Source organism: Haliotis rufescens, unplaced genomic scaffold (assembly GCF_023055435.1).
Source record: "Haliotis rufescens isolate VD_foot unplaced genomic scaffold, xgHalRufe1.0.p SCAF_11, whole genome shotgun sequence".
Lineage (NCBI taxonomy): Eukaryota > Metazoa > Mollusca > Gastropoda > Lepetellida > Haliotidae > Haliotis > Haliotis rufescens.
This window is the reverse complement of record NW_025963791.1, coordinates 25797014-26283894: the sequence shown is the minus strand read 5'-3', so window position 1 is coordinate 26283894 and position 486881 is coordinate 25797014. Positions and strand designations below refer to the sequence as shown.

At 40.0% G+C, this 486881-nt stretch overlaps 18 protein-coding genes and 1 long non-coding RNA gene across 35 annotated transcripts; 8 read left to right on the top strand and 11 right to left on the bottom strand.

Annotated features, from left to right (window-relative positions):
• Window positions 1-11676: 11676 nt before the first annotated feature.
• On the bottom strand, window positions 11677-15902 carry LOC124132748 (perivitellin-2 67 kDa subunit-like). Its single transcript, XM_046496851.2, has 3 exons — window positions 15632-15902; window positions 14306-14886; window positions 11677-12644 (listed from the first exon to the last, which is right to left on the bottom strand). Exons 1-3 carry the CDS (start codon window positions 15860-15862, stop codon window positions 11744-11746), a joined length of 1713 nt encoding a protein of 570 aa, XP_046352807.2. The 5' UTR covers window positions 15863-15902; the 3' UTR covers window positions 11677-11743.
• A 5744-nt stretch (window positions 15903-21646) lies between these two features.
• LOC124132749 lies at window positions 21647-25590 on the bottom strand. The gene is made up of 5 exons (XR_006860827.2): window positions 23947-25590; window positions 23389-23394; window positions 23094-23096; window positions 22859-22861; window positions 21647-22246 (listed from the first exon to the last, which is right to left on the bottom strand). It is a non-coding gene; the product is annotated as an uncharacterized LOC124132749 (long non-coding RNA).
• A 241-nt stretch (window positions 25591-25831) lies between these two features.
• Window positions 25832-37087, bottom strand: LOC124132750 (E3 ubiquitin-protein ligase PDZRN3-like). 4 transcript variants are annotated; one of them, XM_046496854.2, is made up of 5 exons: window positions 36391-37087; window positions 29397-30030; window positions 27936-28398; window positions 27287-27289; window positions 25832-26253 (listed from the first exon to the last, which is right to left on the bottom strand). In XM_046496854.2, exons 2-5 carry the CDS (start codon window positions 29804-29806, stop codon window positions 26218-26220), a joined length of 912 nt encoding a protein of 303 aa, XP_046352810.1. In that variant the 5' UTR covers window positions 29807-30030; window positions 36391-37087; the 3' UTR covers window positions 25832-26217. The 4 variants fall into 4 exon arrangements, with proteins under 4 accessions (XP_046352810.1, XP_046352808.1, XP_048248405.1 ...); XM_046496852.2 differs by lacking the exon at window positions 27287-27289 and having other exon boundaries at window positions 25832-26487; XM_048392448.1 differs by lacking the exons at window positions 27287-27289; window positions 36391-37087 and adding an exon at window positions 32346-32507 and having other exon boundaries at window positions 25832-26487.
• A 121-nt stretch (window positions 37088-37208) lies between these two features.
• LOC124132855 (G-protein coupled receptor Mth2-like) lies at window positions 37209-38944 on the bottom strand. Its single transcript, XM_046496999.2, has one exon. It carries the CDS (start codon window positions 38746-38748, stop codon window positions 37363-37365), a length of 1386 nt encoding a protein of 461 aa, XP_046352955.2. The 5' UTR covers window positions 38749-38944; the 3' UTR covers window positions 37209-37362.
• A 4528-nt stretch (window positions 38945-43472) lies between these two features.
• Window positions 43473-49737, bottom strand: LOC124132752. Its single transcript, XM_046496855.2, has 3 exons — window positions 49689-49737; window positions 47589-48588; window positions 43473-45819 (listed from the first exon to the last, which is right to left on the bottom strand). Exons 2-3 carry the CDS (start codon window positions 48570-48572, stop codon window positions 44206-44208), a joined length of 2598 nt encoding a protein of 865 aa, XP_046352811.2. The 5' UTR covers window positions 48573-48588; window positions 49689-49737; the 3' UTR covers window positions 43473-44205.
• A 6134-nt stretch (window positions 49738-55871) lies between these two features.
• LOC125378078 (adhesion G protein-coupled receptor E1-like) lies at window positions 55872-57559 on the bottom strand. Its single transcript, XM_048392911.1, has one exon. It carries the CDS (start codon window positions 57451-57453, stop codon window positions 56233-56235), a length of 1221 nt encoding a protein of 406 aa, XP_048248868.1. The 5' UTR covers window positions 57454-57559; the 3' UTR covers window positions 55872-56232.
• Window positions 57560-84108: 26549 nt separating this feature from the next.
• On the bottom strand, window positions 84109-91073 carry LOC124132753. 2 transcript variants are annotated; one of them, XM_048392447.1, is made up of 3 exons: window positions 90829-91073; window positions 86913-87862; window positions 84109-86194 (listed from the first exon to the last, which is right to left on the bottom strand). In XM_048392447.1, exons 2-3 carry the CDS (start codon window positions 87852-87854, stop codon window positions 84548-84550), a joined length of 2589 nt encoding a protein of 862 aa, XP_048248404.1. In that variant the 5' UTR covers window positions 87855-87862; window positions 90829-91073; the 3' UTR covers window positions 84109-84547. The 2 variants fall into 2 exon arrangements, with proteins under 2 accessions (XP_048248404.1, XP_046352812.2); XM_046496856.2 differs by having other exon boundaries at window positions 90834-91073.
• Window positions 91074-111151: 20078 nt separating this feature from the next.
• Window positions 111152-117055, top strand: LOC124132857 (beta-porphyranase A-like). Its single transcript, XM_046497000.2, has 4 exons — window positions 111152-111457; window positions 112524-112659; window positions 113761-114457; window positions 115871-117055. Exons 1-4 carry the CDS (start codon window positions 111233-111235, stop codon window positions 116634-116636), a joined length of 1824 nt encoding a protein of 607 aa, XP_046352956.1. The 5' UTR covers window positions 111152-111232; the 3' UTR covers window positions 116637-117055.
• Window positions 117056-118834: 1779 nt separating this feature from the next.
• LOC124132823 lies at window positions 118835-119652 on the top strand. The gene is made up of 2 exons (XM_046496966.2): window positions 118835-119354; window positions 119466-119652. The coding sequence occupies exons 1-2, from the start codon at window positions 118972-118974 to the stop codon at window positions 119650-119652; spliced, it is 570 nt and encodes a 189-aa protein (XP_046352922.2). The 5' UTR covers window positions 118835-118971.
• A 5441-nt stretch (window positions 119653-125093) lies between these two features.
• Window positions 125094-136162, top strand: LOC124132755 (alpha-(1,3)-fucosyltransferase 10-like). Its single transcript, XM_046496858.2, has 6 exons — window positions 125094-125322; window positions 126236-126299; window positions 127798-127973; window positions 128600-129003; window positions 130660-130834; window positions 131458-136162. Exons 1-6 carry the CDS (start codon window positions 125242-125244, stop codon window positions 131971-131973), a joined length of 1416 nt encoding a protein of 471 aa, XP_046352814.1. The 5' UTR covers window positions 125094-125241; the 3' UTR covers window positions 131974-136162.
• Window positions 136163-146432: 10270 nt separating this feature from the next.
• LOC124132756 (RNA demethylase ALKBH5-like) lies at window positions 146433-150834 on the bottom strand. Its single transcript, XM_046496860.2, has 3 exons — window positions 150125-150834; window positions 149172-149252; window positions 146433-148508 (listed from the first exon to the last, which is right to left on the bottom strand). The coding sequence occupies exons 1-3, from the start codon at window positions 150820-150822 to the stop codon at window positions 148202-148204; spliced, it is 1086 nt and encodes a 361-aa protein (XP_046352816.1). The 5' UTR covers window positions 150823-150834; the 3' UTR covers window positions 146433-148201.
• Window positions 150835-154171: 3337 nt separating this feature from the next.
• On the top strand, window positions 154172-163467 carry LOC124132757 (fascin-like). The gene is made up of 4 exons (XM_046496861.2): window positions 154172-155151; window positions 160303-160462; window positions 160920-161224; window positions 161950-163467. The coding sequence occupies exons 1-4, from the start codon at window positions 154290-154292 to the stop codon at window positions 162153-162155; spliced, it is 1533 nt and encodes a 510-aa protein (XP_046352817.1). The 5' UTR covers window positions 154172-154289; the 3' UTR covers window positions 162156-163467.
• A 14283-nt stretch (window positions 163468-177750) lies between these two features.
• LOC124132759 (cytochrome c oxidase assembly protein COX11, mitochondrial-like) lies at window positions 177751-313449 on the bottom strand. 4 transcript variants are annotated; one of them, XM_046496864.2, is made up of 7 exons: window positions 313326-313449; window positions 311887-312330; window positions 310410-310565; window positions 308735-308860; window positions 307198-307239; window positions 178947-179119; window positions 177751-178164 (listed from the first exon to the last, which is right to left on the bottom strand). In XM_046496864.2, the coding sequence occupies exons 2-6, from the start codon at window positions 312313-312315 to the stop codon at window positions 178973-178975; spliced, it is 900 nt and encodes a 299-aa protein (XP_046352820.2). In that variant the 5' UTR covers window positions 312316-312330; window positions 313326-313449; the 3' UTR covers window positions 177751-178164; window positions 178947-178972. The 4 variants fall into 4 exon arrangements, with proteins under 4 accessions (XP_046352820.2, XP_046352821.2, XP_046352819.2 ...); XM_046496865.2 differs by having other exon boundaries at window positions 177751-178158; XM_046496863.2 differs by having other exon boundaries at window positions 178972-179119.
• A 36-nt stretch (window positions 313450-313485) lies between these two features.
• Window positions 313486-328858, top strand: LOC124132758 (developmentally-regulated GTP-binding protein 2-like). The gene is made up of 14 exons (XM_046496862.2): window positions 313486-313771; window positions 318414-318502; window positions 319488-319559; window positions 320018-320107; window positions 320767-320827; window positions 321224-321314; window positions 322217-322289; window positions 323117-323207; window positions 323822-323919; window positions 325252-325328; window positions 325803-325891; window positions 326534-326592; window positions 327870-327923; window positions 328092-328858. The coding sequence occupies exons 1-14, from the start codon at window positions 313708-313710 to the stop codon at window positions 328176-328178; spliced, it is 1095 nt and encodes a 364-aa protein (XP_046352818.1). The 5' UTR covers window positions 313486-313707; the 3' UTR covers window positions 328179-328858.
• A 1113-nt stretch (window positions 328859-329971) lies between these two features.
• On the top strand, window positions 329972-334757 carry LOC124132824 (extensin-like). The gene is made up of 2 exons (XM_048392931.1): window positions 329972-330621; window positions 334202-334757. Exons 1-2 carry the CDS (start codon window positions 329972-329974, stop codon window positions 334755-334757), a joined length of 1206 nt encoding a protein of 401 aa, XP_048248888.1.
• A 6714-nt stretch (window positions 334758-341471) lies between these two features.
• LOC124132761 (putative mediator of RNA polymerase II transcription subunit 26) lies at window positions 341472-356708 on the top strand. Of its 3 annotated transcripts, none has more exons than XM_046496868.2 (9): window positions 341472-341679; window positions 341787-341889; window positions 345334-345444; window positions 345737-345849; window positions 347226-350999; window positions 352205-352298; window positions 352987-353036; window positions 353628-353683; window positions 354643-356708. In XM_046496868.2, exons 1-8 carry the CDS (start codon window positions 341587-341589, stop codon window positions 353667-353669), a joined length of 4380 nt encoding a protein of 1459 aa, XP_046352824.1. In that variant the 5' UTR covers window positions 341472-341586; the 3' UTR covers window positions 353670-353683; window positions 354643-356708. The 3 variants fall into 3 exon arrangements, with proteins under 3 accessions (XP_046352824.1, XP_046352823.1, XP_046352825.1); XM_046496867.2 differs by having other exon boundaries at window positions 341473-341679; window positions 353628-353675; XM_046496869.2 differs by lacking the exon at window positions 345334-345444 and having other exon boundaries at window positions 341473-341679; window positions 353628-353675.
• Window positions 356709-367628: 10920 nt separating this feature from the next.
• On the bottom strand, window positions 367629-368494 carry LOC124132825. The gene is made up of 2 exons (XM_046496968.2): window positions 367929-368494; window positions 367629-367818 (listed from the first exon to the last, which is right to left on the bottom strand). The coding sequence occupies exons 1-2, from the start codon at window positions 368264-368266 to the stop codon at window positions 367629-367631; spliced, it is 528 nt and encodes a 175-aa protein (XP_046352924.1). The 5' UTR covers window positions 368267-368494.
• A 10663-nt stretch (window positions 368495-379157) lies between these two features.
• Window positions 379158-452717, top strand: LOC124132763 (myosin heavy chain, non-muscle-like). 8 transcript variants are annotated; one of them, XM_046496874.2, is made up of 38 exons: window positions 379158-379734; window positions 381617-381773; window positions 408614-408641; window positions 410346-410460; window positions 413133-413150; window positions 415664-415756; window positions 416159-416222; window positions 416588-416686; window positions 418644-418787; window positions 419514-419609; window positions 426060-426178; window positions 426457-426609; window positions 429825-429995; window positions 430258-430422; window positions 431230-431344; window positions 432410-432591; window positions 433095-433286; window positions 433409-433569; window positions 434520-434628; window positions 435372-435575; window positions 436498-436646; window positions 436894-437313; window positions 437593-437737; window positions 438358-438570; window positions 438941-439252; window positions 439866-440018; window positions 440215-440382; window positions 440768-440880; window positions 441888-442068; window positions 442744-442956; window positions 443488-443867; window positions 444310-444433; window positions 445243-445451; window positions 446068-446176; window positions 447405-447574; window positions 448300-448336; window positions 448832-448859; window positions 450415-450454. In XM_046496874.2, exons 1-36 carry the CDS (start codon window positions 379381-379383, stop codon window positions 448331-448333), a joined length of 5832 nt encoding a protein of 1943 aa, XP_046352830.1. In that variant the 5' UTR covers window positions 379158-379380; the 3' UTR covers window positions 448334-448336; window positions 448832-448859; window positions 450415-450454. The 8 variants fall into 8 exon arrangements, with proteins under 8 accessions (XP_046352830.1, XP_046352833.1, XP_046352834.1 ...); XM_046496877.2 differs by lacking the exon at window positions 448300-448336 and adding an exon at window positions 447852-447863; XM_046496878.2 differs by lacking the exon at window positions 448832-448859 and adding an exon at window positions 447852-447863.
• Window positions 452718-456665: 3948 nt separating this feature from the next.
• Window positions 456666-475781, bottom strand: LOC124132765 (monocarboxylate transporter 9-like). The gene is made up of 6 exons (XM_048392930.1): window positions 475636-475781; window positions 469419-470939; window positions 468728-468871; window positions 466673-466908; window positions 466114-466642; window positions 456666-458186 (listed from the first exon to the last, which is right to left on the bottom strand). Exons 2-6 carry the CDS (start codon window positions 469606-469608, stop codon window positions 458020-458022), a joined length of 1266 nt encoding a protein of 421 aa, XP_048248887.1. The 5' UTR covers window positions 469609-470939; window positions 475636-475781; the 3' UTR covers window positions 456666-458019.
• Window positions 475782-486881: the final 11100 nt, after the last annotated feature.

Genomic DNA, 486881 nt, shown 5'->3' with positions numbered 1-486881 from the left:
AAAAAAGAAAAAAAAGAAACAAACATTTGTCATTAATTAAGATTGAGCCTGGGATTGTATATTACATGCAACTGAGAAAACAGATCTTCAAACGTACCTACATTGCCTTACAAACGTTGCAATGTTGTCACCTAGTGGTTAAAGCGTTCGCTCGTCACACTGAAGCCCCGGGTTCGATTCCCTTCATGGGTACAATCTGTGCAGCCCATTTCTGGTGTCTACCGCCGTGATATTGCTCGAATGTTGCTAAAAGCGGCGTAAAACCATACTCACTCACTCACTAACTGTGCAAGAAGCTGGTGCTTCTGCTAGTGGCCCATAGGGATCCGTCGTTAATTGTTTATAAAACGACACTCGGATCCCGTGCAGGAGGTCTGAAGCAGTAATTGGGATCACGGGATTTAATTGGGATATTTTTCATCCTCAGTGCGAAAGTTCTTAAGCACCGACGTTTTTCTGTGGAGCAGTATTAATTTAACACTCTTTGATTTAGATGCTGCCGGTACAGAGTTGAAAGCCGCTAATATATATATATATATATATATATATATATATATATATATATATATATATATATATATATATATCGCGGTAACTATATGTAATAATCTCACCTGCAGCCTCCATGGGATTCTTACGCTTCTTGTACTCATCACCAATGTGATATCGGCTGTATCCGGTCTATTATCCCAAACTCAGTGGGCACAATGCTTCAGCTCCGAGATATATATACGCCCGGACGATGTGTACATACTGAGTGAAGCGTCAGTAAAATAACCAACTACTCAGATATGTCAGACAGTTCACGTGTAGACTCGTCTGCTCGTCGAGCAAAACCCCGGCGTTAGCTGATCCCGCAATATCTCTCGTATTGCCTGCAAGGTTCCTGGGCTACTGAACTTCTTAAAGGCGTTGTACATAGTTATGTCGATGCAATACCCGTGTTAACGCAGTAAACTTGTGACTCACGGGCTGTGTTGTGCAGTCTGCCCCTTAATTCCTTGATCCCGTGACGACCGGTATTACAATTCAAGGGACCAGACATACCAAAGAAAACCAGCAGTGAGCTACCTAACTATGGAATATGTACATACTTTAAATAGAAGTAGCCACACAAGTTACAGAGACACAGTCCCTATACAGTTTGCATCGTAATGAAACCGGCACATTCTCAACGGAACGAAACACAGTAGATCACGCAGATGTAACCGTGCAGGTTGTGATCTTTATGTACATATTCCATAGTTTGGTAGCTCTCCGCTGGTTTTCTTTAATTTGATTGGCCTTGGAGTAGCTGGTGAGACGTCGTGTAGACGCCTCGACTACTTAGTAGCACGGAAGCTAATCGACGGAAAGAGATAATGTTTGCATACTTTTTAATTTATGTATAAAACTTCAACGCCAGAAAACAAGCAGTATCGATTATCCGCCGAAACAGGGCGTAAAATGCACAAAATAGGAGTGAAATTAAGTGAATGGATCACTGAAAATCAGTGATGACACTAGGTTTTCCCCAAAAGGGTAAACATTTCCTGCCCTACCGGTAGCACCTGCCACTCACACAATTTGCAGAAAATGGTAAGTGTTTGTTTGTTGCCTGACAATCAAGTGATAGATCAGAAAATCCAGTTACAGGATAACGCATTTACTGATTTTGTTGAGTTAGTGAGTATGGTTTGACGCCGGTTTTAGCAATATTCCAGCAATATCACAACGGGGGACACCAGAAATGGGCTTCACACATTGTACCTATGTCGGGAATCGAACCCGGGTATTCGGCGTGACGAGCGAACGCTTTAACCACTAGGCTACCCGGCCGCCCCTCTGATTTTGTTGAAGCTGAACACGAAATGTATATTTCTAATTACGTCTGATGTGTACAAGTGCAGAGATTCTGCTGCTTATAAGAAAAGAAACAGTAGCATTATATCATATGGATGTACAAATATCTGTCTTAAAAAAATATATTCTAGAACATCCGACATAGAAATGGTTTCCTGGGAACTCCATGATAACATAGTCACAATTTGCGTTTTCATAAACAGTACCCGGTGTGACGGATGCAGTGCAACATGAAGGGTTATTTATTCATATCATGTCGCACGTAATGACTGGTCTTGCACAGCTGCCTTGTGTGATGTATTTGCCCCACCTTGACCAGGATGGAGAGAGACAGCAGCTGTACTTGGCACCCTCGGCTAAAGTACACATTCTATTGTTGAAAATAATATTTACCCATCGGTCGGTTTCCACAGGTACTTTTTACTAATTCGGAGCTTAATAACGGGACGGAATACGTTTGGAGGCATAAATATATACTCCCCAAAGCCAATGTTAGGTTTTAAAAATGTAAAGATGATCCTAATGATAAGGTATTTGGCCAGGCTGTCATTATTTTAATACATAGTTTCAGACAAACGTTGATAAACTGTGGAAACTAGCGATTGCTGGTCCAATACATGTCAGTTATTCCATTCATTCGACAAACCGCATTCATCTATAATACTCCTCCGTCAAATCTTCGACTCTCACTACCTACAACTCTCCTCCACAACATCTACCACTCTCCTCTGTCACATCTACCAACCTCCTGTCACCACCTACCACTCTCCTCTGTCACCCCTTCCACTCTCCTCTGTCACCAACTACCACTCTCCTCTGTCACCACCTACTCCTCCCCTCTGTCGACACCTTCCACTCTCCTCTGTCACCACCTAATCCTCCCCTCTGTCACCACCTTCCACTCTCCTCTGTCACCACCTTCCACTCTCCTCTGTCACAACAAACCACTCTCCTCTGTCACCAGCTACCACTCTCCTCTGTCACCACCTTCCAATCTCCTCTGTCACCACCTTCCACTCTCCTCTGTCACCACCTTCCACTCTCCTCTGTCACTACCTTCCTCTCTCCTCTGTCACCACCTTCCATTCTCCTCTATCACCACTTTCCATTCTCCTCTGTCACCCTCTACCTCTCTCCTCTGTCACCCTCTACCTCTCTCCTCTGTCACCACCTACCACTCTCCTCTATCACCACCTTCCATTCTCCTCTGTCACCCTCTACCTCTCTCCTCTGTCACCCTCTACCTCTCTCCTCTGTCACCACCTACCACTCTCCTCTATCACCACCTTCCATTCTCATCTGTCACCCTCTACCTCTCTCTTCTATCACCACCTACTACTCTCCTCTATCACCACCTTCCATTCTCCTCTGTCACCTTCTACCTCTCTCCTCCGTCACCACCTACCACTCTCCTCCATCAACAACTTCCATTCTCCTCTGTCACCCTCTACCTCTCTCTTCTGTCACCCTCTACCTCTCTCCTCTGTCACCCTCTACCTCTCTCCTCTATCACCACCTTCCACTCTCCTCTGTCACCACCTTCCACTCTCCTCTGTCACCATCTACCACTCTCCTCTCTCACCACCAACCACTCTCCTCTGTCACCCTCTACCTCTCTCCTCTGTCACCCTCTACCTATCTCCTCTATCACCACCTTCCATTCTCCTCTGTCACCCTCTACCTCTCTCCTCTGTCACCACCTACCACTCTCCTCTGTCACCACCTTCCATTCTCCTCTGTCACCCTCTACCTCTCTCCTCTGTCACCCTCTACCTCTCTCCTCTGTCACCACCTTCCATTCTCCTCTGTCACCCTCTACCTCTCTCTACCACCTACCACTCTCCTCTGTCACCACCTTCCATTCTCCTCTGTCACCCTCTACCTCTCTCCTCTGTCACCCTCTACCTCTCTCCTCTGTCACCCTCTACCTCTCTCCTTTGTCACCACCTACCACTATCCTCTGTCACCACCTACCACTATCCTCTGTCACCACCTACCACTCTCCTCTGTCACCACCTACCACTCTCCTCTGTCATCCCTACCACTCTCCACTGTCACCACCTTCCATTCTCCTCTGTCACCCCTACCACTCTCCTTTGTCACCACCTACCACTATCCTCTGTCACTACCTACCACTCTCCTCTGTCACCACCTACCACTCTCCTCTGTCATCCCTACCACTCTCCTCTGTCACCACCTTCCACTATCCTCTGTCACCCTCTACCTCTCTCCTTTGTCACCACCTACCACTCTCCTCTGTCACCCCTACCACTCACATCTGTCACCACCTACCACTCTCCTCTGTCACCACCTACCACTCCCCTCTGTCACCCCTACCACTCTCCTCTGTCACCCCTACCACTCTCCTCTGTCACCACAAACCACTCTCCTCTGTCACCCCTACCACTCCCCTCTGTCACCACCTACCACTCCCCTCTGTCACCCCTACCACTCTCCTCTGTCACCACAAACCGCTCTCATCTGTCACCCCTACCACTCTCCTCTGTCACCCCTACCACTCCCCTCTGTCACCACCAACCACTCTCCTCTGTCACCCCTACCACTCCCCTCTGTCACCACCAACCACTCCCCTCTGTCACCCCTACCACTCTCCTCTGTCACCACCTACCACTCCCCTCTGTCACCCCTACCACTCTCCTCTGTCACCACAAACCACTCTCATCTGTCACCCCTACCACTCTCCTCTGTCACCCCTACCACTCCCCTCTGTCACCACCAACCACTCTCCTCTGTCACCCCTACCACTCCCCTCTGTCACCACCAACCACTCCCCTCTGTCACCCCTACCACTCTCCTCTGTCACCACAAACCACTCTCATCTGTCACCCCTACCACTCTCCTCTGTCACCACCAACCTCTCTCCTCTGTCACCCTCTTATTCTCTCCTCTGTCACCCTATACCTCTCTCCTCTGTCACCACCTACCACTCTCCTCTGTCACCACCTACAACTCTCCTCCACAACATCTACCACTCTCCTCTGTCACATCTACCAACCTCCTGCCACCACCTACCACTGTCCTCTGTCCACACCTACCAATCTCTACCTCTCTCGTCTGTCACCCTCTACTTCTCTCCTCTGTCACCACCTACCATTTTCCTCTGTCACCCTCTACCTCTCTCCTCTGTCACCACCAACCACTCTCATCTGTCACCAACTACCACTCTCCTCTGTCACCCCTTCCACTCTCCTCTGTCACCCTCTTCCTCTCTCCTCTGTCACCACCTACCACTCCCCTCTGTCACCACCTACCCCTCTCCTCTGTCACCCCCTACATCTCTCCTCTGTCACCACCAACCACTCTCCTCTTTCACCAGCAACCTCTCTCCTCTGTCACTACCTACCTCTCTCCTCTGTCACCCTCTACCTCTCACCTCTGTCACTACCTACCATTCTCCTCTGTCACCACCTACCACTCCCCTCTGTCACCACCTACCCCTCTCCTCTGTCACCCCCTACATCTCTCCTCTGTCACCACCAACCACTCTCCTCTGTCACCAGCAACCTCTCTCCTCTGTCACTACCTACCTCTCTCATCTGTCACCAACTACCACTCTCCTCTGTCACCCCCAACCACTCTCCTCTGTCACTACCTACCATTCTCCTCTGTCACCCTCTACCTCTCTCCTCTGTCACCACCTACCACTCCCCTCTGTCACCACCTACCCCTCTCCTCTGTCACCCCCTACATCTCTCCTCTGTCACCACCAACCACTCTCCTCTTTCACCAGCAACCTCTCTCCTCTGTCACTACCTACCTCTCTCCTCTGTCACCCTCTACCTCTCACCTCTGTCACTACCTACCATTCTCCTCTGTCACCACCTACCACTCCCCTCTGTCACCACCTACCCCTCTCCTCTGTCACCCCTACCACTCTCCTCTGTCACCCCTACCACTCCCCTCTGTCACCACCAACCACTCTCCTCTGTCACCCCTACCACTCCCCTCTGTCACCACCAACCACTCCCCTCTGTCACCCCTACCACTCTCCTCTGTCACCACCTACCACTCCCCTCTGTCACCCCTACCTCTCTCATCTGTCACCAACTACCACTCTCCTCTGTCACCCCCAACCACTCTCCTCTGTCACTACCTACCATTCTCCTCTGTCACCCTCTACCTCTCTCCTCTGTCACCACCTACCACTCCCCTCTGTCACCACCTACCCCTCTCCTCTGTCACCCCCTACATCTCTCCTCTGTCACCACCAACCACTCTCCTCTTTCACCAGCAACCTCTCTCCTCTGTCACTACCTACCTCTCTCCTCTGTCACCCTCTACCTCTCACCTCTGTCACTACCTACCATTCTTCTCTGTCACCACCTACCACTCCCCTCTGTCACCACCTACCCCTCTCCTCTGTCACCAACTACCACTCTCCTCTGTCACCCCCAACCTCTCTCCTCTGTCACCCTCTACCTCTCTCCTCTGTCACTACCTACCTCTCTCCTCTGTCACCCTCTACCCCTCTCCTCTGTCACCCCCTACATCTCTCCTCTGTCACCACCAACCACTCTCCTCTGTCACCAGCAACCTCTCTCCTCTGTCACTACCTACCTCTCTCATCTGTCACCAACTACCACTCTCCTCTGTCACCCCCAACCACTCTCCTCTGTCACTACCTACCATTCTCCTCTGTCACCCTCTACCTCTCTCCTCTGTCACCACCTACCTCTCTCCTCTGTCACCCTCTACCATTCTCCTCTGTCACCCTCTACCTTTCTCCTCTGACACCCTCTACCTTTCTCCTCTGTCACCCCTACCACTCTCCTCTGTCACCCTCTACCTCTCTCCTCATCCTGTCCATCTCAAGAATGTGATATCTATTTCCATCGCCAGTTCCCGGTGGATGCATCGTACCTTTCAACGATCCTATACCTATGCATTATTCCAGCCGTGTAATAGCCGTGAAATACTACAGGCATATACTAATGGCAAAAACAACCTGCATAAAGTGATGTAAATGTTATGTTATTGAAAATAACAACATAATATTCGGTAATTTGTCTGACCAGACACATGTGTGTATATTTCCTGCACCATGTCACATGTGTTGTGTATTATCTACAACTTGTCACATGTGTTGTGTATTATCTGCACCTTGTCACATTGTGTTGTGTATTATCTGCACCTTGTCACATTGTGTTGTGTATTATCTGCAACTTGTAACATGTGTTGTATATTATCTGCACCTTGTCACATTGTGTTGTGTATTATCTGCACCTTGTCACATTGTGTTGTGTATTATCTGCACCTTGTCATATTGTGTTGTGTATTATCTGCACCTTGTCACGTGTGTGTATATTTCCTCCACTTTGTAACATGTGTTGTGTATTATCTGCAACTTGTCACATTGTGTTGTATATTATCTGCAACTTGTCACATTGTGTTGTGTATTATCTGCAACTTGTCACATTGTGTTGTGTATTATCTGAAACTTGTCACATTGTTTTGTGTATTATCTGCACCTTGTCACATTGTGTTGTGTATTATCTGCACCTTGTCACATTGTGTTGTGTATTATCTGCACCTTGTAACATGTATTGTGTATTATATGCAACTTGTCCCATTGTGTTGTGTATTATCTGCAACTTGTCACATTGTGTTGTGTATTATCTGCACCTTGTCACATTGTGTTGTGTATTATCTGCAACTTGTCACATTGTGTTGTGTATTATCTGCACCTTGTCACATTGTGTTGTGTATTATCTGCATATTTTCAGATGTGTTGTGTATATTCTGCGACTTGTCACATTGTGTTGTGTATTATCTGCAACTTGTCACATTGTGTTGTGTATTATCTGCACCTTGTCACATTGTGTTGTGTATTATCTGCAACTTGTCACATTGTGTTGTGTATTATCTGTAACTTGTCACATTGTGTTGTGTATTATCTGCACCTTGTCACATTGTGTTGTGTATTATCTGCAACTTGTCACATTGTGTTGTGTATTATCTGCACCTTGTCACATTGTGTTGTGTATTATCTGCATATTGTCACATGTGTTGTGTATTATCTGCACCTTGTCACATTGTGTTGTGTATTATCTGCAACTTGTCACATTGTGTTGTGTATTATCTGCACCTTGTCACATTGTGTTGTGTATTATCTGCATATTTTCAGATGTGTTGTGTATATTCTGCGACTTGTCACATTGTGTTTATATCATCTGCACCTTGTCACATTGTGTTGAGTATTATCTGCACCTTGTCACATGTGTGTGTATTTCTTCCACCTTGTCACATGTGTTGTGTATTATCTGCACCTTGTCACATGCGTTGTGTATTATCTGCAACTTGTCACATTGTGTTGTATATTATCTGCAACTTGTCACATGTTTTGTATATTACCTGCATATTGTCATATGTGTTGTATATTTCCTGCACCTTGTCACATGTGTTGTGTATTATCTGCACCTTGTCACATGTGTTGTATATTTCCTGCATGGCATTTCGTTGTAAAAGTATATCTATATGTTTTGGAACCGGTGCAGTAGGCTCAAACGACTTCCCCTAAATTTGACTCTAGAGTCATATGGACCTAGGCTCACGTGACTCCCCTAGCCTGGCTCAAAACACTCCCTCTAGGCCCATCTAACTCCCCTACTGGGCCCAAATGACCCCCCTTGTTTTGAATTAAAATGATGACAGAAAAGATCAAATATATCTTGTATAATAAAGGTTTTAAACCCTCTTCCTCATTTTCTATTCGGAAATGTCAGGTTAAGAACAATCCCCAATATTGTGTGTCAGATGTTTAAGTATCAGTTATTTTATTACAGTTTTATATTTAACTTTATTTGGAAAAAACTACAGGTGCCTCTCCTAAAACACTATACGTTTCTTAATCTATTGTTTATTTTTAGAATACTCCCTGTGTCCTGTATCCATTTCTTGAGTATCAGGCTCAAACTACTCCCCTTGTTCTATTTCCAACTCTTGAGTATCAGGCTCAAACTACTCCCCCTATTCTATATCCAATTCTTGAGTATCAGACTCAAACTACTCCCCCTGTTCTATATCCAATTCTTTGCTATCAGGCTCAAACTACTCCCCCTATTCTATATCCAATTCTTTGATATCAGGCTCAAACTACTCCCCTTGTTCTATATCCAATTCTTGAGTATCAGACTCAAACTACTCCCCCTGGTCTATATCCAATTCTTTGCTATCAGGCTCAAACTACTCCCCCTGTTCTATATCCAATTCTTTGATATCAGGCTCAAACTACTCCCCTTGTTCTATATCCAATTCTTTAGTATCAGACTCAAACTACTCCCCCTGGTCTATATCCAATTCTTTGCTATCAGGCTCAAACTACTCCCCCTGTTCTATATCCGATTCTTTCATATGAGGCTCAAACTACACCCCCTGTTCTATATCCAATTCTTTGATATTAGGATCAACGGTATCCACAACAGACTGTTGCACAATTAGTGTCAAAACATTTGTAACGTTCAAAACAAATGGAGGAGTCATTTGAGGAGCCTGGTGAGTTATCTGAGCCTTCGACGGGGGAGTCGTTTCGGCCTAAGGGGAGTCACCTGAGCCTTGGCTCAAATGACTCTAGAGCAGCTGACCTCAGCTTTACTAATTTCATGAGACATATACATCATCTGTTATGTTTCTTCAACTTATACATCGATAGAAACTTTAGCTTTACTGTATGTTATAGAGATTTAACCACCATTATAGGTGCCAGCTTTCGTAACGTTGTAAAGGTGTGTATGGAAAAACACGTTCGTTTAGTGAGCATATTTTGATAATGGAGCAATGGTGAGAAGCCAAGGTGCAGTGTCAAACAAAACACCAGTGTATCAGTGATAGGAACCACCACGGCGACAGCTGCATATATACATGTAAATGTTGCAGCAGCTAGAGTCAAACTATTGATTTGAAGCGATAAGCGTTGACATTGTAATATGAAGTTCATATGTAGGACATGCAGTGGTCTAAAGTGAGTGGGTCTCATACCGCGCAGCGCAATATTCCAGCATTATTACGACGGTGAACACAAGAAATAAGCTTACACATGTTGGGAATCGAAATCGTTTCGAAAGCATTTACTCACTTGACTGTGTTGAACGGGCTAAACAGGTTTCGAGGGTATGCCTCCGTTGTCCAGAATACAACAAAGTTTTAACTCGAGTTTTATACAGCACCTGTGTCTATCAATATCATGCCACCAATGTGAATACTCCTATTATCTTGAATTCTACGAGGAGTCTTGAATAGAATAGGTTCTGATTAACCCATGTTATTTATACGACTGTTTGTTTGTTTGTTGTTTAACGCCGCACTCAGCAATATTCCAGCTATGTGACGGCGGTCTGTAAATAATCGAGTCTGAACCAGACAACCCAGCGAACCTGACCACCCGATCCCGTTAGTCTCCTCTGACGACAAGCATAGTCTCCTTTTACGGCAAGCATGGGTTGCTGAAGACCTATTCTGGACGGATCTTCACGGGTCCTATTTATAAGAATATGAGCAACCTGGCTGATTATGTGTCGTCGTATCTCATGTTATCGTTGCTTATGTTGATAATCACTGGTTTTGCTGATTCAGGTTCAATTGTTTACAGTCAGCGATATTCAAGCTACATCACGGCGGCTTTTTAACCAGACCAGACGAAATAGTGATTGACATTATGAGGAGGGGCCTCACTATTTTGGGGCATCGAAAATGGCCCTTCCTGGTGAGGTGACACTGCTTTGACCACTAAGAGTACGTCGCCATCTTCCCGAGGCAAGGCAGTTAACTGACTGTAAAGTCATGTTGCCACCCTTGCCGAACTAGGCTGGAACTTCTGGGCTCGATCGTAGCCTCACCATTGGCTATTACGAGTTATGTCCCTTCTATATACCTCCAAATGACCAATCAAATTCCATTTCTCATATCACTTGCATTTGCTTCACACAAAATGGCGTCGCCAAGTCAAGACGATCTAATTGATAATCAAGATGTATTTTTTAATAAAACGGCTCTTACTTCGCAAAGTGCTTCAAATCACGTGAGCAACGTGATTAAAAACCTGAAAAGATTTGGAAAATATCTGTTGCGGCCGAGTTGGCGGTATACATGCTTTGCAAATCCTGCAATCGACCAAAATCTGTACGGCACTTAACGAACCGGATGATCATTTCGTAACGTGGTTTTGATTGGACTATGCATAGACTCGTTAGACCAGCCAAAATATAGCTCAATAATTCGAGCCTAGTTCGGCAAGGTAGGAAACTGGATTTTTATAGTCAGTTAACTCCCTTGCCTCGGGAAGATGTACATCGCCGACCCCCAGAACCCAAATGCAATTCCAATTTTGCGTCTGTATGATGGAATGAATATGACTGTGGCCGTATTTACTTAGTAAAAATATAAGTTAACCCTCATCTTCAGGGACAATACATGAATACTGATATTCAGTCCAGTTAAATAAATTAAATATAACTGATACTCATAGTGACACAATAACACATGGCAAGGTATGGCAATCAGATAATGGTACGTTCGACATCAAATCCCTTTTGCCTCCTCTTTTAGAAAACCATCGTGTCTTTTAAAGCACTGGCTAATAATATAGCCTGTCTGTAAACACACGCCACCCTCACTACCACAAACACCACCCACCCCAACACCCTGCCCCTCCCCACACACACGTCACCACCACAAACACGCACATACACATACAGGGTATTAAATTGTGGGACCCTTATGGCATTTTGGCCATATGAATTAATCGTTTACCTTTTTCTATCTATAAGTGTTAAATTCGCTTACATGCACTAAATAACAAGCCGCCATGTTTAAGTTAGCTTGTGGCTTTATTAATACGAGCGTGAAAACAAACACGTTGTAATTTGAAGCCAATGGACTAGAGTCATCATAGTTTGATGCCCCAGCTCATCCGACATCCCCCAGGCCGTCTATCAGTGTCGTCCCGGTAATACGTCGTCCACTGGTTGGCCTTGGCGCAGAGATCTTGAGCCACCCCTCCACCGCACTGACCACCGTCACCGTCAGCATACCAACTGTAGCACAGCTTGGCATTCTTCAGCCACTTCGGGGATGTGCTGGCAACAGACAGCTTCCAGGACATTCGACATCCACCAGGTCGCCTGTCGGTGTCATCCATGTATATTCTAGTATATGTTCCAAAGGATGCGCAGTAGGTGTCTCGTGAGTATCCACAACTGCCAGCATCTCCATCAGCATACCATCTGTAGCAGAGTTTTACTGAATGGAACCACAATGGCTGCGTCTTACTTTTCGGAATGAGTCCCCAACTCATTCTACATCCTCCTGCCCTTCTGTCAGTGTCATCTCTGTAGACTTGAGTCATTCGTCCAGGTGGTGCACATAGGAGTCTACCAACCCCTCCACCACACTGACCAGCATCTCCATCTGCATACCACTTGAAGCATAACTGTAGGTCCTCGGTAAACCACGAAGGGACTTGAAAATCCAGTGCAACTTCTTTGCCAAGCTGGTCCACAATGCTCTGGGTTGGCTCAATCTTTTTCAGTTCTGCTCTTACTCGTGTGAGAAGTGATTGTACGCCACTGAATGATGCTGATGCAATCAAAAGTCGCTCGATTTCCCGGAGGTTGGCCTTGTTGATATAGCTACTTACCGCACGATCGAAGGACTTCTTTTTGGTCGCATCCTCAACAAAGTCACTGAGAGGAGCTATTTCCCCCGAAAAGAGCCATGGGTTTGTTATGACTGTAGGTTGCCAAGTTGTTAGACCTTTTGAAAGCAGATTGACATCACCACCGAAGTACCTTAAAAATGTATTAGATGTCGGATATAATTATTATCATATAGGCGAAGGGGTAGACTTGTACACCGCTTGTTCCAGCCATATCGCGGCTGAGGATATTAGAACTGGGCTTCGAACATGTATCCACGTAAAGAATCGAACCATGGTCAACACTTCCACCACAAGGCTACCCCACCGATCTCATACTTATATAATGCATGACTTCTATCTGTAGTTTTTCAATTGTTACCCCATTTTATTCTGAGTTCTGTTTTAAACCTCCTGAAAATTTGTATGCATAGTCACAATTTTATTTTTTACGCCCGATGGAATCTGATATCACGACTGATTATTGCCCAGCGTTAGCGTTCTATATTTACTCCAACTGGGGACTTTTTGCTGGGGGACGGTCGGGTGGCCTACTGGTTAAAGCGTTCGCTCGTCGCGCCGAAGACCCGGGTTCTATTCCCGACATGGGTATAATGTTTGCAGTCCATTTCTGGTGTCCCCCGCCGTGATATTGCTGGAATATTGCTAAAAGCGGCTAAAACCATACTCACTCACCCACTCATTCACTAACCTTTTGCTGGAGGACCCCGAGTCCCCGAGTTTCATCCTACGCTCTGGAGCATTTATCAATTATGCAGAGTCAACTACAAAAATACATTGTATACAAAACGTCAACGCCGGAGCACAACCAGTCTCGATGATATTGGCGAAAACAGATTCAATTGAGCGTAAAAGGCAAAATAGGGCTGAAAATAAGCATGCCATATTTGGCAAAGTTCAAATTAACATATCATTTTCATTTGCAACACAATTAAGAAACACGCTATCGTGGCACTGGTTATTCTGATCGGTTACAGGATTATCTGGCAGTGAAAGTAAGTGATTTATGTGGCAAGAACATTTCCGAAGAAATCAAGCTCCCAAACACAACATTGTGACTGTCATGAAGCACGTGACCTCGGACAGCACGTGCAAGGTATGGTATGCCAGATTTTCTATTGTCACTCAGACTCAGTTGTGAGAAATCGCATATTGTTTTCCTGGAACCAAACACATTTAATAATTAGAAAGCAACAGTATTGCTCATGCGACGTGCTGAACGTTTACTGACACAGACTTGTTGCAGGTGGACACACGTCAGAATATTGTTGCCCAAAGAATGCATGTTTCTCAATCTGTCACCAGCAGATTGAGGGCCCAATACCAACAAAAACATAACGTCGATAGCCAAGGGCGAAAACTCCAGCCCAGGACAGATTAGTCGGAACGATGACATTAAGAAGTTGGTTGCAAACTGTTTCTCAGATAAGGGACCGGTCGCAACTGGCAACTGGTATGAGAGTACATGCCCAAGACGGTGAGAAATCGTCTGCGTGCACGACGTCCACGTGGCACCCCACAATTACTGCACGTAATTTGAGTCAGGGGCGTCAGTGGTGTAGAGAACGTCAGTATTGGGGTAATCAATGTTGGACTGATGTCATGTTTTTGGACGAATCGAGGTTCACTCTCGACTTCAATGACCGAAGGAATCGAGTTAGGAGACGTCCTAATGAGCGTTTTATGGACGTTTTCGTCCTACAGCATGCTCGTTTTGGGGGTAGGCACATAATGGTGTGCATAGTGTGAGATCGGATAAGTTTAAAAATGTATAAAATTTCTAAAGAAACCTACTTAAGAGATTCAGTTGAAGATTTCTTGAAGTTCCTGTCAATCTGGCTGCTAGAACTGGAACCGCTGCCTCTAATTTTCACCAGACTGAGAAATGATGCCTTGGCTTGAGCTCGTACATCTCTGGTAGTCTTCCCATCGTAGTAGCTTGATTTGGTTTCAATGTGCAGTTTTATGGCTCCACCGAAGTTACCGGACGTAAAATAATGAGTGCCAAAGTAACGAATAAATCTAAAATAAGATGACGGATTACTCGTAAAGTTTGTTGAAAGCCTGTCAATAAAGTGTTTGAAGTACCTACTGGTCTTCAAGTCAAATGCTGGTAGAAAGTCAATCTTCAAGGCCGCGTCGTAAGCTGATACTTCCTCAATATACTGGGATGTACGTGTAAGAGTGTGTTGCATCTTGGTGTACGACCCACTGGCTGAAAACATGCCAAACATAAAACTCACGCTGATTCCAGCACTTGCTGCCATTGTCCTTTTCACTTCGTTATAGTTCTTAAAGATCTTTTCGTTAGCATGTGACCAACCTCCCGGCACGCTGAGTATGTCCCATATTTGATCTGGGAGATCGTATGTGTTCTGGAAAATATAGAATTGTTTTGTATTTTTGTGGTTACCTCGGAATTGGTTACTTCAAAAGTACAGGCAACGGCCCGATTGATGACAAAAGCTCAAGAAAAGAGTATTGTTTGTCTGAGATAGTAATTGAATATGGAGTTTGATAAATACTATATGCCGTTTTGACAGGTGTTTAAACGTTCGAGTATTTTTATAATGGAAAGGGATAGCTAATCTGTTTGTAAACACAATTTCCACTCATATAGATTTGAAACACACTTTTGCGTCATTTAATTAAATATGCATAAGTACTGATCTTATGAATCCCCATCCTTCTAAAACCCCAAACTCCAATTTAATCAACCAGAGTCAACAATCGTAAATCTAAATCGATCATTTAGGATTGTATTTCAATGTATGCAAGAGAAATTATTTCTGTCTATGTCTTGGTCTAAATGCTTGTTCTTTTAAAAGAGGGTCGATGGGGTAGGTAGACTATTGTTTAAAGCGTTCGCTCATTTTGCACAATGACCGGGTTCGATTCCAAACAAGTCCATTTATGGAGCCCCTCGCCGTGATATTGCTGAAATACTTTTTAAAAAACACAATCATTTACTCACACACTCTCTTTGAAAGATGTTAGTTAATATTAAGCCTTTCGTAGACAACTTCACTGCCTACTTCGATCGTAAATGATGTACATTATGGTAAATCCATCACTTCAATTAAATAATCCACTAATTATTAGCTTATCGCATCGTTTTACCTTTTTACGATCGGTCCAGGTAAGGTTCAGATTACAGGTGAAGTCAATAATCGGTCTCTTGAATCCATCAGGATTGCTAGTCGTCAGATCAAGCGGCAAAAGATCTAGGGTTGTTACATCCACCCCTCGTCTCATCTTGTTGATGCCCGGGGGTGGGGAGGGACATCTCCTCCCATCCGCAAGGGGAAGGGCGGAGAGAGCAAACACCAGAACAAGACACCAAAACACCATCGCTGTTTAGCTGGCTAATGACGCAGAATACAAAGTTGAGTCTGTATATAATCAACGCGTCATCTACTGCACGGTTCATGTAGCTTGGTATTGTTTCCCTATGAGGTGAGGTGAAATTGGGTTTAACGTCGCGTCCAAGATTATTGCACTTATATAGCGACGTGCATGCACGTGTATGTGTGTGTGTGGCTGCTTGTACTAGTCCGGACTGATGCCGATTTATAGTGCTAGCTCACTGAGATACCATGCCGCAGTTTAACATGAATACCCCACTCAGACACAGTATACTGACTCCGAGCCGACCAGTCCTTGTTTTAGCCCCTTAATGCCGAGCGCCAGACAGGGTTACAACAAGTACAATCTTTTAACGTCTTTTTGTATGACGCGGCCAGGGATCGAACCCTGGACCTTCCGCTCTCCGGGCGGACGCACTACCACAAGACCACGGAGGCGGTGTTTCCCTATGAACCCTAGCTTATTGGATATGTGTGTTGTGTTGGTTTGTTGTGTACTTTTGCTTGGAGTAAACTATGACAGTGTTGTGTTGCTTGGAGTACATGATTAAAATGTGTGTTCTTTGTATTTCAATGTCATAGTGTTGTGTAAGGAAACAATGTGAAAGGTTTTGTGGTGACTTTAGAATTGCAGTGTTGTGTTTTGAGTACAGGGTGTTAATGTTTTGTTAGTGAGTGAATGTGTGCAATATGACAGTGTTGTATTTTGAAACCAATGTGACAGTGTTATGTTTTGAAAATACAGTAAACTACGGTTATAACGAACACGCTTATAACGAACTAACGGATATAACGAACTAACTTTTTAGTCCCGACTATTTGCTGTAGTTATACTGTATATATGCTTATAACGAATTACGGTTATAACGAACTCAAATTAGTAGTCCCTTTGAGTTCGTTATAACCGTAGTTTACTGTAATGTGACAGTGTTGTGCTGACTGCATGGTAGTGTTAGGGTGTTTGGATAGTGTTGCATGTTGTTATGCGTGTTGTTATGTAATAAATATGCGCGGCGAATAACAAGGCAGTGCGATGATGTTCGACTTTTGTCAATACTTTATGGATGGTTTCGGATGTTGATGCATCTAGATTATAGACCACTTCTATAATGACTTGACGGAATATTGTCTTGACAAATGTTTGCAATCTCGCAGTGATTTTATGCATCTTATGGATGTAGAGAAAGTGCCACATTCTATCATGTCCAGAATTGTATAAAACCTTCTGCCAAAACTTGCAAACTGAACTTGGGTAAATGATTCAACATAATGCATATTAGTTAATAATTTTATTTTATCTTTACACTTTTTATTTAATTTTATGTAGAATGTACATATTATATATTTCTTTGTACAAGATTTTACATTTGTCCAATGAAAAAATCTCTGGTAGCTCCATTACGGAGGGGCTCAGTTGTGAAACATATTTTCCCGTTTTGTGTGTATATATTTAAGGTGAGACTTGAAAAACAATATGTCTGTCTAGAAATACAAAATACTATACATCTTCTTGTAGATTACAACTGCAATTATATTAACCTAAGTGACTTTGGGTTTGCAGTAAACCAGATCCGGGATCCCTTGATTGAAATGACACACCTTGGTATACAGTCGTTACAAAGCTTATAATAGTTTGTTTATTTCTGAACTGTAGGTCACAATACTTACATCACTTCAAGCCATGGGCTGAAAGACAAGCTTTCACTTCACAATGTATGATTGATGAACAAAGCTAAGTTATGCAATAAATTATGGTTTCTTGTTGATGATAAAAAGATAGTTTTTGATGGGCATTCGGAAAATGTTAACGCATCCGTAGTTCTTTGTTATACCGACATATAAGCAGGACATGATATTCATCTTCAAGGTTTTTACTATGACAATATTAAGTTCATGTTCAGTTTTGTTAAATTTACTTTATTTTTACTTTATTTGCTGCTAGTTTGTATTTGTTATCTACTATTTGACGCATTAAATGTATTATCTGTTGCTCAAATACATTTTTGAGTTTCTGTGGAACATCATGTTCTAATTCCCATTACCCACAGCCACTATATTTCTTTATGAGAAACTCTTTTAAAGGCCTCATTCAAATCATTCAAATATGACCCCATTTAAATCAGATAATGACTTAAACTGAAAGTCACGTTTGACAGCACTGCAGCACTGCAGCCTGATTTAAGTGCATTTCCAGATGTTATGTATGCAGAGAGAGACTTTCTGCGCTCGCTACCGGTTTAAAAAATAACGTTGTTGTTATAGAGATTGACGAGTGTGATCAAACCAATCAGGTAAGCTGCAGCTGGACATACGCTTTATGCACGCAGCTGACCTTAGCAATGTATCCGTGAACATGTTAACAACTTGACTAACATCAAACAATAAAATAAACACGACATCCATGAAGAATCAGTTGAACTGACAATAGAAAAATATTCTCAAAATCGTACTTCCAAGCATATTTCATTACATCTGATGGTTAGTAACATTGCCACCGCGTGTTTCATCAACTTTACATTTTTTATCGTCACAGGTAGATGATACAGTACGTGAGTGAAGTTTAAAAGATATCTTACTAAACACTGGCCCTGATCCAATCGCACGATCCCTACATCCGTTTGGACTTTTGTATGTGAAATCTTCGATCCCTTTGTCTTCACCACACAAATCTGCACATCGAGATACCTCCAGCTGTATGGCTAGTACGGTCGTAGTGTCAACATCCCGTCCATGTATATATCATTGTATCCTCTAGGACGAGGTCGTAGCCACGTTGTCCTCGTGCAACTGATATACCATACTGTAAGTAGACCCAGTGCATGTTTTAAAAAATAAGACGCATGCCACCAATAGAAGGTTTACCATTCTATAATTCAGATCTGGGATGTCATAAGGCCATGTCGTTCAAAGAATATTTATGTCTACTACTCCTTTAAGTAGAATATTTGTTATTTAAAGTTTTGTCTAAAATTGCTTACAATCGCCAGCGGTTGTCTAAAAATGCATACAATCGCCAGCGGCTGAAGGGATGGTGTAAATCCTACTGGGGAAGCGTGCAGGTAGCAGAAGTATCGTAAGTCACCACGGTTCCTAACAAGGTTGTCTGCTGCTGGCGATCTATAGCCCGTTTTGATAATGTATTGTTATGTATCGTGATGTAATTTTTTGGTTCCATGGTTGTTTTAAATTTCAATCTGTGTTAGACTTTTCTGGTTTAAATGTATTGATTATGTATACCCTTTGCAAGTCACGACATGGCTGAAATAATGCCGATGTTAAAATTTTATCTCACTCTCGTCTCAAGCCGCGATGTGTGACATGTCTTCAATGCGCTGTCTCCAAGTATCAATCATGACTATAACATTGCAGTGAGGGTGTAGTGAATAATTATATATAACGTTTAACTTATTTACCTCATGTGAGTTTTCCCTTCGTATATACTCGTCAACTCACATGCGATGAATGTGCAAATAATTCATACATAACCTGTCGCCTATGCATTACCTTATAGTTGAACCTTCATGACGTGAATAGTTTGAGTATACAATCATCTTCAATTTTGTAATTCATGTTTATAATTTTGCAATTTGGTTAAAGTATAATCACCCTTACCAAAAAGACACAAACTCCTTTGTGGATATATTTGTCATAAGGGCCGCCTGATGGGGATGATAACAATGTGTGACTGGGTGACTGTGTGTCATAGTGCCCCGACGGCATGGGTCGTTACTCATGCTTTCAACCACTGGATTGCCAAGATCCATGCCGTGACAATTTTTGAAGAATACTATTCGCCTTCTCATATTTCAAGCATTTCAAAGGATGAGTGTACACCTGTGTATTCACCTCATCAACGAATGTATCTCTTTTACTTTGGTAGAGCGTCCACCCGGACAACGGAAGATCCGGGGTTCTATCCCCGATCGCATCATACCAAAATACGTTAAAAGGTGGTACTTGTTGTTACTCTGTCTGGCGCTCGACATTAAGGGGCTAAAACAAGGACTGGTCGGCTCAGATGGCGCTGCACTGACCCTGGCAATGACTGCACAATGGCGGCCTCCATTAGACAAACAAACATGGCGGACACGACATGTGTTTACCATAGGAAAACGCTAGAACGGGTGGTTAAAAAGTTTCCTTAGCATTTTCATAAATGCTCTTGCAATGTATACGTCACGAGAATAGCGTCCATTGTTACTTTTAGTGAAGGAAAACATTATTTAAGCTGTTTTGAGACTCGAAAGTGGTCGTCACATCGGTGAAATGTGAACAATGACACACACCCCATTTTCAACAGTGATATGTGCGTTAATATTTCGTGTCAGCTCACTGTACCAAATTAATTCAAAATTATGAACATATTCTTTATTATTATGCCATTTAGCCCTGACATTTTTACAAGCACACACATAATTCAGGACCACTAGATTGGAATTAATCAATTATTTTTCCAAAATTATTACATCTATTTATGATTAATTTCATTGTGTAATAAGAAAACAAATGTCAAATAAATCGCTTTTCATGTGAATACAATCCAGAAGCCAAACATCGCAACCAATGAGAGACCCTGTCATTAAATACCATTATTACGGATCAAAAGTGTTTGGTTTTTTTTAGTTATTATACTGGGCATTCAATAATTCCGCTAAACCCACCATTTTACAATAGGAGAAAACAGGGCATAATCGGCGACATTTGCGTCATCAAATTTGGTAAAATAAAGTTGCTAACGGTATTTCATTAACGTGGTCGTTTAATTCCATGTATTATGTATACGATTTCGAAACAACAGTGAGCTGACACGAAATTATAACGCACATATCACTGTTAAAAACAGCTTAAGTTTCCTTCACTAAAAGTAACAATGGACGTTATTCTCGTGACGTATACATTGCAAGAGCATTTATGAAAATGCTTAGAAAAAAGTTTAACCACCCGTTCTAGCGTTTTTCTATAGTAAATACATGACGTGTCCGCCATGTTTGTTCGTCTAGTGGAGACCGCCATTGTGCAGTCATTGCCTGGGTCAGTGCAGCGCCAGCGCCGAGGTGAGCATCGATCTCGATGGATGCATCTATACATTTAATAACAGGGACAGCTCCCTCCATCTCTCGCTCCCGATGGATGTATCTGACCATTCAACGAAGGGGACATCTATTTCCGTCTCTGGTCTCAGTGGATGCATCAAACCATTCAACGAAGGGGACATCTATTTCCGTCTCTAGTCCCAGTGGATGCATCAAAGTATTCAACGGAGGGGACATCTATTTCCGTATCTAGTCCCAGTGAATGTATCAAACCATTCAACGAAGGGGACATCTATTTCCGTCTCTTGTCCCAGTGAATGTATCAAACAATTCAACGAAGGGGACACCTATTTCCGTATCTTGTCCCAGTGAATGTATCTGACCATTCAACGGAGGGGACATCTATTTCCGTCTCTTGTCCCAGTGGATGCATCAAAGTATTCAACGGAGGGGACATCTATTTCCGTCTCTAGTCCCAGTGGATGTGTCAAAGTATTCAACGGAGGGGACATCTATTTCCGTCTCTAGTCCCAGTGGAAGTATCAAAGTATTCAACGAAGGGGACATCTATTTCCGTCTCCAGTTTCCGGTGGATGTATCTGTATCAATTCAATGATGGTGTACCCATACATTGTGCCCGGATATGATACATAAAATATATATATGGTGTGGCCTGAAATGATTCTTCAATCCACTTAATCCCATCACAATAGACTTGCTATAGTAAATGCCATATCTATAACATAAATTATCATTTATTAGTGCCCAAATACGCTGTACGATATACAATAATAATAATATATGCATTTGTATAGCGCAGCATTCACTGTGCACAATAACAAAATGCAGTACAAACATATTCTTTATGTTAGAAAAGATTGACAAAGTTCGTATTTTCATCAACAAAATCAAGAATGAACGTCACACGTAATGTCAAATCAATGACCATTATTTGACAAAATCCTGATTCCTAGTCAGGTAAACACGATGCAGTTATGTCCTGTCCAACAATGCGTGTAGAAAGCGTCCTGACTGTGACCAGCATGCCACTTGCCCAGATTATCCTTTGACTATTATACAGAATATCATAGTGGGACCTCTGCAGTGCGGACACCCATATTTACGAATGTCCTCAATAAATACAACTGTGTCAGACTTTCAATACGTTGGCATGACTGTGGTTCGGAATGTGAGGTTTCCGGTTTTATGAGACTTGTGCTTTGCAAGGTAGTTGAGGGACATCTGGCAGGATAACATACGATGTTCCTGTTTCACGACACGTGTTTTCCAGTCTTACACCCGTGTTGGTAGTCCATCCTTCCACAGTTGTAGCATGTCTGCAATGGCAATTCATGTGTGTGTAATGCGCATACTTAAGGCACGGGTGGCCCAGGCGCCTAAGACACCACAATTCGCTATACAGAGTTGCGTTCCTTCGGCACGCCAGGAATCTATGATTGTAGGTTCGAATGCAAGTTCGCCTCGATAATGTTTCTAGGTTTGTCAGCACCATACCCGTGCTCTAGGTTTCACCAAAGTAGTAAACGTCTGAGACATGCATCACTTCGGGTCTTCCTCTCACATCAAGCGGTCACGTCGTGATATAACTGGAATACAGTTTCAAGCGTTAAACCCAACTCACTCACTCACTGACTCACTGACTCACTGACTCACTGACTCACTCACTCACTCACTCACTCACTCACTCACTCACTCACGCACGCACGCGCTCGCTCGCTCGCTCACTCACTCACTCACTCACTCACTCACTCACTCACTCACTCACTCACTCACTCACTCACTCACTCACTCACTCACTCACTCACTCACAGTCATGTAGATGCATCCAGAGTAACGAACTATCCATACCACATAATTTAAATTCGCCAAAAGTTAAAGAATGAATCACAATACAAGTTAAGATTATGATAGCAAAACATATTACTTACCCCCTATTTGTCCGCAGGTGGTCGAGATCATGAAAATAAATGAAGACATGCCATCATTCCTTTTGCCATTTGGAAACAATAAAGCTGTAAGTTCTGTATTATCTGTATCGATGAATGTCCGTTAATAGAAATGATACAAATATGGGAACTGTTATCTTATCAAGGACTCGTAAAAAGCTATAAATGTACGTAATACAATTTACTTTTATTATTATAATAATCAATCAATACTTACACCCTGTCGAACACAGTTGTAGGTAGAGCATGAAATACAAACAAGTACCAATTATTATTTGCCATGAAACATGTCACGAAGTGAAGGAACCGACCATATTCCCCCAGAAATGAATAATATGACCCAAAAATACAAATTAAACGTTTCACGAAAAACACACATTAATTGGACGCCTGAATGCAATAATGTTCGTTGGTTGAAAGAAATGGCGAAAATTAAACTTGTCCTAAATGGAAATGTCCAAAAGTTACCTCAAGTTACACACACATCCAAGAAGAGAAGAAATTATACTTACAAAAAGCTATCAAGATCGATCAATATGAAAAAGAAACAAAAATACATCTTATTCTAATTTGATTAGGCTGATTAGGTGAGGTGAAATTGCACTCATATAGCGACGTGTGTGTGTGTGGCTGCTTGTCCAGACTAATGCCGCAGTTTAACATAAATACCCCACTCGGTATGCTCCGAGCAGACCAGTCCTTGTTTTATCCTTTTAACGCTGAGCGCCAGGCAAGGTAACAACAAGTACCATCCTTTAACGTCTACTGGTATAACGCGGTCGGGGATCGAAAACCCGATCTTCCGCTCTCCGGGCAGACGCTCTATCCACTAGACCACGGAGTCGGTCAATTGGTGTGATAGTAGAGAAGTACATGAACGCGTCAACTATAATACAACCTCATGTGCATGTCAAAATTGTGCAAACTTTCAACCTTCATTGTGCACAAGATTAAGATCGTTAACAATGAGATTGTGTACATGTTATCTCTTATCAAGGTTTTATACATGTTATAACTCTTGTAACTTTGTAGTTAACCATTTTATTAATTCTCGAAATGTATACACTTACGTCGATCTGTCCCATCCATATGAAAAAAAGGAAGAACAAATATTTGTTAGTCTAAATATGATTCTATATGTTTAGTTACACATATTTATGTGGCGTTAATATACAGATTAAATATAATATAACATATACTCACTAAATAAAAATATATTCTTATAAAGTTGATCGTATTTAGTAAATAGTTGTGTGCATGTACAATTAAATAGTAATGTGTGAACAGAAAAGGAATGATCAGCGAAAAAAAATTAATTTAATTATTTAAAGATGATTTCATGTGTTATTAAGCACATTAACACTTGATAATAATATCATGTTACAATTAATCAGTTGTTTTTAACTGAAATGAAAACTGAAATGGAAGCTCTTTTCTTATAACACAGCATACCTTATAAATTACATACACGTGACATTCACCACTACAGAACGAATGTGACATTCACCATTACAATAACATGAAGTAACTCTCATCTGTGCAATAGTGTCTGTCATAGGGAAACGAGCACTTACACATGTGCAGTAGTGTGGTTTATAGACATAATCACCATGACAACGGCAACCATGATTGTGTACACTTCATGCTGTTAGGAAAGTACATCTCAACATCACCATGGAAACGAGCAGGCATGTACATGTAGTTTCGATAAATGGAGTGACAGATTTAAATTTATCCATCTTAAACATATGTAATTAATTGTTTAAGGTGAAATAGTCTATTGTATCTATCTTTCCAAGTAGGTAGAAGAATATCATAAATATACACCATTCAACGATTTCCATCGTATATCTCGGAATGTTAGAAAACATTGGTACCAATAGTTCACAATTAGTATTACCTTATGGGGTCGCATTTGATGGTGATACTAATTATATACAAAACATGAAAAATAATGTTAAAATACGCCAGGTTTCAAAAGATTCTGTTGAGACATGATAAAACAGACACTGACCAGGAAAACCATTAGTGGCACTGCGAAACATATATCAGAGGTAACGCTACTTACATATCTTTATTTTCAGAACTGTAGAATGGTTTGACTAAGGCATGTGTGACATTAATAATAATTTACAAACATAACTGATTAGATTGTATGCAGCTTTAATGATTAGCTACACCCCGACGCGAAACAGGCGTGTTTTTGTACCCAAGTGGAGAATCGAACCTGGATGCTCGGAGTGACAAGCGAATGTTTTAACCACTAGGCTACCCCGATGCACACACGGACATTAAATAAAATACATTCTCAAATATATAGATGTCGACATTACCTATATATTAAGATCCGTTTCATGCAAGCCAGATGCCATACATACATGTCAGTGGCTGTACAGTAGATGATATATGCAGTAGTGAGCATAACCGAGTAGGAAGGAAGCTGGTGTACGTGTTTCAAAGGAGGTGTTCGAGGACCACAGAGATATATTTACGTCATGTAATGTAATGTTTATGTCTTATACGAAACATGTTATAGGAGGAGTAAATTGTGTGAAATAAGTCCCTTTGGATCATAATTTGGGATATATTTGTGGTCGTATGGTGATTCTTGCTGTAATACTTGTGTGAGTGAGTGGGTAGGGTTTAACGCCGCTTTTAACAGTATTCCAGTTATATCAAGGCGTGTCAGTTTAATGTGGGAGGAAGCCCGAAGTGATGCAGGTCTCAGATGTTAACCACTTCGGTGAAACCCACGAGCACGGGTATGGTGCTGACAAACCTAGAAACATAATCGGGGCGAACCGGGATTCGAACCCACAATCATAGGTTTCTGGCGTGCCCAAGGGAGGCAACTCTGCATAGCGAATCTCGGCGCCTTAGACGACTGGGCCACCCGTGCCCCTGTAATACTTGAGGTAGGGGTGGGGGTGGGGGGGGGGGGGGGGGGGGGGGGGAGGAGTATTTAATTCAGATCTACATCTACAACTCAACATATATATATGGGTGGGGAGAGGGGGTGTGTGGTGGGGACTATTGTCCAAAGGGCAGGTTTTCCTGGAGACCATAGTCGCAATCTCTAAATTTCACACAAAACATGCAGTGTCACATAGCGAGCTCGTGAGATGAAAACATAAACGATGAATATATACTAGTATTTCATGGCGCGGAAGGCAACATACATATCCGTTTTGAAATGCAATCGTAATAATCATTAGGCTAACCCACCACTCAGTTTACCACAATGAACACAGATATAAGAGGTTATTCATGTAGCCAGTTCCACAAGCTAAACAAAATGTATGTCCCCTCGAATATCTCCTTCCACATGGGTGCACATTGTATCACACAAGAAGCACACTTACACATATACTTACAATCTGCGGATCAAATGAAAAAACAAAGGCTATTAGTTAGAAAAATAACTTTTTTATGAACATACAGAATAGAGACTGATGTGATCAAAATGTTAACCCCCAAGTCTTTTGGGGTAGAATTTGAAAAATGAATATTTTACGATTCTTCGGTGGAAAAGCAAATATTCTGTTTATTTCGTAGAGGTGTTATAAAGTCATGTTAAATATTAATGTAAATAGAAAGAGTATACTTACTGGCTGTTGGCGTTACATGTAATAAAAATAGAGAGTTTAAAGCGATTACGTTTCACAACTGGAACGGGTTACAATAAAAGCGACAAAAAACACTTTCCATTTTCATATGAAATATGCTAAAAGCAGAGTCCATTGTACGATGTTTCCGACTACTAGCATATCATAAAGCATGTGTTTATGAATCACTATCAGATAGTGATGATACCAGGTGGTCAGGAACAGTTTAGCGTATCCTGTCCCACTAGAGGCACCCGTCAGTTTGACAAACACATGCAAAGGCAAGTTAATGTTTCACCTAAAAAAACATAGGAACTTAGGGTACGAGTCAAAACAAAGAATTGCATCGGACATCAATTTCGTCACTGATGCGTCAAATCTGGAAATGTCCTCCACATGTCTAGCATAAAACAACAAACGCTTTGGGAAAAAATAGGTAAGTAAAACCATAATGTATCCTGAAAATTAAATGAATGTTTCAGAATCGGTAGGTTTAAGACTTAAGTCGTTACACTTAATTAATAATATATACCATTCAACAGAGATACTCAGTGACGGTAACTGTCACTTTTACTTATTTAGTTAATGAACTAATGAGTACTCAATACTTTTGCAATCACACACTTTTATAAATGCATTTATGACCTGGTCCACATCCAGATGATATGTATCTCACATGACCACACTAATATACCCATGCTCATAATTATAGTCACCCCTATGCTGACGCGCATATATCTAGGGGATGACAATAATTATGGGCATGAGATATAAGCAGTTGTAAACTTATATTATCATCCAAAACTGGCTCCCACAGGAGATATCGCTTGGGCGAGATCAAGCGATATCTACATTGTAGATATCGCTGCAATGAAATTGCATCACGATGCTTTGCAGGCCATTGTGACGTCATTGTTTCATGGCGTCACAATCAAATGACATCACTAATGGCTCTGCTACTGAAGCTGTTAGCAGTACTCTTTACACTTAAAACTGAAAAGTTGGAAGAATGATGTTGGATGATAAATAAAATCTCACCCTCGTGTCTTTGGATATCAAACATATCAACACTCGTTGATAAAAGTGGAAAAACCTTTTCCACTTTTTTCAACTCGTGTTGATATATTGGATATCAAAAGACACGTGGTGAGATTCTCTATTTATTAATATAAAACACGAACAAACAAGTGACTTGAGTAAAGTCAAATATCTTTCGTAAATCGTGTATTACTTGGGAAATACCAAGATCTAAGTTAACCAATAAGAATGAAGCCATAAAATATTCACAAACATGACAAGTTATTATTCCTATTACAGGACGTTTTTACTGGAACTGGTAAAGGCGTCATCAATAAATTTCATGTTGTGATATAATTATTTTTTTACACTCACATTGCATAAGCGGTGAGAGGATTAAAAGAAATTATGAAGGTAGGTTTAGTAAAGACTCTCACCCCTGCGTGGTAGGTACATGCCATACTATGGTTGCCCGCTTCTCTGAATGGTTTCTTGCAATTTTTACACGTGAAGACATTCTGCCCTGCGTGTGACGGCCTAGGAGATTTGCCAAAACTAAGAACTAGAGACTGGTTTTCTGCAACTGAATCCTTTGGTCGTGGAGAGGAGTCGGAGAACATGTCATCGCTGGTGTCGTCATTGTGTTTAGAACGTACACTGTCCAAGTAGCTTTGTTGCTTGGATCTGAAATGGCTCATGACCGCTTGTCGTTGATGTCGTTCAAGTTGAAAATGTTGACGTAGAACGTAGTCTCGGTGACGCCGGACCTCCAGGTTGGTTGATTTCGCTGCCCGCGCAACCTGTTGTCTCAGCTTCTTCTCCAGGCATCGCGTCTTGCTTTGGTGGGTGAAGAGGTCACAGTACTGAATTCGGAACCCACAAGCCTCGCAGTCCACAAATCTGCAGGAAGGGTAACTGTGGTTGAGATTTATTCACTGAACTGAACAATTTAATGTCACACATTGGTGTGTATGTTTCTTTAAACCCATAATGAATATGCAATGTGTTCGAAGTTTACAGCAACCCATGCTTGCCGTAAAAGGTGACTATGCTTGTCGTAAAAGGCGACTGACGGGATCGGGTGGTCAGGATCGCTGACTTGGTTGATGCATGTCATCGATCCCAATTGCGTGGATCGATGCTCATGATGTCAATCACTGGATTGTCTGGTCCAGACTCATTTATTTACAGACCGCCGTCATATAGCTGGAATATTGCTGAGTGCGGCGTTAAACAACAAACCAACCAACCAACCAACGAAGTTAAGACCCGGTAGGAATGGGCGGGCGGTGGTTTAGTAGTAGGGTGAGTGAGCAGTATGGCTTTACGCCGCCTTTAGCAATAACCCAGCATTATATCTTTGGGTTAAGTAGTTGGGGGAGAACTAGGAGGCATGATATTTGGCCCAAGAAAGTTCCATATTTCGTTGTGCAGAGTTATGTCCCTTCTCAGGATTCGCTTGAAAGTTGGGTCGTGTTCCCAGGTTCGCCCTTTTTATGACCCTTGATCACACCCGTGGTTGATGGTTTCATCAAAATGGTGAACGTGTACATACTGAGCATCTTTGTTTATTCCTCCCACAAAAAGCTGACATGCGGTATATGAACTGAATTTCTAGACAAAGCAGCGTTAAACCAATCTCACTCACTCGCTCACACACTCACAGACTAAAATGCACTTGCGTGACTTCCTGAAGAAAATTGTTACAACATTATAACCATATCATTTCGTTTAAATATATATATATACATATTTTTCGTTCAAATATATATATTCTCTCTCTCTCTATATATATATATATATATATCTATATATATATATATATATATATATAGATATATATATATATTTTTTTTTTTTTTCTGGACACGTTTAATGCAATTGGTTCAAACACGTACCTGTGATAGCACTCCTCAGCATGAATACTCGCCTCGCACCTCTTCACAGTCTTACAACATCCAACGTTCTTGTAAGGACAAGAAACAGGAGCGTTAGGACACACATCAGCCACGTGGTCGGGAAGATCCGCTAGCTCGCAAACAATGCCACACCCATGGTTACACTTGATTCTCAACCTCAACAGCTTCAGTTTTAGCTCCACCGATACCTCTGAGGACTCTGCGTGGAGCTTGGTTGAGCATTCCGGACAGTATCGAGACGTCCTGGACTTGCTGCGCCTCCTGATGCACGACTGACAGAAGATGTGATGACAGGAGTTTGACACGGGGTTCACGAACACTTGGCTGCAGATGCTGCAGATGAGGTTCGGGTCTATTGTGCCAACAAACAAAGTCAGATCGAGACCCATAACGCCCTCAGACCCTCTGTTCAGGGTGTTTGTGTTATTGGTGTGTTAAATCTCAGTCCAAGAATTGGGTGAATTGTCAGATGCTACAAATACCACAGATGCCGATTTCGAACCTTTCTGTTTGTCTCGGTATATGTTCAGAAGCAACCGACGTACGTACTTAATTTCAGTATCACTGCATTATATTACATTAAGTATACGTACGGTTTGCTGATAGAACATTTCTGAAAATAAAACAATATGTATATGTCACAATTCTAAATTCAGTCAATTTATAAAATGACTCAGTAACAATGTTAATTATGAAAACATGAAAACAAGAGTCTCGGGTTGATATGGGAGTCTCGGATTGATATGGGAGTCTCAGGTTGATATGGTCTAGGGTTGATATGGGAGTCTCGGGTTGATATGACAGTCTCGGGTTGATATGGGAGTCCCGAGTTGATATGGCAGTCTCGGGATCATGTGATAGTCTCGGGTTGATATGGGAGTCTCGGGTTGATATGACAGTCTCAGGTTGATATGGGAGTCGAGTTGATATGGCAGTCTCGGCATCATGTGATAGTCTCGGGTTGATATGGGAGTCTCGGGTTGATATGGGAGTCTCGGGTTGATATGGGAGTCTAGGGTTGATATGGGAGTCTCGGGTTGATATGACAGTCTCGGGATCATGTGATAGTCTCGGGTTGATATAGGATTCTCGAGTTGATATGGCAGTCTCGGGATCATGTGATAGTCTCGGGTTGATATGGGAGTCTCGGGTTGATATTGGAGTCTCGGGTTGATATGGGAGTCTAGGGTTGATATGACAGTCTCGGGTTGATATGACAGCCTCGGGATCATGTGATAGTCTCGGGTTGATATGGGAGTCTCGGGTTGATATGACAGTCTCGGGTTGAGATGGGAGTCTCGGGTTGATATGGGAGTCTCGGGTTGATATGGGAGTCTTAGTATGCTTTGGAGAGTGTCACACAGTTACCTCTAAATATAAGTACCTAGTTTGAGTTTAAAATGGCCTAATCGTTGACTCGTTATTCACCAACCAAGGGAGAAAACCCTTTGTAGTGTAAACCCTGTTTTCAGGAAGGAGTGTACTACCGCTTCTTAAATCACGATTAGTTTGAATACGAAGCAAGATAAATAGCTTAGTTGCAGTGTCAATGAAAGGGCTAGTATGTATTGCTGATACAGCGAACAGAGTGTGGGCTTTTGATCAAACACAGGCAGGTCACCATCAGATAACATGGGTCGTTGGATCATGCCAGTGACCTTGAACTGTCCATAGATATTCGATTTGCCTTCAACTGGTGCCCAGTCGTTATTAATGTGATCGTATCGGGTCTGTTTCACAAGGACATCTGTTACCAACGGGCCTTGCACGATTTCACTTCTATGGTCATATAACTGAAGCATATCTGTAGTAATTTCAAACACAATACAAACGCGAAACAAATATTGACTCATAAAATTGCACAAATGTAACATTTGTTGATGCTGTCCTCATTGTTAAAATACATTCGTGTTTTACCATAATGTGTTTTTTGATACAATGCATAGTAGCATCCTTTTGTAATTCATTATTAGTTAAAATACATTCGTACTGTGATATTATGCGTTTCCTTGATATAGTGCATAACAACATTTTTCAGTCATTCATAGTAAGAATACACTCGTATTTTACCACTATTTGGTCTCTTACAGTGCTATTCTGTCCTTTCCTGTTTTTAAATCCATTTATGTTTCAGGTTCAATATGCCTTAACTTCAGGCAAGGGTGTACAGCATATGTAAAAGTAGTTTATTATCCAAAACATCGCTCCCACAGGAGATATCGCTTCGGTGAGATCAAGCGATATCTACACTGTAGATATCGCTGCAATGAAATTGCATCACAATGCTTTGCAGACCATTGAGACGTCATTGTTACCATGACGTCACAATCAAATGACATCACTAATGGCTCTACTACTAAAGATGTTAGCAGTACATTTTACACTTTAGACACTGCTTATTACTGTCTACAAACTGAAAAAGAATGATGTTGGATGATAAATATAATCTCATCCTCGTGTCTATTGATATCAAATATATCAACACTCGTTGATAAAAGTGGGAAAAATCTCGTGTTGATATCAAAAGACACTCGGGTGAGATTCTCTATATACATCTGGTGTTCTTACGTTTTAAATGATCCTATTACCTACCTGGCGATCCGCCCTGTCCTCCCAACACACACGTCTAGTCTATACCTTACAGTTAGGCAGAGAAATGCATTTCAAAGTGGTTCCCAATGATTTGTTCGTTCTACAAAACAATGTTCCTATCGCAGCGTGCAGTAATTTGTCAACCATAACAAACTTTGAAACAGATCTATCTCACTAAATCCGACACCCGCATTGAATCCGCTGACCAGTTGACCTTCTGTGGGGTATTATCTGAGCATGCATTTAAAATCTCGCGTGTGTATTTACTCGATACGGGGCAGAAAACAATACTCATGTCAACAGCTGGAGTATAAGAAAGAAATATACAATACCTACTGTCATAGCACTTGGTTCCGTTCCACTAGATCCTTCATTTGATAGGCTATGCCTATTCACTATCTACCCTACCATACATCATGTTGGACATTTCGTGCAGTGAGTAAACTACATGCGGTGAATTCCTTTGCCTGTAAGCACAACGCAAGCGGAATACATCAGTGTGTATCTATTGTATGCTGAGCTAATGTCACAATGACGTGAGGGAAAATTTACCAATATATATATTACTGAAGGAGAGTTTAATATGGTGTCGCATTTTTATTCAAAGTTGACATGGCAAGTTAATATTTTTTATATGTTTATTGCGTTGTGAAATGTATTCTCACTGGACTCGCCCGATGAAAATACTTACATGTGAAATTTTTAATGCCATCTAATATTGTGGTAGGGTTGTGTCATTTATATCATTATTAATTGATTTTTGACAAGTCAAATTAATTTATGCTAGTGTAACGTATATTACATCCACTAACGCCAGTGGAACAAGACCTGATAATATTGTGCCAACTGCTATCAGTCTTAACGTTACACCTCCCGACCGCCTATGTGTAACATTGAACGTGGTGTTCAACAAAACAGATTGAAGATCGCCTCATAGCGTTTTGTCAGTGTCATGGCATGAAACAGTAACATAGTATACTTGAATAGAACAATGGTGGTATGGGCAGGACATGCTGACCCTTTTTGCGAACTCCCTTTTATGCTCAATGGAATCTGCTTCGTTGGATAATCGAGACTGGTTCTTCTCTGGTGTTGACGTCTTATGTCTATATGGATGAGTATCCCCCTAAAATATTGTAATGGAATACAGCATTGTCTATAGCAGTTACATTCACAGAGCTATTAGTTGTTGTAAAGACAGATTCTGTATCTCAAACCTGTTTATCTTATGCCTTTTCATTTCAAACTAGGGGGGCACGGGTGGCCCAGTCGTCTAAGGCGCCGTGATTCGCTGTGCAGAGTTGCGTCACCTGGGCACGCCAGGAACCTATGATTGTGGGTTCGAATCCCGGTTCGCCCCGATTATGTTGCTAGGTTTGTCAGCACCATACCCGTGCTCGTGGGTTTCACCGAAGTGGTAAACGTCTGAGACCTGCATCACTTCGGGCTTTCCTCCCACATTAAGCTGACACGCCGCGATATAACTGGAATACTGTTAAAAGCGGCGTTAAACCCAACTCACTCACTCACTCATTTCTAACTATTGTTTATCACATTCCATTTACCTAAAACCTTTGTTTATCTCCAACCCACGAGCTTAGTGAAAGCTATTGTTTATATTCAACCCGTTTATTTCACTCAATTACTTGTTAATTTCACTTCAGTCCCAACACACCCCTTGCGCTTTTATTATGTTTCTTTGAGTCACCTGGACCTTGAAATAACTTGTTTACTGTACGTTGTGATATTGTGTATACCCGGTATATTGTTATACACCATTCTTGTTCTGTAAACGCCAGTTCTCTCACACACGGACTTCAAGTGTTGTGTAATACAGTTTACTGTGCTCATTCAGTACTTATCATAACTAAAGTTATCTTACAAAATGAAACCAAATGCTAGTGTAAAATTTCAAACCACATGGTTTCGCCTTCAAGTCTAATTTAGAAGCTCTACATAGAGCAATAGCTGTCAAACAGCCTTGTCCAGTAATTAGTACATTGATCCTCTGTAGGTGTATCGAAAATCTTTGTGAAACTCACTTCTTCGATCTGTCGAGCGATAAGCTAGGTTTACTTAAACAATCTAGAGACCCACGGTTGACTATTCTCTGGCGAGATAGCTACAGGTTTGCTTAGCACGTACACACGCGATCTGGTCCCTGAGTGAAATCGACGTATGTCTGCTTCTCAAGTTGCAGTTTTATGGGGCGATTGCTAAGACAAGGCTCATATCCTTATTTTTTACATTAGAAAAACCTAACTAACAGAGCTTAACTTATTACAGAGAACATCTGTTTCTGGTAATGTTGATTCTTTCAACAAGTTCTCATTATAATATTCAATCAGATATGTAAGGTCGCTGACAGTAATAAAGTAATAAAGATTGTCAAATCAGTTAGCGATTCCTGTTACATATATCGTATTCTCAGACGTTACTGAGAGAGAGAGAGAGAGAGAGAGAGAGAGTGAGAGAGAGAGAGAGAGAGAGAGAGAGGCGTCGCTCACTCTACAACAGTATTGTGTGTGGCATTGAGGTTATCTGTACCTAGCTATTCATACCATCATTGAATAACTCATGATTCCGGTTGTATACGTGTATTTGCTGTCAGCAAAGTTTCAAGAAACTAATAGCTCAATTTTGTGGATTATCTGTCGTTTGAACTGCTGTAGAAATGAGGACGTTTTGTGTCGAGCTGTAGGAGCTTGGTCTGTGGAATGTAATTGGTTAACACCTGAATAAATGTATAGCCTGGGCCATGTACGGGCTCGACAGACATATACACGCATGCACACATTGACACATATGCACGGACTGCTGTCCCAAATATCCATGTGTCACTGAAAATGTTGGGTTTCTTAAATTTCTCAAATGTGTAGATCATTCCGAGTAACAGGTGATAATTGCGCCTGGATGTCCACACAAACAGTGTTTGGATAAGTACATGGACATTACATTACTGAATCCCCTCGTATTTCATACCACCGACGGATTCAATTAGACATTTCTTCCCTGTCTGCAAGCTAAGCCCTCCTGAGTCCCATGTTGACTGACGTGTTTGGGTTTCCCGGGACAGGAACATCATGAGGTTGGTTGTGCGTTTTTTTGGTTCGTTGCGTGGTCAGTCTGTCGCGTGAGTGGAGTGAGTGAGTGAGAGTGATTGGTTGGTCGGATGAGTGCGAGTGTGTGTATGTGTGCGAAAGGGACATCATTGGGGTTTAGCTTCACCTCTATAACTGGTGTGGACGATGTTCCCTCTACGCAGGGTGAATAAGTGTGTAAGTAAGTAAGTAGAGAAATACCAACGAGGCGCGAGGAATTAAGACTTATCCGCCCTCGCTATTTTTCGTATAATCGTGATGTCATCAATTTGTGAGGTCGTCAACAGCATTCAGATGCGCTAAATGCACATGCGCAAATATCAGAAAGCCCTCTTAAAGTGAGTGAGTGACTACGGTTTTATACTCTGGTCCACAATAGGGAGTATCTGTTCTGCCACGATGCATGTATGCTATAATAGACATTCCTGTAAAGACAACCCTGTGGTCGATTTTGTTATCTGCGTTTTGTTCACTACAGGTCATCCATGATTTGACCTAACTTACTGTCATATGTACTCTTCAATTATTGGAGGAAATAAAGAATGTCTGTCTGTCATGTACATCTACGCGATATAAGGACACACGCCCAGCTGGAACACTGATATATATGGTTTTCCTTAGTGGTCATCCATTGTTGGCAATTAACCACCAGTTACAAGAAATCGTCCACGAAATAATCACGTGGACTTTATACCATTTTTTCTGAGTCAACAACGGATTATCAAGAGAACAACATAGATAGGAAATGAAGTAAATAAGAACTTGTAAAATAATTACCTTTATCACATGAGAGGCAGACAACGTATAACAATATATATTTACGAGTATATGGAACACGAGCTGTGATATATGACATTTACGAGTAAATCCTTCTCTTCATCGGAGAGAGGTGATTATACTATTCAGTATTAAAAAAAGTCTTATCTAATCAACGTTTTCATTATCACATACATATACAATATTCACAAACATCACTATCAGATGTACAACTATGTCAAAGCAAATCCTGAAATGTTACAAAATACATTCATGCATACATAAAATCAAATGGTACACAGGAATATATGTTCAAACAATTCATTTTGCAAGACCATACTCTTGCTGGAGAAACAGTTGTAAGGTAAAATGGGATATTAATACAGGATATGTTAACCTCATTTAAAATATATTCCATTAGTTTAATCATGAGGATTTCCTAATATACTGATATAAAATGCAAACACGAGAACATTTTATCCATTTACATTTCGTCTATACATACATGCAATATATCAACTTACCCGCTTTACAAACGTCCCAACACGAAGCATGAATCCTAAAATGTCACCTTTTGCCTGACACTGACAACGATCCGCCCTTCACCGTCACCCGTATTTATGTTCCTTGTGCGGGGAGCGTTAACGCGACAATCAATCAAACCCTTATAATAACAGGGGGAAATCTGTGGGACACTCTCACCTAGCGACCCACCACGGCCCTATTGAAGCGTCCCTGGTTACCAACAGGGTGACAGTCAATAGTTTGGATAGTTTCTTTTCTTGTCTCCGTGACTTCTTACACACTTTGATTATTGATTTAACGCCTCTTTTTAACGTCAGACATTCTCAAACCACAAGGCAGGGACACCTCAAAAGACAAGACAGAGGACACCTGAAATGACAAGGCAGAGGACACCTCAAACGACAAGACAGAGGACACTACAAACGACAAAGTAGAGGACACCTCAAACGACAAGGCAGAGAACACCTCAAACGGCAAGGCAGAGGACACCTCAAACGACAAGGCAGAGGACACCTCAAACGACAAGGCAGAGATCACCTCAAACGACAAGGCAGATGACATCTCAAACAACAAGGCAGAGGACACCTCAAACGACAAGGCAGAGGACACCTCAAACGACAAGGCAGGGGACACATAAGTCTACATAAGTAGACTATACCAATTTCTATTAAAAGAAGCACTATAAATCGGCATCAGTCCGGACTAAAACAAGCTGACCCACCCCCAACACCCCCCCCCCCCCCCCCCCCCCCCACCCCACCCACCCACACACACACACACACACACGTGCATGCACGTCGCTATATAAGTGCATTAATCTTGGGCGCGACGTTAAACCACATTTCATATGACCTCACCTAAACTCACCTTACCTCACCTGACCTCACCTCTTCTTCACTTCAGTAAACTACACAAACTCTAATTAGTGCCGATACATACATCTCGGGTCTCAGAGAATCTCCCCTCGTTATTCACAACTGAGTAGTCATCGTCTGATCAGACGATTGACTGTTAGCAGTAGGTTTGTATTTGTTAATTTTTCCTCTCCACAGTTGAAGAACCCTTTTGTTGGCAACATAGGAGATGAAGATGAAAATCCCTTGACCGGCGTTCAGGACGATGGAGATGAAGATGAGGACTTGCTGCTGGAGAACATCACCGAGGATTGCCAGGATCCAAAAGATCCCTGTCAGTGTGGATAATTTAATGTAGATGTGCACCTGACTCTTCTCAGCCCCAATACTTGCGCTCATTTTGTTGATCTTGGCCATCGTCCACACACTGACGCTGAAGAATATGATGTTCAAGAGGAGAACGATACCTAGAGGAGCCACGAAAGCAACACCGACAAGAAGTGACGAATTCAGGTAGCACGTGGTTACACCATAGCCGATATGGCTTCCTGAAGAAACGCCGAGATTTGAAAATATGGTAATGAGAACAATGATCAGAGACAATCCATTGGCATAGAGGGAGTATTTCAGAAGACGACTTTGGGTACCCATCGGTTTTCCAGCATCGACGACGAAGACATGGAACATGTGATAGGAACAGACGTTCATCCACAATATAACTGTGAGCCACAAGTAATGTATGAGAATTCCAATTATTTTGCAAGCAGTTTCATCCCGGATGGCCAGTTGCTTAAACAGAAGCAGCAACTGAGCCAAGAAGAGAAACCCGACCAGACACATCGTATTCTTCGTGGGCAGGGTGAGAAGGGAAGGGAATGTGCAGTAGGTGATGAAGGTCAAGGCCAAACAGATCATAGATAAAATGGAGAAGACTAGAGTTAAAATATGTTCAGCCAGTTTGACTGGATCTTGGTAGTTTGAATACAACTCTTTCATTGTGTCCACGCATAAAATTATATTTTCTTCGTCCATTTTAATGAATTTATCGAACTGAATTGTTATACCCACATACTGAAGAGTGATAGTCGCATCAGTGTTCCAGTTAAATTCATTCACGGAGAGGTACACATACGAACAATGTGGCAAAACAGAAGGATAGTAAACATAATCTTCGGGCGTTTCAACATACTCCGACGTAAGGCTGTCGAACATCTCGGCTTTCTGTGGATTGGTGTACGGGGGATGCATCGTGTATAACTGTCTCTTTGAAAAAGTATAAAGATCATCCTTAGACGGCGTGAACTGAAACTCCGAACCATTATACTCCATCGACCAATTATCCTCCAATAACGCCAGTATAGTTTCTTCATATGTATCCCGACAACAGGTTTGGTTTGTCCTGAACGTCAATGTCAGTCCAAAGGATGGCACATGGACAAATCTGGAACTATTGGCAATGTCAGTGTACACAGGCTTTTCAACAGAAAACATATAATAGGTCATATTGTACTCCTCTGCAACTGATGGTATGTTATAGACAACCAATGACTCTATGAATTTCCAGTCCTGCAGTCTTGGGTCATATGTGGTTTTTTCAGTTGGCCAAAACTGGAGTGCCAACTGGTACTCAACTCTGGACAATCCGGCAGCTGTTAATTGACATTTTTCACCCTTGAGATCGTACCCCGAGCGACAGAACATGGCACGGCACTCGTTCTGGAAAAGTCAAGACAAAACACAATGTTTAGAATATTATCGATTTCTTCAACATTTAATCCATTGGCTTCAAATATTAGACATAGGTTAGTGTGAAAAACAAAACACTGTAAATTGCGTATGTGAAACACCACCACAGAATTTTAGTCCTTAAGGTGAATAATATAATATTATTCTAATTCCAACTTTGCCACTGACAATGATTGATAATCAAGAGTAAAAATAATAAAACGAACTCGATTACAAAGGAATATCATTGTTTCCTACCTTCAGTGACTTCTGTAACATTATCATGTAACTACCAGCCGAGGGTCATAACTCGCATATTTAAGAGAGTAATGCTTCTGTCCACACAAAGTCCTTTGAATAATTGGAATAATATCAATTCTATGGCCTCAAGCCGAAATATATATTTTGAATAATATTAAACCAGTAGCCTTTGGAGAGTTACATAGCAGAATGTTAGCAGTGATGCATAATTTCAGCAAAGAACCAACGATGATAGGAGCACGTGTGGCTCACAGAATAAGAAAAGTTTATTAATGACCGCTTTGTTTATCAACACAGTATGTATGTATACGTTAAGTTAAAATATGTAAAAAATGCTGATGATTTGAGAGACCGTTTTAATGCGCAAATCTTTGACTCAAGCTAATTGTCATTGTACATCAGGACAGTACAAACACATGTTAAAAAGTAGTCTTAGTGCACGGACTTGTCCATAGGTAGATTAGGCATACTACGATCTCTTGAAAGTTTGAAGCACTAGCCCTTTTCGCTCATATTGCTCGTACTTATGTTTTAGACCATGCAAGAAGTCCACAACTTGTATATGATTGAAAGGAAAAAGGGTAATCATCCACCATTTTACTTTAAATTTTGAAATTTCCACTGTTGCCCAGCCACCACAGCACTCATCGTGATCTTGTAACCACCATTATTGATACCATAAACATAGCTGGAAGATATACAAACTACTGGAAGGTCATACCAGCTCCTGGATATGGTCGTACTACCAATCATAATCAAATCATACCAGCACCTAGATATGGCCACACCACTCATCGAGACCCAGTCACAGCAGCGCCAAGATAATGTGATACTACCTTTGTTGTAAGTTGTATTACTCATCGTGACCCAGTCATATCAGCACCTAGATATGGTCATACCACTACCTTTGTTGTAAGTTGCATTTCTCATCGTGACCCAGTCATATCAGCACCTAGATATGGTGATACCACTACCTTTGTTGTAAGTTGTATTACTCATCGTGACCCAGTCATATCAGCACCTAGATATGGTGATACCACTACCTTTGTTGTTAGTTGTATTACTCATCGTGACCCAGTCATATCAGCACCTAGATATGGTGATCATTTCAAAACCTTGATATTGCCTCTACGTTGCTTGTACGTGATAATTATATATCTTACCTTGATCCAGTCATGCCATTCTTTTGCCTTACACTTTCGCCGTTCACAGTTTGTACAAACAAGTGTGCTGATAGAAATAAAATTGAGGTATGATCTTCCGCAGTTTACAATAGGTGTTGACAGTCCATTGCACATATAACAGAAGATATTCTTGAACAAGTACGTTCCCCCAGCCACTGGGTAATAGAATCCAAGCCTACATTGTTCCTCGGTTATGTCAGAGAAAGAACCATCCCATAACCCTGTCTTGTTGCACGAGTCTACGTACTGTTGATCAGCGAAATCAGTGTCACACGGTCTAGGTAGAATATCAGATGGAGGATGAATAGATGCTAAACAATCTGTTGAGCTTTCATTGCCGTTTGAATGAGATGAGTTTCTCTTCTTATGACATACATTTTCCTTTACCCATCTGATGGTAATGTTATCGTCATGACATTCGGCGATCACTTCATTCAAGTAGGTGATATTTGTTGTGATCGATGTCACTGGAGTGAGGTCATCTGCTGATATTTGAGAAACAGACGGCATTTGGAGATTGAACTCTTCCGGACATGTGGTTATTATGTAGTATCCAGTATGGGGACCAGTGAAGAAATATGTTTTATTTGTTCCACTGACACAAACATGCCTGTTTTCCCTTTCCATCGTCACATTCAACCTTTCGTCTGGACAACAGTCGCCATATTCTTTACAGTCAGCATCACAGCGACATGTTTTGCAGATTGGGAAGGAAAAGCACGCGCGGTCAACGACATTTGTGACTGTTGTACCGTTGCAGAATACGTTGCAGTGGAGAATGGACATGCCTGTAGTCGTATTAAGAACTCCGTTCAAAGACTCATCTTTCACAGAGGTCAATAGGTCGTTGAGGTAGGAACCAAACACGTCGTCAGATGAGTCATAGCTTGTCATTTGGGTGTTTGTAAAGACAAAACTACACAAGGTGATGTAGAAATGAAACTTCATCCTTGTTGTCTGGAATCTAAAACAACAAACATCCAATTAAGCCAAGGAAAAGATTAAAATGGCCATCGTTTATGGATTCTTAATAACGGTGTGTGTCGCCAATCTGAACGTCACACGTGACACTTTTCCTGTTCATGAATATGGAATCTAAAAAAACAACCAATTCAGACAAGGACAAGATCAAAATAGCCATCATTTATACGTTCCTAATAACGATGTTTGGTACCACTCTGGATAGAAGACATGACACATGACACTTTTCCAGTAGACCATTATGTAATCAAACGAAACACTGTTTTATCAATGATCCGATGGCATGTATTTGAGCTAAAGGATTGTTACGTTATATTTAACCTTAGAAAGGTCAGATTGTCATAAAATAGTCATAATGTAGAGAGTTTGATTTCTCAAAATACTTTTTGCAATTGCAAGTGTCAAAGTGTGTTATGGTATTACAGAGCAGCGAATTTTATAATTCTATTTAGTTTACATTTCATTATGCTTATGTTCGGGATCAAAAGCATGTCCTGTATGAAATGCACACATTCACTCACCATCCAGGGTTCCAAAGAACAAGAGATTTATCAATTATTTAAGAAACGCAATGTGGAGAAGGTTGTGAACCATAACTGGAATCAGCCCCTTCTCAGTTTTACTTCATAATTAAATAAATTGATTGTGGGACATGTTTTAAAATTACCTTCCAACATGCAACTTTTCCACATAGTCATCAATATGTTACAACAGTTTAGCAAAGCACGTATATATAATAGCTTAATTACTTAAAACAGTGCTGCCATCGAAACACTATCGTTTTTTGTCTTAAACCCCTACTTGAAAATATTGGAATGCTCTGTTTTAAGACTTTTATTATCCAGATGCTGATCCGCTGAAAATGATTGACTATACACTTCTGATCGATAGACCAAACTTTTATCATTCTTAACTATATATTCGACCGATCGGAATAACAGCCATGTGTTTTAGTCGTCATTGCTCAACGCGTGTAGACGCCCAAAGCTGATCATTATAACATAAAATACAACAAGAGGGGTGTCTTTGACAATGTTATACTCTATGAAAGTTAATTCAAATGAACCAAAACTTCTATATACAAAACTCTTAGCTTTCTTACCTTATTCTACTGCGCTCTGCCCGACTTGCAGCTTGCCAGTTCGAACGTTAGGTAGTTGAATTATTCATATCTGAACACTATCACGCCAACAACGTATCAGCATTCAGTGATAATGTCAGTCGCACAATCATTTACATTACCACTTAGTACTTGAATGCTTAATATCTCTCTGTGATGCCCTTTCAATTTCCAAAAAGGTTAGGCAGCTATATGAGTGAGTTGGGTTTAACGCCGCTTTTAACAGTATTCCAGTTATATCACGGCGTGTCAGCTTCATGTGGGAGGAAAGGCCGAAGTGATGCAGGTCTCAGACGTTTACCACTTCGTTGAAACCCACGAGCACGGGTATGGTGCTGACAAACCTAGAAACATAATTTGGGCGAACCGGGATTCGAACCCACAATCATAGGTTTCTGGCGTGTCCAAGTGACGCAACTCTGCACAGCGAATCGCGGCGCCTTAGACCCGTGCCCCCTTAGGCAGCTATGAGGTTTTAACACTAATGAAACCAAATGTGAGTGAGTGAGTGAGTGAGTGAGTGAGTGAGTGAGTGAGTGAGTGAGTGAGTGAGTGAGTGTGATTTCACGCCGCTTTTAGCAATGTTTCAGCAATATTACGGCGGGGGACACAAGAAATGGGCTTCACACATTGTACCCATGTCGGGAATCGAACCCAGGTCTTCGGCGTGACGACCGAACGCTTTCATCACTAGGCTACCCCACCGCCCCCAAATATGGTATAGAACATCCATACATACATACAGATTGAAACAATCGTGCTGGGTTTTTTTATATTGAAAAACTGTAACTGTTGTTTAGACAGTTAAAGTGTGATTTCACTGATATGCTATAAAGTCAAATATCATATTATCTGTATCTTAATTCAAGTATGTGTGTGTGATCTCGGGTGATGAAAGAAAGCTCCAATGTTGAATGTCACATATTTTATTGTCTGGAAAATGACAAATTCAAACGTTAAGTGCGACTACCTCCTGATATATTTTACGTGGAGATATCATGTTAAAGCCATACCGTTTCATATTTTAGATGCGTAATAACTGAGGCTTCAACATGATTACTTGACCATTATCTTGGTGATAAAGTTTCTCTCATTCACAAGAACATCACAATCTCAAATGTTAATATCTTAATAATAAATACAATGTATTATGGTAAAGTGATTCACAGTGATGCTCTCCTAGCCTATTAGCCTGGGCACATATTTCATTAGCTAAGTCATAACATGTCGCAAATACACAGAGGTAAAGTCGCTTCTAAGCACAAGATCTTATCTTAGTGATATCCTTAACATAATAAGGGAACAAGAACTGATATCAATGACAGCAAATACACTAATATATTCGGTAACCATGTGTTATTCAATGATGATATGAATAGCTATGTACAGATAACCTAAACGTGACACACAATACTGTTGCAGAGTGAGTTTATTTCTGGAAAATAAAACAACATCTAGTGTATAACAAACCTCGGATATTATGAACTCAATTCTGTGCGATGATTAAACAAGTTGTTCTTCATGTGGATAGCAAATTTCGTATTGTACCACCATGTTTCTTCGACCCCTTATTTTAATATTTAATCAGATATATCTCCAGGTTTCACTTTTCCCAGATATTTTGAAATACACGTAATATACCCGTATACAATAACGTGTGTGGCAATAAAGGACTTTCCGCCTCGTTATTCACAACTGGGTGTTCATCGTTTGATTAGGAGATTGACTGTTGGCAGTAGGTATGTATTTGTTCATTTTGCCTCTCCACAGTTGAAGAACTCTTTTATTCGCAACATAGGAGATGAAGATGAAGATCCCTTGACCGGCGTTCAGGACGATGGAGATGAAGATGAGGACTTGCTGCTGGAGAACATCACCGAGGACTGCCAGGATCCAAAAGATCCCTGTCAGTGTGGATAATTTAATGTAGATGTGCACCTGACTCTTCTCAGCCCCAATACTTGCGCTCATTTTATTGATCTTGGCCATCGTCCACACACTGACGCTGAAGAAAATGATGTTCAAGAGGAGAACGACACCTAGAGGAGCCACGAAAGCAACACCGACAAGAAGTGACGTATTCAGGTAGCACGTGGTTACACCATAGCCGATATGGCTTCCTGAAGAAACGCCGAGATTTGAAAATATGGTAATGAGAACAATGATCAGAGACAATCCATTGGCATAGAGGGAGTATTTCAGAAGACGACTACGATGACTTTGGGTACCGATCGGTTTTGCAGAATCGACTACGAAGACGTGGAACATGTGATAGGAACAGACGTTCATCCACAATATAACTGTAAGCCACAAGTAATGTATGAAAACTCCAATTGTTTTGCAAGCAGTTTCATTCCGGATGGCAACATCCTTTAACAGAAGCAGCAACTGAGCCAAGAATAGAAACCCGACCAGACACATCGTATTCTTCGTGGGCAGGGTGAGAAGGGAAGGGAATGTGCAGTAGGTGATGAAGGTCAAGGCCAAACAGATCATAGACAAAATGGAGAAGACTAGAGTTAAAATATGTTCAGCCAGTTTGACTGGATCTTGGTAGTTTGAATACAACTCTTTCATCGTGTCCACGCATATTATTATATTTTTTTCGTCTATTTCAATGAATTTATCAAACTGTATTGTTATATCCACATACTGAAGAGAAATAGATGCATCAGTGTTCCAACTGAATTCATTCACGGAGAGATACACATATGAACATTTTGGCAAAACCGTGGGCAAATAAACATAATCTTCAGGCGTTTCAACATACTCCGAAGGGAGGCTGTCATATGTCTCAATTTTCTGTGGATTGGTGTACGGGGGATGCATCTTGTATAACTGCCTCTTTGATACGCCATAAGTATAAAAATTATCCTCAGACAGTGTAAACTGAAATTCCGAACCTTTAAACCCCATCGACCAAATATTCCCCAACAACACCATCATAGTTTCTTCAAATGTATCCCGACAACAGGTTTGGTTTGTTCGGAACATCAATGTCAATCCAAAGGATGGCTCATTGAGAAGTCTCGAACTATTTGCAGTGCCAATGTACACAAGTTTATAAACAGAAAACATATAATAGGTCATATTGTACTCCTCTGCAACTAATGGTATGTTATGGACAACCAATTGTTCTATGAAATTCCAGTCCTGAAGTCTGGGATCCGATGTGTTATTTTCAGTTGGCCGAAAGAGGACCGCAATCGTGTACTCAACTCTGGAGAGTCCGACAACTGTTAATTGACATGTTTCACCCTTTAGACGGTACCCCGAGCGACAGTACATGGCACGGCACTCGTTCTGAAAAAGTCAAGATAAAACACAACGTCAAGAACTTTAGAGAAGAAGTGATTTCTTCATCATTTAATCTTTATCGACATAAGGTTGGAAAAGTCTGAAACATATTTGTAAATAGCGTATATTAACCTATACCACACAATTTCAGTCCCTAAAGTGAATAATACCATTATTCTTATTCAAACTTTGCTGGTGACTCGAACCCGATTACAAATGAATTCAATTGTTGCCGATTATCAAAGGAATGGCTTCTGTAACATTTTCATTCTACCAGACAAATGCCATTACTCGCATATACTAGTGAAGAAATTCTATAAAGAAATAATGCCGCTGTCAATACAAAGTACTTTGCGTAAATAGAACATTATCAATGCGATGGTCACGATTCACAAACAACTATGTTGAATAGCATTTAACAGGTCGCCTTTGGACAACCACATAGCAGAATGGTCGTGATGCATAATTTCAACAAAGAACCGAGGTTGATGGGGGCCAACAGAATTAGAAGGTTTATAAAATCGGAATGAATGAGCAGTAGACTTCAACCTTCACATGTTTATCAACACTAAATGTATACGTTAAGTTAAAATGTGTCAGCAATACTGATTTAATACTTTTTAATACTTGAACATGTGCAAGTCTTTGACTAAAGCTAATTTGTAAAGCAGAGAAGAACAGTACAAACACTTGTTAAAAATTAATCATGGTTCACGGAATTGTCCAAAGCTTGATTAGGCATACCACTACCCCTTGATGTTTGAAACATAAGCGCGTCTCGCTCATATAACTTGTGCTAATGTTGTAAATCCTGCCAGAAGTCCACAACTAGCGTATGTTAGGAAGGGAAAAGGATCATCGTCAACCATTTTACTTCAAATTTTGAAATTATTTTTACAATTCATATGATTTAACTTAAATTTAGCTGTACATTTGTATGTGGAACTTTATCCCGACAAATAACAAATTAATTGTTAGTGACTATAAATAGATGCCCAGGAGAAGGCAGAATCAACATTAAAGGACCGACAATTTGATATTGGGTTGGGGGTGGGAATGGGGGTCCTCGGATTTTATGGGGGAAAAACAATTGACCAAGATAAATTAAATTCTAAAAGATAAATATCATCATCATCGATCAGGTGTATTCCTTGTCAAACAGAAAGGATATACGAACTCAAACATATATACATAACTGTAACTACCACTATGAAGTTCTACCATACCATGATGTTTCAGAGTGAGTGAGTGAGTGAGTGAGTTGGGTTTAACGCTGCTTTTAACAGTATTCCAGTTATATCACAGCGTGTCAGCTTAATGTGGGAGGAAAGCCGGAAGTGATGCAGGTCTCAGACGTTGACCACTTCGGTGAAACCCACGAGCACGGGTATGGTGCTGACAAACCTAGAAACATAATCGGGGCGAACCGGGATTCGAACCCACAATCATAGGTTTCTGGCTTGCCCAAGGGACGCAACTCTGCACAGCGAATCTCGGCGCCTTAGACGACTGGCCCACCCGTGCCCCCCTGATGTTTCAGAGCAAACTGGACATCAACACAGAGCGAACATAACAAACTCTGTTTAAAACTCTGTCCGTTAAAAACCTTTAAAGCTTTTGGCCTCTTTCTAATTAAAAGTGTCCTTCTATAATATCACACACACACACACACACACACACACGCACGCACGCACGCACGCACGCACTAACACGCAGACACACACACACACGCACGCACACACATACACGCACACGGATATGGTCAACCCACTCACCTTGATCCAGTCATGCCACTCATTTTCCTTACACTTTCGCCGATCACAGTTTGTACAAACAAGTGTGCTTATAGAATAGCCTGTACTTTGCACCCGCTGTAATGTTCTTAGGCACTTAAAAACAGATGGTAACAGTCCATTGCACATGTAACAGAAGATATTCTTGAACAAGTACGTTCCCCCAGCCACTGGGTAATAGAATCCAAGCCTACATTGTTCCTCGGCTTTGTCAGAGAAAGAACCATCCCATAACCCTGTCTTGTTGCACGAGTCTACGTACTGTTGATCAGCGAAATCAGTGTCACACGGTCTAGGTAATATATCAGATGGAGGATGAATAGAAGCCATGCAATCTGTTGAGCTTTCATTGCCGTTTGAATGAGATGAGTTTCTCTTCTTATGACATACATTTTCCTTTACCCATCTGATGATACTGTTATCGTCATGACATTCGGCGATCACTTCATTCAAGTAGGTGATATTTGTTGTGATCGATGTCACTGGAGTGAGGTCGTCTGCTGATATTTGAGAAGCAGACGGCATTTCGAGATTGAACTCTTCCGGACATGTGGTTATTATGTAGTATCCAGTATGGGGACCAGTGAAGAAATATGTTTTATTTGTTCCACTGACACAAACATGCCTGTTTTCCCTTTCCATCGTCACATTCAACCTTTCGTCTGGACAACAGTCGCCATATTCTTTACAGTCAGCATCACAGTGACATGTTTTGCAGATTGGGTTGGCTGACGAGCACCCACGGTCAACGACATTTGTGACTGTTGTACCGTTGCAGAATACGTTGCAGTGGAGTATGGGCATGCCTGTAGTCGTATTAAGAACTCCGTTCAAGGACACATCTTTCACAGAGGTCAATAGGTCGTTGAGGTAGAACCCAAACACGTCGTCAGATGAGTCATTGCTTGTCATTTGGGTGTTTGTAAAGACAAAATTACACAAGGCGATGTAGAAATGAAACTTCATCCTTGTTGTCTGGGATCTAAAACAACAAACATCTAATTAAGCCAAGGAAAAGATCAAAATAGCCATCGTTTATGGATTCGTAATAACGGTGTGTGTTGACAATCTGAACATGACACGTGATACTTTTCCTGTTTATCAGTGTATAATTGCACGAAACACAGCATTATCAATGACTCGATGTCTTATATTTTAATTGAGGGAAATTAAGGTTTTACTACTATTCATTTGGAACTTTAAAAGATATGATTTTCATAATATAGTCATAATATAGGTTCTTTCATACTTTCAGCAATTCCAACTGGCAAAGTGTGTTCTGTTATTACATTGTCGCGAATTTTATCATTCTATTTGTTTCATATTTCAAATATGCTCATGTTAAGGATCAAACACATCTCCTGTTTGAAATACACACATTCACTCCATTTATGGATATTGTCATTGCAATCCAGGGTTTCAAAAGAACAACAGCAGATATACGAATGGTTTAGCAAAAAGGAAAGTGGAGTAAGGTTGTGAACCATAACTGGAATCACCTCCTACTCAGTTTTACTTCATAATTAAATAAATTGATTGTGGGACATGTTTAACATTGCTTTCCAACATGCACCTTTTCCACATAGCCATCAATATGTTACAACAGTTTAGCAAAACGTTTATATACAATAGCCGCGTGACTCATCCAATTGGAAGTCATGTGATCATTTTTCATTCTGATGCATTGAAAACATTGACATAGTATAATTGAACATTCCAATGATGGTATGTTATGAACTGATATTTCCTCTTTCATAATCATCTTTAACAATAAATAACGGTTTTCCTAACCTATGAAAGGCTGTAGGTATTACATACAGTATAACGTGTTGCTTATTTAGCAAATGTACATTTCTCTAACTGAAATTACTTGTACTAGTCCGAGCAAATAGAATATGGTTATAACGTAGTTCGTTTCGCATGGGTGACTACGAGTTTCTGTTACACGTGTTGCTCAACGTATATAGTTGACCTAGTTTAGGCGCCTTTATAACAAAATGAGATGGATGTCTTTGACAATATTATACTCTATGAAAGTGTCAAATGAACAAAAACATTTAACAAAACTGTAATCATTTTTACCTTATTCTGCTGCGCTTGTCGCCTCTGCCCGCCTGCGGCAGCCTGCCAATTCGACCGTTACACAGTTGAATTATTCATATCTTGCCTCATCACGCCAACAACGCATCAACACTCAGTGATAATGTCAGTCGCAAGGTCATTTACATTGCCACTCAGTACTTTAACGATAAATATATCTCTTTTATGCCCCTTTTTAGTTGGATAAGGAGGGCCGTGGCGTATTTAATAGAACACTGATAGTATAAAACCATCCACGCATACATACAGATTGAAACGATTGTGCTGTTTTCAAAATCAAAGGCAGTAACGGTGGTTATGTCTGTTAAAATAAAAAAATCAGTAAGGGCTATAAAATACGGTCAAATATTTAACTCTCTTTATAATTTTTAATAACGTAAAATCAATTTGGAGTTGATTCTGATATGAGTGTATGATCTTGGGTGACGAAAGACAGCTCTCAAGTCGAATTTTATATATTTTATTGTCTTAAAACACAGTGACAAATTTAAGAAGTTAAGATCACTTTCCTTCTGGAATATACGAGAAAATATCATGATAAAGTCCAAATCTTTTTAGATACGTTATAACTGAGGAATCAAAATTATCTCTTGTCCTTGAGCCTGTTCGTGGTGATGAATTATCGCTTATTTACAAGAACATAATACAATTAAATGTTGATATCTTAATATGCAATGTATTATGGTCAAGAAATTCACAATGAAGCTTTCCTTGCATTTTAGTCCAGGCGCATATTTCATAAGCCAAGTCATAACCTATTACAAATATCCAGAGGTAAATTCAATTCTAAGCACAAGAATGTAAGTCACATCCTGTACAATAACAGATAATAAAGGTACGATACTAATTATCTAATTATATACATGTACTCAACAACAAAAGTTCCCGTGACACCAATATTTAAGTGTATTTTTCAAGCAAGTAAAGTTTGGTTTTCAATATTGTTGTACATGTATGGAATCAAGTCACAAAAATGCAACTGCTACAGAAAAGGATGCATTCCATGCACAAGTTGACTTTTATGCAAGCCCCATGCATTTCACTACCCAAGAATGGGTATAAAACATGTGCGTTAACGGGATTCCACATGCATTGCTTAGCATCGTGCTGATAACAACCACTCAGAAAAACAAAAAAATTACGCAATTATTCAACATTACGAAATGCCACGCCTGTCCGAAAATTGGCGTCTGCGAGCTATTGGTATGCTTGAAGCAGGATCGAGTCACCGTGATGTTGCAAGACAATTATACGTCCACAGAAACATCATTTGGTGTTTATGGCAACATTGGCAACAGACAAATACAGTCAGAGACCAACCTCGGAGTGGCAGGCCACGCGTTACCAATAATCGACAAGACAACTGGATTCCAACAACACACATACGAAATCGATTCCAGCCAGCAACAGTGACTGCAAGAAGCATCCCTTGCCTTCGACGAATATCTTCACAAACCGTACGTCGTCGCCTCAGATGTGCAGGGATTGTCGCCAGGAGACCCGCCAGACGTGCCATTTTGACAGGAAACCACCGTCGAGCACGTTTGCAGTGGTGCAGACAGCGTCTACGCTGGACGGCCATGCAGTGGGGACAAGTTCTATTCACTGACGAGATTTTCGTTTTCATCTCAGTCACAGTCACAGGATTCGAGTGTACCGACGTCGAGGTGAACGTTACGTCAATCATTGTGTCATGGAAGAAGATCGGTTCGGGGGCGGCAGCGTTATGATATGGGGTGGGATTACAGCAAGACAGAGGACCCGTTTGATAGTGGTAGAGGGAAATCTCAATTGACAGCGCTACCGCCACGAGATCATCGGCCCTGTTGTTCTACCGTTTTTGCGTCGTCAAGGCCCAGGCATTACCTTTCAACATGACAACGCCCGGTCTCATATTGCTCGACTTGTTCAGGATTCTCTTCAACAAAACAACGTGAATGTCATCCCCTGGCCGGCTCGCTCCCCTGATCTCTCACCAATCGAGCACATGTGGGATGAGATGGATCGGCGCATTCGACGTCAACCACGTGTTCCACAGACGCTCCAGGAACTTCGAAACATGCTCCAGCAGATATGAACACATATTCCACAGGACTTTGTGCGACGCCTGGTCCATTCCATGAGACGAAGATGTGTTGCTTGCATCGCAACCAGAGGTGGACACACACGCTACTGATTTGTAAATTGACATTTTGGCATGTTCATGGTTTTTTTTTATGAAATCAGTATGGCAAATTAAACCTTTTAAACACTTACAGGAGTCTTTTATCTGTTGCAAACCGAAATTGTTTCAGATTTGGTAAAAAACATAACTTTGCATTAAATCTTATTCAATGTCACAAGAACTTTTGTTGTTCAGTATATATTTAAGGATTGACTGTGGATTTTTTTAGGTTCATTAAGGTATGAAACGAAACACGGATGTGCAAACTGTATGAATCCGCGTAGCGGATTCTTACGAAAGTTTGCATGATTATAATACAATTCGACAACGATGACATGTGTTATCTACAATAGTTTAACCAAGAAAGTCAGTGGTCAATCAACGGAGAGTAGGATCAAAACAAAGTTCATAGGATCTGTCAATCAAGGCAAGACACGAGAAGAACTGCAACAGTCAGACTGTAACGAACCGGAACAAATATGTCCGGGAGAAGGCGGATGTTTGAAATGACAAGGTTAGTCAACGCCAGATTGAAACATTAGTTCCCTGAGTAAGGGAAGACACACTTCGAAAAATGCGGGTTAGAAATGAAACCCGAAAGATATGAAATTTGTTAAACCCAGTCGAGTAGGAAAAAAACAGGCGAGCGAGCCTCCACGGTTGCTGTAGTATTCCATCTCGGCCTTCGGTCTCAAAGAATAGTTTGGACAATGAATATGCATGAGTTTCGTTAAATGCCCTGTGCATGACGATACACGTTAGCAGAAATGGAATTCCCTCGGCTGTAATATTGGGATTCCCAGACATTCCGTAGTGATAAACGTAGTCCGCTTCGGTGGGCGTGGCCTAATTCTTTACATTCATTGGGAAATGAAAACAGTAACACTTGACCAGTTCACCTAATTAGAATGCAGGAATTACAATGAACACAACGAAAGTTTAATTAGCATACACGTAATTGCATAACATAACCCAGGAACCATGTTCACGGCAAAATATTTAGACGGTGAAACTAATACAGTAATAAAAATTGACGATTTTTCAACAATAAACAAATAGTAGGATTTCTGTGAACATACTGTAGTCGCATTTGAGCGCGGGGAGGGTGAGTGTGTTGGGAGGGGGTGGGGGCAGCTTTGTGTATGCGATATGAATGTGGCCAGGCGAGAATTCGAAGAATAGGCTCAACACAATGCACAGTGCAGTCGTACCTAGTTTAAAGGATGACGAGAAAACGCCCTAATCACTTGGCTACTCTTACATGGTCCGAGATAAACTTCTCTTTTGCAGTGAACCATTTACACTCCATGGACCATGAGCCAACAGCTGACACGTATTTGGTTTCTCCTTAGTTTCTACATAGTTCACACGACGACAAAAAAAATTGTTTTATTACAAATATTCGAGCGAGTGAAAATCTTTCGAAATTAATTCTGAAATTTAAAAAAACAACATATGTGCTTGTCGGTGTATGCAGTACCGTCACGTGTTTTCGCTCGACATATGTTTCCGCTCGGCCCTTTTGAATCGCGTTTTTTCTGATATTTTACGAGATGTGACTTCACCGGCAGCTTGTTTGTCAACGAGCACTGTCCTGCTACCGCCCCAGTGACAAAATGCTCAGAATCAAGCTACAAAACGTAAGTTATTGAACACAATTGAGAAATACATTGGTTTGAAACAGAGATCACTAACTCACCACTACGAAAACCTGTATTAGAAAGGTTTTAGTCCTGTCAAAGTTATAGATCTGATTGGTGCTGATATCGGCTATCAGGAAATCACATAACCATCACGTGATAAAATGTATGGAAAGGCAGTGGGACCATCTCTTATATCATGCGTACTTTCTGTGGATATATTCATGTTTTACGTTAATGTCATGATAGTTTTAGTTTTAGTTTTAGTTTTTAGGGCTCCATCAGATCAGGGAAGGGCAATTATCGGCAATAGCTACCAGAAAGCATGGACAAAGCTTACCAGGCCGTCAAGGGAAGGCGGGGAATGACTCAAAAGTGCAGGACGACAGTTTTCGGTGCCCTATTCGTCTCTTCGCGATCGACTTTGTGGAACAGTGTCTGTTGAATGTGTGAGATCGGGACCCAATGCGTTATTATACCAAGAGATGTAGAGATGATATCTGCTTTTGAGTATGGCAACTCTCTGGCAGAAGTTACAGCTTTAGCCACCGATCTTGCCGTCTGTTTAGGCAAGAAACCAAAAGATGACAACCCTTTTTCACTTCTGTGGTTTTACAGTTTTCTTAAGAGATGGCCAGAGCATTGAGAGCAGAAGCCCCGCTCTTTGGAGATCATGAGAGCAAAGGCCACATCGGAAAGGACTGTCAACGCCTATTTCGACGAATTGGAGCAGATCCTGGTACAACCTAAGAGGCAGACCTCAGTCGATTTATAACATTGACACAAAAAAGGATAGTGCAGAGCCACACTACTCCCCGTGTAGTTTCCGACGCCATGGTTGCTGTCACAATACCTAGGTCCAACACAACGACTGTATTAGGATTCGGAAGCACACTTTGAATGACGGTACCCCCCTGCTTCGTGTTTGAGGGCCAGCGAATGAGGGATGAACTTTTGACAGGATGTACTCCCGGTTCTTCAGGCACCGTCAGTGAAACAGGTTGGTCCAACACGGAGATCTTTCAGAAATATCCTGAGAATCTCTTCAGCAAGTACTGTGTTGAGGCTACAGCAGATTATCCATTCCTGGTTCTTTCTGATGGCCATAAATCACATGTATACTAGTATCTGTCACTTATCGAGTGGGCATGCGAAAAGCACATAATTCTCTTCATCTTGCCAGCGCATACACCGCATCTAGTCCAACCTATGGACGTTGGCTGCTTGGCCTTTCGAGAGAATTTACATCGGCCTCAGACACAAATTCATCAGGGAACATGTAAGGTCTGGGATTGACAGATATTCAATAAACGAAGTCGCATTACAGCTTACTGTGCTGCCCTCTCACCAGTGAATCTGCAGTCTGCAGGCATATACCCGTTAAACAGGGATGTAGATAAACAGAGCACAATTCTTCCATCAACTGTTTTCAGGACAAGTGTTGAGACGTCTACTACATGTACACCTTCCACAACGACGATTTCCTAAGGTGACAACGTCGACGTCAGTACCACCAGGTGTACCAGTGTCTTCAGAAACGCTGAACACGTTCTGACAACAGATCCTAAGCCCACAAAAAAGAAAGGTCCTGAGTTCGGTTGTTGAAGGAAAAGCTATAACGGAGGACAATATCTTGGCCAAGATAGTGGCACATTGAGAGAAAGCCAAAATATTAAATCAACACCAGTGACCTGTACATACAAGTCCAGAAAGTTTACGACTTCTACTGTTCGAAGGAATATCCCGCCCACTCTACCGACTCCGGGAACTTCTGGTGTCATTAGCACGGCAGTCCTTGATGCAGACTTGATAGATACAGAAGAATCATATAATGATGTGAGTGCACTTTGCTGCAACTGCAAAAAATGGCAACCAGAAGAAGTACGACAATGTACATCGCTCATATTTTCTAAATGGGCACAATGCACCACCCGAATGTTCACATTGGACGCATCTGATCTATTGCACGACTGTCAGATGTGTGAGACGAAATGCATAGTTTTGGTGTCCCTGTCACGATGAGCCAGAGGAGTGATGTGCATTGTAATTGTGTAAATATTTTGTGACTGTGTAATGCATCCAATTATTTAAATTTGGACACTTTTTTCACCCGGAATTAACTTGATTGATGTCGTTTTGTGATAGGGATTCCCTCACTGTACATATGACAAGCTTGTGTGAGGCTCAGTGGACGTAAATAGCAATCCAATAAGGCGAGCGAAAACATATGACGTCATTCCAAAGTGTCATGTCCCCACTCGGAACTTCGGAAGCGATCGATACGGACTTTCGCTTCATGTACTTTCTCATTAAACATTTGAATAAAAACATTGACCATATTAACAGGTACGTACCATATTATAACTGTTCTAATATGCGTTTGTATTTTATGAGCACATGTGTCTTATCCGAGCGAAAACTGATGACGCAAGGATATGCACTACGAATGTCAATGTCACGATACGAGATCGGGTATAACGAACCACGTATTTTATGAACTCAATTCCTATACCCGTGTTTCAGAAGGTTCTGTTCATGTCATTAGCCAAGTTTGGATTGTAACACCATGTTTCAACATGTCCTCTTGAATTAATTTAATCTCTATTCGGATGCTTCTTCAGGTTTTCCTTCATTCCAGAAAGTTTGAAATACCACATCACTACAATGTAATATATACATACATTCTCAATCAGTTGCAATAAAGAACATTTCGCCTTGTTGTTCAAAAATGAGTACTCCTGGTTTGATCAGGAGATTGACTGTCGGCAGTTGGTATGTATTTGTTAATTTTGTCTCTCCAAAGTTGAAGAACCCTTTTATTTGCAACATAGGAGATGAAGATGAAGGTCCCTTGACTGGCGTTCAGGACGATGGAGATGAAGATGAGGACTTGCTGCTGGAGAACATCACCGAGGATTGCCAGGATCCAAAAGATCCCTGTCAGTGTGGATAATTTAATGTAAATGTGTACCTGACTCTTCTCAGCCCCAATACTTGCGCTCATTTTGTTGATCTTGGCCATCGTCCACACACTGACGCTGAAGAAAATGATGTTCAAGATGAGTACGACGCCTAGAGGAGCCACAAGAGCAACACCAACAAGAAGTGACGTATTCAGGTAGCACGTGGTTACACCATAGCCGATATGGCTTCCCGACGAAACGCCGAGATTTGAAAATATGGTAATGAGAACAATGATCAGAGACAATCCATTGGCATAGAGGGAGTATTTCAGAAGACGACTACGATGACTTTGGGTACCGATCGGTTTTGCAGAATCGACTACGAAGACGTGGAACATGTGATAGGAACAGACGTTCATCCACAATATAACTGTGAGCCACAAGTAATGTATGAAAACTCCAATTATTTTGCAAGCAGTTTCATTCCGGATGGCAACATCCTTTAACAGAAGCAGCAACTGAGCCAAGAATAGAAACCCGACCAGACACATCGTATTCTTCGTGGGCAGAGTGAGAAGGGAAGGGAATGTGCAGTAGGTGATGAAGGTCAAGGCCAAACAGATTAAGGACAGAATGGAGAAGACTAGTGATAAAATATGTTCAGCCAGTTTGACTGGATCTTGGTAGTTTGAATACAACTCTTTCATCGTGTCCACGCATATAATTATATTTTGTTCGTCCATTTTAATGAATTTATCGAACTGTATTGTTATACCCACATACTGAAGAGTGATAGACGCATCAGTGTTCCAGTTAAATTCATTCACAGAGAGGTTCACATACGAACAATGTGGCAAAACAGAGGGATAGTAAACATAATCTTCGGGCGTTTCAACATACTCCAACGGAAGGATGTCAAACATCTCGGCTTTCTGTGGATTGGTGTAGGGAGGATGCATCTTGTATAACTGTCTCTTTGAATAAGTATAAAAATTATCCTTAGACGGCGTAAACTGAAACTCCGAACCATTATACTCCATCGACCAATTATCCTCCAATAACGCCACTATAGTTTCTTCAAATGTATCCCGACAACAGGTTTGGTTTGTCCTGAACGTCAATGTCAGTCCAAAGGATGGCACATGGACAAATCTGGAACTATTGGCAATGTTAGTGTACACAGGCTTTTCAACAGAAAACATGTAATAGGCCATATTGTACTTCTCGGCAACTGATGGTATGTTACGGACAACCAAAAGCTCTGTGAAATTCCAGTCTTTCAGCCTGGGGTCGGATGTGTTGTTTTCCGTTGGTCGAAAGAGGACCGCAATTGTGTACTCAACTCTGGAGAGTCCGACAGCTGTTAATTGACATGTTTCACCCTTCAGACGGTACCCCGAGCGACAGTACATGGCACGGCACTCGTTCTGAAAAAAAATATAAGATTTAATTTCAGGAGATAGATAGATGCTGTTAATGACGTTTATTGACGAAATTATTTTTGTTCCTTCCAAACTTTGAAAAACCGTTTATGAGAACAAAACATGCTAAAATAGATGTATAGTAAGTATTAGTTTAAGTGAAATGTATTGACTTCTTTTACAAATTTAGATTTATAACTGGTACCAACAGTTTACCCTCTGATATTCACCAATGTGTAATTTGTGGGAAGTAGCTAATAACGGTGAGATCTTGTGCAGCTCGAAAGGGCCCTTTCCATAACACACGTTCATTATAATAAGGAAATGTTTCAATAATCAGTTGCACCAAAACATACCTACAACTGCCCATTTTCATATATCGTTCTTTAAAGTTGTAGAATATTTGAAATTTGTATAAAAACATATTTAAGGGAACCCAAATTTAAATGGCCGGTAAGGTGTTTTCAGACATCGTATTTTCATACACTGGCTTCTGCAACCATTTCATTTGACCACCAGCCGAGAGTCATTACTTGGATTTACTAAAGTAAGACGAGTTCTATGGATGAACAACTTCTTTATTACAATTAGTGCGACGATCCATCAAGTCCCAGAGGTGTTCTATGGGGCCCATGTCGGGTGAGCGTGCAGGCCACGGCAGGACGTTGACGTTGTTGGCTGCGAGGAAGTTAGTGACAATTCTGGCTGAATTGGCTCTAGCGTTGTCATGCTGATAAATGACACCACGTGGCTGCTGTTGGATAAATGGTAGGACAACTGGACGAAGAATGTTATCCATTTAACGCTGAGCTGTCAAGTTTCCGTCAACGATGACCAGCGGTGTCCTCTCCTGCCCACAGATCCCTCCCCACACCATGACACTCCCTCCACCATATGGTACGACCTCCTGCACGCAACACGCCGCCGTTCGTTCACCCCTTCGGCGGTAAACACGTTGTCTTCCATCAGCCCTAAACATACAGAATCGACTTTCGTCAGTGAAGACAACCCTCTGCCAGTCACGTTGTGCCAACGTCGTACAGTCCGGGCCCATCTCAATCGCAGACGACGATGTTGCGCTGTCAATAGCTCTTCTCTGTATGGTCTAAAAGCCCTGATTCCATGACCCCAGAGTCTCCTGGCCTATGTCTGTCGACTAACCCTGTGACATTTGTCGCCGATGACGTCACTGTCAGGAAGCGATTTCGGAGGTGCAAAGTACCGGTTATCATGGGGCGTGGTCACCCTGGGTCTGCCTGTTCTTGGCCTGTCAGCGGTCCGCCCTGTCTGTCTGTAACGTTGCATCAAGTTGGTAACGGCAACACGGGAGCATCCGAAGGTTCGTGCAATATGGGCGTGGGTGGATCCCATCTGTACCATACCCAAGGCTCGTTCACGTTGTTCGACTGTATGTTCTGGCATTTCTTTGGTGTTTTTTTTATCACTGTGGATGTCTGACTTGCCGTTGCAATCGTTTTATACCCTTACCCGCACGTGCATTTGCAGTTGTCCGTGGTGCACGTGTTTTTCACTTCTTCGCGTGTTATATCGCAAACATGTAACAGACGATTAACATTTTCTGCATACACTATTGTTGTATTTAAGTTATGTGTTTGAGATAGACTTCATCGAAAAAAAATTATGCTTTGTCTGAAATTTATATTTTCAGTTGGTAAAGTTTCTTTTGGACGTCAGTTTAGATGGCTTCTAGGAGTTTCCTGATTTTGTAGTCTGATTGATTGTTGGCCAGGGTCTTGATGCTGTTCCACCGGATGTTGTGGTCGGGGTGGGTTTGGGTTTGGTCGGAGATGGCTGATTTTGAGTCATTTTTTTGTACTGAGGTCTTTTGTTCTTTTATTCTAATGGGTAGTGGCCTGGAGGTTTCTCCTACATAGGAGTCGCCACAGTCACATTTTATGTGATATACGGCACCAGCTTGGTCTTCTTTCTTTGATGTAGGGGGCTTGCCTTTGACCCTGAGGATGTTCTGGATTGTCCTGCCTCTCTGGAATACTGTATCAATGCTGGCCAACAATCAATCAGACTACAAAATCAGGAAACTCCTAGAAGCCATCTACATCAAAAGGATCCAGCCAGCAATGAACAGAGACCAAGGCTATTACATCCCACCTGCTTACCATCACCTAATTGCTAAATCCCTATGTCCATCCAATTAATCCACTGGCTTCCATCATCTCTATCAGTCTGCTTGTTGACTCTGTGTTCACTAGTCATCCACTGGCTTCCAGTTATCTTAATCAGCTCTCTGTGTCCATCAATCATTGACTGTATAAACTTTGATGTTAATAAGTATATATATATCTATGTTGTTTAGCACTATCCATCACTTGCTTGATAAAGGTGTTGGGATCTACACCGAAACGTCGCACTAATTGTAATAAAGAAGTTGTTCATCCATAGAACTCGTCTTACTTCATCACACCAACTTCTAAATGCCACTGAAAGAAGTTGGATTTACTAGTACTAGTAATCCATGAACAATTAACGTATCCTGCTAATCAATTGTCCATTAAGCAATCGGTATTTTTGTGGACGCGAACGTACCTGTTGTATAATTCAAAACCGTTCGTTTATGAATATGCCATGTGTTGAACCTTAATGATGTCACAATACATACTCACACGGTAAAGAAACGCAAGTTGAGTATGCAGAAAACATGTTATTTATTTTCAACAGTAAAGACAAGAAATACTAATAGGGCTAGATTGACTAAAATTTGACTGAAGACAGTTTAATGGATTAAAAGGCAGATGACATAATTGTTTTTTTCAAATGTTAAGGGCTTACACAGTTTCGGGTCAATACCCAAAATGTCAGCCAATACCTGGTGTGACCACCATTAGCATTGATCACTGCCACACATCTACTGTACATTGAGTGGATAAGACGATTTGTGAAGGCCCTAGGGATCCTCCTGCACACATCCAGAGCAGCTGTGCGTAGTTCATTGGCAGTTGTAGGGACTGGGCGCACATTGTGCAGACGCCTTTGAACCTCATCCCACAAGTGTTCGATTGAGTTCAGATCAGTGCTGAGGGCTGGCCACGGTATAACACGGATGTTGTGTTGTTGCAGAAAGGCCATGGTAGCTCTGGCAACATGTGGACGAGCGTTGTCCTGCTGTAAAATGTGTTGTTGATGTTGTGCAAAAAAATGGAACAACGTGGGGTCTGATCACTTGGTCGATATACCGCTGAGCAGTGACGCCGTGTCCCCGACCTTGATCAACATTCAGAAAGCACATGGGTCAAAGTCTCGCATTAAGTCCAATCCCTGCCCACATCATGACGCTAGGTCCACCCCATGGATCCCTTTCAACAACGTTTCTGGCAGCGAAACGATCACCTCGACGCCGCCAAATTCTGACTCTTCCGTCTGCATGGGAGACACAAAAGCGACTTTCATCAGAGAAGATGACACGTCTCCACTCACGATGACGCCAATTGTGATGACCCTGTGCCCACTGAAGTCGTGCTTGTCGATGCCGTGGTTGGAGAACAGGACGACGTGCTAGTCGGTGACATCTGAGGTTGTTGGAACGGAGACGTCGGATCACAGTGTCCCGGCTAATGTGTCGATTGTGTGTTCCTATGGTCTGTCGAGCACTTTCACTTGCAGTTAGGAACGGATGTCGCTGGTGTTGACGGGTAATCTGCCGATCTTGTCGAGGTGTGGTGACCCTTGGACGACCGCTCCGAGGAAGGTCATCTGTGGTCTGTGTAGCACTGTATCGATGAAGGAGACGGTAAATTGTGGTTATGTTAACGTTGAAATGACGGGCAACATCTTGGACAGACTCTCCAGCTTCCAAACGTCCGATAGCCTGGTTTCTCTGAATTTGAGTTAGGCGTGGCATTCTTGACCAAGGAGTGGTAGGTCCAAGAACTAGCCACAGTTTTATACCCACTAATGTTCGTGCATTTTCGATCTCGCGAGAAATGGGTGCATGATACCCACATATTCATTGAAATGGTGTGTTTTGGCTATTCGTTTTTTATGTTGCGTGTTTACTCGGGGCTTCCAAAATGCAACCAAAAATTTTGATCACACCATCAAGCTTCACTACATGCTAAAACTCGTATCAATTTATGGTTCCGTGTTTGTTACCTATTTGCTTAAAACACTTGCGTTTCTTTTGCGTGTGAGTATATATTATATAAATTTGGTCAGATAAATCGGCGGGTGAGATCTAATAAAGCCAACATTATATCCGATGCAATTCCTTATTTTGATGTGTATGCTTCAATGTCCCCGCGTATGCTGGTCAGTTGATAAACCTAAGCTAAAATTATAAGAGACCAGTGAAACCGCTTCATCTGTTTCATATTAAGATATATTGTATTATATGTTTCATATATGACATACAGAATGTATCCACAAAACTGCATTACAAAAGTCAATTTTATTTTCATGTCTGGCAATATTTCAGCAGCTCCGGACTTTTGGTGACATACAAGTGTTTAGGTACATAGAGCATGCTCTTTATACGGGGATTTCAAAGAGCGTCATACGACACTTGTTCCATAAGAGTTATATTCAACATTCATGGCCTCAGTAAAGCTTTCGGGGTGGTCGGGTAGCCTTGTGGTTAAAGCGTTAGCTCGTCACGCCGAAGACTCGGGTTCGATTCCCGAATGTGAAGCCCATTTCTGGTGTCCCCTGCCGTGATATTGCTAGAATATTGCTAAAAGTGGCGCAAAACCATGTTCACTCACTCATTCAGTAAAGCTTTCAAACAAATTCAATCAGTCAATACTTTGTTCAGCATGAATGGCATAGGCCCATAAACAAATAACAGTTTACTAGTATGGTAGAGGCAAGATACATAATTTTAAACATTGTTAACAAATACTTTCTTCTTTCATACGCATGATAAATAAACAGGCATAGTGATTTTATTTGTTCTGTATCATTTGTGGCTATTATCTTTTTAAATGTATGCATATTTACGTTCGTTATACAGGTCTTTGGTAGATATTTACATCAAATAGCATCAAGAGTAGCACATACAAGTAGAAAATGATATTCGTCCTCTATACCTCGATCACATAAAGGACAGTTCACATGCATTTATCGATTTTTTGCCACCTACCTTCATTATTTCTCAACCGTAATAGTCACGCTCTAAACTTCACTAAAATATTTCGAAGCTTTAATTCGCTAATTACACAAACATACTTTTCTGGTTTTAACATATTTTTTTATATTCTCCATAAAGGTTATATATTGAACTGTTATTAACAGCTCGTAGATATCCAATTTTGATGAAACATAGTAATAGCGCAATCCTTCAAAATTCTTATTAAATATTTTTTTAACTCCAACTGTTTGTGACAGCCAAACAAAACTAAAACCATGAGAAAATAGTAGATATCTAATATTTGAAGCCAAGTTTTTATACCCTGCATTATCCAAATAAAGTAACATACTGTACGCTTTTGGGGGGAGGCGGTCCTCGTGCATTAATAGTTCACACTACGAACAAGTGAATTGATATACATTGGATACCGGCCACATTCACCATAAACTACAGCATAAGGTGTTCGTGGTCCTATTTGTAAGAAGTTTTTACAAGCCACTAAGTGGATTTTCTCTATACTCTAAAATCTATTGATCCCCTAAATTTCAGATGCGTACAAAAGAATGATACTAATGTGACAATCAAATACCTTAAAAAACACTTTTGGGTCAGTAATAGGGCTAGATCAGATGTTCATATCTAAAAACGTACGGTATGTTTACATCCTAAACATTTTTTTACAGTGAAGACTAATTATGGTAGACATGCGCTGAAACATGTTCCCGTGTATTTATCAGGTGAATAATTGACGTGCCTTAGTATGTGTTTATGATTGTGCCAACCTATGGGTCAGTATAAGCTTACCTTTTCGAGAATATTTGCTAGTGATTTGTGAAAACATGCCCATGATATAGTCGGAATCGAAAAAAGACTGATTTCAGCAAAGATTTTTTTATGATTGTGGAAAGGGTTCTGTCGAATACCACACACCCCTCCAAAACCCCTGACACGCTCCCAACGCCCGACCCTTGTTCATGTCGGCGTTTTGAGTTAATGTTCCTACCCCTCAGTTTAAACCAATTATAACGCTAGCAATAATCAACCACCACAGACCATGCATTTGAATCACGGATCCCCATCCACACAACTCACCATGGTCCAGGCATACCATTTACTAGCCATACAAGAGATCCGGCCATGCCGCCCCCATGGTCTAAACATACAATCACCTCATTCCAAACATATCGAAAATACATGATCACCTGATACACCGAATTATGATCCAGAAAAATCACTCACCTTGAATTCGTCATACCACTCATCTTCTTTACAGGCTGGTCTGCCACAGGTTGTACAAATGAGATCGTTTATCGATGGCCTGAGCATTGCCTTTGGAATTGGGCATTCATTTTTGCCAGTTGACAGTCCATTGCACTTGTAGCAGAAGATATTCTTGAACACATACATTTTCCAAGCGACTGGGTAATAGATTCCAAGCCTACATTGTTCCTCGGTTATGTCAGAGAAGGATACATCCAATAACCCTGTCTTGTTGCACGAGTCTACGTACTGTTGATCAGCGAAATCAGTGTCACATGGTCTTACTCGTGGACCAGGTGGGGGATGAATAACAGTCAAGCAACCACCTGAGATGTCGTTGTCTAGAAGAAGAGGCCAGATTCCCTTCTTGTGACATATTTTCTGCTTGTTCCATCTAGTGAGGATCCGGTCGTCATGACATTCGGCGATCACTTCATTCAAGTACGTTATATTTGTTGTGATCGAAGTCACTGGAGTGAGGTCGTCTGCTGATACCTGAGAAGCAGACGGCATTTCGAGATTGGACTCTTCCGGACATGTGGTTATTATGTAGTATCCAGTATGGGGACCAGTGAAGTAAAATGTTTTATTTGTTCCACTGACACAAACATGCCTGTTTTCCCTTTCCATCGTCACATTCAACCTTTCGTCTGGACAACAGTCGCCATATTCTTTACAGTCAGTATCACAACGACATGTTTTGCAGATTGGAATTGATGGCGAACATTCACGGTTTACTAACTTCGTCATTGTTGTACCGTTGCAGAATACATTGCAGTGGAGAAGGGGCGTGTCAGTAGTCGTTTTAAGAACGCTGTTAAAAGACACTTCATTCACAGAGGAAGGAGTTGCTATTTGGGTTATAAAAACCAATTGAGAAAAGACATAAGTAAGATGAAATCCCATCTTTGTCGCTGTTTATCCTACAATAGGAAAAGAACAAATAAGTTTGAGTTGGAGAGTGAGTGAGGTGGGTTTAACGCCGCTCTGGACAGTATTCCAGGTATGTTACGGCGTGTAAGCTTAATGATGGAGGAAAGCCCGAAGTGATGCAGGTCTCTGACGTTTACCTCTTTGATGAGTGAGTGAATTGGCTTTAACACCGCTTTTTAACAGTATTCCAGTTATATCACTGCGTGTCAGCTTAATGTGGGAGGAAAGCCTGAAGTGATGACGTTTACCACTTCGGTGAAACCCACGAGCACGGGTATGGTGCTGACAAACCTAGAAACATATAATCGGGTCGTATCGGAATCAGAACCCACATTAATAGGTTTCTGCGTGCCCAAGGTAACTGCGGTACCTTAGACGACTGGGCCAGCAGTGCCCCCATTTAAGTAAGAAATACAAATACAGCTCATTCCATGTGTTGAGACATTAAACGTTTTTAGATAGAACACATCAAATGTGTATTCCGTTAAGGATTAAAACACATTCCTGAACATGTTCATATCTAAAAAACGTATGGTATGTTTACATTCTAAATATTTGTTACAGTGTACTGACGGTGTACTGACGGTATATATGTATATATGTATATATGTATATATATATATATATATATATTATATTATAGTCCGGATATATATATATACCATATACCAAATCGACGACTTACTTGAGGGTAACATACCAGAGTTGGTATTTCATTCTAAAAACGTAATGATAATTCATCTCACGTAACATTATATAATATCTTATATTTAATATACACATGCACAAAAGTTAAGCGCCACCACATTCATAGTCTCTTGATTTCACGTGTGGGAATCAGAAGTACGAAATATGATGATGTGTGACTGAATTAGGCTTCCATAGTTTCATGAACCCAAATTTGTCCAGATACCAGAAGGAAAGAGTGCTTTACGTGTTGCTGAAGTTCCCCTACCCTGTAAATAGTGAAATTCAAGTTTCAGACACGTGGTTGCATTTTGCTTCTGTGTGAGATTCCCCTTCCATTAGAGGTTGAAAAGCAGCCATGGTGAGGAGAAAGTTAACGAACGCTGGCAGATGGCAAGTCATAGGCATGAAAAATGCTGGCATGTCATGCAGGACCATTGCAAGACAAATGGGTCGTCATCACAGTGTTATCACTCGTTTGATTGTCAAACATGGTCAAACCAATGATGTCAATGACAGGCATAGGTCTGGTAGGCCAAGGAAGACCCTTAACAGAGAGGATAGACGTCTTTTCAGGATAGTCAGACGAAATCCATTTGCCACTTCAACAGATTTAAGACTGCAGTGGATTACCTATCAGATACTCTCGACGATGGCCGTAAGGCGTCGCCTCAGAGCGGCTGGTTATAACGCCAGAAGACCGGTAAAACGTCCTCAACTGACTGAGAGGCACATATGGAATCGTCTGATATGGTGTCGTGCCCGTAGTCGATGGAACTTGGCCAACTGGAGAAGGATCGATTGGTCTGACGAGTGTCGAATGCTGCTAGGAACTGTTGATGGTCGAATACGTGTTTGGAGGCAACGTAACACTCGTTTTGCACCAAGGAACATCCAGAAGACCTTAGCATGTGGCGGGGGGTCTGTCATGATATGGGGTTGTGTTTCCTTCGACTGCAAACTTCCGCTAGTGACAATTCGTGGAAACCTGAATGGCCAACAATACCAAGATGCCGTTCTTCGTCCAGTGGTAGTCCCTCATTTTGACAATCATCCTCTCCAGACAAGACCTGTGTACATGGACGACAATGCTAGACCACACAGATCTCGGGCAGGTTTGGCTTATTTGTGTCAAGAAGCTATTGCCACTCTTCCTTGGCCGGCCTGTAGTCCGGATCTTAATCCGATTGAGCATCTCTGGGACATTCTTGGCCGGAAAATCAGACATCGTGATCCCCCAGTTCAAAATCTCGCTGGACTTGAAGCCGCACTTCATGAAGAATGGATCCGTTTGCCTCAGAGAAGTATTCAACGACTTGTAATGAGTATGAGGCGTAGGGTTGAAGCTGTGGTCAATGTCCGTGGATCATACACACGTTACTGACGTTTCTGTCTTGCAATAAACTCTACACTCCCTAGGGTGTCTATGTGACACCTGATATGGTCTGCTGATATCATGACAGTTACATGACAAAAAAAGTTTTTCAATGTTTTGTAATCCTTTTAATTTCTGGTCTTCGGTAAAATTCCATTCTGCTCATATTCTTTTGGAACACAAGATAAACTTGCTTTGGGACAACTTTTGCATCACATGAGGTTTACATATACGGCTTATAACAATCGTACATCTCGTTATAATAGTCATCATTAAGTGCCAAAAGTAACAGCTCACAAATATGGTGGGTGGCGCTTAACTTTTGTGCATGTGTATAGATACATAGATCCATAACGCACACACACACACATCCATCCATCCATCCATCCATCCACACACACACACACACACACACACACACACACACACACACACACACACACACACACACACACACACACACACACACACACACACACACACACACACACACACACACACACACACACATACATACATACATACTGGATCTCACCTTTTTCCTCTGCGCTCGTCCTCTCTCCCGGCCTGCGCCAATGTGTCACCTTGATTAGACAACCGAGATAAAGTATTTATATAAATCACCATACCACTAACAGCAAGTCAAGTCCTGACATTTCTAATGTCAATACCTCATGGCATGGTTAAAAATCATGGTGAGACTGGGTAAATACTGACGAAAGTGACTGTGCCATAGAAGAATGAAGCAAAATTACAAGCGCTTACGTTCAAAACAGTAGTGATGGCAGTCAAAGTCTAATTGTATTGATGTTCGTGCATTTACACGCCCGTGATTGTTTATAGCATGTACTTTAACTCCTTAACGCGTTCGTAGAGAAGTAATGTAATAGCTATGCATATTTGATTGTAATGAATGCGTGTGTTTCGATATGTACCTTAATTGATGTCTGGGATTAAGATAAAGGAAACGCCTATGTTAAACCAAATCACTCTTTCACTCCAGCAGTGCTGATAGTCGTTGGAACCACAATTACTTTACGAAAACACCTTTCAACTGAGGACACAATGATAGCAGTTGGTTTATTATATACAATCATTTCGAAACAAACTTAATCATTCACATTATTGGTTTCGGAGAATACATGTGTGACCTGTCTTCCTGGAAAACGTAGTGCCATGCTTTCACACCTTAGAACTGGAATATCGTTCGTCAATATTAGTAGTTTTGGGGATATTATTGAAATAAACCTCAAAAAGAAATATTCAAAATAACAACTTGTAAAGAGTTAATATCTGCCCTGACGCGTTGCAAAAATAGTTGTTTTCATGACTTCAACAGGGAGGGGTTTTTTTCTGTCCTTGTTAATGCAACCCATTTACTGGAAGGTAAATACTGTGATAGCTTAACAAAGTAGCCAGGAATATGCGCAGAAAATAAGTCTAACATTCACTAATGGATAAATTGATTTCATCGTTTGTTAGGTAAAACGTAAATTGCAATGCCACTGTCAGTGAGGCAGCCATTGTTGGGTTTCATTAAAATGAGATGGTGTATCATCATTTAATCTGATCTGAAAGTAGATGAATTAATTGGCGTTTGGAATACAAAAATGTAAATCACAACAGCATTAATTTGGATTTATAATATACATAGAGATGTTTGTCGAATGTTTGTAGGGAACATCTTAATGACAGATGTTCATGCTCTAGGAATCAGTTACCGAGAACACCGACATGTAATGTCACAACTTTACACGTCAGTATGTTTGTCCCAAGCACGAAAAATATATGTTGTAGCAGAATCACGCGTCCCTCGTAAGGTTTTATATCACGAGCCGAACTCGGGGTACATGTGGTGTAATGCATCCCTCGTTGGGCTTTATGGCTGTATGCGTCAGTCGTTAGTTTTATACCACGAGCCGGACTCGGGGTACATGTGGTTTAATGCGTCCCTCGTTGAGCTTTACGGTTTTATGCGTCAGTCGTTAGTTTTATACCACGAACCGGAGGCTTACCCTTTTTGCGAACACTTGGTATCATTCAATTGTGTCATTATTTGACCTTGTGTAGGCAGAACTGAATGTGTCGAATCTCCGTTTACTAGAACACATGTGGTTCCAAATGACAAATGTAATTACAAACCTTTGTAATTTCAAATAAAAAACAAACACGCTATTGTTTGTGCGTAACGAATTGTCTTATGTAATTATAAACATTTGAAATTTTAAATAATACCCGAACATGCTATTGTTTGTGTGTAACAAAATGTGTTATGTAATTGCAAACATTTGGTTCGACACAATGTTGTTCAATGTAACAAAATGTTATGTTTGGGATAACACTTTCTTCGTTAAGTTCAGATGCTTAAATGTTTTGGGTTGAGTTCCATCCGGGATTCGAACCCACATTGCAAGAGTATGTCACCTAAAGTACTGTCGGAAATGCTAGAAAAATACATTTCTCGTGTTATTTTATAAATACGGGTCATAGGGCTATGAAAATAGCATATATCAAAGTAACGCAAATTGACCTAATCTAGCCTATCCTAACTGACACTGGGGTTACCCTTGAAATGTACTTGAAAGGTGAAATGATGATAAAATTGGAAAATATTCGGTATTGTCAAGCATGTATGAAACGGCCTATAACCTGCGGTAATTACCTAACACCTGTCCCGAGGTGATGACCTGACAACGGCCCGTGCATTCTCACAGGTGCAAATCACACCCGAGTTGGGGGTGGTCGCAAAATATTGCTAAAGTGGCATGTTTGTTGATGGCCGGGGGGGGGGGGGGGGGGGGGGGGGCGGGGGCAATTTAGGATATTACTGGATTATATTTGTTTGGATAAATGATGGAATAGTTAAAAGCTATGAAACGGGATGTGTACTGGAAGATTGCGGTTTGGGAATCAAGAAGTATTTGTGTTGCGATGACGTATATGAATCTGTACTATCACCCAGAGGTATGATAACGGGTTCAACAAGGCTGATAGCTAACAAATACTGCGTTGATCCTCCTTTTGACATGTGTGAGTTTGAATGCTGTGTTGTCTTGCCACGAACCCTGTACAGTCAGCCAAGATAGGCACAACAGAGTTAAGCTCACAATGTCTGACTGGCGTACGTTGAGATGGTCTGAAGTCGACAATGTCATATATTCCTGTGTGGTCGCCTTCAGACTACTCTGGGTTGGCTCCTCTGTATCTGGTCCCCGGACGTTGTATCAACTGGCTTTATCCATGACTATGACACCGAGGTTGTTTAAAATGGGAAATAGCTGATGTTCCAACCAGTCTATGAACACATCTCCTCCTAAACTTTCCTTATGAAAATCACCAGTTTTTTCTTTTTCACCTCGAAAACTAGCACACATCCATCAATACGCCCCAGATCACGGGTTGCGGCGAGCAAAACAATGACACGATTACCTTTACCTGATGGTACCATGGTTGCTTTTTGTCCATCTGCCGATAGCCACATGCAGTCAGTGGAATGATTCATCAAGGTAAATGATCTAGAAGCGCTGATTGTGATAGTTATGAATGGTGCTGAGATAATGTGACCTCATTGACAGGATGGAATATTCCCCCCTAAAAACTACTCGGTCATCGGAGGTACCTTCTGCTCATAAAGCGTGTACACTATGTCACCCTGTGTAAAAGCTGTCTAATATCACACACACACACACACACACACACACACACACACACACACACACACACACACACACACACACACACACACACACACACACACACACACACACACACACACACACACTAACACACTAACACACTAACACACACACACTAACACACACACACTAACACACACACTAACACACTAACACACACACTAACACACACACACTAACACACACACACTAACACACACACACACTAACACTAACACACTAACACTAACACACACACTAACACACACACGCACGCACGCACGCACGCACACACACACACGCACGCACACACACGCACACACACACACACTATACCTTTTTAGTTTTATTTATCATACGGTCGACTTGATGGAATGAATTGAAAACGCCATAGCTTGGGCAGTTCGGTAATTCACCCTATCTAAACTAATAAATGGTTCCCTCTTTCTCTCTAAAGTGTAAAGAACGTGTATGCATTTCCTAGTACACACTCCATGTCGTGTACCGTGGCTATGGCTATGCAAGTGTAATGTACCATGCAACATGGGAGCAGAGTGGATAAAACAAGCGCAGCTTCATTTTGTTATTTTAGAAGATGCACATCTTGAATTTTGTCCATGTTATTTTGTTTTGTGTTGATTAGATGTTTTCGGAAGACTACATTATTATCATTATAACGGAGTCACGTGCGCATATATTTCTATAGTCCGTTTTAGACTGCCATCATTGGACTTAGAATAAATCAGAACTTACTGTTTTCGTTCGAATTTTTCTCCTGTGAATATTTCGATAGGACTCCTTGTAATCGAAAATACTTCAAACCACAGGTAGGTCGATGGGTAATTATTCGATATTTCAATAGCAACAGTTAGTGAAAAATTCTATCCTTTTTAAAGGGGCAAAAAGCATTTTTCTAGCATTTCCGACAGTACTTTAATTGCCAGCACACAAGGTCAGTGGTCTAACCCACTCATCCACCGAGACTTAGCACTAGTATAACGCACGTGATAAAGTATAAAGTACGTGATCTAGACTACCAGTTGTCGGACATTCATTTATGTGGAAGCCTTGGTGGCTGGGTGCTTTGAAGGCGCAGAGTACAGCGATATTTGATGCGCGAAAAGCATGAATGATACTTTCATCGAACCAGCTCGAGCTCTCTTGGTTGTCATTTATATATTTGTGACGGGTGCAACCGGTGAGGTAGGACACGCTCACCTTTTCACCAACACCTGGGTATTGCAAACTTCAAGTCCAAAGTTACATTGCTGACAAACGGAATGAACGCATTGGAGAACGATTTATCTGAAGTTGACAAGTTTTACAGATCAACAAAACACAGTATGGACGAGTTTAAGAAGAAACTCGTGACCATTGAAAACCATAAGTATGTGACTAAAACAGAAAGGGTTGACAAAGTGGTTCAATCTAACCAGGATATTGCTGTTGAGAAGAAGACAGGCGACGTTACTCTGATTGAAACCACAGCACAGCCAACAGTGTCACCTACACCTGGAATGAATAATCAGGAATGCAACAATATACAGACACAGCCTGTGACCCGTGGTAGTCTCAGGACATGTGCATATCCCAACATACAGTGAGCGCCTACAATCAATACCAGGCAGAAGTAAGACGCCATCTGGACCTTTTCCGGCCCTACATGCACAAGCTGGGCCTGTATTAACAAAGACAAAGGAGACATCATCGTTCATCAAAACCATAGTAGGTAGAGATCAATATGTAGGAACACGTGATGTTCCACGGGAATTCTGTGCCGCCCCTCCAAGGGTAAGGACATCACACCTCTATATAGGTGGCATTAACAAATCCAATACAGTAGACTCTTTGAAACAATATTTGGAACGAAGACAAGTTGATATAACGTTTTTGAGATTCCTCAACCGCCCAGAGAGAAGATTTGCATCAGCACAAGTACATGTCCTGATGCGAGATAAAGAAAGGCTTGAAGATGCTTAATTTTGGCCGGTTGACATTATCGTCAAGCCATGGCTCTCACGGTGGACTAATTGATTATATTCTGATTTCAGAGGAGTTATCTGAACTGACGACATTTGTGCAAGTGAAGGGAGATAATCCCTTTAATATCTCTGATCATGACCCAGTAATATACTCCTTGATTAACGTTATCATTGAAGAAGAGTCAAACTCACTTCTCCAAACCGCCGTGGGAAAAAGGTCATAAGGGATGGCACGCTAAAGGATTACACCAGTAGCGTCTCCAACCTCCAAAGGTGCAGTGAGAGAACATCACCATGCTATGATGATGCGCAGAGATATATGGATTAAGAATGGACGCCAAAGGGGAATGGATCAAGATGAGTTCAAACAATATAGGGAAACGAAAGACTCCTTCAGGAACGCACTCAAGACTGCAGCCCTGAAGTTTGAGAATGAAGAGTTCAACAAGCTTGACGAGATAAATGACATTGACCAGAAGCTCTTCTGTGCCCCTCCTACGACGAGTAAAAATGAAACAACAGATTTAATAGTCAAACAGGTCCGACACCCAAAACAGACATGCAATGCCCTTGCAGACCATCTCAAAGATGTATTTATTGATGAATCTGAACCACATCTTAATGATGAGTTCAAAGTGGACATTGACAAAGAAGTTGAGAAAATACGTCACCAGTGCCATCTTCAAAAATGGTGTCTATTTGTGAAACATACAGTGGGCAATGGAGGTTTAATTTTCTCCTTCGATTATTGACCTTTGGCACATCAAGTGCTGTTTACATCAATATAACGTTGTATGGTAAAATAATCCCTAAATTAATCATGTTGGAATTTTACTTGACTCGGAATACAACTCCTGGTAACGGCCATTAGATGACTGCTCAAAGATGAGGTCTACCACGATATCGCAGTTAAGATCAGGACTGAACCCTCTGGTGAGTTACAACATCATCCAGAGTCTCTGTGTACCAAGAGCCCTGTAGGGATGTGAATTGTGGTGTGGCTTAAGCAGAGCTGAACTGTTATCATTAGAGCGAGCCCAGAGAGCTGCATTAAAAATTGCACAAGGTCTCCCTCGAGGCACACGGACTGATATTTGTAATGCCCTAATTGGATGGACCCCCTTGGAATCTGAAAACTTCTGTTTCTAGGGAACCTATGCAATAGCAGAATAACGTTCCTTCCGAGAAGAATATTCAGTACTAGGCTCTCCCTCTCCAATTACTATTGCTTTACTACTTCCCTGGGTTATGGTCCTGACATTAAACGTAATATGGCTAAATGTAATCTTTAGCAATTCCTGAACAGCTTTAGTACCCATGGCATATTCCTGGAAGAAAGTTGTGAAAGATGCCATTAAAGTGAATGATCATGAAGCCTGTAGAAGACGCATAAACTCTGATCCAGACCTAAAACACTTCATTCAAATTCATACGGTTACCGAGAATAGGCTTCACACATGTTTGTATGTGGGGAATCGATACCGGTGTTTCGCTTGAAGAGGCAACGCTTTAGCTACTAGACGACCAGAACGGCCACAGGTCCGATGATGGCCTACAGTATTGGAGCCGGATCACCAAGAAGAATGGTACAGTTAGTTATAAACGATGCACGTTTTCGAAAGTTAATAAAGTATCTCTGTAGAAAGTTGTGCAAAGAAGATCAAAGCTAGCAAAGTAAAAATGATTTGTGAGGCGGCAGTAAAATGACCAGTTAAAGGGGGACGTGCGGTATAACACGTACGTGAACCTGATACCTGGCTCCGGTTGTTGGAGGGAACATATCTCTAACAGGTTGTAGTCAAGGTTTCGCTACAGGTCTCTACACGTATGTTATGCTTCGTTATCAGTTATAGTCACGTAATTGTATATTAAAGTAGAATTTGTTTCGAATTTCTATAAATTTGCAAATTCGAAGTATATATACTACCCATCAAAAGTTTAGACTCACTGAAACCACTCACTATATCTCGTAAGAAAATCGTATTTGTGAAAGCTACCGATAAAAAATAACAAAATCATTCATTTAGGTCTTCATATCCTTGTTCACAAGGACGTGTGCATTGATGATTAGTGAACCAGAATGCCGTATTGGCTAGTACCATACAAAAGTGAAATTGCAAAATTTAATAACGGGTATGACCACCCCTGGCTCTAACACAGACATTGCATCGACGTTGCATACCACGAAAGAACAGTTCAATCTGCCGCTGGGGAATGTTTGCCACTCCTCAAACAATGCATTGCGAAGTTGGCGAAGGTTAGCAGGGGGAGGAACTCTGGCATAAACACGCCGTCCCAGCAGATCCCAAACATGCTCACTGGGGTTCATATCGGGCGATAATGCTCGCTAATCCATTCGATTCCCCCCATTTTGTTGTAAACAAGCTGACACGATGCGTGCTCTGTGAGGCTTGGCATTATCATCTTTGAAAACCGCGTGACCTGGCATGGCCCTTAAGAATGGAAGCACAATAGGAATGATGATCTCGTCCCTGTATCTCTGGCCAGTCAGATTTCCATCCTGTACCAGTAAATCAGTTCTTCCAGTCAGGGTGATACCTCCCCAGACGATAACGGATCCACCTCCAAATCGATCATGCTCCACAACAGCAACGTCAGCGTACCGCTCTCCCTGACGTCTGTAGACTGGGATCCGACCATCGTTGAAATGCAGATTGAACCTTGATTCGTCGGAGAAGAGTACCCTTGCCCATCTGCGGGGACCCCAGCGTAAATGTCCATTTCCCCAATTCAGTCTGTTCTGACGGTGGCGTGGTGTAAGAGGGGGTCTTACAGCTAGACGACGTGCCCGCAGTCCGTAGTGACGTAATCGGCGGCGTATTGTTGATACAGATACACGTCGTCCTGTAGCTTGTTGGAAAGCATTATTGGCTGCTGTGGCTGTAATGTGTCTGCCCCTGAGAAACAGCAAAAAGACGCATCGGTCATCTTGCTGTGATGTTACCCTTAACCTACCCGACCTGGGTCGATCCTGGACGGAGTTGGTCTGTTGAAAGCGTACCCAGAGGTTGGAAACTGCCTATTGGGATACGCCAAGACGTCTGGCAACAAACCGTTGTGATCTGCCATCTTGTAGCAGTGCCAAGGCTTGATGTCGTTGCTCAATACGGAGACTTCTCCCTCTACCCATGCTTGCATCAAAGAAGAATTTCTCCACTAACTCAGAAGAGCCAACTGCAATCTTTATAAAGATGAATTGCACGAGTATCCCGCGTCAAATTGCTGCTAAAACACGTGCATTATCGTGCATGTGAACACCTGCGTTTTGGTGCGAATTATGTTTAAAAATGTGCGACATTTCACAGAGTTTTATCAATTAATGAACGAAAAACTCTAATCTTTTCACCGATACAGATTTGGTTTTACGCCACAACAGTTCATGTGCTAACAGTACCTGTAAAAAGTTTAGAATATTTGGCATTATCTGGTTTGAAACAGTTGAGTATAGTGAGTGGCTACATTTACACTGGTGAGTCTAAACTTTTGATGGGTAGTATATATATTCTATCTTTTGTCGCTTGTGTGTTCCATAACCACTTTCGACATGAGCATGTTGGCATTGGTACTGCCAGACACAATTACACTTTGTCGTAACAGTTTAGTGACAAGGTATCCCCGTAAAACATCTCACTCACTTATAAAAGACAATTTTACCTTTAAAAAACGGCCATTAGCTGAGTATTTACAATGTCTGTGTGAAGCCACAACCCTCGTTATGGCGGGAGTACTCTCGATAAACATGGCCGTCCGAAAAAAGGTATGATGTCCGAAAGGATATGATCCATGTGTTTCACATGGGTCAGTTATGTTAAATATATTCACATAAAAAACGATAAGAATGGGTATTTGTCTTCTTCTTTTTTTAAAAATAAAATTTAAAAATGTATTTTTCTTTTTAACATTTCATTCGCGTATACAAACATAACACAAAAGTAACAAATAACATTTTTTGCATACCTTGGACACAACATTAATAAAATGCCAAAAAGATCTGTCGTCCTGGATGAATTAAACATTTGGCGGATGAACTAAATGTGCCTTATTTATAACATCAAATGACATAAGAACGTGAAGAATGGATCAACAGTTCAATATTTGGTTACATCCGTGTGACTGAGCACCAGATATGCCCCATCGTCTCATCTGGACATGCATGTAATTCAACAGTGTTGGACCACCGCTCAGCGAATTGCAGATAATTCAAGAAATGTAAAACCCGCAGATAGTAGAAAAATATTTTTTTCAGATTTCCATATTTTGGATACAACATGTAACGTAAATTTTACTTTACTTGTTTTCTTTGTGTATTCATGTGTGTGCTTTTATCTACAGAGACCTTACGACACACAGTAATTTTCCCTCTCTCTCTCTCTCTCTCTCTCTCTCTCTCTCTCTCTCTCCCTCTCCCTCTCTCTCTCTCTCTCCCTCTCCCTCTCTCTCTCTCTCTCTCTCTCTCCCTCTCTCTCTCTCTCTCTCTCTCTCCCTCTCCCTCTCTCTCTCTCTCTCTCTCTCTCTCTCTCTCTGTTTGGTATGATAGTGTTTTGTTTTGTTTGTTGTTTAACACCAAACTCAGCACAATTCCAGATATATGGTGACGGTGTTTACATAATCGTGTCGACCATCAGCAACGATCCAGGCATTTGAGATGCTGTGACATGCAGTCAACGAAGCCACCATTAAGTCGCCTCTTGCAACAAGCATAGGTTAATACGGGCTAATTCTAACCCGGAATCCCTATGTATTTGGTTTGAAACGAATTGCGGTGGTACAAAAATGAAGGACAGTAGCCTTTCATGGTTCCCTTTCCGTCCTGTGGTAGGTTTATTTGTTTGTTGTTTTACTCTGTAAATAGTCTGGTCTAGATCAGACAACTCAGTGATCGACATCATGAGCATCGATCTACGCAATTGGGATACGATAACATGCTTCAACCAAGTCAGCGAGCCTGTCCATCCGATCCCGTTAGTCGCTTCTTACGACAATCATAGTCGCCTTTTACGGCAGGCATGGGTCCTGAAGACCTATTTTACCCCGGATCCTCGCGGCTCGTGGTAGGTGCTATGTCCTGTGGTAGGTGCTATAGAGAATATATACCACGGACAACGGCTATATAAGCTCATTAATGCTAACACATAAGAGGTTACAATAGACGCTACTTGTACTAGTGGGGAACGGGTGGCCCAGTCATACGAGCCACTGCAATTCGCTGTGCATCGCATGAGGTGCATCTCTTGGGTACGTCAGAAACTAATGATCGTGGGTTCGAATCCCCGTTCACCCCGATTATGTTTCTAGCTTTGTCAGCACTACACCCATGCAGTTTGGTTTCACCAAAGTGGTAAGCGTCTTAGACCTGCACCACTTCGGGCTTTCCGATGCTGACAGGACAATGTAGGCGATAAACGTTTAACCTGTATGTGTGCCTTGTTACAACCCTTAATGTAAAAATAACTCTTAATGTAAAAAAAATTACATTAAGGGTTACGTTTTTATATTAAGAGTAACAACCCACAACTCTTAATGTAAAAAATATTTTTTTTACATTAAGGGTTAATATCGTACATATCGCCCCTTAATGTAAAATATTCTTATGAACAAAGTTTGATTTGAAATATAGGATACGTTGTGCTATGTTCACGTTTTTTATTGTTTTTGCTCGGTTTCTTGCAGTTATTCGTAATAAGTGTAATTCGTAAAAGGTCCAAGTTCGGGAGGTATTCGGGAGGAATACCTTTAATAAAATATTCACTGGTAAGACATGCTACAGATAACATGCTATTACTATTCTGTTGGATAAAAGTATGTTTGGTTTCAGTAGCGCTACATTATGTATGTTTACATACGTTGTATATCCAGCCGGAGAGATCGACCTGGTAATAATAACAAAGATAGACAAAATGGGGTAGAGATTTTGTTGTATTTTTTATTGAGTAGATTTTTGTTTGTTTGTTTGTTTGTTTGCCTGTTGTTTAACGCCGCACTCAGCAATATTCCAGCTACATAACGATGGTCTGTAAATAATCGAGTCTTGACCAGACAATCCAGTGGTCGACATAATAAGCATCGATCAACGCATTTGGGATATGAGTACATGCATCAACCAAGTCAGCGAGTCTGACCACCCGATCCCGTTAGTCGCCTCTTACGACAAGCATAGTCGCCTTTTATGGCTAGAATGGGTTGCTGAAGACCTATTCTGCCCCGGATCTTCACAGGTCTATTGTACATGAACAGTAGAACCGGTGTGACGCGGGACTATGTGGAGAACGATGTTATTCACCATGTTGAAAGTAATAATTACTTAATAGATGTTTTTACACAATTTGAGATGGAAAGATATTCATGTGATAATTTACTTTTGAAAAACTCTTTTGGAAATGTGTTCAATTCTGAACATACATATTGTGAATGGAAGATTTGGAACTGACTATCAAATCGGTGACTGAACATTTATTGGGCATTTAGTGAGTGAGTGAGTTGGGTTTAACGTCATTTTTAACAGTATTCTATTTATATCACGGCTTAATGTCAGTTTAATGTGGGAGGAAAACCCGAAGTGATGCAGGTCTCAGACGTTTACCACTTCGGTGAAACCCACGAGCACGGGTATGGTGCTGACAAACCTAGCAACATAATCGAGGCGAACCGGGATTCGAACCTACAATCATAGGTTTCTGGCGTACCCAAGGGACGCAACTCTGCAAAGCGAATCGCGGCGCCTAAGACGACTGGACCACCCGTGCCTCCTATTGGGCATTTAGGGTGTAGTGTGATAGATTATGGTTTGGCATCGAGTGACATGTTCCCCGATGATGATGAATGTCTCTGTAAAAAACATGAACGGTGCCATTATGTAAATGCGTTCAGAAATAACTAAAGATAACTCATACCTTATTAAGTTTGCAATGAATACAGATAACTGTGTGGAATCAAGAAGGACCAGTTAGCACAATGTAAAAGGAGTGACCTAGAAAATGCAGCAGCGGTAGACTCTAAACGTTTCTGGGACATCATAAAACGTATGGCTGGACGACCGCAACTACCCAACCCTATTGATATACAAAACTGGGGGACTATTTCTCGTCACTGAATTCTGAACCAATGGGTATTCAGGATAATCTTGGTGAGGTGAAGGACATAGTGACAGGTCATGGTTATGTGCAAAAACTGACAATTGACATATTAGAATCCACAAGCACAAGAACCTTTTGAAAGCATCAGTGTCTGGAAACATATTAAATCAGCTGGCTTGACGACATCTATGGAAGCCATTGTACAAACATGGTTTGAATGCTAAAATGGGTAAAATGTTACAATCCTTGTACAGTAATGTGTTCGTTCAAACAACAGAGTATCTGGTATATTTGTTGCTTCATGGGTGTGCTATTTGGCTTGTCAGTCCAGATTTGAAGAGGTCGTAATGCGGCGATGTCGTATTGGCCACTCGAGATATACACATGAACATTTATTGAAAGGTTAGGATCCTCCATTTTGTATCCCTTGTGATGAGAGAATCCCGGTCAAGCATGTCCTGCTTGACTGTGTTGATTTTGCCATTACAAAGGATAAGTATTTCAAATCTTCATCTGTCAAGGATCTTTTTAATAATATTTGTTCTCTTTTAATCATTGGTTTTTTAAAAGGATAGAATTGTTTGAACATTTTTTATTAATCTGTTAAGCAAAATAAATAAATGTTGTTTTAAATTTGGTAGATTAAATAAGCAACTGAGATTGTCAGTGGCTGTATCCTCGAAGGGGGTTAAAGCACTGTAAAATTATTGTCCCCCAGAGAGGATACGTAAGTTCCACATCACTCGAAGTACATTTAGGCCTACCACGATTTTAATCGTAGTATATATGTTAGTTTGAATCAATGGCTAAACTTGCATACAATCGCCAGCGACTGAAGGGATGGTGTAAATCCTGCTGGGGTCCATGTAGGTAGCAAATGTACTATAAGTCCCCATGGTCCCTAGTAAGGTGAACTACATTCAATTGCTGTCCATCTATAGCCCGTTTTTCCAATTTATTGTTCTGTTTAGTAATAGCTTTTTATGGTCACATACTAGTTTTAAAAATTAATATCTGTGATAAGTCTGGTAATTTTACTGTCCTTTGCTGACGGGTTTTTATATAGTCTAAATTAATGTTTCCTTAATGTATTAATCGCTTTAATCACGATATGGCTGAAATATTGCCGATGTGACTTTAAATATTAACTCACTCACTCACTCACTCACTTCATGGGTGTGAGTCAAGGGTGTATGCTTTGTCCCTTTTTGTTTCATTTTTTTTATAAACGCTTAAATAATATTCCAATTGAAGCAAGAAAGGTGTTCATGGTCCTGTTAATTAGTATACATTCCTTGAAACCATACTAGCCTCACTTTTACTTAAAATGTTTTGATACAAAGATAACGCCAATACTTTTATACGGGGCTTGAATTTGGGGGTTCAATGACATAGAACCGAGTCTGGCAGATTTTCTATTCAGTCGCTCGCTGTTTTGAAATGTGTCAAATATTGGCTGTCTCTTTATAATATGCAGGAATTTCGTATACCCCAAAAATGTTACAATATGCTGCAGTTGTACGATGAACAAGGCCACGTAAATTGGATAACGAAACTTAAATCTGTTACTTTTAGATTAGGATTTGGTGATGTCTGGTACTTTCAAACATGTGGTAATAAAACCGCGTTTTTAAGTATGTTACGTCAGCAGTTAAAACCTTTTTTCAGGTTTGGCATGGTAATTTAAGCGAAAAACCCCAAATAGCTTATTATGCACAGTTTAAAACATCCATTTCATGTGAGAACTGTTTAAGTAGTATAACTGTAAATAAAATCAGGACTCGTTTTGGGTTCAGTTCAATAGCCCTCGTGAATTTAGAAAATGTAAAGTTTGTAACCTAAACCATATCGAAAATGAATATCACTTTTTTTAATTTTTCTATGTTATAGCCATCTGAGGCAAAGTTTTTACATCTTTCCAAATATTCTGAAGATTTATACACTACTGTCATCGCAAGACCCTATTATCAATATGAATACAGAAAAGTACTTGTTTTTACGCCAATGCTGTAAGAACACAAATACTACAACTTTGATAATATGCAATAATGTTAAAACTGCTTTTTCAAAAATAAAATGCAAAGGAATGTTTTGTATTTTATATTGTTTGCACCTAAATTGTATTTCGTTTGTACATAAAGTCCCGTGGCCTACAAGTACTGAATAAAGTGAAGTCTTATTATTCGTAACAGCTTCCTTCAACTGTGCGCGTTTATTCAGGAACAACACAAAGTAGAGCCATTGAACTTGTGTAAGTGCAGTACACCTTTCATATTCCAACAACCTCTCAACAACGACAACCTGGTCGTTATTTACAGGTTTTCTTTTTGGGTCATAACTGACGATTCCTTAAATCTTGTTACAAAGGTGCATCTAGGGACACTATACAATATGACGTTATTTACGTTACTACCTTGCTTCCATGGTAACGGAAAGGGCATCTGCAGAGCTGATTAATTGATAATCAGAGATTTACCATCATGGCAATATAACCGAGGCATCTGATTGGTCGAAATTTAGCTTATGTCAGCATAATATGTTTACATTAAGAGTAATTTTTACATTAAGGGTTGTAAAAAGAGTTAACCCGCAACCCTTAATGTAAAATGTTTTACATTAAGAGTAAGAGGGTTGTAACAGTGCCTTCTGTACCGGTGTATAACTTTAAAATAATCTTCCTCCACCGACGTTAATCATATTCCCATCAGAAAGAAATTGTAATATATTCTTTCCAATTGGCTATATATGATTCGATTAACAATATAAGCCCAGCGTGATTTGCCTTTTTTCTGTTTCATTTTGTATTCAGATTAACGAGACCTTTAATAATATACAATGGAAGTATTAAATATTTCTTTTAAAGACAAATATTGTCAGGCAACAAGTAAACATTTACATTTTTTATGGAAACTGTGAGTGGCGGCTGCTACCGGTAGACATGCTAACCCTTTGCGCGAACACCTTATGTCGCCACTGATTTTCTGTGATTCACAGAAAATCACTATCACTATTTTGCCTTTCACGCGCTATGGAATCTGTTTCGACCGATAATCGGGACTGATTATTCTCTGATGTTTTGAATCAAGAACATTTGGTCAAGTTATATAAAAGCGCGGGCTTGGAGAACCCCGGGTTCTACTGTTCTACTGAGGTTGTTTTTGCGAGAATGCATCAAGCCAAACTTTCTATTTCAAATGCCAGATCGGTGCATTATACAAAGGGTAGGGCCCAAGATTGCATTTATACCTGTGTTCATTATTGACATTGACTATCGTACATTGTGACTCAACAGATGAAACATTCAGTTATGACATTGTAGTTTAAATTGTTATTAATGTAATTGGTATAATCCGACCAGGAATTAATGTATGGTCACGAAATATGATTAGTTCGTCATATTCAGCTTCAGGATGTAAAGATCCATGGAACCAAACAATCCTACTCCTTCAGAACCAAAGGCCGGTGACTTGGCTTCGAGCTAAACGTTACTTTGAAAGTGTGGTAGACAGAGACAAGCTTAGACTACTAATCAGGATCATTATATCTTTGTCCCCTTTCTTGCAAACAAAACTTCAACGCCAGAGAATAACCAGTCTCGATTATCCGACGTAACAGATTCCATTGAGCGTAAAAGGCAAAATAGCGGAAAACCAGTGATGACATTAGGTGTTCGCGAAAAGTCATCTCTTGGATATTCATGACAACACAGTCATCATCGTTTTCTTTGATCATCAAATGTTTGTAAATGACATGCTGCCAAATGAATGCATCAAGTGTCTATGTTTCAGTTATCCCTTTTCATTTAATTTACACATGATGCGAGTACACCCTGGCGAATTCTATTGCTAATGATAGTTCATTAATGTATTCAATACACATTAAATATTATTCAATGCCGCTTTCGTAAAAAGAAGTGACAAAACCCTTTCCATCATCACAAGAAATGTCTGCGTTCAGCAGAGTCTTTTGAACGATTCCGATAATACCATAAGCATGTTTTTACTTTTCACTATCAAATAGTGTTGATACAGGTGCTCTCGAAAAGTGGGCGTATCCTGCCCTCGTCACAAATACATGCAAAGGCATGCCAAGTGTTCACCTGAACAAACATAAGAAAATAGCCCAATAGGGAATTGTATCGTCAGGTCAAAGACAGATGTGAGTGGAAATGTGTTTATTATAAGAAGGATGTACTAAAGCATTGTACTAACATCAGCAAGGGGAACACATCAGTTCCCATGTGACAGAAATTCCTCAGAAGCAGCAGTGTCGCAACATTTCCAAGTATCGAATGTAGTCGTACATTAAACACTGGTTTTTAACACCTGAAACTATTAATCCTGGGATGCAATGTCCGGTGGTAATTGAGTTCACAGGGTTGCAGAGAAACGTCCTCCACACACAGTCCCATACACATGCAATACTTGTTTAATACATGTGTCTGTTTTGATATAAGTCTGCGAAGTAAAAGTCGTACCACTTAATATCACAGATTTCAATAGCTTTATCGATATTAAGGTGTACTGCTCATAAGTCATCGTCCAAATAAAGCTAAGAATGACTTCGTGGACGACATGTTCTTTCAGGACTACCACACTATGTCTTTCTCAAATGCTAGTGCTCACAGTAGCATTCCGACTGTCATCCAACGGACGCTTTGGTCTCAGTTTGTCACAGAGTCCCTTCCAAAGATCGTAGACCCTTTTGTTGGCAATGTAACATATAAACAGAAGAACTCCCAGAGAGCCGTTCAGGATTATGGAGATGTATATGAGAACGTCCTGCTGAAACACTTCAGCTAGGATGGCCACAATCCAGAACATCCCAGTGAGGGAGGACAGTTTGATATAAACATACACATTATGGCGCTCCTTCATTCCATGTTTCTTGATATTATCTATTTTAGATATTGCACGAATTGTTACAATGAAGAATGTGAGGTTCATCATCACAATGACACTGAGTGGCAATACAAAGGAAAATCCAACGAGTTTGTTGGACGTGAGGTAACATACGATACCCCCATAACCCACGTCGCTTCCACCTGATAAAACGGAACTGACCGTTATTGTGATTGCTACCACCAAAGCAGCACTGCCGAAAGCATACACAGAGTATTTGAGCAATGCCTTGACATGTCTTGTTCTACTTTGGGGGATGATGTTCTGCACAGCGAACACACGTAGCATGTGGAATGAACAAACGTTCATCCAGAATATAACACAAAGCCACAGGAAATGAATGAGCACACCAATAATTGTACACACAATGTTGTTCTCAGTCCTATCTATGCCGAACTGGAAGAGTAACTGGGCTAGAAAGAGGCACACGATGAGGAACATGTTATTTTTTGCGGGCAACGATCTGAGGGGTGGGAATACACAGTAAGTTATGAAGGTCAAGGCCAAGCAAATTAAGGATACGGAAACGCAGACGAGAGACAAAATTTGTTTTACAAAAACAGACGTGGGAATGAGAGGTATATTACTTCTGTTTTTGTACGAACCGTTATAAATGTCATTTAGTACCTCAACACATACCCTGGCCCTCTTTTTGTCATCGATTGAAAAGTCACTTGAAGAGATGGAGATGTTAGCGCTATCAAGAGTAATCCAGCCACTAGCATCAGCTTCATATTCACTCTTTCGCAGCTTTACGTGAGGACAAAACAGTTCATTAGTTACTTGTATAACACGTGAGGAAATAATACCACTGGCCTGCTTCAGGTTGAATGTGTCCGCCACAGGAACACAGCAATGGCCTGACACGGGATCAGCCCAATACCTGGCTTTTAGTTTCACTCTTGAAAGAGGTATATTGTTAAAGCTTGGAGTGAATACATGATCATTGTCGTCAAATGGTACTATCCACATTTCTGTCACAAAGTTGTAGAGTTTTGTTTCCAGCTCCGTTCTGTTCATTTGTTGAGTGACAATAAAATTACATTTGATAATGACTGCTCTCGGGAAACCTAGTTCATCCTGGTTTTCTTGCAAACTGGTCATATCTTCCAACAATCCCACCGAAAAAACGTAACTCGACGTTCGAAATTTGAACATGAATTGTTTGAAGTTTTTCAAGAACATCTGCTGCACGGTATTCCAGTGAGCTATGGCTTCAATGGCGATTTCGTTTTGAGGCTTCAAGATGACGTTGAATTCGTATTCGTCGTTCATGGCGATATCCTCTGCCCAAATACAGTTTCCGTCAACAAGGCTCTTGCCTGGCGAACAGTACACGGGAATACACTTGTCCTGCGTGTAAATAACAAACTGTGCAGTAATATTCATACATTCAAATGTTACTGTGTGACATCGATGTTAAGTTAGTCATTTTTTTAAGCCAATCCTAAATATACCCACCTCCCTAGCAAATACATGAAATACATTTACTTAACTGTAATTTTGAAATTCTGAAAGCCATGTCAAAATGATATGTTGATATATTTGCCTCTCATAAATAGTTTTCGGTTAACGCAAAATGATAACTGCTAATAGTGTATTCGTCGTTCAATCAATGAAACAATATTCCTTTCATGCTTTCATTCATGTCACTAAAGCTACCATTGATAACGACTATCCGGGCACTGTCTAACACACTAATCTATTAAATGTTGTTGGTTTAAAAAGTTCGGAAGTGGCGTGTATTTTTCTTCTAAATGCCTATATGTTCATTTCAAATATGTAGACTTGTATTGTCAATGCTGAAAATAGTAGTTTTTCACCCCTTATTAAAGCTCACCTTCACAAAATTATCTTTGAAGACAAGGGCTACACATGAGTGTGTATTAACTTGTTTTGGTAACAGTGAGTGAGTATGGTTTTACGCCGCTTTCAGCAATATTCCAGCAATATCACAGTTGAAGTCACTGTATCCATCTGGGGTGTAGAAAACAGGTCTTCGGCGTGACGAGCGAAAACTTTAATCACTAGACTACCCTACCACCCCTGTTTTGGTAACAGTGATACATACCTTCATGAAATGCAGCCATTCGTCGTCCCCACATTCTGTAGATTTGAATTCAGGTTGTTTATCTGTATCTTCATGTGGCCTGAGAAACTGTGTGATAACAGTTATTGGTGGCGGGAGACGGAGACCTGTCAGATCATACTTGACAGTGCGACCAGGTTTAATTCCATTACACACAGCACAGAATACATTTCGGTATACGTCATTCTTGTAGGAAACTGGGTAATTATGGGCCAGGCAGGCAGTTTCTACCTCCTCTACATAGTTTTCCCATAGTCCAGATACGTTACAAACCATGACTTGCGTTTGCGCCGCCAACATTGGATCACATATTCTTGGATTATTGCTTGTGGTAGCGCTATATACTTGGCTGCAGTCTTCTTCATTGTCATAGAAACCATCTGATAGCCCAATGTCGTCCGCTTCGCTGCCACCGCTCCCGTAACCGGAAGTACAGTCCAGTTCCATAATCCATGAATGATAGTCTGTAACATCATTACATTCGGCAACTTCCTTGTTAAAGAACGACATATTTCTCGACACAGAGTATACAGGTGAGAAGACGTTGTCAGTAACCGCTCGATCCGGACACTCTGTAACCATGAAAACCCCAAACCCCAATTTTGATTGAATGTCAAGGTCATTCTCACTAAAGAGGCATGTTGGAGGGTTCGGATCACGACTAATTGTGCCATTTTCATCTGGACAACAGTCTCCGTATATTTGACACTGGGCATCACATCTGCACTCCAAGCACCAGGGATTCATTTGGAAATTTAGGCGACTGAACTGCTTCTTCTCGGTTCCATCACAGTAGACATTGCAGTACTGAACAAGGTACTCAGTGGTGTTGAGAGAATACGGATCAAGGTCGACTTCCGGTAATGTCTGGGCATGTGTAGATAACACCACAGCCAGCTGCAGGAGGATGGTTGTCGCATACATCTTTAATCCTGAAAATAAACAGTACATGTAGTCTGATCTGCTGCATAACACATTTGAAATTTAAGTGGGCGGTTATCTACTATCCTACAAATAATAACAATAATAATAATAATAATAATAATAATAATAATAATTAAATTGAAGGGTTAGAGAGTTTGTAGCTATAGTCCAGCAACACTACGGCTAGTAGCTATTGGCTTTCACAATTGCAACTACAGTATACTACGGTTATAACGAACTCAAAGGGATCACTAATTTTAGTTCGTTATAACCGTAATTCGTTATAAGCATATATACTGCATAACTACAGCATATAGTCGGGACTAAAAAGTTAGTTCGTTATATCCGTAAGTTCGTTATAAGCGTGTTCGTTATAATCGTAGTTTACTGTATCTCTGAAACTATCTGCTGAAACATCTCTCTCTCTCCCTCTCTCTCTCTCTCTCTCTCTCTCTCTCTCTTTCTCTCTCTCTCTCTCTCTCTCTCTCTCTCTCTCTCGCTCTCTCTCTCTCTCTCTCGGTCGGGGGCACGGGTGGCCCAGTCGTCTAAGGCGCCGCGATTCGCTGTGCAGAGTTGCGTCCCTTGGGCACGCCAGAAACCTATGATTGTGGGTTCGAATCCCGGTTCACCCCGATTATGTTTCTAGGTTTGTCAGCACCATACCCGTGCTCGTGGGTTTCACCGAAGTGGTAAACGTCTGAGACCTGCATCACTTCGGGCTTTCCTCCCACATTAAGCTGACACGCCGTGATATAACTGGAATACTGTTAAAAGCGTCATCTCGCTTTTCAACGTCATCACTATTTTCAGTACGAGATGTCGCCGCGGTGAAGGTTCACAGTACAATTAATAATAATCTTTTATCAATATACCATGTCAAGCATGCAATCTGAGTGTACTTTTATGGTCGATTAGGGATCGTTAAAAGCCCCTGAATGATGTCACCGGGCACATGTTGACCATGTCAGTGGACATCTGCGGGCAACTCTGATATGGAGGTGCACCACGTGGTCATGTAACACATGGTCCTTTGAGTTGCATGCTAACACGTTTGATGTTTTTCTGATAATAATAAGAGCGTTTAACCCAGCAAGTCTCGGTACCGCGGACGCGAACTGCGGCACCTTAGACGACAGGACTGTAATAGAATGTAGATGTACATTAAAGAAAGTTTAGAAATAAACTATATAAATATAGCGCCAGAATGGGTTCATTAAGCTGATTACGAAAACAAAACAGTTTCATGAAGTACGGATCAATTGGTATCCCCAAAAAGACAAAAAGAATTACCATTTCATGATGCAATTGTTATGTTATAGATTCCGTATATTCCGAGTTTGTATCTTGCATAGAGAAATATACATGCTGAAGCCGATATGTCGTTGATCTGCGTGAAATGACGCGTTTGAAGTCAGAAAGACAGAAAGTCACCTAAACAAATGATATTAGTGTATCTCTTCGGAAAACTATATTGAAACAATATTGACAATATCGCGAGTTAATCACTAAAAACATAACGACATGCAAAGTATTAAAAAAATGATTTCAGTAAATCGTTTTGCAAATCTCAAGGGAAGTATTTAAGTCAACCAAATTATACGAAGGGCGAGTATTGAATGAGATCAGTATTGGAGTCATTTGGAAATGTATTTCATATACGTTATGTATAAAGAAGTTATCTTAACATAAACCACAACAGAAAGACATCGTACATGTAACTGTCATAAACACACGCTGTTTTTAAAACCAAAAATAAGACGTAATGTTTCAAATTACGGTGTCTCTTTGCAATCGGCATTTGTATGAATCTCATTGACCTCAAAAATAGATCATGTCATGTCGCTTCAATTGGTCAATCGCCATTAAGAATCGCTGAAATGATCATGTGCAAATATCGGGCTGTAATTACACTCTTTCTTTGAACATTAATATGTTTCTGACGAGAATATTAATATAATGTTATTTCGCAAGCAGGAAAGAAATATAATTAAGAAGGTAGAAATAGTATTAATGTATGATTGCGGGTTCAGGGGCACGGGTGGCCCAGTCGTCTAAGGCGCAGCGATTCTTTGTGCACAGTTGCGTCCCTTGGGCACGCTAGAAACCGATGATTGTGGGTTCGAATCCCGGTTCGCCCCAATTATGTTTCTCGGTTTGTCAGCACCTTGCTCGTGGGTTTCACCGAAGTGGTAAACGTCTGAAACCTGCATCACTTCGGGATTTCCTCCCACATTAAGCTGACACGTCGCGATATGACTGGAATACTGTTAAAAGCGGCGTTAAACCCAACTCACTCACTCACTCACTGATTGCGGGTTCAAATTATCAATGAATGAAAAAAGTATGAACATAGAGTAAAATCGGATAGAATGTAACAACGTTACGTGACGTCAACTCACAAATTATGTCACGGGTTCTTTCTCTGAGAAATGATCATTTTGGCCCCATTGTTTTTGAACATTTTTAGGTGATCAAGCATGTTCAGAGAACAATTTCATTTTTTGAAGGATCTGAGGCAAATCTTTTTTTCCATTTTGTTCTGGAATAAATAACCTTTTTTCACAAAAATCAATGGATGCAAATATCCAAATTATAGACAATTATCCATTTTGTGTCCCTGTTCTCTAAAAATGAAAACAATAATACAGCGATAGCTATTCAAATCTCGTTTATCCTGAAGCCAACTTTTCGTACTTTTAGAACATTTGTTCTAAAACAGTACTCGTGTTTTATTAATGATTCACATAGGTTGAATTAAAGGTTGTGTTATATAAAACATTTTTAGTAACGATATAGCCTATTTGTCAGCCGGCGTTATGCGAAATAAGTTTATAACTTCAAACGCAAGGAAACACCAACAAACCAAGTTTGTGATCTAGAAAATCAACCAACGATAAAAAATAAGACTGTTTGGGTTTATATATCAATTTGAACATTCTACCTCTGATGTTGAAAAAGACAGAAAGGAACGTACAGTACCTTGTATATGAGCCAGTGTCCAGACACTCTGACATCACATCGCTTATCTCGCTCTCCGCACCAGGCGACCCTACAGGATAGGTTTATAGTCATCAGGCAGCCTATCAGGGATACATGCAGCACTTGAGAACAGTTCAAACTGTCTCTTATATTATGCAGAGCGACGGAACAGGACGGACCATTTCCCTAATTAGCATACAATGTTTACCACTCATAAGAGCCGCTGGCACGTTGGTTGACGCTGATGTTACCTCGGTCCGAAGTGGATCGCTGCAATAGAAGGATGCAGCTGCATGTGATGGTTTTGTTTATCTCACGTCAGACATTGGAGTCAGTTGGATTTTGCATCAATGTTAATTGTCCTCTATGGCGGAGTTATTGTGGTCGATTAGTCCGCAATGACTGAGTGAGCCATGTTTAACCCCGCTTTAAAGAAGTATTCAGTTATATCACGGCGTGTCAACTTAATGCGGGAGAAAAGTGATGCATATCTTAGATCTTTGAAACTTTGGTGAAATCCACGACCACGTATAGGGTGCTGACAGACCAATGATATTTGTTCTTGAATTGTACCAATCAGCATCAATTGTTAGCGTGATTATACATAAAACATCAACGATAGAGAATAGCCAGTGTCTATCATAGGCCGAAACAGATTTGACTGGGTGTAAAAGGTAAATAGTGGTGAATATCATATGAAAGTATATCACCGACAATCGGAGATGACACCAACTTGAATATTGAATATGAATATTAAACTTGAATATTGACAGACCTAACCTCATTTCAAATATATCTCAATATCCGCATGTAAATACTGTTCAATATGGGTTCATAATAACAATGGTAAATGCCTGGCTGGACCCGCATAACCTTGGGCCTACATTACAACAAGCGTATCGTTACTTCAGTTATTACAGTAGTGTTATATGCGGCGCAATTGTTTATTAATGTTTTGGTTCTCTAACATGACGCGCGGTCGGGTAGCCTAGTGGTTAAAGCGTTCGCTCGTCACGTCGAAGACCCGGGTTTGATTCCCGACATGGGTAAAATGTGAGAAGCCCATTTCTGGTGTCCCCCGCCGTGATGTTGCTGGAATATTGCTAAAAGCGGCGTAAAACCATACTCACTCACTCACTCACTCACTCTAACATGACTCTGGGACTGAGTGCTTTGTTTGAAAAACAATTTAGACAAAAAATGAAATATTAACTGGACATTATTTTATCAAACAAATAAAATACGTGAATATATCACACAAAGCATAATTAGAAAACTGCATATCGAAATTGATCTACTGGAATCCACGACCCAAATGTCATTAAATGCTAACACTCCAAATTACTGCCTGTACGGACACTATTAAAGCAGCAATTTTTGCCTCATGCAATAAAAAAGTATAAACGTGCCCTAATGGTAGACACTGACAGCTATCAAGGTGCTATATATATGCCAGATCCTCTTGTTGAGAAGCAGAAACATCGACAGAAACAGTAACTGTTGAGGTAATGAGCGGTAATCGTTGGCAATGAGTGTCGCTGGTACGTTGTGTAGGTGGTCGGTGCATGCATGGTTCTACAGGTATCTACACGTTTCTGGATACAATATCGTATCAATATACTTTGTACCGTGGTTGGTTTGGTATGCGGTTATGCAAACACTGTTGGACTTAACGTTTGTGATCGAAATGGACGATTGTTTTAGGACTCCTGTACCATAATGGTTGGTTTTATACGGACCCGACGGTTAAATGTAACTGGTTTTTGCGTCAACAAACATTAGTGTGGTGTTGGTATGGTTTTATTAAATGCTTGTTCGAATGGCCGAATAAGGGTATTTGGTTTTCCCAATTCAAACAATGTCAGTTAAGTTAGAATAATAGCATACACATCACTCAGATATCAGACAATTCCCTTCAATTCTAGCTTACAAAAGTATCATGGCAAGGCTAACATTGCGACTCTTTTATAAACACAGGGTTCGCCGACAGCACGAAAAACTGGTAAATAAAGATGACATTTAAAACATGTTTTGATTCCCGAGTGATAAGAAAACTAAGAAAGAAAACAGGATGATGTTGTTTTATATTGTTTTATGACGGACCCTAAAAAGATTTCTGAAAAATATCCGTAAACTTCAACAAAATAGAATGCATGGCTTAATGTGATGAAATGGTTTACCTTTGCCATTACATTACAGAATGCCCTGCACATGAAAATACACGTGTACAAGGAATAACATTAAACATGTTTTTCGAGAAACATATACTAGCTCCACGATAGATGAGACTGCGTGAGTGGTACTTGCAATGGCACTTTTGGATTTTTTTCAATTCATTTTTCACTATCTAGAAGAGGATAATCAATCAACGATATATATACCCATAAAGCATTTCGTGTATTTTTAGCTTTGAACAAGTTCATTTTAAAACTCTTTGAATTCGTATTTTCCTTTTTATCAGTAGTATATGTGTCGTCGTCTAAAATATACCTCGCGTTTTCCCTTCAGACATATTACTCCGATACGAATACCTCTCTGAGTAAAGATCTGACTAACACACCTCAAAGGTGGTCATGTCAGGTGAACGTTCTCATCAGTCAGACACCGCAAAGCTTTGACAGAGTTCCAAATTTTCGGAATGAATGAGGGAAACATTTAGACCAACATATCTGATTTCTGTATCTCGAAAACAAAGATAATCAGCCTGGCCCGAATGTAAACGATAAAGGCCGTTTCATTACACCGTTGTGGGTATTTTATACCCCCTGTCGTGTCCGTGTTTTGTGCCGGTTTTCATTTTTTTTTAATCATTTCTTTCAAAATCGAGTTGGTAAAGAAAGCTGACATCTGATTGTGCCAAGAACCCATGCATGCGGTTATATTGGGCGGCCAATGTTCCCTCAAGGCTAACCTGACGCAACCTTCTATTGAGGTGTTGTCAGATGTGAAGATATTTTCACCTCAGTTTGTCTATAAATCATTGAAGGGGTGTCCCGATAATCGAAATATCGATATATTGCTATTGGTAAGCACTGAAAGTCAATAAACCGATTGTTAAATCAGTTTCCGATCAATAGTGTCGATTTCAGTTGGGAATATCGATAGTTTCGATTGCATTTACCATATCAATAAAATACATGCAATGCTGTTTTTCTTTTTATCATGCGTGGTCATAATTTACATAATTTTTTCTTTTTTTTAAATCATTGGGGTAAAGAAAAAAACAAATCAGTCATATCTCAAACTTTACTTTTTATTTGTTGTTATGGTTATCACTTTAAAAGGAAACTTCAGTTCCAAGATTTAATTCAACTCTAAAATCCATCTAAAATGATACACTGAAAACTATCGATATGTATCGCAATAGTTGCTTGCAATATCGATAGTTATAGCAATAGTTTCTTTCAATATCTATAGTTATCGCAATAGGGATTTCCTGACCAATAGTCACCCCTGTATCTGTGTTCACGTTCTAATGAAGAAAGGATTTACCTATGATTTTCAAGTCAAGAATTTGCTATTTGGTGTGTGAGTAATTCAGAAGTTAACGTCTACTAGAATCGGTACCGAAATGTTGAAATCATGTCATTAATTATACTACAATTTCAAAACGACACTTCAAGTTAGTGTACATCTATTCAAAGACTATATTTTACAGTATTCGGTTGACCGTAAACAACCATTTGTGGCCTCTGATATCTGACACAACTATCTCTTCCTTAAAGATTACACATTAGCGCTCGTAGCTACGCCGAGACGGGGATATTACCTTATCTGCTGCAGAGTCACCCATTGATAACCTTACTCTTTAGAAAACGATACTAAATCTAGGACATCAACTGTGATCCCTGAATGCTACTGACCGTTGTCATGGTAAATATGACGACCAACAAAGGGTTCCAGTAAATCGTGTTTGTTCTTCGAGTCCAGGCACCGAGAGCCTGTCTGATCCCACTGAATCTGAAGGACCATACATCATTACAAGGGTGACCCTACTCTTATGGCGTCAGTAATTCTGTCGCATCAGGTAATGGCAATATAACGTACATTGCACTGTATGAGATCACTTTCCGTGGATAAACTAATCGGTGCAATGTATTGTGTGTTCAGAGGTCGGCAATGCAGACGGAAACAGAAGCTCTATATCTCCCCGTGGAGGTACAGACAAACATATTTGATACTATCTACTCTAATGATCTGTCGTAATGGTGAAATTAATAATGCGATCCTGCGTAAAAAAGATCACGTTTGATTCTCATGTGAGTGCAAATGTAACTTTGTCATACAAATGTTACGTTATGGTCACGATCCAACGATCTGTAATAGAAACGGCGTGGTCTTTGATGTGCAGCAGAAACGAATTATTAACAAATCAGAGATCACTCCCGGCCCAGTTCCCGAGAGCGATATTGAAGCTATGGCTGTTGGTTTGTTGTTAAACGCCGCACTCCACCCGCAATATTCCAGTTCTATAACGGTGGCCTGTAGGTAATCAGGTCTGGACCCGACACTCCAGTGATATCATAATAAACGTCCCATGCAGTCGGGATACGATGATACGCCAGACCATCCTATCCATTTAATCGCCTCTTACGACAAGCATAGGTTGCCAGGGACATATTCTAACACGGAATCACTACAAGGGCTATGGTTGTTTGAAGACAATTAAACGAAGACAATTAAACGACGGGATCTTTTGGATCGCCTTGTTACGTCCGACCTTCGCTATTCCCTTGAACAATTACGATAATAACCATTTTTCTGGATTTATTTGTAAGAGCAGGCCGCCATATGCTTTAGAACTAGTAGCAAGACAAATTCATACATTTAAATAATCCTGTATATTTAGCTGTGCTGGAATCGACATATCCGGATTTTATGCAACGCTGTACCAGGTAATTCCTTGATAGGCAGTGGAGAAGTCGGTTAAGACAATATCGAACAATGGTAAAGATGTCAACGATGACTATCCCCAAATGGAACCGTGATAGGAAGGTGACGGCGATAGAACCTAAATCAACCCTACATAAACTCCGTGGCCAGGATAACCAATCAGTGGAATAGTCCCAACTACTGGTTAACTTATCTCCACCCGTCGGTAACATTACTAGTCTGTTCAGAGGAATATATTCTCGTTCACAGTTAGTCGAATATTAAGTCGCCCCATTCCTATGGTTACCGTAATAGGTCTAAAAACATCATTACGAAAGATCTACAACCACGCATCGTTTAATGAAGCGTTTCCGGTAATCGATACAAGCACTAAATTGATGATGATTCTAAACCTTTGGAAAATAACTCTTCTTGTTTTATCTAACCAAACAAAAAATCGAAATTTAAACATGATGAGATCATTCTTTGACTAACTTGTAGTAAAGCTGTACAGTACTGTGACCTAGAAACAAGGAATAAGCACTTGAGACAATTGATACGGTCATCTCTTTAAGACCAATCTATCATTTGAACCCTGATACAAACCGTACATGCGGCCATCCCTTTAAGACCAATCTACCATTTGAACCCTAATAGAAACCGAACATGCGGCCATCTCTTTAAGACCAATCTATCATTTGAACCCAGGTACAAACTGTGTATACGGTCATCCCTTTAAGACCAATCTACCCTGTAAATACTGATAGAAACCGTGCATACGGCCATCCCTTTAAAAACAATCTACCATTTGAACCCTGATACAGACCGTGCATACGGCCATCCCTTCAAGACCAAACTACCATTTGAACCCTGATACAGACCGTGCATACGGCCATCCCTTTAAGACCAAACTACCATTTGAACCCTGATACAGACCGTGCATTCGTCCAATCCTTGAAGACAAATTTCATCCCCGACTGAGACCGTTCATTCAGGTGCTCCTTAAATAACAATATATCATTTGAACCTGGATGAAAACCGTGTATACGGCCATCCCTTCAACAACAATCTATTATCAGAACCCTGACACAATCATATGATGATTCATTTGAGACCCTGATATTGACCGTCCATACGACCATCACATTGCCATGCCTTGATCAACATATTATATGAAAAAGTTTTCAACTTGCCTTTGAAATCTGTCGCATCCAGATCCTATTATCCTCCCGCCCCTCCGAGGGTTTGTGTCCCACACCATGCGCCAAATAGCAGTGTCAGCTCCCGGCAGCCAACAAACGGTCGCTCACAGTTGAGGCTTGGGTCGCTTCCTGTAATTGCCTCACCACGATGTTCCTATTCGTAGCCAGATAAATCCTAATCATAAAGGTTAATCATGAATTTATTAACTTCTATTGGACGCGTAGTTGCATCCCTGGCAGGCTGTTATATTGTGTTAATCATTTGTTGAATAGGTCATCCCATAACGTGACCGTGTGCCCTTTGTGCGAATTCCTTTCGTGATAGCAGATACATATTCACTGAGCCCGATTGTATCACTGTTGTGGTTTAGATAACGTTTTTTAATTAGTGGGCCAGAAACATGAAAGATAATTAATGTGAAATATATGATGGGTAATTTGATCAACTGTTACTATCTCTGGACCGCCTCCGTGGTCTAGTGGAAGAGCGTCCACCGGCGAGCAGAAGGTCCGGGGTTCGACCCCCGGTCGTTCATACCCAAAGACGTTAAAAGATAGTACTTGTTGTTACTTTGTCTGGCTCTCGGCATTAAGGTGCTAAAACAAGGACTGGTAGGCTCGGAGTCAGTATACTGTGTCTGTGTGGGGTATTCATTTTAGACTGGAGCATGGTATCTCAGTGTGCTACCACTATAAATCGTCATTAGTCCGGACTAGTACAAACAACCACACACACACACACACACACACACACACACTATATATATATATATATATATATATATATATATATATATATATATATATATATATATATATATATATATAAGTGCCATAATCTTGGACGCGACTTTAATCCCCATTTCACCTCACCTCACCTTTCTCTGGACTTTTGTATGTACGATTTCGCTCCACGGATCAAATTTAGCTTCGCTGTTATGTCTGCTGTCCATTAATAATTCGCGTGCATCACATTTCTAAAACAACTGGACCAATGACGTTGAAACCGTCGTGGACGTCCCCATCAACAGTGTCGGCGTAAATTATGCCGAACTGAATTTCAATAGTGTCTCAACAGTATCAAAATTAAAACGTTTGACAATTATTGTATTTATGTTCAATTTGTGTATGCAATGGGTACTAATACATATTGGTACTGGGGGCACGGGTGGCCCAGTCGTCTAAGGCGCCGCGATTCGCTGTGCAGAGTTGCGTCCCTTGGGCACGCCAGAAACATATGATTGTGGGCTCGAATCCAGGTTCGAATAATGTTTCTAGGTTTGTCAGCACCATACCCTTGCTCGTGGGTTTCACCGAAGTGGTAAACGTCTGAGACCTGCATCACTAGGGGCGTTCCTAAGCTGACAAGCCGTGATATAACTGGAATAATGTTAAAAGCGGCGTTAAACCCAAATCACTCACACATATTGGTACACTGACGTTGGTTCCGGTTTTTTATATGTTTAACGCTTTTGAATTTTGAATATTGAGTACTAAAGTTATTTGAGGACCTAGCAATGACATCTATACTTTGTCAATCTTATTTCAGAACATGACATAGCACAATTTTACTTGTCTGTCTTGGGTACATCTAACATTTGCATCTGTGTTTGACTGTTACATCATTTTATCTTCACACAATGCTTACACTAGCCAATGTAGTGAGCACAATCATGTTTAACTTCTCTGGAGCTGAAACTTTCAAGGTTGATTTTCTGCAGGCTTGTGAAAGGTCAGCCAAACATTCAGCAACATTCAAGCTACATGACGGCGGTATGTAAATAATCGAATCTGGACAAGATAGTACAGTGATTGGCATCATGTGCATCGATCCACGCAATTAGGCTACGATGACAAGTAATCAATCAAGTCACCGAGCCTGATCCCCTCGTCACCACTTCCGACAAGTACAGTTTGCTGGGTAGGCTGTATAGTAATATATTAAATGAACCTGAGTATATCAATTGACATGCTTGCCCTTTTCCAGTATCCACTTATATAATTAACCTTCAACACCAAGTGGAATATATTTCGGCGGTTTATCTGGGGTTGACGTTTCCTATTGTATATTAAAATATTAACAAATAATATCACGAAGTAAGTAAGATATTATTTAATTATTGATGTATTTATTTGACTACCCATTTCTGTGTTTAATGTTGTTAACGTCATGTTGTATAAAAGACACCATAAAAAAACTACTTATAGTGGTCAAGGCGGCCGCAACACTCTATGGAGCGAGTGTCTTCAAGCCGTCAGGATCCGCTCAGTTTGAATCACCCACGTGCTTGCGGGGTCGTCACTTCTGGCCTTCTCTCTCATGATATAACTGGAATACTGTTAAAAGCGGCGTTAAACCCAACTCACTCACTCTAAACACCCCCACCCCGTCAAGCCCCCTACAAAGATTGTTTTATATTTTAAGCACAAACGTTGCACGGGAGGATCATACGTCTAGGGCTCCGGAGTCCGCTGTGCAGAGTAATGTCCCTTTAGCATGCCGGTATCCTCCAATCGAAACCATGATTCGCCTTGGTTATGATTCTTGGTTTACCAGGACCATATCCGTGCTTTCAGGTTTCATAAAATGGTAAACATTTAAGACCTGTATCATTGAGTCAGTGAGTGAGTAATTTTTTTAGCGATATTCCAGCAATATCACGGCGGGGGACACCAGAGAATGGACTTCACACATTGTACCCGTGTCGGAATCGAACCACTGGTCTACCCGACCGCCTTTCCACAATAAGCTGACATCCCGTGGTATAACTGAAATAATGTTTAAAGCGGCTCACTCACTTATTTCTTTGGTATTAAAAGTTATGTTCATTATTCTGTTACCTGTGATGTCGGGGGCACGGGTGGCCCAGTCGTCTAAGGCGCCGCGATTCGCTGTGCATCGTTGCGTCCCTTGGGCACGCCAGAAACCTATGATTGTGGGTTCGAATCCAGGTTCGCCCGATTATGTTTCTAGGTTTGACAGCACCATACCCGTGTTCGTGGGTTTCACCGAAGTGGTAAACGTCTGAGACCTGCATCACTTGGGGCTTTCCTCCAACATTTAGCTGACGCGCCGTGATATAACTGGAATAATGTTAAAAGCGGCCTTAAACCCAACTCACTCACTCACTTACCTTTGATGACAACTTTAATAATCAAATTATCTATGAACAGTCTCTAATGACTTCCCATAGGATAAACTATTCCATATGTCCTGTCGATGGTTGCTCTTCATATCACCGCCCCCGTGGTCCAGTGGTAGAACCTCCGCCCGGAGAGGGGAAGGTCCGGGGTTCCATCCATATCAAAAGACGTTTAAAGATGGTACTTGTTGTTACTTTGTCTGGCTCTCGGCATTAAGGGGCTAAAACAAGGACTGGTCGGCTCGGAGTCAGTATACTGTGTCTGAGTGGGGTATTCATGTTAAACTGCGGCATGGTATCTCAGTGGGCTAGCACTAAAATATCAGCACCATATTAGTCCGGACTAGAAGCACACACCCACCCACACACACATGCACGCATGCATGCACGTCGCTTTATATATGCAATAATCTTGGACGCAACGTTAACCCCCATTTCACCTCACCTCACCTTCTCTTCATATCATGGATCTAGCCAATAATAACACATATGTGTGTAAGACGTGAGCTAGCATAGCAAATAACAGTCGTTTCATGGTGACGTATTGTGCAGTGTCTGAGAGCATGGTATGTCCACCATAGCGGCATGAGGCCTAGTACGGGCACATGTAAATGTGTTCATTCTGTCACACACAAAGTAATTTGAGTCTTACTGTTTCCAGGTCAAACGTCTAACAAATATTTAACACTGACAAATACGCACGACTGAAAGGTTTATTCAACTGGAGATAGATAGCATTTCCGAGAAGGCCCGTAGGAAATGTCGCTGTCATAAATCAAGCCGTTGAGCAGCCCATTGAGAAATGCCAACAACAATCGGACGTCATTAAAGGGCTATCAGTACTGCTGTGCAATCAGATCGCCATCGAGTGGCTCGTAGTATCAGATGCTTTAGAGCCGTGTTTGCTCATAGCTGTCACCGTGTGCCAGGGTTATTGGTTTGTATTGGAAATACAGGATTGTTTTGGTCTAAAATCACTTTCTAGAATACATTTCAGTTTAAAAAAAGATAAATCCATTTGATCTAAATTGTTATGTGTAATATTGTTGTTGTTTTTTTGTTTTGTCCGCGGTACATCTTGCGAGGTGGATGATTAATGATCTAAATCTATAAATGAATTATTTTCATTTTGATATTACTGATGTGATTATTAATGATGCCTGATTTAAATACGTAATCATATTGTCAAGAAAATTTAAAATATTGAAACGAATGTTTATGTCAGGATGGAAAACAATTCAGTTGGAATTTATACTGTTGTATATATTAAAGATAATATCTTTGTAGAATTCTCAGTGCTTATGATTTAAACATTTCATTTCGTAAAATAGTGGCAGGATTAGTAAACAAAACCACTAAATTTGAATATAGTCCCGCTCGCTGTTTCTGCTTATGTCTATGGGGATAAAAAAACCCTGGTTTTCCTAAATTGAATATTGTCATGATGGTCATGTACTTCCTTGATGATTTCTAAAATATTTATTCACTCATACACGCAAATGGATAATAATTTTTAATAATGACCCCATGGGGATTCCTGAATAAAGTTGGTCAACAGTAACCTTTGCTTGTCGTATGTGGCGACACAATGCACCTGATTGTCAGTCTCTTTGGACATCACTGATTTTCAGCGTTATTTTGCCTTTTAGGCCAATGGCATCTGTTTCGGTGGATAATCGAGACTGGTTATACTCTGGCCTTGACGTTCACACTTACTCAGTCACTCGCTCACTCACAAGATTTCTCTGTTCCCACGGTTCGTAAATCTGTTAATCTACAGTATAACTAGTAGACGAACACAATGCTTTTCAATTCCACACTGACTTAAAATCATCTCCCTTTAAACGTTTACTCTTTTGTTGTTGTCACTGAACATATACCCTATGATATATATGTTTAACGATAATATACGTATCAAATATAAAGGTGAGTACGGTTTTACGCCGCTTTTAGCAATAGTCCAGGGCGACAATGTTTGTGTGTGTGTGTGTGTGTGTGTGTGTGTGTGTGTGTGTGTGTGTGTGTGTGTGTGTGTGTGTGTGTGTGTGTGTGTGTGTGTGCCTGTGTATGTCTCTGTGTGTGTGCCTGTGTATGTCTCTGTGTGTGTGTGTGCGTGAGTGCGTGCGTGCGTGTGTGTGTTTGTGTGCAGCAAACACTCATTTATGGACGATTCTTTAGCCTGGTCGTGTGACAGGAGCACAGAAGTACGTGAGGACGGACTTAATTATTTCCCTTCCTTCAAGTAATCATGCACCATACCTGCTTGGGATAATATAGTATACATCGCTCATACTCGTTAGATACCATTTTTACGGAGCGGGTACACTTTCGATGGTATCTGACCGAGCAAAATGCATAGCAATTGTCGTTCGTTCACAGAAATCTGGTCGCGCATGAATATTGATATATGCCAAAATATGGGCATTGTTGACATATCTATGAATACCCATTAACGAAATGTTCCTGCTGATGTGTTTGTAAACATGACAGCAGCAACGCTAAATGTCTTTATTGAAGAATTTCTTAAGCGTGTGGTAATTCAAGCGCATTGTTGTTAGTACGCAGGGCAAGAGTAAGTAAACTTGAAAAGTAAAAGAAATCTCTGACCAGGAGTAGGTCAGTCAACCGACGGTTTCCTTGATCTATCGGCTGAATATATTTCCTATCCGTGCCATTTTGGAAGTGGGAAATCAGAGAGCTCACCAAAGACGTTCAAGTACGACCCGTATACTGAAGAAGTGAAAATCAACAAACTCCAGTCTGCTTGCTTGTCGGTGACAGCTTCTAGCGAAGGACAAGGTCACCATCAGAATAAGAAAAGACAACCGTGATCTACACTCAGCGTTGTACGCTATAGATCAATAGAGAATCTTATTGTTAACATTTGGGATGTTTGGGGCCACAAAATCAGATGTCAGGCACACTTCCACGGAGTTTTGTAATGATTTGTATCGGAACTGTTCACTTTGAGTGATTAACGTTAACATTAATGAAGCATTCAACGTAAGTCTAGATATCTGTCCAGATAGTTTAAACTGATTTCATTTTAACTTCGCTTAACTTTTACATTCAATCAAATTGAAAGTCGAGAAAGTGGTCGTGTGTATCATGCGCATAAGGACCCCGCTCTATCGGTAGTCGTTCATGGCAAATGGATACAGGCCTAGCTCGATTAAATATAATGTGTGTTGTAGTTAATTGATATACGTAGAATGCAAAGCGAATTCCATGCCAGTGTCAGTGACTATCTTGTCTGGTTTAATAAAGTGTTTGTAAATGTCTCTCGCTTTCATAAGATATCCTTTAGTTCTGTCTCGCAGGAGTAAAAGTTTTGTAAAGGGAATGATGTCTCGTGATTATTTATGAAGTTTCAGAGTAACAAAAATATATCCATAAGACAAGAGAGGCGAGTTCAACGTTCCAGTTGTTCACATTCCCTTCATGTCGAGCACTATTTAAGCAACTCCAACCTTTGGTGTCCACAATTCCAAACTTTGGGTAGAGATGTCTTTTGATTTTGAAAATGGGGGGTTTTGCTGCTTTTATTCACACCTTTACGCCAATCATTTCTCAGATGTGTTACACACCAGAGACCATATACCGATATGCAATGGTCTCTGCATAAACTAATGTCAAAAGTCTTTTGAAATCACGAGAGAGAATTTTAATTTGTTATCAACCCGGTGAGACATAGTCTGGCCTTTTAGAAAATGCTCGCATCACTGATATGATTTTTCCTATTGGGTCTGGAAGTTCTGTATGTCAAATCTAATATCACTGATAATATCATGTGGCAATATGGTAATATAATCATATTTTTCATAAACTGTAAATACGTGCAATACTGTATCAGTCCCACGGGAGTTGACATTGCCACACATGTCACGTCAACAGTTTCCGTTTCATCTGTTACTTGTGAAGATCCGGGGTAGAATAGGTCTTCAGCAACCCATGCCTGCCATAAAGGGCGACTATGCTTGTCGAAAGGGGCGACTAACGGGATCGAGTGGTAAGGCTCGCTGACTTGGTTGAAGCATGTCATCGATCCCAATTGCATGGATCGATGCTCATGATATTAATCACTGGATTTTCTGGTCCAGACTCGATTATTTATAGACCGCCGTCATATAGCTGGAATACTGCGTGAGACGTAAAACAACAAACCAACCAACCAACCAACTAACCGTTTCATTTGTCTCCACAGTATCTTTATTATACGTCAATGTGCAACATATTCAAATACATCTGCTACATTGCCACTTCTTTGATCAAACACAACTTCATTTAATAATGTTTTATTGTTTCTTGAACCATTAATATCAGCGTAGTTCATTTTAAATCACACACCAAATGCTATCTCACGTATTCCATCTTTAATTTATTATCACATCCTTCCATCATTGGGTGTTTAATCACTGGTTTGCCTGGTCCAGACTCGATTATTTCAAATTTTGCAATCTCACCTAACTGGCTTGCAAGTACACAATGTATAAACTTCACATGTCTCGTCAATCTAACCTAACTGGCATACACGTACACAATGTATTACTTCACATGTCTCGTCCATCTCACCTAACTGGCTTGTATGTATACAATGTATTACTTCACATGTCTCGTCCGACTCACCTAACTGGCATACACGTACACAATGTATTACTTCATAGTCTCGTCCATCTAACCTAACTGGCATACACGTACACAATGTATTACTTCACAGGTCTCGTCCATCTCACCTAACTGGCATACACGTACACAATGTATTACTTCACATGTCTCGTCCATCTCACCTAACTGGCTTGCACGTACACAATGTATTACTTCACATGTCTCGTCCATCTCACCTAACTGGCTTGCACGTACACAATGTATTACTTCACATGTCTCGTCCGACTCACCTAACTGGCATACACGTACACAATATATTACTTCACATGTCTCGTCTGACTCACCTAACTGGCATACACGTACACAATGTATTACTTCACATGTCTCGTCAATCTAACCTAACTGGCATACACGTACACAATGTATTACTTCACATGTCTCGTCCGACTCACCTAACTGGCATACACGTACACAATGTATTACTTCACATGTCTCGTCCGACTCACCTAACTGGCATACACGTACACAATGTATTACTTCACATGTCTCGTCCATCTCACCTAACTGGCATACACGTACACAATGTATTACTTCACATGTCTCGTCCGACTCACCTAACTGGCATACACGTACACAATGTATTACTTCACATGTCTCGAAGACCGCCTCCGTGGTCTTGTGGTAGAGCGTCCGCCCGGAGAGCGGAGGGTCCAGGGTTCGATCCCGGGCCGCGTCATACAAAAAGACGTTAAAAGATTGTACTTGTTGTTACCCTGTCTGGCGCTCGGCATTAAGGGGCTAAAACAAGGACTGGTCGGCTCGGAGTCAGTATACTGTGTCTGAGTGGGGTATTCATGTTAAACTGCGGCATGGTATCTCAGTGAGCTAGCACTATAAATCGGCATCAGTCCGGACTAGTACAAGCAGCCACAGACACACATACACGTGCATGCACGTCGCTATATAAGTGCAATAATCTTGGACGCGACGTTAAACCCAATTTCACCTCACCTCACCTCACATGTCTCGTCCGACTCACCTAACTGGCATACACGTACACAATGTATTACTTCACATGTCTCGTCAATCTAACCTAACTGGCATACACGTACACAATGTATTACTTCACATGTCTCGTCCGACTCACCTAACTGGCATACACGTAGACAATGTATTACTTCACATGTCTCGTCCGACTCACCTAACTGGCATACACGTACACAATGTATTACTTCACATGTCTCGTCCATCTCACCTAACTGGCATACACGTACACAATGTATTACTTCACATGTCTCGTCCGTCTAACCTAACTGGCTGGCACGTACACAATGTATTACTTCACATGTCTCGTCAATCTCACCTAACTGGCTTGTATGTATACAATGTATTATTTCACATGTCTCGTCCATCTCACCTAACTGGCTTGCACGTACACAATGTATTACTTCACATGTCTCGTCCATCTCACCTAACTGACTTGCATGTACACAATGTTTTACTTCACATGCCTCGTCCATCTCACCTAACTGGCATACACGTACACAATGTATTACTTCACATGTCTCGTCAATCTCACCTAACTGGCTTGTATGTATACAATGTATTATTTCACATGTCTCGTCCATCTCATCTAACTGGCTTGTATGTAAACAATGTATTACTTCACATGTCTCGTCCATCTCATCTAACTGGCTTGTATGTATACAATGTATTACTTCACATGTCTCGTCCATCTCATCTAACTGGCTTGTATGTATACAATGTATGACTTCACATGTCTCGTCCATCTCATCTAACTGGCTTGCATGTATACAATGTATTACTTCACATGTCTCGTCCATCTCACCTAACTGGCTTGTATGTATACAATGTATTATTTCACATGTCTCGTCCATCTCACCTAACTGGCTTGTATGTAAACAATGTATTACTTCACATGTCTCGTCCATCTCACCTAACTGGCTTGTATGTATACAATGTATTATTTCACATGTCTCGTCCATCTCACCTAACTGGCTTGTATGTAAACAATGTATTATTTCACATGTCTCGTCCATCTCATCTAACTGGCTTGTATGTATACAATGTATGACTTCACATGTCTCGTCCATCTCACCTAACTGGCTTGTATGTAAACAATGTATTATTTCACATGTCTCGTCCATCCCACCTAACTGGCTTGCACGTACACAATGTATTACTTCACATGTCTCGTCCATCTCATCTAACTGGCTTGTATGTATACAATGTATGACTTCACATGTCTCGTCCGTCTAACCTAACTGGCTGGCACGTACACAATGTATTACTTCACATGTCTCGTCCATCTCACCTAACTGGCTTGTATGTATACAATGTATTATTTCACATGTCTCGTCCATCCCACCTAACTGGCTTGCACGTACACAATGTATTACTTCACATGTCTCGTCCGTCTCACCTAACTGGCTGGCACGTACACAATGTATTACTTCACATGTCTCGTCCATCTCACCTAACTGGCTTGTATGTATACAATGTATTATTTCACATGTCTCGTCCATCTCACCTAACTGGCTTGTATGTAAACAATGTATTATTTCACATGTCTCGTCCATCTCATCTAACTGGCTTGTATGTATACAATGTATGACTTCACATGTCTCGTCCATCTCACCTAACTGGCTTGTATGTAAACAATGTATTATTTCACATGTCTCGTCCATCTCATCTAACTGGCTTGTATGTATACAATGTATTACTTCACATGTCTCGTCCATCTCATCTAACTGGCTTGTATGTAAACAATGTATTACTTCACATGTCTCGTCCATCTCATCTAACTGGCTTGTATGTATACAATGTATTACTTCACATGTCTCGTCCATCTCATCTAACTGGCTTGCATGTATACAATGTACTACTTCACATGTCTCGTCCATCTCACTTAACTGGCTGGCACGTACACAATGCATTACTTCACATGTCTCGTTATTCATCATATCGCACCTTCTATTAGCGTCTTTTTATCTGACCGTCCTCCTTTCATTTCCCCAGTGTGTATCTTACTGTCAGTTAATTCGTTCCATTCCGACAATAACTTACTGTATCGTGTTCTATGTCATTACCAACTCTCTAATCTCATATTCTCTCGTGGAGATTATAGTGTCACGTCAAACGTTTATATGATTATTAACACAATGTCTTAATGAGCTATTGGCCTTTACAGTCCTGTCATGTTATCCCAGTGCAGCAACTTTCATGTCATAAATTATTCGTTATCCTTCTAATGGCAGTAGCAATTCAGATAATGTTATTTTATATTGCATACTGACACCGAGTCACGCCGCCTTCACAAGGGACACGGTATAATAAGGGGTAATAGGAGTAAGATAATAACCATGGCGACATATTAGGTATGTGTGTGTGTGTGTGTGTGTGTGTGTGTGTGTGTGTGTGTGTGTGTGTGTGTGTGTGTGTGTGTGTGTGTGTGTGTGTGTGTGTGTGTGTGTGTGTGTGTGTGTGTGTGTGTGTGTGTGTGTGTGTGTGTGTGTGTGTGCTACTACTACTCCGGACTGATGTGTGTGTGTCTGCTACTACTACTCCGGACTGATGCCGGTTTATAGTGCTAGCTCACTGACATACCATGCCGCAGTTTAACATGAATACTCCACTCAGACAAAGTATACTGACTCCGAGCCGAACAGTCCTTGTTTTAGCCCCTTAATGCCGAGCGCCAGACAGGGTAACAACAAATACCATCTTTTAACGTCTTTTGGTATGACGCGGCCGGGGATCTAACCCCGGACCTTCCCCTCTCCGGGCGGACGCTCTACCACTAGACCATGGAGGCGGTCTGCATTTTATGGAATGCAGCAAGGGACATTCTCGCGATCTCGCCCTTTGGTAAACAGACAAAGGTGCAGAGAACTCAAATCGCCAGAGTGCGTCCGTCCGTTGCAGCCTTACATAGTTTCGGGCTTTCCATACCAGACTCCCTATATAATATACAAATTGTAAGTCATGGAATACATGTCAAATCGTAATGAATGAGTGAAAAAGTAAGAATTTGCGACTCTTTCAGCAATAATTATGGTATGACACAATTGAATGTTCACACAAGCACTTTCAATTTCATGGCAAACAACAACAATGTTTATCATTAAACATATTATATTATTTTTTCAAACCATTGAGAAAATGGGTCGTTGTTCGTGCTGTGATTTCTGTTTAAGGAAAAAGTAGATTTGCTATTGCTTTCATTTTAATTACATAAAAGAGAATATCTGCCAATAGTCCAAATCTGCTTAAATAAACTACGTATTGCATATCGCAAGAGCTGGAGATTTTATCGGAACAAATAAATTGTATTTCATAAAAAGCCCAAACAAAGAAATTGTCTGCCACAAACAATACATTGTTGCAAGAAATCTTGTCTCCTTTCAAAATCCCAATGAACATCAAGCCTATATCAACCTGAGACATCATGAAGGTTTGGCGGTGGATCGGTTTTGGCGTGGGTTGGCATCACTATGAACCATCTCCATCTTGTGCAAGGAAGGGTCACTGGACAGTTTTATCTGGACAACATACTGACACTTTGTTGTCCCGTTTGCAAGGCGTGTGGGTCGACCCGTACTTACCGTGCACGAATCGCCAATGCTCACCTCAAGCAGAGCACAATCTACAGAATGCGATGGCCAGTAATGAGACCAGGCCTTTCTCCCATTGAACACGTCTCGGTTATAATAGTGAGACGTGTGCGTCAACGTCATAGGTCGCAGACCACGTTGCCTGAACCTGGCCAGGCGCTGCAAGAGGAATTGCACAGACTCTCTCAATTCGCCATTGGGAGGCCCATCCGTAGTATTCCTAGTCGTGTGAATGAATGTTTTGACAAGTAGTGGCGGTGCACACTACTGATCCAAAAAAGTCAACTTTGTAATTCCCCATCTTACCCCTATCGTCCTACAAGATCGATGACGGTCATAACTTCTCATACAAATTTTGGAAATAATCCCCCACTTTTTTATTAAAGTATAGTTGCAATTTTATGTTTGGATATCAGCGATGAAACTTACTATACATGCCACTGTGTCTTTCTTGATACCTTCGTGCTCCTGTAGCCGTGGCTCTGAAGTAAATGGTTTTACGCAGAACACATGCGAATGGAAAGCTGATGTCAAAACAGAACCAGTAACAGAAACGCAACCAAAAACATGAAATTCACTGGACGTAGACAAACAGACTGAGAAGACAAATGGAAGTTCCTTTAGAGCAGGACTTTTCATAGGAATGGAAGTATTTCAGAAGACATCGACAGGACATCAAAGTGTTAAGGGAGATTCAAGAAGGGATACTGTTTAGACAATGTTTCCAAATCTGGACTCAGGTCGGAAGGGTCATACAAATGGCAATGATGTTCAGGCGAGGTATGTAAATGTTACAAATGTTATATTTGGGATAACACTTTCTTCGTAAAGTACAGATTCTCTTACTTTTTTGGGGTTGAGTCCCGTCCGGGATTCGGACCCACTCTTGCCAGAGTGAGGCACCTAATCGCCAGCACACAAAGTCAGCGATCTAGCCCACTCAGCCACCGAGGCTTCCACAAAAATGAAAGCCTTTCCCATGGCCGAAAGCTATGAATACACAATGCCATTTAGAAGCCTCGGTGATTTCTATCGTAAACACAGAAAACAGGTGTGCAAATGCAATGACAAGTCTAGGTATGACTATTTTATATGGTCACGTGTCTCATATAACACTGTCGTTTAACTTCGTGACGTCTTCGTCTGTGATAAGACCATTAGGTAATCAGACTCTCGGTTCCTCGTACTTGCCATAAGAGGCGTCTAAAATGGGGATTTGGTAGTAAGTGCCTTGTCTGAGTGTGTCATCGCACCCGACGGCGTTGATCGTTGCTCGTGCTTGCAGTCAGAATTCCGTCTGATCTGAATACAAGAAAGTGTTTCTGTCTACACAAGAGTCTGTTGTCATAAATCCAGAACTGGCCGTTTACCCCGTAGCACCCAATGAAGTAACCCCATTCGACGAACTTACACGCATTTAGTTATTCTTAGATAAGTACCGTCATTACATGCAGACTAAATAATAAGCACAGGTGTGCCACGTGCATGTACTTATCGGGCACTATCAGCCAGTCACAAAGTAGAACTATAGATAACGCTTTTTTACTTCGAAACAGATGTCAGTACAGAGGGAAATGAAAGTAAACTATTGGCATCACATATGAATCTCTGTCAGGAGGAATGACTCCAGGCGTTCATAAAAATATAAGTCTTTGTAAGTATCGGACACCAATTGTACGTGCAAGAAATATATAGTTCTGGTTATCTGGAATCCGGATGATGACATTCGTATGTGTTGACTAGTCCCTATCGTGACGACTACCATATGTTCCCGTTTTTTTTCAGGTGAACAATTGACTTGCCTTGGTATAATAAGATAAGACCAAATATTTGATGTTGATAATATTCCACACACCATGCGTTGGGAGAGGTAGGACTTAACTTATCTATGGCATGGCATATAATGTGTCATACGATTAGCACATTTCATAAGTATTCACGTCATGTTGATGTGTCTGGTGTTGCTGCTGATGGTTGGCACGGTAGGCAGTGCTATTCCTGTCACCATCTATCCCCAGTTCTACTCCCAGGCAGGCAAGGTGAACTTTGAGACTGGCCGCTGGGGAAGCCACAACGGCATGGACAACGATAGATACATTCAGCCCAACATTGTTATTGGATCTCATAGTGGGAGATGGATAAGCCCGGACAAAGCCTTGTTTGGGAAGGTACATATTGTTGTCATGAGCACCTTTTTGTGTGAGGGGGCACTATCTGTCAAGTAAGGCGCTGCAATTCGCAGTGCAGAGTTACGTCTCTTTGGCGTGCCAGATCGTGGGTTTGCCCTAAAAATGATTCTAGGTTTTTTCAAAGCGGTAAATATCTAAGATCACATCGGGCTTTACTGCCATGGAGCCGACGTGCCGTGATCAAACTGAAATACTGTTAAAAGTGTAGTTTAAATCAAACTTTGTGTGTGGTAGTTACTGACATATATTATTACCCATTAACATTTGTATATGTGATTGGAACTGAGGTGAAATGTGTGTGTGTGTGTGTGTGTGTGTGTGTGTGTGTGTGTGTGTGTGTGTGTGTGTGTGTGTGTGTGTGTGTGTGTGTGTGTGTGTGTGTGTGTGTGTGTGTGTGTGTGTGTGTGTGTGTGTGTCTTTTTCCTTCAATATATCTGTATGTGATATTGATATAAGAATATTTGACATATAATATATTTGGTCGGTGCATCACAATGCATTGGTAAACACAATACAAAATACTGATTGATTGAACGTTGTTTTTCGCCGCGGTCAGCAATATTGCAGCGGTCTGTAAATAATAGAATCTGGAACAGGTAAACCAGTGACTGATAGCATGAGCAATGCTGAACACATTGTGAACACCCGATCCTCATTTAAGTCGGCTGTTACTACAAGCTTCAGGTGCTGAGATCAGAGCCATGGCCACATAGACTGGAACCTTACGATGCCAAGAATGTTATTTTCATGAGAGTTTTGTTACAGAAAGATTCTATTTTTTATTATTTTAGCTTCGAATCACATTTTCTTAAACCCTGATCATGCTTCTTGGTCTGTAAGCACAATAGCTATTTACTCTTTCCTTTCACTCTCAGCTGTTACGCTTTGATATAAGTGACAAACCTCACTAATTCACTATATTAGTTGCGTTTCAAATCGCTGCTGTTCCAATTACATTTGCTGTCATTTTACATTGGACTGAGGCCTTATTGCTGAAATACAATGATTGAAGAATTGAATTTACTCACGTCCTTTCATCGTCCAGGTCCCAGAGGATCCTCATCGCCATGGTTACCCTGACCCAACACATTTTTGGAACCAAAGGGATGCCATATCCAACAAGTACAGCCACAACATCAAGGGTTATGGCCGTAACCCTAACGGAGTCATTGTATTCAATGGTGAGAAGTATGGCTATAGATGACCCAATGCAGACATAGATCAGAGCAGAGCTCTGAATCTTGTTTTATTATTAAATCAGTTTCGTCAATATATTTCTACGTCAAAATAATGTTACAGCTACAGAACTCCCCCCTTTATTTACTATCCTTTGTAAGGTTGGTTGAAAATGGTTCGTAATACGCACATTTCCATTTCAAAATTATTGTTTGAAGTTTCAAGTAATGAATTTACGACACCATGTCCAGCAGTTGCACTGATATCAGACAGACAGACAGGTTTATTTGAATTAAAGGCCACTTGACCTTAAGTACAAAACTTTTTACATCATAATTTGAGTTACCCCGTGAAGATATACAGACTCAAATTAACAATGTTAAGTATCTGGGACAGATGAAAGTTGACGATGTATTTTTTGTTGACTAAATTATACTTACTCTTTCTCCAGTACTTTGGCCTATTCCGTGCATTTTAGTCGTAACTATTTACTTACTGTTGTTATTGTTGTTGATGATGCTGATGAACCAAAATGTAAAGTATGTATTGCAAAAAAGCATTTGAACATGTGCGGTAAATCTCTCTATCAAGGCTTTTCCTAAGATATTTCAATAGTTGGCAAAAGCGTGTCCTTATCGTAACTCATCCTTCAGTTATCCTGAAAATCCTTCACGAGTAATCGTCGTCTGGTCCACTTGTTATATAACGGATCTGGGAATATACTCTACTGACCTGGGTAATAATGTCAGCATGCATCCCCGTGGTGTGTCGTCTTTCCTTCTAGGAATGGCCTATTTTATATTTATATGAGTTATACTTTCACATCACCATAAACAGAGTAATCACATACATATACAATGATATGTGCATCTTTGTCAACATAATAGTAACAAATTCCTGTACAAAGCCAAATTCGCAAGATGTGGCTAAACCACAAAGCTCTAAATGGGTAGACATGATCATTGATTTGTCAGTACCCCACTCTTTCAACATATAGGTAGGCATCTAGGATCCCTTCAGACGCCCTGAAGAAACTGAAACACTAGACTTGGCCAAAGCAGCTTCCAGTCAAACTCACTCACTCTGACTTGATATTTCTATCAAAGGTTTGTTTTGGCCCGACTGGATGACGAAAACAACATACGGTGGCAAGTTCCCTAAGAACATGGACGCTGCTGCAGAGTTCGTGCTTCTGTTTTTGGAAGCGGTGAACGGGTCCGCTGGAAGCATCCCACCAATAGTAGAGGTCTACAACGAGCCTGGCGCGGACTACAAATACCTCAAATGGGACACAGTCGTCGCCTACCATCAAGTCGTCGCCAAGAAGCTCAAAGCCAAGTTCCCGACTCTCCGAGTCGGAGGTCCGACCAACACAGGGACAGTCTCCCACTCTGACAGGGAGGACTTTAGTGTGTGGAAACGTCTGGCCGACTTCATGAACATGTCCGTCACGGACATGGACTTCTTCTCCTTCCATGACTACAGCCACCTCAAGGTTGCCGGCGATGGATACACCTTTTACGGCAGCAGCCCAGCCAGGCTTGGAGCATTCATAGACTTGGTGGAGAATTATGCACACGTTAAAAACGGGAGAAATGTACCGTTAGTCATCAGTGAGTTTGGTCTTACGTTGATCATTGGTTTAAATGACCAGAAACCAAGCACCTTTGCTGACTGGGCGTACGTCTACCAGCACAATGCTCATATGTTCACCTACCTGAGCTACAGGGACGTTATTGACACGGTTGTTGCATTCCTAATATCCTACACGGACTTAAAGGGACAAGCAAGCATCACGTACAGGTAGGTGAATATTTTCGATGGTCACTCTACACAGCTATGGTTATATTATTATATGATGTTACTTATAAGGAGGCTGGAAAAATTATGTGTAATCAAATCTCGATGTATGCACATTTGCATTTTAGGTTTCTCAATACTGTTTTGGTCAGCTCATAACGTCACAAATTGATTATATGACGTCATCTGAATAGTAGGTTGCCTTCGTTGAAGTTTCTCTGTAGGGTTGATATTTCATCATTCATCGTTTTTCTTCATTTTCTTTCTTAAAATGGCGAAGTCTAATATTTAGAGAAATCTACTGGAAACTCGGAACTCCGGGATTATCTGTCCCTCGTGAAGGAATGCTGTAAGGACCTGGCCGTGGCGCGGGTTTTACATCTCTCATTCTCTGGGGACATATAACCTGTAATTTCTCTTAGTTCGTCGGTTGTTGGGTAGAGCCGATGCAAGAAGGTTCCAATGTACCGTGATAATGCTCATACTACCACCACTGACGTTCTCACCAAAGTGGTAACATCATCATCTTCCCGAGGCAAGGGAGTTAACTGACTATAAAAAGTCCAGTTTCCACCCTTGCCGAACTAGGCTGACATTATGGAGTTATATTTTGGCTGGACTAACGAGTCTTTGCATTGCCCAATCAAAATGGCGTAACGACATCGACATCCGGTTCGTAAACTGCCGTGCAGATTGCAGGATTGTTTTTAATCAAGATGTTTGCGTGATTTGATGCACTTCACGAATTCAGCCCCGTTTTATTACAATGTAGATCGGGATTATCGATCAGATTGTGTTGACTGGGCGCCACCATTTTGTTTGAAGCAAATGCAGTTATATGAGAGGTGGCATCTGATTGGTCAATAGAAGGAACATAAAATGTAACGTAATTCGTAATAGCCCCTGGTGGTGCTACGATCTAACCCAGAAATTCCGGCCCCGTTCGGAAAGGGTGCAAACTGGACATTTACAGTCAGTTAACTCCCTGGAATCGGGAAGATTTAACATCAAAGACATGTATTACTTCGGAATTTCTTCCAACAACAATTTGACATGTGATATATGTGAATTATTGTTTAACCCCAACACATTCTCTCACTCCATCAATTACATCTTTTCCTTTGACATTCTGAGGGAATAACTTCATTTTATCATTTCTTATTTCGAGTGACCATCTATTGAGTATAAAATACAATTATATACTTCAAGCACACTATTCTTTTAATGCATTGACAAAAATGATTATTAAGTATGTAGGTGTGGTGTCGCCACGCCAAGCCTAACCTAGGTAGTGCTAAATATGCACATAATATGCATGCAATCGTCAGTTGGAAACACTTAATAATGTGACATTGAATATCAGAATAGTTTTAATGCAAGATGCATACGATCTTGATGTGAATTTTCTTATTCCAGCCTGTTTGAGAGAAATGGCACTGAGAGAACAGTTTCTGATGCCTTCAAGTTTTGGAAGTATTTTCATGACAACCTGAAGTTCCTGAGAGTTGATGACGCCTATGACGGCAATGAGAAGACGATAGCCTCACACGCTCTCGCCAACGTTGCAACCCAGGAGGTGACAGTGCTCCTCCACAACTACAAGAAGGTACAGGCTACAGTCAACCTCACCTTCCCTAACAACTGGCTTAAACCATCCTCTGCCACTTCAACCTGCTTCTATCGGAACCATCACAACAACGTATCGGTATTTCAACCGAACAAAACCGTCCGCATCAACCACAATCAGGTCCTTCTGGAACCGGAGTCAAGCTGCTTCTACAGCCTCAAATCAGGTCATAGTTTCGCGCATGCGCAGACTATAAATGAAGTTAAGTATTACGGGGTAGCCGTGGTCGTGCCCATCCAAAACAACGCCGTGAACACACAGGTTGGCATTCCTTTCCTTGGCACCATCAAAATGGCGCGTCTCAGAGTTGCTGTTAGTCTGAAGGATCGGTCTTCCTCAACTAAACCTCACACCGTTTCCATAAACGGACATGTTCTGACGTCATTCATGTTCCTGTCCGACGCTGCGAGTCAAGGTTTTGAACCGACTCTGTGGGAGGTGTACGAGTATAACGTCCCTGTCGCTGCTTTAAAACAACATCACAATACCGTTGTTTTTACTTTTGGCCATGTCGCCGGATATGTGTCAAGCGTCGCAATCATAGTCGGGCGTTAAAACGTGTATATACTCAAACACAAAAGTAACTGTGATCACTGTGAACACTTTCTTGGAAAATGTTAAGTCTACTGGGCCGTATAGGCTTTATAGACATTAGCAATTGTTTATAGTTGAATATAACAATATCAAAATTCTCAAATCGAATGCTACCAGCGAGTTGGAATCGACAAATGCTTGAGGCATGGCTTTTTCTGTGACTACGGTATCCAAGCCTTAAACATCCCTCAAGCTATCCTAGTCTATCCTGACATTTTGATTGTACAAACAAACATGATCAATCTGTAACACCCCATATTGCACGTCATAATAATTCTTATTTGGGTTCAGTTATCACACTGACGTTTTGTGTTTGAGTAAACATTAGGAATGTTGAATCGCTGGAAAAATCCGCCAAATAAAAGGGATTCGTCGCATCATGGGTCTTTTTGTTTAACGTGATAACATATGCAAAACTTCAAGTCAGCAGCAGCTATATCCAATGATTAACATGTAGTATTCTTCGTGTGACTGGCTACCACTACCGCAGTGAGAGACATCCATAGCTGAACCCGAGCAGGGACGTGCAACACATTCGGCCATCTCATTTAAGTTCAGTGACATCAAACACAACACACGTCCTTGGTAAATAATGTTAACAGTTTATCAGTATACATATTCCATGTCTTTATCACCTGACATGTCTAAATCAAGCCGAGTATCTAAAGGCTTCATAGGGGTACGTCAAGGGGTTAAAATATTAATTTTTCGTCACGTTCTGTTGTGATCCCTTGGATTACATGTGCCAATACCAAGGGAAGTGCAGAACACACTCAACGCGGACGCATTATACCCCCACAAAGTAATCCTTTATATTGATTCAACGAACTTATTGACCATACCAGCAATATAATTCAGCGAGAGTGTATTCTACTGTGAGTGATATAAGCAGCTTACACAACACAATCAACATGTGTGCCAGCTGTGGATTTGGCAGTTGATGACAGAACCAATCTTGGCTTAAGAGAAGTATATATATATAGGTTAAAAGAGTGAGTTGTTTCTTTCAAGTTACGACAGGCATATTTGTATTGGCTTGCTTCAAAAACTCTCAAGTCGAGATAATGTGGAATCTTAGACTGCGGTGTACACGGGGGGGAGGGGGGGTCACTCTTAATCTTCTCGGAAGTTCTCGTAATATATGCAATTTGGCGACACTTGTGTTTGGAATAGGTAGGCCAGAATCGATTGGCACTCTTTATACAAAGCTTCACAATAAGTGGCACTCGAGCATACATAGCCATGCGCATATACACTGAACTCAAACGCATGCATGCAACCACCCCAACACACCCCACATCCCGGCACACACACACACACACACACACACACACACACACACACACACACACACACACACACACACACACACACACACACACTCACTCACTCACTCACTCACACACACACACATTCACACATACACACACGCGCACACCACATGATGCATTTTTCTCTGTCCTCCACAAAGCTATGATCGCCCTCGTTCTCGTACATCCAGTAGTCACTGTCACTGGGGCTGCATGGGTAGCGGTAACAGTGGCGGGCCCACAACGGAGTGGAAACGCGCAAGGGGTCGGGAGAACGGGTAAGGAACTCAGCCGGGGAACGTTACACGTCGAGGGGTGGGGATGGAGGGAAAGGGGGGGGGGGGGGCGTGAGAGGTCAAAATACATACTGTCGGACCCCTCATTATGCGACGGCCACAAACTCGCAACAGTAGGAGTACCATAACAGCGCATTAAGTCCCCATCCCATATAAGTTGGGGACCGTAACCTGTACAGATGTATACATTGTTCGGCACCACTTGTCACAGAAAAACATCTTTCTTCAACAAATGGCCACCACCATAAAACAAGAAAACTGCTTGAAGAAACAGTTTCAAAACGTGCAAACATTTTTTAATGAAATTTATATTCAGAAAAACGATGACAGTCATTTGCCCGTCATTCAGGCATGTCACATGACATGATAATGGATTTTGATCTATGTTGATGTAACCAAAAGAACTGTTTTACCCCCATCGTTTAGAAACTGTCTTTGGTAAAAACTGTTTCGATACAGCATTCCACCAGCGCGTTTCTACTACTCGGTTCGCAACAATACAATATATACATGTAGATAACATTCAGAAGCGGAATACAATGGAACTGTTGTCCCGGAAGGCAGGCTGAGCTCCGTCTTGTCGAGTTGAAGACGCGCGGGTGATCCGGGAACCAGCATACCCATAAAAGGGGGATTTCGTTGTTTGTGACGTCATGAAATTATGACGTCACGTCATTGTCTTTCCCACTAATGCGGACTAGCGGTGTTTTAGAAGTGTCTTTCTTTCTGTCTAAAATGGGATGCAAACAGACCAAGGTTAAGCCTTACAAGCAGACATCTCCCGATGAGGCTCTGACGGGCAAGATCAAATGCCCTCACGAGCTGTACTACGCCAAGTGTAAGGTGACACCGCCCACACCCCGTCTGTCAGGGACGGAGATTCTTCAACAGTTACGAGATGAGGGTTTGGTCCCCGACCGTCAGGCCAGCGGAGGAGTTGCCTTCTCTGTCCCCGCAGTGGAGGGGGTTGTTCCCCGTGGTAGAGCTCCCCGACGGCTGGAGCAAATCCCAGTGCGATGCTTCTACACAGCTGAGAGGAGGAGACAGAAGGCGGATCTATACAGGCTGGACAGGTATGTTCAGAACTTAAAAACCTTAATTCACTTAAACCGTTTTCATTACTAAACATGAGTTTGGCTTGATCTCCCAATTTCATAACTATCTTATTTACCTTTTTTATTCAGGTTGGTAGAACAAGTCCAGAGGAAACAACTGGACAGAGAAATAAAGCACAAAGCTGTCAAGGACGAGAAGAAACGTCGCGAGTTTATCAAGAAAATGAAGGCGGAGCATCAGCTCCAGGTGAGGAAGGAGAAACTGAAGAAGCTGGAGGAAGAGCGGGCGACAGCGAAGAAGCCAGCCAAGAAGTAGACTTAGGGGTGGCCAGTCGGGGCGGGAGTATGGGTGGGGGTTTGGGTCTCGATTCAAGTTGTGTGAAGTTGGACACGAGAGAACTGTAGACAGAGGAATATGACTTACTTTCTTATTTGGAAAAAAAATAAATATATATATATATATATATATATGGGGGGAGGGGGGGGGGGGGTGATATATACATTGTACATTGTACCTAATCTATCTAATATTTTTAACCAATGGATTACAGTTTCATTACCTTAGATATATTAATGGGTTTTTTATTGGTATGTACTGTGTATAGTATTGAGCTGGGTGCATGTTACAAAGATTCCATTGTCTAATATTTGGCTGCCCAAACATGCCTTCTCTGTGATACTCTCTATGGACTGTCAAATGTTGCTGTGACATGTGTAGGTGTAAAATAAACAGTTCAAAGTGTAATGCACTGGTACTTTGTTGTTTCAGTAGTATAGTGGCATGCATATATAGCGTTGATAACGTGCATATATACAGTAAATTAAAAGTAAAGATTTATCTCTTTAAATGCAGACCCATAGACATTTCAACTTAGGTTGGGTAAAACGCCCCCTACTTATTTAATACATTGACATAGGGCACTCAGGGGGGATTTTGTGACTATTAAGCAATTTGTGTGCTGGCCCCTGGGGTTGCTATGCCATAATGGAGCTTATTATTGGGTCAGATTCTAATCATTTAATTTCAATCAAAACTTTCTCTGTGTCCTATCTCGCCTTGCCTTGTGTCATGGTTGTATATGGTGGTTCAGTATTTTTTTAAAGACAAAGCATTAATTAATACTCCAGTTGTACCTTTTTCGGAAGTGTGCATTATTGATTTCTTAATGGTGCAGTCATCACATTTCTAATGAACTAATTACACTGCAGGCTCCAATATATTTAAGTAGCATTCCAGAAGCTGTCCTATCAATGACAGTGTTGACTTGTGGACTCCACTTCTAAATGTGGCATTTTGGTACAGATGTTAGTACATCTATACCAGTTGTTATCACTTGCAAATAAAGGCATAAGCATCTGTACTGTCACATTGTATTGGAGTGAGTCAGTGAGTGAACCAACCCAACCACACACTGCTGCCAATGGGCGAGTCCAACACCCGTTCTGAAACCTGTTTAGCATTAACATTGTCTGAAAGAAGTTCCTTTCTGAGAAAGGTGATGGTGCCAACCTCCCGTTACCCTGAATCCCATCTCATTTCTCACTCCAAGTCTCGTTCAGTCACACCTGAAGCCCGAATACTTTTTCACAAATCTCCAAAGCACATGTCCGAATTCACTCTACACATTTTAAGGCAGAATTGCAGTTGAGTGGAATATATAGAGTGAATATGTCGGATCTCTGGCCCAAGTAACTCACCAAGAGAATGGGGAAATGAAGATATGTCTATGAATCTTATAAAATTAATGTAATAATAGATCAATTTCATTGTCAGCAATAAACTGACATAGTTTGCCGCATACTAATATTTGCTTCCTCACATAGTTGGTTGCAATGTCATAACAACTTGCGTATGCGAAGTGTATGTGTGAATATTCTTCCTCCTATATGACTGTGATTCCTTTTCTTCTAAAATTGGATATGGCATACAAAAAAGAAACATCGTAAAGAACCATGTGGTAGTCGGTAATGGTTTTGTTTATGGTCAAAGGGAGGTAATCATGTTTGTACAAGAGTTAACTCCCTTGCGATAACTCCTGACAGTGTCTCACATAAAACTTCACACACACCGTGTGCCCTCAATCAAAGGGAGCTAATCGGGGACAGAAAATCAAGAGTTGTGTCCCTTGTCCAAAAGGGAAGTAACCATGTTTAGCAAATGGTAAAAAGGATTTGCAGTTACTTCCCTTTGACCATCAACATGACTCCGCAACTCCAATTAGTCTTATCGATGTAGTGCGAAGGTAACGGATTAGGCCGGTTGAATCTGAATGGAACTGAAATCGTTTGTGCGCGACCCATGAAGCCACACCCGTGTCCACTCAGCATATCTAGCAAACTACTTAACACCGAGAATGTGTAGGTGAAACCGTTGATTGAGTCCGAGTTGTCTCCCTTTGACCGTTACCCGAACAAGCGTGGGACCTTCGTTATTCTTCCGATATCATCGCTACCACTGAGGCTGAAGGGGCCTCAGTTTACATGAAGCTACCCAACCACGCACTGCTGCCAATGAGCGAGTCCAAACGATGTTTTAAAAAACGGTTTAGCATTAACATTGGCCGCAAGAAATTCAATTTTGAGAAAGGTGAGGGTGGCAATCTCCCGTTGCCCTGAATCCCGAATAACCATCTATTTTTTAACTCCAAGTCTCATTTGGTCACACCTGAATCCCGAAAACTATTTATCACAAATCTCCAAAGCACATGTCCGAATTCACTCTTCAAATATTAAGGAAAATAGAGGCTGACTGGAATATACAGCGCGAATATGTCGGTCGAGCGACAGCTTTACCCACAAGGCTACAACTACTGTAAACAAAGCAACAACATGTTCTCATGTACATGTGTGTGTTTGTATGTATGTACGCTAGCAATGGCGACACGTTTGGTTATTGTCACTCACATCAGATGTATGTCAGCTTGATAATGGCTGAAACAGAGGTATGTCGGTCTTAGCGAGTGGTTTTGCTCTTTACACAGTAATAAGATTGGTCAATCAGTTATCAACAAGTTTATAAAATCACAGTTGCTTTTGCCTGCATTGTTGCAGCAGTTTGCGGTTGGAGGGCAAAGTAAACATCCTTGATTGAATTTTCAGGTGGTGGAGACAGACACCTTTTCGCGAACACCTGATATCGTCACTATTTGATAGTGATTCATAAACACATGCTTATGATATAGTCGGAATCGTACGATAGACTCTTTTCTTATTTTTAGATTTCTTATGATTATGGAAATATTTTTCTCGCTTTTGTTGTACATGAAATTTTTACTTAATACATAATATATGTGGGTAGTAAACATCAACTTGAAAGTAACTTGTGATTATATAGACTGGAGCAGTCTCCATTTTCTTAAATCAACATGTAAATAATGCTTTAAATAACCATAAACAAGTAAACAAACAAAATGCAACAGAAATTGCTCCAGTACGAATTTGCTCCATATCTGGCATTTATTTTCTTTTAATATTTTTTTTTTCGAAATTGAAAGTGAAGATTCACGTGTGAGACAGCGACCCTGTGTTGTTAAGTTAACCATTAACTACCGGACTGATATACATCATAAACTGTGAGTTACGAGAAATTGGGGAGTCTGGGATTTCTGTTTGAGAGAGAATATATTTGTTGAGACAACGCCTCAAGACATACAACTGTTTTTTTTACTCTGAAAGGGGTAGCGAAGAAACCGTTTGGGGGACCCCAGACCATATTTTCTTTTTAGAAGATCCAATGTGCTGTGTGAATTGTGTTTTATTATTTGTTCAATATTCCCGGAAACATTATTATTTCAACGCCACTTCATTAATTATACATATTATTTTAACTTCCAATGTGCTTTCCGCTTCAATCGCCCCTCGAAAGCTTGGTGTACTTTCATTTGGGCGTCACTGTATATGGAGGAAATATTAACGTACGCCATTAATTATTTTAAATGTTGAATCTGCTTACCAAATACGATTTAATTTGCCTACCACAATGCTGAGTCCCGAAAGATGGTCTAAAACAGCCTACAATGGACCTCATACAAAGTTATGACTCATCAAACCCATCAAACAAACAGAACACCCGATGGCAGAATTGCACAGATCCGAGTCGGCGGCCAGCATTTAAAAGATTTTGTAGGCACGACATCTTGAAGCATGACAAGCCTACAAAAGGACATCCTTCAGTCCACCGCCACCTAGCTGACCTTCCTCGTGAGATGTACAGAGGCAGCCCACAGTGTCCGCAGCAGCCCCACATCTTCTGCTTTCTGTTGTTGATCACTTTCTTGATAAATTAGTACACTGAACATCTGTATTGACGCGTCGCGTTGAAAGATGAAAAAGTTGAAATCCATAACTCTATCTCTCTCTTCATTAACTAATATATAGACGAAATGTAACAAGTTTACATATAAATATTTTTTCTGTGACACAACCCGCGACGATTATTTTGACGTAGGTGTATAAAAGCTATCGAAAATGGTTTTAGCAAAGGCGAATACAAACATGCAGGTGGACTCTCGGAAAACTTTTTCCTTGAATCACAGGACCATGTAACTAATAATAATAACAAACAAACTATATTTTTATTAAATTTTGATTGACAGGTGGGTGCTTCCATACAACAGAAGCGACATCGACGTTTGGGAGTGTATACAGAACAATTCTGCACATTCGTCTATTGTGAGAATAATAAGTTTTGGAGCAAAATTACTTTCCGGGAAATCATCTAAATTATCTTTTCTTGTTTACAGGTTGTTATTTGGAAAATGTAAACATAAATGGATATTACATGTATCAAACGAACTTTTGACGAACTTGGACTCAGCTACATCTGGGTTTCACAAAGTTTCAAAAATCCTACTTACTTTAGTTTAGAACTTGTAACCATAATCTACCTATTGAAACCGGGAGATGGAGAAAAATACCTTTAACCGAAAGGAAATGTCCACTTTGTAAACTATCTGACATCGGTGATGAATTCCATTATTTGTTTATTTGTCAATCTTTAGAAAACGAAAGAAAACATTTTTACACAGATTCTACTACATGAAACCCAATATGTATTAATGAATTTACTTTGAAATAATTCACGATTAGGAATATTGAAAATATTGTCCAAATTCTGTAAAATCACCATGTCATTGTTTAAACCTATCAATTAACACTCCCCTTTATTGAATTGCACATAAATTGCTACCCTCGTGACAGGTTTTACGCCGCTGTTAGCAATATTCCAGCAATATCAGGGCAGGGGATAGATGAAATGGGCCTCACACGATGTACCCATGTCGGGAATCGAACACGGTTATTCGGCGTGACGAGCGAACGCTTAACCACTAGGCTACGAGATCGCCCCTGCTACCCTAGTGAATCTGTATAAACATACATGCATGCTCGGCAAAGATGTTTTTGTATATTTATATGTATATGTGTTATGTTGTTCAAATTATTTTTTACCTCTGATGCCCCTGATAGCGGTCTGAGTGTAAATAAAAGTTCAGGTCAGATAGATGAAAAAGACGACAAATCGAGGCGGTCGAGTTTAGAATTTCTGTTGCATTCCTTCTCGACCTTCTCGTCTGCGATTTTGTTTTATGTTATTGTTATTTTTATTAGTTAACTTTGTCCTGTGCTTGAAGGCACTCCGAAAACAACTCTGGGACAGACATGTTGTACACTTTGATTGGTTTTGAGGTGTAACGCCTTCATCCAACCAGCAACGTTCCCTTATAAACCGGTTTCGGTTTTTAGTTTGCTCAGCCACTTCCTACTTCCGGTGGTTGAGGTGTACCGTTTGTCAGTGTTGTGGTTTCTGTTTTTATCGCGGGTTTACGGTCGACTGATTAACCGCACAAACACTAGCATGTCAATAAATGCAGTGGGTCTTCGTCCAAAATATCATTAAAAAAACAAAATGTCGTCAAAATTTGTGTTCAGATGTTTTCTGCTGGTGTTCTTGTTCGGCTTCCTGGGCATGCTAATTCTTGGATACAAGGTACCGTATGTGGCGTATGTTTTACTCCAGATTCACTGATGTAGTTTGTCCGTTGTACTGTATGCAGCTATGACTCGTGTCATGCATCAGTGATTGCAGTTAATGTGTTAGGCATAACAGAGAACATCAAAATACATATGTACGATGATATTAAAAGGCATTTTAGGGTAAGAAAAGTTTCTCGTCGTCAAAGGATCCGTCAAACTCTGTTAGGCAGGTAGAATTCGACAATAAGAACCTTGTCTATTTTAATTCTAAAGACTGCAGTTTACCTGGTGCAACTTATAGAACTACATGTAATTAGGTCTCGCTTCGCAGATATCGTGCACCTCCTTAGGATCAGTTGTATAGATTACAGATAAGTTACACCAACTCAAGCCCTTTGATTCCCTTTCTGATCAAGCCGTTTGATGAAAGTAGTAAGATTATCTCATTCACCGAGCTTAGCTTCAAGCTGGCAACACTTGAGTTTGATCCTCAACACATTGCTAATTGAAAATTTTGGATGAAATATAATCTAACCAACCATCTTGTCTTTTGATGTCAAATATATCAACATTTTATTATATATTTATTTTCGTTGATATATTTGATATCAAAAGACTCTTGTGTGTGATTTTCTTTATATATTGCATTTCTTTTACCTTCTAAGGCGGCTATGCTTGTCGTAAGCGGCGACTAATGGAATCAGGTAGTCAACCTCAGTGACTTGGTTGATGCATGTCATCATATCCCAATTGCGTGGATTAATGCTCATGATGTCAATCACTGGATTGTCTGGTCCCGACTCCATTATTTACAGACCGCCATCATATAGCCGAGTGCGGAGTTAAAAAACAAACAAACAAACCTTCTATTATACATTAAACATGTTAAATGACACTCAAATATCAGCCTGTGCTACTGATTTCAGATTTTTTCAAGCAGTGATGACCACCCAGTGTACTACGACAACTTCCTCATGGAAGTGAATGAAGGCAAGCATCTTTACTTTATACAGCTTATGTGAAATGCAGAGTCCAGCATGTCTCATGTCTATGTGCTACTTAGCTCAAGAACCGTGACATGGTATGTGAGTGGTGAGGGTAAATGGGGTTCAGGGTTGTTTTCAAGATCATTGCCTTTACACAGGAACATGTATGGGCGTGGGTGTACTCTGATTGTACTCATCCAGACTAATAACGGTCTTATAGTGCTAGCCCTCAGAGATACCATGCCATGGTTTAACATGGATATCCCACTCCGACACTGTTTACTGACTCGGACCAGTCCTTGTTTTATGACCTTACTGCTTCGCATCAGACAGGGTAACAACAAGTACAAGTACCTTTTTTTTCCTTAATACTGCATTCCCTCGAAGAGAGTTCGCATTATACTTGGGTGCACACTATACTCAGCATGCTCAAGAAAATACAGTACAATCTTTTAATATTACAAATTGAATTTGTTACACAACTTTAGGCAATTCTCGTTGGTCGAGAGCTTCTGAAAATGGGCATTTACAGAGCTACAGATAAGCAGCGTATTTGCATAAAATACCCCGCAAAACTATTCAAAACCATTCTCGTTGGTCGAGAGCTTCTGAAAATGTGCATTTACAGAGCTACAGATAAGCAGCGTATTTGCATAAAATACCCAGCAAAACTATTCAAAACCCAATTACTTTCAATTACCTTGCGTACAGAAACGCATGCACAAAATTATTTCTTTCTTTTTTTAAACTCAAAATGTTTACTCATTTTGGGAAAAACCCAATAGAGTGATGAACAGATGAGTGAAAAAATATTTGTTACCCGATGAAAAATGTAATAACCAAATTAAAATAGAAACCTTCGGGTAAAAACTCAATTGCTCAAAAAGTTACCTGGAGCTCTGCATTTATATTCAATAAATGATTATGGCTGTAGGAATCCACTTAACACCGAATATCTGATTTCGCAAATCTTTGTGCAGCGGTACAATTATCAAAAGGTCGTGTATCAATACAAAACAGTACGTATTCATAAATCATGTACAGGGATGACACATTACATGCAATGAAAATGAATTCTGTCTTCTTATTCAATGTTGTAAAGCCATTATTTTATTGATGGTTTACTAAATATGTTTTGTATGTACTTCTCTAGATTTGTCTTAAATATAATAAATTTCTAAGGCAGTATATATCATATGACTTGAATATTGTATGCTTGTAATGCGAGAGTGCCTTGTAACACTAACAGCCATGATCCCCAGTGAGTTTATGGAATGGATAAATACACAAAGGGTAGTGGGGTAGTCTAGTGGTTAAGGCATTTGCTGCTAGTCACTCCAAAGGCCTGGTGCCATGGAAACATATTTTATATCATTTTTACCTATGCCACCTAAAATGATGGTCTCCAAAATAAACTCATTCGGAATATATTGTGATTAATTTTAGTTGTATGGACGATATGGAAAGACTACAACATAAATGTCATCAATTTATTTTAACAGATCGTCGTCCATTGGATGAGGAACTGGAGGAAGAGAACATTGTCCCCAGCATAAACAAACCGATCATCTTGTGGTGGACGCCATTCACGGGGGAGAAAGGAATCTACAAGAAATGTGGGAATGTGAAATGTTTCTTCACTGTTCGGCGGGCGTACAGGAACCACCCGATGACATCAGTAAGTGTCGATATTCTGTATTTGCCAACGGGATATTTCACTGATACCTTGACAGGGTTCACTCCAGGAATTTTCTGACATGGGCTCTTTATGTGAAAATTTACGCCCTTACAGCACAATGTTAAAATGCCCCATTGTATTTAAAAATGTGGGCCTTTTTTTCAAATTTAGGGACTAAAATCAAAAGACCCCACCCTAGATTTATCCCTGCATTGATGCATAATATTCCACACAATAAGAGTGGACATGCTGGACCAAAAACGTTTTCTGTTTTTTTTTCATCTTTCATGATCACCAACATCTTGTCTAGAGCTCTGTCACATACCTATCATCTCTGGTTCGAATCCTAATTCCTGATTAATTTCAAGGTTTGTCAGCGCCGTATCTGTTCTTGGGGTTTTCACCAAAGATGTCTACAACTGCATCACTTGCGTCTTTCCTCCCACATCTAGCTGACACAGCATGATTTAACTGAAATACGGTTCAAAGCAGCATCAAACCAAACTCACTCACTTACTCATTTTGTACTTGCCCAAATCTTCCTCAAACTACCGAAGTTTCCAGATGTTAAATACATATTTCATGAAGTATCTTTCTGCATTGTAACCATGGACGACATGTTTCAGGTGTTTGTTTTTTATGGAACAGACTTCAAGGTCACCGACCTCCCTCTACCTCGTAGCCACAAACACGAGTGGGCACTGCTTCATGAAGAATCTCCCAAAAACAACTATCTTTTCTCTCATCCAGAGATTATGACTTTATTTAACTATACCAGTACATTTAAAAGGGAGTCAAGCTATCCAATCACTACACAGTATTTAGTTGGTACTGATTGGCTGGAAAGCACACAATATTTAATTTCGACGGGACAAAAAAACAAGCACCAGAAGGAATTGGCTCCACTTATGTACGCCCACAGCGACTGTGACGTCCCGTCTGACAGAGACCACTACGTGAAGATGCTGCAGAAATATATCAAGGTCGACTCATATGGCACCTGTCTTCATAACAAGGATCTCCCAGAACAGTGAGTTATCTCCCTTAGACCAAAACGTTGGGTCACACTTACATGATCTGCAGTGTGATTGTAGCATTTGTCACCGAGGATAAATAGACATGATATTGGCGCAAGCCCTTGTTGTCAGATTAAAATAATTAAAAAACATACATATTTAAAGATGAACCTCATCTACAAGGGGGGCGGTCTGGTAGCCTAGTGGTTAAAGCGTTCGCTCGTCACGCCGAAGACCCGGGTTCAATTCCCGACATGGGTACAATGTGTGAAGCCCATTTCTGGTGTCCCCCGCCGTGATATTGCTGGAATATTGCTAAAAGCGGCGTAAAATCAAACTCAATCAATCAATCATCTACAAGGAATTCAGATTGTCTGTCCTGAATGGGGTGATGTGAAACTGGGTTTAACGTCGCGTCCAAGATTATTGCACTTATATAGCGACGTGCATGCACGTGTGTGTGTGTGTGCTTGTACTAGTCCGGACTGATGTCGATTTATAGTGCTAGCACACTGAGATACCATGCCGCAGTTTAACATGAATACCCCACTCAGACACAGTATACTGACTCCGAGCTGACCAGTCCTTGTTTTAGCCCCTTAATGCCGAGCGCCGGACGGGGTAACAACAAGTACTGTCCTGAATGAACTAATTTGATTAACCCCAAGTTTGGAACATTTGACCTTACTTCACAAGGGCTAGATAATCTTTTAACAAGTTTATATTACTAGTAGGTTATTCTCTATATACAGTGTCATAATAGTCTTCTTCTCTCGGAAAAATGTGGATGTTCTGATGACACATGGAGACATATGTTCAGTTAATCTGTTGTTGAAATGACGACACATAAAACTGTCTGGGCCATCATAAACAATGGATGACCTCATCTTCAACCATGTCAATAATGTGCTACAGTGCATTCATATGACGTCACATTGCTGTAGACCACTTCGCAAAAGTAAAAACAATGAAACAGTGGGCGTGAACTAACCAATCAGCTTGAAGCTATTAAATGTCATACTCAGTGAGAATTATGACAATGATTTCACCTGTATCCATATCCCGCTGGATAATTTTTTTATTATTTTTTTTAAATTCTTTTTTTCAAAAGAATTTGCAGTTTGTTTTATTGTTAAGGGAAATGTCAGGCATTAAATCACTTTTCATCATAATAAACTGGAAACTGTTTCAGTTTAGCTAAGGAAAAATGGTGAAGGTTTGTTTGGGGTTTTTTAACGACACACTCGGCAATATTCCAGCTATATGATGACGGCATCTAAATAACAATCCAGTGATCGATATTGTGAGCATCAATCCATGCTGTTTGATACAATCACACACAATCAACCAAGTCAAACCACCTGATTCATTAAGTTGCCTCTTACGACCAGCATACGTTGCTGGGGACCAATTCTAAATCCGCATCCCTCGGAGTAATGGAAAAGGGTAGATATTTTGTAACAAATATCATTTTTAGACTTATCTGAAAATCAGTTCCCTTGTTAACCTTGAGGAAATAATCCATGGGCCCATCTTTTTCAATTTGCTGTCAACTTTGAATGTTAATATATCCAATGATTCCTTTGGGTATATGTAAAACGTGCATCACACAGGTTATGATATTTCACAAGTAATGGCATGTCGAGTCTAAAATCTGGTCTGTTTTCCAGCCTAAAAGACCCAATCCAAGGCATGGATCATAAAGACTTTTACAAACTTGCTGCAAAATACAAGTTCTCTCTGGCAATGGAGAACGGCATCTGTGACGACTATATCACTGAGAAAGTATGGCGGCCCCTCATGGTGGGATCATTGCCTGTTGTGATGGGCTCTCCGAAAATAAAGGTAAATAAGCGCAACACTTTATCAACATTTTTATTAAAAAGATTATACACTTTTACTCTGAAAATCTAACATGTCTTATGGTTTGTCATTTTTGGTACGCTAGTTTTGGCAGTACCAAGTCAAATCTAATCAAATCTATTGTATTTCCTTTCAACACATATATACTTTGATCATGATTTTATGTAAATATATTTTTTAACTCTTCATTCAAATTGAACATGATCAATTAGTTTCTGTAATATTGAAAACACTTATTGATATTAGCTGCATTCGAGTTTATTGCAAATATATATAATGAAGGGAGACAGGTATGCTATCTTTTTGGGGGGGACAGACAGGTGTCTTATGCCATAGGTGGTTAAGTGGTATTTGGCATCTCCATGTCCATGTGAAGAGTTGTCTCCCTTAACCATTCCAGGATCTGCCAGCTCTAATCCATGATTTGTCCTGATAATGATCCTTGGTCTGTCAGCACATTAAGATGCTTTTGGGTTTCATTAAAGAAGTAAACACAGCCTTTGGTCCTGGGCTTTAGACGGGATGACATGAACAAGAAAATATAACTGAAAGAACATTCCATGCTTAACTAACCCCAACTCTCTTACTCATTTGCTCTTTTGCAGCAACTGCTACCATCCAACCATTCCGCCATTATTGTTGATGATTTCTCCAGTGTGAAAGAGCTTGCAGACTACTTGAAATACCTCAATAAAAATGATGCAGAATATGAAAAATATTTCAAATGGAAAGAAACTGGTATCACCAACACTTACCTGAAGAAATTAGTGGAAAAAAGAGAATGGGGAGTGGACAGCGAAGAGCACTGGTCCCCTGCCACCATCAATTTCATCGATGGATTTGAATGCCATATTTGCAATGCTGTACATAAAAATCTAAATCAACAGCAGAAAGGGCAGCCGCCATTTAAGCATAGAGTGACGAATGATCATTATGGATGCCCCGCGCCATTAAAGTTTGATGACAGTGGCAAGAGGACTCACGATGAAGACATAAGCAGAATGTGGCAGTGGGATTGGTTTTATGGTGGTCAGGTGGCTAAAGCTGCCCGAAGCTTTATTGATCAAAATATTACTTTTACATCAGCAGATCTTAAAAACAAATTGCAAAAGGTTTTGTAAAATGTGGAGTTTGATTTGGGTGTGTTTTTATATTTTAAGACTTTTAGTCCAACTTTATATAGGTTATACACACTTCATTTTTATTGCAAAGTGCAATGTTTAATTTTCATGATTACAGTTCATTGTGTTGATGTGTGGATGTCGGAGGAAGCATCTGAATGATTGAGACTTGATAACTGAAGGAAGTCAAAGCTTTATGGTTTTTGGTGTGGGCTTTAACATTTCTTTATTATATTTTATGTATTTTCAGTTGTCTGTTATCATGGGATCTGAATTACTTGATATTAGGTAATGGCTGTACAATACTTTCATCACATGTGGCTTTGAATGTATTCCATGGCCTGGAGCTTGACTGACTGACAAGCTGTGCTAAACTTGCTAGAGCCTCAAAGCAGCTAGAGCCTCAAAGCAGCTAGAGCCTCAAAGCAATTACCTCTATGATAGGAAGTCTACAATTATTTTGTAAAGTACTTCTGCACATTGTTTTGTTTCTTCACAGAATGCATTTTGTCAATATTTTATTTTATTCCTACTTCTTTCATGACACTCTCTCAAAACTGTTACATGAGTTTGTGAGCCTCCATGGCCGACACATTCTGTGTTGTCTTCTATTGCTTGTCATGTTTATGGGTTCATCAGAGCACCATCAAAACAAGCTCACGCCAGACTTGTGTCATCTTACTTAACAGTATTCCCCATTGATTTCCTGAAAGACACACCTGGAAATAAAAGTTAAAAATACAAACATAAAGATAATCAAAATAAGCACTGGTATACATTATACAAAACACACCATTCTAAAAAATTATTTTATTTATGTTTCATATCTGTTACAAGAAATGAAATTCTGGCCAAATCTACTTGCGCCATTTTAGTTAAGATGTTGGTAGCTACCTTCCTGCTGACAATGGTGACCTTGACATAAGGAAGGAAAACAAAACAGATCTAGCCGGTTTTTGATCTGAAATGAACAGGATACATGTTGTGTAGATATGATAGTTACACGAGGAAGAAGTCCCTCTGTGATGTCAGTAAAGTAGCAGTTCACCTCCACGGTAGTACTGCTACACTGTATAAGTTTGTGTTCAGTATGGTAACTATAGAGGGCATGTTTACCTTGTAGTACAGCTACAACTATTGCAAAACTATTGTAATATAGGTACAACTATTGCAAAACTATTGTAATATAGGAACAACTATTGCAAAACTATTGTACTATAGGTACAACTATCGCAATACTATTGTACTATAGGTACAACTATTGCAAAACTATTGTACTATAGGTACAACTATCGCAATACTATTGTAATATAGGTACAACTATTGCAATACTATTGTAATATAGGTACAACAATTGCAAAACTATTGTAATAAATGGATACAACTCTCACAATACAGTTGTAATATAGGTACAACTATTGCAATTCTATTGTAATATAGGTACAACTATTGCAATTCTATTGTAATATAGATACAACTATTGCAATTCTATTGCAAATGTAGGTACAACTATTCAATTAGGGTTGTACCCATGATTATTGTCTGAAAATTAATTTTTGAACATATTTTGAATGGATACCTTCAAGCAAGGTATATTTGAATCAAAACAAATGGAAAGATTAATGGTTATCAGTACTCGTCTATTTCCTCATGTCTGTACTAAAAATTTTGTGTTGTGCATCACAATGATGATAGTGTCCATTAACTATTGCAAGTTTGACTTATTGGGGATGTATTTACCATCGGGACAACTTTGATGCATCGCTAGTTGAATGGTGTGCAGGCTGTTTACATGTGTCATCCCTGGTCCATGGAAGGGTAGTAGTGCTTACACGGTCTTCTTTAACGCAAAATGGTTGTGTAGTGCATAAATAGTTTGTGAGATATACAATAATGTTTGCAAATATGTATGATAAATCAGGTATTAATGGCGTTGGTGGTTCATTTGTCAATATTTGACAAAAGTATTTTAAGTATTGTATAAAAAGATAAAAACTTATTGGCATAGACTAGGATACTCCCATTAATGTGTGTGTTTGTAAGTATTATCAGTAGGTTTCTAGGCAGCTTTGGGAGGATATATAGATGTACTGTTCAAGGCATACCACTTGTAATTCAATACACAGTATTTAATAAGAAAACAACAGCACCCTCATGTTTTCATATGCACTGAATACAATCAAGACTGTAAACTTGTTACTCGGCAAATCTGTGATATGAACTTGTTGGTTGTGAACTTGTGATCTTCAGATTTATTGGCATCAAATATTTTAGAGAGAATAATCAAGTGTTTTATTTTCCATGCTCATGCATGTATATAGTTTCTTATTTCTTTCATGTACCGTATATCGCCGTCTATAAAGCGACCCAACGTATAAGACGACCCCCCTCAGGGCCCTGTACAAGCCTTTAAAATCGATGCTTATTTATATACCTCGTATAAGCGAATCGGAATGGAACACGTCACCAGCGTATACACAATCCCTACATTTGCAATAAAAACATGTTTGTCTTCCACAGAAAGAAATTGCATCGTTTCCCTTAAGTGAATTCAGGGAAACGAACAGATCATAACAATTAAACTTGGTCAATGTAAAGTTAAAAGTTAAGATAAACAAACACTAGACATGATCATTTACCAATTAAATTGTATTTCCTGTTCTGATAGGCATTGTTTTATATGCAGAGATTATGATTACCGTGTGCAGATGCTTCCGCACTCACGATAGTGAAAATTTTATGCTGACAAATAATAGTCAAACTACAACAAAAGGACTTTCAGCGAGTCAAAGTATGGCATTTATGATATATATATCCATTCTCTATCCACTATAGTTCGTTCAAGGTGTCAATAGTGGTAATATGACTGTGGTTGCTGTTAATAACAGTGAGTTGTGTGATCTTCCAATCACTTCACATACGATTTTGCTGAAATGAAAATAAACAATATTGAATGAAATTTTGAATAAAATTAATAAAATAGATTACAAAGGTAAGTCCAGATATATAATGAACTGTTTTTATAACCAGACAGTGTAATTACATGATTAGTTTGCGTGCTTAAATATGGATTCGTTGACATGGTATTTCTGGTGTTACTTGCTCACAGTCATGTCTGTGTTGGGGGGAAAAACATCAAAACTCTTCAACCCTGTGTATAAGACAACCCCCTTGAAAGCCCCCTAGTTTGATGTACGAAAAACTTGCTTTATACACAGCGATATACGGTAAATTATTAAGGCACCAAAAACATCTTAATTTTCCAGAATCTAGTTGATGTTTTGTTTGTGTCTCTTTGTGTAATGTACACGAGACCCACGTTTTTGTCTGTTTTGAAGTTTATTTAAATGGGACCCTGCATTTGTAGGTTGAAATGTATTATTTCTTCAAGTCAGCTCCAAGCAGCAAGTATCAATTTAACCTTTTTGTTTTACTTAGGCTAGTCCTATGTAAATGTGTGTTTTACACAATCCTGCCTACTAAGCAGGAAACAAAATATGTTATGACCATGTTCAGGGATGAGAATTTTTCACCGATTTGCACAGATTTTGTTACGTCATGGATCATTTTTGCCAAACATGGCATTACAATATGCATAAATCATATCGTACCCCAGACCCCAGACAAACTGTCAAAGTTGTTTTTTCTTATCCCTGGATATTGTTTAGATGCATGTGTTATATACCTAAAATTATCTTATAACACTTATAAACATTACAATAGAGGTGGCTAAAGGTGTAAAGTCAAATCTATTTGAATAACTTGATGTGTGAGTATTGTGAAAAGACAGCTTTATAACCCATTAAATGAATGTCTATTATTGGACATGCTTTAATCAAATGAAATCAGGTTAACTTAATATATATTCCATTATTCAACACTTTCTCAGAATGGTCTGAGGTGATTTAGTGTTTTGATGAGTGGCTCAATTTATCATTTAGTCCCCAGTAAATATTATCATATGTTTATCCTTGGTGTAACTGCAAAAACACATGCATGAAAGCAGTTTCATTCTCCTTTAGTTGAATAACTGGATATACTAACACTCTGGTGTAACACATTGTTGTTTATCATCCCAAACTGGCTCCCACAGGAGATATCACAATGCTTTGCAGACCATTGTGACATCACTGGTTACCATGCCGTCAGAATCAAATGACATCAAAATTGGCTCTGCTACTGAAGCTGTTAGCAGTACTTTTTACACTTAAGACACTGCTTATTACTGTCTACAAACTGAAAAAGTTGGAAGAATGAGTTGGATAATAAATAAAATCTCACCCTCAACACTCGTTGATAAAAGTGGGGAAAATCTTGGCAAGCCTTGGAGTTTTTCCACTTTTATCAACTCGTGTGGATAGATTTCATATCAAAAGACACTCGGGTGAGATTCTCTATATCTTATTGGGATTTATGTCTACAACATATCAATTCCATGGTACAGCAATATTTACACATCTACATTTACACTGTTGGTCATCATGCCTTTCCTCTCTCCTCCAAAGAACAAGCAATCATAGAATAATCTGACTAAATGTTTAATGTTTACAATGTTCTAATAGACTACCATATGCAAATGAAATGCAAGTGTTGTTTTCTGTAAGTGTAGGCCTTATCATCTTCCACTCACCAAACCTGCAGCATGAGAGGCATTGTGTGTAGTGCAGCGTGTAGGTTTGTCTTCGGGGAAAGCAGGTTAGAGTTGTCTGCCCTTGTTTTAACATCCTGAAAATGAAAAGGACACAGCAAAAAACACAGAGGGTTGAAAATGACACAGACGGTGACAAGAAATGTGATATTTCTGTTTTTTTGGTCTTACAGAATGTTACACATGTGACCTAAGACCGTGTCTCTTTCATTTGTGAAGATGATTTAAATGTAAAATGAATGGGAGTATATGTTGCAATCTGTTTTGTTGAAAAACAATGTTGGAGTGGAATACTACCATGCCACAGTGTGTGTGTGAACACTTTTCTTGATAAGTATATTTATTTTATTGATCCCAATTTTGACAAACATATATTCATTTGTCAAATGGATGCAGCAATCATCATATGATGAACTTGGTACATACTTGGTACATTGCGTGTATAATATAACCCTCTTCACAGCCGTGTTTTTTGGAGAGAAAAAGTGCACACTATACTCAAGAAAACATAGTATTTATGAGAACAACTCAAACTTTTCACATTTTGCTAAGACAGCAGGATCACATGTCATGGAAGCTTAGGACTTCATCCATAGTATCAGGATGTCAGCATTCCAGTGTGTCGTCATGTCTGTCTCACAACGGAGATCTTACATGGAAACAGAGTGCTGTGGAAAAATAACTGATAAATCTTGTATTATGCAACGTCATTAGACATATGCATTTTCATATTTGTGGGTGCTGTTGAATATTTGATGCACAGTAAATGTCAGTTCCAAATGAATTTTCCGAGTGAAAATACTTCTAGATATATGAGAATATGATCAAAATCATTATTTGTTGGTTGTAGAGTAGAGTTTTTTATATCATCCTGTTTGTGTAGGGAATGTATTGGGCATGGTGTTACCCGTATATATCCTCATGCTGGTGTTCTTTTATTTTTTTGGTTGTCAGAAAGTGTGTTCATATTAAAAAATTGACTGAAGAGGTTTACAACACTTGGCCAGTAGCAGTGTCACAGACGTTGAAATAATGTTGTAGAAAAATTATTTTAGGCCAGACCAAGTTATTTTCATGTTTTCCAGATTAGCCTTTCCTAAAGTTGGCTGTAATCGATTGGAAATACAAATCATACTTTAAGTCAAACCCGACGATTTGTTAAAGATATGAGGATCCTCCTGTTTCTTGGTATTTGACCAGGAATTTCAAGAAAACAAGGAATTGAATTGGTCTAGCCGTATGTTTTATCAAATTACAAAACAGTGCTTCGAGTCCCAGGGTAAATCCACATCCAGTGTGAGAGATTTACATGTTTCATTCCTGTGTGTTCAAATTGACATTAATAAACATATATATCTAAAGTATTTTTATATCATTTTAATAAAGAAAGTTTATACACATGACTATCTCTGTACTGTTTTCTCTCATGATGCTATTTTCCTCACAACTCATGTTATGCATTGTGTCTTCTATTACCATGGTGATGAAAGTACTGAGGAATCACTGATGGCTTTCTGGGTTAATGCCACCTAGAACACTATTTCTGTTTTACCATGGCATGTCAGCTTAATGTGTGAGGAAAGGCCAGAGTGATACAGGTTTGGGGAAGCCCATGAGCAAAGTGTGGTGCTGATAAACCAAGCATCACAATCATGGTGAGGTGAGGTGAAATGGAGTTTAATGTCGCGTCCAAGATTATTGCACTTATATAGCGACATGCATGCACGTGTGTGTGTGTGTGTGTGTGTGTGTGTGGCTGCTTGTAGTAGTCCGGACTGATGCCGATTTATAGTGCTAGCTCACTGAGATACCATGCCGCAGTTACTCATGAATACCCCATTTAGACACAGTATACTGACTCCGAGCCTACAAGTCCTAGTTTTAGTCCCTTAATGCCGAGCGCCAGGCAGGGTAACAACAAGTACCATCTTTTAACGTCTTTTGGTAGGACGCGGTCGGGGATCGAACCCCGGACCTTCCGCTCTACGAGACCATGGAGGCAGTCTCACAATCATGGATTCAGACCAATGTCCATAGGATTCTGGCATGCAGCAGCAAGTTGTGGCATATTGGATGACTCATACACTGGGCCACCGTCCCCTCCAGCACAAGACAGTGGTATGTCTGTGTTTCCTGAAGAGTGACAATTCAGAGCAGAAAATGTGGAACGCCCCAGTCGGCAATATTTCAGCAACATCATGGCGGCCGGGAGATAATCAAGTCTACACCAGCCATGTCAAGGGCAGGTAAGGTTGGTGGAGGAATGTTGTGGAACACCACAGTCAGCAATATTTCAGCAACATCATGGCGGCCAGGGGAATATCAAGTCTAGACCAGCCATGTCAAGGGCAGAAAAGGTTGGTGGAGGAATGTTGTGGAACTCCACAGTCAGCAATATTTCAGCAACATCGTGGCGGCCGGGGGAATATCAAGTCTAGACCAGCCATGTCAAGGGCAGGTAAGGTTGGTGGAGGAATGTTGTGGAACTCCACAGTCAGCAATATTTCAGCTACTTTATGTCAGCCAGGAGATCACCATCAATTATTTGCATCAAAGCAGGATATGGCATTGTGTTGCCAAAGTTTGAACTGCATCTTATTTGAATTGGTCAATCCATGTGATTTCCCAGAAATAATTTCTCTGTGTCCCAGTGGGTAATACAACGCCCAACTCGGTAACAAGAAACACTCAAACAGATGGATAAGATAAGGAGTTGTTTTTTTTATTATTTTCAACTTAGGGGGAATGGAGGAATATTACAGGCTAAGAAATGGCAGTAACAAAGTACAAATATTTTTGCAGAAATTTCACAAAATTGTCACCTCGAGAATTTTTAACATTTGTCCAACTTCACATATAACGAGGTCCAAGGTATCCTTATTCATAGTCAATAATAGCTCTGATTGCGGCTGATGTAATTACAAAAAAAACTTTTCTTTGATGTATCTACAGTTGAACATACTGAGGTTTAAATTATATAAAATTCATTTCAATACATAAACAGCATTCCTAGTTTTTTGTAGACATAAACCCTCACGACATCTACAAACAGAACATAACTCTAACTTATTTTCAATATTCCAACCGACAGCACAGCTGTTGGATAACCAATGTCAATCACAATTGTTCATTTCCAACCAGCTGGTAACACTGACTCCTTGTAAACACTAAGCTTGGTTACAAGACTCCAGTTATGTACAAACATCGATCATCTTCTTACGTTATATACATGTACAATCATTTGTTCATCCATAATCAAATAAATCACAGTCATAATAAAACTCTAGAACATCTATTTATAATTATATACACACAACACAAAGACATCCGCACAATTTTACCATTAACATGATCAAACACAAGTCTAACTGATAATCCTGACATGATTTAAGCAACAAAAACATGCATATAGAAATATATTCAGAATATGTGTCTCGAAATATGAAAATATCCTTGACCTAATGCCTCTGTTTGATGCTTTCTCTCAGCCTATCCTAAATGCAAGAACAATCATATCAGGTAGCTTCCAGTAGGTAGGTCCATATACATGCATATTAGGGCTGGGACAGGTACCTCGGATACTCGGATAGGGTACTGAGGAGGACCCGGGTACCCACAGGACTCCCCGGACCCGTGGTTAGTCACGTGATATATTGTTTAATGACAAAAAATTATCTAGAACACTACAGTTACACAATAAGTGACTAATGTTTGCATTTCTTTTTGACTATGCACACATTCCTTCTGACTTTATATGTATGAATAAAGATAAAACTTCAGTCAACTTCAGTTTATGCATGACGTGTATCTAAATACATTTTGCCAGGGCTACGGTCAAACTATTCCCAGTCAGACATTTGGACCTATCTCTTGAGACCTACAGCGGGTACCCGGGTAGGGTTGGGTAATAGGGGGGTGGGTACCCGGGTAGTAAATTTGGACTTGTCCCAGCCCTAGTGCATATCAGTACTTTCTCAGTTTGTCCTTTTTGATTAAAAGGGCATGTTTATGATTGAACACCAAATGATTGGAAAAACATTTTGATAATAGCACTGATGATAGCATGGAACATGTCATATACTAAGGAGATGACTGGTCAAAGAAATAATGGGACCAAATCAATTATCTACCCATTTGATGTGGGGAAATATCTTTAAAGGGAGTGAGGGGGTAAAGCCTGAATTGATGGAGGGAACGGGAACGGTTCTGACAAGCCTAGAAACATCCGGGATTTCAGGATCCAGGACGCACCTGTGCACACAGAAATGCGGCGCCTTAGACAACTGGGCCAACAATGCCCCTAATGACTGTTAAACATGAAAGAAATAACTGGCTTTCTTTTAGTGACAGGCCATAAATGTCTTTTTCTAATCAGCCTAAAGAGCACTTAAATACTAATGGTAATAAAATTGATACGGACAAGTAGTGCAAACAAAAACTGATGATCCCGCTTAAGTTATATTAAAATCAACATCATACTGTTTACAATTATTCAGTCACAATAAATAAAAAACAACAACCATATTTTGGGGTAATGTACACTCATATTACATAACCTATAAACTACCTCAAAGAGCCCCTTTAACACTTTTCTGAATAATAATAAACAATCCTTATTCATGTGTCCCAGTATCAACACACCCTCTTAAAGGGACTACACTCCATTGTCAGTTGCCCTTTTTTATTTCCAGAAAGTGATCGTATAATCGTAGTGATCCAGGATGTTCTTTTGTTCAGTTTTCAAATTTGGAATTATAGTCTAGGATGGAGGTTAAGAGTTTGAAACTAGTGCTGTAAAACTCGAGAAAGCTGCTTTCTGATTGGCTAATGTTGACTTGTCAGTCATTTAATAGGTCGGGCAAAGTTTGTGAAATGTCGTTGCTTAGCAGTAGCAAGAACAAAATATCTGATCTTAATGAGACTGAAACTGTAAATCGGGTAATCATGAACAATTACATTGATATATTTAACATAATTTTAGTTGACAGATAAACATGATTTGAGTGAAACTTGCAGCTGAGCCCAGTACCCCTTTAAACTGAAAATACTATTCAGATGATGGAAAATAGGGAAAAACTGAATTGATTAAAGAAACAAAACATCATGAACATAACAGTAAAATTCTATAAAAAAAACAACCTTTTTCATGTAGCTCCTTTGTCTCATGGTAACATGGTATATAATAATTAATGTGTGGTATATCAGTCATCAACACACCAAAGAAATTCAAACAGTACTTGTAACATACCTGGCAAATATCAACAATGTATACATATACACAGGTTACTAAGAGTACAATCACACAATACCAAGGAAGGCACCTCTTTTCCATGTTTGAAGCTGAACATTCTCTCCAAACCATAAGAAAAAGTAAGCTTGAATTTCTGTATTTACATAAGAAAAAATGTGAAAGACAGTTTACCAAAGGTACATGTAGAGTTGCAAGTTCAATACTTTTGCATTTACAGATCAACATGGGCATCACCACTGTCTCAACCCTTCTAAATAAATGGAAGCTTAGGTTCTTCTTCAAGGACACACTCTTAATAATAACATGAAATCAAATGACATACCAAATCTGTAATCATTTTATACAAAAAGCTCCTTTCGTATACTTTTCAATACATAATCCGGGTCTAAATACAAATGTCTGTGTACAAGAACATGATATATACCATTTTTTAAACATAACATTCCCAGAATAAACACTGCACAATCCTACACTTGCGAGTGAGGGAGCAAAATTCACAATTAACAAAACAGCAGCAATCATATACAATGTATATAGATAACATTGGGAGACCTACAGTGGAGCAGTCTCCATTTTACTATATGTAAATAATTTCTTGTATAACCTTAAACAAGCAAACAAACAAATCGAAACAACAAATTATATTTCCATAGATTGTTATGCATTCGGAACACACCAAGGATCTCAAATTATTTATATCATGTTTATATATTTATTGAAAACAGGTACTACTGCCCCACTATGGCATACCAAGCACTGGCCTCACATGTTAGGAATCAAACCCTGTCTTCTGCATGAAAAAGTAACTGTAACTGTAACCACTGGGCCACCTCATCATCAGTGTTGAAGCCACACTCAACAGTGGTTAAGTTAGGTGATTGGGGGGGGGGGGGGGGGGGGGGGGGGGGCCTTGAGGTTTACTGTTGTTAATCAATCATGGGACCAGGTGTGCATCAAGTCAGCCAATTTAACTTACCAATACAATGGTAAAATAACATTCACAAGAACTTTACATCTAGCAAATGAATTTTTTTTTATACCTATTTATCAAAACCAATCTTTTGTGAGTGAGTGAGTGAGTGAGTGAGTGAGTGAGTGAGTGAGTGAGTGAGTGAGTGAGTGAGTGAGTGAGTGAGTGAGTGAGTGAGAGTGATCGAGTGAGTGAGTGAGTGAGTATGGTTTGTACCCATGTTGGGTATCGAACCCGGGTCTTCTGCGTGACGAGCGAACGCTTTAACCACTAGGCTGCCCGACCGCCCCCTTTTGTGTTGGACTATACAGGATCTCAATTTGAAAATGGTATTCTACTCTGAAACAAACAGCACATGTGTGTCTACCTATCCAATGAGGTAATGAAGTCCAGTGACATACAATCAGTAGCTTCTTGTTCAGTCCCAGACATCATTACACATCTGACCACATCTAATCAATGTAGTAACTTTGAAGATTCAGATTTTAATCAAAAACATTTTGGCATCTAAGTTTGGAGACACTGTTGTGTGGACAAATGATGAATAAAGAAGCAATACACAAGGACCAAGTTCTGCCATGGCAGGGTAATGTGGGAGACCAACCAACATTCAGAGCAAATCTGGGATACGACCCACAATCAAGATACCTGGTACTACGATAGTTGAAACTGCCACTGGACCAAACTGAAGTGTCTCCATTTACCCAAACTACCCTGTAGTCATATTTTATCATATTACATTTTAGATAGCTAAATTAAATCCATCACAAAAATTTCTCAACTTGAGCTTCTAGTTCTACATATTGTCCGATCACAGGTCTTTGGACATCATATGTTTTCGGACGATCATGGTTATCGCGATTATTCACGCCATAATAATATTGTAAAAACATGTACTCAGGTGATGCACTGTTTTTAAGATAAAGTCGTAAAATGTTTTACAGTTGTTCTCGTGATTAACGGGAAGATTACAAATGTTTCATAAGCGTATGAAAACCTATAACACAGGGATACTTGTAACTATCATCATGCAGAAAAGAAATATGGTTAAACGTCAACTGCAGATACGTCCAGAATTGTGGCTAGCTTTTTCAAGCTTTATCCTGGCTGTCTATCCCGTCAGAATACACCCTGCCAACTAAAATGAGTAATGAATGGTCGCAGTATAGGATCTGGTTGACTGCATGCTACTATGCCCCAACAGTGTGGAGCTTTGCTCATGTTATCAACCACTGGCCCAGAACAGTTTATCTTCAGGATGCTGTAAATTTGCTGACTAGTGCAAGACTAGCGCACTGTACTGAAAGTTTAAATGATTAGTTTAATTACAGGAACTTTAATTTCTTTGTCAAGAATTTGGTATGATGACTAGCATCATGTATCCAATGGGATGCAATATAAAAAATTTATGCGTCCATTCTAGACATTTGAGTGTACTGGATGCATATTTCTGCATCGGGTAAAACCCTGTCGCTACCTGATAGACCTGCAGAAAGTGTATATTGAGACACAAAGTCATACATGAAATATGTTGGTCTTTTCTGATGTTCAGACACAATAAACCAATCTTGTTCAGACATTTTACAAACTGTAACCGAAAGTTAAGATAAGTATTGTTTGCTTTCCCCGGCGGGCACACCTTGATGAGGCAATAATTGAGATTATAGATTACCGGTACTTAACTGAAATTTATTTCCACTTTTTCACTTTTTGACTAGTATCCATATCTCAGGGGTCAGTAACGTTGAAGCAAAGCTCCAACAACTACTTTGGTGAAACCAACAAGCACTGACATTGTTGTGACAAACCGAGGATCATAATCATAAGGACAAATCTGAGATTCTGGCCAATTCTTGCAGTTACTGGAGACGCTCAAGAGAGCCAATTGCCTCCATCTATCTCAGGGCAGCCATTACCATACACAGACAAAACATGATGAACTCAGATATAGGTGGGTGTGCTCCAACATTTATTTAACATGGTGATTCTGTGTGACTGAACAACTGCTGCAAGGTACTGAGCCAACACATTAATTTCCCAATAACATTCTAACCAAACAAGCCAAAAACACAAGACAAAATACAAAAAGAACAGGATATAAAGTTATTCTTATTTGGCAGTGCACTCTATTTTTTTAATGAATAAGAAAACATACAAAAACAAAATGCAACCAAAAACTGATATAATGTTTTTAACTTTTAACTTCACATCGTTCTGAATACACAGTGAAATGTGTTTGCTTACTTTTTTTGACAACTCATTTGACATCAACCATCAAAAAATGGACAAACCAGTAAATTATACTTCGATCGTTTTGCATAGAATATAGTGAAAATTGGTAATTCTCTTCTTGCTTTCAGCGTTCTGTAATGTGTTTATCCCCAGTTTATTTATTACCAGTAGCATAATGTACAGTCAAATTAACAAGTGACACATAATCAATACCATGAATATAACTCAGTTAATAATCATCGATTTAATGACACAATTAGACTCGCTTCACCATGTTAAAAGGTTGACCATAATTTATCATGCAGGATTTTCATGTGATATTCTGTAAATCATAGATGCACCAAACGTTTAGGGTCATAACATTTCACTCAACAAAATGTTTCAGCATATCGAAAAATGTTATCTGTTTAATAAGTTATTTCTCTGACATGTGGAATAGTAATGCAAACATCCAATATTATAACTCCAAGGTCGTCCTGACGTTTATGGAAAAAACAAAATGAACAAATTTATCATCTTTTTTAAGAGTCTGATGCTGCAGACTTTCTTTTCCAACCCCTGTCTTGCCAACAAAATGTAACTATGAAAAGTCCGCGTAAAAACCTACTGAGTCTGCTTGCCCAATCCTGTATTTTGTCAATGTAAGTGTTAAAATATGATCCATTATAAGATGAGGTAGCTTGACAGATAGATATTTTACTTGGCTTCATACAAGTGGCTAAGATTTGTTTACTAATTTACCATGATGATTTTCTTCTCCATAGTCAAAAATACCATGTGGAATCAAGTTGAAAGTATCAATGAAACACAAGAAACAGGACAATAGAGTTGAACTGAATGTTATAATCAGAGAACAGGAACAAATAAAAGAGATAGCAATGCCTCCGCAGATGATGAGACCAGACAATGTTGAAATCACATCTTTGTACCAACCACAATAATTACATATCAGATTCTTCATCAAACCATGGTTATCATTTCTGTACATTTAAAAGTACATATCACCTTGAAGGGATTTCTAAGCACCACTGACTTTCTGAAAATGACAAAACTCTTTACCTCCTGTTGCTTAACAGTTCCTGTACTGTTCTATAGCTAGCTACTGGCAACTACCACATTCCTGTTTTTATAAGTACCGTATTCGACATAATAGGCGCTCAGGGCACTCTCAAAATTAGAAATAGGGGCCCTAATAGAATAAAATTTTGATGAAAAAAAACACAGAGTTGAAAGATCATACATTTTGTGGTTTATGCTGACAGCCTGAAATGATACAAAAGAAAAATCTGTGCCTATAATACACGACAGATATATTTTTCCAGAATTTAATTGCCCATAATTAAGGGTGCATATAACACACAAGTACGTATTATACACGAATAAATAAATCTTGTGTACATTGATAAATCGGAAGGGTGCCAATTGGGATTGTTCACTAGTCAGTATATTAGCAAATATCGCTGTGGGCGCTTATTACGCCGAATATGGTAATACTATTGAAGGTGTAATGTCACACCTGGTGATCAAGGTAAGAAAAACATTGTACCTCTCAAACATCACTAACGATCTTGAAATTATGTGAAGCTGAAATCCTTACAACGTATCACCCGGTCAACAGGTACAATATTTGGGTATTAACTGACATATACATTTTATTTCATACTATTACCATATCAATTCCATTAACAGAGACATCAATGGTGCTTGGACTGTCCTCAGCAATCAGGAAGAAAAAAACAATAACAAATTGGTTCTTATGCAAACACTTTGGCTAATTTCTTTCAGCATGAAATTGTGTGCCCAGGAAAACAAAAACAAAAGACTGCTGTGCATGACTTTAGTTGTTGCTGCATGCAAGATGCGTAAGAACCAAGAATGTTTTCTTCAGCCTCCACACAAAAACATCACACTGCTGCCATGAGGGAATTATGCAATCAGGAGTTTCTAACAACAACACTGTAGTAGATAACCACAAATATGTACATCACAGGAGGAGGGCTGTCACTGATATCACGATATCTACATATCCATACTCAACTGATACATAATAATATGAATGCAAAGATTGAAATATTAACTATGTTACCACACATTCATTGTGTGTGTACTTCTTGAATACAGCAGCTGAATGTTGAATCACTTGTCCTTGTAAATCATAATGTATAAAGAGAAATTTAATTAACATGATTAAACGCAGTATTTAATATTAGTCCTATGAACACATTTAGCATGTTTAACATTGCTTACTATTGAGAAAATTTGTGTTGGACATGGGACTAATGCCAGATTCTAACACTCTCTTTGATATCACTCATATATGCATTGAGATATACAAGGGACTTATCTGTGATTCTAAACTAAGTGCCTTTGGCAGGTAAATTGAAAAAGATTGGATTTTTTAAAAAGTCTTATCTTCTTACATTCTGAGGAATTTTAATAATAATACTGCATTCAATGAAATAATGTAAAACAAAGCATTAAAACATAAAATTTGGCATATGATATATTGATATTGAAATATCGAACCAATGACAGCCCTTTAGATCATTAACATCATGTATGGATATGCAGATCAATAAACAATGTTCTGTATTTGTGACTTCAAAACAGTGTTGGAACATACCTTGTGATACATCACTTGCTATGACAAGCCAACTAAATATGATATTATCTTCCAATACTTTTGTAAGTACACAATGGACGTGGGGAAGTGGGAAATAATTCAGAGCAAATATATAATTAGTAATAACATACAACTGTGGAAACCCATATGGACAGACACAGCAGATGAAGATGATGAAAGTAAATAGGTAAATCTTGAAAAACAGGAATGCCTCGTAGGTATAAGTAACCAATGCCTATGCTGTCAAACACTTGATGTCTATCAGTTTGACTGCAATGTATTTGAAACATGTCAAGATGAATATGGATATAAAGTACTGACAGGTTTGTCAGACACATCAACCATATTTTTCACTGCTTGCTTCATAACAAAAAATCACACAAACAAAATAAAACCTCAAAAACCAGGCAAAGTATGTTCCAACTAGACACAACTGTCTCCAACACTTGGCACTTGACAAAGTTTGACACTATTTACTGGGTAAAGCACTTGATGAGAAACAGGTTACGACTTCCAGTTGGAGAATCTAACTTCACGCTCAATCTTTGTGGTGGATGAGGCTGTGTCCTCCTCACATGAATCATTATTCTCCTCCTTGTCTCCATTACCGTGACTCAAGCAAATCACCTTAGAGTTTACTTTAGGAGGCTTTTGATTAAGCTTCTGGCTCTTTGCAGATTCTGCACGTGGCATGACTACTCTGTAGGTGTGACTTTGATTTTCATCTTCACTGTTAGATTCATCACTCGCATGTTGACGTTTCCGTGTAAAAGATCGGTCATCATCCAGTCTAGGTGCATCAGGTAAAACTCTGAGGACATAAGCAGGATATATATCATTTAAAGTTAAAGAATAATTGGCTATAAAAAAAATAAATAATAATTTCAGCATGCTATACTTTTGCATAACATCTGTACTGCTGTTTCAGCTATTTATTTCACCAACTAAAATAAAGATAGATCATGGACATTAAAATTCAAACAAGATTAAAAAATATTTTAAACTGAAACCATAATTTTCAGTCCAAATATACATGTACGCCCTACAAATGAAGACCCGGGATAGAATAGGTCTTCGGCAAGTAAGAGGTGATTAACGGGATTGGGTTAGTCAGGCCCACTGACTTAGTTGATGCATGTCATTGTATTCCAATTGTGTGGATTGATGCACATAATAGCAATCACTTGATTGTCTGGTCGAGACTCAATTATTTAACACTGCCATCATATACAGGGTTAGAAATTAACACTAACCCTCTAGCCTGGGGCTAGTGCAAAATCCTGCAGGCTAGTACAAATTTCCCCATTGTTTTAACATTACAAGGGCATTTAATCTTTACCTGGGCTAGTATAGCTTTTCAGTTAAGTTCTCACCCTGACATAGCTGGAATATTTCTGAGTGCGGCATTAAACAACAAACAAACGACAACATGTACGAGTATCATGGGTAAAGTGCTTAAAGGTTAAAATATTACCTTCTCAAAATAATGACTGCACGCCTTGCAACAACATCTTGAGGTCGGATGCAGTGAGTAATGCCATCAGCTGCATAGCCACTGAAACAAAAACACGACATAGTAAAAATATGATGACCATTTAGCACTTCAAAGAATCTTGGTAATCACCTTCCAATACCTTCAGAAAAGTCTATCATGTGTGACAGACAACAAATAATCCTGTATTTAGAAAAGATGCTCAATATGCATATCATTTTTAAAAAATAGAGTTCCAGACGTACAGAAGCTAAACTTTGGGATAGTTTTCATTACCCCTTTAAATTCCTCTGAATTTTTTGTGAGATCTTTTTCCATACTTTGAAATAAATTTGAGATTTATCGGGTAAAACAGTTGATCTTCACATTTTTATATTTATTGTGGATTTTTTTTCAATTATTTGTAGCCAATCACAGATGTTGTAATGTGATGAAAATCCTACAGTGGGTATTGGCACGCTTTCCTACTTAAGTCAGTCTGTGTTGCCTGTGTATATATTTGTTGTTTAACGCCACCCACAGCTTGGAGAGTTTCAATATATCATGATATATGTTTTCACAAGTTCTCTGAATGTCTTGTTATAGCTTTTTAGATATTATGTAATAGTTGCATCTTACGACCAGCAATGGGGTGCTAGGGTCACATTCTTCCGGGGACCTGTCAATCTGTAGCCACCTCATAGTGACATACTGAATGGCTAATAATAAATGATGAACAGATGAGGGAATATGGTGACATCAGCTAGTGAAAGAAGTAATGACATTTCAAGAGTCACCAAGGTTAAATACAGATTAACAGTGTAGCAAAATTTCATTCATGCCAACTGGTATATTTGAAGCTAAATAATACTTAAAGTCTTTTCACTGTTGACCTTCAGATAATTTCTATACAATTCGCATCATACACAGGTACGATGATTTTATTTTCATAATACCTTAGGACTGTAACACATCCTCGCTGAATAGGCAAAGTAAGGACTGGCTTTGACACTCTGATCGGTTTGAAGGAGAACCTGCAACCAAAGCTCAGAGCGCTGTCACTAAAAAAAGATACAGAAAATATGGGGCGGTCAAATATGTGAGGTGGATCAATGTGCGAGACGATGCATCCCCCAGGCATATAGTCATTGATCACAGCACTGTTGACGAAGCCCCTGGGGACAATATCAGCGTCATATAAGGGGTTTATCACAAGTTTCTCTATCCACTTGGGTACTTCGTCTACATTCCCCTTCGGATAAAGCCTCTCCTGACCAGGCCCTTTCTTTGCCATCTGGGATCCGTAGGTGTACCCTTCGCCAAAGAAATATTTATTTCTCAATGGTGCTCGATCAACGGTGCAATCTTTGTATACCCCTGCTTCGGCTTCAGCAACAACCTCGTCAATTTTCCTCTCGATCTCTTCGCACTGCGCTGTTGAGAAGAGCCGACGTTGCTGAATACTGTCGTCAAGTTTACGTAACTCGTCCTCGCGTTCGTTTTTGACGTGATCTTCATACCTCGACGATGGTTGGTAAAAATCTGCATACATAGTATCATATTCACCCCCTGAGTTGCGCTTTTTGACTGATTTAGCAGGCTTTGATTGATGTTTTAACTTGTGTCGCAGATCGACAACACTTTCAGCGGCCATGTTGCTGTATCATTACCCACAATTCCTAGAGGTAAACACAGGAAAACGCGCCAAATCTCACGTCGTTTCACGCGAACAGGGCATCCGAGGACATAAGATTGTGCTCAAAAACATTTTGATTCAAGATTGATGAATAACGTTTAGTCAAGTGTAATTGTTTTGAACATGAGTGTATGTTATTCTAATTATTAAAAAATTAAATGCATAAGATCAGATACGATGATTGTCTCTCACAATAATTTATATAATGATAATAAAATGAAAGCGAAAAAGAGTACGGGCCAAAATTTATGGAGGGGAGCTCTTACTACACGGTTACATCAAATGTTTTCGGTTTTCAAATATATTAAATTAAACATTAACATTTAACAAAATGCGATACATTCCCAAAAATGAATCGACCACCACCACAACAACAACAATAAATGACAAAATGACAAGTCCTTGGATTGAAAAACGTGAATCTTAAAAAGGTCCTGTAAGGATGGCTATCTAATATTCGATAGTCACGTTTTGTGACCTGAGTAGGTTACCGGACATCTGTTAAAATGCAAGCTTTACACGGGAGAACCGGTTGAACTTAATTTCCCTGATATTTTGATAAAAAAATATTATGCCATTCTATTTAAAATCAGAGAAAACTATATGTGGTGATGGGACTAAGGTTGTTCAAAGTTACCATTTTGTGTGAACTAAATTGGGTCTGAATTGAATGATGCGTCGTAAAATATACACACTCTGCCACAGGTGAATATCAATGATGTTGTGTTCATCACTTTCAAATATGTAAACTTAAACTCACCGATATTTGTGTGAGGTTAATTGCCATATTTGTAAGATAAATTTGGTTAGGCCATTGGCTTCATGATATATAATTACGTGTACATTTTCACAGCATACTTCAACACCAGTGCTACAGCGATGTGTGTACCATGTGTGTACCATGTGTGTACCCTGTCCAACGAGAGCATTCTGTTCAATCTTATTCTATTCTACGGAATACATGCAAACCGCCCAAGTGGTCTAGTTGATAGAGCGTCTGCCCGGAGAGAGGCAGGTGGGTGGTTCATATCAACAGGCGTAAAAAGATGATAGTTGTTGTTACCCTGCCTAGCATTAAATATGGAGAAACAAGGACTAGTCGGTTCCGATTCAGTATACTGTGAGGTGCGGTATCCATGTTAACACTGGGCGTGATATCTCCGTGGGACACACACGCACACACACACGTCTCTATGAACACGACGTTAAGCCACATTTCACCCAATCTTACCTTTTCCATTTGGCCAAAATCTCAAGCAATCATATCGTAGCCAGCATGTTTTGCCACGGGGATTCTGTATGTTGACAAGACTGCTGTACACGTCCTATGTTTGACGTTTTGGCTCCAATGGGAAGGATGATTTGCCAAATAACTCAAAATCGTGAATAGTCCATTATTTGTTTGTTTATTTGTTGTTTAACGCCGCACTCAGCAATATTCAAGCTATATGATGGCGGTCTGTAACTTATCGAGTCTGGACCAGACAATCCAGTAATTGACATCATGAGCATCGATCCACGCAACTGGGGTACGATGACATGCATCAACCAAGTCAGCGAACCTGACCGCCTCATAATTTTTTTAATAACTTTTCCAGTGATGGGAATAAAAATAACAAACAACAGATATTGTTGGATACAGGGTATTCATTGCCCTGTACCTACTGACATTTAATAGAATATTCCCGATTTTTAGTTATTTTGCAATTTGGAGCCAAACACACAGTAGAATGGTGATCGAGTGGTTATTGTTGGTGACCCCGCAGAACGCATGTCATGAAAAGAAACCGTGGATTGTTCTTCTGTTATCAAAGATACTGGTTTGATTGGGCCAGATGTAATGGCTAAAGTATTGCTTTATAATATAAAACTGAATAATGTTGGCTAACTACAGTGAAAGAAAAAGAACACTTAGTCAATGAAAACATGAAGCTTTCCTCTTCTGCTGTGGATTCAAGCAAACTAGACTTGGTTACTTTGATCTAGACTTGCCTATGCTTTTAGTAAAAAGAAACATACATAAAATATATAAATTCCAGTCATAGCGCAGGACAACAGTGTATGCACCACTAGCCCTTTGACTTTCTCACGTCTAACCCAGCGAACCCCATTACTTGACTTGGGAGGACATTGTTGAGAAATTTATTAAGTGAAACGAGGTAGGTCTACTGCAACTACAGTTTTGTCTCCGTGAAGATGCATGGATGATCTCTGAACGTTTTAAATATATGCCCGGGCCATCGTGTCCCTAAATCCTAACCCACACATAACATACAACATACTCTATGGTCGATGGGTCTAGTGTCGTGGGAGGAAGAGAATGAATTGATCTTGCAGCTAATATAATCTCATATTCAGAGAGTCAAACAATACATTACATACTGTGAAATATCACATGGCGAATCCTTCACGAGTAAAATATAATGATGTGTAAAAAAATCAAACTACGTTTAATCAAAAACGCTTGATATATTCTGGTGTTGAAGTCATAAGAAACAAACAACTACAGTAACCGGTCTTGGAATGGAAACGTTCTTGGAACCTCTAGGGCGATCGCTTACTTCCCAAGGACTGTCTCAGTGACCGGTTGCAGGACATGAGCTCTGCCCACATTAGTCAATAAATACAGAAGTTATCTCCCTTAGAACACTCGTCACGCACGATTGCGCCCGATGGACGAAAAGTGTGTGCATTGATGTTGTGTTCAAGACGACGTAAGAACATGTTAAGAGTAACATGACAGATTATTTGACTGCCCGAAGAGTGCTAAACAGCTAAACTGTCCTTGGCCAACGAGTGTGGTCGGGCAAAACAATTATGAGAGACGACTATCGTTGAAATCCGGTACCAGCTAGGCTACTTCTTCGAATTTCGTTGAGCCTAATGTAACAATGTTACACGCATGTGACCACTCACCCCAAATCGTGAAAAGTCATTTGTCGACAATTCAGAATTTACTTAGATCTATATCAAAATTAAAACTTTGACATTTTTCTCGGACCTTGTTTTTGTTTACAAATTGAGGCGTGAATCGATAGAATGGGCTCGCTAAAACAGATTGAAATACAAATCACCGCAAACGAATTCACTTCACTCCCTGTAAAACTATCAGCCGAAATATGATACACATTCAGCTCTAAACACAACTGCGGCATGAACTTTTTGACAAGCAACCCGACTCCCGAATTGCATTCCCCTCACATGAGCCGTCGACAAAGAACTCTCTTGTGGAGAGGGAGTGGAATGCCTCAACCAATCAAATTTCGACTCATAATGTGACGCAGTCAAAACGAGGCCCAACGTGCAGCTTGTCGGCTGCTAACATAAAAGACTGGGAGCTTAGGCAGGCAGGTAGTGTTTGGCTGAGTTGTGTCATAGGTATTTGCCGTGTTTATATGAAATCATAATTTTGCTATAGATTCAGGATGTCTACAAACGGAAATGCTAATGGTCACAGTCACGGTGGACCAGATGTTTTGCAGTGGAAAGTTGGATTGATAAATAATGCACAGAAATATTTGACAGCGGAGACATTTGGATTTAAAATCAATGCATCTGGCCAAGGTCTGAAGAAAAAGCAAACTTGGATACTAGAACAAGACACAAAGGACGAGGTAGTGTACATTAGGAGCCACTTGGGTCGTTATATATCTGCGGATAAATATGGAAAAGTTACATGTGAGAAAGAAGCTGACGAACTTGAACGTTGTGACAAATTTGTCGTTGAGTATGCCAAGGATGGAAGCGGTCGATGGGCATTCAGAAATCTTGAACACGGGAATTATTTTGGGGGAACCGATGACAATGTGCAGTGTTTCTCTAAGACCGTCACAGACACTGAGTTATGGATTGTCCAGTTGGCAATTCACCCCCAAGTCAACCTCCGTAACGTCAACCGTAAACGTTATGCTGTGCTCTGCGACGACGAAATCCAGTGCAAAGAAATCGTTCCATGGGGTGAAGCTGGACTTGTCATTCTGCATTTTGCCGATGGGAAATATTCTCTGAAAACCTGCGACAATAGATTCTTGCATAGAGATGGCAGTCTTGTCAATGAGCTTGAGGATGATGCCAAATTTACGCTAGAAATCAGGTCAGGTGCTACCTGCGGCCTTGCGTTCAAAGACTGTAAAGGATATTATCTGACGGCTGTTGGATCCACTGCAACCATGAAAGGGGGTAAAAACAAGACAGTTGGAAAAGATGAATTATTCACCCTTGAAGATAGTCACCCACAAGTTGTCCTCACAAGCACAAACAATAAGAAATTTGTATCGATTAAACAAGGTAAAGTGTCACCTGAATTATACTGCTTATTTAGTATTTAGTATTAACATTTGTTACCAATGCGCTGTAGATATATAATACACCACAGGAATTCGTGGCAATACTGTAAATATCAGTTTAAATAACCATCGATTTTATTTACACATTCGAATTCATGTTTTTACCCATATACTCTACAGGCTATATACAGATATACTGTGACAGATTCAGCCTGTTATAATGATTATTTATTACGTAGATCTAGCCTTGTGTGAGTTCATTATAAAGCCATTCATGTAATCTGCTCATTGTGAAACTTGGAATTTATATCCAAAACAATTCTGGGTAGTTTGTTTGACATATTTTGTTTTATGCAATGTTTCCAATGCATATGAAATCAGAGATACGCGAGAAAGCCATGAAAGCAGTTGCCTGTCACTCACTCCCAGTCACCGCATAAGCATCACTGTAAAAGCATGCGCGCACGTGCTTTTGTAAACTCGTGTTCAGAGATCGTGTTTTCACAATATTCAGATCGATTTCACGTCTCGCCTTTATCAGCACAGTGAAACATTTCTCACATCGTTGCGGTTTTTCTTCCTCTTGTTTTGCCTTTGTCGAGTTAAAAAATGACACCAATGTCACCGTGACATGCAGACACATTACACTGTTAAGCCCAATTTGCCCTCTATTAGGCCCAATGTTCACGTGACAATAGTGCTGGTAGCATAAAACTAACCTTAGAAAATCATTCAAGGCTATAAATGTATTATATGCGCTGCAGTATTTTGTTAATATTATATCTTAACTACTATATCGCTACATGGCTGCAATATTGCCGATGCGATATAAAATGGTAACGTACACAATCATTTTAGTTTGTCAATCATGTTCGATGGATCAGTGATGCATATTTTCAGTCATTTTATGTTCAGCATACATCAATATTTCAACTTAATGTAGTTTTTTTCTGTTTGTGAAAAGGAAAGATGGAAGACTAGTAAGCATTTTATTGATTAATGTATGTTAAAGCCCAGTCAAGGTTGCCATGGCGACTTTCCCTACGAAGATGAGTCACATTTCACAAAATTTCGCGTTTGTATTTAGCGTCCCTACAATCTCCCACATGAGGAACCCATTTTTTGTATGTATCTTTGAAAAAAGTATTCTCAGCCTTCCGGCAATGTTCACCAGCTGCTCGTTATTCCTTGCATTGTTCGGAGGATTTAACCTTCATTTCGCAAAACAAACTTAATTAGACCTTTTGAATTCTGCCCAAACGTTTTGAATGAAGAATAGAAGTTGCAATGCCTTACCTAGTCTGTCTCGCATTTCCTGGACCATATTATCTTGCCTTACTGTAATGCTAAATCCCGTAAATGGAGCAAGTCTATCGATTCTGAATACCCCATTTCAGTAGGGCTCCTGTTTGATTTAAATGGAGTTGTTTGTTTCTATCAAAATTTTATATTTTCATTGACTAAGCCTTAGCCTATGCCTTACGGTATTGTCCCTCTTTAAGAGTTCGGCTTATATCAGATTTCGTCTCCCGTTAGTTTTCCGACACTTATTCGTACCAGTGTGAAGGTTCTAATGTGATAGAAAGAAATTATAAGCTGTACCTGACAATGCCCGGCTTTAATTGTAGTTGATTGCACAGTTAAAAGGCCACGGTAATTGGGTATGATGACACACTGATGTCAGCCAGGAGGAATTCCAGATTTTGAGACTCTCTTACGATAACTTCCAAGCAGATGCTGAATGCAAATGAAAAGATCAGTAAATAAGTGTGCATCGACACGTTGTGACGTCTTATTTGATATTAATGCGTCTTTAGTGTACAAAACACGTCTTGAACCTTTTTTGAAGTTAATGTAGAGATGCAAGTGTTTTTGTTATGTCCTGAGTCCACAGTATATGTTACCTGTTATGTAATGGCGATAGTTTGCTTTGTGGCATGTGTGTTTAGAATGGAAAAGGGACTTCGCATGTCTTGCTCAACACTCGCAGAAGTAGATTTGACAATTTAACGAGGATTAAGTGTTGTCAATTGTTGGTCAGGAATCCTTTGTACAACATAGTCGAGTAGCGCCCTTGTTGGCTGAGCCAATGCATCCTCCGTTTCAGGAACGCGACCAGCCCCTCAGCAGCTACGAAACAATATTGACATATCCTGATGATACACGGCATGTTTGGAAATTTAGCTAAGCATGTATGAAGTTTCTAAGGAGAGCCTTTATATTGACCTTCAGGCGTAGGGGCTGCAGTGTTAAATCACTAAAGCAACATAATTCACGTAATCTCCCGTTTAGCCAAAAGTAGGGAACCATTTAGTACCTTTTATTGCATCCTTGTATCGTAGGAATTTAAAGGAAAAAGACAAGGAGAGATTATTATGGAAGTTTTGTGTACTAAGGTGGTGAACTGTAGTCAAATTTACATTTCTTTAACCAAATAAACAGATATTGTAGTTTGTTATTTGGTCTTGAAACTGACAACTGATTGACGATTATGCCTTGTGCAGTCAGTGCATTCTGTAGCACGTGAGAATGGTCATCTCTTGTTCTTGACACCGACCCTGAATGGAGTGTTTTGAGCGTGGAAGACAATATTTACATGTTCTATGTTGTCAACCTGTTCTTTTGTCTTGACTGTAGGTATGCAACTGAGTGAGACCTTTATATAGGCTTTGACCTTTTAGTTTGGCATTTTCGTTGATCATGTGCATAGATGTCATGGTTTTCGGTTTTCTCAGAAAATCGATTCAAGTGAAAAACCAAAAATTCATGATTGCAAGGACCATTGCTACGTCGTTATCTATAGTGATAGAACCTCGAGTTGGCTGCATTCTTCATTGATAAATAAGGTCAGGCGGTTCAGAGTCATTAAAATTCTAGTGTTTCTGTGGCTAGTTGCGTGCACGGCAATGTGAAGGACGACTGGAATTACAGACCATAGCTTCACGCTGGAGGGCTAATGAACAACTGAGGTCCTCTCTGCGTGCTTGTATGGTGCACAACATGGACTTCTTTGTTATGTATCCATGGCTGTCATTTAGTGAAGACGAGGATGTCGTCTGCCTGATGTCGATCAATAAATTTGAGATCGTTTTTGGGATAGTTCAGGTCGCCGCCACTGATTGCTGGCTGTCAAACATCTTTAGCAGTGTTCTGAAAGTCCTGCAGTATACTTTGCCAGCAGACCATGTTCAACAATCATTGTGTCATGATGGTGTAAAAAACTCAAAGTAAAATGACTTGTTCTTAGTAAAATGAGTACGATATTTTTTCTTTATCACCCCGTACAAAAATATATATTGATAGCATCCACTTGAAATATTAAGTTCATAATGGCACTCAGTTGCGGAAATCGTGATCTGTTCATTTAATCAATGCTTGTACATGTTTAAAAAAGGGTTTTGATTTTGTCAGACATCTGAAAAACGTGAGAATGATGGAAATGAACACGTTAAGCTTTTCCTGTTACTTCCTTATTGAATACATGTGATCGTTAAACTAACGAACGACTTGACGCTGGAATAAGAGGACTCTAAAGGTTCACTAAACTCCTGTGGTTTTCCACATCCTTCAGAGGTTCTTCATCAGAGTTCAGACCATTTCTACGATGTGGGCAGCATGTGTTAAAAGTTTGTCAGCAGTGAGCTGTTTGCTCGGTGGCGTTGTTACAACATGACGGACGGTGCTGACTACTGTCAAAGGTGTTGTGATCCCCATTTCACATCGGCTAGTGTTTTAAACTGACTTGATGAATGTAATGAACACCATCGAGCACTTCTGACAAACGGAAGCAGTTGCTGCAGCAATTGATATGTCAAGTTGTTTGGCTTTCGATTCCCAGAGTTATTGGTCGACATAATTACGATTAGAATTACTTACATTGATATTAATGATAACAGGTTTTTTTATACACTCCTGCTTCACTGTAATGTGAATATCTTCGGCTTTCGTGACAACGATTAAACTATTTCCGTTTAGGAAGCTCTAATTATAGTTCAATAATTATTCAGTTAAATGATCCTAAGTCAAAGTAGACCCCCAACAAAATACCTTATTCTCACCACATGTATTAAACCGACTTGATATAACACATGCGTCCTGGGGGATTGAGAAACAAAATCAATATTTACGGTTTCAAGCAGTTGTGTAATGAGAACCTGTACAGAGTGTATTTATCCAGTGAGAGCATGCCCCCCATCTTTGCGCCACAGTAGCCTTAGTAAATGCAGTGGGTGTCTGTAACGACACTGTTTACATGCGGAACTCTAGGCGACCCCACATCACGTAATTGTATCCTGATATCTGACACTGCCTGGTTGCTTTCAGACACGGTTAGGTTTGTCATTGAGACAAGTCAGACGTCAAGTGTGAATGTAACGTACCTGATATATTCGACCCGTGAAGATACCGGGGTAGAATAGGTCTTCAGCAACCCACGCTTGTCGTAAAGGGTGACTATGCTTGTCGTAAAAGGCGACTAACGGGATCGGGTGGTCAGGCTCGCTGACTTGGTTGATGCATGTCATCGATCCCAATTGCGTGGATCGATGCTCATGATATTAATCACTAGATTGTCTGGCCCAGACTTGATTATTTACAGACCGCCGTCATATAGCTGGAATATTGCTGAGTGCGGCGTTAAACAACAAACCAACCTGATATATTCATAGCCGATATTAAGAGAGCTACGTATAATTTTGTTTTCCACGTGTTATTTGTCAGAGTAATTCGTATAACTGCTGATTTATACATCATGGTGCCTTTGTACAAAACAACCTCAGTGCTACGACTGTCCTGTAGTAAGTCTATGTTAAGGTATTCGAGTTATGATTAATAGCATGTTTGAATGATACTGTCATTATTGTGAAGAAGTCAACTGATTTCTTTCTGACTTTCTGTCAATCTGAATGTGTAGGGATGGGCCCCTGCACCTTTTGAAGCTGATTTTAAATGACTAGAGTTGCCACAATGAAGATGTCAACCTTAGTGACTTTTCAAACCTGAACTTCAGTCAAGCTGATATGATATTAGGCTGGGACTTTTAGTGAGTGTGAGTTTGTATTAAATGTTGAACCTTATCAGTGGGAGATTGTTACAAATGATATGGTGATGCTTTTGTAATCTGCATTTGAATGTGTTTGTATATTTGTTTTAGGTGTGGATCTGTCAGCCAATCAGTCAGAATTGTGTGAAAAGTCGACATTCCAGATGGAGTTTGACAAACCCAGTCAAAAGTGGTCCTTCAGAACAACAGCAGACAACAAGTACTGGTCCCTCGAGTCCTTTGGAGGAATCCAAGCAACTTGTTTGACTGTGTGAGTTTTTAGCTGACTGGAAATTAACATTTTCATTTTTTGGAAAGTTGATGAAAAGTTTATTTGGCTTAGATATATGTCCATACGTAACCATCAAGTGTCTGTCATTTTAAAAAAAAGTTAAAAAAGCTTCAAATAGGACTTACATATTGCTGAATAGAGCGTTAAACAACAAACAAACAAATAATTCTGAAAATGTAACAACCTCAAAAGTGGTTACATTAAAGATACTGAGACCTTTGTACAGGTGCACTCACTAGCCATGTACTATGATGTAGAAAAGAAACATATAATGGTGTAGCGCAGTTTTATTGTCTATTCAAGACCGCTGGTTTAAAGTAAAAACGCTTGACAAGCACAGATACTTTCAGTCAGATTCATTCTAAAGCCTTCTGCCTTGTTTACCATGTCTAATTTAGGTAATGCTTCTCTTATTCTGTCACATTGGCCATTTCAGGTCCAATAAGTCCCTGTTTGGTGTGGAGTCCATGGGGGATGGCACAGTTATTATCACTGCAGATAACGGTAACTGCTTGTACAACAAACAGACTGGAAGCATCTTATCCAACCTGGAAAACCGAGAAGCGGCCACACGCTTCACAATCCGCATGATCAACAGGCCATTCCTTATCCTCAAGTGTGATTTTGGATTTGTGGGTTTGAAGTCTGCCACATCTACAAAACCAGAATTAGTCTGCAACAAGACAACTTATGGAGTAACCTTCTTGGAACCACAGGATGATGGGAAATATTATATGAAAGGTAGGTCAGGCTGGCCTTGCTTATTGTTTATTTGTATTGAAAAGTAGAGCTCTTGACGTGTAAGAAATGAAAATAGTCAACAGTAAAGGATTGGCTTATCAATATCTGAGTAAGACAAATAGGACTGCTTGTACTAGTGTTACATATACAAATCCTTCTTTTATAGTAGCCATTTGTGGATTGATGCTCATGGTTTATTCTCCCTGCAGTGTTTTATTGTATGATAAACAACGACCACAAGCCCATTTATTTCTTATATGAGATATGAACATTTTGTACAGCCCCTTTGGAAACAATACATTCATTAATAGTAGGACATTCCTCACTTGTATAATAAATATAGAATACTAAACAAGCTCCCGTGTAATACCAATTTTATGAAACGAGTGAATATTCACAAGTGGTCTCTTCACGGGCAAGTAATAAATTCAGAATCTTCAGTCAAACAAGAAATTACATGTATTCAGTTGATTGTAGTAATTAAACCATTATGATGTCACGCTATTGTTCTTCCAGTTCTGAGGCAGGAATTCAGTGACCATTCTGAACATGTATTTTATTCAGTAAAGCTGATGCAACTCTTGGTCAATATGCAAAATTATAGAGAAATTATACATCAACCGTAACATGATTTCTCCAGTAGGTAATGGTAATTTTATAGATAGGAAGGCATGTTTGTACAGGAAGATTGCACATGGTAATAATACACCTATATTCTCTTCCAGCTTTGAACAACAAGTACTGGTCTGTAGCTGATGACAATAGCCTGCTAGCCGACTCTGACACTGGTACCTGCCCCTTCTTGATAGAGTTCCAGGGACAGTCCCTACTCTCAATCAAGGCCCCTAACGGCAAATACCTGAAAGGAGAACAAAACAGTTTTGTTGCCAAAGGAGAGGAAATTGATTCCTCCACCCTGTGGGAGTACTAGCTCAAACAGTGGAAGAAAGACAAGCAAGCCGGCTGGCTGACTGACTGACCCACAGGCCTGTGTGGACCACAACCAAACTGTGCTTTCATGTATGACGATGATGATGTAAAGATCGCTGGCTGGGACCAATATTCAACATTCAGCCACTTTTCTATTATATATTTGTTGCCAGTGTTACACCAGTGGTGTTATGAAGGTAATTGGGCATATTTCAAATGCCTATCATTAATCAGCGGATTTGTGTACAGATGAAGTTTCCTATGTTTTACCCTATTGGGTGATATGTATTTCCATCATATTTGTACTGAGAAGATTCACTATTGCCAACAGTTGCTAGCTTCTCTCATGAAATGTTTTCCTCAACATACATGGTGCTCCAATTCCATGTTGATACAATAATGTGGATTAAAGCTCCAACCCTTTCCACATGGAAACAGATGAAGAAATATTTTATTAGCATATGTATTTACATTTAGTGGACCAGTCATATTTTCAGCATTGTCACTAAATTGTACCAAAATGTCTCAACGAACAAGTAATCTTCCTATGCACATTACCCAAACCATTTTTGATCTCCTGTTAAACATTGCATATATGTTACATGTTCTTCATCCTTCCATAACACATTGAGATTAGACAGAGCAGTTGTATAGCAACCTATGCCCTTGACATATCAACGGTAGTCTTCAGTCAGCTTTGCCCTGAGGAAATCTTAACTGTTAACTCGAACTGAAAACTAGTTATCCATCAGTCCAAGTATGTTGTTAGAGATTTAGCTTGCTACTGTTATACATGTTTCTAATTCTGGAAGATTAATTTATGTTACACAGGTATTTGTAATTGTTCCATGCTCGTTGCTCACATATTTGGGACTTGTCAAGATCTTGTGATTGTTGTAACAATGTTGTTACTGAAAAGACAAAATGAATACAGGCATATATTGACATATATCTGTTACTGGAACTACTTTAAGGATTATGAGGAATGTTCTCAAGATACCTATGGACTAATAATTTCCCCAGAGTGCAACTGTGCTTTGGATGGACCTTAGTCAAGAGTCTCCCTGTTTAAGTAGTGTCATCTCTTTCAATTCTTGTTCTCCCTGCATGAATGTGATATGCGAATGATGTATGCTGCTTCACTCCAACACGGAGAGTGTATTGCGAGTACATGTACTCATCTATCTACAGTGGATGACAGACCAATGCTCAGATAGCGCCTCTTTGTGCAATGCTGTTATAACCAGGATCAGTGCTTTGATATGGACCTGTATGTATGCAACTGTTCAGTCAATAAAGCGCTTGAAAATTCAGATTGAATTGGTTTTACATTTAGCATCAATGCAGTTTAGCTTATAATGTATATATATCATTGAAATTTACCATAGTGTCGTAGTATATAGCCATTTTTGACATGCTGTCAAAGTTATCAGTATGACTGTTGATATGTTACATGAATCCAATGAGGCTGTTGACATTCCATGCTGTTTCGTGAGGTATTTACAAATAGATCACTTTCATATACTTTCTAGAAAATTCTCTACTCTGAAGGCTCTTACATCAGTAAGTTGCAACACCTTTTTGATTATATCCTTCTATCAATGTGACACATCATATCCTTTAAGTACATATATATGTAGGTAGGGTATGTCAGGAAGAGAGACTTCGCCTCCAAAAAGTCATTAACCAGGTAGTTTCAGATCGTAATGATGTCAGTAAATCCCCTTGGGATCGTTTTACCATATGGTATTAGCTCATACTAGGTATCAACGCCCCTTTTACTCATGGGTGTTCAAAATATTTGGAGCAGAATAGAATAACACTGTAATTTATACGCCTCGCTTCCCCGCAAGTCTTTGTTAGAAGGTATTTTTGAGAATATAGGAAATGTGTCATAGCTACGCATGACTGGCGTCATTACGGGTAGTACATACACTGTCTGGGAAGGAAAGTCGTGATGTTGACAAGGCGAAAATGAGTACATTCATGACTGAAGGGCACGATTGTAGTTCTTTTCTTTTTTTTTATAGTTGCGTAGAAATAAACGGCCCCTAACAATTCGTGACTTAATGTCATAGTTGTGGATGGTTTATAGCCTGTGGGTTTACTTTGGAGACTTCACGTGGTATGAATCCAGCATTCGTCGAGAGTATCATAAATTCCAAATAACAATCAGCACACAAACTAAAATTGTTATTTAACATGTAACGCAAATCTGGATTAGGCCTTAAGTTTGATTTCTAATCTGGTTTTCTAACGCCTTGAATTTCGACTCCATGACGGTTACCTGAAAATAGCCAAAGATTTAGCTGTTACTCAGACAGCCTACATTCCCTAAGCTGTTGCATTAAAACACCAAAATCGTATAAAACCAGTGCCCGTCATGTTGAGCAAACCCAATTCGGCTGTGAGCAGACGTCACCATGTGAGTTAGAACATATTAGGGTCGTCTGGTATCGATCTGGTGGAACTCCGAGGGTCGGGGTCCTCCCAGACAGCCGCACTGTGTTTACTGGCGCTTATTCTCAATTTGCATTGGGGGATGAAAGTCTTATCTTTGGAGAATTCTATTAAATAATCCAGTTCTGGAAACAATGTTGATGTGGCACGTTACATCACTGATTGGCACAACTTTGACCCTGTCAGCATGACCCGTCCAAGGTCACAACCTAAAACTGGAGGTAGTTTTTTCCCGTAGTTAAGGGTAAATCGTTCTAAAATGCTCACAAGGTCATTCAGCAGTATCGCTGTGAACCCCATGAGATGCCAAAGTGGGTTGTACTACCCTTCTTTTCTTTGAATAAATAGCAGGGATAGACGGGATCCCAGCCTGCTTGTCATGGAATTAGAATTGGTCACGAATCGTTTCTCTCTGTCAGGGCACATATCGGAGTGACTTCACCGAGTGAATGTGATGGCATTAGGTTTATTGACTCGCATATCTTCAGCTTCAGACATTACATGTCATTTGTTCACAGCATGTAAGTATATGAGAGTCAATTGGCACCCAACATTCTGTATACTGCGGCGAGGGTGTTTAATGCTTGCCATCTAACGCTTTGTATGTTGATGCAAATACTAGCTGAATGCATTTTGTGAGTGAAAGGGTGAGTGATGTTTGGCGCCGCAGTCGGCAATATTAACCTATGTTTAGGTGGTTGACAGCTACTGCAACGATCTATGGCGTTGGAGTACAACTTCAATCATATCACAAGTTCTCTCCTCGTCAGACTCTTTCGACAAGCTTGTTTGTTGTTAAACGCCGCACTCCCCTGTAGGACAATGGTCTGTGAAAAAGCAGCATGTATGTACCAAACAATTCAGTGATTGACATCCAGAGCATCGATCTACACAAGTCTACCCATTCAATCCCGGATCTTCACGGGTTTTTTAACATGTATATATGTGGAGTACTGGGGCCTATTCTGCCCCAGACAAACCAGGGATTATATACAGGAACACGTACTGCCTACATATAAACAATATAAGGAACCGTTCATTTGGTATTATCTTCTTCTTTTTTTTTGGGGGGGGGGGGGGGGGGGGGGGGGGGGGTAGTGTGATAGTGAGTAACACAAGTAACACAAAGATTGACAGGGCTATGCGTCGTTTGGGAGAGAAATGAAACCAACACTAGTGTTATCTTTGAATATCTCCCTTGTTCTTACACAGTAAGCTGAGGGAATTCCGAATGTTTCAACTATTAGGACATAAATAACACCATACTGAAAACCAATATGTAACAAAAGTACTATCTGTGGAGCCACATTGTGAGGCACTGTGTCAGGCCAAGAACCTTGATCCGGAAGTTGCCATTGAGCGTGCGTGGTAGAAACGATAGCCTTGACACTTGAACCACTTCCGCGGTGTCGTTAAAATCATAACACTAATCATCATGGCTTGGAATGTCGGCCGCAAAATTGCCTGCTAATTATGTGAACAATTCTCTTTAATGGCCATGCAATAATGTCACCATAATAGAACGCGTGGCTAATAATATACGTGATTATTGGAACATGCATGCACACGTTGATTTATATACTGTAATAGACTCGCATCTAGTCGCTGAAATGAACCTAATTTTACCCAAGAAGCAGTTGCTAAATTATCTTAATATAATCTAATAATAAGAAGCCCAGAGATACGCTTCATTTTGACTTGGCCACTATTGTAGACTTGCATGGGCTCTATTGGATATATGCCAGACTAATTCTGTTCAAATAACCCTAATTGCTATGATTTATTTTCCCATTAGTCCTGATTAGTTGCGACACTTAATTCAAGTCTGTTCAGTCATATATGTTATTGTGTGAATATTGATTTGGCAGTTACAACAGTTACAAATCGTGTTTCGTCATCGTAATAATATTCACCATCACTGTTTTCATTATTGCAATATTGACATTGATAGATATGGTACATGGTATATAGATCGCAATTTTCGCTATAAGGGAACTATATATGTACGAAAGCTGCTGAAACGGAATCGAACATCCTAATAATACATTCCAAAGCTTACAGTGCACACTCCTCTGCCTACATTCATTGCTGGCTTATATTATTTCATACATCATGAAAAGTGTGAAACGTTCATTCAACAAGTGAGTGAATTAGTCACAATTTTTCATCGCTACGATCGGTAAACAATCGTATCTGAACCAAAACAGACCAGTGGTTGTTAAAAAAAGACCATGCTATCACGATCAACGATAGCGTCGTCCAACACTGTCCGGTTACAATGACACTCCATTAACCATGGAGGTCTCACGTTGTACCCGTTAATATTACTCGGGTATACTGGGAATTTGTGCACTGGAAACCCTATGCATTGGAATCCCAACAATTGCGTTACAGCCCTGTAATTATTGAGCTCGATCCCCTGTTCAACCTGTCTCATCCATTATTCACAATGTCAAAGACTAAATGTGCTAAATATAAAACATCAACGCCAGAGAAAAATCAGTCTTTATTTTCTGCCGAAACTGTGAATGAGTGAGTCAGTATAGTTTTACGCCGCTTTTCGTAATATTCCAGCAATGTGACAGCGGGGGACACCAGCAATGGGCTTCACACATTGTACACATTGGGGGAATCGAACCCGGGTCTTTGGCGTGACGAGTGAACGCTTTAACCACTACACTACCCAGAGACCGCATCCGTGGTCCAGTGGTAGAGCGGAAGGTCCAGGGTTTGATCCCCGGTCGCGTTATACCAAAAGACGTTAAAAGATGGTACTTGTTGTTACCCTGTCTGGCGCTCGGCATTAAGGGGCTAAAACTGTGTCTGAGTGGGGCATTCATGTTAGACTGCGGCATGGTATCTAAGCGTGCTAGCACTATAAATCGGCATCAGTCCGGACCAGTACAAGAAGCCACACACACACACACACACACACACACACACACACACACACACACGTGTATGCACGTCGCTATATAAGTGCAATAATCTTGGACGCGACGTTAAACCCAATTTTACCTCATCTCACTAGACTGCCCACCGCCCCTTCTTCCGAAAAGACATTTGATTGGGCGGTATAGGCAAAACAGTGATGAAATTTTAATGAATTGATCACTGAAAATCAGTGAGGACACCAGGTGTTCGCGAAAAAAGGTGACCATGTCCTGCTCTACCTGCAGAACCCGACATTCTAAATTCTCTTTTGTGTCTGATACTTGATTACCTGTTAGCAAAGGGGTTAATAGATTTTACGATTTCAGAGCAATGTACGTCACGACGGCATGTACGTGAAAGAAAACTGCAGCAAATCAGCTGACTTCTTCATGATTCATCGAGTTAAGGAATGAATCTGACCACTCGTGTTCCTTTTGGGGCAACTGGAAGGTAGTTTACAGAAAGGATGAGTGGTGACAAAACTACGTATAGGTCACGAAAAAAGATAGCTGTAACGGGAAAATGTTGACATGGAATCCCGATGTTATCCTGTAGGACATATATATCAACTAGGCAAATCACGATTAGACTAAACTCTAGCTAATATGAACATTTCTCAAATCTGAATTCAGTGTGACAATGAATCACAAAGAAAACGATATTTTGAAACCAATAACTTGTTTGCCATCTTTGACACCGACCCTATCCCAAGCGGCACATTACTGAAGAGCGAGTGAGTTTTACGCCTCTTTAGCAATATTCTAGCAACATCACGGCGGGGGACGCCAGGGGTGGGCTTCTTCCATTGTTCCCATGTGGGGAATCGAACCCGGGACTTCGGGTGAAACACTAGGCTACCCCATCGCCCCATTCCTCAAGAGATCAGATGTTGCTCCCGATTAGTCAAAATGTTAGAATCGGACGTCATACGGACGCTGGAAGTGTTCCTGGTTTAATATCGGGCTACCCTATCGCCCCATTCCTCTAGGGACCAGATGTTGCTCCCGATTAGTCACAATGTTAGAATCGGACGTCATACGGACGCTGGAAGTGTTCCTTGTTTAATATCGGGCGTTTATCAGTTGATACTCAACATGCAGGGTTTAGATATAGCAACCAGAAGACGCCTCATATTAACAAGGGGTGTTTCTGTGACAGTATCAACTGCTGTTTCAAAATAATATTTAAATGTCTCTCAATTACTGACACAGCGGCATGGAGGTGGCGTGTTTTGGAAAATATACGTACACACATTGCATCCTATTCAGGCGTGTAGAATAAGTTTCCGTGTCCCATGTTTGCCGTATTAGGCAACCATTCAAAACGAGCACAAGCAGTGACAACATAAAAAAAATATATACTCCCCGGGGAACTAAGAATACACGCTGATCCGTTGATCGAGGAAATAATGTCGTGTGTTCTGGCGTAGGTAGTTTCGAGTCTTCAAAATGCGGTTTATAAGCGGATTATTATTATTATTATTATTATTATTATTATTATTATTATTATACCACGTAGTACATGCTCTGACTGTTGTAAAGTGACAACACACCATGGCAGCATAACTTGGGGCAAATGCTGTGAATCAATGATTTGTATGCAAACCCTGTAACACAAATAACCAGTGCTGTACATACTCCGTTATTGATGTTTGTGGCGTCAAACTCCACTCACTCACTCACTCTGTCGCCCTAGGAGCGTATATGAACCATTCCTAAAGTATAGCGCGATTCTTATATTTTACGTTAACCCATGTATAAATATGGGAATCGAAATCTGGTATTTGGTGAGACGTGCGAACACCTCCACCGCCAGGCTACCACCAACAGGACGTAAATGCATCCCGACACTACCCGGGCGGTGCGATATTAGAGATCTAGGCAACTGAGTAAGTTGTGGAGAAACCGTTCCAGGGACATTCAGTGTCTCATATTGTTCAAAGACTTCATCTTCATTTTATATTGATTCTCTGAGTAATTCACGTCAAATCATCTTCAAATTGACTGCAAGATCTCTCTAGCCAACCCTTTAATATTCTAGGGAGGGAGGCAGAATATTTTTTTCTGACAGCACCCAGAATGCCCTTCATCCAAATACACACTTAGGCTGCATAGAAATATTAATATATTTCTCGGGAACATTTTCTCAAAAGTTGGAATTACTTTTATATTCTTTTTATTGAAAACAAAAGTGATGCATGGGGAACTCTTTATTTATTTCTCCACCAAGAATACCAACAAACTCAACTGGGCACAACTGGGCCCTATAATACAATGTCAGCTGTTAAGCATTGTATTTTAAGGATAACAGAGCATGCTTCACATGACAAGGGAAATTTCTAAAATATTGGGAGGGGGGAGGGGGTGGGTGACGCAAAATAGATAACTGACGCGCCAATGCCCGACAAAGATTTCCTGTCTGTTTTTTGTCTTATAAATTTGAAACATTGTTCTATGTGTGTTGTGACAAAGACGTGTATACGCGATGGACACGTTTGGGGTCTTGGAGTGAGTGAGTGAGTGAGTATGGTTTTACGCCGCTTTTAGCAATATTCCAGCAATATCACGGCTGGGGACACCAGAAATGGGCTTCACACATTGTACCCATGTCGGGAATCGAACCCGGGTCTTCGGCGTGACCAGCGAACGCTTTAACCACTAGGCTCCCCGACCGCCCCTTAGGGACTTGGAGGGTAGCTTTGCTTCATGAAAATGTCCTGCAGGTTATAACCTTCGGAGCCTCGTGGGAATACCAGGGTAACCAGAGTTACTCCCCAGTAACCTATGCGTATCATCTTATCGTGCGGGCGGGTGGCTTTGCTTTCAGTCACTGGTTTGCCTGATCCAAACCGGGATTATTCACACGCAGCTGATGTTTGTTTGTTTGTTGTTTAACGTCGCACTTAGCACTATTCCAGCTATATGACGGTGGTCTGGAAATAATCGAGTCTGGACCAGACGATCCAGTGATTGATATCACAAGCAACGATCCACGCAACTGGGATACGTTGACATGCATCAACCAAGTCAGCGAGCCTGACCAACCGATCCCGTTAGTCGCCTCTTACGACAAGCATAGTCGCCTGCCTCTTTAATTCGGCAAGCATGGGTTGCTGAAAACATATCCTCTGATCTGCAGCTGATGTAGCGGGATTGTCTGATTGTGGCGTAAAATAACATTCACTCACTACTACCTCTGGAGTAATTACGAAGGATACAAATGTTATTGTGATACGTCACATCTCCTGTTAAACCTCAACATGCTACTTTTTGTAGCCTTGGGCGTAATAAAGTTCTGTTCTGTTCTGTTCTGCTCTGTTCTGATGCTGATGTTTAGTTAAGTCAACTAGACCTTATAGGTAGATAGGAATACATACGAAAGCATATAATCCCATGTTTTGAAAAAGTAGCAGAAAAGCATACTCCTAAGACAGCAAACCGGAAGTGCAGATTAAGTGTTTGAACATGATCTCACCATCTCTCATTTTGTCTTACTTGTTCCGCTGTACACTGTTTTAGTACTAGAAGAAATCTATAGGTTATCCACATTAGCCCTTGAGGTATTATTGAAATATCCACTTCCGGTTTCCTTGACGCAAATTCTAGCATTGGGTAAGACAAACAAGCCTACGACCCCAGTACGTCTGCGCATGCGCAGTTCTCAAACCAAATGGCAGGTTTAATCTTGATGCAAATGTGCACCGTCGACTTGTCTGCGTGTGCAAGGGATAAGCACCAGTCGATATGTTTATGGATTAACTATTTTGAGAGTGTTTAAGAAAAACTACTTACGCAAACTCATTTTGAAGGAGGTTCTGCGTGGAGGGACGGATTTGGACGTACCTCCACACCTCTGTTTGACGACTAAACCCGACGGCCGTCTCGACTGACACAGTCTGACATAACAGAAAATGTTGCTTGTTAAACGTCGTGACATCCTAAAACCTTGCAAGTACTTGTCCCAAAATACGGACTCCAAAAAGATTTGTAATGCATGGGACGATGGTTACACCTGACTCACTCTTTGCTTGACATGACCTGCTTGTTGGGCAACATTCCATTGCCAAACCCACGCATGTCCCTGTAGACACAAAATGTCTTTTAATTAAAACTTGGAAAGAGTAATTATTTTGTAATATCAGGACGTGACATATTTGTTTAGGAGGAACACCAAAATGATGCAGGTGGTATAGATGTTTACCACTGTGGCGAAACAAATGGGGATGCGTATATGTTGACAACCCAATGGTGGCGACTATGGAATTTGAATCATTTTGACAAAAAGCTGGTGAGAATATTATTAACATGCCCTCAATGAAATATAGTTTTTGTTTTGTTTGTTGTTCAACGCCGCACTGAGCAATATTCCAGCTATATGACGGCGGACCAGAGTCGATCTGGACCAGACAATCCAGTGATTGACATCATGAGCATCGATCCACGCATTTGACATGCATCAACCAAGTTAGCGAGCCTGACCACCCAATCCCGTAAGTGGACTCATACGACAAGCATAGTCGCATCTTACGACAAGCACTGGTTGCTGAAGATCTATTCCACCCCGGATCTTCACGGGTCTGAAATATAGCTAATCTGCCCAGCTTCAAATTGGGGAAAATGTAACGTTTATAATGAAGGAATTGCCTGCTTTTTAGAGGGCAAAGTACACTTGCATGGGTGAACATCTCCCACCCTGCAAACTACCGGAGAGGTGACAGCGAGGCATACACAGCGAATCCGTTTACGTAGGGTAACGGTACAAGTTCCGTTTACTTTTCAACCTCTGAGAGCATAATGTGTTGCCGGAAGACGAGTGGATGGTAAAATCTGGACGAAAGTTTGATATTTTCCTTACTAAACAAAAGAAAACATGTGTTAAATTTCATTACGTGTGTAGAGCAATCATCGATATTGATGAGATTAGCATAACATGTTGGCAACGGAACCTCTCAAACGCCAACATTGTGTAATAAGGTGGGTCTACAATTAAATGTTATATACGAACAAAATGCAGCTGGAATACAAGCAGAGGAGGCCGTCCCATAACATTTGCAGACTCTATAGACACAGTTCACCAAACTCAAGATGGAGGCCTTGTAAAAACAAATACAACTTCAAAAGGAGCACTTACTCAAGTGGATTACGTTAGAAAAACAACATCTGATTTACAAACATCCCAATCAGTTCAGATGTGGATTCAATGAAATACTTGTCAAAAGTAATTACAATAGCTAACAGTTCAATCCAAATTATTCAAAATCTTGATTCGTTTTTCTAAGCCGGCGATGCTTTTCAATTTTTCAACACAGACGTGGGGAAACTTCTCACAAAGAAATTACGTAGCAAAGGTGACAATTCTCTGAAAAAGATGCCCATTTGTTCATCTGAATGAATGTCGGGCGAATGTCGTCAATGTGAGAAACCAGTGTCATACAGTGAGTATATACCCAAAGCCACTTGGTAAACACAAAAGACAGAATCGATCCTTCCAGCCACGTCAAAGTAACAATTTTGAAAACTCTTGAATACCTTTCAATGATGTTGGTTCATCGTTTAAACACGCACGTTTCTCTGTCTTTACAGGTCAATGAAGGTTTACCGAGTAATACGTGAGAGACATAGCAACTGAAAAACGCCTGCAGAAATTAACAGAATGTCTCTAAGTACATGGTGCAATTTTCATCCCGTCTTGAAACGTCTCAGATACCTCGTGTTCTAATCAGCATTTGAACTTGAAAACGTAGGAGAAATGTGTGACAATTCTGTTACCTACGAGACTTCAGACTTTTTGTTTAATTATATTTCAGTTTGGTCGACATATTACCATAACTAATATTTCCTGAATAGAAGATTTCAAAACCCGACAAGCACTTTTGTTTTCACCGCAGCGATAATAGGTCATCATATACAAGAAAAAAAACATATTTGTCGACTGCATATAAACATATTGTCGGGACTATTATGATATTAAATATTCAGCAATGACAACAACAAAATCTTTGGTGTGAATGCTCTGCTCTCCCATATATGGAGAACACGGATTGTCTCTACCTTGAGTATGCGTTGTATTTCTCGAAAAACGCGTATGGTTACGTGGTAACGAATTCGTTTGTAGCTGGGTCCCATTTCTCTGGTTCTCTGTGAGAATGCGCAGCTGCTTTATGTGTTTAGCTTTAGACAGTAGCCCAGTCAACGGGGCCCACTGATGCTGTTATGTTACAGTTCATTCGGCACAACTCGTGCAATTCCGTAAAACAAACAGAACAGATATCCCCAGGGTGCCGTGCAGCCTGAGTTGCCTGACCGAGGGTCTCAAATATCTCGTTAACCAGTGACCAATTAGCTGCCCTGACCGTGCACACCAGGGGATCATGTTAATGATGGACGTTAGAGAGATGTCAGGTCGCAGAACAAGACAATAGAAGCCTCCATTGAAAACCCTGAGTCAATAATACTACTGGAGAGACAAAAAGTCAAATAACATAATTACTTTGAAAGAATGGTATTCTAAATCACAGAGTTTATATCACTGATTTTAATGTCTGTGTATTAATTGTGTCAGTGGTATTAATCCTTCAGGCTGTAATTTCAGTATTTCAGCAGACCACCATAGCCTGTCCCACAAAACTATCGTAACATTATTGCTGTGGAAGGTCTAAGAGTTAGGGCAGTTGTTGCTCTGATTATTTTGTGGAACAAGACATAATGTATTGTCAATGTCTATGTATGCTCCATGCACTGAGTGCACTTGAGATGCTGTATATCTTTTTAAATCGGTAGGGGCACGGGTGGCCCAGTCGTCTAAGACGCCGTGATTCACTGTGCAGAGTTGCGTCCCTTGTGGATTCGAATCCAATCCGGGTTCACCCCGATTATGTTTCTTGGTATGTCAGCACCATTCCCGTGCACTGGGTTTCACCGAAGTGGTAAACGTCTGAGACCTGCACAACCTGCATCACATGGGCTTTCCTCCAACATTAAGCTGAGACACTGTGATATAACTGGAATAATGTTAAAAGCGGCATTAACCACAACTCACTCACTCACTCTAATTCAGTAAATCTCCACTGAGAGATTAATTTGGAATCTGATGAGGAATAAAGTGTTCCATGAGTCTGATCAGCTATCTCTAGTCTTATTGTGGAGACATAGCCACATTTAACCATGCAAGATATCTGATACAGTTAATGTGTGCATGTTCTGTCCGGTCATAAAGACAAATGGTCATTACTCTGGGGGTGAGATCTGGGGTATTGACATGGCAGCCATATTACACTCTCATCAGAATGCATTACATTTGCCTTTATCCTCTTGACCAAAGGTATTTTTGTTCTGAAACCTGGGTTTAATGCGTAGTTTAACTCTTCTTCATGCATCAGACAGTATGGTCAAGTGTAATGAATCTGTCAAGTCCACAACTTCATGAAAACGCTGACACTGCAAAATTAATCAGTCCACATTCTTAATGAATTATTGACATCCTGGTAAAGACTGATTAGATTTAACACCATAAACACAATGATAGTCACGGAACAGGGTAGCTCGGTCATTTCCCAGTCAGTGACCCGCACAGTAATTAGTGCTCTGTTGGTTCTCAGGAGGTGGCTGGGCCATGTTCTGGCTTGTCCACCAGCTCCTGTATGGCCATTTCACATGCCCGCTTGTCCTGAGCAATGTAATGTTATTTAATGTCTTCTACATGTTTGGATAACTCAGGTCCTGATATCAATATTTTAGTTAACATGTACAACTGTGGAGCAGGTGCTGCTGGATGTTTTTTTTGTTTTTCACAATCTGAACTCCACACTATATTTTGTGTGTCATGTTCTTCAAATACAATTTGTTTTAGAGGCTTCATGCTTATTGACACTGAGGAACCTTTCTTTCATATAACTACAGAAACAGGTATTAATGGTCAAAGTCATTAATTCTGAAACAGGCAAGGAAAAGTTTCGAAATTGACTGCCTTGACATAGATTTACCTGATATTTAAGGTACTTTTAATATCACCTAGTAAAGCATGAATTATATTTGGAAAATAGAATTTTTCTTTGAGAGTATACAAAGTATTTTCCATCAGTACTGACAATTTATAGATTCCTTTGAATATACCTTGTAGATGTTCTAAGTGTCCACTGGCAAGGTAACAGGTAAGGTCTTTCACTCAGGGTTGTCATTGATACCATCTAAATACATGTGATCACCATAACTTGAGACTTCATGATAGCACCTTGACCTAGTTTGACACGTATGTGATGTGAAGGAAAGCGTCCCTATTTGAAAAGAAAAAATAAATTTGAACTTACTCAAGGTCACCAGAGGTCAGAATATTGAATGTCAAGGTCATTCACGGCAGGTTTTTATAAAAAAAAGAGATATATGATCTTGTATGTTTTGGGAGAGTTATCTGCTTTGCTCCCATTTTCACTCTCGACCTGGACTTGTCACAAAGCCCCTCCTTAACTATACCTCTACCTGACCAATGTGGTGTGACGGTGTAAAGGACCTGCTGGTCTCTGGTATGCTGCTACACACTTCCGTGCCACTTACTGTAACCAGATCTGCTTGAGACACAAATCATCCAAAACCCTCTTATCTACAAGCAGGAGTCAGATTCTCTAAATGCTCTGTGGAAATGCCAGGAAGTGCCTGGACAGATGCTGCTGGTCACTGGATATGCCAACAGCACTGAAAACAAAGCCTACAAGATAACATTGAACAATGTACATGTGATGAAGTGTTTCCTGCAGTGTGAACTTCTTGGCCTAGTTAGACTGGTGCTAACTGCTGGTTATCTCCAGCACTCTATAAACACCAGGAGTTAAGTGGACTGTTTCAGTTCCTGTATCAGACATGATGGGCAGGAGGTATGTTGGGGGTGACCCAGGAGAGATAACATGGGTGGGTAGTAGGAATGGGAGGGGTGTGATGGGGGGTCGGGGATCAGGGCTAAGTGGAGGTAGTACAGTTTAATGTGAGAATTATTGAATTTGATATGGTTATTGAGAGGTGGTGGGGGATTATGACATTGGTAAGTTCCTGTAATGGAAGAAATAAGGTCAGTAATTTTGTATGAGTGAGGTGAGGTGAAATGGGGTTCAACATTTCGTCCAAGATAATTGCACTTAGATCGCAACGTGCATGCACGTGCGTGTGTGGCTGCTTGTACTGGTCCGGACCGATGCTGATATATAGTGTTAGCCCACTGATACCATGCCGCAGTTTTCTGACCCCAAGCCGACCAGCCCTTGTATGTGGAGTTGGGAATCATACCAAACCAAAAGACGGAGAATGGTGGATGTACCAGGTGGGCATATATGGGGATTAAAAATATCCTACCCTAGGTCCATGGAGGTTGGATGATGTGGTATGTGAAGAGATCATTCCAGGAGGTAACATTACAATGATAGTACATGAGGGACAGAAAATGAGGGCAAAGGATTGAACAGAATGGAAGTGTCTCTGTGTTATGTGTGGGCAAGAACTATAGATGGCTTTCACTTTAATACCTGATTAGTGTTGAAATATTGACAGGTTTTAGCCAGCTGAAAAGTAAGCTTTTATGCTGTTAAGAGGAATTTCGCCATATTTCCTGACCAATTGGAAATGAAGCTATACTACTATCATATAGTGTGAATGTTACAATACTGCCCATTCCATCTCTATGTAGGCAGGCTGTGAATAATTGTATCTGTTAATAAAGGCGAACCAGTGGTTGACAGCGACCCACGCTGTTGGGTCATGGCTAGTTTGACATGTATTTTACATGAAACTGTATTTTGTAATGAGTAACGTATCAAAACAAGACAATGGCATTAAAATAACCCTGTTCACCACATTGAACGGGATTTTGATTGTATGTTTGCATCTCCTTGGATGAATATGCTTGTATTCTGTTACCTGATTGTCTCTTGATGCATATTGTATTGAATGCATAAAAGCCTAAAATATGCAAAAAACATACTCAAGCCACCTTATTTAGATGAGACTTTCAGGTAAATGCTTCAAGCTTTAGGTTTATTATTTCTATATTCTTATGGCACTTTTTGTGCCAAATATGCTTTATACGTCAAATACGGTAGATAACAGATTACACTATTTCCATGTGCAGGACGTCCTTGATTCTCTCACCATGTCACTGAGAGTGTGTCTGTATACTCAAGTAAGTTGTCACGGTTTTACAAAAAAAGTTGAAACAAGATCTGCAGCTATACAGTACTTTTATTTCTCCCAATATTGACCTTACTCTCACATCACAATAAACAAACATGCAGTTTATTTGTCTTATATCCAGTATGTACAAAAAGATACCTTCCAAAAAACTGGCATCATCTAACACATCCTCTGGTCATCTCTACTTCAACAATCTGTGTTCTATAGAACTGTGACTGATCTTCATGTATCTCAGATTGTCCTATCTGACATTAACATGAATGTTTATACTTATTATCATGATTATTGCCAAATGGTGATTTATCCCAGGAAACATTTGTGTGTACATGTTACATGGCAGTTTGTCAAATTAAGATTACTGATGGTTGGCTGGAAATAACCTGGGACCTTACTTAAGAGTTGAAGAGTCTCTGACACCCTCATTCATGTCATGTAAAACTTCATCTGAAATGAAAAAGAAAGGACCATGATGAAGCAAGGGAAGATGTATTTTTTACTTTTGAAATAACAAAATACATCTACTACATTTTTGATAATTTGTATGAGGACATCGTTGATAAAAGTTGAAAGATCAATACTTGACAATGAAAAGAAACATTATCCAGATATTATGTTGAATTGATTTGATTTGTGTCATGTTGAATAGACTTGTGTTAATATTGATAATAGACTTGTGTTCTTGTTGACGAGATTATGTTATTGTTAACAAGATTTGTATTGATGTTTAGACTTGTGTTTAAAAATGTGATAAACAGTTTTGTCAGCCAAGATGGGACACAAGTTCACACTTTAGATATATATGTCCAAAGATTCTTTATGGGTTTATAGAGACCATTAGTTTCTCAAGTGAAGAATAAAACTTGTAATGTTTGTCACCAGGCATAATCACAGAAGGACAAGGCTCTAGTTATGTTCATTTGGCAATAGGGTATATCTGTGCCCTTTTACTACATGAATTAAAGTTAACTGTACACAAAACTAGATGTAGCCAATCAATCAGGGCATGATATTATGTAGTGCAATCTGTTCAGTAGAGTAGGGGCATGGTGCACAGTGGTGTGCTAAATACTTGCTTCGTGATCATCTGATACATGGGCCCTGCCTTACACAATAGGTAAAAAACATTGGTATAGCTAAATAGTTAGGGTGTTCAGTTAAGAAGGGAAACAAATTGTGTCATGTGAAAGTTAAGGTCTGGAAGCTTTTCAGTAGCACTTGATGACTACCTTTGAAATGAGGGACAGCACCCACCCTATGATGTGGCATAGCCTGGCAGGGGAAGCTGCAGTCCCTCCTTGGCCTCGAAGAAGGTGTAGGATAATGTGATGGTGTCTATCGTCTCCAATTTGGCATCTTCAGCATACTCAGGATCGATGTAGAAAAACACTGGCATGTCCACCTAGAATAGAAAAATCTAAACGTGAACGTGTTGATAAGGAAGTCATGTTGTTGTTCTTTATACTACAGGCTCTAACCAGTTTAAGTTGATATCTTTTAATTTTTTTTTTGTTTAACGCCGCACTAAGCAATATTCCAGCTATAGTAGCCTTTTACGGCAAGCATGGGTTGCTGAAGACCTATTGTACCCCGGATCTTCACTGGTAAAATACCAGTAAAAAGAATTGGGTGAAAAGCAAAACATGATGTTGCTTAAATTTGGCATTCAAGGGAAACGGTCCAATGTATGCCAGGATTCATAATGTAGCTTGGAAGCCCTCAACCCATACTTGCTGTAAAAGTCGACTAAAGGGATCGGGTGGTCAGGCTCGCTGACTTGGTTGATACATGTCATCGATCCCAAATGCGTGGATCGATGCTCATGCTGTCAATCACTGGATTGTCTGGTCCAGACTTGATTATTTACAGACCGCCGTCATATAGCTGGAATATTGCTGAGTGCGGCGTTAAACAACAAACAAACAAACGAACTCAAGTTGTTCTGTTACTGCCAATGTTTTGAATATGCCAATGGTGCATATTGGTCTGTGAACTTATTATGACATGTTTGCCCCATAAAGGTTTTTTAGGCCATGATAAGTAAATTATTAAATTTTCATCCCCTGCCACCTCACTACCAACAAACAGCCTGAGCACATTCAGACTAACACAACTGCTTTGTAGCCCCTTGTCTTTTTTTCACTGGTACTTGATGAAACACACCATATGCATAGTCCTACCAAACAAGTCATGCTTCATGTGATAACATACATAGACAGTTAAGTATACAGTTGCCTTGAACAGTTAGTGTAAACATAAGGTGACTCCTGACTCACATTTAACATATTGAGTGCAACGACACTGTAGCTCACCTGGACATGTAGTTAGTAATTTTACACAGTCAACAAAGATAGACATTTATCATAAGATTCCATCAGCATTGATATTCAAATACTTTCTGCAAACATATTGAGGACTAATAAATGCCACAAGTGCAGCTCCTCCTTCAGTCTGCAAAATAGCTAGTTTACAGAGCCAAATATACATTTTGAGAGGATAAAAGCATTGTCATTTAAAGATAAAAAATTACACAAAAAAACATGTGGTAATTCCCACAATTAACTAAAGAAGTACTTACATTGCCTTTAGTACAAATATTGCCAATAATGGTCGCAAATAGGATTTTTCAATATGACTGCTGTGGCAGATTAGATTCAGTTTCATTGGTCAAGTGGCTTCTGAGAAACTTATATTTACAGTGCAAAGAAATACATTTTGAGAAAATTTGAATTCATGGTCATTGAACAAAGGTCAAATAAAGATCAACATTTGAAATATCGTGAAAAATCCAATACCTGTCGAGCCCCCACTACTAACTACACATGTCATGAATTTCAATGAATTTTTAACAAAAAAGGCTGAGTAATGACCACAGCGTTTTTCAATATGGCTGCCATGGATTTGAACCTCTGGAACAAATTGGGATGTCACTATCGGTAGGAACAAGAACAGGTGTGTGAAGTTTCAGCTTCATTGGTCAAATGGTTTCTGAGGAGAAGATGTTTCGCCGTACAACTGACGATGGACAACAGTCAAATAGTCCATGACATAAGCTTACCTGACTTTCAGTCAGATGAGCTAAACATAAGATATGTGACATGTCAACAGTGCGTTGGGTGTGTGAAAACTTTAATGCAGATACATGTCTGCAGCATGTGTGACTAATTATTGTATGGTTTTTTAACCCTATGGATAATAAAGACATACGAAACACTCCTATTAGGCCCGTTCAGCTTCTAACAAGGACAGCATCATTGTTGTGTGAGACAGCCAGTAAATGTCAAGGGCATGCAGATTAATTAGAATCTATCAACAGCAAATCAAATATGACACTTTGGAAATGATTTGTACATGATTAATAAACAGCACCCTATGCATCAAGCCGTTTTAAATGTCAGATCCGCATGTATTAGTTTGAGGAAAATGTGAATAAGGACATTGTTAAATGATTTCGAAATCTGATTGTATAGTTGCACCACTAATCACAAAGTAGTGGGCCGTACATGAGTAGTTCCTAAGTAGATAATTACCCCATTACTTGGTGGCATTGTTCAACTAGCTACAGTCATTAATCTTGGCTGCTATAGATTGAGCTAAACTACACACTACATTACCATTATTCATTTAATTTTGTACTGCTTGCATACAGGCATGAACAATTTCAACAACTTTATAGTACAGTAAACTACGGTTATGACGAACTCAAAGGGACCACTAATTTTAGTTCATTATAAGCACATATACAGAATATAGACAGCAAATGCCAAGGACAAAATCAGTATGTTATATCCGTCAGTTCGTTATGAACGTAGTATACTGTGTGTTATAACCCAATGTAGACATTTCAGCTAACATAGATTACAGTCTTTACAGATCTCTGTTTACTGATCAAATGCAGACATCTAAAAAACCTAAACTCTGCCACAGTAAACTCTATGAAGGGCAACATATTGCGTATTGCATCTGAAACCTGTATAAATGATTTGTGATCTGCCGCTTTGTTAGGATTTAATTCTCTGTAAATATTAAATGTAACATCAGAGAATAATCAGTCTCGATTATCCGACGAAACAAATTCCACAAGGCACAGAAGGCAAAATAGTGGTGAAAATTATATGAATGGATCACTCAAAATCAGTGATGACACCAGGTGTTCACAAAAAGAGTAAGCATGTCCGGCCCTCCCGGTAGCACCCGTCACTCACAGAATTTGCATAAAAAAGTAAGTGTTTGTAAGGAAATCCAGTGTCCTGTGTAAATTACAACATCTGCAAAGACATATGGATGGTTGGAATACAGCTTGGTTAGTTTGTCAGCCATTTGTGATTCAGGTCATTTTGAAGGGAGGGGGAGACATCTCAGTGGAGGTTGATGCCATGGGGATTCTGGGGAGGATAGGTCATCGGTACCTCATACTTGTTTTAAAGAGCGACTATGCAGTATGGTCTGCTGTTCATATCCAGTCTAGACCTCCGACATAAAGTTTTTGCACTGTAAACCGAAGACATTGTCTCTATGTTATTAGGGACTTTTAAATTTACATACATCATGAACCTTAACTGAAAAGGAAAGTGCTGTTTCAACGACGTGAATCAAATCTGCTGAGACTGCAAATTAGCTTAACCCAGTTTTCTCTAAGAGTTGACTAATGAGGTGAATGGTGTTTTTTTTAAATAACAATAATATTGATTGAATATATTTTAATGTGCTGTAAAGCAATATTCATTCATTCACTCATTCCCTTCAAGATGATAAACAAATAATCAGTTTGTTATGACCAGAGCATATAATAGATTATTATTATATGGTCTCTGTTATGACCTATACTGTGTTGAACTACATGTGATAAATATTTATCAACACAGAAATGCTTGCATTAATTCTATAACTAATGTGTCAATACTGGCAAGTATGTTTTTACTGTCTGTTATTTGGTACTGTAATTGATTTTGTCTCGCATACCGAGTTCATACAGAGTGTTTGTCTGGGACAGTACATTAAGCATGGTTAATTATCAGTATGCTTTTATAGGAAGACTTATAATGAAAGATTTAGGAGTTAACCATTGTTTAAGATTAAGCATGTAACACCAAGGATCCTTGTCATTACCCTAATATTAAAAATGTAGGGGTCCTTAGATTATGATACATACTACTAAAAACAAGTGATTCATTTAGTTTATTATAGGTAATCTGTCATGCCATATGAAAGAATCAGGTGCTCCCTCACTTATTTTGAGTAGTATGTTGCAGCAAATTTAACGACCCCAGAAACACAGGACACGCTTTAAATTTTAACACTGTTTAAACCAATTCATAAAAGTTTCGTTTCACAAATTCACATAAACTTTGTATTTGAATAAGCCATTTCTCGCATTCAGTTTACAGTAACAACTTTACAAATATCATTTCACAATTTTGCAAATGTGATTTTTGAAATCATTCACATTTAGAACTTCTTATAGGCATTTGCATTGAGCATCAATATAATATGGAAGAAGTTGACATGAAGATGAACCTCATCACTTAACATCAAATGTTGGCCATGAGGCGATATGGCGTGAAGAGAAAGTGGATATTGGAAATTTTATTCCTGCGAGTTCGATATGGTACAGTTCCTTTCTTTTTGTATAGTTAAATCTTCTGAATGAGTGAGTGAGTTGGGTTTAACGCCGCTTTTAACATTATTCCAGTTATATCACGGCGTGTCAGCTTAATGTGGGAGGAAAGCCCGAAGTGATGCAGGTCTCGGATGTTTACCACTTCGGTGAAACCCACGAGCACGGGCATGGTACTGACAAACCTAGAAACATAATCGGGGCGAACCGGGATTCGAACCCACAAACATAGGTTTCTGGCGTGCCCAAGGGACGCAACTCTGCACAGCGAATTGCGGCGCCTCAGACGACTGGGCCACCCGTGCCCCCTAAATCTTCTGAATGGTGAACTCTATATCAAACCAGAACTATTTCAGCTTATATCACAAAGTAGTCTTTCACTTTAGATATTGATAGCTGTATGGCTCAACTGACATTGAAGTGACGTTCTACCCTCAAACATGTGAACACATACACAACTGTAACAATAAAAAGAAAATAAGTATTTAATAAAATGAGTAAAAGTTACAGACTGAAATTTTTTCGCCCAAAGCTAAAAGAGCATGACACTCCACTGATAACTGACTCAAAGCAATTATATATTTTTCATACTTAAAAACTTACTACTTGTACTCTGTCAACATCCCATAACTCCAATAACTAGGGTGCTAAATCATCCAGCTAAGTGTCATCGTAACAATTGTTTCCTATTCATAACATTACCACACCATTTGATACAACTCTCATGTACACCATTCTTACATCACACAGGATCTTAATAATCACCTGCTCATAAACTGACTGATATCTGGCTTAGACATACATCACATGATCTCTGTTTATCCTGGATTAACACCTGATGTTTTAATATATCACCTAACTAGAGTTGTGAGGCTCCTGCTAAGTAGGAAATATACAAAGAAAGCTAATCTTGATTAATATTGCATAAGTATGTGTATGAGATTAATTACATACTGCAATAAACTTTTGTGTTGCTGCTCTGTTATCTAAGCAAATAGTAGATTTACGTCCTGATGTGTCAATCATTGCGATAATGTTACATCACATCATGCAACAAGCAGGCGCTTGCTCATGTTTCTGTAGACCATTACAAGATATGAGGCATGCAGCTACATCAGGACGTGTCATAAACACGGTGACAGCTATGTACACTGATAGACATTGTGGGCATGTGAAAATGACGAGTAGTTTAATCATCGACTAGTATATGCAATGTTAAAAACTGTACATAAATGTATATCGAATCATATAAACTGTAAATGCAAGTGTATGCAATGTTAAAAATTGTACATAAAAGTATATCGAATCATATAAACTGTACATGCAAGTGTATGCAATGTTAAAAACTGTACATAAAAGTATATCGAATCATATCAAATGTACATGCAAGTGTATGCAATGTTAAAAACTGTACATAAAAGTATATCGAATCATATCAAATGTACATGCAAGTGTATGCAATGTTAAAAACTGTACATAAAAGTATATCGAAACATATAAACTGTACATGCAAGTGTATGTAATGTTAAAAACTACATAAAAGTATATCGAATCATATAAACTGTACATGCAAGTGTATGCAATATAAAAAAAACTGTACATACAAGTAATCACAATTACTCAATGAAAAAATATATATATATACACTGTTATGAACTGAACACACCAGTATGTGCAATGTTATGAAGTGTACTATAAATGTAAATGCATGTTATAGTTTTCACACATATATGCAATGTTATAGTATGCAATGTCATTAAGTGTTCATACACAGATATGCAATGTTATAAAGTGTTCATACACATATATGCAATGTTATTAACTGCACATACAAGTATATGCAAAATCATAAACTGAAAGCTGTGCTGATTTTTGTTTATTGCATACTTTGACAGTTAAAGAGCCCTCAAATGAAATATAGCAATGGGTGAGGGATACTTAGAGTAGCTGTATATATGTCTTGATTGCCCATTTTATTACTTTGATCATAGATCTGTCAATTAAAAAACAGAAAATAGATGACATTTTTCCCATTCTTACAACATACACCTGTCCTTTAGACGTAACAGGTAGTTGGTAAACATGGAACTCATGTGTAGTGAGTTCGTGGGTGTTGATTTATTTCACTGTCAGCAATTATTCAAGCAATGCTACGGCAATCTGAAAATAATGGAGTCTGGACAAGGCAGACCTAGGCCTGTAAATACCGGTACTCCGCAATACTGCACCCCTACCGATGGCCTGTAAATACCAGTAATCAGCAATATTGCACCCCTACCGATGGCCTGTAAATACCAGTAATCAGCAATACTGCACCCCTACCGATGGCCTGTAAATACCAGTAATCAGCAATACTGCACCCCTACCGATGGCCTGTAAATACCAGTACTCAGCAATATTACACCCCTAACGATGGCCTGTAAATACCAGTACTCCGCAATATACACCTCAATCGATGGCCTGTAAATACCAGTACTCAGCAATATTACACCCCTAACGATGGCCTGTAAATACCAGTACTCCGCAATATACACCTCAATCGATGGCCTGTAAATACCAGTACTCAGCAATACTGCACTCTTAACGATGGCCTGTAAATACCAGTACTCCGCAATATACACCTCAATCGATGGCCTGTAAATACCAGTACTCAGCAATACTGCACTCTTAACGATGGCCTGTAAATACCAGTAATCAGCAATATTGCACCTCTATCGATGGCCTGTAAATAACAGTACTCAGCAATATTGCACCTCTATCGATGGCCTGTAAAAACCAGTACTCAGCAATAATGCACGTCTATCGATGGCCTGTAAATACCAGTACTAAGCAATACTGCACCTCTTATGACAAGCGAACCATGAAGATTCGGGGTAGAATAGGTCTTCAGCAAAACCATGCTTGCCATAAAAGGCGACTATGATTGTCATAAGAGGCGACAAACAGGATCGAGTGGTCAGGCTCCCTGACTTGGCTGATGCATGTCATTGTATCCCAGTTGCGTGGATTGATGCTCATGATGTCGATCACTGGATTGTCTGTTCCAGACTCGATTATTTACAGACTGCCGTCATATAATATTGCTGAGTGCGGCGTTAAGCAACATATAAACCTACCAACCAAACCTTTGACAAGCATGAAGTACCAGGAATCTGTTTTGCCTTGGAATTTCCACAGGGAATATTTATGTGATCCAAGTATTGAAAAAAATATTGGCTTAAGGAGTGTTTTCTCATATGAGCAAATATGATTTACACAACTGCCATATAAAAAGTATTTGAAGAGGGAATGTTAAATAAAGCAGAAAGAACAAAGTTGAAATACTAATGGTTTCTATAATACACCATAATACCACATACATGTATATGTATCAAGAGTAATATAAAATATACTGTGTTTTTTCCTTGATGTATCATTCATTTGAAACCTCTCAAGTCACAGCAATGTTTCAAATTGTAGACAGTTCTGTCACAATAACAATCACTGGTATACTTTTATGACATCTTGACAAATGTTTCAAAGAATAGACTGTAAATCAAAATAATATAACGACAAAGGTTCGACACTGAATTATCTAAACCTGTGATGTTACATGTAAACAGGGCTGGTCCATTAATCATTTGTTCATGAACAATAGAGGTTGTTATGAAGACATAAGGTGTGTATTTCTTATTATCAAGTATTTCATAAGATCAATTGGTGTATATTTCCAGTTATCACATATTTTATAAGACATATCCATCAAGTTGATGTCCATTGTTATGATGATACATACGTGATATACCTGATCATGAAGCATTGTGTACATTGGCAATTCATTACCACATACCACTCTCATGATCTCATGAACATTAGTGTCCTGTTGGTGTGATACACTGGCAATTCATTATGAGTGAGTGAGTGAGTGAGTGAGTGAGTGAGTGAGTGAGTGAGTGAGTTGGGTTGAACGCTGCTCTTAACAGTATTCCAGTTATATCACGGCGTGTCAGTTTAATGTGGGAGGAAAGCCGGAAGTGATGTACTCGTAAGTCTCAGACGTTTACCACTTCAGTGAAACCCACGACAAACCTGAAAACATAATCGGGGGGAACCGGGGTTCGAACCTACAATTATAGGTTTCTGGCATGACCAGGGGGTGCAACTCTGCACAGTGAATCGCGGCACCTTAGACGACGTGGCTCCATTTCATTATGAGTGAGAAAGGTTTTATACATTTTAACAACATTCCAGCCAGGATTCACACATTGTAACCATGGGTTGAGAAACAAACCAGGGACATTTGCAAGAAGATCAACAACGAGGCCACCACCCTGATCTCAAACAAGCCTAGGAGACGTGTACCTGCATAACTTTACCCGTTGGGAAATCCAGCCCTTCTATATTTTTAAACACAGATCTTTTATTGCAATTACATAACTAAGACTCCCTATCAAAATCGGGCAAATATTGAGTGATCATTGACTTAATGAAAATGAAAGATATAGGTTTTCTTAGCCAGTCATTGCTTTCAACTTCATTGTCAAACTGGCGGCCATGTATAACACTTTAAGGGCAGTTTTAGTAATGTTTGGTGGCGGAGAAGTGAAATCAAAGCTAACAGAAACTCTGTCGTTCATTTCAAGATTCCACTGACAGGGTGAAAAATGCCCATGGCATAGTGCAGGCATTTTTCTCTATCCAGAACTGCCCATTTACATACAAGATATTGTGTTGTAGACCTTGGAATGTGATGCCTGATTAATTAAAGCATATTCAAATTATAGCATGTTAACTAAGATTCATTTGAAGTTTTGTCTCCTTGATACAATGGCCTGCTATATAAAATGAATAGCATGTTATGTAATTCAAACGACATCCAAACAAACTGTCATTACCATTTAACATGGCTGTTGAACTGTGAATTTGTTTTTCCTAATATCCAACTAATTGAAGTTAAACTGCTAAAAAGTCTAAATCACCAGTAATTCACCTCAAGAGGAAATTATTGAAGAAATTACTTTCTGCACAAGCATATAACACCCAGTTTGCAACACAGCCTAGTGAATTACCTCTCCTTAATGCAATCAATATGTTTGATAATAGCATGTTTTTCCTGTAAGAATGGTATTGATTACAATGTTGACTGTAAATAACACCAGTCCTACAATACATGATGAAAGCTGTTTAGATTGCCAGCTAATGCCAATTACTTAAGTGCTGTAAAGTTAATACCCTGACAATGTCACACAATGTTGAAGGGTACTCCAGTCAGGTTAATGGTTTCTAACCTCTGGTCACATAACACATAACACACATTCAATCAATAACCTGATGTCGCATGATGACTAAATCGACAGGGCTGAAATGTTTTCAACAAGTAGCTGTCATGCAATGCTATGTATAAAAATAAAATACACATTCAACCGCCAAAACTATGTCGCTTTGAACTGTATTTCTGGGGCAACGGCGTCTAAGGTGCCACAATTCGCTGTCCAAACTTGCATCCCTCAGTGGGCAAGCCAGAAACCTATGAACTGTGTTTGAATACTGGTTATTGTCTAGGTTTGTCAGCACCATACCCGTGCATGTGAGTTTCACCAAAGTGGTAAATGTCTGAGACCTGCAAGACTTTGGACTTTCCTCCCACAGTTAGTTTACACACGGTGACAACTGTAATACTGTTCAAAGCGGCGTTAAACCCAACTCACTCACGCACTATTTGTCCATTATAATCATGGTGCATATATTATTGTGGCAGGAAAGCCCACAGTGACACAGGTCAGTGTAGACGTGTACAGATGTGCAGGAAAGCCCACAGTGACACAGGTCAGTGTAGACGTGTACAGATGTGCAGGAAAGCCCACAGTGACACAGGTCAGTGTAGACGTGTACAGATGTGCAGGAAAGCCCACAGTGACACAGGTCAATGTAGACATGTACAGATGTGCAGGGAAGCCCACAGTGACACAGGTCAGTGTAGACGTGTACAGATGTGCAGGAAAGCCCACAGGGATACAGGTCAGTGTAGACCTGTACAGATGTGCAGGAAAGCCCACAGTGACACAGGTCAGTGTAGACGTGTACAGATGTGCAGGAAAGCCCACAGTGACACAGGTCAATGTAGACATGTACAGATGTGCAGGAAAGCCCACAGTGACACAGGTCAGTGTAGACGTGTACAGATGTGCAGGAAAGCCCACAGTGATACAGGTCAGTGTAGACGTGTACAGATGTGCAGGAAAGCCCACAGTGACACAGGTCAGTGTAGACGTGTACAGATGTGCAGGAAAGCCCACAGGGATACAGGTCAGTGTAGACCTGTACAGATGTGCAGGAAAGCCCACAGTGACACAGGTCAGTGTAGACCTGTACAGATGTGCAGGAAAGCCCACAGGGATACAGGTCAGTGTAGACGTGTACAGATGTGCAGGAAAGCCCACAGTGACACAGGTCAATGTAGACATGTACAGATGTGCAGGAAAGCCCACAGTGACACAGGTCAATGTAGACATGTACAGATGTGCAGGAAAGCCCACAGTGACACAGGTCAATGTAGATGTGTACAGATGTGCAGGAAAGCCCACAGGGATACAGGTCAGTGTAGACGTGTACAGATGTGCAGGAAAGCCCACAGTGACACAGGTCAGTGTAGACGTATACAGATGTGCAGGAAAGCCCACAGGTCAATGTAGATGTGTACAGATGTGCACGAAAGCCCACAGTGACTAAGGTCAGTGTAGACGTGTACAGATGTGCCGGAAAGCCCACAGTGACACAGGTCAATGTAGATGTGTACAGATGTGCAGGAAAGCCCACAGGGATACAGGTCAGTGTAGACCTGTACAGATGTGCAGGAAAGCCCACAGTGACACAGGTCAGTGTAGACGTATACAGATGTGCAGGAAAGCCCACAGGGATACAGGTCAGTGTAGACCTGTACAGATGTGCAGGAAAGCCCACAGTGACACAGGTCAGTGTAGATGTGTACAGATGTGCAGGAAAGCCCACAGGGATACAGGTCAGTGTAGACCTGTACAGATGTGCAGGAAAGCCCACAGTGACACAGGTCAGTGTAGATGTGTACAGATGTGCAGGAAAGCCCACATGGATACAGGTCAGTGTAGACCTGTACAGATGTGCAGGAAAGCCCACAGTGACACAGGTCAGTGTAGACGTATACAGATGTGCAGGAAAGCCCACAGTGACACAGGTCAATGTAGATGTGTACAGATGTACAGGAAAGCCCACAGTGACACAGGTCAGTGTAGATGTGTACAGATGTGCAGGAAAGCCCACAGTGACACAGGTCAGTGTAGATGTGTACAAACCCATGAGTAACTGTGTGGTGCAGACAGACCAAGGGTCATAGTCAAGGTGAATTCAGGATTCAAACCAACAACCATTAGGTCACAGCACCACAATAATGTAAAAAAATCACATGCTTGTAAGAGGTGACTAATGGGATCAGGTGGTCAGGCTCGCTGACTTGGCTGATGCATGTCATTGTATCCTAATTGTATGAATCAATGCTCATGATATCAATCACTGGATTGTTTGGTCCAGATGCAATTATTTACAGACCACCATCATATAGCTGGAATATTGCTGAGTGTGGCGTTAAACAACAAACAAACAAACAAACAAAAATAATGGTATTTCCGTTCCAGACAACACTTGTTCACCATCCCAGTTTGTATGTACCAACAAAAACAACAAACAAACATGATCACAAAATACAAAGAGTGAGTGAGTGAGAAGAGTTTTATGCCCGAGTCTTCAGCTTGATGAGCATACCACTTGGCTACCCCGACACCCCATTCTCCAAGTTCATGATACAGTGATTGGGGTTTTATACCTTCTAATAGGCTAACTGAACTAAAAACAGTGTAAGATTTTGCAATATTAAATTGTCTTACATATATAATAGAAAGCAGACAAGAAAGTGTCTTCATTTTCAGATACTGAAGTAATCTATACTTGTATGGGATTGTTGTGAGAACTTTGATTCAGGGTGTGTATGAGAAACTATATCTATATCTAAAGGGAAACTCATCTTGAGGATAGAACTCATGAATGCCTCAGTGTGACCAGCTACCACATTACACAGTGAGGTAACCCAGTGTTCATTTAAGATGCTAATGACTTTTCGCTTGCAATCATTCCATTGTCAAATTTGATAACATTTCCTTGTACGATTCATGACACTATCCTGCTTTAATATTTCAGTCATATTCATAACATTATCAAGGGTCACCACATGAAGAAGGTTTTCCTGTTTGACACCCTCTCATGTTGTGTCCTGCCTAGGATCATCAGAACAATTAACAGATCAATCACAATGTCAGTGTTTCTGTCCAATATGATGTGTGGAGACATGAGAGCTAATTTATGAACATTAGACCTCCTCACACACTTACAAACATCCTGCCCTTGATAAGGCCAGTTAAAAAAATAGTCTTGATTCGCATGACTCAAGACATGTCATTCCTTGGAAAAAATGTGGAAAATAATTGTCTATAATGAGGGGAACAGTTCTTAAATAAAAAATGTCATCTCATCATATATGAATTCATAAACTTTCTAAATAAACGTGAAGCCATTGTGCTGAGGTGCATAGAGTGACCAAATTAATAGAATATTATCCCTTAGCTTATGAGCTCGCTTGGTCATACAAGCCTTGCTCCAAGGCTGTACTGAAAGAAAAGTCCATGGATTTGTATTAATTCTATCCTCCTAATAGGCAAGTCTCCAGTCTCTTATAGGGACAACTTGTTCTTATTATTTACATAATCTAGAACTTAGAATTTAAACTAATGATTATTGATTTGAGACTTATGCAAGTCTAGGTCATGCATTATATGTGGCACTGCCAGTCTTATTTACTTGTACCAGCTGTGTACATGACTCAAGACTTCTTAAATTGGATGTCAAGACAAATTAAGGGATATGCTGGATGCATGTGTTGAGTGTGTGGTGTGTGGTGTGGTATGTGTGGTGGAGGGTGTGGGGTGTGGGGTGGAGTGTGTGGGGTGATGGGGGGAGGGTGTGGGCTGGTATGTGTGGTGGAGGGTGTGGGGTGGAGTGTGTGATGTGTGGGGGTGGAAGTGTGTGGGGTGAGGGGTGGAGGGTGTGTGGTGTGTGTGTGGTGGAGGGTGTGGGGTGGTATGTGTGGTGGAGTGTGTGGTGTGTGGGGTGGAGTGTGTGGGGTGGTATGTGTGTGGGGTGAAGTGTGTGGGGTGGAGGGTGTGGTGTGTGGTGTGGTGTGTGTGTGTGATGTGTGGGGTGGTATGTGTGGAGGGTGTGGGGTGGTATGTGTGTGGGTTGGAGTGTGTGGGTTGGAGTGTGTGGGGTGGTATGTGTGGTGTGGGGGGTGGTATGTGGGGTGTGTGGGGTGGAGGGTGGAAAACTAAGAAGATGCAGTTTTTCTCTGGAGCAGCACCACCACATCAGATGTAAGTCTACCGAGATCTGAACTGGAGGCTGGAGCGACTGAAGAACCCACCAGCTAAATGGAGAGAAGATCAACCTCCACTCTATTTATGCAGTAGGTCATCTTGTGATGCTTGGACACTGAAAACTTTCCATAAATCTGTTTGTAATAGTCTTGCTCAATTAAAATAAGTGCACAATCGTGTTGTGACAGTTTTTGTCAAGCTTATTAATGTTATTGTGAACAAGGGGACAGGCACAATTTATGGAGCAGGGAGGTTACAAGAAACAAGAAATGTATTTTAACATGCCTAATCTGTGGAGACAATTAGTTACAATGTATAATGGGGACATGGAGCAAAATGTCCTTGCTGTGCAAACACTTGAACATGAAAGGCTTTTTAAGTCCAAATTCATTTGTACTGGAAGAGCAATTTCGGATTTTAAGTACATGATTATTACATTGTTAAAATCATAATGAAACTTAATTCACAAAGCAAGACCAACATGTTTCCATGTTACACATATGCTTGTCTGACATTTTGCAAAGTTAAACATACTTAACCCCCTTTTGTAGAATTCTACTCTAAAGAAGTTAAAGAACACCCAATACTTTCATATAACTATAGTTATTCTTCAGGAAATTAACCTAAAATCAACTCAAACAGCTTGTTACATGTTTTACTTCCAAAAGGAATATATTGTAAAAGAAGAAGACTATTTGGTTTGGCATGTACACATACCAACACAATGTACACTTGGCAATATAATGATTTAATGATGTGGATGACCACATTCATCAACTACTACCTATCTAGATTGTAAGGAGACATTGAAAACAGCATAACTCAGTTCCGACCTTATCAATCAACATATGTCAAGGGGACAGCATTCTCCCCTCATGACCAGTCAGTAAAGTGACTTTTTCCTTATCATACACGCAGGAGTTGGCCTTGAACGAATTGGAAATGTTGCCCAAGACTTGACACTGAGAGACAAATTATATTTGACCATGTGGAGACTGTAACAGAATTGAAGACTTCTATGATTTTACTCTTATTTTACTCAATCATGCCAGGAGAGTATATAAACCTATCAAATACCTTACCAATAAAACAAAGTGTCAATTTGCACCACGCCTCAATGTCAACTGACTCGAATGATGAGTAAGGTTGATGAGTAAGGTGATCTGAGGTTATTCTTTTCTTTTGCACTAAAAAGGAGAAAACATAACCAAATCTAATTATGTATTTGTCTCACCTGTTTCTTGCTCTTACAGGAGAAATTATTAATATATTAATATTTCTTAACCATTATTATTATCATCATCATCATCATCATATTTATTTATTTATTTATTTATTTATTTATTTATTTATTTATTTATTTATTTATTTATTTATTTATTTATTTATGAAATGACTCTGACTTTAGGAAATAGGAAACACTATGTGTAGGATGTTCACTTGTCTCCAATCAGAGTATTGAAACAAGGAAGGAAAGGAAAAAAAAGAGGGTGTCTGACAGCGCCACATTCACACTTTACTGTAGAGACAAAAAGGAAAATTTCATATTCAGAAATTTGTATAAGAAGTATAATCCATGGTATTTAACTTCCTAAAATGTTTTTGTGTGTTGTCTCAGCCTGGCTGGTATAGTGTTATATCACGGGGTGCCCAGAGTGATGTGGGAGGACAGCCAGAAGTGATGCAGGTTTAAGATGTTGACGCCTTTGCTTACTTCCATTGCACTGAGAAACCTCGAAACATCATTATCGCAAAATTTGGACTTGTACCCCAAATCGTAATGGACACAACTCTGCCGAGGGAATTGCAGCACATTAGACGAGGTTCACCACATATGGATAAAAAGATCATCTATGTGAGAAAACATCAAATTTTTTGTTCCTGATATAATGACACATCTTTGACAATTTAACCTGTAGTCTAATATTACCTGCTACATCACTTCAGTTCTGCAACAGAATGATTTAAAATATATCGTTAGACCATTCCCATACAAGACAGTTGAAGTTGCCCAGTGATTACAAAATATTACCAGCAGGCATCCTACAATAATTCTAGTTCTACTGATGACGTAAAATTTACTATCATAATGACACTCATTGCAAAAAGAAATCCGAATTACCAAGTCAGAACTGTTATGCCAGAAAGAGAAAAAATCATGTATAAATTACAATCAGTTTGATTAATAAAATATCCATCAAATAATACATTTGCTGCTTGGAGAGCCATAGTGTCTTCATCACTCTCATTAGTCAGCCTGATACTACTAATGTTGCCAGTTGGAAGGACGATATCGCTATATTTCCAACAATGATGTAATTTAGATTTATAATCCCTTGTAATTATGCCAGACTTTTAAACCAAGTAATCATGATAATCACAGCCTAGTAAGGAGTCCATAATAACCCATGTCTTGCCTGCCCCAAGATATCAGATGCAGGCAGTTCTTTTTAAAAGCAACTTAATCAGGTCATTTGAGGTCAAGGTCATGCAGAACCCCTGAAATTGGAATGTCCTTCAACACATATGTTCCTGTTTTAATAGTGTTTCCTCCGTGGCTGTGTGTGTAATGTGAGACACATTGACAGTACATGGTTTTCACATCAGGGAAAACAGTTTAAAAAAAATGGAGAGCAGAAGGAAGCCCATTTGCAAAGATTCTTATCATTCCTGAAATGAAAAAATAAACCCTCATGAAGACATTAGGTCATCTCAGAGGTCTTACAGATTTAACTCAAACCTTTTCCCAAGTGGATTTGGGTGTTAATACTTTAAAGAATATGTCACATTTACAGAGATGTTGACAATGGAACAGTAACAACTACCAACATAAGATGACAAGGCCACATGTAGACCCTCCATAATGATAGATTTAACTGTTACACTGTATAATTCATATGAACAATTATAGTAATTAGTAAGAGTAATTAAAAATGGAGTTATGCCATTATAACAATATCATGGAACACAAAGAACAGGCTTCACACATAGCACTAGTGTGGAAAGAGAACCAGACATTCAGCATTCTTCAGCTACTGGGTCACCCCACCCCCCCCGAACTTCAGCTTGATGTTAACTGTATTATCATTTGAGGATTATTTGATTAACAGTGAGTATGTAAGTAACCAGTAAGTATTGACTAAGTTTTTCTTAAATTGCACATGTAAGAGCAAGTCAGGCAGTCCTCACTGGGCTGGTGTTGTTATATGTTAAACTGTCATAATTGTTTGTAACTGGTGGAGAAGATAAATTGTCTGACATCATTGAACCATCATCATCCACAGTACATTACCGAATAAACAACGTGAGTACCAGCTTCCTGTTCTAGCCAGCCACCAATCTAAACCCACCACAGACATCAGTGACACTGAGCCAGCAACTACAATCTGAACCCATCACAGACATCAGTGACACTGAGCCAGCAACTACAATCTGAACCCATCACAGACATCAGTGACATTGAGCCAGCAACTACAATCTGAACCCATCACAGACATCAGTGACACTGAGCCAGCAACTACAATCTGAACCCATCACAGACATCAGTGACATTGAGCCAGCAACTACAATCTAAACCCACCACAGACATCAGTGACATTGAGCCAGCAACTACAATCTGAACCCACCACAGACATCAGTGACATTGAGCCAGCAACTACAATCTGATCCCATCACAGACATCAGTGACATTGAGCCAGCAACTACAATCTGAACCCATCACAGACATTGTGCCGCCAGCAACTACAATCTGATCCTATCACAGACATCAGTGACATTGAGCCAGCAACTACAATCTGAACCCATCACAGACATTGTGCCGCCAGCAACTACAATCTGATCCCATCACAGACATCAGTGACATTGAGCCAGCAACTACAATCTGAACCCATCACAGATATCAGTGACATTGAGCCAGCAACTACAATCTGATCCCATCACAGACATCAGTGACATTGAGCCAGCAACTACAATCTAAACCCACCACAGACATCAGTGACATTGAGCCAGCAACTACAATCTGAACCCACCACAGACATCAGTGACATTGAGCCAGCAACTACAATCTGAACCCATCACAGACATTGTGCCGCCAGCAACTACAATCTGATCCTATCACAGACATCAGTGACATTGAGCCAGCAACTACAATCTGAACCCATCACAGACATCAGTGACATTGAGCCAGCAACTACAATCTGAACCCATCACAGATATCAGTGACATTGAGCCAGCAACTACAATCTGATCCCATCACAGACATCAGTGACATTGAGCCAGCAACTACAATCTGAACCCATCACAGATATCAGTGACATTGAGCCAGCAACTACAATCTGATCCCATCACAGACATCAGTGACATTGAGCCAGCAACTACAATCTGAACCCATCACAGATATCAGTGACATTGAGCCAGCAACTACAATCTGATCCCATCACAGACATCAGTGACATTGAGCCAGCAACTACAATCTGAACCCATCACAGACATTGTTCCGCCAGCAACTACAATCTGATCCCATCACAGACATCAGTGACATTGAGCCAGCAACTACAATCTGAACCCATCACAGACATCAGTGACATTGAGCCAGCAACTACAATCTGATCCCATCACAGACATCAGTGACATTGAGCCAGCAACTACAATCTGAACCCATCACAGACATTGTGCCGCCAGCAACTACAATCTGATCCCATCACAGACATCAGTGACATTGAGCCAGCACTACAATCTGAACCCATCACAGACATTGTGCCGCCAGCAACTACAATCTGAACCCATCACAGACATCAGTGACATTGAGCCAGCAACTACAATCTGAACCCATCACAGACATCAGTGACATTGAGCCAGCAACTACAATCTGAACCCATCACAGACATCAGTGACATTGAGCCAGCAACTACAATCTGAACCCATCACAGACATCAGTGACATTGAGCCAGCAGCTACAATCTGAACCCATCACAGACATCAGTGACATTGAGCCAGCAACTACAATCTGAACCCATCACAGACATCAGTGACATTGAGCCAGCAACTACAATCTGAACCCATCACAGACATCAGTGACATTGAGCCAGCAACTACAATCTGAACCCATCACAGACATCAGTGACATTGAGCCAGCAACTACAATCTGAACCCACCACAGTCATCAGTGACATTGAGCCAGCAACTACAATCTGAACCCATCACAGACATTACAATGGCACTGAGCCAGTATGAAAGTGGAAAATTGATTCCCCAGCCTTTAAATGTAGAGAGGAAGACAAAACCACTGCAGGCTGTTGATTAAGTTCACTTCTCTGTCCTGTCCATGTTAGGCATGGGGAGACTTATGGGTCCATTCACATCTGAATTAGTTATTAGGTAGATACAACCATGCTATATCATGAGCTGCCAGGGGAACATCATATAATTCCTTCCCCCTGTTTATTATTGTGCCACTATGGAGTACAATGATTGTGATAAATATAATAATTATCGCATGTCATTTGGTTCTAACATGGTACTTTGTCACATAGGAGGTGGTAAAGTACAGGCACCGTGACAGATCACCTTGGCTGGCTGCAAGCTGATAATTGGAATATGTTGGTAGTGATTTCAATACAATTTAGGATACAGCTTGTTTGATGCATCAGATAGACTACTGAAATAGTTGGCTCTCTTCAGATGACCTTCGAGGCACTATAATAGCACTACAGTGAGACTCATGACAGTCTCAGCCTTGCTTTAGTTGCGACACTACAATAACACTATAGTCAGACTCATGACTGTCTCAGCCTTGCTTAAGTTACAGCACTACAATAACACTAGAGTCAGACTCATGTCAGTCTGTACCTTGCTTTAGTTGTGACACTACAATGAGATTATAATTAGACTCTTGACAGTCACAGCCTGGCTTTCACTGTAGCACTACAATAACACTAGAGTCAGACTCTTCACAGTCTTAGCCTGGCTTTAGTTGCAGCACTACAATAACACTAGAGTCAGACTCTTCACAGTCTTAGCCTGCCTTTGGTTGCAGCACTGGAATGAGACTATAATTGGAATATAGTCAAGTTTTCTGATTATAATATTTGAAATAAATCAAAATAAAGTTCACATTTTAGCACAGTGACATGTGAGCTTTCCATGGGTTTTGTTGTTTCTTCTGTAAAACTAAATGTCACCTTATCTCAGTCACCCTACAAGTAGGACAACTGGCAGCTCCATGGTGTATTTCCTCCTACAGAGGTCAGCTCATCTATCATTTACATATCTGAGAAAAGATACAAGCACTCGATGGATAAATCAATGATTCCAATGTGAGAACAAGCCATGACAACTAAAATCTAGTGAACTGGGCTACATGCAGCTTTGAACAACATTTCACTTTCAATACATCACAGTGTGGCATTAACTACTTTGGTATGTAAAAAAAACCCAGATATTTTGCTGACAGACCAAAGATCATATCTCTGTAGGTCAGAGTGGTTTACCACTTTAATTAAACCCATGAGCATGGGTGTGGTGCTGACAAACCTAAAAACATAATCAGGACGAACCCTCGTTCATAGGTTTTGGCCATCCATGCTCCCATCAAAATATTAAGTAAATCATCTCCATCATCACTTTTGTCATCAACCAAAAAGACCCTTAAAGATTCAGGGTGGAATAGGTCTTCAGCAACCCATGCTTGCCGTAAAATTCAACTATGCTTGTCGTAAAAGTCGATTAACGTGATCGGGTGGTCAGGCTCGCTGACTTAGTTGATGCATGTCATCGATCCCAATTGCGGGGATCCATGCTCATGATATTAATCACTGGATTGTCTGGTCCAGACTTGATTATTTACAGACCGCCGTCATATAGCTGGAATATTGCTGAGTGCGGCATAAAACAACAAACCAACCAACCAAATCAACCAAAAACGTATCTGGCGTGCCCAAAGGATGCAACTCTGCACAATGAACTGCAGCTCAGACATCTCTTCACCTGTGCCCCACTCTGTGTGTGTGAATAGGTTACAGCCAAGTCATGCTAAGAGTTGATCTTCCTTGATAACCCATCAGTTTGTCAGTTTTTTAACGACCTAATAAGCAACATTCCAGCTGTATCATGATGGCCTATAGCTTATCAGATCTGGCCTAAACAAACCAGTGGTTGATATCATAAGCAGCATTCCAGTGTCGGAATATGATGACATTCAAACAAGTCAAAGATCCTGTCCACCTGTCCTGTGTCACTTCTTACAACAAGCAAAAGAGTGTCAGGGAACTAGTGTAACCCATGTCCGCACACGGTGATCACCGATCACAGTATATGGCACCAGCTATTCCCCAAATTGATTTAAGACAAGCATTGGGTACTGGGATCTTGCGATGATAAGCACAGGAAGTCTGGAAGACAGACAATGTTTGGTGATTCTCTCAGGTCGCAATCAATCAGATACTTCTATGTGTGTTTTAAAAAGTACAAACAAGTGAGAGCGAGAACAAACTTGCCTTGTTTACCAGCGTACGATCTCTGTGTTAAGCTGTAAACAAGCATGTATGTCTTTCAGTATTGGATGTAATCCGTGACACAGAAACACTGGTACCAGTCCCTGTGTACATGCATACTTTATTCATAGACAGCCATTCCTGGTACTGAAACTTGATTAGCGCTATCTCCAGCCTGATATATTATTGATGGTGTTGAGTCCCATATATATATATACACATGGGGCCAAGGCAGCCAGTCTCTTGTAAGCTGGGCCTTCCTGTCTACTGTCTGAGAGAGTCTGGAGGGAGCCTCATGAACTCTCTGACTGTAACAAGTCTAGATTACATGAGTGCTAAATGGATATTAAAATCGGGAAAAAGACTCAAATAAATTTCCTCTTATTGAAGCAAGTTTATGTCTTGGATTGTTGCAAGTCTAGATTACATGTGTGATAACCAGATCTTGGAGTCTGGAGAAAGCCAGGTGTATTTCCTCTAATTGCAGCAACTTTATGTCTTAGACTGTAGCAAGTCTAGATTACAAGTGTGATAAAGAGATCATGGAGTCTGGAGAAAGACAGATGTGCTTTCCTATTGTATTCAACTCCCTGGGTTTAACTGTAGCAAGTCTAGATTACAAGTGTGATAAAAGAATGTAAGTGTATGGTTCATGTGGGACTGAAACAATGTCATTTGTTTCTGTTCATATTGTCATTAGCTATCTGTGTAACAGTGAAGTGAAATCGGTTTAAGTGCCATTATGATGTTTGTTTAAAAACAAAATTAATAAATAAGTTGATACTTCCCTTTTCATAAAGTCTATTATAATGTAGACAAAGAACTCATTTCTAAATACATCTTTATAACAAATTATAATAATTCACTTTATTCATGATCATATTCATTGTGTCACAACCTTCCTTTAGGATCTAACCTGATCATGTTCCAAAAGTCAAGTCTGGGTCATGGAACCTGACATATAATGACTCACTCACTCACTCACTCCACACGTTTACACAGTGTGTTCATGGCTGCATCAATTTTCTTCAACCATAAAATTCAGAGAAACCACTGCAAAAAAATAGTTTCATTTCTAAATATATTTAGGCTTATTCCAATATGGCTTTGATTAAATGTTGGCCTAGAAGGAATACTGGTAGTCTCTCACAGTAGGTGGCCATGATCAGAAATATTTGTTGTGTGGCAAACAGTATCATCAGGCGATGTGTCTGTTGTCCATATACCCAGCAATCGTCACTTCAAGTGGGTAAGGCTTATCTGGCTCAGACAAAAAATCTTACAAGAGAACAAATGAAAGGATTGTGGTACATAAAATTGTATTAATCATGTGCTGATGGAAAACAAATAAGGGAACAATGAAAAATATAGGGAAATAAGCCTTACTATCAGTACATTTGAAATAGCGTGCATACAAATTCAACACGTCAGAATCAAATGTTGAGATGTGTTTGTGTGCATTGTTTCCAAAGTGGATTTGGTAGACAAGGCTGGAAACCCACGATAGCATATCATTTCACTGTGTCTAAAACTAAGTTCCCGTATTTATTTCCATCAGCATGTTTTGTTAATTTGTATCATGTTATATGTTATATGTTATATTCTATACTCTTTGTTGGTTGGTTGGTTTGTTGTTTAACGCTGCACTCAGCAATATTCCAGCTTTTTGACGGCAGTCTGTAAATAATTGAGTCTGGACCAGACAATCCAGTGATTGACATCCTGAGCACCAATCTACGCAATTGGGATCGATGACATGCATCAACCATGTCAACGAGCCTGATCACCCGATCCCATTAGTCGCCTTTTACGACAAGCATAGATGCCTTTTACGGCAAGCATGGGTTGCTGAAGACCTATTCTACCACTGATTTTCACGGATCATATCCTATGTTACCCTATTACAACATGTCATGTAATAGAGTTAAAAAAGAATCATTATAAATTATCTTCTGATATTAACTTTATTAAGCCCCAGTATTATCCTTCAAACTGAACATAATTTTTAAAATTAACTTGAAAATATAATGACACTTATTATTTAAAAAACCCAACATGTTCTAAAGGATATTTTTATCTTATCACACTCATTAATAGATGTACTGAATAAATAAAATATGTAAATTAAGAACAGTTTGTTCAAAATCAAATAATCCCTACAGTCTCATTAAATACTGATAAATAATGAAGTCAGTTCATGTAAGGATGTTTTAAAAATACAAGTATTTTTATAAATGTTAATATCATAATCAATATATGGCAGAGAAGAGAGATAAATATTCCAATTGATTCCAAAATTTTTGCAGCAAAGTAGAAATGCCTTGTGACCTCATTTAATTCCTAGTGTCGCCCCTTTTAAACCATGATGTTTTTAGTGGCAACAGCAGAAACTAATCTAAAAATACCAGAATTCCTCATCTGATCCCACAAAACATGGTGGTCACTGTCAGCTGCCCTTCTGCAGGCATGTCATACCTGACTCCGACTTCAAACATGATTGAAATATTTCACAAAACATTCCACTTTAGTTTTTCATTACACCAAACACACTACTCACGTTCAAACAACTTTACACACAAATCTCAAAAATCATCCTGAAGAGTTAATTCAAAATTAAACTTCTTTACAATAAACAAGCTATTTTTATCAGGTTGTTTACTTTATTGATTTACAGAACTTCTCTCAGCATAAACCTGATATTTTTACCAAATTTTTGTTTACAAGTAGAGATCTGTCAACATGGAGAGTGACTTGAATGTGTGAAGCTCAGAACAATATGGCTTTGTGCAGCTGAACAGCGGAAACATATTGACAGAGGTAGGCATAGATTACGTTGTGCATTTGTGATGCTTAGAGAAACTCTGTCTTATATAAGGAGTGTTTGAAGGCATGTGGTGGCCGGCCTGGGTGTCACATTGTTTTGTCAACCAGGTCACACTGAGTTAATGTCACCTCTAAAGATTTTGTGTGTTGTTGTTTAACGCCCCACTCAGCAATATTCCAGCTATATGACAGCGGTCTGTAAATAATCGAGTCTGGACCAGACAATCCTGTGATTGACATCATAATCATCGATTTACGCAGTTGGGATACGATGACATGCATCAACCAAGTCAGCAAGACTGACCACCCGATCCCGTTAGTTGCCTCTTACAACAATCATAGTTGCCTGTTACGGCAAGCATGGGTTGCTGAAGGCCTATCCTAATCTGGATCTTCACAGGTCTATATATTACTAAAAACAATAACTATATTTCTTTGACTGAATGTTACTTCAGCTGTGGAACGTAGTCACCCTTTAACATTGGAATGAGGTTGGTGCAATCTCTAAAGAATATTGTATAAAAACAGATTGGAACAACACCTCTAAGAATATTGGTACAGACTACGAAATTAATTTAATCAATAAATGCAACCACACATTTATTCATTATCAGCCTCTTACCCACAAACACTTTCATCCATCATCCATCCAGCTAACTATCCATCCAACATCTGTCCATCCATCCATCCATCCATCCATCCAACTAACCCATCTCCGTCAGTATATCCATGAAGTTAATCACTGCTATATATTTATTCAAGTCTTACATAAAAAATTACACTACAGACTATTAGTACATTAATTATCTGCTACATTTAATTAAAACATACATGCATTTATATCTTCTTTGTGTTCACCTACTCATAACAACTTAGATGAACTTCCATAAGCCCCTTAAACCCCAATATGATATCCTACATGATATAACAAGTGTTATACACCAATGACATAACAAGTGTTATACACCGACCAGGGAATCAGTGGGCCTGCCACTGTACACCAGGGAGTTGTATGGACGTGTAGCCATGATTTAATTAGTCACATCACCATTCAGTTACACAGTGCCACAATCAGAGCGTCAAGCCCAGTGGGGAACCACCATGCTATACAGCTTCTTACATAACTAATATTAACATATACATGCTATATTACACCATGGTTGAAGACACTGGGCTCAGCAGGGCTCTCAATAGACTTGCACAAGTCTCTAAGACAATAATTAGTAGTTTAAATAATAATTTCTAGATGATGTCAATAATAAGAACAAGTTGTCCTTATAAGAGACTTGAGTCCTTGGACTGTCCACATATCTAGCCTTGCCTATTAGGAGGATAGAATTACTACACATTCATGGACTTATCTTTCAGTAAGGTCTTGGAGCAAGGCTAGGCTCTCAATGGTGGCATACATTCCAGTGTCCATGATACCCTGTAGTAGCCAGTTGGTCATCCTCCTACACTTCAGGAGCTAACACCCATGTATCAAGCATGATGTCTAGGAGGGTACATGAACCATATTCACTCTGGTAATACTCCTTGATACTACCCCTAGGGGATGGATATATCAATGGATATATTTCCCATAATTCTCACTGAACATTAGGATTTTGGCTTCATGCTGATTGGCAAAATCATGCCAATTGTTCCATTGTCAATATTTATTTTGATGTGACCCACAGTAATAGCTGTCGTATTTACACATTGTTCCAAATTGTTCATGACATCACAGACAGCTTTATGTGACATCATTCCCACTGTAGATGACTGAGTTCATGTCTGTTCAGGGTATCACACAACACACAATGTTCTACATTTTATCAGAAAACAGACTACAGGTAATATCAAAACCTACTCGCGACATGGAATTATGGAATGTCTTTCCTCAGGGAAATCAAGTTGAAAGCCCTTGTCTAGGCATGGGGCGGGCTTGAGAGAGATTATTCTTTAATTTCTCATAGCTCATAGGTTATTTTCTACACATGTAGCTGTCATGTGAATATATCCATGCCACATACACAAGAACTTGCACCCTTGGATCCGCATGGCTCTGTGGAGATATATATATATAAACACCATTATGCCACATCAGGACCCCCAGGACTTTGTGGGCATAACGTTGTGACCATGGCACACAATCACCTCACATCCCGGGTTCTTGTCGGGCTGAGAGGAGAGAGACATAAACAAAGTGTTCCCCTATCATAACATCTCAAGTGGTCACTAAGGCCACACTTAGTTCATTTCTTGGTTCACAATACCGGTATGTATGAGTTGGTTTACAATATGTATGAGTTGGTTCACAATATTTGGTTCACAATATGTATGAGTTGGTTTACAATAGGTATGAGTTGGTTTACAATATGTATGAGTTGGTTCACAATATTTGGTTCACAATATGTATGAGATGGTTCACAATATGTATGAGTTGGTTTACGATATGTATGAGTTGGTTTTCAACATGTATGAGTTGGTTTACGATATGTATGAGTTGGTTTACGATATGTATGAGTTGGTTTACAATATGTATGAGTTGGTTTACAATATGTATGAGATGGTTTACAAGTTGTATGAGTTGGTTTACGATATGTATGAGTTGGTTCACAACATGTATGAGTTGGTTTACATATGTATGAGTTGGTTCACAACATGTATGAGTTGGTTTACAATATGTATGAGTTGGTTTACGATATGTATGAGAGTTGGTTTAAGATATGTATGAGTTGGTTTACAATATGTATGAGATGGTTTACGATATGTATGAGTTGGTTCACAATATGTATGAGTTGGTGTACAATATGTATGAGTTGGTTTACGATATATATGAGAGTTGGTTTACGATATGTATGAGTTGGTTTACAATATGTATGATATGGTTTACAATATGTATGAGATGGTTTACAATATGTATGAGTTTGTTTACAATATGTATGAGATGGTTTACAATATGTATGAGTTGGTTCACAATATGTATGAGTTGGTTTACAATATGTATGAGTTGGTTTACGATATGTATGAGAGTTGGTTTACGATATGTATGAGTTGGTTTACAATATGTATGAGATGGTTTACAATATGTATGAGATGGTTTACAATATGTGTGAGTTGGTTCACAATACGTATGAGTTGGTTTACAAGATGTATGAGTTGGTTTACGATATGTATTGATTTGGTTCACAATACGTATGAGTTGGTTGACGATATGTATGAGTTGGTTTACAATATGTATGAGTTGGTTTACGATATGTATGAGTTGGTTTACAATGTGTATGAGTTGGTTTACGATATGTATGAGTTGGTTTACAATATGTATGAGTTGGTTTACGATATGTATGAGTTGGTTTACAATATGTATGAGTTGGTTTACGATATGTATTGATTTGGTTCACAATACGTATGAGTTGGTTTATGATATGTATGAGTTGGTTCACAATACGTATGAGTTGGTTTACGATATGTATGAGTTGGTTTACAATATGTATGAGAAGGTTTACAATATGTATGAGATGGTTCACAATATGTATGAGTTGGTTTACAATATGTATGAGTTGGTTTACAATATGTATGAGTTGGTTTAGGATATGTATGAGTTGGTTTACGATATGTATTAGTTGGTTTACAATATGTATGAGTTGGTTTACAATATGTATGAGATGGTTTACAAGATGTATGAGTTGGTTTACGATATGTATGAGTTGGTTCACAACATGTATGAGTTGGTTTACAATATGTATGAGTTGGTTCACAATATGTATGAGTTGGTTTACAATATGTATGAGTTGGTTTACGATATGTATGAGAGTTGGTTTATGATATGTATGAGTTGGTTTACGATATGTATGAGAGTTGGTTTACGATATGTATGAGAGTTGGTTTACGATATGTATGAGATGGTTTACGATATGTATGAGTTGGTTCACAACATGTATGAGTTGGTTTACGATATGTATGAGTTGGTTTACAATAGGTATGAGTTGGTTTACGATATGTATGAGTTGGTTTACGATATGTATGAGTTGGTTTACAATATGTATGAGTTGGTTTACAATATGTATGAGATGGTTTACAAGATGTATGAGTTGGTTTACGATATGTATGAGTTGGTTCACAACATGTATGAGTTGGTTTACATATGTATGAGTTGGTTCACAACATGTATGAGTTGGTTTACAATATGTATGAGTTGGTTTACGATATGTATGAGTTGGTTTACAAGATGTATGAGTTGGTTTACGATATGTATGAGTGGGTTTACGATATGTATGAGTTGGTTTACAATATGTATGAGAAAAATCCTGGTTGGTAGATATTTGGGTCCCTCAATAGTTTATCTGAATACTTTTCCATATGTGCAGTTATAGTTAAGCTTGGCTTGTCATGTAACCTATTTTCTTTTCATTTTAACCATTGTAATCACAATTTTTAAGTGGTGAATATGTAAGTATGCATTTGGCAGAATTAAAAAAATAGTGCTCTCCTAATTTTGTGATTTTTTTCCACTTTTCAGTTTTTAAGGTCACTAGAACCCATTAACAAATTGGAAACACGCTTGGCCTGGCAGTATTATTCTGCTACAGATTGCCACCTCCTTGATGATAATTTAACACACAAAGGGATCAGCTACGAATAGTTTCAATATTCGTTGAAACTAACTTCTAGGGATGAAACAAGTTTTGGAGTACACAGCAATTTGTAATATAACCCTATTAATCAGCTGGCAGGTTGACAGGTTGGGGGAATCTCCTGGACAAGGATACTGGTAACTTCCCAAATGACAATGTCCATCGTAACTGGTAGGCATGTAATCCCATCCAAGCTGATCACACCACTCAAAAGTTCAGTAAACTGGAATTATATAAGCACTATTTACAGAACTGTTAACTTCAGACAGGCTGACATCACTGCATGTGTAATACTCTTGGAGGCCAAATTGGTCACTTAAATTGTTGCCCAAACCAAAGAGGAAGAGAAGGTCACACTAGATCTGCCAGCCAAAAACAGGGCATCAGGAGTTCCTGTGCAGGCTAATGCATCCACAAGGGTGTTAACTGTGAGGTGATGGCTTCAATAATTCTTGTAATGATGAAATATGCATACTATTCTTCCAACATTCCTATTACTGTGCGCAACATTCCTGAGTGGCATCCTGCCTGATGCTGCTGGCCAGTCCTGGAGCTCCTAGAGTCAGCAACATCCTCCATACTCCCTGTACACAATACTGTCTGTGACACCCCTGTACACAATACTGTCTGTGGCATCCCTGTACACAATACTGTCTGTGACATCCCTGTACACAATACTGTCTGTGACATCCTTGTACACAATACTGTCTGTGACATCAATGTACTGTCTGTGACACCCCTGTACACAATACTGTCTGTGACACCCCTGTACACAATACTGTCTGTGACTGCCCTGTACACAATACTGTCTGCGACAACCCTGTACACAATACTGTCTGCGACACCCCTATACACTATACTGTCTGTGACACCCCTGTACACAATACTGTCTGCGACATCCCTGTACACTATACTGTCTGCGACACCCCTATACACTATACTGTCTGTGACACCCCTGTACACAATACTGTCTGCGACATCCCTGTACACTATACTGTCTGTGACACCCCTGTACACAATACTGTCTGTGACATCCCTGAATGGCATCCTGTCTGATGCATTCCAACATGTATCCCTAGAGATCATCATTACAAGGAATTGCTACAGATTTGCTCCTCGAGATCATCATCACTACAAGGAATTTCTAGAGCTGAGGCAATCTGTACTTGCCAAATCATTCTAGACTTGAGTTGGACTCCTTTTTAAAAAGAATCTCTTGGGTCTGGGAGACAGACCATTGCTACAGATGTGCCCCTAGAGATCATAATCACTACAAGGAATTACTACAGATGTGGCTCTAGAGATCATCATCACTACAAGGAATTACTACAGATGTGGCTCTAGAGGTCATCATCACTACAAGGAATTACTACAGATTTCCCCCTAGAGATCATCATCACTACAAGGAATTACTACAGATGTGCCCCTAGAGATCATCATCATAACAAGGAATTACGACAGATGTGCCCCTAGAGATCATCACTGCAAGGGATTACCGTATTCGACTTAATAAGCGCCCTGGGCGCTCTCAAAATTAGAAATAGGGGGATTTTATTAGAAAATTATTTTGGTAAAAAAAACAGAGTTGAAAGATCGTAAATTTTGATGGTTTATGCTGACAGCCTGAAGTGTTTACATACGACAGATATATTTTTCGTGAATTTAATTGCCCATAATTAAGGGTACATATAACACACGAGTGCGTATTATACACGAATAAATAAGTCTTGTGTACATTAATCAATGGGAAGGGGTGCTAATTGGGATTGTTCACTAGCCAATATATTTGCAAAATATCGCTGTGGGCGCTTATTAGAGCGGGGCACTTATTATGTCGCATACGGTACTACAGATGTTCCCATAGAGATCACCACTACAAGGAACTACTAGATGTGCCTCTAGAGATCATCGTCGCTACAAGGAATTACTACAGATGTGCCTCTAGAGGTCATCATCACTACAAGGAATTACTACAGATGTGCCTCTAGAAGTCATCATCACTACAAGGAATTACTACAGATGTGCCTTTAGAGGTCATCATCACTACAAGGAATTACAACAGATGTGCCTCTAGAGGTCATCATCACTACAATGAATTACTTCAGATTTCCCCCTAGAGATCATCATCACTACAAGGAAATACTACAGGTGTGCCCCTAGAGATCATCACTACAAGGAATTACTACAGATATTCCCCTAAAGATCATCACAAGGAATTACTACAGATGTGCCCCTAGAGATCATCATCATAACAAGGAATTACGACAGATGTGCCCCTAGAGATCATCACTGCAAGGGATTACCGTATTCGACTTAATAAGCGCCCTGGGCGCTCTCAAAATTAGAAATAGGGGGATTTTATTAGAAAATTATTTTGGTGAAAAAAACAGAGTTGAAAGATCGTAAATATTGATGGTTTATGCTGACAGCCTGAAGTGTTTACATACGACAGATATATTTTTTGTGAATTTAATTGCCCATAATTAAGGGTACATATAACACACGAGTGCGTATTATACACGAATAAATAAGTCTTGTGTACATTAATCAATGGGAAGGGGTGCTAATTGGGATTGTTCACTAGCCAATATATTTGCAAAATATCGCTGTGGGCGCTTATTAGAGCGGGGCACTTATTATGTCGCATACGGTACTACAGATGTTCCCATAGAGATCACCACTACAAGGAACTACTAGATGTGCCTCTAGAGATCATCGTCGCTACAAGGAATTACTACAGATGTGCCTCTAGAGGTCATCATCACTACAAGGAATTACTACAGATGTGCCTCTAGAAGTCATCATCACTACAAGGAATTACTACAGATGTGCCTCTAGAGGTCATCATCACTACAAGGAATTACTACAGATGTGCCTTTAGAGGTCATGATCACTACAAGGAATTACTACAGATGTGCCTCTAGAGGTCATCATCACTACAATGAATTAATACAGATTTCCCCCTAGAGATCATCATCACTACAAGGAATTACTACAGATGTGCTTCTAGAAGTCATCATCACTACAAGGAATTACTACAGATGTGCCTCTAGAGGTCATCATTACTACAAGGAATTACTACAGAAGTGCCTCTAGAGGTCATCATTACTACAAGGAATTACTACAGATTTTCCCCTAGAGGTCATGATCACTACAAGAAATTACTACAGATGTGCCCAGGATCACTCCAGGAAAACAGCCGTCCCCCTTGCCACCCACTGACACTGTATCCCTGACCCTAAAAGACCAAACACACAGTTGACTTGTGATAAAAGTCACTAACTTTGAGAAGCAGACGAAGAAAAGGTCACTCCAGGATTTAATTGCATTTCTTTCATCCACCAGCCTTTAAGGATCCCCGTGTCAAAGTCGCCACCTGATCCAGGAGACAGAGTGTGGTGTTAGGTTTGTCGAAGCTGTGTTATCAGATTCAGCAGTTGGTGTTGGTGGCCCGGCCAGCTTACACTGCCAGCACTAAAGCACAGTGATGGACTGCTTGTGTAACACTACCATGGTATCAAATACGAGGTTCAAACACCTTCGTCTCATTGTCACAGTCACAAAACAAAATATTCAAAATTGATCAAGAAATAGGACATATGTAAAACACTGTGTTTTTTTGTTTAATGCTGCAATTTTTCATCTTTATGATGGCGGCATGTAAATAATCATGTCTTGACCAGACAATCCAGTGATTGATATTACAACGCTGTTGGGGTACGAAAATACACCATCAACCAAGTCACTGAACATGACCATCAATTCATTAAGTCGCCTCTTATGACCAGCATAGGTTGCTGAGGAAAAATTCTAACCCGGAATCCCCACGGGGTAACAATTGTTTGGAAATCATATGCATTAAACTGATGTATGATTGTTATACATGTAATATACATTGTGTGAATCACCATCAATGGTAATTTCGGAATTATTTCCTTATTAGCAAAATCATGGGTGCAAAGTAATGTGAAGTATTATTTATAGAGATGTTTCAAAAAGGAATCAGACTCAAAGTGGTTGTCCTGACAAACAGGGTCCAGAACAACTGTATCACTGAACCTTATAGGACTGAATGATTCACTGTATCTTATAGGACTGAATGATTCACTGTATCTTATAGGACTGAATGATTCACTGTAGACTAACATCCAGTCTCTGAAAAAAAACTTATTTTACAGAAAAAACAACAGTTATTAAATAATAGTTATAAAATATAATAAAAATGAGCCCTGAGACACTGCAGTAATCTAGACTTGCTAAATATTGTTGACTTACATGGGCTGTATTGGATATTTTTGTTTCAGGGTCTGTATGACAGACTAGATTCACTCCTGAAGAGCCATTACAGAGAGGTTTGGGATCTGAAACCTCTCCAGTCAAGAGGCAGTGACATTACAACACATTTCCACAACTACACAATGCCTGTTACAGAAGTAGTTTCAAACGTCCCACAAAGTCAGTACTGGGTGCATGAAGTATAGCTTCCTATACACAAACATAATGGAGCTGCGTTGACATAAGGAAATATGTTGCACTTCCTCTAATCCAATGCAAATTAAAGGCAGTCTCACCTCCATAATGTGACTGACTTGCCTGACACTGATTTAGCATACTCTAAATATGGTTGCATGAGCTTGTTCACGGTACATGTTTAAAGTGTGAGGCATTTATTGTATAACTAACTTCCAATAGGCAAGTCTAGATATGTGGACAATACAAGGACGCCAGTCTCTTATAGGGACAATTTGTTCTTATGATTTACATAATCAAGAACTTATGAATAAAACTATAATTACTGCCTTAGAGACTTGTGCAAGTCTAAATGTTGCCATGTGGGGAATCAAAAGTGGGACTTCGGCATGATGAGCATACACTTCAAGCACTCGGCTACCCAACTCCTCATATATATCTGCAGCTCAGTGATAAGTCAGCATGTGAACCACGCATACAGGTTCAATACCAAACATGATGACAGAAAGTGAAGCCCATCCTTGTTGGATTTTCCAGCGATACAGATCATGTAAGCCCCTAGACTCAATGATGTTCATTGCTTCACACACCTGTGACGACCTATTTCATGTGTAGTGTCATCTGTGAGACTACCTGGTTTACTCTTTACACTTCATGACACCATGCACAGAGAGCTTCAACACTCTCCCTTTGGTACATGTGAATTTGAAGGCTTGAATGGTTCACAATAGTTCACATTGGTTTCATAATACACAGATCTCCTCCCAACCAAATTAGTTGTACATGTATTGTCAATATCTTTTTTCATGCCTGCAGTATTTATATTTCAAAAGGAGATACAATCAGGAAGTAAATTCAACCAGTTCTCAAAGGAAAGAATGAAGCTCACCTGGAGATTTTCTGAAAATATTCATGAATCACATTTCAAATATATTTGAACAACTTTCAAAGCACAAGAGGCAGTGAATGTGCATAGACACAATAAAAACACTACTTGTACCTCTCTAAATGCATGTCATTTGTTCTCACACTCACAAGGGCTTAAGTGTCCCTTTGTATTCCCCTGGGGCAGGGACAGGCTACCAATAAAGATTCTGCCAGAACATCCATCCTCTTGATTGATATACTGTGATAATGGACTTATATTGAGTTACTGAGGGTTCACTGCAGTTTTATTAAAGCACAAACACTGATATTTTATCCTTAAAAAAATGCACAAGCTGCCATTAAGGTAGGTTACACTTACAGATATCCAGATTGAGGGTGCAGGGGTGGGTGCATCTGTGTATTGAGGGGGCAGTTAGGGGTGCCCCTCCACCCCATTTTTCTTAAGTATAATAAACATACTTGATGTACACCAAATGTAAACATATAACAACACTATAACTACTCATATCATGATATTTTTTAACAACAAAAACCATGACTACCAAGCTGCAAATTGCACTGAGGATTATTCATATTTATCTATCCCAAATGTTGTGAATGCACCCCTCCTTTTTTAAAAAGCTGTATTAACACTTGAAATTATGAACTTTGAGATCAGGTGAGCTAACATTGCACCACTTCACTTTACATTCAATATTACAGATAAAAAAAGACGATCTACTTTCCCGACAACACATTACCATACTATGTCTATCCTCGTCATGACTTCCTGGTCTTGGAATAATAACAGAGTGCCTTTAGTATTCATGTTTATTCTATCAAGTTTATTAGCACATACAATCATATCTACAACTTCATCCCTATGTAAATTTGGTATGCTTAAATACTTCCTGAAGGAAAACAATATCTCAAATCCTGTTTGCGAAATCTAACAGTTTTCATTCAACCATTTTCCTTTTAAAACCTTCCTAGACTTCTCTGGGGTAGACTGGTAGATAGGGTCAGAATAGGTCTTCAGCAACCCATGCTTGATGATAAAGTGACTATGCTTGTCGTAAGAGGCGACTAACAGGATCGGATGGTCAGGCTCTGACTTGGTTGATCCATGTCATCATATCCCAATTGCGTGTATAGATGCTTATGATGTCAACCACTGGATTGTCTGGTCCAGACTCGATTAATTACAGACCCCTGTCATATAGCTGGGATATTGCTGAGTGCCCCGTTAAACAACAAGCAAAACAAAACAAAATCCTATAATTTTCACACTTTGATCTTTCATTAAAGGTTATTCCCCTTGCATGATTTGTTTTGTGTTGTTAGTTCCAGTTGTAAACATGTTTCCTAAGTGGTAAGTAGTTTCCAACTCTTTTATAAAACACAATGCTTTCCTTACATTGTGGCAACATGCTTGTCTATACACAAAGGTAACTGTTACAATGTTCTTAGTTATCATACTGTTTATAGTGCTACTTAACTTAAACCTGTCTTTTCTTTGAAGATCAAAAGTGTTGTGATGTGACTATATTGATTCAGCTACACATGGACCCTAGAGGCATTCTTGAGATAGCTGTTGTTGTTAACATGTCATAGTGCAATAGAGGTTGTTTTCATCCCCATTCAGACATCTACAGCAGTTTCATAGGGAGATATTATTTAATGTGTTACTTCCTTCATACCAAATGAGGGGCGGTCGGGTAGCCTAGTGGTTAAAGCTTTTGCTTGTCACGCCGAAGACCCGGGTTCGATTCCCGACATGGGTACAATGTGTCAAGCGCATTTCTGGTGTCCCCCGCCAAGATATTGTTGGAATATCGCTAAAAGCGGCATAAAACCATACTCACTCACTCACTCACTCACTCACTCACTCACTCACTCATACCAAATGCATTATACATCAAACATCAAGCATCAAGTACCTGAGTCAGTCTTGTCTGTGGTTAGTTGGGCACACAGTTTTAAGACTGATTATCATAACTGTTATTCAGTGATCAATACATTTCTACACAATAAACATTTATCAGTGTCAGTACAAGGAAAGTGAGGGTTACAATGTATAACTGATTAGATTCCTTCCGTTCAGCACTTTCCTCAAAAAGATTTGAAACCTTTCACAGCATTTAAATATATTTAGTCTAAACACATGTATCAATTATCTTAACACAGAGTGTAAAAGGTTATTGTAAGTGTTGATCCACTAGGAAGATTGTCTTCATTTTATTATCAGTTTAATAACCTATAAAAGTTTGTTTATTTTCCTTGCAGTCTACTAATTAACCATCCAGGTCAGATACCATGGCTGCATTCCAAACTGACACCATGTCATTGCACAGCTGTTTAGAAGACACTTAAAAGCAGAGCAATACCTAAAACTACTGATTACTTTTTATTGAAAGGGTCAATAAACATTTTGTGTTTTTAAATTTGAAAGTATTTGTGAGTATTTGATGCCTAAGAATTCTCGCATTAAAAAACTCCAAGTCCAAGGAGGGATATACTCAATAACACCAACGAAGCTGAAGTCTGTATGAAATTAATAAGTGAATAAAGTATGCAATATGACAGCTCAAGCTCCTTGGTGTAAAGCTAAATTGTTTGTCATGACTTCTTACATTGTATTCATGTCTTCACTGTAACACAGAAGATGAAACTGATTATTTCTGCCAAACCTCTGGAATTGTTCACCATGTCCCCTGCCTGCCGTAAATACATCCCATATTATAGTTGGTTATTTATGTTAATCATTCTCGTATAACTCCATCATAAATTATGGCAGTGCAATAATGCCAATTCCTGACAACATCTCCCCAGTGATCTGCTGGTAAATAACATGCACCTCTACTTCACCGCGCCAAGCAGCATACTCACAGACCAAGCCAACTTAGATAAAACAGAATTTGAGAAGGCTGAACAAAAAAAAATGATGTGGAGAACATATGTTCCCGAGACAGCCATGACAGAAGGCAAGTCTGAAGCAGGATGGCGATCTGTGTCAGACATGGTGTAGTTTGCACAAGGCTGCTAAACACATTTCACTCTATTAAAATCTGAAATAGCAATTTTTTGTACACATAAACAATTATGACCTGTTTCTATTCATGTCCAAATCCCATATTATCTGTATGGTTCACAGAGACATTTGTGTAAGATGTTTCCATAACCATGTGCAGACATATATGTCCTTCACCTTGAGGTGAAGACAATAAGTGCAAGCTGATTTCAGGCCTGAACCCTTCCAAATAATCCAATTGGGCCGAAATTTAACTTTTATTCAGACTTGATTCAGGAAAAGATTATGACAGATTCCAGACATATTATTTCAGACCGGTATTTTTAAAATAAGTCCAGATTCCCTCCACTTAAATATATAAACGATAACTTAGACTCTATACAGGAAACGATTATGACTTATTCATGTATTCATCCAAATTTTCTGGTTTCATGGAATCAAAATCTTCTTCAGTTATACTAACTTTCATTTAGACTCCATGTGGGAAAAGACTGTGACCTTATCATGAAAAAAGGGTAAAGTGAGTGTTGAATAAAGTATAAAAACGTATCAAAAAAGGGCATTTCTTTAACACAGTAAATCTCACAGTGAAGCAAACCCTTTCTTCTCTGGAGCTTGTAAAATGTGGTATGTGTGTTACAAGGACATACACATGTTCTGTAGTTTAGGAAATGAAAAACATGAGTTCACTGCAAAGATTTACACTGTCTCCTCTCTTGGCAAAGGAAACTCGAAACCCGCTCTATTAAACACATGTCAATAATCTGACAATCTCAGACAGAGATTATTTTCAAGCTGATTATTAAACACATGAAATTATAGGAACGATTAGCATTAGATTTACATATTTAGATCATTTAAGACATAAAAAAATACACCAAAATGAAAAGGTTGTTGAAGACCAGTGGAGGTTTGATAGTAGTCACCATCTAACTGACAAATATTCTGCTGGGACAATACACACGCTGGAGTCATCCACAACAATATACCAACATCATGGAGTTTGGATTAACAAGGTCAACTATATAAGAATACTCCACTATATAAGAATACTTCACAAGAGTACTTATGCATATAAGATCTATAAGGAGAAACAGTCAACACTGGAATAAATTAAGACGAAGGAGTTGAGTAGATGATAGGCTATATGGTGCTGAATTGTACTTCAATTACAGGATTATAGGATTATATTCATTATTTTGTCATCATGTCATGACCTGGTGAGTTCTTCAATGCATATTTAGGAGGAATTTTTTTTCTAAAATCTTACTTTTCTCATAATGCTCTGTAGGTACTGGGAGTACAGTCAAACAACTACAGGATGGAGCGAAAAAGGAAGGTGAGGGGACAGGTGCATCTGTGTGAGGTCATACACTCCTGGGAAAGGGGGGTGGGGGGTGAGGGAAGTAAACTGGCTTGGGGGATTCAGTCTTCACTCATTGCTCATCATAGCAGTCATGCCAAACTCTTGTTTTACAGTCTGGTACACACTTCAACATGCAATGGTTTTATCTTGTTATTTTTCTTACAAGGGTAGGGAAGGTGAAGTACAAACAGTGACAGGCTAGGGGAAAGTGAAATAGACAGTCGTAGGCCAACACTACTCAAGACAGTCACGCTGGTCAGCAGAGAAGGACATATGAAAACTTTTTGAACCATTAATACCATAAACATTTATTGGGGGAATAGCGTCAGTCTTCAGTTCATTTCATATTTATTTGTTAACATTAAAGCAAACCAGTGAGTGGGTGAGTGAGTGAGTATGGTTTTAAGCTGCTTTTAGAAATATTCCAGCAATATCACGGCGGGGACACCAGAAATGGGCTAAAACAAACCAAAACAGTGACCAAATAAACCAAAATATTTGGATGCATTGTGAGGTTTGTATCTGCTATTATATTCTCCCTAGTCTTACATTTATAAAGATGTTTCTTTAACCAAAATGTAACAGATCAGATGGAACATGAAAGTCTGGAATGAGCTACAAGCTTAAATCTCTCCTTACCTACCAAACAGTAAAGTTTCAAGTTATGTTATATAATGTACAAAACAACATATCTTCCAGTGAGTGAGTGAGTGAGTTGGTGGGTGGGTGAATGAGTGAGTGAGTGAGTGAGTGAGTCGGGTGGGTGAGTGAGTGAGTGAGTGAGTGAGTGAGTGAGTGAGTCGGGTGAGTGAGTCGGGTGGGTGGGTGAGTGAGTGAGTGAGTGAGTGAGTGAGTGAGTGAGTGAGTGAGTGAGTGAGTGAGTGAGTGAGTGAGTGAGTGAGTGAGTGAGTGAGTGAGTGAGTGAGTGAGTGAGTGGAACATTATCAATAATTTTGAAGCTACAATTCCATCTTACAGATGTATTAATCCAGTCTGGTTTATACGTCACAACAGCTTCCACTGGGTGAAAAAGGCAAAATAGCAGTGAAATGTGCTGGGTTGTAGACAAAGTCTGAAAAAAATAAAATGGCAAAACTTTTAAGTCCTAGACTGATGACAACTGAATCCTTATCCTTATCAAACAGCTGGTCATCACAGGAGAGAACGTGGCCATTCCTACGCGATGTTCTTAAACGACACAGAAACATCTACGCCAGTACACACATAACTCATCCACAAGCAGCGGCAGGGGAATCCATCTTCCACAGAAGGGCTTCCTTCCATAAATACGTACCACTCAAACAAAAACATTTGTATCTTTTCACCAAAAATGCAAGGAAGGTTGGGGTTAAATCCCTTTGCCCTGCAGCTGTCAAGTTTGGCAGTATCACTGTGCTGTATTTACCGTGAAGGGGACAGCAAATACACCTGATCGTATTTGGTGCAGCGTGCATGCACAGTACGCCTCGGCCATTGCTGTTTGGGCGTAATTTGGCGGCCGTCTTTGTGTGTGTTGACGCACACTGCTGTGATGTGGACTGTCAATATTGGGAGAGAAAGGAGCAGGGGGATTTAGGGATCTGCACAAAGATGCATTCCCTGTCACACAAGCAACTCACATACTATAATGAATCCAAATTGCACCACATCATGGTTTTGAAGCCGTCGTGACTGATGTTGTATCAAGAGTTGGACACTGATTGGTCACAGCAAGATCCAGCAAGGTCAGGTACAACCACAATGATAGACTGTAAGAGTGAGTGAGTGAGTGAGTTGGGTTTAACGCCGCTTTTTAACATTATTCCAGTTATATCACGCCGTGTCAGGTTGATGTGGGAGGAAACCCCGAAGTGATGCAGGTCTCAGAAGATTACCACTTTGGTGAAACCCACGAGCACGGGTATGGTGCTGACAAACCTAGAAACATAATCGGGGTGAACCGGGATTCGAACCCACAATCATAGGTTTCTGGCGTGTCCAGGGGACGCAACTCTGTACAGTGAATCGCGGCGCCTTAGACGACTGGGCCACCCATGCCCCCGATAGACTGTAAGAACTGCCTCCACCAAACAAAAGCATATCTGGGCTTCTATCAGTCTCAGAGAATTTTAATGATCTAGTCATGAGATATCATCTTGCAGTTTCTACTTATCAAAGTACACAAATGGCTTTTCAAGGATCAAACCTGTGTTCAAGATAATTGCACTTATAAAGTGACTGCTTGTACTTGTCCGGATGCATCCCAGGTTTCATTATGCTAGTCCACTAGATACCATGCTGCAGACACAGTATACAGACTCCGAGCCGCCTAGTCCTTGTTTTATCCCCTCAATACCGAGCACCAGGCAGGGTAACACCAAGTACCATCTTTTAACATCTTTTGGCAAAGGATTGAATCACTGACCTTCCTCTCTCGGGGCAGACGGTCTACCCACAACAATGTAGGCATGTACTTGGCACCAATATCCAGTATACACTGGTCAAAAGTGTTTATGCATGAGTATGGCACAAGGTACAAATTACACATTGTAGGTGAGGTGAAATGGGGTTTAACATCGTGTCCAAGATTATTGCACTTATATAGTGACATGCATGCACATGTGTGTGTGTGTGTGTGTTTGTTGCTGCTTGTACTAGTCTGGACTGATGCCGATTTATAGTGCTAGCTCACTAAGATACCATGCCTCAGTTTAACATGAATACCCCACTCAGACACAGTATACTGACTCCGAGCCGACCAGTCCTTGTTTCAGCCCCTTAATGCTGAGCGCCAGACAGGGTAACAACAAGTACCATCTTTTAACGTCTTTTGGTATGATGCAGTCGGGGATCGAACCCCGGACCTTCCGCTCTCCGGGCTGACGCTCTACCACTAGACCACGGAGGCGGTCTAAACATTGTATACAACTGCATCAAACAGTGACCGAATTTCTGAGTCGGCAAACCATGAATGTTCATATTGACATTGAGTAACAACTGACAAACTTAGAACCATAATCAGGGCGAATCTTGGACCACATTCATAGGTTTATGTATGACATACCGAAGCTACATATCTCGGCAAAAGTATTTGATCTGCCATGCAGTTGAACAAATAAAAAACAAACCAAAAATCTATTTTATTTTCTGGTTGTGGTTTTAGGCTTAGGTCAGTGTGGCCTATTAGTTAGAATGTTCACTTCTCTCACAACTTTCTTCTGCTTTTATCAAGGCCTCCTGGAGAACATCAAGTGTTGCCCAGATGCAAAGTTGACACTGGATCCAAGTATCTGCCAATCAGTTCACACACAATTTCGTTGAAATTAATGTGAATACTATTAAATGAAATTTTGAATTTATATAAATAAATATATTACAAACATAAGGCCATATATATGATGAACACTTCATAATACCAGATAGTGTAATAACAGGAGTAACTGGCATACTTCAGTATAAATTTGTTGACATGCTATTTCCGTTGTAACAGGCTCACAATAATGTCTTTGTAGAGAGAAAAAAAACTCAAAACTCATTATCTGAATGTTTTATGCACACTTCTTTCTACCCAGCAGTATATTGTTTATGAAAGTGAGCGTATACACAAGAAAATACAGTTGTTCATCACGGTGGCAAGCTAGATCCAGAGAAACATCTTTTTGTAAACTTGGTGTTTGGAAAAGAAAAAGAGGCAACACCATTTTGTATTATTTCTACAGGACAATATTTGGGCTCCATCCACCTCTAAGTTTAAGAGTCCTCAACAGGGACATCCAAGTACACGGTGGCAGAGTTTGTGGCGGAAGATGGAGCCATGATGGAGATGCAGAGCAGCAGGCAGCACCAGCAGTTTTATCAGCGTCAATATTGTGACAACATGCCCCCCTCTGTATACCAGTTGTGGCAGATTGTTGAAATAAGACATAAATATAGAGCTCAGTCCCCAGCTGTGGGATGCACTGGTTTGTGTTCACTTGCTGACAGATCTAGAGTGATTGAATGAGTGAGTGAATGTTGTTTAAATCAATCTAGCTTAGACAGACCCATGTTCGACAGCTTAGGTACCATCCTGTTGCTATTATCATGGGAAAGTATCATGAAATATTTTTAAAACTTATTTCTATAATTTTTGTGTGTTTTTTTTCATAATTTAGGAGGTACTTCAATATTCCATTGAATGCAATAGTAGGAAACTAAGCACAAAGCCTATTTGGTCATCATCATCGGTAGAGTTGTCAGTGAAATAAAAGTCAGCTCTACAAAGCCATGACATTAGTTATCATTCGTTGTAACTTTACCAAGAACTGGAAAATCTTTAATTCCCATTTGGGAATTTGTACTAACAATGAGTAGGTTTTGAAAAATCCCTAAGCAAACATAGCCCTGATGTTTAATGCAATATTCAGCAATATTCCAGCTATATGACAGTGGCATGTCAATAATCAAGTCTGGACCAGATAATCCAGTGATCAGTACTGTGGGCAACAATCCACAAGGTTGGGATACAAAGTCACACAATTGACCAAGTCACTGAGTCTGACCACCCGATCCATTAAATTGCCTATTATGACCAGCATAGGTTGTTGGGGAGTAATTCTAAACCGCCACCCCATGGGCAATGAGCTAAGACCCTGTAGGAATGTCAATGTTGTGGACATAATTCAACTGTGTGCTTCCTGCCCCTGACTATTCCCCTCCAGGAACTGACTGATCCCCCTTCTGTTGTTTATACGACATACGTCCTGACACCCATACTAATGAAATGTCACAGATCTTCACACATTCCATTACCCCACCCCAACCATGCCACCCCGACACAACAAATACTCATTTGGATCTTTTTTAGGTGATGAGCTACACGAATACTGTATATCACTGTGTATAAGGCGAGTTTTCAAGAGGCTTTCAAGAGGGGTCGTCTTATACACAGGGTTGAAGAGCTTGGGTAGTAAATATGTAACAATTTACATTAACTCATTTGGTGTTGTTGTGTTCATAAAATTACATGATTACAAAACGTGAATTGTCAAATCACTATATTCACAATCACACAATTACAAAACAATTACACAACTCTGAAACACTGAAAGGCTGCTGCGACGCTGAAACTTCCGATGTCAAGGATGGTGTTATGTAAAATGTGTAGGCAAGTACCGGTAACAGTATTTTGTTCACCTCTACACGGCTGTATTAAATACGTAATAGTGTTTGCAAAGCCCTGGGGTTATTTAATGTGAGACAGACTCAGTGGTCATGCTGAGTACCCAAGGGATCACAGATGCTTTGTCTACAAGGAGCCGAGTTGTTCAGCTGGAGATGTGAGGTAGCAGGCCTCCACAACTGCTTGTAACAGATACGGTTGATTAGTGGACCTCTGAAGGAAGAGGTCTGGTCGCAGTGTCACCCTCGGATCACATCATGAAGTGGGTACATCATTCAAATGTGGGCTGTTTTTTAAACATACAAGTAGGTAATAATTCAAATATACACATGGGTAGCAATTAGAAAATAACCAACGAGCTACAAGGAATCACAGACTACGCTGGGTGAAGGAATGCTGTGAATGTGGGCCTTGGTGAAGGACTTTAACAGCACTCATTCCCAAGAGTCAGATATTCCTTAATTCTTAATTTCAAGTTATTTGTCCTACATATCATTAATTGTCATTTTAAGAATGAAGATTTGTTTGTTTGTTTGTTTGTTGTTTAACACCGCACTCCGCAATATTCCAGCTATGTGACAGCGGTCTGTAAATAATCAAGTCTGGACCAGACAATCCAGTGATTGACATCATGAGCATCAATCCATGCAATTGGGATACGATGACATGCATCAAACCAAGTCAGCGAGCCTGACCACCTGATCCCGTTAGTCGCCTCTTACGACAAGCATAGTCGCCTTTTACTAAGTCAAGCATGGGTTGCTGAAGACCTATTCTACCCTGGATCTTCACAGGTCAAGAATGAAGATAAAGAAAAACATACGAAATGTCAACCTACACTCAAGTCCACCTAATCTTCTGATGATGTCATTTTAGTCATGCATGACATCATCAACAATGGATGACATCCAATTGTATTGTTCTCAACAATGAAGCCATGTAATGTCATATTGTTCAACTAACCAATCCACATTGTAGAATTACTAAAGTAGAAATGTGCAAATACTGAACAGTTATTATAAGATCTTTCTTAAATCTAATGGTATTATTCTATACATATAAAAGTAATAATTAACCTACAAACATGGGTAATTATTTAAATACGCACATGGGTAATACTTTAGATACAAACATGAGTAATATTTTGAGTATAAATGTGGGTAATTATCTAATGTTCAAATGGGTAGAACTTTAACCAAAGACTGGGTTGATGATTTCAACATTCATACCTCGACTTTTTTTTACATGTCTGTTGTAAAACCTTCAAAAAATGTCAGTAACCTTTGAGGGAAAAATGCACTACATGCATCTTGACTTTGACACTTAAGATTCAAGTAGATTTTCAAATGTCAGCAGCCTGCTGGCTGGAAGTCACTGTTGAAATACAACCTTGACAGACACACCAATCTCAACATAACTCTCTCAACAAGTGGCCGTCTCCGTGGTCTTGTGGTAGAGCGTCCGCCCAGAGAGCGGAAGGTCCGGGGTTCGATCCCCGGCCGGGTCATACCAAGAGACGTTAAAAGATGCTACTTGTTGTTACCCTGTCTGGCGCTCGGCATTAAGGGGCTGAAACAAGGACTGGTCGGCTCGGAGTCAGTATACTGTGTCTGAGTGGGATATTCATGTTAAACTGCGGCATGGTATCTCAGTGGGCTAGCACTATAAATCGGCATCAGTCCGGACTAGTACAAGCAGCAACAAACACACACACACGTGCATGCACGTCGCTATATAAGTGCAATAATCTTGGACGCAATGTTAAACCCAATTTCACCTCACCTCACCTCAACAAGTAATGAATACTGTTGGCTTAAAATACATGTTATACTACCAGTCCAGTTATACGGCTACGACATGCAATAATCTAGTGTCAATATATCGTCCAGATGATGTCACAATAACCTGATTATACCTGAACTTTTACTAATCAGAATTTATATAAAAAAATGATTTAACTTTTATAACAAGTTACCATGAACTCATTTACATGCCTCAGTTTTCTTATTTGGTCCTGTTTAAATGAAGTAAACACACGTGGGACATTACACTGCCTTGGCTCGTGAGCATGGCTGCCAGTGTTGATATTCTCCGGGTACAGGGGACGTCGGGGAGTCATGGTGACTGCAGGCATGATGATCAAACTCCTGGCAACACCTTCAGACAAAGCCATCACCTGTGCTTTCCAAACTCAAAATTTGTCCTCAAATGATGATTTCCTTGGCACACTTCACCACAAACATCCAATTCATTTTTTCTCAACATTCTTTTCCGCAAGTAGCAAAACATTACCATTTTATTTATTTTTTAAAGAAACAAAAACTATTCTAAACTTGATGGAAAGAATTCTTTTCTTGTCTTGGGAGGAGAAACATGCAGGGATGATTCACTGTCATTATTGGAACCATTGTTAATTAATTCTTCTTCTCACTGAATTAGGAGGTAACCTAGAATTCGGTCATCTCAAAAAAGATTATACATGTCCAGATTTCCAAGAATTCCCAAAAGGTTGCACCTTTTAAAGCATTTCTAAAAGAGGTAGTAACAGCAAAAGTGAATTTTTTTAAGAAAATGTTTTGAATCCTTTCCATCTCTTTTTTGAATAAGGCGCTTTTGCATGAATGGGTTCTTTGTGTGTACATGGTTGGAAAATACAGACCACTTAACCAGGCCACATACTGATACTGATTATGTCTACTGGAACAATGATAATCAATAGATGAGGTGATTAAAACACACACCCTGGATTTCTTTTAGAAAACAGTTTTATTTGAATCATAAAATACAAGTTGGGGACAAGTGATACTTGTACAAATATTTGCTCCCCCTATCAAAAAAAGTTAACTACGGCCTTACTTACATTATTCCAGTGAAATGAAGTTGGTCTGTAAATAATCAAATCTGGACCAGACAATGCAGTGATTGACATCATGAGCATCGATTTATGCATGTGGGATTTGATGACACGCATGAACAAAGTCAGTGGGCCTGATTCACAGAGACCGATAGTCATCTCTTATGACAAGCATTGGCTGCTGAAGACCAATTCTAACCTGGATCTTCACAGGGATGTAAGTCTACGTAATAGTATGGGAGGTTCTAAAATCTAAAATCTCTCTTTGTGAAACAGTACACATGTGCCAAGTCTGATTCACAAAACAGGTTCATCAAACAGCTGGATAAGTAGATTTTTTCCTTTTCTTTGTCAAATACCAAGGTGTTGGCCACTTCAAACTGTATACATCCTTGTTCTTACACAAGCCATCACATTTCACGCCTTCAGTTTCAGGGGAAGAAAAGGTCCCCAGTAACCTGTTCTGGTAAGAAGGTGGACTCGACATGGGCAAATAGGCAGGATAGGCAAATTTGATTCCAGTTGTTCATACACCAGTTTGTGTGTCTGTAAACTCATTACATCATCAAGACATACGCTGACAATGGGCAACAGAGATGAGACCACACTTCAGTGAGGATTGGGCTACAATGTGTGACCTTGATGATGGTGTTTCAATGTCACAGCACGGACTGATGCTGGTAACCACTGGTTTGTCTAGCCCATTATTTACATGCCACAAAGATATTCCCCGGTAGCTGGAATTAGGGGTTATTGTGAAGTAATAACATATAAGAGACAATGGTGAGTAATTAAATCGGCAATTAACTATGTTGTAACTAACTAGGCTTATGTTTGCTTCACATTCAGCGTGTTTATTCCACAATCACTTATACACAACTGTTGGAGACGGTGTGTATAAGTGATTGTTAATACAATTGTAAAAACAGCGGGAATTGATTTCATCTTCACCGGTTATCACATGTTAGGTCACATGTGCAATATGCAAATGCTTACCGGTACTTCCGGCTCTCTACTCACGGATGTTGATTGTTTTACCGTGTCAGCTGGTTTGACGATCTGCATCGAGGCGAGGGTCATTTCAACTTTATTTACAGAAATTATTAAACTTTATTCAAGGAAAAGAGATACAAATCATGTTTATGTATGGAAATAGTTATTGGAACAGTTATTTAGGACGAAATGCGAAGTTTTATTGTCAAATGCTGGGCTGGTTATCGGACGCCGGTTGACATCGCCAGTGGAAAAAAAATGTGAGATCTTCGACTCCGTGCTTAAGATGACCCCCCTTCTTAACCCCCTCATTTTAGGTGTGAAAAACTCGCCTTATACACAGCGATATAGGGTAGCTTGAATACTACTGACTCATATAAAAAAACCATTTAGTCACGCAGGACCACCTTGACAGAACTACATGCTAAGACTGATGCTATCTGACATCCAGTGGTATGCTTGACTACGGCCCTCTCAGCACTAAAACTACTGTAACTTCCATTCATTAAGATAGATTTACAACAGTATCGGCACTAAGATCGCAAGAAGATTCAGGGTGTAAGCCTGATTCAACATCTGTTTACAGCAGCCCTGTGGGAACTCTGAACTTTGGAGTATATGTGTACAAATGTTTGCTCACAATGTTGTTCCTGAATACCCATCTGCATACATCTCTGACATAGTGTTCTTTTGAATCTGAGAAAAAGTCAGCAATGTGGCCAAGGTCAGAACAAATTTATAGAATTCTCCTAGATATTTATTGAAATCTAATCTCCAGGAAATTTACTTCTGTTCACATTTGACAGAACTTGGTCACTTGATGCTGCGTAAACCTACTTCTTCTGAGATTGTTGACGGGTTCTGTTACATTGTTCAAAGGAGGGTTCAAGAGAGTGAGAAGAGAAGCAGAATGTCCATACCGAAGCAAGTTAAGGAGAGAGAGGGAAGATGTTCAAGATTTGTTTGTTTGTTGTTTAACGCCGTACTCAGCAATATTCCAGCTATATTACGGCAGTCAGTAAATAATGGAGTCTTGATCAGACAATCCAGTGATTGATGGCATGAGCATCAATCCACGCAATTGGGATACAATGATATCCATGAACCAAGTCAGCAAGCCTGACCACCTGATCCCATTAGTTGCCTCTTAGGACAAGCAAAGTCTTCTTTTACGAAGGGATGCATTGTGTCCTGACCTAAGAGAGGGGTTCAGGGGCTGAGTGTGAAGGGGCAGGGACATGATATATGGTTATGAATTTTAATTTTAATTTTTTTTTAATCCAGTTAAAAGATTTATTTAATAACCAAGCTTGATAACCTGACCTAAAACACAAACTGTCTCACTGCCTTAACCAGTCAAGCAAACATGCTCGATGACCAGTTAATTCACTCAAGGTGCGAGATTAAAAAATTATATTCCAAAACCTTTACACTTCCAACATCCTTCAAAATGTAATTTTATTTAGTGTCGGGGTTTTTCATCAAGGAATACTCTTTTCCTGAATACATGGCAATCAGTCTAACTTTCTCTTCATGCCAAGTCTGCAAGCTGTTTGAATGAAACAGGGAACACGTTCATCTCTCATGTAGCAGGTTACGTAAAGTGATCCTTGACATTTTTGGCTCCATGTTGGCATTTTGCTGGTGGATAAATCACTTCCTGCTCCAAGTCTCAGAGCACACGACATCTTACGGCCAGACGATTTCAATCAAGCAATCGATATCAATCGATCAAATCTTAGCCAACACCAGCAGCTCTGGCAAGAGTGATAACTACTGATACACATCTAGTGACAAGTCATCCATCAAACATATTGTACACACATCTGTCATCAGTGTGGGAAGAGGAAGGGGGTGTTCATGTTGACTATGATCAATGTTTATTAGTTAGTGGGTGAATGTTGTACTTACTGCAATATCATGACAGCCTGTAAATAATGAAGTCAGTTCCATGCAAATCTGTGGTGGATAGCGTGAGCCGCATTATCAGGATATGATGACACACGATCAGCCAGGTCACCCGTTGTAGCCACCTGATCCTCAACTGAATCTCCTCTTATGACAAGATTGGGGTCCTGGTACCACAGCTGGGCCCACTTGCACAAAACGATCTTAGCGCTAAGACTATTGTAAGCCTATGTTAAAGTATGGGAGTTAAGATCATCTTAGCGCTAAGATCGCTTTGTGCAAGTGGACCCAGGACTCCATAAAGAGATCTCAAATCTAGGAAATGATGGGATTGTCATTTCTGCGACAGATAAATTCAAGTTAATGAGTATTGTTTTACACAATATTATTCATAAGCAATACTCCAGCAATATCATGGCAGGGGAAACCACACTAGGCTTTCCACATTATGACTGTTTAACCCCGATGCTATCCTCTGCCCCCAGACTAATTCAAAGACCATGGAGTGAGTGAGTGAGTATGGTTTTATGCTGCTTTTAGCAATATTCGGGCAATACTACAGTGGGGGACACCAGAAATGGGCTTCACACATTGTACTCTTAGACCAAGGAACTAAAGCCCTTATAATCATGAAGTAGTATCATTGCCTTAAGTTTTTCACAAGTAAGTGTGAAATCCTCATTCTGTCTTATAAATGAATGTTGTTTTTTCTCAGATTGCACATCATGTACCTGAATGTTTTTGGTACTTCAGTTATCAATGAATTAAGTGTTGAATATAACTTTCACTTCTGTTGTACACTGAAGCTACACATACCTACTAATGCAGATCTACAACATTCCAGTGTAATTGCTCAATACATGCCGTGGTTGCCAGAATCATGTTTTCCTACAAACAGATATCAACAGGAAATTATTCAAAAGACTTTCATATCGCCACGCCTGCACGTGGCACGTTTAAGGCAATCATTAATTTAATATGAGGTTAAATTGAATTTCAGTTTTACCATGAAATTATCTGCTGATAACAGGCCAACTAATATTTGCTCAAGCATGTCCTGGTAGATATAAATAAGGAACTTCCTCTTGAAATACAAGAGCAGGAGCAGTCCAGTAGTCTAATAATGCATCAGGCACCTGACACTTGGGATTGACTCTCCACCAGGAAACTCAGCTCAAGAATACCAAGCATCCCAGAATTTCTAAATAGCAAAAGGGCACCACTAAAGCCCCTGGTTAGTACATGTACCAAGTTGGATGAAAAATCTTTCACGTTTTCAAGTTGTGCTCTGGAAACAAAATATGGACAGACAGACAGACAGACCAGATGATGACTATATCACATGGTTTACATGCCTTAGGGGTGGGGTGGGTGGGTGTGTGTGTGTGTGTGGGGGGGGGGATAAAAATGAAAGAATATTTTCAAACAATATCAGTTACGAGATATATAATATATATAAATGGATTCGTTAATTGTAAATTTGTGGATGAATATCGTAAATAAAATCGGTGATTATACATCACAAAGCTGTTGCAGTGCACAGAGACAAGGAACCAGTTTATACAAGAACAAGATGTTGATGTTGGGAGCTAAAGGAATTCCATCTGCACAAAAACTGATAGGCTTCAATTCATACGGATGGGTGTGACCTGTGTTGATTTAAACATATATTGCTGTCGATGACATATTTCTCTATCAGGAGTATTCAGTATATGCCCCCCCCAAAACAGGCCATATTTTTTTGGTTATATTCTCCAAGCAAATCTGATCTTGCTCCTTTAAAACATTAGGCCTGATCCCAAAGCGTATGAGTAGAGGAAGGCAGTATTGACAATGTAGCAAAAGGGAATATTTATATAATATTCATAACTGAGAACATAATGCTGTATGTGACCTATGGACTGTGTTGTGAAGGCAATGGCATGACAATTCTGCATGTGCATGTGTGTACACAAGATAATAGGTGCAGCACAAACATGGCCGCAGTAACAAGAGATGTGGAACAACATCCACTGCACTGGGAACGGAGATAGGAGACATGAAAGTCTGACACTAAAAAAACATTTCAAGGGTTTGGGACACGTAGACTTCCTCCTTAGCTTTTATCACAATTCAAAATATTTAAAATTCTTCATTATGCAACAAACCTGAAACACTCACAAAATATCATATTTGCTGAATATTTAAAACATTAATCTATTTATACCACAATGTCAAAACGCTAGTACCATATATGACCGTAGATTTCATAGTTACACCAAGGTAGTAACTTGGTCCTTGAAATATGTATCAAAATGTCATGTGTGGTACATAAGCCAGACCTTTTTCGGTCTATAATATTTCTGGCATAAAATATTATCAGTTCATGTGTGGGCACCCCACATGTCATGTGTGGACAGATCATGTGTAGACAGCAACAGATCATAGGCAGACACCAACAGATCATGTGTAGATACCAACAGATTATGCGTAGACACCAACAGATCATAGGCAGACACCAACAGATCATGTGTAGACACTGACAGATAATAGGCAGACACCAACAGAACACAGGTGGACACCAACAGATCATGCGTAGACACCAACAGATAATAGGCAGACACCAACAGAGCACAGGTGGACACCAACAGATCATGCGTAGACACCAACAAATCATAGGTAGACACCAACAGATCATAGGTAGACACCAACAGATAATAGGCAGACACCAAGAGAGCACAGGTGGACACCAACAGACCATGTGTAGACACCAACAGATCATAGGTAGACAACAACACATCATAGGTAGACACCAACAGATCATAGGTAGACAACAACACATCATAGGTAGACAACAACACATCATAGGTAGACAACAACACATCATAGGTAGACAACAACACATCATAGGTAGACAACAACACATCATAGGTAGACACCAACAGATCATAGGTAGACACCAACAGATCATAGGTAGACACCAACACATCATAGGTAGACACCAACACATCATAGGTAGACACCAACAGATCATAGGTAGACACCAACAGATCATAGGTAGACACCAACAGATCATGCGTAGACACCAACAGATCATAGGTAGACACCAACAGATCATAGGTAGACAACAACACATCATAGGTAGACACCAACAGATCATAGGTAGACACCAACAGATCATGTGTAGACACTGACAGATCATAGGCAGACACCAACAGATCATGTGTAGACACTGACAGATCATAGGCAGACACCAACATAGCACAGGTGGACACCAACAGATCATGCGTAGACACCAACAGATCATAGGTAGACACCAACAGATCATAGGTAGACACCAACAGATCATAGGTAGACACCAAAAGATCATAGGTAAACACCAACAGATCATGTGTAGACACCAACAGATCATGTGTAGACACCAACAGATCATAGGTAGACACCAACAGATCATGTGTAGACACTGACAGATCATAGGCAGACACCAACAGATCATGTGTAGACACCAACAGATCATAGGCAGACACCAACAGATCATGCGTAGACAACAACAGATCATGTGTAGACACCAACAGATCATGTGTAGACACCAACAGATCATAGGTAGACACCAACAGATCATGTGTAGACACTGACAGATCACAGGCAGACACCAACAGATCATGTGTAGACACTGACAGATCATAGGCAGACACCAACAGATCATGTGTAGACAACAACAGATCATGTGTAGACACTGACAGATCATAGGCAGACACCAACAGATCATGTGTAGACAACAACAGATCATGTGTAGACACCAACAGATCATGTGTAGACACCAACAGATCATAGGTAGACACCAACAGATCATGTGTAGACACTGACAGATCATAGGCAGACACCAACAGATCATGTGTAGACACTGACAGATCATAGGCAGACACCAACAGATCATGCGTAGACACCAACAGATCATAGGTAGACACCAACAGATCATAGGTAGACACCAACAGATCATGTGTAGACACCAACAGATCATGTGTAGACACCAACAGATCATGTGTAGACACTGACAGATCATAGGTAGACACCAACAGATCATAGGTAGACACTGACAGATCATAGGCAGACACCAACAGATCATAGGTAGACACCAACAGATCATGTGTAGACACCAACAGATAATAGGCAGACACCAACAGAGCACAGGTGGACACCAACAGATCATGCGTAGACACCAACAGATCACAGGTAGACAACAACAGATCACAGGTAGACACCAACAGATCATAATATGCTTGATTCATGAGCGCACTCTTCATCCAACAATGTTTTGAAAATTATATGCATGTTTTGTTGATTAGACATGACAGCCATATGAAACTGCAGTTAGAGTAAACGTCTGCTTCAAGCCACAGACAGTGTCTTCACATGCTGGAATCCTGCACACATCCTCTCTAATATTCACCAGTGCTGAAAGTACACACTCAACCCCGAACACAACACTAAACCAGGAAGATTTCTTTTTCATGTTTGCTTCAGGCTGATTTAAATTTCCCAAGCAATATACCGTATAATATTTTCAACGCCTCTGATGTGTAAAGCTGGTGTTATTGTTGAGTGAGTGAGTGAATGAGTTGGGTTTAATGTCGCTTTTAACACTATTCCAGTTATATCACGGCGTGTCAGCTTAATGTGGGAGGAAGGCCCGAAGTGATGCAGGTCTCGGACGTTTACCACTTCGGTGAAACCCACGAGCAAGGGTATGGTGCTGACAAACCTAGAAACATAATCGGGGCGAACCGGGACTCGAACCCATGATCATAGGTTTCTGGCGTGCCCAAGGGACGCAACTCTTCACAGCGAATTGCGGCGCCTTAGACGACTGGGCCACCCGTGACCCCTGTTATTGTTGAAGAGACTTGTAGCAAGTGTAGGTTCCTGTGTTGTCACCCCAAAACTGACAGCTGTTCATAATCACCAACACACAGCAGAGGCTAAGGACTGACACACTCAGAACAGCCCCAGCATGTCTGTAAAACACATAACAACTTCTTACTTCATTTTCAGATTTAGAAACCAAGAAAACAAATTATGAACAACTAAAGTTCCCTAAATAAAACAGGAGCATCTGTGGCATTGTTCTTGTCAAGTAAAGATAGACCTTTGAGATCTATATCTGCTGCTTCACAGGAACACAAAGCTGGTCTGTGTAGGGCTGATACTACACACTGGGTTGTGGTAGCGGTCTGGTCAGAGGGAAGGGATAGGGTATTTACAATGTGAGTGAGTGAGTGAGTGAGTGAGTGAGTGAGTGAGTGAGTGAGTGAGTGAGTGAGTGAGTGAGTGAGTGAGTGAGTGAGTGAGTGAGTGAGTGAGTGAGTGAGTGAGTGAGTGAGTGCATTGTGACAACTACCAACTAATGTCCTATGAAAACTCTGAAAATAGATGTTGACACAAACACACAGAGGAAAGAACGGAGGTGTCCCACCTCATGCATGTGCATACGGTTGGGTAGCATGATACTATTAATTGCACAACTTATTATGGACAGTTGACAAGAGGACTTCTGTTGACAATATGAAGATTTTACAGTGTGATGTTAGCCAAAATACAGAACTTCTGGCAGTGATGTTATAGAAGATTCGTATTCATAAGAAGTATTCATATAGTGACACATTCTCATGATGCACCATTATTTAGGAGAAAGGTTTTAACCCTGGTGGTTTCAACAAAAGACTGGTGGGTTCACACTGAACTTGGTGCTGTTGTTTTCAAATGAGTTATTGCTGGGTCTTCAACAGTTGAATGAATCTACAATTTAAAATGCGCTTCAATATCTTCAGCAACAATCACTGAATTATTGGCAATATTTGGGTGTCAGAGTAAAAGAATTCCAGTTGGGTGACACATAATTGTCTGCAACATTAAGGCTGAAATGCATGTGTCAGCTGAATTATTCCCAGCTAAGCAAATTACAGTTGTTTTGTTGAAATGAGATATGAAGCATATCAAACCACAGTCTAGGTTAAATTAAATTAAATTGATATAACCATCAGTTACGACCACTGGATGATGGGGATTCAGATCCATTGTAAGGTTCGAGTAGGACATTTTATTGTCATTACTGTATTCGCCATAATAAGTGTCCTGGGCATAGAGAAAATTAACAAAGGGGGTCACTTAATAAACTGATATTAATAATGTTTCCAGTGCACATTTTTCTCCAAAGTGAGGAGAGAATGTATTTTTTCATTGAAACAAAAGTGATCAATGAAGAACACTTTAATTTTTTTCCAACCAAGAATACCAACAAACAAAACTGAGCACTTAGTAAAACATGGGAAAATATCCACCTCCATCCTCCCTTAATACCACTACAGAACGTAATACCATCCTCCCTTAATACCACTACAGAACGTAATACCATCCTCCCTCAATACCACTACAGAACGTAATACCATCCTCCCTCAATACCACTACAGAATGTAATACCATCCTCCCTCAATACCACTACAAAGAGTAATACCATCCTCCCTCAATACCACTACAAAGAGTAATACCATCCTCCCTCAATACCACTACAGAACGTAATACCATCCTCCCTCAATACCACTACAGAACATAATACCATCCTCCCTCAATACCACTACAAAGAGTAATACCATCCCCCCTCAATACCACTACAAAGAGTAATACCATCCTCCCTCAATACCACTACAGAATGTAATACCATCCTCCCTCAATACCACTACAGAATGTAATACCATCCTCCCTCAATACCACTACAAAGAGTAATACCATCCTCCCTCAATACCACTAAAGAACATAATACCATCCTCCCTCAATACCACTACAAAGAGTAATACCATCCTCCCTCAATACCACTACAGAACGTAATACCATCATCCCTCAATACCACTACAGAACGTAACACCATCCTCCCTCAATACCACTACAGAACATAATACCATCCTCCCTCAATACCACTACAAAGAGTTATACCATCCTCCCTCAATACCACTACAAAGAGTTATACCATCCTCCCTCAATACCACTACAGAATGTAATACCATCCTCCCTCAATACCACTACAGAACATAATACCATCCTCCCTCAATACCACTACAGAATGTAATACCATCCTCCCTCAATACCACTACAGAACGTAATACCATCCTCCCTCAATACCACTACAGAACATAATACCATCCTCCCTCAATACCACTACAAAGAGTAATACCATCCACCCTCAATACCACTACAAAGAGTTATACCATCCTCCCTCAATACCACTACAGAACGTAATACCATCCTCCCTCAATACCACTACAGAGTATAATGTCAATACTATCATCATCCCCCTATACCAATGCAGAGGATGAAGCAATCATTTACCAAACATTTCTACTTGAAATTCTGATAAACCACGCTCCCCAATTAAGAGTTTGAGTCACGGATGAGGCTGTTCCTTTGTGTGCCTTGTAGGAGTTTAACAAACATGTGACAGAAAAACAGGGTAGGAGAGACAGATGAAAGAGGACATTTTTAAGAGCGAGTCTCAGGAAGGTAAACTGACGTAGTGTAATCTTAAATACCCTAAAGTCAGGCTTTAAAGACACTCCTTTTAAACTATTTTACAAAAACTGTAAAAAAAACCATTTGCATCACAAAATCTGATTCAGAGAAACACCATGCTGTTCCCTAGGTTATTTATAATTCATTTACATGGCCAATAGTTTTATTTACTTCGGACTTTCGGGGAAAAGGTCAAAATGAAGGTGTCCTTATTTCAACCACCTACCTGTTATCAGTTTGTTTTGGTTTGGTTTGTTGTTTAACGCCGCACAGTCACCTTTTACGGCATGCATGGGTTGCTAAAGACCTATTCTACCCCCAGTTTGTTTTGAATATCATTTCAAATCTGTCTTTTTGATGACTGTGTTTGCTTGCACATTGTGAAATGTTGGTCTCTACAGTGATCCTGTAGAGCAAGATGAGTTCCCCAACACCCTCACAAGAGGCAGTTAACTTAAATCAGGTTGTCAGGATTGGTTGATTCTGTCATCATACCCTGATGGCATGGGGAATTGCTCAACTACTGTTTTACCTGGCCCATACTCTGTTACTTATATATTTCTGACCATGGCATTAAACAACATTCATTCATAAAATGCATGGTACTTTCCTGATTTCACATTAATGACAGCTGACATTCTTCCAACATCACCATCCAATCATCAAGTCGGACCTGTCATTCATTTCTGTTTCCATTTCAACCAAATCAATCTTTAACAGGTCCAGCTCTCAAACCCCAACCACTGCAAGGTCACAATGAGCTCTTCTCATCTCAGTATTAACCCTCATTTGCAAAGATAATGACAACATGTCTTGTTAAGAACGTCTCAATTCCCCTTCAGAATTACCAGACATACTGTATTCGACGTATTAAGCACCCAGCTCTAATAAGCGTCCATGGCGATATTTGCTAATTTGCACCCCTTCTGATTGATCAATGTACACTTATCTATTTGTGGATAATATGCACTCGTGTGTCATATGCAACCTTAATTATGGACAATTAAATTCTGGAAAATATATCTGTAATGTATAATATGCACCGACTGTTTTTGTAACATTTCAGGCTGTCAGCATAAACCACGAAATTTATGATCTTTCAACTCTGTTTTTTTTTTTCTCACCAAAATTATATTCTTATAAGAGCCCCCTATCTCCAATTTTGAGAGCGCCCTGGGCGCTTATTACGTCGAATACGGTATGTGAAATACTTGGATGATGCAGCATGCTTCAGCTTCAGAATGAAGGGAAACTTTAACCCTTTAAAGCTGGATGGTCTTACAAGTCAGACGGAAAAAACTGCAACACCAGAATTGATTGTTGTCAAAAACATCTGACCAGTAATTGGACTGTGCAAATAATGTTTAAAACATTAGCGATGCCGTCATGTTGAAACGGTTTCAGTGGAATTGGAAATATTTAACACCTTAACCTCGCTAGAATTAATCAAACAAAGATTGCTCCTGTTATTGTGACTCTTCCAGAAAATCATTTCCTTGTCCAACACTGTCCTACAACAAGAGAAAGGCAAGTTGTGGAAATCAAAGTCTATGTCATTAAAGATTCTTCTCAATGTGGGTTTTACTGCATTGTTCTTTTAGAGCCATGTAGACCCATGCACAGGAATTTGACCTAATTACAAAAACTATCATCTGCTCAGAGAGCAATATTTGACTCCAAGTCTGCAGCAAATCACAGAAAATATTCCCAAACTGGAATTCCCAATTTATGTTAAGGTTATTTCTGTTGTTATGGCTTTTGCAGAGGTGACTTGTGTTTCACTGATAACATGGGCAATAAAGAGTAAGGGGCATTATTCTATTGAATGAAATGTTGAAATTCTTATGAATTAAAGAAAAGAAATTAAATTTGTCAAATATGGTAACATAATATTTTTCATATAACTTGAATATTGAGAATTAATATGACAACACCATACCACATGGATATGCTTGTGGACAAGGAGCCATTCTTCCTGATTGCCTTTGGCACATTTTTTTAAAGCATAGTTATCAAGCAACATTCGATTCTGAAACTTTCACCCACAGCTTAGACCAACAATGTTGATCTACTTTAATACAATAAGCATATTCAATGAGTAACTGCAATATTACAAAAATATTGCTTCTGACTGACGATCCATAAAATTCCTGTTTGTTATGAAATTAAACAGATGTGACATGTACTTCATTTTGATGATAAAATACAATGCCAAATAGAGCGTTATTGATTTGTATTAATCTAGTTGACACAAACCAACAAGACTTCTCCATTTCCACACTGGTTCCAACTTTTTAGCCAACTCTCACAGCTGTGCGACATTTGTTGAACTGAGCTGCTCATCTTCCTTGATGCCAACAGGAGCACCAAAATACTTTCTTTACTTTTTTCTCGTCCTGAAACTTGAAAGAGCTGTGTGCTGCAGATTCCTTCAGTTTGACTTCCACTTCAAATTGAAATGTTGAACTACTGTAGAACCAACATGACAAAGTTACATCATATAAAACTTAGCAAAGTATCAGGTTTTTAGATTATCAGTTCTTGAGTAATATGGCCATGAAATAGGAGCTGAAGGACAGATATTATTGATAATTTGTCTCCATTTTGTACTGGTTTCACCAGGTATCAGGTTTCAGTGCTTGTGTTTATGTTGACAGCTGAAGAAACCCATCTACTGACGGGCTGTGATTTCCTACATCATACCTCTGGGTAGACTAACATTTAGTCTCTGAAATCTTATATTACACAATATCCTTCTTGACTCTAAAAATATAAAAAAAATCCCTATGCTGATTTCAGAGCTAGCTTGAGCTGGCTAGACTTGCTTTTGTATGCATTTCTAGATTATTATTTTTTCATAAAATAAATATATTCCACGGTCATGGTGCAGGACTAACCTCTGGGTCTTACTGTCTATTACTGAAACCAGGAGTGAGTTAGTGAGTATGGTTTTACGCCGCTTTTAGCAATATTCCAGCAATATCACGCCGGGGGACACCAGAAATGGGCTTCACACATTGTACCCATGTTGGGAATCGAACCCGGGTCTTCGGCGTGATGAGCGAACGCTTTAACCACTAGGCTACCCGTCGCCCCACTCAAACCAGTAGCGCCATCGGGCATTAAATGTTCACACAACAGAATGACTGTTTTTATCACATAATCAGGGATGAGAATGTTTTTTTGAAAAAGAAACACACTGAAAGTTGTCCAGTCCAGATTTAGGAATCCAGGTATATTGTAATGGCACAAAAGGGACTCTTGACGTAACAAATCAGCTGAATTCTACAGATCCGCAGAAACGTCTCAGCCCTGCACTTTTGTCCCCGTAAACTCTCCAATGAATTTGCTGCATCTTGCTCATGATTTCATCACCTGGTTTGTCTGGTTCAGACTGAATTATTTACATGCTGCTGTGATGATGATGTTATATTGCTGCTTGCAGCATAAAACAAGATTCACTCTATACATGTGAAGATCCAGGGTAGAATAGGTCTTCAGCAACCCATGCTTGCCGTAATAGGCGACTTAGGCTTGTCGTAAGACGTGACTAACAGGATCAGATGGTTAGGGTCACTGACTTGGTTGATGCATGTCATCATATCCCAATTGCGTGGATTGATGCTCATGACGTCAATCACTGGATTGTCTGGTCAAGACTTGATTATTTACAGACCACCATCATATAGCTGGAATATTCCTGTGCGCTGTTAAACATCCCTTGCTGTGATATACTACTCGAAAGAAGTTAAGGACCACCCGATTCTTTCATATTACTAAAGTTAATCTGTCAGACTAAGACTAACTTTAGTAATACGAAACAATCAGGTGGTCCTTCTTGGGCTGTAACTTCTTTTGTGTAGTCAATTATTGGAATATTGCTATTGTACAACCACACTCACTCTCATATTTGACTTGATATAAAAATTCATATACAGCACTTTCTGCCTATTTCTGAGAGAATCCCATGACACATTATAGATATTGCTCAATACTGCATATCAAGCAATAAGTTGATTAGTCATCATGACCATATAAGGAAGTCTTCCTAGGATGCCATCCCTCCTGACATCTCAAGCACATATATAACCTTATGATCAATCAGATGTCCAACTGAACTGCCACAATTCAGGCAATAAAACTCCATGCACCAAAATGGATACCATTCTGACGTTTAAGCAAGCAAATGCATCATTCATAGAACAGAGTCAATACTGATCCGATAAATTGGTAAATTGGCTAACATGAGTGTGGGAGAGTCTAAGATTGATAAGTGTGATCAGATGGATGGTGGGCAAACTGTTCTTGGACAGTTCCCTGCAGGAGTCTCATCAAAAGTACACCAAACCTTGGCGCCATGTTCTGCCTCTGTGGGAACTAGGCATGATTCACAGGTTCACAACTCACAGCAATTTGTCAGGGCCTATAAAAAGCCAGGATCACCATGACAGTATCAGCGTTGAGATTACTGCATGAAAATAAAAGCAACAAAACCCTTTCTCATCATCCACCAAGAGAAGGCATCATGGCAGTACGTATGGGTCACAAGCATGCCAGGACTTACCAGGCTGTGCTGGCTGTTGGGATAAATTATACCATTGTTGATCTGAATCATTCACTGTGTCATTTTTCTTTGTCTGTCTGTCCATCTGTCTGTCTCAGATCATATACAATAACCATGAAAACAAGTTCATCTATCCATCTATCTATCTATCTATCTCTCTCGCTCTCTCTCTCTATCTATCTATCTGTCCACCCATCCATCCATCTATCCATCTATCCATTCATCAGTGATAGAAATTAGCACTAGTCCTATAGTCCTTGCCAAACTGCCAAAAAGTTAAGGCATCATAAGGACTAGTAGAAATTTGCCATTATTAAGGGTTTTGCTACATGTTATCATTATAAGGACTAGTGGACTAAAACAGTTAGTTTCTATCGCCTGTCTGTCTGTCTGTCTGTCTCAATACAATAACCATGATTTCTCAGGAGTTCAATGTGAGGATGACAGCTGGAATATTGCTGACTGCAGAATAAAACAACAAGCAAAATTAAATTCAATGAAATCAGATGTTCAGGATATTCTGAAATTTATAGGCAAAATGCTTTAACTAGAGATTTAGCTTTATTGCAAATCACTACATAAAAAAACCCACCTTTATTTCTCAGCTAGATACTCATTTCCCCATATAAACACATGTCTACATCATAAACACATAAAACACAGCCGGAAACAGACACTGTAAACTCTCAGGTCTGCGATATCTTATTTCAAATGGAACTAAATGAATAGTCACAAATCACGACAACAGAACACTACCATACCATATAATACCTGTTCACAAGACACAATCTGCGATCACACACCATTAGCTTGACCTGCTGCTATCAAAGATTTCAAACGTAGTTCCGGATGATCATTAATGGATGCTGGAATCTGTTCTAAATCCCATCTCTACTACAAGGCTCTTCTCTGCTCCATTGATGAATTATTGAAGCTGGGAGCATGAATGATACAAAAGATATTGTTCTGACAATCAGATCGTCTGTGATCTTCCATTGTGTGTGAGGCCGCTCTGTGGCCTCTGAAACCTGTCTTGGTGTTGATTTAATACACAACTTTGCATTCGCTGACATGTTCCTGCTGCCTTCCTGACAACTGCTGCAAACAGATGATTAAGTGAAATTGATTCCTTGAGATGTCGTCACAGCATCATGATCGACCTTGGTAAGATGAACATGACAAAAGACGGAATCGTTTGTTTGCTGTTTGCTGTTTTTGCCTGGTTGATAAACATGTCCTCTACAACATCAGCTGATAATACTGCTGACTTCAGATCAGACCTCAAGTGTGAGATGGCAGGGTGATTTGTGAGTGAGTAAGCTTGGTAAGTGATGCTTCAACAGGCTGTCCATTATAACACCGTGTATCACCATCAGTGTGCAATATAGCACGAAGGGGGCTTGGTCACAAACCTACATTGAATATTTGAGATTCAAATACTAAAGGAGCAGACTTCAAAACGCCAGGACATCCCTTAATTTCGAACACTGACATAATGTGGGACTAAACCTAAAGTGACTCAGTTTTATTAATACAGAGAAGCCAACAAACACAGGTAAGCTGGTATGGTGCTGACAAACCAAGTCTCATAATCATTACACATCCTCAATCAGTGAGGGAGGCAACTCTCCTAGCAATGACCGCTTCATCTTCTCAAGTCAAGGGGGTTAAATGACTACAAAAGTCCAGTTTCACCCTTGCCGAACTAGGCTGGAATTATGGAGTTATTTGTTGGCTGGACTAATGAGTCTATGTATAGTCAAATCAAAATCGAGTAACGAAATCTACACCCGGATCTTGAACTGCCGTGCTGATTTTGGTCGATTGCAGGTCTGGGCGTGGACCAATATTTTCCAAATCATTTCATGTTTTTAATCAAGGTGCTCACATGATTTGATGCACTTCACAAAATAAGACCTGTTTTATCACAATATAGATTTGATTATCAACCAGTTCATCTTGACTGGGCACCGCCATTTTTTTAAGCAAATGCAAGTAATAAGAGAGGTCGAATCTGATAGGTAAATAGGAGGCACATAGAAGGGACATAAACTCCTATTGGCTACTGGTGGTGCTACGATCAAGCCCCGAAATTCCAGCCTATTTCGGCAATGATGGAAACTGGACTTTTAAAGTCAGGTGACTCCCTTGCCTCGAGAAGATGATTATTTCTTTACAATCTCCATTATTACATTTCCAAAGACCTATAATGACAAAGGGTGTTACCACTGATTGAACTAACAATGCATCACTGTAGCTGAAAAAATATCTAACCTCGGTACAAAGTTCCAGGCCCCTACCCACTACTTTAGCACACTTAAAATATTTATGTCCAGCTTGACCATGTGCATTCAGATGTTTACACTGGAATTTAAGCAGCAGTACAAACCTGAATATGCTTGCTGGAAGTTGTCAAGAACAGAATAACAAGAACAAGAAACTTTGCTCAAGAAAGTGGTGACAGTGCTCAGTAGCATGTGATTAGCCCTTGGCTAGTGGGACTGCATTGGTGTTGCTTGCTGGAGAATCAGGACCATGTCAGAGCCTTTCAACAAATCAACTCTGCTCTATTTTCAGCACATGTGTTCATCAAGAAGTGACATCACTTTTAAGGACATATTAACAGAGGCACTGGTTTCCATCATGATGTCTTTAGAAAATGCGGGGCAGTCGGGTAGCCTGGTGGTTTAAGCGTTCGCTCGACACGCCGAAGACCCAGGTTCGATTCCCGACATGGGTACAATGTGTGAAGCCCATTTCTGGTGTCCCCCGCCGTGATATTACTGGAATTTTGCTAAAAGCGGCGTAAAACCAAACTTACTCACTCACTTTAGAAAACGCAACCATGTAGCTCACCTGAAGTGACTCATGATTTTTTTTAATGAAAATGTTACAGATGGATGAACAGAAGACAAATCCGTTTGTTGTTATACGCTGCACTCAGCAATATTCAAGCTGTATGATGGCAGTCAGTAAATAATATTATTGAGTCTGGACTGGACAATCCAGTGACTGACATCATGAGAATCGATCCAAGTAATTGCAATATAATGACATGCAATCAAGTAAGAGCCCAAGCCTGATGACCCAGTCCATTGAGTCACCTCTTTTGCTGAGGATAAGTTGTTTGGGACCTATATTCAGACCTGGAATTCCCCCGGGTTGGAAGTACATTATTCCCTGATTTCCAGTTTATCACATCAGTCAGTTGAAGATTGTAATCTCACACTTCGTTATCTCAAAATATATTTGATGTCGATTAAGTGAGCGAGTGAATGCCTGATTGGTAGTAGTTGTGTAAAATAAATTAATCAGATCTTCAAAATGAGGCTTAGCTGTTCTTACTGTCTACCAAATCATGTATTGATATACAGACAGACCAAAGTCAGATAACAGTTGGACCACAGACAGACAATATTTAGTCCAAAGACAGAAAACAGTTAGACCACAGACAGAAAACAGTTAGACCACAGACAGATAACAGTTAGACCACAGACAGACAACAGTTAGACCACAGACAGACAACAGTTGGACCACAGACAGACAACAGTTGGACCACAGACAGTCATCTGTTCATCCAAAGACAGACAACAGTTAGACCAAAGACAGACAACAGTTAGACCACAGACAGACATCTGTTTGACCAAAGACAGACAACAGTTAGACCACAGACAGACAACAGACATAAAACAGAAAGTATGGCATGACAAATTGAACGGATGGGGTCCATAAGCCCTACAAATGAACCAAGGCTCCAATTTCCTTTCAACATATGTCACATATGCCATGGGCCGTGTTATCCTAGACACTTCTGCATTTTACAAATTCATTCCAGAAAATTCAGTTTCCTACACATTGTCGCCATCAAAGGTGAGATGGGTCATGTGACACACACATGGCCATGTTTCCTCCATCTTGCAAGGCCGTGTGTTTGACACAATCCAACATGTCAATTAAGGACTTCAATAATCAAATCCTGAGAGCTTCACACATCACATGTGAACAATTTGGATCAGAAATATGAAATTGTTTGTGTTGCTGATTTCATCACTTGCACCTGGTTAATCACTTGTCAATTATAATGACAGAGACCCTCTGAAGAAGTGTCAACATAAGACACAACAATAAAATATGGATGTAACCCACAAAAGATTCATACTGCAACATTTTTGCTAGAGTGTCAAAGTAGAGCTAATTTAGGGATAGCAACTTCTTTATTTACTGTAAAGGCAACGTTTCAGTATAGATCCTGAAACCATTGTCAAGCAAGGCTGAACAATGAGCATGGTGTAGAATATATACAGTAGGTGGAGGATTAACATTAACAAAAACTGCTTACATCAGAGAGATAAACATGAGTAGGTTAAACAATGACAACAGATAACCTACTCACGTTAATCAGTGATTGACAACATGAGCATCAATCTACACAACTGGGATACGATGACATGCATCAACCAAGTCAGCAAGCCTGACAGACCGACTCCGATAGTCGCCTCTTACAACAAGCATAGTCACCTTTTATGGCAAGCATGGGTTGCAGAAGACCGGATCTTCACGGGTGACCTCTTATAGAAAGCACACTTGACACAGTATAAGAGTATTCATTGAAGAAGTCTTCTGAATGAACAGACGGCCATCATGACCAGACACTTAGTTTCATTCTAAGTCTTTCATTGCTGAGAGTGTCAGGTCCTGCATATGGACTGCTATGAGTCACGTCAGCCCTCCAGAGGAGTGACATAACACCTGGATCCACAAATGTACTGTAAATTGATGATGGTTAACAAGACACAAACACCAGACCATGACCAGCAAGGAATCCCCCTGCTTACTGCCAGCACAATATTACATTAAAAACGTAGCCATTATGCCATGTGTACATGATCTGTCTGGATGAAGATGCATGTACAGTGATCGCTCGCTATTGCGCTACCAATGGGGTCCAAATAATTGGTGGGCGTTATAGACGATAAGCCGTTTAACCGAGGCCGAGGCGGGGGAGCGCGCTCGGGAAATCTCAAATCATCAATAGGCCTATGTGTTTATCTCACGTCACGTCAAAATAGTATATATTTTTATGGACCTAGATCTACCTGTAATATCATTCATTTATTAAATCTGTCATATTTCACAATGTCTGAAATACGTATTCCATCCTAATTTATCATTTTTTATCAATAAATTAAAAAATTATTCACTATTTCCCGCGATGTTATTGAAAATAAAATTCTCGGACACACATTTCGACAACGGGTCCGCATCGAACATGTCAAAGAGCAAAATAAAGACTATTTTAAGCAAATCTTTAAATATATTATACAAAGTGATAAATAAAATCAACTAAAAGTAATCAAACTTACATCTAAGTTATTATTTCCATCGTTTCGTGCGATCGCGTGTAATGTAAGTCAAATGATATCTCGGCTTTCGTCGCCTTGAATTCTCGGCTCGGACACAACGATTAATGCAAAAATATATGCATGAAAAATCTTTGTCACAGCTCGTAACCTAGCACGATACATTCGCGAAGTTCCATATTTTTAATATATATCGTGATTTCCTGCTTAAAACGTTCAGAATAACACGATTTAACAAAAAATCTTTCGCTAACTTCTGAAATTTATCAAACACGAGCTTGGTATCACAGCTTGATTGGCTGCCTGAGGTCACGTGCTCAAAATTGACCAATCACGAAACTTGTAGCAGATTTCGGCAAGAAAGCGTCATTAGAAACAAATTTTAATCCAATGAAATCGCTTGTTATAACTACGGGGAAAAACAGGCGATGTTACGAAAGCGCGATTACGAAATGAATGACCGCCGTGTTATGACAGCAACTACATGTGTGTGACAGTTTAGCCTTAAATTGGATTGCCCACTAATTAAGAATATAAACTTCGCTTGTGGTTCTCTTTTATTGCATGCATGCGCTTCTAAGATCAAAGGATGTATAGTGTGAAAAGTTAACTAGTTGAACAATCGTATTTCCGGGACTTGCCGCGGATGTTTTCAAACAGATTATTAGAACTCCATTCAGCGATAAACGGTTGATTATGCAATGAGAAGCGTTATGTGCAAATGAACAACGAACAACAATACAATTATGTCTGTGTAAAACTCTCAGTAATAAAAGTGTACATAAAGTTTGGGAGCCATGCGTTACCGCGCGTAATAACCGAAGTAGCGCTTTATCGAAGAGCGCAATAGCGAGCGATCACTGTATCTATTTCCTTCATGACAAACAGGAGGAACAGGGGATTACACATTATCTGCTTACTTAAGCAAATACCTTCTCAAAGGCTTCATAAGTCATACCTATGAGATAATAGTTTGCTGATTCAGGCTCGGCAGAACTGAGTATTCTTATGCCAAAAATATTCCACAGAACTTCAGTTACTGTTTAAGAACTGTTTTCAAAGAAGTTATTTCAAAATTAATAAATATTCAACAGGGATGCAAATATTACATGATTGTTGTAATCGCACCTCATTCAGCAATATCCAAGCCAAACCACGACAGCCTGTAAATAATCGTGTATGGACCAGACAAACGTGTCACTGAAGACTTGGCCAAAACACATTCCACTTGGGCATGGTGACACACAATCAGCCAAGTCACGAGGTTTGACCACACAAGTCATTTAAGTCACTTAGGATAGGAATAGGTTACTGGGAAGATCCGCGTTAGAATTGTTCTTCAGCAACCCATCACTGGATTGTCTGGTCCAGACTAGATTATTTACAGACTAGCTGAAAATATTGCCTCATTAAACAACAAACAAACAACCCCAGGATCAAGAAGGGTGTAATACACTCCACCTTGTAACACTGGGGTGTGTACATGTGTTTCAATACTGTCCACTTGCACAAAGCAATCTTAGCGCTAAGACTATTGTAAGCCTATGCTAAAGTATGGGAGTTAAGATCATCTTAGCGCTAAGATCGCTTTGTGCAAGTGGGCCTAGAACGGCATTTCATTAAATCTCCAGCATAAGCTTGATCTTGAAAAAAAAATTAAATAACTCATGTCATGGACATATTACACAGATGTGAAACCCATCAGAACATGTATTGTGTTGACAAATCAATGCCAACTTCAGATGATCCAATTTGAGAACAAGAAATACCTAAAACCTTCTCCAACATCTAGAACAAAAACAAGAGAACAGTATTGAGAAAAAAATTAAGCACCATTAACGCATATCAAAATTGTCCTTCCTCAATACGATGGACCTTCAGCTCTGCACAGATAAGTGAACAGGTAGCAGTGTCAGCCAATCTGTGTCCTATTCCTAAAATCAGTTACATATCTGGGATGTCTGTGCTATTATCAGCTTGTACTTTCTGTTACCGTTTCCCTGTGGTTGTGAACTAATTTCTATTGTCATTTATAGCACCCCCATCACGTGAGTTCCTCTCACAAAAAAATACATTGTTTCCACTTCTTGTTAAACATAATTATATTTGTTAAACATAATTATCAAGTTTCATACAAATCTATTTCATGATCACAGGCGACCAGCCCCCTAAATCTGCATTCTCATCATACTGTACTTCCTTGTCGTCATAATTTCGCAACATAACTAAATTTGGCATCAATTTAAAAACATATGACCACCTGCTGTGTGCAGTAAATAATGAAACTCAACAGAACATGTACAACTACAATGACATACTCTGGGGTCGTAGCAAAATCCTTATGGGCACTTTTTGCAAATATAGAAAACTCATTGGTCCCCAGGACATCAAAATAATGAGGTTCCTTTCTTTGTAGTTCACATCTTATGACAGACACCTACTTCACTTCTTATGACTGAGTCATATACTGCACTTATAATCATCAAAATGCCCAACTGTTGCATCTAGACTTTCATCAATATGCCTAACTCTTGCCTACTCCAATAAAACCCTACACCCATACATCTCTCAAATGTCTGTGATAATTCACTATTGCCTGAATGCATCTCCACTAATGTCTATAATGGTATCGGTAGGACCTAATGGCTTGGAGTGAGTGATGATGACTGGTGCCCATTCTTGGGATGAGTCACCATCTTCATCAAGGAGCCCCTCTCATCTACATCACACCAGCATACAAGATATACCATTTTCAACGTAATAAGCGCCCGGCTCTAATAAGCGTTCATGACAATATTTGCCAATATATTGGCTAGGGAACAATCCCAATTAGCACTCTTTCTGATTGATCAATGTACACAAGACTTATTTATTCGTGTATAATACGCACTCATGTGTTATATGCACCCTTAATCATGGGCAATTAAATTCTGGAAAAATAAATCTGTCGTATATAAACATTTTAGGCTGTGAGCATTAACCACGAAATTTACGATCTTTCATCTCTGTTTTTTTTTTCTTAACCAAAATAACATTCTGATAAGAGCCCCCTATTTCCAATTTCGAGAGTGCCCTGGGCGCTTATTAGGTCGAATACGGTAGTCTGTGCATGATGCCATTCAGCAGGTCTAGAGACAGTCAATCTCTTAAATCATGCAAAGTAAATAAATATCTTGATATTGTTATACCAGAAGACTAAGCCGAAGTACAATACCAGTACATTTGCTTTCATTGCCTATAGGACTAATTCCACACACTCTTATCACTGTGTATACCCATTAAGTTGTCAGTCAGTTAATGGTGTTTCACACCTGTCTTGGCAGTACTCTGGTCATATCACAGCAGTCAGTATGGATGTGGGAAGTAACGGTAAGCCAAAAGGGATTCAGGTTGTAGATGTTCCCGGCTTTGGTGAAACTCTCAAAAAAGGGTAGGGGACACATATGTACAGTCAGGTCCCTTTGGCATTACCAGATATCTGTTATCATGGATTTAAATCCCTGGTCGCCCTGATTATGTTCCTTGGTTTGTCATCATCACAGCCGTGTTCGTGGGTTTAACCAAAGTGGTAAATGTATAAGACCTGCATGATACTTTGAGTTTTCCTCAAACATCAAGCTGACATGCTGGGGTATATAAATGGAATATTGCTCAAAGTGGCACACCAAGCTCTATAACTCAAAGATGGAGATGCTTAGAATCACAATCATGGCAAATCTGAAGTTCCAATCTAGATCCAGCTGATCCCAACAGCCAAGGGATAAAAGGATCACGGAGTAGTTAGACTAAGAAACATTTGTTTGAGAACTTGCCTGGTAATGTCACGTTTTCTGCCTAGATATTGATGGCAAACAGTGCACATCACTCAATAACCTTAGTTTTGTTTTGAACATGGAAAACCCCATCCTTATAGTTAGATTGAAGCTAAATAATTTACATTTTACTTAATATTTTATTTGTGGTTGGTACAGTGGTAACACTTGGACACCCATCTTCCTGCCTGGGACCCCGAAAAGCATGACTGGGAATCCCCAGAACTGACAAATAGAAAGGCAGGTAAATCACAGGACTCATTTACCAAGATTAGAATACTAAAAGTGGTAGAACCTTCCTGAATTTCATTGCTACTACTCTCTAACTTACTTCAATTTCAAACCCTGTTTACTGCCCACCATATGTTCCCGTGCTTTTTCAGGTGAGCAATTGACTTGCCTTTGCATGTGTTTGTGATGGGTGCCACCAGTGGGGCAGGATACGCTCAGCTTTTCATGACACCTGCTATCATTACTATTTGATAGTGAATCATAAACACATGCTCATGATATAGTCAGAATTGTACAATCGACTCTGCTTTATTTAGAGATTTCTAATTGGATATGGCAAGGGTTTTGTCGCTTAATCTAACATTTCAGTTTAGCATTAGTAAGTCCTGTGAGTTTAGAATATTTAGAGATGTAGGAAAAATGTCAAACTGACCGATGAACCTTTAAATGGTTCAGTTAATCTAAAGTACAATTGGTATTGATTTTCATAGAGGCTTCAGAAAGTCAAGAAAATTCCAATTAAGTCCAAAGAGACTTCAAAACTCACACTCAGGTCTACTGCCCTGAAGATCGATGAAGAGGCTTATTTTCTTACATTGGAATAACAGGTTATGTTCTGTTACAAGTATCTGGCATCTCCGCAAAGCTCTAATGAAGACTCAGATAGTGACTGATCCTTCTGTCTCATGGCTTGGCACGATTGTGTCAGCCTGTGCCAGGACAGGAAGCAGCAACACTGATGAGGTTACAAGACACTTCTCTTTAATTTGATGCAAAATATGTTCAGATTTAAAAGGGCATCAAGCATTATGTTCAGTGGATATTAAAGTAAGGAAACACTTTATTCCCAAACTGACTGGAGCAAATAAACACAATCAGGAAATGGTCCAAATAGAGGCTCAGCAGTCCAAGGTGATGCATGCACTGTGAAGAGTGAGTGAGTGAGTGAGTGTGAGTGAGTGAGTGAGTGAGTGAGTGAGTGAGTGAGTGAGTGAGTGAGTGAGTGAGTGAGTGAGTGAGTGAGTGAGTGAGTGAGTGAGTGAGTGAGTGAGTGAGTCTAAGGCACTACAATTCGCTGTGCAGAATTGCACGCCTTGCGAACGCCAGAAACCTGATTGTGGGTTTGGATTCAGGTTCGCCCAGATTAATTTTCTTGGTTTTTCAGCACCATACCCATGCTCATGGGTTTCACCAAAGAGGTGAACGTCTGAGACCTGCATCATTTCAATTCAAATGTAAAACCTCAAAGCAGGTTTCACTTGAAAGTAGTACTTCTCACAAGGTTACTATGGGATAGGAAGATACTTTTGCAATAGGAAAAGTGGCAGTAGGTTTATAATGCCTATCCCAAACTACAATGAAACAAGGAAAGTAACCTTTAATCTAAATGTTTCTCCTCTCTCAAACTGCCACATCACGATACAGTAGACTTCTATCTGCTGTGTTATCAGTCATCTGTTTCCATGCCTCCCTCAACATCTTCATGTAACCGGCATGGCTGAATTATCAGCAAAACATTCCAAAACATACATAAACACCCACTGCCTCATCTGAGGGTCTATTTATAAAGGCAGTTCTTGAAACATGATGGCTTCAGATAGTCAGGATGGGTCATGGTTTAAGTTGAAAATACATCTCAAGTTCATTCATAAATACTCTTTAGGTTTCAAATAAAAAAATAAATATAGCGTTGCTATGGAATGGAATATGTTTACTTACTTGCTTACTTTTCTTGGATAATTTGCTGTGATATTTGAATGACCCACCACATCATGACTTAATATTCAAGTTGTCTAGTAGAGTTAATGATAAGCACATTTAACTCCCTTCATACAGCTTTGACGCAACACTGACTTTCCACTCCGTGTGGTGGAGCAACTCCAGGTTTGGTTCATGGACTCAGCCTTGGCAGGCATGAGAAACAGGTTGAAGTCACAGTGCATCTCACCAGATAAAACTTTCAACAGTATTAGGCTATAATATTCTCTTCCAGTTGTAGTGATACGAGGGGCATTCAATAAGTTTTGCAACTTCAATATAAGACCAAGTCGCAGAATATCTTTTGCACTTTTATTTTTCAATATAATCTCCATTCACCTCAATACACTTATTCCATTTGCTTTTAATACCCATTTTATAGAAATCCGCAGATTGGCCCTCTAACCACGGACCTGTGAAGATTCCGGGGTAGAATAGGTCTTCAGCAACCCATACTTGCCGTAAAAGGTGACTATGCTTGTCCTAAAAGGCGACTAATGGGATCGGGTGGTCAGGCTCACTGACTTGGTTGATGCATGTCATCGATCCCAATTGCGTTGATCGATGCTCATGATATTAATCACTGGCTTGTCTGGTCCAGACTTGATTATTTACAGACTGCCGTCATATAGCTGGAATATTGCTGAGTGCGGCGTTAAACAACAAGCCAACCAACCAACCCTCTAACCACGCCTCTGTGGCAGCCTTTATGTCCTCGTCATCCTGGAAGTGTCTTCCACGTAGGGCAGATTTCATTTGTCGGGACAGGAAATAGTCACTGGGGGCTAAGTCTGGGCTGTACAGTTAAATCACCAACCCTACAGCCCAGATTTAGCCCCCAGTGATATGAAGATTATATTGAAAAATAGCCCCCAGTGATATGAAGATTATATTGAAAAATAAAAGTGCAAAAGATATTCTGTGACTTGGTCTTATATTGAAGTTGCAAATCTTATTGAACGCCCCTCGTATGTCCATGTATGAGATGAGCATGGCAACTTATCTAACTACCGCTACAACATACTTGTAACAGACATTCTATCTTTTGGGGGGGCCTAAACTGCTCAGATAAAGACTAACATCTGAATAAATTTCTTTTTACCAAAAAAATAAATTCCTGATGCTGATGAGTAGCCAGACTGTCCTATTTTCATTACCCGGTTTAAAGCCTGGTTTAAATTAAATACAATGCAGATATTCCACAGCCATGGAGCAAGACCAGCTCAGCTTCAGTAGGATGTCAAGACAATTAACTATCCTCTCCACACAACCTGCAGTACCAAAGCTGATCTTGTGAGTGGGTAAAGTTTACAGTGTCTCAGCATATGGTGGTCTACAGTATAATACAGCCATGACCACAAACAACAGTGGTTGATGATGTGAGCACAAAATAATCCAGGTCACACGAGGACTTGACCTTTACCTGTGGTCACCCCTTTATACATCAGCCATAACCATCAGCTATTGTGTCCACTCAATACCCAGTTTTTCTATGAGAATTCTACTCAGAATGGCCTCATTTAAGAAGAGTATGTGGTTACAGTTTGGTGGATGAGACAGAAATTCCCTGGCAGTCAGTTCTTCATTGACCCTCTCACATAAGACCCATTGTGTCCACACAATACCCAGTTTTTCTATGACCATGAGGGATTGAGGACCTATCTACCAAACATTGCCTCATTGCTGAAGAGTATGTGGTACATATTCCCATCAAAGACATGCTAGGATGCAGTGGACGATACAGCTTCCCTGTAGACAATCGTTCATTGACACCCTTACATAAGGCCCATTTTTGCTACCCAATTCACATTTTTTTCAATAGTTGGTAGTATATGAATGTCATAAGGATGTTGAGGCTGTTACAGACACCATATCATATGTCATCATATGCATCAGTGTCTCTGCCAGATCATTGCCTCGTTCCACTATGAAAAATAGGGCCCAGCAACCTATACCGATTTGGTTGAATCCCAATTATGTAGATCCAATTGTCTCCTTAATCCACTATGTCAAAACCAAAGTCAATGCCCATTTTTCACTTGTAAGGGGTTATTTGACCAGTCATCATCCATTGTTACACTGGTAAGGGGCTATTTGACCCAAAAGTAGACAAATCAATCTGAAGATGTATGACTTCCACACCATGTAATTACCTCTTGGCACAATTGCCCCAATCTCATCAAAACATATCCAGTCATCCTGACACACATAGAAAACACAATCTATTATTTTATGTTTCCTGGAAAACACAATTATCAAACATGAGAACATGTTTTAGACAATCTCTGAATCTTATCACCAAAAAAGAGAAAAAAGCAGAAAATGACTTGCAGAAAACATTCACACTTTACAAGCATCAAACGCAAACGACAGAATAGTTTATTTCAGAAAATACAAGATTTGGGGCACCTAACTTGAATGGGTTCTTTGTCTACTTGATGTATTCCTGCAACACTCTCAGACCATCTCCTACCAGGATGGTTCCAGAAATCCTGGGATATGATCAGATCAATACCCGGTGTTGAGAATGCCTTGCACAAACACTGCATCAGCCAGTAATAAAAGCAATTTCCCCACCACTGGATGTGTAGCTAGTGCAGGAATTGCCAAATGATCAATGAAATTCCGACACAGTAGAGTCCCTCATGAAAATGGTTTTGATGATACATCTTGTCAATAAGTTTTTAATCCTTGGTATGTTAAAGAATTATTATTTGATTATTGTGGAGCTTAGGGAAGGCAGAGGCTGGAAATATATTCATAAAGTTCTGAGCTGATTGTGCTGCAGAAGTAGTAATTATGTAGTTTATTTCCAGTTATCATTACTCTATTATGACTCACGAACATCAAAGCTGTGAATCCACATTATAATTCCTCAATAGGAGATGTAGAATAGCAAACATTAGTTATTCATCAAGTTGTAATTTCAGCCTGACTCAAGTATTTGAAATGTGACAATAGAAAATAATAAAATTCTTGTAAAAGTTATCTGTACTTTTATCACATTCTTTTTATATTCATTTACATTGTGGTATCTGCTCATGTTATCAATGTGTTTTATCAGTACAGTGATTTGTGAGTGAAGGTTTTCAGGATTTACATTTAGTTTGGACTCTTACAGACTCCATTTATAAGTATGAATAGCCCACAGGCATCGATTCAGTCATGTGTTTAGTATTGCCAGTATGTAAAAACATAACACAGACAGACATCTATTAATTGAATGTTCTTTCTTGAATTAAACTATTTGTTTTTATTCACAAAGTGCAATGTTTATAAGGAAACTTTGATCCAACAGTACTTGAGCTTGTTTATTTGTTTGTTTGTTTGTTGTTTAACGCCGCACCCTGCAATATGCCAGCTATATGACGGCGGTCTGTAAATAATCAAGTTTGGACCAGACAATCCAGCGATTGACATCATGAGCATTGATCCACACAATTGGGATCAATGACATGCATCAACCAAGTCAGCGAGCCTGACTACCCAATCCCATTAGTCGCCTCTCGACAAGCCTTAGTCGACAAGCAGCGTCGCTTTTTACAGCAAGCATGGGTTGCTGAAGACCTATTTTACCTTGGATCTTCACAGGTGGCATGAGCTTGTTTGTACATGATTGTCAGCAATATCACATATCACAAGGGCATGCATAGTTCAAATCCGTCTTGTACAGGCCAACCAGTGGTCAAGTATCACCTATATTGTGTGCCTGTGTTTGTTGTTTAACAGCACACTCAGCAATATTCAGCTGTATGACGGCAGCCTATAAAATAATCAAGTTTGGACCAGACCCACCAGTGATCGATATTGGGTATATTAACGCATCAGGGTACAATGACACATCATCAACCAAGTCACCGAGTCTGGACCAGACCATCCAGTGATTGTTATTGGGTATATTAACACATCAGGGTACAATGACACATCTTCAACCAAGTCACTGAGTCTGGACCAGACCATCCAGTGATTGTTATTGGGTATATTAACACATCAGGGTACAATGACACATCATCAACCAAGTCACCGAGTCTGGACCAGACCATCCAGTGATTGATATTGGGTATATTAACACATCAGGGTACAATGACACATCATCAACCAAATCACCGAGTCTGGACCAGACCATCCAGTGATTGTTATTGGGTATATTAACACATCAGGGTACAATGACACATCATCAACCAAGTCACCGAGTCTGGACCAGACCATCCAGTGATTGTTATTGGGTATATTAACACATCAGGATACAATGACACATCATCAACCAAGTCACCGAGTCTGGACCAGACCATCCAGTGATTGTTATTGGGTATATTAACGCATCAGGATACAATGACACATCATCAACTAAGTCACCGAGTCTGACCACCCGATCCTGTTAGTTGCCTATTACAACAAGCATAAGGTTGCTTGGGCCCTTTTCTAACCCGGATCTTCACGGGGTTTCAGCCAATGGATCCTGCCACTGATACACATGATGACAATTTGTCTGTAACAGCTTTAACATCCTCAGCAACATCACAGCCAAAAATCAGCATTCATGGTCCCGCAACCATCCAAGCATAACCAAACCTCCACAGCCATTGTGACAACCCAACCACAGTGTAAGTTGCCATGCATGAATAAACAGCACAGACCACCGACACCGTTATTGTGCTGAGGGACTTTTTATACACTTTGTTCATGGATTCAACTAGGAGCAACCAGAAGCAGATATCCGAAAAAAACAAAAACTGGTTTGCTTGTATTTTTACCCAAATGCTCCATCTTTGATGGATTAAAAAAATAAAGAAATATAACTTCAAAAATCATTCAAAATTAAAGTAATTACCCGGTAATAATTTTTTAGAAACTTACTGATCAAATAATGTTTGACACTGCTAACCTCTTATGATGAGCATATACCTTTTCGGAAGAAGCTGAGATGAAATGAGGTTTAATTTCACATTCAAGATTATTTCACTTATAAAGTGATATGCATGCATGTGAGTGTGTGGTTGCGTGTGCCAGTCCGGACAAATGCTGATTTTATAGTGCTAGCCCACAAAGAGGCCATGCTGCATGATATGGATACCCCACTCTGGCATTAAAGACACATTATACTGTCTCAAAACCAACTGGTCCTTGATCTATCCCCTTAATGGAAGAACCGTGAAGATTCCGGGGTAGAATAGGTCTTCAGCAACCCATACTTGCCGTAAAAGGTGACTATGCTTGTTGTAAAAGGCGACTAATGGGATCGGGTGGTCAGGCTCGCTGACTTGGTTGATGCATTTCATCGATCCCAATTGCGTGGATCGATGCTCATGATATCAATCACTGGATTGTCTTGTCCAGATTCGATAAATTACAGACCGCCGTCATATAGCTGGAATATTGCTGAGTGCGGCATTAAACAACAAACCAACCATCCAACCAACCTTAATGGAAAATTGCAGGCAGGGTAACATCAAGTACTATCTTGTGATGTCTTTTGGTATAACACTGCCTGGTGATCTAACCACTGACCTGCTGCTCACTGGGAAGATGCTACATCCACTACACCATGGTGGTGGACCCTTTCAGGAGAATCAAAGTAAATACATTTATTCTGGAATAACATTCTGGAGGATAGGCAGAATTAGTATCTACCTCCTCAACAGTAGTAACTAAACCAATTAATTTCATGCCATTGGTAAATTCATACAAGCTTTAATTCTTAATTGGACCTACCCTAAATAAATATAGAGAAAAAAAGTGTAAACCTCAAGAAAACTAAGTGTGACCCAGCCAGTCCCCAAGGGATAAGGATTATGACCCTTACAAAAAGCCAGAAAGTTGTTCGATAACTTTGTGTGTTTCTGTATCCCATAGGATTCTGTCTTGGATCTACGACTTGTTGCTTCCTGACATGTCCATCTGTATTGATTACCTCGTTCAACACAGCATTTATATGCACCAGAGACACAATAAATATTCAAATCGGAACTAATTCTGGCACAGCAAGTGTAGCTGAGTCAAAGATCGATACTATCTTGGTTCACTTGTTGCTTCAAATATCCCACAGTTCTCTGCACCGGGCAAGATGAATGTCACACGAAATGAGAGACTTTTATACAGATGGGAACAATAAATGACCCCTTTCTCAAGTTGCCACAGTGTTAAGTTGCCTAACGTAAAAGTAATGTCACATGATGGCAAAGGTGAATTGAACCAACAAAGGGTCGAAGCAATAGAAATGGAAATAGCAATTTTTTATAACAGATAAGCTGACAAAGACGGGAATTAATGATTCACTGACTTCCTGTACCTCAATAATAGATTATAGATTTGGGTCATGAAACTGTTTAATCATCCATTACCTGTACCAAGTTGAGACGTATTTACAAGACATGACCAACTCTGTCATAAATCTGGCCAATATTAAACCTGCCACTGTTTGACTTGTAAAAAGTTTTAAGAATTATTTGGGTTGTGATCCCAATTATCATGACAAGGAGTGTAAGAATGTACTAACAGGAACCCGGGTCACTGCATCTGACTTCAAGACAAGCCTCTCAGGTGTGTGAACAGGGATTTATATCTGCACCGAGATCACTTTCTTCTGCAAGCCGATACTGGTCTTACATATCACACTTTATAGGTACATATCGCAGTCTCATTGCAAAGACTCTCTTTCATATGGTGCATGGACATTTAGGTAGTCATAGAATTATTTAATAGGTACTGGACTTTTAAAGAACAAACTGGTAGTATCAATATAAGACACAGATATCAACTATCAGCAGGTATCAGTGGGTATCAGGTATTGGTGAGTTTTAGCAGTATAGGTGGGTGTTGTCTGTAGAGGAGGGTGTTGCCAGTAGAGGAGGGTGTTGCCAGTAGAGGTGGGTGTTGTCAGTAGAGGTGGGTGTTGTCTGTAGAGGAGGGTGTTGCCAGTAGAGGAGGGTGTTGTCAGTAGAGGTGGGTATTGGCAATATATAGATGGACCATAAAGGTACGACGTTGACAGTGTCAGTATAGGTTGGTATTATCAGTATCAGTGAATATCAGTGAGAACCATCAGGTGTCAGATGGTATCAGAAGGTAACGATGGCTGTGAGCAGTGTCGGTGGGGATGAGTTGTATCGGCGGGGATGAGTTGTATCAGCTGTACCAAGGGGAGACTGGTAGGTACCAGTGAGTATCAGATGGTGATATCTGCAATACCTACTATGAAATATATATCAGCTGAGCGTCAATATTGACATGGTGAGTCAGAGTTACTAAAGAAGATACCCAAACAATCTGTCAATAGATACAGAACTTCTACACAAGTTTAGAAAAGAGTAAGAAGTAGAGACCCTGCACTTAATTGAAATCACAGACTTTGGCAAACATTTTGGAAAAACTTTGCCAGGTTTCTTGTCCACAGTATTTTGTAGGGTCAGGCTTTGGGTCTGTCAAATGATGTAATCATAGGTGGGTGATTGGGTGGTTGTGTAGTTGAGTGAGTGGTTGAGTGAGTGGTTGAGTGAGTTGTTAAGTGAGTGGGTGAGTGAGTGGGTGAGTGGGTGAGTGAGTGGTTGAGTGAGTGGTTGAGTGACGTGTGTGATGCACTGAATGAGTGAGTCAGGCACTGAATGAGTGACTAAGAGTCAACATGGTGCCAAAGTATGGCACCCAGGTCTGCAATGACACCTACCACAAATGACCCACACAGCAATGCATACTGTAGTAATTCTCAAGGTGGAAGATGAACACAGGACAGTGTATGTCCCCAAGTCTAAGACCACACACCAATAATGTCCACCATCCTAGGTAGCTGGCAACCAATAGACAAAGTCTACATTCAAAGTCAGGTAAAGACACTGTAAGTCTCACACACAGGAACTATGGCATGCTGGGTAAATGTTGCTTGTGGCTCAGCTTGGTGTGGGACAGGAGGTGACGACCGCCGGCTAACACCACCAGTGTACAATCAGCACAAGGATTGACTGGGTCTACATCTACACTCTCACCTCAATGGTTAGGACAGAGAAGACTTCCTTGGAAAAGGGATATTAAGGATTTGAAACACACATAATGAAGACAAAGATACACTAAATGTATATTTAGAGATTTTGAGATCTTCGTAAAGTTGACATTTTAAACAAAGGAATTTTAAAACAGGATTGAAATGTTATTGCTTATTTGTAATTTGTGTTTGAGGTGATTCTTTAAACTTCTTCACATACATATGTCAAGGATTAGTTTGCAAGTCGACAACATAATTTCCTCGTATGATCATATGATACCGTTGTCATGAGTATATGAATAAATTGCGAGTGATTCCATGGCATGTGATAGATCAACCAAGCGGAAAACCGCTGCATTTGCGTAAAAAACAGTGGGCACACTTTTCATAACTCTGCCGTGCTACACAGATCTAAACAGTACGCGCATAGTTTTTCACGTTTATAATTCCATAAACAGAAAAATATTAAAGTAAATTTTTACAGTTGTCTAATGACCATCGCATGAAAAACATTATCACTAACCATGACATTTAACCGGACATTTTACATAGATACTGAGCCTGGCATGTGAAATAGTAGTGACACAAGAGGGTCTATAGTTTCAGTGTATCACATTGTTGCCCCTTTGGGTCAGTGTTCAGTGACAGTCTCATTGTCAGGACTACGCATCTCTTGACCTTAGATCAATGAAAGGAAGTGGCATGTGTATAGTATTCCTGGGAAAAGTGACCTTGCAACAGTCAAAGTGCCTTTAATTGCTTTGTGAAGGTCAATGGGCTTTAGTTCAGACAAATTCATATATGTTGGCAAACCTTTTATGAAGTCAAATGTATAAAATGATTTCAATCTCTGAAACCTTACAAAGTATATTCATAACACAGGGATAATTCTAGGGTGGGGCCTTGTGAGTTTAGCCCCTAAATTTGAAAAAAGGCCCACATTTTCAAATACAAAGGGCATTTTAACATTGTGCTGTATGGGCAAGTGTGGGTGGACCTCTGGAATATTTGAAATTTTCACATAAAGGGCCCATGTCAGAAAACTGCTAGAGTGAACCCTGATAACTTCATCATCTTAAATGCCCAAACACTACCAATACAGAATGAAAAGATAAAGTAGAGATACAAAATATGTTTACATAAAAACACAGACATAAATTGAACATAAACTGAATGTTCATCTACCAAAATGCTAAAGTGTGTTATTACTGCAAATATACCCCCTCCCCCCAATTTTTTTATGGACATTGAACATATAGACAATTGTTGCTCCTAATGAAAACGTCACATACAACACACCACATTAGACTTCATAAAGGTTTTCACAAAAAGTTGTTAATTCATCGAAGTTGCCAGCGTTTGAAAGCCAAACCATGTCAGTTGACACAGTCCGGCCCAGTTAGTTTGTTGTACATGGGACAAGGGAATGACAGCCACCTGACAGCTCCCTAGACAAAGTGTACTATAGAAACATGGCAAATAGTATTGATGTCCGAAGTGGTTATCTTGAAGAACTGTCAAAGATTCGCTGTGGGATAAACACGCTGGACCATGGATTATGATGATCAATTTTGTGTCATCCCTATGTCAGGGACAAAACTCCAATCTTTAGCAAATGACAGCAAATGATCACCACAGCTCAGTCAGTTCTCAGAAATAACATCCGTTTGAAATTGATTGAAATGTCAATCAACATTTGCCTCCATACAATGTAAATTTCAACAAATTTGCATGCCTTGATTTCTTAAAGCCTTTCCTGGGTCAGTACAAAATTAGTTCACAGCTAAAATGTTGATGGAAAAGTTGTGACAGAATGTTGGCAGATCATTTACACAAGTGAAGCCTTGTATACATGTCCACAGTATTAATGGACTACATACAGAATAGTTATACCAAAACGCTTCACACTCACAATTTTAATAATTTGTATGAAAATCTTATGATTGATTTCTTGTGACCTTATAAATATAACATGCTGATAAAATATCTGATAAATATACCACATCAATCCCACCATAGCTACTGAAAATATTTCCGGAGACTGCCATGCTTTCACGTAATGATGCCACAACTGACATCTTATCAACTGAAGCCGTCAAGGAATAACAGAGTCTGGCTAGAAATAGCTTCTTTTGAAATCTGAATCTGCGAAGCAGGGAAGGCATTTTCAAGGAGGAGATTCACATGAGACCTGGATCCAGGTTTATTTATGATGTAACACATTTCTCCCCAATCTACAATGGCAGATGGGATTTTTTGGTTTCACTAGACTTTCCTCGAGGCTTGTCTTTAGAAGAGCAGAGCTAACCCATCTCTAGTAAACAACTGGTTGCCTTCTCCTTTACAAAGTAGAGTGTACTAAGGGTAATTATTACAGAATCTTTGAAACACTTTCGTAATTAGAACACATAAATTTCAAATATTACTTCCAAGTTGTAACAATCCTCGACTACCATGTGTACTGTATCTCCTTTTTAGTTGGGGGCACGGATGGCCCAGTCGTCTAAGGCTCCGTGATTAGCTGTGCAGAGTTGCGTCCCTTAGGCACGCCAGAAACCTATGATTGTGGGTTCGAATCCCGGTTCGCCCCAATTATGTTTCTAGGTTTGTCAGCACCATACCCGTGCTCGTTGGTTTCACCGAAGTGGTAAACGTCTGAGACCTGCATCACTTCGGGCTTTCCTCCCACATTAAGCTGACACGCCGTGATATGACTGGAATACTGTTAATAGCTGAGTTAAACCAGACTCACTCACTCACTCACTCACTCACTCCTTTTTAGTTTGATAACCAGGGCCTATCCTCCACAACAGCTTCATTTCAGAAGTGACGTCACCACCTCAGGCTCAAAATGAAGCTACATAATAATAATGGCAATATGTCACAATGACCAATATGACATCATAATAGTGATGTGCAGAGTAGGATGAAGCTTGCTTAGTTTTCTTTAGGTGTGCCCACCTATGTTAGCTGACCAAGTTGCCATGCTAATATGCTTTCAATGCCTGTCATATGTTCGAGTAAAGTATTACTGTAACAAATTGCTTGAGCATATACAGCACCATATTTTGTTTACAGGCTGTTGTTGGTGATTCCATAACCCAGCTCTGCATTGAAAAAACAGTATGTTTATCTCCTAAATAGATCCAGAGTATACATCATAACAGAATGGAGATATAATACACTGTATGACAACTCATACCACTTTGTGACAGGATAGGGAGCTATATGTACCACTCAATCTTTGTTGGGGTACTGACATATTTCATACTATTAACATACACATATTGTAAGAAGGACTTGGTGCATAAGAGAATAACAGGAATATGTGTACCAAACTGCTGGGTAGTAAGTATTTATTGTTCAAATTACAGCTCAAAATGCGGCCGATACTTCAAACAGATACTACTTTGCATTGTCTATGAAAAAAAAGAATTTTTCTCATCTTTTACTTGTGGTTTGCTTATTATTTCTGTACTGGTATGGTGTGACTGGAACATCGTGGCAGAAGACTATAGCTTGCAAGTTTGCACTTGTGTTACTGAAGTTCTAATCTTTAAAACATCAATGGAATTGAACCATAGATCATGGTATGACATCCTGGGCTTCACCAACCAGCTGAAAGTGTGAGTATCACCTAATACCATTGGGGTCACATAACACACCAGGGCAGCCAGCTGACAGCTGAGAGTTGTCTGCCCTGGGGTCACCACCCATCACCACTGGGGCCACATAACACACCAGGGCAGCCAGCTGACAGCTGAGAGTTGTCTGCCCTGGGGTCATCATCAATCACCATTGGGGTTACATAACACTACAGGGCAGCCAGCTGACAGCTGAGAGCTTGTTATGACATACAATCACATTCTATCTCCCCATTCATCCTCAAATCCTCCTCCTTCCTCCTTAATGTTAATCTTTCCCTTATCTTCCCTCGCCCTCTTTCCTTGACTATTTCCATTTCCCACCACCACCATTATTTGCAACCGCCCTCGTCCCCCTCCTGGTCACCCATCATCGATCCCCTCCCAACACTCCATGAGCAGGCACCCCATCATACCTCATATCCCCACACAACAATCCACCTGAAAACCACCACCCATACCACACAACCAGTTGTCTTCAGTTGGACCTGTTGTCCTGAAGTGACTCATCACCAAATATCAATTCAAACCTAACAATCATCAGAGCTCAACCTAAATAAAGGACTGTCAGGTGATGTTCCTCTCTCCTTACATGTCCTGTTCTGTACAGGAATAGCATTGTAGTGGATTTTCAGTGACAACAGTTTCAGTACCAGCTACAGGAGAACATTATGTAGCAGGGCGTGGAGTCATCCCACAGATGACATCCTTACCTTGTCAGCTTGCTGATGGGGTTAACCTCTTTGGTCATGTGGACAAGGCGTCCGACCTTTGATCAGAAGGTCCGTGGTTCGAATCCCATCACGGGACTCGGAAATTTAATGGCTGCTACAATTACATATATCTGAAAGGTTACTTTCCCAACAGCAACATTAGCTTGATCAGCTTCAAGATAGCCTGAGATCTATCCGAGTCAGGATATCAAATGAACTTGGCCCAGGGTCTACAATCAATATTCATTGAATCATCTGCAGGAAATATAGATGTGCAAACTGATATGTCGCATCCTCCACGGAGGAATTTGCCATTACACATGGAACTCCTAATAGTTTCTGTGACCTTCAGATGATATATGCTTCATTTGATCCAAGACGAATATTCTCCTTCTGTAAACACAGATGGGTGTGGTGATCTCCTTAGTGTATACTGTCAGGTAAGAATAATAGGGTTTCTGTATCTCGTGTTAATGGTCAACCTCCGTCTCCCCACCACATTCTTCTCATGGGGCTGAATGTTGGCGTTCTAAATAATACAATTTTAACTTTCTGGGTGGTGGCTTGTAACAACGTAATTTAATATAGAGTCTGTTTTACATTGCAAGTAACAGTGCAAGTCATTAGATGGATGGTTACATCATGGACACTTTAATACATTCTATATGTAGTCCATGGATGGATGGTTAGACCATTGACGCTTAATACATCCTATATGTAGTTAGACTAAAGACAGTAAACAGAAACTAAATGTAGTCCATGGAGAAACTTAATTACTAATATCAGGCATTACTGGTGCCTCAACAATCCAGGACTTTGCCAAACTGGCACCTCAACAATCTAGCACTTTGCCAAACTGGTACCTGAACAATCCAGCACTTTACCAAACTGGTACCTGAACAATCCAGCACTTTGCCAAACTGGTGCCTCAACAATCCAGCACTTTGCTTGACTGGAGCCTCAACAATCCAGCACACTGCCAAACTGGTGTCTCAACAATCTAGCACTTTGCCAAACGCCTGAACAATCCAGCACTTTGCCAAACTGGTGCCTGAACAATCCAGCACTCTGCCAAACTGGTGCCTCAACAATCCAGCACTTTGCCAAACTGGTACCTCAACAATCCAGCACTTTGCCAAACTGGTACCTCAACAATCCAGCACTTTACCAAACTGGAACCTGAACAATCCAGCACTTTGCCAAACTGGTGCCTCAACAATCCAGCACTTTGCCAAACTGGAGCCTCAACAATCCAGCACTTTGCCAAACTGGTGCCTCAACAATCCAGCACTTTGCCAAACTGGTACCTCAACAATCCAGCACTTTACCAAACTGGAACCTGAACAATCCAGCACTTTGCCAAACTGGTGCCTCAACAATCCAGCACTTTGCCAAACTGGTGCCTCAACAATCCAGCACTCTGACAAACTGGTACCTCAACAATCCATCTCAACAATTCAGCCCTTTGCCAAACTGGTCTCTCAACAATCATACAATCTAAACCTGGTACCTATACAATCTTGTATTCTCAGTAGACCATCCCAGCTATGAATGATGTTATACACCACTTGCACCTGGTACAGCAGAGGATTTATGAATCTCATACTATACGTCACACTACAGTAACAGAAGGTCCTTCTAAATGTTGGAAACCTTCCAATGCAGGCAATATCAACAATGACCTAGGATTTACATTTAACGTTTTATAAACTTGCCTCTTGATGTGTTAGATGATTGTTTAAAAGTCCAAACTTGCAACCTCACATATCGTGTTAAGTTTTGTAACCCACTGCTTTCCCACTGAGCTACCAGGGCAGGTGATGAGAAGTTGTTCAATTTATCATGTCATGACTCCAGCTAGTCCATGCTGCACATGGTTTTTCTGTCGCACGCTTTGAGGAAATTTCTTTTATACCACGATACATTGTATTGTTTCACTATATGTTTTCTTTTTTTACTCTGGTATTTCTTGGACTTAGACGGTTCATAAGTTGGATAAAACTAAATGTAAAACCATGAGCCGAAGGCACTCGGGCTTTTCCTGAGCTCAAGGTTTTACATTTTAAACCAAAACCTTGGAGGCATGTTTTATCCTATACACCAACTCTACAATGAAGGAAATGAAACCAGATCAAGATGACACATCACCAACATTTGAGAACTTCATCAAGTCTATCTTATCACAGGAACACACGAATCAAGTTTATATAATCCAGGCAAGCAAGTCTACAACCCAGAACCCAAATAGCTGCAGCATGGTGAATATCACCTTCAATTAGTATTAAAACTATTTCTGTGCACTGCTCCTCTTTATAACCATGAGGTCACTGAAACCTGATGCTTTGTTAGAGGGATGTTATGCTCTCATTCACCAACAAAGACCAAATGAAGTCACAATCTAGCCGGGTATATAAAACATTATGTATCCTTCATCTTCAACCATTTATAGAATAAATGTTGCATCTCCCCATTTGATACATTCATAAATGTTCCACACACAGACTCCGACCAGGCGAGTTGCACCCCACTCCAATAAGGCATATTCATAAATGTTGCACCCTCTCCAACCAGGTAGATTCATAAATGATGCATCCCCTCCAACCAGGTAGATTCATAAATGTTGCACCCCCTCCGACAAGGTAGATTCATGAATGTTGCATCCCCCTCAGACCAGGTAGATTCATGAATGTTGCACCCCCTCCAACCAGGTAGATTCATGAATGTTGCACCCCCTCCGACCAGGTAGATTAATAAATGTTGCACTCCCTCCAACCAGGTAGATTAATAAATGTTGCACCCCCTTCTGATCAGGTATATCTTATGAATGTTGCATTGCTCACACCTCTTAGCAAGGGTATATACTACATAATGCTCATTGCTCTTAGCAAGGACCTACACTAAATAATGCTCAGAGGTCTTAGCAAGGGTTTATACTACATAATGCTCATAGCTCTTAGCATTTTAGAGTATATACTACATAATAGTCATAGCTCTTAGCAAATGTATATACTACATAATGCTCATAGTTCTCAGCAAGTGGCTATACTACCTTATGTTCATAGCTCTCAGCAAGAGTATATACTACATAATGCTCATAGTTCTCAGCAAGTGTATATACTACATAATGCTCATAGTTCTCAGCAAGAGTATATACAACATAATGCTCATAGGTCTTAGCAAGAGTATATACTACATAATGCTCATAGTTCTCAGCAAGTGTATATACTACATAATGCTCATAGTTCTCAGCAAGTGTATATACTACATAATGCTCATAGTTCTCAGCAAGAGTATATACAACATAATGCTCATAGGTCTTAGCAAGAGTATATACTACATAATGCTCATAGTTCTCAGCAAGTGTATATATATACTACATAATGCTCATAGTTCTCAGCAAGTGTATATACTACATAATGGTCATAGTTCTCAGCAAGTGTATATACTACATAATGCTCATAGTTCTCAGCAAGTGTATATACTACATAATGCTCATAGTTCTCAGCAAGAGTATATACTACATAATGCTCAGAGGTCTTGAACAAGAGTATATAGTACATAATGCTCATAGCTCTTAGCAATTGGAGGCGGTTGGGTAATCTAGTGGTAAAAGTGTTCGCTCGTCATGCGAAAGACCCAGATTTGATTCCTCATATGGGCACAGTGTGTGAAGCCCATTTCTGGTGTTCCCTGACATGATATTACTGGAATATTGCTAAAAGTGGCGTAAAACCATACTCACTCAATCTCAGCAAAGGTCTAAACTACATACTGCTCATAGCTATGAGCAAAGAAACAAGTTATTTATCCTAAGTTAATTTCTTCAATATCTGCTATGTTACTGCTTTCATCATGATCATGTCTCACACTATCTCAGTAACTTGTGAGAGAACTGTGTCGCACTTGAGATGCTCAAACATTTCAATGTATATGAAACTGTTTGACATTTGGTTCAAAAATGTTCAAAATTATTCTTACAACAACAAAATATTCAAAATGTGGATGCCTGGAGACTACAGGGTTCTTCTCCATCATGAGATGCAACACATGATCTAAAAGCCATCTGTACCACGTGCTGTATCAGTCAATGTATCGCCTCCTGCGAGACCTTTGTATCATCACAAACAGGCTTGAAAGGAGATTTACACTGCACATATCTCAGTGTGCCTTACCGTATCAACATGTCTTACCATTTCTCTCAAAGCTAATGGCAAAGTCTGAGCTTTAGAAAAGCTTGCAATGTGGGTGGCAACTGAAAGAAGTCCCATTGTGTTATTTAACAGTGGATCACTTATCAATACAACTTTACAATAACTTAAATTCATAGATATCAAATTTTCTCATGTAAATAAAACCAGCACCAGTTTCTGTGCATCCAAGGGTAAACATATCCTGCAAAATCACTGCATTTACTCTTATAATTCAAAACAGCACACATCAAACATGAGACAATATTGGGACTAGACGGGAGTTTTTATACAAAGATATGCTAATACAGCAGTATAGACTAACTATGTATATTACAAAATACACACAAACAAGTAACCACATGAGGTGCCCTGTTCCAATTAGTGCCCCTGACCAAATTCTAGATCAGTGTGTAGCATATTTTCTTGAGTATAGTGCGCACCCCCCTCTAGCGGATTCAGTATTTTGGAAAAAATAAAATTTGTACATTATGCGCAGAAAAAATTACACCGTACTACTTCAGCGAATTCCGGTAAACAAACGGGTGATGAGAAACTTGGTCAGTACAAATTTGAAATTTGAGATAGAATGCGCACCCCCTTCTACACAGCTGTGTTTTTTGGGAAAAAAGTGTGCACTCTACTCAAGAAAATATGGTAAGTAATCTTTATAAGCACCCACTATTAAGTCCATATCTCCTCGTTTATATTACAGGTTGTTCACAGAAAAAAGCAGTGTAGACGGGAAATACAGACCTGGTAACTATCACCTAAAATGTTTCAGTTTAATCAACTTTTGAGGTATACAAACTCTTAAAACAAATATAAACTTGTTGTGTATGGTTTTCATAAGCCCCCCCCCTTTTTAATTTTTTTAAGTATCTGGGGTGCAAATACTCTTAGCCATTGAGATGGAAGATACACCAGGCTAGTTTATGTTGGGTTGTAGAGACATTTATAATATGCAGCATCTGAACTCTGAAAGGCTGCATCAACAACAGATGCTCTTTTACAAAGAGTCTTGAATCAGATTTCCCCAGGTAGTACAAAACACCTTTATTACACAGACTGAATGCTTTAAGACCTCATATTCATAATCAATACCATTAAAGAGCTGGACAATGGGTTCACTCAACTGTGGGAAATATGACTCATAATCAGACACTGTGAACATGAGGAAAACACATGCAACAGCCTATAGCTGATGATGATGCTTGATGGTGGGAGCCTGGCTAATAGTCCGGGGCATAGCGTGTGTTCAGTGTATAATGTTGTCAGGCTCATGTTAATTTTATCTTCATATATGAATTAACATTTTTACACTCGGCTTTCGAAAATTGATGTTAAGGAAATAATACTAAACATCATCAATTTAAGTCTGGATGTAATCAATATTGAAAATATGTATTGTTTTTATTTATTCTAAGGTACTTAGAGTTGGGAAGGAGGGTTTTCTTTTTCTTTTCTTCTTTAGCAGGTTACAAATCTACAAAAATCATCTTGATTCTAATGCACCTTGTCACCTGATTTATTCCCCTGCACCTCCAGGTGCTTAAACATATATACGGAAATTAGGGATGGGCAAGTCATGAGAAACAGGACATTTAACAAGCTCAACCAAGGTGAAATATTCACAGGATAAACACTCAGCAGTCTCATAAACAAACTAAACAAACTTACTTCAGACAAAACCGTTTGTCCTCATCTCGCCAATGAATCTACTCTAAAATGTTAAACCCATTGCTTTGAATCTCCCCATGCTGTCAGCTATGTTTAAGATTCCAATGTCCTTTCTAAACATGTAACAAAATGTGACAAAACACACATATAGAAAGTTATTTCTATGAATATTGCATATGTGGGTACCTTTTGTGCAGCTGAATGCAAAGGAAAATGCTGTTGAGATTTATTTACAGCCTTGCTATTTACAATTCATGTTAGGCATATAAGGCTATCTTTACGATCTTGATAAAATGAAGAAAAAAACCATGTGATTTTATAAATAGATGTTAGGAAAAGCCTGCCTACATGCATAACAAATAGTAAATGAATATCAACAATCTCTGCACAAGGATGTCTTGTGCTCTGTGGTAAACGGTTCTATGAACCTCACAGCATGGTAAATAGTTGTAAGGAAAAGGTCATCAGGAAGTGATGTGTAACAGGTAAAAGTGACTGCACTTCAATGGTTAACATTTGTGCATACATTGCTCTTATCTTTTGTTTGTTTGTTGTTTAAAGCCGCACTCAGCGGTAAGACGGCAGTGAATAATCAAGTATGGATCAGGCAATCCAGTGAATGATTTCATGAGCATTGATCCACACAATTGGGATACGATAACATACATCAACCAATTCAGCAAGCCTGACCACCCGATCTAGTCTCCTCTTATGACTCACGTCTTAAGACAAGCATAGCCGCCTCTTACGACAAGCATGGGTTGCTGAAGGCCTATTCTAACCCGGATCTTTCCGAGTCTCCTCTTATCGAAGGCCAAACCTTGCTATTATTTGATTTATGAATCTGACAGCAACAACCTTTCAAACAGTTCAATTTCTAAAACAGTTCTTTATTAACTAAAGTCCATAATGCACCAGATTCCATTCACCAAGTGAATGCTCATGGCGCTGAAAGCACTACTACCCTGGTCAGAGGATCAGTGTGCACTCAGTTATCATTCTCAACTCCCTGGGCTGCCTGTGAGGTGGTAGAAGGTTTAAAGTCTCATCATTATCTCATCCTACTGGGTACCCATTCACTGCTGGGTGAACAGAGGCATATTTCAAACAAAGTCACTTGCCTAAGGAGACACCAAATGTAACATGTGCTTCAGTGTGGGACAAGACCAAAGTCGAAGAAACTCGCAGTCGTCAAGCTGCTGAACACAATCACCCATCCATCTACTTCCACAACCTAACATCGTCTGATTTGTGACTGATGTGGTGTATACAGGACTATGTGCCACCACAAAGCTCCATATCGTATTCCCCATCCTGCTGATATGATGAAATTTTGCAGAGAGTACTGTAAAACTCTACTCACTCACTCACCCAAAGTAACCACACTTGAGTTGTTTACAGCTGCTTCGTTTCCCATCATTATTTGTAAGGGTGAAACAATACAGCAAGGTCTCTATACAATACGTATCATGATACATAGATCACAATATGATACTTATTGCGATATGCATATTTACCTCAAAACGTTTTGAAACTTGACAATAAATATTTAAGAGCAGGTTCAAAAGGGAAAGCTGGCTGTAGACACATGTCCGTAGCGTCTATTTTAGTTGTGAACTTGAAATGCTAATTAAACACATTTTAAAATATTTGACTTACGCTGGATGGCCATTAAACAGGTAGGAACTAATTTATTTTAGCAAGTGTATAGTCTTGTATCGATACAGAAATTAATGTATCGAGTATCATATCATCGTTGAAAACTCACGATGATCCGGTGCATCGTTACACCCCTAATAATTTGGTTCACCTAAACTAATAGCCAGTGTGACCATTCCATCCCCACCTGCAATAAGTCACCTCTTAGACAAGCATGGATCTTAATGGAGACTGAATGGATCAGATAGTAACTTGGTCACTTGGTCAATTCCATGTCGCTGCTGCTCATAATATTCAGCCCTGGAATGATCCAGATTAGAACTGGCCTTTAACAACCCATGCTTGTCACGAGAGGTGACTGATGGGATCGAGTGGTTAGGGTCACGAATTTGATCATCAAACCCCCAGCTCATGTTCTCAATCGCTGGTCCAGACTTGATTATTTACAGGCCACCATACCATAGTAGGTACCTTCAGCTAAATTTGTTACTACTTATTATTTAACAAAACAAATTTTCCTTAAACTAACAAGGAATACAAATAAAACAAAAAAAGAATAACGAAGATATCTTCAATAGTTCTTCAGAAATGATATAGCTGGAATATTTTGTAGAGTGAGACATTAAACAACAAACAATCATCATAATATCTATCACAGCGTTATTTACAGCCCAGCTACAATACTGCTGATGGTAGCTGTGTTAAAAAACAACAAAGCATGAGATGCAGGGGAATAATTCTGCCCTTGTCTCTTGGTGCAGCTATAATCCTGATAATGCAAAACATGTCTTCATGATAAACAGCATTTGACACACAAATTTTGACATCACCAGATGTAGAGGAAGCTTGATTGGGGATTGTGTGCATACTGTATGCTATTTCTTTTAACGTAAGCCACAGAATGGGAAAAATGATAACTAATCTGAAAGTAATTGAGCATCACAACGCACTGCAGTGACACAGTACCGTAAGCCATAACAATGACTGACTAATGGAATATCAATATAATTCAATTTCGTGACATCGTGTCATACACAAGTGCCCCCAAATTTTAATCACTTTACTCATATTAAGCCAGTGCTGTAAAAATTGATTGAACTGTTACGAAAGCGTGCAAAATGTAGCCAACGTTAATTCCAGATGTGTTTGTGGGGGTGAGTCACAGTTGTCACTGAAGCATCCCAGCTCAGACAAAGAACACGTCCCCCCTCCCCTACCCCGAGACTTGATGAGCATTGTTCTGGGCCGCTGCTTCAGCAGCCCACATGCCAAGGCAGCCACTGTCTCCTCCCTGGCCGCCGACAGCCTGGCATCCGGACACGCTTTGTTGGCACTGCGACTTGCACTATGCCATATGAGGTGAGGTCATGTGTGATTGGTCATGAGGAAAAGGGTACATATAGGTTAATGATGACGATGATGACAACGACGATGACGACAACAACAATAATATATAAATTCAGTCCCTTTTGACACTGATGTGACTGACAAGATTCATGAAAAACATAGCAAATAGGCAGACCTTGCTTATAAAATGTCACACTTGCATCCCAAGTTGTCCAATTGTTGTGTAGACTTATATAGCACTTAGTTTCCATCATGAGGTGCTCAACGGCACTCACAATGTATACGACATACAGACATATACGGGGGCACGGGTGGCCCAGTCGTCTAAGGCGCCGCGATTCGCTGTGCAGAGTTGCGTCCCTTGGGCACGCCAGAAACCTATGATTGTGGGTTCGAATCCCGGTTCGCCCCAATTATGTATCTAGGTTTGTCAGCACCATACCCGTGCTCGTTTCACCGAAGTGGTAAACGTCCGAGACCTGCATCACTTCAGGCTTTCCTCCCACATTAAGCTGACACGCCGTGATATAACTGGAATACTGTTAAAAGCGGTGTTAAACCCAACTCACTCACTCACTCACTTACAGACATATACACCAAAGAGATGACATACAGAAGGTTTACACTGACAATGTATACAACATACAGACATATACACCAAAGAGATGACATACAGAAGGTTCACACTGACAATGCTGGTGACAGTGAATTGCTGTGATCTCACATTCAACTGATGGGCAGGCAGTGAAACATAATCATATAACTTTTTGAAAAAAATATTCTGTCATAATCATGTTATTATATGACTGTAAAGTACTGATAGTTAATTGTTGTCTTTTATTAACATAATATTTTACAAATCATATCTAAACATAATGTTTATCATGTTTTCCTATCATACATTGAAATTGTTGATAGTCGCTATCCTATAAATTCCAATATTCCTTTCCTTTCAATATATTATTCAGATATAGGTTTCGGTTTCTAGACTGTATATTATGTTATCGAGTAAGGAAAATCTTGCTCGCAAAATTGTACTGATATGTTTGCCAATTTCTTGTATTTTATGGATATAAAGCTGTCAACATAATCAAAATGATAGGAAAATATTACTAAACAAAATAAAGTACATTTTCTACAGTGAAATTATACATGATGGAATTACAGCCAATAAATATTTTTTGAAAAAATGACATTAAAAATTTGAACTATCAATAAACAAATACATTGATTAAATAATCAGATCCCATCTCTTTGTTACTACAGGTGGTGAGAATCTGCTGCTATATTCCAGCTGACTAATAATAACGGTGAGTCAAGGGACAAAGACGATTACATCTGGCTACGTTGTTTGACAAGAGTGGAATCCCAGGGGTGTTTTGACACACAGTGTAATTATACTTGTTGACCTGCACATGCCGCATAATGAACTGGTTACTAAATACCATGTCATGTGCAATTGGGTTCCACAACACCATGTCACTGACAGTCAACTGTTGTCATTCACTTCCTTATTTGGTTCACAGGATTATGACTAAATAAATGAAGGAGTGAGTGAGTGAGTGAGTGAGTGAGTGTGAGAGTGAGAGTGAGAGTGAGAGTGAGTGAGTGAGTGAGTGAGTGAGTGAGTGAGTGAGTGAGTGAGTGAGTGAGTGAGTGAGTGAGTGAATTGACAATGCCTCTCAAAACTGGTGTGAGCAAGAGTTGACATCACTGATTGGGTGCTTAAACGTTATATGACGAATGTCATTGGTTCTGGTATGTGCAGTCAACCACTGTGACAATCAGATACAGTATGTAAAAATACAAACACATCACTTTAATTCAATGAGTTAGAGCAGAGTTTCACATTAATTTCCATCAATGAAGTAAGAGTGAGATGGCAATGTGATGTGAATAGCAGCCACTTCATCATGTACATTGTGCAGTTATGTCTTCATCATCATGCAGCTGTGACATGATCCTAGCAAATGGAATGGAAAGAGTGTGTATTTAGGCCATACTTTATTATTTTATGGTTTGGGCTCAGTTTGGGTAGTTTGAATTAGAAATTAATTATATATGAGTAGTTGTTATTTGTATATATCTTATTTTGCATGATTGGTTGGTTCGTTTAGCGTATAACGTCGCACTCAGCAATATTCCAGCTATATGACGGCAGTCGGTAAATAATCAAGTCTGGACCAGACAATCCAGTGATTAATATCATGAGCATCAACCTACGCAAATGGGATCAATGACATGCATCAACCAAGTCAGCGAGCCTGACCACCCGATCCTGTTAGTTGCCTTTCACGGCAAGCATGGGTTCCTGAAGACCTATTCTACCCCGGATCTTCATGGGTCTGTTTTGCATTGAGTTGTGTCTGTCGGTTTGAGGGAAAAATATAAAGGTAATTAGGTTAATAGTGCAGGATGTTAAACATTTCTACAGCAGCTTGTGTACCGGTATGTACTTGCTTCGGAGATAGATTTGCTCTCCTTATTATAGGTACACAATGACCAGAGACCACCTATAATGCTCAATCGATCAATCATTATTTAAAAATTTAACAGTTACTTTAGTTTTGTTTGACATAATAGTTGTATCATTTTATTTTTCTCTTCCCTCAACAGTGAACTGGTTGGGGAATTAAATACATTTTCTATTCTATTCTCTTTTTGTAACTTTAGGGTACGTTGGGTCGATTTTCTAAACTGAAATAATAAAAAGGGTGCCTTAATAGTGATACCTGACCTAGCACCAGGGGGCAGAATACCCACAATACTCAGACTGAGTCATGTCCATTATGATATTAATTATGTACTGGTGTTCTGGGATGATAGTTGGTTACCTGAGTCTTGTAATCCACACCACTATCAGTTCCCTGATACCATTACATGGTCTTTCCCCCAATGTATACTACTCAACTTTCAAAAGGGATCAGGGTTTTCAGGTGGGGTCGGAATGTGACTGATTGCTCGGATATGTTGTCATACAAATAGTATTCAAATTAACTGAAGTACGTGCAATCTCATTAAAATCAGATCTTAGTTCTCGCTGCCGCTAAACAAAAATCTGAGGACATCCCATTACGGGTCACGTCAGACCGACCTGGCGCGAACTTGACTGACCAATGGAATGACCAATCAGAAGGCAGCTTTCTGGTGCTTTACGGAACTTATTTCAAATTGGCGTCTACGTTTCGCAACATATTTTGACAAATTCTTGATTACAAATTTGAAACCTAAACAAAAGAACATTCTAGAATGGCTAATAGATGGTCTAGATTGTATGGATTCAGACGTTAAACCCGTAACTATCGTTCGGAATACCCCGTGTTAAAGTTTTCGAGGTTGTATGATTAGAAATCACATTCCGACTGTCACTTTCATGATCTGGTGGGCGACGCTCTGATTGGTCAGATGAAAGGTCGTTCTGACATGACCCCTAATGGGACGTCAGATCTTTGTTTAGTGGTAGAGAGAACTAAGGTCTGATGTAAATGAGATTGAAGTATGTGTAGCTTCATTTCAAATTAATTAAGAATAAATACACAGCTCAAGTTAATTGTTTTCATTGTGTCACATCAGTATTAACAGAGGTGAAGGCAGGCAATTATCCCAGTACCTCAAAGGCCAGGCGTTTATTAGAGGCCGGAATTTGATAGGCACCTAGACCTTAGTACTTCAAGATGATTTTGCACACCAGAGACTACACACACCAGCCACTGGACACAGATGTACTGGAGATCAATATCTGATTTCTGATATTTTTGTTGAGAAAAAACCATGCTGACCCAGTACTTATTGGTTTATCTGTGGCCTTGTTCTTTGCACCTGGTATAAACACTTGTTCATCCAGAGCAGCGATGCAGGGAGGGCAATCAACAGGCAACATACAGAAATTGCCACATCTGACATATTCAGCATTTTAAATTGTTAATTTGTTCTAAGTATAATTCTGAACATATACCACAACTAAACACAACTGAGTGAGTCGGATTTCACGATTTTAACAGCATTCCAATAATATCACAGCATGACAGCTCTATGTGTGAGGAAAGCCCAAAGTGATGCAAATCTCAGACATTAACAGCTTTTTTTTATGCTGCTGTTAGCAATATTCCACTCATATCACACAAGGGGACACCTGACATGAGCTTCACACATTGTACCAATGTCCTGACAAACAAACACCTCAACCACTAGGCTAACCCATTGCAGTGACAGCTCAACAAAAACTAAAGCAATGATGTAATGTATTGTAAAGGTAATGTCACAGGTCTGTCAGTCTTATTGATTGTCAAGGGTTAATCAACACGTCTAGGCCCAGAGAGGTAATTAGCCACTACAGGCTCCCCTCATCTCTTACCACATCCTGGTCATGGCTATACGACTTGTTATCACACACCAATTACATCTCACTACTACATGGAACAAACAGATTTCATGGGCAGTGAACAATACATTTCTGTCAGAATCACTTTTACCATTTTCATCATTCCAATTCTGCCTTTCATATTAATAATTCAAATAATATGAAAATTATCAAAGAATTTTCAAAATATACAGATCATACATTGTGAAGGGTCGGTGAGTGAACAAACTTATTATTTTAAACACTAACATTATTTTTGGTTGGGGGAGCCTCTCAAAGTGCCAATCAATCTCCAACACCATGATGCCAAATTGTCAGAAAGGTAATTGAACATACTTCAATGAATATCATAAAAGAAAAATTACCTTTTCCATGACACTACCCAAATTTATACCTTTCATCAAAGACACTGTCCCAGGATCTAAGGCACTACAATTCGCAATGCAGAGTTGCATCCCTTAGGCATGCCAGAAACCTGTGATTGTGATTTTGAAATCTTGGTTTATGTTTCTAGGTTTGTCAGCACCATACCCGTGTGCTCGTTGGTTTCACCAAAGTGGTATACGTCTGAGACCTGCATCACTTCGGGCTTTCCTCCCACATTGAGCTGACATGCTGCGATATAACTGGAATACTGATAAAAGCGACGTTAAACCCCACACACTAACTCTCTCCAAAGTAAGTCAAGTTTATTCGACAGTTCACCTGATCCTGTCGGTATAAAACACCATGATAAGTAGCTTAAAACAATTATATAATTTGAAGCTTATGAATTCTAAAACAGAAGTTATTTTGAATTCAGACACGTGAGATACATTATCATCCAACAGCACTATACATCATTCCCGCTGAAACAATAAAATGGATCTTTTGGCTCCGTTATAATGTTCCAATACAGCTGGGGCTCTCCAGCAAGCATAGGTTGTAGGATCAATTATATACGTCACTGTACTTGTGCAAAGGGAATTTGGTAATAACAGTATTAGCTTCGCAAATAAGCCTGTTCCTGCCAGTTTGCTTTGTCCTACATATCACAATAATAGAGTTATAGAGGCACTTTAGTGATGTTAGCATCAGCACACAGTGATTGCCAGTGTCCCCCTGAGGTGTTGTAGTGGTAGAGATGTATGAATGACACTGTGTCGTGAGATGTTGTAGTGGTAGAGATGTATGAATGACACTGTGTCGTGAGATGTTGTAGTGGTAGAGACGTATGAATGACACTGTGTCGTGAGATGTTGTAGTGGTAGAGACGTATGAATGACACTGTGTCGTGAGATGTTGTAGTGGTAGAGACATATGAATGACACTGTGTCATGGGATGTTGAAGTGGTAGAGACGTATGAATGACACTGCTTCGTGAGATGTTGTAGTGGTAGAGATGTATGAATGACACTGTGTCATGGGATGTTGTAGTGGTAGAGACGTATGAATGACACTGCTTCGTGAGATGTTGTAGTGGTAGAGACGTATGAATGACACTGCTTCGTGAGATGTTGTAGTGGTAGAGACGTATGAATGACACTGCTTCATGAGATGTTGTAGTGGTAGAGATGTATGAATGACACTGCTTCGTGAGATGTTGTAGTGGTAGAGATGTATGAATGACACTGTGTTGGAACTGATGTTGACTCGATGCCAATAGTGGGTGGATCATAAGACTGAATGAGTTTGGTTTAATGATGCTTCAAGTAGTTTATCAGTCATCACGTTAAGTTAGCTTGATGTGGGAGGAAAAACAGAAAGTGATGGGGCTTACAACGGAAAAATAATAATCGTGGAACTTGGTGTTGAACCCACTATCATCGGATTCTGGCAAAACTATGGGAAGCAACTCCTGCACATTGAAAATCTGCATGTCTCATTACTATGAAATAACAAACAATTACTGTTATTCCCCAAAAGGTATTTTCTAGCAGTCCATATGTCATTAGTATGAGTGGGTGAATTGGGTTTAACACCGCTTTGAACAGTATTCCAGTTTTATCACAGCATCTCATAACTATGAATAAGAACATAGAACATATACCCAGAGGCTCTGATCCAGTGGATGCTTGTCATTTCGGTCACATGTTTGTATGTTAGTTGTTTGACACATGACTCAAGACAGTCCAGCTGTATGATGGTAGCCTTTAAATAATGAAGTCTGGACAAGAAAAAACAGTGAATGTTATGGGAAACCATCCACACAGATGGTGTACAGTGACACACGTCTGTCCTCTCCCACAATGCAGCAGTACAAGCAGCGGCTGCCTCTGTAACAATGACACAGTGCAGCGTGTGGCCTTCCTGTCAACTTGAGTCAAGTGTCTACAGCACATCAAATGTCCACACAACAACAGGAAGCAGCCATGTCGGTGTGTGATGAGGATCGGATGATGATGTGCAGATGGCACGTGTCTCTCCCACTCCATTCTGTCCATTTTCATACCTATCCATAATTAAAGGCAGTGGTCTTTAACAATATATTATGATTACGAAAATACATATGTGGCATGGCCGCTTCTTAGTCAAGATATTCTGTCAATCACAAAAGTAAAATAATATAACTTTTACTGAAGTTTTAACCATGCCTTTTATCAGTAGTCTTTGCAGAAGGGCATGCTAAGTGTAGCAAGTTTCTGATTTATGTCATGTCATAGTCTGATGAACTGAACAACTGTGATTTCCAGGTTGAACAGGTCCCCACCAACCTAAGCTGGTCAGAAGAGGCAACCAAATGTATCAGGTGGTCAGGCTTGGTGCCTTGGTTGATTTGTGTGTCATCATACCCAAACAGCTTTGGTCGTTGATCACAATATCGATTACTTCGTTGTCCTGTCTAAACTTGGATATTTACAAACCATCATCATATAGCTGAAATATTGCAGAGTGTGGCGTTAACAACAAACATACACAACTATTTCACTGCTGGAAGTTGATATGCACTATTATATTTACTAACCACAATTTTCTTAATCATTTTCATTACCTATCTTTATTGACTTTTGAGGTGAGGTGAGGTGAAATGGGGTTTAACATCGCGTCCAAGATTATTGCACTTATATAGCGACGTGCATGTATGTGTGTGTGTGTGTGGCTGCTTGTACTAGTCCGGACTGATGCCGATTTATAGTGCTAGCTCACTGAGATACCATGCCGCAGTTTAACATGAATACCCCACTCAGACACAGTATACTGACTCCGAGCCGACCAGTCCTTGTTTTAGCCCCTTAATGCCGAGCGCCAGACAGGGTAACAACAAGTACCATCTTTTAACGTCTTTTGGTATGACGCGGTCGGGGATCGAACCCTGAACCTTCCGCTCTCCGGGTGGACGCTCTACCACTAGACCACGGAGGCAGTCTATTGACTTTTGAAGAAGTTACATGAATGAGCACAACCTCTAAACATCCTAATGAGCACTCTAACCAATTACAATGACTCTAACAATCAACAAAACACAGATTCCCCGAGCATGATGGGTTAGTCTTGTGGTTTAAGTGTTCATTCGACATACTGAACACCTGGGTTTGATTCTCTTCATGGGTACAATGTGTGAAAACCATTCCTTGGCAGAAGTATTGCTCGAATTTATGAGCAGAGTAAAACAATACTCACTCACACCAACAATCTTGAAGAAGACAACCATCAACAGTGCTCACCAACAACATGGTGGACAACAAGCTGACTCACACACCATCATTCTCGATTATCAAGTCTATTATATCTACATTCAGTTAACATTAAATCAAAGACTTTTTAATTATCTTTTACTGGGAAAAACTGTTTTACTGAGCACTAAGATGGGGAGAGAAGTGTTTTGCTTAAAGGCATTCCCGGCTGTATTTGAGATGTTATGTAACAAAGTGAGACTGACGTTATCCCGGATTGTTTACATCATGAAAGAACACACTGTTGACACTGCCTAAAACTATATGTACTTCATCATAAATAAAAACAATGATGATCAATTATTGTAGAATTATAAGATCAAATAAATTGTGTACATTAAAGATTTATCAGGTTTTGTCACATCTATATTCCTTGGAAATGAGGCTCCCATTGTTTTCAAATAACATTTTACCATTACCATAATCTTCTACATTTGTATCAAATAGCCCTCAGAACATACACATTATATTACATAAATCCAACTACAGTGGTTTGGCCTGAAGTTGAAACTTGCTTATCAATCCCTGTCAATCACTGCAATTCATTAAGTAGCTGGTGATGAAAAACATCCTTGTAGATAAGCTCCAGGCTTGGATATTCAGCTCAAAAACAACCTATCAATCACTGTATCCCCTCAATACTAATGTGAACTGTCACAAACTGATTCCATTTATCATAATAATATTGTAACTTAGGAGAGTTATTCTACGAAAAAAAATATCAAGCCCGATATTTTGTTTGATAGGCATACTTCGAAGTTGACGGACGGTATATGGATCCTTGCTTGACAACGGTATAAGCATCTATACCGAAACGTCGCTTTTCACAGTATTAAAGAATTGTTATCCATAAAATTGTGTCTACCAAGCCCGATATTGTTTTACTGACTTCATTTTCCATTTGGCTTACATTGTAGGGGAAAAAGTAAAGCGCCCTTTTCTTGCAGACAAGTGTCTAAAGAAAAGAATACAGTTAATTATATTTATTTATCAAAAAAATATATAATTGAGCACCTGTTTAGATTTGGAATATAACTGAGTTCCAAAACATTAAAAAAGTCTCATCTCAAACCATAATCCTGGCCCCTAAAGGTTCTAGAATCTGTACTGAAATGTTGAAAGAAAAAAGAAGTTGGCTACTGTGTAACTGTGTCTGGTCAATCTTCAAGCATAGCATCACCTCTATCCTGGCATCTCCATACAGGCCACCGCTAAAACTCAACGATATGAAAAATGATACAAATCATCCGACATCCATATGTATCATTTTACAATCTGCTTTCATTATCTGCACATCAAAGGTTCTACAAAGTGGAACTAATAAACATCTTGTTTTTTTTATATTAAGTCCATTATTCAATCCAATAATGTCTCTTCTATCATCTGAAACTAACATCATCTGACGTCAATGTGTGATTGGGAAAACAAACTCACCAATCATTTTCCTTTAGATCAAACTGAGAATACATACACACAGTTTTTATACAAAATAGAATATTGTGATACATATCTAAACAAAATATTGCGATATGGATTGTTTCATAACTGAACAGTTTATAGTATTTGGAGGCTAAGTAGGACATATACACATTTATCTAACCTAAATCTATTTAATTGAATATGCACATTATTTATCCCTTTATCCAATGGGTAAATTGCCATATGTTGTGACATGACACAAATGTTGTGTAGAAAGGTATTACAGTGATTTGAATGTGTCCCCTTAACATGACAAGTGTCCAGCCCTCATATTCCCCTTAACATGACATGTGTCCAGCCCTCATGTTCCCCTTTACATGACAAGTGTCCAGCCTTCACGTTCCCCTTTACATGACATGTGTCCAGCCCTCATGTTCCCCTTTACATGACAAGTGTCCAGCCCTCATGTTCCCCTTTACATGACATGTGTCCAGCCTTCACGTTCCCCTTTACATGACATGTGTCCAGCCTTCACGTTCCCCTTTACATGACATGTGTCCAGCCCTCATGTTCCCCTTTACATGACATGTGTCCAGCCTTCACGTTCCCCTTAACATGACAAGTGTCCAGCCTTCACGTTCCCCTTTACATGACATGTGTCCAGGCTTCACGTTCCCCTTAACATGACAAGTGTCCAGCCTTCACATTCCCCTTTACATGACAAGTGTCCAGCCTTCACGTTCCCCTTTACATGACATGTGTCCAGCCTTCACGTTCCCCTTAACATGACAAGTGTCCAGCCTTCACGTTCCCCTTTACATGACATGTGTCCAGGCTTCACGTTCCCCTTAACATGACAAGTGTCCAGCCTTCACATTCCCCTTTACATGACAAGTGTCCAGCCTTCACGTTCCCCTTAACATGACAAGTGTCCAGCCTTCATGTTCCCCTTAACATGACAAGTGTCCAGCCTTCACGTTCCCCTTTACATGACATGTGTCCAGCCTTCACATTCCCCTTTACATGACAAGTGTCCAGCCTTCACGTTCCCCTTTACATGACATGTGTCCAGGCTTCACGTTCCCCTTAACATGACAAGTGTCCAGCCTTCACATTCCCCTTAACATGACAAGTGTCCAGCCCTCATATTCCCCTTTACATGACATGTGTCCAGCTCTCATGTTCCCCTTTACATGACATGTGTCCAGCCTTCACGTTCCCCTTAACATGACAAGTGTCCAGCCTTCATGTTCCCCTTTACATGACATGTGTCCAGCCTTCACGTTCCCCTTAACATGACAAGTGTCCAGCCTTCACGTTCCCCTTAACATGACAAGTGTCCTGCCTTCACGTTCCCCTTTACATGACAAGTGTCCAGCCTTCATGTTCCCCTTAACATGACAAGTGTCCAGCCTTCATGTTCCCCTTTACATGACATGTGTCCAGCTTTCACGTTCCCCTTAACATGACAAGTGTCCAGCCTTCACGTTCCCGTTAACATGACAAGTGTCCTGCCTTCACGTTCCCCTTTACATGACAAGTGTCCAGCCTTCATGTTCCCCTTTACATGACATGTGTCCAGCCTTCACATTCCCCTTTACATGACAAGTGTCCAGCCTTCACATTCCCCTTAACATGACAAGTGTCCAGCCTTCATGTTCCCCTTTACATGACATGTGTCCAGCCTTCACGTTCCCCTTAACATGACAAGTGTCCAGCCTTCATGTTCCCCTTTACATGACATGTGTCCAGCCTTCACGTTCCCCTTAACATGACAAGTGTCCAGCCTTCACGTTCCCCTTAACATGACAAGTGTCCTGCCTTCACGTTCCCCTTTACATGACAAGTGTCCAGCCTTCATGTTCCCCTTAACATGACAAGTGTCCAGCCTTCACATTGCCCTTAACATCACAAGTGTCCAACCCTCATGTTCCCCTTTACATGACAAGTGTCCAGGCTTCATGTTCACTTAACATGACAAGTGTCCAGCCCTCATGTTCCCCTTAACATGACAAGTGTCCAGGCTTCACGTTCTCCTTAACATGACATGTGTCCTGCCTTCACTTTCCCCTTAACATGACAAGTGTCCAGCCTTCACATTGCCCTTAACATGACAAGTGTCCAGCCTTCATGTTCCCCTTTACATGACAAGTGTCCAGCCTTCATGTTCCCCTTTACATGACAGGTGTCCAGCCTTCACGTTCCCCTGTGTATTGGTATGTATCTATCTCGCTTCTCTCCCCTGAAAATATAAGTTAGTGAATGCTCTAGTAACAATAGGGCTGAAATATAGCTGATGTGACTTAAAATTTTAACTCACTCGAAACATTTGAACCTTAAAAAAACCCAGCTTCTCTTACATGCCTAGGCATTTTGGGGAAAAAACAACAACAGCGAAAGGCAATATCATTAAAGTTAAAACTTGATTAAACCATGTCTCTGTTAAGAGGCTTGTGGGAGAGGAGAACAAACAGGACTCCAATGAAAGAGATCAGGAAAATCCCTCAGAGTAATCCCCCTTTAATCTGCCAGCTTTGCTCCAGCTTTAAAAACACACAAGTTGACTTACCTCTGTTATGTTCTCTCCGCTTTTCCTTACAGCCATTTCAAATTCCTTAAATGGCTGGAAACGTTCCCAGATTACAGAAGTGAAAAGCACATGCTGCGAAAAATGTCGATGGTGAGAAAATTGAGGAACAATTGTGAACCATATCAGTCCTATTTTGAGACACTAGACGTCACATTCTGTCCTGATGTACAAATATGTCCGTGTCAAAGGATATGACAGGAATATATTTTGCATTGTTCTCCAATTTACAAGCCAACTTGAAACATCTTCTCAATCACCTGCTACTGTTCTTTCTGCCCTGACAATGATTAGCATAACCCAAATAAACTCATAGGAATTTTCCTAAAATATGTTGAAAGACAATGGACTATTCCCGAAATTAGCACTTAATTGTCTCCCAGTGATCCCCTGCCATTGTTAAATGTTGTTAAGCATTGTCAAATTTACTCACTTGGTTCATGTCTAATTGCCAATATTGAAACAGTTATGACATGAATTCATTTCCTGACCACTAAGGTTTGTATAAAGGCATTGATAGCAGTCATCTGACCATGTTTACTGTAAATAACATAAATGCTGTTCACACACGATTTCATCAAAATATATGTAAACAATATTGAACGCAATTTATAACTGAAGTAAAAACCAGACTAAAAACATAAAGCCAGATATACATTGAACACTTACTACAAAAAGAAAGTGTCTTTGCGGGGGTAGAATGATAGAATTCATGCTTGCTATAAAAGGCAACTATACTTGTCGTAAGAGGCAACTAATGGGATTGGGTGGTCAGGCTCGCTAAATGGTAGATGCATGTCATCGTATCCTAATTGGGTGGATCGCTGCTCATGATATCAATCACTTGATTATTCACAGACCGCCGTCATATAGCTGGAATATTGCTGAGTGCGGCGCTAAACAACAAACAACCATACATTGTCTGCATGTAAATTGTATAAGCCTTAGCCAACACTGGCCATATTAAGGTAGATTTATCTAAAAATCTAACTACCTTTATTAATCAGATTCTACAGACCAATGAAACAAATACCTGGTTGTCTTAGTCGTCTGAATGACCATTGTTTAGATAACTAAAGGCACTGAGGATGTCATTCATGTTAGATTGCGAAATTACTTTGTAATATGTGATTAACCCAACATAGATTCAAAATATTACAACCATGCTACAACAAAACAGCATGGCATTTTTGAGAAAACCCCTGTCTTGCACATAAACACATCTTCTAGATTATTTCATGGCCTGTGCACAAAATACCTATTTGATCAAGCCATTCTCAGACGAGATGACAAATTCAACTTTATAGTCTTCAAAGACAAAACAGGATCCACAGACAATGAGCCAATAAGGTCCTGTTTGCAGTGTGAAGCAGTGTATTTGATATACTGCGGTACAGCACGCATAGTTGTAACGCCTTCCAAGAAATTTCATAACTCAGGATGGGGAAGATGTGTTCATCTTTATAAGGACAAAATTTGTAGACCTGCTTTGAAGGAATATTTCAATAGACCCTCGCTTATACAGGAATTCTTATGAGTTTGGATTGATTTCATTCCATTAAGTTACCTGTTATGGCTGAAAAAACCTTCACAGAAGGAAGAGGATTACATCAAAGTGGTGCTCTCAATCTTGGCTTTTTCCTGCATTTGCTGTGGATTCAAGATCAAGATGACTGCAGCCTTCCTAAATATCTTCCTCTTTGTTTTTTTGCTGTCATTCGCTGAAGATGTAAACTTCCTCCTAAATTTTCTTTGCTCTTTTAAAAAATATCCAATATTTATGACCTCAAAGCATGCCACCTGTCCTGACCTGATCGTAACCGTGGGAACTTGCACTTATTGTGTTGTTGCCTTTCAATTGTGATATCATTTTAATCTGAAACTTCCTTTCAAATCACAAACACTTAAACCATTATTTTTAAAGGATGAATGCTCTTTAAATATTGGAACAAAAGGATGATTACCATTTGTAATGTGATATTGATATATATTATTAGGGGGTAAAGATTTGATTGAGATATCAGTGCATCACATGTACATTCTCGATGGCAATACATCAATGACAAGTTAAATATCAACAGTTTATTTGAAAGCCATGCTACACAATCAATAGCATCGATAGATGTAGTAAAATTAAAAAAATGTTGTATCAATATTTTTATGAAGATACGAAGTATTTAGTCAGGAAGGGGATACTTCCAGAGTCTTCCTCTGTATATTTGCCTAAAGATTCAAAATAAGCAATCCACTATTTGTATCACTGTGAAATGCATACAACATACACCAGTCTGCAACTTTAGCCACTAGTCCGAAGTCTTGTAAACTTCTGTTCGGGCAGGTATGCTCAGTCACATAATAACACTAAATTTTCTGATAATGATGCTGAGAGCTAAGTTCATGCTTGTTGTCTCCGAATTGGTGGCACCGACTGATACAGTATCAACTTGTTTCATCAATCTGATATCTGATTTGTGAATGTGCATAACAATATAGCTTTCCAACTGTTCCGACAAACTTTACATTTTTGTGTCATCTATGTCGAATAAAACCTTGTCTGGCACTTTTCCCTGACATTTGGACCATGTCCCTGGCCCATGATGCATCAGTAAATAGCAAACATCTTGTAAATGAACGTCAAAGACTTTCCATGAGCCACGGATACCCATAATCCCTCAACAAAGATGGAGTCAAACACTAAGGATACAGCCGTCTTGCGTGTGTCCAAACAAAATGGATTCAGTTAATGTGATGGGCAAGGAGAAATTAAAAATGTTGTTTGGTAAATAAAACCTTGCATTAGGTGCATCATCTGAATTTTTGTATCGGTCTGGCAAACGAAGTAATGCACAATTGTCTTCAGAACTGTAATAATTTAGCACTTGTTTCAGTAAAAAATTGTATATTTTGAAGGTAGTGTTCTTACATAATCATGCTGCTGCTGCAATCATTTTGAAAATCAATGAATTCTTTTTAACAAAACAAAGATAAAACAAAAGTGAACGCATATCATTCTCATTGACCAATGAATCATACATGGTTGTAAGATGCTGAAGCATCTGGAATGCTGAAATGCTGATAAAGGGTCTTCAAGTGCAAAAAAAACACAGGTGAAGCCAAAAATCCATGTTTCGTTAAAGATGCTATGTACTATTCATTGTAACCATTCCCCATTAACATATGAATTCCTCAAATATTACCTTTCCATTCCTGTACCTATAATTAGAAATAGCAACAGTTTCAAATTGTTTCTGCATTCAGAAAAATAATTTCCTAATCTTGTAACACTGACCAAATAATGCTTACAAAACCATTCCAGATCTAGATCAATATAGCAAAAGAAATGTTTGATTTGCGTCCATGGTTAGCAGATAGGAGGGTGGGGCCTTGGAATTAACAAAGGGATCATTATACCTAACCAGTTGACACAAGCATCAGCAAAGCTCTGGTCCATCTCAGCATGATGGTGACAGAGGCTAAAGACCTGAGCTGGACATTGGGCAGACGTCCTAGGAGAGAACAGCCTACAAAACCCTGTCATTGAGAGCTTACCGGGCTACTATTGAAGCATGTTGACAATTTCTTTTGAAATCTATTATGGAAAGTCAAAATATGTTGTTGAGGTCTAACTGGGATATTTTCAAAGCTTGTTGACACCCTTGTGTCAAAACATTGAAGAAAATTCTAAACAATCCATTTTGATAGCTTTTTATCATGATCATTGACTATTGTAATTTATTGGCATCTATCTAAAAAAAGTATTATGTTCTAGTTTACTGATGAAGCACAAATTTTCTTTCAGACTTTTTCTTGCAAAGACAATGATGAATTTATAGTTGGATAAAGGACATATTTAGAGATGAAATGTACCATTAGTATTTCATCCATCAGAGTGATATGATTGATTAACGGCAGTGACGCCATCTTTCAACAACAGATGCTCATTTGTTTCCATTCATTCCAACAATGGGTGGCCAACATCTGACCTGCCACGCCTAGCAACCAGTAAAACATGGTGAATACTGTAGAACTGTGCTGATAATCAATAAATGATATTTAAATAATGCATTAAAGTCGCCAACTTCTCATCATTACTTTGAATATATTTTAAACCCTGTTTTGATGGTCTTTCGTTTTTACGTTGCAATATTGAAGGAGAGTCAGCAAGTGAATGTTGTTTAATTCAGTCAATGCAATATAACACGTATACCACAGCGACCTCCTCCATGGTCTAGTGGTAAAGCGTCCAACCAGCGAGTTGCATGTCGGGGGTTCGATGCCTGTTTGCATCATACCAAAAGTTGTTAAAAGATGGTACTTGCTGTTACTCTGCCTCGACATTAAGAGGCCAAAACAAGGACTGGTCGGCTCCAAGTCAGTATACTGTGTTTGAGTGGGGTATTCATGTTATACTGCAGTATGGAATCTCAGTGGGCATGCACGCATGCACACAAGCACGTCGCTATATAAGTGCAATAATCTTGGACGCAACGTTAAACGCCATTTCACCTCACCTCATTTTATATCCCAGCGGCAGGTTAAAAATCTGGATCAGATAAACCAACGGTTGATATCATGAGCAATGCCCCATACAGTCAGGAACATTGTCATGCAATCAACAAAGTCACCAAGCTTGACCATCTGATCAAGTTGCCTCTTATAACAAGGACGCGTTACCGAAATAAGTTTACTTTTTTAATTATTAGGGTTGAGTTCCATGCTAAATTTCTATCTCTTATATGTATCTTACATAAAAATTATTTCCACATTATTCACTCGAAATGGAGGACGTGTTTTTTTGTAAGCTATGAATTCCTCCAATAAAATTGTTTACAAACCAGATGTCAATTTCGTTATGCCATTTGATTGGACTAAGCATAGACTCGTCAGTCCAGCCAAGATATAATTCCATAATTCCAGCCTAGTTCGACAAGGGTGGAAACTGGAGTTTAACAGTCAGTTAACTCCCTTGCCTCGGGAAGATGCTATAATACAGGCTGAACCTGGGTCTGCAACCAATGAGTACTTCTAATGAACATGTCAGTGTCACTAAAGGCTGATAATAGCTGAGAAACTGGTCCATCACTGAGATTAGAGTAGGTCATCCCTGGTGGTCTTTTAATCAAAGTGGAATCCTTATCATACATTCTCAGTTTCACAGCTTAAGACTCGAGGACCTAATCTCTCCAGGAATAAAATAAGTTCTAACTCATTACCATGATTACAGTGCCATAAAGAAAAGTATATTTTTTACAAATATTTGGGGTCATCAGTGATTTTCAGTGATCCATTTTCACAGCTATTTTGCCCATTGCCCACTGTGGAATCTGTTTCGGCTGCAAATAAATTATTTTCTTACATTGACTGTTATATTCTATTCTATTCATATCAATTCTCAAATATTTCAAATAATAAGCTGATACCAATGTATTCATTCTTCATCATATAACTTTTAATTGTTAAAATTATACTATTGTGATATTATTGTCAAATATATATGGCAAAATTATAACAACATTAAACTTGTGTTTAGAAAACATGCTTACTGTTCTCTAAAAAAATTATTTTGATAACATCATTACAATTATTTTATTTTGAGGATATCACTAACATAACATAACAAAACACACACATTCTGCATCATTGTTAACAGCGACAATGGCAGCAATGTTTCCGTTGCCATCACCACGCCTAGAAACATCAGTAGCAATGAATTGATGCAAAATGATTCCTCCCTACTAAAAATGACTCCTGCCTTGGTAGCAAATTTATAATTAGGAGAAATCTGATGAAACAGACATAATCAATGGACATAAGCAATGGCTCTGGTTTTTTGGATATAACATATGTCATGCAATTAATTACTTCCCGACAGAAATATGTAGAGAAATGAAGATAGTTATGTCCTATTAATCACAAACAGTTTGGTAAAACATGGAATGAAACATCTCTGTTGAATTAAGTCTGTTGAAACATAGATGTACACATAGAGATTCAGCTGTGAGATCTGCTCAGGTTTATGACATTATGACAACACTCACAGCCAACAACATTTAGGAGATAAACCTACTGTGTTTTGAAATTTAATGTAGTCCCACTGTAGAGTAGATACCTCTTTATTTATATTTTGAACTGAGCGCTTTAGATTTTCTTAATTGTGCGTGTTCTGAAATGAACTTCATCAAGTTTGACTTCAATGATGTCGTGACATTGTTTTCGTGGATTTTCAAATTGACAAGTGTTTTCTGAGTGATGGACTTTCAAATCCTCTTCTGCCAAATCCTTGACGGAGATAGCAACGAATATCGATCACAAAAAGGTTTGTAAACAACATTTTGTCATGAATAAAGTTTTTTCAAACAATTTTTATAATGTTATGTTTTACTTTCATTGTCGGTTGTTTCAATGATAAAATAGCTTAAATTGTTCCAATTCTGGTCACCATAGAACATTTCCCTAACAGTTTCATTAACATTTCATCTGTATGCAAAAGATATGCCTTCGTTAAATCTTTTATTGTCATCATCGAAGCAGTCAGGGTTGCGGCCTAGCCAACGCCCAAAACATCCAATATCAAACTACCGCATTTCCTCTATTTGACGCTATGCCGTCTATTAATTTCGCGATGATGATAGTAGTGGCATCCTATACTTAGTGACCCATACTTATGCCACTACATAAGCAATGGCTCTGTTTTTTCGGATATAACATATGTCATGTAATTAATTACTTCCCGACAGAAATATGTAGAGAAATGAAGATAGTTATGTCCTATTAATCACAAACAGTTTGGTAAAACATGGAATGAGACATCTCTGTTGAATTAAGTCTGTTGAAACATAGATGTACACATAGAGTGTCAGCTTTGAGATCTGCTCAGGTTTCACAGCCAACAACATTATGAAATAACTCACAGCCAACGAGATATGACACAGTAATATATACAAGGTTCATCCACTTGTGGTATAGCATTGTGTTCTCAAATGGCATCACACTCATAATATAGTGAGTGAGATATTTTCAGTTATAACATCAGCCTGTCAAATCCGTGACATCAATAAAAGATTTGATGCTCTTGTCAGAAACTGTCATCATACCGTGAAAGACTCTCACCATACACCTGCATTAATCAAGGTAGGTGGTAAAATCTACCTGAAAATATTTTAGTCTTGCAGTTGAACTTTTGAGACTACAACTCTTATGAAGAAATAGCAATTATTTCTTAGGGAAACCAATCCCGTCAAAACAAATTAACTGTTACTATGGATCATTAACAGATATTCAAAATATGGAACACAAACTCAAACTAACATCCAGTTGGCCAAAGGGGAACAACTCTAATTATTTCTCTTGACAATAGACTCTTTACAGGCAATGACCATCACATCAGGAATTGTCATGAGAGGCGTATATGAGAAGAAGCCATATGCTAGCAGTCCTCAGCTGCTCAGTCGTGCTTTACATTTACACTGTGAAATCAGTGTCTTTACAAAGCATTTACGCGTGTGAATGTGTCAACAAAAAATGCTGTTGTTCTAGGCACTTCCAGTTCGAGGGGTGTAGTCAACTGTTCTGTTTGGAAAATAACAGAATGACTGGAAACTTTTGTTTGTTTGTTGTTTAACACCGCACTCAGCAATATTCCAGCTATATGACGGCGGTCTGTAAATAATCAGGTCTGGACCAGACAATCCAGTGATTGACATCATGAGCATCGATCTACGCAATTGGGATACGATGACATGCATCAACCAAGTCAGCGAGGCTGACCACCCGATCTTACGAGGCATAGTCGCCGTTAATTATATTTTGATCTCTGGTCTGATGTTGGAGAAATTCAAACGGAGTGGGCTGTGACCATATCATCATCACTAAATCAGCAATACCACAGCTGGATGTTATTCCTAATCCTATCTGCACTGTGCAAAGTCATACGTATGTATAAAAAGATTATTCAACAGGTGACATCTGAAGGTCATGTGACTATGGATTTTGGCACTTGTTACTTTCTCCGACAAGGGGAATCTGATATCCCACAAGCACTGGAGAATGAGTGAGTGAGTGAGTTGGGTTTGACGCAGCTTTGAACAATATTCCAGTTACCGTATTCGACGTAATAAGTGCCCAGGCCGCTCGCAAAATTAGAAATGGTCTTATTAGAATGGTATTTTGGTGGAAAAAAAACAACAGAGTTGAAAGATAAATTTCGTGGTTTATGCTGACAGCCTTAAATGTTTATATACGCCAGATACATTTTTCCAGAATTTAATTGCCCATAACTAAGGGTGCATATAACACACAAGTGCGTATTATACACGAATAAATAAGTCTTGTGTACATTGATCAATCAGAATGGATGCTAATTGGGATTGTTCACTAGCCAATATATTAACAAATATCGCCGTGGTCGCTTATTAGAGCGGGGCGCTTATTAAGTCGAATATGGTATATCACAGCGTGGAAAGACTGAAGCGATGCTAGTCCTAGACGACCAGTGAATGAAACCTCACATTGATAAAAAAAATTTGCTTCAAGTATCTTAAGATGCAATGCTCCTTCAATCAGTCATATTTCTAACACTTTAATCTCTCTATTTCAATTACATAACAAAGGCTTTTATAGATATCCTCTAATATTGTCTCAACACCAACAAAGAACTAACATTTCCTAACATGAACTAATCAGCTGATCAGAATACGATACAGTATTGCTGTAATGTCATCATCCAACATGTAATTAATTTGTAGCTAGAGATCCATCAATAGACTTTTTTGTCTAATCATTTACATAACTAAATACCGGCGACATATCCGACATTGATTTCATGTTTCCACTGCCATGCTCCGTCACTGTATGACTCGTTAACTAACGAGAAATCAACACGTAATTACCCATACATTACAACAGCAGGGCATCAATCACGCGCTGCATACTTCATCGGTGACATTAGCATGTTTAGGTATACAGACGTCTTATCATAGCTGTCTCAAGTAGGTTTAAATGATGTTTATGTGACAACTGCTAGCTGATTATTTAGAACATATTTCAACATGTTCAAATAGTATTTTATTAAAATGTCAATAAAACCATCATTGATTGGTTTACATTGATTAATTTGTCCATAAACATCCATTAATATTACCTTTTCAACAAAAAGTTGAATTTAACCACTTTCTTTTTACATGTCCAGAACTGACATTGACAAGAACATTCTTGGAATATTGATGGAGTGTTGATAGAATATTGCTGGAATAGTACTGGAGTGTTGCAACAGTGTTGCTAGAATGTTGCTGACACAGTCAGACACAATATACTGACTCTGAGCCGACCTGACCTTGTTCCAGCCCCTTAATGCCAGGCAGGTTAACAACAAGTACGGTCTTTTATTGTCTTTTGATATGATGCGGCTTGGGATTAAACCCTGACATTCCACATCCAGGCCAGACTGTCCACTATACCATGGAGGTGGTCTCACTAGAATGAGAAGATGACAGTTCGATGTTACTGGATAGTCATATCTACTTCTTGGATTTCAGTGGTTTCCGTAGAAACCTGTCTGTATGCATATTATATTCTTGTTATTCATTTCTCAAAAGAGTGAGCAAGTGACTATGGTTTTACGCCGCTTTTAGCAATATTCCAGCAATATCACAGCGGGGGGCACCAGAAATGGGCCTCACACATTGTACCCATGTCGGGAATCGAACCTGGGTCTTCGGCGTGACGAGCGAACGTTTTAACCACTAGGCTACCCGACCACCCCCTTTCTCAAAAGAAAGAAACAAAACGTCAAGACTCTGTATTTACTACGAGTCATGTGATGTGTCACAAGATGTGTGAACTGCTTCTAAAATCAGGTTGTTGGAATTGGAATATATATCTGGGACAGAAGGAGGGGGCTGGGGGCATGTTCACATATCTCCTCCTTGAGTCTTTATTATTCAAAATGAGTATTTCATTTTAGCTCCAGATTTTAGATGCTGTGTGTTCAATGAGAAATGTATTTGAATCCATGTTCAAAATGTTCATTGGTGCAATATCACACGTTTATTGCTATTAAATGTGGCCTTGAATATTACTTTATGTCTCAATTCGGCACCAAAATATCAACACACATTAATTCAAAGCAAAGACGGTGACACCAAATATGGCCAAATGTGTTCTTTTTTGCAAGTTTAGCAGCTGTAGTTTCCTGATCGTAGCCCCGTGGGAGTTTGTCCCGACAACAATGTCAACAAAGTTGGAAACTCGGGGAATCGATGCCAAATATGATGCAGAATACACAAGCTCATCTGCATTTGTAAATATGACGTGTCCGTGCCAACCAAACATTTATTTTCCTTCCAGTAAATCCTATCCTTTTATGTTACGATCATACGACTTCCATTTGGCGATGCCTGCATGGGTCTGCAATGGAGACGGTAGTTTTGCACTTACCGGTTTCCTAGACTAGAGAGCGATAGATGGGTCGTGCCCCCTACATGGTGAAAGATCAATATTTGGTTTTCGTTCTCCGGGAAATTGAATTAGAGATTAGCTTGGCCTTGATGGGACAGTTTTGAAACATACATGGAAAATAGTGGGCTTATCCCAGGGAGCTGTGGTCTGCACTTGAGCAAAGACAGGAACAGAATCTCCACTTTATCACACTTTCTGTGCATATTTCTCACAAGTTTTACACTCAAAATATGTCAGCCTAAACAACATATAAAGGTTGTTGGGGCATTCTCACTCTCAGTTCAATCATAAAATCTATTTTAGCCCCCAAATATCAAGAATATACCTCCCTGCACATGAACAAGAGGAGGTAGTATTAAATCTTCTCATGCCTTCATTGTTTTGAGAGTTTTTGTGTAAAATGTAACAGATAATTGATAAAATAAAATAAAATCACGTTAGAATGGGACATATTACAACACTGCACGATATGAACCAATCATTCAAGAATTTTTCAAAATATTTCTTTCGTGTCTTTCAACAACTATAATTTCATCTAAATATTCATAAACTTAAGGTAACCCCTTCCTAAAACAGTTTAATGAGAATTACAAATTTCCCCAAACAAATACTAAATAGTTTAAAGCTGCCAACAAACATTATTATCACAGAAAACTAAGGACAAAGTTTGTGAGAAATATTTACAAATAAATATCAAAATGGCATAAATTTTTTAAAAAATGAGCAGGAATGTGCCTGTGGCATTTTTACAAATGGAAAAATGTGTCAAAAACATGGACATTCCTTTCATCAGAAAACAAATCAGTGTAGTATTATACTTTTCAAAAGGGCAAGGCAAGAGAGGAGGTTTTGAACCAGTACTACCACACAGTGGGCTTACCTGGTGGGCTGACCTGGTGGGCTGGTAAGGGCTGAATGTCCTATATGAGAGACATGGGCTCACCTTGTGGGATTGTAAGAGCTGAATGTCCCATATGGGGACACAGGCTCACCTGGTGGGATGGTAAGGGCTGAATGTCCTATATGGGAGACATGGGGTCACCTTGTGGGATGGTAAGGGCTGAATGTCCCATATGGGAGACATGGGGTCACCTTGTGGGATGGTAAGGGCGGAATGTCCTATATGGGAGACATGGGGTCACCTGGTGGGATGGTAAGGGCGGAATGTCCTATATGGGAGACATGGGCTCACCTGATGGGATGGTAAGGGCTGAATGTCCTATATGGGAGACATGGGCTCACCTTGTGGGATGGTAAGGGCTGAATGTCCCATATGGGGACACGGGCTCACCTGGTGGGATGGTAAGGGCTGAATGTCCTATATGGGAGACATGGGCTCACCTGGTGGGATGGTAAGGGCGGAATGTCCTATATGGGAGACATGAGCTCACCTGATGGGATGGTAAGGGCTGAATGTCCTATATGGGAGACATGGGCTCACCTTATGGGATGGTAAGGGTTGAATGTCCCATATGGGGACACGGGCTCACCTGGTGGGATGGTAAGGGCGGAATGTCCTATATGGGAGACATGGGCTCACCTGATGGGATGGTAAGGGCTGAATGTCCTATATGGGAGACATGGGCTCACCTTGTGGGATGGTAAGGGCTGAATGTCCCATATGGGGACACGGGCTCACCTGGTGGGATGGTAAGGGCGGAATGTCCTATATGGGAGACATGGGGTCACCTGGTGGGATGGTAAGGGCTGAATGTCCTATATGGGAGACATGGGCTCACCTGGTGGGATGGTAAGGGCTGAATGTCCCATATGGGGACACGGGCTCACCTGGTGGGATGGTAAGGGCTGAATGTCCTATATGGGAGACATGGGCTCACCTGGTGGGATGGTAAGGGCTGAATGTCCTATATGGGAGACATGGGCTCACCTGATGGGATGGTAAGGGCTGAATGTCCTATATGGGAGACATGGGCTCACCTGGTGGGATGGTAAGGGCTGAATGTCCTATACTGGGACACGGGCTCACCTGGTGGGATGGTAAGGGCTGAATGTCTTATACTGGGACACAGGCTCACCTGGTGGGATGGTGGGCTCACCTGGTGGGCTGGTAAGGGCTGAATGTCCCATATGGGGTCATGGGCTCACCTGGTGGGCTGGTAAGGGCTGAATGTCCCATATGGGGACATGGGCTCACCTGGTGGGCTGGTAAGGGCTGAATGTCCCATATGGGGACATGGGCTCACCTGGTGGGCTGGTAAGGGCTGAATGTCCCATATGGAGACATGGGCTCACCTGGTTGGCTGGTAAGGGCTGAATGTCCCATATGGGGACATGGGCTCACCTGGTGGGCTGGTAAGGGCTGAATGTCCCATATGGGGACATGGGCTCACCTGGTGGGCTGGTAAGGGATGAATGTCCTATATGGGGACATGGGCTCACCTGGTGGGCTGGTAAGGGTTGAATGTCCCATAAAGGGACATAGGAGATACAGGTAGATTTTGTACATTGACAATTAAAGGGACCAAGTGAAAAGTACTTTTACGGAATTCTACTTAGCCAACTCAACATCTTCAAACTAAACAAACTGTCATAAGAAAACACAGTTCCGGTTAAAAGTCAATATTTTCCATAATTCCCCAACAGAACTTAATACCTATTCTTCCCTATAACCAGCTTTATAAGACATGTATTGGGTACTGGGAACCTATTCTGCCCTGTAATCCTCATTGTAAGACATGTAAGGGGTACTTGGAACCTATTCTGCCCTATAATCCTCATTGTAAGACATGTATTGGGTACTTGGAACCTATTCTGCCCTATAATCCTCTTTATAAGACATGTATTGGGTACTTGGACCCTATTCTACCCTATAATCCTCTTTATAAGACATGTAAGGGGTACTGGGAACCTATTCTGCCTTGTAATCCTCATTGTAAGACATGTTAAGGGTACCTGGAACCTATTCTGTCCTGTAATCCTCATTGTAAGACATGTAAGGGGAATAGGGAACCTATTCTGCCCTGTAATCCTCATTGTAAGACATGGATGGGGTACCTATTCTGCCCTATATGTGGTATCTAATGGACAAACTAGAGATGGTTCTTTAGAACTCATATTGAAACTCAGTTTTAAATATGAGCCTAATGCTGAAGTTTAATCAATCTAACCTGAAATGTAAACATAAATGAGTCTTTCTCGTGTTACTATGAATCTAATCTTAAATGTGAATCTCAATGTCCATCTTACTTTTAACAGGTTTACTGTTTAATATGAATGTAATCTTAAATCAATTTTAACATTGCATTCAATGACATAATGTTAAACTTAGCAGTAAAGCTTAAATGTGAGTCTCAATGTCCATCTTACCTTTATCAGGTTTAACGTTTAATGTGAATGTAATCTTGAGTGTGAGTCTTAATGTCCATCTAACCTTTAACAGGTTTAACGTTTAATGTGAATGTAATCTTGAGTGTGAGTCTCAATGTCCATCTAACCTTTAACAGGTTTACTGTTTAATATGAATATAATCTTAAGTGTGAGTCTCAATGTCCATCTTACCTTTAACAGGTTTAACGTTTAATGTGAATGTAATCTTGAGTGTGAGCCTCAATGTCCATCTAACCTTTAACAGGTTTAATGTTTAATATGAATGTAATCTTAAATGTGAGTCTCGATGTCCATCTTACCTTTAACAGGTTTAACGTTTAATATGATTGTAATGTTAAATGTGAGTCTCAATGTCCATCTAACCTTTAACAGGTTTACTGTTTACTATGAATGTAATCTTGAGTGTGAGTCTCAATGTCCATATTACCTTTAACAGGTTTACTGTTTACTATGAATGTAATCTTGAGTGTGAGTCTCAATGTCCATATTACCTTTAACAGGTTTACTGTTTACTATGAATGTAATCTTGAGTGTGAGTCTCAATGTCCATCTTACCTTTAACAGGTTTAACGTTTAATATGAATGTAATCTTAAATGTGAGTGTCCATCTAACCTTTAACAGGTTTACTGTTTAATATGAATATAATCTTGAGTGTGAGTCTCAATGTCCATCTTACCTTTAACAGGTTTAATTTTTAACATGAATGTAATCTTGAGTGTGAGCCTCAATGTCCATCTAACCTTTAACAGGTTTAATGTTTAATATGAATGTAATCTTAAATGTGAGTCTCGATGTCCATCTTACCTTTAACAGGTTTAACGTTTAATATGATTGTAATGTTAAATGTGAGTCTCAATGTCCATCTAACCTTTTACAGGTTTAATGTTTAATATGAATGCAATCTTGAGTGTGAGTCTCAATGTCCATCTTACCTTTCACAGGTTTAATTTTTAATATGAATTCCAAACTAAGTGTCCTCAACAGGCAAACAGGAAAAAATTGTTATTTTGTTCAAAATTAGATTTTTTAAAGTATGAACATTGAATTTTAACATTGCATTCAAAGCAATAATGTTAAACTTAGCAGTAAAGTATATCCCCATGACATGGGGTTTTGGACCCACACCTCAAGTTATAGTGCAAGTATTCGTGACAGAAAACGTATGATGTCCGAAAACCTACGCTGGTGAAAGCCCTGATCGAAAACAGGACAATCCGCTCCAAATGTCCGGTTTTCGATCATATTTTTCGGAGTGTTTTTTTTTAATTTTTAATTAAATTTTTACGCGGAAGATGATTTTTTCCGAGGACTACTGTTTTAAAAAACGCGATTTTCCGCGTTTCCGCGGAGATTTCACATCCCTGCTAATATCTGCCTCTGGGCAGGTCTGGATAAATCCCTGCGCGTGGCAAAAATATCCTATTACCCATCTTGCCTCAGATTTATGAAGACAAACTGCTTCACTGGAGTATGATAAGCAAAACATAAGCTCCTAAATTTGATTCACCTATATTTCTACAATACGTTTTATTATCTCCTCAATAATGCTGACTTAACGCAAGTCCAGATGTCTGCAGAGTGTGTCAGTGTGACCTGCCTCACTGTGATCCTGCAGCCCCAGAAAGGTTGGCTGACAACTGCACACTGTCAGCTGGTAAATACTTCTGCAGCAACCGAGCTCCAGGAGCACAAATGTTGGTAATGATTTGATTCCCCTCTTCATCAATTCATCAACAGGAAAATTAGAATTCATAACTTTTGTAATTAACATGACGAGCGAGACACTTTATTTCAAAAGACAGGGCAGACATTCTCTTAGACTAACATTAGTCTTTCAAATGAAAATAATTTAAGATTATTTTAGTTGAATTGTCTTTTAATATATAATGAGAGGAGCTCAGAGAATATCTTCATTTTTGTAACTAAAGAAATCATGACATGCCCAACTTTTGTAGACTTGCTTGGGAGTTTTTGGATATTCTGTTCCAGGGTCTGTACATTCTGTATGAAGATTAATATTCTCTTTACTCGTTTATTTTATAATAACTCAGTGCAACATTCTCTAGTACTGTTTGTAAGTCAGTGTTGAACATCGTGTGAATCTACTGAAGGTTCTGAGACACAGTTGTATTGTAGAAAGACCTTACCATTACCCACATAAGCTTTACAGCCATCCCACAACAGCATCCAGCTATGCTTGTTTGTCTGTTCATAAATGGCAACTGATGTCAACATAAATCACGTATGTAAATACATGTAGTTTCATTGACATATTCAAATCACTTCAAACCTGACTGCCCAACAATGATGTCTGTCAACTGTATCATAGTCCTATTTAAAAAGACTAAACTCGGAAAGCAGTGAAGCATCAGTTGTTACAGAGAGTGAGTGAGTGAGTAAGGTTTAACACCGCTTTTAGCAATATTCCACCAATATCACAGCGGGGGACACCAGAAATGAGCTTCACACATTGTACCCATGTGGGGAATCAAACTCAGGTCTTCGTCATTACGAGTGAATGATTTCACAACTAGGCTACCCCACCGCCTCGGTTACAGAGAAGAAAGATGGGTGAAATGAGGTATCCCTACACACAAAGGTTGGGAGACAACAACTTCTGATTGCCATGTGCAACAGGAAGCATTCATTAACCCCTGGCAATCACACTGAGAGTGCCATGTTACCTGTCTGTCAATTGTCATTCAGCTGGACATCAACTGTCTGTCAACTGTCTGTCAACCATTTGTCTGCCACAGGTAGCTCAATCTTATATAACTGCATATATATCAACACATAGCTGCTAAAATGCTTCAAGGAATGAGATTCCAGGGTCCAGGGGTCATCATCATCATCATCATCATCATCATCATCATCATCAATTCACCATCATCACCATCATCATCATCAATTCACCATCATCATCATCATCATTTTCAATTCACTTTCATCATCAACATCCATATCATTATAATCAGAGTAACGTCATTGCATCTATATATTTATCATCTTCAACATCATGCAACATGTCTAACTCTACACTTGTTCCATCTTGTCCTACTATGCAGTAAAACCTCAAAAGCCACGTATGAACTTCTCACTGACATGGCAACAAGTGAAGAACCAGCAGTGCTGGTCACTGACCCCAATTTGTCACTTAGTCCAAAGGACAAGCAGATACAGTAATCTACCGGTGCTGCTGGATCTCTAACATATTTTACCAATAATAATAATCAACTGATATTACCTAAATAATAATTACTAATATAGAAAGAAAACACATACAAACAGAATACAAAATCCAACACTTGGCTGCTTAGGTTAACTAAGCAGTTTGTGCTTTGGGAATTGTGCTAGACTTATCATTGCCGATCAGAAAAAACAACATCCCCAAAACAACAATTCACTCACTTACTCACTAACTCATTCACTCACTCACTCAACCACCCACACACCCACTCCCTCACTCACCCACCCACTCATCCACTCACTCACTCACTCAACCACCCACCCACTCACTCATCCACTCACTCACTCACTCACTCACTCACCCACCCACTCACTCACTCACCCAATCACTCACTCACTCACTCACTCAACTGGTCCTTGAGAACATTTATAAGACTAATAAGCATTAGTAACCAATATGGACCACAGCTATATCATACATCTGAAACAAAACAGCAGCAGACCCTCACAAAACCCAAACATCACTACCAGGTAATTGGTGGAATTTCTCCCACTCTGCTATCATTTTGTGATATAACAGAGCAATATAGAATCATCCAATATGTCAAATGGATAACAACAGCTATTCCTCACATATAATGATAGCACAAAGGAGTGTTCCAAATCTGTGACCGTCTGACTGCCTGCCGCTATGCCATAGAGTCAATATTCCCCACTGTCCAACACAGTGACTTCCTCAAGCAAATCTATAAGAGCCTCGGAGGGTTTTTTACCTAAGTAGAAAACAATACTGGACCAGCTGGGCATGGCCCACTGTTGACAATTGCAGCTTTCAAATCATCAGTAATCGGATCATTTAAGATTATCCCACTCAATAAAGAATAAGACCACTTCTCTTGCGACCATACATACTACCTAGCAATTAATTAGGACTATATCAATATCTACAATATCAAGTTTTATACAATGGCTTTACTGAGTGGATAATAGCTATTGATTATCTAGAACAGGTCCTGGCTGCAAGTAAGATTTCTTGGTCATCAAACAAAGGCTCTTCAGTTTGAATCAAAGTATTGTTTTGTAATTTAAATTAAGTTAAAGAGCAAGGAAAAAATAGTCATGTTGCACATGAAATTTTTTTTTAATATATATGTTGCAATACAAACTGCAATATAAGAGTTGCGATTTACAGTAAACTACGGTTACAGCGAACTCAAAGGGACTACTAATATTAGTTTGCTATAAGCATATGTACAGCATAACTACAGCAAACAGTCGGGACCCAAAAAGTAAGATCGTTATATCTGTCAGATCGTTATAAGCGTGTTCGTTATAACCGTAGTTTACTATAATATGAATATGGAAATATGATACACACTGCAACATAAGAGTTGCAATTTGACATAAATGTTCAAATATGATACACACTGCAACACACATGATATCAGAGTTGCAATATAATATAAATTTTGAAATATGATGCAACTGCAATAGCAGAGTTACACTATAATATAAATGTTACAATATGCTACATCTGGAAACATACAGGTTGTTGTTACAGTTAGATGAAGGTGCTTTCTTAAACTCTCTTTCCTCTGCAGCAAGCAAAATCAAAGGTGTGTGAGAGAATGTTGTTTTGTGCCACAGTCAGCAGACACAAACAGCAAAGTGACAGTGTCTCTATACATCCAAATCCAGATACATATATCATCATGATCATAAAAAAACACTGAAACGTAGCCTGGGGGGTCTGTGGGACTATATGATTTATGCCTTCATTGTAATGGCATATACATGTATAGCTAAAGTGACCCTTGATGTAACAAAACTCTGTGGAATTCCGGGGATCCACACAAAATTCTCAACCCTGATCATGATGATTAGATCAGCAAATGATACATCAACCTCTGTCATATCCAACATGATATGCAACATGAAAAAAAAAATATTGCAATTTCTTCTCCGTTGTCTTTCAATAAATTAGACATTTCGATGGAGAATGAATTCTTACAAGAAACTGATGAAGTAATAACAGCTAGTTTTTGTATGATTTTTTTGTTTTTCAAATATCAGTAAATGCACAGAAGATATATTGATTGATTTCTAACAATTGAATAATACATAAATTGAATTATTACATCTTCAAGAAAATCTGATTTCACAAGAAAGATTGATCAATTCCTTTACACACAAAGAAAGAGAGACATCAAACACACTTTCAAATCACTTTTACTGATTTTTTTAATTATCAGATGCAAAATTCTTTGTTTCAAATCTCATCAGTCCATGAGTTGTGATGGACCCAACTGGAGTGGAAGCAATCAAAACCTGCTAATTATTGAGCCAACCTGGCACTGTGAGAGGCAGTCTGACACAGACAGCAGGCATGGCGCTGAAGCCATGAGTCATAACCCCACTCACAGACCTAGGGTGACTCAAACACCAGCGATCAGTCAATAGAGTAGCCACAGAGAGGGAAACCTGGAGGAGTGGTCTCCCTTGGTTAGTTCAGCACTGGCTTGGATATTTTATTCATAGACACTGTTGATAAAATATGTCATGGTACAATTACTGCTGGAGCGTGTACAGATGTGGTGAATTCATACTAACACCAGAAATATCAGTTGCTTTATGTTTTTCAAACAATTAGAGCAGATTATCATGATTATGGAGCAGACACATAGCCACACGAATGAAAGCCGCAGGCATGAGAAGCCTAGAAGATTTACCTCCCTTGGATTAGTCAAGACACGGTGTCTCTTGAGGTGAGATGAAATGGGGTTTAACGTCGCGTCCAAGATTATTGCACTTATATAGCGACGTGCATGCACGTGTGTGTGTGTGTTTGTGTGTGGCTGCTTGTACTAATCCTGACTGATGCCGATTTATAGTGCTAGCTCACTGAGATACCATGCCGCAGTTTAACATGAATACCCCACTCAGACAGAGTATACTGACTCTGAGCCAACCAGTCCTTGTTTTAGCCCCTTAATGCCGAGCGCCAGACAGGGTAACAACAAGTACCATCTTTTAACGTCCAGATCGAACCCGGGCCTTCCGCTCTCCGGGTGGACGCTCTACCACTAGACCACGGAGGCGGTCCCGCTGTCTCTTGAGATACATACAGCGGATACAGAGTGATGGTGCTGTTGTTTGTGGTTCACAGTTGTACTAGTTATGACAATTGAGACAAAAAATAAGCAACAAGTAACAAATAACAATTAACCTGCTGACAATAGGACTGGTGACACTGACTTATGTACAAGCTTAGTCAATCATGAAACCTTTCTAGTTATCATGTGATGGTGGTAGGCAAACACATCTACTCAAGGCAAGGGAGTTAGCGGACTATAATTTATTTTAATGTGACGTTTAAACGCTTTTCAGCTTTACCATTGGACAAGTGGTCGGTCACATGAACATGATACTGATGTTTGTAAGTGTATGAATGACATAATCTGACCGTATTCTGGAAATGATGTAAACACTAACAGACTACTTCCACATGTTTGGGGGACCCCCTGGGAATTCCCTACCACAAATACATATAGAAGCATTGTTTCTGATCATTTTTACCCTATATTCTTGAACTCAGCATTTTTATGATTATACTCACTACAACCCGACCAAGTAAACAAGAAGAAGAAATGCACATCCAAACTATCATAGTATTGATTTGATCTGTGTCTGGATTGACAATGACAGTCTACAGCAATCTATGAATTTACCAAGGTATCTATTTGGCACATCTTTACAATAACCTTTCAATGATCAGCCAAATTGATCAATGATGACCAACACAGGTTCATTCAAAACTTCAGAAATCTCTCCTGTAATGTTTCAAGGGGGGGTTCAACTCAGGGAAGAAGAATTTTTGTTTTTCCCTCCCAAACGAAAGGCATCATCATGAGTATGTAACACCAGGAATACCATGTCAACAAATCCGTACTGAAGTACACAGTGTAATTGTAAGCAAGGATTATATCCTACCTAAATATTATCCCAGGGGAAGTTTTACTCTAGAGTATAGTATCCTACCTTAGTGCCACACTGGTATGGGTTCAAATTCACTAGGGAGAATCATCCTGACACTAGAGAATTTCATCCCCAGGATAAAAAATAGGGTAGGATAATATTCACTCTTACATAATCATTTAATTGCAATGTCTGGTTATTAAAAGTGTTCATTGTATATCTGGACTTATATTTTAATTGCAAATGTCGGGATAGTGTATGATGTGGTGATGTGCTTCATTCCGGATCGCATTGTAGACAGCGTTTATAATTAGCATCAATTTTTAAGGCTTTTAGAGGGAAGTCGCCTTGGAGGCAGTTGCTTTATAGACATCAACATACGGTATATAACTTTTTCTGAGATAGATCATTCACCTTCTTTACAGCCTTGCATAAAAACATTATTGACATGATTAATAGTATTTAACTGTATTTCAATTATTTTAACCACATGTGGATAAGGCAGTTAATAACATTCACCATACTATTTATTAACATATTTACAATGGGTAACACGCAGCAACATTCTTCTGAGGATGTCACACAGTGTTACTACTCCCTAACTACTGTGCGGTAAGTAATTTGTGGCATGTTCTCAAATGTGAATTAATTCCCTTGTAATATAATACATGATGCCACATCTTTGATGACTCAACTTTGAGTCTCGACTTCACTGCTTGATAAAGGCAATAGACTTATATTATAGTGTTAGAACACTCCTAGACATGACAGTTCCAACTGCACAGAGATTGTAGAATAATACCAGCAGACATCCTTAAAAAAATCACTTTTTTTCTTATTTTAAACAAAACACAATTTTAGATTTGTATCAGTGTTTGAAAATGTACACTAATTTTTCTCACAGTGAAAGTAGGAAGCTCATGGTAAGTGTAAAAATGTCATGCGGTTATGAGGCCTTCGTTTTCCGAGCTAAACAGGCCTGAGTTATCCCCCTTAGATTATGACGTAATTGGTCCGGTCTGAAGAAGTTCCTTTGACCCTTCAAGAAATCACAAAACCATATGCTTTTGAACCAAAACCAGCAAGGTTTGTGGTATGGAAACGATGAAAATCAAGTGGAAACAAGAGAAGACCCACATCACCTGATGTGTCACCCGACCCGACCCCAACTCAACATCTACACAGGCATACCAGTGACAACGTGGTAAGAATAACACTTTGATGTGTGTATACCTAAATTACACATATGCTCATTATTACGTTTTCAGAAGCGGAAACAAAATATTCTAAGAGATTTTAATGCTAAGCAACAGCAACACCTTAGTGCCTGTTCTAAGCTGAAATATAAGTTGAGGAAGCAGAATACATGGCATACTTCAGACATGTGGGGTGGATGCGGGCAGATGGTTTCCTACCTGTTCATGGGGGTTAAGTCTTTGTTCTTCAAAGCAGAAACACTGCAACAAGAAAATCATCATGATACCTACAACGCTTGCCAGTAAAAACTAAACCTTTCACACCTACAACGCTTGCAAGTAAAAACTAAACCTTTCACATCTAAAACACTCACCAGTAAACACTAAACCTTTCACACCTAAATCACTCACCAGTAAAAACTAAACATTTCACACCTAAAACACTCACCAGTAAACACTGAACCTTTCACACCTAAAACACTCACCAGTAAACACTAAACCGTTCACACCTAAATCACTCACCAGTAAAAACTAAACATTTCACACCTAAAACACTCACCAGTAAACACTGAACCTTTCACACCTAAAACACTCACCAGTAAAAACTAAACCTTTCACACGTACAACACTCACCTGTAGAAACTAAACCTTTCACACGTACAACACTCACCTGTAGAAACTAAACCTTTCACACCTGAAACACTCACCAGTAAAAACTAAACCTTTCACAGTAAAAACTGAACCTTTCACAACTGTACATATGAAATCTAATGTTTGAGTCACAGATCAGCACATGAATCTTGTGCAGCACACGAGGCTGGCCAGTGATCAGACGTACCATATTCGCCATATTAACCACCCTGCTTCATAAAGCGCCTCCCAAATAATTCTTGACCATTCTGACCCGTAAAGATTCAGGGTAGAATAGGTCTTCAGCAAGGTCATAAAATTGCCTACTAATCATTATCGAAAAAGTTTTAGCTTCACCGATGTTTGAACTTAGTTTGTTCAAGTTTACAGTCCAAGCAGGGATTGCTTGAGAATTCCTAAGCTTCAAAGGTAATAAAGGGGGCACAGGTGGCCCAGTCGTCTAAGGCGCCGCGATTCGCTGTGCAGAGTTGCGTCCCTTGGGCACACCAGAAACCTATGATTGTGGGTTTGAATCCCGTTTCGCTACGATTATGCTTCTAGGTTTGTCAGCACCATACCCGTGCTCGTGGGTTTCACTGAAGTGGTAAACGTCTGAGACCTGCATCACTTCGGGCTTTCCTCCCACATTAAGCTGACAAGCCGCGATATAACTGGAATACTGCTAAAAGCGGCGTTAAACCCAACACACTCACTCACTCACTCAAAGGTAATAATGCCTTCTATGGATTTATCTGCATTGCCTTGCAGGTAACACTACAAATTCCTTTTACAATTATCCAAGGATATCCTTGCAAAATAAAAAAAATTGCATTGACGGTTATACGGTATATACAGTTGATGAATGTCATTGTATCCCAATTGCGTACTTCGATGCTTATGATGTCAAATACTGGATTGTCTGGTCCAGACTCGATTATTTACAGACCGCCGTCATACAGCTGGAATATTGCTGAGTGCGGTGTTAAACAACAAACAAACAAAACATATTCAGCAACATTTTGAATTACAGTAGATCCAATGGAACTGAATATAGATTATTAATTTGTATTGCTTACTTATTTATATTTTTTCAGAAACATAGTTGTGCTGTTTCTTTCACAGTTACCTGAATCTTATTAAAATATTGCCCAGCTTCAAATGGTACCACATTGTAGGTTGATATCCCTATGATTGGCTTTTCTGTGGGATTCTTTGCTGTGTAGAAGGCCAAAGCTGTTTCACCTGGAGCAACCTGTATAAAAAAATAGAAAATTGAATTACACTTAAAATTGTGTATTGTGTAATTAAAACAGTCAGTAATGAGAGTGATTTGTGTTTTAAGACAACAAATGAAAATCTGGGCACCTACGTACCAAACAACATCAACTCCACCACAATCTTCATTCAAAGTTATTGCATTTGAAGATAGCCTGAGAAAGCTGAATTAGGAGGTATTTAATTTTGTATGTTGGTGCAAAACAAATATGAAATAGTACAAACAATGTGTTTCCACAGATTTGGGGGGGCCCGTGAAGACGCCGGGGTAGAATAGGTCTTCAGCAACCCATACTTGCCGTAAAAGGTGACTATGCTTGTCGTAAAAAGCGACTAACGGGATCGGGTGGTTAGGCTCGCTGACTTGGTTGATGCATGTCATCGATCCCAATTGCGTTGATCGATGCTCATGATATTAATCACTGGATTGTCTGGTCCAGACTTGATTATTTACAGACCGCCTTCATACAGCTGGAATATTGCTGAGTGCGGCGTTAAACAACAATCCAACAACCAACCAACTCAGATGACCCAGCTGTCTGAGGCTATTTAACACACAATAAAGAGTTGCTTCCCTTAGCCAAGTCTGGATCTGTATATCATGAGCTCCAAGACAATACACCCTGACCATGACCCCGATTGTCAGTACATTGTTTAATGGTTTCAACTTGTGTCACTTTGCAAATAAACTGATGTCAATGGTGCACAATTTCTCAGGTCAAGATACAATATGAATAATGTCACTTTGATCATAATACATTTCTTCTGGTTAAATTGAATAATATTGACACGATAAAGAATGATAAAGGCGGATTTCTGTTCCATGTAATTATTTTAAAGTCAAGTATTCACATCATATAATATGATGAAAAGAAAACTATAATTCATTAAGATATATGCTGTTTATCACACCAGTTTGAAATACCACCATGATCGACAATGTGTTGAAATAACATTGCTGTTGGCCTCTTGGCAAAAAAGGAAAATAATAGAACAATTGGCATGAACTAGCCAATCAGCATGATGCAAAATTAAAATGCTCAATGAGAATTACCGTATTCGACATAATAAGCGCCAAGGGCGCTCTCAAAGTTAGAAATAGGGGGCTCTTATTAGAATATTATTTTGGTGAAAAACAACAGAGTTGAAAGATCGTAAATTTCGTGATTTATGCTAACAGCCTGAAATGTTTATATACGACAGATATATTTTTTCCAGAATTTAATTTCCCATAATTATGAATGCATATAACATGCGTATTATACACGAATAAATAAGTCCTGTGTACATTGATCAATCGGAAGGGGTGCTAATTGGGATTGTACGCTAGCCAATATATTAGAAAATATCGCAGTGGGCGCTTATTAGAGCGGGGCGCTTATTACGTCGAATACGGTATGTAAAGTAACTCCACCGTTATCTGTGCACCTATTGGTATTAGATCTCTAATCAGTAAATAACTAATGTGATGCCATCTGAAATTCTGGTACAACTATGATTTTTCCCCACATTTCCCAGTTACTCACCTTGACCTCTGTCTGCTGTGGTTTGAAGTTCCATCTCATGCTAGAGGCCACATCTGCATTGAAACGTACTCTGATTATCCGCTCCTTTACAGGCGTCATGGATTCGACCTTGCTTGTGTCATGACCTTGCACCGCCTGACCTCCAAGACCTGTTGCCTGAAATGAAACAAAAACACAATCATACTCTTCATGTTTTTAATACCGACCCACAGAGTTGTTTTTCCTCTCACATCACTCCAACCTACTTAAATCAGCAAAGATATTTTTTCCATATTAAAACCTTGCTCAACCATTTTGCAAAGACACATGAATTTTTTAGACAATACAATTCACTGCTGAACACTGTTGACATCCTGGTGTGAGAATCATTCTGATTCAAACATGTTAAATGTCCTTTGTACTAATCATGTTGTTGTCACCATTATTCCAGCTAAATCACAACAGCCTGTAAATAATTGAATCTAAAACCAGACAAACCAGTGACTGATATTACGATCGATGCCATCAGGACATGCTGACTTGCAATCAACCAAGTCAACAAGCTTGGCCAACCAATCCATTTGGTTGCCTTGTACAAGAAGTATAGGGACAGTTTGCTTGGATTTCTTCTGTTGATAATTATTATTTTGTGGTGTGTACTAACTACTGTCGTAATCCAACAATCTGCAACAACCCTGCATCAATGGATATCTCATTTAAAATACTGAGACTGCAACAAACCACAGACAAATTTGTTCATATGGTCTTACTTTAGGGGTTCTCTCATACTAGCTCTGCAGTACCTCATACTTGACACTTGGGCAGACAAAACTGAAACTTGATACATCATGTAAATAGCTGTCAACCAATGGTTTGCCTGGCCCAGATCTAGCCATGACTGCGAGATCTTGGTAAAACAACAAACACCATGAACAACATGAACTCAGTTTTTCATGAAACTAGGTTTGTTAGTTTGTTCCAGGTCATGACCTTGACCCCTTCATGTTTCAACAACTTTCAATTTTATTACAACAGATTAACTAAACATATATTATCCATCAAACAACTACTCATGATGATATTAATTACTTGCACAGCTTTGCTTGGCACGACCAGAAATATATTCATGATTCATATTGACATACTGTTACCAAAATAACAAAAAAATGTATTTGTCTTATAAACAATTATCTTGCCTTATAAGATGAAAAATTATAATAATTACCATATTAAGTTACCGTGGGGATTCCGTGTACAATTGGTCTCCAGCAAGCTATGCAGGTCGCAAAAGGCAACCAAATGAATTGGGTGGTCACGCCCAGTGACTTGGTTGATGGTGTGTCCTCGAACCACAATGGAAAGTACCGTTGCTCACAATATCGCTCACTAGTTTGTCTGGTCCAAACTTGATTATTTACCATGTTTACATCTGGAATATTGCTGAGAGAGGCTTTTAACAACAAACAAACAAAACCATTACGTTACACACACTACTCACCTGACAAAACATCCTGTATAGAGGTACACCAGCATAACTCATCCCCAGCATGAAGATACCAACAGCACAAATGTAAATCAATGTAGATCTAAGGTTGAGTCGTTCTTCAGGATCTCTCCCCTGGCTGATTTGACGGACAAAACTTGGTGGAACTCTCAAATGCAGACCCTTCCTAAATACATCAGACCTTGAACACATCAAAGTTCTGACACACAAGAGATCCACCGGAGGTAATTTTCGCAAGATATTCTTGGACAATACTAGTGCACATTTTGGTGTGGAGTTTGATTGGCTTGGTAGATTTTTCATCAATCTTTGTGAAGATATACATCTTCTTTGAAACAAAACTCTTACAGATTGGTTGATGATGTTGCGAAAGCCAAATAAGTGGGATTGATGAAGTCTTCCGAGAAATAAGGATGAGGCCATGTTTTTAACCAATATCTGAAAAAGAGAGTATGAACTGGAGGTAATGACACATGAAGACTACAATTCTGGAGGCTACGGTGACCCGTATGAATGATGGCTACAGCACTAGCAAGGTGGGATTGTTGTTCCTACTACATATGACTGGCAGGAGCGGTCCAGGTTATTTATGCATCACTGTGACATAGAAGAAATGTTACTACGACTGAAGACTGCAGATGATTATCACAAGGGGTGTCACAATTCATCATGTTCATCGATGTACCAATGCATCACTAATTTACACAACACACAATAAATACATCCATTGTTATAAATCTGTTACAGGTTTAAAAACAACAACATTTTCACAAAGTTTTGTAATAACTATGAAAACTTGATCTGATAACTATGAGGTATCAAAAGTTTCATGACATTATGTATTTTGCACTCTGGCTGAGCTTGAAAAATCAGCATCTGACTTCAGTAGAATGCCATGAACTGTAGCAATGTATCAGCAACCAGTGGAAGTCAGATAGTAAAGTGCAGCAATACACAGCTACGTTTACGCAGCTAATGTGACACCCCTAACTATCATGCCAATGACATATGAAGCTGCTTTTGCCAATATGGTGCTGTTTCATACGGCAAGTTTGGTGTCAGAAAGAAACATTTAGGTTTATTTCATGAAAAGTAAAAACAAATAGAACCAGATCTAGCTTTTGGCCTATCTACAAAAAAAAACAAGATAAAATTAATTAAATTTGTACAAGTTAAAATCTGATATTGACATGAAGATAAATCCTCTTTATGAAATATGACCATGAATTATGAGCCTCACCACTGCGTACAAATAAGTTCATTAACCTGCTATATGTACCGGTAATAGTTTTGATTCATCACATAAGCATGTTTCAAAACATGGTAAGCGGTTTGTTACATATTGTCATTACATGACAGGGATGATCACTCATTCTAAAAAATCAGGTTGTTTTTACAATGCAACATGGATGCTGTCAATACAGAAAACTTACGAAAAAAAACCCAGAAGATTATAAGTCAATGACACCTCTCAAAACTTCTATGTTATCGTATGGGCGCAGCCATATTGTTTACCAAAGAGTGAAACGTAGTCGTAATATAGAACACTCCGTCAAGCTGCTAACTTGACATGTTAATTTCTGTTTGTGATATTTCTGACACCACTGTCAATGACACAGTGTAACCTAACTTTGGTCTAATCATTGAAATTATCCACATCTCATTGGATTATCAACGATTTAACGACTATCGCTGAACGTGCGTTTTCCAGATTGACAGCTGACGTCGCACGTGGGAAACAAAACTATTTTCTATACTCAAAGAACAAACATACATATTTTTCTTTATCTGTACAAGCAACTTCCGAAGAGCAATATGGGTATCCTAGAGAAGATATCAGAAATTGAGAAGGAAATTGCACGCACTCAGAAAAACAAAGGTATCTGGAATCGCATGCTTACTGTTCAGTTTTCGATCATATTAATGTATGTGGATATGCATTTATTATCTTCAAATAGCAGACATAGAACGAAAATACGCTCTAAATTGAAGCTGACATGTATATTACATTTTATATGTGGATCAAGTGATGTAAAGCCGTGGTCCAGAATTTCCCCACATTGACATTTCCTTACGGACAATTCCCCACTCAAAGACATTTCTCCCCACCCCACTTTTTGTTGTTGTAAGAATTAAAAGGGGAAGTTTGGTAGGAAACTCAGGATATCTTTTCCAAAGTTTTTTGTGCAAACATTTACAACTAATTATGAGAGGTTATTTGAAATGAATATAGACTGCCATGTTGTCTGACTGTATATGTTATAGTTACAGTCTAGGTGTAAAATGACTGAAATTTTCACTTAGGCAATTTACAAACGACAAAATATTTCAGTCATTTTACAGTTATTTTTCCTTTTGTTATGTTATGATAAGAAATTCCAACCTTCTTATGTTCTATTTCATCACCCAGTTACTTAAAATGATAGGATTCAAAGAAAATGTTTTTTGGCTTCTAATCCCAGCCCAGTCTTTTGTGATGTGTTTAAGCCCTTTTAAACTTCTTAATAACTTTTTAGTTAATCTTACTGGAAAATAATTTTAAAATGACCGAATTGTTTGAAAATAATTTCAGTCATTTTGCACATTGACTGAAACATATATAGGAATTGTCATCTTAACAATCACCAGGTGTGACCATGTAGACAGGATATCATTTGGGTTTGCGATATTGACAGTTGCCTAATGGGCATACTGAGTGTTGGTGCTACCAAACGTAACAGTTTATTATTATCATGTATTATGATTTGAATCCTTTATTTCTCTGTGGGTGATGATTTCACACTAAAAAGGGGGGCACTCAACCAGTGCATACATGTAAAAGATCAGACTTGGTAAGAATCCGTTTCGACAACTTCCAACTTCCGTCACTTTATAGTGAACTTGAGTGATGATGAATTTAATATTCATATTTTTATAGTTTGTCAAATTGTAAATATAACTGTAAAATAAATTGTGTATCTATTCAATGTGGGGAAAAGTCCATGTGGGGAAATGTTAGTGTGGGGAATTGTCCATGTGGAGAAATGTCCTACAATCTTTAAAGCGACATGACAAGGATTATCAATACTTGAACAGTCTGTGGCAAAAACATTTAAGCCTACTAGCCCAAATGAGTTATTTGATAGGCATTTCTTAGAAGTTAGTTCCTGTACTTGTAGTTTGGCAATAATTCCTGTTGCCTTTAATCTCAGCATAGGGACTAGAATATGCTGATCTATACTAGACCGAGGTTTCAGACTAGTGACTAAAGTCTTAGACTGCTTAAATAGCTCTGAAACTTAGTTCTTTCACTTTATTGATTTTGATTTTGACTGCCTACGCTACAGTCTGGCATACACAGCTGGCATACACATGATACATGGAGTCTTTTAACTACCAGGAATCAATTCATCCAGCTTGCATAATACTAGTGAAATCATGACAGAAAGTGAGAAGACAGTTTTAGTATTTAGATATTTATTCAATTTTAAACTTATCCTATGTCACACTATGCATTTCTTATTCGATCCTATGTGGAAACGTGCTTGAACAAAGTTTCCAGGATCAAAAAACAATTCACCCGAACACATCCCAGCATCACCATGGTCACCACCCAAACAAATGGGTCACGCACTATAAACCCATGCAGAGCAACCTACACGACCTGATCACGTGATAACCCCTGCCACAACATTATCTTTCTCATCACCACATGGTGGAGACGTGTATTAAAATAAGAGAAAACATATTTTATTTTCATGAAGTCTATCCGCTATCGTGTCTAAGTTATGTCAGTAATTTGAGAGAAAATCGGAACTGACCATTTAATCGCCCAGAAATTTTCGAACCATGATTATCATGTTATCTCTTGCGTTTGTCCCGGCTGCGGCACACAGGACAAGAGAGGTTCTTCTTATTCCCATTTCAGGGGCGGTCGGGTAGCCTAGTGGTTAAAGCGTTCGCTCATCACGCCGACGTTCCGGGTTGGATTCCCGACATGGGTACAATGTGTGAAGCCCATTTCTGGTGTCCCCCGCCGTGATATTGCAGGAATATTGCTAAAAGCGGCGTAAAACCATACTCACTCACTCACACACTCTTATTCCCATTTCAGATAGTTCTGAAGCTTTTTAATTTTTTTGTTTTGGGGAAGACCGGCTATCAAAGTCTCGAGACACAGCAAATGGCCATTCCGCTGCTAAGAAGTCCAAGACCAAACCGGCTGTCCCCCTCCACCGATCCAGTCGTAAATCTCCTACGGCTTGTACTGTACCCTCGTTATCGGTGGACAGAGACGGAGTCTTCAACAGCTCCCTCACAGTCTCCAGTGCGTCCATATGAACGCCTACATTGGTGCAACCAGCAGCCTCTGACGTTTGCATGGTTCTCTCCAAAGTCGTTTTGTCCACGCCAGCCTCAACAGTGTTGATCGCCGACCCGACTAGCACTACCAGATCGTTACCTGCAAGTTTATGTCATACCCAGCTCCTTCGTCTCAAGACACACTCACTCTCATTTGAAGATGACGTTTACGTCTGCGTGCTGAATTGATTTTCCGAGTTTGTCCACTACTGCAGATGGGATTAGACAAAGCCAGGATCGTGCCCGCGTTCGCACTCTTGATTTTGACTAGGATCACTGTTCTTCATCCAAAAATCGTCATTCCTAGGATTGGACGTGTCAGGACGATTGCTACACAGATTCGGCTTATCTGTTGGTATCGCTCCCCTTCGACCAGTTATTCGGATGCACCATCTGCAGTCACTCCTAGTACGGGTTCGTCCGCCCCTTCAGTTCAACATACAGTTGCTTTTTCCTGCTCCTCGTCTACTTCTCGACAATCCAGATCACCAATGTGGCGTTCCACAGATCGTATGTCCCAGGATCGCTGCACAGGCTTGTTGAACTCTGCTCTCAATCACTCCTCACAAGAGTCCCCATTCACAGGATTGGCCTCCCCATGTTCAACGATGTCCAGATAAGGATTTAAAGGTTTGGCTGTTGACAAATAAGAGCTCCTCGGAAACAAAATGTTTGCTAAAGGATCAAGGATCGGCATTTGAGGTATGGCAATCTCAGTATTGGCAATTCTCTTCAGCTTGACAAACCTCCAAGGATCGGAATTCTTCCCCTGATCAACGCACCTCCAAGGTTCGACATACCCAGGGTTCTACTCTCCCATTTTCTCATGCCAAAGGACCGTCTCAAGATTCGGCTCTTCCACATGGTGTACCAAGAAGAGTGAGTGAGTATGGTTTTGTGCAGCTTTTAGCAATATTCCAACATTATGAAGGCAGTGTTCCCAGAAGAACATTCCTTCCATCAGGAGCACAGCCATTTCCTTCAGTGTATTTCCAAAGCCACCACTGCCAATGCCAGATGCTCCTGTTTGGAATTTCTTCAGTCCTTTGGCTATTTACCTGCTCCAGTGAGCTCATCTTTTCCATCTTTGCAGAATCATGTTCGAATTCTACGTCGTGACTGCATTCAGGTCTACCCTCCACCATTCTTCTTCAACTTTTGGAGTTCACACAACATCTTTCACGCCACCTCGATTGGCTTGTCAACATCAGCAAGTCTGAGACTACTTCCGTCTGGGCAAGTTGTTTGTCCCTCTGGATCGATGGTTATGGTAATGGCAAGAGATTCTTGGCCTTTTGATGTCGGCGCACACCCTCACTTTGTGGGGTTAATGTCATCACCAGTCGCTTTAATATTTCCTCACACCCTTCATCCAGAGCGGGGGCGGTCGGGTAGCCTAGTGGTTAAAGCGTTCGCTCGTCACGCCGAAGACCCGGGTTCGATTCCCGACATGGGTGCAACGTGTGAAGCCAAATTTCTGGTGTCCCCCGCCGTGATATTGTTGGAATATTGCTAAAAGCGGCGTAAAACCATACTCACTCACTCATCCAGAGCAAAGATTGCCGGACACTGATCTCCTTACTGATCCATTTGTACCAGTGGTGGCTAGTAGCATCAAATTTTGCATCAGAAGCTCTTTGAAGTTGTTCATTCTGACCTTCCACCTATTCATAGTGGTGTCAACTGTGGGCTGGGGAGCACATTTTCAAGATCTACAAGTAGTGGGGCATTGGTCCGACGACGAGCGTTGTCTCATTTGTCAGAGCTCCCCCATTCCTCTCACTTCATGATCCAGTCGAGCTTTTTCGACTTCGGCAAGTTGATTGACTCCTTCCACATCCAGGTTGGTCATGCCTCTTTCTGGGATCTCCTACAGATGCTTCTCCACAACAGATCACCATTTATGTCCATCATTTACGATTTACGCAGAAACACATGGGATGTCCATTAGCCACTTATCTAGTTGCAATAACGGCATGTACCTGCTCCTGGTCTCTCGCATTTGTTAAAAGAAGAAATGCATAGTGTGAGATAGGATAAGTATATAAATATACAATTTATTGGAAAATTTCCTCTTTCATAAAGTACATCAGTACCGAGGTAAGGTATTCAAATCGTACACAGTTTTTTGACATGCATTGTAGAATGATGTGACACCATGATGCCTTGTTTACTTCCAGCCACTGAGTACCATCTTGGTCTGCTGAAGGCCAAACTTGCCAAATACAGACAGCAGCTGTTGGAGCCGCAAGGGAAGGCTGGAGCTAAGGTAGACCGTGGGAAGTGTCTTGTCACCATGGTCACATGACACTGCAAGGGGGGGGGAGATAAAATTGAACGGACATTTAATCATAACTTGTGAAAAGAACTAAAAAATTGCAATGCTGAATTTCAATTAGAATTTTTTTATTTATTTATTTTTTTTAATATTTGAAATTCTACTAGGAATGTTTGGATCCACCATGTTAACATTCCTATACTACAACATTTTAAATTTTCAAAGTTAAAAACCACTTTTGAATGATGTGCTAACACAATTCACAATATGTTACTTTTGTGTTTGAGTACCGGTATGTATTATGTTATAATGTCCAGCTGATTTCATAGGGGGCCATAGTCTTCATACCATCTCATTCTGGAGTGAGCAGGTTTCACTGTGCACTGCATGTTGATACATGATGGTGCACCTGTACACAGCAGACGTTATTTAAAATAATCTTTGCGATTTTAGTTTCAACAAAACGGTGAATGTACTATAGTGTCACTGGATTGTCTGGTCCATCAGTTGTTTATCTGGTTGGTTTACAGGGCGCCGTCGCATGGCAGGAGTACTGCTATGCGGTGTCAAGCAATAAGCAAACACTTACCAGTACTTTTTTATGCAAACTGTCTTGTGTTGAGGGTGCTACCTGTAATGTAGGACATGCTACCATTTTTGTGAGCATCACTGATTTTCAGTGGTCCATTCCAATAATTTTCACCCCTTGTTTGCCCTTCGTGCAATAAGATCTGTTTTGGCAGACAATCGAGACAAGTTATTCTTTGGCAGTGTCATGGCCCGATGCTTTAAATAGTCACGCCTTGGGAATGTATGCATGCAGGTATAACTTGTGAATCTTGGTGTGAATGCTTTTTTCTCACCATAAAGGATTAACTTTTGTATGATATGTGATAAGTGCTGCTGAAGTAATCTGTACCATCAGTCCTGTCAGTTGTGCGTGTGATGTAGACATGACAGATGTTGTCCATTGCAGGGAGAAGGCTTCGATGTGATGAAATCTGGGGATGCCCGTGTGGCACTTATAGGTTTTCCATCTGTGGGCAAGGTTTGTTTATATTCTGTCTATTTTAAAGATAGAGATAGATGCATGGTTTTCTTGAATGTTCTTATTATCAAGGTTATGGCTTTATCCATAGCTACGATTGTGTTAGAAGCAGCAGTAAACCTCATCACTCTGCAACATGTTGATTGTAATCAGTTAATCATGATTCAGATAACTTGACTATTTTACATTACAATACAATGAAATCTTCTCTCTCTTCACCTTTTGATAACTTGTAAAGCATCTTTAATGAAGAGGGGCGGTCAGGTAGCCTAGTGGTTAAAGCGTTCGCTCCTCACGCCGAAGACCCGGGTTCTATTCCCGACATGGGTACAATGTGTGAAGCCCATTTCTGGTGTCCACCCGCCGTGATATTGCTGGAATATTGCTAAAAGCAGCGTAAAACCTCACCCACTCACACTTTAATGATGATTTATGAAGATTATGACATGTGTTTTCAGTCCACCCTGCTGAATACCCTGACCTCCACCCACAGCGAATCTGCCAACTATGAGTTCACAACTCTCACCTGCATCCCCGGTGTAATAGAGGTAACTGTTCATTCCACTGGTCACTCTCATTTTTGTATTTGAGCTGTTGTTTATCTTCGCCATAGTTCGTACATAGAGCCTTTGACAACAACAACCATGTCTACATAGGTATCCAGCAGGAAGACCAATTGCCAGCTGTGACATTGTACCCTATAGTGTCTGCCACAGGGCACTACTATCAACCACTGGTGTGTCTGGTTCAAACCGTATTATGTTACTGGTGGCATATTAATCCCAATGGCATATGAACCCATTTGTCAACACACAATGCTTACTCCCCTCCTTCTCTCATTCCCTCCTTTCTCCGACCCGTAAAGATTCCGGGGTGGAATAGGTCTTCAGGAACCCATACTTGCTGTAAAAGGTGACTATGCTTGTCGTAAAAGGCGACTAACGGGATCGGGTGGTCAGGCTAGCTGACTTGGTTGATGCATGTCATCACTCCCAATTGCATGGATTGATGTTCATGACATAATCACTGGATTGTTTGATCCAGACTCGATTATTTACAGACCCCCGTCATATAGCTGGAATATTGCTGAGTGCAGCATTAAACAACAAACCAACCAACCAACTTCCCCTCCCTTCTTCTCTCTCTCTTTGCCTCCCCTGCATTACCTCCATGCTCATCACTTGCTCTACTTCTTTTCATGTTTTAGTACAATGGCGCCAACATTCAGCTGCTTGATCTGCCTGGGATCATAGAGGGTGCTGCACAAGGTTGGTGAATTGTTCTGTTGCTTGTCCCCAACATCTTGTAAACATGAACTAACATGGTCGCTCTCAGTCAATTATTCCATCAGGTTTTCAGGCTATGTTTTGTCTCAAAAGAATTGAAGATTAATTTATTCTTCTCATTTGGCCCTGTATTGCAGTAGATCAACATTAATGTCCATCACTGCTTTGATTTTTGTGAACACCTGGTGTCATCACTGATTTTCAGTCATCCTTTTTTTAATATTCACTGCTATTTTGCATTTACGCCCAATGGAATCTGTTTCAGCAGAAAATCAAGACTGATATTCTCTGACAATAACATTTTTAGGTATATGTTATATCACATCAGGATGTGCTTTGCTTAGATTACTGATCTTCCCAATGACTATTTGTTGTCAGGCAAGGGTCGAGGTCGGCAGGTCATTGCCGTGGCCCGGACGGCTGATCTCGTGGTCATGATGTTGGATGCAACAAAGAGGGAGTACCAGAGGTGAGGACAAATACAAATCAGACTTGAAAAAGTGAACAAATCAATGTACCCTTTGTATACTACTCAAAAAGGTTAAGGATCACCTGATTCTTACATAGCATGACAGATTAACATAGTAATATGTAAGAATTGAGTGGCTCTTCACTTCTTTTGAGTAGTATATATCATTACAAGTCTCAGAAGAATGCAAGTTGACAATATTTTTTATGAGGGTACAGGTGGCCATGGGTTTCAGGCATGGCAATTTCCCTGTGCAGAGTTGTGTCCCCTTACCATACTAGGTGCTGCTGTTCGTTGGTTAAAGATCCCTAGTTTGCCCTGATTATAATACCAATATGTCAGCGCCATAGCCATGCTCATGGCTTTTACAAATAAAACCTGTGTGGTCTCCAGGCAAGAATATAGATCCCCCACCTTTTCAGCAACCTATGTTTGTCATTAGAGGCAACTAAACTGATGGGATGGTCAGACTCAGTGACTTGGTTGATATGCAAGCCTTTTCTTGTATCCCAAATGCGTGGATCGATTCTCATGTCAGTCAGTGAATTGTCTGGTCCAGACTTGAATATTTACAGACTGCCATTATTTGTATATATTGCTGAGTGCGGCGTTTAACAGCACACACACCCAAAGTGGTAAACTTATATGACCTGGATCACTTTTGCTTTCCTTCCACATTTTTAGCTGTAATATTGCTGAACTCTGTTCAAAGCAGCATGAAACCCAACACACTCACTCACACTACTTTCCTGTAGGTATTATTTACAAGGCAGGTCAATATTTCTTTTTAAAAAAAATAAATTATATGGACATATTGATATGATAATGAAACTTCAGTTCTGAAAACTGAAATTCTGAATGACCATCACATTCTTGAACATTTCATTTATATTTCTTTCCAGAGAACTTTTGGAAAAAGAATTGGAGAGTGTTGGTATTCGATTAAACAAAGGCAAACCCAATATATATTTTAAGGTAAGCAACACAATATTATGTTATCGAGTTAATCAGTGCGATGGGGTAGCCTAGTGGTCAAAGCGTTTGTTCATCAAATCAAAGGCTGGAGTTCAAGTCCCCACATGGATACAATGTGTTCAATCCCATTATGGTGTTCCCCGCCATGATATTGCTGGAATTTTGGTAAAAAATTTGAAAAGAAAACGAATTGCCTTTGTAACACATTTTTTAATGTACTTTTTCCAATGGAGATTCCAGGGTAAGAATAGGCCTCAAGCAACCCATGCTGGTCATAAAAAACGACTTAATGAATCGGGTGGTAAGGCTTGTTGACTTCGTTGATTGTGTGTCATTGTACTCCAAAGGCATGGTTTATTACTCATAATATCAATCACTGGAATGTCTGGTCCAGACTCCATTATTCCTAAACTGCCATAATATGGTTGGAATATAGCTTTGTGTGACATTTTTCGTTCATTTACTTATATGAATAGACAAAGCCTTTGAGAAGTTCAAATGTCACATTTTATATTTAGGATTACTCTTTCTTAGTGAAGTACAAATTCAAGTACTTTTCTGGTCGGATCTCATCCAGGATTTATTCCCACACTCGCAGATTGAGGCGCCTTATTCCCAGCACACAGTCAGATACCTAACCCGCTCAGCTACTGAGGCTTCCACAAAATGGAAGTCTGACAACTGGTAGTCTGGATCAGGTACCTTGTGTACCTCTGTGATACGTGTAAATTGGCACGGCTTCCATGGCCAAACCTATGAATAAACAGTGCCCTTTTTTGTTACTTATACCGTACTTAAGCATGATTAGAATTGTTATGTAATTTCAGCCAAAGAAAGGCGGTGGAATGTCCTTCAACTCGATGGTGACTATGACCAAGTGTAATGAAAGGCTGGTTTCCATGATTCTTCATGAATACAGTATCCTTGCCGCCATGTTGGCGCCACTGTCAAGAGCAGCTTTTAACCAGACTCACTCACTCTCTAACTCTTGGTTGGACAGTACCATATCCATGCTTGTGGGATAGTAGTTCATACCTGCATCACTTAGGGCTTTCCTTCCACAATAAACTGCTATGTTGTGAAATAAATCACTCTCTCATTCATTAATAAACCCATGAAGATTCGGGGTAAAATAGATCTTCAGTAACCCCTGCTTGCCGTAAAAGGCGACTAGGCTTGTCGTAAAAGGCGACTAACGGGATCGGGTGGTCAGGCTCGCTGACTTGGTTGATGCATGTCATCGATCCCAATTGCGTGGATCGATGCTCATGATATCAATCACTGGATTGTCTTGTCCAGACTCGATTATTTACAGACCGCCGTCATATACATGTAGCTGGAATATTGCTGAGTGCAAACAAACAAACAAAAAAATCATTCATTAATACCTGATCATTGTTTCAAACTTTCCTCCCACATTAAGTAGACTAACCGTGATATACCTGAAATACCATCCTACTTTTGTAAACCCCAACTGACACATTTGTTGTGTAGTGGATAGAATGCCTGTTGATACCTTAATAGTGTAACAGAAATATTTAACTGTGAAGTCCTGTTCCGGGATGACTGTACATCAGACGAGTTTGTGGACGTCATCCTGGGCAACCGAGTCTACCTGCCATGTTTATATGTAAGTTGTTCCACTTTACGAAAGACTAAACATAAATAATAGGATCATGATAATGATGTCTTATGTAATAGCACTCAATTTCCAGCAGATCTGACCCATGAAGATCGGGGGGTAGAATAGGTCTTCAGCAACCCATGCTTTGTGTAAAAAGTGACTATGCTTATCAAAAGAAGCGACTAATGGGAATGGGTGGTCAGGCTCCCTGACTTGGTAGATGCATGTCATTGTATCCTAATTGATGCTCATGATGTCAATGACTGGTTTGCCTTGTCGAGATTTGATTATTTACAGACCACCGTCATATAGCTGGAATATTGCTGAGAGTGGCGTTAAACAAACAAACAAACAAACAAAACAAACCAAAAAAACAGCAGATCTGAATTGAATCCAATCTCATTAAAATCAGATCTTTTACACCAAAACAGTACCTTACTGCATGTAGATTTGAGAACACCTCCATAGAAGGTTGCATCATTTGAACTGCCCAAACCTAATCAAGGGATGGATGGGTTCTTGCGCCAATCAGATATCAGATTTCTAAAACTATTGGCTCCATTTCTGAAATTTCGATCTTAGCAAAAGTAAAATGACACAGATTACAAAAATAACCTCGATAGCACACCTGTTATGTTGTAGATGCCATTGTGCCCAGACACCACAAGATACCAAAACAATATAATCACATGGCTATGTTATTGTCTGCTTGTCAGTAAACTTTGCTCACTTAAACTGTGAAATTAAAAGCCTGGACACTGATTTGTTGATTAGAAAGTGCACCTTACAGGACCCCCAACGGAGGTGTCCTCAATCTTCACACTGTGGGGGCACCGGTTTCCCAGTCGTCTAAGGCGTCGCGATTCTCTGTGCAGAGTTGCGTTCCTTGGGCATGCCAGAAACGTATGATTGTGGGTTCGAATCCCGGTTCGCCCTGATTATGTTTCTAGGTTTGTCAGCACCATACCCATGCTCGTGGGTTTCACTGAAGTGGTAAACGTCTGAGACCTGCATCACTTCGGGCTTTCCTCCCACATTAAGCTGACACTCCGTGATATAACTGGAATACCGTTAAAAGCGGCGTTAAACCCAACTCACTCACTCACTCACTCACTCACTCACATCTTCACACACAGAGGTATCCAATCAGATTGAAAGATGAGGTTTTAATGATGAGAACTCGTTTTTGTTGATAGTGTTGTCATAGAGAGTACAATCAGATCTGCAGAACGAAGAATTAACTTAAATGTTTAAGATAGACTAGAGTTATACAAATGTATTAGCAGGTTGAAGATATACCAGGTTGTTTTTTAACCATTGTGTGCTCCCCTCTGCCAGGTGTACAACAAGATCGATCAGATCTCTATAGAAGAGGTGGACAGGCTGGCCAGGCAGCCCAACTCCCTCGTGATGAGGTGAGTTCGGACATTGAGTAGCAAGTTTTTAGTTTCATTTTACCATTGGATTCTTTGAAGATTCTTTAACTGATTCAACTATGTATGGTTAATTGTGTACTTGTGTTCTACATGTTATCTCATCTCAATTGTCATTGTATCCAAATTGCGTGGATCGATGCTCATGATGTCAGTCACTGGATTGTCTGGTGTTCTTTACCACCCGCCCTCATATAGTTGGAATGTTGCTGATTGTGATGTACAATAACGTCAAATCAATACGTTGTATAATAGGACCCAGGATTTGCCATTGTTTTAATTTCCAGAAATGAAGTCATGATAGAACAATGTTTCTTCCTAAATTAAACCATGCTTTGTTCTTCATTGTTCCTTGCGATTTATCGCATAACTATTGCATTTATGTTGATACGTTGGTACAGAAATGTCCAATTTGTGAAATGTAGTTATGAAACTGGTCTGTTATTTTGTACACAGCTGTAACATGAAGCTGAACTTGGACTACCTGCTGGAAATGACATGGTTTTACCTGGCTCTCATCAGGGTCTATACAAAGAAGAGGGGAGGTAAGTCTGGTTGTAAACCTAGCTCTCATCAGGGTCTATACAAAAAAGAGGGGAGGTAAGTCTGGGTGTAGTTATACCTGGCTCTCATCAGGGTCTATACAAAGAAGAGGGGAGGTAAATCTGGGTGTAGTTATACCTGGCTCTCATCAGGGTCTATACAAAGAAGAGGGGAGGTAAATCTGGGTGAAGTTATACCGGGCTCTCATCAGGGTCTATACAAAGAAGAGGGGAGGTAAATCTGGGTGTAGTTATGCCGGGCTCTCATCAGGGCCTATACAAGGAAGAGGGGAGGTAAGTCTGTGTGAAGTTATACCGGGCTCTCATCAGGGTCTATACAAGGAAGAGGGGAGGTAAGTCTGTGTGTAAACCTAGCTCTCGTCAGGGTCGACACAAGGAAGAGGGGAGGTAAGTCTGGGTTTAGTTATACCTGGCTCTCATCAGGGTCTATACAAAGATGAGGGGAGGTAAGTCTGGGCCAACATTTGTAAATAATTTGTAAATAATTATTTTCAAATAGCCAACAGATAGGCCCACAAGTAGTAAAATGTCATGGTACATTGATATGCCTAGCTACATGTAGTCTATATCTGTTTAAGTACTGTCTTTGCCCATAAAAGCTCACACTCAGTTATGTGTTTTCAGAAAAACCTGACTTCGATGGTGGACTGGTTTTACGTAGAGGTTGCTCAGTAGAACATGTGGTGAGAAAAACTTACTGTGTAACTGTACTTGTTGTCGGCCAAGGGATTGTGGGCTAGAATTGGTCCCCAGCAACTGCTTGTTGTAAGAGGCGACTTAATTAAAGGATGGGGTGGGGGGTAGCAGTCTCTGCATCAAACTCCAATGGCATGTCATGTTGCATACACCTGTTTGTCTTGTCTGAACTCCATTATTTTAGGCTGCCATAATATAGCTGGAATATTGCTTATTGCCGCATTAAACAAACAAACTTCCCTTTAGGCCAGTTCGGTTAATTTGTGCATTGTCTGTCAATATTGTCAGTTTTGTCCACTTTCCTGGTAAGTGACTACCCTCAACGTTGTTCAAACTCTGGTAGTACAATTCATGTGATCCTTTGTCCTTACTTATTATTTCAAAACTAATATTGTGACAAATGGGGTGTAAGGCATGTATTCACTCAATATTTATACAAGATTTATTATTATTATTATAAAAGTATAATATGTTGTCAGGAAGTACTTTTCAGAATTGGTGTAGGAGGCACGGGTGATCCTGTTATCTGAGGCACCACAATTTGTTGTGCAGAGTTGTGTCCCTTGGACATGCCATAAACCCAACATCGGTTCAAATACATGTTCTCCCCGATTATGTTTGTAGGTTTATCAGCACTATACCCTGTGCTTGTGGGTTTCACCAAACTGGTAAATGTGTGAGACCTGAATCATTTCGGGCTTTCTTAGACCGCCTCTGTGGTCTAGTGGTAGAGCATCTGCCCTGAGTGTGGAAGGTGTGGGGGTTATAGCAGAAGACGTTAAAAGATTGTCCTTGTTGTTACCCTGTCTGGCACTCGGCATTAGGGGCTAAAACTAGGACTGTTCGACTCAGAGTCAGTATACTGTGTCTGAGTGGGGTATTCATGTTAAACTGTGGCATGATATCTCAGTGTGCTAGCACTATAAATCGGCATCAGTCCGGACTAGTACAAGCAGCCCCACACACATGCAAGTCATATATAAGTGCAATAATCTTGGACGGGACGTTAAACCCAATTTCACCTCACCTCAGCCCTTTCCAACCACGTTAAGCTGACATGCAGTGATAAAACTGGAAACTCACTCACTCACTCACTTCTGATTTGTGTCAGGCAGCATAATCTGTATTTTAGTTTGAATCATGAAGTGTAGAAATATGATTTATTGATGGAAGATCTGGAGTCAAGAATGTTTTGTTGATAGGGATTTAGAGATTTTAGATATAGCTCCTAGCTTTTAGATAAGCTTTTATTTCTTCATTTCAGTGTCATGCAGTTCACAGAAGTATAACAGAGGTGTTCAAGTATGCTCTTGTTTGGGTAAGATAAATACAAATGATTTCTTTATTCATTTGGTAGTTTTCATAATTTTGTGTAGTGGAGACTTAGCACATAAAAATATCCTTAAAAATCTTATTACTTTTTTGGGGGAACTACAGTATATGTATCCTGTATGTATTAATACTGATGTCTTAATTGATGTTTCAGGGGACAAGCGTCAAGTACAGTCCTCAGAGGGTCGGGCTGAGTCATATCATGAATCATGAAGATGTCATACAAATTGTCAAAAAGTAGAAACTGTTTTTGTTTTAACAAATCCATTTGCCATGTATATTATGTACAGTGTAAATAATCCATTTATATTGGTTTCTCAATATTACAACTTCAGCAGTGATCTGAGACATTATTTTCTTTTCCTTATGTAAATTTGAGTTTAAATATAATTATCATTGCTGTTATAAGGTTTGATGACTAAGTATACAACATTGTTGTAATTGTTGTAAAGAAAATAGTATTTTGCTCTGCATTGTTTTGTTAATTGATAAAAGAAATGTGAAAAATGAAAAAACAGCTGAAAAATCTACATACTAGAATGAGGAATGGATGGCCCAATCATTTGAGGGGATGCAAGTTACTGTGAAGAGTTGCTTCCCTTAGATGTGTCAGGATCAAATGATTGTCAGTTCGAATCCCTTGCATCAAGGATGTAACCTTCTAGCTTTCCTCCAACATCAAGCTGACATGTTACGTAACTGAAATACTGTTCAAAACGGCATTAAACGGTAATTTAAACCAAACCCTATCACTCATGTCCATTTGAGATTGTGACGATTTTAGTACCTCATGTTGTATAAAATTTGTCAGAATTTGTACCCAGCAAATATCACTTGTACCCTATTATGAAGACATATAAAACAATTCTATTGTTCCTGAATACAAAGGCATTAAACGTTGTTATATTTTGCTTCCTGGAATGTTTCATTTGAAGATTTTATTTTTAAATACCTATGTTAATAACAAATTATTTTGTACTCATGTCCTGTTGGAAATTAACCAGCCCTGAAGGGGACTTTGTTGCTTGACCTGTTGACCTGTTTGAACTGTTAGCCCACCCACACTATTTTTAATCCAATTATACATTTACCGTCACACGACTAACCATATCTGCTGACTCAAAATTATTACTTCCATTCCTTTAAAGTAAAACTATCTCTCCTGCATCTTGCTTGTTCTTGTTAAATGAAAAGAAAATTCTAAAATTATATTTTTATTATCTGGCATGAATATCTTGTAAAAAATATTAAAATGATGTCCTAATAATAGGAATTTTGGTATTTTATCTCAAACCCACCCACCCACAACTGAGTCTGATAAGAAAATTCTGAAACTAAAAATATAAACTTAGTAGCCTGGAGGTATTCAAATTAAAATGAAACACATTTTATGTTAAATGGCATAAATTCATGTTTTGCAAGCACAGTAAATTAGTATAAAAAAACTAGGTGGGGAAGGCACTTCACAACGAGTTACAAGAGTTATGTCCCTTTAATCCAATAATCTCACAAACCTGCCTTCTATTCATGTGAAGAGATTGAAAGACATGGATGACAACATGAAGATATTTCATATTTAATCATATTTTATCTCTTTTCCCATCCCATCCTCCAACACCAAACATCATATCCAGTAACTTAATAAGAAGTATGAGAAGTCTTCCTGGATGGCCACAGCTGTCTCATCATAGCTGTGGTCGGTATTTCAGCGAACACATCAGCAAACTTACATTTCCAGTACTACAGATCACAGAATGAACTCAACTCTGACACATAATGTGACAGGTTACTAGATTTTGCAATAGTCAATCAATTATAATATAATAATAGCAAGCATTATGAAATGTTAACAGTCTGAAAAGTCAACGATTCAATTAAGATGGTGGAAGCAAGATCAGTTGTCATGTTGTTTAATGCCTAGCTTTCATTATTGAATTAAAGCTGACACATCTTGGAGATTTCTGTCTCTATTTAAGTATTTCACTTTTTGTGTTTAGGTGATGCCTAAATTATTTTCTGTTTGTCATGCCTGCCATGGGTCCTCAGTATCACATGCCTGTCATGGGTCCTCAGTACCACAAGTTTGTCATGGGTCCTCAGTACCACATGCCTGTCATGGGTCCTCAGTACAAGTTTGTCATGGGTCCTCAGTACCACGTGCCTGTCATGGGTCCTCAGTACAAGTGTGTCATGGGTCCTCAGTACGACAAGTTTCTCATGGGTCCTCAGTACCACATGCCTGTCATGGGTCCTCAGTACCACAAGTTTGTCATGGGTCCTCAGTACCACAAGTTTGTCATGGGTCCTCAGTACAAGTTTCTAGTGGGTCCTCAGTACCACAAGTTTGTCATGGGTCCTCAGTACAAGTTTGTCATGGGTCCTCAGTACCACAAGTTTGTCATGGGTCCTCAGTACCACATGCCTATCATTGGTCCTCAGTACAAGTTTGTCATGGGTCCTCAGTACCACATGCCTGTCATGGGTCCTCAGTACCACAAGTTTGTCATGGGTCCTCAGTACCACAAGTTTGTCATGGGTCCTCAGTACCACAAGTTTGTCATGGGTCCTCAGTACCACATGCCTGCCATGGGTCCTCAGTACAAGTTTGTCATGGGTCCTCATTACGACAAGTTTCTCATGGGTCCTCAGTACCACAAGTTTGTCATGGGTCCTCAGTACCACAAGTTTGTCATGGGTCCTCATAATGAGGTTTGTATGGTATTCAGCTACCTTACCGTGAGTGTCTTTTCCTTAACATCCAGATGCAATTTGATAAAGTAAGTGTGCCTTGTTAACACGAGGGTCATGACTGAATTTCATCTATAGAACCAAGGGGATCAGGGATCACCTCATCATGAGAAGTCACATTCACCTGGGAATGATGTTTTCACCCAAGATATACATTGTATACACTTGACCCTTTAGAAATCAATGGAGTAATGTCAAAAAGATATGCAGATTATAAGACCTATATGATGCGAAACATGACCTAGAATCTGCTTATATCCCCCCCTGAGTTTGCTACAGCCTCAATTCCAGGGCGCCGTTATACAAAGCGATCTTAGCGCTAAGGTGATCGGAACTCCCATACCTTAACACAGACTTACGACAGTCGTAGCACCAAGGTTGTTTTATACCACTGCACCCAGGTCTTGTCCAAGCTGTTTGCAAAGTTTAGTAATTCATTAAATGCATCTACTTATGGACAATATATATACCTATGGACCCTCCTCACACACACACAACACAAGCAGCGTTAAACCCAACTCACTCACTTATGGATCATACATGGACCATGCATTTGCTTTTAGACCATTATTATGCTTCATGGACTAGGGATAATACTTATGGACCATGCTTCTACTTGTGGAGTATGCATATACCTATGGACCATGCACCTACTTATGGACCATTGATTTACTCATGGTCCATGCATCTTCTTATGGACTGTAGATATACTCGTGGACCATGGATATACTTGTGGCCTGCATCTTCTTTGCCTTTCCACCAAGGAACCATTGCTATACTCATAGTTGATATGGTTTCATGCATAGTCATCAGTGTTGGGGTGGTCTTCACACAGAATTGATTCCCTACAAAGCTGCCTTACTTTAAAATAGGGGCGGTCGGGTAGCCTAGTGGGTAAAGCGTTCGCTCGTCACGCCGAAGACCCAGATTCGATTTGACATGGGTACAATGTGTGAAGCCCATTTCTGGTGTCCCCCGCCGTGATATTGCTGGAATATTGCTAAAAGCGGCGTAAAACCATACTCACTCACTACTTTAAAATATCTGCTCTCTTCTCTTTTCTTGGCACTATCTTTAGCTCAGTCGGTGGTGTGTTGATTTGCCAATCCCTGAGTTCCAATTTCAACTTGGTGCAATTGTGTTGCATACATACGTGGCCATCCCTTGATTGCTTCTTTTGGCCCCACAATGTAGGACTTCAAAGAAAACGAGAGTAGTGTGTGGCGTATCGTTGGCACAAAGAGCTCATTGTCTGAATTAAATTGAAAAAGATACCACTGATACATGAAGTATGATTTCATCAATTGCACTATTTGATTATGTTTCCCTTTTGACGTCTAAAACAAGTAAAAAACATCGGGACATTATTTTCATGATTCTTTTTTCTTCTACATATTTAACGTGAAATAAAAACGCTCACAATTTTCCCAAGCAGCTATTGTCTGAGTTTGAATGGTATAACATTAAACATGTCCTGAAGACTTGACAAGTATCATCGTGACCCGCCAGGGAATGGAATCACCTGGAAAATTACATGTCTCCTCGAAAGAGAATCATCGCTAAATCTCACGGCAGGATTTGAATGAATCACTTTGGTGCGTCATGCTCACAGATGCTCAACCGAAACAATTTCTCGAGACGATATCGTCTTCCTAATGTATGGCGTCCCTTGTAATGCCAAGGCATCTACTGAAACCATGCTGTACGGAAAGAGAGAGCGGACTTAATCGCATGTCATATTTCTCTGCCATACCATATTGGCCTGATCGAAATCGATGAAAACAATTACCATGTCATTATAACAGATAAGCCGGAGAGCCTTGCACAGGTCACACTGCAGGTTGTTGACTCCTTGGCCAGCCGATGGTGGCGATATAACGCTTTCAGTGTTACAGTACAGGTGACCGACGCAGGCGTTTCCGTTAACATGAAATATATGTCGGTATTGATTGAAGCGAGGGGAGCTGTTTGTTCTGTATATTCAAGGCCTCCAGACCTACTTGTTTTGGTTTAGAAATAACAAAAGATTCATGACATCTTCAAGACCCTCATCTGCCTTCTAAGATTAGCAGTAATATCTGAGACAGTCGGTGAATAGTGTTGCACATCACAGCATTCTATGCATAGACCTGGGCGTCCTTGGAACTCTGTCGAGTTGGAGGAGACCCACCAGTGAGGTAGTGCGTTGGGTTTCACGCCTCTTTTATCATTATTTCATGCCATGGCTGGTGTCACAAGGATGGGCTTGACACATTATAGCAGGACTCTGACCCGGATCTTCGGCTCAACAAGCCAACGGTGTGGGTTTTTTTTCCATTTCAATTACCGTTTTGCATCTGCTCACACGCTTTTTACCACACACGCGAATGCAAACGTCCGCTGTTTCAACGTTTGAAATAACCAGGATCCGAGGTAGAGGGATGATGTATAAACAAAGTATGATGACAAAATCCAGCGTATATACGTGTGTTGTTTTAGTGAAGGAGCATGTCCCTGCAACTGGCATGGTGATACCGGGCAAATCGGGCACCATGTCAGCATGACCTGGGAGGATCGCCCTATTTGATGCATAACACAAATATGTGACACTTGGTGAAACCCACGAGCACGGATTTGGTAATGTCAGTCCAAGATGACAATCTGAGATTCGAATTTTTGACCTGTGGATTCTTGCAACTCGGCATAGCGAACTGCAACGCCCTGGACAACCTGACGATGCAAATTAGCATGTATTTAGTTTGATGGGATGTCGTCATATCTATATACCATTACAAAACTTGCACGTAACTTCACGTGTCTACCCCAACACTTCCCAACCTTCCCCGCCCATCCAACACCACACAATCCACACACAACGTTCCCCGCCCATCCAACACCCCACAATCCACACCCAACGTTCCCCGCCCATCCAACACCCCACAATCCACGCACAACGTTCCCCGCCCATCCAACACCCCACAATCCACACCCAACCTTCCCCGCCCATCCAACACCACACAATCCACACACAACGTTCCCCGCCCATCCAACACCACACGCCCATCCAACACCCCACAATCCACACACAACGTTCCCCGCCCATCCAACACCCCACAATCCACACCCAACGTTCCCCGCCCATCCAACACCCAACAATCCACACCCAACGTTCCCCGCCCATCCAACACCCCACACCCTTCCAACACCCAACAATCCACACCCAACGTTCCCCGCCCATCCAACACCCAACAATCCACACCCAACGTTCCCCGCCCATCCAACACCCCACACCCAGCCCACAATCCAAACCCAACGTTCCCCGCCCATCCAACACCCCACAATCCACACCCAACGTTCCTCGCCCATCCAACACCCCACAATCCACACCCAACGTTCCCCGCCCATCCAACACCACACACCCATCCAACACTCCACAATCCACACCCAACGTTCCCCGCCCATCCAACACCCCACACCCTTCCAACACCCCACAATCCACACCCAACGTTCCTCGCCCATCCAACACCCCACACCCAGCCCACAATCCACACCCAACGTTCCCCGCCCATCAAACACCACACACCCTTCCAACACCCCACAATCCACACCCAACGTTCCTCGCCCACCCAACACCCCACAATCCACACCCAACGTTCCTCGCCCATCCAACACCCCACAATCCACACCCAATGTTCCTCGCCCATCCAACACCCAACAATCCACACCCAACGTTCCCCGCCCATCCAACACCCCACACCCTTCCAACACCCCACAATCCACACCCAACGTTCTTCGCCCATCCAACACCCCACACCCAGCCCACAATCCACACCCAACGTTCCTCGCCCATCCAACACCCCACAATCCACACCCAACGTTCCTCGCCCATCCAACACCCCACAATCCACACCCAATGTTCCTCGCCCATCCAACACCCAACAATCCACACCCAACATTCCTCGCCCATCCAACACCACACACCCATCCAACACCCAACAATCCACACCCAACGTTCCTCGCCCATCCAACACCCAACAATCCACACCCAACGTTCCTCGCCCATCCAACAACCACAATCCACACCCAACATTAACACACCACTGGCCACACCCATCCAACACCTCATAATCCACGCCCACATTCAACACCCCATATTTCCAAACTAAACATCGCACACCCCACGGTCCACACCCATCCAACATCCCACAGTCCACATCCAACATTCAACAAACCACAGCCCACACCCATCTCTCAACAAACCACAGCCCACACCCAACACTCAACAAACCACAGCCCACACCCAAACACTCAACGCGTCACACTCCACAGCCAACGCCAACTACCAATCACCCACCTAAAAAATCATAAACTGATAGTCATAACATAATCAAAAACAATAAAAGCGTAATGATAAGCTAAACCTTTTGCTATTTAATGTAGCGTTTTGATCTAAACAGCGTCAGTACAGGCAAATTCAATACAAATGCATAAAACTTGAATAAATTCATCGAAATAGTATTTAAAATAAATATCCCCATAGATGATGAACAATTAAGGTTTCCCGTCGCGAAAAGTTCAAATAATAAAGGACAGATTTCCGTTCGATTTCATGCTCGTTATGTGTTTAGTACCAAACAGTGTTTAAATCCACAATGTCAGTTATTGGTATATCACAAAATAATATACAAATCAAATACTCCTTCAACGAAATGACTTTTCCCGACTAAAATTTAGAAAAATGAAAACAGATAGTTTCCATAATGTAGCCATTGTCAGATCAGTCCGGCTGACGATAAGTCCGCTTGATTAGAAACAAACTGATACCTCTGCAATTCGGGCCTACACTATAGTGGCCCTTCTCTCGCTAACCACCATCAAAGCAGACAAAAATTAATCACAGAGACTATGCCTCTCACAGGGTTATCTTTTCCAACTCGCAGTTCATATTATTGACAATTTTCAGAGCCAATGTGACATGCAAGGATCTAGGAACTGTAGTTCACGGCTAAATAAGCCTGAGATTATTGATTTTTGACAGAAATTGGCAAATTTGGCGAAAACTACTACTTGATGCATCGCTTCGACACAGTCACGCTCGCGATAGCTGTCACATTATCTCCGTTGATTTATCACATAGATATGGTATAGACTTTTGTAGCAGTATATTTGTCGCCGTATTATACGAGAGACGAAAATTATAAGGGGAGACGTTTCAAAGTCGGTATTTATGCCATAGTGGGAGATGTTTACATAAAATACATTCAAGATCAACAGTTGTTGTCGTCAACGAGTCGTCCATTTTTAAATCCCGCGTCTAATATATTTGATGTGGTTCCAGAATTCGCAAGACACTGCTATATGCCAAAAACACATGAATAGGAAAAACGGTCATAATCTCCAAGCCTGTCCATCCATCGGCTTGTAATTTCGGTAAAAATGAAAATTGCAATCTCTCAAGGCACTGCATAGAAACTGGAAGACTTTGACGGCGTTCTTCGCGTGGCGATTTCCCGTTGCCATGGAAACGAGTGACAACGCCAACGAGACGAGAAGTTTCCTGCTCATGGGATTTAATGATTTTATCAATAACAGAACGACAGGGCTTAACAGGGCTCTACAACCACCTCGGATATTTCCATATAATCTAAAATTTCGTGTTACTTCATCACACAAAGAGGCATATTACCGAGCTTGTACCGTTCCTTCACAAAAGAAAACGTAATTATTAAATTAATTTTTGACACTTCAAAGAGGCAGCGTCTCATGTGCTTGCGCCCTCGTCATTTGATTCCATATCACGTTTTAGTTGCAGTCTCCCGAAATAGGATAGTTGGATTAAATTTGAAAGTTATATTTCTTTTCTTAGATATTTGGTTACTCTCATTATATAATACTCTTCGATGCGGGAGAAATATTATCTTATCTTATGTAACGAAGCCACAAATCGATACATGTTCATGTGCTCGAGTTATCATGCACTTACCATACACAACAATGACTAAAGCCATCTACACAACACACAAGTTACATATACCGTGATACTAACGTCCACACACAACACACAAGTTACATATACCGTTATTCTAACATACATATACAACATACAAGCTGCATATACCGTGATTCTAACATACATATACCACATACAAGCTACATATACCGTGATGCTAACGTACATATACAACATACAAGCTACATATACCGTGATTCTAACATACATATACAACATACAAGCTACATATACCGTGATTCTAACATACATATACAACATACAAGCTACATATACCGTGATTCTAACATACATATACAACATACAAGCTACATATACCGTGATTCTAACATACATATACAACATACAAGCTACATATACCCTGATTCTAACATACATATACAACATACAAGCTACATATACCGTGATTCTAACATACATATACAACATACAAGCTACATATACCGTGATTCTAACAGACACATACAGCATACAAGCTACAAATACGGTGATTCTAACATGAATATATAACATTTAAGTTACATATACCGTGGTGCTAACATTAAAGCTACATATACTGTGATAATCAGATACATATACAAAAAAAACCAAGCTGCTTATACCACGATGCAAACAGACATATGTAACATACAAGCTACATATACCGTGACACTATCATACATATATAACATATACAAGCTACATATACCCTGATGCCAACAGACACACGTGACATATAAGTATATAACATACAAGCTACATATACCATTAAGTTTTGAAAGGCATTTAGAAGTGATACACATTAGGAAGAGAATTGATGGATATCCACCTCTTTATTATAAGGAACACAGCGTTTCGGGGTATATGCTTACTCCTTCATCAGGCGAATAATGCCAACTTCTTTATTACGAGGAACACAACGTTTCGGAGTATATACTTACCCCTTCATCACCTGATGAAGGAGTAAGTATATGATGATGAAGGAGTAAGTATATACTCCGAAACGCTATGTTCCTCATAATAAAAAAAGTGACATCCATAAATTTTCTTCCTTATACATATGCCATCGTCAACGAACATACAATCTACAGTCACAGTGATGCCAACAGACATATACAACATACAATCTACATACACAGTGATGCCAACAGACATATACAACATACAATCTACATACACAGTGATGCCAACAGACATATACAACATACAATCTACATACACAGTGATGCCAACAGACATATACAACATACAATCTACATACACAGTGATGCCAACAGACATATACAACATACAATCTACATACACAGTGATGCCAACAGACATATACAACATACAATCTACATACACAGTGATGCCAACAGACATATACAACATACAATCTACATACACCGTTGTCAATAGACATATAACAAACAATCTACACACACCACGATACTAACAGACACTTGTAACACACAACCAGTGCATATTCACACGTAATCTAGAACTTTATGTGACCGGAAGTAACATATGACGTCGTGTGATATGAAAGGAAAGTGCCGTACAATATCTATAAGTTCATTTTCTTCGCTTGGGCTAGGACCCCAAGCATAGGTAGACTGCTACCCATGTCCGCCTTAGCCCAATGGCCTGTTTCTAGATACGATACCCGACGTATCCAAGGTAATCAGGTTTATATACCATGGTTATACTTATATCTCCGACCCGTGACGATCCGATATAGAATTCATATTCAGCAACCCATGCTTGTAAAAGGCTACTAACGGGATCGGGTGGCCAGGCCGCTGACTTGGTTGATGCATGTTACTGTAACCCAATCGGTGCTAAGAATGTTAATCACTGGATTGTCTGGTCCAGACTTGATTATTAAGAGACCGCCATCATATAGCTGGAATATTGCGGCGTTAAGTAACAAACAAACAAAGAATATCTATATTTCCGTATTACTGTTCTATTGATGTAACGTAACGTCTTATAGGAATGTCGTACAACCAGGGCTCGCATATTTCACTAATAAAGTTTCTGAATTTTCAAACCATCTTCTCGGTTATTGTGTACAATGATCACAACTTACTAGCGTTAATTGACAACCCAAGACAGGCGTAGTTTGGCCTCAAGTCTCTCGGTGGGCGGCTGTTAAGGAAGAATGTATACGTTCGTCTTGCTGACGCACGCACGTCTCTAGTCACTTTGCCAGAGATTAGGTTCAGCGGTGTACGACAGATACGTATATTCCAACCTATATTACTGCAACAGAGGCTGCCTCCGGTGTATAAGTAGCTGCATCCACATTGTCACTGAATCTTGGTTAATATAGGGATGTGTGACACGCCACACAAAGGAGGGCCAAGTGGTGTATGAAGACAATATCTCATTGCAGGGCTTAAGGCTGTCGTATTGTGTTGAATATTGGGGATGTGGAAATGGTGGGTCACGGGAAGAGGGGGCCGTAAACAGCACATGAACATAGAAACGGAGATATTTTGTCATTTGTGCGCTTTTGCGATTTTTGGTAGTCGGTTATATAACTGGCCTGAGTCAGAGGTGTAGGGCATCGACATATTACATTTTATAGCTAAAATGGATAAAATTATCATTAAACCGCCCGCATGTTATCAAAAATGAGCGGGCCACTGTAACTTGATAATGTCCTCATATTGCTTGACGACGGGCCATTATCACGCCCGTTGTTAGGTGACGTCATAGGATAGGGATAGGTGACGTCACGTTCAATAGTGACGTCATCTGGTTTGTTCTATGACGTTTCCATATTTGTAAAAGTTGGTCAGTGACATTGGTGTTGATTGAAGTAAGTGTTTCAAAACCGATAGTGTTTTTTCTTTTTATTTGATAACAAATTCCATCCATTTTAGCTATAATTTTTCAGGGTATTATCATTTGCAGAAGCCCTTGGTCTTTTCAACTGCCCTCCTTCGTCGGGGAGATTGTATATTTCTATCAGCTACAGCTGCAAAACCAGATGTATATTTTATTTAGAATCTTGAACTTGATTTTTTTTTTTAAAAAGAATAATATCTTGAAACAATGTAATGTTTGCGGCGGGTAATTTATTTTTTATTTTTTCATTTTCCAGGATAATATAGTTTTTCGATAAAATCACAGGCCGTCAATTCATTTTCATTGTTTGATGACGTCATGCGTTTCTTGGGCAAATGCCCACCGGGGCATAAAATGGACTTGTCTGACATTGCCGAGGTTGGATTCTATTGAGGGAGTCATCATTATTTAAATACGGGTAAATATTTTTAAAGCTTGTACAATTTACCGTCATCCTTAAAGAGGCTGTACATATTGTTGATATCTCATACCAAACACTCGGCTGGCCCACCCCCCTAAAAATAACCAAGACCTACATGCATGCATAGGACGAAATACCGCCAGTGTCCACATTTAATCGACTCTAACAAGCAAAATGGGGGTCTTGTCTACATGACACATTATATTAAAAACGAATTTTTACGACAGTCAGTGCATGGTCTCTTTCAAAGAGGATATTCTGTTTCACACAAATGTTACTCATATTACGAACTGTGACACCAATCCTTTTTAGAATAAACCCGTGAAGATCCGGGGTAGAATAGATCTTCAGTAACCCATGCTTGCCGTGAAAGGCGACTATGCTTGTCGTAAGAGGCGACTAACGGGATCGGGTTCGCTGACTTGGTTTATGCATGTCATCGATCCCAATTGCGTGGATATAAATCACTGGATGGTCTGGTCCAGATTCGATTATTTACAGACCGCCGTTCTATAGCTGGAATATTGCTGGTAGCGGCGTTAACAACAAACCAACCAACTTTGTTAGAATAGGTCCTCGGCGCCCTATGCTTGTCGTAAGAGGCGATGAAATGGATCGGGTTGCTTGGCTGGTGTACGTACATGTTAGTTGATTTCGTATCATGGTACACCAGACCTTGTTCATAATATCGGTCACTGATTTGACACGAATTATTAACAGGCCGCTACCGTAGTAAACAAACAACATTATAGGCCTAATTATTATAATTCTACTTGCCTTGACAGATAATTACACGAACAATAATATTTATTGAAATATAAATATTCATACTGAATTAGAACTAGATATCGTCCCACCTAGGAGATTCTTTGAACATAGTATATTGCCTTTAGGATGGTGAAAATAATTTACAGGTAGATCTATGCATAGTTAGGCTATTTGTCAGAATGAAGAAGTTCTTTGTACGGTATTGTACTATTAATTTGACACCATATATATGAGGTTTCGTGTTCGTATACTGACATCTACTTTAAATATTTTGTTTATGTCATGTTAAGTTTCCTTATATGTAGCTTACATCCGCTTATGCATGCAATGCGTAGATCAACCATAGCCTATATATAGTCCTTCGAAGACTACATTTAAAGTCGTTTTTTTTGTGTAGGAAACATTCTCAGATGTTTATACATTGCAAATGCTTTGTCGACGTATAAACATTATTTCATATCAGCTGTAAATACCAACAGCTGTGTCAGACAATGTGACAAATTTCAATCATGACTCTCTATCCAGGTATATCATTGTCTCATATCGGCTCCCCGATTCTCACAAACCAGTCAAGAAAATGTTCATGTGTCTCGTCTCTACAATCGCTCCCGGAGGCACTTTCACATAAATTATACCTCATTCATAAACTAAACATATTTATTTTGGAAAACATTTATAAAATCGTCATGCGGTGATTAAATGTTTCAGATATGTGGTGGAGGGTCATTATTTCTCAAAGCCTGTTTGTCTGCTGCATGGTCTATTTTGATCTATTTTGCACGATCCGCATGACCTCGCGAGCTCTGATCACGTGATTCGCGGCCATTATGCTAAGGTTTCTGAAAGATGGCTTCGCTTTTTCAGGAGATTAATTTAGTCATACAATAAATTTAATTGTTCCAGAAGATGCCTGGACCTGTCGAGAGATGGCTCGAAACATTTATGTGCAAACAGTATGCTGAAACGTTTGAAGCCTATGGATTTAAAACTCTTCAATCAGTGAGTGTTTGTACGCGGGTTTTTCCAATATGGCTACCGCGTTCGCATTTATTCCAATGCGTCTTTCGTTTACCTCTCGATTTTCACGACTATTTCTGGTGTTGTAGGTATGCCAACTGCAGTTGCCACAACTACAGGCTATGGGTGTAGCTCAAGAACATTGTGAAAAGATCTTAGAGAATGTCTATGTTCTGAGACAAACACTTTTAGGTGAGATCTAGATCCTATTTCGTATTAGAAATTTGAAAGTGTAGACTTGGTGGATGTATCATAAATAAAAACAATGCGTGTGATACTATGTGAATTATATGATTGTACGTTGAACGTATTTGCTTTCATGTTATGAACCAAAGGCTAATTGTTCCATATGGCAATGGATTTACTACACATAGATCATCAGATGTATCTGTCAATCATCAAATTCAAAGTGGACACAAATGATGCATTTAAAACGAATCAAGAAGAGAAACACTTCAAAGGTCTTTTGATTGACTAAGAAAGACTAAATACCGCCTTTGTGATTTGTAGGAAAACGTGTATAAAAGTACAAGGGCAGTATTATGAGTAATTACTGACACAGTTTGTTAATGATTCCATGACATGTGCTGTTGACATGTTTCTGGAAAGCAGCTCTGCCAGATGTCACCCACATTGCACTCTTTGAAGGGCTATACTATTTTTATAGTATGTACTATGATCTACTCAGATAAAGAAACTGCCATTCATGCTGTTAATCACCATGGGAAGAAAATGAACTTAATCTGTGAAATTTCCATTTCTGTACTTCTTTTCAAAGTAGATCTATGTCCACAATGAAACTTAGTTCACCAAATTGGCTGAATAAGTGATTTATTTGAATGTTTTAACATTCAACTGATGTTGTAATTAAGATATTGACGTGTCACGTAAGTCCTACTTGATCATGTTGATGCGGCTCTTTGTTTACATGGTATGGACAATAGTGTTCCATTTATGTTAATGATTTGAACAAAGTAAAGTGATGTTGAGCCCTCAGTTTGATAAAATTCACGTGAACAAGTAAAGGTATTGAGTAATAAAAGATTAAGAATAATGACATGTTTAGAAAGAATAGTTATTATTTGTATGGTTATGCCAAAGACCCATCTTAGACAATCACTCTTAACAATAGATTGGCATGTTACATGATAAGCACATACCCATATGTACCATTCTGCACAAGTGTTCTGCTTCTTTTTTGTTCACACTAATTATAAGATGTTCACAATTGTACCGTTAATGATGATATACACACATCTGTCATGTCCTTAAATGTATTTTACACATAGTATATATGCTGATGAATCATTACTGCAGAAAACTTGCAGTCACTAAAGTTAGAACAAGCTGTTTTTGCCAGTGGCGTGGCCATTAATTGGTACATTAATATAGTCACAAACATATTCCTTCTTCTGTGAAAACAGTTTGGTCTAGCTGCTTTTTCTTAGCATGAACCCTGTGGGGATTCCAGGTTAGAATATGACCCCAGTAGCCTATGCCAGTGGTAAGATGAGTGATTTTAGTCCACTAGTCCTTGTAGTGATAACATATACCAATATCCTTAAAAATGACAAATTTTTGCTCATCATTATGATACCTAACTATTGGGCATTGGCAATAGGACAAGTGCAAATGTCTGTTGCTGAATAGGTGGATTAGGTGGTCATGCTCGGTTTGGGTTGTGGCTTTAATCTGAATCACTGTTTTGTCTGGTCCACCAAGGCTCTAGATCATGAGATAATGTTTCAAACCATAAGTATTTATTCAATATATTTTTGCCACTTTGGGTCCGATCTATTGGATAGTTGCCAATGGGTAGACATTTTGTTTAAATAATTCTGCCTAAAACGCTGTTTCAGGTGATTTCTAAGTTGTATCTGTTCTCTCTCAAGTGTGTAACATGTTACATAAACTCAGCAGCATCTGCTGCAAATACACATCTGCTAAATAAATTATATGTATTGTCATTTGTATTCATTAGTCGCTGCAGTAAAGTTTATGTAGGTGTCATTTCTGCATTTGATCAGTAAATAAAGACCTGTAAAGAAATACAAATGTGCATGTTGAAAAGAATGCAGCGGATACATTGGGTAATTCCGCAAAGTATTGACATATAGTATTGGGTTTTTGAAGTTTTACATGCATATTTGTATGCAAGCAACTAAACATAAATTGGGTAATAGTGATTCATGTTTTCTCAAATATTCAGCTTATCTCTGTGGTCCAGACTCAATCATATGTGGGGTGCCATGATAGCTGAATATTGCTGATGGCAGTGTTCAACAACATTCACTCACTCCCCTCGACAGTTGAATCCTACATATTCTCCCATCACCTAATGTCATTCATATATTACATTCTAATCATTAAAATGGAACATTTGTGTAATAAGTTAATGACTTATTTGGTGTTCGTAAATAGAAACCCAATAAAAGGTCTGTTCTTACACAACTTGAAAGATAGGGTTTGCTTTTGCTCAATGATCTCCAAAGTTTCATTTATTTATTTTTCCAAAAGATGTTTCTTAGAAACATGACAACATAACATGGCAACATAACATGACAAACACTTCTGAAGCAAGGGAAAAACACATTATAAAGATATAATGCACATCCTTGTTGAGTTTATAAACACATCGTTTCTATTTTGGGCTAATCTGCAGACAAAACAGGTTTCATTCAAGTCATTATCTCATTAGTTTACATGTATTGCAAACTCAGATTGTTATAGGTATCACCTGACACAGCAATAAACGTTTACCCTAACTTCATGAAGGCAAAGCATTATTATTTGTCTGTTTTGTGAAAACCCTTGTGTACAAATTGACAAGAAAGCATGTAATGACAAACATAATGGTTAAGAAGCAGAAGTCCGGAATGTCCTTTGAAATGTCTTGTGTACTCCAACATTGGTTAATGTTCTTGATATATTTGCAAGTTTTATGTAGGGGTGAAACAATACACAGGTGCATCGTGAGTTTTCATGCAATGATACGATACATGATATATATTTTTTCTTCTCTTTATTGATACAAAACGATACACTTGTTAAAATTAATGACTAACTAGTCATTTTCTCAGTCACATATAGCAAAAGTTTATTGTAATAAGCGTTTCTAATAATAGTCGCTAGGAACATGTGTCTACAGCTAGCTTTCCTTTTGAACCTGCTCTGTATTGTTTATAGTCGAGAAGTTTCCTTGCAATTTGTCGTGAATATGTGCAGTGTAAATGCGATACATGTCATATCTTGACCTATGTATCAAAAAAATCGTATTATGACCATGCTGCATCATGTCACCCAAGTTGTATATAATGAAATCGATAAGAGTTCAGATAAGTGACTTTACTATTGGTGTGTAGGTGCAGTGGTTGGATTAAGACAAGTTTGAAATGTATGATGATACTTGAACATGATATTCAGAGATGTTTATGTCTCCAGAGTGGATATTGTTATTATGTAATGTTGATACCTTCTTCATTACATTTAGAGTTAATTACTTAATATTTGAATTCTTACATGATTATTTGTGTAATAATCAAAGTGTTAAAATGGGAACCATTCAAGTAAAGGTTTTATCTTTTAATGGGGAATCAAAGTTACACAAATTAGCTTCTGTTTGTGTTGTATTTCCAGCTGGAAACAACAAGGGTCCGGGGCTATCTGAAAGTGCTAACTTTGACCCATCTATCAATTCAGCCAGTTCAGCCCTAAGATCTGTTGCTATGAATGCTAATTACCAAAGAGGTAAGCGCTATGCTAACCACCAAAATTTATATATTTTAGGCACTTTCGATCAAAACATAATCAAACTGCCTATTGTAATCATACTGAAGGATGCATCAAAATCCACCTAACCCAGCCACCATCGATATCAATGACTCCATTCCCCAGAACGAATCACTAGTTTTAATTGAAAAATGTAATATTTATGGGGATTTTACTACTCTACAATATTCCACAATCCTGTGGCAAATTAGTTTTCTAGTTGATTCAAATTTAGTGTTTATTTCTACTGACCATTAACTTTCGTTTTCAGGCAGTATGAACCACTACCCTGATGAGTATAGTGGTTTTGGCCCTGGTGGTCAAGGAGGTGGTGGAAGAATTCCAGCAATGAACTACCCAGGACGATATGAGGAAAACAACATGGTTTGTTTTATGGTTATTATCCACACAAAGACCTTGTATATCCAAGTTGCAATGTGAACATTTCTATAATACCGTCCATGTTTGTCTAGTTTGAGTTCAATACAACAGAAAATCCATTTCACAAAATAAAGCACACCTGATTCCTAGATATGTTACTGTAACTTGTTAGATGAAGTCTAAAATAATTCTTGAGAGATCTCATTCTGTTTGGATACATATCTTTTCACAAATTACTGTTAGACACTTCAATTATTTCACATGAAGTAAATATTTCAGTAGTAGTTAAATAATAGGTAGTTGAACTCGTAATATTGGCTTAACGTGTTCTGAAAACTAGAATTTGTTCCACACAATGTTACTCAGAAAAGGATACATATTGTATTGTGAACAGATTATAATGATACATTTTGTATCCTGACTTGGTCTGAAATTATTGTACAAGATGGATTCTGTAAGGCATTAATGAGATGGATTCTGTAAAGCATTAACATGTAAATTTCTGAAAATGATTCATTCAGTAAATGATATTATTTAACATTTGGGATATAAAATAATTCATGCAGTATTCATACATTAGCATTAACTTTCTTGATATTATTAGCTCCTCGGTTTGAATAACTGGGGGATATAGCGATCAGCATGCCTAACTGTCTGCCTGTCAGCCGTTTGTTTTCTGTTTCCAGAGCAGCACGCCAAAACTTTACAATATTTTTACCGGGTAGTTGAAACTTTCTATATAGATCGTCTAGTTGGGAACTGGTATCTTTTGATAATTTGGAATTTTTGTACTTTTTATTTTGTTCTGTTTTCCTGATTTTTCCTGATGAAAACAAGTTGTTTTCCGTTTCCGGAGCAGAACTACAAAAAACTTGAAATATTTCTTGTTGAAACTTGCTATATAGATCAGTCTAGTGGTGAATTGGAGCCTTTTGATAATTTGTGATTTTAAGAAAAAATTATTGTTTTTTCATGACGACAAGTTGGACTTCTACTGAAAATGAGAGTAGTTCCGTTTCTGGAGCAGAACTCCAAAACCGTTGAAACTTGCTATACAGATCAGTCTAGTGATGAACTGGTGCCGTTTGATGATTTAGGATTTTGAAAAATATTGAACAGGAATATAATTCCCTTCACTGAGAGTATCCAATTGTAATGAACCAAACGTGAGGTATAAGTAGCCGAATTCCTTCACTGAACTGAAGATATCCAATGGCAATGAACCAAAAGTAGGGTATAAGTCGCCAAACGACATTCCAAATTGCACTAGACTGGGGGGATATGTCATCACCTGATGACTCTTGTTATCTTTGCAGTGAAAACCTTGCCACCATGTATATTCTGCAAGGTATAAGACTGTTCTATGTTATTCATTTCAGGGAAACATGGGTCAAAGTATGACTAGCTACCAACACCATATGGCTGGTTATGGTAGTCAAAGTCAGGCTCAGATGATGATGCAGCAACACCAATCACAACAGCAACATGTACAACCTCAACAGCAACAGCAGCAACAACAGATGATGAATCATGGTGGTAGTATGTACCCTGGACAGCAGCACTATATGGGGCAACAGCAGCAGCAGCAACAACAACAACAACAGCAACAATTTCCCAGCCCATCAAACCCTTACCCAGGCCAGTACAGCATGCCTGGAGTCCCTCCACAGCAACAGTCATCTCAAAGTCAGATGTCTGGCAACAGTTACTATCAGAATACACCACACCCTTCACCAATGCATCATCATGCAAGGCATTCATCAACAACACAGAGCCCACAGCAGGTGGCTGACAGCATATTGCATATTGCTTCAAATTATCCTCAACAGCAAACAGTTCAGGTGCCTATTCAGAAGAGTAGGTCTGCTCCTTACCATGTTCCAAGATCACCACATTACAATATGCAGTCAGGAAGTCCTAACCAGTCACCAATGGGTGGCAATATGAACAGACACATGGGATATCCATCCCCGTCATCTCACCAACAGCAACAGTCGAGAACATCACCTATCAGTCCAATGTTGATGCATAGTCCAGTTTCTCATCAAAGCAACCAAAGTTTACCGAGTCCTGGATCCATGCATAGTCCTACTTCTGGAATACGATCTCCCATACCAACACCTCCTCCTGGATATCATAATGTAGGACTGCGCTCCCCTTGTGACATGCAACAAATGGCATCTCCAATGGGGACTGTCCAGTCCATGAGATCGCCAGGTCACATGCCTCCGATCAACATGTCACAACCAATAGGTTCTCCAGCCGGCAGGTCGTGTAGTAGCGGAAACATGACTTCACCAGGTCAGCATCAGCAGCATTTCTCTCCTAACCCACTGAACTCTCCATCCAGTCATGTTGGTTCTCCATACACTCCATCTTCCAAAGCTCATATCAGTAGCCCACCTCAGTCACAGAGTTACCAAAACATTTCTAGTTCTACCTCGCCTAGTCCATATATAAGTGATATGTCGTCTCCAGATCCGGGACCACGCTCTGGTGTAGGTCCATCTAATCCCCTTCAGTCACTTCAGAAACTAGTGATGCTTCCAGAAACACAAGTGGTTGATCCTAAGAGTGTTGTGAATGATGCTTGTTTACCCTCCCCACAAAGTAATGAGGGTTCAAAAAACTGTGATGACTCTGCAGAGCAGCCGAGCGGGGAGGCCTGCGGCAGCACTGCAGAGTGTTCAAATAGCAACAGCACAGACCGTGCTAGCTCCAGCCAAAGTCCTCCATGCACAGACGGTAAGCACTGCAATGAAGTTGGTGATCATTCTGAAGATAAACTCTCCAGTGTGAAAAACCAAAATGAATCAATGCTATCTGTGAAAGACAATATAGAACCAACACCTGAAATAAGTGAAAAGTTCAATCATGACTCTTGTACTAATCCTGGTCCAACTGTGAGTTTGGTACAAGAAAAAAGATCTCCTGTCCAGAACTGTGATAACCAGGAATTCAAGAAAATGTCAAAGGATGCACAGTGCCCTTTAATAGAAACTCCTGTTGATAGTCCAAACAGTATGAAATTAAACCTGGAGTCAGCTAAGAAAGAAGATGTTACAAGCCCTAGGGACAAAAATTTGAATTGTGATAATACCAAGAAATGTAAACAGGACAATTGTGAATCAATCATAATAGAACCAAAATTGGTCAATGGAGACATTGACCACTGTAATACTACTCCAGCTACGTCAGTTAGAATGAATTCTACATCTGTTTCAGGAAAAGTTAACAATGTAATGAATAAAAAGGCTGAAAACCATCGGACGAAAGAAGCAACTGTTAAGGCATCTGACAGAAAAGAAAGTAACAAGATTGGAGAAGTATCCACAGTGAATTCTGTGGATGAAAAAAAGGGTAAAAAAAGAGGTGTCAACAACAGTAATGACAAATGTGACAGTCAGAAAAAGGCAAGAATTGTAAATTCTGTGAATAATGATGAAAATGAAAAGCACAATGACTCAGTTGATGGAGTGGAAGAAGTGGAAACTCTAAGGGTAAGAAAAGACTCCGGCAACACATATTCTAGGCAGAGTAGGAGTTCTTTCTTAAGATCAGATGAACTTTTCTCAGATTTTGGAGAAGAATTGGATGGTATAAAGAATGAAGACTGTCCTGATACAGCCACTTCACCCACAAGCAATTCTGGTCCAGTCAATTCCGAGCTAGATACCTCTGATGTGTCATCAGACAAAAGAACAGATAAATTGCCTTCCAAATCGCCCAAACAGCCTAATGTGAACAAGAAAATGAATTCTTTAACTAAGAATACAGATTTGAAAGAAACAAAGACAAATATGGCAAACAGTTTTCAAGATGGCTCATCATCAAAGTTTCCTGGTAGTTCCAAAACTAAAGAGACTAAAAATAAGTGCAATGAAGAGAAAAAGCTACCTTCGCAATCAGCAGATAGTGCAAAAAGTAGTGACAAAACCAAACCTGCATCCAATATGTCTTATGATGTAGAAGTTTCTTCAGTACAAATACCACAGACTCCAAAAACTATTTCATCTGCAAAGAAGAGAAAACATACAACAAACTCAGAGAAAGGTAAGAAGTCTAAAGACAATAGTGTAAGTACAGACATTTCTACAAATGGAGTGATACAAAGCCAAGAATCAAAACCACCTCAGGTGAAGAAAGAGCTGACTTTCCATATCAATGAAGAGGATTCTCCAATGGAAATTGTTCTTTTATCAGATGATTCTGATATTGAGGATAAATCCTTATCTGTGCTCAATGTCAAATCGAGCACTGGTGGAATAAAGGCTGAAGCAATGGATTATGATGATTCTATTGGATTGGAATCAAATGAGTCACGAGATGTGGATAGAAAGAATAACTCCAATGTAGCTGAAACTGTGGACACAAGTCCAAATTCTGACAAGAAAAAGAGGGGTAGGCCAGTTGGGAGCAAAAATAAAGCCAAGGTGAAAGAAAAAGAAAGATCAGGAAAGAAGAAGAAAAAGAACAAACCCAATCCTGAGGAAGATTCTTTCAAAATGATGAAGTTCAATAAAACTCTTGAAGCTATGAAGAAAAAGAAGAGAAGTGATGGTATATTTTCATCTGGACCATTTATTAGAGTTGAGGGACCCCGGTCTCACCCAGCAAGTGTGAAAGTATTCAATGATACACCAACTGATGACTTGGACTCAAAGTTAGGCAAAAAGAAAGCCAGCAAGGGCCTGGTGTCATCCGCACCTTCTCTCCAGATCTCCAATCTTCCAACTGAAAAATCAGTAATGTTGCCATCTCAGAAACTTACGAGTGACACTGTTTGGGTGTGTGCTCTCTGTGGGAAACATAGCAGCTACAAGATCCTGGGTGATCTATTTGGGCCTTATTACATCGAGAGTCACCTTGCTCTGCTCAAATCAGAAGAAGAAAGCAAGAAGGAGGAACTGTTGAAGAAGAAGACCCCCGAGTCCACTCCAACAGGCGAAGCTGGGGGAAATAGCAGGCGCAGTCGGAGAAGGACGTCCAACGAAAGACGGTCTAGCTCAGGGATGAGTGTATCTGAACCACCACTTCCTAAACCAAAGGAAGTGTGGGTGCATGAAGATTGTGTTATGTGGACTGACGGGGTGTTTCTCATTGGATCCAAAATATATGGATTAGAAGAAGCTGTCAAAGTGGCAGGGTCCTCAGTATGTAATATTTATCTATTTTTGTCTTTGATAAAGTTTCGTGGGATATTTCTTGAATTTCATTTGACCTCCTTACATGTCAGTGATACTAAAAAAATATCAGATAAACTGAGATGAGAGAGTTCACAATAGAAAAGTTTTCCTTTTTAGAAATATGGAGCCCTGCAACAAGCGAAACATTTATCTGTGTACGAATGCTTTACTAAGAAACATTTGACCCCTTTTATCGTGTTAAATAGTCCCTTTCTCTCTTTGGCCATCCTTTCATTTCTTTTAATCACACTTCAATCAATGGTCTCAATCAACTGGGTCACTGCAGATTAAAAAACAATCAATAGTGTAAAATGTGCCTGTTATGCTTTATTGATTAGTCAAGACATACTGAGAATTGTCATCATGCAGTACACATTCATTTTGTCCCATCTTTACACTACAACAGTTGCAAAGGGGACAGACTGTGCCCAGTGACCTCTTATAAAGTGTACAAAGACAAAGCTTTTTTATAGATTGGACATGGTGATTCCATGATCTCAAGAGAACTGAAAGGTTGGTCTGGAAGTGTTTGCATTTCAATTACACTGCAAGTTGTGTTTGCACAAAGGGAGGTAATCTGTGGCTTATGGCCCCTTTTCCTCTGACATGGGTTGTGGTATTGCCCATTGTTTATAAATTAATCTTATTGTCAAGTCATGCCATGTCCTTTCCCTTTTCTTCAATATCGTGTTTGTCAAAATATCATTAGAGCTGAGGTCATTTTGGAAAACAAAAATCTTTACCCATAGTTTATCAATAGACATGGGAAACATCAGAAATCAACTTAAGAAAGTATTCTTGGTTCTCAGCACTTTTTTCCACACAGTATAAGGTAGAGGATGTTACATTTTTTTCTTTATTTCTTCAGTAGGTTACAAATCTAATAACATGATAAACATGATACTAATGTACCACATGACCTGTGCACATGGTGTGTGCAAAATGTTGGCAAAAGCAAAATTTAATTTCAAAACGGTTATGAATAATTAATTTTAAAAAAGTCAGGTCAGATCATTTGAAACAAATTTATTTTAACAAGCCTAAACACTTGGTGACTACCTACAGAGCAATTTCTACATAAATTCATGCATATCATAATGTCTTCTAATGTAAATCAAGTATTAATATTATGTTTGCAGCTCTGTTATTCTTTCTTTTCATTTTTATCCTAGGTCTGCTCATGCTGCAAAGAAAATGGTGCTATGGTTGGATGTTTAAACAAAGGCTGCAGTCAGAAATACCACTTTTTATGTGCCACAGAGAGAGGTAACCTTCAATGTCTAGTTTGTACACGAGAGAAGAGTAGTATTCGTTATTTTTGTGTTTCACATTGTCCCACCTTCAGTGAGTGGCTTGAAGTATGGCTTTTCCTCATAATAGAAATGAACTGGTTTATGACTTTTATTCAGTATTTCAATGTCCTACAGCAAGAATCAATTCAAAGGAAGATAACATTTGTTGTAATTCATATTTGTTTCTGCTAAACTGGAGGGCCGCGTATTACCATGTGGTCTATTTTTTGTTGAATTATTTCAAAGTCTTACCCTGCAGCAAGTCTAGTATGTTTGAAAAGATTTAGATTTGGTGGACTTTACAGTTAAAACCTAAACATCAGGATCCCCATAAAAAAGTTGTCTCTTTCTCAATTGTACCTCAATGCCATGGGACATCACTGGTTTGTCTGGTCCAGATTTGCTTATTTACAGGCTGCCATCTTATAGCTGGAATATTGTGGTGTGGTGTGTTAAACAACGAGCACATATATAAGCACAAGATCGGTTGTCATCTGCTGAATATGAAATGGCTATAATCTCTTTTGGAATAGCTTTCCTGAGTCAGTCTTAATGTGTTCGCATAACCCAGTTGAATATGAATAGACCCAGATGTGGTCAACAATACTCCCCTCGTGTAATGAAAGCATATATTATGATATTTCAAAACCATTTCTTTGCAGGATGCTTCCTTGATGAAAACAGATTTTCTCTACTGTGTCCCAAACATAAGGTATCGGTCTCATAGAAATAGATTAATGTCATTATTCATCTGTAGGTGTAACAGCAATACCTGTAACTAGTGAAGAGAGAATTGCATCCCTTGGGCACAGCAGAAACCGATGATCATGGATTTGAATTATGGTTCGCCCCAATTATGTTTATAGGATTGTCGGCATCATGCCCATGCTCTTGGGTTTCACCAAGGTGGTAAATGTCTGAGACCTGCACCAGCTTGCATCCCACATTAAGGTGACACACTGTGATATAACTGGAATACTGTTCAAAGCAGTTTTAAACACCGCTCACTCATTCACTGACTCCAATGCAATGTGACAGTACAGATGCTTATGCCTTTATTTGCAAGTGATAACAACTGGTATAGATGTACTAGCATCTGTACCAAAATGCCACATTTAGAAGTGGAATCCACAAGTCAACACTGTCATTGATAGGACAGCTTCTGGAATGCTACTTAAAGATATTGGAGCCTGCAGTGTAATTAGTTCATTAGAAATGTGATGACTGCATCATTAAGAAATCAATAAAGCACACTTCCCGAAAAAGGTACAACTGGAGTATTAATTTATGCTTTGTCTTTCAGGAGAAGAGAATAAAGATTGAACAACCATGTACTAAGTCATGACACAAGGTATCTAGGTATACTTTTGATTGAAATAAAAATTATTAGAATCTGAACCAATAATAAGCATGGTCATAATGTAATGTCGTGTGTAATTTTGTCCCTTAAGTCAACACTCTCCTTAAAGATTTCACTACAGTGGGGACTGCCTCCGTGGTCTAGTGGTAGAGCGTCCGCCCGGAGAGCAGAAGGTCTAGGGTTCGATCCCCGGCCACGTCATACCAAAAGACGTTAAAAGATGGTACTTGTTGTTACCCTGTCTGGCGCTCGGCAATAAGGGGCTAAAACAAGGACTGGTCGGCTCGGAGTCAGTATACTGTGTCTGAGTGGGGTATTCATGTTAAACTGCAGCATGGTATCTCAGTGAGCTAGCACTATAAATCGGCATCAGTACGGACTAGTACAAGCAGCCACACAAACACACACGTACATGCACGTCGCTATATAAGTGCAATAATCTTGGACGCGGCGTTAAACCCCATTTCACCTCACCTCACTGCAATGGACATTCAGCTCACTTTGATCGTGCTTTGGTACTTTCTGAACATATTTTGATTTGGGACCCTTTGATGTAACATATGATGTTAATAAGTTTGTTTTAGGCACCATCTTCTGCACTCAACTCTGGTCATTGCCGCCCAAAATATCTTATGTGCCAGTAACTACTTACTAAAGATGGTTTTCTTCACACAAGTGATTGTTACCATATGATAAGAACAAGAATATTACTCTCAGATTATATTGTGCATGTTCTTAAACTTTGCAAGCCACATTACACAGCCACACTTTCCTTATTTGATGGCTTAAGAATTCACTACATAAAATATTTGGCCCACTCTGAATGTACCTGATGAGTAGCTGTGCCTTTGCACTTTTTATATATTGTAGGCTGACAAATACTGTGCCTTGTGAACTTTTGTAGTTGCACCCCTTAAATCATTAGTAGTCATTCATATTTTGTCTTCACCTGTTGCAGGTTTAAACATGCTGTTACAGTGTAGCAGTAGATCCCAGTCTGAATACTGCTGAGTTGTAATCAGCATGTCCAGTCCACCGGCTAGGACAAATGGAGACAGTGCCCCACCACTTCTCATTGACGTCGCATTGGGGCTGTGGAAGACTCAACTAGCAACACCACTGATGAGATGTGTGCTCCAGACAGAGAGACAAACTTATGCTAAGATATTCATTGTATAACTGTGCCTGCTTATGACGCTTACAGGGTTTTACTGGACACAAAATATTGTGTCATTTAGCCATAAAAGTTTAGAATGGATGCAAATAATATCCACTGCAAGTCACATGCAAAAGTGTTTGGATGTTGGAATGATTGAAACTTCTTTAATTGAAGCATTTAAGATTTATATGATTTTTTTTGTTATGATGACATGTCCGTCATTGCTCAGCCAGCCAATCATCACTGTAACCATATAGCTGGAATATTTCTGAGTGCAGTAAAAGACAAAACAAAAACAAAATCAGTAGCTAAGACTGATGTAAATAAGATCATCCCAATCTATTTAATTAAAAGCATAAAGCATTGCACTTCATATTTTATTTGTTGTTGCTACAGTAGTCCTCCTGGAACCCCCATTTTATGGGTTAGTCCCCGAAAATATCTATTACTAGCAATCCCCCGGACATGCAAATAAATAGACCAAGGTATGTAAATCTTTCAGCTTATTTTCAAAAGAACATGGTGATATAAATGATATTACATCCATGAATCCAGCATGTTGAATGAATAAACACATTGAGGGTGTTTTAACATCTGTTAAATATTAAGTCATTTTGGATTATGTCATTTCTTTGTTGGAGTTTTCTGTGATGTATTCTGCTTAGTAAGAGTTTGTCTGTCTGTCTGTCTGTGAAGGCAACCAGTCATGGACTATGCAATGGAAGATGGCGCATAAACTGTGTATGCCATGGGTAAAATAGGTGTATCATACCTTATCCTACATACTGAATACTGAATGCATCAAGTATTGTGTCAAAGTAGATTTATTTTGGTACCTTGAAACTTCACTCGTGGATTGATTTGTCACTGTGTGTTGGTTCTGAATGGAATAATGAAAAATCTCTTGAAAATGTATTGATAATGATATAAATGATGTCATAATCCACCAACGTAAGTTTAAATCTAATAAATATTTCCCCATTGACTCTGTAGAAACCATTGCAGTATTGCAGTCCTATGTTTCCCTAGAAATAAAAGAATTAATAATATGAATATGGTTGATATTTTTCATTTAGTTTTGATTACATTTTTACCTTCCCCTTGATTTCTAATGTAAGAACAAAGTTGTGTTGCCTTGAATGAATACATTCTAAGAGAAGCCTAAGTTTTGCAATGGATTTTTTTTCATATTTGATAGAAATTGAGAATGTGGAACTGCTATTGCTTTGTTTAGAAACGTTTATTGACCCATATCATGTAGTAGAATATGTGTATTTGGCAGAAATCTTACCTGTCAGTCGGTAATTTAATAACTGTCACAATGATTGATAGCCAAGAGTTGTATGAATTGTTAAGAATTAGATTTTTAGTCCTATATTTCCAGGAAATATGAAGATTTTTATTTTATACAATTGAGGTCTTATTTTGTGATAAAAGCCTTTAACAAGTGAACTAAGAGTATGAACATAGTTTTAGAATTAATTGGAAATTAACAGCATGGTATGGAGTACCTGAATGCAATTGGAAGAAGTTGACTGGATATTCATCAAAATGAGTTTGCCATCATTATAGAGTGCAGATAAGCTTGCTTCTTGTTCTAAAGCAAGTGTCATGTGTTGCTTCTACATACATGTATGTGCTTCTCTGTAACATTACAGCACAGTGATGGAAGTCTTCAGAATCTGCAGCTGATACCATGCAAGCTGCAGGGTGGGCTGATGGAGCCTGTCTGTACAAATGTATAAATTGTCATCACACTATTTGTGGAGTAATCAGGCTCATATATAGAAATAGTTTGATGTCATCAAGAAGCCTGTATTGAATTTTGCATAAAAATATTACAAATAAATATGATGTGAAGTTAATACTTGTGCTGCTTTTATTTATGAATTCAATCAATAAATTCTGATGGAGAAAATATAACGCATGTCATAGCAACCCAATCAGACGTGTCTGGTGACAGTAACATAGAGTTATGCCCCTTAATAGACAATAATGTTGGGTATGTGAGAGAATTACCAGAGTTATGAAACAATTTCCCAGACTGTAGAAACATGCCATTGCTAATTGATCTTTGCGAGATGCGTTCTTTCATTCTCAACACAACCTTTCAACATTGTATTAAGAACTAGATATTCTTTTGAAAAAATTATACCACTTTCCCATTTACTTCTGGATGGATTATCATCAATGTCTTGACGCCATTGTATGAACATTGTCTGTCTCAACAGTTTTTATGGCGCCTGTAATAAACAAGTACTGTGTCGCATCAGCTCTGAGTGATAAATATATGTGCTTCATGCCACATGTGGTGCTTGTAACGTCTCTACCAGCTGCTTCCAGTGACGTAAACAGCGTCTCCAATGTCGACAACATAATTGTTAATCAACGTGCTGGGTGTCATTGACATAACAAATCTATTTCTTACACCCGTACGAGCTTGTTAATGTGCCGCACTGTGTTTATTAAGGAACGTTTGAAGAGGCGATGTACTTGTTGATGTTTGTCGCGTTTCTACCAGTGACTCAACCTGCTGGATGACGTAAGACAAGTATCTTTTCCTCAAGCTGAATGACAACGCAGAAGTCAACGGGAAGTAAGAATAATAAGTTTTTATTCTTTGGCTACTTTTTAGCGGGCAGTGATGACACATGTTCCGATAACTTTTTTAAATAATGACGTGAATGTGCCACGAAAGACGATTAATATAATTTATTACGTCGATTCTGTTGGACTATTTTGATCCTCTTATTTATACATTATAACTTTTTTTTAAATTTTTACAGTATGGAAACATACCGAGTTCAGGGACGACGCTAGATATAATTTCCTATGACTTCTGTTTCATTTTAGCACCCAATCTCGGACGTTAGTGGCGAGCCTGCTATGACTCGCTTGTTGATTCAGAATGGGGAGAGTGTCAAATATTCACCTGACTGAAAACGGAATCGGCGACTCAGTTTATGAGTTCTTAGGAGCGATTGCTTGGATTAACACCATTTCTTAGCCAGTGGATGGGTTTCTATGAACAAGTGCCACATTCGCTGGTATCAATTGGAGTTTTGACAAGCCCCCCACGACGCCAAGCTGACACATATGTTACTTAACAGTATTGCAAAGCAATTCCAGGAATGTCGATGTCGTCTGGTGGTCACACGGGCCGTCACTCGTGCTTTAGTCAGTAATCTTCTTGGGAGATAAGTCCCAGTAATACCTGGTCTGACCTTTCGGCTCATTATCTGATCGGAATTTATGGCACCAGTGATTTTCTCCGGAACAAAATATATTCTTAATGTATATTTGTATGAATCTACCTTACGTCGAGGCAGGATAATTTCATTTTCCGTATCAATATCAAGACGATTTTTCATCTGTAGTGTGTCTTAGCTGAAGAGTTATTCACTTGGCGCTGGCCATTATCCATTATGTATCAAGTGAGAACATTTATTCGATTTTGTAGCCATGATGGGGCGTAATGTGGTTGAAGGGTCAGCCATCGTATATTAAGTGATCTTATTAGACGTTTTGTATTCTGGACATATTTGCTGACAGCGCGAACACAATCTGCACCAAATCACTTGACCACGACATTCCGTTCCACTCCAAACACGATCGGCTTCTTCCCCCGGAAATACTCTTCTTTACGATTATAGTGGAGGTTGGCCTGTTGATGCCGTGCAACATAAGAAATGAGTTTGTGTCTGAGTGAGTGAGTTTGATTTTACGCTACCTTTAGCAATATTCCAGCAATATCACGGCGGGGGACACCAGAAATGGGCTTCACACATTGTACCAATGTCGGGAATCGAACCCGGGTCTTCGGCGTGACGAGCAAACGCCTCAACCAGGAGGCTACCCGACCACCCTTTTGTGTCTGAGCCTGTTGACATGGTTTGAAAGTGTATGTTCCAACTGTACCCATGATGCTCTTTTCGAGATACCAAAACAATGCAGCTGTTTTGAACTATCTCCGCGAAACTATAATACGACGCCATGTGGGATGGTGCATTTCAGCAAGGAAGCAAAATAAACATTACACATCGCCTGGCCGACTTATAAACGCCAACCCTCGCATGTGTGGTTCATGATAGCAAATTTCACACCTTGTGAGTGAGTTTGATTTTACGCCGCTTTTAGCATTAGTCCAGCAATATCACGGCGGGGGACACCAGAAATGGGCTTCACACATTGTATCCATGATATTAGAACTAAATATACCCGACAAAGTAACCTTGTGAATTTTAAGCATTGGTTGCACGTAATTATATACCAGGGCCCCGTTCCACAAAGCCATCTTAGCGCTAAGGTGATCGTAACACCCATACTTGAACACTGCATGGCTTACGATAGTCGTAGTGCTAAGATCGCTTTGTGGGACGATGCTTGGTAAAGTTCACAAGGCATACTGATATTTGGAAATCTTCGGACATTTTATGAATGAAATAATGATTTGTTTTCTGGGTTTATAGCACATGAAACCAGCGACTCTGGCCTTAATCAATGAATACGAAAGCGCTCATAAAATATAATTAAAAAGAGAAACATCAAGTTAATGATTAATCCTGATATGAATAGATACCGTCACCGTCACAAGTTATTTAAGTAGGATTGCGGTTGTACGTGAAAGGCGTCAGTGAGTCGGGGTTAATGCCGTGGGGGTTATATCCTTCTGAATGTACTAAATTCGCACCAGAAGTCTCCAACAGTTATCCTGACATCAATGATTCGGTTATTAGTCAACATTTCAAAATGACCTGTGCCCCTTCTGTCACAATGAAAAGGAAACAATTACTCACTTGTAGAACTGTGATGTAATAAAAGAATTTGGGGATGAAGTGTCAGTGTGGCTAGACCAGTTTGTTTAAGCTTATAGTTTGACATTTGGGCACAATTTATATTTTTTAGGGTTAAAGAGAACATAATTATTTCACAGATAAAGCGTTCGGTTTAGATCTACTTCTACTTATATCTATAGATGCGAATTCCAAAACAAAACAAAAATAAAAGGAAGCTTTTTCGCAATACAGCATTGAAAAAGATATGGTTTTCAAAACGTTCTATTCTATGGAGCTTGGATGCGGTGTCCTAATCTTTTCGAAAACGAGCAGCAGCTTTCACTTAATTTAGTTTTCGACTTTAATGTTTGAGGCCATGTGATTTCCTACACGACAGCATATTTAAGCTTTACTAGATTATGCATATTGATGTATGCAGTGTATTTGTATTACCAGAGTCAATGTGTGAGTGAGAAGCAGGTTATTTTCTGTAAAGCATCTAAGAGGTACTGATAAATTGTTAAACATTCTTTTCATATCATGGCACTTCTGCTACCATGGGCGGAAGCCTGTTTTGTATAAGAGGTACTTCTTATGATAAACAACAAAAGAAACGAAAATCTCGTTAACCGTGACTTTATAAATTTACGGATTTTATGAATGGACTTGCTAAGCACCGCCGTGCTGTCTATTTTCTAAACGTATCAACCTGTCGGTCTGTTTGGTGCTCATCCTCATCGACTATGCGGCGAGTGCTGTTCCACCACTGACCGTCAACCATCGGCCACACCCATCCCATGCGTACGACAACTGACAATGTTTTCTTCGAATGCTTTTGTTTGTTTGTTTGTTTGTTGTTTAACGCCACACTCAGCAATATTACAGCTATATGACGGCGGTCTGTAAATAATCGAGTCTGGACCAGACAATCCAGTGATTGACAGCAAGAACATCGATCCACGCAATTGGGATCGATGACATGTATCAACCAAGTCAGCGAGCCTGACCACCCGATCCCGTTAGTCGCCTTTTACGGCAAGTATTGGTTGCTGAAGACCTATTCTACGCCGGAATCTTCACGGGTCTCTTCAAATGCATAAGATTGCATCATAAGATCGTTATATCTGTGTACTTTGTGAGCGTTGAATGCGTTACCGGTACTACACTTTGCTTTAGCGAGTCATTGACAGGAAATATTTCTATCTCCATAATTGTAACTTCTGTTCAAACAGAACCTGTACTTTATGTCAACAAATGTACATCGACTACAAAATACACCCTTTGAGCCAACGCCCGACGCTTGACAAGCTGAAGCTCACCGGGCGTCCTATTTCTAAATTTACCTCTTTAACTTGGGTTTATTCGGTTAGTTTTCTGGGTAGAACACGTTGATGTTGTTTTACCTACTCTTTAATAGCCTCTGGTCACGACCCCTTACATTCACCACCTCCCTCTTCCATACATAAATCCAGTTCATATCTTCTCAACCTCAACTTTACACCAACATCTCTGAAATGTTAAATTATGGCTATGAAATATAATAACATGGAGCCCAGAGACTTTTTCATTTTCAGACACTGCAGTAATCTAGACTTGCCAAATATTATAGACTTGCATGGGATGTGGTTGTTTCAGGGTCTGTATGACAGACTACCCCAACTTTACCTCATGCCCCAACTTTAACCTTGCCCCTTTCCAACCCCAAACCTCCAACCTTACTTAATCTTAATCTCCATGTTACCATCTGTGCATGGAAACTGCATGAGTTTTTGTTGTATTGCAGTTTCAGGGTCTGTATATATAATAACGTAAGGGTTTGTATGTATAATAACGTCAGGGTCTGTATGTATAATAACGTAAGGGTCTGTATATATAATAACGTCAGGGTCTGTATATATAATAACGTAAGGGTCTGTATATATAATAACGTCAGGGTCTGTGTATATTTTATAACGTCAGGGTCTGTACATATAATAACGTCAGGGTCTGTTTATATAATAACGTAAGGGTCTGTATATATAATGACGTAAGGGTCTGTGTATATATAATAACGTCAGGGTCTGTGTATATATAATAACGTCAGGGTCTGTATACATAATAACGTAAGGGTCTGTATATATAATAACGTTAGGGTCTGTGTATATATAATAACGTTAGGGTCTGCATTTATAATAACGTCAGGGTCTGTATATATAATAACGTCAGGGTCTGTATATATAATAACGTAAGGGTCTGTATATATAATAACGCAAGGGTCTGTGTATATAATAACGTAAGGGTCAGTGTATATATAATAACGTCAGGGTCTGTATATATAATAACGTCAGGGTCTGTATATATAATAACGTCAGGGTCTGTGTATATTTTATAACGTCAGGGTCTGTACATATAATAACGTCAGGGTCTGTTTATATAATAACGTAAGGGTCTGTATATATAATGACGTCAGGGTCTGTATATATAATAACGTCAGGGTCTGTATATATATTAACGTCAGGGTCTGTATATACAATAACGCAAGGGTCTGTATATATAATAACGCCAGGGTCTGTATATATAATAACGTAAGGGTCTGTGTATATATAATAACGTCAGGGTATGTATATATAATAACGTCAGGGTCTGTATATATAATAACGTAAGGGTCTGTGTATATTTTATATCGTCAGGGTATGTATATATAATAACGTCAGGGGCTGTATATATAATAACGTAAGGGTCTGTACATTTAATGACGTAAGGGTCTGTATATATAATAACGTCAGGGTTTGTATATATAATAACGTCAGGGTCTGTATATATAATAACGTCAGGGTCTGTATATATATAATAACGCCAGGGTCTGTATATATATTAACGGGACAATAAACTCCACATGGGTCCTTCTACAGAATGTCCCCTCAGGTCGGAGTCGTCCTTGTGTGTATCAGATACCGAATGTCCACTTACGTCCAGCTGACGACCCCTGACACCGGACTACAAGATTAATAGGCTGACACAGGTGATACTGGCCCGGGGGTTAACCCTGACCTCTGTGTCCGACACAAGAGTGATGTAACTGACCACTGGGACAATGGGTCGTCCACGATGACACAAACTGAACCGAAAACTGGAAAATAATCTGAACTGAATTGTATAAGGATAATGTGTGGCTACTCGAAAGTAAATACCCCAAGGCCCATTCTTTTGTTGCGTTCACCACATCAATAACAAACTCAACAATCGTTTGATTAAAGCATGTATATCCGATACATAGTCTTCCTTGTATTGAATATACTGCAGTGAGAAGCCTTGGCCATGGCTAAGTCCTACATGTCCACATATAGTAAGCGACCGCCCATTTTTTATATACAGACAGACAGACAGTTATTCAGTAATTTAGTCAAGGCCCATAGTACAATGCAGATTGGATATTAGCATTTGTCACGTGATGTACATGATAAGATTTTAAATCTAATTACACATTCCTCATTTTAAAGACATGTTGAACAGCCTTGATCATATAAGGATTTTCAGAGTTTAGTAGATTTATCATTAACTGACCGTCTTTAAAAATACCTTGCAACATGGAGAGAAATTTATACCTTAAATGGGAATACGTTTCACATATAAGTAAGACATGGTATTCATCCTCTACTTCTCCGGATGAACAGTTTGTACAAATAGAGCTCGCAATATCACCGTCTTTGGACCTGCGACATACATTCACATTAAAATTGTCTAATGAAATTCTAAGTTTACAATAAGCTCTTATTAAACTTTTATCATTTAAATGAGTTAAATATCTTTCAGTTTGTAACAATGATTTTACTTTGCTGTAATTGCTAAGATAAAGTGATTCAGAAATACTTTGGTGCCACTGTTGACAAAATATATCCTTTAGTCTTTGCTTAAATGAATATAAAAATAACTGTGGATCTCCCACATCTTGGGAAATCCATACCTATGAAAAGCCACCAACAAATAATAGATTTCTCACATCTGAAACCCAATTATTTTTATCATTATCATCAAGTACCTTTAACATTTTGTAACACTGATATGGATATCTATAAGGCATCATTCTAAATAATTTAATCCAATACTTAATTACCCTTAATTGGCTGGCTACAAAAATATTACAATGGCCTGTTTCATCAAGAATTGCCTTGTTTGAGGCAAACTTACCAACACCGAGAAAACATTTGAAATATGAAGTGTGAACTTTTTCAATTGCAGTGTAATACTTAATACATATTTCAGAACCATAGAAGAGTATATAGGCATAATTTTGCCTTCAAAAATGGTACATGCTGTGAAAAAAGACACACAACTATTTTTCGTTAAAAAAAAAATAAAGAGGCATAATGGCTTTCGATGCCTGAGCAGCTAATTACTTACATGCCATAGACCATGACAATCTAGAGGAGAACATAAGACCTAAATATTTATAGTAAGTGACTACACTCAAGGCAGACGAACCAAGAAGCAACAATACCACCTTTTCTAAAAACTACAGCATTGGTGTTATTCAGATTTACTTCAAGACTATAGCATTGGTTTTATTCAGATTTACTTCAAGACTATAGCATTGGTTTTATTCAGATTTACTTCAAGACTACATCATTGGTTTTATTCAGATTTACTTCAAGACTACAGCATTGGTTTTATTCAGATTTACTTCAAGACTATAGCATTGGTTTTATTCAGATTTACTTCAAGACTACATCATTGGTTTTATTCAGATTTACTTCAAGACTTCAGCATTGGTTTTATTCAGATTGACTTCAAGACTACAGCATTGGTTTTATTCAGATTTACTTCAAGACTATAGTATTGATTTTATTCAGATTTACTTCAAGACTACAGCATTGGTTTTATTCAGATTTACTTCAAGACTACCGCATTGGTTTTATTCAGATTTACTTCAAGACTACAGCATTGGTTTTATTCAGATTTACTTAAAGACTACAACATTGGTTTTATTCAGATTTACTTCCAGACTACAGCATTGGTTTTATTCAGATTTACTTCAAGACTCGACCCGTGAAGATCCGGGGTAGAATAGGTCTTCAGCAACCCCTGCTTGCTGTAAAAGGCGACTATGCTTGTCGTAAGAGGCGACTAACGGGATCGGGTGATCAAGCTCGCTGACTTGGTTGATACATGTCATCGATCCCAATTGCGTGGATCGATGCTCATGATATTAATAACTGGATTGTCTGGTCCAGACTCCATTATTTACAGACCGCCGTCATATAGCTGGAATATTGAACAACAAACAAACCAAAACCAACTACTTCAAGACTCCATTTTGAACAGTATGCGACCGTCCATTTCATTTTCGCTGGACATGGTGAAAGCCTGAGAGAAAACATAATGTGTGAAACAAAATAATGTTCCAGAGGTAAAGGCAACAAAGAGTACATGTCTTTGAACAGTGAACAACATATATACCAGCCTAAAACAGTTAAAGATTCTGAAGTTCTCGTGAAAATCATTACACGAATGAGAATAACCAATTTTAAAGGGTTCATGATCTAGCTTTGTTATAGATATATACATTCATTAAAGAAAAAAAAAGTAATTACACGATTGCAGATGCATTCTTGTTTACATGCTTGGTCCTTTCGCACCATCGCTGAGTTCGTCAATGCAAAACTGTTACCAATATTTAACATAAATTCACTGAGACGCATCGTCGAGTGAACATTGAAAAACGTATATAGAATCCAAATGGATTAGGATCTATCCTAATAATAATCGTGATGTAATTGACAAAACAATCATGACATCATGGAATGCGAAAGCAAGTGACGTCATGTCAAACAAGGTATCTTAGGCATCAACCCCCAAGGACCTGCACACAAATACCTAAACGAAAATCCCCCTGCGTGCCACATGTCAATATATCATATAAATAGGGGGGCGTTTCCCCCAATTTAAGATAAAATGTCTATGGGTCTGCATGTAAAGAGATAAGAGTTAAATATTTACTTTTTATTTCACATAATGCATTCCCGATATCAACATGACATTTCTATGGCTTCTATACACATCTGTCTATCGTTAATGCATTCCCTTAGATTAATATGGCATTCCTATAACTTCTATATAGATCCGGGGTAGAATTGGTCTTCAGCAACCCATGCTTGCCATAAAAGGCAACTATGCTTGTCGTAAGAGGCGATTAACGGGATCGGGTGGTCAGGCTCGCTGAATTGGTTGATGCATGTCATCGTATACCAATTGCGTGGATCGATGCTCATGATGTCTACACAGGATTGTCTGGTCCAGACTCGATTATTTAAAGACCTCCGTCATATAGCTGGAATTTTGCTGAGTGCGGCGTTAAACAACACACAAACATATAGATCTGAACAGATCTGTCTAACGTTAATGCGTTCCCGTGGACCAATATGGCATTCCTATAGCTTTTATATAGATCTGTACACGCCTGTCTAACGTTAATGCATTCCTTTAGATCAATAAGCCATTCCTGTAGCTTCTATATAGACCTATACAGATTTAATTTAATGCATTCCTGTAGATCGATATGCCATTCCTATAGCTTCTATATAGATCTGTACACGCCTGTCTACCGTTAATGCATTCACTTAGATCAATATGACATTCCTATAGCTTCTATATGGATCTGTACACGTCTGTCTAACGTAAATGCATTCACTTAGATCAGTATATAATACCTATAGCTTCTATATAGATCTGTACAGATCTAACGTTAATGCATTCCTTTAGATCAATAAGCCATTCCTGTAGCTTCTATGTAGGTCTATACAGATCTAATTTAATGTATTCCTGTAGATCGATATGACATTCCTATCGCTTCAATATAGATCTGTACACGTCTGTTTAACGTTAATGCATTCACTTAGATCAATACGGCAGGCCTATAGCTTCTATATAAATCTGTACAGATCTAACGTTAATGCATTCACGTAGATCAATATGGCATTCCTATAGCGTCTATATAGATCTGTACACATCTATCTGACGTTAATTGATAATCTTTTCAAAACAGTTTCGTCCACTTCATATTCAACACTGTAAAGAAAAGATGTACGCAAACCGGACAACGTATTCCAGTTATTTCAGTGTTCTATCTGTTACTGCTTAAGTGTTAATGGCTATACAAGAGATAGGGTTATATGATTTACTGTATATATGCACGTTATCGACACTACATATGCATGCCACTATACTACTGAAGGAACAAAGTACCAGTGCATTACACTTTGAACTGTTTATTTTACACTCACACATGTTACAGCAACATTTGACATTGTGGCATTGTGTATTCATAACATTTGACAGTCCATATAGGGAGTATGTCACGGAGATGGCATGTTTGGACTGGACAAATATTAGACATTGAAATCTTTGTAACTTGCTTAAAGCTCAATATTATACACAGTACAAATCAATAAAGAAACTTACATATATTCAGGGAGACTATACAAAGACGACATAGACTCCCTGATATGTCGTAGGCAATGCAACCGTAAACCGTTTGTTCAAGGCATCAGATAGATTCGATACAATCAGAGAACACATACCGGTCTATGGTCTCTGGTACAAAATATCTCAGGTTCATATTAATGTACCAAACAAGAAAATTGTTTTCCTCTGTATACAGCTCTATCGATGTCATGTCCAGGTTCAGGTCCTTGCAAATACAGGTTGTTGATGTTTAGAAACATGGAAAACCCTTTCCATCAAAACATTATACATTGTACACGCACACACACGCGCATATAAGTTAGACTTTATGACTGTTATACAACTGTTTATGTACATTTGATATTTTGACACGAGATCCAAACCACACCACCGCCTCCTTCACCTCCACACCACCCTCACTTCACACGCACAACAGTACGAACGCACACGCACGCACGCACGCATGCATGCACGCACGGACATGTACACAACCCAAACTCAATCCCACCCAACCCAACCCAAATCACACACATGCGACCCCATTCCCGCCCCGACTGGCCACCCCAAAGTCTACTTCTTGGCTGCCTTCTTCTTCACCGCCGCCCGCTCTTCTTCCAGCCTCTTCAGTTTCTCCTCCCTCACTTGGAGCTGGTGCTCCGCCTTCATCTTCTTGATGAAAAGGCGACGTTTCTTCTCGTCCTTGACAGCTTTGTGCTTTATTTCTCTGTCCAGTTGTTTCCTCTGGACTTGTTCTACCAACCTGTTTAGAAATGGTGAATTAGATCGTTATGAAATTGGGAGATCAAGACAAATTCATGTTTAGTAATGACACGGTTTAAGTGAATTAAGGTTTTTAAGTTCTGAACATACCTGTCCAGCCTGTATAGATCCGCATTCTGTCTCCTCCTCTCAGCTGTGTAGAAGCATCGCACTGGGATTTGCTCCAGACGTCGGGGAGCTCTGCCACGGGGAACAACCCCCTCCACTGCGGGGACAGAGAAGGCAACTCCTCCGCTGGCCTGACGGTCGGGGACCAAACCCTCATCTCGTAACTGTTGAAGAATCTCCGTCCCTGACAGACGGGATGTTGGCGGTGTCACCTGACACTTGGCGTAGTACAGCTCGCGAGGACAGTTGATCTTGCCCGTCAGAGCCTCCTCGGGAGATGTCTGCTTGAAAGTCTTAACCTTAGTCTGTTTGCATCCCATTTCTGGCAGCAAGATAGCATCGGCACTTATAAAACACTGCTTGACTGCGATCTAGTGGGAAAGACAATGACGTGACGTCATAATTTCATGACGTCACAGACAACGAAAATCCCCCTTTTATGGGTATGCTGGTTCCCGGATCACTCTGCGCGTCGTCAACTCGAAGAGACGGCGCTCGGCTTGCCTTCCGAGACAACGGTTCCATTGTATTCCGCTTCAGAATGTTCTTTACATGTATATATTGGATTGTTGAGAACTGAGGAGTAGAAACACACTGGTGGAATGCTGTATCGAAACTGATTTTAAACGATTCTTGAAATAAACTTAACTTTACGCGTCACGTGACATGCATAAATGAAGGGCAAATGACTGCCATCGTATTCCTGAATATATAAGCTTCACAAGAAATTAACATTACAATGTTTGCACGTTCGAAAAACGTTTCTTGAAGAATGTTTCTTGTTTTTATGATGGTGGCCATTTGTTATTCTATGACGGGGGGAGACGAACAATTTATACATCTTCGGTCCCCAACTTATGATTTTATCATTTTATTTTATTTTAAGCTTTTATCACATACAGGGAATCGCCGTGAGATCACGGCGAGTCTGAAGCCTGGTTTAGAAACTACAGACAACATCGGGATAGAACCACCGTTTGCCACCTTGTTAATAACAAACACCAGAAGGTCGGCGCCATGCGCATAGACCCAAACAGGCAGACCGACAGATAGAATTTTTACAATATGTAGGCCACCAACCCATTCTACAAATTACCGTAATTAAAGCAGCTATCTTGGATTTGTAAGGATACCTTTTCCAAATTATAATCATGATCATAATAATTGCTCTTTGAATAAACATGACATTTACATAGATCTGTTGTACCTGGCAAGGAAACGAAGAGCCCAAAGACTCTATGCCATGGTCCCCAAGTTGCCAAGATTTGTTTGCACAAATAATTTATCCATATTGTACCATCAATCGCCTGTATTATCCGTGTCCTTGCATCATTTACACTCTGTAAACAGATGACCTTATTAGTGATCATAGTCAAAGACCACAGTCGGCCGTGCCAATAACATATGATCGTGGGTTCGAATCCCGGTTCACTCTGGTCATGTTCTAGGTTTGTCAGCACCATACCCGTGCTCGTCCGTGGGTTCCAACAAAGTGGTTAACGTTTTAGACTGGCATCACTTCGGACTTTCCTCCCACATAAAGCTTACATGCCGTGATATGACTGAAATACTGCAATACAGTTCCAATACCCGGTATTTCAATATATTTCCGTGGAATGTATCTTGTGGTTATACCATATCTGGACATGCGCAAATATCTACTTCCTGTTTCTGACGCATCTTGACATCCGCGTGCCTGTGTGCAGGTTCAAAGATGGTTTATCTGTGACAAATGGAGCCGAACAATGGATGTTTTGTTTCCAGGTTTCGATCCCAACTTATGATTTTATCATTTAACTGCGAGATGTACCTGTAAATAACACAGGCACATTTTAATCTTAATGTCACAGCGTTCCGGGTCAAGATGACCACACGTAATGTTTATGGTATCGTGTGCATAGTGTAGTGCAGTCAAGACATGGGATGTTTAAGGCCAGTACACTGGAATGTGTGAACAGAGTGTGTGTGTATGTGTGTGTGTGTGTGTGCGCGCGTGCATGGATACCCCACGCAGACACATTATACTGAATCGGGGTCGACCAGTCCTTGTTTTATGAGTCATAGCTTATGTATTACACTTGAATACAACCTCCTTGCAATGCCATTGACTTTCTACTCTGGAGTGACCTGGTAACACGTGTCTCCCGCATGTTTAAATAGAGATATGTCCTATCTTGGTACAGTCAGTGATCAACAAGGTCTATTAAAGGGGCCGATTTTCAGTTTAAGTCTATACACGTTGTAATATAGTGACTGTTTTAAATTGGAACATTTATCTTTAGCTTAATCATTAACTGTGACATTGGTATACATTTGAGCTAACGGGTGGTGTGAAGTGGTGTTTGAACGATATAAACCAAACTGGATGGGACTGACAATTTCTTGGAGCCGAGTCCCCCTTTAAGGCCTCTTCACTGTTCGTGCATGGGGTTTACACAGAGGGGTGACTGGTTATAGCCCTTAAAGCGTTTTCTCACCACGCCGAAAGCACGGGGTCAATTACCTATAGTGGGTTCTGCCAACTATGTGTGTCCCCCGCCGTGATACTGGTGGAATATTACTAAAACAAAAGGCGTAGACTCGTCTTCACTCGCTCACAGGTAGACCCAGTATACCTCGCAAACTACAACCATAGTGAGTGAGTGAGTGAGTGAGTGAGTGAGTGAGTGAGTGAGTGTTCTTCCATTGCCTGTGAAAACACACGGTCGGTATACGGTGTTGTCTTGACGCCTATCAAAACTCTATCTGAAGTCAAGCAGTGAAATGAGGTCGTCTAATTCTCGTGAAAGTCAAATTAGCCCTTCTCCGTGCAGGAATTGAGTGCCAGGCCTATACCTTTGCGGGATATTCAAGCAATGTCTATAGAGTAGATGTTCTCAAAGCTGTGACACATGGTCTGGGTTCTCATTGGTCAGAGCTCTCGCTGGTTTCTCTCTCGCCGGTACACGGCTGTGACTTGATTCGTCGTTAGAAAACAGCGACTTTCTACATTGCACATCTTCCCGAGGCAAGAGAGTTAACTGACTATAAAAGTCCAGTTTCAACCCTTGCCGAACTAGGCTGGAATTCCTGGGTTCTATCGCAGCGCCACCAGTGGCTATTACGAGTTATGTCCCTTCTAAGCTTCTCCTATAGACCAATCAGATTCCACCTCTCGTATCACTTGCATTTGCTTCAAACAAAACAGTGGCTGCCAGTCAAGACGATCTGATCGATAATCAAGGTCTATACTGTAATCAAACGGGTCTTACTTCGTGAAATGCATCAACTCACGTGAGCACCTTGATTAAAACATGAAAATATTTGGAAAATATCTGTTGACAATGAGTTGGCGGTGCACATGCTTTGCAACTACTGCAATCGACCGAAATCTGCACGACAGTTTACGAACCGGATTTCGATTTCGTTGCGCGATTTTGATTGGACTATGCATAGACTCGTTAGTCCAGCCAAAATGTAACTCCATAATACCTGCCTAGTTCGGCAAGGGTGGAAACTGGACTTTTATAGTCAGTTAACTCTCTTGCCTCGGGAAGATGACATTGCAAATCACTGGTTATTGCGGACGGTAGCGTCAGGCTACAAACACTCACTTTTTATCTACATTGTGTGAGTGGCTAGTGCATGCTACAGGTAGGGCAGGACATTTTCATCGCTATTTTGCCTGTTACACCCAACGAAGTCAGTTTCAGATCATAATCGAGACAGGTTATTCTCGTTTCACGTTTTATTTTTACAACCCCGTGTAATACTGCATGATGATGATATTTATGCAAATTGTGTGAATGACTGGTGCTACCGATAGCGCAGGACACTCTTACAGTTTTCGCGTAACACCTGGTGTCATCACTGATTTTCAGTGATCCATTCACATAATGCTCATCACTATTTTCCCTGTTACGCCCAGTGGAATCTGTTTCGGCACATAACCGAGACTGGTTATTCTCAGGCGTTGATATTTTATATTTACAATCCCGAGTATGAGGCAATCTCATTAAAATCAGATCAGGTCTGATTTTAATGAGATTGGATACTGAGGACGATACTGTGACCATCCAACACTCATTGCTCATCTGCTTCTACCCTTCTTACATGCTTTCATGGTCAGTGGTACATTTCCCGTGAAAAACTCCTGGAAGAAAATGGTAAAGAAATCCATTCATGACCATAAGAAGAAGGAATGGAATACCCGAATATCTCTAGATCACTGCCTTAAACATTTCAGGAAAATCCATTCCACCAGAAAGCCCCACCCTGCCTGTTTCATAGCAAAAGCCCACCAAAACATTAAGAAACAGTGTGCGTTCATTGTTCACTTATGTGCCCTCTGGAGACCTGGCGTTGTTCAAGGAAGCTGCTTTCTCTGTGGTCTACACTACGACGACCTTCTAACACACGCCCTGTGTCATTGTGAGACTTTCAGCATGTATCGAGACATGCTGTGGTGTGACATCATCAACATTGGTCCTGTGGAACTCAGTGTCCATCTCAAAGATACATCCGACACTGATCTTGTCTGCAGTCTCCTGTCATGTCATCCTCCTGTTTCCCTGTCCAATGAGGATCAAGAACTGTTCCAAATATCTGTGATAACCAGACTATATGATATGTGCAACTTCTAAAGTGACTTAATCCATGTAAAATCTCTGCTTTTCACTGTTAACTTATAACATGTTTTGTACTCTCCTATGGAGGAATAAAAGTATATATATTAAAATCAGATCTTAGTTCTCGCTACCGCTTTGTTTAGCGGTAGCGAGAACTAAGGTCTGATTTTAATGAGATTGGATACTGAGGACGATACTATGACCATCCAATACTCATTGAGTCGACTCTATTGACATGGAGGCATGTATAGGGCACCTATACCCCTGGTTTACCGTATAGTTAACACTTTCATCACAGGCCGCCATGACATAACTATCTATGTTATACAGGCTAAGACGTGAGGCCTGGCTTTGTGGGGATTTTGTTTTGGTATAAAACAAACAACTATATTTGTTTTTTTCAGTTTTCGAATTTTGAGGCCGGCGGATCCGTGTACCTGACGCGACCAACGGGATAGGGTGGTCAGGTTCGCTGACTTGGTTGATGCATGTCATTGATCCCAATTGTGTGGTTCGATGCTCGTGATATTAATCACTGGATTGTCTGGCCCAGACGCGATTATATCTGGAATATTGCTGACTGTGGCGTTAAACAACCAACCAACCAACCAGCGACTCATGTTACACAGTCGCTACGTCCTGGCCCTATTGTACAGGACGTGCTTTGGGGCACATCGCGTATGATTTGATTCAATATCTGTTTAGAATTCACCGTCATCAAGTGCATGTATGGAGGTGCTGTTCCACAGCATGCATGTCAACTATCCCGTGACACGTGGTTAAATACAGACATCGCAGGCGTAATCAGGATCTACACCGAAACGTCGCCTTCACAGTAATTAAAGAACTTGTTATCCATGAATTGTGTCTACTTTGTCATGGCATACGTTGATGAGAAATACACCATGTCGAGCATAGTTAGTTAGTTAGTTAGTATAAACAGTGTTTGAGTTATATATATCGTTGGTGAGGCGGGCGACGCCATGACTATCCAATAACAATACCCCTGAACGTCGTGGAGCTTTTGTCCCCAAAAGCATTTTTAAAATATTGAAAGTCCAAGTACACAGTAAAATGCATTTCTCCAATCACAAAGATCAGTTTTGGCCTGAGATTGGTCAGAATTAGGACACACTCACCTACATCATCACAAAATAGAAACAGGTGACACCGGACCCATTAGACTCCCTTTTTATTGGCAAAACTTCCAGTCAGGTGCAAGTTACCAAACCTATATTTTCCCCTCGACCAACTCTGCCAATATTCTTAGTGAGCTTGATTGTGCTAGTGGCTTTTGGCAAATACCACTCCATCCAGATGCAAAATTCAAGTCGGCCAATATTACACCCGATGGTGTTATTCGATGGAATCACCTCCCTTTCTGCCTAAAACATGCTGCTATGGCATTTCTGCAAACCATTTCAGAGGCAATAAAAAATGAATTGGCGTTACACACTACTAATGTATGTAGTGACATAATATTTTCTAAAACGCTTTTGGAACATTTGAATCACCCCAAGGCAGTATTCCAAAATATCAAAGAAGCGGGACTCACTCTAAAACCTATAGCAAATGTAAATTTGCAACAAAAACAAGTCACCTACTTAGGGCATATCTTCAGCAAAGATGGCATCCAAGGTGATCCTTCAAAAAGAGATTCAGTCACACAGATCCCACTCTCTAAAAATATCCATGACATGTGTCATTTTGCCTGTATTATCCCACATTTGAAGCAAACTATTTTGTCTTTCGAATGATCCAATTGCCAACAAGCATTCGAAAAGCTAAAGCAAGCCCTTACAACTCCCCCCATCTTTGCATATCCCCACCAAAACAAACCCTTCATCCTCACAACTGATGCACATCAAACTTCAAAAAGGTACATTTTGGGCCAACTTGATTCTCATGGGGTAACTTGAAATGAAGTTGTTAATTCGTGTCTTTTTGCCACATTTACAAGTATGTTTAAGTTGTTTTGTTTTTTTTAACAAACAATGTTGATTAGTAAGGTTTCTTTTGCTCGTCAGTTTCCAGGTAAGGGTATATGATGCTTAATGGTCATTTCCCATCACAATCAACAACTGTTGTGGCCTCTTGAAATGGATGGTTTGGAATATTATTAATATAATTTATATCTCTCATGTCAGGTCAACTTTTAAAGATTATGGCTTTGCTCACGAAATATTCTGTATTGACGAGCTTATTATTGAGGCTGAGTTATTTTTTCCAAGCTGTTGGATGTTGAGTTTTAATATTTACACAAAATTATGAGTTGTGCTTTGTTTTTTTTTGCAAATCCTCTCTTTTCTTTACGCTACCTGCGACAGTTTGATAAAAGTGAGTGAGTGAGTTGGGTTTAACGCCGCTTTGAACAGTATTCCAGTTATATCACGGCGTGTCAGCTTAATGTCGGAGGAAAGCCCGAAGTGATGCAGGTCTCAGACATTTACCACTTCGGTGAAACCCACGAGCACGGGTATGGTGCTGACAAACCTAGAAACATAATTTGGGCGAACCGGGATTCGAACCCACAAGCATAGGGCCACCCGTGCCTCCCTTGATAAAAGAGTGTGTAATATGATTTGAGTTTATTCAACTCTGTTTCAAATCTATTTTAGATGGAAACCGTGTAAGGAGTGCCTATTTGTTCTACAGTAGATGTTTCATACAGTGAGAAGGAAACACAGTAATTTGAAAAATGAAATTCGCATGTAAGTTAAAGCAAAGGAGATTGCTTGCAGTCTGACATGGAACCTCTTAGCTTGAAACTGCATCTACAAATTCAAAGGGGTAAATGTAAATATGCCCGGCTTTTGACAATAGGTACATTATTCACACGTATATCAATATACATCTATCTTGTCAAACCACGTGAAGCAACCACAAGTTCTCCCAAGCAGACCATTTATCCTGGCAACGTGAGTGAAGTAATATCGTGTCCCCCTGTCAGCCACAATGTGAATCTTCCTGACAACTAGCTCCAACTGACAACAGTCGACTGTTGTTCAAACGGAAAATATTTCCTGTAACCGGACACTGCGAGGTCATCATATGGCAGTTCACGTGTAGGTATGTCAGATATGGCACGACAACCAGGTGTATAATTAATAACATGTCCGACATGACCGGGCTGAATGATAGCATGTCTTGGATAAATTCATGTATGTTCAATATATGTAAACCTTACCAAGATTAGTATGCAAAACGAACAACTGTTTTCTCGAACTTCCATCTCAAGAGAGAGAGAGAGAAAGAGAGAGAGAGAGACCTGTGTTATAATCCCCCGTTTCACACACACGCACACACGCACACACGCACGCACGCACGCACGCACATACACTGTCTCTCTCACTCACAAAGGTGCATTCATGTTTGTTCTTTAAAACACACGCGCGCGCACCCACACACACACCAATTTGGGCAATGACAAATGTTTATGCCTGTGAGAAGGACTCACTACATACATCTTGAAATACACATGACTGTTTTATTAACTGACAATGTACACCTGCACAAGTGTGAAGGACTAACACAATCACGAAATACATACACGTGTTTTATTACTGGTTCCCGATACCTTAACACACACACACAGACGCACGCACGCGCGCGCGCGCGTTTTTATTAACTGACAATATATACCCTTGAGAAGGGCTCCCGATATCTGTCGAAATACACACCCGTTTTATCAGGTAAAACAGGTCACAGCCATGTTCACTCGTGCATCACTTTCTGAGCATCAGGCCGTATCATTTTACTGTAGGCACAATGGGACTATAGGCACATTGGGAAGACACCAGCCTTCCTTGCCGTGGAGGTGCCGCGACGACGTCGCCTCAAGCTATCAGTATCACCCACAGGTATACCACTCCGTGATGAAGTCAGTCCCCAATAAACTAGGGGCGGTGGGGTAGTCTCGTGGTTAAGCGTTTGCTCGTCGTGCCGAAGGACCGGGTTCGATTCCTCACATGGGTACAACGTGTGAAACCCAATTCTAGTGTCCTCCTCCATGATATTTCGGGATGGTTGCTGAAAGCGTAGTAAAACCATACTCACTCAATAAAAAATATATAAAGACCACGTGTTATAAAACAAACGAATGTAACCCGAAACAAGTCAGTGAGAAAACGTTTATCAAGAGATTTAACGAGAGTTGGTACGCAGGCACTTATGAAATGAATTCGAAACACCAAGTACACATCCAATGTATATAGCATGTATTTTTAACAGTGCCTGGTCGTCACAGCTAAAATATTTACGATATGCCCTATATGTCAAATGTTAACCAATAACAAATATCAGAAGATTATGTATTTTTTCATATTGAAATCGGTATTTACCACGAGTAGCACATAAATATTGTGCCGATAAATACACGAAACCCATTGCAGTTGCTCAACAACTTCAGACTGTTATATAGGGGAGGTAACTCTAAAGTGATTGTTGATGACCATTTAAGCGTGACTATTTTCACATTGTTTTATCACTTTTGTTATTTTTTATTTTAAAAAAAAAACAACGAGCCTTACGCGTAGAGCTACTTACAATTTATGTTGACTCAAGCATAAGAAATATCACACAATTGTTGTCAAATAGATGACACATAAGCCGTAAATTTTAACTTCGCGCACACCTGAGGAATGTAATACTTTTTACCATTGACTGTACAGCGTCAACACAATAAGATGGAATGTTTATGATTCAGGGCAATCCAATTCTAGCTTCACTTTAGGTAGGGCGTACTGAGCCAAACACTACCTGTTTTAAGGAGTGACAAGTGACATGTGTTTGTTTCCGGAACTCAACTGGCGTCGCGTCGTCAATGCATTAGGATAAATATATGTGGCCATTGTCAAATATTTATTGCAGTCAAACTAGGGTTAATGTCTGTTAACTATTGACATTAACACTAGGTTCATAGTGCATGGAACACAACATAAATCTACTTCATGATAGGAATAAATAGCAGGTAATTGATTTTACGTTAAGCAAAGAAGAGGATATATACACGATCTTTCAAACAAGGGAAGCACTGTATACTTTGAAACGAATGGATATATGCATTGTGTATATCATACCAATTGCATTTTTAACTGCCATATCCGAACTAACAAAGAAGTGGTTTTGCAGAAATTTCGTAAGATCTGGACAGTGCTCCTTATGATGTGCTGAAAATAAGCTGATTTAGTCATCTAAAGCAATATAATAAAGTCATGAAAAACATATTCTTCGCCAATGGTATGAATAAAATTCACGGAATTGGAACAAGATAGTTAAGAATACACATTCCACTTACTACAATAACAGTAATGTTTTATGTTGTTTCATATTCAGAGGCTGAAGTGAAACTACGTTTACGGGTGCGCGTTAAAACAATTGCACTTTTGTTGGGGTAGGTGGAGGAGTATTTTCAATATAGTCAAGTAAGTCTCACTTCGAATACAATTTTGTTCATGCCTAACCGTTTAATTTTTCACACTGAACCCAGTCAGCGGCTGTAACGACCTCAATACATGTCGATTGGTTCACTGGCTTATATGAGGGTGTCCATGTCTCCCTGTTTATGTATTACTTCCTTCGACGCAATGTCTCCCGACAACAACCCGTGGGTTATGTGCATTAACATGAACAAGTTGATTGATTATTGACGTGAGTGATTGCCTACATAGGGGTGTGAAATTAATTGGAGCACGGTACATATGACGCAACATTACCTTTAGATAAGCTAAGTGGGAAACTGCTCGCAGCGATATGCATAATGACCACTTTTATACAATACACATTTCCTGTGATAATTGACTGGCATTCTTGAAGCGATTATGGTCTTCTTTGGTGGACTCTGTATAATTACAAAGGACATCAAAGAAATACAGAAACTGTTATGTAACTAAACATCAGAAAAATCCGCATTAAGAAGAATTGATAAAGTTTTCAATTTCTCCCAAACGAAACATGTATATTGTTAGGTTTCTTGATTTATGATCAGAACTTTAGCACTTGTAGATTATCAGCTCTAGCTCATTATAAATGAAACATTTATAATATACAAACTTTCATATGAAACGTTAGTCTTACTTTGCATTTTTGTGTATGTTGATAAAAGTGATAAGTTGATAATGTTGTTCATTATCAATGAAACAGTAGAAATGACATAATATGCAAGCCACGCCCACATTTTACAAGCGTCAAGGTAGGTGCCACTGTCGACGATGTTCCTCGCATAAAGAGACGCAGAACTATAGAACAATTCGTGCAAGGTGGAGTGTTTACTATTTTGACCATATATGGAAGTAAATGTCGTCACTTCACGGGGGAATTCCATTCATTATGCTTGAGGCCCAGTCCAACAGGAAACACCTTTACTGCACCTCAATATGAGATCACTTTATGACGTCACTGACAATACCGCGTGTTTGTTTGATGTCAAGTAATATTACCGGCGAGATGTACATACCAAGACAGTACAAGGGTCATCAATAAATATTTTATATAACATTAGAACGCATCATAGCGATAAAATTCAAATCACCCATGCCACATTCAAGTGAAGTGTGACACTCGGTTGGGCGTGCCATAGTGTCACGTGGCAAGAAGGACCAATCACAGCACGCGTACCAAGTCGCGCACATTGTGCTACCGGAACCTTAGAGAGGGTCCCGAGCCATAATGACAGTTTGAAATTAACAGCGATTTGGAGGAAGGACATACAATTCTGTGAAACTGTGCACATTTGGGATTTGTATTTACTGTGGTGTTGCTTGTTGTTCGTGTATTTGAGTTGTTTGCAGTGTTGATACTTCGCCGGAACTCGCACACCAGTGTCCAAAATGGCGGAAGACTCTTTTGCTGGATTAAGCGCGCAGGAGTTGCGATACCTGGCCATAGACAGAAATATAGTCAATGATCCATCTCTACAAGCGGAGTGGTCAGCGAAAAAGTTAGTATGGATCCCCGACGAGGCACATGGATTCGTGGCATCTGTTGTAAAATCAGAAAAAGGAGACCAGTTCGAAGTAGTGGTGGAAGAAACAGGAAAAAAATCGCTCGTCCACAGAGATGATGTTCAAAAAATGAACCCACCAAAATTTAATAAAGTTGAAGACATGGCCGAATTGACGTGTCTTAACGAAGCATCTGTTCTTCACAATTTGAAGGACAGGTATTACTCAGGCTTGATATATGTAAGTAATATACTCTATGCAAGTTGACACTGAGTCAACATGCAGAACAACACGGTCATGACAATGTTACATTTCAAACAGTTCTGAACTCCTAGGTTACCTGTAATAGTAGGGTGATGATTTTTTATAAAGTTACCGTAATAAAACCTTTATCATATCGCAAAGGTGTACACTGCATGTTGTTGTACCAGTTAAGAACCTAGCAGTAAATTGAGCGTGTCACCCATCCCAAATATCAAAAATTGATGTATGCCGAATACAATGGAAGATTCATAATCATTATGCAGGTTGATCCCAAAACATTTCGTTATGTTATTTATCTATATAGAGATCTACCACATGTTGAAGATACTGCTTTGAAATAATCACTCCAGAAAAGAACAATTCACATGTGATATGTATATATGTTTGATTAAATGTGATGTCACAGATGTATATATATGAGACACATGATACATTGATCATGTAGGGATGAGGTCACTATCAGTGAATCACACCTTGATAGTCAGATATTGATTGAGACTGACCATGCAGTTAAACATCCCTGCAGATGCTGATAACATTCGAGGTTGCTGTCAGGAAGTTGGGCTGCTTCACCTGAAAGTTCAGACTGATTTAAAAAAACCAAGTCTTTTTCTTTTAAACTTGATTTCTCTAGCTCATCAATCCATAATTAATAACAGCTCAAGGAAATGCGTTTGTCATATGGTGCTAGAGTGTTACATTATTAGCATAAGGTACTGAGTTGTGTATGAGATAGAAGTCCTGAAACTGTCTTTTATTATTTTCCCCAACAACCTTATAATTCTACGGATGAAAAAAATAGTACATAACAGATATTCATTAAAATTAATTTAAGTTTAATTAGTAGGTGAACGTGGTGAAGGCGTCATTTTGAAAATATAATCCGATGATGTCATTAGTCATTAAGAGATCTAAAAATAGAACAGTCTGTTTCTCTCCCTTATTCATTGAAAACCCCTATTGAGAGATCCCCTCTTAGGATATTGCAAGCATTTGCCATTGCTAAGCCTGGCGAAATCACAGGCACATGTTCCTTGGTTACTGTCAACCTTATCTCAGGATTGATTGCATTCCTGTTGAGAAATAAGCATCCCTTGTTGAGATTCTTGGGGGGGGGGGGGGGGGGGGGGGGGTCATTTGAGAGATAAAAAGGGGCATTGACCGAACCTGTTGACCAATCCAACAATGGCATTATTGTTGTCATTTGAGTAATTTGATCTGTCCATTCAGTTATGCAACTTTGCAAATTAAGCAAACAGTTTGTTTTCAGTTGAATTTTATGCAGAGTTAAACTTTGCAAAACAAAATATTTAAATGGTATTGAGATCTATTAAAAAAAATGTGTAACCCTTCATTACATTTTTTTAGATTGATTAAAACATTAAGTCTGTTTCTCCTGTTGTTGGCTTGCAAATTAGAACCATTTGCTACATAGTTGCAAGTGTACTAGAATAATCTCACCTTTACTTATTCATAGACACTAACAGGTAAATTGTTTGGACAGTGAACAACATTGAAGTAGGTGTTCTGTTTTGAAGCCACTCAAGGTCATCAATACATGCAATAAGGACAAATGTTCATGCTGACGAAAATGTTTGAAAGAAGATTTAGATAAATTATCCCCGCCCCTAACCACCATCCCCAAAATATGACCAGAATACAAATTGTTAAAATTGTGGGTTTTTTTACATATTAAAATTATTATGATTAATATTCCTTCATTGAGAAAATTTGGTATTGGCTTGCTTGTTGAAGCATAAACAGTGATAAATGTTGAACTTTCATATTATTTTTTAAAATAATGAATGTCGTGTCTTAAAAAATGTTATTGAACACAAATGGAATTTTTTTATTGCAGACATACTCTGGACTTTTTTGTGTGGTTGTGAATCCATATAAAAAACTGCCAATCTATACTGACAAAGTGATAGAATTGTACAAAGGGAAGAAGAGACATGAAGTGCCCCCCCACGTTTTTGCTATTGCTGACACAGCATACAGGAGTATGCTCCAAGGTAAGGCACAACAATAGCCTTAGAATCTACTGTCGCCTCTTGTGGTTAGACATTGGCTGAGCAGAGTCAGTCGTCATTTGTTATGCTTCAGTGACACTTTGATGAATATTAAGCATTTGGTGTCGTATTATGGTTTGTGTCTGTTACGCTTGACTGTACACAGCTGATTGTATGTACACTGCAAGTATGGGTCAACATGCCTCCAGATATCCCTTGCCGTCGGTCATCTTGATAAACATCACTTTTAGTCATCTTTAACATAAATTGCTGGGTTGTATGAGAAGGTATACATCAGTATGAGAAGGTATACATCAAACAGATAATGTATTCACTATTGGTCGAGTAAACATTATGGGCTTGCACTGAAAATATAAAAAATATAATCCAGTAAATTTCTTATCAAAGTCTTGATAGTTGGAAAACTTGGCCATTTAATTGCTTGACTGAAAACTTCAAGGTTTTGTTGCTTCAGTTGTTAGCCTAAGCATGGATATATAAAGCATATACTTAGTTGCATAATCAAACAATCTAATTGTTGTATGCTTGAATCCTGTACAAGGTCAGTAGCATTTGTAAACCTCTGACAAAACTCCAGCAATAACATATGCAGTCATTAGGCTGGGAGAATGGATCTGTTGATACAGGACAGGCGACTGTTGGTGTGGAATTTCAGTGTGAGGCTGTGAGAGTAGGAGTGTAGCAAGTGCTGTTCTCTAGCATTCCTTCACAATGAGGCTAGTGTCCACTATCTCCACAACTCCTGACTCCCTGTAGATACAGGATGGCTGTCAGCTATCGTGTCACTTATTTGGGCCAAGTGGTGAACTTGTAGAATTTGCTTCTACTTTAAAAGAGTTTGGATTCTGGAATGAAAAACATGAATGGTCTTCTTATGTAATAATGTTATTGTACGTGTAGTATGACAGGTATTGTCTTGCATGAATGGGTTACCTCCCCCTAATTATCACACACTCCAAACTGGACTGAAGTGGGCGTGTAGAGTAATTTGGAGAAATTTTGCAAGCTGCTGACAATGACATAAACAGGTATTTTAGACCTGTAATTAGGATTGTACTTACTTCTCACTCAGATGTATAGCATTATATAAGGCAAAACTATTAGAAGAAGATTCACTTTTTCGTTGGATGTTTTACATTTGTAATAATTTTGGAAAGTGGTCTTTATTGGTCAGCCAGTGTTAGAAATAACGGGGAGTCTTTATAATGTTTGGAACTATGGTCATGATAACCCCATAACATTTACCTGAGGGTTATAACAAGACCTCCTTGACATTTTATTTTGATAAACTTAATGTTGCCACCAGTGTCAGTTCATGTTGAAGTGAGGTAGCCCAGTTGTAGGTGTGCTCAGTTGTCATGCACAGTGTATGGGTTCAATTAAAAAAAATGCAATTGACACACAGGAAACTAGTATTATGGTACATATGTTTGTTTGATATCCCATGTAGTGGCAGTTGTTTCCCAGAATCCTGCAGTGCATCATGCAACATGGTGTCTGACTGACATGACGGTCAGTGCCCTATTGTCAGGTAATACTTGCCCATCTTGTTAAGGCTTCAAGCCAATGTGCGGACTTCCTCACCAAATACAACTATCATGTTTGTGGGTTGAGACTCAATCCATCACTTTCAACTTTTGACACATTAGTCTACTCCAGAGGCAACAACCTGTCACTTTCATAGCTCCCTCAGTCTAGCTTACAGTGAATGTTTTTAAAAGGAGTGATTTTTTTGGCTTGGAATGTTATCATGGTTATGGGGGTTTTGATATTCGTAATTCATGCTGGTCATGTATAGGGAATTATGTTTACTTTCCATTTCTAAGTGATAAACACAAGTTATCTAAGTTTAAGTAAATAAAAGTGACTCGGGGTGGAATAGATCTTCAGCAACCCATGCTTGCCATAAAAGACGACTATGCTTGTCGTAACAGGCGACTAATGGGATCGGGTGGTCAAGCTCACTGACTTAGTTGATGATTGTCATCGTATCCCAATTGCGTGGATCAATGCTCATGTCAGTCACTGGATTGTGTGGTCCAGACTCAATTATTTACAGATCGCTGTCATATAGCTTGAATATTGCTGAGTGCGGCGATAAACAACAAACAAACAAACCAGCTCCAATAAAGTGGCATCCTGTATTCAGAAGTAACTTACTTCAAATGAAATGGAATAGATTGTAATTGATAGTAAATAGTACAGTGTTATGATGTGTTAATACATGAAACAAAGAACTTTACCTTGATATGTGTACTTGGAACTTTGTATGATTTGGTATGAAAAACATATGGTCAGTTAATTAGTTTCAAACTCTCTATTTGAGTGTTAGCGAAGAAGAGAAAGTCCAGTACACACAGTTTCCAACCACACCCTAAAACATAAATGCAACTCTTAAGACACTCTGTCTGGGGCATATCTTGAGAGTCATTACGCCACCATGTACTGTGCATAACTGTGATACTCAGAATACAGTTACTCGGAATATAAAAACTACTAATGTAATGCATGTAGCAGGAAAGCCAGCAATGCAGCCATCAGCATGATCAGTAGACTCCGTGTGAGATAGACAGTTACGGTGTCACTGACGACACACGTCAGCCATAATGGAATCATTAGTTTTGGGTTGTTCTGACTTACTGGAATATGAGCAGTTACCTGTCGTTCTCTGCTGTTAGACAGATGTCTAGACTTGTTCTGTGACAAATTATATAGGTTGAATTTAACTGAACTGTGGCAAGCTTGCTGAAATGGTACATAATGTATTGTGACTGTCATGGTCTTTCAGTGTTTGTTTGATGTTAAAATGTTTCAGTTGTCATGGGATTTAGGGGAATGAAATATTTATTTCGTGCGAACTCATACCCCTGAATTTCACAATGACAGTGTTAGGGTAGGCTTGCGATTCAAGCATGGACTTGAGAGATCTTGGTTTGAAGCCCAGTTGTGATATGACTTGACAAATACTTAATGCACACAATAAGAGGCATTCCTTAGTGAACTGATGGAAGATGGGGAATAGCTTATGAAAAAATGGGTTATCAAAGGCAAAGACCTTAACCCTGATTTTACACCTAAACAATCTGGAATTTTTGCTACCATTTAGCCTGTTTAGGATAGGAAAGTTGTCATCAACAACCATTTGCAGTCAGGCACTGCACTATTGTTACAGCTAATAGAAGTTTAATATTATGGCTGATAGATCCTTGTTTTAGACCCATCAGCGTTAATCTAACATAGACCCAGTAAGGGCGAGCATGCAGAGGCATCTCGCTATCTCCTGTGTGTGTAAACATTGACCTGTGCGGTACACAAACAACACTTTTCTCACCAGAGTGGGATGAAAACATCAGCTCATGGGCATGGTGGCTCACAGATACTGATGACCATTAGCTGTGGTTTGTCACGGCATAATATGCAGCAGGGTTGTTTGGTGAAGATAATATACAGGAAATAAGGCATTAAAATTGTTTGGTTTGTTTGGAGAAATATCCCATCATTAAAGGATACTAAAAGAATATATACGTGTGAGTATGCGTGTGTGTGTGTTTCAGATTTTGAGGGACCCTAGATTGAATGATTCAAATACCTCAGATAATACCCCAGGAGCCCCTTGCATTTTGAACACTGTTTTATTCAGCAGATGTAGATTTGGTGGTTTGAAATTTGTGGGTGTTATTGAGTATTCAATGACCAGAAAATTCATTTGGACCCGACACAGTCCTATCACAATAAGGGGGATACTGTGGGGCTTATTTCATCCTATATCCTGCCTCCATGTTCCCTAGCTCTGCTACCCTTGTTTGATCCAGGTGACCTGTCATGGGTGGGCAGAGTATTGGAAGAAAACCTGTTCAGTGGGTCCTGTGTTTATTGTTATCCCTTGTCAAAGCTCCCTAGGGGGTGACTATTTTGGAGACGTCTGGTTGCAGGGTTGGAGCTTTTCCTGCTTTATAGCTAGTTAATAACAGTCAATGTTAGTTGTTGACTGAGGAAATAAGAACTGACTTTGACATCAGTATCACTTGTTTATCAGTATTGTGAAATGCTTATCAGTTTTTGTAAATTTTGAAGTAAATTACCATATGCACATGATTTATAAGCTTAAACATTTTCCTCCTTCAGCAATGTTCAAAAGCCAGGAACCATGTAACTAAATTTAATTTTATGATAAAATGTTTGAACAGGAAAGATCAATATAATCTGTACACATGACGCAATGTAATATGAGCCCTTTACCCTTTGAAGAAAGAAGAACCAACATGTTTGAGTGGACTTTAGTCTTTTAAGTAGCCTCATTGTATACTTCATAGTGCATAATGTTTGCTTTGTCCTTGCCAGTCCTGTCATATTACACCGACACCTGTAGATGGTGTGTCTCTAAAAATGGTGACCCAGACATGTCCTTCACCTGTTAATGTTCCCAAGCAAAGCATGCTCCATATTAAGAGCAGTGCATACTACAGCTTCTCATACTCGTATGTGTATGAATACTTGTCGTAAAAGGCGAATGCTTGTCGTATGAGGCAACTAACGGGATCGGGTGGTCACTCACTGACTTGGTTGATGCATGTACTCGTATCCCAATTGTGTGGATCGATGCTCATGATGTCAATCACTGAATTGTCTGGTCCAGACTCAATTATTTACAGACCCCCGTCATATAGCTGGAATATTGCTGAGTGCGGCATTGAACAACAAACACACCTATGTGTATGAGCTTCACAAATTCACTAAAGTTCATATTTACAAGTAAATTTGCTTCAGGTATGGGTTATATAGTTGTCTGTTACCTGAATTCCTATTTAATGAATTGTTGATTAAAAGTCAATATACCGCCGCCATGGTCTGCCTAGAGAGTGGAAGGTCGGTGGCTCCATCCCCTGGCTGTATCATAAAAAAAGCATTGTTAAAAGAAAGTGCTTGTTGTCTCCCTGCCTAGTGCTTTTCCCATTAAATCCCCTTTCACCTCGCCTGAAAGTTTAGCGACAGATCAACTATTGGATGACATTTGTTTGTTGATCAGTGATTTGAATGATACAGCTTGACCTTTCGACCCCTTTATTCATGAGTTGTAGACTTAAGGCTTAAGAACGGCATGTTATCTATAGAATCACGTTTATTTGTCTTTTTAAGAGTTAACAATCTCAATAAGAATTTGTCAAATTTGTACCATTACTATGTATACTTGGAAGAAAGTAGTTTGTTAGTCAGAAATATGAGATTATTCTGATTTCATAGCAACAAATTTGTTATTAGATAAAACAATACTCTTATGTGTAAACCATATGCATGTAATATTGTGAAACTCAACAATGATTGGACTGAATAATGATTTTAAGTGTATTAACCCTCTTATCTCGAAACACAAACAGTTTTCATCCTGACCATTAAGTTACATCCTATGAAAGTGACCTGTGTTCTGAGCTTGTAGTAAGCCTCAGAACTGGTGGTGTAGGGGTTAAGTAGGCTTAGCTAGACTTTCCTCTATTGCAGATTATCTGCGGCAACATTCCTGTGGTGTAGCTTATCTATTGATGAATAAATGGAGAGTGAACCTATTGTCAACTTGCCATTGAGGTCCTCTCAGCCATTTCGTGATTAGCTATTTTTGCCTTATCAGCTGTCTTTGGATATGATTGTGATCTGTTTACATGGATGAACTTTTAGATGGTCACAACCTTTTCATATAGAATTGATAAAAATATTGACGTTGAGTTTATTCAAGAGTGGAAATAGGTCACAGGTAGACTTTCCTCATTTTGAAACGGTGGAAAGCTTTGATGATGGAGATGAAAAATGCTGTCTTATTTGCTGAGCTGAAAAAAAAACCTGCAAACAGCATGCAGGTATTTGGTGCTGCCTCCTTGCTAAGTGGCCACTGGTGTGTAAAGGATAAGGAATATTTATGTTGAGTAGCTTTGAGGAGTTCAATTAGTCATCCAATGCTAAATAGAATATGCATGAAATGGGTTTTTGATATTTTTGTTGATTGAACTCTTTTGAAGTGTAGTTAATTAAATTATTGATGGTAGTTGATAAAGGAGTAACATTATGTCAGTGTTTCATCATCACGATATCTCAGGCTATTTTTTGTCATCATGACATTTGGAAGCAAACTTTAGAACTGCTTTACCATTAATTAAATAACGTGTTCCAGTTTTGTCATTTTTGTCAGAACATACACAAAATATTCCAGCCAAGGTACTGTCACTTATTCACTTTCAGATAAGTTGGCCCATGTGTGATTCACAATATAGTTGTAATCCTGCTTGGGCTGTAGGGTCCCCAGTATCCCATGCAGGTGGACTGCCTCAGTGGTCTAGTGGAAAGAACGCCTGCCTGAAGGGAGCAAGGTCTGGGTTCGATCCTTGGTTGCGCCATACCAATAAATGTTAAAATCACTCAATGCAATGTCGATAAACAATTACAGGATGAAAGTTATGCAATTGAAAGGGTTACATCTCCAGCCTGCAAAGCAAATTTTTAACGGAATGGATGTTATTTCATGGACTATTTGAAAGTGAAATAACGACAGTCCCTCCTCCACATGTAAATAATGATTTATCTTCTGTCACCTCCAACCACTGTTGTGTTCCATGATAGCACATGTCAATCAGGACTTCCTTTACGCATTGTATACATGTGCATGTGAAAGTGTGTCTGTGCGTATGAGTGTACCGAAAAACCTGGTTTCATGTATGTCGTCCAAACATTTCCTAATAAATTCATTCCAAGGAGATTCAGGCTTTCTTGGACAGAAGCACTTTCCTGTAACAGAACGCCAGAAATATAATTACAACACAATCCCAATATCATTAATTTAAACAGGAGGTTTGTTTGTAGACATCTGTTCTGATAAAGTCACTTGTGACTCCTGTGCCTCATCATTGTGGTTACCGACATCGGACAATCTACACATTCTAAGTGTGGAGTTTCCCAAATCTGTGGATAGAGTATTCTTCCTTTCTTTTCTTTCCTGTACGTTCTTGAAACAACATATTTGCATCTAAAAATGTTTATACACCATGTTTATTCTTGGTTTATGCTGGATTGCTATTTTTATGGCATATTTTTGAGAAGGGTGAGCTGCTTAAAAAAGTGGATGTTATTTCTCGGTCCAGGTGTACGAGATCAGTTTCCCAGTGATTATGATGATAAGGCACTGTCACATTCCAGGATCTGTTAAAGCACCTCCTAGACAGTGTTTTCTGATAAGCCTGAAGGATCAACTTGAATCTTGCAATGATAAACACAGGATTAAATAGACCTGGGTTTCTGAGTCTCTGCATTTTGTTGTGAAGATTAACATCATTCAACATATTCCTATAACAGATTGGTTGTACTTTTGGAAGATAAAAATATGCTCCTGCATCCACAGAAAGCTTGAAGGAAAACAGAGTGCCAACTACACATCCCACTCCCACACCCAAGCCTTTTAACTTAGATGGATCATTTCAGACATAGATTATTTTATACTTTTTGACATGTGACATACATTTCCAAGGGTTTATCTATGCCTGGTCTGATGCTGATATTCAGCTCGAGGTCTGCAGCAAATGTCTGCAGCAAATGTCGGTAAATATTCCCAAATTGTAATCACAAATTTCTCATTTCATGTTAATTAGTAATATCTATACACTCTTATGGCTTTAGACAGGTGACTTGTACATCACTAACCAGGTTAAGCAAATTAACATTTTTCCCCATAATTGCCTGCCAAGGGCAATTAGTTTAGGATCCTAGATAAATCCCAGGTTTCATTGTGCTATATTTTTAGACCAAGATGAATCTTGTTTGAGAAGCATATGATTGTTTTCAACAAGGATCTTGCTATTAACAGAGGAAGGAAGTTTGAGACGTTAAGATGCCAATTAAAATTGAGCAGGAAAGTGGGACAATCAGTGACTACATAATCCCAGCGATAGAAACTAACTGTGTTAGTCCACTTGTCCTTATAATGATAGCATATAGCAAAACGCTTATAAATGGCAAATTTCTACTTGTCATTATGGTACCTTAACTATTGGTCAGTTTGGCAAGGACTATAGGACTAGTGCCAATCTCTAAAGCTGTAATATTGTATTTTTACTTTGACCTGCATACAGCCGTATACGTGTTGTTTGATGCAACTGCATTGAATCTCTTTCAAGGGGGATATAGATACTCTGCACACCACAAGACAACATACTTTTTGTGTCACCACCTCTACTAGCGTTAACCAAACAAGAATGATTACAACAGATGTTAAAATGTGCATCTAACTAACATATTGCCTCTGATGTGGTGGTTCAGTAGTAGTGCAGCACATTGCATATGGCTTGGTGCCAGCCAAGTGCAGTAATTGGTTGATAACAGGAAGGATGTACCACTGCAGGATGTCATGAAGGTTGCCCTGTAGCACTGTGTGGGAAGGTTAGATCAATTGCTCAATGATCAATACATTTATGTACCTGCTTGATCTAGTCTGGCATTCCAGGGTAGTAGCATGCACTGTTGAGAAGAGTTGTATAGGAGTATTAGGACATTGCTCAAGCCTGCCCTTATGAATACAAGTAGATCATATGATTTACAATAGAAGTGTACTTTACATATCTGCGTCAATACATTCTAGGATGTATCGATAGGAATATCGATAGGTGGGAAGGTTTAAGATATGTCTTCAACATGTCCTACTGATGAATCATACAGGAGAATGATACAGGATAGTGCGGACTGTTAGTGTGTTATGAAGGTTGGTGTAGTTAGTTGTGTGGTTACACTTTCGGACAATCTAATCAGTTTCATGAGGAGTGTCCTGTGACATGTTTACTTTGTTCTTATTTGAGTTTCTCAGAGATACTTCGAAAGATGTTAGGATCTTTATGGATACGATATATATCTATGTATGGCATGTGTGGCATCTTATGTTCATTAGTTTGTGGATCTGCTAACCCAAATAATTAGAAAAATGGTAAGCATTGAAATCTGCGTGAGGATGTAAGTCTCCAAGCCTATATTTCTGTTGAAAAACTTAACAGCCCCACAAATGATGAAAACAAGTGTTTGAATGGCTTTATTATTCATTATCAATCTTTGTTGCTCTATGTGTGAAGTTATTTCAACCTTAAAGGCAGAATGAATCCCAGATAGTTGATGTCCTGCTCTACACCAGGACATCTTGTATTGAGGTCAGAGTGGGAGAACAGCTAAAGGATAGTTCATTGTTTCATTAGTTGTGAGACACACCCATTTTGTCATCAGTTGACAGAGAATCGCCAATGTTTACAAACAGTTAAGCGGTCAGGAATGATTTCTTTTGATGTTTTGCTTCATTTATGCTGGGTCAGACAACTTTCTTTTTCCCATCCTATTGAAGCTGATTGTGAGGTATGACTGGCCAGAGATCAGTTTAGGGCATTTTTATTGGAATTTACTTAAAACATTTAATAAGCTGGTGTTTTGAATGGAAAATAAATCAGAATTAAACAAAATTTAAAACCTTTTAATACAAAAGGGTTACTTTATTGAATGGCATGTACTATTTTTATCAAGAATTGTCTCTTGTCAACATGTTCTGAAATGTTGAAAAGGCCAGACCAATTTCCAAAGTCTTTTAAGGGAGGTTGTTTTTGCCAAGAGACAAGAGTAAAATAAAGAAAAAAGATGAAATGAGAAATACATTGTTGTCATGTGTTGTGATTTGCAGTTTCCTTTATGAAAGACAACTTGTTTTCTGAAACTTAACAAATATCCCAACATTTATTTTGATAAAGCATATTTTCATTTTAATACTATATTTATTCAATTTCATGTTTACTTTTGCAAATATAAGTTCTGTAAAACAAAGTGTTGCTGAATAAACCTATTTTGTTTTATTTCAACTCAGTTGTGAAGCCACAAATATATACATACATGTATGTGATCGACTGGAAGATAGACTTACTCAAACATAGATTTCATAATGTAAGCCATGAGTTCCTGGATGTTACTCCAGAACATCAGTCATATCTATTCTTGTTATAACTCCCGATCTGGTTCATATTTTCCCCCTTCAAATAGTAGCCAGACATATCACGCAGCAGCCGATCACTGTGGCTATTCTGGGGGCCCACATGACTGGAAGGGGGAGAGGGAGTGAGGGGAGTCGTGGGTAGGAGGGAGTACACTTCAGCGAGTGACTCAGTTGACCTTCTTCCAGTGCTCCACTAACCATTGTTTCTCTTTGAAAGAGAATTGTAAATACCTGTATTGTTTGTGGTGAATTTCCCAGCCAATTGAATAGATCTGCCAGGCAATATTGAGCCACAACTGTTGGCTCTTGTGGAATCACTGGCCGTTATGATCCGTCTGCAGACTGGTCTGGGTCGGACTCGCAGTCACCATTGAAATGGTAGCAAGGGCAACATTCTGTGTTTGTGATTTGGGTGATGTTTGAAATTCTTCCCATTTGAAAAAAGTTAAGAGTTGGTGAAGAATTTCCAGTTCGCTAAAAAACATTTTGTGATTTGTGTGAGTGGTGTTGTAGTAGACACAGCCACTATTCCGTTTGTTCAAGACTAGATGATCTTGAGGACTTACTGTTTTCTCCTTTTTGTTACATAAATACTAAAAAACAAAGCTGTAAGCTAGTTTGACATGAGTTACAATTCATGTTGTCAATCCCAATATTGTCCCTATAATTATCCTTACATATGTTACCTACATGAAGGTTATATTTATAATGGATTGTGCTGCAAAGACCCAGATTGAGTGAAAAATTGGTTTAATGCCATTGGATAATGTACTTGATGACAGCACTTGGTAAGCACAGTGAACTTGCACTAAACTTCTGACATTTCGGAAAAAGCAGTAGCACTCATCGTATAATTCAGAGCCACGTTGCAGATGTTAGACAAGAATGTGGTAGAAATTATTTGGTTCTCAGGACTTACTTGATTTGTAGGGATTCTGGAGTTTTGCTATTTTTTGTTTCAGAATTTGATATTTGGATGAAAATCACACACTTTTTTGTGTTTGGAAGATTTTTGGGATTGGGCCAGAATTGATGAGTCCAGTAATCAGATTCACAGTGTTTACATTTAGTCTGGAGTAGTAGAAACTCATCAGAGGTTTCCTCTCACGTAGAATGAGAAATCCATTTTATCACTGCTTTTGAAATTCAAAGAGCAGTACTTTAAGAAGTTGTATTGGCCAGCTGCAGATCCTCAGACTGCTATATATCAACCTTCACATGGTTCTCTTCAGCTTGTTCCTGAGTCAGGCATTGGGGAAATAGGGGCCGTATGTACTGGGGTAGATACTTTGTTGCAGAATAAAGGAACAAGTGAGTGAATGTTTTTCACCACAGTCAGCATATTTCAGCTATCTCATAGCCTATGTAATGTATTGAGTCTGGGCTGGGCAAACTTATGGCTGACAGCATGAACAACATGCTGACCCACAGACACATTTTAACCAAGGATGTGATTGTTCTTACACCAAGTGTGAAGTGATGGAACTTAATCTGCCCACACTGAAATAATCTGCATTGAATAAATGTGATAATGATAATAATTGATATTCATAGCAATGACAGCTCTGATGGTTATATCTTGCTAAAGTGATAAAAATAATCATGCATTTTATTTTCTGCACATTGTTTCTTCTGAGGGAATAAATGTTTTTTGTTTCCACTGTACAGGATGAAGGCACATCTTTATGTTCAAACACAATGAAAGTCTCACAATCAAAAACCATTTATAGACTAGGTGTGTATTTCCAAGAATTATCCAGGCTGTTTTTACAAACCAAAAGGTTTTCTGACTAAAAGGAACAGCATTAGCACCACTGAGAGGGATATATTTTGGTTATACTGCTAGTGGGCTTTAGGTAGTTGTCAAGAGGCAAACAGTGAGCTGAGTTCCATGTCTTCAAATTTGGCTTCATATTAGAGTGGACTGTGTCAACAGGGATGTATAACATGTATAGCACTCATTGTGGACACTGGAATCAGATCCAGATTCAAGACCAACATAGTCAGCATAGTTCACCACATGATATATAGTGTGGCCCTACAGCTCTGAGAGGGCTTGCATTGTTACAGTATCATGGGGTATAAAACTGTATGGAGGTTGTTGATGGAAAGGAGGGGATGTAATGTTTAGTATTGTACAATGTGTGGATGGATGTTGAGGGGGGGTTGAAGTGAGATATAGTGTATAGTGTCCTTTTTACTGTGTGGAGGGTGAGACTGCAGAAGGGGGTGGGGTTGGGGGCGTAGAGTGCAATATTTGGAGATAATTTGTTATAACTGTATGTGGAGTTCAAAATTTGCATGTCTGCTATTCTGAGATTACTAAATTTCAGGAAAGACTGCCAAACACTTTTGACATTAGGTAGACCAGGGTTAAAATCTTCTTGTATTTTAGTGCCAATGTTGCCATTAAAATATTAATGGCACTGGTAAAGCGGCTCCCAGTGCCTGAAGGGCACACTAAGAAATCATATTTAACATCAATATATGTGAAAATCTTTACTATGTCAAACAAATACATGCAGCAAGCACCTGCTTCACGTGACAAGACCATTTGTCAATAATGAGGAGTTTTGTGTATCTGAATAGTTTTTCTTGTCTGTCTCTTTTGATTAGTATTAAACAGCATTTGATTTATATATTTGAAAGCCCTAAGCAAACTCAGCTGAAAATAAGCCTTGATGCCAATCACTGGTTTGTCTGGCATTAATCAAGCTGAACTGAAAATGTTAAAACTTTGGTGATTTGATGTGAGCTTGACATTGATTTGACAGAAAAAAGGAGAAAAGCTTTCCAGTGTTAATATTAAGAATGAAACTCTAGAGGTCCTTGTTTTATATTCAAATACCGTAGCAAAAACCATAAGTACTGTAGGATCTCCCTTTATTACGAACACTCCTTTCATACATGTTTTCAAAGAACTAATGCTATGCTAATATTTCCTGCAAGTTCCCAAGAAAGTGAGTGTCCTATGTCCTACATCAGACAAGCAGCTCTGTCTGTCTATATTCATGTCGTCAGCAGTTTCAAATCTGACCTTTGTATGTGAAATCCCACAAGACTTCTGAGAGAAAGAACCCATTCAGACAGTGTTGAGAGGAGGAGACTGTTTCACATATTTTAGATTAGACACATACTTGATCTGTGCTTGGAGACCCAGTAATACTCAACTGATAGTAGACCAGTGATAGACATTTCATGGGTCGTGGAACCACCTTCAGCAGCATCCCTGGGTTAATGAGGACGACTTTGTTGCCATGTGGAATACTTGTATAATTGTGTAGATATGTTTCTTGTTTCAACAGAATATGAGATTAAAACTCTCAGTTGTGATCGAAACCTACATCTCCAATCAAATATTAGCATGTAACATTTGTTCAGTATTTTGTAAAACTTGCTAGACAGACCGAGTTTAAATGTTACTTCAAAACATGAAAAGTATGATTTTCTTGTCGGTGTTCAAGCTAAGGGGTTTGCTGCTATAGTATTTTAGTCAAGCGGCTCCAAAAGTCTTTGATTTCAAATTTAAGATTATGACAAGTATCCATGACTTTCAAACTTTCATATGACATTGTTTAAGTTATAAAAATTAAGACTCACAACCGAGATAAGTTGTCAGACTGACCTCGCCGACTTCCTTTGTTTGCCTGTCATGACCTGCCATATTGGACCCCATATTTCACAGAAGCCAGACTTAGTATTTGGCACTGGTCCTATAGCCAGAACCTAATGCTCATTAGTACCCATATAAATAGCATTCATTTTTACCTATTTTTAAGTTGTGTGTGTGGAGTACCGTGTGTGTAGTCATTTTGATCAAATCAATTGCTGTGTTTGTAAGATCATTAGTGCTGGGATAGGCTTGCAATGAATTTGCTGATGCAGCAATAAACGTAGTTCACAATCTCGCTCATATTACACTTCAAGAATGCGATATGCACATATTTGAAGATAGTCCATACCTCTTTCTATTCAGTGGATCCAGGGGCGGTGGGGTAGCCTAGTGGTTAAAGCGTTTGATTTGTCACGCCGAAGACCCAGGTTTGATTCCCATCATGGTTACAATGTGGGAACCCTATTTCTGGTGTCCCCCGCTTGTAGCTGGAATATTGCTACAAGCGGCATAAAACCATACTCACTCACTTCAGTGGATCCAGATGTGATGTAGAATAGATGATCAGTTAAAAGCATAACCAAGCTAAAGAGACACCAGCATCCAATGTTACACAAAAACTGACAAATGCTTGTGAGTAGAACGAGCTCAGTTTGGCCAAGGGAAATGTTCATGGGATTGCACATGTGCCAGTATCTTGTCTCTACTATTCATCCTCCTTGGCCTAGTCCACAGTAACTGTATGACATATTCAGTTGTAGTGTGAACGATAGCTTGCGACAGCAATGTTCAACTGACAGAGTAGTACAACAGTAATCCAGTTTGTCTGTGTAAATATTGATGTATGTCACAAGCTGTTGCAGCAAATGCATGATAGTTTCATGACAACAATGCTGGTTAAATGTACTGGCAGGTAAGCAGGTGACTTCATCTAGACCTGTGTTCAGGTTACTGCCTTGCATTATCAGCCGCCTTCTTGCACTTCTCTGTGTGGCTCAGCCTAAAGGGGTGTAATGTTCTCCTTCTCAGCTTCGTTAAACAGGATATGGGAGGTCGAGGACTCTTTCCTCATAACATTTATGATTCCTCAAGTTTGTTGCCAAAACAATCTCCTGTTTTCATGCAACTTGATAAAAAAAATGTTAAGTTCTTATTCAATTTAATGTTTATGGTTTCCATTTCAAATAGATTTTATGATGGTGCAAGTAGCCTGCTGACAATCAATGTGCGAGTTCCTTTTTCACAGGTGTTGCCATGGGACTAACATACATTTGCTGCATCAGATAAACGAAATGAATCCCTATGATTCTTTAATGACTGTATTGTTGTATGTCAGATCATTCTTTTTCTTGATATTGCTTATTTGATTTGAACCTGTCTGACTGACGTAAGAAAAATGGAACCATCTATTTAGGATTGTTACAAGCAATAAATATATATTTTTGATTTGATGGCAGTGGATTCCATGTCAATGTTTTACACAACAGTGAAAACATCTGATACACGGTGATACTTTCAGCTTCAATATTCAACCATTATGAATCATTGAAGCATGTCAACAGCATCATAAAATCTATTTAAAATGGAAGCCATAAATGCCATAAATATCAAATGAGAAGGTCTATGTCATTCCTCTATAGACTATCCAGAATGCACAAATGAAACACTGAGGTATGACACAAAATATTGTCGTGTTAGCCATGCATGCAGACGAGAAACAATTAACGTGTCCCAGATACTTCAGCAGGCATGTATGCCAGGTGTGCAACTGAGGTAACGAGCTCACACACCTTGGCGCCTGCAGCCATACAACATGCACTGCACACTGGTGAGTGTGCAACGGTTCCCTCCCATTTGGCTTCACACAACACTGGGTCAACATGCTGGAGTATTTTGCATCCATGTGGGATGCTTATGTTTGCAACTCTTTAAAAAATTGCCCCATCATCTGAATAAATAAATAAAATAAATATGACATTTCTAAGTGGATACAGATTTCATGGAACAATTTGGCAATTTAGAGAGATATTCTTTTTCCAGATGCTGTGCATTTGTTAGTAATGTTGCAGAGGTTGCTAGATGCATCTGAACAACAAATGACACAATGATTGAAGCTGATGCATATTTCGAAGATGAAAAAATATAATAAATAAACAGCACCAGGTTGATAACATTATCACCCTTTCCTGATCAGAAGTGTATGCAATTTTCATAAGTCATCCACATGGTAGACACAGAGATATTTTTTGTATCTGGACACAGGTTTGAAATTGATATGCAGTAAATGGGTGTTTCGTGTGTAATATAGCTCTTTCCAAGAACATATAAAGGCCATTGACATTCTGATGTATATCCTATAAATAAATGTGTTTATCACAATATCATTTTGTTTAGCCTGCAAGAGTAAACAATCTATTGTCTTTCAGAAAAAAGGTATTTGACCTGAGAATATGTTTGATATAGATGTCGAAAACTTAGGCAGTAATTTTGTTATTGGAAGCAAAAATGCCATTTTAGAAAGGAGAAAAAAAAGGGGGGGAAAATGTGATCTGAATTTAAGTCCTTGGGGCACTTGGTTCCTATTTCTCAAGTGCTGACAGCCATCAGTTTGTTTTCCCCACTCCTCCTGAAACATGGAAATGGAGTTAGCTCATGCAGGCTCCATCCCTTTGCAACCCTTCACTGAATAATTAGAAGTAATATGATCTTTGTTTGAACCTCGGAACAGATCAGATAAAACTTTAATGAACTAAAGGAAAGAACCCCACTGCAAAATTTGTCTGGGTCAAAATATGTCTTCAGTACTGTCTTAGGTGCAGAATTTCAGAAAAGTTTACTAAGTGCTTGTGTTTGTGGTGATATGTGTACTTCAAGGCAATAAACTCCATGACAACCAAGTATATTTAGTATATTGGTAAATGAGGACAACAGAAGCAGTGCACCTATAAATCTCCTATGTCCTTGCCGTCACTCTGGTTCCATGGTTACAAGTGGTGTTATTCAGCTGATATCCTTCCTATGGTGACACTGGTCCTACTGTAAATCTTATCACAGTGTCAACAGGAGGAACCCTGCTGGTGACAGCTGGCATTTCAGGCCTTTGAGTCATCTCATCACTTGACAGTTCACTACCCCCATACAAGGTGGGCTAGGTCTATATTTCCTTCCCTCTGCCAAGGAAGTACACAAGTGTCACTTTAATTTACATGCCTGCAGGTCAAGGCAGGTCCAGCAAGGGAGTGAGTGAATGTTGTCTAAAACTGCATACAGCAATATTCCATCAATATCACATTAGCTTTCGATAGAGTAATAGTCTTGACCAGGCAAACCATTAACTGATAAGCATGATCTATAGCATGCAGTCATCCAAGACATAGATCCTGACCACTAATCTGAATTTCAGTTGACTCTTATGACAAAGTTTAGGCCCTGAGGACCTTTTCTGACACAGCATTCTCAAAGGATGGATGAATAGTGTGAGGTGTTGAAACAGAAGAGTTCTTGACCCAGGGTTTGGCTGAAGGTATGGGCAGGCCCACATTATTTGGGTAGGATGACACGTTATCAAACAAGTATCAGCCTGACCACCTGAGCTGTCAGTCAGCTCTAAGGCATGAGGAACTGGGGACCTAGTGGAGCAGTGGTCTGTAGCGCATCTGTGCAGTTACATCTCATACCCTGGCTTTGAAATAACCATGAGCCTGCTAAGTGACTTCACATGAGTGACCCGTTAAGATTCCGGGGTAGAATAGGTCTTCAGCAACCCATGCTTGTCGTAAAAGGTGACTATGCTTGTCAGAGGCGACTAACGGGATCGGGTGGTCAGGCTCGCTGACTTGGTTGATGCATGTCATCAATCCCAAATGCGTGGATTGATACTCATGGTATTAATCACTGGATTGTCTGGTCCAGACTCGATTATTTACAGACCGCCGTCATATAGCTGTAATATTGCTGAGTGCGGCGTTAAACAACAAACCAAACCAACCAATCACGTGAGTGAGTGAGTTAGGTTTTATGCCGCTTTTAACAGTATTCCAGTTATATCACGGTGTGTCAGCTTAATCATGTTAATGTGGGAGGAAAGCCCGAAGTGATGCAGGTCTCAGATGTTTACCTCTTCGGTGAAACCCACGGGCACGGGTATGGTGCTGACAAACCTAGAAACATAATCAGGCGAAGCAGCATTCGAACCCACAATCATAGGTTTCTGGTGTGTCCAAGTGACGCAACTCTGCACAGCTAATCGCCGCGCCTTAGACGACCGGGCAACCCGTGCCCCCTCAAATGAGGGAGTGAGTGAGTATGGTTTTACGCCGCTTTTACTCCAGAAATGGGCTTCACACAGTGTACTCATGTCAGGAATCGAACCTGGGTCTTCTTCGCTTTAACCACTAGGCTACCCGACCGCCCAACTTCACATGAACAACTATGCATGTCATCACATCCCAATTGCGTGGATCCATGCTCATGATGTCAATCACTGGATTGTCCGGTCCAGACTCGATTATTTATAGACCGCCATCATATAGCTTGAATATTGCTGAGTGCGGCTTTAAACAACAAACAAACAAACAAACAACATGAACAACTACTAGAACTAGTAAGTTATGATTGTGATTTTCCTTCTTGCCTGCTTTTAAATGATCCCTGGCCTGTCAACAACTTACCTGTGCTTTGCCTGGTATGAGATGGTCGAGAATATTGTCCTGCAACACCATGTCATTGGTCGGTGCATATATTCAGTATGCGTTTATTCTTATTCTTCTCTTTGAACTTTAAGAACTATATCTGTTGCCATTGTACAGTTGAAGTCGTTAAACTTGAACAATATCTCTATGAACCCTTTTCCCAGTGCTCATAAATGACTCAGATGTGTAGTTGTGTATAAATGTTGAATTCTGTTTTTCTTCTTTGAAAAGCCAAATGTGAATCCTGTTGAAGGTCTCCATTGTTCCCCATGAATAGATGTCTGGACTTGTTATCGAGGCATGACTGATTATGATATTCACAAAATGGGGGCATGGAAGTTTGAGGTCAGGTTTACTGAGGGTAAAAATAGGACTCTACCCTCATCTTTCAGGTAAAACTTTTTCAATAAATGAAGAAAAACAAGTTCACTGAGGACAGTCGGTTGAAAATTTAGGAGTAAGATGTTGCGTGATGACATAACTGTGTAGATTATTTACTTATTCCCTTGACAAACTTTGGCCAGCACTGCACACTACTCAAATGCTTTTAAGACAAACAGGTTTAGCCACCTGAGGTTAGAACGAAATACCACCGTTGTGTTTGTGGCGACAGCTTTCAGTAAAGGCCTGGATGACATGCACTTATATTAAATGGTTGATTTCATGATTCATGCTCGGCGGAGCGTGCAAACATCTTGAAGGCTAAGTCCGCATATCCTGTTTATTTCAATGGTGGTAGGGTAGTGGATGGTTGGACTCTATTCAGCAACTGGGAGTGCGCTCATTGTCTGATATGTTTTGTATACCTTCTGTTACTACTTACATGCTCTGGTTCTTTTCAGTAAAACCATACCTTATATAGCATTAAGTTAGACGTGAGTCACTGCATGAGGTGATCTATTAGACTTTTATTGTCAGACGAAAAGCTTCGTGCAGGAAGTTCACACTGTGACACATTCTCAAAATTATTTTTTTAATGAAATAATTCCTGTCAGTTACATATAGGGGATTGTCTGGTTAACATGGCTGAGTGTTAATTTTATCCAGAAGGGAGGTTGAATGATCTTCTGGGCCTGGGGACAATGGTTTGACATTTCTTCACATTTTGACATGGACCGCCTCTGTGGTCTAGTGGTAGAGTGTCCATCCGGAGAGCGGAAGGTCCGGGGTTCGATCCCCGACCGCGTCATACCAAAAGACGTTAAAAGATGGTACTTGTTGTTACCCTGTCTGGTGCTCATCATTAAATGGCAAAAACAAGTACTGGTCGGCTCGGAGTCAGTATACTGTGTCTGAGTTGAGTATTCATATTAAACTGCGACATGGTATCTCAGTGAGCTAGCACTATAAATCGGCATCAGTCCGGAATAGTACAAGCAGACACACACACACGTGCAAGCATGTCGCTATATAAGTGCAATAACCTTGGGACGCGACGTTAAACCCAAATTCACCTCACCTTATCCAGAAGGGAGGTTGAATGATCTTCTGGGCCTGGGGACATTGGTTTGACGTTTCTTCACATTTTGACATAGATAAATGGCAAGCTATCAATGCAGATTTGCTAGACATGGCAACAGAGTCACAATTTTCGTTTGAATGATTGCATCCGGAAATAGAACTCGCACTACTCAACACCAAAGCTTACATATATATGAATGGAATATATTTGAGTTTATCTGTATTGGATGAAGTAAATCCACTGAAGGAAGTGATACATAACTTTGTACATCTTAATGGCCAAACAAGCCTATCATAATGATTAGCTTAATGGGAACATATACTGGAGTGGTGAGTGGTTTGTGAGACGTGTCTATTCCCCACTGAGTAGCCGGTGTGCGTGACTACATGTGTGTAGTGGGGCGTAATGGATTGCCTGCCTTCACTGTGGTAAGAGAAATTGGGGTTGGATTTATTGTCAATTACTTCTCCTGTTTGTACAAAGCAGATTTTATTCTGAAAATAATCGATTGAAGTTGAGCCAATTAATTTTAGATATCAGCATGTAACACAAATGTTTAAAGTTTAACGCATATCTCTGAATTTGAAAAAGAAAAAAATTCGTAATTTTTTTAATCATATTTGTTGAATTCGATGATTTCAATGATGGTTTATTCATGCTTTGTAATTTTAGAATTCAATATAATAATTTCATGTTTGTAGGCACTGTTATTATAAGTGCATTAAAGATAGTACAGTGTATCCTGATTGCACGTCATTACACCCTGAGGGCACAGATTGTTGCTCATATCAATCACTGGTTTGTCTGGTCCTGACTCTATTACTTACAGGATGTTGTCACATGTGGCTCTAAACAACAGACAAGCAACTCCATAACAATGATTGTAAATTGTGAGATTCATTGGGAACAGTTGAGTCCAGATTAACAAGGTTTTACTGTAATTTGTACTTTAATTTTAGATAGTAATGCATGACACTCAGAACTAATAGACCGTAGAATGAGAATTTAGAATGAGTTTATATGGGTGCATTGAAAGCTGTTATTTTTAGTGTTCTCATATTAAATAGATATAGAAAGCCCTAATGATGTTTATTTAAAAGGAAACAATATAAATTGTTGGAATTCCATGTGATGATTCGTACTCTGGAAAAACTGCCTTGGGCTACCAGACAGATGTATATGGTTAATCTTTTCTTCAGCATGTATAGTGTTTGTTTTGATAGATAACAAAAGAAATGTAATTTGATTGATCACAAAGTATATTTTCTTTATCTCAGCCACATTAAATGGTGGTCGTTTGTTTCTCCTAAACCAGGGATCTAGGACATATCAATGTCAAGGGGAATCCTAGTCATGTGACATTCGCTCTCTCAGGCATTTGATTCATGTAAAGCCATATTACATAAACATTGTAATGACATTTAGGGTTGGGGAGCATTAAGCAGTTGAACCTAGGTTTGTGTGTGTGTGAGAGTCAGGGTATACTAAGGGGCAGCCTCAAAGCTGGATATTTGGGTTACATCTGGTGTAGGTTAACTACAATAAAGAACACCAATTTTTTTGTCCTGTACAGTACATGTGCCAAGTTCTCAATGGAAATCCTATGCCAGTGATTCAGTTGATGTAGAACTTGGCCCAGTGCCCATGGACCTGTACTACTGTATCAATCGTTTAATCATATGAGCACATTTTTCAAGGAGATGCATATTCATTGTATTTGACTTATTGGAGATGCACATGGGGGTACTCCAGTACCGAATGGAGCCCTGGTAGCTTGATGTAAGAGCTCACTAAAATAAGGATTGGATGGTTACAATTTGTGACCTGTCATCATAGCAAGATGAGAAGGTCATTGCTTATGCTTTCACTGATATATTTTAGAAATAAACGACGAGTTTATTGCCGTACAATAAAATACAGAAGGGAGAATAAACCATGAGTGTTTTATTGTACGAGAAACGACGACCACAAGACATTTATTTCTTATATTAGATATCAACATAATGTACAGCCTCTTAAAGATGTTCGTTAAGAGTACACGCTTTAAAAGTATTTTCCCATATTTAAATAGTGATGACTCCCTGAATAGAATCCGTCCGAAGAAATGTCGGAGAAGTCCATTTTATGAAGGGGTGGTGGTGGTGGTTAAATTTGGTCTTTCCCACATATTCTAACTATTTCCTACAGTACCTTATATCCCAATACCCATTGTCTCATATCTCCCTATTTTGGAAGCGATCGATGGCCATTGTGTTTATCTATGTTGCCCGGCCACATATATGGAGAATAGCTCACAAGACACTTCCCCCCTCAAAAATAGAGTCATCCAATTTAAAATGTCATCAAGTTGCAAGCACATGTTCCAATCTCCAGAAATGGCATCATGGTAGAACAATGTTTTATTGTGAAATGTACCATGCTTCTATCTTCATTGTTCCTTGCGATCACATACCTATCTTATTTTTACAAATGTAGCATGAGTAATGCTGACTAGTGTGAAATATGCATGTGCACCCTCACTTTTTACTTAGTGTACAGGGATGGTGGGGTAGCCTTGTGGTTAAAGCGTTCACTTGTCACACTGAAGACCCTAGTTCTAATCCCCACATGGGTACAATGTGTGAAACCCATTTCTAATGTCCCCCTGCCATGGTATTGCTGGAATATTGCTAAAAGCGGCATAAAACCATTCTCACTCTTAGTTTATACTGATGTCTGTCTTGTCAAGACTGATTAGAGCCCCACTCTGGGATTGGGCAGGTCTGCTGTGTAGTAATTACCTTGGGTAATGTTAACCACACATATTCCCTTCAGCATTTTGGTCTATAAAGCATGAGCTAACCATCTTGTTAATGGTCTTAGTGACAACCAGGTCATATTGGAGTCGTAACAAGTATCCTTAATGTCATAAAAACAGTTATGTGTGCCTTATTATAAACATGTTGCTTGTTTGGGCTGTTACTGTGTGTTTATGTTGTAATGCACATCCTCCTTTACAATGATGTTTCAGCTTGAGTTGGCAGCAAGCATGCATGTATGGGCTCTACCTGAATGTGCAGTAATACTTGCAGCAGTGAGATGTATCTTGTGTCCCAATGACTGATGGCATGTCAAATATGCATGCAGTATATAGGTGGACAGTGTTAGCTGTATCACATGTTGTCTAGACTGGGTCATGTGAAGCCCTGCCTGTTGTGACAAGCCATACATCATGTACATTCTGACAATGATTCAAAATTTATTCATGGACAGGGGTAGAAAATCAAGAGAAAAATGATGTTGAAATCTTAGCTAAAAATGAGAGCTTTGGGGGACTAGGTTTCTATGTATATTTTATCAATTTAACTGAAAATAGGAGCATGTCATATGTCAATGGTGCTGTGGTTTTCTACATTTTCTCAGTAGATCACAATTTAAAAGGAAGTAGCTACCATTACCAGGCAAATATTGACAGACAGTTTTAGTTTCATGTTTGACATATTTCTGACATTGCTATTATTTCCTGGGCATCTCGACATCTTTGTTCTTAAGCCCTTTTCCCACATACGAAGTTTGTCACGATGGACAGATTAATTTCCAATCTTTAATTGAATGTTGTATTTGCTAATGCCAAACACACTAGGTGCTGGGGACCAGGCTGTGTAGTGAGTCACACAGGCAGCCTGGCTGTATCTCATTCTCCAGCCAGCTGAAATACTTTGTGAGTCATCCACACAACGTGTTAGCCAACCCCACGCTGCCTTTTGTTTGAAACTCTTCCTAACTTTACTAACCTAAAGTCACCCCAGTCTCAAGTTTTGTTTGGATTTCCGTGTCACAATAAATGCTGGTTGCAGTCAAGAATGAGCTAGTAGTTGTCTGGTAGTTCATCGCACTTGTCCTCTCACCTGGTGTGTGTGTATTATCACCTGCTTCAGTTCAAACATTTGTTTGTAACTCTGTGTGTTTGTCAAATGGCTGTTCAGTATATAACTACCTACTGTAGAACCTGTGAATTCCCCTAAACTTATATACTGGTGTATTCCTACTGGAAAAGAACGTTTCATATTTTTCATGTCATGAAAGAAAGAAATAGTTTTCTGTACTTTGCAATGACAGGTGACCTTCAAACAGTAGCTAGGTAATTCCCAAGGTCATGTAAAAATGTGACATGTTTGCAGAGGACTGTTTTTGTAATAGAAACAAGCACTGAGGTGTTACATGATTTCCATTTGGGGACCGTTCATTGTTTGTTTTATTCAGTCTGACAGTGCTGTAGGTTAAACTGCTGCTCCCTGACAGGGAAGACTTATGATCTTGAGGAGTTTAACTGTTCATTGAATCACCATGGCTTATGGATTATACATCTGACATATGGCCGAGGTGAAATGTCTGTGGTTAGTTTACAGTTCTTAAGTGCCAAGGTATATGTTAATGGGTCAAAACATCCTGACCTGTCTTGTTCGGGGAATGATTAATTGTGTTCAGTACTTTGACTTAGTCTGTATTTTGTAAAACTAGGTTCATTAAAATTGTTTAATGGGAAGTTAGCCATATAGAGATGTTAAGTGTAAAGAAATAACTTTTGTTTTTGAAAGGTTGAGTTTGGGAATGAGTGGTTTGTCTGTGGTATTGATTATACAGCGGGAACATAATACACTGCATGTCATAACAGGATTTGACCTGTGACGATCCGGGTTTGAATAGGTCTTCAGCAACCCATGCTTGCCTTAAAAAGCGACTATGCTTGCCATAAAAGGTGACTATGCATGTCATAAGAGGCGACTAATGGGATCCGTTGGTCAGGCTCGCCGACTTGGTTGATGCATGTCCTCGTATCCCAATTGCGTGGATCGATGATCATGATGTCAATCCCTGGATTTTCTGGTCCAGACTTGATTATTTACAGACCTCCATCATATAGCTTGAATATTGCTGAGTGCGGCGTTAAACAACAAACAAACAAGCATAACAGATTTTACTAGTTTGGGGAATCGCGTAAAACATGATGATCATCACTTTGAGGTCCAAGGGTTAAATAATTGATCATAAATAGTTTTCTTCCATGTTAGACCTGTTAAGTGTTGCCTGCACATGTTCAAAGTTACCTCCCCGCAAAAATATGAGACAGATCGTGTCTTGATTCAGTTGAAAACATGCAAACAATTACTTGAGAATCTACTAGGAATTATGATATGACTGAATACGAAAGTAGTCTTAAAATTATCTGCCAGACAATCGGGCTGGTTGGGGGAAATTTCATGCAGCCCACCTGAAAGTAACCAGCCATGGGCAGGCAGTCAGTTATTTCGGACACAGGTACAGACTGCACATAAGGCTGTACCGGTCTACCACTTTAGACACTAGTCTGGAACTCGAATCTAGTAAAATGTCTTCTGGTCTAGTAAGATCAGCTTATTCTAATCCATATGCTAAGGACTAAAAATCTACTAAATAATTCCAAAATACAAGTTCAGGCGAGTAGACTGAAACATTTTTGGCACAGTCTGCTGTACGAAATGGTGCTGTGTACAGGAAGATCTGTTTCCTGTAACTATCTGTTTTTAGAATGAACAGGAAATATGATTAAACTTTTTGTATGACTGTAGCCTGTTATTTCCTCTATACTGGCAGCTGTGATTGAGAGGAGTGTTTAAAAATTGTAGACCCAGTTGTGGCCCCACACTGTTGTACAAGGAACACTTTGTGGCCATTCAAACAATGCTACCTTTGACAGTGTGTACCTGATAAATGTGCACACAGTGACTGGCTTAGCCTTACTTTTCATGTACATATAAATAGTGCTGATACTCTTGCTTGATAACACTCTAGGATAGAAGAGAGCTATTACTTAAGTGCTTGCAAAATAATCATGGTTAGGGCTTGAGTGTTAATGGTAAAATAAATTAAAATTGAATTTATTAAGAGATTGATTTTGTCAGTGAATTATTATGGACAATTTCAGCCATGATCTGTTTATGGCAAGACACTCTGAAGCGTTTTGGTTTCAGCTCATTATTGTGACATCTGTAGATCACACATTAGGAATTGTTCACTCAGTGTCAGGAACTCAATGGCGATGAAGCAACATTAATAAAATGACCTGGGATAGATTAAGATCATAAACTGTGTTGAGGATGTTAAGGGTGCTGTTGTACAAAACAACCTTAGCACTACGACTGACTGTCGTAAGTCTGTGTTAAGGTATGGGAGTTACGATCACCGTAGCACTAAGATTGCTTTGCACAATGGCGCCCAGGACTATGAGGGCGGTTTGTAGTGTAGAGGTCTGATACGGGATATCTGGAGTGAGGAAAATCCAGCTCAGACTGGCGACAGTGTCAGCGTCACACCCGATACTGGGTAGAGTGAGTACACCCTGTTTGATCAGGCCACCCTCTATACAGCAGCAGAATAGGGGTGTGGACACACAGTAAACAGTGATATAGCTATAAAACAGGATATGGCGTTATCAGAACGTTGTAGTATGTGTCAGTCACATCTTATAAGAAGGTGATTTTTACACCTATTTATTTAATATGTCATATGATTATAGATAAACAAAGACAACACCTCAGAATTAAAAAGACAAAAACTATACAAATGTTGTCATTGCATCTGTATTGATTAAACTTTTATGTGAAAAAATAATGTACTCCTGACTTTGGCAAAACAAGTGTTCTGCTGGTTCAAGGTTACCATAAATCCTGTTTAACTTATGATATTGCTGTATAGAGGGTGATAGTGATCACCCTGTACTGTTACCACCCACATAGCGAGGTAATAGGACTCCTGTGAATAGTCAAGCTAACAGACCACAACCAACAATGTCATGCTTCAATAGACAATGCAATTGTGATATATAATACCCCAACGGTACTTTGATAGGGCATTCAAAATCATAACAGATTTGGCCTAAGTACAAACTAAAGCCCAGGCAAACAACATTTCAGTTTGGTTTTGCAAATTAATGGCAGCTTGTTAAATTCAATTTGTGATATGTGCTAAATTTTATGTGAGTGTTTTTATGTGATGTTTTATGTGATATATGTATATCTAATTATTTAATTCTTTTATTTTCAGACCGCGAAGACCAGTCTATTCTCTGCACGTAAGTTGGACTGCTATCTTTGACCCAAGTATTGAGATAGTGGCCTCACAGCATTATGCCCTTTAAATTATATACTGGATAGATGCTAGACATTTAGCGTATATTTTACCTGCCGTAAGGGCATGACATCTGCAGCAAGACTTTGATTAAATATATGTTTTGCTGCAGATTGCATAAAATCCATAATTATTGTTGACAGGAAACAAGTGTCAATTTAATCACACTGATAGCAGCACAACTTCAGTGTGATAGTCCCTGTATGTCATGATGTATCTCCACAAAGATTCATGTGAGGGTCGGATCTGTTCTTACACACACTCTTGAATCCAGGTCTGGCGTTGTGTATGTTCAACAAATATATAAGTAGATACAGAAGAATCCTCCAAGTCCAGATGCTATCAAATGTAAGCAGAGGGGTATGGAAATGTTTTGAGTAATGTTGAAGAACTATTTTAGGTTATCTAACACTGATAAGCAGGGGGAAATGAATGCCATATTTTTGGCAGCAACAGCCAGTGGTTCCTACTTTCTTCTTTCTAATACTTGAAAGAAATTGTGCCAGAAAAAAGAATCTATCAGTGTGAAGTCCAAGATAAGGTTTAGGTTAGCACCGGGAAAGCCTTGGCTTGCTCTGGATTCTTGTCATATTTTGTGGCAGGGTTTTAGACTCAAGTACATGTACATGTCTATTTCTGAAGGAAGTGCACTGTGACCAGTGCATAGATAAGCAATGTGATCAGGGAGATCAGACTCCTTTAAACGAATAGATTACCATTTAATGAATAACCTAACTACAAGGATATGTGTAGCTCATATGAGGAAAAGAGTGTCTGAACTACTTCATGCTATTATCAGCGTTCCCGTTTACCGGTAATTACCAGTTTTTTACCGGTAAAATTAGGCTTGGACCGGTAATTCATGTGACTGCCAGTCCCTGTGGAACAGCAAATAAAGTACCTTATAAATCTTTGTTGTTGAACAAAACATTGGTGTATTCATAAAAGTTCTTTTTTCGAACAAAGTCAGCTTGTCTGTTACCATCAGGGTTTCCCCTTGTTTATTTCTAGGTTAAATATCCATGATGTTGCTTGAGTACCCCATGCCACTGTATCAGATGGCGTGAATCGTTGCTCATGCTGTCAGTGACTGGTGTGACTGGTCCAGACTTGCTTACAGGCTGCCAGCATATAGCCTTGAATATTGCTGACACTTACTTGTTGATATTGACAACATCTACACTAACCCTTGCATTGTCTGCAAAGGACCAGTAGTCACACCACAGGCGACCACAGCAGTGTGTTGAGGTCTTGTCTTGCTATTCACACAATTAACCTGGGGTTTGCCTGTTTAATATCTGAGAGTGCCTGCTCTGGCATCATATATCCTGACCCAATCAAAACATAAAAAATAGGTTTCAATATCACCCTTGTTCTTTAACACACTTGGTTCGCCCCGATTATGCTTCTAGGTTTGTCAGCACCATACCAGGTGCTCGTGGCTTTCACCGAATTGATAAACGTCTGAGACCTGTATCACTTCGGGCGTTCCTCCCACATTAAGCTGATATAACTGGAATACTGTTAAAAACGGTGTTAAACCCAACTCACTCACTCACACACTCCTTTGAACACACACTTTTAACAATTCATAATGTTCAGATGAGAGAATCATATGATGCAAACATGAGATTGTATTCATTTTCAGTGGTGAATCTGGAGCTGGTAAGACCGAAAACACAAAGAAAGTGATCCAGTATTTGGCGTATGTTGCTGCATCCAACCGTACCCAAAGGAGCTCCGTGTCCAACCTACATGTGCCGGTAAGACTTGATGCATGGCTGCAGAATGGCGCCCCTTAGCGCAGGTATCGGATTGATGGCTTGTCTGTCCTTTATGTTGCTTCTTTGCATGTTTATCTGCATGGGTATTTGCTTGTATTGCATGTTTTAGTTTTAGTTGTTTGTACACGAAATGTTTGGTACATAAAGATCACAATAGCTTTGTATCAAGTTTGAAGTTAGATAGGTACTGGAATATGTAGTTTACTTGTTGGTTGATTTACTTTAGGTTGGTTGATTGTCTTAGACAGGTTTAAGTTTAAGCAGTGAATAGTGGTGACATTCCACAGAGTTATTTGGCATTACGACTCTATTAACTCTCATACTTTAACACAGACAATAATAGTTGTAGTGTTCAGGTTGCTTGGATGAACAGTCCTGTTTCCTCATGCTGCCAGTGGTGTTGTAGGGTTGGCTAACCTTGTGAATATGACTCTGCTGATGTTGATTGATATTCTATGAAAATACTGTATAGTTATCATAATGGCTGAAGACTTTAACTTTTATTTTGTAAATTGTAGAGGCTTTGAAACAAATATATGCAGGAATTGGTTCGACTAACAGATCAAACAGTCAATATATGGGTTCAGCTTTTGTGAAAAGTGTGTTGCTGTCTGCCAAGAGGGTTCATTCTGCTAAGATTATGATGTGCTTTGCTTGATGACTGAAGGATTTTTCTTCGAAAGATTTAAACTACGAGGTGTGTCTGTGTCAGAAGGTATTTTCTGGCCAGTGCTGGCTCAGCTATCTTTTTAATGTAGAACAAATGGTTACCCCAAAATTACTTACTTTCAGAATGCTAAAAAAAGGGACAAAACGTTTTGATAATCCCAGTCTGAAATGCCTTGTGGATAAGTGTTCAGTAAACCTGGATCTGAACATATGGACTTTTATTATCTGATCTTAAAACCTGGACTATAAAATAGATTTTGAACTGAAAATCCATTTTACTAATTAACTGTTTTAAGGGAAAAATTGACATTGACTTGTATTTGTAAGACATGAGAGATAACACCTTGTATTGATTGATGCATAGGATGTTATGTAATGTATACACATGCTGGGTATGGGGCTGTGTTAAAATTAGAAGACAAGCCAAAATATATTGTATATCAACTAACTTGTTTCGTTATAACACCACCTTATATGGTTAGAAATTAATTCTTATTTTCACTAGTTCCCAAACCTACAGTACTGACAGTTACCAAACAGTAAAATTGTTGCCTGCAAGAAAATATCACTTGTCCTTACTGAATATCACTCAAACTTATGTGGGTTTCGAACCCTGCCTTGTGCTAGATGGTGTTGCTGTTCCATGTTGTCAGTTTGAAGCAAACTGTGAAATCTGAGAATCTTTTACACCCAAACAGCTTAATCTTAACAAAGAGCTATGTTCTTAGATAAATTGGTTTTGATAGCATTTATGTCCTGGCTGCATGTGAAAGATGGAATAATTTTGATAATGAGTGTCACCAGTAACTGATGTGAAGTGATGAGTTGATAATGATACTGACAATAATGTTCTGACAGTACCCACCTACTGATACAGAGAAGATACCCCGGAACATATTAGTCTGAGAGCATGATATACAGGGCATGTTACCTAATACTGATTGATGTCAGGCATGTACTTAATCACACATTTAATGAGGCATGTTGCTCTAAGCTAATGTTGAGACATAAATAGTAACACTGAATGCTGTTGATGAACCTTAATCATGAGGATTTGTGATAATTAAACAACTTAATTTTAACTAAATTGGCACACTGTCTAAAATGCATGCAATTATGAGATTCTGGATGAGCTTTTGAAAAAGAAAAGTGTTTACATTTTGAATATGATGTTGAGTGCCATCCAAACCTCTCTGATAAATATTTTATACTGGAAGGGAACCTGATGTTATGATTTGAGTTTGAGATTTCAAGTTATTCCGAAAAAGACATATCGTGTCTGAGTTTGTGCTGTATTGAATTTTATCCCAAAAATTCAACTGAAATGTTATAAATAAGGTTCAAGTATGATAAACCCATCAGTCTCCCTTCCACCCAATGTGCATCCTAAAGGTCCTGAAGACTTTCGGAATGTTGACGTTTATGCAAGTCTTCACTGTGGAGACCAATTCTTGCTCTTCTGGGCATGGGATTCTAAAAGCTTCCAACCTGTTTGTGAATCTAGCTTTTGGCTAGATACCTGCTTGATGCAAATACATGCCTCCATGTTGCCAAGTCGGCCATTTTGAATTTTGACACTTCTCACAATGTTGGCGGATTTGCCATTAAACGCTTGTCACTTTTCACAGTTTATCGTTTTGACAAAATACAAGATTTCATGTAAGCACTATGCAGTTCGTGTATAAGCACACGTGCAATTTGTGTAACCAAGTAGTGATACTTTGTGAAGTTAACAACAATTGGCTTGAGTTATCGTTAAAGTACCATTCTATCAACAATGCTCTACATACTTACATCACTGCGCAGGAGTAACGTGTGTCTCACGAACAGTAATTGTTGTACAGATAGATGTAGAAGTCATTTACTGGTTCTAGTACTGCTTTACCTAGTTGTGGTAGAAGGTAGATAGATAAGCATGGTAGGATGCATGACGTAAGCAGATGATGATCATGTTACTCTGTTTTCTGTTGTGGGCCACCTAGAACAAAGAGTTCAACCTTGTAAGTACCCTCCTGTTGATGCATATCCCAACTCTCTCCACATAGGATTAAACCACTGGCTGCAAGATAAGAGAAAATACATTATTCAACCACAATATTCATCAATCATTTTGGCCCTGAATGATCATTCATCAAGATTTAAAAATTCATGGTGATTCAAAATCATGACAAAAGATTTCTTAGGCACTGTTTAAACTCTTGCAAGGACTTCAAACAATTTGATGTGGCACTGATCCACAACATGACACCACGTGGTTCATTATCATTAAATGATGTTACACCCCTTTGTGCTTTTGTTCGAGGGGAAAATAAAAAGGTTTGAGACCAAAGTCGCATCAACCAATTGAATACATATCTTTCTGCCAGTGTTTTGTGATTTGAATTGTTAGTTCATTCCTATGCTGGAGAGTGTTTCTTTCTCCATGGGTTATCAATGCAGCTTAGACTGAGGCTCATTAGTGGCTGTAGATATTACTTATTATGGTATTAATTAGCAGATAGATGTAATAGACACATTATTTTGCAGAATTTGAAGCGTATACCATATTGTGATTATTTCCTGATTATTTAAAGGTCTCCCATTTGGCTTTGTTCTGTGTAAGTAATGGACCGACCAGAGGATCAGCTGTGTGTGTTTTAGTTAATTAAGTTTGAAATGATTAAGCTTGGAGATCTGCACTTATCCCTAAAACCTATATTATTGTGTGATTTATTTTTTTCTTATGTACAGTGTTTGCTTCTGTATATATGTATTCTACGACTTGCAATGTTTACATAGAAACATGCTTAAACTGCACTACACTGAATTGTGAGGTAATTTGTTTCGGAGATCTCAATAAAACCAAACCAATTTTTAAGTTTTGTTTCCACCATTTTTTATATTTTACCAAAAACAATTTTGAGAACATTTTCGTGATTTTGAGATAATTCTTCAAAATGTTTTGGTTGGTATTTTACTAAAGCACTTAATAATTTCATATGCTAAGTGTGCTGTTGTGTATATAATCGATCATGTTTTTTCAATATGTAAGACTAACCAAATGGATCTCATTTCATCATTTTGGAAAGTGTTTTAGAAGAGTAAACTGTCAATGAGGTAACAGAAATATCTGGTGAACAACTTAGATTGTCATGTGATAAGAGTGCTTTGTTAACTGTGTACACCTGTTTGAAAGTAGATTAGATTTACCCTTAAATAGGTTTTGCATTTGAAGAAAAAAAAGAATGTTTTTTTTATAGTTATAGAATATTTGCAAATTCATTCTTTTGAGATTGAATCATGTTCAAGATTTCATACCACCTTTGCATTGTATCATATCAGCCATTTTTTTTTTTTTGACTCTGAAACTGAACAGCATTAAACTGATGTTTCATTTCTATTTAATTTTATTGTCTCTACAGTAACAACATAGATGCCTTTAGTTAAGCATTTACTAATTCTTATCTTCATTTTACTTAAAGCTAGAACAGTTTGTTTCCAAACTATTCTTAAACAGCTTATTTAAGGATCTTGGTTCTAAAAAAGAAAATGAAAGAAAGATCTCTCTAAATTTGATTCAACTAGCTGCAATAAACTTTTCGTATTGTTCACTTCTGTCATTTATTCCCCAAATTGGACGGTAAACTGCCAATGTTGATGCAGTTCAGTATACCAGAATCTGTCATCTGTTTTTACCTGGTTTATATCATCATCATCATCATCATCATCATCATCATCATCATCATCATCATCATCATGTTGTTGCATGTATCATCTTGCTTCATCCCGTGCATGTGTTGTTCATTGTTGTGTCATGTCCCATTGCATCATTAAGCTCAGGTGCATTTAAGCTATGACATTTTTTTCAAAATCGCTTAACTATTGTTTTATTTTATGGTGTTTCATACAAGGTATTTTCTACATGACTAATCCAGAAAGATGAGGATTCCTTTTTCATATTTGAAGTATTTCAGTGGGTGATGATTTAACCTCCAAAAAGATTTCTCTCTATATATGACTTTATTGTTCTGTTAATTAATCAGTTTCGATGACTATCACTGCTTATCCTTTCATTCCCGTGTGTTCATTCCATCATCATACACAACATTTCCATTCATTGTTTTAGTCCATGTCACCATTACTAATTCACTACATTTTCCATTGGATGTATCAGGAGCAGCCAGCTGTCTTACAATTTTATCATACCTTCTTTCGAATACTTTTTCATCCGAATCAATAAAAAGCATAAAAAGTGAATCATTAAATAGAAATGACCTTCTGTTTCAGACTAATTTGAGTCCATTGGTCCTGTACCCCTAAAGAGCTGGACTATCATTTTCACAAACCTTCAATTCTTAAATAATAATAATTTTAATTTTGAACAAGCTAAATTTTGAATTCTATATGCGCCCTGATTGTAGGGAGTGCATGTAGGTACTGTGTAGTGCACACTGGCTGCCCCATACCCACCTCATCTCACCATCGCAGGTGCCCTTCCCCTTCCTGCATCACATCTCAGCATCCATCATTACAGGGGGAACTTGAGAACCAACTGCTGCAGGCTAACCCCATCCTCGAGGCTTTCGGCAATGCCAAGACCATCAAGAATGACAACTCTTCTCGATTTGTAAGTTCTTTTGAGAGTGGAATTGCTAATTGTGTTTATACAAACTTTGTTGCTGTAATCAATGTAAGAAACATACTTCATACAAAAAACTGGTATCTGAGCAGATCAAGATAAGTGTGTGTGTTTTTGTAGGGAATGTTTCCCCCCCCCATTTTTTTTTATTGAAGCACTGCAGTTGATATCTGTTCATGCTATCACATTACTTTGTGACTGGCAGCCTCTGGATTTTACTAGAAACCTGTATTAGTTTTATGAAGTATTCATGATATGTCAACTCCAACAAATGATGTTTTGTACATGTTCAAGAAAAACAATTGAATAATTCCTTTCGGAGATGGATTAGACCTGTGAGAGTTGTAGGATGTGTGTAGATCTTTAATGACATCTTTGTTCATGTTTCAGGGTAAATTCATCAGAATCAACTTTGATTCTTCTGGTTACATATCAGGTGCCAACATTGAAACATGTATCCTTTCAAGTGAACAAGCAGATGGGTTTGCATTTTGGTCAGAATACTGATGGTCAGTTAAAAAGTGATCAGTGAGGGAGTGGAAATATTTTATGCCGCTGAACAAGCTAACACAAACTTCGGTATTAGGGACCTAAATTATAAGCTTGGGTACAAGGGATTTAACGTAAATCACAAGAAATGGAAGGATCTGGCTATATCAAAACCAGATATGAAAGTCAAGGGGTATTTGTCAAAACCCTCATGTTAGAAGTTGTACATTGATGGGATCCCTAAATTTGAATGCTATTCTAACTGCCAGCATGGCTGATTAGTCCATGGATTCTTCATGTTTCTGTTCAGTACACCTTAACCTATGTAAGACCTGCTGGAAAAGTCAAGAGCTGTGCGACAAGCTGAGAATGAGAGGAGCTTCCATATGTTCTACCAGTACCTCAATGCAGCCACGCCTCAACAGAGGAGTAAGTAGTTAGAAGATTGTTTTGAAGAAAATAATACATATCTGGTCAGTGTAATACAGTTAAACCTTGTGACCTCACACTCGACTACATCAAAATCAGTGATAAAATTTAACTCATTTTAAATACTAGTCGAGCACTATGTATAATAAAGTTGTCCAATTTTTAATAAACAATTAGCCTTATGGATACCTTTACCTTCATGAACTGTGGCTGGGACTAGTGTCAGTAAATAACACCACTATGTTTGTCGTAAGAGGCGACTAACGGGATCGGGTGGTCAGGCTCGCTGACTTGGTTCATGCATGTCATCGTATCCCAATTGCATGGATCGATGATTATGATGTCAATCACTTGACCACCGTCATATAGCTGGAATATTGCTGAGTGCGGCGTTAAACAACAAACAAGCACTATCAATGATGTAATTGGTGATCTGGCTAAGTTCTTACTGGTGCTATTCTTATTATGAACAACAGATAATTCAACCTGTATTCAATGGTCCTGAGGACTTGGTCAAGGCTTTACTGTAGTTTCCAGAATACCACTGAGTGAACAAAGCGTAGGGCAATAAGATGTTTATCAAGGGTTTATTATGACACATACACAGTTGTTCAGATCTCCAGGGGCTCTGGGGTTTTGAACGTGACACATAGGACTTTCTGTTTCTGAGTTTCTTGGGCCTATGTTTCTGTAGTCATTGTTTCCATGGGTAATCGATTACTTGACCCATAGCCACTCATCTCAATATATAGCTCTGCTAGTGTCTAGGATCTTGATTTGTTTTGTTTTTTCCCCCAGAATCTGTTTCTGCAAATTCATTGCAATACTACCAGTGCTTCTGTAAACTTTATAGATGCATCGATCTATGCAGTTTTTGATGTGTCTGAATCATGTACAGGCATGGATCAATAGGTGCATGCCCACTACTGTTCAGAGAGTGATATTGGACCTTGTGTGCAAACAGGACATTGAGAATCCTATTGCATTTCCAGTCCACTCTGCAGTCTATATTCTGATCCATGCATTCAGCCTGTGTCCTTGTTTATATGCTTGTGGTCACTTGCTTTCATCAGAGGTGTTCTCAGCATTCAATCCACAAACTTGCCCACATTAAATATGTGCAAGGGATTTCCAGGGTATTATCTCTCCTTGTGTTCATTCCATACTAGAGCCTCAAACTGGTTTACAAACATACATTTATTAGTTTGAATTTCAGTGTCATGGACATTTTATTTGTATGTAGATGTTCATTGTCAGATGATGAAATACTGAATGGGCCCCCATTATAAGGCAGTGTCTAAGGGGGTAGACAATCTAGTTAATTGAAGAATAATGTGATAAATGTTCCTGGTTCATTACGTATTTGAGTATTACTTTGTATAGTTTTAGCATGTAATGTACTACTCTCTAGGTTTGGACCACATTATAATGAGGAATGAAGGTAGACATGTTGACTTAGACTCAGCGTTGAGCGTTCTATGCAAAGTGGGTCATGATGCCCTTGAAATGTGGGGACTCTTTGTTTGCAAGACACATTAAAGGCCTTTTAGATATGAAAGTTTATTTAATTTATTCATTAATTTGACAGTATATTTTGCATTTTAACTGTGAAAATGCCCCCTCTTCTTCCAATTTTGAGGTTGGATTAAAAAATATAAAGAAAGATGATCATGGTTTTATTAAATCTCTAAAAGTCTTATGCGTTTTTACACAAATGTCATGATTGTTATTGTACATAAGATTCAACCATTCAAGAAACAAGGATTAGAAATAATTTTGTCAGTGCTTTATCTTGAAATTATAATACCTCAGATATGCCTCTTTCTCCCAAGCAGAATTTTAAAGTAAATATATATGATTTATCTTTATTTTTTTTATATTTTGTATGAGTCAATAACAAATACAAGGATGTTTATTTTCTATTAATACCTACTAATGTTATTCATTATATCCACAGAGGAGTTTCTGCTGGAGGACATCAGGAACTACACTTACCTCACAAACGGCCACATGCCCGTCGGCGGCATTGACGATGTCTTGGAGTTCCGCAGCACAGTTGAAGCCATGACCATTATGGGCATCAACGCAGATGACCAGTCAGGTGGGCATGCCAATCTTAAGATATCTACATGGACATGCCAATACTTTGATATGTCCATCAACATGCCAATATTAACATGTTTAAATGGACATGCCACAGGTAATATGTTTTATATGGACATGCCAGAGGTAATATGTTTTATATGGAAATGCCAGAGGTAATATGTTTTATATGGACATGCCAATGGTAAGATGTTTACATGGATATGCCAATGGTAAGATGTTTACATGGACATGCCAAGGGTAAGATATTTAAATTGATATGCCAATGGGTATATGTTTTACATGGTTATGCCAATGGTAAGATGTTTACATGGACATGCCAATGGTAAGATATTTAAATGGATATGCCAATGGGTATATGTTTTACATGGATATGCCAATGGGTATATGTTTTACATGGACATGCCAATGGTAAGATATTTAAATGGATATGCTAATGGGTATATGTTTTACATGGATATGCCAATGGGTATATGTTTTACATGGATATGCCAATGGTAAGATGTTTATATGGACATGCCAATGGTAAGATGTTTACATGGATATGCCAATGGTAAGATGTTTAAATGGATATGCCAGTGGGTATATGTTTTACATGGATATGCCAATGGGTATATGTTTCCCATTGACATGCCAATGGTAAGTTGTTTACATGGATATATCAATGGTAAGATGTTTAAATGGAAAAACTGGATTTCTAATCAGTTCCTGTTTGTTTTTTCAGCCGTTTTCCGAGTGGTGTCTGCTGTGCTGCTGTTCGGCAACATGCGGTTCAAGGCAGAGCGGAACTCCGACCAAGCCACCTTGCCAGACAACACCGGTAATTCATCACACAAAAATAACAACTAAGTAATCTCATGAATTGTTGTTGAAAATTTCATTGGTAACAAGGCTAATATACTACTCAAAGGAATTTAAGGACCACCCGGTTCTTTCATATTACTATAGCTATTTTTTAACTTATCCTGCATTACTCCGTATTGCATTTACTGCTATGTTTGACAGAGAGACGAACTGTGTGAGATCCAGCTGCTGAAGAAAGTTGTCCCAACCAGCCCAGGAGGCAGCGCCCTCTCACAGTCGGCACGTGACCCGGAAGTCATGACGTCACACAAAAAGACATAACTGCTTTGTCACCTCCACGGACGGACGTACTTTGTATCCCTTGTGGAAATTAAAGCTTATTATTTGTTTTTTATATTTTGCGTGTTTCTACATTCATTATATGCTGCTACATTGTTACCTGATATGGGCCGTGACCTTAGGGTCTTCCCATTCGTAAATTGTAACGTTTATCGCTCGTCTGTGGCTCACGTCACAGTAATTTACGGGCGCAATGTTGTTCCCGCCATTTTGTTTTCTTTCCCGCCATTTTGGCCATTCACCACGTGGCCACGTAATGTCGTGTTCTGCGTTTTGAATTCTCTCTTTGGCTTGGGTAATACATTACATTTATGTATGTTGTTTTGGTGTGCTTAAAGCCTTGCCTTTTCGCTACCTCTCAGCGTAATTGTTTCTTCTCATAAACTTCAATATAATACGAAGTTTATGAGTTACATTATGTCTCCCGTACTCTGTGGTTTTGCCACATGGTTACGTGTTTGCTTAAGGCTTTGCCTTTTCGCTCCCTTTTAGCGTACTTGTTTATCTCATAAACTTTAATAAAATATACTGTTTTTGAGTTACTTTATGCTTCCCATACTTTGTGATTGGCCACACATTATGCTTCCCGCACTTTGTGGCTTTGCCACATAGTTATGTTTTGCTTAAATTCCAGATTTTCTGCCTTGCTGCACTTGTTTCCGCGGGAACAAATCTGGTCGGGGCCGCCCCTTTCTGCCGTGATTGTACGACGCCCTGTACTTTCACAAGGCAGTGCCGATGTTGCAGTCATTCGTAGCTGTGATCCTTCAGCTCATGCGAGTATCCAGGACACACCTCGCTCAACGTGCTCGTCGACCCCCACCTACGTTGACGGCAGCAGCGCTCAGCGGAGCTTCACGGCGGCTCCCAACGTAGAGTCTGCCTCCCATGGCACGACATACGACCGTTCACGGTCTCCTACTCCACTGGCGGCTCCAGCGCTCCCAACGTAGAGTCTGCCTCCCATGGCACGACATACGACCGTTCACGGTCTCCTACTCCACTGGCGGCTCCAGCGCTCCCAACGTAGAGTCTGCCTCCCCTGGCACGACATACGACCGTTCACGGTCTCCTACTCCACCGGCGGCTCCAGCGCTCCCAACGTAGAGTCTGCCTCCCCTGGCACGACATACGACCGTTCACGGTCTCCAACACCGTCAACGCTGATGTCTCCGGCGCCCCCGGCGCCTCCGATGACTCGGCGCCTCTGATGACGCGGCGCTCACGGCGCCCAAGGTGCTCCCGGCGCTCACGGCGCTCCCGGCGCCTCTGATGACGCGGCGCCTCTGATGACACAGCGCTCCCGGCGCCTCTGATGACACGGCGCTCCCGGCGCCTCTGATGACACGGCGCTCACGGCGCTCACGGCGCTCACGGCGCTCCCGGCGCCTCTGATGACGCGGCGCCTCTGATGACACGGCGCTCCCGGCGCCTCCGATGACCCGGCGCCTCTGATGACACGGCGCTCACGGCGCTCACGGCGCTCCCGGCGCTCCCAGCGCTCCCGGCGCCTCTGATGACACGGCGCCAACGGCGCCCACGGCGCTCCTGGCGCCTCTGATGACACGGCGCTCCCGGCGCCTCTGATGACTCGGCGCCTCCGATGTCTCGGCGCTCCCGGCGCCTCTGATGACACGGCGCCTCTGATGACTCGGCGCCGCTGATGTCTCGGCGCTCAACAAGCTTCATGACTTGTTCATGACAAGCTGATGACTCGGCGCCGCTGATGTCTCGGCGCTCAACAAGCTTCATGACTTGTTCATGACAAGCTGTTGACTCAGCGCCTCCGATGACTCTGATGTCTTCGGCGCTCAACAAGCTTCAGATCAATCAACAAGCTTTATCAAGCTCAGATCAACGAGCCGACCATCCGATCTTCTACTGCGGCTTAAGGGGCATCATCGGCAATCGCCTCCCCGGCGCCACTGCCCTCTTCTCTTGCTGCCGTCTCATAACTCGTCACACGGAGAAGCATGGTGAAACAACTGTCGCCGCTCCTTTCACTACTCTCCCGTCGGTCTTTGGGATCGTAAATATCGTTCTACTTCCTGGGTGGAATCATTTCAACCAATAGACAGTTGGTCTGATTCAACTTGCCCACTGAGACGTTATCCATAATCCCGTCGTTTAAAGCGCTATGATTCCGGAGAGATGACCTGCGGGTTTCCATCGAAACAGAGCGTCATGTGAACAGCGTCTGTTTTCAGATTCGACGACGACATCCACTTACAAAGAGTTTACTTCGTCGACATCGCAGACATCAACGCTGTTCTACCCTACCCTAGCGCCAGCGTTCCTGAGAGAGACTCTTCCTCGGCGCTCCCCGGGTTTTGCACGACGCCCATGGGGTTCCGTGTTTTATCGCAAAACTCGGGTACACCACTTGATCGTCTCTCACATAGTTCATTGAGGATTGTCTGTGTGTGGAGTTTGCACCTCAGTTCCGACTCCAAGGCGGTTTTCTCGGCTACTGCGCAGAGTGATTTACATGTCACGTGTCAAGTACTCGGACTGTCAACAACTCCGACCGGATTTAGGTCAACTTACCATGGCAAGGGGTGCCATGTATTTCTACAGATTGGTTTCCATGTCTACCTGTACGCTTGGTGATACCACTCAACCAGGCGCCTGTCGCAGTCCATCCATGCACGGATGTTGGAAACAATAGACCTCCTCTACCAACACGGCTGTCACGAGGAACCTTGTTTCATCAACCCTTCGCTATAAGAACGATAGCGCCTATAGGCGTTCAAGGGATGGAAGAGATCGCCTTCCTTCGTCCGGTTTGATCTTTTTTTGACTACGACACCTTCCTATCTTCCGCCTTGACTACCGGACACAGTGTCGATTTGATACTTAAAGTCCCTCGGCCGTCCCACTGACCCCTGTTGCATACCTGCCTCGTATCGTGTTGTCGTCCTCCATCGTCACCTCGATATAAGAACAGGAGTACTTATACGCCGCTTCAGGGATGAAAACGATCTCATTACTTCGTGCAATGGCCATATTGCCTCGACTTCCTACTACCCGGTTACGTCGATGCCCCGGCGGTCGATTGTGAAGCTGGTTTACTTCGTCTACTTGAGGTTGGCTCGCAGGCGATCACACCTTTTTCCGAATCGTACCGACGGTACGCAATCGCAGACCCCTGTTGCTGACTACCTCCCCTGCCACCTTGTCAGTGGCTAGTGGCCCACGCCAGCCCACATTGTGACCACCTGTGATCCAGAGATCAACACCATTGGCACAGCAACAGCCTCGAGATAAATGCTTATCCAGGACGGCACTTGCTGACAGTGCATTCTCGGTCACGCCCTGTTGATCGTGTCCACTGACGACGTCACCGTAGTGTGGTGTTTGCGGACCCAGAGTTCTCGCCCCTAGATCTGTTTGCCTCATATCTGAATGTGGCCAGCTGTCGTCTTCCATTCCACCTGTGCCGGATACGACCGCTGTGGCAGTCGAAGCCTTCCATCGTTCCTGAGAAGGATTACGCGCGTACGCTTTTCCGACTCCGGTTCTCCCTCCCACGGTTCTTCAGAGATCCAGGCCACTCGACCCCTGCCATTGACTTTGGTCTCGCCTTATTGGTCAGCCAGAAGTTGGGTTATCGACCTCCGAAACATAGCCAGAGACAACCCCTGGAACTTCCGGTGTGGTCCAACCTTCTGCTCCATCCACACGGTCTGTTAGAATGAGAAGCCACACCCTCATACCCGCATGTTATCGTCTGCACGCCTGACACACATGCAGAAAGCCAAGGGCTATTCGGCTAGAGCGACCAAGGCTATTGCTTCAGCCCACCGTCCATCTACAGGGGGACTGTATGCTGATAAATGATGCTTGTTCCAGGCATTTTGTTCTGACAAACACCAGGATCCGATGACAGCGTCACCGCAGATCCTGGATCAGTTCCTTCTGTACTTGTGTAGCACCCATCGGTTGAAGGGCTTACCACCCCCACATACCTGGTCGCCATCTACTCCGTTCTGGCCATCCCGGACGATCGGAGAAAGACGAAAATTCCCGACCTACGGGCCTGGCTGCGCTCGTTCAGTCTTGAAGACCTGAAGACCAAGTTTGGACCGCCTGCGTTGGATCTGAATGTGGTCTTCAACGCCCTTCGAACCACTCCCCTCGTCTTCCTTCTACGACCTTAAGTAGAAGACGGGTGTTTCTACTGGTTTTGACTACTGCCGCTCGAGTCCATGTACAGCACGCCCTCGACGTCTCCCATGCCCGGTTCGAATGCGGTACCCAGGGCGCCGTTCATCATGGACCGTACTGGGACGTCAGCGTAAAGACTCAACTCCCAGGACAGCCTGATAGATCATTCCTTGTCCCCTCCCCCCTCGTCCAGTGCGGGTGCCGAGGATGAGGATGAGCGTCATTATGCCCAGTAAGGGCACTGAAGGTTATTCTACGATCTAAAGACTGCCGCAAGTCTAGGAAACACCTTTTTCTGCCGGTCTCCCCTTCGTCGCTGTCGTTGGTCAGCCGGAATACTTTTCCCTGTGGCTCCGGGCGGTCATCCTTAAAGCGTATGAGCCGCCGGATTGGACCCTCCCCCCAAAGGCTATTACCTGAAATAAAATGAGATCAGGGCGATCGTTTATTTACACTGGTTCTTCACGGTATACTGTTCCATCCCGTCGTTCAGGGAAGCCTGTTCGTGGCGATCGGACACCGCCTTCACCAACCACTACTTCCGTGATGTAGCCTTGAAAGTTGTCGCCGGCGTTCAAAGTTTTGGTCCCTGGTTGTAGCCCAACAGGTCATCTATCTCCGACGCCACTGATTCTCCGATACCCTGAGCGGGGCCCGTCGACCTCTCTGGTGTTTATCACCCCAGACGAGACGGCTCTCTTGCGTTCCGCATTCGCTCTTAGGTCAGTTTTAGTTTTGGGTTACCCGACTCATTCTATTGCTGTCACCTATCCGGGTTTTACTTTTTGCATCAACTCTCGTTTCCTGACGACAGGAATGGTAGTAGATGTGGACACCGGCGCCGGCGCCGACGCCAACGCCAACGCCGCTGCTTCTCTGGTACCTGGGCGGTGCCCGTCGACCTCACCGGTGTTCCTTGCCTCCAGCCTAGAGGGCTCTCCTGCGTTTCGCATTCGCTCTTGGGATTGGTCGTAGATTTTGCCGCCGACGCCGCTGATTCTTCGATTCCCCGAGCGGGGCCCGTCGAACTCTCTGGTGTTTATCACCTCAGATTAGCTCTAGGTTCTACTGCGTTTCGCTTTCGCTCTTCGGTAAGTTATATATTTTGGCTACACGCCTCATTGTATTTCGGTTACCTATTCGGGCGTTTCGTTTTTGCATCGACTCTTGTTTCCTGAAGACAGGAATGGTCGTAGATGTTCCGGTCATCACTTGTATGCGGTGCGGATTCATCGGACCTTGACGAGGGTTTAATATGGTTCACATCTGCAAGTATGCCCACCGGCCAAGCCGTCTGATAAAGATGCAATACGGAGTAATGCAGGATAAGTTAAAAAATTTAGTAAAATCTAAATATTTTTTACATTTGTATACTTATCCTGCATTACGAAGTCTAAGTGCCCTCCCTTTCGCTACGCTACCTCCCCACGAAGTTTCAGATGTTATGTTTAAAGCAGTTATGTCTTTTTGTGTGACGTCATGACTTCCGGGTCACGTGCCGACTGTGAGAGGGCGCTGCCTCCTGGGCTGGTTGGGACAACTTTCTTCAGCAGCTGGATCTCACACAGTTCGTCTCTCTGTCAAACATAGCAGTAAATGCAATACGGAGTAATGCAGGATAAGTATACAAATGTAAAAAATATTTAGATTTTACTAAATCTATCATGCCATGACATGTAAACTGTAGTTATATGAAAGAATTGGGCTGTCCGTAACTTCTGTGGAGTACAAAGTAGACAATAAAATTATGGATAACAACTTCTTTATTATACTGTAATAGCAAAGTTGTCGTCCATATTTTTGGGGTCTACTTTGTCATTGTCACCTTTTTTAGAAATCCCTCTCAAACAATTTACTTTGGAGTAGTATAATTTCACCATTTTACAGTCTCTAGATATGGGTGTCAACACATGTGTTTTGCTGTTTTGACTTTGTGCACATTGGATCTCTGTCTCTGTAGTTGCTCAGAAGGCCTGCCATCTCCTTGGTCTGCCCGTGACGGCAATCACTCAAGCATTCCTCAAACCCAAGATCAAGGTCGGCAGGGACTCTGTAACCAAGGCCCAGACAAAAGCACAGGTAAGTTTCTAAAACGAGGAACTCTCATTTAATATTAACCTTACAATGTAATCTGATGTCTTGTTTGAGAAAAAGAGAAAGTAAAGCTAAGGGGAGGTAACTCATAACAATAACTCTCACAGGAGGAAAAGATACATCCACCTGAGCTGATTGGTTTTGAAGCTTACTTACATACCTTTGCAATTCAGAAATTAGTTTCTGTCTCAGCTACTCCGCTAAATGAATACTATATCACACTGACACACAATAAATGGATGATTTGACGCCTCATCTTTCAGGTTGAGTTTGCAGTGGAGGCCATTTCCAAGGCATTGTATGAGAGAATGTTCAAGTGGATCGTCTCGCGCATCAACCGATCGCTGGACAGAACAAAGAGACAGGGTGCTAGCTTTATTGGTATCTTGGACATTGCTGGTTTCGAAATCTTCAAGGTAACTAGCTGTGATGTTTCCCCATCTATCTCCTGCTTCCATAGCTTCCTATTGTGTCTTTATTTGGCTCATCTTCATCGTTATTCAGTTCATTCCAACATAGATGCCGTAAGTGTGCACTACTATACATACATAGTGTATTATTTATATTTAGTGTCAGTGTTTTCATTTATTCATGTGTTTTATATGGATTATCAGAAGTTATTTCTTTCCAGTCAATCAAAATTGAAAGGCCATCTGCCTAAGAATGTTAAATCTATTTTTAATCCTTTCATGATGATATAATTGATACATTCAAATTAGGGTACAATATCATCAAGAGATTTCCATTGCAACTGTTAATTTGAATGTTAGTTGCTAAGGCAGTTAAGTATTAAAAGATCTGTAATGTGATCATATTGGTAACAGGGATTTATCTAGACCTACTCAGAGGCCGATATCCGGCCCCAAGTCCTCAGCGAATGTGAGAAAAACATTCAAATGGGAATTTAAAATTTCCCAATTCATATTACAATTTGTCCCAATTAGTTTGGCATCCTAGATAAATCCCTGATTAAGGAAGATCGCTGTACTTGTACCTGGCTATTTCTTATCGCCCCCTTTCATAGTGTGTGGTTTGTTGTCGATTTGCTGCTTCTCATCTTGAGTTTTGTCTCGGCATTCAGCCGTCAATCAGGAACAGCATCATATTCCGGTACATACATTGATTAAATCACTGCAATCACTTCATTGTTTGCCATAGTGTCAGGAAGACGTATACGACGAAAAAAATACCATGTACTTTACGGTCGCAGCAGGATCGGTAAAACTTGCATCCTTGTTGAAATCCAATCCGTGTGACGAAGCATCGTTTTTGAAACCCTTCATTGCTATTGCTCTTCTTTTTACCCCTCGGATATGTTCCCATTTTACCCCATTTCTTCTTAATACTTCTCATCAAATGATTCTCTGCTTTTCCATATTTATTTATTTTTCTCCATATTTTAACTCCTTCAGTCCACCGAAAAGGTAAACTACTTGCTCGCAAGTGCCCTTGTCTGGCTGATGTAGTCCAGCAGTGTCCGATTACCACTTATTTCATTCAATAGCATGTGAATTGCCAATAGATTTCACAATGTTATTTGTTGTCTTATTTCAAACATTATGAGATTTAAGTTTAGCAAACAGCATGCACGTGTTGTTCCCAACTTGTAGCAGAGAATGTTAATGTCATATTTTCTTGTTTCATAAGTTTATTCTCCCTTAGTTTTTTCATTCGTGTATTTTTTCAAATATTATTGAACCTTAATTTTTTTAGTTCTGTTGTACTTTCGGGGGGGTTGAGGTCAATTCTGGAAATGTTTGAAGCAACAGAATGAAATAAGTCATTTTTCTCTCCCCATGATAGAATTCCTCCTTAATATGTTTGTTTCTCCTGTCGCATTAATGATTAAATTGTTGGTGTGGCACTAACAGTTGTTGCTCCCAAGTTTGCTATGATCGTGCATGGTATCACCATTGACTATGCAAACTTCTCTGAGACGTCAACTTTGATGAATGTCAGAATAAAGCTCATCAATGAATCTTGAAGAATTAAAGGATGTACTAGGCTTTAAAAACTATTTAATGTTTATTAGGTTATGTGGCCTGGTTGATGCATTTCTATTCCCATTACTAGGGGACATAGGAGTTGTCTAGGTGCATCTATTCGCTGTGCAGAATTTGGTCCCTGAGGCAGGCCAGAAAGCTATGATGGTTGGAGTCCTGGTTTGTCTTGATTACGACTGTAGGTTTGTCAGCAACAGTGGTAATCATCAAAGACCTGCATCGGTTGGGGCTTTTGTCCTACATCAAGCTTCCCGTTACTGGCCAGATGATCAGATATATAAAATGACATTCTCTTTATTTTGTTTTCATCTTTTAATTTGAAAGACTGAGAAGCCAACCCTTGAACGTGGTTGCTTTCAAAAGAGCCCCGTTAACTCCATGACATCAGTTTTCAACAAATGTGAAACACTCACTAATATGTAGAGGTTGGCGTCTCTTGACACAGCTACTAAACTGTATTTGTTTTTCTTACATTGGAAATATGTTTAAATTTTGAACAACTTTGCTAACAGGTGTGAAAGTTGTTTAATTAACCAAAAGTGTGCATGTCAGTGGAACTAAAACAATGCCTTCATAAGGCACACAAGTACAAGTAGGAAGATATCGCCTTGTAATGTTTGAAATTGGAGGAAACTATTCCTATGTCTTATTGAGATTTCACAGATTACATGTGTCATTGATTGGCAATGGTTAAGTGAGATTTCTTGATAAATATTAACAGATTAATTGGTGCATGATATTTTCGAAATTTAACTTTTATTGTAAGAAGTTCCTGTTTCAAGTCACAGTTCCTGTAGGGGATTAGCAATAGATTACAAGATCAACTGGGAGGGTTAGTTTACCTATTTCTGACTTTCACTTTCTTCTCTTGTGCTTTACACTCATTGTAATTTACGTTACTTCAAACTGATTAGTACAACACTTTCTATATTTATGTTGTAATGCATGCTTTTGTTTCAGATGTTGAGATTTATTTATCATTTGGATTGACTGTTTTGTAAGATCAGTGTCAGCAATGGATTGGATGAGTTTCCGGTCACCTTTTCTAGACTTGTAGAGTTTTAGCAAGAATGGCCATGCTTTTGGGGCCCATTTTCCCAACTTTATGGTCCCAGCTATGCTTTTTCATTTTGATTCAAAATCTGCCAACTTAAATGTCCAACTGTTGCATGAAACGTTGTGAGTTTTGGCAGACATATGCTGAAGACAGATGGTTCCAGGAATAATATGGCAGAACACTTTGTTGTATCATGATAAGAAATATTTTTAGATAATGTTTTTTTTATAAATTAAAGATGAAGGAAGTCTCTCTCTTTTTCATGTAGGCTTATAAATTTATAAATATTCAGGTTCGGTTAAGGTCACCACTTACTTTAATACCTAAATATTTTCATTTGGATTTATTGTCACATAATCTTCTGTAAATGATCAAAGGGAGACAACTCCCTTTATATGGATATGCCAAATGCTTGATTTAGATATTGACAGTATGGTAGAAACAGCTTCCTACATCAAAGAATTCATAGAAACAGCAGACTCTTCTTTTGATAATGTGTGCTTCTCTATTTACCACAGGAATTGTGTGATCTGCAAGTGGATGTTCCTAGCAACCATTTTGTGTGTTTCAGATGAATTCCTTTGAACAACTGTGCATCAACTACACTAATGAGAAGCTGCAGCAGTTGTTCAACCACACCATGTTCATCTTGGAGCAGGAAGAATACCAGAGAGAAGGCATTGAATGGAAGTTCATCGACTTTGGTCTTGATCTTCAACCCACAATTGACCTTCTGGAGAAGGTTAGCTTGTCCATCACTTCGAGCAGAGAATCAATGACTGAATACTCTAGAGATACGAAACATGAATATGATCTGTGCCAAAATAATATCTGATCTTATATTTAAAAGAACGTAAAATGCACTGAAGTGAATCCTTAGGTGACACAGTAACATAGAAAGCTATCTTTTGTTCATACTTTCAACTGGAAGATTGTGGTAGAGGTCAAATGTAGCCTTCAAATTTTCTCCTGTCACCTTACTTACTTGTGTTATTTGTCCACAGCCGATGGGTATTCTCGCTCTTCTGGATGAAGAGTGTTGGTTCCCGAAGGCCACAGACAAGACATTTGTTGAGAAACTGACGGCCCAACACACTGGTCACCCCAAGTTCCACAAACCTGACTTCAGGGCAGATGCTGACTTCTCCCTTGTCCACTACGCCGGCAGAGTAAGTAAATAGCCCAGGCGGCACTTCAATACTATATGTGACCTGTCATCTCAAGGTTTCCAACTACTTGTTTGCCTGGCCCAGACAACCTATGCTTGAACCAAGCAGCTAAATGCATCTGGTGGTAAGGCACCCTGATGGCTGGTGACATGGCACCCCGATGGCTGGTGACATGGCACACCGATGGCTTGTGACATGGCACCCCGATGGCTGGTGACATGGCACCCCGATGGCTGGTGACATGGCACCCTGATGGCTGGTGACATTTCACTTACACTGACTGATAATCACAGGCTGCCGACACAGGTGGAATGTTGCTGCATGCAAAGTAAAAATATCATTCTTACACATACACATAACCCTGCCATAGAGTTTGATGTCCGGCCATTAAGTATTTAAGTTACTCAGTGGATGACCACAAAGTATGACCCAACTATTCATTGTGGCTTGTGTCTTGTTAGGTCACAGCGTTTTAGGTCAGTTTGTTTCAATGACATTGACTGATTGTAAACCAAAATGTCATACAATACTTTAAAAGATTTGGCAATGTAGAAATATGTCATATCAAAAGTTAAAAAAATATTTGATGAAATGATAAAATACAGTCCCATACTGATCAATGCAGGTATTGGAAAGAGGGACAAGGCTCTGGCAGATTGGCAGTCCCAGCATGCATCATTCAAAGACCACTTTATTTGCCAAACTAAAATTTTATTATGTATTTTTTTTTAAATAATTGAATAACAGATTGAACATAATTTTTTGGTGTGTGTGTGTGTGTGTTACTGACTGTTGTCTTGTCTGCAGGTTGATTACCAGGCTGCTAATTGGCTTCTCAAGAACATGGACCCTCTCAATGAAAATGTGGTATCATTGATGCAGGCTTCCTCGGATAACTTCGTAGCATCAATCTGGAAAGATGGTACGCCTTTAGTGGCTCTTTGAATATATATACTACTAAAAAGAAGTAAAAGAACAGCTGATAAATCTATATGAATGACTTAAGATCTTTTTAGTGCTAAGGTCACTTCGAGGAACAGGGCCGTGATTGTCAGGCTTTGACTTTCTGACTAGAAATATTATATGTATTATGTTGTTTTTTCTGGACCTTACTCACTTATACAGAGATAGCTGTGATGTAGGTGAAATATACAAACCATGAGCTGATGTATAACGGTGAGCTCCATGTTACAGCTGAGATTGTAGGGATATATATCGTGAGTTGAGTGAGCTGATATATAATGGCGAGGTCCATGTTACAGCTGAGATTGTGGGGATATATATCGTGAGTTGAGTGAGCTGATGTATAATGGCGAGCTTCATGTTTCAGCTGAGATTGTGGGGATATATATCATGAGTTGAGTGAGCTTATGTATAATGGTGAGCTCCATGTTACAGCTGAAAATGTGGGGATGTATATAGTGAGTTGAGTGAGCTGATTTATAATGGCAAGCTCCATGTTACAGCTGAGTATGTGGGGATGTATATCGTGAGTTGAGTGAGCTGATGTATAATGGCGAGCTTCATGTTACAGCTGAGAATATGGGGATATATATCGTGAGTTGAGTGAGCTGATGTATAATGGCGAGCTTCATGTTACAGCTGAGAATATGGGGATATATATCGTGAGTTGAGTGAGCTGATTTATAATGGCAAGCTCCATGTTACAGCTGAAAATGTGGGGATGTATATCGTGAGTTGAGTGAGCTGATTTATAATGGCGAGCTCCATGTTACAGCTGAGAATGTGGGGATGTATATCGTGAGTTGAGTGAGCTGATGTATAATGGCGAGCTTCATGTTACAGCTGAGATTGTGTGGATAGAACGTAAGCTCATGTATAATGGCAACTCCATGTTACAGCTGAGATTGTGGGGATATATGTCGTTAGTTGAGCGAGCTGATGTATAATGGCGAGCTTCATGTTACAGCTGAGATTGTGTGGATATAACGTAAGCTGATGTATAATGGCGAGCTCCATGTTTCAGCTGAGATTGTGGGGATGGGAGCAGCTGCAGCTGTGGACACGATGTTCGGGTCCCGCACACGCAAGGGCATGTTCCGTACGGTTGGCCAGCTGTACAAGGAGCAGCTCGCCAAACTCATGGCCACCCTCAGAAACACCAACCCCAACTTTGTCAGATGTATCATTCCCAACCATGAGAAGAAGGTAAATAGATGCAAGGAACACAACACAGCATGAAATCAGGATAAGTTTATGTAGGGTTGTTGTGGACACAAATGTATTGATTGGCTGAAATGCTTTCTGTTTAATAAGCGCCATGCATGTTTTTGATGATTCTACTTTTTATTTGTGTAGTTTGCCTTTGAGGCAAGGCATATTTTCAAATATCCACACAAGGCAGCTTTGACGTAGAAGAAATTATTAAAAGTGACAGTGACACTCTCACCCTTGATACATTCTTGGCAGGACTTTCATACAACTCCATAATCCAGAGATGGAATTTGGCGAGTCAGTATGTCTAATGTTAAAGGTATTCAATAAGCCAGTTGAATTTCATGGTTTTTAAGGGGCATCCACTTTTTGGGCCTGTAAATGTTTCAGGTTGGGCTCGTAAATGTTTCAGGTTGGGCTCGTAAGTGTTTCAGGTTATGTTGCATCCCTGGAAGTGCATGTCACAAAGACTAATGGTTTTGTTTTTCCAACTGCAGGCTGGTAAGATAGACTCTCCCCTAGTGCTGGAGCAGCTGAGATGCAATGGTGTCTTGGAGGGCATCCGAATCTGCCGCCAAGGTTTCCCCAACAGAATCCTCTTCCAGGAGTTCCGACAGAGATATGAGATCCTCACACCCAATGCCATCCCCCGAGGATTCATGGACGGCAAAAAGGCTGTAGAGAAAATGGTAAGTATCAGAACTCTTAATTGTGGTACACATGATGTGTCTGTATTCTTGTGGTTAACACCACACATGAGTTGAAGTGAATCTATTATGTACATCTCAACATGCTAGTTGTTTCATAACAGATCAGTGCCTTGGAGTTGGACGGCAACTTGTTCCGCGTTGGTCAGAGCAAGATCTTCTTCCGTGCTGGAGTGTTGGCCCACCTGGAGGAGGAGAGAGACCTCAAGCTCACCGACATCATCATCCAGTTCCAGTCCCTTGCCAGGGGACTGTTGGCCAGAAGGTTGGTCATTTAGACACTTTTTTCCATCTTTGAGGGAGTACAGATTATCTCCCCTTAAGGGTTTCAGTGTCCCAGTTCTTTGTGCAGTGTGTAGCATAGACTTGCTTGTATCAAAGATGTGTGTTCAAATACACTGATCATGATCCTTGGTCTTGTCAGCACCATTCCTGTGCCTGTGCATTGCATCAAAGTGGTAGCTGACTAAGACCTGCATTACTTTGGGCTTTGGGCCTGCATTAAGCTGACATTGAAAGCTCACAAAGGCATGAAATGAAACCCAACTTTACTCACCCTAATGAGTTTAATTATATTCTAAGAGAGTGTTGGGGAGTGTTTCAGACCTTCATCACTCCAAAGTACCGGGTTCTGTTCCCAGGGTTTTACAAAATATTGCATGATTATGCATTCACGTTTGAAATGGGCTCCCAAAAATGACATTGTGAAAAACTATTGGTGTCTTTTTCTTTAAATTTATAAAAAAATTGTAGATTACATGTTCCATATAAACTATCATTTCTGTTTTGATACACTCATTGTTCAGTGTGTCGATGCTTGATTTTCTTCATCTAACATTGAAAACCTCATATACAGTAGGCTTAGTCTTCTGAGCCTGTGCAGATATTAAGAATGTTTTAAATGTGCCACATATGGACAGCCTGGCACCCTATGTTCTTGCCCCCAAACTTTATTACTGAGAGTCAGAAAATTGATACACCCATGCTGGTTCATTACACTGAAAGGGGTGGTCAGGTAGCCTAGTGGTTAAAGTGTTCGCTCATCACGCCGAAGACCCAGGTTCGATTCCCGACATGGGTACAATGTGTGAAGCTCGTTTCTGGTGTCCCCTGCCGTGATATTGCTGGAATATTGCTAAAAGTGGCGAAAAACCATACTCACTCACTCTTTACACTGAATCTCTTTTCTCATTTTCTTTGCTTTTTATTGTCCAGAAACCACATGAGGCGTCTGCAACAGATCAATGCTATCCGTGTGATCCAGAGGAACTGTGCTGCTTACCTGAAACTGAGGAACTGGCAGTGGTGGAGACTCTTCACTAAGGTAGGTATACACCTCCTATTGCCTCCTACTTGTATGTAATTGAAGTCTACAAATGTAGCACCTTATTCATGGTCAGACAACAATCCATAGGTTCAGGTAAGACTCAATAACACAATTTGACAATGCTTGATGACACATAATATTGGGTAAATTATTGATTTTTTTTTTTTTTACCTAGACACAGCATGAACTTGGAGTTATGTTCTTTTGAACCCTGTTTCTGAACAGGTGCTTGTTATTGAGTCACATGACACATCACGTATGATGTTCCCTCCAAAGGCAAAGAGTACCTGTATTTCTATTAATGGCATAGGATTTACTTTAGATATAGTTACTCTTAGGACTGAACTGAAAGTTGCTCTTGGAGCTTTTATGAATGTACACTTAAGTAAAATGTTTAGATTAGAATTATTTTAGGCACCTTAAGATACTTTTTGTAGAATCTTCATGAATGCAATCCCTGAAAATCATTTTAGATCTCTAGCTCTAAAATGTACAATTGTAACACATGATCAAACAGTCAACATAACTGTTTATGAGAATAGTTAGGTAAAGCTTGTTTCAATTTCTTTTATCTGTGTCACAGAATAGGCTTGTCTACTGGCGCTATGTTTACTTTGAAACGATCTCTTGTCGTCATCATGGCCTCTACGGCGTGTCACCTGCGACAGGGCATTGAAAACAAGGGTTGTGGAAGAATCACCTTGGTGTAGGTTGATGTATGAATTGTTTGGTCTTCCCAGGTGAAGCCGCTGCTGCAGGTGACCGGGCAGGAGGAGAAGCAAAAGGTGGTCGAGGAGGAGCTGAAGAAGGTCAAGGACAGTTTCGATAAACAGAAGCAGGATTACGATGAAGTCGAGCGTCGCTATGCACAAATCATCGAGGAGAAAAACATCCTGGCTGAACAGTTGGAGGCTGAGAGCGCTATCTGTCAAGAGGCTGAGGAGGTGAATACTCGAAGCAATGATTTTGATGACTTTGATTTTAAAACAAAACTCTCCTGTGAGGATTCCTGTCTGAATTGTCATTGTTGTAAACTTTGGAAATGAGGTTGTTGGCCTGTGTGCCTTGGCTGATGGGTAGCACTGTCCATGCATTCACACACTGTTTTGCCTGGTCCTTACTCGATGCCTTATGTACATCATGTGGTTGGAGTGTTGCTGACTCACTGAAGATATAACTAGTGCCAATAGTGAAATCTCAAAAGTCAAGGTCATTGAATGGTAGAAATTACTTGTGAAAGTTTGTACTTTGTAAGACAATGTTGGACTTTATCCTTGATAGGCATTTGAAGTGGTGTACTCAAGAATCAAGTTATTGTTATTGTTATTGTTATAAGTTATTGATTGACAACTTCTTTATTGTTAATAAGCCGTAAGTTTTGGAGTGAAAATGAGTAAGGATTCTCCAAAACGCTTGCCTTTACTCAGGACCCGTGAAGATTCCGGGGTAGAAAAGGTCTTCAGCAACCCATGCTTGTTGTAAAAGGCAACTAACGGGATTGGGTGGTTAGGCTCGCTGACTTGGTTAATGCATGTCATCGATCCCAATTGCGTGGATCGATGCTCTTGATATTAATCACTGGATTGTCTGGTCCAGGCTCGATTATTTACAGACCGCCCTCATATAGCTGGAATATTGCTGAGTGCGGCATAGAACAACCAACCAAGCCGTTACTCAATTTGTATCTTCTGTAGACTAAGAGTTTCCACAGTTGCAATATAATATCAAGTTTTTGGTAGGCCTATGTAGCATTGTGTATTTGCATTACAATCTTAAAGTTAATATGTGCCAAAATTACTTCACTGTAACTGTGTCTGCATATAATGAGGAAACATGTGGTTCATGGAGTATTTGTTTGCTAACCAGGCTCGTGCTCGACTTGCTGCTCGGAAACAAGAGCTGGAGGATGTCTTGCATGATATGGAGCTGCGCATTGAAGAGGAGGAAGATCGCTGCAATGCCCTATTGGATGAGAAGAAGAAGTACAGCCAAACAATAGGGGATCTAGAAGAACAGTACGTACTTGCCCAGCTAGTTCAAACCAGGGTTATTTCTATTACTATCATAAAAGGCCAGGTGTGGTATTGTTTAAAGCTCCTTAATTCAGAGAATAGACACTTTTCCTCCACCTGCCGATTTTTCTTTTTTTTAACAATAATCTGTATCTCATTAATAAAACATATGATACTAAAAGTTGTGACGGAATGAGAACAGTTTCTATGTTGTGCTTGCTCCTGCAGTCAATGACCAATGTGTTTACAGGCTGGAGGAGGAGGAACAGGCTCGGCAGAAACTGCAGTTGGAGAGAGTGACAAATGATTCCAAGATGAAGAAGATAGAGGAGGACATGGCAGTAGCTGAGGACATGAATCAGAAACTGCTGAAGGAGCGCAAACAGATGGAAGAGCGTATGAATGATGTCCAGGGACAAATGGTGGAAGAGGAGGAGAAGGCAAAGCAGCTGGGCAAGCTAAAGAACAAGTATGAGGCCATCATTGCCGACCTTGAGGAACGACTCCGCAAGGAGCAGCAGGCTCGCCAGGAGCTGGAGAAGATCAGGCGCAGACTGGAGTCGGAGCTGAATGACCTGCGTGACCAGCTGAACGAGAAGAGGCAGCAGGTTGAGGATTTGCAGACCCAGCTCAGCAGACGCGAGGAGGAAGTGCAGCAGGCCCTTCAAAAGTAAGAACCACTTGGAGATGCAATGATGGTATTGCTTGTGGGCACCATCTTTGGGCTTACAGAAGTAAGAACCACTTGGAATGTAATGATAGTAGTGGTTGTTGGACCATGTCTAGGGCTTTTAGATGTAAGAACCACTTGGGGAAGTAATGAACATTTTAGTGGTGGTGAAGGGATTTAGACTTAATATCCATGATGGCTAACACAGATGGAAAGATTCACCGATGATTGTGGTAGTGGCGGAGTTCATGGGTGCATATTATGTGGTCCATCTTCCAGAACTGATGAGGAGTCTATAGCCAGGTCGAACATGAACAAGCAGATCCGAGAATTTCAGAACCAGATTCAGGAACTGCAGGAGGACTTGGACTCGGAGAAGGAGAGCAGGAATAAGGCAGAGAAACAGAAGAGGGACCTTAATGAGGTTGGTAACAACTTGTGCACTGTACCTGTTCCAGACTTCACTTTTACACTCGGTTACATGGCCAAGGGGCGGTCGGGTAGCCTAGTGGTTAAAGCGTTCGCTCGTCACGCCAAAGACCCGGGTTTGATTCCCGACATGGGTACAATGTGTGAAGCCCATTTCTGGTGTCCCCCGCCGTGATATTGCTGGAACATTTCTAAAAGCGGCGTAAAACCTCTCTCTCTCACTCACTCACTCACTCACTCACTCACTCACTCACTCACTCACTCACTCACTCACTCACTCACTCACTCACTCACTCACTCACTCACTCACTCACTCACTCACTCACTCACTCACTCACTCACTCACTCAAGGTACTCATTGTATATACAATCCTGTTCACTAACTAAGTGGAATTTGAATAGCGGATTACGGTCCTTGGTCAACACCTATAAGTCTTTGACACATATTCCAATCACTTTCCACATATGTTTAATTGACTTATGATTTAACTGACATACTGTTCAGAGTTTCATTAAAACAGGAAGTCACTCATTGCACTTCCTTAGATCCCGTCAGCTAGTATTGCACAAACAGTCAAAGTGTGGCAACTGATGCTCTAAACTGTTTTCCTGTAGGAATTGGAGGCTCTGAAGACGGAGTTTGAGGCCGAGTTGGACAGCACAGCTGCTGCTGTGGAGCTGAGAACCAAGCGTGAGACTGAGATCAAGGACTTGAAGAAGTTATTAGACTTGTCTCAGCGTCAGCATGAGGAGAGCATCCAGGACATGAGGCACAAGTACCAACAGCAGATGGAGAACCTCAGCGAAGAGATCGAGACAGTCAGGAAGGTAAATAAATACTTGATCACAACAACGCACACGAAAATTCCTGCAAAAACCCTACCTCTATAACGTCATTGCTAATATCCTGTATTTTGTTTGTCATCATACTTTTATGATCTTTAGATTTTCAACAGCAGTCCTCTACACAGTCAACTATCCATAATCAGTCATTTGGATAATAGTCTTCCATTGCCCAGTGCTCTTGCTCAAACATAAGGCTGGAAAACCTCACTTCTTTCTTGTGTGCGCTAGAGTACCCATATGAAAAGTATATCTATCTAGCACTTCCTGGTAGTTTGTCACTCTGCAGTTAGTTTGTATTTCCTGAAAACAGTGCATGCCAGCTTCCTATTTGATTTTATGTGATACATTTCAGGGCAAGAACGTGATGGAGAAGAACAAGACGACCCTGGAGGCCGAGAACCAGGACCTGGCTAATGACCTGAAGCAGGTCCAGATGGCCAAGCAGGAGTCGGAGCGAAAGCGGAAGCAGGCCGAGCAGCAGCTGCAGGAGGCCTCCATTAAGCTGCAGGAGCTGGATCAGGGCCGAGGCGAGACTGTTGAGAAGGTGACGAAGCTGGCCACCGAACTGGACACCACCAGCCAGCAGCTGGAGCAAGCGGAGACTAAGGCTATGCAGTTGGGCTCCAAGGTGTCCAGTCTCGACACCCAGTTGGCTGATGCTCAGGTATGGCACAGAGGATCAGATGTAGAGGGTTATTGACAGTACACCTTGTGGGAATCCTGTTTAGAATTGGTCCCTAGCAACCTATGATGGTTATTAGAGTCGACCAAATGGATCGGTGTCAGAATCAGTGATTTGGTTGATTTCGTGCCATAATACCCCGAGGACGTCAATCGTTCTTCACGATATAGTTCACTAGATTGTCTGGTCAGGTTTGATTAATGACAGACCGCTGCCATATAGCTCTAACATTATGGAGTGCGGCATAAACAATAAACAAATTGACAGTACAGCCCCTTGGGAGTATTTCCATACTGCACAACCGTCCATATCTCTCATTTCATTGGAGCAGTGATTTTCCCCAATTATTTTCTACACCAGATGTAAATAAGGTTGCCATGGAGAAGTAAACCTTTACAGACAATGGTCATATGTTGTTTCAATATCTGAATAGGAGAGCAGTTTAATTCCACAACTAACACAATGCCTATCTCTGACTAGTTACGTCCTTCTTTTCCTACAGCTGCTTGCTTTCATGCAAAGGTGCTGTCTTATCAAATTTAACGTGTCAAAGTTTTTGTTGTTTGTCTGATGTGTAAATCTGTATGTACTTCAGGATCTAATGCAAGAGGAGACTCGTCAAAAGCTGTCTGCCCAATCTAAGTTGCGTCAGGCTAATGATGAGATCAACCAACTCGGAGACAGACTTGAGGAGGAGGAGGAATCTAAGAAGAATCTGGAGAGGCAGATAGTGGAAGCTAATAATAGGGTATGTGGTGTCTTGGTTGAAGCTGACCAGGAAGGTGTTTGTTGCCTGGTATGGTGATTATGATTGAAGCTAGCTGAATACTTGTCAAGTACATGTCAAATTGGAAGGTTTTAGTCCAGCAAAAAAGAAGTGAAGGAAGTTTTTTTTTATTTATTGGCAAACTGTATGATTAATAGACGTCACTCTGTGAATGCAGATGGTTGAAATGAAGAAGAAGTTTGATAATGACACTGCGAATGCTGAGGCTATGGAGGAATTGAGAAAGAAGGCCACTCGTGATATGGATGCTCTTCAGGCCCAGCTCGATGAGACTCGCACACAGAACGAGAGGCTGGACAAGTCCCGCAAGAAGCTGCAGGCTGAGGTAGGCTAAAGTTACAAGTGCCGTAGTCAGTAAGACCACTGCGGGGACTCCAGGGGGGAATAGGTCCACCACAACCTATGCTTGTCATTATCGTGATTAAAGGATAGGGTTGTTCGTGATACCAGTTAAAAGAACATTGTAGGTAAATTTTGTAGGCTGAATGCACATAGAAGTTGTTAATAAATATTAGGGATGTCTCAATTTCGTATTTTCATCTACAGTTCTTTTGTTTGTTAATGATTAAGTAAGCAGTCTGTGAAGTTTATTAGACATGTACATACATGAGAATTGACTCCATAAATGTATATATTGACGCCAGTTCTTTAATCTTTCAAAGCAGTTGTAGGTTGTTCATGTATGTGTAACACAAGATACTTGTGACTAGGTCGAGGACCTGACAATTGAGCGTGACAGTCAGAGGTCCACAACCAGTCAGATGGAGAAGAAACAGCGCAAGTTCGACCAGATGCTCAATGAAGAGAAGGCCATCTCAGAAAGGTGGGTAGTGCTTTCTGTCCTCTAAGGAGGTTTGCTTGGCTCCCCAGTACACCATATTTGTAGGAACTAGTTAAGGACTTGGATTTGGTGCTCAGTTTTTGTAGTCCTCAAGTAGTTTAAGTATCAAGTCTTTGAATGGCATTGGGAAGTCATAACATAAGAGAGAATGTATGGATGTCAACTTATTATGAGGAACACAACATTTTGGAGTGTGCATACTCCGTCATCAGATAAATAAATAAGCAGTCATTGACCTGATGAAGGGTAAGCATATACTCCAAAACATTATTCGTCATAATAACGAAGCTGACATCCACAACTTCTCTCTCTTACTTTAGTAGGGACATTCACTGTTGCATGAATTGTTTGATAGGCATTACTTAGAAGTTGACGGATGACAAAGTAGACACAATTTATGGATAACAACTTTAATACTGTAAAAAGCAACATTTCCTTATACCGTTGTTGTCATTACTTAATAATGTTATCCCACTCATATATGCAATTGTCATTACTGTTAATCCTCTACTGTTAATCCTCCACCTATTATATATATTCTGTACAATGTCCCTCATTCAGTCTTGCTTGACAATGGTATAAGGATCTTTACGGAAATGACGCTTAACAGTATTAAAGAAGTTGTTATCCATAAATGGTGTCTACCTTGTCATACTTTGCATGTTTGTTGATAATGAATCGGGGCGTGGTTGTGGAGCTAGCTATGGGGAAAGGGGCAGGTGCTACCAGTTTCCTTGTCCTGCTGACAAGAACGAACAACTTCAGTGTACTTACTGTAAAATGTGAAAATGACATGGCTTCACAGGTAATGAATTGTAAAATGAGGAGCTGTCACGAAGGGACCTGGGAACCATGGATTTCATTATCTTTCTATCCTCATCTTTGCTTCATCCACTGTCTCCGTAAAAAGAACTAAAACCTCATACAGCATGCAAATTTAGAATGCCTTAAAATGCCCTGAAATTGATAGGAGTTGCTTGTATCTACAGGCTTGCCGCCGAGCGTGATGGCATCGAGCGCGAGAGTCGGGAGAAGGAGACAAGGATCCTGAACCTGAACCGGGATCTGGAGGAGTTGAGAGAGAGGCTGGAGTCTTCCGACCGGCAGAAACAACAACAGGCCAGGGAGCTTGACGATCTCATGTCCTCCAAGGATGACGTTGGCAAAAATGTAAGTAGATTAGCATCAGAGAGACTTCAGTTTTGTGAGGGTCTTCAGAGTTGTATAAGCAGGAAATAGGCACTTCTTCACAACAAGAGTTTGTCTCCTTGAATTGGCTAATCTTTTAAAGTTTCATGGCAGGAGTTTTAACTCCCAAGCCTTTCAATTTTATCTGGTTTTAAAAATTGAGGGTACAAACAAATTGACCACCAAAACAATATTGGGGTTTGGCAGATACAGTAAGTTGTAATTCCAATGAATAAATCAGTTGTGATGCATAGCCCTGTAGTCTGAATTGCCACCTGTCCCTGATATACTAATCTTGTATACTGAGCCTTGCACTGTTAGCATGGGTGTAATCACAGTGACAAATGTCCACAATGTTGGTAGTTTGAGGGTTTCTTACATCATCTAGGTGGCATGCTGTGATGTACCAGAAAATTATGTTTAATGAGTGATCACAACTCCTAATGCCATGGATGTGGCCGGGTAGCCTAGTGGTTAAAGTGTTCGCTTGTGACAAGTGTCACACTGAAGACCCGGGTTCGATTCCCGACATGGGTACAATGGGTAAAGCCCTTTCCTGGTGTCCCCCGCCGTGATATTGCAAGAATATTGCTAAAGGCGGTGTAAAACCATACTCACTCACCCGCTCACTCACACACTCCTAATGCCATGTGTCAGGTGCATGACCTGGAGAAGGCACGACGCCAGCTGGAGCAGCAGGTGGATGAGCAGAAGACGCAGATTGAGGAACTGGAGGATGAGCTGCAGCTCTCTGAGGACGCCAAGCTCCGTCTCGAGGTCAACATGCAGGCCCTCAGAGCTCAGTATGACCGCGACATGCAGGGACGGGATGACCTGGTCGATGACGCCAAGAAGTCAATTCTTAAGCAGGTATGTTTTATGATTGGCTTAGCACAATCCAATTGTTGATACTCTTATCTTGCACGTAGGTTTGATTTAAGTCCTACATAGATGTAAAGTATAAGGTATTCAGGATGTATAGCTTTTAGATGGGTGAACAAATGATACACTGCTCACTCGATCCGAAACATTTGAATCAGGGTCATGAGACATTATTCAGAAATTCTCACACCTTGTGAAAATAGTTCTGTGGCTGGTGTTACCCAGCAGCTTACTTAGTTTTGAAGAGATAATTTGGAAAATTAAAAAAATTTAAACAATTATGGTCTATGGTGACATGAAATATTATGATGGTTATTGTTCATGATTAGGGAACGTCCAACCTTTGACAAAACAGTTGTCTCAGCTGTGTCATTGCCATTTTACACATGGATGGGTATTGTCAGGTTCAGTTTCCAATCTCAGTTTTGGATAGGTTCCTGCTAATAGAGCTGATAGTACAAAGGGTAAGTTCAGTGTGAAAGTGAATAGACACTCTCAGATTTTCCTTTCATATTACAGTTGCGAGAAATGGAAGCAGAATTGGAAGATGAACGCAAACAGAGATCCCTTGCTACGAGTGCTCGCAACAAGCTGATGGCTGACCTAAAAGATCTTGAAGGTCAGCTGGAGATGTCCAACAAGGTGAAGGACGATGCAGTGAAGCAGTACAAACGGGCCCAGTCTCAGTCCAAGGAATACCTGCGTGAGCTGGATGAGCTGCGGATATCCAGGGAGGAGATGGCTAACAGCTTTAAGGACAATGAGAGGAAGATAAAGAACCTAGAGGCAGAGCTGCTGAAGGTGCAGGAGGAGTTGTCCATGGCTGAGAGGGCCAGGAGGAATGCGGAGGGAGAGCGTGATGAACTCGCAGACGAACTCACAACACTTGCAAGTGGAAAGTGAGTTGCAGCATTTGTTGCCATAGATTTGACTGACTGACATTAATCTCCGATGCTTGGTAATCCTGGTTCATTGTCAAGCCTTAGACCCAAGTTTGATTACCTGTAATTATTTGTTAGAATTTAAGCATAATAGTCAAGGGATTCTGGCCATCCAACATTTAAAGTGTCACTAATTATGTATGTCATAGCAGAAAACTCTACAGACTCAAGCATCCGCCTTAATGTCTAACACTGCAATGTTTAAAGCCAGTGACATACCAGCTTAAGACATACACATTTGCATTTAGAATTGTGCAGTGTGAATGCTACTTTGTATTAGTGTGTTTTCGTCCTGCACATTTGGCTGCACAGACATGCTGATTATTGAGTAAAAGGAAACAAGAACTTGAAGATTAAAAAAGTGGTTTTGGGAATGAGCATTTTCGAATGTTTATTCCAGGAATGCATTCCTTGATGAGAAGCGTCGCCTGGAGGCTCGTATCAGTGAGTTGGAGGACGAGCTGGAGGATGAACACGGCAACACAGAGATCATGACAGACAAGGCCAGGAAGGCAACTATTCAGGTACGTACTCTCATGTTACCAGGATTTCTGGTTAGAATAGGTCCCCTGCAACCGATGCTAGTCATTCGAGACAATTTGGTGTTCCATTGCGGGCAGGCTTGTTGTCTTGGTTGATTGCTTGTCATCATACCCCAGTGGTATGGAAAGCTGCTGTGGCTGAACACTTAAAGCGGCACTGATCTAAAGCAATTCCCGGGGACTGGTTGTTGCCTTTGTTATTGTTTTTTCCCTGTGAGTACCTGGATGATATAGCAGAAATCTAGACTGGTTTGCGACCTGTGCTGCGCAATTCGTAAACGCATTTATCACTCCTATTGATAGCATAAGGGTGTATGGTCACTCACTGACGATAAAATAAACAATGCTCAGGAGAAATATATACTTTGTGTTGCAAGTCAAAATAGTGTAACCAAAAATCGCACAATTACCAAGCAAGTGACTTATCAAAACTTCATCACCATTACAGATGCTACCCACAAAGATACCTACATTTCAGTCCTTCAATATGGATCCATACGTTTGAATTAACCCATGGGTCAGAATAGGTCTTCAGCAACGCATGCTTGCCGTAAAAGGCAACTATGCTTGTCGTAAGAGGCGACTAATGGGATCATGTGGTCAGACTCGCTGACTTGGTGATGCATGTCATCGTATCCCAATTGCGTGGATTGATGCTCATGATGTCAATCACTGGATTGTCTGGTTCAGACTCGTTTATTTTACAGACTGCAGTCATATAGCTGGAATGTTGCTGAGTGCGGCATTAAACAACAAACAAAACGTTTGAATTACTTCCTTTATTTTGTCAGATGGAGCAGATGAGTGCTGATTTGTCAGCTGAGAAGACACTTTCCCTGAAGTTGGAGAACCAGAAGTCTGCCCTGGAGAGGCAGAACAAGGATATGAGAGACAAGCTAGCAGAACTGGAGGGGCAGAACCGATCTAGAACCAAAGCTACTATAGCTGCCCTTGAGAGCAAGATTGTCAATCTGGAAGAGCAGCTCGAAATCGAAGCCAAGTGAGTCTACCAGGTTCACTGGGTTGATATCAATACCATCGATGTAGGAACAGTGTTAGAAACTGGCACTAGTCCTATAGTCCTTGCCAAACTGCCTAATGGTCAAGGTATCATAAGGTCTAGTAGAAAGTAGCCCTTTTTAAGAATTTTGCTACATGTTATCATTATGAGGGCTAGTGGATGAAAACTGTCACTGACGAACCTGTTGAATTAGTGACCAGGACCAATTTGCAGAGTTGCGTCAACCCTGAGAGTGTTTGGTCTATCAATAAATTGGGAAATATCTACAATCTGCAGGACAGCACTTTTAACTACCACAAAATCACCTTGCTCACTCATACCGTTACCTTCGTATGCCAGACATAGCGTAACTTTAACACTTCTAATCAGTGAGGTGGACAGATAATGTGTTTGTCTTCATCACAGTCTTTGTTATCCACCCGGCATCTAACTACTCCTTTTGTACGGACAGACAGCTCAGAAATTCTCTTGTCAAGTTGGACTTAATGTAACAGTCAGATGATTTCTTCTTTGGAATTTGTGGGGGGCGAGGGATTTGTTATCTCCTGATGACTCTTGCATTATTCTGAATGTGTTTCACATTTCTGTGTTCCAGGGAACGTGCAACATTGTCAAGAGCGAGTCGGAAACTGGAGAAAAAGCTGAAGGAGTTGGTGTTGCAGGCTGAGGACGAGAGGAGACATGCTGACCAGTATAAGGAACAGGTCAGTTGGGATGGTCGCAGGGTGGATGCAGGGTAGTCACATGGTGGATGCAAGGTAGTCACATGGTGGTCGCAGGGTAGATGCAGGGTAGTCACAGGGTGGATGCAGGGTAGTCACATAGTGGTTGCAGGGTAGATGCAGGGTGGATGCAGGGTAGTCACATGGTGGTCGCAGGGTAGATGCAGGGTGGATGCAGGGTAGTCACATAGTGGTTGCAGGGTAGATGCAGGGTAGTCACATAGTGGTTGCAGGGTGGATGCAGGGTAGTCACATAGTGGTTGCAGGGTAGATGCAGGGTGGATGCAGGGTAGTCACATAGTGGTTGCAGGGTGGATGCAGGGTAGTCACATAGTGGTTGCAGGGTAGATGCAGGGTGGATGCAGGGTAGTCACATAGTGGTTGCAGGGTGGATGCAGGGTAGTCACATAGTGGTTGCAGGGTAGATGCAGGGTAGTCACATGGTGGTCGCAGGGTGGATGCAGGGTAGTCACATAGTGGTCGCAGGGTAGATGCAGGGTAGTCACATGGTGGTCGCAGGGTAGATGCAGGGTAGTCACATAGTGGTCGCAGGGTAGATGCAGGGTAGTCACAGGGTGGTCGCAGGGTGGATGCAGGGTAGTCACAGGGTGGATGCAGGGTAGTCACAGGGTGGATGCAGGGTAGTCACAGGGTGGATGCAGGGTAGTCACATAGTGTATGCAGGGTGGATGCAGGGTAGTCACATAGTGGTCGCAGGGTAGTCACAGGGTCGATGCAGGGTAGTCACATGGTGGATGCAGGGTAGTCACATGGTGGTCGCAGGATTAATTTATCTTACTGCACATCTTATCTTATGCATGCATGCTTTGGCCTGAATCAATAAGAATACCACAGTTATGCATTTGTAGCAGACCGCAAACAAACTGAGTTATTCCCCCTAGATCTATTTCATTTGGAACATATTGTTAATATCTGGAAAATGGTGTCTAACATTTAATTAGAGATACAAAATTGTGGTTTGTATGTTGCAGGTGTAATTCCAACAGTTAGACAATTCTAGTGGGGAACATAAGAAATGTACCTTACATGTTAGCGGGGTACATTGAAAATAATAGAATGGGTCTCAGCCATACAGAATCCGACATTCATGTGCAACACTGTAAGTTGAGATTGTGTGATGTATTGCCTTGACTCTCATTACAAACAAGGGGGACGGACACCTTGTAAGTGTTTGTGTTTCCACCTGCAGCTTGACAAGGTGAACAACCGAGTGAAGGCCTTGAAGCGACAGTTGGACGAAACTGAGGAGGAGGTTGCACGTCTCAACTCTCAGAAACGTAAACTACAGAGAGATATCGATGAGCAAATGGAACAAAATGAAGTGGCATCTCGAGAAATCTCACAGTTAAGAAAATTCAGGTATGTGGCATTCCCTGTTTCATCAGCCATTGATGCATAGCATTGATGATATTGTAATGTATCTATAGAACTTGCAGTTAACCTTTAGACATGTTATTGTTGGTAGTAGAATATTTGTACATGTTCTCTGCATGATATGTTAAGTAGGTTTGTTTAGGTGGTTTTTTTTGTGATAAGTCAATCATTGAACTATGTTTTCATCATCACGTTATTGCATGATTCAAAACACTTTCATTTTTGGTGTCTTTGTATTTATGACATCTCATCTTCCATTTAGCAAAATGTGAGGGTATGTTATCTGATTTTTAACCAGTTCTATCATAATAGCAGCTTAATTGTGCTGTCGTGGTTATGCAATGAGTCCAAATATTGCACTGCAGTATATAGCTTCTCTTCAAGAGTTGACAGTGGCGTGGCATTTATTCATACTCTGATTGGAATGCATTCAGTAATTCTGTATTCAGCTAAAAAAGTTAAGTCGTTTTCTGAATTGGCTGAAAGGTCTGCTATCTAAAGCTGTTTGATGTCCTTTGCAAAATCATTCATGCTTTGCTTCAATGGTATTCTACAATAATACCTCGCCTTTCAGGAGATATTAGGTAACGTACCGTCTTTCCTTCATGTATTCAATATTATATATATTTCTATGTACATCTAAGTGCAGTAAAATCCTGTAATTCTTGTCCCATGATAACCTCATATATCCGTCATTGTCTTCCATGCAGTCTAAAATGTGTTTGCGAAGCCAAGAAGAAGTGAAAGGTATTCGCATGTTCCGCCATCCCTTGGCCTCAAGCTCTTCCATTTGCAATGAAACGCCTGGATTGCATATTTATTATAAGTCATTGGTTTCATTTTTTTGGCTTCAGTGTTCATTATGAAAACAGCGAGAATAGGCTTGAATGATCTGTTGTGATCTGGGTATTTCCTTCAACCTCATCTCCAGTTGAACGCATCCATCGCCATTTCATGACATCTTGTCCCAAACCTGTTTTTCCATGTTAACAATTCCGCTACAGTTGACATGCTTTGCTTCGATAACTACAAGATCAATATAACAATGACAGCATGTTTTGAAGTGATAATTACACAGCATAGATTAGTTAATTCAATTCGGAAATACTGGAGAATTTGTGGTGACGCATGCACTCTAAACATTTGTTTTTGACCTCATTTGTTTTGCATTTAATCAACTTTGGGAAAGCTTTGCACATATATGTTGAACTGTTATTATGCAGTATCACTCTCTGTTGTCAGACAAAGTGAAATGCAGCAAGATTAGGTTGTAAGTTGGCAGTTTCCTATGTTTCTTCTACTATACAGACTTGAACCATCTGCCACAGACAGCTCCAAGCTGATCACAATCTGTTTCCCAGCATGCTGTAGCGTACTTGTCTATTTTTGACTGTAATTTGTCTTGTTAAAGCTTTCAAGTAGAATATTTTCAGGAAAGCTTAGAGATATACAAGAGCTGTCCTCACTGCTTGGTCACAAATACCATATACGCATGGCTGTTTAAACTTTGTAGAGTTATACAGGCTGAAGTGTAAGAGTAATGTACTAACCCGAGTGTACATTGGAAAGCTATACTAGTATACAGGTCAAACAGAATATAGAAAACAGTAACTGTGTGTTTGTGGAAACTTTTTGTGATGTCCTAAATGTGTGGTGTGATATTTTTTGTTGTATAGCATGCTAGATGGTGTCATATGACAAAAGTTAAGCAATGAAGGTTTTCTATGTTTCTATAACTATGATACATGTTCCCTACTGCATGTCTACAGTGAGTTTTCTCTGTAGAGACTGCCGATGCATTCTGGATGTCAGTTTGTGTACAGGTGTGATATATCACGTATCATCTACCTATTGTGTTCTACACATACCATGAATGCCGCTGGTCACCTGCATGAGGAAATGTAGCAAGTCACGAGTCATTCTGGTCACTTGAACTAAAACAAATGTGATTGTATAATCTCATTAGACTTGACTGTCTGTTAGAAAGCTGATTTTTTTGTTTAAACATTACAGTTCAACCATCAGTCCTTTGTTGTCTAATCTTATGAAGAACAAAGAAAAACGATTTGTTTTCCTGGTCCAGTGAGATTCCATTATTGAATGTAGGATTATGTTGGTGGGAAAAGTACTGTGTACGACTTCAGTTTGTCGGAGGGCATCCTTTTGAACTAGTTCAGTCTAGGAAATGTGTTTTGTGTTTGTTGTTCAGCTCAGCAGAAGCAATGCTCAACGGATTCCTATCAGGTTATGAGGATAAAACAAGGTTGTTGTGCAATAAACAAAACTGACTTGTATATAAATAACTTGACCATTATGGTTTAGTCAGTAAAAACAATACCAGGAAGCACTCGTAAAATTTTCCAAATATTTCAGTTTTTCAGTAAATGCAAGATTACAAGCCTTCATTACATCACAGCAGAATTTGTGCCCATACCGCAGAATTCAGTATGAAGAATTCTCAGAGTGTCAATTTTTGAAAGACTTTGTTTTTATTCTTCACAGTCCTTTCTGCAAAACAAGGATGCAGCTTTTCAACAGCTTTTTTTTTTTTTTTTTAACTTCCTTCCTCAACTTGTTTTTACATTTCACATCTTTTGTTTATTTTATCTACAAGTTTGAAAAAGTGATTTACTAAAAAAATAAATCCATCAATACTTATCCATTTAGTGATATTTGTTCTTTGAGTCTATTATGGACAAGTGAACCATGGGATGTGCATGCAACCCATATATATACTCCACTATATCTCTGTCACCTCTGTGCAACACCTTAGTCAAACCCAATCATTCTGCAAGAGTCTTAACCCCAGAACCCACCTGTTTCAGGCCCTCATCTCGAAGCACGACGACGGCCCGCCAGGTTATTCAATCAATCAAGACTCAGGCAGCCGAGGAAGAAGATGACGATGAATCAGAGCAGAATCAGTCTGAAACCTGAGCTGACTCGTATCCCATGCATAGTATATATGAATATATATCCTAACTGTGCTGGTTTCTAAGCCACCAGCCATTCCAATAGTTGTCCATATTATGCATTATATTAACTATTGTATCTATCTCTAATTGATATAACGTGACATTACCATCATTTACTGCTTTAATAATCAAGTTTATCTTTTGAATTGTCCATTATGCTTATGTTATGATGCTGTTATTTTCTGTCTGTACGTTTGATGATGATCAACTGAGATTTTGTTTACAATGGAAAAGAACCAATGAACTAAAGGCTGTCTAAGTAGGACTGAATGTTTACGTTTTGGAGACAGCACATGCAGACATGGGCATATTTAGATTGAGCTGTAATGTGGTAATGATTGTAAATTTCACACTTTAATCAGAATTGTATTATAGTATGGAGAAATTGATTGAAATGGGTTTCTGTTATGGATATGTTGGCATTTGAGGGATATCAAATAGACGTTGTCAAAGCATTGTTTAGACATCGAGGAACGAGTTTAATCAGTCGTCATGTTGGCTTGCTAGAGTAGTTTCCATCAGTAGCATAGCAATAAATCCTCTTTTCTTTTGTTGCTCACTGAATCTGCTCGACTACGTTGGACTGAGTGACAACTCATGAAACATCAAGTTTGTCTTTTTGGGGGGTCATATTTCCAAACACAAATTACCAATATTTGAGTGGTATGTGTCAATATGAGTCGACATGGTTTTAAATGCATGAAAGCTCCATTTTGTCATTTTTGACGTGTTGTACCGTCGTATATTTCCAAGAAAAGATTCCAGCTTACCAACAGTGGGTTTTTGTTGTTTCTCCCCACAACCTTCTCTCTTGGAACCAGTGATGAAATCAGTGTACTTAGTTAATGTTTACCCCCAGACTGAAGATACAGGCTTGTGTTTGCATGAGCATGGTGCGTCTATGTAGCAGTGTCTGTTGCCTGAGATATAGAGAAGCATTAATGTGCTTGATATGAATCAGATTGTGTACTTAGACCCAAGAAAGTTGTTTTCCATGTGACTGATAAGTTTGCTCACTAAAATAGTGAACTTATTTCTGATCTTAATAAGTAAATCCACCAAATTTTGGGATTTGATATATGGGCTTTGCTTGCAACTATTACATTTCACTTTACGTTTAGGGATGCAGTCTTTGTTTCACTGTTTTGTTTTGGTACAATGCTATTTATCATATCACCGTTTGTACATTTCCATGCAGACTTTATGTGACAATTTGATACAAGCCATAATCTTGACTGAACAATCCTATGGGACAGCTAGCCACCTCAAAATCACAACTTATAAATCATGACACACACAATCGAAGAGCAATAGTTCTCATCACAGATTGAGAAACATCAGTATTTGATATTAACTTAAAAATTGAAGTATTGAGGTATGTAAAACCACTAATGTTGATGAGGTTATTCTATTTTAAAATGTTGGGTTCTCTGCATCAGTTGTTATCCCTAACTGTACTTTGAGCTGACCTCTGAAAGAAAGTTAATATTCTATTTTTAAGATGTTGAGTGAAAGGTTGCTAAGCATTTGATGTGCATCCTTAGTTTCAATATAAGATTACTAATGTAAGAATGGTTATTTTATTAACATGGCGTGTCAACTGGCTATCAGAACAGCGATAGGAGGATCTGGCAATGGTTAGTCTTGTGCAGTGCTTGAATAATGTGTAAATAACGTTTCTATGTTTAATTGGTCACTAACATGTGAACAGATTTTAGATGAATATTTTTGTACATTCTACGCAATCGTTTGACACCATTTTTTTCAGTGAAACACGCCTCTGCTGCCTTTGTTGTTTAGGACATAATTAGGCCAAACATAGAAAATTTGTAAAAGTATTGTTGTAACGAAATTACTAAACATTTCTACCAATGGGAACAAATGATGTATTATAGCTGACTGCCACCGCAGCAATGGTGGTAGGAAGGAGCAGGTGCTCTTTTGAGTATGCTGTTTTCAAGGGATCAAAATTCTTTTATTAAGTGTTTCTATTGAGCCAGTCAGCAGTTGATTGCATTTAATCTCAGTGATATATCATGTTATGTACCTGTTTCCACACGGATTTGATAAGATTGCTTGGCATTGAATACTATCATGATGTATGCTTGGCTGATACACAAAAAAAATCTTAAATAAAATAACTATGGAAAATGTGTGACGTGTCCGTTGTTTATTGTCATGATCTGCATTCTATACTAGCCACATAAAGAAACTGTGCACGGAGAAAATATATTCTGGATTGAAATACAACACAGCAAGAACAAAATGATGCAGACGCTGTAGCAGCTGAATGATTGGACCATAAGAAAATGTCAACGGGACCTGAACAACATCTGTTACGATGACGTCAGAAGATTAAAATGGAGTAGGGGGTCAAACGACAAAGTCACAAAGTCAATAACGGGTATGACCACCCTGTGCGTGAATTACAGCAGTGCATCGGCGACGCATGGAGTCCACCAAATGGGCATGGAAGGCCTGGGGAATGGCCTGCCATATCCTCCTCAAATCCTGTGCCAAGTAACGGACGTTATCTGGAGGATGTGGAAGACGACGCAGACGGCGCTCCATTTCATCCCACACATGCTCTATTGGGGAGAGATCTGGAGAAATTGCAGGCCATGGCAGTAACATGACATTGGTATGGTGAAGGAAATCCATTGCGACCCTAGCCGTGTGAGGACGAGCGTTGTCCTGTTGAAATGTCAATCCCGGGCCATGACGTTGCAGGAAAGGAATGACCACAGGCCTCAGAATCTGATCTCTGTAGCTAACACCGGTGAGATTGCCCTGAACAACCACAAAAGGGGTTCGGTGCCGTGCTGTTATCCCACCCCAAATCATCACAGAGCCACCTCCAAAACGATTCCTCTCCACAATACAGTTGCTTGCATAACATTCTCCCAAACACTGGTAGACACGTTGGCACCCGTCACTGTGGGAAATGTTGAACCTCGATTCATCTGTAAAGACAACATTTCTCCACCATATTTGAGGTTGGCGAACATGATTTCGACACCATCTTAGACGGTTGACTCGATGACGGTGTGTCAGGATGGGACGTATGGCAGGGCGTCGTGGTCGAATCCCGTACTGACGTAAACGATTCCTGACAGTGTTGGGATGGATACGGCGCAGTCCAGGAATTGTCTGGGACGTCGTTACTGCCGTTTGGAACCTGTGTCGGAGATGTGTAACTCAAATCCATCTGTCCTGTCTTGGCGTCGTTACTCGGGGACGTCCTGAACGTGGGTGGTCGGCAACGTCATTTGTGTTCTGATAACGCCTCACCAAAGCCGATATCGTGTTACGATGGCATTGGAAATGTGTTGCCACCTGTTGTTGCCCCCTTCCCGCTCGGAATATTCTGTCCTGGAATCTCTGCAGGGAGACGAGCATGGAGTACTGGTGACCTTTTCTGATATGTAAAAGTGAAACAATGAAAGAACAAACGACATTGTTACCTGTGTTGGTCATGAAGAGTTTGCTCATTATTTTATTAAACAAATAATAGATAACAAAGCCATATTCAGAAGCCTCAATAATAAGACATGAAAATAATGCTTTTTTTATCCCACCACAAAGTGGGTTGAAATACTTTTTCAAAAGCAATATTATATGATATATTTGCAACCTTTCCATATCAACTATACAACACATTGTGTTCTGATTTTTTAATTAGTGAGGGATTCTTGATTTGATTCTTTGTTGTTTAATGCCGCACTCAGCAATATTCTAGCTATATGATGGCGGTCTGTAAATAATCAAGTCTGGACCAGACAATCCAGTGATTTGCATCATGGACATCAATCTACGCAATTGGGATCAATGACATGGATCAACCAAGTCAGCGAGCCTGACCACCAGATCCCATTAGTCGCCTTTTACGACAAGCATAGTCGCCTGTTAGGGCAAGCATGGGATGCTGAAGACCTATTCTACCCCAGATTCTCACGGGCATGAGGGACATATATGAAAACGACATTAATATGTTCAGTAGACTTTGAGAAGAGACTTAAGTTTCATAATCTCACTTGCACTTCAGCCCTGGTATGCTCAAAAAAGGAAAATATGCTGACAGAGATCAAACAAACAGGCGACATAAGCTGACTTGCCCATTGAGCAGGTGAGCTAAGGTCTGGTTTTAAAGCTGTCCATGAGTCTGGACCAGACAATCCAGTGATTGACATCATGAGCATCTATCCACACAACTGGGATACGATGACATGCATCAACCAAATCAGCGAGCCTGACCACCCGATCCCGTTGGTCGCCTGTTACGGCAAGCATGGGTTGTTGAAGACCTATTCTACCCTGGATCTTCATGAAGGAAAGATTTTAGTTTATGACATGAGATACCTTGCAAATGTTGAAATGACCCATATACCTCCACAGGCTATAGGACAAATCCCCCGGTCTCCACAATTTCAAAAGAACAAATCATCTGACTGTTACTTGAAGTCGAACTTGATGAGAGAATTTCTATCTATCAAAACAATACCATGGGATTTGGAACATTGTACACACCACTATAAACAGTTAAAGTCAAACTTGTTGCCATGGAAACAGGAAAAAATAAAAATAATTCTAAACACCCCTAAGTAGCAAAAGGCACCATTTGACAAACTGGTTGGTGTGCGCAAAGTATTATGAAAGAATACATATTACTTTTAGAGATATGGTATGTACAAACACACCACTATGAACAGAGTGGAAGTCAAACTTGTTGCCTTGGAAACAAAATTTAAAAAAAAAAAAAATCACAAAAGGTACGACTTCAGCCCTTGGTTAATATAAGTACCAAGTTTGGATGAAAAATGTTTAATATTGTTCTGCTCCAGAAACGACACCTACCTCCCTTTCCACTCAGTCTTAACTTGCTTCCATGGAAACAGGGAAAAATATTATTTTGATAATTCCTAAATAGCAAAAGGCACCACTTCAGCCCTTGGTTACATGTACCAGGTTTGGATGAAATGCCTTTCTCAGTTTTCAAGTTGTTTTCCGGAAACAACACCTACCCCTACCCTTTTGAAACTAAGTCCAAATTGTTTCCAATAAAAATGTACAAAGTCCATAAATAGCAAAAGGCACGACTTCAGGATTTGTTTGATATATCTGCCAAGTTTTGTTGAAAAAAATTGAAGAGTTTTCGAGTTTCGAAATGATTACAGACAGACAAATGGACATACAGACGAAGCATCAACTCTGCATTATCTTTCAGTATTTTGCCATGTTAAATGTTAATGGAATATGAACTATAAATAACTATGCCAACACCCATCATGTCATGATTATGTCAAATGTCATGGTCACTTTGAAGGTCATTCACTCCTCACTTACTCAGTGTTGTCATGGTGAGGTAGAATAAGGTTAAACTTGTGTACATAATATCAATGATTATTAAACTATTATGACGACGTCACGCTATTGATTCTAAGACAGGAATTCACTGGCCATTTTGCACCTGCATTTTTACAAGTAAAACTGACAACTATAGGTCAATAGGCCAAATGATATAGACATTTTACAGCTACCGTAATACAGTTTAAGTCGGAGAATCATCAAATCTGTTGGTTCCTGAAGTAGAATCAACAGATTTTCATTATTTCTCCATTAAGTGTTAAATAGGGTGACCTAATGAAGTTCAAGGTCACTAGAAACCTTACTGTCAAAATATGGAACACCTTATTTTATTCTATTTTGATACACAACATTTTATAATGATACTAATACATCAGAGCTTTCATCTTAACTTACCATGTGTCTAGGTCATTTATCATCCAAAACTGGCTCCCACAGGAGATATGGCTTGGGTGAGATCAAGCGATATCTACACTGTAGATATCGCTGCAATGAAATTGCATCACAATGCTTTGCAGACCATTGTGACGTCATTGGTTACCATGACGTCACAATCATATGACATCACTAATGGCTCTGCTACTGAAGCTGTAAGCAGTACTTTTTACACTTGAGGCACTGCTAATTACTGTCTACAAACTGAAAAAGTTTGAAGAAGATGTTGGATGATAAATAAAATCTCACCCTCGTGTCTTTTGATATCAAATATATCAACACTCGTTGATAAAAGTGGAAAAAATCCTCAGCAAACCTCGGAGTTTTCCCACTTTTATCAACTCCTGTTGATATATTTGATATCAAATGACACTCGGGTGAGATTCTCTATGTCAAAGTTAAAAAAGACAACCATGAATGAAAAACACAAACATGTAACATAAAGCTTACATAAACTGAACCTGAACATAGACATCAATGTGATCACAACACACATACGGTACTAATACATCAGAGCTTTCACACATACGAGTCACCTGATTGGCTGCTCAATACTACAAGGCATAAACAGATCACAGATTGTGTTTCATGATTGTTTTAGATGAATTTCAATCTGTTCAAACAACAATGTAACAACAATAACAAACAATGTAAAAGAACTGGTACACACAGGTGTGAGATTCAAGCAAGCAAGGTACACACATGATACCTCACGCTTTCTTTAAGTTTTGTTATTATCTAAAGCAAGTTGATCAGGAACCTGTTCCATAAAGCAATCTTAGTGCTAAGTTGGTCGTAGCTCCAATACTTTACCATACCGGTAGGCTAGGGATCAGCTTAGCACTAAGATTGCTTAGTCGAACAGGTTCCGGATGGATATACTATCAGAGAGAAAAATCAGATCCATCTCACTACAAGATCACAGAGAAAGGTGGAATAATGTGCTTATTATAAACAAGGAAACTGGCAATGTGATGTATAATATGCAATATTATGCTGAGCTATTCTCAGAAATCACGCTTGCAGATTTGGGATTCCACCTATAAAGTAGTCATTATCAGGATTAAACAGACCTCAAGATCTAGGCAACCTCTACAAACAGATCTAGGCCTCTTCCAAGTACAGATCTAGGCCTCTTCCAAGTACAGATCTAGGCAACCTCTATGTACAGATCTAGGCCTCCTCTATGTACAGATCTAGGCCTCCTCTATGTACAGATCTAGGCCTCTTCCAAGTACAGACCAAGGCCTCCTCTATGTACAGATCTAGGCATCCTCTATGTACAGATCTAGGCCTCTTCCAAGTACAGATCTAGGCCTCTTCCAAGTACAGACCAAGGCCTCCTCTATGTACAGATCTAGGCATCCTCTATGTACAGATCTACGCCTCTTCTAAGTACAGACCAAGGCCTCCTCTATGTACAGATCTAGGCCTCCTCTATGTACAGATCTAGGCCTCTTCCAAGTACAGATCTACGCCTCTTCTATGTACAGATCTAGGCCTCTTCCAAGTACAGATCTACACCTCCTCTATGTACAGATCTAGGCCTCTTCCAAGTACAGATCTACGCCTCCTCTATGTACAGATCTACGCCTCCTCTATGTACAGATCTAGGCCTCCTCTATGTAAAGATGTAGGCTACAGTCATGTATGTAACTAACTCCCTTGAGCAATCTCTTCTTCTGTGTCCTTGTAGATGACTGATCTGCCCCAGAGTTTGGTCTTGAGTGGCACAAGTCCCATTATGACGCCGCTGGCTACAACAAGCACCCCAGCAGTGTACAGCGGCACATCATAGGTTCCGAGACTGTCCTTCAGTAGGCCTGAAACACAGGACATACAACCACTGGAGACTGGGTGCTTCACAAGTGTTATAGCATTGGTTCCTTCAGCTGGACCCATACCTAAACGATTAATATATACAGTAAACAATGTTTATAACGAACTGACCGATATAACAAACTTATTTTTTAGTCCCAGCCTTTTGTTGTTTATATGCTTTTAACGAACTACAGTTATTACAAACTAAAATTAGTGGTCCCTTTGAGTTCGTTATAACCATAGTTTACTGTATATATATGTTCTTGAAATGACATAAACACAGGACTACTTCCACTTTCCTGGGGAAACCCCTGGGAATTCCCTTGCATGAATACGTAAAGAAGCGTTCTTTCTGATCATTGCGACCCTTTAATCTTGAACTAAGCGTTTTAGTATACACTGAGAAACGTCAGAGTTTGACTGCACGATTGTTCATGAATATCCCCGCTACAACCCATCCAAACTATGGTAGTATGAAATAACTCATATTAGTGATGTTCTCTTATTCAGTGAAACAGTGTTGGTATGAAAACCTTGCTTTCTTGATGACCTTGTTGACTACCTCCATATATGTCTAAAGACTATGATCTTGCACTCGTGATTAGTTTATAAGAAATGTAAATATGAAGGATTGCAGTTACAATAATAAACTGAATGAGTGAGTGAGTTTGGTTTAACACAGCTTTGAACAGTATTTCAGTCATATCAGCTTAATATGGGAGGAAGGTGATGCGTTTATCACTTTTGTGAAACCCACAAAAAATGGATATGGTGCTGACAAACCTGGAAACAAACTCTGTACAACAATTTGAGGCAAATAATAGCAAAAGGCACCTTGATTACCCGTAATATATGTACCAAGTTTGGATGAAAAATGTTGAATAGTTTTTCACTTCTGCTCCGGAAACAGGGAAAAAACAAATTTTGAAAAATTCCTAAACAGCAAAAGGCACCACTTCAGCCCTTGGTTAATACATGTACCAGGTTTGGATGAAAAGTCTTTCACAGTTTTCAAGTTGTGCACAGGAAATGACACCTCCCCCTCCCTTTGTGGACAAAGTTACAATTGTTTCCATGGAAATCGATAAAAAATAAAAATGCCCCAAATCTGCAAATAGCAAAAGGCATCACTTCAGGATCTGTTTAATAGATCTGCCAAGTTTTGGTGAAACATATTGTACGGTTTTTGACTTAGGCTTAGAAATGATTACGGACAGACAAGGTGTTGACTATATCCCCCTGCTTATATGCCGGTGGAATAACAATCGAAACCTACAGCGAGCAACTTGTAAATTGAGGTTTGTGTAATTTTTCCTCCATTCACCATATATCTTGTACAAGTTCCTTTGTCAAGTGTCATACATCTCAATCAGGTAATTATGGTAACAGTTCTCAGACACCCCTCCTAAGAAAATCCAAAATGACACGACAGTTTCAGTTTTCTGTTAATACGGGTATAACGTGTCATGGATGATATATGAATAAAATGGGTTTTTCAGATTAAAAACGATGTTTTATTGGACTGTTTTCAGTTGTACAAATGGGTATCTCTCATACCCTCACGTCTAGTCGCACGTTTAGAGGAAGCCAGAAGCTGGAATGTAAACATTAAACTTGTTTCCGTCCGGTTGCGCACGCACCTCCCTATGACATGTCACAAATCTCGAAGAATAAGCCATCAAGCAGGACTGGACTGGATTACTTCCCTGTGGGGATGGCTGGGTTGGAACGTACGACTGAAAACAGACCAATAAAACATCGTTTTTAATCTGAAAAACCCATGTTTTAGTCTGTTTTCAGTCGTACAAATGGGTAGAATTCAACGGAACACTGGAAGGAGGGTCGGGAAAGTAATCAGGCAGTGACCACTTTCACGTCGAATGTACCAAGTTCCTCACCCCTGTAGTGACAATAGAACATTCGACCAGATGCACGGACGAGACAAGTTGTTTATCACGAACGCACAGCATGGTTAATGCTCTTCGACACACAACTAATTATCGATGCGACAGGCCAACTGCATGCGTCAGTTGAACTGCGATCGAAGTGTGGTCGACGAATAGTTTAGTTACAGAGCAACTCGCAGTATACAAGGTAACTAAAACAGCATGTTTAATGCTCTTCGACTCACAACTAATTATCGAAGCGACAGGACAACTGCACACGTCAGTTGAATTGCGATCGAAATGTGGTCGGCGTATAATTTAGTTACAGAACTCGCCGTAGACAAGGTAACTAAAATAGCATGGGTAATGCTCATCGACACACAACTAATTATCGATGCGACAGTACAACTGCACACGTCAGTTGAACCCGGATCGAAGTGAGGTCGGCGCATAATTTAGTTACAGAGCAACTCGCAGTATACAAAGTAACTAAAAAATACGAGCAGTACTATAATGTATGGGAAGACGATGCATACACCGAATAACCATAATAAAAAGCAGAAGTACTGCACGCAACAAAAAACCATAAGAATGCATACATTCACCAACAGCTTTTATTGTAACCTGTAGTATGTCACGAAGTGTCGAGCAAAAACTCCAAAGTGAATAAAACACGAATTCACTGTCTTTTCTGAGAGATCTGTTGTGCCACCACGAGTGGACCAAACTGTTTGAGTCCTTCAACCTCTTCTATGGAGATATCTCTAAGATAATGCGAAGCAAACACTGAAGTAGATCTCCAAAAGCAGCCCTCCATAATAGCTTGTAGCAAACAATTACTGTGGAGTGCTAATGTTGAAGCGAAGGCTCGAACTTCGTGCGGATGAGATGAGGTGGGGGGTGCGAGTCCTTGCGCCTCGTAAGCTCAGAGAATTACCGCTCTCAACCAAAATGAGAGAGTATTACGTGTAATCTCTTTCTTTGCATTGGTTGAGAGCGGTATGAACAGTCGTCGAAAATGGTGTCGTCGCTGTTCAGGACGCTGCAGGTAAATACGAAGCGCACGAACTGGGCACAAGGTGAGATCAGCGTGATCACGAGGGCCCATAATGGCAGACAAGGAAGGAATGTTGAACATTCTCGGATCTTGGCCAGGAAGTTAATTTTTCGCTAAAAAATCCCATCGGAGACCAAGATGGACGTTGCCATGGTTACGCTGATCGAACGTAATCCGACCGACGTCAATGGCATGTATTTCCGTAATTCTCGCAGCCGTAGCCAGCGAGAGAAGGAAAAAACGTTTTCTGAGACAATAAGTCGAACGCGACCTTATCGAGAGGCTCGTAAGCCTGACTAGACAGGTTGCGCAGAACGACATCGAGGTCCCAGGCCGGCGGTCGGAATTTACGTGACTGATCTTCAACCATGAAGGCACGTAGAATCTTCTGCAACTCCGGTACGTTAGTGAGCTTGTCGCCCGTAGGAGACGGCACTACTGAAGCCAAAGCTGCCAGATATGTCGAGATCGTCGACCCTTTCAGACGCCGAGATGACCGGAGAGAGACTAGGAACTCCGCCACCTGTGGTGGGGTCGCTACCGCCGGGTTGAAGCCATGAGACCTGGCGAAAATGGAGAAAGTGGTCCACTTGTCATCTTACAGCTTACGAGTCGTAACTCGATGTGCCGACGAGACAAGCGCTGCCTCTTTAGCCGAATAGCCTTTCTTCATTAACGAGGTCTTAAGCAAACCCAGGCGTGAAGCTGGAAGTTCTTTATCCCCGGATGCAAGTCGTCGGTGTGAGGATGAAGAAGGAGGTCGTCTCGATCTGGCAACGGGAACAGTGGTTGAACGATGATCTGAAGAAGTTCCGGGAACCATGTTCTGGCCGGCCAATAAGGCGCGACCAAAAGCAGACGTAGGTTGGCCGTTTGACGAACTTTCACCAGTTGCGATGGTAACAGCACCGTTGGTGGAAACGCGTAAGCGTCTGGACCCCCCACGATATCGCTAGAGCGTCGTGGTCCCATGCCCATGGGTCTGGAACCGGCGACACGAATCGAGGGAGGCGGTTGTTGTACGGGGCAGCAAAGAGATCTACTTGGGGCAACCAGAGTAGATCTGTCAGCAGATGAAAGACTGTCGGATGGATCATCCACTCCGTGGGAGACGGCCTCGATGGTCTCGACAGGGCGTCGGCAATCACATTCTTGTACGCCCATGTCCAAGTCGTCGACGAGGGCGAAGAACCTGAATGTCCGGTCCAGAAGGGCCGCCGACTGAGTTGTTCCCTGTTTGTTGACGCAGTGGACGACTGTGGAGTTGTCCGACTGTATCATCAGCCGTTTCCGACGGAGTCGAAGTTTCCAAAACTCGACCGCCCGAATCACTGCTTCCATCTCGAGGTAGTTGATGTAGAGGACCTTTTCTACTGGCAACCACCGCCCGGCCGCTTGGTCGTCCCCGAAGTGCGCTCCCCAGCCTTCCAATGACGCGTCTACGAATAGGTGTAGTATGAACGGAGGCTCGCTCATAAAGACGCCCTCGCAAACGTTCGACGGCTGGAGCCACCACTCCAAATGACAACGTAGCTGCGCCGGAAGTGGAACCAGGAGATTGGGAAACTCCAGGTGGGGGTACAGTAATCTCTGCAGCGGACGAAGTTGAAGACGACCTCGACGGGTCAAGTCTTGGGCCGATGTCAACAGACCGAGGACTTCCTGCCACGTGTGCACCGACGACGAGGCATGTAGACGTCACGGAACGCTGCTGACAATCTTGTCCCAACGGTCTTGAGGTACCTGGACCAGATTGACTCCCGTCTGGAAGCGTATCCTAATGTACTGTAGAACCCGAGGTGGTACCAAGTCCGACTTTTGAAAGTTGACGATCCACCCGAGGTACCGTAGTAGACTCAGGGTGGTCGCCAACTCACCTTGAAGGGCTACTGTAAACTGGTGAGCTTGGAGCCCGTCGTTTAGGTAGAAGGCGACCCTGATCGCCTGCCGATGGAGCCATTCTACGACCGTCTTCATGATCCGTGTGAAAAAGCACGGGGCCGTAGAAATTCCAATCGGGAGGGCCGCCCACTGGTAATGAATACCTTGGCATTCGAATCGGAGGTACTTCTGGAACTCGGAAGCTATTGGTACATGTAGATACGCGTCCTGAAGGTCTAACGAGACGAGGAAGTCGTTCGGTAATATCATCCGACGCAGAGAGCTGAGGGATGTCAAGGTGAATGTGTCGGGTGGTTGGAGGTATGTTTCGTTGAGGAAAACCCACTTGTGGGCATAGTGACGAAGTCGCCCCCCTACCGGTAGCTCGACTAAAGGTAGTGTCACCGGGGGAGACTCCAACCACGGCGACGGCGGGGGAAGGGACCTCACTTCCTCCCCTGCTGGTACTTTCCCCCTCTGGGAAACTTGGAAAAGGAGACCTGGCGACCTATCCTGTCGGAACCTCCCTTGCGGGACGGCTGTCGAGGCACGTCCCTACGGAAGGCCCGTTGAACATTCTCGTTTCGGTAACGTCGTCGTGGGGCGTTCGAAACCGGTGGCCGTCTGGACAGGTTGGGTGAAGCCGAAATGATGATGTCACGCTCGGCTTCCCTGGAGTACTTGTCCAGAACGTCGTTGGTACGACCGTCGAACAACTGTTGCGATGTCCATGGGGCCCGTAAGAGTGACCTGCCATGACGATCAGGTAGGTCAGTGCAGTCGATGTAACCATGGCGACGCGCTGTAGTAATCTGTCCCGATACATATCGGGACTGGGCGAGGACGTCCTAGATCCACCGTTGCATACAGGTGAGGACCGATGGCACCGTCCTGTCGTCCTCGTCCTGGGGTTCTTTCACCTCAAAGTACACTGAGAGGGCCTTGATCGCTGTCGACAGCATAGCAAGCGTTTGCAGCTGGTGACGAACAGCAGTGCCCATGGATTCCAAATGTGGAGGGTGCTGGTCTCTTGAAGAGTAGCCCCCAGTCCAAATCCCTACTCATGGGTGACGAAAACGGTATGCCATAGATCGGGTAACGAGATCGACCAGGCGGCTTGCAGAAGCTCTGCCCAGGCAGAGCAGAGCCAAAGTTCTGGTCCATATCGTGAGCCATGGCTCTGAAGACATCGGGAGGAGAAAACTGAAGAGACTGCGGTGTATCTCCGACCTTAAAGCCCGCACGCGTCAGGTTGTCATCGTTCTTTGCTGGCTGTCGTCACAATCCATCGTCGACGTCGAGTGTGGAGGCGTAGATGAAGGAGCTGCTGTACTAGTTGACGGGCCATGGACCCCTGACGTAGTCGTATCCTTCTTGGTCGACGCCGTCGAGGCGAGGACCGCCGCCGTGATCTGGGCTATCAAAGCCGGGTCGATATGAAAGTGAGACGAGGTCGTCGTTCTGTCACTATCGTCACTACGACGCTGAACCCCCAAACTCTCCCTGAGAGAACGTCGCACGTCCCCGTGGGGACGAGGGCTACGATCTCTAACTGTAGAAGTACTACGATCCCCATCGTAGAATAGTTGACGGGCCATGGACCCCTGACGTAGTCGTATCCTTCTTGGTCGCACCGTCGAGGCGAGGACCGCCGCCGTGATCTGGGCTATTAAAGCCGGGTCGATATGAAAGTGAGACGAGGTCGTCGTTCTGTCACTATCTTCACTACGACGCTGAACCCCCAAACTCTCCCTGCGAGAACGTCGCACGTCCCCGTGGGGACGAGGGCTACGATCTCTAACTGTAGAAGTACTACGATCCCCATCGTAGTTATCGTCCGAATCGTACATTCGACGACCACGATGACGATGAACGCCCTCGTGTCGTGTACTGTCTCTCGACGAGGCACTCATCCTGTCGTCCCGACTTGAACGGGAACGACTTCTGTGTCCACTGTCGTCCCGCATGACGTCCCTATCGTCGTTGGTAGAACGAGATGCGGACCGACTGGGGACCTTAGTCCCCTCATGGTCCTCGTCGCCACCCGGTCCCGTCGTAACGGGGGAGGCTGAGTGACGCTCTCGATCAACCGAATGACGAAGACCAGTCGTGCGGGTAGTATCATCAGCAGGCGAATGGTCACGTGTCTTGTCGAAAACTGAAGTTGACTGAGGCGGGTCTTTTTCAACTGATTTCTGAGGTGTGGTCGACTCGCCACCCCCAGGGCCTGATGCGGAGGGTGCAGAGTCCAAGGATCCAACCGATGACCATCTCCGCTTGTAGCGCTGGTCAGCGGCCCGCTTCGCCAACGCACGAAGATACATAGTTAAAGTTTATTGAAGACAAGTTCTCGCATTTTTTACAACGTTTATTCCAAGAATACGTTGAAAACCCGTCCTTAATGATGCAGGAAGGACAATACTTGTGAGGGTCTACTTTAGACAGTTTTCGTTGACACGAGGCACAAATGCCCGACATATTGCCACGTGTAGAATCACTGTCAAACAGCGAAACACGCGTTGAACACAAACAATGGATTACCAAGGATTACATTCCAGGAGTCTACAGGTAAGACATGTTATGACTTTATTAGAACAACTGTAGATAAGCGATAAGTACTAGTAGAATACAAACTAGCAGTCTACCGCGAAAGACTTTCTCTAGCGACCAGCGCAGAGGCGCGCTGAGAGATTTGTGACATGTCATAGGGAGGTGCGTGCGCAACCGGACGGAAACAAGTTTAATGTTTACATTCCAGCTTCTGGCTTCCTCTAAACGTGCGACTAGACGTGAGGGTATGAGAGATACCCATTTGTACGACTGAAAACAGACTAAAACATAAGGATATATGATCCAGAAATGATCACTACAACCCATCTGGTTTTTACGTTACGCTCTGGTAATTAATGAAAGGCACTAGTTCAGTATGCGTTTGAAGCATATGCAAAGTTTTGTGAAAAATATCAAACGGTTTCTGAGTTATGCACAGGAAATGAAACTGATGGAAGGAGGAACAGACAGCACTCATGCCCATATCCCCCTCCCACTTGATGGTGGGGGATAAACACTGTGATGGTGCTCTATAACCCATGCTGTGGTAGTTACCTGCGATCGGAGGTCCAGCAAAACATCCAACACCATTGGACAGCATGAGGTAGCCGACACCATCACCCAGACTCTCAGGCCCCAGCAGGTCAGTGGTCAACACAAGAAGCAGGCCAAGGATGCCCCCAAAACCAAGACCAACAATTGCATGAGCTACCATCAACATAACGTAGGTCTTAGCTATTGGGAAACAAATGACTCCAATACCAGAAAGCACACATACCAGCACATATAAGAAAAGCCTGTTTACACAATGGAAGTTACCAATGAAACCTGTCAGAAGAGATCCTAGAAAAGTACAAAGACCTAAAACAGTCAGCATATAAGCAGCTTCTATACTTGTTACGCCTAGCGTTGTCAGTATGAAATCGGGTCCAAAGGTCACAACAATGTTTAGCCCCATATTCCATAAAATATTACCAACAAAAAACACATCAAATTCAAAAACACAAAAAACAAAATAATTTCGAAATCTTTTTCCTTTTGTTCCCTTATCCTGATCATTTTCCCCTATATTTTCCAACATAGTCTAAGAAGACGAGAGATGAAGATGAGACTGAGGCAGGGGACGCAGCAGGAGACCAAACACAAACAGATTCAACATCAGTCCTGCCAGGATAATCAGCGACCCACGCCATGTGTAGACGTCGATGAGATAGCCGACGATGGTGGGGAACACTGTCATCCCCAGCCCCGACCCTGCTGTAGCGACTCCTGTGGCGAGGCTGGTGTGCTTGTCATAGTACAGCCCGCTCATAACATGGGACGGGACATAAACAAAGCAAAACCCCAGGCCTGAAACAGGTAACATATATTTAAAAATGGTGCTCACATATATATAGACAGAAAAGCTTCAAAAAGGCAAAAACTGTCAAAGTACACTCCACAAAGACCGTAAGACAGTCTACATGTAGCTTATATCTCATACACACCTGAACCGACTCCTCACAGTCTACATGTAGCCTATATCTCATACACACCTGCACCGACTCCCCACAGAGTGTACATGTAGCCTATATCTCATACACACCTGCACCGACTCCTCACAGTCTACATGTAGCCTATATCTCATACACACCTGCACCGACTCCCCACAGTCTACATGTAGCCTATATCTCATACACACCTGCACCGACTCCCCACAGTCTACATGTAGCCTATATCTCATACACACCTGCACCAACTCCCCACAGAGCGTACATGTAGCCTATATCTCATACACACCCGCACGGACTCCCCACAGAGTGTACATGTAGCCTATATCTCATACACACCTGCACAGACTCCCCACAGTCTACATGTAGCTTATATCTCATACACACCTGCACCAACTCCCCACAGAGCGTACATGTAGCCTATATCTCATACACACCTGCACCGACTCCCCACAGAGTGTACATGTAGCCTATATCTCATACACACCTGCACCGACTCCCCACAGTCTACATGTAGCTTATATCTCATACACACCTGCACCAACTCCCCACAGAGCGTTCATGTAGCCTATATCTCATACACACCTGCACGGACTCCCCACAGAGCGTACATGTAGCCTATATCTCATACACACCTGCACGGACTCCCCACAGAGCGTACATGTAGCCTATATCTCATACACACCTGCACAGACTCCCCACAGTCTACATGTAGCTTATATCTCATACACACCTGCACCAACTCCCCACAGAGCGTACATGTAGCCTATATCTCATACACACCCGCACCGACTCCCCACAGAGTGTACATGTAGCCTATATCTCACACACACCTGCACCAACTCCCCACAGTCTACATGTAGCCTATATCTCATACACACCCGCACGGACTCCCCACAGAGTGTACATGTAGCCTATATCTCATACACACCTGCACCGACTCCTCACAGAGTGTACATGTAGCCTATATCTCATACACACCTGCACCGACTCCCCACAGAGTGTACATGTAGCCTATATCTCACACACACCTGCACCAACTCCTCACAGTCTACATGTAGCCTATATCTCATACACACCCGCACAGACTCCCCACAGAGCGTACATGTAGCCTATATCTCACACACACCTGCACCGACTCCCCACAGAGCGTACATGTAGCCTATATCTCATACACACCTGCACCCACTCCCCACAGAGCGTACATGTAGCCTATATCTCATACACACCTGCACCGACTCCCAACAGAGTGTACATGTAGCCTATATCTCACACACACCTGCACCAACTCCCCACAGAGCGTACATGTAGCCTATATCTCATACACACCTGCACCGACTCCCAACAGAGTGTACATGTAGCCTATATCTCATACACACCTGCACCGACTCCCAACAGAGCGTACAGGTAGCCTATATCTCATACACACCTGCACTGACTCCCCACAGAGCGTACAGGTAGCCTATATCTCACACACACCTGCACCGACTCCCCACAGAGCGTACAGGTAGCCTATATCTCATACACACCCGCACGGACTCCCCACAGAGTGTACATGTGGCCTATATCTCATACACACCTGCACCGACTCCCCACAGAGCGTACATGTAGCCTATATCGCATACACACCTGCACAGACTCCCCACAGAGCGTACATGTAGCCTATATCTCATACACACCTGCACAGACTCCCCACAGAGCATACATGTAGCCGATGCTGGGCAGGAATGGCACACACAGTATACTGGCAGAACTCAGCCCAGCACCAATCAATACGATGGTCCGATGGCTTAGGTAGTTCATCAACAAACTGGCGAGTGGACCTGCAGAAAATAAACATAATATTTTACAAAGTATCAATATGGATACATGTGAATAAGGTAAGAAATAAGCCTCAGCACAAGTGTCAAAGGGTCAACAACATAATATGGTGTTGTAGAACTGGGAGTCATCATGACTCACTCCATACCAACAGCCACGGTTGAAACTAGCCCATGATTGAGTCATCATGACTCACTGCACACAGATAGGTTTTCACCCTGCCTATGATTGAGTTGTCATGACTCACTGCTAACAGATAGGTTTTCACTAATGGGATCGGGTGGTCAGGCTCGCTGACTTGGTTGATGCATGTCATCGTATCCAAATTGTGTGTATCGATGCTCATGATGTCAATTACTGAATTGTTTGGTCCAGACTTGATTATTTTACAGACTGACGTCATATAGCTGGAATATTGCTGAGTGTGGCGTCTAACAACAAACAAACAAAACAAAGCATACCAACAGCCAGGTTTCACCCAGCCTATGTAAAGTAATGAGTCATCAGTATAGTGGTCAGTGTGTATGGGTGAGGACGAGAAACACCTACCTGAACCAAGGAAGCAGCCCGTGTTTATTGCTGCCACTAACGACACTGAAAAGGCGTCGCCAGTGACAGCAAGTAACTCGATATTGTAGAGACCAATCGACAGGCCAGTGCCAAAAGCTAGAAACTGGATCATGAAGGCCGACAAGATGATGGCCAGCCCCCAGTATCCTCCATTCACGTCCTTGATCATGATCCTAGTCAAACGTCCACAGACATGCAGGAATTAGGTTAGAGAATTTTGTACACTGTGTCTCACACAGAGGCCACAAGGGGTCCTTACTGGCCCCAATTCACTGCAAACAATTAATCATTTTCTAAAGGGAAGTATATGTACGCATCACTAGATGCAGTTAGACAAAGTTAACTGGTGTGGAAATCCATGATGTTCATTCATTTCTGGCACCTCAGAGGCCATTCAAATCCATCCATTGGTGCTTGAAGGTTAAAGGTTGCTCCGGATCTGATATTCTAGGATTTGGTCATGATACTGAACAGGTGCTTAAAGGTTGCTCCAGATCTGATATTCTATGATTCGGTCAAGAGACTGCACAGGTGCTTAAAGCTTTCTCCAGATCTGATATTCTATGATTTGGTTAAGAGACTGCACAGGTGCTTAAAGGTCGCTCCAGATCTGATATTCTACGATTCGGTCATGGACGTTGATTCAGTCATGAGACTGAACAGGTGCTTAAAGCCTTCTCCAGATCTGATATTCATTGATTTGGTCAAGAGACTGCACAGGTGCTTAAAGCCTTCTCCAGATCTGATATTCTACGATTCGGTCATGGACGTTGATTCAGTCATGAGACTGAACAGGTGCTTAAAGCCTTCTCCAGATCTGATATTCATTGATTTGGTCAAGAGACTGCACAGGTGCTTAAAGGTTGCTCCAGATCTGATATTCTACGATTCGGTCATGGACGTTGATTCAGTCATGAGACTGCACAGGTGCTTAAAGCCTTCTCCAGATCTGATATTCATTGATTTGGTCAAGAGACTGCACAGGTGCTTAAAGCCTTCTCCAGATCTGATATTCATTGATTTGGTTAAGAGACTGCACAGGTGCTTAAAGCTTGCTCCAGATCTGATATTCTACAATTTGGTCATGGACGTTGATTCACCATGAGACTGCACAAGGTGCTTAAAGCCTTCTCCAGATCTGATATTCTACGATTCTTTCAAGAGACTGCACAGGTCCTTAAAGCTTTCTCCAGATCTGATATTCTACGATTCGGTCATGGACGTTGATTCAGTCATGAGATTGCAGAGGTGTTTCGAGGTTGAATTTGCTTAAGATCTGATTCGGTCAAGAGACTGCGCTAGGTGCAGTTGTCAGATGGTACAGGCACCAAATGCTGAGCTTGTGTTTGCAATAGTAGTTGCAATTAACAACTGATCTGGAATCGGTGTTTGGACAATAGTATATCCCTTGTTTCTACCGCTGCAAACTCCACGCTTGAAGCTGAATCGATGCACACACCACAAGCGTTGAAGTTACTGTGATCTGTCATGGCTGCATTCCTGAAATTAAATGTAAAGTCAGTGAGTCAGAGAATGTTAACACAGCATGATGGGCTACATAATTGAAAGAGCTTTCTGCAGAGTCTACGGGGCACTGTAACTCTTCTCCTTTTTTATTCAGCAGTCTGAAATATCAGTAACAGCAACTATTTGAGATCCTGTTCACCCTAATAAGCACCCCATGACCATCTTTTGGACAAGTCAGCAAGCCATCTTCATTAGTGTCCCGCACAAAGCCAGAGAGCTTATATGACAATCTGTAGTTTCTGGTGTATATTACACAATAATTTCAAAATGTTCATTTAACATGATATGCAGCTTTTGCATTGGATGTGAGGTCAGTAACATGACCACGAAATTGACATTCTTAGTGTACGAATGCCACATTTTGACGCTAAAATGTTTTTCACAAGACCATATTCTTAAAGTGACGTCAACACTGACAGGCTACTTCCCTATTCCTGGGGAAACCCTGGAAATTCCCTAGCACGAATACATACAGGAGCATTGTTCCTGATCACTAAGACCCTTTACTCTTGAACTTAGCATTTTAGCATACACTGGGATAAGTCAGAGAGTGTAACTGAATGCCTGTTCAAGAATATCCTCACTACGACCTACCCTTGTGAACAAAACGAAGAAATGAACATCCAAACTATGGACTCGATCCGTGTCTAGACTGACAAATGACAGTCAACAGCAAACTATAAATTTACCTTGGTATCTATCTTTTTAATCACCTTTTAATGATCGGCCGATTGATCAATGATGACTAACGAATGCCACAGGTTCATGAACAACTTTGGAAATCTCTCCTGTCAAGAGCCTCTATTGTCAGAATGAATACCTTAATAATGACTGTCAATATATAATTTGTCATGGTTATTGTCATTTGAAAATCGTAAATTAATCCATCACTTTGTGGGTGCTCCCCATTATGAGACCACAAGTTGGTCAATATCAAATGGTGACTTGTCAAACTGTTCCATAAGTTTCAAAACTAATCAGAGATATACCAACTTCTAAACCAGGTAGGTATTTCTGGGTCCTTTTATGCAAATCACAAAGAGTCTGAAGTTTCCTTCGTGGTACAATAATGGCTGGTGATCAATATCTTTCAATCTTAGCACAAAACAATTACTGAAGTTTTTTGTTTTTTTGTTGTTTAATGCCTCACTCAGCAATATTCCAGCTACATGACGGCAGTCTGTAAATAATTGAGTCTGGACCAGACAATCCAGTGATTGATATCATGAGCATCGATCCACACAATGGGGACGTTATTCCAAGACATACATGAAATGAAGATAGGACAGAATTGTGATATCGGGAATGGTTTCTGCACACAAAGTATTGTTTGTTTGTTGTTCAACGCCGCACTCAGCAATATTCCAGCTATATGATGGCGGTCTGTAAATAATCAAGTCTGCACCAGACAATCCAGTGATTGACATCATGAGCATCAATCCACGCAATTGGGATACGATGCCATGCATCAACCAAGTCAGCGAGCCTGACCCACCCGATCCTGTTAGTCGCCTTTTACGACAAGCTATAACAGTAGCCTTTTCAGCAAGCATGGGTTGCTGAAGATCTATTCTAACCAGGATCTTCACAGGTGGGCAATTCTAGTAATTGAATGAATGCTATTTAATATAAATAAGTAATAGTAAGGCTATTCCCCTATTGCCGATGCGGTGTACATGCCATAGGGTGTAATTTCATTTAACTGCCATTTTGTTGCCGGTTCAAGAATTACATTCCCCTGAGTAATACTTTGTTTTATGTAACCACATGCTGTCTATGTGTTGACAGTGAGCCATGCCTTGCCTGAAGGATGATACACACGCCAAACTGACAGCAAATGGATTGGAACAACTACCAGTGATTTATTCTTCTAGTTTTCAAACTGGGAGGTTACCCAGACCTTGGAAGCAACACATGGTGGCATATTAAAAATTATCTCAAACAAACTAACAAGAAAAATACAAACATTCACAAACTGAACAAAATACTGTATATGAAGATGATAATGATGAAGCTAATATACTAAAGGACTACTTTGTTGGAATGCAACAGTTGAAAATTCAAATGATGAAATTTAATGTCACTTAGCATCATTTCCTTGACTGTACAAGTATCTGCCGAAGAGTTAGTGAGTATGGTTTTACACGGCTTTCAGAAATATTCCAGCAATATCACAGCGGGGGACACCAGACCGCCCCTGTCCGGTTCTTCTAGGTGATATTTTTTCAATTTGCAACACAAGTGCCCTGCGAATCGACAGCGTTTTATTAAGAGAGCTCTTTTCGAAGTGTTTAGTGTTCAGCTCACAGTTCCCAAATGCACAGCTCGTACTGGTTTACATGCATATACCTAGCTTTCCTACCTTCATCATATTCTTAATAAGGTAATAGGGCCAGATCACTAATACTGCATCCACCCCTCACTATCAAGTCCTCCTATATGTTTGATTGAAAAGAAGCATTATCAGAATTAATGTAAGCAATATCGTGTATAAAGTTTCCAAGTGCAATATAAAAGCAGTAACTATTGTCATAACAGCAGTTCTAATTGAAATCATCACACAGTCGTTATTGGATTTTTGGTTTGTTGTTTAATGCAACACTCAGCAATATTCCAGCTATATGACGGCGGTCTGTAAATAATTGAGTCTGGACCAGACAATCCAGTGATTTACATCATGGACATCAATCTACGCAATTGGGATCGATGACATGCATCAACCAAGTCAGCAAGCCTGACCACCCGATCCTGTTAGCCACCTCTTACGACAAGCATAGTCGCCTGTTAGGGAAAGCACGGGATGCTGAAGACCTATTCTACCCCGGATCTTCACGGGTATTAGGGACATATACGAAAACGACATTGATATGTTCAGTAGACTTTGAGAAGAGACTTAAGTTTCATAGTCTCACTTGCACTTCAGCCCTGGTATGCTTAAAAAAGGAAAAGATGCTGACAGAGATCAAACAAACAGGCGACATAAGCTGACTTGCCCATTGAGCAGGTGAGCTAAGGTCTGGTTTGATAGCCGTCTGCAGAACCACCTGGTTGCTGGTGGGAAACAGCTTGTATTTTGATGACACTGCTCGACAGTGCTCAGTAGAAAATAACTCTCAATGTTTCAGCCTAATTTACAGTTTCAACAAAGCAGCTCATGGTAATCATGGCAAGTGATAGAGTGTCCTCCAAATGTCAGACAGTGATGTTATGGCAACTTTGATACACCTTGACATTCACTGCAACCACATGTATTTAGTGTTTGCAACAACAGTTTAACTGATCAGATAGACAAGCACTGTGGAATATGTCGCAATCAGACTTGTGTCGGGCTGAAAGTCTAGTCCAGTCAATACAATTTATCAATTAATTGAAAAAGTAGCCTCACAAACATTTAACAAAACTTGTAACCCATTCTTTCAAGATGATGATTTCTTTAAGCAAGCCATATTGCTACACAAGTCATTACAGTGCATTTAGCAAAACCCCAACATCTAAGGCAGCTTATTGATGAAAACAGCTTACCAGATGTGTGACAGCTCAATCCAGATCAGAAAGAGTCAATTACATGGTAACTGTCTCAGAATTTCATTGCAGAGTTTGGTCAAGTATTGACAGACATTTCACTGATTCCACTGTAACCTGGCAACTCCCTATCAGTATTCCTGCTACAGAGACACCAGCCAACAAAGACAGAAATACAATTTAGATTCAGATATGAACTGTTTACAAAATAAATTCCATACCTGACTATTATTGAGCTGAATAAAAGCGACCATTGTTGATGAAAAACCAGCAAATGGAGAACAATCAGTAACAAAAAGCAAGGGAAATAACACAAAACAGCAATATCAAGATTGAACATGAATTTATTATCTGTTTGTTACCTGCTAAATGCCACATTCAGCAATACTCCAATCATATGATTTGGGTTTGGTTGGTTTGTTGTTTAACGCCGCACTCAGCAATATTCCAGCTATATGACAGCAGTCTGTAAATAATCGAGTCTGGACCAGACAATCCAGTGATTAATATCATGAGCATCGATCCACGCAATTGGGATCGATGACATGCATCAACCAAGTCAGCGAGCCTGACCACCCGATCCCGTTTGTCGCCTTTTACGACAAGCATAGTCGCCTTTTACGGCAAGAATGGGTTGCTGAAGACCTATTCTACCCTGGAATCTCAATCATATGATGTCAGCCTGTAAATAACATGCAAAAGCAAGTCAGATACCACAACTATTCAGAAGTTTAATAAAATTGGTATTACATGGGAGCTTGTTTAGTATTTTATTTATTACCGGCCATTTACATATATATTTTTTAATTTCACTGTTATGTGTAAATAGGCAGACATCTATGCAACCCACATAATCCAATTGAGTCCAACAGTATAATACTTAAAACACATTTAACGTTGACACATATTACAGTAGTTTAATACCTTACATTGGCCTGCCTCTAGAATTCATGGGACTATTCCACAAGCTATGGTAGCGCTGAGGTGATAGAAACTCCCTGAATTTAACATACACTTATGACTGTCATGGAGCTAAGATTGCTTTGTGGAACGAGGACTGCACCACATATGTTGCAATGCCCTATGGCGGGATGTTGGGAGTTTTCAATATTTGTTAAGGAAATTAGTTCCAGCAGTATATACTCACATGCTTAGGTATAAAACACTGTGTAATACCAGCTTGTTCTTATTTAACAGGGGCGTCTTCAACATGCGAGTAAGACTGCTGTTACTTGGCATTTTTGGTATGTAGATGTCAGAGCAGTGTCCTGTCCAGATTATTTGATAAGACTGTCAACAACAAAAATACTGTCCTACACTGTGGACGACTGTCCAATCGCTACATCAGTCTGAGTAAACAAACTGACTCCACTTGACTTGGCGTGCAGCACTAAATCTAATGTTCAGTTACAATATATTCAAAGCTTTGTTACGCATGTCACTGTTGCCAACATGTGCAGTGAGTCTGAACTCCAGTATGTCTAGGTATAATGTAATGACTTTATTAATGTGAGCAAGGACACTTGCAAAGTTCCCATTAATTTCATGACAGTATTCTATTTCATGGTATACTATATAATCATGATATTAATAATGTATGTTTATCCGTCTGTGCAAAGCATTATGGAAACACAAACATTTCAGTAGTCAGGTCAGGTGCAGCGTTAGTAATTGGCACTAGTCCTGTAGTCCTTGCCAAACTGGCCAATAGTTAAGGTATCATAAGGACTAGTAGAAATTTACCATTTTTAAGGGTGTCGCTATATGTTATCATTATAAGGACTAGTGGAACAAAAACGTTAGTTTCTACCCCTGCATGTGTATAATAAAAGCATGTACACAATCATACAGAGTACATTTACATATTTAGCACAAATTCTGAACATTGATATTTCAAAAGAATTCTGTAGTTTATTAAAATTAATATATTTGCAGAACCTTTTTACCAGGATGTATTTTTCCCAAATATCCTGTTTAATTGAACACAAATTGGATTTCATCTTTAACACATTTAAAGCCACAGATTTTGTAAATTTGATAAATTTAACTATTTCTTTACTTCTAATATTCACACGTTAGGGCAACTGATGCTCAAATGTAGACAATTTATGATTGGATGTAAACTATTTACAAAAGGAAGAATTGTATTTCTAATTTATTCTGTACTAATTGAATAAAAAAGGATAAAATCTGCGAAATATGCAATCTCTGACTACCTTATTCTCATTTTAAGCAGGGGCGGTCGGGTAGCCTAGTGGTTAAAGCGTTCGCTCGTCACGCCAAAGACCCGGGTTTGAGTGAGTGAGTGAATATGGTTTTACGCCGCTTTTAGCAATATTCCAGCAATATCACGGCGGGGGACACCAGAAATGGGCTTCACACATTGTACCCATGTCGGGAATCGAACCCGGGTCTTCGGCGTGACGAGCGAACGCTTTAACCACTAGGCTACCCGACCGCGCCTTCAGGGTTTGAAAGGGTCCCCAGAAACTTGTGCTTGTAGCAAAATGTGACTCAATGGATTATAGTACCAATTACTGGTTTGTCTGGTCCAGACTTGATTACTTACTGGCTGCCATCACATAGCTGTAATATTGTTAAGTGGAAATTAACAAACGAACAGTAACCATAGCGCCATCCAGCATTTCATAGCAAACTTATAACTAGGTCATCACAATGTACTACTATAAACCAAATCTCACCCAAATGGTCAAGAAGAAAATACACGAAAATTACTTAACATGTAAAATATAATGAGACCATTGCTGGGTTCATTCACACCTGACTTTACCCTCGTTACCACTGCCTTCTGACACAATCTGGCTGCATCATTGAGTGAGTGAGTGAGTTGGGTTTAACGCCACTTTTAACAGTATTCCAGTTATATCACGGCGTGTCAGCTTAAAGTGGGAGGAAAGCTGGAAGCGATGCATGGGTATGGTGCTGACAAACCTAGAAACATAATCGGGGTGAACCTGGATTCGAACCCACAATCATAGGTTTCTGTCGTGCCCAAGGGACGCAACTCTGCACAGCGAATCGCGGCGCCTTAGACGACTGGGCCACCCGTGCCCCCAGCTGCATCATTGAGTCAAACAAACCAGTGGTTGACAGCATGAACAACAATCCCTGGCAACAGGGTACATCTTCCCAAGGCAAGTGGGTAAACTGACTATAAAAGTCCAGTTTCCACCCTTGCCGACCTAGGCTGGTATTATTGAGTTACATTTTGGCTGGACTAACAAGTCTATGCATAGTCCAATCACGCAACGAAATCGAAATCCGGTTCGTAAACTGTCATTCAGATTTCGTTCGAATGCAGTACGTATTTGCAAAGCATGTGCACCACCAACTAGTTGTCAACAGATGTTTTCCAAATCTTTTCATGTTTTTAATCAAGGTACTCATGTGATTTGATGCACTTTGCGATGTAAGACCCGTTTTCTCACAATATAGATCTTGATTATTGATTAGATCGTCTTGACTGGACGAAGCCATTTTGTTTGAAGCAAATGCAAGTGATACAAGAGGTGGAATCTGATTGGTCCATAGGAGAGGAATAGCAGGGACATAACGCGTAATAGCCACTGGTGGTGCTACGATCGAGCCGAGGAATTCCAGCCTAGTTCGGCAAGGGTGGAAATTGGACTTTTAAAGTCAGTTAACTCTCTTGCCCCGGGAAGATGAACAGGGTATGAAAACACACAATTAGCAAGGTACAATCTTGGGATAAAATATATATTTAGATTCTCATATAGATTAGATGAAGCAAACTCAGTTCTTTTCTCTTCTTGTGCTGATTTAGGTGAGTGTTCTCTGAAAGGTGTACTAATGTCTTATGAACAATCCCACACATGTACATGGTAATTGATGGTCAGGTGGACTGCAATGGCTATTCATTGCAACCTTTCTGACTGCACTTTCAGGGCTCGGTTTTTGGTCATTGGGTCTGACTTTCAGTGTTTTGAATGGTTGACTCCCTGGCTACTGGAGATATCAGCTGGTGTAGGGTCTGTCTGATGGCTTCCTGAACGCCTAAAATAATCACCACTCAGACATCCAACGTTCAGGAATCACACATTTGTATCAAAGTTACGACTTTCATTACCGTTCAAGGATCATGCTTTTACTGTAAAAGTCATGTATTAGGTGATCAGGATAAAATAATTTTCTTATCCTAAATGATACATATTAACATGTGTCAAATTCATGAAAAAGCACTGAGAGTGGCGTTAAACAACAAATAGGTGCAATAAAAACCTTAAATTGCTATTTCTTAAATTAACATTGAATGTAAATCACTTTCTGTGTTTTAATGACGAATAACAGCATGGAGGGACAAGTTGATCTGTTATATATGCAAACTTAGAATACTACACACAATGTGGTTTTTCAATGAATCATTCTGAATAAAAGTGTGATATGACTGTATTATCTATTCAAGCTCGGAAAATTATGCCCAAGGTGTATCTTGATATCAATGGACAAAGCATACAAGTGTTTGTACTAATATTTCTTTTTCCCTTAGATGCAGCTTTAAACTGATTTACAAAGGATACACATTTGGGATTACCCCTCATTGAGTTTACATACAGACATCAAACACAACCACACTTGGACATGATGACAGGTGTCAATCAAACGTACTGAATCATCCAATTACCTTATAATGGGTAAGTTTCTCAGCAGGATGAAGCCAACTGACACAATTACTATACGATGGGGTCATTTATGGATAAATATGCAATAATTAAAGGTCAGAGGTACTATTGACAGTATTAACAAACATGGGGTTGCTCGTGTTTATCGGACAGCCTCCATGGTCTAGTGGTAGAGCATCAGGTCCGGAGTTTGATCCACAGCCACGTCAAACCAAAAGACGTTAAAAGATGGTACTTGTTGTTACTCTGCCTGGTGCTCGGCATTAAGGGCAACAGGAACTGGTCGGCTCGGAGTCAGTATACTGTGTCTGAGAGGGGTATTCATGTTAAACTGTGGCATGGTATCTCAGGGGGCTAGCACTATAAATCGGCATCAGTCCGAACTACTACAAGCAGCCACACCCACACATGTGCAAGCACGTTGCTATATAAATGCAATAATCTTGGACGCAACATTAAAACCCATTTCACCTCACCTTGTCTGTCGGCGATGAAGTCAGAACTGAAGGGGACCTGGACAAATTACTAGGATATTCTTATTATTATCAAAATAATAGTCTCAGATACTAGAAAACTGGGTGTCTAAAAGGGGTGTGGCTGAAGCCTTTCACAAGTGTTGGCAACTTTGGAGCTATAAATTGTGAAGAAGTTTAGTGAGGACAGTCAGGGTATCAATTCCCATGAATGTGCTTGTAGACCTCTGAGGCTTAGGCTCTTTAACCGAAACATAAAAAGTTGGATTTGGATGAAATATGTCAAATTTGTTACCTTGTTTCATTCTGTAGCTGTGAGGTATTTGACTATTTTTTGTAGCTTCATTACGAAACATTATGACAGGCAAAGAGGACTCTAAACAAATGTAACATTTCACAATTAAATGATACCTTCCTTTGATGGATAATTACTAGGGCTGCAACGAATAACCTATGAGGCGAATACGATTCGTATCACGAATATAGGGTAATGAATACGAATATTAATTCACGAATACGATAATAAGTCAGTAGTTGATGTATTATTTGTTATATTCAGTGAAACATTAACAGCATAAATTATTTGACATGGTTGGTTAATTATCTATATTATACATTTATATACTGCACTTGTCCAGGTACTTAGACTTAGTATCTGCTCAAATGCTACAATGACCAGTGACCAAATTCCTGTTAAATTAAATATTATAAGAGTGTTGTCTTTAAAGAAATCTATGCATATCATATGTTCTTATGGATGTTTTAGGTACAGGGTATGTAAATGCACATGATTGCATAATCATAAATATTCGATTCTAGTGGCCATGAATAACAAATTCAATTCAAGAATGGATACGGTTCGATTCACCGAAAACGCGAGTGAATCATAACGGCCCTAATAATTACGCTTTCGACTGATTGATTGCCACAAAAGAAATGACTGACAAAGTTGAAAAATTATCTGTAGACTTTTTGCCTATGTAGTTATGCCACTGTTTAAAAAGTCCAAGTATCAGTTGGAACTATTTTCATGACTTTGACTATTGTCACTGACTTATCACTGACTTTGTGACATAAAATATTAATGCACACATTCCAGCAAAACTTGCAATGTTTAGATTATCATGCTTGTTTGTTTTGGGATGGTAAATATCATGTATTAGGAATGAACATTGTATTTAGTAAGCCTGGATAACCTCTATTTACCTGCAGACATCACGCACATAGACACACTTGGACAAGATAACAAGTGTCAATCAAACATAGTGAATCCTCCCTAATAATGGATAATTCAGTTTACCTGCAGATATCAAACACATATGGATGCATACCAAATGACAGGTGTCACTAAATCCTCCCTCATGGTAGATAATTCAGTTTACCTGTAGATATCAAACACAGACACCTTGGACAAGATGACAGGTGTCAATCAGTGTATCAAACATTCTGAATCCTCCTTATGGTAGATAATCATGATAATACTGTTTACCTGCAGATATCATTCACAGACACCTTGGACAAGATGACAGGTGTCAATCAGTGTATCAAACATTCTGAATCCTCCTTATGGTAGATAATCATGATAATACTGTTTACCTGCAGATATCATTCACAGACACCTTGGACAAGATGACAGGTGTCAATCAGTGTGTCAAACATTCTGAATCCTCCTTATGGTAGATAATCATGATAATACTGTTTACCTGTAGATATCATTCACAGACACCTTGGACAAGATGACAGGTGTCAATCAGTGTATCAAACATTCTGAATCCTCCTTATGGTAGATAATCATGATAATACTGTTTACCTGCAGATATCATTCACAGACACCTTGGACAAGATGACAGGTGTCAATCAGTGTATCAAACATTCTGAATCCTCCTTATGGTAGATAATCATGATAATACTGTTTACCTGCAGATATCATTCACAGACACCTTGGACAAGATGACAGGTGTCAATCAGTGTATTAAACATTCTGAATCCTCCTTATGGTAGATAATCATGATAATACTGTTTACCTGTAGATATCATTCACAGACACCTTGGACAAGATGACAGGTGTCAATCAGTGTATCAAACATTCTGAATCCTCCTTATGGTAGATAATCATAATAATACTGTTTACCTGCAGATATCATTCACAGACACCTTGGACAAGATGACAGGTGTCAATCAGTTTATCAAACATTCTGAATCCTCCTTATGGTAGATAATCATGATAATACTGTTTATCATATAATGGGTAGGTTTCTCGGCAGGATAAAGCCAACGGATAAAATCGATATCCGTTGGGGTCATATGCGGATAGAGATGCAAATATCAAAGGTCAAGTAGGGACTACTTTCACTGTTTATAAACAAACATGGCGTCGCCCTCGTCATTCGGCGATCGAGTCAGAACTAACCATTGGGAATCTGGATAAACTACAGGGATAATTGCTATCATTATCAAAAGAACAGTCTAATATACTGAAAATCAGTGTCTAACTGTGACGTAGCTAAGGCATTTTATAGTTTTGGCAACTTTGGAGATATAAATTTCGAAACAATTTTGCAAGGACACGAGCCCTAGCCAAGCGGGATCAGTAGCCATATCTGTGCTTGTAGACCTCTGCGGCTTAAAACCTTCTCCACAAATTAAAATAGCTGGATTTGGCCGAAATATGTTACCTTGTTTCGTTTTGTCGCTGTGTGTACATCTGACTACACTTCTTAACGTTATGACAGACAGACTGTCAACAACGTCTGACTGTGGCCGTGACGTCTCATAGACTAGGGTTAGAGTAGCTTCCCTTTGACAAAGAGCAGTTACTCTAGCGGACAGACCGATGGATTGCCGCGAAAGGCAAATAAAAACAATTGTTGTTTTGCGTATATGTTGCTTCGCCACTGTATAAGAAACAGATTTCTGTTTGAACTATATTGGCTACTGTCACTGTCCGACTGACACATTACTTACCCTGTGACGTAATAAATATTAATGCGCGCATTCCAGGAAAACTCGCAATGTTTCGGTAATGTTTGTGAGAGAGGGAAAGCGATTTTGAAGCACAGAATATGATAAGGAGGTTATCACGCTTGTGTGTTTGGGGATGGTAAATATCCTGTATTAGAAATAAACACCATGTATTTAGCTCGCCAAGGCTCGCTAAATATAATGTAAACTATTCCTAATGCAGGATATTTACCATCCCCAAACACACTCGCGTGATAACCTCTATTTACCTGCAGATATCATTCACAAACACCTTGGACAAGATGACAGATGTCAATCAGTGTATCAAACATTCTGAATCCTCTTTATGGTAGATAATCATGATAATACTGTTTACCTGCAGATATCAAACACAGACACCTTGGACAAGATGACAGGTGTCAATCAGTGTATCAAACATTCTGAATCCTCCTTATGGTAGATAATCATGATAATACTGTTTACCTGCAGATATCAAACACAGACACCTTGGACAAGATGACAGGTGAACTCCTTTTTGACCTTGTTATGGTCAACGTTCTTGTAAACATTATTGACAAGATACATGCACATATTATTTAAAATATGTCATAATCAAATAGTTCAGTATTCCTTTATCATTAAATATGCTATTTGAAAATATGGTATTGCATTTTAATTCGCACATTGTTATTCTCTAAACACTATATCCTCCAGCGGTCAGAATGTGCTCGGATCTAAGCAGAGATTGTGGAGTTTCAAGTTACAAAATGACATTCCATTAACAGGCTCAGTGCTTGTCCTTATGCAGAGGGGCCTTGGGATGGTGGATCTTTAAGACAGATAACGGAGATCATATTGCCAACCAAAACCACTGTGTAACAAAGTATAAATATAGTAGCCTAATATAAACAGTAACATATACCTCGCCCGGACGTTGTGCAGGTATATCAACACAATGTCACCATCGTTACGAAGACTTATCTACATGTATACAGGCATGTTTAGGACATATAACTTACAGAAACCAAACACTTAACTTCCTGCACGTTTCACACATCATTTTTAACCTGATGAAATAGAATCATCCAATGGCCTCATGGTCGTTCTTATTGAAGGTAATTTTCATGTCAGCACGAAAACGAGCATGTGCTTGCATGGGTTGTCATTTAATGAAATGTGTACGTTAACTCTTTCACCTAATGATTTGGCATCACAGTATCTATGTAATATGACCAATAAGTACACTTTACACACAACCATACAAACCTGTTTGCAAAAAATCGGCCTTCTTATACAGCTGCAGCAACCTGTCGATGCACACCAGGAAAGCATCATTCTTTATCCACACAGCAGTTGTCTACCGTGGATATTAGTTTTGACTTTTAACTGGACATCACATTCCGGCGGTTGTGTCTGACATATTTTCGCATGAAAATTATATGTATGTTGTCACAGACTATTTATATACCCGTTAGATTTATCGTGTGGAATAATTATTAATTTCAATGAACAAAAATCCAATACGGATTACATATCATTGTTCATATATGTTCATAACAACCAGTTGATAAAGAACAAACACACGGACAATCGATATAAATTTATCAGCGACTTTTTGCCAAAATTAGAAACGGAAAACAAATATATTTATAGAAATAGGTTTGCATCGTGATCTACATACCGTATTCGACGTAATAAGCGCCCGTGGCGCTCTCAAAAATAGAAATAGGGGGATCTTATTAGAATATTATTTTGGTGGAAAGATAAATTTCGTGGTTTATACTGACGGCCTGTACTGTTTATATACGACAGATATTTTTTTTCCTGAAATTAATTGCCCATAATTTAGGGTGTATATAACACACACGTGCGTATTATACACGAATGAATAAGTCTTGTGTACATTGATCAATCGGAAGGGGTGCTAATTGGGATTGTTCACTTGCCAATATATTAGCAAATATCGCCGTGGGCGCTTATTAGAGCGGAGCGCTTATTACGTCGAATACGGTAATTCAAATAACTCTAATAACTCTAATATAGCTGAAAATAGAGATGTGGCACTCCAAATGACAAATTTGTAGGTCGACAATATGTAGCCCATTCGGAATGTCCGATAGGGTTATTGTCAAAGGGCTACAAACACATTGGTCAAAACGGCCACACAAAAAAGTCAATAGAGCCATAAACCGCTTGTCAAAAGGGCCATATCAAAAGGGCCACAAACTAAAAGCGTCGATGTTATAAATGTATAAGTATACATGTTGTATGTTTTTCATATTTATTCCTATCACAACAAATACCTTTAACAACAGACATACATCTACATCACACAGCAGCGAAAGCACATCTTCATTTGATGAGCACTTTATTAATAAACCATCAGTGTTATAGGACCATGGGCATCACGAACATAGTTGTCACGTGTGCTATCTCAGCTGACCAATGAAACATACGAAACCTATGTGAAACACCTGAAACAAACATCGTGATCAGTTGAGCGACGAACATATATTTAAAATTAAAAAAGCTATATATTTTAAATATTAGATTGTTACAAAGACACCTGACATCAACAAGTTTCTTTGTTCAGTTTCAGATATATTGGATATTGTTCCTTTATGCGGATATTAACGGATATATATATATATATATATATATATATATATATATATATATATATATATATATATATATATATATATATTCGAACAAGTTAACTGCCTGATATTATATATAGAACTTTGGTCGGTTGTTCTTACGATATTTGCATTTTGTTTTCATTTATTTGCTGCAGCAAGAACGCCGGAGGCCTCAAAGGTTCCATACGTGAAAAGAAAATCGGACAACATCAATCAGTTGCGCTACGCCTATGGTTATTATTACTTAGCTGCAACTAAAATAACTTGATATTGGAATATATTATTTCTGATCAAATAATAGTTTCAGATACGATTCATCTGCTCTTTGCATAAAAAAATCTTTTAATTTATATTATTGGGTATTTTCCAACCGAATCACCGATAGATTGGTAGATAATGTGCATACAGTTGACTGCTATTTCCGGCTAAGTTACGAGAAAATACACAATGTATTCCTTATTTCTGCATATTAAACAATGCCTAGCAGAACCGGAGGTATCTGTACACAATTTCCATTGGGGAGTAAGCTTGCAATTGTGCTATGTCATGCCTAAACAGGGACAACTTACCTCCCTCTCCAGAACAGATGGACTCTGACGGTGACTAGAGGTGAAATTATTTCACAGCCTTTGACTCTGTGATGTAATGTTTATATGCTTCCTAATTCTACACGTATTCACATGTTCTTTTTACTCAATTGATAAACTAGTGAAATTCTCTGACAAAAGTGCAGTTCATCTACAATTTTGGGTGAAACTATGTCCATTTTAAGTTGAATCTGACTTTGGGGGTTGATTTGCGTCGCTAGAGAAAATAGCTTTCAACATATCATTTGTTTTATTGTTGGGGATCAATTTACCACAGGAGTCAGTGAATAACATACATCATTGAAAAGACGATGTAAAAAGCTTTCATATGATGAAACATGACCATGTTGAAGAATTATATTAGATCTTTATTTTGAAAACAGGTCGAAATGGCAGCTGTCTTGAAATTTAAGATGGCCACTATAGATGCTCATAGAAAAACTTGAAACATAATATTTCTTTATGATTTTACCATTTTTGGTGTTTTTAAGCATTCCTGCAATTATCCCACTCATCCACAACATTAACATGACCCACCACCATATCCCAAGAAGTAATTTTCCTCAATATTGTTTTTTGGGGGTTCGGGTTACATTGTATACAATAGCGCAGCCCCTATATAATATATTTTCATTTAGTTTTCTGTATAGGATGGCACAATAGTTCAGGCAGATTTTAATACACGGCTATAGTGGTTTTGTTGTCACAATTTAATGGTTTTAGTATTTTACTTACTCACAAGATTTGAAAATGCACAAAAAAAAAGATTTTTTATCAATGATTTCACTGAGAATTAGAATAACAGTTAAACGAAACAAAATGTTTGCCACATTCAGATTACCGAAGATATTACCTGTAATCGAAGACATAATTCGGATAGTTTAATGACTTAATAAAAATGTTACAGCCAAAGTTGTCAAATTATGCATTTTTCCTTCAATTTATGCAATTTTGACCCCCTGAAAACTCATGCAAGCTTACTGCCCATTGGAAATCATGTGCAGATGGCTCCTTCATGCAATAGAAAAAGGTTTAAGTATACAGGAAAAAGTGGGAACGACAATCATAA

Excerpts from the sequence above, each read along its gene's own strand:
- LOC124132752 (XM_046496855.2), bottom strand. The coding sequence starts at position 48,572 with ATGAAGTTTCATTTCTACATCGCCTTGTGTAATTTTGTCTTTACAAAC. Across the intron at positions 45,820-47,588 it reads AGTGGCATGACTGGATCAAG|AACGAGTGCCGTGCCATGTA; the intron begins GTGAGTGGGTTG and ends TGACTTTTTCAG.
- LOC124132857 (XM_046497000.2), top strand. The coding sequence starts at position 111,233 with ATGTTGATGTGTCTGGTGTTGCTGCTGATGGTTGGCACGGTAGGCAGT. Across the intron at positions 111,458-112,523 it reads ACAAAGCCTTGTTTGGGAAG|GTCCCAGAGGATCCTCATCG; the intron begins GTACATATTGTT and ends TTCATCGTCCAG. Across the intron at positions 114,458-115,870 it reads CAAGCAAGCATCACGTACAG|CCTGTTTGAGAGAAATGGCA; the intron begins GTAGGTGAATAT and ends TTCTTATTCCAG.
- LOC124132765 (XM_048392930.1), bottom strand. The coding sequence starts at position 469,608 with ATGATCAAGGACGTGAATGGAGGATACTGGGGGCTGGCCATCATCTTG. Across the intron at positions 468,872-469,418 it reads GGGCTGCTTCCTTGGTTCAG|GTCCACTCGCCAGTTTGTTG; the intron begins GTAGGTGTTTCT and ends TATTTTCTGCAG. Across the intron at positions 458,187-466,113 it reads TGCTGGACCTCCGATCGCAG|GCCTACTGAAGGACAGTCTC; the intron begins GTAACTACCACA and ends CCTGTGTTTCAG.
- LOC124132825 (XM_046496968.2), bottom strand. The coding sequence starts at position 368,266 with ATGGGATGCAAACAGACTAAGGTTAAGACTTTCAAGCAGACATCTCCC. Across the intron at positions 367,819-367,928 it reads GATCTATACAGGCTGGACAG|GTTGGTAGAACAAGTCCAGA; the intron begins GTATGTTCAGAA and ends ATTTCTAAACAG.
- LOC124132763 (XM_046496871.2), top strand. The coding sequence starts at position 379,381 with ATGGCGGAAGACTCTTTTGCTGGATTAAGCGCGCAGGAGTTGCGATAC. Across the intron at positions 408,642-410,345 it reads GACCAGTCTATTCTCTGCAC|TGGTGAATCTGGAGCTGGTA; the intron begins GTAAGTTGGACT and ends ATTCATTTTCAG. Across the intron at positions 447,575-450,414 it reads TCACAGTTAAGAAAATTCAG|GCCCTCATCTCGAAGCACGA; the intron begins GTATGTGGCATT and ends CACCTGTTTCAG.
- LOC124132750 (XM_046496852.2), bottom strand. The coding sequence starts at position 29,806 with ATGGGTCTCGATCTGACTTTGTTTGTTGGCACAATAGACCCGAACCTC. Across the intron at positions 28,399-29,396 it reads GCTGAGGAGTGCTATCACAG|ATTTGTGGACTGCGAGGCTT; the intron begins GTACGTGTTTGA and ends CCCTTCCTGCAG. Across the intron at positions 26,488-27,935 it reads CATGTACCTACCACGCAGGG|CCAGTAAGTATACTCTTTCT; the intron begins GTGAGAGTCTTT and ends TAACGCCAACAG.
- LOC124132755 (XM_046496858.2), top strand. The coding sequence starts at position 125,242 with ATGTCGTCAAAATTTGTGTTCAGATGTTTTCTGCTGGTGTTCTTGTTC. Across the intron at positions 125,323-126,235 it reads TGCTAATTCTTGGATACAAG|ATTTTTTCAAGCAGTGATGA; the intron begins GTACCGTATGTG and ends TACTGATTTCAG. Across the intron at positions 126,300-127,797 it reads CCTCATGGAAGTGAATGAAG|ATCGTCGTCCATTGGATGAG; the intron begins GCAAGCATCTTT and ends TTATTTTAACAG.
- LOC124132757 (XM_046496861.2), top strand. The coding sequence starts at position 154,290 with ATGTCTACAAACGGAAATGCTAATGGTCACAGTCACGGTGGACCAGAT. Across the intron at positions 160,463-160,919 it reads CAAGCAACTTGTTTGACTGT|GTCCAATAAGTCCCTGTTTG; the intron begins GTGAGTTTTTAG and ends TGGCCATTTCAG. Across the intron at positions 161,225-161,949 it reads TGGGAAATATTATATGAAAG|CTTTGAACAACAAGTACTGG; the intron begins GTAGGTCAGGCT and ends ATTCTCTTCCAG.
- LOC124132756 (XM_046496860.2), bottom strand. The coding sequence starts at position 150,822 with ATGGCCGCTGAAAGTGTTGTCGATCTGCGACACAAGTTAAAACATCAA. Across the intron at positions 149,253-150,124 it reads GGATGTGTTACAGTCCTAAG|TGGCTATGCAGCTGATGGCA; the intron begins GTATTATGAAAA and ends TTTTTGTTTCAG. Across the intron at positions 148,509-149,171 it reads GCAGTCATTATTTTGAGAAG|AGTTTTACCTGATGCACCTA; the intron begins GTAATATTTTAA and ends TTATGTCCTCAG.
- LOC124132748 (XM_046496851.2), bottom strand. The coding sequence starts at position 15,862 with ATGGTGTTTTGGTGTCTTGTTCTGGTGTTTGCTCTCTCCGCCCTTCCC. Across the intron at positions 14,887-15,631 it reads CCTGGACCGATCGTAAAAAG|AACACATACGATCTCCCAGA; the intron begins GTAAAACGATGC and ends TATATTTTCCAG. Across the intron at positions 12,645-14,305 it reads TCTTCAACTGAATCTCTTAA|GTACTTCGGTGGTGATGTCA; the intron begins GTAGGTTTCTTT and ends TACATTTTTAAG.
- LOC124132758 (XM_046496862.2), top strand. The coding sequence starts at position 313,708 with ATGGGTATCCTAGAGAAGATATCAGAAATTGAGAAGGAAATTGCACGC. Across the intron at positions 313,772-318,413 it reads ACGCACTCAGAAAAACAAAG|CCACTGAGTACCATCTTGGT; the intron begins GTATCTGGAATC and ends GTTTACTTCCAG. Across the intron at positions 327,924-328,091 it reads TCAAGTATGCTCTTGTTTGG|GGGACAAGCGTCAAGTACAG; the intron begins GTAAGATAAATA and ends TTGATGTTTCAG.
- LOC124132823 (XM_046496966.2), top strand. The coding sequence starts at position 118,972 with ATGCGGACTAGCGGTGTTTTAGAAGTGTCTTTCTTTCTGTCTAAAATG. Across the intron at positions 119,355-119,465 it reads GATCTATACAGGCTGGACAG|GTTGGTAGAACAAGTCCAGA; the intron begins GTATGTTCAGAA and ends TTTTTTATTCAG.
- LOC125378078 (XM_048392911.1), bottom strand. The coding sequence starts at position 57,453 with ATGGAGTATAATGGTTCGGAGTTTCAGTTTACGCCGTCTAAGGATAAT.
- LOC124132761 (XM_046496868.2), top strand. The coding sequence starts at position 341,587 with ATGCCTGGACCTGTCGAGAGATGGCTCGAAACATTTATGTGCAAACAG. Across the intron at positions 345,850-347,225 it reads GATATGAGGAAAACAACATG|GGAAACATGGGTCAAAGTAT; the intron begins GTTTGTTTTATG and ends TATTCATTTCAG. Across the intron at positions 353,037-353,627 it reads TACTGTGTCCCAAACATAAG|GAGAAGAGAATAAAGATTGA; the intron begins GTATCGGTCTCA and ends TTTGTCTTTCAG.
- LOC124132855 (XM_046496999.2), bottom strand. The coding sequence starts at position 38,748 with ATGACCTATTATATGTTTTCTGTTGAAAAGCCTGTGTACACTGACATT.
- LOC124132753 (XM_048392447.1), bottom strand. The coding sequence starts at position 87,854 with ATGTATGCGACAACCATCCTCCTGCAGCTGGCTGTGGTGTTATCTACA. Across the intron at positions 86,195-86,912 it reads AATGGCTGCATTTCATGAAG|GACAAGTGTATTCCCGTGTA; the intron begins GTATGTATCACT and ends ATTTACACGCAG.
- LOC124132824 (XM_048392931.1), top strand. The coding sequence starts at position 329,972 with ATGGGTCCTCAGTATCACATGCCTGTCATGGGTCCTCAGTACCACAAG. Across the intron at positions 330,622-334,201 it reads ATGGGTCCTCAGTACCACAA|CCCACAATCCACACCCAACG; the intron begins GTTTGTCATGGG and ends CCCCACACCCAG.
- LOC124132759 (XM_046496864.2), bottom strand. The coding sequence starts at position 312,315 with ATGGCCTCATCCTTATTTCTCGGAAGACTTCATCAATCCCACTTATTT. Across the intron at positions 310,566-311,886 it reads TATACAGGATGTTTTGTCAG|GCAACAGGTCTTGGAGGTCA; the intron begins GTGAGTAGTGTG and ends GTTTCATTTCAG. Across the intron at positions 179,120-307,197 it reads GACTTAACCCCCATGAACAG|GTGGACATGCCAGTGTTTTT; the intron begins GTAGGAAACCAT and ends TTTCTATTCTAG.